General features: G+C 37.7%; 2 protein-coding genes, 2 non-coding genes and 1 pseudogene across 5 annotated transcripts; 4 read left to right on the forward strand and 1 right to left on the reverse strand.

The window, feature by feature from the left end:
- Nucleotides 1–7,994: 7,994 nt before the first annotated feature.
- Nucleotides 7,995–334,710, reverse strand: PDE3A (phosphodiesterase 3A). Of its 2 annotated transcripts, none has more exons than XM_047741639.1 (16): nucleotides 333,683–334,710; nucleotides 140,541–140,591; nucleotides 73,633–73,890; nucleotides 71,566–71,720; nucleotides 65,658–65,782; nucleotides 49,466–49,631; nucleotides 46,043–46,128; nucleotides 41,984–42,138; nucleotides 40,413–40,550; nucleotides 33,233–33,344; nucleotides 27,513–27,626; nucleotides 27,173–27,372; nucleotides 25,315–25,518; nucleotides 24,482–24,637; nucleotides 22,076–22,331; nucleotides 7,995–14,394 (listed from the first exon to the last, which is right to left on the reverse strand). In XM_047741639.1, the coding sequence occupies exons 1-16, from the start codon at nucleotides 334,622–334,624 to the stop codon at nucleotides 14,153–14,155; spliced, it is 3,360 nt and encodes a 1,119-aa protein (XP_047597595.1). In that variant the 5' UTR covers nucleotides 334,625–334,710; the 3' UTR covers nucleotides 7,995–14,152. The 2 variants fall into 2 exon arrangements, with proteins under 2 accessions (XP_047597595.1, XP_047597594.1); XM_047741638.1 differs by having other exon boundaries at nucleotides 49,466–49,685.
- Nucleotides 314,170–314,473, forward strand: LOC125107040 (adipogenesis regulatory factor-like). Its single transcript, XM_047741640.1, has one exon. The coding sequence runs from the start codon at nucleotides 314,170–314,172 to the stop codon at nucleotides 314,380–314,382; it is 213 nt and encodes a 70-aa protein (XP_047597596.1). The 3' UTR covers nucleotides 314,383–314,473.
- Nucleotides 334,711–460,035: 125,325 nt separating the features above from the next.
- On the forward strand, nucleotides 460,036–460,163 carry LOC125108133 (small Cajal body-specific RNA 11). Its single transcript, XR_007129813.1, has one exon. It is a non-coding gene; the product is annotated as a small Cajal body-specific RNA 11 (non-coding RNA).
- A 21,611-nt stretch (nucleotides 460,164–481,774) lies between these two features.
- On the forward strand, nucleotides 481,775–481,876 carry LOC125108093 (U6 spliceosomal RNA). The gene has a single exon (XR_007129780.1). It is a non-coding gene; the product is annotated as a U6 spliceosomal RNA (small nuclear RNA).
- A 48,665-nt stretch (nucleotides 481,877–530,541) lies between these two features.
- LOC125106950 (mortality factor 4-like protein 2) lies at nucleotides 530,542–531,692 on the forward strand (annotated as a pseudogene).
- The last annotated feature ends 45,024 nt before the right edge of the window (nucleotides 531,693–576,716 follow it).

Here is a 576,716-nt window from a genome sequence, read left to right on the forward strand (position 1 = left end):
AATTCTCAGACACATGATCAGTTGCTCGCATCCAATTTATAAGGGTCTGATAGGAAAAAAGAAAAACACTGAAATTCTGGCAGCCACTTGTTTATTCTATCTAAATTCCAAGGAGAGAGAACTCCTTGCACTGAAAAATTCTACAATTATGATAAACTCTTTTTCCAAGAGTACCATTTTAGGAGATTCTGAGTAGTATTGGCTTGCATTTTGTTTATAGCAATAAACGAATCTGCTACCGGTACTACCCGAGATCCAGCATATTCTTAAACGGCTATGACTCTGGCCTGGTCACTAAACTTTACTGAAACTCAACTTCCCCTCCATAAAGCACAATTCTTATTATACAGAAAACAAAACACATTGTTTTGTTTTAAGGATTTAATGATACGATGTAGTCAAAAGTATGTCTCAAATAACAAAGCACTAAATGACCGGAAAGTATCAACATTACACGTGTAATTTCAGTTCACACAATGGTAAGGATCATTAACCAATAATCAAATATGATTATAAGCACCTTTTCCTACCAAAGGGAAAAAGGGATACAAGGAAAATACAATAATATTTAATATTATTAAATAATAAAATAATAGATCTTACAGTGAAGCCATGGTGCATTCAGACTCTGAAGACCACATATTTTATTTTAGCAATCAAACCAGCCTTTGCTAGTGAGCAAGCATCGCTATAGGTCTTATACTTTTCAATGCATCTAACAGGTGGCCACTGGTGCATTTAGGGGAAAACAGTGTTTACTATCCTCATTGAGAAATGCAGTTCTCCTCTGAGAATGCAATTTGGCCTACCCCCAATTTGCTCAAGTTTACTCTCTACCATGGTTCCTCTCCTGACCGCTTGAGTCCACAGTTCATGTTACAGTTCTGAATGTCCATAATGCTTACTTTACATAATATTCAGAGCTTCTCATGTATATAGTCTTGCATTGGACTGTATCCTACTTCCATACTATAGACCCGGGGTCAGCAAAATTTTCCTGCAAAGAGTCAAAGAGTAAATCCTTTAGGTTTTGCAGGCCATATAATCTCTATCAAAACCACTAGACTCTGCCACTGTGTTGTGAGATTAACCATCAATGAATGAGTTTCCCAGTGCTGCAATAACAAGAGTACCACAACCTGGGAGGCTTAAAGCAGAAGAACTTTATTATCTCAGTTCTGGATGCCAGAAGTCCAAACTCGAGGTGTCAGCAGAGCCATGCTCCCTCTGAAACCTACAGATATCCCTCCTTACCTCTTCCCCCTTCATTGGTGGCTGACAACTGTGGGCATTGCTTGGCTTATGGATTTACTGCTTCAATCTCTGCCTCTATTGTCACATGACACATCTTCTCTTGCGTGTCTCTGTCTTCTCCTGTTCTTGAAAGGACACCAGTCATAGTGAATGAGGTCCCGTTTCAGTAACCTCATTGTAGCTTGATCAATCTGCAAAGATCCTATTTCCAAATAAGGTCACATTCAATGATACTGGGGGCTAGAATTTCAACATATTTGGGGGCAGGCAGCACAATTTAACCCATAACATTCATATTACCATTTCCCTCCTTACCTGAGTTGAGTTTCATACAATTGTTCGAATCACTCACTTGCACAATACAATGGTACAGTCTCTTGTCCATTGGTCAGTTTGTTGCTCTTCCTTGGCAAACCACAGCTGAGTTAAATTCAACTTCCCATCCACTCTGTGTTTACACCTACACTATTTTAAATAGTTGAAGAAAACTCATTACCATGCCCTCAGGGTTCATCTTTAATTCATGACCACTAACCTCACTGGGTCTCAGAGGCACTGTTAAACATATCTTTTAATAACCTAATCACTTTTCCTTTCTCCTGAATGACTTCTCCCAAACTTTGGTTTTCCCCCAACTTTCATTACCAGCCAATGATCTTGCTTAGGGAACTCACTGATGAAATTTTTAAAATCAGGAGAGAAATATTGTATTCTGCCCTCACCACATTTACTCCCCACCTGTATATGTATTCATATTATTTGTCTTCTTTCTATTCCTATGGATGTATGGTCCATGTTGCTAAGCATACACTATCATCTATGCTCCTTATCTAAAATTCCTCTTCTATATTTCTTGTCCCGCCCATTCTGTTTTTTGCTTCCACTACTTTACCACAGCTACTTTCATCAATAACATCAAAGACCTTCACATTAATAAATCCAGGGATCAATTTCCAGGCTTCATTTTAATTGATTAGCAGAACTGTATACTATTGATTGTGCCCTTTCCTTTGATCCTTTTTTTTAAACCCAGTTTTTAGAATCCCACACTCTCTTAGTTTTCCTCCTGCCTCAGTGGTCATTTTCCATTAACATTCATTGCCAAAACACTGCACAGTTCAGTCCTTACAATATATTCTTTGCTCTATCTACACTTACTCCCTTATGACCTCACCCAGGCTCATCACTTAAAGTGTCATTTATAATTTAAGATGAATGAGGTTAAGAAAAACTTTGCAGTCCTGTGTTGGAACTAGGAGTTTTCAGTCTGAATAGTACATATCCCAGATCTCTGCACTGAAACGGTCTAAAGTTTTCAGTCTGAATAGTACATATCCTAGATCTCTGCACTGAAAAGGTGTAAAAACTCACGCTGATGGGAATGTAAAATGGTACACACATTTTGGAAGAGGGTTTGGTGGTTTCTCATAAAACTGAGCATATTCTTCTCACATGATCCAGTAATCACACTTCTTGGTATTTACCCAAAGGAGTTGAAAACTTATGTCTACTCAGAAACCTGCACATAGATGTTTACAAACATCTATGTTTAACATAACATCTAAGCTTTATTCGTAAGTGCTGAAACGTGGAAGGAATTGCAATGTCCTTCAGTCGGTAAATAAATAAATAAATAAATGGTGGTCCATCCTACCCAGCCATGAAAAGACATGAAGAAAATTTATTATTTTTTAAAACATTTATTTATTCTAGAGAGACACAGAGAGAGAGCACATCTGGGAGGGGCAGAAGGAGAGGGAGAAAGAATCTCAAGCAGACTCCTCACTGAGCACAGAGCCTGATGCAGGGCTGGATCCCAGGACCCTGAGATCATGACCGGAGCTGAAGCCAGAGTCCGATGTTTAATAATTGTGTCACCCAGGCACGCTGACTTGGAGGAGCTTTAAATGCAAATTACTAAGTGAGATAAACTAATCTGAAAAGGGTACATACGGTATGATTCCAACTCTAAGACATTCTGGAAAAGACAAAACTAGAGAGACAGTGAAAGACCAGTGGTGGTCAAAGGTTAGGGCTGTGGGCGATGAATAGGCAGAATACAGAGGATTTTTAAGGCAGTGAAAATACTCTATCTGATATCATAATGATGAATACATGTCATTATACGTTTGTCCAAACCCTTAGAATGTACACCACCAAGAGTAAACCCTAAATAATGGACTTTGGGTGATTTATGATGTGTTCATAAATAGTTCATTAATGGTAACAACTATACCATTCTGATAGGAATATCGATACTGGGGGACGTTGAGTGTATGGGAGCAGGGGGTATATGGGAAATCTCTATACCTTCCCTTCAATTTCATTGTAGGCATGAGCTTCCATTATGTAGAATAACTGTGTGGCCCAGACACCTTCTTTATCTCCACCTTGTTCCTTATCCTATTCATAATTTGTAGAAGATAGAATTATAGCCCCCAAAGATGTCTGCCCCATCATCCCCAGAAAATCGTAAATATGTTAAGTTACATGGCAAAAGAGACTTTTCAAATGTAATTCAAGGTCTTAAAGTAGGGAGATCATCTTGGATTCTCTGGGCCCAATATAATCACCCGAGCCCTTAAAAGCAGAGAACGCTCTCTAGCTGGAGATGGAAAGGAGGCAGCAGAAGTGAGAACGTCTTAAAGTGTAAGAAGGAATCATGTAACATTGCTGGTCTGAAGATGGGGCTGGTGAGAAAAGCAATGCCTGGAGAAAGGAAATGGCCTGAAGAAGCTGAGAGAGGTTCCCAGTAGTCAGCTGGCAAGGAATGGGGGCCTCAGCCCTATAACACAAGGAACTGCATTCTGCCAACAACCCAAGTATGTTCAGAAGTGGATTCTAGAGACTTCAGGGAAGAGCCAGGCTGGCAAACACTGGATTTTAATCTTGTGAGGGACCAGAAGCTGTGAGCTAATAAGTTTGTACTGTTTGAAGTCACCAAATTTGTGTTAATTTATTACAGCAGAAATAGAAAACAAATACATAATCACTAGCTACTTTGAAGTCTCTGAAGACCAGGCCTTTTGTGAATTCACCTTTACATCTGGCAGGGAAAATCAGTCAGACTGACAATAGAGCAAGGAGCCACTGTACTTCCTGAGTGCTAATGACAAAGTATGAAGCAATGTGCACCACCATCCCTGGCCCAGCCCACCCAGCTCTGACTGGTCCCAGGAGGCCAAATGATCCTAGACAGCATGAGCAGCTGGACAATTCCTCAAATCTAACAGATTTCAACAGAAGTGGATGTGGAGCTCCTTTCTTAAGCCACCAGTGGTGTCAGAAAAAATGATCAGGACATGAAGTATCTTCAGGATGAAAGAAGCTTAAATCTGTCCTAACAAGCAGAAGATTTTCTAATGATTTAAGAATGGATTTTCTTTCTTTCTTCTTTTCATTGGTTAGGGTATATCCATATCCCAAGCCCCACCTCATGCGGTTCAACGAGCATAGGGGAGATGTGTAGAGCTGACCCAGGACACACTGAACTGATCTTCGAGGCTTTCTATTCCTGCCAGTGGCCGTGACCATCCCTTTGCTTGGCCTGGATCTCAGGATCCATTAGAAGATACACATCATCACCTCTCTTACTGTACCATGGGAATTCACGTTTCCTTACCTAAAACAAGTTCAACAGCACCTAATTGCAGGAAGGAGATGAAGGTTCAGGTGGGAACAGCCAGATATGGCCTCCCTTCCACTGAGGACCAGAGCATCACTGTAAGAGGATAGCCCTGGGTGAGAGTAAGAGTCACATCTTGAGAAGATACTGGCAGTCTTGCTCCTTTGTGCTGTCTGTGGTTGGAAGAGGGTGTATGTACACAAAGGAAGAAAGAAAATACAAGTATACAGCGTGTGTAAATACTCCACTGATATACTTTGTCCAAGACATAGAAATATAAATGATAAACGGTTAGTTATTTCGGTAGGGGATAGTTTTGGACCAGAGTGAAGAAAGATATGAATACACCAAACTTAGGAGCAGGGATTTTTGTCTAATAGGTAATGCGGAAATCTGTACATGTAGCTTAAAGAATTAATTCCTTGAGAACTTTGGGTAGAAATCACATTTTGCTTTCGTTTCTGAGGACTATATATTTGAGTTAATTAAAACACTCTGAATGCCCTGAATCCTTCAGAGTCTTTGAAAGCTTTCAAATACTCAGAACAAAAATAATTCTGAGCCTTTACAATCAAATATCCCATGTATTGGGCATCAGTAGACAATCTTTATGGGACAAATTGTAGTATTTATGGGATAAAGGGCAGAACCGCTTATTTTATAGGACTCTGAAGCTAAATGCCAGAAATCCTGGGATCTTGGTTATGGTGTTGACTATTTGTTTAGAGAAAGAACACAGCTTAGCTACAGCGAGATGAAGATTAACACAGATAAGAATTCATTGGTGACAGGGAAGGGAATGTGACCATGGGAATAGAGGCCCCCAGGAGTCATTAGGAATTGTAAAGAATGGCTTGCTACAGTGTGCATAGTCCTGGCACAAGCCACTGCACTTGGAAATAAGAGGAAAGAGCGCCTTCAAAACTGGATGGCGGGGTGGGGGGTGCCTGGGTGGCTCAGTGGGTTAAGCCTCTGCATTCGGGGCAGGTCATGATCTCAGGGTCCTGGGATCGAGCCCCGCATCGGGCTCTCTGCTCCACAGGGAGCCTGCCTCTCTGCCTAGTTGTGATTTCTGTCAAATAAATAAAATATTTAAAAAAAAAAACTGGATGGGGGACTTGGATTGTACAAATAACTACATCAAACATAATACCACAGAGTTATATTTATATTATACACTGTTTTCACATTGTGACATCCACACTGATCACCTGTGACACAATTCTTATGATTTTGAGTATATGGTTACTGTAATATTTTTATATATATAATATATACATAAATATATATGTACACACACACACACACACACATGTATATATATTCTATAAAATCAAAAGGCACTTCCAGGAATTCTGGCAAACAAAGAGCATCATTGTAGTGTCTAAGCTAAAGAACAATAAAATAAGTACAATTTATCTAATATTTTTTCCTGTACAGATTTTACATTTTACAAAATACTTATCAGCACATTAACTAAATTACTTAACAAATAATTATGATAGGAATATATGAAGTATTGTTACGTATATTAAGTGCAAGGTACAGGTGAAAGGACAAGATTTATTTCAGTTACAAAATGATCATTTAAGTCCAATGCAATAAATTTGGGGAGTTATTAATAAACATATTCAATTGAAAGTGGTAAGAATTACCTTGTTAAAAACTGTCATGTGCAAAAGACATCCCCTATACTGTTGTTTTGGTTGGTACTTCTTTGAAAATATTGCTTTCTAGGAATACTAAATTAAGTTCATACTCTGGTTCACAAATACTCTACAAAGTTAAACATTTGGGACATGCTAATTCAAACTTTCCAATGGCAGTTTTTTTGTTTCTTGGGTTTATTGGTCAGGAAAAGGGAGAAATAATGACAATCAGAACAACTACTCCATCGAGAATAACAAACCAATTTTAACACCAAAAACCAAATCAAATTAACCAAATCGACCCAAACCAAAAATACTCTAGATTCAAATTAAAGTTCTTTCAGTTGCACATCTTAATAGCATTATAGAAAGCTAGGGAGAATCGCATTTTCATTATTTTGCACTGAAAATTTCAGAACATTTATAAAAGCACCAATTTTCATTTTGTGATTTGCATGATAAATATCTTCAGGAAGAAATATCAGGGAGTGGGTGGGTTCAGTGATAGTTATTTCTAGTGCTCATCAACTAACAAACTCTCCTTGTTGGAACAAAAATGGTATGTGTACTTCTGTGAGAATGTATCAAGAAGTAAAGTGATACTCATAAATGGAAAACAAAAATAAAACAAATCCACCAGTTAAGCAAACATAATATGGTGAAAATCCCAAGCAAATATTTCAGAGTATTAAAAAACAGTGATTTTTTTAAAAAACCAATGAACAAATATATACTAAAAGTCAGGCCAATAAACCCCACTAACAGGTAAATACATAGATGTGCTGGGTTATTATTTAAAGATAGCAACACTATGGTACTGATTATGCTTATAACTAACTAAAACAAAATATGTGGTAGGAGTGGCTTGAGCTGTAAAAATCAGTTAACTTTTAAAAGAAGCTTGATGGAAAATTCTAACAACCAACAAGTTATATACACAAATAAAACATCTTTAAACCATTACTTTTAATTTTGCATGAAATCATCCAAATATTTTGCTATAATATAGGGAGTAAAATTACTAGATTAAAAAAAATTCCTTCCCTTCAAAAGGTAGTCAAGCAGCAGTTTCCAAGCTCCAAAGGCGAATTTGCATTCCAGAGCATGTGTAAGTGCTGACTGTTGCAAGGGAAGTCGGGGTTGAACTATGGATCTATTCAGTTCCTTTATTCCAGAGTCACTGATAAATAACTAAATTGGTTTGTCACAAAGACGAAGGGGTGTCCCAGGGTGATCCTTCACATTTTATGTAGTGTTCACTCCCAATCTATAGCTCCGTTTTTGTTTTTGCTTTTTAGTCCCATGGGCCGTACAATGAAACCAGGCATGGCAAGTTAGAACTTGGGGTGAAAAGCATTTTTTCTCCTCATTATGGCAGAGGAGAAGTTGATTCCTTTTGCTTTACTATTTTGAGCATGGGAAGTAAAATTGAAGAGAATCCCCACTTTTCTCCTATGAGTTTGACTTTTTGTTTTGTTTTTTTTTGTAAGAGGGAAGGGAGAATTTCCTGCTACATTTTTTTTTTTTTCATTAAGAAGCACTTCTATTGACACTGAAATTTTAGTTAAGGCAGTAAAGTTTTAAAATAGTTTTTTAATTACTTTTCTATTAATGAATTACAAATTCCAACCTACCATTTGATCAGTCTTGGTAGATGAAGCAGTGGGTGTGGATTATTGCCTGGTCAGTGCTTCATCTGTGAAAGTCAAGATTAATAAGATGTAATTTTTCTTAGTAATGAAGGTAAGTATTTGGCATTTTCAGTGTGTTATAACTTAGCAAAATGTAATCTATGTTAATAGACCACTTATTCTAAAAACAATCTAATCCAAGATAAATTGCTGGATAATAATACATTTTTTTCCCTTGGGAAAACCCAGAACAACACAGGCCTATAATTTGTACACTTAACCTAATTAAACTATAGGGACTAACTTTATTTTTATCTATTTCATGTATTTCTTGGACCCTCCATAAAGCATTTGCCTCCCTGAGGCATGACATACATTAGAAAAAGAATTAAATATTCTTTCCAGTTTTGTTACACAATAGTAGTTCTGATTATACTAATGTATTTAGCATCTCTATACCATGGAATGTCATTTTGTGAGTTTTTAGTCAAATTAAAAAAAACAATATTTTAAACAGCTTTGGTTCAAATGCTTAATCAAATTTAAATATTCTTGATAGTACTTACATAGGATGATTTAATATTACTCTCTTTGAAGCATTTTTTTGATTGAATTATTTGCATGACCAAACTGATGCGAAGCAATGAGGAAACCTTTCTGAACATGTTCAGGATTTATCAAGAAGGCGACGGCTTGACTTCTCTTCTCTGTTCCACCACTCCTCAGGGAAGCAGAAATCCATGAATACCAATGCCTGTCAAAGCAATCAACCTCAGAAGTATAATATGAAGAACCAGCTGCCCTTAGATAGGAAATTCGGCTCTTTTTAGAGCTTGAAGCATATGCCAAAAACTAATTTTGTTTTCCATCTCTACATAATCCATGTATAATCTTATTACACTTGAATAATTTATAGTGGATCAGTATTTTTGAATCTGCAGATGTGAACACTGAGTTCCACCAAATTATAAAGCTTTAATGGTCAGTTTTGGATCTCCAAATGTATTTTGCAACAAAATACCCAATTCTTCTGGGTCATCATCGTTAACCTGCTGTTAGAATGATTTCATAGTATGAACATAAAGATCACTTCAGGTGAGATAAAAGCACCATTAGGTAAGGTAAAAGCAGCATCATTTTAACAAATGAAATGTGTTGGTGATACACAAATGGCCTACCATCCAGAGTGTATCATGGAGACTGAAAACCCTGTTCTTGTCTCTGACCATGGGTCATCAGTGCTGAACATGGTAAGTGCCAGCAAACCTCAGGTTAAGTGATTCAGTGCACTGTTGCCAGTTTCATTAATTTAAGGCTATAGTCTAGTTAATTCATCCCAAACTTGTTGTAAGAATTTGGGTATTCTAGAGAAACAACCTAATATGAATATAGGACCTAAAACTTGCATAATTTGCTCTGAGTAGACGTTCTATGAGTAATTTTATTTTGGAATGCTCTTCACCTAAAATGGTTACTTGGTTTCCTAATCTTCAGGTGGAATTCCATTGAACAGATTAGATACACAGACTAACAACATCAGCAAATTCAGTTTCCTTTCAGAAAAATCATGAGAGAAAGGAATGACCTAGAACAATGACCATAAAGTATTTTGTTGCTTATTAGGAGAAAAGGTGAATAAAGGAAACTCAGTTTGGTTTCAAACTATATATATTTCAGCTCTTGGTGGTTTGTAGTTGAGCTATTGGCATTTGAAATTTTATTGACATTTTCTTTCCATATGCAGTAGCTCATACTCTCTAGAATGAGGGGAATCTTGATTTACCCCAGACTATGAAAGTTTACAAAACTCTGTTTTACTGGAGCCTTCTGCCAGTTTGAAAAGAAAACAGTTTATTTCCAAAGCGGCATATGAGCTAGGAAAGGCATCAAGTGGGGACTCAGAGTTAGGATGGAAGAGAGGATAGTAAGATCCTTACTGTGGTTTTCATTCTTATTTTACAAGTATTTTAAAAGGCGAGGAGAGTGGAGATCCCCATACTGACAGAGAACCACCAAAAAATACCTGCCAAAGTAGGACAGAAAAGAGTTTTTGATTATTCACTTCTCATTACTCAACAGTTGCTCATCACACAAATAGCTCACTTTTGTAAAACAGTGATTTCAAACTTTAGACTTTATTTACAATAATTTTCATATCTTTATTACTTAGAAAATAACTTATATTTTTCCACCATTTAAACAAAGAATAGGCCTGAGTCTCATGCCTTTTGCACAGCTTTTACTGTCAAAGAAAGTTCTCTGGGCACATGACAGGGGACACTGGGAAACTGCAAATCAAGAGAGGCAGGGGACATGAGGAAATCACAATACATACATATAATATGAACAGTCTGCATGTTCTACAATCCCTTTCCTTTAGTTTTACTGAGATTGCCATGGTTAGGTTTTGTTCGGAATTCCATCAAAATGGAACAGACAGAATTGGGTATTCTGCTTTTAGAAAATGAGTATTTTCTTAAATATGAGGACATTCCTTCACTTGTCAGATGAAGACCAACACAGATCTATCCAAAACTGTCTTCATCTTCTATGGAGAGCAAAACCAAGTCTTTTATAAATGACAAAAAATACAATTTTATCACTTAGAAAAAAACCAAAGTGGTGTTTTCACCAAGGATAAAGGTCGGCTTTGATGGATAACTGAAAAGACAATCTATGAGCATGCTGGAAATGACACCAGTGATGCTCACACGATACCTGGTCTTTTCCTGAACAGAAACCAAGCCTTAGCATCAAGGTCACCAGTTCCCAATTTTCCCACCATTGGTTTTATGGCTATCTATACAACTATTCTTTTTCCTAAATGGGCTAGAAACTCCTTCATTTGAGAGACCTGAGTTTATCTAATGGCACCTATAAACAGGCTCATATAAAAATGTAATAAATGGCAACAAATATGCTGGCACCACAGGGAGTAAGCTCCAGAGTTGGAAGTGAACATGGGAATATTGCTGTCACCAAGGCAGGGGGAGAGTATCATCAGCGGAAACCATCTTTTTATGCCCCTAGGCTTCCTTTGGGATGTAATGAATGTGTATGGAAGCCTCATAATTGATCTTCATTCTATTATTTCGATGGACTTTTAGTTTTAATAGACTGGCAATTTATTTTTGAAGAAAAAATGGTCAATCTGCCTGGACTGATGAACATAATTCTGGAATGAAGTGGTTCTAAGTGCTTTGGCCACCAGTACTTCATGTACTTTAAAACAAAATAAATGAAACTAGGTAGTTTGGTAAGACCTCTACTCTGACAGCCAGGCTAGCCCCTACTTGAGGCCTTCCAGCTTTGACCAACCTACCCTTGTAGGCTTCTAGACTCTTAACTGCTAGGCTGTCATCCCACTTGCTCCACACTCCCATTTCTCCTTGACTTAATGAGTGTTTTAGATATGTATGCCATTAGGAGAAAGGGAAAAGATTTGTTTTGTTAAGGAATTAAATGCAAGAGGTATATGAGCATAATATTTTTTCCTCTTCTCTTATTGGTAAGGGCAGGAGGGCAGTTAAAGTAACTGGGGAAACAAATGCATCTGACTCACAGTAATTTTTGCAAACATGAGACATGTAGTTGAAACACTAAGAAAATGGAAAACAACTCAGTACATCCTGAATAATGAAGACCTCAAGTGTTAAGTCAAAAAACAGGAAATTATTCTCATTATTTAAGTAGAGTCTGCAATCTACTTGAGCCTTTTCATATTTTCTTACTTAATGGGAAATTTGCCTTGAAACAGTGTTTGTTTTTGATTGAATTATCTTTGCCTTGTTTGGAAAATGCCACAGTTAATGTACAATCATTGCTTTGGGAGGTAAGAATATTCATTTACGAGAAACAAAGGAATCTTTAAAATGTAAACACTCTTTTCTATTATGTCAGAGGAAATAAAAGTTAGAAATCACCATCAAGGTCTACTTAGAAACTAAGATTGTTTCATTGGTGAGCAGTTCCATACATAGTATTGAAGGAGTTATGATCAAAAAGTGTTGACAAGAAATGGACACCAATCATAAAAATTTGGTATTGGTTAAGAAAGTCCTTCCCTTTGGGAGACATGGACCCAAAAGTTTCCCAAAAGGTAGTAAAAGTTCCTAGGGAAAAAAAAAAAAAACTTTTTTGTGGCATCCTCATTTAATTAGCATAAAATAACTGTATCAGGTTATCATTTAAATTAGGATAGGCAGTTAAGTGGCTGTCCATAGACCTCCGTGCAAATGAGTCATCGTTCTCTTACGGGGCTTGGAGATAGATACAATGTATACAAATGGTGATTAAAATATTACTTTATAAAAACGTTTCCCTTTTCCTTTTTTTTTTTTTAAAAAGAGTTTACTATCTACAGAAACAAATCTTTATATTTACATCAAGATAACTATTCATGACAAATATAATAATATGAAATAAAATATTGAAAGTGAGTATCAACTTTTTAAATAGAGGTTTGGCTCACAGCATAAACAAGTGTAGATAAACAAATTAAGAAAAAAAAAAAAAAGACTTCCAATAATAGGCCCAGTCCCCCCAAATCCTTCCATAATCTTCCCTGCCCAAAGGAACATGACAAGAGGCCAGACTGCAGATCGAAGCCACCCCATCCCACAGCACGTCGGCCACCACAACAGGCCCTCAGTGGAAACTTGGCCACCCAAAGCCAATCTTCAACAATTGCCAAGAATCAGTCTCTCACTCTGTCCACACACACCAAACCCCGGGTTGAAATTTCCCCCCTTCACCTCTCACTATATATCCTCCCATTGTAGGTTCTTCTTGCTTTTCTTCCTTCCTTTTCTACCACACATTTTGCAGCACATTGAGACCCTGGGAGATCGATTGTATTAGAGCAATTCCCCAGGTCTTCTCTGGCAATGTTTTAGAATGCTAACCTCATGAAAAGATCTGTCTCCAGCTTCTTCTTAAGTATTTACGTATAAAGAAGGCCAATCCCTTACAAAGGTGATTCAATCTTCTGTGAGTGACCTACTCACAAACAGCTCCTATACATTCATTAGGCAAGGAGATTGGAAAATGCCTGTCTTCCAGGTTTAAGGCTGGCAATGGAGTGCCTCCAAGTGGTGCCTGGGCAGTAGTACCAGTCACGTGGCCCGCTCGCCAGCCTGTGACTACCCTCCCTCTGGGGAGGGGTCTGTACTGGAGCTACATGGAGGAAGGCATTTGGCACGGCTGCCTCTCAAAGACACTCCAGAGTGAACCACCTTCTCTTTGTTCAGATGCGCAGAGTCATTTGCTGCAGCTACTCTATTAGCTACTAAAACCAAAAGAATCTCTGGGACATACACACATACATACACACAGGCACCCTTTCACTCCTCTCTCTCTCTCTCTCTCTCTCTCTCTCTCACACACACACACACACACACACACACACACACACACACACACGATGTTGGCAGGATGTATAAGAACTCAAATAATGCTCTGGAACTTTCATCCGTCATTACTAAGAGCTAAAGCTCCTTAGTTGGGAACTGACATTCCCTGCACTGTTTCCCTGCTAAGCCGCACCATTTCCTTTGTGATTTGTTTTCCTTTATTTTTTTCCTTTATAACTTATTATATCACAGTGAGCACTATATATCTTAACATGAATGTTACTAAATGGTGGCGCCAGGAAACCTGGCTTTCAGTGTGCATGTGCGTGTGCGTGTATGTGTGTGAATATGTTTTACATGTATCTACGTGCGAGCTTATATACACACACACATATATAGGTCTTCCTTAAAAAAAATCCTTAGAAGCTGGTGTTGCAAATGTGAAAGCTTCTCTGAGCAAGAGTTTTTAACAATGTACCTCACTGTAAAAATAAACCCACAAAATGCGAAGAATCCCAAAATGCAATAGCTGTTTGCCCATCTTCTCATATTTCTACAGTGTTGTGTCTAAGTGTTGTGCTGGCTTGAAAAGAGTCTGTGACAAGTCACTCTGCTGGGAAACACAGCTCATTATATCCACTGTCACTGGTTTTGCTCCGGAGCCGGGATCTCCTCTCCTCTGGGCTTCCCTTTCTCTTCCTCTTCTTCCCTGATGGCCTGGATCTGTTCTGAGGGAGGCGGCTGGGGGGACGGGTCCAGGGACGGGTTCTCTATGCCTGCCAACCGCTGCTCCTCTTCAATGACTCTCTTCCACATCTTGTGGTTCTGCAGGAGGTGCTGAGTTATTTGACAGTAGATCTTCCTCCTTTTGAAAGTTTTCTTTCCTGAGAAAACACCAAATCATTTATTTGTATGCTCAGTTATCTCTTTCCACATTATTAATAAGAGCTAAGTACCAAATGGATACGTGTCCCTGGATTTGTTTATCACAGTAACGTTGCTGATGAGAGTGGGGAAGGAAGAGGAAGATGGCAACAATCAGTCATAAATCATTGAGACATACAGTGAACAGCATTTTAATATTCAGTAATGCCCAACAGAGTTTTGCTTGCATCTTGGCGTTATTCTCCAGTCACATCCTCGAGACTGTTCACCTTAGACTACTGGAAGAACTTCTTGTGATGTCTTCCTTTACTTTGTCAACTAATTCAACTCGCACAAGTCTACAAGACTGGTTTCTTTAAAGCTGGTTTCAGTGTTATTGTTCTGCTTCATGGGGACTAAAAAATTCACGTCAAACTCCTCTCAAAGTTCTCCCACAAAGTGGCACGAGCCCACATTTTCAGTCTTCCTTCTTCTATAGCCTGGCTTCTGTCTCTACTTCACTGTTCTCTCTCCTGTACATACAGTGAAATCTTCTGCTTTCAAGCTGGTACTGCCCTCTTTCTCAAATGCTCTTCTCAGTCACTGAAAGTTCACACCCATTTATTATTTTAAGAATCAATCAGATTTCACTGAATTCCTCCTCTAAGAAACAATCTCTCCCTCTCCCTCTCTTCTCAACTCTCATTTTACTCCATATATGCTTCTCAGAATACAGATTGCTTTCCTTTTTTTTCCCCTTTCTCATCATCACCTCTTTTTCTGATCACCAAAGTCATTGAGTGGAAACTCTCATCCCTTTTTTAATTATGTAGTTCTAGAAAAGGTTTTCAAATTCTACTCCCCACCTCCCAAACATCTGACAATACAGCTATGTCTCAGTGATGGGTCAAAGGGTACAGACGTGACCCAAATCAGGTCAGTTAGAGTCCTTCGCTAGGATTTTTTTCCAATGGCACAGAATGAGAATGAGTCAGGGACTGGCGACTGAGGATCTTTTCTCCTCTGTTTGTGTATCTGGAATGAAGGGAACACAGAGCTGGCTATATACTCCAGTCTCATGAAGAAAGCAAGGATGAAGATCAGGCTGTCAGGCAGGAGACTCCAAGATAAGGGCAGGTGCAAGTAAGCGTGGATACTAGACAACATCAGGTTTACCTAAACCAATCATTTTCCCTTTTGCATATGCTCCCTTGATTGGAGTCTTGTCACTTGTAACAAAAACATCATCCTCAATACTGTGCATCCTTTAGGACATTTATCTTGTTCTCCTATATTCTAGGCATTAGCCCCTCTATTAGATTACAGCTTCTTTGAGGAAGCCTTGTAAAGACCCATAAATACCTCAAACAAGCAGGCTCAGCAAATATGTATTTAATAAGTAAACAAATTACATTATCTTGGTGACCCGAACATTTCATGTTTTCAACAAAGAAGTACTGAAGCCAGTTTTTACAAATCACATCTCTTGGTTGGGGAAGTGTAGTAAAATCAATTTCAACAGAAGAAACATAAGATATTTTAAAGAATTTGAATTGATACCATAATTCACTGTTTAGTCTTCTACTTCCTTATCTACTTATTAAGCACCTAATATGTACCAAGTAGGCCAGATTCTGGTCATTCACTGATAGACATAATGCTTGCCAGCATGGAGTTTTTACTCTAGTGGGTAGACAGTGGAAAATCAAGCGCAATCACACTGAGACTTACAAGATCTTTTAAAGGTGGCACAAAGAGAGAAAAAGAACTCAGATGGGAGGATACAACATGATGATGGTGCTGGGGATAGAGTGAAGGTAATGGAAATGAAGAGAAGTTGGTAAGTGTGAGATATATTTGTGAGGTTTCATCAACAGGACTTTGGCAACTGATTAGATGTAGAGAAAAAAGAAGAGGGATGAATCAAGTTAAAAAACAGAGCTACCCTATGACCCAGCAAGTGGTATTTACCCAAAGGATACAAACATTGTGATTTGAAGGGGCACATGCACCCCACTGTTTATAGTAGCAGTGTCCACAATAGGCAAAATATGAAAGAGCCTGAATGTCCAGTGACAGATGAATGGATAAAGATGTGGTGTATATGTACAATGAACTATCACTCAGCCATCACAAGGAATGAAGTCCTAACGTGCAATGATGTGGATGGAACTAGAGGGTATTTACTACACTAAGCAGAGTAAGTCAGTCAGAAAAAGACAAATATTGTAAGATTTCACTCTTACGTGGAATTTAGGAAACAAAACAGATGAACATAGGGGAAGGGAGGGAAAAATAAGATGAAAAATGAGAGAATGACAAACCGTAAAAGATGCTGAACTCTAGGAAACAAACTGAGGGTTGCTGGAGAGGTCAGTGGGGCAATGGTGTAACTGGGTGCTGGCATTAAAGACAGCATGTGAGGTAACGAGCACTGGGTGTTACATTCCACTGATGGATCACTAAATACTACCTCTGAAACTAACAAAAAACAAATCAAACCAAAACAAAACCAAAAAAACAACCCTGAGCTGTCTGGTCTGAGCCGTTGAGTAGTACTAAGATATAGTGAGAAAGGCAAATCTTGAGATTTGAGGGGGATGCTGAACATGAAATGTCTGGGAGACCTTCAAGGGCAGAGGTAAAGTTGGTATCTCATCTTGAGCTTTGAAGAGGGTCTGTTCACAACCACAGTGTAATTCTTAGTACCTTTATCTGAGTGACCGTTGTAGACTTAGGCCAAGAATTTAGAAAGTAGGCTAAGATCCCCTGTTAGACTATAAACTTCCCTATGGGCAGAAACCTGTATCCCCTTTTTGTGTATATTCACAAACCTCCAGACGTTAGTAAGTATTCAGTAGTAAGAGTTTACTAGATGAATCATGTTCTCCCTAGCTTCTGTTCCACAGTTGCAAGTAAATGATGAAGCGTTGGTAAGTCATAAAAATGACAATGATATGAAAAGGATATCTGATCTAGTAGAGACTATATTAAGAGGTAACAGTAATAGTACAAGTTTCCAGGATGGTCAGCAGGGATATGTGGGCTTACTTAATAAAGTAGCAATGATTCACAATGTATAATCAGGGGGAGGAGGGAAGAAGAAAAAATAGGAAAAAAATAGTAATGATAGGAAAAAAAAAAATCCATTTGCTATGAGGTGTGCCAAAGGAACTAGATCTCTCGGAGGCCATCCAGCAAAATTTTTATGGAAGTACTAGTGATTCCTTCAACAGCTTTATTTTAATATACCACAAAAATTTCTTGCATTTTATAGGATAAGATTGATTTAAAAATACAGATCAAATAAAAGGACCTTAAGTTAAATTATCTTGAATTACTTTTGAACCATGCAGACACAAAACAAAATTATTATGTTGAATTAATGCCACGGGGAAGGGATACAAGCAGAGTCATAAGCAAAAATTTAAAAAACAATTTACTGTATTCGTTATTTTATTTATGAAATAAACCCACCAATCAAACTTATATCAACCACTCATTAATTGGCAAGCAATTTTCTGGATGCTATGGATACAAAGACTGATTAGTCCAGAGCTTGCCTTAAGGGTGCTTACAGTTTATAGGGGAGAGGGCAAAGAAGACAAAAAATGAAACACACATGTTGTATTTGTGTTTTATGATAATGTACGCATGTGATCAAGATGAGCTTAATGTTCCCCTCAGCTTGACTAAATTTAAGATTGGTTTCTTCCAGATTATAGGTTTCTGACTTCCCTTTTCATATAGCATTTACTTTCTAAGAGTTGAAAGTGCAAATACCTTCTCTGCTCCTTTGTAATATAGATAAATCTTCGCCCAGCTTCTAGCTAGTTTTATAATCCAAGAACATGTCTCCCACGTACCTGGGTGTGATTCCTTTGAAATGAAATCATTGAAAAAAAATAGGGTCCCTAACTTCCAGTCTCCATGGGAGGGGAAGTGCCCAACTTCAGCAAGTACCAATTAGCAAACACAGATGGCTCGATCACATTGACCAACATCCCTCTAAGGTCCTATAGTGGATTTTCACTAACTCACGCTAGTGCTTAAATATCCTCCTGCCTTAGTTTCAATGGAGTTGAATTTAATCTCTCTTCCTTATTGCAATAATCTTGAATAAAGTCTTTTCTGACATTTTTAATAAGCGCGCAGTGCAATTTCTCTCTGACACATCAAACCACAGCAACACACATGACTCGATCTGCGAGGGAACAGGTAAGATTTTTTTCAAAGGATAGGACACCTGAGGTGAGATGTAAATTTTGAAAATTAAATACAGTAGGTGAAAAAGGTGTGGGCAGCATTCCAGGCAGAGTGAAGGGCATGCATACGGCAGAAGGTCATAGGGTCCTGGAGTATGGCATCAATTTCTTCATTTGAAAGTTTCTTAATAAGCATACACACACACACACACACACACACACACACACTAAATTTAAAGAATTATTCCTATAAAAATCAGTAAGATATATTACTACTACATTTTTTATTTTTTTTTTTACTATTAAAGAGAGGGAAGGAGGGGCAGAGGGAGAGAGGGAATTGGGGCTTGATCCCACGACCCTGAATTCATGGCCTGTGCTAAAATCAAGAGTCAGGTGCTCAACCAACTGAGCCACCCAGGCACCCCTACATTAGATTTTTAAAAGCACATTTAAAAAATTACTATTCTACCAAAGCCATCTACTTGCTTATTTCTACTTTGTTTTTATTGGAGTTAGGTACAAATCAGTTTCTGTTGTGAAGTTTTTAAATGTTAATGTAGTTTTTAACCTACTCCTTTGAATTAAGAGAGTTGCACGTGAGCACTGGCTGAAGGATAGATCGGAGTCACTGTGATACGAGAAACACTACTGCCCAAGGTGGTCACTCCATCTGACTATTGTACACATTCACGCAGTGTATTCATAGGGAAGAGGTAACAAAAGCTCAATTTTTCTCCTTTTCCTTTCAGGGCAGCCCCCATGAGAACAGCTGTTCTCTTATTAATGCTGTTAAACGTTAGCAATAAACCTCTCTGGAATTAAACTGAATAAGGTGACGTAGAAGAAAGTTTGTACCAAATAAATTTGCGTAGATTAGAGTCTGCAGGTGGTCTAAAGCATGCCTGTATTGGGAGCCAAATTGTTCAGCACTGGAACCTTTTGAAATGAGAACAAAGAGCCTTTCATTGCTCAAATTCTAAATGCAGCTTAGTACTTCATTAGAAACCTCTTAGTTCGCTGTAGGAATCTTTCAGATTTAATTATGAGGTTGGGAAAAAGCCTTTTTTCCCTAGGATACCATATTGAAACATTTAATTCTGTGTTTCCTGGGAGATCTCCAAGTTTTGCAAATTGCTGAAATTATCAGTGCATATTTAATCTAAATTTTTTCTGAAACCTAAGTTTCAGGCTAAATCAAGTTAACCATCTCAGTCAATATGATTACAGAATTAAAATTACTAGGATTCTACAGCAGTAGAGTTTGGAGTGCTTGGTCTGGAGAGCAGAATCTGGAAGTCAGTATGGCAACTGAACCCCACAGAACGGAAAAGTAATTGAATATCTGGATGTCGCGTTTGTTGCTAAAGCCAATGATGTCAAGTTGAGCCTGTAAAATCTCTTGGCCTGTGTTCTTTGATTCCTGATGCCTGTATTATGTGTGTGCTTTTTCGATGTGTTTGAGTTCAAATAGCAATCATTGAGTGCCCATGGGAACAAGGCTTTTCCAAGAGGCTGACAACACTTTCTAATGTCACTCATTCAAACAAACAAACAAACAAACCAACAACAACAACCCAAAACCAAAACCAAAAAACCCTGTCCTGTCCTTAAACAGCAAACTACAGGTCTCTGAAATGAAAACAAGTTAAAAAAAAAAAAGGGAAAAAGGGAAAAAGAAAACCAATACATGTTTATTAAATGAGCAAATGAAAAAATAAGCCATGAATCCCAATCTTGGTTCCAACCTCTGAATCTCAGGACTAGCCCCAAATTGCTAATGGAAACCTTTTTCGTAAGCACCAGAGAAATAAAATATAATTACTTCAATAATAGAATATTGAAGGAAAACAACTTTTGACTTTTTTCTCATTCTGTACCAAAGTTAATATACAGGACAGAGAACTTGGGCAAAAATTTGACCTAGAATCAAAACTGCAAAACCCTCATCAGTTTATACTTAATAAAGATCTCCCTATCTTTGTAAGCTTACAGCAGAGTACTTATATGAAGGCAAATGGCTCATTACCCATGTTAGACTGTGTTTACTGGATGGCTGAGATGAACGGAGTCATGAATTTTCCTGACTGGGCTAAAAAATAGAAACAGATGATCAGAATATCTCTCTTTGGTAATATTTTGGATAAGCACTTCGAAAAAATATGACTGCACATTCTTTCTGAAGGCACATGTAAACCACATACTATGTTTTCGTGAATGCAAGAACAGTATTTGTGCAATAGCACTGTTAAGAGTTATGGGTTTTACTAATTATGCTCTTTGGGTCTCCTCCCTATGACAGGAGAAATATCAGAGAATATTTCAAGATGAGAAGAAAAAAAAAATCTCTTTTTACAGTCAGATAAACTCATGTAGCCATCATGTAGACTGGCTACATCATGTACTCCAAATGAGAGACCGGATGGAAACACTTTTCATCATCATTAACACTACTGCTCTGTCCTGTTCAAAGTCACAGTCCTTTCTCACTTGGATAATTTCAATAGCCTCTTAACTTATTACCCTTGCTCTACCCTAAACTCAAGGTATTCTCAGTACAGCAGCTGAGGTAACCCATTTAAAACATAAGCTGAATCAGCTAACTCTTCTGCACAAAATCACTGACAGCTTCCCATCTTACTCAGAGTTAAGAGCCAAACTCCATACAGTACCCTACAGAGCCCCACCTTCACGCCCTACATTATCTGGCTCCCCACCGCCTCTCTCCTGCTGCTCCCTCACTACCTTTCCTCTTAGCCACCCCAGCCCGCCCCATGCTTCTTCAACACCCAGCCAACGCCCACCTCAGGACCTTTACAAGGTTTGCTTTTCTCTCTTTCTTGGCACACTTTTTCCTATACTTCCATGGATCATTCCCCCAAATCTTTCAGTCTTTTTTTTTTTTTAATCTCTTTTTTATTTAGCCCATCTGTGGCTACCTTATCTAAAATTTTAACCTTTCTCTGCAATATTTCATATCCCTCTTCCATTTTTTTAAAAGCTCTAGCATTTATCAGTACCTCACATGTCAGAGACTTACTGATTAGTCTTGCTTAGTGTCTACGTACTCCACTAAAAGAGTCATTTAAATGGGCAACAATTTATTGTTACATGAATGAGTGATAGCTACCTCTTACCACTTCACACGGCCTTCCTCCAACTAAACCAACACAAGCGTGTGGTTGCTCTATAGGGTATCTGAAACTCCTCTCATCTCTAAATCATTAAGATACTCTGAAGGACAGGCTCCAACTGTTTAATTTCTTTTTACTTCATAACAGAGGCTGTATCTTTATATGAATGTGGTATTATAATAGATTCCATAGTCTATAATTTCTATTATTATATTAGGGAAAGGAGGTTATACACAATCAGATGAAGATGGTATCTGGACACAAACTATGTACTTCTTGAGAAGCACAAGACTTATCTGAACCTATGTTAAAAAAAAGAAACTTAGAAAAAACACACTAGAAATAGATTTCATAAAACTTACTTGGAGATTCATTATTTTCACAGGTTTCCTCTTCATTTGGTGCTTCCTCCTCCTCTTCTTCTTCTGGGTCATCAGTATCTCCTGACTCATCACTATCTTCCACCCATTTCCCTGGCATTAGTCCTGCTGAATCATAGGAGTTGCACAGAGGACCCACAATGTGAGAGATGAAGGATTCCTGAAGATTGGCCAACTGAGGAGCAGAACGGTCCATGAAGGGGCTTATTGGTAACCCAAGGCTGGCCTCTTCATCACCCTAGAAATAAGAATTTATCATCAAGAGTCAACCAAAAAGATACATGACATGGAAAGTTTAAAATACTAGTAAAGTCAGCATTCACTTGGCACCTAAAATCTGCAATTATGTAAGAACCCAGACACTCATGTGTGAACTCCCTCTTTTACTTGACTGCTAAAGGATTCTACCCAAATTGCTGAGATCCCTGTAGAAATGTTTTGTTGCCATTTACCACTTTGGTGATCTTGAGGTTTTGGCTTTTGATAAAGGGGCAACAGAAGAAATGGTCTAATGTCTTAGTAGATGGTATTTCTTATCATGTCACTCTTTGGTCTATTAGACTATAAATGTACTCAAAATGCAATGCTGGGAATAATTACAAAAAAAATACATAATCTATCACGTTTTTTTCCTTTTACCTTGGCTGCCAGTAAAGCTTAGAATAATTTATTGCTCAACTAAAGATGCCACCTTATCTCAGCTTTTGGCTGAATTTTATCTTCTGTGATCACATGATTTCTGATATTCTTACTTGTCAACATGTTTAATAGTACTACTGTTTAAGTGTTTTTATTTTGAAATACTTCAAATCTTTCTGGAAAAAAATAACAGACTGTAAACCAGTAGTCACCTAGCAAAATTAACAAAGGAAATATACTGAAATACCAACAATGGTTATGTCTATGAGGTAGAATTATTATAACTGGGTTATCCTTTTCCTTTATTTTTTTTGCATTTTTTAAATTTTATTTTTTATTTTAAGATTTTTATTTATTAGAGAGAGAGAGAAAAAAAAAAAACAATGGGAGGAGGGGCAGAGGGAGAGGGAGAAGTGGGCTCCCCACTGAGCAGGGAGCCCAACATGGACTGAATCCCAAGACCCTGGGATCATGACCTGAGCCAAAAGCAGACACTTAACTGACTAAGCCATCCAGGCGCCCCCCCCCCCCGCTTTATTTTTTTTGGTATTTCAGTACTTGGGATTGATTATGAATTAATATCATTTCTAGAAAAGGCAATATATTATTTTCTAGAAAGTACAAACCTTTTAACCTATGTATGAGTCCTATCTATAAAACCCACAAAAGTTCTTTCTAATCCCTCTTCAAGTACATCCAGTGATAGTCAATTTATTATTTAAAAAGGCACCTCATCTTATTTCTGGATGCCTTTATAATACATATTTCTTTCTCACATTGTCTTGAAATCAATCCTTCTATAACTTCTATAGACTAGTTATATTTATACCCTTTTTAGGGAAGCAGAAAGAAATCTAATGTTTCTTATAAATCAAATCCTGTGCTAAGTGATATTTACTTTTATCTCTGCAACATATGGTACACTTAATCCTAAATTTGTATGTCAGTCTTTAAAGTATCTGAAGACAGTTACTGTAACACCTCCATTTTCCCCGCCACACAGGGAAATGATCTTCACTTAAAAAAAATTTTTTTTTTATTTAAATACAATTTAGTTAACATATACTGTATTATTAGTTTCAGGGGGAGAATTTCATGATTCATCAGTTGCATATAACACCCAGTGCTCATTACACCAAGTGCCCTCCTTAATGCCCATCACCCATTTAGCCCATCCCCCCCACCCAACACCCCTCCAGCAACCCTCGTCATGTCAATTTATGCTACTGATTCCTGTCCTTTACCCATGCTCCACCACCTCCGGAATCCTTTTAAGAGAACAGATCACAGTACTCAAAACAAAGTTTCATATATAATCTGATCAGTGTTTCTGTGGGAGATTCTTCGGTAGTGTGTTTACTCTCACATTATCATCTCAAATAAAATGCCTATTTATAAAGATTTTTCAAACACTGCTGTTATTGAATATTAAATGTCAATGAACTTAATCTGATGTACATTTATTCATATAAATGTAAATGAGCTTCAATTGTAATAAATTTATTTTTAAAAAAGAAACAATATGTCAATGATCTTCCTAATGTCTCAGTAGGTCATTTCTTTATTTCAACATCTTCTTCTGCCCTCACCTCCACTCCCTGCAATGCTTGCAAATAACTTTATCTTAGAGTTTTTAGTTTTCTGATGTTAGTATGAATATAAAAGAGACTGATAACACCTTTACAGCTTTTGCAAGCTTTTGTGAATTCATGAGCAGCCTACTATAAATTAAGATAAACAGTTGGTTACCTGTTCATAAAATTCATTGACAATACCCTCCGTCCACTGAAGATGGAGCTCTTTGCATTTAGCTGGCCCATTGATATCAGCCAACTTTATACACATTTGGCAAACCAGGAGGCGATCATTTTCATTGGTCCAATCTATTCCAACATCATCATTCACCTGTTTGAGGGGTAAAGGTAAAATGTGGTTTGCCTCAATGAAAGCAAAAGTTGGACAGAATAAACAATACAATATTTATTATATTAACATGTAGAGATCAGAATACCAAGAAAGGAGGAACTTCTTAGCTATTTAAAATGCTACTGGCTTACATAATAGTAAAACAGCTCATCAGAAAAATAAAATTTTAAATGATGCATAAAGTAATTATTAATTATGGAACTGAAAATAAATGCTATTTAAAATTAGCATTTATTACCAATGACTAGTAAATAAATACAGCTACAAATGATAAGAAATTTTCTTAAGTTAACATTTGGGTATTTATGTTTGATGTGTGAAATTTTGTTTCAGGGTTTTGACCTTTTCTACTTCCAGACAATTTGTGTTAGTACACCATAGAGATGAGAGCAAATAAAATCAAACAAAAAACCCAATGACAGAGAGAATTTTACTTCTTTGCAGCACAAAGTATAATATATAGGTAGCACCTCAAAGTCTCAGATTTCTAGATTGGGACCAATCCCCGTATATCTGCTTCTGGTTAAACATTTTATTGCATTTCGTTTTCACAGTTGACATATAAGAGGTGAGAGCAGTAAGTTTTGCTCCACACTTTGATTCTATGACATCTTTCAATATGGTCATAAAATGAAGACTGGTACAAATCTAGTTACCTTGGCATTAAATTTGGCTACAAAATCAAAGTGTTTCTTCAGGTCAGTGGCCAGAATTGCTTCAATGACAAGAAAACGAAAATGCTTAAATTCCACATGGTCAAGGTTAACTAAGAAGTTGTACTCTGGCCGGGACATGAAAAGATTCCATGCAGCAGCTGCGTGATGATTCTCCAAAACAGAACGATCGTTATAGAGCACCGCCTAGGCAAAGAGGGCGAAGACTGAATGGCTCAACTTTTAAATTAAGAACAAAAAACAAAAAAACCCCAAATCATAAAAATACATAAGAATAGGCAAAGCTTTCAGGATCCTCTTTTTTCACAGGACGTAGAAATGTAATCTTGTGACTGTTGGTTATTAAGAATTTCATAACGTAATTACATTGGCTGTTGATTACTTTTCTTGGTTAAAATTTCCTTTCTTTGTAAGGTGAATTTCATTTCCTTGAAACTTTATTCCAAATTCTTGCAAATGAGGTGCTTAGAGTTAGCTTTTATCAGATTTGTTTGCACAGAAATTTAACTATTAAAAAAATCCAAATATATTAAAATCCCTCTGAGGTGACTCAGTTAATTTCTGCCTCTAGAATAAGAATTACCTTTCCTTAAGCATGTATAACTAATAAATAGGAATGGACTAAGAGGCTCATAATTTAAAAATTCTCATCCCACAAACATCCCATAGAAGATATCACCCTCCAACTAGGAACTAAAGTGTACAATAAATATCTATTTGCAGGAATTCTCTAATAATGCTGAGGGACACTACAAAAGAAGTTACCTAAACACTGCTTGAACACTAGTGTGGTAGACAGAAAATACAGGAAAAAAGAAGGCATAAGGATAAAAAGGAAAAACAAAGCACATGAAAATTTCAATTGTACTAAGTAAAAATGCATACATGTGAAGGAAAATATGAATGCTAAACGGTGCTGGCAAAAGGATTTGCCCACCTTTAGGAAAAATAATTCTGGAGTATGAAGAACATGCTGAAATAAGTTAAAGTAGGTAGTTGGGGAAAAAATTCAGGATAGTTTTATTGTATATAGATTAGAGGAAAATTCTAGTCTAGTCTATAAGACAGGTGGAAATGGATGGGAATTTGGTAAAGACAAAAAGCAAATAAGAAAAAAAAAATAAGTATGAGACTAGATTGGCTTCTAGTTCCTCTAGAAAGAAAAACATGATCTCAGAATACTTAGTAACAGAGACACAGCTAATTAAATCAAAGAGAAACTTACTGGGTTTAATTACATAGATGGAGATGCTGAGATACTCAGTGATTAATTTTTGACCTAAATTTAAGTATATATGAAAATGGACTTCTTTAAAGTTATTGTTTTTGGAATACTATGTTTAGGTAAAAAAAAAATTCCCTCAAACGAATGAAATAAGTTGATGTTTAAATCCTACTAACCAAATGTCGTAAGTATCACGGTTGTAATAATAAATGTATTTCAAAGGAATGGGTTTTATATACAAAGACGACTAACATAATTAAAAGTCCAAGAAAGATCTGGTTCTCCAATCTTTTCAAAAAGGGACTTTTGTATAGGTTGGATTTTCTTTGTTGAGAAGGTTCATTAATATGGATTTAACTAGTTTTTCTTCTTTAGAAGAAAACTGAGATGGGATTCCCATGGGTAATAAAGTTGCAAGCCTGCCATTAATATCTTAGAACAAATATGATATCTTTTCAAAATTAGCTTGGTCTCCATAAATTCTATCCTAGGGCTAAATATAGTTGGGCTCATATTCATCTGTTCCTTATTATAAGTCAAACTTATAAAATTAATTACCTTTGGAAAAAATCTCTCAAGCAAATTATTTCTTCACATCAAAATGGAAAGATTTACCTGAGGAGCACTAGTTGCAACCAGGAAAGCGTTTGTCCTTCCTGGGTGATCATAATCATGCATGGCTGCGGCCACATACAATGCCATTAACTCTAAGGCAGGGATATTCCCAGACAGACATCCGTATTTATCATCAGGCACATTATACATTTTTGAGAAGACATATCCCATATGTCCATGTGTAAATCCACTGTCAGAATCTGAGAAGAGAAAATGAAAGTAATAGAAAATTTTAAAAAGTATTAAACTGGTACTATCTGTCTTGACTTCCTTTATTAAGGAAAAGCTTCTCTCCACTCCCCACCCCCAACAAGGGAGCACAGATGCACTTAATACGCACCTGAATCACTTGCTGACCCAGGATCATTAATTACAGTGGAGTGGCCTGGAATTGGCTGGGTAGTAAGGTACCACACAGCATGTAACACATCAGTGGCATGGATTCTGTTATGATCTGTAACCAGTGCAAAGGAACAGTCATTCATTGGTGAACTTTGGGGTCCAAGGACTAAGAGTGCCACCTACTGGATAAACAGTTTAGTCTTAACATTTGAATACCCCAGTGAAAGGCAGCCAAATGTTCTAGGACAAATACTCTTCAATTACTCTTCCAAGACTCCATAATAGCCATAACAACGAGGGTGGGGGGGAAGCACACATTACATTGATTATGCATGCAGATGTCTGAAGTGGAAAAATCTGTGTCCAGAGGAAACCGAACATCTATAGAAAGCTCACTAAGTGCAATCACTGCAATGTTTACCCTCATATTTATTTCCATGATCCTATATAAGATTATGCAGAGGACCAGAAAGACACATGACATACTTCAATTAGGTCAGACCAATGGTCTGTACCACCTAATATTCATCTCCGCTAAATAGCATACAAATATAATCTGTGAATAAAACAAAGTAGGATTCTTTTGCATCAAACTTAAAACACTGGTAAAAATTAACAATATATCTTTGAATATAGGTTAAATTCACAAAGCAAAACTGAAAACCACAATCAATGATATTCTCTGATCTAAAAATTCTAATTTGGGAACACAGCTCTAGGAAATACCTGAAGAGAAAAATAAAAACTTTTTTGTACATTAATGTAGGGAGTTGAGTCATTTAGAAGAGCAAAATCTACGAGAAAACCAAATCCTCTAGATAGAGGTCATTACCATGGGAAGGGGGTATATTCTATACATGCAGTTCAGCATCTGCTAAACCAAGACCAAAGGCATGGTGTGCTCTCAGCTCACCTTTTTCTGGTGCAATTCTTCCAAGTTCTTCTCTTGTTTACTGGCCCTTCAGAATATTTCATTGATTGCTATACACTATCCTAAGTATGCTAACTTCACATACTCTATTTCTAATGACCAACCATAATACAGTCTCATCCAATATAGTAGATCACATCTCTGAATAATACTCAACAGATAAAAGAGAAAAGAGAACAGTAAGAATGATAATGGGAATTGGGGAAAACATCTGGTCCCTGGTCAGGGAAGAAAGAAAAAAAATGAACATTTTCTTTTCTTTTTTTCTTTTTTTTTTCTTTCCCTTCTTTTTCTTTTAAAGATTTTATTTATTTATTTGAGAAGGAGAGAGAAAGACAGCCCTCTCAGGAGCCCAAGTTGGTGAAGGGGCAGAGGGAGAGGGAAAAGCAGACTCCTTGCTGAGCAGGGAACCTGGGGCAGGACTTGATCCCAGGACCCCAGGATCATGACCTGAGAAGGCAGACACTTAACTGAGCCACCCACGTGCCCCAGAAAAAAAAAATAACATTTTTGGCATTGATGGCATACAGGGGGAATGTAGGTAGATGGTGCTTATTTCCCTACATTTCCAGGAACTCTTAAGAGTCAATCTTTAAGTGATGACATACAGCTAAATTTTATGTAAACCCCCAGCATTTCAGCAGAGGGGCCTTGTAAGGACTTGAGAGGATGTGTTTATAACAGACATCCAAGGCTCCAAAGGAGGAAATGGCAAACCCCATGCCCTCTGTCATTGCCAGAGGAGAATACTGATATTACCTAGTCGTCCAAAGAACAATTTCATTGAAATTGGAGTCTGCATCTCTGTGTATAGACTATCTCAAGTCATCCAAGACCAAACATTTTAGATCCATACCTGTGCCATTACTAAACTCGTCATGCTAAGTGTCTGGATTTAGGACAGATCTGAATTTGTCTCTGTTCTAAGATCTATTACCCGTGTGAGCTCAAGTGAGCTGCTCACAACTCATCTTGTAATCTTAAAAATAAAGGCATATTAAATAATAGTGCCTTATTTCACAGTACATTTGTGAGAATTACAGAAGAAAACATATTTTTAAATTCCTGACACAGAGTAAGCTTGCAACTAATATAATTCACGTAAAATGCACGACTGCTGGGTCGCCTGGGTGACTCACTTGGTTAACCATCTGCCTTGGGCTCAGGTCATGATCCCAGGGGTCCTGGGGTCCAGCTCTGTGCAGGGCTCTCTGCTCAGCAGGAAGCCTGCTTCTCCCTCTCCCCTCTGCCACTCTCTCCCTTTCATGCTCAAGCATGTGACTGCTCTCTCTCTCTCTCAAATAAATAAATAAAATCTTAAAAAAAAAACAACACATGATTGTTTTTGGAACAAGACAGTAAGTTAGCACAGATCACTGGTTTTCTTCCAAGATCAGTGCTGGATTTGTTAAGAATTGAAGAGCTAAAATAAAAGATATGCTAAACCCCTGGGGGAGGGAGAAGGCAGAGATGACCTGCAAGAGGAAGAAAATGCTCCTACTGCCACCATGGGGGGATAGGCTGGGAGAGAGCTTGAGTTGAGGTCTTTCCTCCTCCTTTGCAGCAAGCTGGGAAAATTACTGTGTGCAAGTAATTATCATCACTCATTCATGCCCTGTCTCATTCCCATAGCCTGCCCAGACCCCTCCTCTGTCTTGATACACTTGTTTTCTCAACTTTCTTCCTATCCCTCAAGCACAGAATTGAAGTGAGCTGGCTTGGAGGGTGGGAGTTATATGTAAAATGTATAGATTTTTAGACCTATAGACTTTCAATTGAAAATTCCTTCTATGCTTCCTTAGGAAAGTATTAAAGAAGAGAAGTGACAATTTAAATATTTTTTCCCTTTGGATTATAGCAAATACTATCATACTTGTGCCTTTCCAGCTTGTCCCACGCCCCCTCAGTATCTAGCTTTCACACTGGTGGGTACGTGACACACAGCTTAACTGAACTGAACTACACACAGACTGACCAAGATTATTCTCATTGCCGCCATTCTACCCACTTCTCCAGCTTCAATAACAAGAATGAGAGGTGTTAGGAAGAATATACTTCAGAGATGAAGGTCTCTGAAAATGGAAAAAGCACCTCAAAACTAACTTTGAATTCACGAATGGATAGGATCTGACAATTTCTCTTCTTTACTTGCCAGTAAGCCCAACTGAAAGGGACTGTGAACAATAATGAACATTATTTATTTCTCTGTGCAACTGAGTATCAACTATACTTTAATTTATCCTAACCTTTACTGAACAAATATATATTCAGCATCATAGTTCTATCAGTGAATTGCCTATATTTATACCTCGTCCACTGCTACCCCACGAAATATCTACCTACCTGTGTCCATTTTTAAATCTAGATTCCTCAAATTTTAGTAAGGGCTCTGGGTACAAATTTAAAAATCTTCATCTCTTAAAAACTGTTAAAAGTGTGCTTAGAAGTATAATAAAATTTAGTTTCTAATATTTTAGGTCATTGTCATATTAAAGTTAATCTAATCCCATTTTAGGTACTCTTGGGATTTTCATTTAGGTATGGGTTGTTTATTTAGATAGAGCTATTAGAACTATTGTCCTCTAGCAGTAGATATTAAAGTAAGGAGACATATAAGAAATATTTGTGTATGATTATTAAAATTAATGATAAACAATGCTTTTAATAAATACCTATATTAGTCTAAATTTACAATACTACCACATGCAAGGAATTACTATTCAAAAGGGATCACCAGGGGCACCTGGGTGGCTCAGTGGGTTAAAGCCTCTGCCTTCGGCTCAGGTCATGATCCCAGGGACCTGGGATCAAGCCCCACATCGGGCTCTCTGCTTAGTGGGAGGCCTGCTTCCTCCTCTCTCTGCCTGCCTCTCTGCCTACTTGTGATCTCTTTCTGTCAAATAAATAAATAAAATCTTTAAAAATAAAATAAAAGGGATCACCAGTCAAGCTAAAACTTCTGTAAATGAATTCCCTTTACAGAAAATGTCTAGGGTTCCAAATAGAACAAGCAAGTTTATTATAATAAAAATAAAAAATAAAAAATAATTTGTTAAATTCTTTACATATGAAATGAAGAAGTCACTATTTCAGAAAAAAGAAACATCTATTCAGTTGTAAAATGAGAAAATATAAACATAAGTAATAAAATTTAGAATCTGGAAACTTCTTTTTACACTTAAATACTGGTCAACTTTCCCTAAGATTTTATGACATACTGCCTAGAGAAAAGTTAGTAGTTACATCAACTGGTACTTAATGGACTTGGCTATAGCTGATTGTCACTAAAATACACTTGAAAATATAACAATTTGTAAATTTAGTCTAATGACTAGCTGTTGAAAACTCAGTAACACATCAATCACTGGCATCCAACCAGGGTGTGCCCTGGGAAAATGGTATTAAGAAAGCAAGGCTTATCTTGAGATTCTTTCAAACTGCCCCTTTTTTGTCTCTGTCTCTCTCTCTCTATTTCCATGGCCCTACTGCCCAGACTTTCCCAAGGGACCCAGCACTCTTAAGTTTCTCTCTTGTCTACACCACTGTCTTGTCTTGTCTGCATTCTGGTCCCATATTCTCCAACATATTTCATTTGTAGATCCAATTCTTCATTATCTTCTCCTACCACATGCCATCAGCTGTGTATTTTCATTCCAATGTAGCACATGTTGAAAAACAGTATGTTAATAATGGATCATTAGTTTAATATACTATCCCTTTCTGGAAATACCTCTACTTTATGTGTCTCCATAGAATTTTTATTTAACATCAGCTGTTTACTATTAGAAAAAGACATGGGGTTTTGAAGTCTAAGGTGTATAAAAGCAAATTTAAAACTTACAAGTTAAAGCATGATTCGAACGATGCATTTCTAAGGTATGCTTCAACCAATGTATGTCTGACTACTTCTCTTGCTATGCATTTATTTTCTAAAAGTACCACATGATTTCTGCACATTTTCACAACTTCCCTGACTGGATTTTTGGACATTTTCTTCAGTTCCATATATTCTGTAGCATGATTCTACTCACATGTTCAGGTGATACCAGAAACGCTCCCTATTGAAAATTTAACTTCTCCTCTCTGTTCCAATTTTGTATTAGAAATGACAAAATTACCTTCACAATCTTTTAAGTTCACTAATTTGAACACTTGCTTGTGTCTCTTCCTTTGGTCTTCACATTTATCTGACTTTTAAAATGCTTCTAGTAATTTCTTCGCAAACCCCTTTGAGGTGTCTCTTTTTTTCTATTCTATTCATTAGACCATCACCCTCCCACCCCTCCACCCCTAGCCAGGTCTTTCTTATACTGAAAAAACTTCAAGCGTTCATGAATTAAGTCTCCAGATGCCAGAAGAAAGGTTGAACTCATCCAATAAAAGGAGTGTATTATACAATGAGCAATAAATTTAACATTTAATTATTTATGGACCACACACTTAAACTGGCTTACTGTGAAGGCACTATTATCACTCCTTTAGATTTATAACCTCATGTTATCCTCATAACAACCCTACAAAGCTATTACAATCCTCAAAGATATTATGATCCCCATTTTACAGATTAAGAAATGAGGCATGTAGAGGTGAAGTAAGACCCACGGTCTTTGACAGCTGAGAGGCGAAGGGACCAAGAACTCTGAAACAGGCTGTAATCTCCTAGTTGAGGTCACTCCAGTGTTGACCATGTATAGTTCTCTGCTATCCGCCAGTGGTTCAATATCCCATTACCCAGAGCAAATTTGGCAGACTCGAAAAGTGTTATTTCACATATAACTTATACTTACAAGGAATTTCCCTGTATCCAATCTCCAAAGCATGAAAATAATTCATAAATTCCCTAACTGGAATTTTGAAAGCTTCAAAGAGGCCCATGTCTTCAAAAAGTCTGTATGATACCTATAAAGAGAAAGACAAAGCTTTATAAAAACATCCCTGGGTATGTATCAGACACAAAAGGAACAAAAAATTAAAACAAGTAATTCCTGGCCAGCAGAGAACTTACAGGGAACAGTAAGTCAAGTAAGTATTGAAGAACTCTGTGTGTCTAGCCCCTGCAGCCCCTGACCTCAAGGGGTATTTAATCTGCTTTTAAAGGTGTGGACATGCAACCAAGAAAACAACCAACCCAAACAACAGTATACACTACAGAAACATATCAAGGCACTCCACTGTGTGCTATCAACTGCTAGAGAATCCTTCTTAGCTCCTCCTTGTATAGTGCATACTACAAGTACTAATAAATGAGGAAAAAGCCTTAATTTGGTCCACTTCTTATTAAAGAAAAAAAAAGAGGATAAAGGATTCAGAGTTGTACCTTAGTGAATGAAGGGTAAAGGGACAGAATTATGAGAGAGAGAAAAACGGTTACTTTGACTAACTATATAGAGAAAACTGATTTATTCTAATGCAGTATAAATAATAACATCTAAATCATCTTTTTCCTAGCTTGTCTTCTCTTTCTCCCCCAAGTATACATTCTCGTCCAATTGCATTCACAGCTCTGGTGACCCAAATCCAGTAAACACCTACACCTATGATTGGCATATTTGATGTGCAAATGATGGAGAAAAAACTGATAAAGGCACAGAAGAAGGTACTAGGGAGAGAAATGCTTGTACACATGTCAGAAGAGAGTATAGCTCCATGTCAAGTAGCTTACTCCATGTCACAAAGACACAGTGTTGGCTATACCTCAGGAAACTTTAAGAATTAGTCATCATTTTTATTACCTGCATCTCTTCCTAAAGTTGTCTTGAAATATTTCCTCTCCATCTTTGATCTGCCATTTCATAGCTAAATTCCTATCTTGGGTTACTGACTTTACACCTATTTAAATTCAGTGATATTCCTTTAATTATGTACTCAGTGTTTATCACGTATATCTATATACGCATGTAGACATATATACACCTATATAGAGAACTAAAATGGAATTTCTATCTAAAATGAAATCAGAGGATATAAAACAAAATAATCTCACCCATGTGTCCTCAGAAAAATAAAGCTCAAAGACCAAGAGACTGATTTCCTATAAATGACTGATTTTTAGAGAAGTGATAACATTGGAATTTTCTTAAATGATAGGGGGTTGAAGAGGAGTTGCCTCATATCAACCTTGGGAAGTTGTATTTACATGGTTTCCAGAGGCATGAACAAGGAACCATCCAGATTGGGCTGGTCTCCCAAACTAAGCGGACTTGAGCTTTGTTTCTGGTTTTGTCTGCTCAGGGAATTTCAAACCTGGTCTCCATTTGCTTTTGACTTTAACAGACTCTAACTGAACTATCCCCTCTTTACATTCCCTGCCCATAATTATAGCCAAGCCCAAACCCGCAAGAGATTCACTGTAGTTTGCTATAGTTTGTACATCCTAAATTGCAGTTCTGCTATTCCTGAATAAACTCATCTTTTTACAAGTTTGAGTTTGCCTCATTATACCTATTTAGGCTGACATAACTACAAAGGAGAGTTACTCATTCAGCATACATCTTCTGAGTGCCTACCATGTTCCAGACACCGCTCTGTGTATGAGTCATATATACAGGGGAACAAATCAAAGATCTCTTCCTTCAGGGAGCTTAGAGTCTAGCAGGAGAGGGCAGTACATAACAAATGTAATAAGTAAGGTATATACTATAAAAGGAGTAGTATTATAGAAAAAGAAAAAGGGGAACAGGCTAGAGACTGGGAATACAGGGAAGCTATAGAATTTGCCTTTTTTTTTTAAGTTTTGTGGATAGAGTAGGCATATCCAGGTGATATCTGAGCAAAGAACTGAAGGAGATGTAGACTGAGGTACATGACTATCTGAGAAAAGAGGTTTTCCATATAGAGAAAAAGGCCTATGCAAAGGCCCTGAGGTATGTCTGCTATACTCAAGAAATAGCAAGAAGACCAGTGTAGCTAAATCGGAATGAATGAGGACAGGAGTAGAATTTAAGTCTGCAATAACACAGTGGGATGGGGCAGGGTGCAATCTTGGGATCTGACAGCCAAATTGATCATTGTAAGACTTTTACTCTAAGTAGGTAGGAAGCTGCTGAAGAGATGGGAAAAGGGAAGTAACTTTATCTTAATTTTTTTTTCTTTTTAGGCTTTTATTTATTTATTTGAAAGACAGAGAGAGAAAGCGAGCCTAAGTGGAGGGAGGGGCAGAGGAAGAGGGAGAAGCAGACGCCCAGCTGAGCATGGAGCCCAATGCAGGGCTCCATCACTAGGCCCTAGGGTTATGACCTGAGCTGAAGTCAGACGCTTTCCTACTGTACCACCCAGATACCCTTATTTGACTTATGTTTTAAAAGGATCACCAGAGCTGCTAGGTTGGGAACAGATTATATACTATGTACATCGACTTCTGTATGCTTTTCTCCATTCTGAATGGCAAGTTTCACCCTCTTTGTGTCTAACATACCATTCCCATATCCTCTCTTTAAAAATGCAACAGGGGCACCTGGGTGAGTCAGCTGGTTAAGCGTCTGACTCTTGATTTTGGCTCAGGTCATGATCTCAGGATTGTGAGACCGAGCCCAACATTGGGCTCATGCCAGGCATGGAGCCAGCTTAAGGTTCTCTCTCCTCAACTTCCCCTATTTGCTCTCTCTCTCAAAAAAAGGGGGGGGGGCAACAGAAAGTGAAGTTTATGGTTTCTGTACTATTTTAAGCTATTTGGGGGGGTATTTCCTCTTTACTACTGCTTTGATCTATATTTGAATTCTTGTTTATAAATACCTAATGGATTTAACTATACTTGTAACTTCAGTGACTTGTCCAAGATCACACAGCAAACATTATCAAAACCAGAATTCAAGCCAAGCCTTTGGCTTCAGATTTTGTACTCTAAACTACTTCAAATCCTACCACTATTATTTGAAAAACAATATTATTAGGATTGCAAATGACCTAAGTTTCTTACTATTCTCTTAAACATATGACAGATGAATGGAAAAATTCAGAAGACAGAATATTTTAGAGTATGATTTTAAAACAGGAGTATTTTTACCAACATGCTATTTAAAAAAAAATCAACCACCAATAATTTAAACTCACAAATAAAGATACCATTAACCAGGTAAACATTGGTAACCAGAAAAAGTAAGCACTATTCTGAAATCTGAACCATGTCCTTTTAAATTTGTTAAAATAAACATGATAATCATCAAAAAGGCAGTCAGTATACTGAGACTGAAAAGTCATTTCCATTGCACATATGTCTCTTTAAAAATCTTTTGAAGTGAGACTTTTTCTGTGTAGTTTCAGCCAGAAGGTGATTTCTCGGAATGTTCAAGTTAATTCATCTCAGCTGTCCCAAAGTCTTACTAAGGTGAAAAAAATATGCCTTTCACCCAGTGAAAATATGACTTTGTGCTTATCAACTCAAATCAAAGAGAAAAACCCATAAAGTTTTACTCAGCAAGACAAATAAAACTGCATTTTCTCAAAGTTCAATGTTTTGTAAACTGGAAAGATAAACAGTGAATGACTAAGGCTCATGTAGTTATGTATTTCCTTTTTGGAAGGTGACTGGAAGAAAAACACATTAGTGCATTTTACTGCAATCTAATTGTTCATTATATCTAATCTTTCTCTTGTGTACTCAGGTACAGGACTCTTAGAAAACATTTTGCCAAACAGCCCATCAAGTTTCACAAGCCCACACCCCCCAGCTCCCAGAACTTCAAGGGGAGGCTGGTAGAGGAACAGTATTCGCTACACTGTCACTAGGGCTAAAAGACTGACTGCTACAGTGACTACTTTCCCACCGAAATTGGTTCAGTGTTTGAAGACAGAATCAGCGAATATGTTTTACAGGGGCGGGGCAAGGGGGAGTGGAGAAAGAGCTGAGGGTAAATGAAGGACAAAAGTATGGATTTTCAATATGGCTATGTCTGCATTCAAATCATGGCTCCGATATTTACTCTACCACTTCAGATGAATGGTATATGCTCTTTTAAGCCTCAGTTTCCTCTTCTGCAAAGCGGAGACTAAACTATCTGCATCAAAGTTACTGAGAAGCAAGTTGCAGGGTTTCTGGGAGTGTGTGACATACATTTCTGATACAAAACAATGTGAACTTTTCTCCTAGGAGCCACACTCTGCAGTGAAGGAAAAAGAAGGCTTCCCAGGGGTCTGTCACCTCTTTTCCGGGCACCATTATAGGAGTATTTCCAGGTAAAATCACTCCCTCAGAGATATAGCCTGCAAGCATTTTCAGAAAGGCTAAGGTGGACAGGGTAAAAACAGCTGTCCTTACATGTCGGGGTTAATGTAGAGCACGAAATCAGCCATAATACCTGTCTTGCTAAAATATAATAGAGGCCCCTAGAGGCCACGGAAGGTTTCGGGAAGGGCACGGGCCTCTGGAATGCCAAGGCCTACGGGAACCCCCTGCTGTTGGAAAGCCACAGGGAGTTGCCTTCCTGAAGCTTTCTCAGCCCAAACAGCCTCCCTGAGATCTGAGAGATGTATGCGTCGTCCCTTAGGCTGTGTTTAGCAGAACTCATAGAACATGCAGATTAGCATATCCTATCTTTCCCATAGACAGATCTTCCCAGTTTCAGTAAGACCACTTGTCACATAGCACAGGCCTGAGAAATAGTAATAAGGATTTGTGATTATCCTGAAGGACTAATAAAAGTGGGAGCAAAGAAAGGCAAAGGGTCTTCATCTCTGAGCATTGACGCCTTTGCCTTCTCCTCTCTTTCATAGCAAAGTTTTGAAGTAGCCTTTCAGCCATGGTACAGGAACTGCTGGCCATTCCCTGGCACTTACACCTGTCTTCAAGATCACCTAGGGTCCCTGGGTGGTGCAGTCAGTTAAATGTCCAACTCTTGCTCTTGGCTCAGGTCCTACAAGCTCAGCATACAGTCTGCTTGAGTTTCGCTCTCCCACTGCCTCTGCCCCTCCCCCCCATGCCCACTCACCCTCTCTAAAATAAATAAATAAGTCTTAAATATTAAGAAGTACTTAAAAAGGTCACCTAGCATAAAAGGTGTTGCTTAGCACCAAGGATAAGGAAAAAGAGGAAAAATGGGATCATTAACTCCTAGTAAAAGTGCAAGGGTTGTCATCCCAGTCCTTTAGGTGTTCATGGTCAGGAGAGTCTAGAAGAGGCAACTACATGTTATACAGACTTTGTAATTATTTTGAGCTTCATAATCCATCAATCATTTTAGCACACTGCTTTTGTAGGTAGCAAGTCGAATTGTCATTATTTTGACCCGTATTTAATTTCTCTATTACTCTCTTTAAGGCAGAGGGACATACTTTTCTTCTTGAAGATTAGACTAATACTTTGGGTTTGTGCAAATGAGAAACAGAGGAAAAGCCCCCTCCATCTTCCTCCTCCAAACCTTCATGGATCAGGAATCCTCACCCTGAAGCCCTACACTTAAATGCTTGCTGGAACGTCTGAAGAAAGCCTGTCTCTGATGTACGGAGTAGAAATCAGTGTAACACTGATTTCTCTTCTAGTGTTTTCCAGGGAAGCGCTCGTGGCTCCAATAAATCTGGGTCTTTTTTTTTTTTTTTAAGATTTTATTTATTTATTTGACAGAGAGATCACAGTAGACAGAGGCAGGCAGAGAGAGAGTGGGGGGAAGCAGGCTCCCTGCTGAGCAGAGAGCCCGATGCGGGACTCGATCCCAGGACCCTGAGATCATGACCTGAGCCGAAGGCAGTGGCTTAACCCACTGAGCCACCCAGGCACCCCAATAAATCTGGGTCTTCAATTCTCCTAAATCTTATGTTAGTTTGGCAGTCTTCGGCTACTCTGCAGTGATATTTATTCCATCTATGAAAACACCCCTGGAACATCTTTACATAAACTGATATTACTGCATCTTCCCACATGAGTGTGTATTTTGATAGATGTCTGATGATAGAGCAAATCCAGTGTTTTGTTTATTGAGAACAAACATGTTCAAATTTTTAATTTCTGTGTTTTCTTTCTCCCTCAGGGAAACAGTTTAAGTGTGGGAAGCCTTGAAAGTAGTTTAGCTGAAGGAAAAAATACAAAAAGTCTCATTAAGTAGCAATAGTTTCCATTCTTTATTTCTTGTGATACGAAAAGGTATTTTCTACATTAAAACACAGAGAACTCTATTTGATATGTTTCTCACAGCAATAGAAGGAAATGCATTTCTGCACAGCATCTTACTTTTGGAAAGACCTAAGCACCATAATATTCAAAAGTTTTAAAGGTGCCTGGGTGGCTCAGATGGTTAAGTGTCTCACTCTTGATCTGGCTAATGTCATGATCTCAAAGTTATGAGATGGAGCCCCACTTTGGGCTCTGAACTGGGCATAGAGCCTGGTTAAGATTCTCTCTCTGCCTCTCTCTTGGCCCTTCCCCCTCCCCCCCCAAGAAAGTTTTAAAAAATAGTCATTGGAAAAAATTACACATAAGAAATTACTGCATATGATTTGGCAACTCTCTTCTTTTGAGGGCTTGTATAAGCTTTGCTTTTGCTGAATTCTATAAATTTCAGATGTATTTCTCCATCTTGCTGGTGTATCCCTGCTCTCTTCCAGTTTATCTTAAAAACTACATATTTTAATTGCATAATACAGTATTCCACTCGCTTCCAGTTCCAATTTTCTTTGTTAACCCAACACGAAGGAATGTAGAGAACACTGGGTACTTAATATAACCTTTCTCCACCCAGTACCCACATCAGTGTCAAGCATGGACACAGCTTTAACCAACCAAGGGGTGTTTTTTCCTACATTTCAAGTCAAACATATTGGGGTGCCTGGGTGGCTCCGTCCATTAAGTGTTTGCCTTTGGCTCAGGTCATGATCCCACGTCCTGGGATGGAGTTCTGTGTGGGGCTCCTTGCTCAGTGCAGAGTCTGCTTTTCTCTCCCCCCTTGCTGTTCCCTCTGCTTGTGTGCTCTCTCTCTCGCTCACTAATAAATACATAAAATCAAACATGAATAGAGTCAAACATATGAATAGATTCCTTACCTGACTAAGAATACGGCCACATTTTCTTCCTATTTTTTCCACCAAATCAAAAATTGGAAAATTCCAAGTATTTAGCTGCTCCATAATTGAGTCCAAGTTATCCATGACAAGAGGTTCAGGAGCAAGAATTGGCTTGTCCTGTAATGAACATGAAAATATTTTAAGAACAAGCAGTTTATCTACAAAGCAATTTGTGCTTTGATAAGTTCAACTCAACAACTGAGGTTACAAAAATAAATGACTTAAAACTTCAGGGTAAAAGAGTGATCCTTAAAACAAACAAACAAACAAACCAAAAAACCAAGATGAACAAGACACTGATCTCACCGTAAGGAGGAAAGGGCCTAATGCTGTTTCCTATCATGACTTTCACATATTAGATGCCTGTCCATTGCTGGTTCATATATGCTACCAAAAAAAAAAAAAAAAATGGATGTTTCTTTCGTAAGTTTATATATCTGCTATTTACCTACTGTGGGGTTCCTAAATAAAGATTCAAGGACTTCAGGACACTCTGAAATCTTATGTGAATTTATCTCTTTATGTGTTTACGTAAATTTTTCTGGGAGGGTTCCTGGCTTACACTGGACTCTCAAAAGAAACCCATGAGTGGGGAGAAGGAGTTAATCACTCCCGACTTTACTTGGCTGAATTTATATTATTGCTTCAAAATCAGCATTGATCCTGTGGGATGATAACTGCCAAATTTTTCTTAGATTTTAATTTAATTCATGGGATGCATGGTTCCCAAAGAAACATGTACTATATTAATGTAAAGACATTTTCTAATTGGTCCAAAATGAGGACATTCTTAAGAGTACCTTAACCAAAAAAAAAAATTAAAAATAAAGATAATGAGGATTAGGAAACATATAAATTTCTTTATCTGGCAATCTCTTTAAAAGTATAAATGGTAAGTCAGATAAATGAAAAATGATAATGGTAGCAATTGATAATTACATGATAGCCAACTATTTTCTATTTGCTGTCTCCCTGAAATTAACCTGACATAAATATACACTTTCATCCATTCAAACTGATCTCTATAAACACACAAAGTCAGTTCTCATTAAAGGCTATTTTAATGGGTAGTGTGTCAGTATAAACCTAGTTTAATATAATAAGGAAAATAAGTATTGGCACACTTTCTAAATGAAGGAGGTACTAGAAAAAAAGATAGCAGATGCCCTAAGACAACTAACATATGTCACTTTTGTTGATTGATATTTATAAAATATTGCTTCCCTGGATGAAATAAGTTTTCCTAGGCATACCTACAACACGTTCAGATTCTAGGATTAAGAAACACCTGCAATCACTTCTGGAGATGAATACTTGCAATTTTTAATCATTAAATAAGAGAACCATAAAGAGATCAAGAAAACTTGGGTAAGGAAAAATTATATTGATACAGAGGGGTATGGCTATAAGGCATGTATGATCCGAAAGAGAGAGATCTGTAAATCTAATGATTCAGGATCTATTTCTAAGTCAATTCTGTTATAGAAAACATGTCATAGAAGACATGCAATTTCTTAAGTAAAGGAATGAGCAAAGTGATATGGGGCTACCAGGAATATCATGGCCTCAGGCGAGTAGGGAGCACAAGCAGAAGCTTTCCTCCGAGGCTCTCTCAGGCACTCAGTCTCATCTTCATTCTGTACAATATCACTGCTGTCACTGTTGTTGTTGGTTTCATAATCAGAGGTAACTTGAGTAGTGTCATCTGCAATGGAAAGAGAGGAGCTTATTAGGAAACTTGCAAAAGGACACAGGGGTCCCATTTGAGTGAATATTCCTAAAATGCACATGGCAAATACCATGCTTAGGGACATTGCTTTCATGAGCTTACACACCAAGAATGTAAGATCATAAGCTGGGAAAATGTACTTAAAAAAAAAAAAAAAATATATATATATATATATATATATATTTATTTATTTATTTATTTATTATTTATTAGGGAGACGTAGGTTCTGCTCCAAGCAAGGAGCCCAACGTGGGGTTCAATCCAGGGACTCCATGATCATGACCTGAGCTGAAAAAACAGATGCTCAACCAACTAAGCCACCCAGGTGCCCAGAAAAGGTAAACATTTCATAACCCAATGAAATAGAATTATGATCTGTGATTTTAGGACATTCAATAATTCCTCCATAATAATGCTTAGATCAGCAGCAGTTTATACTTGTTAAAAATTCCGTAACTTTGTATTTCTTTTTCCTTTATGCATTCACCCAACACACAAAACCACCGAGTAGCTAAGTCTAGAAGGGGTACACAGGAAGAAGTCGACACCTAAGCACTAAGTGGTCTGTAGGACATGGCATAATAGCTAGCATGTACTTAAGGGCCTAGGAGATCCCCTGTATCCAATCTTGTTCCCTAGGAATCTGTGGCTTTCTTCCTTACCTATGTCTTCCATTGTCTCCCATTTCAGTCAGCATTAAACTATGCTAACTAGAGGCCCAATCAGGTACTATCAAGTGTCTGTAGAACAGGCTTTTGGGGCAATGACCTCAAAAGAAGTTTCTCATGGCTGAGTAAGTGCCTGAATGGTTCAGTGGGTGAATGCCATGTGCTGGATACCACCTAAAGCGCTTCATTTGTGCTAACCCCTTTAAAAGTACACAATCCTATGAGGCTGGTTATTACTGCAAATCACTGCGTTTCTGATGTCCTCACTTGCAGAAAGGAAACTGAGGCACAGAAAGGATAAGTAAATTGTCGAAGGCATACAGCTAGTAAATTTTGCCACATGAATTTGAACTCACAAAATAGGACTCTAGTTCCTACATTCTTTACTTTTGATAAAGTCAAGCTTTTTTTTTTTTTTCCCTATAGGGTTATCGCTAGGATTCCTACGCAATCTTTGCCTTCCCCCTAAGCACAAACCCATTTGCTTTCAGAAGCTTTAGTGCTTTAGCGTTTACATTTAGGTCTATGCTCCATCAAGGATGATGTTTCATATGGTGTTAAGAGGGGGTGAAATTCATTTTTTCCAACTCTACTGGAATGCTCTGGCATCTCTGTTGAAAATTTAATGGGGCTTTTTAATTTGGGGCTTTCCATTCTATTCTATCAGATCTATCTGTTGATCTTCAAGCTTGCACTACACTATTTTGATTACTGCAGCTGAAGTCTTGAAGTCAGGTAATATATTTCCTCTAACTTTGTTCTCCTTTCTCAGTTGCTCTGGGTATTTCTAGGACTATTGTATGTTCTCATACATTGACTATCTAATTTTTCTTAAGTTGCTAGTGAATAATGGCTTTTGTTATGTAGCCTAGTGCCATCAAGAGTATCTCGTAGAACTTTTCCAAAGACCCCTTCTTCTTCCAACTTTCTCGTGCAACTTGTTCTATGTAAGAATGAGACACAGTATGAAGATGAACTTGCCAAGTTTCAATCCCCGAATCTGTAGGAAAAAATTGAAGAACACTCCAAGGCCATAGTTCCATGTGAAACAACAAAGGTGATAAAGAAATACTCCCCCTATTATATCAGACTCAGAAGATTCAAAGATGATCAGGGACATAAGGAAGGGAATATTCTGAGTCTTCAGAATGCTACAGTATCAGAAAAAATGTTCCTTTTGATTCTTCCTTGCCTATGTCTCCTGACCTTTGTACATTGCCATTTTCATAGGCAAATAATCAAAATTTATTGAGTATATGTCAATAGATGCTGAAGTAGATAATTAAGAATCATTCTTACATAGCTTTATCACCCTCAAGTCTGCAGTTCAGAGAGGCCAGGTTTTTTCCTACCTTGTAATCTTTCAGCATTAACAAAATGAAGTCCCTACAGTTGCATCAATAAAAGTAAAATACTGGGGCGCCTGGGTGGCTCAGTGGGTTAAGCCGCTGCCTTCGGCTCAGGTCATGATCTCAGGGTCCTGGGATCGAGTCCCACATCGGGCTCTCTGCTCAGCAGGAAGCCTGCTTCCCTCTCTCTCTCTCTCTGCCTGCCTCTCCGTCTACTTGTGATCTCTCTCTGTCAAATAAATAAATAAAATCTTAAAAAAAAAATAAAAAAAAATAAAAGTAAAATACTAATCATCACAGTAATGGCAGCAAACGTGAACTATTTACAGTGACCTAGATACTATAAGCCCTTAAGTGATTTTTAAAAATTGAAGTATAGTTGACATACAATATTATGTTAATTTCAGGCATACAACATAGTGATTCAACAATTATATATATCATGCAATACTTCCGGTAAGGGTAGCTAACATATAGTTATGACAATACTACTGACTATATTCCCTCTGCTGTTCCCTTCATCCCCATGACTTATTTACTTTATAACTGTAAGCCTGTACTTCTTAATTCCCTTCCCCTAACTGCACTTTTACAAGTTTGTTTCTGTTTGTTTGCTTGCCTTCACATAGAGATGAAATGATAGGGTATTCCTCTTTCTCTGTCTGCTTATTTCACTTAGCACAACGCCCTCTAGGCCCATCCATGTTGTCACAGATGGCACGATTTCATTCTTTTTTATGGCTGAGTAATATTCCACCATGTATTAGGTATCTTCCATTATCTTGGCTCTAGTAAATAATGCTGCAGTAAACATATAAGTGCATCTATCTTTCAGAATTGGTGTTTTTGTTACATGTACCAAATAATTGAGCTCTTACAATAATCCTGTTAGGGAGGTGCTATTATTATCCCCATCTACGTATGCAGGAACTGAGGCACAGAGATGACAAAGTAGTAGATCGCTGAATAGGATAAAACCAGGATCCATTGCCTGTGTTCTTAACTTCACCATGATACTGCCTCAAGAAACAGCATTTTTTTTTAAGATTTTATTTATTATTTATTTGACAGAGAGATCACCAGTAGGCAGAGAGAAAAGCGGGGCGGGGGGGAGTAGGTGCCCTGCTGAGCAGAGAGCCCAATGCGGGGCTCGATCCCAGAACCCTGAGATCATCACCCGAGCCAGAGGCAGAGGCTTAATGCACTGAGCCACCCAGGTGCCCCTCAAGAAACAGCATTTTTGTATACTTATAGTGATCTCAACAGGGTATTTTCTCAGTCTGCAACAGAGACCTCCAGAGTATCCTAGAATGGAGAAGCTTCCAGTGTCCAAGATAATAGTTCTATATAGTTCTGTGAATAGAATAGAACCATATAGTTCTATGTATTATATAAAATGACATCTAATTTAAATATATACATATATTTAAATATATATATATATATATTGTATATACATATTCAAAACAATTTTGGACAAAATTGTATCCATGCTGAACTTAGGTAGTAGGATTAGGAATGATTTTGCTTTCCTTCACTGTCTTTTTACATTTGTCATATAAAAACTCAGAAACAGGGACACCCTGGGTGGCTCAGTCAGTTGGGCGTCAGCCTTTGGCTCAGGTCATGATCCTGGAGTCCCAGGACTGAGTCCCACATGGGGGGCTCCCTGCTCAGCAGGGAGTCTCTTTCTCCTTCTGATCCTCCCATGCTCTCTCTCACATTCTCTCTCTCTCTCAAATAAATACATAAAATCTTTAAAAATAAATTAAAAAATCAGAAACATATGTTATCTTTTAGATCAGAGGGGTAAAAACACAAGTGATTTCCATGTTGAGGAACAGAATCCAAACAAAGAATTACCTGTTCTGCTTGGTGTCCGAATGGCTCCACTGCTCCCCTCCAGGGGCCCGTCTGCAGGATTCCCTTGGGGATACGGTCTGCCACAGCTGAGAAATAGTGCAACAGCTGTAAGTATATTCTCTCTTTTCAAAAAATCACAGGCACACACCGTCTACGTACACATGAAGACAGATAATGATCAAATATTTCTACTTTCCACTTATTTGATAAAAAAATTGTTTTGCTTTACACATAGATGCTGATAGACTGTTTTCTTTTTAGCAAGAGTGTGATCATTCTAAAGGATCAGAAGCTGCACTCAACACCCATCCTCCTCCACAGTCTAGACCACATTTGAAACCACTTTTGTTACATTACTTAGAGAATCCTAGAACAATCTGCTACCTGCTCATAGTAGTGACTTTGGAGGTGCTGAGGCATATTTAGTCAAAAATATCTTCCCCAATGCATACCCTTTGTACCTGCCTAAAAGCCTCATTAGTAGATTTATTTCTATGGGTTAAGACATTTTATGCCCAAAGAGCCCTTTAAGAGTGCATATGTGGAGATAGAAAGACAATATGCTAATTTTCTTTTCTGCCGCAAAATAAAAATTAATTCCTTTTTCAAGACTGATCAGTCACCTGCTAAGGCCCAAAGGAAAGGAACAAAGTAGAGGTACATTGTGATAGAGAGGGAGTGGAAAATTGGCTGCACAAATGCTAGCTGAGAAAAACGGGCGAAGGGGGTACACTGCAAGTAATCTAGAAAAATGAGCATCCTGCACAGTGCTGGTTCTTTAACAGAGGACATTGGAGAAGGTGGGATACTTTTGTTTTCTCAACAGTTTTGACTGCTTTAAAAATTAAAAAGTAACCCCACAAATAGCCTGGCAAGTTTCTTCTCTCACTTATCTTGTTCAGAAACTCCATGGTTAGATTTTAATTCTGCCTTTTGCTTCAGAGTTCTTTTCTTCTGCCTAATATTACAAATGGTCTCAGAGGGTTTTTGTTTGTTATTTAACCACAAGTACTCACTCTAAAAGGAAAAGAAATGAAATGGTTTATAATTTACTAAAGGTCTCATCACTTTTATTTTCCCTCAATTGTGTGTTGTAGATCTAAGCATCTGCCAGTTAGAGATTATTTTCATCCTAAGCAAATTTATTTTCAAGCCTTAAACATAAGTAGGAAAGCATCCCATGCAAAATATTTCTAATTACGAGACCCTATCATTTTGATTTAGGGAATCAAAAGAAAATGACAGACCAAAGAAAAAAGAAAGCAGATACAAATGATGGGCTTACATTCTTGGGTGACACTTGGTAAATGGAGGGTTTATTACTTTTAAGAATTTTCATTGCAAGATAATACTTAAAAGGAGCACTTAAATTAGTAGCTCAAATATACTACCTCTTATGCCAAAAAGACAGCTTGTTGCATAGACATTACAGCAGCCAAAAGACTGGGATTCAATGCCAAACCCTTCGAGTTCAGCAAGGGAAACCACAATAATTAGTCGTGTGTTTCTGGAGCTCTCTGTGCCTACATGGGTGGCTGCCTTGAAGGCAATAATAGAACGTGGTTTGAATTACAGCTTTATAAAGCCCAAACAAATAAAAGACACACTACTGGATTTATAAACATTACTGAACAAGTCGGCAGTGAAATTCTCTTGTTTTTCTCCAAAACTCTTTTATAAAAATCCCATTACATTCTTCCCTCTAAGAGTACAAAAAATAGACCATGAGGAGAAAAGCTATGCAAGTGATAGATCTTTTTGGAACATCTCTGCTTTCTTTAGACGACTTATTTCCCACATGTTTGGAGCCCACAGTGGGAGAGTCTCCCTAGAAATGCTGGGAGCAGATGTCCTTGATGTCAATTACTCCACTGAGCTACATCTTGGCTTGTGATGCATAGCACAAAAACATGTTTCCTAAGGATGGTCCACCATAGACTAGCTCCATGGGCAATTACTGTGTATTAACCTAAAGAAATTGGTTCTGTGGTCAGATAAATTCAGAAAAGGCTACCTGAGCCAAAAACCAAGAGGTTTGCTTTTTGCAGGACTTCTCAGAGCTTTTAATAAAGTGATGTGTGTGATGTGTGCTGTGAATCACCAAGGGAAACAGGATATGTGTTTTACAGCAGATCATGGTTTGTGTGTGTGTTGGGGGGGGGGAGATGGGATTAATATTCCACAGAAATTATTTTATTAAAAAAAGTCTCATAGAGAGGGTCACAGAGTAACCTTGGGATGGTAAACTAATTTTCTACTCTGGCCCTAGACAAATAAACTAACAAAAATGATTTTCCCTTTTAAAATATCTGTAAAGAGAAAACAAGTATATATAAAGATTAGAAAAAAGAGCATTGATTTAGAGTTTATGACTAAATGATCTGAAAATGAAATCTGTGAAGCTTAAAACTGAATATACTAATCAAATCTAGGTCTGTGAACAGGTGATATTAGATGACCAGTATGTAAACTCATTCACTCAAAATGGTTATCCTCATTAACCTCAGCAAAGAAATAGCATTTCGTTCAAGGCACTCTCATGACTACACTTAGCATAAAAACACTTAACTCTTCAAGTTAAAAGAATAGTGTAATCCTCTAAAATCCATACTTCAAGATGAAGCTATTACCAGAGAGGAACAATACAGTAATCAGTAGGAGGAGATAATTCCTTCTCCATGACCATGCTGTCAAAATAACTCTTCTTGCCATGTGAAGCCTTTTTCTCTTATCTTCTGTGAAAAGACAATGCTTCCTATTTCCAATTCTATTTAAAAATGATAGAGCAGTACAAGCCAATTGTTTAACTGCCTTCAGAGACCCATTTGAGTCCAACCATAATGTGCCATGTGTTCGCTGAGCATTTTTATTTACATATTCATTTATTTACTTATTTAAGATTTTTAAGTAATCTCTACGCCCAACGTGGGGCTCGAACTCACAACCCTGAGATCAAGAGTTGCATGCTTTTCTGACTGAGCCAGCCAGGCACCCCTATCTGCACATTTTTAAAGTGGGGATTGCAAACCTAATATACCCTTAAAATGGAGATAAAATCCTCCTTGAAGAGCAAGTAAAAAATATTCCAACATAATATATTCTATTAAATCACTTGATACGATTTTTTAATTACACGCTTTATGCATTCTCCATTAGTAAGCAGAGGAAATACACAACTACTTATTTTCTATCACCTCCAAAGTTTAGCTATATGGCCTCTAGGGACTCTAAGTTTTCTATTCACAGGAAACCATGGAAAAATCAAGTTTCTGTTCAACAGAAACATTAACCTATACTTACTCTCATGTCAACTTCTTTGGCAAACCTACACAGAACTGTGTGGACTGGTGAGGAACACTAACCTCACCAGTCCAAAAAGTTTTCGGATGGGTGAACCTCCAGTTAACAATGTAAAAGCCTTACCTGCTACATATAACAGGTGGAGGGAGGATCTGAGGAGACAGGTCAGGGGCACTCTGAGTATAAGTTAATGCCCTGTGAGAACCCAGGCCCAGTCTGGCAGTTGTGTTGGCAGAGTCTGGAAACCGCACTGCAGAAATTTTGCTGACTGGGCTGCTGGCAGGAGTCCCTTGGGGAGGTGAGGAACAGGGCGATGAAAGAGGTGAAATTTTAGCTAGGGCACCTAGAAAGAAAAAGAGTCTTTAAATCCTGAAATCAAAAATTTTTTTGAAATTAAAAATCACAACTCTTAAACTCCACCTCATACCCCCAGTGACTCCACCAGGATCACGTGAGCGCTCAGTCTGGGGAGCTGGCCCTCTCTGACCCCATCTGGAGACAAGGTGTACAGTGGGGTGTCTCCACCGTGTGAAAGGCAAAGAATGAATTATCATTTTAAAAAATCAGTGGCAAATTTGGCAAATTCAGTTGAAGCCTTGGTGTCCTGGAATAACTTCAGGACAGAAGGATATTATTTTCTCCTCCCATTTTTGTTTCTTCTTGTCATTCTGACCTAATGATAATAATTAAAATTTCTTCATGTGTTTGTCTTCTCCTAGGTTGTGAAATTTTTAGCAGTCACAGGATCTGCTATTGTTTTAAACATTAACTTATCTGGAGCCGACTTTGGCAGGTATCTGATGCTTAAAATACACAAAGACAGATTTTTTTTGAGAAGCAATTAACTTTATTAGCCATCGACATTTTCAGGAAAACGACCTTATTTGTGTGGAACAGGACTCTGATCAGAGTCATTTCCGAAGAAAACACTTAAAAACCTTAGACGATCCGTTTCCGATTAAATAGGCCTCAAGCCCAAATTTTAAGTGTTGGTATCTGTGCCAAACTGTGTTTACTTTCGATTGTGAAAATTTTACAGAAAACTGGCTTAGATTTCAAAGTGCCGATACTTGAGTACAAGGACGCGATCTTCTGAAGTTCCACTCTCCCAAACACACAAGGCAGCCTGCCTTAAAACTGAGGAGAGCCCTATCTTCGGTACAGCCATCTGCTCACAGTTTTTCAGCACTGTGGGGCCCAACAACCTACTGTAAGGCAAACGGAATGAAATCATTCGTTGTTTTCTGTTTCTCACCGCTCAGGGGAAACGCACAGCCAGCAGCTCTCCCATCACTGGATGATACGTGTGGGGGAACAGGCACCTGGCTGGGTTTGCTTCCAACGTCCAGTTCTCTCACAAGTTTTATTTGTGACACCCAAAGATTTTCTGGTCCACTGAAAGGAATATGAAGCTTGCTGAAGGGCTTTTGCAATTTTTACATTTCTTGCGGACACCCTACTTTCTTTCATTTTGTTGCACCAGATGAGAAACCCTGCTCTTCCTTTGAGAAGTCTGGAGGTCGGCAGCCCCTCCTACTCCTTTTTGCTCAATATGTGTGTTGTTGATTCCCAATGGCAAGACGAAATCCCTTCCCTTCACTGGTAAAGGAAACGACTCAGACGCAGACAGGTTAAAGAACCTTCCCAGGGTCACAGCGCTAATAAGTGGGAGAATACGGAGTGAGCCCAGCTGTTCTTAGAGAAAGTTGTTTTAGGCCATACTGCTCTCAGAGACTGTCCAAGGAGGAAGAGAAGTCTATCATCTGCTAGGTAGCATTTGCACTTCACTTTATAATGACATAACTAATGGTTTTTTAAAAATTTCTATTTCTATTGAAAAGATTTAGCTCTTTTACCAAAGACACTGACAAACCTGCATAGTACATAATGTCCTAAAAAAGCCCCCAAAACAAAACAAACAAAATCCCAATAAATTCTTTTTTTTTTTTTTTAAAGATTTTATTTATTTATTTGACAGAGAGAGATCACAAGTAGACGGAGAGGCAGGCAGAGAGAGAGAGAGAGGGAAGCAGGCTCCCCGCTGAGCAGAGAGCCAGATGCGGGACTCGATCCCAGGACCCTGAGATCATGACCTGAGCCGAAGGCAGCGGCTTAACCCACTGAGCCACCCAGGCGCCCCTAAATCCCAATAAATTCTAAACTCAGAGTTTTCCAAAGAACCTATCATTGTGTGCAACAAAGTGGGTTACAGGTGTCCTGTGAAGTACTAATGGTTATAACTTCTTTTGAATAAAGATTTTATTTGGAAGCTTCAGAATAAATTTAATTTTTAATATTATTTCTAATATTTTATGATGAGATTTTATAATTTTACAAAATGAAGGAAATAAAATTTTCATCAAGCTCTAAATCCCTTCCCATCTCTCCACTGCCCTGTAACATTATTGTATTCATACATATTATTTCACAAAGAACACAACATGCTCTGATGGAAAAAGGTTGGAAAGGGCTAGTTTAATTCAGACTGTTTGTTAGATTATGGCCAACTGAGTTTTCAGATAATCTTAGAAAAGCAGAATAAACATTAAGGAGTAGGCCGGGGGTGGGATGTGGTATAAAGAAAGTATCTGCAGAGAGTAATGATCTGTTTGTTCAACAAACACTGACTGTGTGCCCACTTCCAGAGACTAAGGAGTAATGATTGGTTTGTTCAACAAACACTGACTGTGTGCCCCTTCCAGAGACTAAGGAGTAATGATCAGTTTGTTCAACAAACACTGACTGTGTGCCCCTTCCAGAGACTGAGGACGGCGTAGTGAAGAACAGCAACACATTTCCTGAAATCATGGAGCTTCAACTCTCTTGGAGGAGTCAGAAATTTTAAAAAGAGGTGTAAGAGGAGGAAAAGGAAGAAAAAAGAGAAAGAAGAAGAAGGAAGGAAGGATAAAAAGAAAGATGTCCAATGGAATATACCTCAGCCTTCAGAAAGGATGAGTGCCCACCATTTCCATGGACCTGGATGGAACTGGAAGGGATTATGCTGACTGAAATAAGTCAGGGAGAGAAGGACAATTACTATATGGTGTCATTCATATGTGGAACATAAGGAATAGTGCAGAGGGCCATAGGGGAAGGGAGGGAGAACTGAATGGGAAGATATCAGAAAGGGAGACAACCCATGAAACCCATGAGAGACTCTGGACTCCAGGAAACAAACTGAGGGTTGTGGAAAGGGAGGTGGGTGGGGGACACAGTAACCGGGTGATGGGCCTTAAGGAGGGCGTGGGATGTGATGAGCACTGGATGTTATACGCAATCAATGAAGTATTGAACACTACATCTGAAACTAAGGATGTACTATATGTTGGCTAATTGAATATAAATTAAAAAGAAAAAAGAAAGAAAAGAAACCCAGTAGTTATAAGTGATCTAAAGAAAAATAATGTAGAGAATAGAGAACAGAGAAACAGAGAGGCTCTAGGGGTAAAATTTGAGCAGAGGCCTGTGAAATAAGAAAGACATTTAGACAAGTATTGGGGGAAGCATGTTCCAGAAAGAGGGACCTACCTGGGGGGTGTTAGAGGGTTAGTCAGGGGGTCAGTGTGGGTGCAGCTTAGTAAAGGGGAAAGAGAGGGGCAGGGAATGTGGCCAGAGAAGCTGCTGGACAAGGCTGTAGAAGCTGATAGGCCAAGGCAAGACTTTAATTGTTGCTTATTTTGAAAAAGAAACGTCTGATAGGCATTGCTTTAGGCAATACTTTAATTACTTTGATAGCTGACTGTGAATTTTTTGAAGTTTTCTACCACCTTTTTAATAGAGCAAAACCTATGAGAATAGTACCTGTATCTGTCTTAACACAACATATTTTCTAAAGGCAATTTATAAGAGGAGTGATTTTTTTTCATTGCTAATTCTTCATAGCTGCCAGCTGATATTCTCAGAGAAAAGCAACTCACCCTTAAATACAAATTTAAAAATCCCCTCGATGATTAGAGTTCTTGGAACACATGGATTAACTAAATTTAAACAAATAGCAGACCTTAAGACTCCAAACTTAGTGCCTGGGATGAAAGTTAAAATAAACCTTGTAACGGAGGAAAAGCACTTTGCTTCTGTAGTACTGTTCATCTACTATTTTGAACACTTTTAACAAGCACGAGTGTTGGCAACAACTATGAAAAGAGGGGTATGTGCTCTCAGTCACCAAGATGGCAACAAATGATGCGCTCGGCTTAGCTCTCCCTCAGAAGAACCACGAACAACTACTCAAGAACAAGACATACGGAGCGAGTCCTGAACGTGGGGGTGAGGCTGAAGCCCCTGCACCACAGAGACCAAGACCAATTGTAAGAGAAGAGACTCCAACTTGACCACACTCCTGCATCCCCAACCAGCACAACACAGTGTGGGGAAGTCTCCCCTGAGCCTCTGGTTTCTCCAGCAGGAAAAGAGAACCCAAGAGGATAACCAGGAACCCCTTCACCCCCTGCAGAACTGTGGGTTGCTTTGTAGGAGCCTCTATTGTGATGTGTGCCATGGGGATTACAGGGACATCGGCTAGGCTCCACCACTGGGAATCTGACCGTGATGGATAAAGGGGTAGGGGCTTGCAACAACGAGGACACAGATCGTGGCAGATCAAGTTCATACCTGCAACGCCCAAATAGTAATCTCAACCAGCAGCACTGCTCATCTGCAGAGCCAAGCTGGAGGCACACACTGATCAGTGAACTTGGTCAGTACAGATCTGTGTGATTCAGATTTTTTTTTTTTAAAGATTTTATGTATTTATTTGGCAGACAGAGATCACAAGTAGGCAGAGAGGCAGGCAGAGAGAGAGAGGAGGAGGAAGCAGGCTCCCCGCCGAGCAAAGAGCCCGAGACGTGGGGCTCGATCCCAGAACTCTGGGATCATGACCTGAGCCGAAGGCAGAGGCTTTAACCCACTGAGCCACCCAGGTGCCCCTGTGATTCAGATTCTTAAGTAAGGAGTTTCATCAGCCCTATATGCCCATGCCCAGGCAAGAAGGTAAATCATAGCCTCACCCACTGCAGAGAGCATCTCCCAGCTCCATCTGACCGAAAGGACTGGTGACAATTCCCAGAAGCAGTGAGGTCCAGGGACCCTTGAGCCAAGTGGTGGGTGGCAGCATGGAATACCCCAGAAAAAAGCCAGTATGGGGTGTGGAGTGTTCCCATGCTATGCACTGGCAGGGGGATTCATTCATAGCTAAGGCTGAGGGTTGGTAGCTCCCAGCCCCTGTCAACTGAAGAACCTATTTGGGCAACTCAAAGTAGCTGGAGTGACCCCTTCTCCTCCCCAAGCAGGGAGCAGAGACAGAGCCCTGCCCAGAACAGACTGTCTTCTGGCCCCAACTGACCAGCTTCCGGAAGCTGTGTGGTCTAGTGGCACTGGAGCTGAATAATGGGCAGGTGCAACAGACGGCTTTCAGAACAAAGCCCCGTTTGGTCCCAGAGCTTGGGATGGGGGACAGCTTGAATTAAGACAACAAACAACAAGCTCTGTTGGCTTTACGGCTGCTTCTCCTGCTGTGCTCAGGCAGGGAATCTAATTTGTAGCCCTGCTCATTACTGACACAACCTATAGTTTTACTGACCGGAGCACTGGGAAAGCTGCATCACCCATCAATAGCCTTTCATACAATGGCACATGAACAGAGAGCACAGCCTGTGGTCCCGTCTTCAGAGCAAAACTGATGGCCTCAGAGAACCAGAGAATTCAATGCACACTCCAGCCTGATTGAGGTCCCCAAACAACAAGCTGCACAGGTCTTGGGTCCCTGCCAGAGCAGGGAAATGGATTCATAACCCTGCTATTACTGAATACAGTAGCAGTCCTGACCATCTGGTAAGCCTGACCAGAGAATCAAGGCACTGTGGAGCCCACCCTACAGTTTCACTTGGGTAGGGAACCAAGCCAGCAGTCCCGTCCAACTGTTCTCAGCCAGTGGCACATCTCCTCACTCCATCCTCAGAGTTCGAACATTTGCCTCACGCAAAAATAGACACAAGGGTGGGCCCTACTGCCTAAGGACATTATCAGGAGGCACGAGCAGAAACAAACTGAGCTGGCTGGGGAAGAACAGTCTCTGCAAAGTCTGGAACAGAAACCTGGTTACTCAGATGCATAGATACCAACATAAGATATCAAGATCACAAAAAAATCAGGTAAATATGATACCACTAGCAGGAACAACACATCTACAGACCAACCAGAAAGCAATGAACAAAAATGTCATGAGTAAGTCCCCACCTCTCAATAAATGCTTAAATGTAAACAGATTAAAATCTCCAATTAAAAGACACAGAATGGCTGAGAGGATAAAAAAAAAAAAAAAAAAAAAGATCCAACAACGTGCTGTCTTAAAGAGACTCACTTTAGGGGCACCTGGGTGGCTCAGTGGGTTAAAGCCTCTGCCTTCGGCTCAGGTCATGATCTAAGGGTCCTGGGATCAAGCCCCACATTGGGCTCTCTGCTCGGCAGGGAGCCTGCTCTCCCCTCCCCCCACCTGCCTCTCTGCCTACCTGTGATCTTTGTCTGTCAAATAAATAAATTTTAAAAAATAAATCAATAAAGAGACTCACGTTAGCCTGAAAGACACAATAGACTGAAAGGGAAGAAAAAAGACATTTCAAGGAAATGTTAACCCAGAAAAAATAGGAGTAGCAATACTTCTATGAGACAAAATAGACTTTAAAAATGGTAAAAAGAACAAAGAATATCTGTAATGAGAAAAGGATCATTACAGCAAGAAGATATAACAATTATGAATATTTATGCACCCCACACTGGAACGCCTACATACATAAAGCAAAAAACTAACAGAGCTATAAGAAGAAATAAAAGGTAATGCGGTGATAGCTGGGGACTTAATTCCCCACTGTCCACAACAGATAGATCATCCAGGGAAAGAATCAATATGGACACAACAAATTTGTACAACACTACAGAACAAATGGACCCAAGAGACATACAGAATAGTCTACCCAACAACAGCAGAATACACATTCATCTCAAGCACACAGAGAACATTTTCTAGGACAGACCACGCGAGGCCACAAAACGAGTCTTGGCAAATTCAAGAAGACTGAAATCATACCAAATATCTTCTCTGACCACAAGGACACAAACCTAGAAATCAGTAACAAGAGGAAAACTGGAAAATTCACAAACACAGGACGATTAAACAATAGCTTCCTGAACAACCAATGGATCAAAGAAAAAAATGAGAAAGAAAATAAAAAAGTTTCTTAGGACAAAAGGAAACACAACATAACAGAAATTGTGGGCTACAGCAAAAGCTGTTCTGATAGGCAAATTCACAGCACAAAGGCCTACATTAAGAAAGATCCCAAATAAAAAAGTTAAATCTACATCTTAGGAACTAGATAAAGAACAAACTGAACTCAAAGTTAGCAAAATAAAGGAAATAATACAGAGCAGAAACAAATCAAGTAGAGAAAAGGAAAACTACAGAAAAGATTAACCAAACTAAGAGTTGGTTCTCTGAAAAGTTACACGGGTTTTGGTAATGATTTGTTGAACAGGACACCTAAAGTATAAGCAATATGATCAAAACATAAATAAGTGGAGCTAGAAACTAAAAAGCTTCTGCACAGCAAAAGAAGCAACCAATAAAGTGAAAAGAGAAACTATGGAATGGGAAAAAATATTTGCAAACCATACATCTAATAAGAGGCTATATCCAAAATATATGAGGAAATCATATAACTCATTAGCAAACAAACAACTCAATTAAGAAATGGGCATTTGAATAAACATTTTAGCAAAGAAGATATATGAAAGGTCAATGGGTACATGAAAACATGCTCAACATCACTAGGCATCAGGGAAATGCAATTCAAACCACGATGAGATAATCACCCCATGCCTGTTAGAATGGCCACCAACAAAAAGACAAGAAAGAAATGCTGGCATAGATGTGGAGAAAAAGGAACTCTAGTGCACTGTTGATGAGAATGTAAATTGGTGTAGCCACTGTGGAAAACAGTATGGGGAATCCTTAAAAAATTAAAAAAAGAATTTCCATAATATCCAGCAATTCTACTTCTGGAAATATATCTGAACGAAATGAAAAGATTAACTTAAAAAAAAAATGCCACATATTCGCTGCAGTATTATTTACAACAGCCAAGACATGGAAACAACCTAAGTGACCATCAATGGATGACTAGATAAATAAGTTGTTTTATATGCAACATGTTTATATATACAACATAGATGTTGTATATACACACATCTTTATAATGAAATATCAGTCAGCCATAAAAAAGAAGGAAATCCTACCAATGGCAGCAACATGGATGGACCTTGAAGGCATATGCTAAGTGAAATAAGAGACAAACACTGTGTGTTCTCACTTATATGTAGAAGTTTTAAAACAAAAACACATCACCAGACTCACAGAAAAACAGATCAGACTTGTTACCAGAGGCAGGGGGTGGGAGGACAGGGAATCAGAGGAACGGAATCAAAAGACACCAACTTTCAGTTATAAGATAAATAACAATTAGGGATTATATGTCCAACATGATGACTATAGCTAACACTGTTGTACGATATACAGGAGATTTGTTAAGAGTGTAAACTGTGTGAGTTCCAATCACAAGAAGAACATTTTTTCTTTTTTCTTGTCTTCTCATTGTATCTATAACGAGAAGATGGATGTTGTTTCAACATATGGTGGTAATAATTTCACAATATATGTAAGTCAAACCATCTTGCAGTATGCCTTAAACTTATATAGTGATGTATGTCAATCATTTCTCAATAAAACTGGGGGGAGGGGGAAGCAGGGATATTTTTATACTGTAGGTGAGAAGATAAAGGTCTAAGCATATAAATTCCCTTTTTCCCAAACCAAACTACCATTTCCTACAGTGTACATTATCTTAAAGTTTTTAAATGAGAGGGGCGCCTGGGTGGCTCAGTGGGTTAAGCCTCTGCCTTCGGCTCAGGTCATGATCTCAGGGTCCTGGGATCCAGTCCCACAGCGGGCTCTCTGCTGAGCAGGGAGCCTCCTTCCCCCTATCTCTCTGCCTGCCTCTCTGACTACTTGTGATCTCTCTCTCTTTCTGTGTCAAATAAATAAAATCTTTAAAAAAGAAAAAAGTTTTTAAGTGAGAAAGTGTTAGGAATGCTACAGAAAACGGGTACATATTTACGTTGTTAGTCTTCAAGCAGAAAGAGAGATGCAAGTGCCGAAAATAACCGAATACTCTATTTCTAGAAAGGATACACTACAAATAAAATGATCTCAGAAGCAGGAAGAGGATATTCCAAGGAAACAGGAGAAATGCACTTTTAGCAAGCCTTCAAGAACAAGTCGTACTCTAGGTTGTTTTAAATGTAATCATGTATAAAGTTAGAAGGATTAACTTTATGAGCTTTGGAGTCTCATCCAAATTCATGTTGCACATTCACACATATACACACGCACATGTGGTGGGGAGGATTCAAATAAATACGTATTCTCTCAATTTTATTTATCACTTTATATCTGAGTAATTTTAAGAGACTCTAGGAAAAAGACATAGCTTATGAAATATAAATCTTTGAATGACTCAAACTGCCCTAACGTAAAATACTTAAAATCGAAGCATTTAAAAATAAAAAAAAAATTAAAAATGTAACTTTAAAATTCTAAAATACCAAATCCTTTGAGTAATTCAGTCTTTAATCCCTTGCTTCTGAAAGCATGAGAAAATGTGTAAAGACACTAGGAACTTTGGACAATTAAGGGGAGATGATAAACAATACTGGAGGAAAATTATTTAAGTGAATCCATCTGTTTTGTTCTGTAAAACTCTCTCAGCTTAATTTTAATTGAACAAGAAAGGAACCAGCATGTCTAATAAGTGCATGTCTCTTTTCTATGCCATCAGTAAAATGGAGAGCCCTAATATTTTTCCAAAAACAGACAATGTATCTATGTATGTAAAAAGAAATGCAAAACATCCCCCATATGTACACGGTGCCATAGTTGAAGTTCTTTCTCATTTCAAATTTTCTGCAGGAAAAACTCAGTCTAACTTGTAGGTGCAGAGAGATCTGTACTCACTGTAAGAGGACTGTAAGAATCTTATAAAAATTAAAAGAATCTGGGAAGGGTCTATAGCAAATGCAGTAAGTGTGAACTGGAGGAATTTTAAAAGCAGAATGACAAAGGCAGCTCTGCGTTGTCAGGGGCTCATAATAAAAACGCAAGATTAAAAATGTAAATTATATTTAAATATCCTGTTTTTATGCTTTAATCAAAGGACTCCTATGTGATTTTACCCAATATTTTATATTTACAATTGCATAATAATTGGGTTTATTTCAACGATTTAAATTAATGCTGATTGAACTAGAAGATACACTGTTTTACTTGACTTGTGCAAAGAACAGAGTTCATGAGCTCCTTCTGGAAGCAGGCCATTTACCTCTCAATGTTTATTCTCCATGCTTGCATCCCCCTACCTCTTTTGCCTATCGCTTCTTATCGCCTCCTCCAATTCCCTTCACACTTTATTTAGGTTCTGCTTCCTTATACTCTTTGCCACTTAAAGGGGCTTTCCCTGGCCCCCTTCCACAGAGGCAGCACAATGAACTCGTAAGACACAGCACACTTACTTAGTCCAATCAATATCAACACACCATCACTGCAGGAAAAACAAAGATTTCAAAACAGCAGAGCCCATCTGATAAGAAGAACTGTAACTGAATTTCAGCTCTTTTCAGGGCGCCTGGGTGGCTCAGTGGGTTAAGCATCTGCCTTCAGCTCAGGTCATGATCCCAGAGTCCTGGGATCAAGGCTTACATGGGGGGGGGTGTCTCTGCTTAGCGGGGAACCTGCTTCTCCCTCTGCCTCTGCTCTGCCTACATGTGCCCTTTCTGTCTCTCTGTCAAATAAATAAGAATTTCTACTCTTTGATTTTTTATGGGCTTTTTTCCCTCTCGGCAGACTTTCAGGGAGTTGCTTAGTTGAATTCAGCATACATAGGGTATAGGTTATTTTATAAACATTTAGCTCTCCTGCTAAAGACAGCACTCTAAATATGTCACAATGCAAAATCCCCTCCCAAGTAATCACGATGGGGATACCTTATGTACTTAATGGCAAGGATGGAGTGAGACTCTCACCATACCTGTTCTAATTTCTATCATCTGACCTTGGAGTATGTTACACAGATATTTTTTTTTTCTTTTACAGTTTGTTCCTTCTTCTTGGCTACAGTTTATGAATTGAAGAGTAGGACACAGAAAAATGAGGTTATTCTTTATACTTGTTCCATCACTTACTCTGTTATTTCCAGGGAATGCACTAACTATAATTTTCAGAATTTTTTTTTCTAAATTGACATGTAATTGACATGGCATGTTACTTTTAGGTAAACAGTGATTCAACATTTGCACACCACTTTTAGTATATGTGCTGCCACAACAAGCACAATTTTCAGCTTCTTGGCTTTACCATGTTGATTATTTTAATAATTTAAATTTTTTTACTTAAATGAAGAAACTAAGAGACACAAAACCAAAACCTTCCATTATCATGTACTTGCCCAAGGAAAGGACCAAAAAAATCCTAATTTTAAGTTACTTCAGTTTATTGTCCTCAGTTTTTTCTAGATAAAATCATTCGAACCAAAGAAAGGATTCAGGACTAACTGTGTGAGTTTGGGCAAGTTACTTTCTATGCCTGTTTCCTCAACTGAATCCTTTTCCCAAGCTACACAAGAACATAGAAAATTTAAATTCATATTTCATCCCTTGAGTTACATATTATTTTTGTCTAATATTTTAATTCTGCCCTTAAAAATTAAAAAGAAAGGGGTGCCTGGGTGGCTCAGTGGGTTAAAGCCTCTGCTTTCAGCTCAGGTCATGATCTCAGGGTCCTGGGATCGAGCCCCACGTCGGGCTCTCTGCTCAGTGGCGGGCCTGCTTCTTCCTCTCTCCCTCTCCGCCTGCCTCTCTGCCTACTTGTGATCACTGTCTGTCAAATACATAAATAAAAAAAAATTAAAAAAAAAAATCAGGGCACCTGGATGGCTCAGTCAGTTTAGTGTCTGACTCTTGCTTTCGGCTCAGGTCATGATCTCAGGGTCATGAGACTGAGCACCACACTGGGGTCTACCACACTGGGCATGATTAAGATTCTCTCCCTTTCTCTCTCTGCCCCTCCCCTGTTCATACTCTCTCTCTAAAAAAAAAAAAAAAAAAAAAAAAAAGTAAAATTTATTTTTAAATAAATAAAGTAAAAAGCAAAAATTAAAAAATACTTACAAATATAGAAATACTATGCTTTATGCATGTAATGTTTTTCTGATAAACTCATGGTTTCCAAATTTATACTAGGTCTCAGACCTCTTCTCTGCTACTACTTTTCTTTCTTAAATATATCCATCATAAACTCCTTCAGTTAAGATTTGGCAGGTGGTAAAGTTTTGATTTTCTGAAAATGTCTTAGTTCATTCCCATATTATTGTGAGATAGTTGTGCTAGATGTACAATTTCAGTCTGTTATATTCTCTCAGAACTTTGAGAAAGTGATTCTAGTGTGTTCTGATGCCCTTTAGACAGTTCTGCTCTCAGACTGACCTGTGTTCCCTGAAATTTCCTTTATCTTTGGCTGACTGTAATATAATATATATTTATACATATATATGTAATATATATATACATATATATTGTATTAGGTATTGTGTAGTTTTGCTATTTTGTCTCTATGTGTAAATTCTTTTTTTTTTCCCTTTACTATGTTCTCCTCAGAGTTTATATACTCTTATCCTCTACTTAAAGATAATGATGTTGCATTGGATCTTTTTTATAGTCTTCTATTTTTAAAGATCTTTTACATCTTCCTGTTTCTCATGTATGCCACATTCTGGATAATTTCTTCACATTCTCTGCTTCCCTAGTTTACTGTTCCTCCCTCTAGGAGTCCATTATTCCATTTAACCTATCCTATTTCCTTGATTACATTTCCAAAAGTTATATTTAGCTGCTCTGCAATCATGTCTTTTCTCATTGCTGTTACTTATTATGACCTCATATTTTTCTTTAAATATTTGCATATTTTAGAATTAAAATATGCAAATATTTTAGCATTTAAATATCTCAACCCTTTTAGAGATCTGTAAAGTTGCTTTTGTTTGTTGTTTGTTTCTAACTCATGGTAGTTTGTGTGTTTAGTGATGTTGGTTGCAAGCTCCAGTTTGAACTTGATATAAAGTCTTGTGGCTCTTAACTGGTGATGCTTTCTTTCAAAATTATTTGCATGTATTTTTTGTAGAGAGATAAGGGTTCTACTGACCTACTGACCTAGGACCACATTAGTGAACCTTTAAAGTCTCACATTTAATGTGGAATGCTCAAATTCATTTCCTCCACCTCAGTGGAGTCCTAGATGAGCCTCCATATTACTGAGGTAACCTGCATTTGCCCTCAGGGCTGCCCAGTATTTGCACACCTTGTATTGTTCTTGACCCTGACTGAAACCACAGTCCTACTTCTCTGGTCATCAGTAACTTCTAAGTTATAAGGCTTAAGGAACATCACCAAAGAGCAGAGGAGACCAGATAAGTCTTTGGAAAACCAAATTATTATTATTATTTTTAAAAGATTTTATTTATTTATTTGACAGAGTGAGATCACAAGTAGGCAGAGAGAGAGAGAGAGAGAGAGAGACACGACGAAGCAGGCTCCCTGCCAAGCAGAGAGCCCTATGCGGGACTCGATCCCAGGATCCTGCGATCATGACCTGAGCCAAAGGCAGAGGCTTAACCCACTAAGCCACCCAGCGCCCAAACCAAATTATTTTTAATGGTGTCTCTCAATGATGCAACCCAGCAATATCATACAGAGATTTAAGCAAAGTTATCACTTAAATGACTCAAAGAAACAGTCACCAACATAAAGTCGATGATCAAAGGGAAAGGAAAGTACTGAATTTTTTAGATGTGAGAAACAACAGAAGAGTTGTGCCTCTTTTAAAATGAAAAGTTTATATTTTAAGGTGATGTCCTGAAATATCAGTGGAATGAATGTCAGTACCACTTCTCTAACCCTCATAGACTCGTCGCCATTTTGAGGCGATGAGTTTCAGGCTGTGATGTGGTAGTTTGTAATAAATCCATGCTTCTTCAAGAAGAAAAAGAAAAATTGAATTTAAAAGGAAAAAAAAAAGTTTTCAAGGCAAAACAAGAGGGACTAGGTTCCCAGAGAGAGCAGAAAGAAGATACCCCCGAGAAGGGTGAGCCAAAGTCCTAGGAACTGTTCTTCCCTTCACAGCATTATTTACTGACCATTAGCATGGAGCAAAAGGTTAAGAATCTAGGCAAAGGATGCAGCTCTCAGGGAAGAAAGTCAGCAGAATGTTTAGCAATGTCACGAGGCTAATGACATGAAAACTGGAGTTTGGGACTGCCGCCATGGCAGCCAGAACGTGAATATCTAACAGCCCAGTGAGAAGGGGGTGCCTTTTCCCTGGAGCCATTTGGAAAATTCTTAAGCTGCTATAAAGGCAGAAGATTAAGAACATAAGCAGGAAGCTACTGGAAATCTCTTTAGAGTTTTCTACAGAGATCAGAGATGAAAACTTCAAGTCAGAACATTCCAAGAAGAAGAAGTCATAATAAATACCCCAGACTCTCAAGTGAGATTCTAGAAGGGGGCAATCTGGAAACAGAATCTGGTGAAAACTATATTCCAGTTTTGAGTCAGTACAGATTCTGATTAAATGGAGTATTCTTTATCTTAATCATTCACTTTCCTACCTGAAACTTCACTGCTTTTAATCTTTTTTTTTTTTTAAGATTTTATTTATTCATTTGACAGACAGAGATAACAAGTAGGCAGAGAGGCAGGCAGAGAGAGAGGAAGGGAAGCAGGCTCCCTGCTGAGCAGAGAGACTGGTGTGGGTCTCGAGCCCAGGACCCTGGGATCATGACCTGAGTCGAAGGCAGAGGCTTTAACCCACTTAGCCACACAGGTGCCCCTGCTCTTAATCTTGATAGCTAAACTCTTTTTGTCATAGATCTCTGGGCCTCACCTGCATATCTGTTTCCATCTCCCTTTATGCTTGCCAATTTTGCCACTCACCTAAAATCTTAAGTTCCTTAAGCTTTCTCTTAATGTGCCGGATCTTGTATCTCTTTTCTTCTCTTTCATTATTTAAAAGTCTTTCCTCTCTTCCTCATCACAGCCTTTAACATAATTTATGGTAATGGCTGCTGACCTGTATGCATTCCCCACTAGAGTGTAAGTGAGGATTCTGTGAAAGGAGGAAGTGGGTCTGGCTTAATCACTGCCATATTCCCAAAACTAGTTCAGGGTCTGAGATAGTGATTGCTTCACAAATATTTGTTGAATAAAGGATGCTGGAGGGAAGAGGGAAGCTGATGCATAGAAGTATATGGGCGGCACTGACACCGAGGTAGAAAACTCATGCAGTAGTCAGACTCAAGATCCCGGATGGGAGAAATCACCTCCACAATTTCATTCTGTAACAGCCTTTAGGGGAAAGAAAACCTCCTGCCCACTGTACTGGTGGGTCTTTTGGTTGTTGACTTGTGGGCTCTTCCAAATGGCTCTCAAAGATCCTGAACTGTATTTTCTCCAAATTTAAATACCTTTTCTTTTATGTGTGTGTGTGTGTGTGTGTGTATGACATAAAGAGTTTCTTTGAAAAAATTATAAAACCTAAAGTAAATGAAGCATTCCTTTGAACGCCAATAAATACCATACTCCTGAAAAATAACTTTAGTAAACACTAAAAATAAAACTGAAATCTCGGAAGTACATCACTAGCTTTTACATTATAAGATGATGCTTCCAGAGATTATCCTCAATGGTGACACCGATTTCCTACTCATCCAGTACGTTCAAGACAGGATATCTAGCATGGCAACCTTGGAAGAATCTGTATCATCCCATAAAGTGGAAATTTAAGGAACTAATTGGTTATGGAGGCTTTGTCTCTTTAGAACAGTCAAACCGGGGACGCCTGGGTGGCTCAGTTGGTTAAGCAGCTGCCTTCGGCTCAGGTCATGATCCCAGCGTCCTGGGATCGAGTCCCACATCGGGCTCCTTGCTTGGCAGGGAGCCTGCTTCTCCCTCTGCCTCTGCCTGCCACTCTGTCTGCCTGTGCTCACTCTCGCTTCTCTCTCTATGACAAATAAATAAATAAAATCTTTAAAAAAAAAAAAAAGAACAGTCAAACCGAACACATCTGAGTATTCACCCTCAGAATCTTGTTTTACCACTTAAGAGTTAACTCCATGACTGCACACTCAGTGAGTATGAACTCTTCTCCCAACAGAGTACTCACCTGGTCGATTTGGCTTTTTTGAGTTTACATGGTTAGCTGCAGAAACAGCATAGGTTGAAGTGAAGGATCTGCTTTTGGTGAGGGTCATCATCACTGGGTTATTCCAAGAATCGGGACTAACGGCACTATGAAGACAGAGCAGAAAGAAAAATGAATAAATTATTCGTCAATTACCGGGAAAGATCTTGCTAGAATGCAGTCACCATTTCCATAATTGGCTTGCCAATATGAGTCATGGTCTAGGTTCAGTGACAGGACCACTTTACTTCCAAATGAAATAATACATTATCTGAGCTCAGTTTCTGCTGCAGGGAGACAACATTGAGGCATCAAACATACTGGGTTGATAAAAGTGGAAAGAACTTTGCTACTTGTCCAGTTAGTAAGAACCAGGCCCTTCTTACTGTACTACTGTAATCATGTTCCTCTTAGATCTTCTAAACCTTGACAATTGTATTAGTTAAGATGCAGGGAACCTACATTAGTTATGAGTGCCATGATGCTCCTTTTATACTCTTTACTATTTATTATTCTTGGTGTATCTAAATTCAAAAATTAAGTGCTTATGAAATCATTCAAAGATGATATTCTTTGCAGTATTTTCTTATGAAAGAAAAGTTAGCAATAGGCTTTTGGCCTACAATTTCTTTTAGTGGCAATACCCTGCCAAGAAGGGATGATAAGCCAAATCTCCCTGTAAATATTGCTAACAATGGACCTGCTGATAAACACACAGACACTATTTACTGGGAGAAAGGTAATGGACACTGAGTCATCATCTAGGAAATGCTTTTATGAGGATATCCTTGGTTATTATTGTACATAAATCTGGAATTAATGGATCTATGGGAGAGGTTGGGGAGGAGAATGTTATACACCCATGCAATTAACGGCATATAACTTTTGAAGGTGTTCCAAATAAAAATTTATCTATATGCACTGCCCAAAACCTTATGTTAAATCTAAAACAGAATCTACAGAAATCTGAGGGAGAAAAGAATTCAAGAAGCCATGTTGACAATCGTGGAATGCTCCATGGGAAAAATGTTTGGTCTATGTTTTGTTAACGCCTGTGTGCTTTCAAACATTAATAAATTTGGCACTGGGTAAACTCTACGATTTGTGTGAGTCCAGTCTGACAATGTGACACTCTGCCAGTTTTATACTGGCACTATAAGCAGGCCGTATGTACCTGGTCTGTCTGTGCAGCTTACTATAAGTAACCCTGAAATTGATGGAATTATGGAGTCATGAGTGGTAGATATTTGTCATGTAAGATGTGAATCAATAGAATAATTTAAAGATGTTCCAGGACCAAAATGGTTTCCCCTGCTCAAGCAACATTATGCATGTGTTGCTTAGAATTCAGTATGTTAAATACATGCTAGAACATGTGCTAATGTGGAATAAAAGGACTTTCTTAGGGTGCTGCACTGTTTCATACCCCTTGAAGGGCAGAATGGTGAGCATGTGCTTTGCTATTGCCTATATCCTCTGATTACTAGTAAATTTAGAAATGAATCAGATCTATAACTGTGTTGAGTTCAATTTAACACTCTGACACATATATTACACCTCATTTCTTCTCTTCTCTTCTTTCCTTTTCATATTTTTCAACTGTTGACTCAGGTACTTAAAAACTTCAACTTCTCTCCTTACTCTACTAACAGTTTACAAAATAAATCATAAAAAAGACATCTGAAATACAGAATGAACTCCAGCAATTACCAAATACAATGAAGAAAACAAATAGTATTTGTTTCATATCCTTCTTGAAATCTCATTCTAGGCATTTCCGATTTGGAAACAATGAAATCAAATAAAACTTGGAATCTGGATAGATAACTACACTGTTTCCTTACAGTGCTGTTCCCTTTTAACTTCTTTTGAACGACTTATAAGATCTACTGTGAAAAAAATTTTCTGCAATATACGTGTGGCCTAGGAGTGTTAATTTCTTAGTACATAATACAATGAGGAGGTATTGCTTTTCTATGTAGACTCTTAAAAGATCTTAAATATTAACTGCATTTTATTGCATTTATATATTTATTAATATCATAAAAAGTTCTATTATGAAGCCTAGCCTGAAAAATGCCTATTCCTCTTTTAATAAAAACATTTAAAGTATGTTAATTTTGAAAAGTTTTATAAAATACAATAGAGTACCTTAAATACAGGGGGAATTATATATTCCTTCTTAATATAATATTAATTTATTAAAATACATATTAACAAAACGATAACAATGTATTATGTATATGTAGATACATGTCTATGTGTATGTATATGTGCATTATAATTTCCTGGCATTTTAGAATATATTGCTTTCTGTGATCATTGCAACAGTTTTCAGCTTTGTATTGACCCTCACCTTTTGGATTCCTGTTTAGATCTCATGAATATGTGTGTAATAATTCGGGTTTATAGCCAAAAGTAGCTTAGGGAAACCTTTACTTGGTCACCTCATTCTGAAAAAGGGAAAATTTTCTATAGGTCTGCCGTGGAAGATCTCAATCCCCTTCCACAAAAGTAGATATGATAATCTTAGTTCTACTGGTAACAACTTCATCCTATGTCTGAAAAGTCTTACCAGATCCCCTAAGTTTTTGGTTGTTGATGTTTGTTTTTCAACCAAGTTTACAGCTTCCTTTCTGCCTATTATATAGAGAAAGGGCTCAGTTCCAAAGCTGAGTTGGAATGACTAGATTATGATTTATTTCAGACTTTTTGATTTATCTCAAGCCCTTTTTTTTTGAAGCACCCACCGGTATGCTTCTACCTAATGCTTCTACCTCTCCACTTTGCCATAGTTCCCTTCTCCTAAGGATTCCCTGCAGTGGGTACGGAGGCTCAGACAAGGACCTGTTTCTCAGGACATACATATCCGAGTGGCAGGGCCAAGTCCTTCTGATCCTTAGTCTAGTGTCCTTTCTACGTGGCTGTAGTTAAAACTACCCAGGAGTCAATCAGCCAGCTAAATACTAAAGGACATGTAAGCTGAGGGCTGTGCCTAATTTTCACTTCCCACTCTTGTTCTTTTGATCACTGCAGTCCTCAAAGTCCTCAATAGAAAGATACACAGGAGGAAAGGAAGAAACAAAAGGGTTGAAAGGGAAAAAAACTACAAGAGCTAAACCTCTAATTAGTTTTGAAATCAATCAATCTCCTAAGTGGAGGTTTTTTTTTTTTTTTTTTTTTAAAGATTTTATTTATTTATTTATTTGACAGACAGAGATCACAAGTAGGCAGAGAGGCAGGCAGAGAGAGAGAGAGAGGAGGAAGCAGGCTCCCTGCGGAGCAGAGAGCCCGACGTGGGGCTCGATCCCAGGACCCTGGGATCATGACCTGAGCTGAAGGCAGAGGCTTTAACCCACTGAGCCACCCAGGTGCCCCCTAAGTGGAGGTTTTAACTTTGGTTTACACTCAGGGCTGGAGATAATCTGTGGCTACCTTTCCACTGTTTTCCCCATGACTAAGGGTCAGTCAAAACCAGCTGTATTTAATGGTAGTACTATTGCCACTTACATACGGTTTTCCCTCCAAATCTCTTCAGAATGAATTTCTTTTCTTCATAATGGTGAAAATTTGCATCATTTTCAGATTTTATAATTAGGACATTTATAGGACTGTGAGATAAGAGAATAGACAGGGGAAAAATGTATACTCAGGCAAGACTGCTGTATTTCTTGGACAAAGAAAATGAGTGGGGTTAGATGCTCTTCCTTATCTATTTTGAAAATATTTGATTATGAGTATTTATTTCATCAAGCAGGATGACAGGATCCCTGGGAGTTAAGCTCATAAAAGTTCTTGAAATTCTCCTCATGATAATTTCTATTACAGTCCCTAATGTCATTTAACTAAGAAGAAAAAGTATGAGAAATGAAATTTGACCAGAAGTAACAAACCATTACAGAAAGAAAGGAGACATTTATGCACAAATGGATTTTTTGGCAGAGTCACTGTATTTTAAGAAAATCATGGAGCACTAACTATTCTATGACAGAAATCTTGGCAAGGTGTGTTGGTAAAAACAGCCTCTCTAAAGATATATGCTGAGAACAAAATTCATTTTCTTAAGGAACAAACATGAAACAAGGATTCACTATCACCTCTAAGTATTCACTGCTGTAGACACTGACAACAGCCAATATTTTTAGAGGAAAACATCACTAAGGACCTATAATTTGACCTTCAGGAAATGTTCACAAAACAAATTAGGTAACCTTCTCCTGTGGTAGCATTTGAAGTTTTATGAAAACCCAGGTAATCAGATGGAGTGGAATTACACTGATACGTCGAAGAAAGAATCATTTGAGTTTCCTTCTGATTCTAGAGGTTCATTAGACTATCAATGTTATTATGGAAGACACCAGTTATACATATTTTTAAATGACAAAGAAAAGTTAGCAGTCATTAAACTCATGCTTTGGGTTTAAATCAATCTCAAATGGTGCTTTATTTCTATTCAAGCCCAAATTCAGGAGAAAACCACTTGTAATATTGCCATCATGGAGTTCAACAAAGATATGGTTATTTTTCAGTCATTGGGTCATTAATAAAACTGATGCAAACGTTTCAAAAACCTAAAATCATATGGGAAATGTTCTCAAAATCACTGAATTCATATAAAGCATGCTCTTTTTATTCTAAATAGAAAAGGACAAACACAATGTTGTTTTCTTCAAAATTCTTTCTAGATCTTAACACTACCTTTCCTTTAGCTTTGGTAATTTTGGCTTTGAAATCAATTTGTAAAATTGTAATTAATATGCTAAATAAAGTTTGTTCTATTTTTAAATGAGATATAATTGATATGTTAGTTTCAGGTGTACAATATAGTGATTCGATATTTGTACATATTATGAGGTAATCACCAAAATAAGTCTAGTTAGCATTCATCACCCCACAGTTAACAAAAATTTTTTTTTCTGGTGATGGGGACTTTTAAGATTACTCTCAGCAACTTTCAAATGTGCGATACAGGATGGTGACAATATAGTAATAATGCTATATTATTATTATTATTTTTATATTATTAACTATAGTTACCATGCTGATGTTATAGCTCCATGACAATTATTTAAAGCTGAAAGTTTGTACCTTTTGATCCCCTTTACCCATCTGGCACACTCCACACACACCCCCCCCCACCTCCTGTTTCTGGCAGCACCAGTTTGTGCTCTGACTAAATAAACTTTAGATTACCAAATGTTTGAACATATCCAGGTGCTTTAGGATAATGACCTACTTTTTGATCTGATCTTTTGCCTTTCATATAATGCTAGGATAACAGGTCTGGTGGGCTGGGGAAACTCCAACAACAATTTGCAAATGTCAGGTTGGATGCTTCCAATTTCAGAATCTCAGTATCACTCTCATTCTAGGCAAAATCTAGCTTACCACTACTCTGAGCTCGCTCACCTCTTCCCATCCTGTCACACTGGCAGGCATTACCTCAAGTCACTGTTCCCATTTATATTTAAGACTAAGCAATACAATTTAAGCCTATTATCTGATGTTAATCTGTAGAGTCCTTTGCATTCATTTTCAAAGCTGGCCTCCAGCCAAACATAAATTGTTGGGCCATCTTTCCTCTGTAATTTACAATTCCTTTATAAAGGGATTTATGTATATAAATGTAAATTTATGTATATAAATTTACAATTTATATACATAAATCCCTTTATAAAGGAATTTAATTTATATACATATACAAATTTATATACATATACAAAGGAATTGTAAATTTATATACATAAATTTATATACATTAATCCCTTTATAAAGGAATTTATATATATAATTCCTTTAAAAAGGCATTTATGTATGTAATTCCTTTATAAAGGAATTTATTTACATAACTTCTCTAAGAGATGTGAAACCAACAGGAGCATTGCCTAACCTTGATGGAGATGCTTCCTGCAGTTTGATGCTAGCACTCCGGTCCCTCCGTACAGGCGCAGGCTCCAAAGTGGGGAGGCCTGTGGCTGAGGTGGTGGTTGTCCAAGTCGACGAAACTCGTCTCAACAAACCGGGAGGCAAACTCCTTCTCAGGCGCTAGAAAGAAGGAGTGATTTTATTACCAAGCATATTTTTGATCACTGACTTCTATATAATACAATGGGAGAAATTGGGTTTTTAATTGGAAGTGACTTTATTAAACTACAGTGGCTGAATGTTACCTATCTAAAAACTGGGTGCTCAGGAATTAAATAAAAGAATGAATATTATAAAATTAACATTTCGGGATCTTCATTTAAATGATGATTGTAATGTGGAATTATAGGAATGAGAGTCATTTACCTTTGGGAAAACTTTATAGTTACCTCAGTGTAATAGGATATACACACTTATCATATATTATATTAGTTATTATGGGCAAAAGCCTTTTTCCCAAAAGTCATTTGTTTGGGGCATGGATTAATTTTTACCTTCTAGCAAAACAGTCTCCACACCAAAGTGTTTATTAATTTCATTTTAATTTCTTGACTTAACAAAAGCCAGGAGCTGAAGGTAAGAGCATAACTCACAAAACGCACCACTTTTCTTGGGACTAGCATCACTTCGACATCAGGCATAAGGTAATACCATCAGTACCAAAAGAAGAGTCTGTCAGTTGACCTGCAACCCTCTCATGACTACTTCTTCTCCTGTGATATCCTAAAGAGGATATGTGGCATCAATAGCAGGGAGGCAAGAGTCTGAGCTTACCAGGATGAGTACCAGCACTCTGAAGAGGGTCTTCAACTTAAAAATTAAAAGGAAGGTAGTCTTCTAATACAACTACAACAATATAGTACTAATAGGTAGAAGCTTGACCCATTTTTATTTGTTACTAGTTACCCCAAGTAGACCAATCATTGAGCCATTCTTTTCAAAGATGAATCCTGGTCTCCTGAAGGTAACAAAAGCTTTTGAGAGGTATATGGCACTTTGAGATTCAAGAATAGCTCAGAGACTAGTTTCTCATATTTCTTAAAGATCTGAATATGCATCTTTGAAGGTAATTCAATAGGAAGAGAAAAGGTCAAGCCTTGTAAATACCAAGACTGATGCCTAAAAATCTCACTAACTTCATGTCTATTCTGATACTGAAAGGAATCAGTTAATCTCTATTCCTTGACTGTCACATCATGCTTAGCCATAGAAGCTTCCCCAGAGATGTTCCAAGAAAATTATGTAAATACCTAATTGACTAAATTGTGTGAAACACACATTCCTGAGACAAGAGACTCACAAAAACTAAGTCATGGGTGTTCCTGACTGACCATCAGCTTGAAAGGACAGATGCCTGTTTACCAAACACATAACCATGTGAGACATGCTGGAAAGGACTTAAATTCTGATTTTTTCAGTCTTTAAAATAACCCATTTCCAACTAACGCAAGGTCTAAGTTGGTTGTAGGATCCCATTTCCTACAGCTTACATTTGTAATACTCTTACATCTTACACATAAAAAGAAGGGATTTACAAATCACTAGGCCATCTTTTACTTGAAGTAATCCAAAATCAATTAAAACTGTTTGAGTTCAAAACTTCTTGGATTTGGGAAACCCAGGAGGGTACTGTGAACGGTATCACACAAAGAAATCATGAGCAGCTGATCTCGGGGTTTTTGAGGGCGAGGGATTTTAAATAGAACCTCATGAGAGGGAGCAAGGAATTTTGCCTGTCTTCACCCCTCATGGCCACATCCCTGTCTCACAAAACAGAGTCTGGCATATGGAAGTAAAAACTTCTTCAGAGTCTGAATTTAAACCAAAAAAAAGGTAAAACTTTCATTTATAGAAAGCTATAAGGTATCAGGACACAAGTCTTTATGTTTAAATTTTTATTACTTTGATGTCCCCAAACAACACATCTCCACTGAGTCACTGACATGAATCTGGATCTGGGGATGACAAGAAACAGACCTAGAAGGCAAAACAAGACGTTTAACCTTTCTAGGGATAGGTTATTTACACTTACCTTGGGAATAGCCAGCTTGTCTTTTTCAGAGCTTTCCTCAGAATCAGAACAGGTATAGTTGTCACTGAAGGAAACAGCAGGATTCATGCGGGGCTTGTGAATCGCCTGGAAAGTGAGCTGGGTGCTTAGCAGGTTGCTCACTGCCCTCAAGGATGTGCACACGTTGGGGGGCAGTGAAGGGTCTGCCAGGAGGTCGGTAATGAGGCCGTGAGCCTCCCCCATCACGGCAATATCCACAGTAATACTGGTTCCTGAGGACTGAGACACCAAACAGATTAACACTCAAGTGAGAAAAGGCTTGAAGCTGAAGGTGCACACACTAAAAGGGGGCTTTTTCCAAAAAAAAAATGGGCTGACTGACTCTTTCAAGTTGCAGTAAAGGACATTCAAATCTCATTTCTGTTTCAAATTTTGCCAAAATTTGCCATGGCTTTTGCCATTTTGGCAGTCACAGCATGTTTTTAATGTTGTAACTTTGGGAGGGGTGGGGCATATTTGAAGAAATTAAAAAGATAAACACTAGCTTTTAAAAGGCAAAAAGTTGGGGTGCCTGGGCAGCTCAGTCAGTTAAGCTTCCGACTTGGTTTCAGCTCAGGTTGTGATCTCAGGGTCCTGGGATCCAGCCCTGCATTTGGCTCTGTGCTCTGCAGGGAGTCTGCTTGAGCTTCTCTCTCCCTCTCCCTCTGCTCCTCCCACCCCCTCCCTCATTCTAAAATAAATAAATCTTAAAAAAAAAAAAAAAAGCAAGAAGTTTCAGGGAATTGGAAAAAACTTCCTATCAGCCATTCCTTATAAAGAGCTCAATATTTTAATGCATGTTATTTAGAAATTTCATTCTAAAAATAACATTAGTATACTGCAAACTTTTAATTTTAGTTAATATTTTAATGTGACAGTTAAGCCTGGTATATGGTATTTTTTTTTTAAGATTTTATTTATTCACCTGAGAGAGAGAGATCACACACACATGAAGAGGGAAGGGGCAGAAGGAGAGGAAGAAGCAGACTCCCTGCTGAGCAGGGAGCCCAATGTGGGGCTTGGTCCCAGGACCCTAATATCATTACTTGAGCCAAAGGCAGATGCTTAACTGACTGAGGCACCCAGGTGCCCCTATGGTAGTTACTTAATTAATATTACAGATAGGCCCCAAAAGCCTTTGGCTTGTGATCAGATTCACATGTTATCCCTCTTCTTGTTGTTGGTAAAAACAGTAATTTTAGTTCTGGTATTCTGTGGCACCTCTATCATATTTTCTAAAATGCCTATCAGACTGAGAGTCCTTACACTCTCTTTGCTGAAGAAAGGAAAGCACAAAACAAAGAGGACAGGATTGTTCCCCAGTCTACTGCTTGGGCCAGAATGCCAGCAGGAAGGCATGACAGCAAGGGAGAGTATGGGCAGAGTCAAAGCCAAGAAGATAGATGAAGCTTCAAGACAGCATACAGAAGACCACGAATACTGGAAGTTGCCACAGGAAGAAGTACAAGGAACCCACATAACTCCACAATGCAGTCAGCAATCAGGGTGCAAATTCTGGAGCTAGGCTACTTACGTCTAAATTCTGACTCCTAACCCTACCACTTTCCAGCTGCATGATCTCCGGCAAGTCACTAAGATCCCGTGCTGTGATTTCTGCATCTATAAAGTGGATACAGTCATAGCACCAGCTTCAGAAGGTAATTCTAAGAACAGGGATAATAAACGTAAAGCACTCAATATTGTGCTGGCAACTTTAAGTGCTCAATACTGATAATGGTATAAAAATTGTAATTATGGAGTTTTTCAATAAAAGACTTAAAAGTTTGGCTATGTATTTGGAAGAAAAATTTAGTCATTTTCTCACAACAGACTTAAAGATAAACTTCAGAGAGATGAAAATTTAAACATATATGATTATAAGTTTATTAAAAGAAAAGAGCAGGGTTTAAGTTATAATGCTGGAATGTTAAAAAATAATGTGAATTCGAGCTTGAGAGTCTCCTCACTTTCTCAGGAAGATTCTCTCAAACAGATCCCGGTGATTACTTGATTTTCCCATGCCTAGTTCTTCGTCTTTTTTTTCCTGAGAAAATAACACCAACAGTACTTCATGGACTTGCTGGAAGGGCCAAATGCAATGCTGTATACATTTGAAAGGGAGCACCTTGCCTAGATCGTGGTTGACATATTCAGATATATATATCCCTTCAACCACCTCTCACAAAAATGACTAGGAGGAGAAACACCCAACAGAGGAAAAATTCAGAGACTGTGCTCTCTGCCACAGAACTATTGGATATGGACATAAACAGTATGTTGGAAAGGGAATTCAGGGTAACAATTATCCAGGCAATGGGTAGGTTGAAGAAGACCACTAGGGGCAACATAGAATCTCTAAGGGTAGAAGTGAGGGCTGATCTGGAAATACTAAAAAATGCTGTCAGTGAGATCCAATCTAATCTAAATACTCTAACAGGGTAACCGAGGCAGAAGATCAAATTAGTGATCTAGAAGACAGACTGATAGAAAATAAGGATCAGGAAGAAGTCTAGAACAAACAGCTTAGAAGCCATGAAAACAGAATTAGTGAAATAAATGATGCCATGAAATGTTCCAACATCAGAATTATTGGGATCTCTGAGGGGGCAGAGAAAAAGAGAAGACTAGAAGATATAGTTGAACAAATCCTAGAAAAAATTTCCCTAGTCTGGGGAATGGAACAAGTGTTCATATCCTAGAGGCAGAAAGGATACGCCCCAAGATCAACAAATCCAGAAAGACCTTCAGACACTTAATTGTGAAATTCACAAATCATAATTTTAGACAAGTGGTCATAAGGGCAGCTAGGGGAAAGAGATTCCTTATGTACAGAGGAAGGTCCATCAGAGTAACATCAGACCTGTCCACAGAAACCTGGCAAGCCAGAAAGGGCTGGCAAGACGTATTCAGGGCACTAAATGAGAAGAACATGCAGCCAAGAATATTTTATCCACCAAGGCTGTCATTCATAATGGATGGAGAGATAAAGAGCTTCCAAGACTGACAAGGTTTAAAAGAGTATGCGACCACCAAGCTGGCACTACAATAAATATTAAGAGGGATTCTATAAAAGAAGAAAGAACCTAAGAGTGACATAGAACAGAAATTTGCAGAGACAATCTATAGAAACAAGGACTTCTCAGGCAACACCATGTCAATAAAAACTTATCTTTCAATAATCACTCTCAAAGTGAACGGCCTAAATGTTCCCATAAAATGGCACAGGGTTGTAGACTGGATAAACAACAGGACCCTTCCATAAACTGTCTATAAGAGTCACATCTGAAACCTAAAGATACACGCAGACTGAAAGTGAAGGGATGGAGAACCATCTTTCATGCCAATGGGCCTCAAAAGAAAGCTGGGATAGTGATTCTCATATCAGCTAAATTAGATTTTAAACTAAAGACTGTAGTCAGATATACAGAAGGACACTGCATAATTCTTAAAGGTCTATCCACCAAGAGGATCTAACAATTGTAAATATTTATGCCCCCAATATGGGGGCAGCCAACTACATAAGCCAACTATTAAGCAAAATAAAGAGTCATATTGATATGAACACATTAATTGTAGATTTTAACATGCCACTCTCAGTGATAGATCATCTAAGCAGAAAATCAATAAAGAAACAAGAGCTTTGAATGACACATTGGACCAGATGGACCTCATAGATATATACAGAACATTCCACCCTAAAACAACAGAATACTCATTCTTCTCGAGCACACACGGAACTCTCTCCAGAACAGACCACATACTAGGTCAGAAATCAGGACTCAACTGATTCCAAAAGATTGAAATTATTCCCTGCATGTTCTCAGACCACAGTGCTTTGAAACTGGAACTCAACCACAAGAAAAAGTTTAGAAGGAATTCAAACACTTTGAAGCTAAAGACCATCCTGCTCAAGAATGTTTGGATCGACCAGGAAATCAAAGAAGAACTTAAACAATTCATGGAAACCAATGAGAATGAAGACACATCAGTCCAAAACCTATGGGATATGGCAAAGGCAGTCCTAAGGGGGAAATACATAGCCATCTAAGCCTTACTCAAAAAAACTGAAAAATCCCACATACACCAAATCTCTTTACACCTTAAAGAACTGGAAAATCAACAACAAACTAAGTGAACCCCAACCATAAGAAGGGAAATAATTAAGATTAGAGCAGAAATCAATGAGATAGAAACTAGAGATACAGGACAACACATCAACGAAACTAGAAACTTGTTCTTTGAAAGAATTAATAAGATTGATAAACCACTGGTGGCCAAACTAATCCAAAAGAAAAGAGAGAGGACCCAAATTAATAAAATCATGAATGAAATGGGAGATGTCATGACTAACACCAAAGAAATAGAAACAATCATCAGAAATTATTACCAACAGCTATATGCCAATAAGTTAAGCAACCTAGAAGAAATGGAAGCATTCCTAGAAACCTATGAACTTCCAAGACTGAAACAGGAAGAAATTGACAACCTGAATAGACCAATATCTAGTAATGAGATTGAAGCAGTGATCAAAAACCTCCCAAAAGACAAGAGTCCAGGACCTGACAGATTCCCTGGGAGGAATTCTACCAAATATCCAAAGAAGAAATAATACCTATTCTCTTGAAGCTGTTTCAAAAAATAGAAACAGAAGGAAAACTTGCAGACTCTTTCTATGAAGCCAGCATTACCCTGATCCCCAAACCAGGCAAAGACCCCATCAAAAAAGGAGAATTTTAGACCAATATCCCTGATGAATATGAATGCCAAGATTCTCAACAAGATCCTAGCTAATAGGATTCAATGGTAGATTAAAAAGATTATCCACCATAACCAGGTAGGATTTATCCCTGGGATACAAGTGTGGTTCAACATTCCCAAATCAATCAATGTGAAAGAACAAATAAGTAAGAGAAGAGAGAAGAACCAGATGGTCCTCTCAATTGATGCAGAAAAAGCATTTGACAAAATACAGCATCCGTTCCTGATTAAAACAATTCAAAGTATAGGGATAGAGGGAATATTCCTTAACTTCATAAAATCTATCTATGAAAAACCCACAGCGAATATCATTCTCAATGGGAAAAAGCTGACACCCTTCCCTTTGAGAGCAGGAACAAAACAAGGATGCCACTCTCACCACTGTTGTTCAACATAGTACTAGAAGTCCTAGCAACAGCAATCAGACAACAAAAAGAATAAAATGTATTCAAATTGGCAAAGAAGAAGTCAAACTCTCTCTTCGCAGATGGCATGATACTTTATACGGAAAACTCAAAAGACTCCATCCCCAAACTACTAGAACTCATACAGCAATTCAGTAATGTGGCAGGATACAAAATCAATGTACAGAAATCAGTGGCTTTCTTATACACTAACAATGAAAATACACAAAGGGAAATCAGAGAATCAATTCCACTTACTATAGCACCAAGAACCATAAGATACCTTGGAGTAAACCTAACCAAAGAGGTAAAGGATCTGTACTTGAGGAGCTACAGAACACTCATGAAAGAAATTGAAGAAGACACAAAAAGATGGAAGAGCATTACATGCTCATGGATAGGAAGAATAAACATTGTTTAACTTAATAAACATTAAGTTAAAATGTCTATACCGCCTAGAGCAATTTATACTTTCAATGCCATCCCGATCAAAATTCCACCGGCATTTTTCAAAGAGCTAGAACAAACAATCCTAAAATTTGTATGGAACCAGAAAAGACCCCGAATTCCTAAGGAAATGTTGAAAAAGAAAAACAAAGCTAGCGGCATCACATTGCCTGATTTACTACAAAGCTGTGATCACCAAGACAGCATGGTGCTGGCACAAAAACAGACATATAGACCAGTGGAACAGAGTAGAGAGCCCAGATATGGACTCGCAACTCTGGTCAAATAATTTTCGACAAAGAAGGAAAAAATATTCAGGGAAAAAAAGACAGTCTCTTCAATAAATGGTGCTGGGAAAGTTGGACAGCTATGTATAGAAGAAAGAAACTTGACCATTCTCTCATACCATACACAAAGATAAACTCAAAATGGATAAAAAACCTCAACTTGAGGCAGGAATCTTTCAAAATCCTAGAGGAGAACATAATCAGTAACCTCTTCGACAGTGGCCACAACAACTTCCTTGAAGACATGTCCCCAAAGGCAAAGGAAACGAAAGCGAAAATGAACTTTTGGGACTTCATCAAGATCAAAAGCTCCTGCACAGCAAAGCAAACAGTCAACAACAACAAAAAAAAGAGGCAACCCCATGGAATGGGAGAAGATATTCACAAATGACACTACAGAAAGAGGGCTGATATCCAAGTTCTATAAAGAACTCCTCATACTCAACACCAAAAAACAGTAATTATGTCCAAAAATGGGCAGAAGACATGAACACACACTTCTCCAAAGAAGACATAAAAATGGCTAACAGACACATGAAAAAATGTTCATCATCATTAGCCATCAGGGAGATTCACATCAAAACCACATTGAGATACCACCTTATACCAGTTAGAATGGCCACAATTAACAAGATAAGAAACAACAAATGTTGGAAAGGTTGTGGAGAAAGGGGAACCCTCTTACACTGTTGGTGGGAATGCGAGTTGTTGCAGCCACTTTGGAAAACAGTGTGGGTATTCCTTAAGAAATTAAAAATAGAGCTTCCCTGCGACCCTGCAATTGCACTACTGGGTATTTACCCCAAAGATACAGATACAGTGAAAAGAAGGGCTATATATACCCCAATGTTCATAGTAGCAATGGCCACAATTGCCAAACTGTGGAAAGAGCCAAGATGCCCTTTAACAGACAAATGGATAAAGAAGATATGGTTCAGGGGCGTGTGGGTGGCTCAGTGGGTTAAGCCTCTACCTTCAGCTCAGGTCATGATCTCGGGGCCTGGGATTGAGCCCGAAGTGGGCTCCCTGCTTAGCCCAGGGTTCCCTCTCTCTCTACCTTCCTCTCTGCCTACTTGCGATGCCTCTCTCACATAAATAAATAAAAATCTTTAAAAGAAAAAAGAAGATATGGTTTATATATACCATGGAATATTATGCCTCCATCAGAAAGAATGACTACCCAACTTTTGTATCAACATGGACAGGACTGGACGAGATTATGCTGAGCAAAATAAGTCAAGCAGAAAAGTCAATTATTATATGGTTTCACTTACTTGTGGCACATAGGGAATAACATGAGGGACATTAGGGGAAGGAGAGGAGAAGTGAGTTGGGGAGAATCGGAGGGGGAGATGAAACATGAAAGATTGTGGACTCCGAGAAACAAACTGAGAGTTTTGGAGGGGAGGGGTTCGTGGGGAAGGATGAGCCTGGTGGTGGGTATAAGGAGGGTATGTATTGCATGGAGCACTGGGTATTGTGCATAAACAATGATTCTTGGAACACTAAAAAAAATAAAATAAAATTTTAAAAAATATGAATTCATAAACTGTCAATGAAATATATGACAGTTTGACAGATCTAAAGACGTAAGTTTCTATGTAAGCAAATATACCACAAGCAAACAGAAAAAGCAATGAGAAAGTATTTGCCACACAGAGAAGACAAAACATATCCAAATGAAGAGCTTCTAAAAAAAAAAAATCAATAAAAGACAAATTTTGGTAAAAGGAATAACCAAATAACCCAAACACAATGTAAATAATCAAATGTATGAATTTACTTGTCTGCCTAATATTTAAAATGCAAATTAACATAATGAAAACTTTTACTCATCGAAGTGACAAAATAACAAAGGATTGAGAGCACCGAGTATTAGTTATAGTTTGGGCAAGTGAACAGTGAGTCAAAACCCAGTGTTTGTGGAAGGGCATTTTGCTGAATCTATCAATTTGTCACTTAAATGTATATATTTTATGATCCAGGAAAACAAGGTTGACAGACATCTAAAGAAAAATTGCAAATATGTAAAAATACAAGGACAAAGGCATAAAGTGATACAATATCTCTCTAATAACAACCAGAGAATGCAGCCATAAATGCACATTGATAGAAAAAAATGATACAAATAAAGTTGTAGTATAACAATGAGGTGGTATATAGTTTTTTAAAAGATTTGGGTAGATCTACAAATAGTTACTTGAAAAAAATACATCATTATTCACTGGTGGGGAAAAATATGTCATCAAAAAAGCAAGTATGTATTATTATTCTTTAGAATCAGAAAAATATAAAAATTATGAAAACATCCAACATACATGAAGATATGTAATCCTGGACCAACTATAAGTAATGGATAAATTTATGACATAGAGCAGTTATGTCTTTTACCATGGAATAATAATAGTAACCATCATAATCATAGTGGCAGGTTACATTTGCTCAACACAAGTCTGCAAAGTACTCCATTTACTAACTTCATTTTTATTAGTAAAAGAGAACTTGCCAGAACCCTGATCAGATAGCTGGGACATGCAACATCAGACTGCAAACAAATACTCTGGTTCTAGAGCTTAGGAGCTGAACCAGTACTCCAAAATATATGTTGAACTTTTTAATCTGATGTTCCTAAATATATCTGTAATTATTTAATGCTTCAGGTACTCACTGTGCCATGCTCTTCTGTTTGGATGCCTAAATACACATGATGGACCGACATAAAAATTAAAGAGTAATGTTAATAGTTTTAGGATACACTCATGCATCCTTCACATATGTACCTACACTGTCAACTTCAAAAACATTCATAAAATATACCACCAAACTAAATTAACATTCCCTTTCGGAAACACGTATTTTCAACTGTACCCCTAATTATGATGCTTCTAAAAAAACTCACTCAGCATGACCTTCTGAAAGAATAATATTTATTCCTATCCATGCTTTTCTAATAAACTTAAAATCAAAAGTCACTGCACTGTTTCCCTTTAAAAAATGAAAATTTAAGTCAAACTGTTTTAGGACATAATATTTTCAGACTTTCTGACAGTGAAATTAACAGTTTATGTTCCAGTAATTAATAAAGAGTTTTTCTCAAAATGTTCTCACTAAACAAAATTTACAAACCTGCAGAAAAAGTAGAGCATGTTCACTGGTAACTCGAATTGTAATTTTTAATGAATTATTGGTGAGAGAACAAGTCTTTTTTATAATTTTCTAATTTTATGACTTTTTAGTAATGTATTCTCTTTTTAAGTACTAGATACATTTCTGATATACTAAAAAAAGTTAAAAAAATTCTAAGGTAACTTTAAAATGCAAATAGAACTGAACTCATTCTCCTAAACCATTGTTAGTGTTAGGTAAGAATTTAGAAAAGACATTCATTATGTATTTTAATGCCTTTTATGCTATAGCTTTGGTCAAAGCAAAGGTCTTCAAGCAAAACAAAGCAATATTCATGCCAGTGAGAAGTAAATGATACACACTGGAATTGGCTAAGAAACCAAAGTGGCCATTTTTACTATTGAAAAAGTATACTTTAATGAAGTATACTTAATACAGGAATGAAATCAAGTCTTTGCTACACTGGTTTTCTGATTCAAAAATAGAACTGTACAACAGTCAAAAGTTGCATCACACATAGAAGTTATCACCACTTTTTCGCTCAAGTAACTAAAGGTTTCAATGAGGCATAAAATCTAAAACCAACAATCAGATTTGCTTGCCACAAAATTGCCAAAACTAACCACACATGACAGAAGGGCCTCTCTTTCAATAAGCAGCAGGCAAGTTATAAAGCCATGGAAGAGTCCAAGGAATAACTATTAAGGAATTTTTGGAGAGAAGGGCTTTGGTTGATGGTAGTTTTTTCGTCCGATGATACAAAATATGAAAAAGAGTGACTCACACAGAGGGTATTGCCAGACCCTATCCAACTTTGAAAATAATGTAACTAAATTTCTAGGTATACCAATAAATACTCAGAAATATTCCATTTAACTGGTGAAATCTTAGTGATAATAAATAGTAAAGGTTAAGTTTGTATGAAAGCTACTTTAAAGGGAAGTCTTAACAGCCTGAAATCATCTTTGAGTGCAGTAGGGAACTATACTGAAGCGTAAAACCACAGTTCAGTCTTTTTATGGTAGAGATAAAACAAAATTTTTTTTTCAAACAAAATTTTTTTTTAAGTGACCAAGCAATATCAGACATTCTACTTTGCAAGTTCTCCTTATGATAGGAATAGTTATACATAACATTTAAGAAGATGCAAGTGTAATACCCAGGACATTATTTAAACAACAACCAGATTTGGATCACCACCTTTAAAAAGAAAATCCAGAATTTAAGTCTGATAAACAGCCGAGGAAAGAGGGGTTTTATATGTTAAACTAAAAATAGCTGATTTTCCTGGTAAATCCACCACTTTTCAAAGCACCCAATTTTTATAATATTTTCCCTTGTCCCTGTTCTCTCCATCCGGTCTACTTTACTCCACTTTACTTTACTCCAGGATGTGAATACATAGATGCTTTGGTATATAATATGATCTAATTGCTTCAAAGTTACTTTATTCATCGTAAACCAAGGCTGGGAAAATCTGGAATTATAGGTAAGAAGTTAAAGAAATAACAACAAATACACCATTAACATAACTCCTAGAATAGGCATGTATTAACAATTCAATTATAGGAAATTTGTTTTCACTCTTACTACTGCTGCACTAAAACTCTGAAATTACACTATTAGCATGATAAAAGGGAAAGCTCTGCATATGTGTAGCAGTCACAGAGGATATGCCCTCCATGCAGGGCACCCAAGTTTCTAAAATTACCCTAAGAGGCAAATTTTGAAAAATTCCAACAAATGAATTCATGTGATCAAATAACTAACAGCACGTATGTAAAATAAAATTGTATATCTTTAAGTAGCATACCAGATTATTTAGTGTAGCACTGTGTTTGGGTTTCTGTAAAAATATTATTCAGAAATAGGGAATTTCTAAAAGGAATAATTGTTGAACAGTTTTAGGAAATAACCATAGGAACAAGGTGAATGAAAACAAAGAAGCCAACAAACACCATTTCATTTAAAGAATGAGAAGCTGCCCACGGGAAAAATCAGAAAGGGGCTGGGAAAACTGAGGTCAGCAACAATTTGCTGTTCAAAATGATCAGGGCGGCTATCTGGTATAGAAAATGGGGTGATGGTAATGCATCTAATTCCTGATGAATTCTGTTGCAGGCAGCACCAACTCTCTCCAACAGAATGTATAGCTCCAACAGAAGTTATAGACGTTAATAGTTCTTCCTCCCACATATTTTGAAGCAAAGACTAAACTGATAACTTAATCAAATTAGTTACATACATCCCTGCTTAGAAGTGGAAGATACATAATAACTCTCAAGTCCTCTGAGTCAGTGAATTAGTGAATCATCTGATGAGTCATTTGCTTTGGAGATTAATTTATTCTGACTGGGAAAAAAAAAAAAAAGAATTAGAAGCAGTATAAAAATCTCTCTTCATAATTCTACATGAAACCCAAAGATGGCTACAAATGCCAAAGAACCACAATCAAGGCAATTACCTATATAACCTAGTTGAGATGCTGTATGCCTTGAATCAGACCGCCATGTTGTTTAATATTTTAACTCAGCATGGTTTCCAAAACTAATCGAAGGTTTACTCTAGGCAATATTGTATCCATTGGGGGTACACAGGCTCCTCCCACTTGCAAATCAGAGAACTGGGTTAGATCTTCCTAAGATCCTTTTCAATTCTATAAATCTAAAGCATTTTGCATCTACACATAAACACACACATCAAAGAAGAAGGAAGGAAATAATTTTAGAACTTATTTCCTGGCATTAGTCAGCATTTAAAATTTTTAAAGACAATTTAAAAAGTATTATGTAGACAGAAAATACTTTGTTTCACATTGCTACCTTTAACTTATGATTGAGTCACTGATGCTGTCTCCTTTCTACATTAAAATACATTGAGCACTCAGGGCGGGAAGAGGCTATTCCCTGGAACTTTTACATAATTCTTCTCCCAAGAGTTGAGCTGTACATTTGCCAAATATCAGCTTCCTTTTGTCCTGCATCTGTTCAGGCCAGTTGTCTTTTGTCACTGTAAATTACCTATGCTAATATAATATCCATAAACCAGTGATAACATGAGTAAAAAACCAAAAAGTTGCTTTAAAGACAAAGTTGAATAGCTTTAAAGACTTCATAAATACATTTCATCAAAGTGAGGTCCTAATATCGATTTCTGTTAAATTAGGTAGGGGAGGTATGACTGTAAACATCCAAAAGGAAAATGATAACCTATCTGAAAGATTTGAACTCCAAATGCTTTCAAGTACCTAAGTCACTTCCAGTGAGAAATAATTTGAAACTGGCAGTTGTGTACAATGAAGTACCATGTGGTACATAGAAGAAAGAGAACTTTCCATTCCAACTGATATGGTGAACACGTGCTCAAAGAGAAACATTCTTGGCTCCTCATCCAAAGGATTTGTGAAAGCCTGCATATTTCTATGTAGTAAGTTAAGATATATTATGAGAAGTAAAATATAGGTCGAAGTTGTATAATTCTCTGCTTTAAAACTTTTAAAATGAACAGACCAACGACAGCCCTGATTCTGTTAAGACAGCTCCACACCATTTTAAACCCAACACCCTTCACTCGAAAGTCCTTCAGTGAAAGGAACCATTTATAATAAACAGTTACATCATAGCTATTCATTACCACCCCTGAATCCAGAGGAGAAAATAAAGTTTGGTTTATGAATTAGCACATGGGGTGTGAAAATGAACATGTGCCTTTTTTCATCGTGTATGTAATACAGAAGTCTGTCTATGGGAGAAGTTGGAAAGCAAAGTTACAAAGACCTGGGATAAAAAGAGAGGAAGTTGTACTCATTCATCAATACCAAATTTTTATTTTATGAATTAGTACATGGGGCCTTCAAGAGCAGAGGATCTAGAGTTGGTCTGCCTGTATCCAAATCTGCTGAGATTTTCAAAAAATTCATATACCTTCCTTGTTCATTTTCTTATCTCTGAGCAAGGGGTAATAATAATACTGACTGTATAGTATTATTGATGAGTAACTGAAATCCAGCACATAAAGACCTCAGCAGAGGTGCTTGGCCCACAGGGCATGTTTGATAAATATTATATATTACCACCATTATTATTACTGCACTGAAAAAAACTGTGTGGTAAAGTCTGCACAAGACGTGTGTTTGTCTTCCTTATATACTGGGCCAGGAGTTTGTTCACAGATGAATGCATCATAGACACAGCATTTCATCATCAACAAAACCAAATCACCACAACACAAACCCAAGTACTTTCACTTCTTATTCTAGGTAAAGCTAAAGCTCGTACTCCCTCCTCCTATATACTCATAAGACTTCTGAGATTAATTTTTGGCTCTCAGAAAGTAATTGTACAAAAGTCCTGGTTTCAGTTAATATGGTTGATTGCACTGGTGTAATTTACAACACAGTATGTGAAAGGAATTCTAAAAGCAGGCATCTTAGCTCCATTGTTGGAAGTTTTTTTTTTTCCCCCCTTCCTTTCTATTTAGTCATCCTGGGAGGCACCCTGGGAGGCAAACATAGCATGGGAAGAATATTCTCAGGGTGAAGAGGGAGTTGGGAGAAGAGAGGAATAAACAGTGTAAGGAATGACACATAAAAGGAACTAGTCACTGGGACGGTTCTTACCCAACTTTGGTCCTCAATGCTGGGAAAAGATGCCTGCTGGGTTTTTGGGTTCCTACATCCCTAAAGCACACTTTGCCACCCCAACGCTCCACATCTTTCTCTGGGAGGCTGGCTGTGGTACCAGGGAGTAGCAGCTTGGTCTCCAATGTACTAAATTCACTTAAAAGGTGAGCTGGATTGATAAATGGTCTTTGGTGTATTACTGGTTCTGACCTCCGAGCCAGCAAAATTGCATATGTGTTTATATTTTCATAGGATCCATTTATAATTTTAGACTTCAAGTTGGTTGGGAAATTTTTTAAAAATGAAATCATGTGAAAATTTTGCAGTAACTCATTGTAGGCTGAACTCTGGCTAAATGCCATCCTAAGGAAGCAGATGTTTGCTTATTTTAATTTTCTGGTAGGGAATATGAGTTTACATTTGGATTTTCCCCTTAAGATAATACATACGTACAGTAGGAGGAAAACATACAGGGCCTTTCACCAAACTGATTTCCAACATCTCCATGGGCCGCCCTTATGTGAGAGGTGAGGCACAGCAAAATGCAGCAGTTATGAGAATTCTTAACTTCCTTCTCATTTGATGTTCAAAGAGCATTCCATGTTACCAAAAAGGATATAGTATGTGGCCATGTGGCCTAAGAGATTTCCCTATACTCTATCTGTAATTAAGCCAAAAATTGTTAAAGCAGTCCCTCTGTTTTCTAAGTATCTTCCAGACACTAGCAAATTCGCTCATCAGCTTCAAAAATAACAATTAACACACAATACTGTTTTTGTATTTAGGAAATAAAACATACTTATTAAATCACTTACTCTAGTAAGGACCCATATTGCAAAGATAACCTTAGCTGCCTTTGACTTCCAGGCTGATTCTGTTTCTTCTAATTAGAAAAAGATGAGGTGGCTGGTCAAAGTATGAGAAATCCAGGTAAGGAGCTGTTCTTGTGACTGCTCATGCAAATGAAGGCAGGAAGGCTTGGAGAGTATAAATTGCTATGTAAATAGAAAGCATTATTATTTCTGTTAGTTGAAGAAACTGGGTTTTCTGACTGAGCATGAGTTTAGAATATAGAGAAATTAAAAATCTCTGAAATGAGTATGTACTTATAAAAGCAGATGAATTTTGATTCATCATCATCTTTGATCTGTTAGATTGAAAATTGCTCTTAAACTTGAACCTGAGGTTCTGTTTGCTTAGCCTAAATACAATTTCAGTGAACAACAGATGGCAGTATTCTGCCTTTTTAAGCAACCCTAATTGTCGGAAGATCTTTTTGAATGAGTGCTGCTCCCTCATTAATCAGCAGAGTTAAGTTTCTTTTCTCACAGGGAAAAAAAAAAAAAAAAAAACTAAAAAAAACTTAAAAAAAAAAAAACAACTTCCATAAAACTATTGGTAGAAAGTAACACAAAATTATAAATTGTGTTTTATTTCTCAGGACCATTGTTAAAGTGAAACTGTAATTGCACCATTACTAATTCTTCTCAGTTACGAGCATTTCAGTTCCGTCACCCTTTCCCATTTTCATAAGGTAAATAATGTAAAGATGATTCATTTTCATATGCAATTTGATTTAAAATTTTCCCCACATGTAATTTTCCATTGTGATGAAAATATCCATAAAACAAAACAAAACAAAAATCAAAAGATGCATTCTAACATGTTTATTTTATCTGCCCTGTGTTATCTCTCACCAGATTCTCCTGCCTCCTGGGCACACACTTAGCTCTGCTACTGATTTGCTTCTAATGCTCCCTAACCAGGGGATCTCCCCTCCGATTCCTGCAGTAGCATCCTGCCTGGTCACCACATGAGAGCCTGGACCTCATCTGCAGAAGCACTAAAACCAAAAACAAACAAATGAAAAATGCTGGAAGCTGTAACTTCAGAAGAATCTTGCATCACTGACCGGCACTCAATTATATCCTTAGAACGTCTCAGTCATGAGCACTTGTGACAATTTTCAATCCAACTTCTAATATGTGATCTTAATAAAAGTTTGTCTCCCTCTTTGAGGCTCAGAGTGTTACGAGGACGAAGGCAGTGCTAGTTTTCATTCACCAGCTTAACCCCAGACCCTAGGTTTGGGTTAGGGTCATTGTTAGGCACTCAGTGATACTAAAAATGAGTGAAGTCATAAGGAACGTATTCTGAACCTTCAGAGAAATACATTTCCTCTCTCCCAGTGCTATGCCTTGAAGAATCTGAAAGGATAGACACATTACAGTGTCCAAGGTATTACCTAAAAACAAGTAACTGAATTTTCTGGAAGCCATCCTAAAGCATTTAACCTTCTAGCACAATTTCATGTTCTGATTTTAATTTAAATAAAAATATTGAGACTTGTTACACTAAAATACTGAAGTCATAACTAAAAATGGTATTTAACAAACTGATTCTGGAATAACTACTAGGCAGAAAACAGTGAAACTGCTGGGGAAAACAGTGCTGAACAAAGAAAGTGACTCTATGCCTTTTTCTATAATCTGGTCTGTATATGGGGGGATTTGGGTATACAGATGAGTATTTTTGGGGTAAAGAGTTAGAAGGCCGGGAGGAAGGGAAAGAATGACCTTTCTTTCTCAGATGAAGGAGAGAGTCCTCCAGGTTGAAAAGGATGTGTCTGTGTATAGCACAGTGATTACAGTTAATAATACTTACAGTATATATTTGAGAGTTGCCAGGAGAGTAGACCTTGAAAGTTTTCATCATGAGAAAAAAATTGGTAACGATGGTGACGGATGTTAACAAGACTTATTGAGGTGCTCATTTTGCAATATACGTATATATATCGAATCACTATGTCATACACAGGCAACTAATACAATGTTGTATGTCAATTATATTCAAATTTAAAAACAGAATTAGAAGAAAAGGATGTGTCTGGAGAGGTTTGAGGGAATACATCATGACAGGAACATGAGCCAAATGCAAGAGCTTCGATTACTCCGAGTAATGAGAAACCCCTGCAGGGTAATGACATCATCAGTACGTGTGGAGGAAGGAGTCGGGCTGACTTTCAGGCTTATGTCTTGGACAGACTGGAGAGCTAAGAACCCTTCCCTAAATTAGCTACCACAGGAGAAGGAATGAGTTTTGATGTGGATGATGAGCTATTCATCTCTGAGTACATATGTGCTATTCTCAGGATGGTTCAAAACTGCACATCAAGAGAGACATCGGAACTGAAGATACACATCCGGGCATCACGGACACAGATATGGTCATTTCAGTAACACCGTAGAGGACGCGTATAAAGAGAAAGAAGAGTGGACGGAAGGCAGGGCCATTATCAATACCAATTTGCAAGCGTAAGGAAGAAGAGCAATTCGCAAAGGAAAATGAGAAAGGACAACTGAAAATTAAGTGTGTAGGATCGAATGGGTCAAGGAAATGCTTTTGTCAAGAGGAGGGGAGTGGCCAGTGGCAACTGGTGAGATCTAAGAGATTAATAAATTCTGAAAAATATCTGTTAGTTTAGTATCTGGCAAGTCGCTGGTAACACTAAAGGGAACAATTTTAGGGACATGCTAAGGCTCTTAAGTCACACTGCAATAAACTGAGCAAAGAAAAGAAGGTATGAAAATGGAGATAATGGAGACAACTCTTTCCTGAAAATGAGCTGTGATGTAGAAGCTCAAGATAATGTCCATATCCACAGAATAGGCTCTAGAGAGCTGGTGAGCAAGTGAGCAAGCATAAATGTTGAAGGGGGAGATACCAGGAGTACGAGGGCTTTCAAATGCAGCAAAAACAGTGGGAGTGAAAAAGAGATCAATGTCCAAGAGAGGAAAGTAGAGCATGACTAACCTTTCACAATGAGGGTAACTTTCCCATGGTAACAGTGAGAAAAAAGCTTAGATTTGCAGGCAAGAAGTTGGAGTTCCTATACTTTGGCTTTTATCTAACTCTGAAGATCAGCCTTGAGCCCACTGTTGAGAAAGTGATGTAGGCAATGTTAGGTTCGAAGTAGAGAGGACAGGGCGCCTAGGTGGCTCAGTCAGTTAAGTGTCTGCGTTTGGCTCAGGTCATGATCCTGGGTCCTGGGATAGAGTCCTGCATCGGGTTCCTGGCTCACTGGGGAGTCTGCTTCTCCCTCTGCTGCTACTCTCTTTCTCAGATAGATAAATAAAAATAATTTTTTAAAAGTACAGAGGAGAATGAAGAACATTTGAAAGAAGAGCAAGAAATAGCTGGCTAGATTCTCTGGCAACACTTCCTGTCCAGCCGAGGTTAGAGACTTCAGCTCCAATATGTCATCTGCGTGCCCTCCAGTGGTACTTGGCATGAAATTTTACACAAAAAGGCAACAAAGTGAAAACAGGAGGGGTCTGCCAGATAGGAAAGAGAGAAGACTGAACCATTGGACCCGAGACCCTGAGGAAGTGGTACAGCATGCGGGAAACAGAGCAGTCAAGCTGGAGGAGGTATGAAGTCAGAAGGCAGGGTTGGGTGTCTGCATGAGAAAAACAAACGCAGGATTCCATTAGTAGACCAGTCTCTCAGGCATGGAGCGTTTCTGCTTCTTATTAGCAGAACATAAGGTTGAAAAGGAAATATCAGATGCCCATGAATGAGGACAAGGTTTTCTAATTCTATCAGTCAGTAACTGAGTGATGAAAGATGTCTGAGAAGGAAAATGATGTCATCGAACAGTGTACAGTGCCTGAGGAACACAAAGGTGTGGAGAGAAGATGACAGATTTGACCTCGGCTGCCACAACAAGAAATGTGGGAAACTAGGATTCTTGCAGCATGAATGACCAGGGAGCGAAGAGTCAAAGTAACAGAAAGGAGACTCAACTGCACTTGTAAAGTGATTCAGTCCTGAGACATGGGGGAAAAAACAAACAAACAAACAAACAAAAACAATGTATTTATTCCTGCAGTAATCTTCTTTTGCTTTGTCCACAACATTCCCAGTTCCTTCTCTTGAAAATCTCTTTGAGTGCTCCTGCCTTCACAAAATAAAATGTGGAGAGCTCACTTGTCGGTGTATAAGCTCCACAATGGGTCTCAGCAACTCAGAAAATGTTCCTTTTTGATCATAGTAGTAGCCCTCCACAGTGTAAACGCAGGGGGTGAACGAATACTCTTAATAGCCCCAAGCTGTTTTAATACAATACTCAATACTTCACAAATGTATTTTTAAAACTCAGTAAACTCCAGTTTCTACAACTAAGGAAAAATACCATAGATTATGTAACAAGGTTCCCAAACGTGTACATAGATCAAAATTTAAAATGCTTTCAGAGCAAAAAGTTTGGGGGGGGAACTTAGAATGAATTTTTCTAGAAAAATAATACATAAACAGTGATGAAATTCCTAGGCTAGCTCACAAAAGCTTATACAACCACTTAATAGGTACAATAGCATTTCTACATTGCAAATGCACCCTATATTCATCACAGTGCAATCTTTTAAGACAAAATACATTTTATCAATGGTGTGATTCAAAAAGGAATATGCAGGCACTGGGAAACATCCATTTCTGCACCACTGACTCAACAAATATTAACTGAGCATCTACTGGGTACCGGGTACTGTCTGCACCCTAGGGCTATCGAGAAGGAGGAGTCTGGTTGCCCGCAAGAAGCCTGCAGCCTAGTGGAAGATGCTCAGGGGACTAAAAGGGATCAGAGGACTAAAGAGGAAGCTAGAGGGACCCTGTGCTGAATCACAGCCACCTCTGGTTACAAGGAGGGAAGTAAGCTGTTTCTCAAAATCCAAGTCTCCAAACACCTACCTCTGGCAGACCTTGAAAATGGCTGCCATGAATTGAGTCACTATTATCATCCATACCTCCCCTCCAAGTAGGATGAAAATAAAAATCAACTCTTCAGGGAAGGGAAGCATGAGAAGGGAGAGGGACTGGTTGCAAAGATATGCATGATTCAAATATAGAAATGTCTGGTTTCTTGATGTTTCCTTCAAAATCTTCAGCCCTTAGACTTCTCAAAGCTCCAACACCCAAGTCTCAGCTTTGAAACTTGGATTTCAAGGCTCTTCAGTGTCCCATTCCCTCAGTAAAGAGTAGGGAACTTGACGGTCCCGGGCCTCCCAGAGCACATTAGGCTCAGTCTGCTTCTTCCTAACTGGTTCTAAGGGATGAGGTAGGCTGATCTGTGAATCATTTTGCATGCAGAGAAGATGTGAGTAAAATATTAAAAGTTAGTAATATCCTTTCTTGATTTTCCAGAAGGCAACTCACAGCTCTATAAATTATAAAGGGGCGGACTATCAAAATTTGAAACTAAGGCACAAGAGGTTAAATAACTCATCCAACATTACACAGATAGTAAGCAGCAGAGGTGGAACTCCAACCCAGGCAGTCTGGAGCTACACTATTAATCACAGCACTGAACTGTCAGTATTTTAGGGTGACTGTTCCTATGTCTGGTCACTTTCCTTTGAGGAAGTAAAATAGCTTTGTCAATTTGCTACATACTATTAGCTTTGAAAACTCTTCCTTCAGTTAATTTTTATCAATTTGGGCTCTCCTCATCAAGGAGTATACTCTCAGTATACTCTGAGAATTCATGTTATACTCCCTTCCTTTACATTGCTTTTGAATAGCAAATTAGACTCTTCCCAGAACTAATTTTTAGGGAAGAACCCACTACTACCGTTTCTCCATCAAGAAAAATGCCATTTATTTTTTTCTCCCTATTTCCCATCCTTCAGACAGATCACATACAATATTTGCTCCTGGAAGGAAAACCTGGTGGCTCTTGTAGAGACTTTTGTTGCTAAAAGAAAAGCATCTGTCTTTGTTTTCCTTTTAGGTGGTAATGAAAATAAAACTTTATAATGCATCTGTCTACAAAACTGGTTTAATTACTTCAGTTTAAGAAACTGGTTTCAGTTATAATCTTGTTATATTCATAATGTTAGGAGACACTCAGATAATAAATATGATTATCTGCAGGTCAAGAGACCCCGGTAACTCATCAAGATATCTAACAGGCAGACATGGAGCAGGATTATAAAGCTTCTGTACGAAAAGCATTTCAAAATGATACCCTACCCCTCTTGTTTAGTAATAATGTGTTGCTGAGTAAAGAGGAAATCAGGCAAGAAAAGAAGTGATTTGGTCATAATGATGAGTCACTCAACATTTATGTCACAGTTTTGTTTTCTTCCTTGTGGACATAATTGTTAGGCTCGTCAATGCTCCAATATGCTGTTAGTATAGCAGTAATAGCAATATTGAAGGAATACAAATGGCCAACAATTTCTTGAGATTCAGCACAGGTTTCTAAAGACAAAGGTTGTAGATAACTGCAAAGTAGACAAAGTGACTTCAGAAATTATCTTCTAAGATTATAATCTTATAAGATTAGTAAAAATGCTTATTAAAGAGGGTTCCCTCTCCTTCCCCCCCACCACCGGGGATCAAGAGGAAGGATCCAGGGAAAAGCTGGTAGTGATTTTCTCTTTAGCTATCATTTCAGTCTATTTTAGTTTCATTTCATCTTAAAATGAGAAGATATGAATGGGGGAGGGTGCCTGGGTGCCTCAGTCAGTTAAGCATTTGCCTTTAGCTCAGGTCATGATCTCAGGGTCCTGGGACTGAGCCCACAATGGGCTCTCTACTTAGGGGGGAGCCTGCTTCTCCCTCTCCCTCTACCCTGCTTGTGCTCTCTCTCTCTCAAGTAAATAGACTCTTTTTTAAAAAAAAGAAGATATGAATGCAACTATAATACAAGAACCTAATTAAAATATCCCATAGGAAAAAAATAAGTAAAGCATGATTAAAACAAACACAGAACAGAAGCAATGAATGTTTTCACATGGTGATTCTGACAGCAAAACTAAAGACTAAAATTAATATAGAGGGAGATCTAACTAAAAATAGCCTCAAATTGTCTTTCCTGCTGGTTTCAATATTTCTAACAAAGAATTTAATCTTACTATCATGTCTCTATCACTAGCCACCCTCTACACTGGCCCAAAAGATCAAACAAATTTTAAGATGCCCACCAAGGGGGTCTTGGAGCTGTTGATCAGTCAACAGACTTGATTGTTGCCACTGTAGCATTTTACTGAAGCAAATAGGTCCAGAGACGTGCCCCAGCTCTTAACTCTCTTCAAACTATACACAGTGGATGTTGTGACTGACTCTCTACACGAATCATGGTGATTCCACCCTTAAGGGCAGGAATTTGGTCAAGGATGGGTAGTTCTTAGTCACAGTGATTCAATGAGACATGAAGGGAACTTTGCTTAGTGCTTCCAGGAAAAAATTCTTCACCCTCCAGAAGGAAGCAATGCTGCTGCCAGAGCCATCTATGGTTCACAAGTGGTGGACTCAGCTTTAGGATGAAGCTAAAAGCGTGTGTGGTAACCAAGTAGAGAGAATAAAGAACCTACGTCTGTTACAATGTTATTAAGTCATGGATTCACTAACCCTGAAGCCTTCTTTCTTCTGGCCTTCTTATTATAAGAGATAACATAATAAGCATTTCAAATTATGTGCTACCACTAATTTTTTTTTAAGATTTTATTTATTTATTTGACAGAGAGACAGATCACACATAGGCAGAAAGGCAGGCAGAGAGAGAGACGGAAGCAGGCTCCCTGCTGAGCAGAGAGCTCTACGTGGGGCTCAATCCCAGGACCCTGAGATCATGACCTGGGCCGAAGGCAGAGGCTTAACCCACTGAGCCACCCAGGTGCTCCTAATTTCTCTTTTTATAAAGTGTTTATTCAAGGGGCACCTGGGTGCCTCAGTGGGTTAAGCCTCTGCCTTTGGCTCAGGTCATGATCCCAGGGTCCTGGGATAGAGCGCTATATCCGGCTACCTGCTCAGTGGGGAGCCTGCTTCTCCCTCTCCCACTCCCTCTGCTTGTGCTCTCCTTCTGGTAACTCAATAAATAAAATCTTTTTTAAAAAAAGGTTTTATTCAAATCCCAGTTAGTTAACATACAGTGTAATACTAATTTCAGGTGTACAATATAGCGATTCAACACTTACATACAAAGCCCAGTGCATCACAAGTGCCCCCCTTAATCCCCATCACCTATTTCATCCATCCCCCCACCCACCTTCTTTCTAGTAACCATTAGTTTGTTCTCTAGAGGTAAGAGTCTGTTTCTTGGTTTGTCTGTTTATATTTCTCTCTCTTCTTTTCCCTTTGCTTGTTAGCTTCTTAAATTCCGTAAGTGAATCATATGGTATTTGTCTTTCTCTGATTTATTTCACTTAGCATTATACTCCCTGGCTCCATCCATATCATTGCAAATGGCAAGATTTCATTTTTTTTATGGCTGAGTAATATTTTATTGTGTGTGTGTGTGTGTATATCTCACCTCTTTTTTATCCATTCATCAGTTGATGGACACTTGGGCTGTTTCCGTGATTTGACTACTGTAGATAATGCTGTTGGAAACACTAGATGCATAAACATGGTTATAGCATAAACATGTTATAGCAGCATTATGTACAAAGTTAATTACTTTAAAGAACTGGTTTCAGTTACTATATTCAGAATATGATGAGGCAATAAAAATATGATTATCAGAGGTTCAGCAAACCCTGATAGCCTGTTGGGAGCTATGAGAGTGGGGCAATGACTACTTTCACTCTCGCTAAGTGACTCACTTTTAATGCCAGCACCCAGCACACTAGCCACATGGGTGTCTTAATTGCAAATTGCCATATTTGCAATTCATGGACCTTCAACATGACTTGCAATAATCAAAATGCCATTCATAAACTCTTCCTGTGCAAATGTACTCTACTATCATGTGTGGATTTCGTGATCTTCTTGAAGGTAAGACTCATTTTATATTTAGTTTCTACTCCCACAGTAACTTTAAGCATACTCAGCAAAAAGGTGCCTAATTACTTTAAATGAATTACCTTACTCCAGTTCTTCTGGGCAGAAAATATACAAAATTTATCCAATCCTTCATTGAAATTTCTAATTTAGCTTTCCACAAATTTCTAAATATAAGAAGAAATGTGTAATTTTTAATTTCCTCCCTATTGTTTCAGTGAAATATTTTCTTTCCAGTGCCAGTCCCTCACCTCTGTAATTGTAATCTCATTCTTCTAACATGGAGATTGTGTTTCTCCTTTTGTGTTTTTTTAATTCACTCTCTTTTTTTCTTCCCCTTTCTTTCTTCTCAACCTAAGAACATTGTTAGCATTTCTCTTGCTAACAAAATTGTTCTTTGACCCCATCTAAGATGCTATTTATTCCTTTTAAATTCTAATCTATTTAAATCTCTGGAAAGAGAGCTCTGCTCTCTCTTAACACCCTTTTTACTTATTTTTTTAAAAGATTATTTGAGAGAGAGGAAGAGCACAAGCAGGGGAAGTGCTAGAGGGAGAGAGAACCAGACACCCCGCTGAGCAGGGAACCCGAGGTAGGGCTTGATCCCAGGACCCTGAGACCATGACGTGAGTCAAAGTCAGAGGCTTAACCAACTGAGTCACTCAGGCACCTCATTTAAAGAGATTTTAATCTTTTTTTTTAAAGTATTTAAAGACATATATATATTTAAAGATCTCTCTCTAAGACACCGAATCTTCTATTCATGGCAATCTGATTTATGTCTCTGATAAATTCACTATCAAGTGCAATCAATAGCTTAACTAAAATATCTAAATATCCCACTAACATGTCTCCTCCTCAGCTGTCTTAGATGATCTCCTCAATATGCTAGCACAACCGCATGCCTTTGCTTACGGTGTTACTTCTGTCTACCACTTCATTTCTCTGATATCCTGGTATTAATGATCAAGATCCAACTTTAAAACACAAAACACTTCAGCCCCATTCCCTAACTGATGCCAAATTAATCACTTCAGCCTCAAAGCCACTCTAGTATTCTGTCCCAACATCTACTATCATATTGCGCTATTGCTAATTGCCTGTGAATATATTCCTTGCCGGACTGTGGATTCAAGGGCAAGAATGATTTTTATCCATGTTTATAACCTAGGCACTCAGCTTATCGTAAGAACTCTCAAAACCTAATTATTACATGAATTCTGCCTCCTAGCACAATCTTTTATTCTTCCAAATAGTTCTTAAAAGTTTGTAGACCCTCCACAATACTATTCAGTCCAAAAAGTGAGCCTTCGCCTGGTCCTTATAGCCAAAACCATCCCCTTCAAGTTCTCACAACCTCCTACCGAGTATCAAGTTGCTTAAGACAACTAATGCCCTGTAACAGACACACTCAACTGACTAGCAACCACAGGTTCCCAGGAGCCAGAAACAGAAAGGGGGTGTGGAAGAAAGGGGAGGCAGCATATTCGAATTCCCTTTGGATGCTCCTGCTGATTTGTTTCAGTCCTTGACCATGGGACCTACTGCTTGTATTCAGGGCCCCTTTTTATGACTAGCACTCCAGCATACATGCACACTTGACCGGAAGTGGCTTTCTTTGTCGTAATGACACATACACATTATTGAGAAATACGAGAACACAGAAGGGAAAGAATAAGAGTGAGAGGACTTTGAAGCATTGCTGAAATAGTACTTTGGTACTATCAACTGTATACGATTATATACAATGTTTAAATTTCTTTATTTAGCACAGGCTAATCCCCTGTCCCTCCCAAGAGGGAATTCTGGAGATCTACAGTTAATTCATCCACTTTCTCAAAACTAATACTAACTTTTGAGAGCCTTCCACTCTAATCAACACATATCAGCCCATATGCTCTTTGAAGATGATACTCTTTATTCCTTCAGACTCAGAAAGTTTTTTTTTTAAAGCCTCTTCAGCCAAATCTTTAAATAATAAGATTTACCACCTTTCCACAATCTGACCTATCTAAGATCGTCAATGATTGCCTTTCTGCTTCAGAGACATACTGGTATCTGTGCTGAGATTGTGGCCATAAACGTTAAATACTATACTGAAAATTATGTTGGTCATGAAGAATTTATTGTGGTAAATATTTTTTTGCTGATGAGCTATAATAGGGAATATTAGACAGCAGCAGCTGGGAAGGAAGAGATGGTTCCAATGCAACTCAAATATCCCTAACTGGCCAACTAGTTTTCAAAAGAAGCTGGCAGAAAAGCCCTGACATTGAGAAGGACACATGAAGCTGACGGCAAGAGGATAGTCAACAACAGGATTGTCTCTCTACTCTGAAAGTACACTTCCTAGGCCAACTTCTGAGACCAGTGCCTTCTCAGCCTATATCAACTCCTTTTTGGAAACATTCCAGTCTCTCCCTTGCTAGAACACCTCTTACTCCTCTTTAAACCCACATTCTTCCCCTAATCTCCACACCCCCTTTTAACTAGCAATTTTTCTACCAAACTTTTTGAAAGAACGGTTAGTATTCACAGTCTTCATTTTCCTACTTTTCATTCGGATCCCAATCCACTGAGCCGGTCTTCTAGAACAAAGACTATAACTGCTCTTGCTAACCCAGTGGGGTTTTTTTTATTCCCCACAGTAGGTTTTAAATGCCAAATTCAAAGGATATTTTTCAGGTCCTGCATTATTGGACTTCTTCATAGATGTTTACAGTATTGGTGACATGCATTTATTGAAAACCTCACTTCCTTCAACTCCCATGATATCATGCCCTTCTGGCTCTCTTTTCCTACATCTTTGAACAATCTTCTGTCTTCCCCCTTCATTCCCCATCCCTCAATATATATTTTTTTAAGATTATTTATTTTAGTGAGGAGGGAGGGGCCGAGGGAGGGAAAACCTCAAGCAGACTCCCCACTGAGTAGGGACCCTGAGGTGGGGCTCGATCCCAGAACCCAGAGGTCACAACCTGAGCCAAAATCAAGAGTCAGATGCCTAAATGACTGAGCCACAGGCACCCCAGATCCCTCAATCTTCTGAAAACTATTTCTGTAGGTATCCCCTCTTAGCCTACTGCTCTTCTCATTCTACAGATGCTCTCTAAATCTGTCCACACACTCTCATGAGACCTGTGTCATCAGCTAACAACCCTTCAACCATCTCTTGCCCAAACCTCTCTGCCCAGAGCCTCCACTGTTACTGGACTCCAGGGAGATGTGCATCATGGCTCCTCAGAGCACAGCACCCACACCTCACCATAGTGCTTTCCCAACTGCTTGTCTGACTCTAGAGCCTCCCTCACTGCCTCAATTCCCACCAATTATCCATCCTTACCTACAAAGCCTTAACCTACTCCCCTTCCTCACTTTCATTAAGCACTGGCAGAGGGCTGACCTGCTACACAGCTTACTACTCTATTTCACTGTTAAAAAGAGTATTCACTGTGTGTTAATGCTTCAAAAACACTTAATTACCTATATTTTCCACATGCTATTTTTTAATCATACATGGGTGAAGGTAGTTACCTTCCTCAATACTCCCTGTCCTCCATTTCTCACCACCACCTTCCTTTGGTTTATTCTTACTATCTCACTGCTACTTAATTCTTCCAAAAACATGGTTCTGATTCCCTATTCTACATCAGACTGGTGTAGATACCCAACATCTGTACTCCTTTAACACCCTAATTATGTATCAGTCATTGCCCTGAAACTGGAATGTTTTGTTTGCATATCTGTCTATACCACTAGGCTTTACCTTCCTTAACTCTTTCATTTCCAGTGCTTTATCCCAGCATGTGTCACCCAGGAGGTACATACAAACTGCTTAGCAAATTAAGAGATGTATTTATTATTCACTGCCTTATTTGCCCAGGTAGACTTCCCTAGTCTGCAAGCAGAATACAGAACAACCACCATGTTATGATCTATTTGGCAACTGTATTTCTCAAGAAAAGAGAGGACACTAGCACTCAGGTTTATTTATCAGCCCCTCATGAAATAAGTTAAAATTCACAAGTTCTTGAAATCTGGATTCTCTGGGCAAACTTAGTAACTTAGTAGGAAAATAACACCTCTACCAGCACCTTGGCTAGACTCACAGGACTCAGCCCACCCCAGGCTGCCTTCATCCCCGCCTCTAATCCCCAGCAAGCCACTGATCTCGGCCATTTGCCTCAGGCACGGGAAGGTTCTGTCTGTGTGTCAGAGTGAAGATGCTCCTGCTTCCTTGTAACATGGAACTGTGTTTCGGGTTACAGCAGGAGGAATGAGATGCCAGGCCCTAAAAACTGTATACTAACTGTGTGCGACTGAGAAATGATGTTACTAAAGAAAGATGAGATGGTGGTTTGACTCAAAGGTAGCTCAGTAATTGGCCATGCAATTCTTTGCTATGACACTACCTTCAAAACAGTGACATCTATGTATGGTTTTATATTACTTTTGAATGACAGCACCGCCCAATATATGCCACATAGCACATTATGGCCCCACTGAAAACTTATTTCATGATAAGGGGAGATAAGTTAACAGAATATTGTGCTTCCATAGCTGAGAAATGAATGAATCATAGGCTTGTCGATTCAAGACTGTGGGGACAAGTGCAATACCGCAAAAATGACTACCCACTGGAGTGATATTCAGGAACATATTCTTTCAATTCTGGTAATGCTCAGGCAAACTCCAGCATGTTCAATAGGTGACAATGAATAAGGGCCATTGTGGTGTCAACATTGGCAGTACTTGTACCTGATACAAGTGCTCTGCACTTCCAGAGTGGACGCGGAGCTGGGACATGCAAAGTAGGACACTGTTATGAACACTCCAGCCTTCCTAATGGCTTATTCTTGGGGAAACATGAACACAGTGTGTAATAAATCGACCAGAGCCTGTGGGCCCTTAAGATCCAGGCCTGAGTATACTTTATGTGAAATATGTATTTGTGAATACATTTCTAATCTTGATTCTATCTGCAAAACAACCTGGTACTGCCTGGGGTGGGGGCTGGTGATTTATAGTTATATCCCCTCTCTTTTTGATTCTCATCACCCCGCCCATTTTGATTGTGTTCCTTGATACCATCTTTCTCCTAAGAGGTATCCTTTGACATAGGTTTTATGTTCCCTGCTCCTGACCTCATGCCACCACTCGGCTCTGGATCTGCTTGGGAATATAAGATACCCATCATGCCACCACATGGGCCCGTGGTGGAGGAGAGGGGGAAAGGAATCAGAGGAACCTGAAAGGCGCTATGTGAAAGCTTCAAACTCTTCATCATCATCTCCTAAATCTCCCTGGACCCTAAAGCAGAACCAGAAAGTGAAATTAAAATGAGATGAACACACTCCCCACAGCTGCACTCTTACTGTTCATATTTGAAAACTATTTCATGGCCGAGCCTGGATATGCATTTGGAGCAATGAACAGTAACAGCGACCTTGCTGGTTTCATTGGCTGCACAACAGGGCACACAGGGAACGGCTTTGTTTGGCCATCACTCAAGCCAGCAGTCTTCATGTCCGCACACCATGTCCTGCCACTGACAACAGGGCCAAAGATTTTTGACCAAACTGAGATGATAAGTCCACTCTAAGTACTCTAGTATCACTGCCAGTGTGGGCATGAGACTGACACCAGGGAATATAGGCTAGCCTCAAGCCTTTCTGGTTGCTCACCTCCAATTCCCTTGGAATACTAGATGCTCTTCAGTTCAGCACAGCACACAGACCTACTACCACCCAAACATTCTATCGCATCATTACCTTCAGGTAAGGAGGAGGAAGTGACTAGGGAAACACAGCTCAATGTTAAAAGAGCAAATCATTTTGGTATTTGTGGTAACAAGTAATGTGAGTTACAGGAATGATGACAAAGACCTTCTTTGGTATAAGTACCTTATCCCTTTCATCATTCTCGAAGTAGCTGTGGAAATCAGTTCATCCAATTACCTGTCCCAGAAAGAAGTATTTAAAAATGTACTTGAGGGGTGCCTGAGTGGCTCAGTGGGTTGGGCCTCTGCCTTCGGCTCGGGTCATGATTCCAGGGTCCTGGGATTGAGCCCCGCATCGGGCTCTCTGCTCTGCGGGGAGCCTGCTTCCTCCTCTCTCTCTGCCTGCCTCTCTGCCTACTTGTGATCTCTATCTGTCAAATAAATAAATAAAATCTTTAATAAATAAATAAATAAATAAATAAATAAATAAAAATAAATGTACTTGATAACCCAGTGGGTTAAGATTTTGAGAAATTCCAGTCCTTTCCATTCAGTAAAACACGAACATTTCTGGTAGCAGGAAGCATTGAGTATGACAGGGACAGGTCAGCCTGGCTCAAGAGTGTGACCTGGAGTCCGTTCCTGAGAGTGGCCCGTGGCATTTCCAAGCTCCCTTCCTTCTTCTATGACTGGACCACAGATTTTTCTACCGGTTCATTTTTTCCCTTGTCCCTCCCAGTGGTGTGGGCTGACAGGCAGCATGGGGCAAGATGGCGACGGCCACGCTGATTGTACACATGCGCAGGTCTGTTACACACGAGGTATTTTGCAGTTCTGGGATAAATAAGCAGAACCTGTGTTTTTCTCTAGACTCACTGTCACCATTTTAAATCCTTCAGGTGCTACTGAGTGTGTTTCCAAAGCTGTCAGGACCCACAAAAGACCTTCTGCAGAGAAAATTTTTGAATGATCACATTATAGCCCTAATTGAAGCTGAGTAGTTCATGGCCTTCTGAAGCTGACAGTGAAATACGCCATTCTCTGAGCATGGGTCCCTTATCAGAGCCACTTAGGGTAACAACATCCTACAAAAGGCTCTCTGCATCTCTGAAGGTACAGAGCCCTCATTACTCCTACAGTTAGGGAAAGCTTTGGACCACTTCTGGGAATGCAAATGAATGAAACCCCATGTGACAGCTGTAATAAAAGGCTCCTGTCTTTTTGCAAAACATTCAAATGCCATCTGGCAATTTCGTTGACGTCAGCAGGCACAGAAAAACAGCTGCCCCCACTGCCTTCTTCATCATTCCCTTCCACCCCCAACTTTGCTCTCCCCTCCTCCCTGGCAAAAAGCTCCAACTTTTAGTAGTGGAGAAGGAGAGGGGCAAAGTAGCCATTTTAAAAGATTTGCTCTATTTCTTGTCTGCCCGTTTCAAGAACCAGCTCTATCATCAGAATGGCTGTGGTATTTGGCCCCAGCTCTCCAAATTCCAGTGAGAACATCCTTTCATTAAAGAGACATTTTAATGTCTTTCCTACTTGTGTTTTAGGACTTGAAGTACATTTATTCCGAGGCTAGAGGTGTTAAGGAAAAACTGTGAATCTGACTTCTGATTCCACACATGCGCTCTGTGCTCCCTGTAAATAAACACCCAGGGTCACACGGAGAATACCTCAACAGCCCAGGCTCAATACACTGGCTTGAGGGCTTACATGTCTGCATACATCTTTTAATAGTTCACTAGAAGCTTAGATGGACAGAGTTCTCTTTCAGTGTTAGAAATCACATGATACAGTTACCAAGCTATTTTACCCTAGATACAACTCCACAGAAAACATATTTTTCTAAATTATCGAACAAAAAGTAAGTGAACTAAATATTTGTACCTCGTCAAAGAAACACAATTATAGAAGAAATACCCATCCAACACAAATCCCTTCCAAGAAGCCCTAATTAAAACAAAATAAACAAAAAACCCACTCATATTTACACAAAGTATAAAAGAGGATAGACATTTTAAATTATTATTGCCTATTATGGCTTTTTTGTTTACAGGGGAGAAGCTGGATACTCATAATACCTAGTCTGTTCCCAGAAATGGGCAAACACCATTGACTATAAAGAGTAAACTGGTCTCATTAAAAGCCAATTAATCAGCCCCTTTTCAGGCTCCAAATACATGTCTTTGAAGGTAAAAGCATACACATCTGACTCAGGTACTTTTATCCATATCACGGATACATACTACATACGTAGGCAGACCTATACCAAATGTAAAAGATTTTGGAAAAACAATTTTATATTTTAAGCATAAGTCCATTAAGATTAACCAGTCTTAGCTTGCTTAGATATATTACCGTCAACCTGATACTTTACCTTTCCTAAAAATTTCACTTGTTCATTTTTTTAAAAAATTTAAACATCTACTATTGAAAAGAACTTTTAGCATCATTTTTCCAATTATAATTTCTCATGAAAATCCATTCATCCTGTAACTTAGGTGAATGATTGTGAAGTACAGATAGGAGGACTATGAATGTTCTAGGCCTCTTATGTACTAAACTTCTCCCTGTTTCTACTCACTTGAGGAATAGGATACCATCGCATGAGTAGAAAGAGCAAAGTCAGTAAGGGACACATGGTAGTTGAGGTTAGCGGAGAAGAAATACTGGTAGGGATGTAGATTTTGAAAACATGCTCCCCCTAACTCTAAAAGGGAGTGTGGCATATCCAAACTGAAGCCTTGTAGGACTGAGCTCTTCTCTCCCCATCAGTTTTCTTGCCATTCTTTTTTCTTTTTATAAAATATATGTGGTTTGTTCTCAACAGGTTGCCTTATGCCTCTGGATTATGTTGTTTGCCCTACACAGAAGACTTATCTCTTGTCAAGTCTTCCTGCTTATCTTTTCAGCTTTTAGTCCAGCAAGTCTGGTCCTCCACAAGGCCTTTGCTGACCCATGTCTGCTGTGCTCTACAAAGGCCCTTTGCACACATCCTCATTTTATTTTCCACATATGATGGTGCTTGTCCATTGCCCATGAGAGTTAGAACCTCAGCAAAGTAGGAGGAGTCTTTTTTTTTTTTTTAAAGATTTTATTTATTTATTTGACAGAGAGAGATCACAAGTAGACAGAGAGGCAGGCAGAGAGAGAGAGAGAGAGAGGGAAGCAGGCTCCCTGCTGAGCAGAGAGCCCGATGCGGGACTCGATCCCAGGACCCTGAGACCATGACCTGAGCCGAAGGCAGCGGCTTAACCCACTGAGCAACCCAGGCGCCCAGTAGGAGGAGTCTTATTCCCCTTTGTGTCCTAGTGCCTAGCAGGTATTAAGTGTTCACTGGATGGCTATGGAAGAAGTAAAAGAAAGGAAAGAAGGCAAGACAAGCACAACAAAGAAAAAAAAATCCAAAAGATAACTTTTTTACAGCTGGAGAAAAACACCTAGGATGTATTGAACATTTATTATGTGCCTGGTAACGTGCTGGTATTTTTACACATTATCCCATTTAGTAACAAAACAAAAACCTGATTAAGTGGAATTGTTATTACCATTTTCATAAAAAGTATCAGATTCAGAGAGATTTTGTGAACTCCTAAAGGCCCCTCAATGGGCAAACAGTGGTGGCCAAATGGAATGCAGGCGTGTGGACACTGTAGGCTTTACAAGATATTTAATACCTTCTGTTGCTTTGCTGAAGGCAGAAGGGGTAATAGAAAAGAGAAGGCAAGGAAATAAATACCCTACTATTAAAGTCAAAGTGAATCTTGAAAAGTCTAAGAATAAATCCATTAGGGCACAAGATAAAACTCAACAAGGTACATTTGGAAAATACCAGCTCGGGGCTAAGCCTAAACTGTGCTTCAGTTCCAAGACTCCATCTGGATTTCTCACAGCTCCCTGGAACAAAAGGTCATTAGCAGCTGCTGATTTAGAGGTAACATCTTCACTGAACATATAAACTAAGCAAGTTTTTCAAAAGCACCCGTCACTTGGTAACTATTGTTTTGTATGAGCTGTGTGTATTGGTTTAACGATGGAAAATTAGAAACTCAGGAGGTCCTGGCAGAATCAGGCAAAGGAAAATATCAATTTAGTAAATGGAGAAAGAATAAGATCAAGGAACAATTAGATTTGTACCTTTAAGCTTTTAATAATGGGGAAAAGGTCTAATATGCTTTCTAGAAAGTAGTAAATAAAATATAGAAGCAAAGAAGGTTCTGTGTGCCTCACCTGATCATAACCGCCTTTAAGTGAAAACTACTTTTTTTCTAATAAAATAGTAGAGAAAACAAGAGAACAGACTCTAAAACTGTCCAGAAAACAGTTAACACGTTTAAAGAGTAAGGAAAGCAAGGACACAAAAGATAAAAATCACCAGAAAAAGATATTCAAAATTTTATTAGCACACTTGAGACAGATCCATTAGACAGAACAAGCTTTGTCTTGTCTAAGACCTAGCCTCAGTTTGAGTCAACATAAAACATCTCATCCTCATTTGGGAGTCATTCCCAGGATTGTAATGTATGAAAGGACAAGAGAACTTACACAACGGTCTCATAATCAGTTTTAAAAAAGAATATTTTCTTCAAGAGTCTTGCATTATCACATCAAGTTAGGAATACTGGCTGCTACCAAGGAACAATCAGTATGTGTAAAGCCTGTCAAGGTGAAGTGAGAGGTCCTGGTATTGGGCAATGATGCCGCTAAACCTTATGGAGATGGGAATGTTCTAGAGATAGAAGAAATCTAAGGGCATCACATTCAGGTGGCAATAATTTTATATTCCACTTCCTTTGACCAAAATTAGGGATTCACATCATGCACTATCTAATATAGTTTCTTGGGCAACTGACCAAAATTGATCATCTCCTGACCACATTATTATGTGACTTTTGAGTTGATAACATTTTATCCCGCTCATATGTGAATCTCTAATGACTTACTATTCCAGAGTTTGATTTTATAATTACCTCACAAAAAGAAATTCCAGAACCTGTAACATCAAGGGTCATACTTTGGACATGGGACACTGCGCCCATCTGTGTGACTTTGCTAAACAGGAGCAACCGGTCTTTCTTGGGATCCTCTTCTGCTGAAAGCAATAAGGACTTCCTCACTTCACAAAGCAGGCTCGTTTCATACTGGAAGGCTGGAGTCATTAGAGGACTTTTCTGAACCTGGGCTGAGACTGGCCCTCGCTAGTCAACCCTTGTTCTGTCCCCATCGGTCCAAAGCCTTTTGGATTCACAGCTCTCCACAGAAACTAAGTGGCTTTCCTGTTCTATATTATACTAAAATTAATGCGTATCTCATTCCGTCTGTGTTTTCTCCTACTTGGAGACTATAAAAATGAGAGCTGATTTTTAAGAGCTTCTTAAAATAGTTTCATTGATCAATTTTTTAAAAGGCAAACAAAAATAATACAGGGAAATTGAATAAAAATCAGCACTTACTGAGGGCTTATTTTATGCCAGGGACTAATTTAACACTCAACATAAATTGTGCCATTGAAGTCCTCCTATCATCCTGGCAAGAAGATAATAACATTATACACACTTTATAGAGGAGCTCATCGAGTTAACATAACCTGCTCAAGGGCACATGTGTAGTGAGTGATGGGGCAAGGGGTGATGCCAGGCAGTCTCTGGTTCCATGATGCTCTCTTTGCCATTATCCTCTCTGTACAGTTCTCCTTAGTGAAATCCAGCTTAAATAGATTGTTACCAATCCTCTCATTCCAGGTGAAGTCACCCATGGGAGTGATGGTAAGGCAAATAAAGCATCTCCTTGAGGACAATCTAGAAATCACTAGAAAAATTACATATCTATACTTAGTGCTTCCTGAAATTACAATCATTTACCAAAATTACAGAAAATGTGGGAGATTAAAAAATATCTTCTATATTCAAGAATTTATACCATGCATGAGACAAGGTGGGGTAAGGAGAGTATTTCAGAATTTGAGTTCTTTTGGACTGGAGAGATAATTCCAGCATTCTGGCAGAGGCTTGACTTGTTAAAATTTGAGTAGGTTACAAGCAAAAAGCAGTTTCCAGACAATGAGGGGGGAGGAGAAAAGGGCATGAATAGGGAATAGGTCTGCAATTTTGAAATGGCTCTGCAGAATTCAAGAGTTCCTTGGGGGCTAGTTTTTAAAGATTTTATTTATTTATTTTGACAGAGAGATCACAAGCAGGCAGAGAGGCAGGCAGAGAGAGAGGAGGAAGCAGGCTCCCTGCTGAGCAGAGAGCCCTATGCGGGGCTCAATCCCAGGACTCTGAGATCATGACCTGAGCTGAAGGCATCGGCTTAACCCACTGAGCCACCCAGGCGCCCCTGGGGGCTAGTTTTTTAAGAATAGTCTTAGTAGTTACTAAAATTGTCTTTTCCCCCCCCCCTCTGCATATTAAGATTGTGGGAGAATATTATTTCTAAATGTACTTCCTTTTATTCTATCACCTCTATATTCTATCCTGACTTCACTCTACAACAGTGCACTTGTTCTCAGGTGCAAATGGGAATTATATCAGAGTAAATATCCCCACTTACAGACAGATAAGCGCAAACTCAAAAATGGAAAAAAAAAAAGGCAATGATCCCAAACTTATCGCTGTAATACACAATATCACATAATATCATTATATGTATTTGCAATGACTACTGTATCAGATTCATGTCTTGTACTATAGATCAGTGATAAACCATTCTAAGTGTAATCATTTACGATATAATGTATATATCTGTATCACTCTAATTCCATGACTTTGGTATTCTGAAGTATTTTAAACAATTTAACAACTTAGAATATCTCTGATTATTTACAAAATGACTTTAATTCTTTCCAACAAAATAGTTTTCTTTTAGATCCATTTTTAAAGCAACAGATCAGAGAATGATATTTCCATTAGGTCTGAATTTAGAGGGCAATGTCTTTTTGTAAAAAGGTGTGTCTAGAAGTTTCTGAATCAGAGAACAGAGACTTGCTAAGAGTATAAAAAATAAAAATTCACCAAACTAAATAATACAAAGAAAAAACTTTAAGAATGTAAAATGAAATCAAAGGAACATCTCTCTTTAATCCTATTAGTCAATAGAGCTGTACCCAATTGTAAAATTCCGGTATTTCACAATTTCTCCACAGATTTTACATTTAGAAACACATATGCATGGATCTACCACATGCTCAATTCCAAAGTAAGAAAAATATTGCAAGCTCTACTATATTCCTCTGTTTGCAATGTCTATGAGTGTGTCTATTTAACTAGTTTAGCAATAAAGTCTAACAGGAGTGGGAAGGCAATAGGTGAAGTGGAAGGGGACATATCTGCTCTAAGCTATGAACATGTTCTCCTTAGTTCTTCATCTCTCTCTCATACAATGACCTGTATCAATATTAGTCACCTGTTGCTCAATGATTCCTTAGTAAAATAAAACAAACTAGAAGTTTACCTCAAAGTCCTAAGAGCCTGAAAATACCAGGCAAAAAGCATTCCATTTGGCATTACATTTTTACCTGCTCTTCTAATTAAATGGAATGCATTTGTCATGGTGATAAATGATTGCCAGTTTGCCTTTATTCTGCCACTGATGAAGTTCAATATTCAGCGTGCCTTTCATAATTTTAAAAGGAAATTTAGAAAGAACCGTCCTCTGTTATTTTTTTCCCAAGCCTAAATTAGTTCATTGTAAGAAAGCTTGTTTGAAAATCTCAGTAATAAACCAACCTAGAGGCTATAATTTTCTTGATAGTGGAACCCTCCATTTGCTTCTGAAAGCAGTGGGAGGGCATGCCACTTTTCCTCCCATTTATTATTCATATTTCACCACTATCTTTTATGTGCTACAGTACTTTTGAAAATGACAGAACCAGATTCAGGAGGTTAATTTATACCATTAGCTGTCACTTTTAGGAAATGCCTGCATATTTGCATGTGTGTCAGGAAAGCAACGTGGGTATGTGGAGAGGGGTGGAGGAGCATTACTTTAATACCAGGCTGTGCATTTATGCCTCTGACTTAGCACACACTATTGCTCTTGGTGTCACAAAAAATGAACAGCAAAATATAATTTGCAGTAATCTGCCTAGCTCCATGGTCAATAGAAATAGAAACAGAAAAGAATCAGAAGGCCATTGCCTGTCAAAATGCACACTAGTTCACTGAGGGCTAGAATCATAGCACGAACTTGACTAAATGCTTTTGGACCTTAGAATATTTTTAATATTACCAGTGTGATTACAAAGTTGAATTCTGAAATGACCCTTTCTTCGCTCCCACCCCAATCATCATTTATTCTTCAACGCCAACAGCTTCTGTGAAATTATCCCTGAAGACTTCAGTCTATACTGATTTTCCTCTGCTCCAATGTTCACCCACTATGGTCAACATTACACCATTAAAACATCAAGTTGTTTTCTCAACTTTTACATCTGCCTCACTGCTGTAATTCAGATTTAAATTTTGAAGAAAGGAGTCTGTTTTTGAATCCCAGTAATCACTCAGGATCTCTTTGCTCCTTCCCCAGAATCCCCCACCTCCACATCATGAACTCACTAAAAGTGGTACAGAAGCCCCTGCAAAGTGGCTTATTACATGATAAATATAATGTGGTTGTTAGTGACTTAATCTGATTGAAGAGACAGCTCTTTAGCACTAACAACACAATTTTAACTGGTTATATTTTGTTTTTATATTAAATTTTGATCTAATATGCATGGCCCCACCACTCCATCCTCAACAGTAAAGTGTTTCTTAAAGCTTTTATAATCTCTTCTATGAATGTATCAACTCTAAGCCAACCTTTAAAAAAAAAAAGTGTTTGAGAGACTGAGAGAGTGTACGCACACATGCGCCTAAACGGGGGTGAGGGGAGACTCTCAGGCAGATTCCTCATTGAGCGTGGAGCTAGAGGCAAGGCTGCATCTCATGACTCTTGAGATCATGACCTGAGTCGACACCAAGAATCGGAGGCTTCACCAGCAGAGGCATCCAGGCACAGCTCTAAGCCAATCTTTTTTAAGCATGTATTTTTTCTTCTGGCCAAAAATACCTTCACCCACTCTAATTCTAATTGGCTCTTCAATTCCCTTCTCTACACTATAGAATGAATTCTAAGATCTTTAGTTTGATTTTTAACAAAGCATCACCTAAGGTACCAGTCTAAATCATGACATACACCGCTGATGGCAAAATAAAAAGCCATTCAGAAACTGGCAGATAAAAGTGGGATGTTGCTTGCTGTAAAAGGAAAAAAAAATCACTAATACATGAGGCAATAGGTTAGGGACGTGGTGGCAGATGGTGAGAAACCTGCCCTTAGAGGCTGGGAAGAGGCAGTTCATGTGATGGAGGAAAGGAACATACAGGAACACAGCTGCCTCCAGGACCTCTGGAAGGTAGAAGATGCACCTAAAGAGCTTGTAGCTCCAGCAAAGAGACTGAAAAACAGGATGCAGCATGCATTGGTGACTGTGAGCTGTATTTGATAAATAGGACAAAAAAGGTAGGAGCTCAGAAAAAACTGGTCTCATTTGCAAGAAAGGAGAGGTAACTGCTTTCCATTCACAAATGGTAAAAGAAGGACCCTGAGCTAAAGACGCCTGTAACTACTCAGCATTGGGAAGGATCACTCCAGAACAGGGGCATCACAGCCATTGCTGAAACCACTGAATGGACCAGGCTATCTTAGAAGAAAGCCAAATTAAGTTGCAGTACTCAACGTATCCTTCCAGTATGATAAAATAACTCAGAGAAAAGAGACTTAAGATGCTTTTTTGGTAGGGTCTCCCAATAAAGTCTGATAGTCTCATATTATCAGCATCTAAATTGGGAATGAGAAGCATACAGTCTAAAGGAGAGAGAGACACAGCACATCTAAGACATGTATGCAGAAACCAATTGTAGCTGTAATTAACAATACAAAGCTCACTGCAATCAGTTTAAAAAGGAGCTATGTTTTTGACAGGGTGATGCTGGCAAAAGAATGATTTTTCAGGACTTAACATAACCCTTCAGCTCCTAACACTCTGCAGGTAGGAAGTGATCAAATAAAGGTGCCCAATCTCAAAGAAGGGCATGCTTCCCAATGCCCAGTTTACAGCAGTCCCAGAGTATAATCAGACCAGGAGAGCCTCTGAGGTTGGAGCCATGGACACAGGGGCCTTCTCCCAGGAAGCAGAACCAAGATCTAATTAAAAAATGCATACTATCCCAAGATAAGGGTTTCCCAATAAGATTTTGGAACTATTCCAGACTAGTGATGTTGCGTGAGTTGTTTTCTTTCCTTTCCAAATGAGTGTTTACGATGCTGATTCTGTCCATCTTCCACCTGTGCACAATAGGTGAGCATCTGTATATGCATATTAGTCAGTGCAGAGTGAGGTGGCTATTAACCTGTCTTTTACACTTAGAGGTCTCTGGATCAATAGAGCCACATCCACATCTGATACAGAAATCCCTGTACATCATTCCCTCTTAATGGGTTAAATTGTGTTCCCCAAAATTTATAAGTTGAAATATTACTGGGACCCCAGAGTGTGACATTTGGAGATGAGTCCTTTAGCGTGACCCTCATACAATATGACTGTTAGCTTTGTAAAGAGGAGAATTTGAAGACAGACAGACAGACAGACACACACACACACACACACAATGGCGAATGCCATGTAAAGACAAAAGCAGAGACTGGAGAGATGCTTTTTCAAGGTAAGGAACACCAGAGATGGCCCACCAACCACCAGAGTCTAGGTAAGAGGCCTGGAACAAATGGAACTCTCTCACAGTTCTCAGAAGGAACCAACCCTGTGGACATCCTGATCTTGTACTCCAGAACTGTGAGACCATAAATTTCTTCTGTTTGAGCCACTCAAGTTAAACCACTTAGTCATGTCAGCCTTGGTGAACTAATACACTCCCTAATGAGGTAAGAATGGATCACAGGACACTAACTGGAAGAAACTTTTTGGCTGTCTCCTTTGAGAAGGACTGTGTGTGTGTGTGTGTGTGTGTGTATTTTTTTAACTCTGGGGAAAATATTTTTTCTTACCTAGTGATAACTAGAAAGGCAAATCAACGTGGTGTTTGTAAAATATTCCCAACTCCCCTCTCTTTTGGACACGCTGGAGGGCTAACAACTGCCTGCTTCCTCTGCTTGAGTGGAGCCATGCCCCCTAGCTATGGTTAACAAGTTTAAGGAGAAACCTGAAATGCTATTCTCAGGGCATGGCATTTAACTGCCCAAGAATGTCCTTTCCCTGCCTCTGACTGGCAAGCCTCAGATGGCAGCTGCTCCACCACCTCTGTCTTGAAGGAGGGGTAATATGGACACAGTTCCAAGCCAAAGCATGATGGACAATGAATGATGGAGCAAGAAATAAACCTTACAGAATTGAGTCGAGGGCTGTTTCCTACTTCAGTACCAGCTTGTCTATCCTGACTGATACGGTCCTTAAATGAAAAATAAAATCATAAGAAATATAGCCTATTTATGAAGTCTTCCTTGACCCTGTCCTCTGGAATAGTGTGAAACTCCCAGAAAGGAAGTGGAACCCAAGGCACAGATAATCTTCAACAACTTCTTCTGAGTCCCTTAACCTTCAGCTATCCAGTTTCTCCCTGGAACAAGTAAAGAGATGGGTAGAATTTTCACAGAACAGCTCCTCTCCCACTCTGATACACTTTTCAAACCTAAATCTGTTACTAGTTTCTAACTTCACGTCTCCACTTTTGTCCCCTGTTTTGAAAACGACTACTTCAGTGATCTTTACATTTTTTTCGGTAGCTTTCTCATGATCATAAAAGGAACCAAAGACTTTTTTTCCCCCTTATTTTTGGCAAATAAAATTACTGGACATTTTCAGTATATGTCAAATTCCATTTCCAGAGCACATAACACCACCACAAAATTGTAAAGCGAGAAGTGACTTTAGAGTTAATCCATCCAACTTCATGATTTTTTTAAATTAACAAGGCTGGAACACAAAGAAGATATTTAAGGTCCCAAGTCATGGTACTAGTTAGGAGCTAAGGCAGTTAGAATCCAAGGTCACATTCAGATTCCCAGCCTCATGGAAGTTACACAAAAACACGCACAAACATGAATACGCTGATCTGAAAAACACAGAATGCAATGACATTGGGGGAGGAGGGGCAACTTAATGTAGCAAACCCTCCTTCCTTAAAATCCTTCAATGATTCTTAATTACCTACTGGTTAAATTCCAAACTCCTTAGTAGGGCAAACAAGGTGTGTCACAGTGGTTCAGTGGTTCCTCCCTCACCCACCTTTCCCACCACTAGACCCACAGGGATCACATGCCCTAGAAGGCTGCTGCACCATGCTGACCTATTACTCACTGGGCTCTCAAAGCACTGGAGTTTTATGCCCCCTCATGTAATTTGCTTCATCTAGCTCTTTAGAACGGAAAACCACTTCTATGATTCTTTGTTTGGGTAGTCCTTGTCCCAGTTTCTGCTTGGTACCTTGGGAAGATTTAATACTTTCCTCCTCTAATGCCTATTAGCAATTCTCCTGCACTTACGGCAGCCATGTTGTATCACAGGGAGGCCATCTCCTAATTCTTTCTCACTCTCTTTGGGCAACCTCATCTGCTTTAGTTCATAAATTTCCAAATCTTAAGAAAAAATTTCAAATTTACAATTCTAATCTGTTCCTTTCTCATGAATTTCACAAACATATGCACAATCACCTCTTAGGTAATGATCACTTCTAAAGGAAACCATCTCTACAGGTACAAAATTGAATCCATATTCTTCCTCCTCCAAATTTGCTTCTCCTCCTGCATTTCTCTCAATGACTGGTTATGCCATATACCTAGTTGCCTAAGTTAAAAAAAAAAAAAAAGACATCTCTTGTTTGTTCTTCACATATACTGATAACTATCAAACAGCTACTATATACCAAATATTTTTCTGAGGTATTGGGAACACAACTGCGAACAAAGCATTCATGGATTCAGCCTGTTTATAAGTTATAGTCTAATAGTGAGATAAATGAGTTTTTTTAAAAAAGTATTACAAATTATACTAAATATTATAAAGGAAAGAGAAGGCTGTGCTAGTAAATAATAGTGAAAAATGGCAAAGGGTATACCTAATTTAGAGGAGGTTGTAAAAGAAAGCCTCTCTGAGGACAAGACATGACAAATGATATGACATAACCTTCCCCTAAAACTCAACAATAACATTGTCTAGCTTATATTTTATCTTTATTACCATCATAGTGTCCTAACTTGTGTCCTGGCTCAAATCTCTTGCTTTCAACTCATCTGTTACCTGAGTGTTAACAGAATGACTTTGCAAAGTGTTAATCAATCCATCTCCTATCTATGTTATCATCAGAATAACCTCTCTAAATTACAGATCTAATCATGTTAGTTCCCAGTCCAAGGTCCTTCAAAAGTAAAGTATCATCTAAAAATACAATATTATTAAAATGTCCATAACACCCAAAGCAAGCTACAGATTCAATACGATCTCTGTCAAAATACCAACAACATTTTTCACAGAACTAGAACAAATAATCCTAAAATTTGTATGGAACCACAAGAGATCCCGACTAGACAAAGCAAGCTTGAAAAAGAAGAAAATTGGAGGTACTACAATCCCAGATCTCAAGATATACTACACAACTATAGTACTCAAAACAGTATGGTACTAGCACAAAAACAGACACACAGATCAGTAGAACAGAATATAGGCACCAGAAATAAACCCATGCTTGTATGGTCAATTAATCTACAACAAAGGAGGCAAAAACATACCATGGGGGGAAAAAAAACAACAGCCTCTTTAACAAATAGTATTAGGAAAACGGGACACCTCCATGCAAAAAGACAAAATGACCCCTTTCTTACACCATATACAAAAATAAACTCAAAATGGATTGCAGACCTAAATGTGAGACCTAAAACCAGGATACTCTTAGAGGAAAAACACAGGCAGTAATTTCTCTGACACTGAACGTAGAAACTTTTTCTAGATATTGACTCCTCTGACAAGGGAAACAAAAGCAAAATTAAACTATGGGGACTATACCAAAATAAAAAGCTTTTTTGCACAGTGAGGGAGATAAAAAACAAGACCAAAAAAGCAATCTATTGAATAGGAAAGGTATTTGCAAATGATACATCTCAGAAGGGGTTAGAATCCAAAGTGCATAAAGAACTTCTACAACTTAAAATTAAAATAATAATAATAATAACCTAATTTAAAAAGTGGGCAGTGGACTTGAGTAGACATTTTTTCTAAAGAAGACAAACAGATGGCTGACAGTCATATAAAAAGACACTCAACATCACTAATCATCAGGGAAATGCAAATTTAAACCATAATCAGTTATCATGCTATACCTGACAGAATGGCTAAAATAAAAAAACCACATGCCCCCAAATTGATTGCAGCATTACTTACAATAGCTAAATTATGGAAACAGCCCAAATGTCCACTGACAGTTGAATGGACAAAGAAGGTGTGGTATGTATGTGTGTATGTGTAATGAAATATTATTCAGCCATAAAAAAGAATGAAATTCTGTCATTTGCAACAACATGGATGGATCTAGAGAGTATAATGCTAGGTGAAGTCAGTCAGAGAAAGACAAATGCCATATGATTTCACTCATGTGGAAGAAGCAAAACAAAACAAACAAAAGGGAGAAAAAAAGGAGACTAACTTAAAAATAAGAACAGACTCTTAACTATAGAGAACAAACAGATGGTTACCAGAGGTGGTGGAAGGATGAATGACCTGAGCCGAAGGCAGTCGTCCAACCAACTGAGCCACCCAGGTGTCCCAAATTATATATTTTTAAATTTCCAAAAATTGAACATATTTAAAATGAAAACTGTCTAATCTTATTTCCACTGATAAATGAGTGCTTATTGCTCAGAGTCAGCTCCTCTTTTCTTTTTATTGCTGGTAGAGAATTTAGTCCTTTCACATTATGCTAAGGCCAAAGCAATCCTTATTTTCTGTTTTCCAGATATCTTAACACTTCCCAGGCTACTCATCCCTCTGTTTTTAATTAATTTGCATATAGTACTGTCTTTATTTCAGGATGTTCACATCTTTATTTTTATCATTTTTACTATATCCTGCTAATCTGACAGTGGACAACGTAAAGATTATAACATATGAAATACTGCTCACAACTCAATATATATTTGAAACTAATTTCGTTCTCAAATTCCTGCCTCAGAATGGTAAGATATTTTACCCCTAAACCACATTTAGAAAACTTACAGACCAGTAATGCTAAAATTTAAGCAATTCTCTCAGTAACTAGTCACTTAAGAGATTAGTTTATCATAATAAAAAGTTCAAATTAAGATGTGGCAATAGTTTTAAGTATAAATTCTTTGATTTGTGAATATATGCAAATGTTGACCCAATTTCTATTAGTTTTATGCATTTGAGTGTACTTGTACATTTAAAAAAGATCTTTTCACTTATCATGTGTGTAAGAAACTATATGATACTGTCATTGCAATTTGTACTTAGAGCTTGTTTATCAGGTAAATTCAAGTACTTTGGGCTTAAAAAAGATACAAAGTGTAAGAAACAGCCTCTGAGTGAAAATTGCATAACTGCTAATTTTAACAGAATCTTGTAATATGATATAATTCAGAATAAAGCAGAAAAAGAATTTTATGTGAATGGAGGTCTGAAGATGATCCCAAACAATCATAGAGCTTAATAAGTTATATATTAAATTATTTAATAAGTTTTATATAGAGAGAGAAAATTCCCAAACACTTCCCATCTATGAGGCCACATTATTACCAGTGAACTACATCAGGTGATTTTTAAAGTTGCTTAATCAGCTAATACCCAAAGTACACATCAAAACCAGGGGCGCCTGGGTGGCTCAGTGGGTTAAGCCTGTGCCTTCAGTTCAGATCATGTTCTTAGGGTCCGCCTTGGGCTCTCAGCTTAGCAGGGAGCCTGCTTCCCCCTCTATCTCTCTGCCTGCCTCTCTACCTACTTGTGATCTCTGTCAAATAAATAAGTAAAAATCTTAAAAAAAACAAAACAAAACAAAACTGGTAGGGCTATCCAAATGCTTTATAGGGTTAAAAAAAAACACACAAACAACTCTTCGTATGGTTAGGTTAAAATTCAGTTTTTGTAGTTATTTATCAGAACTTTCTTCTCCTTTCTGGCTTTGAATCATTTTTTTATAGCTTAATCTTAATTAGTTTTATAACTTAATCTTAAATAATATATTAGCCCTAATGAAATGGTTAGGTAACTTTTAAGAAAGCTCAAATTTACTTAATGTAAGCTTGTATTTTGCTTCACACTCTAAGTAAACAAAAATATTAATTTAAAAAGTTAAAATCCAAGTTTAACGAGGATAATTTAGCCTTAAATTTGTTTTGCAAAATATAGAACATAAAAATTAATACTCTAATTGAAGATACCTGTGAAATACTTTACGAATGATGATATAATTCATCCTCATAAATTACCTGAGAAGTGGGCATTCCAAGTAAGAGTTCATTGATCTTACCTCTGTCATCAGTGGTAATACAATAAATAATATGTTAAATGACATTTATAGAAATTTGGAAGGAAGATCACTCCATTTTGGAGCTTGATTACAATACCATTTCTCATATACCAAAGAAATCTGTGTAATAGTAAGCTTGAGCTAATCAGCTTTTCAGTGGAATGGTTCATGAGAGATCCTGCTGACTTTGGGAAAGAAACACAAGCAAAGAAAAATGCTTAATTGATATGGTCAGCACATTTTGACAAATATGACCATGTATATGCTGGTTCTCTGTGGCCCAAGGGAAAATGAGTAGTGTATGTTGTGAGAGATCAGATGGGATAGAAGGCCTGGGTCCTTCGTGCCATACATCATGCTTGAACAATAAAAGATAAAGGTGGGGGGAGTAGCAGATGCTGGTGAGATGTTTCAAATTACCATTTAAATGAGCATATTTATTCCAGATACTCTTTTTGATTTAATGCTTTACAATATACTGTATCCACAGAACAACCCTACAAAGTAGATATCATCTCATTTTCCAGATGAGAAAATTATGACTTCCAGAAGCTAAATATTGTATTAAGATGACATATGTGTTTAATGGTGGAGTTGGGATCTTTATTACTTCAAAGATCATTCTCCATACCACCACACCAACCTGTTTTTCATTTCAGTTAGTGTGGAATTCTGCAGGACTATACTACTCTAAAATGTGTAGTTTCATAAAATGCCAAGGAAATTTAATGACAACCCTTTGCTTTGACAGATGTGCAGCTTTAAGAAGATGAGGTACAGTAAATTTTACCTCTGTGGGTAAATTAAATGTTGGAGCTCTTTGACAGGTCTTCCAAAGTTCCTATTTAGAGGTAATTTCTAGTCAATCATAAATAAACTAAGCTCTTTCACAGTCCTGCTGCACACGTGGTAAGATGGAAAGGTACGAGAGCGGCACAGGTTTGGAGCAAAACTTCTTCATGCACTGTAGGTAATAAATCTAATTTATACAAGGCAGGCATGGCGGCAGAAAATGCAGTAGTGTATTTGTGTTGCCTCAACCACCTTTTTTTGTCAGAAAAGCAACTCTGAAATGTTTATTTCCTGCACATTTACAAGGCTGTTTGGAAAACCCAGTGCTCAGAGATTGACCATGCAGTTATTTAAATTTCTGAGACTCTCAATTTATAACCTCCATCGCAACACAGGGCTCTGCTTGTAATTAAAATTAAGGTTTCACAATTCATTCAATAAAAACAAGTTTATTTTAAAAGATGATAATTAGCAGTGGTATGAAAAACCGATCTTTTTTTTTTTTAACCTTATCTGTAAAGTGTTTTTACCTTATCTGTAAACTGTAAAATCAGGTATCAAATATATCTCGGTGAAAAGGCAACACAGCAGAGTAGAATCAAAAGCAGCACTCTGTTGTCAGACGTGGGTTCGAACACAACCTCACACCTTTCTAGCTCTGTGACTTCTGGCCAGTCATATAAACTGTTTAAGTCTTTCTCTTCAGGAGTATATGTGTAATTTAATCAAGAATTGTCGAATGTGAGCTTCCTAAGGGGCAAAATGCATCTGCCCTGTTTCCATGGAACTGCCTCCCCACTAGCACTAAACCCACACACAGAAGGTGCTCTAAAACCTTCGCTAAATCAGTAAGTTAACTGTGGCCTTCCAGAATTACTTTATTGATTAAAATACATCATGGGAATTAAGTACCTCGCCCAATCAGGCAAAAAAAAAAAAAAAGTACAAAAGTACATATCCAACGAATCTAGTTTCTTTTTCCTGCAGTTAACTCATAATATGTTTTTAATCTTTTATTTCAAATCGTTTCTCTTTTGTCACGTGAAACAATGAGAAACTATTTTCTTTTTTTTTTTTTTAAGATTTTATTTATTCATTTGACCGAGAGAGATCACAAGTAGACAGAGAGAAAGGAAGGGAAGCAGGCTCCCTGCTGAGCAGAGAGCCCGACGCAGGACTCCATCCCAGGACCCTGAGATCATGACCCGAGCCAAAGGCAGCGGCTTAACCCACTGAGCCACCCAGGCGCCTGAGAAACTATTTTCTAAATAGGAAAACACTCCCATTGAAGTTAATGAAAAGGAAAGGCAGGAGTAATCTCCAATTCAGTATGTTAGTCCAAGATAAACCAATACAATATGGGGGAAAGACATTCTATATTGATGCTTTCTGAGTTTGTATTTCATACATCTCACAAAGGTAACTTCTAAGTAAAGCATGAAATATGTCTGAACTATAGAATTGGAGTTTGGCAGTCACAGAGGTGAATAATCCTGCCAGAAACACTAAAATCACCTGTATATCTTATATTTAAATGACCTGTCTACTTAAATAGTTATTCTTTCAAGAGATATTTATTACTCCCTGCTATGGTGACAGGGTATTATTATGTTCTTCCATTTATTTTTATTTTTTTTTAAAGATTTTATTTATTTATTTGACAGAGAGAGATCACAAGTAGGCAGAGAGGCAGGCAGAGAGAGAGGAAGGGAAGCAGGCTCCCTGCTGAGTAGAGAGCCCGATGCAGAACTTGATCCCAGGACCCTAAGATCATGACCTGAGTCGAAGGCAGCGGCTTAACCCACTGAGCCACCCAGGCGCCCTGTTCTTCCATTTTTATATTCTATTTTTATGTTCGTCCATAAATGTTAACATTAGAACCTTAAAAATTCTAAATATGCAATCAATGCAGAAAGAAAATAGGGAAAATGTGCAGAAGAAAAGACACTATCCATCTTTAGGTAAATGTAGATTACTGGTTAAAGATTATACAACACTTTAATCTTTTACTTTTGGGTAGAGAGATTGGGCTTCTATTTGGGATGTTACTGAAGAGCTCTAAGCTAATAAAATACTCTAACATTCTAAGATAGTTTTGTAACAATTTAAAAATCATTCTAGAACTTTGGCTGTGAAGGTTTTTGTTTGTTTGTTTCTGGTTCCAGGTTATATATTTATTTTAAAAAATTAACATTAAAATCAGCCTAATAATATACTTAAGAAACAAACTGAACACATTCATCATAAATTTGATTTCCAATACTTTCTGTATTCCTTCTTAAAAGTTTTTCAGTTCTTCTCTACTGCAACTTCTATTGAAAACCCTTACAGAATAAAAAAAGTTATTCAGACCTTTAAGGAGTAGGAGCTCTACAATTTGGTAAATATTGGCACCACCCATGATCGGTAATAAGATATTTTTTAAAGTTCAGAAACTGTAAGAACAATTCTCATTTCTTCAAAATATGCTTTTCCTGAATACTAACTAAGACTCCAATTCTCCTTCAAATCAAAGCAGGGCCACACTGGAGACAAATCATGACGCAGGTTAAATGACAGTTCTACATGCTCAGATGATTTCACGCTGTTTGCCCCATTGACTCCTTCATGACTCAACATTCTTTGAACAACTGAGTGGCAGTCACTACGGGAGATTCAAACCAGACCTAGTTCCTGAAAATGAGACGTTTTCGTTTGGTGGGAAATTGTGCATAATATTCTAAGTTCTATGACAACTGCATGATGGATGAAAATGTCTTGTGGCGGCTTATAGTTAATGCTTAAACAAATGTTGGTACTCAATGTTTCAACTGTACTGAAGGAGGATTTAAGAAGACAAAAAAAGGGGGGGGAGCACTTATTACAGGCAGAGAAAATACACTTATAAAAGCAGAGAGAAGTGAGATAACAACGCCATCCAAGGATTTAGGAAATCTGACCTATTTCAGAGAAAGAGCAAAGATGTTAGTGGAAAGCTAGGAGTCAGAAAATAACAGGCCTTGTTGTCCATTTCCTGAGAGTTAATTGGAAGGACACAATCAAGTTTAGTTTTAAAATAATCATTTGGTTATGAGTGTAGAAATGGACTTAACAGGCATTAAGGGCCATATGCACAGCTGTTCATGCTGTACAGTGCACAACTCGGAGCGGGGGGGGGGGCATCACTCATGTAGATTATACCATGAACGATTCTTCTTGGAACTGTGCAAATTATTGTCCTGGTACCTTAAGTTGGGGAAAGAGAAACCACTATCAGTCATCTGTGTTGTTTCTGTCTTTCAACTCCAGTATCCGGTGCCTTCATTTCTTTGCCCTTATACCTTCCCTCATCAAACACTGCCATTACGCTTCATTCATACTAATGAATAAATGACCGATATCACTACAAAATTTAAGCTTTCACAGTTTATAGATCAACCAGGAGGGAACAGAAAGAAATGTCACTCTAACTCTAGAATTTCAGGCAGGAGTGAGACAAAGATTAGCTTTGGCACTGAAATCCATTCACCATCCACTGTATCTCCTTTAAGTCAACGGTGGAATACATGGGCACTCTTCACATCACCTGGGAAACATCTAAAAGGAAGGTTTCCTAGATCCATCTAAAACTTCATCAATCAGAATCTGTGATAAACTCCATAGGCGACCCTGAATGGATATTGCTAATCCTGGAAAACGAGGGCTTTCAAACTGCTCCCCAAGGGGAACTGATCATTGTATGTACTCTATTCAGAATACAGTCCAGATCTGAGCTCAAAACTTACGGTTTGCCTAGATTTGGAAATTTCCATCAAACAAAGAGCATAATAATAGGACTCTTTTCTGAGGCACACGAATTTAGGAGGTTGAGATTTTAGTATCTCAGACTATTCATCACTGATCAGAAACAATCAGGACACACACACTGATAAAGTAAACTCAAGGATTCTAATAGAAACCATCCTACATAACAATTAAAACATCTTCATATTCAAGGACACTATTTATTACCTGATACTATTCTAAGTCGATTTGAGTCTAAGTCAATTTCTAAGCCAGAGATGTCCTCCTCAGTTTCAATCCAAATCTGAACGCACTTGTACTCCCCTTCAATATCCTAACACTTCTGATGAGCCAGGAAAGCTCTTTTCTCCCACATTGTCTAAACATGATGATCTTCTGTGTGAGTGGATCAGCTTTTCAATCCCCTTCCTGAAATCTGGCATTTGGAATTGAATGCAACACTGCATCTGGCCAGTGCAGATTTTGTTAGATTAACCCTGCTCTGTATGCTGTTGCTTACCACTGCTAATGAAACCCAAGGCAGCACTTCCTGTTAGAAAAGCCATGGTTTGGGCTTGAAATTACCCAGATCTTTACGTCTTATTTTCTATTTCTTCGTTTCTTTATAAAAAGATGCAGGCACTTTCCATATTAGAATTTTATTAAAAATTTTAAGTGCAAAATTTTATTTCCTCCTCTTCAATTTAATCTCATTAGTTTAGTATTTTATTTTATTTATTTACTTATGGTGGGGAGAGCAGTGTAGAGGGAGAAGGAGAGAGAAACTTAATCAGGTTCCAAGCCTGGCACAGAGCCCAAAGCAGAGCTCAGTCTCACAAACCTGAGTGTGACCTGAACAGAATCAGATCAGAATCTTAATTGACTGAGCAACCCAGATACCCCTATTACTTTAGTATTTTAACTGGAGTTTAATGAAAATGTACTGTCATTCACATATTAGCTATTATTTGTAACACCAAAATATGTATTCATTTTTTGTCTATGTTATCATTGATAAAAATGTTAAGTAGGGTGGTGTCTTAAAGGATTTTATAATTCTTTTATTCTTTGACTCTGTTCTGCAAAAACTATTTACTGTATATGCAAATAGGACAGCCCTCATAAGGTTTTGAAGAAAGAGATGAATATAGTATTTCTAAATAACTCCAACAAAAATAAACACACTTTTGAGATAAAAATATATAAAACATCTTCATCTTTTAAGCCATTAAAATAGCCATTAAATATTTATATACAAGGCACAGAAAGTAAGACTTTTAGATGATATTTCAGGGATAGATAATAACATCCACTTCCAATTTTATAGTTACTTTCCATAAAGTTGATTTTAAGAAGCTGGTCTGATGGATCCACACAGGGATGATTTTCTAAAATACAATTTAAAGAAATTTTAAGTCTAATTAGCAAAACTATTCTATTTAGAAGAAAATATTTAATGTTAATAAAATTTCTTACATTTTTTTCTTAATATCTCCAAAGAGATGATTTTATTTTTAATATAGGACATGCTTATGACTGCACTCATGTATTTCCCTGTTAACATGTTTCTGGACACATCTTTGTTAATAGGTTGGTTATACACCACCAGCTTGTTCTAAATGGTGTTAAAGTAGATAGTACTTGTATACATATTTATTAATGTACTCTGCTTACATGCGAAAAACCCCAGCATCTTGCTTATTTTCTTAAAAAACTAATCTTTTCCATATTCTTTACTTCTTTTCCATATTCTCCAAACTAATTTTTCCCATATCCTGTAAAATTTCCACACGGTCAAGTATAGCAAAATAAATTTAATGAAATACAGATCTATTAATGAGAAAAAAATGTACACATTATGAAAAAGCTTAATGAGACTACTTCTAAGCAATCAACAATGAATAAAATATTTCAATCAGATATAGCATAATGTTAATATTTATTAAGTTTAAATGGTGAGCATTTGGTTCTTGTACACTGTTCACTGTACTTTGCTGCATGTTTGAGATATAATACAGAAAAAGGGAGAAAGTCTTCAACTCCTTGTTATTCAAAGTAATACAGCATCTCCTATGTGCTAAGTACATAATATGTATAATACATTGTTCATTCTGGGAAGATTGTTTACTTCCTATACTGCATCTACCAATTAAAATTTTCATGATCACGAGGGTATAAAATGATGAAAACAGAACTTCCTTTAAACATCTGGAAGTCAGAGATTACTTTTATTCCTATTTTCCATTAATAGTATTTGGAATAAATTTACTTCAGATAAAAATAGTTAAAGTTTTAAAGTAGCTAAATATGTCCATCTTGACAATAAGTGTGCATTATCATTTTTAATAAAAGTAAATCTAAATGCTTTTCCTTTTTACTGTAAGAATTTATGAAAAGGAATTAACATACATAATAAGATGAGATGTTTCCCTTTCACACAGGCACAGAAACTAGCTGAAATCTAATGGGACACATATAATCTTAGTGATGCATTTAAACCTATGTTTATTTAAAGATGTTATTAATATTGTTCCTTTTTTCAAGCTTGCACTGACTTAGTAACAGTGTGCACTGCAATAATGATAATTTAAAAAAAAGAACAACTGCTTTTTAAGGAAATTTTAGTTTGGTATGATTATTTATCATGTGAAGTTAAAATAATGCACTTTCCTCTCCTATCTTTTTCCATAAACAAAAGCCACAGTGCCAAGACCAAAACATAAGAAATAGTAAAATTATATATTTTTCTTCTTTTTGAACAGAAATAGCAATGCCAAGTTCAGTTTGTTCCATTGGTTTAAAGCCAAATAAATGGCAAAAAATAATGAAAAGCCTGGTCGTATCATGTGTCACAAGTTTCTATTAAAGTCCTTATGTAAATTTCAGATCTCTGCTTCATGAGACATGAGCACTCCTGCTCTCAGAAAGTCCATGTCATGAGAGCAAAGGGAGAAGTGGGGAGGGAGGGAGAACCACACTGGCCTTGAGAATGAGAGGAACACATGTTTCTACATGGGAAAGGATATATTTAAATTCTATCTTCTCCTTAATTAAAATCAACATGACAAATTTCCCTCAGGTCATAATGGCAGTTTACAGTTCAAGTAATAAAATACCACCCTAAAACATGCATCAAGGATATTAAAATGAGGGAATCTTAACTTACCTGTATGCTTTAAAATAGAGAAGCTGGAAGGCAGAGGAATAGCATAAGTAAAACAAAAGGTTTTTTGGCCTTAGGATTTATGCTTTAGAAAACATTTCAATAAATCCTAGGTTGTTGCTGTATTTTATTATGAATTAATAGAGATTTCTTCAAAGCACCCTGGTTTAAGAAAACCTACTTGAACAGATGAAACTCTAATTTCATAAATGCTAACATAGGTTAACTTATTTTGGGAATATTCATTAAAAATCTACTATTTGGGGTGTTGGGTTGCCATACTCAGCATAAAATATACCTAACTGCTGGGACGATACTACAGTATTTACCAAAGCTTATTTAAAGTCATGCTGTATTTCTATGTCAAAAAGAAAACAAAATTATTCTAGGACTAGAGTTCACAAATTGACTTGATGTGTTGAGATATATATTTTTTTTAAAAACCATACAAGGCCTAAAAACTCAACAAATACATATCACATTGCTGCATTATTGAAGTACAAGAGAACTGCCAACAAGTTAGGGCAGTGAGTCACTGTAATCCTAACCAGTGATGATGAGTAATAAAAATGGGTTTAAGACCTGCCAAACCCACCCCCCCACCCCCATCACAAATCATGATGCCCAGGATCAAAGGGCTCTTATGCATGTTTTTATGCATGTTCACCTTCTCCACGCAGCTGCAATGGTCGTAGCCTTGTCTCAACTCTTGAGTGATTGTTCCTCTATTTACTAACCCTTTTTCCCTTGGGTGTCTTTTGCATCATTTCTGATAGCTTCTTTCCATTCCTTTGTTTCAATCCTTGGACAACTAGAGCTTTTATATTTCTTTATCTTCCTGATGATCACACTAGCTTAGCTTTTGAGATTTCTATTCCATCTGTTTGTCTCACTCACAATCTTCTTCTGAGAGTTTTTCTCCCAAACCTTTATTTTTAATTGCTCACTGAAGTGTGTATCACTGATGCTGTGTAAGCAACCTTCTGTACATCTGGGGTTAAAATGATTTGAAAAGAAGTATGGTTTCAAAATTCTAAATGGAAATCATTGTAGAGATCCAAGGGTGAACAGTCACCCAGAAGTATTTAATCATTGGGCCACAAAATTCAGGAAGCAAACTATTTTGATTCAAGTTTGATAACCTGCAGATTCCCAGTAAGAATAAGCTTTGACTTATAACACTAAGAGTTTTCCAGGAATGGGTCATTGCATAAGGCATCACCTCAAAAACAAAACAAAAACAAAATAATAAACAGAACAAAACAAAACACCTTCTGATCTGGAAAAATCAAACTTGACAAGAACCTTCATTTTTGCAAATTTTGAGATAATTTCAGTTCACTAATATTTCTAATGTTGTGCCAGGATTTTGCTTTGTAATTATTAGCACGAATTCCTTGGATTTACTTAATTTTACACAATGGCTGCCTTCAACACAAAATGGTACAATTACTTAAACTGAGAACAGAATTGTCAAGCAACCTCCATTCACCAGTGTAAAATCTTATTAAAAAATATCAGTAGCTTTGATGACAATATAAAATCATGGGGAAACGCTCTTAAACAAACTTTTAGTTCATCCCCTACAATGGGAGTAAAGAAAAACTCCTATACCATGAATAAGATTGCTATATATTAGAAATATGTATTTTTGCATATAACCTAGATGCATTACTAAGAAGTTAAATAAAAACACTCTCTCCAAATTTCCTTAAATTATACCTGCATCTTGGTGGATTTGTTGTTGTTGTTAGTGCACTAAAAGAGCTGTCCATGTTTACTTTAAAGGATCAACTATTTCCCACAGCCATTTCTTATCTCTGTTGCCTTAATTCACACCTTTTAGTTAACTGACCTTCTCTCTTCTGACCTTCTGCACTTCCCCTCACCTTTACCTCCTACTCTTGAGGGTGGTTTGTTCAGGTCAATACACCCTAGTCTTAGATTTTTATTTCCCATGAAAATCTAAAGATGCTCCGCTCAATCTTTTTTCCATCAGTTTTATCAAATAGGTAAAAATTTTTAAAAATCAACCCCTAAAACTTTTCTTTTAGAGTATGTTGCATAATTAATGGAGAACAAGAGCTCACTCTATGCCAGAGATGGCATAAAATCACTCAGTCTGCAATAAAAATGACTTCCCTTGGTTGGGTATTGTGATTCAAAGACAAAAGGAACAGTTCTCCAGATAGCACATCTTTCTTCTATTATTCCAGCGAGTGGAGGGCAGTATTACTATTTTTATTTTCTTCGAAGTATGCTTTTGTGACTTAGTAAATGGGATTTTGCTTAAGCTACTTAAGCTCCTGCAGATAAAACACCTGTCATCTATAGCTGCTTATTTGATGTCTCTATTGTGTTTCCTGAAACAAACATAAGGCAGTACATGTGTCATGTGAATATTGTCCACAGTCCCCAAATAAGAGGGTCATTCAATAAGCATTAAACAACAGGTCTACTGATCTATAAACATGGAAGGGGGAGAGCATAAATGCCAGAGGCAATTTTCTCTTTTATTTCTGTGGACTTGTTGAATTCCTGTTCATCGATACCTTTATAGAGAGACCAGGGAGTTCAATAAAGAGTGAATTACTCAAGGTTACACACTGGTTCACCAGAAACACATTCCATGCAACCACCACATGGACAGAGCCACATTCTGTCTGAGGCTACTCCTTGGAATCTCGTGAATGCTGAAATGTGGAAAGGGTGCACTTTCTCCTCCTTGTTTCTAGGAATGATTCTCCTGTAACTACCTCACCATAAAATGAATATGCTCTTTAAAATTGCTGAGTAGACTTAAAGATGGAACCTGAAAGCTTGAAAGGCTGTACACCTAACAAGTTATTTTCCCATTTTCCTATATGAAATAAATATTTATTATTGTCTATATGCATGGCAAAGAGATGATGCTGTACTCTTGCTGGTTCAAACCAGAAGCGATTTTGCCTCCCTGACCATGTCTGGACACATTTTCACTATCACATGGGGGAGTTCGCTACTGGCCCCTACTGGGAAGAGAGACCAGAGATGCTGGAGAAGTAATATACCACTGGGTTCAGTTGTTAAAAAGAAACACCATCTTCCTTTCTCAGAATAAAAATCCTCTTTGAATGCTTCAGACATTTTCAAAAATGTCCCTATCAGGGCAAATGTCTAAGACTGTACCTTATAAAGCTTGCTGATGTAAATTAAAGACAGAACAGTAAAACAAAACTAAATTAAAGCAATTTCCAGAATGTAAGGGAGAGATTGTCTAAAAGTTTAGATCTGACTAATGGATAATATTTAAAACAGAGGAGGATTTCATGGACAAGATGAGTATGAAACACCTATCTTTGTTTCATCTTTTAAATGCACCAAAAAGTTCTGATTTAACAAAGTAAAGGTAGTGTACATCTCATGTAAATGATGTCCATAGCCCCAAGATAAGAGGCCATTAGTATTAAACAGTCAGGTCCTTTCTTGCCACCATTGTATGAGATGACAAGGCCACTCCCAAAATGTGTAGGGCTTAGGCAAATATAAATATTTGTCATTTCGTTCCGTACAAACAAAATTCAAACAAATTCACAATACGACAACAACAAAAATTCACTTGGAGAATTGCCCCCAAAAATGATAACAGTTGTTTTATAAATACATGGAAGGGCGCCTGGGTGGCTCAGTGGGTTAAAGCCTCTGCTTTCAGCTCAGGTCATGTCCCAGGGTCTTGGGATTGAGCCCCACATCAGGCTCTCTGCTCAGCAGGGAGCCTGCTTCCTCCTCTCTTTCTCTGCCTGCCTCTCTGCCTACTTGTGATCTCTGTCAAGTAAATAAATATTTTTAAATGATTATTATTATTATTTTTAAAGATTTTATTTATTTGTCAGAGAGAGAGGGAGAGAGAGCGAGCACAGGCAGACAGAATGGCAGGCAGAGGGAGAAGCAGGCTCCCTGATGAGCAAGGAGCCCGATGTGGGACTCGATCCCAGGACGCTGGGATCATGACCTGAGCCGAAGGCAGCTGCTTAAACAACTGAGCCACCCAGGCGTCCCAATAAATAAAATATTTTTAAAAAAATGTTTAAATACATGGAAAAGTAAAAAAGGATAAGGAATTGCAAGTAAAAAACACTGTATTTGCAGAAAAAGTAATACGGACAGGCAGCTTCTCCCCGGGCATGAATTATTCCTTAGTGACACATCGGCAGTTTGGACAACGTAATAATGGACTCCCAATCTGCTCACATTAATCCCTTGGAATACATTCCTGAAAAATCTGGAGGGTTGTCTTTTTAAATATACTAAATGGAATTAACTTTAATAAAGTCATATGGCATTATTCCAGATAAGTCTGGGATAGCATTTAAATTACTCTTTACACTCTTATCAAAACACAAATTAATCCAGAAAAGAACTGATTTGTCACTGAATTAGATCCCTAGGAGGCAAAAGCTTATGTTTATCAACTTTAGTAGCTGTTATTAACAGATCATTTTCTTGAAGACCCAAATGGACAGAACACTGAAGTATAGTAATTTGCCATTAAAATTCATCCTAAGACTTAAGAGAGTGCTGCAGAAGCTAGTTTATATAGGTACAGGATCTTACTCTAGAAGTTTCACTCTTTGGAGCCTCCAGTATGTGACAGACTTAAAGCTATGCTACTAAATATGACATAGATAATTTGGCATTTATTTTTAAATTTTTATTCAATTTATTTAAACTAATTTTAAGAAACCAATAAAACACAAAAAACAAAAAACAGTTCACCTACTTCTCCTACCCCCTACTCCTGAAACTATCAAGGTGTTCTCTGTATTTATGAGCTTTTTTTTTCTTTTTTTAAGATTCCACACAGAAGAGAGATCATATGGTTCTCTGTATGACTTAACTTCACTTAGATTATGCCCTAGGGGTCCATCATGATTTCATTCTTATTTATGGTTGAATAATATTCCACTGTAAGTATGTGCAGTTGTGTGTATTTAATACATGTAAGAATTTCTTTATCCCTTCATCTATCAATGGACACTTAGTTTGTTTCCGTATGTTGGTTATTGCGACAATGAAGATGGGGGTGCATATATCCTTTCAAACTGGTGTTTTAGTTTCTTCAGCCAGAAGTAGAGTTGCTGGATCCTATGGTAGTTTTATTTTTAATTTTTTGAGGAATCTTCCTACTGTTTTCCACAGTAATGCACCAATTTACATTCTTATCAATGATGGATGAGTTCTCTTTGCTCCATACACTCACCAACACTTATTTCTTGTCTTTTGGATACTAACCACCCTGACAGGCATGAGCCTGATTTGTATTTCCCTGATAATCACGGATGTTGAGCATCTTTTCACATACTTGTGAGCCATCTATATATCTTTGGAAATGTCTACTCAGATCCTCTGCCCCTTTTTTAATCAATTATGATTTTGCTATTGAGTTGTATGAGTTCTGTATATGTCTTGGATATTTGTCAATGTATGACTTGCAATTATTATCTCTCATTCAATAGGTTGCCTTTTCATTTTATTGATAATTAGAAGCTTTTCAGTTTGGTGTGTATTTTTGCTTTTATGTTTTCTCTTTGCTTTAGTTGTCAGATTTAAAAAAAAAAAAATTTACTGCCAATACCCATGTCAAGGAGCTTACTGCCTAAGTTTCTACCAGGAGTTTTATGGTTTCAGTTGTTACATTCAAATCTTCGATCCATTTAAAGTTATTTCTTGTGTATGGTGTAAGACAATAATCCAGTTTGAGTGTGGCCGTCCAATTTTCCCAACACCACTTATTAAAGAGAAGTTGTCTGTCCTTTCCCCACTGTATATTCTTGGCTCTTTTGTCATAAATTAATTGGCCACATATGCGTAGGTTTATTTCTGGGCTTTCCATTCTGTTTCAGTGATCCATGTGTCTGTTTTTATACAAAAACCATACTGCTTTAATTACGTAACTTTGTAATACAGTTTGAAATCAGGGAGTATGATGCCTCCAACTTTGCTCTTTCTCAGCATTGCTTTGGCTGTGGGGGTGTGTGAGAGAGAGAGAGAGAGAGATTCTATGAAAATTTTAGGATTATTCTACTGCTGTGAAAAATGCCATTGGAATTTTGATATGGATTACACTGTATTGCTTTGGGTAGTATGCATATTTTAACAATATTAATTCTTTGAATCCATAAGCACAGAATATCTTTCCATTTATTTGTGCCTTCAAGTTCTTTCATTAATGCCTTGTAGTTTGCAATAGACAGGACTTTTGCTTCCTTCATTAAATTGATTCTTAGGTATTGTATTATTTTTGATGCAATTATAAATAGGATTGTTTCCTTAATTTCTCTTTCTGATAATTCATTATTAGTGTAAAGAAACAAGGCAGATTTTTGCATGTTGAAATTATACCCCACAACTTTACTGAATCCATTTATTAGTGCTAAGAGTTTTTTTAATGGAGTCTTCAGGATTTTCTACATTTAATTTCAAGACATCTGCAAATGGTAATTTGGTTCTTCCTTTAGATGCCTTGTATTTTTTTCTTTTCTTTTGCTTTTGCTGGCGAAGACTTCCAATACTCTGCTGAATAAAAGTGGTAAGCGTGAACAGATTCTTAATCCTAGAGGGAAAGCTTCCCACTTTTCACTGTTGGATATATTAGCAATGGGCTTGTCACGTATGGCCTTTATTATGTTGATACATAACATGAGGGGATGAGATACATTCCTTCTATACACTCCTTCTATACACTTCTATACACTTCTATACATTCCTTCTATACACACTTTGGTGGGAGATTTTACCATAAATGGATGCTGAATTTTGTCACTTTATCTCCATCTACTGAGATGACTATATGATTTTTATCCTTTATGTTCATGTGGTATATCACATTGACTGATTTGTCAATATTGGACCATCCTTGCATCCCTGGAATAAATTCCACTTAATCACAGGGTATGATCCTTTTAATGTATTGTTGATTTTGATTTGCTAATATTGTGCTGAGGATTTTACATCTATGTTCATTAGAGATACTGTCCTTTAGTTTTCCTTTTGTATGTCATCCTTGTATGGTTTTGTTATCAGGGTAATGCTGGCCTCATAAAATATGTTTGGAAGAGTTTCCCCTCTTTTATTTCTTTAAAGAGTTTGAGGAGAAGAAATTCTTCTTTGAATATTTGGTAGAATTCCCCAGTGAAACTGTCTCATCCCAGGCTTTTGTTTGCTGAAACTTTTCTGATTACTGACTCAATCTCCCTGCTAGTAATTGGTCTATTCAGATTTTCAGTTTCATCATGATTCAGCCTTGGTAGGCTGTATGTTTACAGGAATTTATCCGCTTTTTGGGTTGTCCAATTTATTGGCATATAATTGTTCACAGCAGTCTCTTAGGATCCTTTGTATTTCTGTGGTATCAGTTGTAATATCTCCTCTTTCATCTCTGATTTTACCTATTTGAGTCCTCTTTCTTTGCTTGGTGAATCTAACTAAAGGTTGTTTTGTTTATGTTTGTTTTGTTTACCTTTTCAAAGATCTGGCTTCTAATTTAATTTTCTTCTTAGACTCTATCTCATTTATTTCTTCTCTGATCTTTGTAATTTCCTTCTACTAACCTTGGGCTTTGTTTTTTCTTCCTTTATTTTCTTAAGGTATAAAGTTAGATTGTTTGAGACTTTTCTTATTTCTTGAGATAGATTCTATCTTTATGAACTTTCCCCCTAAAACTGCTTTTGCAGCATCCCATAAATTTTGGTATGTTACATACCTATATTTGTTTTATTTCATTATTTATTTTATTTTAATATTTATTTATTATTTATATTTAAAAATATATTTATTTTTATTATTATATGATAGCTTAGTATATCTGATAACTTATTTTTCCTATCAGAATATTCAGCTATCTTCTTGTATTGTACATACAGTACTTCACTTATTTAGGAACATATAATCCAGAATTCCATTGTCTACAGAACTAGATAAACCATTAAGTGGTCTTAAGTCTATTTGGGAAAGGCTGGCTGGTAATCTGTAAGTCATCAATAATACACTAAATAACTAAAGAAACTGCTAGTCTCTAACTATGTATTAAAAGGAGCCTGCTGGTTCCAAGTACATTAAAATCTTAGCAAGTTCACAAATTCACGAACTGAAGGAAACTTTTCCCAAAAGGCTCCTTGGAATCCACTCCGATCAGTGATTTTCTATTGCCCCTCTTCACTTCCCAGTGGAAAACTTTTCTTTAAGAATTTAAAGAAAAATAAAAAACCAACTGCCTTCTGAGAATTTCATCCCTTCATTTGGTATTACTGGGAATGCTGCCAGGTAAGAGTTCTGCATGCTGCTGGAAGTCCATCATGTAGCATATTCCCTAATTTGGATGATCTACTATCTGAGAATATATACTTAAATAACAACCAAGAGGAGGAGAGGGAGTGGAAAGAGGAGGAGGAGATGAAAAAGAACAACAAGGAGAAGAAAAAAATGCCAGAAAACTTTGAGTCAGCTGACAAATTACATCACACAATTATTGTGAGTCATAAATCAATTTAAATTAAATTATTGCCGAGTTTGCAAAGTTGTATGCAATTAAGTGGTACAATTCACTTGAAGCAATATATGCATTTTTTCCATCTGATGAATATTTGAAGGGCATACCTCTTTATTACCTGTGGCAGTGTACACATGATGTCGTTTTGGAGGACCACATCAAGTCTGAGAAAATCTCTTAGTAAGCATGTGGAGGGAAGGCCAGGAGAAGCTTAACTCTATCTTACAATGATTAACGCTCTCAGTACTAGTTGATCATTTTTTATCCTCTACCTAAAGCTGACTTTAGGTAAAACTGTATGCTTCTTGCAGACCAAAGTTATTTAGTTCATTTTTGACCCTTTAGAGGCTTAAAAAAGTACCTGACATACATTGGTATTTTTTTGAATCAACAGAAAATAGGTTAAAATTTGTCTTGCCAGTTACCCACTCAGAGAAGGTGATAGACCTCTGCTTTTATTAGGCATTTTTGATGCTCACACATCAAGCCAGTCCCCCTTTTTAGATATCCAAAATGAATTTACTCCTTTTTTTCCTCCGTTCAAAAGCTTCAACTATTAATCACCAACTTTTTACGCCTTTTCTCTACCAAGAGAACTGAAGTCATTAAGCTCACAGTGCTCCTTTCATTTTATACTATCTGTCCCTATTTCTTATCCCTTATTCTGGGATAGATATCTCTACTTTCTTTCCAAAGCTTTTTCATTTGTGCTTTTTGGTGAATCTCACTTGAGAACATGATCAATTTTCCTGCCTAGGGTGAATGGTAGGATTTGGGGTGAGGACTGGTGGCACGTGAGAAAAACAGACAAACAGATGCCAAAAGGGCCACTTTGGAAGAAAGTACATTCCCTTCCCTGAACCATACCATTTTTTCATCCCTTAAATGAAGCCAGTGTTGAGAATTTTTGGTGATTTCTTCTCTACACTGATCCTTTTTTCTTTGCCATTAATAATTATTAAGACACACACCTCACCTCAGCATAAAAAGATATTTCACTCATTTCTGCGGCCATCACTCTTCTAAAGCAAAACTCCTCCAAGAGAACATTCTATTACCTTATACTAGTCATTTAATTTCTGTATTCTGCTTTCTATCACTTCTTGATCAAAATGGCATTCTCAAAGTTCACTAATGTCCTGCTTATTACTATATCAAAATGCATTTCCCATGTTTTTCGTTTTCTTGAACCTTTGTGGTCTCAATCATCTTCCTAGTATAACTGGATAGTATACTCTTTTGATTCTGCATCATTTCTCCTTTAACTGGTCTCCAAGTGAGGACATGGGCATGCTTTAATTCTCTCCCCAGGCTCCTCCCAGCCCTTCCAATGAGCCTTCCCCAAGAATCAGTCTTTCTTCTGTTTTCTTCCTTATAATATTCTTCTACAATCTATCTCCTGATGTAATTGATTAGCATTCCCAACTGACTATAGAAGGCAGTCTGGCTCTAATCTGGCCACAGAGCACCAGAACAGTACTCAAGTACCTGTCTGAAATTTCCTTTCAGGACTGTCATTGTCACTTCTCACTTAACATTGTTAACACTGAATTCACTGTCTTCTATGTAAACTAGTCTGTGAATGGCACGAATCATTCCTCAAAGTACTGAATTTCAAAATTTTGACCCTCCTTACTTCTTTGCCATGTCTAATCAATAACATCAATAACATTCTCAGAATCCTTCCTTTGCAGTAGTTCCTACAACAATCCTTAGCCAATGTGTTTTGACAAAGCAGTTATAAAGAAAATTCACATATCCAAACATATCCTACACTCTGCCAGTTTAGACTCTTACTCCAGTTTTTCCCTTTTCCTCCCACTGCACTTCTAAAACCTTACCTGGGGTTCCTGGGGTGCTCAGTCAGTTAAGCATGTGCCTCAGGGTCAGGTCGTGATCCCAGAGTCCTGCTAAAGAGCCCTGCTTCTGGAGTCCTGCTCAGTGGCGAGTCTGTTCTCCCTCAGCTTCTTCCCTGTTCACACTCTCTCTCTCAAATAAATAAAATCTTTAAAAAAATTAAAAAAAAAAAACAAACAAAAACAAAAAAAACCTCACCCAATGTTGACGGTTCACCCCAGATAGCAACTCCAGGAAGTAGTTCTACTAAGGATACTCTGTCCCACCCAAACTCCTATCACATTTTGTTTATTCACTTAATTTTACACTTACTAGACCTACCTTATATTCAGATGACATATTCAAGTATTGCCCCACCCAAACATAACTTGTGAGCTCTTGGAATGCAGTAACCTCGTCAACTCAGTTTCTCTTCAAACTTAGATCTACTAAAATGCTGTACCCATAGTAAGTACTTAAAAACTTATTGTCTTCAATTAAACTGAGATGGGGTTTGAGGATCAGTAATTATTAAGAAATCTGTATTCGGATGCAGTCTGTTTGAAGTTCCTCTGAAATGGCTAAAAGGCTTTAGACATTATCAAGGAAATAATAGCAAGATAAGGGATCAATGATCTAAAACATAAATACAGTGTGTTTTTGCCCCCAGTGGGCAATTAAAATTAGATTAGAAGTTATTCCTAACACTTATCTGAAATTTCCATGGTTTTTGTTATAGTTACTGTTTTTAGTTTTGGGGGTATGTTTTTACTTTTTACCTTGACAATTTTTATGAGTTGAGGAATCAACTCATTTTTCTGAGTTGAGGAATCAAAGTGAGACAAAGGCATAAGCATTGAATATACTTAGTTAGCTAGCTGAAAGGTCTCAGATAGACCTTGATGTTGATAATGGTAGTTCATGCAAGAATGTTCTAATGCATTTGCCTTTCAAAAACCATCTCAGGCTTTCAAATGTGATCAAACTTTATGAATATATTTTGTGCATGTGGAATTTTGAAGTTTTCTAGCTATGTGCAGTATCTGGAATTCAAAATTTTTCACTCTGGGTTTTTTTATGTTTAACTCAAGCAATATTGAGCTTTTATGACATTTTTTTTCTAATTTATAATGACAGAGTGACCAATCCAAATCCAAAAATACATATACTCAAGTAGGTCATATGGGTTACAATGGCAAGATTTCATTCTTTTTTATGGCTAAGTAATATTCCATTCTGTGTATTTATTTATGTAAGCATGTATGTGTATACATGTATCTACATATATATAATACCTATTATATGTGTATATAATGGCATGGATTGGGCTAGAGTTTATCATGCTAAGGGAAATAAGTCAGTTAGAGAAAGACAAATATATGATTTCATTTATATAAGAATTTAAGAAACAAAACAAACAAGCAAAGGAGGGTGGGGAAAGAAAGGGAGGCAAACCAAGAAACACACTCTTAACTCTAGAGAACAAACTGATGGTTACCAGAGGGGAGATGGCAGAGCCGGGGTCGGGGGGGTGTCGGCAAGTGGTTGGGAGGGATGGGTGAAATAGGTGATGGAGACTGAGGAGGGCACTCACTGTGATGAGCACCCACCAGCAGTCGTATGGAAGTGCTGAATCACTATACTCTACCCCTGAAACCAATATTACACTGTATGTTAATTAACTGGAATTCAAATAAAAACTTGAAAAAACCCCAAATAGGTCGTATGAGTAAATAATACTTATTTTAAACAAACCTATACAGCACTACCTTACTTTGTAGGGGCATGTTGTCATGAAGTTACTCGGCACATTTTGAATAGCAAAATGTTTTTGGTGGCAATAATCGGGAACTATTGAATTCCTTACTTGTGCTCATCTTTAATTTTTAATTGGTTTGGAATCACATGGCATTTACCATACATTCATCCTTTCATTCCCACTCTTGCAGCAAATTCTGATTTAAAATATTACCAGTGTGAATAGAGGGAGAGCTGACAGAGAAAACAGAGAAGGGAAATAAGAATGAAGGAAGACAAGACATAAATTCTTTCGGATAACTAACTTCATCGGACTGGTTTATATTATTTACTAATCAAGTTGATAACGGATGAAAATAAAACCACGGCTATTAAAATCTCAACTTAAAACAACTGACTGGGTTTTATTCTCCCAGTGACCTAAATTAAATAACTACCAGGCAAACTTAATGATGGCACAGGTCCATATCAGCTTTGTAAAAAACCTGAGAGAATCTCACATTTGAAAATGAATTCTCATACACAGTATTGCATATTCAACTTGCTTTCTTTTAGCCATATTTTTTTAGGAGCAAATAGAAAGTGTGAGCAGGAGAGGTAAAACTGTCCCAAACAATTTTTACTTGGCCATCTACAATCACGTAAACACACAGGCTGCTAAGAGATAAAGGATTTTTCATCTTTCTTCACAAAATACCGCAGGAGGAGAGGGAATTTTCTTCGTGTAAAACTCAGCCCTCATTCTGTCAGGCAAAGTAATTATGGAAGCAAAACAAATCCACATTGTCTAATTAGGTCATTAAAAAGCATAAATGCGTCATGGAAGTTTTCCCCCTTGCCTAAGACATAAAGTAAGACAATGAAAACAATCTGGTAATATAGAAAGGTTCAGAATTTGTTTCTTTTCAAAAATAATAGGTCCTTTCATCTTTCTATTTCCCTAAGATGAAGACAGTTAATTTGGAGACAGAATCTGTAATTAGTTCAGGGTTTACTTTGATTATATTTCAAAATATTTAACCAAAAACAGGAAGGTAGAAAAAGAAAGAAAATACATAGAAAAATTATCAAAGGAAGTGAATAAAAGCAAGAGAGTGGGTTGCTGATCAAAATGTATTGTGCAGAGACAAGATGAATATAAAATCTACATTCATATAAACACAACCAATCTGGGATACCAAAAAGCTCTCAGGAAGAATACACAGGCATCTGCCTTTGGGATCTGAAACCAGACTTTAATCACAGCTAGCTTAAATAAAAACAAATGGCATGATTATTTGCCTCTTCCTCTACTTGTTATTGCTTGAGTTTTACAAGACTCACAGCTCAGAACGTTAAGAAACAAAATGCAAAAATAAGGAAAGGAAAACGAACTTACCTGTGATCCTCTTGGCCCTCGCTTGTGGTCCCATTCTGAATGCCCCATGAGCTGTAATATAATATAACAATTACTGTAAATTCAATGATACTTATTTTATGTGGAGAATATTTTTACTTTTTCTAAAGAATAATTACATTTTTGAAATCTATGTTTTAATATGAATGTATTAAGTAGCTATCATGAATAAATTAACATGCTTAAAGTAATAATAATTTCTGGTTTGATAGCTAATATTTCAACTGGCAGTTGTTTTGAAGATGTTTTAATATCACTATGTGATAGAGAGAGTCTACTAATCTACAGCTTTATGGTTCTTTGTCAGGAAAATCCTAGAAAGATGTTAACCCAGGTAAAACTTTTCACATGCCGTTAAGCTTCTAGCTTATTAAGAAGATATGCTAGGGGCGCCTGGGCGGCTCCGTGGGTTAGAGCCTCTGCCTTCGGCTCAGGTCATGATCCCAGGGTCCTGGGATTGGGTCCTGCATTGGGCTCTCTGCTCAGCGGAGGCCTGCTTCCCTCTCTCTCTCTGCCTGCCTCTCTGCCTACTTGTGATCTATCAAACAAATAAATAAAATCTTTAAAAAAATATGCTAAACAAATCATTACTATAGCTTAATTTACTGTCATGAATGATAAAAATGAGAAAGCCAAAATATTTCAATCATTTTTAGTCCTGTTTTGATAATATCACAAAAATAGAGTTCTAAAGAGTGAAATGATTTAAAGCAAAATATGCCCCCAAGGTCACAAAATACAGATTTTCATTAAAAAAAGAACCTTATAAAACATTATCAAGCTAGTCCCATAGTTGTAATAGCCCTGAGCTACTTGCTCACAAAGCATGATATTTAATTATTGAAAATACCATGTAACTAGAACACTAAGAAAATACAAGATATTGACTGAGAGGAATAAAATTCCATTCATCTGTCCAGTATGCTTGCTACTCATGTGTACCAATGAAAGAACTCCCCATCACTAATAAGCTAGCACATGAACAGGACAGACTATTCAACATATGAATATACCTTATTGGCTTTTCTATACAACAGCAATGACCCCTTAGTAGAGACAATAAAAAACTAGTATGTGTTTGAACAGCATTACCAAGAAATGTTTTTAACCATATACAAAATGGTAAGACCTTATTGATGGCCATACAATGTTCCTGATTAATAAGACCGGATTCTATAGAATTATTAAGTGATCAGTTTTACCCACACAAATGTACAGGTTTAACCCAATCTCAATCAAAAGCCATTCAGATTGTTTAGGAAACTGAAAAACACAACTAAATACATTTTATCTGAGAGAATAAACTGATAAGAATCAGAAAATACTAGGAGAGTAATACCCTAGTGGGTTATTAAAACTATTAAAACATTCTAACATTTAACCCAAATTATAGGACAATGATTTAACACTCAAAATGTAAATGAATGATACGTAGTAGACAGTTGTGAAATGTCAAAATATGAAAAAAAAAAAAATCAATGAGTATCTAATGAATTAGTCCCCAAGTGGAGAAAAAAAAAAAAAGAGAGAGAGAGAGAGAGAGAAACAGATTCTTCGGAAAAAATGAGAGCTGAACCTTATACACAAATATAAATTGTAGATAAAAAGACAAATTTAAAAAGCTGAAATGGTGGGGCGCCTGGGTGGCTCAGTGGGTTAAAGCCTCTGCCTTCCGCTCAGGTCATGATCCCAGGGTCCTGGGATTGAGCCCCGTATCGGGCTCTCTGCTTGGCGGGGAGCCTGCTTCCTCCTCTCTCTCTGCTTGCCTCTCTGCCTACTTGTGATTTCTCTCTGTCAAATAAATAAATAAAATCTTTAAAAACAAAAAAAAAAGCTGAAATGGTAAGTATAAAATAAAATCCAGGCAAATATTTAGACTACCTTGAAATATAAAGAGATTTTCCAAACTAAACAAAACAAAACACACACAGAGGATTATGATCCAGCTACATAAAACTTCAAATGTCTGTGCAAACATCACACTGGCAAAATATCTCCGTTAAATGCCAGGTAAAAAATAATATCTTCAGTACATTAAGAGCTCTACAAATCTGAAAGTAATGTAACCCCAGCAAATAATTAGAGGAGTGGATAAAGACAGTTCACAAAATTACTATCAACAATCAATACTGAGTAACAATTTTATTTGAAGTGAAAAAGTTCAGTAGAAACAGTAACAAGAGATGACTATTACCCATTAAATTAGCACCCTGATCATGCTGAATACTGGTGAGAAGTCAGAGAGCTAAGTATGCATATATATTGCTAGCATGTAGTGTACAGATACACACATGTGTATATTTACAAAAATTTATAAATACACACACATATATTATATATATATCCATTTTAATACATATTGCATACTTTTTTTAAAAAAAGATTTTATTTATTTAACAGACAGATCACAAGTAGGAAGAGAGGCAGGCAGAGAGAGAGGGGGAAGCAGGCTTCCCGCAGAGCAGAGAGCCCAATGCGGGGCTCAATCCCAGGACCCTGGGATCATGACCTGAGCCGAAGGTAGAGGCTCTAACCCACTGAGCCACCCAGGCGCCCCCATATTGCATACTCTTAAAAATTCATACCCTTTCAACTAGAAAATAAAAATGTAAAACCTCAATAATTACAATGTATCAATCTCTGTGTTATCCAACAAAAAGGGAACTATCTGCTAAATTAGAGTATAAAAAGAATATAATATAGCATTTCAAATTTGGTTTTTAGGGCCTTTTTACAAAATTACATATGAAATCTTCATGGTATAATAAATGAAAAATATAACAAAGTAATTTTAAATTACTCATCTTTAATAAGATGCTCAGTTATTTTAAGCCTTGGAATTAGTGAAATGATTTAATTATAAATTGGCTAGCCCAGGTAATCATCATAAAAAACTGCTTAGATGGCTGGTATTTCTTTAATGCTTTTTTAAAATTTTCTGTATTTAATGGCATTATATCTACTAGTAAATATTCATTAATACTCATTAACAGTTGATTATAAAAAAGTTAAACACTAATCAACTAATGAAATAGTCTGATTTAGTAACAGATAAATTAAGACCATTTAATCAGTTTTTCACTATAACTATCGAAAACCTTCTTGACACATTTCAATCACCTGCCTTATTGAGACCTTGGGAATACCTTTTTGTCAATAACAGGAAGAAAAAAAATAACAGGAAGACAGGAAGCTTGTTTTGGCAACTTTAAGCAGATGATAGACTTGAGTACTATGTTGCTAGAGTAAAATAATTTAACATTTTTAAGTTTAAATTCAATTAATTAACATACAACATATTATTGGTTTCAAAGGTACAGAGTATTGATTCATCAGTCTAGAGTAAAATAATTTATAAGCAGAAGGGTTATCTTCTCCTTTCCCTCACTGTTTTATTTAAGTCTTGGGAAAAATAACACTTTAAAGAAGACTGTTATGCCTATTATTCTCTTGCTAATGAATTTCAACTAATAGGATAACTGAGTAAATTGTACTATCATGAGTATCACAGTAAAAAGAGGTCAATAAACCACAAACACAAGTTATAATCCACAATATATTGACTTGGAATATTTGATAATGACAGGTAGTAAATAAAAAAGATAACATTTCTCCAGGTCAGAACTAAAATAAGAAAAGCACAGATTTCACTGCCTTCTATCATTACCTATGTTTAAAAAAAAAGATGATTTTTTTTTTAGTCTGAGAGCAAAAATTTTCAAAATGTAGTCTCATTTGGGGCATCACTTAGTACAGAACAAGAAGATAAACTTGATCGTTATAAGCCAGAACTTACAAACCTCCACAAATTCACTAAATCCGACCTTTAATTTTGAAACATACCATAGTAAAATCTGCCACATGTATTATATATCAGAGAGAGTTATTTCCTAGCATTATACAACAGACTACTAAGAGAAATTAAGGGTAAAGGCAGGGGCACCTGGGTGGCTCAGGAGCTAAGCCTCTGCTTTCAGCTCAGGTCATGACCCCAGCTGGGACTGAGCCCCATGTAGGGCTCCCTGATCAGCAGGAAGCCTGCTTCTGCCTCTCCCATCCCCCACTCCCCCGTTATGTTCCCTCTCTAGCTGTGTTTCTCTGCCAAATATATAAATAAAAATTTTTAAAAAGGGTAAAAGCATTCTATTTTAGTCTATTATTACATATTTCTATTATATATTAATATCATTGTTCTATTTAAAATCTGAGTGGATCAGTAATGTGTTAATATGTCAAAATGTGTTTTTAAATACTATTACTAGTTTTCTCAAAGTATTGAAGAGTTCTAGAAATCTACATGCTAAGGAAAATACAATCTAAAAAGCAATAAACTCTGAAATGATAAACAAGATACTGTAATGTTCTCTATTCAAGGAAATTCAACAAGATTTTTTCCCCTTTGGACTTGAGGAAATCATACAAAGGTTTTGTTTTTAATTCAAATAATCTGAATCAAACATCAACATTAATGATTTTAGTGCTGAATGTCTGAAGTTTGTTATAATATTTTCTGTAATTTGTTTTTTACATGCAGAGAAAGAGGTGATGGGGCTGCTGTCCCGCGTGGCAGGGCCCTCCTGTCTCCTCAATTACAGCGTACCTGGCGCTGATGAGAGTGAGGTGGGGAGTGGGGAAGATAAGCACATGAATATTTGTCTCATTTGCACATAGAATTAATTTTACTGTCATAATAGCACAGTCCTTAGATCATAGACCAAGGACTGAAATAACCACAAGGTTTTCACTATCCTAAAATAAAAAACAAATCATCCATCGTGTGATAAACTGCCTGACTTAATCTTACAGATTATTTAAATTAAAATGAAGCATTTGGGGACGCCTGGGTGGCTCAGTTGGTTGAGCAGCTGCCTTCGGCTCAGGTCATGATCCCAGCGTCCTGGGATCGAGTCCCGCATCGGGCTCCTTGCTTGGCGGGGAGCCTGCTTCTCCCTCTGCCTCTGCCTGCCATTCTGTCCGCCTGTGCTCGCTCTCTCTCCCTCTCTCTCTGACAAATAAAAAAAAAATCTTTAAAAAAAAAATAAATAAATAAAATAAAATGAAGCATTTGGCCACAGGTTTCCTGTTAAGGAAGAAAGAGAGGGCTAAATGTTTTAGGAAGTACCGAGATACCTCAGTAGCCTCACTCTCTTGACTAATAATAGAAGAAATCAAAAAACTTGCTTAGCTATGATAAATAATGAAAAGGAGAGTTTGCGCAACGAAGTCAGTTTATTTCACAATTAAGTGCAAACTGCTGTTGATGAGATATCAGTGAGAAAGTCAAAACATCCTTTGACTCAAACAGGTAGGATTGGTCTTAAGTTGCAGATGACAAGGGTAGGTATTTTGACATTTTCATGGGCTTAGATAAAAGACAGAAATGGGTCATGGACCATGAGGAACAGAAGTAGAAACAGCACATTTTTTCTTTTTGCAATTGAATTCATCTGGGCTAAACTTTCAAGACAAATGAATAGTAGCATGATACCTAGATAATTCTGGGAAAAGAGACAGAAAGTCCATTAACATGATATAATATTCTTTCTGGAGAAGGAATGCTTATAATTTTATTATTAGTTATATAAAGTTTCTAGAAATGTAAGAGAGAGACAGATACTAAGACTAGAAAAATGAAAAAAAAAAGGATATTCAAATATATTCCAGTTGATAAAGAATACATGGCTGCTTAATTCAGGAAGAAAAAAGAATGTCTCTCACGTATAAAAACTACCTTCTGAGCTATTGAACTATGATTACTCCTCTGGGAAAAGGCATTTTAATAAGGTTTGGAAATATAGAGATTACCAAGGTTATGACCACATATGCTGAACAAAAATCTTTCCATTTGAGGAAGGCATGCTCTTAAAAAAAAAAAAAAAAAAAAAAAAAGACCATCTTTCTTCTTTTCCAGCTCCCATTCATCAAGATAGGCAAAGTGGAGACCCTTAAAAATTTATTTCTAGGAAACAAAGTATACTTCCTTTAAAAGAAACACAATCTGTTATTTAAAGCATTTTGAAAATCCTAACTTCCTTGACACTGAGTCATTTTCATCCTTATGGAATAAATTCTTTTCTTTCTCTCTCTCTCTCTTTAATAATGCATTTCTACATCACAGTCTTCAGCTAACAGTATGTTACACAGTACTTAGTTCCAAGGAAAACAAAACCACTGCCAAACACCGAATTTAAAAAGTTCACAGGAGAAAGCAAAGGAGAAGTCAGCATGGAAACAAAATGGTTCTATCTAAGCAGAGGTATTTTTTAATAATAGCATGAGAAATGCAGATAGTTCAAAGTATATTTCTGTAGGTAAGAGACTTTTCTTTCTCATTTCTATGTTTTTCCCTGAGCTATAATCTATTACTTTCTGTTAGTTAACATAAAAAAGAATGCCTTTTAAGGGATTCGCATGAAGAAAAATTTCATCATAGCTATAAACTGAAAAGAGATGAAAGCTGCGTGAGAACCAGGAGAAATGTAAAGACAAATTCTCTGCATGTCCTTAAAGAGGGGAGAGTTTTAGACTGGAGAAAAGGTAACAATGGAGAGCAATAGTAACATTGTCATCTTCGCCTTCCTCTCCAAGAAACCATTCTTCTGTTTCACTTGTTGAAAATTATTTGAAAACATAAAAACAATATACATACACTGTTGTATGCACTATTACATAAATGTACATTGTATATACTTACATGTACTATGTATGGTACAGATAAGGATGGCAACGTTACTACATAATCCCCTTTGCATTGCATCATTTAGTCATTACACAAATCCTGACCACATATTTATTGTATGCCTGTTATGGTCAAGAAACTATTCTAGGCATAACCTACCCATCCATGAACAAACCAAGATGCGTCTCTCTTCACCTGGCTCTTACAATCCTAATGAAAGGAGATGGAACATAAATGAATAAACATACCAGGTGATGAGAAAGCTTTGCAGAAGATGAGAGTAAAGGATGGAGAATCAGTGGCTAATGGCAGGTACAGGCTGGAATAGAGCTGCTTTCATGTAAGCAGCGATCAGGGAAGTCCTTCTAAAAAGTGACTTTTTTTTTAATGAGAGAACTGTAAAAATGAGAGATGTACACACAGATATCTGGGGGACAGTCTCCCCAGATGGAGGAAATAGAAGATACCAAGATCTTGAGACAGGAGAAGTGGTTAATTTGAAGAGGAGCACGGTGCTCATAAGCTAAATTTTTTTTAAAGGGCTGGATCTTTTTAACCATGGGTATATATCTGGTATTTACTCCTTTTCTCTGATATGGAATTATCTAAAAGTTAATCATTTGCTCCACTCTTTAAAAATTGCAAAGTACAGTCTGTAGAGCAATAAGGGCCCAGGGATTCTCCTTTCCCCAAACTCTTCCTCAATTTTATTCAAATCAACATGAATTTATGGAACAGATCCTACACTCCACAAAGGCACCCTGTGATTAGCCAAATCACATGGCATAAATTTGTCATCCCTCTACACGTTTTTCCAAGAGTCATAAGATACATAAAAAGCAGGGCTGCCTTTTAACTCCATTTACTATGAGAGGCACTGGAACATTCATTGATAAACAAATTAAAGCTTGTCTTTACCATTAGCATGTTCCCTTTGGATTCTTCCCTTGGCAAACTCTTTTTATAATCTCTTTACTACTTACTTAGGCTTTCTCTCCCCCAGATTCTAGGTGGGAAGATGGGCCTGGACTGCTGACTCCCCCATCTGCATTGATGGCAGTGCCCAGCCTGGGAAGTCTACACAGGCTCAACCCCTGTCTAGTCCTTTTAGGGGAACCGCTCTCAGTCCTTTATATTCCTTTCCTTCTCCTCCTGTTATCAGTGGACTAAGAAGTTCACCATGACAATGTGCTCTGCGGGAAAGGGACACCAAAATCTTGTACACTATATATACTTACGTATACTTGGCCTTAGTCCAAGGGTGTTAAGAGAATCCCCGAGTCTCCCACATACTATTCCCAGCCCTGTGGGGCTCTTCCCTAGGGTATGGGGCACAGAAAAGCCTAATGTAGGTGACACAAAGATTTACCCTCCTTTATAATTAAATGGACAAACTGGGAGGAGACTCGCTCAGCCTCCTTTGGGTAAACCAGATAGGACTGTTGGAAATAATACCAAAGATTTTAGGGGGAGGCAGGACATGTTTACATTACACAGAATACTGCAAAGAGCCACAAAATTATTCATCAGATACATCCAAGGGCATCATAAAGTATTTGGGGGGGCAGCTGTCACCATGGCTTGCCCTTTACTCTTAGTGGGGGGACAAGAGCACTGAGTCTTTTTTAGCTTCCTAGTCCCAGGCTTTCATGCCTCAAGGATCTTAAGGATCTTTCTCAGGATCTAAATATGTTTCTGGTTTTGTTTTGTTTTGTTTTCCCAGAGTAATTCAGCTTTCTCCTATTCTCCCCATCTTGAATCTTCAGACAAATTAGCAGGAAAAAAAAAAAAAATTCTTTAGGCCCCTTAGCATTGAGAGCCTGGAAACAGTAAAGCACTAAATGACTGAAATTAAGGGATTTTTTTTTTCACAGTCGGTAATAACTACCTAAATTCCATCCACTTGGCACAGAATAAATCCCCGATCCTTACTCTTAGTGTTCCAACCTAGTATAAACATCAGAAACACGAGGGAATGAGAAGACTTCAAATAGAAAGAAATCCAAATATTCCGGAGTTTGAAATCCCAGCCTCTCTCCTGCATATCCTTCATCTATTTCTGGTAATTATGATGATATTCCCACACTCTGATTAAGAGTGTTTCCATAATTCTATTTCTGTCTCCGTTCTCACAATGATAATCATTGCCCTAAATCTATGTGTGGCCACTGATGAATCAAACCTTCCATTATTTTTATGTATTAGATCCTGACAATCTTGATGACATCGATTTTGGCACTTTTACTGCTAATTTCCATTTTTGGTACTACTATTAATAATGCAGTCACATCAGTCTTATGCTTAAAAAGTACAACAGTTCATAACGAAATAGCAATAAAGTAAAATAAGCTTGTGAAATCCTGCAAAATAGAATTCTGAGATGGTCTCAATATATACTAGCATTGTTAAAGTTTGAGGAAGTCTTAAACAAAGGAACATAATTCAACTAAACATTTCCAGAAGTATTTGATCATAGAACACCTTTGTTTCCAAAGGGATTAAAATTTTCCCTTAAAACACATTCTGAGAAACTATTTTTTACAGCTTTCTAAGTGCTTTTCTTATACATGATTTTCATACAATTTACATACTCACATATAATCCCACATTTTTTTCCTACTATATTACTGTTAACAATAAGGAATTACTGAGTCCAAACCAAATATCACATCCTGAGCAATGAAGTTTACTGGTAAGGAAAAAGAAAAAGACGTGGGAGTTGATTTGTCTTCACGGAATTCACGGTGGTAATTAATGTGATAGATTTATTTCTCTAACATCCATTTTTCTACTCTGTCATCTCCACCTCATTTAAAAACTGTGGAACAAGAGGAAAACTGAATTTTTCAGACAACCCTATGAAAATACTATAAATTAATCATACTTTTATATTTTTTTCAAAATTTTATTTAAATTTTAGTTAACATATAGTATAATATTGGTTTCAGGAGTAGAATTTAGTGATTCATCACTTACACAGAACACCCAGTGCTTGATGGGTGATGGATATTAATCATATTTTTTAAAGTTGGCTATAGAATGACCTCAAAATGTATAGTAAATTATATGTCAGAGGTTAAGTTATACCAAATTCTACCACATCTCTTTAGTACATGTAACTCATTGCTGCATTCACACACTCATTTATTCATTCTACACCCTTCCAACAAATATTTAACAGGTAGCCACAATAAATCTAAAGCCCCGTGCTCTAAGTAAACACAACAAATGTTGATACTGCCAACCCAGAGGCATCACAGGATCTTGATAAAGAGCAGCACAGGGGTTAAGCACATAGGTTCTAGGGGGCTGCATGGCTGGTTCAAATCTCCCATCTGACATGAAAGTCTTACTAGACACATAATCTTGGAAAATTTAGTCGAAGTTTCTGTGCCTTAGTTTTCTATCGTTAGAATTCAGATAATAATAGCATTTAATTCATGTGGTTTAGGGGAGTATTAAATGACTCATTACATCAAGAAGGCTTAGTATAGTACCTGATGTGAAGGAAGTACCACTCATTAAATGCTATTATTTCTATCACCATTAAGAATTATATAATATTATGTAGGTGTTATTACACTCTGATTCCTTTTAAAAAGTGTAATTCAGGGGCGCCTGGGTGGCTCAGTGGGTTAAAGCCTCTGCCTTCGGCTCAGGTCATGATCCCAGGGTCCTGGGATCGAGCCCTGCATCGGGCTCTCCGCTCAGCAGGGAGTCTGCTTCTCCCTCTCTCTCTCTGCCTGCCTCTCTGCCTACTTGCGATCTCTGTCTGTCAAATAAATAAATAAAATCTTTTAAAAAAATAAAAATAAAAATAAAAAGTGTAATTCAGATGATCTATACGGCTGCTTTCTATTAAAGTAGAATGGAAGAAACCCATCCCTTGATCCATGCCAACACACAATTTATAAAATCCCATCAAATTCATGAGTAAAATGAAACTTTGTGTACTGTCACTCACAGTAATATAACACATGTACATGACCATGGAGTCTACTGCATTTACTGCATCCAATTCTGATTATTTTCTGTGTAACAGCTGGAAAACCCAAACTGTGACATTGCTACTTTACTAGGTCCCCTTGGTGGTACAAGCAGTAATGACAACTGGGACAGCTTACTCTTCTTGATGCATAAAGAGTGGCAAAAAGCTGAGAACCACAAATAGCAAACGCTTGAAAAGATCCGCTAGGCAAAAGCCATACTATGTTTTTTCAATTTGGAAAAGTCTCCCACCTTCAGGTGTACCATCTATTAGTTGGAAACACAACCAAATTTCCAATGCAAATGATAGTTAATGCCTGGGGGGAGTGGGGAATGATAAGCAAACAAAACAAACCCAAAAAATCCATGCAAGTATTTCTAAAATGACCACAGTAAAAAAGCTTTTACGTTCTTAGAAACAAAACAAATGCATTTTTCTTGTAAAATAGTAAACAAGCATTCCAGCTACAAGTGACTAACTCTATCAACTCTACTCTAAGTGAAATGCTAATCTCCGAGCAGCCTTGAATGTGACTATAAATCTATACTTTACAGTTTGTATTATTTCTGCCAATTTATGTAACCGAGTAAAAATCTTTGAAAATGGGGATCTCGTTTATTATTTCCAGCTCTTTACATGTTATTTTTAGACAAGATCATGTTACTATTTCTCAGTTTCCCCTATATATATTCAGTTTCCATTTATACAATGCCTCCTGAAAGGACTCATTCAAGAATATTTTCCCCCCCTCAAAAATTATTAAAACTCAGTCAAATCCACCAGGACAACTTCATGAAACTAATCTATAAAACTGATCTTAGAAGAAAAATTTGGAAATCCCAGGGAAAATAGTAAAATCCAGAAAAAGTCTTAGTTGTGGCAAAAGCTGCAACTCAAGATTCATTTGGATAGCTCTAAGATTTTTCCCCCTTTTTCTTTCCTTTTTTTCTTTTTTTTTACAGATCACAAGTAGGCAGAGAGGCAGGCGGAGAGAGACAGGAGGAGGCAGGCTCCCTGCTGAGCAGAGAGCCCGATGCAGGGCTCGATCCCAGGACCCTGGGATCTTGACCTGAGCCGAAGGCAGAGGCTTTAACCACTGAGCCACCAGGCGCCCTTCCCCCTTTTTCTTAATCAGATATTCTTATGTATTGTATGTGGTGTAAACAACCTATAATTTCTTTAATGTAAAAGCATTAAAATTAACAGTGTGCTGAAAAGTGGGAAAATTACTTTGATCCCCAAATAGCTTAACATTTGTGAACCTATAAAAATATAGATATATTACTATTTAGTTGTTAAGGCCTTACGTATCAACAAAACAAACTAAATCTGAGGAAAATTTTCCACTTAAACCATCTCTCTTAGAAATGGTCTTAAAAGTCAATAGCATGACTTTTCAAAATAAATCTCAACAATTCATGTTGCTTAAAAGACTGAGCTCATTTTAAGTCTCATAAAGGACATAAAATACTGAATTAGTTTTTTACAATTTCTTCTCAATGTGAAAGTTACATTTTTCCAAAAATGCTTTTTGTGAATTTTTAAAAGTCTTATTCAATGCTAAGCCATGTTTCTCATTAGCGCCAAAAAAACTTAAGCAAAATGACATAATTCCCAGCATTTTCCAGGCTACTTCCTCCTCATCAAACAGCTTCACTTTGGGGTTGGTGAGAAAAGGACAGATTCACTTAAGTGGCAGACAACAATATATGTCAACTCCATTACATGTCCCTTGGGGTTCTTCTTTTCCTCTGTGCTTGGTATTGCCAAAAGTACTTTAGTTCAACTTTCTACAATTAGTTAAGTTTGAACAGAACATGTCCATTACGTCCTCAAATTCTTAAGTGTTGTTGGAAATAATTTATTATAAGGCCAGAAGATACTCTCTTAGCTCAAGCTTAAGGCAGAATATATATCCACATCCCCAAATTTGACTGAGCCCTTCAATTCTTCTTTATGGCTCCAAGAGCCATTTGATATGTTGAAAGTCATTTCATCTGTTTGTTTATACTGCAAGCAAAGTTCCTTTCATTAAAAAAAGTTTTCTTGGAAATTTATTCCCTTTAGGGACATATTATATGGGTCACTAGGGATGAGGGAAAAGAAATTGGAATATAAGATGTTGTGGCAAAAAAAAGGGAAGGGGGGAAGAAGAAAAGTAGGAATATAGTACTATCTAAAATTCTTTGTTGTAATGAACTCTTTGAATTTCAAACTTTATGAACTTTCAATTACAAACTTAATAAATACTTTGTATTGTATGAGGTGGATAGTATTACAGATGCAAAAAGAATGGCCATGCTCTTCTCTCAGTTCTTACTTCAAGTACTAGGGTAGAGAAACTTACTTGCCTTTTTCTTTTCTTTCTTTCTAAGCGTTACTATATGCCAGAGCCTGTGTTAAAGGCAAAACATTAAAAAAAGGAAGAACTAAAAAAGTTAATTTGGAAGAAAGAAATACAAGGAAATAGATACACAGCTAACAATGGCTATTAAAAAAAAAAAAAAATCATTCTAGGGGCACCTGGGTGGCTCAATGGGTTAAGCCGCTGCCTTTGGCTCAGGTCGTGATCTCAGGGTCCTGGGATCGAGTCCTGCATCGGGCTCTCTGCTTGGCAGAGAGCCTGCTTCCCTCTCTCTCTCTGCCTGCCTCTCTGTCTACTTGTGATCTCTCTGTCAAATAAATAAATAAAATCTTTTAAAAAAAAATCATTCTAGGTTGTAGAAGACCAATTCTGATTGTTGTATCAATTTACCACTGACCTTGTCAATTTGAATCAGTAATACACAACAGATGAGATGCTGGTGCTTTAGATTCCTTATGTAAATTGAAAACTCCCTGGATATTTTTTGGGGGGAGAAGGGGACATCTTGAAGAAAGTATATAATAATTTTCTTTGCTTCCAACCATAACTGGGAGTACTAAAGATTTTACCAAGAAACATGTTTCAATATAAATTGTGATTTAGAAATATGGGGAGGGATGGAATTTGACAAAGTATTTGTACATCACTGCTACGTCAGAGCCAGCCTTCTTTAATAAAATTGCCACAGAAAATTCTTTAGTTTCTAATCCTTTGTTGAGAAATTCAAGGATTAGAATTGTGGGATTCAAAAATGATCAGGAAGTCATACTTGAAAATTGAAAATTATTGTCATTTATGGGAATATTAGGGTGATTTTCCTGTTAGCCTATATTTCTTCTTTTTGGGAATTGGTCATTAGGGAATGACTGCTCCCCTGATGTTTCTGGCTGCAGGGTATGCACAGATGTCCACAACAGTCTCCTTGGAAGGATAAAATCTGGAGTCAAATTTCTTGAAATGAAATCCCTATTTTTCCTAGTTTCATCAATCTGAGTAAATTATTTTATCATTTCTAGTTCTAGTTTCTTCGTTTGTAAAATGGAGATGATAGTATTACCAACTTCACATAATTTTTATGAAGATGGGATAGTCAGTATAAAATCATGCAACTGGCTTCTCACTTATTTTAGAATTAAATCTAAACTCACTGCTATAACCTCAAGGCTTGAATATTATTTTCCATGCCTAGAATGAATTTTCCCATTTCATCTATTCATCCCTTCTCCTCCATCCACCCATTCACCCAACATCAATAAATATATATATTGAGCACCTACTCTCGGCCAGGCTTGATACTGGGTACTGGGGTTAGGGAGTAAACACAGGAGGCCAGCCTTGCTTTCACCTCCCCCCCCCCCTTACTCTTCAGCATGACTATTTGCTTCCTGTACTTACTGCAGTATGAAATTATCTTGTCTATTCATTTCATTACTTGTTTATTGTCTGTCTCCTGTTGTAGAAAATGAGTTTGAGGATAGCAAAAACTTTTGGTCTCATTTTCTATGTGCCCTGGGTCTGGTACCACTTTAGGGACTTAATATTTGTTTAAAGAAGGACTGATTGATTTGCCCAGAATCTGGTCTTTCATCACTTGCCTTATGTGACCAAAGCCCTCTAGTTGCTCATATCGTATACACTGTATTCTTTTTCCTTCTTCACAGAACCCCAATTTTCATATGGATGGCAATGCACTCCACTTAAAAGCTACATTTCCTGACCTCCTCTCCTATACACATTGGACATCCATGGGACAGTCTTGGCCAATGAGATATAAGCAGAAGTCACTGTGTGAAACTTCCAAGAAAATTCTATGAAAGAAGAGACTTGGCTAGCTTGTCTCTTCTGCTCTTCTATCTTCCCATTCTTCCTCCTAGAGGGGGTATAGGATTCTGGAAATGAAGCAATCATCATCTGACACAAAATGACCATGAGGAAGAGATAACTGCTTCTGCCCCCAACAACCTGAAGCCATGAAAATGTCATTATTGAGTCCTATTTGAGCAAACACATACAAATGCAAACTTCCTCTCTCCTTCTTTCTCTTTCTCTCTCTCTCCCCCACCTCCAGTTATCATGGAGGAGCAGCAAAAATGAAAGGCAATCAATATATACCAAAAAAGGCCTTGGAAATGGAAAAGAAACAGATCCACACATATTAACTACCTTTGGATTTACTCCAAGGCAAAATCATAACATGCCAACTATAAGATGGGTACACAGGGAAATAATTGATGTCATCAGTTTGATTTTCATTATGGATATGACACATATATCAAATGCAACTTCATGAATTAAACAAACACAGTAGAAGTAACTTGTGGGTGTCTCAGTTCCCTTTGTTGCCATACACCTGGATCTCGAATAAAAAAGGACTATCACTACTTTAAAGAGAGAGAGAGAGAGAAATGCCCATAATGCTGAGAACCGTGTAAAATCCAGTTTGGAGACCAGATTAAAATAATGTTTTTAGAGTATGTTTTTTAGAACATGCTGTTAACAGTTGTTTCAAATTTTAAAGAATCATTAAAACAGATTAGAAATAGTGGGCTAGACACATGCTATTTTTAATACAGAACTTCACATGTCATTTAATATTACGACCTCTGAAAAATCAAATGAATTTCTCAATATTTTCAATTTCCCAAATATGTTTCACCTCAGAAACTGAACTCATTTCTCATGCAGCATCTTATGTACCATTAGAGCACAGTTTGTGAAACAATGAAATCAAGAATTTTGTTCTTCAAAAGTTTATAGTTTCAATTAAAAAAGCTAAAAATTTCAGAGAAGAACAAGTACTTGTATATGAGTCATGAAAATGAACATTAACTTTAAAATCCAGCTTTTAGAGTCATTTGTCTGATTTTTGTTTTTAAAAAATAAACATGCTTGGGGCACCTGGGTGGCTCAGTGGGTTAAAGCCTCTGCCTTCAGCTCAGGTCGTGATCCCAGGGTCCTGGAATCGAGCCCACATTGGGCTCTCTGCTCAGCGGGGAGCCTGCTTCTCCCTCTCTCTCTCTCTCTGTCTGCCTCTCTGCCTACTGTGATCTCTGTCTGTCAAATAAATGAATAAAAAATCTAAAAAAAAAAAAAAAAAGCCCCAAAAAACATGCTCAATACCTGCATCAAGAAGTGAAAAGACAATTCAAAGAATGGAAGAAAATACCTGCCAATCATAAATCTGATAGGGAATTTGTATCTAAAGTATTTGTATACAGAATACAGAACTACAAAAAGAAATTAACCCAACTAAAATGTGGGCAAAAATTCAACAGACATACTTCTTTGAAGTATCAAAGAAGTTACCCAAATGTCCAGCAAACACATTAGGAAGATGTTCAACATCCTTAGCTTCTGGGGAAACACAAATCAAAACAACAATGAGATACCGCATTACACCCACTAGAATAGCTATAATATTTAATATACCCACAGAGGATACAACAAGTATTGGGGAAGATGTGAAGAAATGAGAACCCTCAGACTCTGCCGGTGAAAATGTAAAACGGTACAGCCACTTTGAAAAACTATTGGCAGTTTCTCCAGATGTTAAACATGTAGTTATTGTATGATCCAGCACTTTAGCTCCTAGGTACATACCCAAGAGAAATGATAACCTAGATCCACGCAAAAATTTGAATATGAATGTCCATAAGAACATTATTCATAATAGCTGAAAAGTGGAAATAATGCAAATGTCCATTAATCAATGAACAAAATGTGGGATAGTCATATGATGTACTTTTTAAAAAGACTTTATAGAGCGAGAGAAAGCGCATGAGTAAGCAGGGGGAAGAACAGAGGGGAAGAGAGAGGAAGGGGAGGATGAATTGCAAGCAGACTCTGCCCTGAGCATGGAGCCCTACTCGGACTTGATTTCACAACCCTGAGATCATGACCTGGGCCTAAACCAAGAGTCAGATGCTTAACCAACTGAACCACCCAGGCGCTCCACGATGCAATTTTGTCTGTCAGTAAAAAGGAGAGAAGTTCTGATATATACTATGACGTGGATAAACCTTTAAGACATTATGCTAAATGAAAGAGATCAATCACCAAAGACCAAAAATAACTGATTCCTTTTATAAGGAAAGTCTAGAGTAAGCAAATCAAATTCATAGAGATGGAAAATAAATTAGTAGTTGGCTGGGGCTGAAGGTGGTAGCGAAAGAAATAGAAATGGGAAGTGACTACTGATGGATATGGGATTTCTTCCCCCCTGCACCCCAAAGATTTTATTTGTTAGAGAGAGAGAGAGAGAGCACTAGCAAGGGGAGTGGCAGGCAGAGAGAGAAGAGGCTGCCCACTGAGCAGGGAGCCCTATGCAGGACTTGATCCCAGGACCCTGGGATCATGATTGAGCTGAAGGCAGATGCTTAAGCAACTGAGCCACCCTAGCATCTGGGATATGGGATTTCTTTGGTGGGGGGATGATGAAAATGTTCATGGTTAGACAGTGGTGATGGTTGTACATCTCCCATGAATATATAAAAGCCAATGAATTACATACTTTAAGTGGGTACATTTTATGGTATGTGAATAATATCTTAATAAAAGTTTCTTAATAAGCATACATATTCCAAACTGAAGAAGCTCCTTAAAGAAGAATCTTAAGCTTTAATCATCTCCATCTAAACTTGACATTTGCTGCTAAAAATACTGTGGAACACAGTAGAGAAGTATAGTTAAGTTCCTGGTGTGTAAGATATTTTACCTGTATTGAACAGTAAATATAAGTAAATATGTCTTATTTCTGATAGAAAATGGTAAGTGTATGCATGGTATTATTATTCCTATTAACAGCTACTGTGGAAACATTTAGGAAACTTTCCACTTATACTAGTTCTACCTGCAGAGCTTGAAGCAGAGGGAGATTTTGTAAGTACTTACAGTGTTTTTATTTCTAAATTGGCTCCAGGAGTAATTCTCCACTGAAGAGATACAATATCTGACATTTTGGGACTTGTTATTTTAAACTGCGGTTCACACAGTAGCTTTCTTTTTCCTTTTCTCTGTGAGCAAAACCTCTCTCTAAATATTTGAGTGTCAATTATAACATTAATATGCATATTCAAAACACTTTAATAATCTTTTAATTCTTCTCCAAACAATTAATGTTTTGACCACTACCTTCCATATATATTAATATAAATAACCACAAAAGCCAATATCGTATGCCAAGAACTGTTGGATACTTTGTGTACAATGAAGTTGGATGGAATTCTGGCCATCTCGTTCTAATAGAGGAGAGAGAAACACAAGCATAAGCACACACTTGTTTTTTCCCACTTGTGGTTGAGTCCTTACTGTGTGCCAGGCACGCATTATGTATCTTCTATGCATTATTTCAAAACTCCTCCAAATAATCCCTCTAGAATAGTATCAATTCCCCTCTCATAAATGATAGAACTGGGACATACAGAGAGCTTTTTATTATGTGGATTCTGCCAAAGGTCCCATAGCCAGCATGCATACACAGGAAGGTCTGCCTTTGAAACACTAGCTCTTACCCTCTACATTGTACTCTCTACATATCATGAATTAATCACAAATATGGAAGCAACGAATTCCTCCCTGAGACGTAGGGGGCAACCATGCGGGCTGAGCTAAAGATAGGATGTGACGTTTGGATTGGTTTTTAAGCTATGTATAGAAGACTGCCAGGGATGGGGGAGAATTGTAGGTAGGTTGGGGTCAAGATACAGAGATCCTTGTACATAGGATGAAAGGGTTCATAATATATTTTAAAGGCAAAAGGAAACATAACACACGTTCAAGAATTATATGAACATATTTGTGCTTACACATCTATAAATGTATTTGCGGACTGTGTGAGTGATAGGGCAACTTGTGGGAAGAAGACTGATGGCAAGATCTCCTACAAGACCCTACTAAACATGGAATTAATATAACATTTTGAAATTAAAGTTCGTACTCATCCCCTTATTCCCACAAGGAAATGTCTAATCAATTCAAGATACATTTGAATTGAAATATGAGCATTGCATCCTTTCACATTCAAAGACTAAGGCCATAAAATACTCATGATACCATCAGTGTTTTCATCTGAGGTTGTAACTGTATCAACAGGTATAATTGAACAAAGAAAACTGAAGCTTAATAAATTAGAGACCCAACAAAAGGAAATAGAGAATTAACAACTCGGAAGAAAAGTAGGGGGAGAATCTTACAGTATTCTTCCTTTAAATAGGTAATTTAAATCAACCACAGCTGAGCACATGTAAAGGGTCCTTGAGCCAGAAAAATATATCAAAAGGTCTAGAGTGGTTGATAAGCACTCGGATTTCCATTTCTTTAATTACATAGATCAGTCAGTATAAGGGCTTGTTCCATTCAGGACACTGCACTTAAAATATAAATGTAAATTTGAATAAGAAGATTCTAAAAAATTAATGACATGTACTACCCATTTAAGTAGATTATAACTTATCACTGGAGAGACCAAAAGGGTTAGTAGACCAGGGAAGAGCAAAAAATGGAAGCCTTCAGAAAGGCAAGGATACACATGCTTCGATGAATACATATTTACTATTCACTAATTGAACACTTATTGAGCATGTACTAACTGCCCGATGCTGGGTTCTACCAGAGAGATCAAAAGCTCAGAGTCTGACTTGAAGGAACCCTCATTTTCTAGAGGAAAAGGAAACACGCAAATGAAGAATTAAAATATACTATTACAAACCTTAAAATAGCTGTTGCTCAAAGACAAGAAAGGTTGCATAAACCATTTAAGATGTGCTTGGAAGGCTGAAGGAGGTTGTGATAAAAAGAAAGAGAAGGAAGACAAGGGATTTAGAGGTTCATCCCGGGAGGATGGGTCACTGGCAAATGCTCAGAATTTGAAAGCACATGAATCATTTGTTCAGGAAAAGAAGACTAATTCATCGATGGGCTCTATTTAGGATGCACTAAAAACGGGGTGGCACATTTTGGAGAGTTTGGTAGGGCCAGCTAACAACTTGGACTATTTACACCATGGGCTAATTCAGACACTGTTTAGTCCAGATTTATTCTTTAGAAAGGTATCATCTAAGACTGTATAATAGATTGAGGTCAGGTAAAGGTGGGAGCCTGTATGAAGACCAGTTGAGAAACAATTCTATAATCTGGGCAAGAGATAAGGGGGAACTGGGACAAGGCAGAGACAGCAGGAATGGGAGGAGATGAGAGACGGGGAGAGAGATTCCTGAGGGAGAGTTCTATGGACTCAAAGACAACAAAACAAAGGCAGCTTCAGAGATAGGCAAATCTTAACAATCCACGTACTTTTCATACTGTACCACAGATATCTACCTTAAAAAAGGCAAATTCCTTAAGTGCAGGCCTATTGACCAAGAGCTGAGCCTAACACTGAGTGTCTCTGCCTGCTGAGATGCTCCAGAACTAGCAGTTTGATTACTTAAATGCGGCAATATTAACATAATAATAGGACATGGATAAAGGGCAATAATCCAGAGAAAACAACAGTGCAGTTTGAATTCTAATATCCAGTTAATACCTTAGTGGTGTTATGTTTGTAAGTTTCCTCAATAACAGCACAGGACCCTTGATACATTCTTGTAGACTGATTTGAATAAGCTGCCCTAAAGAAACTATTACACAGAAACCTGATACCAGGTGCCTGCTCAGCCCAAATGTTTGTCTCCTGTCAGTAGTGCTAATGTTCACATTAAATGCTAGTCATCTGACTGTCACATCTAACTTATATCAACGCTGTCAATCTTAATTTGTAAACTCAAGACTAAAGACTGACTTAATTCATTGTATACCCAAACAGCACTATTAGCTTTTAATAAATGTTGACTGTGGCTATTTAAAATAATTTTCAAAATAAAATTCAAAAGAATTTTCAAATATCCATACAGTCCACCGACTAGCTGTACTCTACTAAATACAAGTGTGACAAATGCCAAGCATTCCAATCTTCATTATCCATCCTACAGATTTTGCCAGAATTTACCCTTTTGTCCAAAGCATCTATCATTACTTTTATTAATAGCTTTTCTTTCTATATATATACTTTTCTCTATAGCTTTGTTAAAGATGGACTCCAGATGTCATAATTAACTTGCATTCAGAGAATATACTAGTCAATAAGGATAAACTCATTAAAAACAAAATTCCTTAATGTTTCCAATGTATTTGCTTCATATTTTACTGTTTGCTACTTACTTGTATCTCTGAGGGCAGTAGAGGCGGGAACTTAAAGGAATAACTCTATTCATTTAGCAAGAATTTTAACAGAGATATCGGACCTGAGATCAGGACACAGCCTTTTTTTTTAAAGAAAGGTCTTATTTCACAGATGCTAAAACAAAATAAAAAATAGAAGCCTAAGACACAGAACAAACAATTTAAAGATCATGCAGAATTTTTTCATATAAAACAAATCTTATTAATAGTCTGAGGTTCAAGTAACTTAGGTATTTTAGGAAGTACTACTCTTGTCAAAATAGTGGTATCATTTATTTAATAATGGCCTGATATCTTAATTGGTAAAAATTCCCTAATAAGGATACACCATTCAAAGTTCAAATACATCATTAGAGGGCAATGTTTTTCTCAACAGAGCAAATTTCACGCTAAGGTTTAATCTTAAGCTCTATTATGTAAGCGACCTTCAGAAATGTATTTGACTTCAGTCTCTAAATGTATAAGCTTCAGTTTCTAAGTCAATGGAGACACTACTTGTCATACTCACCTCACAGGGATTTTATGATGGAACAAATGAGACAATGGACAAAAAAGTGCTTTTTTATTTGATGTAATGATTGTGAGTAGGAGAAATCTATTTAACTTTGTGAAGCTATTCCTAAAACTACTGATTATGAATTTTGTAAATGTAACATGTGGTCAAGCATCGGGAAATACAGAATTATCTTTAAGATTATTCCTCTTCACATCAAATAAACATGATTTTGCTGTGTAACGATGGGGGTAAAAAAGGTATTGTTTATGATGTGTTATAAACTAACCTGCAAGAACAAGTATGGGAAATGCACTCACATAGACAAAGGTCTTTTTCTTCTTCTTTTTTTAACATAAGGAGCACTACTTTTGCTGAGGTTAGTAGAACAAATAATGGAACAATTTTGTTTTGGAATGTCAAAATAAATAGAAACAGGTCTAATAAGATGAAGCTAAGAGGAGAGTTGTGTGGGGGATCAGGAATATGTCCCGATAAGGAAAACCCCATTAGCCTCTGGGAACTTCATTTTGGGTGACATTTCAAAGGATTAGACCTCTAGATTATCATGAGAGTGCTTTTCTTGGCTGAAATCTGAACCAGACAACAAAAGATCTCTTTTCATGCTCAGGATTTCTAATTCTGATTTACTATAAAGTTTTAATTAAACCCAGTCAGAATTTGCATTGAATGAGGTATTTAAAAACACAGTCCTATCATAGAAAATGAACAAAGCATTACTCCAACTAATGTACACAGATGAGAAGGCCTAGGGGAGGGCTGGATAGATCCATGTTCCATTTTTTAATTTGTTGAGCTTAGTAAGGCATGCACATTTCTTTTTAATTTACTAATTAATTTTAACTTGAAAAGAAAGGGTGGGTTTTTTAATAGGATTTCTCCATGATGTTAATTCTTAACAAAATGTATTTTACAGTCATTAATCTTGATTTGTAGACTTATATTCAATCCTTGAAAAATTATAGCTGAATCTATTCTTTGGTGCTCACATTGGGTTTAGGTCATGAAATACATACTCTGAGTCTTATTTCCACTTTCCGGAGAAGGGTGTGCCCATGAGATGTAGTAAGGTCAACTTTAGCTGACCCTAACTCCTTGACTACTATCCGTTGCGACACATTTTGTAAACCATCATTTCAGTGTTCACACTAAGTAAAAGAAAAGGAATAGTAATCAGGGTGTTCAGATTTCATTGATCGACTGTGAGACATGAAAGAAATGGCTGGAGAACTTTTACCTCCTCAGGTTCAATTCTCCAATTTCAATAAATGAAATCTGAACCAGAAATAATGTATTAGCTCTCAAAAACTTATAAAGGAAACAATTTGTGGACAAAGATAACTGAAAACAGGTAACAGTAAAATAACAGTCCCTTACAACAATTCATTAAACATGACCCATTTACCTTTACAGGAAAGAAATGAAACTGTTTATTTCTAGAGGTAGGCACTGAGCACTAAGGACTCAGACAGACTGGGCTACAGACTTGATCACCTCGTTTATTAATTCCCTATGAGACTATGACCAGTAATCTCTAATGATGCATTTGTTTACCAAGCCCATGGCAACAGGGTACCACAAACTCAGCAGCTTTCAACGATAGAAATGTGTTATCTCAGAGTTCTGAGATATCAAGGTGTCAGCAGCGCCACCCTCCCCTTGAAACCAATAGGGGGAGAAATCCTTCCCTCTTTCTTCCTAGTTCTGGTGGTTTCCTAACAATTTTTCATGTTTCTTGCTCCAGATGGACCATGAAAGGAACATGAAAACCTTCCATTTTTATACAGCTATCTTTCCTCTGTGTATGCCTGTCTCTGTGGCCAAATTCCCAATTTTTCTTTAATAAGGATATATGCCATACTGGATAAGGGCTCCCCTAAAGACCTCACTTTAACTTGATTATCCCTCTGAAGACCCTATTTCCAAATGAGGGTCCATTCGGAGGTACTGGGGGTTAGGATGTCAACATCTTTTTTCGGGAGACACAATTCAATCCATAACACATGGGTCTTAGTCTTCTCAAATGTAGATAGTAGACAGACTACCTACTGGGCCTCTCAACCATTTAAGGATGAAGCAATCTTCATTTTTTTTTTTCCCCCAAAATAAAAAATATACTTCAGGAGTGGTATTGACAGCACCTGTTGAATGAAAGGTCCTCCTAAGTGCTGTACTACCTTCTGTACTTTCTAGAAAACCCTGAGTAGGTTCACCTATGTTTAGTGACTGACCATATGGTTCATCTGGTAGATCTGATTTAGAGATTGAGGACTCATGGATTAGAAGATCTCCCAGACCTTTCTAGCTAGACTTTTCCATTTCAGAGCAGTTTTTAAACCTACATTTCTTACTCTATAGATGAAATCAACAAAAATAAGACAAACATATCTATCTTGTCCAAGGATTTTTAACCTGAAAACCTAAAAATAAGGGAAAAAATCATTCTCGTAACTCAGAGCACTTCCAATATTATTCTTATTGACACCTTTTCTAATGTTCAATATCCTTAAACTAGAGTCCATTCTCTGCATCCATTACATTGCTTCTGTAAATATGTACTTTTTTTTTTTAAGATTTTATTTATTTGACAGAGAAAGAGAGAGAGAGAGAGTGAGAGAGGGAACACAAGCAGGGGGAGAGGGAGAAGCAGATTCCCCGCTGTGCAGGGAGCCCAATGCCTGGCTTGATCCCAGCATCCTGGGATCACGACCCAAGCTGAAGGCAGACACTTAACGATGAGCCACCCAGGCGCCCCCAATGTGTACTTCTTAACATGTACTCACTTTGGTAAGTCAGAAGTGTCAACAAGCCCTATTTGCTAGGTTTACACTCCCAGCTCAGTCTGCCTCTGCTATAATGCATGCTCTGGGAAGATCACAGGCCTCTCCCTGCCTCAGTTTTCTCAACTGTCAAGAGGGGATATTCATATAAAAACATTATCAGGTACATATAGCGAGCATGCCTTACCTTAGCTTATTACGAAATTAGTACAGATACAATAAGGACTGGGAAGCTAATGACCACATCAAAGATTCTGAGCATTATAAATGCCATCAAAGTTACAAAGAATCAGTCATCAAAGGAGATCGAGAATCCTAGGAGAAGCAGAAGCTCTCATCCATTCACCTTGGCTAGCCGCTAGATGTAGCTTGTCTGTCCCTGTAAGTGTAATTCAAAGTGTCATCACGGCTCCTGGGGCAACGGCACATCTGTCACGATCCAAAAACTTCTCAATACATTATTCAATGCCAGGGTGCTCATTTAGATCACAAAACACGGCTGTGCTCTTCATAATGCTAGTAGCCAGGATTTCGGAGAGGGAATGAAATGCGAGCAGGGCGGCAAGGAAAAGACTGAGAAACTGCAAGTCAAATGAAAACCCATACGACAACCTCCTGGGCTGCAAGTCATGCCCGACCTCATTTATTAGCAACTGAGAAGTAACTACTCTCAACAGCAGTGACCAGAGGAAACTGTCAAGGTTGCCAGGGCCTACAAAGTCTACCCTTTGATGGTCCTTTTTTTTTTTTTTTTTAAAGTAATCTCTGCATCCAACATGGAGCTCAAACTCACAACCCTGAGATCAAGAGTTGCCTGCCTGGTCACCTGAGCGGCTCAATCAGTTAAGCATCTGCCTTTGGCTCAGGTCGTGATCCTGGAGTCCTGGGATGGAGCCCCGCATTGGGCTCCCTGCTCAGCAGGGAGTCTGGGTGTTCTCTATCAGATAAATAAATAAAAATCTTAAAAAAAAAAAAAAAAAAAGTGCCACATGCTCTACTGACTGAGCCAGCCAGACGACCCTTTGATGGTCATTTTTAACCCTACTCAGCAGACTTGGGTTCTGACAAACTCCCTCACTTTCCATTGGAGCCTGGGCCTCAGAGAATGGAGCACTCCCAGCTGGACAGGAAAAGCCTGAGAAAGTTCTGTGGGTTTTTTTTTTTTTTTTTAAAGTTATACAGACACACATAAAATGTCTGCTTCTACATTTTAGTCACCTCAACATATGAAACCATGGGGTTTAAACAGTAAAATAACAATATAATGGGGGGGAAAAGTCTTGCCCCTGGCATCAGGTATTGTAAACATCAAGGAGCGCCAGTGTAAACCTTTATTCAAGAGACTGGGTTCTTTGTCAAGCAATGCCTTTCTTCCAAAACATTCTTCCTGCCATATGTCTGCACCCAGCCAGCTGCAGATCTAATAAGAAAGTTCTTATTCATGTTGTATAATGTTTTACAGGTTTGCCACGGGGGTCACGCGCTGTGAGTTCTTTACGTCAGAGTCAGAGCTCTAACAAACAGAGAGCGGAAAGATGCCAAGAAATGTAGGCTGGGAGGGGAGGAGGAGCCAGGAAAAAAAGAAAGGAAAAGGCGCATCCAGCTCAGGGCCTGTCTATTTATTTTGCACTCACTGAATGTCAGAAGCAAGGCTTTTATTATTAGGGAAGCAAAAGAGAGGAAAGGGGGCAACTATCAGGCTGTATAAACATTATCATCAAATATAAGATTAGAAATGTTTAACTCTCTCTTGACCATCTCATTTAGAAAGGGCAGATGGATTCATCTTTTCAGATGTTCAGTAGCTATTTTATGAAGTTGCTTCAGCCAGTGTATTCTTCATACTAAAAAATACAAAGAAAAAAAAAAGATTTCCTAATGGCCCTAAAACATGAAAATCTTATTAGGTGCATAATTTACTTCACCGAGGGGCATGGATACACCACCTGTATATTCAGTATAAACCCATGTTGACATGAGATTGGGCAAGAAAAAAAGTAAGTTTAAGACTGCCATTAAATGTTTTCAGAAGTAAATGAGTGACAGCTTTTGATTATCGCCTCTGCTACTGCGAGGACCACATGCTTGGTTAGCAACCATCACGTAGATTTGTAGATCATTCCTGAAACAGATCTCTGCTGTCAGACGCATAGAGGTTTAGAAGGCATGTTATATCTGCTCATCGTATCTTCTTTTCCTATGCTGACTTGCTTTAATTGCAATATTTTTTTTCTCTAGCAAATTTGATAGGAAAGCAAATTTCCAAGTGAATTTTTAGATCCTGGATACATTTTTAAAATGTCATCCCAAGGAAATGAGTGTCATTTAAAAACAGTACAATGCAATCTCAATAAAAAGAAAGTCCTTACTGGCCCCTTACAATACAGAACCTAAAACCCAAGAGACAAGTGCCTACAGAGTTGACGAGAAGTCAATTTGAAAATAATATCATTCGCGGGGGGGGATACAATTTTATGGGGGAAACAGCACCAACTAAACAGAGGATAAGAAATTTTATAGGGTATCTACACCAATGTGTAAAGGCAATACAGGTATGTATCAATCACCAAAAATGTTCCCGTCCCAATAAAGTGCTCAGAGAATTACTTCTGCATGAACTGAGAGGAACAGGAAAAGTGACATCAAGACTTTGCAAATACCTTACTAGTAAATTTTATATTAGCATTCAAAGCCTCAGCAACTTCAAAACAAAGTCCTAGAGTAGAAGGTATTTTCTCTTACTTGTAAAATATATTGTCCTTCAATCCTATTTGTAAATACTCAGAGGAAAAGCAAAAATCTCCAAATGGGAAATTTTTCTTTGGCCCTCAATGCTGATAAGATAGCAATTTTTAGTAACTTGTTTTCTTGTTTTATAGTTCTATTTTGCCAACTCTCTCCTCTTGTCTTTTAATCACTTACCCTCTCATACTTTTAGAAGTACTTAAGTAAATTCAGCAGAGGGCCCAAACCCAAAAAAAACCCAAAGAGGTATTCTGCAAAGTCTGTCAAATTTTAATATCCTCCTTCCCTGTATCCAAATGCAATGAGCACTGTTACACAACAGAATGGCAAGATCCTGTGAAGACAAAATCTTAGGGCCAGTGACTGGGTTATATTCTGAAATAGTGATTCTCAATTTAAGAAGTCTTTGCTTAAGTAAACTTCCGTGTTGTCTGAATGGAAGTGTCTAAGGAAAGTATTTTGAAAACACACAGTAATAAAGTGAAAGATGATATCAAAAAGGCCCAAGAGAAATCAGGATGTTTCCAGTCTGAAAGATTTTTTAAAAAGGATAATAAAATTATTACTCTTAAGACCAACCATTAGACCTTTACATTCCATTTTCTTGGCAACATTAAGTCTCTCAGACATAAAATTCAACATAACGATAATAACAAAAATAGTAAACAAATAATGTCTGCTACACAGCATATTTTCTAAGCAGGCTACGTGGACGAACTCATTTAGTTCTCACACTCACCCTCTGAGGTGGATAATATTATCATTCACTTTATACAATACGAAGGGGAAACCAGGACACAAAGATGTTACTGACTTGCCCAAATGTCCAGGGCAGAGGTGTCTGGGTCGTTCAGTCGGTTAAGGATCCAACTCTTGGTTTTGGCTCAGGACATGACCTCATGGGTCATGGGACTGAGCCCTAAACTGGGCTCCGAGCTCAGCAGAGAGTCTGCTTGAAGATTCTCTCCCTCTGAGCAACCCCCTCAAATAAATAAATAACTTAAAAAAAAAATAGGGCATCTATGTAGTTTCATACTCCTAAACTACACCACACGTTGTTACCTTGAGAAAAAAGGAAGGGGATAAGATAGATCAGGAATCCAAAGGGACACTCCAAGATTCTGGAATGTTTGTTTCTTATGCTCAGTGACTAGGTCCATGTGTGTCTGTTTTATACTTTATTAATTTTCTTATTATTTTAGCTATATATATATATATATATACAAATATATAGTTTTAGATATATAGTTAAAGCAATGTATATTTAAAAATAACAAAATATATTAAAAATATATGTTACATATGCTCTTTTTAATGATATATTTCACAATTTAAAATCTAAAGAAAACAGCTCTTATAAAAATGTTTACAAGCTGGCACAACTGGCATCCTGACTGGGTTTGAGATGTAGACAATGAACATTACCATCTTTTAGTGAATACACATTATGATTTTGGTGATTTGGGGTCCTATTCTAAAGGTCCTTGAAAATCTCCTCCTCTTCTAAGAAAAGGCCATGATTTCCTCACTCAAAAGAAAAGACAATTAGAACGAACATCATTAAAATACTTTACGGCTTTGGAATTTTAGGGCTGTACAGATTTGAGTGAAACCACAATTGCTAAGAAAACTTGTCACTCAAATTTAAACACCGTGAGCAGCCCAGGAATGTGTTAAATCAGGAGCACTGATGAAGATTCATTTTAGTGAGTATGTTTCCTACGGCGCCCCCTCCACTCTTTCTAAGGTACTCCCCTGGGGCTGTGATGGATAGTTCCGCATGCTACTGAAAGACCGAGGTTCAAGATTTGATTCCCTACCAAAGAAATAAGAGATCTTAGGTAAGGTCAAAGAACTTTTCTACAAAGTGAATCATATACTGATTTTCTTTCATAACTCAGATTTTAAAGACACTTTTCATTTTAACCAATACCCTCTGCCCCTCCACCGTAGAGGTATTGTTTTCTAAAGGAAATCCCAAGAATCCTAGGCCCATGTGGAAATTATAAATTTCATTATTGCTTTGATCAGTAACTCAAGGCATTCAAATGATCACACCAGAAAACAAGAAGTTCTAGAATGCCAAAAATCAGTATTTTATTTCAACATTAAGAAAAACCTCTGGGGACACCTGGGTGGCTCAGTTGGTTAAGCCGCTGCCTTCGGCTCAGGTCATGATCCCAGCGTCCTGGGATCGAGTCCCACATCGGGCTCCTTCTTCTATGGGGAGCCTGCTTCTCCCTCTGCCTCTGCCTGCCACTCTGTCTGCCTGTGCTCGCTCTCTCTCTCTCTCTCTCTGACAAATAAATAACTAAAATCTTTAAAAAAAAAAAAAAAAGAAAAACCTCTGTTAGGGTAGTACTAAATAAGCAAATTTCTAAAATGATCTAGGTACTCTTAACTCACCAAAAACAACAACAACAACACAAACCAAAAACTTAATTTTTCCTAGCTGTCTGGACCAAAGAATTTTCCTGGTGAACATCAAGAAAGGCAAAACTGGAGAAAGAAGATTGAAGATGGCAACTGAAAAAAAGGAAAAGGGGCAGTTTTTTCTCTTAAGCATGGTTTTGTATGCTGTATGTATGATCCCCAAGTTTCAAGAGGGGCCTGCAATGGACAGCTGAGGGAACTACTGACCCCCACAAGCTGGGAAGGTACATATCATCTGTCCTTAGGACAAGAAGGCTTGGCCTGTGAGTCAAGAGGGATACTGTGGCACCAAGGAGACCCAACAAGAAAAGTGGCAAATCCAAGAAAAGCATAAAACTTAGGAGTGAGGAGGGATGCTGCCACTTTAACATATAAATGTCAAAATAAGTATAGCAAGATATCATTTTGCATTCATTACCTTTCACTATCTTTGACCTAGCCCTCTCCTCCATTGTTGGTACACCCCAGTACCTGGTCATCAGTCAGACAACTTTCCTTCTCTACATTCATTCTCTTGGCAATCTCATTGTAACTCCTTTCTTTAACACGTTTAGGATGATGACTCCCCAGTGAATATTTCCAGCCCCAACCTTCCCCCTGAATGGCAGGCTCATAGATAACCTCACAGATGACCAACAGGCTTTCCAAAGGTAACATTTCTAAAATCTAATGTGTTATTCTTCCCCCAAAACCTGCTTTACCCCGCCCCTCCCCATTTTGTTGTGTCTCATCTTACTATGAGGTATTGTTAGCCAATCATCAGCCACTTAAGGCCAACAACCTTAGAGTCACCTGCACACTCCTACCACATTTCCAATTAATTCAACGGCAAATTCTGGAGTTGCTATCTTTAAAATACATCACAATCCCAACCACACACAAACTCACTAACATCTCTAACCTAGATTACTACAAAGACTATCCCCCAAATATTTCTGCTTGCTTCCTCACATCATTCAAATAAGAGGCCTTCAAAGAGGTCACCTCTGACCAGGCTATGTAAAACCTCACCTTGTGGCACCCTATCTCCTTTCCCTCCTTCATTTTCTTCACACCACTCAGCATTTTCTGGTGCACTGAATCCTTTATCTGTCTTTTGCAGTAGTCGTCAAACCCCTCCAGTCCTCAGGAATGCTTTCTGGACAGACAGATGTCTGGACGTCACCCTTTGAGTTTCAGATTCAGTAGGTCCAACTGGGGCTTGGGAGTCTGCACTTCTTAAAATTCCCAATAGTGCTGATACTACAGGTCTGGGGATCATACCTTAAAAGACCTTGCCTTAGAGTATAAAAGCTCCTCAAGAGCAGGGCTGCTGTCTTTTTTTTTTTTCTTTAAGAAATTTATTCATTCACAAGCTTTAGACAGCTTATTAAAACAAAACGAAAACAAGACACTTTTGAAGTCCATGCCCTTCCAGCCTTTCAAATATAAGAGCTCTGAATGTCGTGGGAAGAACAAGACAAATTGGAAGAACACAAAATTATGAATGGAGCCACAACATCTCATGAAAGAGATCACATCAATTATTGCTGTTCTCCCGCTGTGTGTGTGCTCATCCTCACCCTCATCAACTCAGGCCTGGGGCCAGGGGTGGCGGTGGATGGGAAGTCATGTTTTTTTTTTCTCTTTGATTTTGTTCTTCTGTCTCTCTTCCAACCTGTCCCCTTTCCCCCACCAAAAAAAAAAAAAGAAAAAGAAAAAGACAAACACAAATAAAATATCTGAGCGGAACTGTAAAAAAAAGGGGGGGGGCACCTGGGTGGCTCAGTGGGTTAAGCCTCTGCCTTCGGCTCAGGTCATGATCCCAGAGTCCTGGGATCGAGCCCTGCATCCGGCTCTCTGCTCAGCAGGGAGCCTGCTTCCCCCTCTCTCTCTCTGCCTGCCTCTCTGCCTACTTGTGATCTCTGTCAAATAAATAAATAAAAGAAATCTTAAAAAAAAAAAAGAAGAAGAAGAAGTCACATGAAAAAACATACTATGTTAAAGCTTCTATGAGTTAATTTAAAAAAAAAAAAAAAAACCCAGCACATGGGAGAGCACCTGCCTGTCACACATGGATGATACTCAATGACTTGAATGAGCAATGGATGATTAATTATGGAGGAAAATTGATTGAATGTATTAGGCATTTCCATGGGCATCAGATTCTAAACAACTGATACCAAAATATATTTTTTAAAGATTTTATTTATTTATTTGACAGAGAGAGAGATCACAAGTAGGCAGAGAGGCAGGCAGAGAGAGAAGCAGGCTCCCCGCTGAGCAGAGAGCCCAATGTGGGACTTGATCCCAGAACCCTGAGATCATGACCTGAGCCAAAGGCAGAGGCTTAACCCACTTAGCCACCCAGGCGCCCCAGATACCAAAATATTCTTAAGAACAAAATATAGTATAAACACACACATACATCACTTTTAAATAGGCAGTATACTCATCAAGCTGGAAATCTGGGTATTTCCAATCAGTATGAAATGAAATGCATGATCATCAAGGCAGTGATATGTGCTCAATGATCACTAGTTTCCAACGGGATACTCAGTGTATTTAAACTCACATCTCAAAATGATTAGCTAAAATACCTGATTACATTCCTATCACCTATGGTTTTCTAGACTTTTTTTTTTTAATTTCCCTATGACATCATCACTCTTCTTTACTAATATAAATTCTTATCCCACAGCAGCTAGACTGTGCCACAGTTCCTGGCTCCAAAAACTGTGTACAAATTTAAAAACCATGTCTGCCTGTTTCCTTCCTGTCCAGCCAGTCTGTTTCTAGACACCTACAGCTTAATCTGATGTTTATAAGCCCAAGAAAAAAAGAAAGGTCCTAGAGAGACAGCCAGGAGTTGGGCAAAGAATATATTTGAAGCAGAAGGAATATAACAAACAGAAAGGAAAGAAAAAACATACCACTACACGAGGAACAAAGTATGTTTTCATCTGCAGGAGGAACAGAGGCCATGCTTTAGTCTAAGTTGTGGTGGACATGAAGAATGTTCCATCAGGGAGGTGGGGAAGGGGACATGCCATGATTCAAAGTCTCCTCTCTGGTTCCTCACCTCAATCTCAGATCACTGGCCCCCTTTTCAGCTTGAGTCTCATGTGGGTTGCGGAGTACAAAGCAGAGAACTCCTCACTGCACAAAACCGGTGCTAAAACTTCTTCTTGGAGCAACTCTTGGCTCTGGTTTCTGCTTCCCTGACTCTGACCCCATTCCTCACTTTTGCCACGGGGCTGAGAGCTGATGGTGGGTGCTTCTGAGCACATGAAGCCAGGAAACAGCAGAGGGATCCTCAAACCTTGGGCCAAATCCTAGAAATGATTTGGCAACTCGATCAGCTATCTGTTGTCCTGTTACTTTACATTTCCCAAAACATACATTAAAACAAACCAACAATCAAAAAGCTCAATAGCACAAAAGCTTTCCATTCCACTGGCAGACATGTGAAAACCAATTATAATTATTTCTTAAGTATCCACATGTGTCTCTTGGCTGACTATCCATGGTGAATTTTTACTTCTCTGTTGGCTGATAGCCAGCAAGCACCAGACCAGAGTTGGACTCGACCACTTCTCAGCAATTGTGCATTCAGGAAATAATAAAGCCAATTCAAAAAAGAAATTCAAGTCAAACAATTAGCCAAGTCTGCTGTTGATCTTAGCTCCTGAATTTCCTTAGGAATTATGATGTCATTGCCTAATCTAAAACTAACCCATCTAAGTCTCCATGTAACTCACAGAAAAAAAAATTCCAATGTACTTACCACAGCATCAATGGTTTTTCATGATCTCATGCATTCACTCTGACTCTTAAGTCACTCCTCTTTGTATCCTGTATTTCAGGAATACTACTACTCAATTTTCCCAAACATGCAGGGTTGTTCATTACTGACACTAGTGATTTATTAAGCCCAACACCATGAATGGGCTTTGGTGTTGGGACAGAGCTAGGTGCCAAAGGTTGGCACCCTCCCTAAAAACAAGGTTACCTTGGGCAAGTTTCTTAAATTCTGAATCTTAGCTGCATTGTCACTAAAATAAGGATAAGGATACCTACCTTGGAGAAGCATGGAGAGAACTCAAGTGAGATAATATTTCTCAAGCTCTTAGTAAAGTCCCTGGACCACAGCAGGCCTTATCTTCCTTACTCATCCCTATGCCTGCTCCCATTAAACTTTTAAAACCTGCCAACAAAGTCACTTTTTCAGTGCAGCCTCTTCTGCCTTCATCCCCTCCATTTAGCTCTCAGCCAGACAAAAATCACTTTTTCCTTTGGTATTCAAAACTATGCCATGCACATACATCAACTATTTGTTTTTTTATAATGCAGCACATTTCCTTCCCATCTTCACTAATCAGTAGTAGATTCAGAAAGGCACATACTGTGTCTAAATTATCTTGAAAGCCAAATACTTAAATTAAGACGTGCTACAAAGTAAGTACTCTACACATGTAGGACAAGTCAACAAATATAGAGATCAAAAGGGAAATTCACGGGCACCTGGGTGGCTCAGTGGGTTAAAGCCTCTGCCTTCAGCTCAGGTCATGATCCCAGGGTCCTGAGATCGAGCCCCACATCAGGCTCTCTGTTAGGCAGGGAGCCTGCTTCTCTGCCTCTCTCTGCCTACTTGTGATCTCTCTCTCTGTCAAATAAATAAATAAAATCTTTTAAAAAGGGGGGGGGGGGCGCCTGGGTGGCTCAGTGGGTTAAAGCCTCTGCCTTCGGCTCGGGTCATGATCCCGGGGTTCTGGGATTGAGCCCCGCGTTGGGCTCTCTGCTCAGCGGGGAGCCTGCTTCCGTCTCTCTCTCTCTCTGCCTGCCTCTCTGCCTACTTGTGATCTCTCTCTCTCTGTCAAGTAAATAAATAAAATCTTTAAAAAAAAAAAAAAGGGAAATTCACACAATGGGTTCTCTGAGCACAAAGATGATTTTTACATAGTAAAATTAGTATCCTTCATTACTGTAGACATTTCAAATTGAGATAATCATTGCTATTTTACCAGGACAAAGATTTATCATGAATTGACTGCATCCTAAACATGGCAGATTAAAAAAAAGAATAAAAATCCCCTTGCGCAGTAATAAATAAATCTTTTAAAAAGGGGGAAAAAAGGAATTCCCTTGAGATTTACAGGGCAGCTAGGGATGCTGCATACACAGTTCCAGGGGGCGCCTTGTGTAATGGATTTCCTGACTCACTCTATAACATCTGCTTGCTTTAAAGAAGGACATTCCAAGTCCAGAGTCAGACGGCTTCCCAGGGGAATTCTATCAGATATTTATTTTTTTTTAAAGATTCTATTTATTTATTTGACAGAGAGCTAGAAAGCACAAGTAAGCAGAGCAGCAGGCAGAGGGAGAGAGAGAAGTAGGCTCTCTGCTGAGCAGGGAGCCCAATACAGGGCTCAATCCCAGGACCCTGGAATCATGACCTGAGCCGAAGGCAGCCGCTTAACCAACCGAGCCACCCAGGCACCCCTCCACCAGATATTTAAAGAAGAGTTAATACCTATTCTTCTCAAACTGTTTCAAAAAATAGAAATGGATGGAAAACTTCCAAAGTCCTTCCACAAGGCTTTACCTTGATTCCAAAACCAGAGAAAGATCCTAGTATAAAGGAGAATTACAGGCCAATATCCCTGATGAGGATGGATGCAAAAACTCTCAACAAGATACTAGCAAATCAAATCCAAGAGAGCAGTAAAAGAATCATTCACCACTATCACAATCAATCACAAATCAATCAATGTGATACAGCACATAAATAAAAGAAAGGATAAGAACCATAGGATCCTCTCCATAGATGCAGAAAAAGCGTCTGACAGAACATAGCATCCTTTCTTGATAAGAAACCTCAACAAAATAAGGATAGATGGAATATACCTCAACATCATAAAGGCCATATATGAAAGATTCACAGTGAATATCATCCTCAATGGGGAAAAACTGAGAGCTTTCCCTCTATGGTCAGGGACAAGAGAGGGATGTCCACTCTCACCATTACTATTTAACATAGGACTGCAAGTCCAGCCTTAGCAACCTCAACAAGAAGAAATAAAAAGCATCCAAAATGGCAAGGAAGAAGTCAAACTTTCACTATTTGCAGATATGATCCTTTATGTAGAAAACCCAAAAGACCCCAACAAAAATCTGCCAGAACTAATTTATGAATTCAACAAAGTCGCAGGATATAAAATCAACATACAGAAATCTGTTGCATTTCTATACATTAATGATGAAGCAGCAGAAAAAGAAATCAAGGAATCGATCCTAGAATCTATCCCATTTACAACTGCACCAAAAACCTTAAGATACCTAGGAATAAAGCTAAACAAAGAGGTTAAAAGATCTACACTCTGAAAACTATAGCACACTTATGAAAGAAATTGAAGAGGACACAAAGAAATGGAAAAACATTCCATGCTCATGGATTGGAAGAACACTGCTAAAAATGTCTATGCTACACAAAGCAATCTACAGGTTTGATGCCATCCATATCAAAATGCCACAAGCATTTTTTACAGAGCTAGAACAAACAATGCTAAAATTTGTATGGAACCACAAAAGACCCTGAATAGCCAAAGAAATCCTGAAAAACCAAGTTAGAGGATTATGATTCCAGATTTCAAACTATGTTACAAAGCTGTAATCATCAAGAAAGTATGGTACTGGCACAAAAACAGACACGTAGATCAATTGAACAGAATAGAAAACCCAGAAATAAACCCACAACTCTATGGTCAATCTTTGACAAAGCAAGAAACAATATCCAATGGGAAAAAAAAAAGATAGTTTCTTCAACAAATGGTGTTGAGAAAACTCAACAGCAACACGCAGAAGAATGAAACTGGACCACATCTTACACCATACACACAAAAAAATTCAAAATGGGTAAAAGACCTAAATGTGAGGCAGGAGACCATCAAAGTTCCAGAGGAGAACACAAGCGGTAACCCCCTTTGATCTTGATCAGAGCAACATCTTACTAGACACATCCCCAGAGGCAAGGGCAACAAAAAGCAAAAAAGAAATATTGGGACTTCACCAAGTTTAAAAAAACCTTCTGCACAGTGAAGGGAACTATCAATAAAACTAAAAGGCAGCCTATGGAATGGGGGAAGATATTTTCAAAGGACATATCTGATAAAGGGTAAGTATCCAAAAATCTATAAAGAACTTATCAAACTCAACATCCCAAAAAACAAATAATCCACTCAAGAAATGGGCAGAAGACATGAACAGACATTTTTCTAAAGAACACGAACAAATGGCCAACAGACACATGAAAAGCTGCTCAACATTACCCAACATCAAGGAAATAGAAATCAAAACCATAATGAGATACCACTGCACACCTGTCAGAATGGCTAAACTTGACACAAAAAAACAACATGTATTGTCAAGGATGTGGAAACAGGGAACCTCTCTTACACTGTTGGTGGAAATGCAAACTGGTACATCTACTCTGGAAAACAGTATGGAGGTTCCTCAAAAAGTTAAAAATAGAACTACTCTTAGATCACCTGGGTGGCAGAGTCAGTTGAATGAACAACTCTTGGTTTCAGTTTGGGTGGTGAAATCAAGCCCCATGTCAGGATCCACCCTCAGCATGGAGTCTGCTTAATTGATTCTCTCTCCCTCTGCCTCCTCCCCACCACTCTGCTCTCATGTACACACACATGCTCCCTCTCTCTTTCTCTCTCCCTCAAATAAATAAATTTTCTTAAAAAGTAGAACTAGCGGGTGCCTGGGTGGCTCAGTTGATTAGGCAACTGCCTTCAGCTCAGGTCATGATTCTGGAGTCCTGGGATCGAGTCCCACATCGGGCTCCCTGCTCAGCAGGGAGTCTGCTTCTCCCACTGACCTCTCTCCTCTCATGCTCTCTCTCATGCTCTCTCTCTCTCTCAAATAATTAAATAAAATCTTAAAAAAAAAAAAAAAAGTAGAACTAGCCTACAATCCAGCAATTGCACTCCTAGGTATTTACCCAAAGGATACAAAATATAGATCTGAAGGGGTATGTGCACCATGATGTTCATAGCAGCATTATCAATAGCATCTGAACAATGGAAAGGGCCCAGTGCCCATCTACTGATGAATGGATAAAGAAGATGTGGTATACGTGTGTGTGTGTATGTGTGTGCATGCGTGCACACACAGAGAGAGAGAAAGAGAGAGAGAGAGAGAAAGAGAGAGAGAGAGAGAGAGAGAAATATTACATAGCCATCAAAAAGAATGAAAGAATGAAATCTTGCCATTTGCAATGATGTGGATGGAACTAGAATGTATTATGCTAAACAAAATAAGTCAGAGAATGAAAAATACCGTATGATTTCACACATATGTGGAATTTAAGAAACAGAACAGACCAACATATGAGGGAGGGAGAAAAAAGAGAGAGGGAACAAACCATAAGAGACTCTTACAGACAGAGAACAAACAGGGTTGATGGAGGGAGGAGGAGGAGGGGGTGGGCTGAATGGGTGATGGGTATTAAGGAAGGCACATGTTATGATATGCACAGGGTGCTGTATGTAAATGATGAACTGCTGAATTCTACACCTGAAACCAATACTACACTGCATGTCATATAATTAGAATTTAAATAAAAAATAAAATTTAAAGAAATAAATTTTTTTTTAAATTTAAGGGAAATAAAGGAAGGACTTTCAAAATAAAAGCAGGGAGAGAAATAATAACCATCTCTTCAAGTCTGAGAAAGTCACACGACTGCTCCATTAGAAGCCACCTTTACAAGTACAGTGCTAAACGTACATATAGCTTTCTACCTTCAAAAAGAATCACTACTCCTAGAATTATGAAAAACCATATACTTTCTTCTAGAGTGACACAGTCCAATATAATGTACATTAAATTAACTGATATTAAATTAAAAATTCAATTCCTCAGTTGTACTGGCTACATTTCATGTGTTCAGTAATCACATGGAGCTGGTGGCTTCTGGACTAAGCAACGCAGACATAGAACATCTCAGTCATCACAGGAAATTCTACTGAATTGTGTTGTATCTAGAAAATTAGAATGAAAATCTGTTTTTTAAAAATCTGGCTATGCCTTTCTGTTCATGTAATCAATTATTAACTGGGTTATTGGTTGTTACCAAAAAAGAATTGGCCACCATTATCCTTTATATGAACAAGGGGAAGAGGGAGCTGGAAGAAAAAAAACCCTTCATGTTTTAAACATCTGTTAATCTTGGTTTACAAACATGGAAACAGTCCATCTAGTACTAGATTTTTCTTGATTAAAGAAGAGTTGCTTAAATTTTAAAAAGCAGTCCTCTATTCATGCTCTCTATTGCTTTTGAATATTGACAAGACTGCTCTTTCTAAGCAGTCTTTAATGAATGAACAACCAGTCCTTTATGAGATCTGAAACACTGAAGAATTCTGTCTGGAATTTACCCCTTGTAAGGCAAATTGACTGCAATCTACCAATGCTTAAGGGAGACAAATATTTAGATGCTCAAATAGTGTATAGGAATTGTCCATGCCAAGGAGAAAGAGATAAGCTCCTGCCTGTCTTCAGAAAAGAATATGGCAGAGTCAGAGCTTCTCAAAATAGGGTCTTGGATCACCCATGTTAGAATCCAGGTTTATTAAGCCATAATCCTAAGGCTGGGGCCAGGAACTCAGTATCTGACAAGTGAGCAAGAGGTTGGTGTACACATTCCAGTTTGACAACCATTGTCACAGTGCTAATGCCAAGGCCCAAGGGAAAAGGACCCTGTACTATATATCCCTAACAATATTACTAAGCTGGAAAGGAGCAGATCCTGGTATTTCAGAAACTGCAAAGGTTTAAACTAGTCCCGTGATCCCATTCTAGCGAATCTTATATATATGTATGTATGTGTGTGTATAAATAATACGTACATTATATATCATAGTATAAATACATATATAATATATATTGCATTACATATAAATATAATTATAGAATATGTTCTATATAAATTATATATAAAGAAATTATTTATACTAATATATATAAATATATTAATTTATAGTATATAAATTAATTAATAGTAATTAATTAATTAATTAATAATATATAATTAATATATACTAATATATATTAATGTTATATATAAATACTATAACATATTCTATATTAATCATAAAGATCACATACCATATATTTTAAATATACATAAGACATGCTATACTTATATACACAACATATATAAACACATATATATGTATATATATAAAACATAAAAATATTCATAAAGATATCAGTATAATTAGGGTACCACCAATACACAATTTGCTGCATAAGGGAGCTTTATGAAACACAGCAGAAAAGCAGTAAAAAAGTGGATTTATGTCATTGTGGTACCTATTATAAAATTAAGAAAAGCATTCCAAGTATGAGCTCTTATAGTCACACAACATTTGAAAACCAAAGGATCCAAACATATTCCCAGGGAAAGCTTACCCCTGCCTCACAGTTCAGTGAGCCACTGTAACCCCCAGCCTTCAACCCCTTCTTCATTGTACCAGTTGGCCAGGAAGCGGGGCCATGTCTTGTTTTGCTAACCATGTCTTGTCCTGTCTTATTCCTGGATTACTTCAGCTGGTAAATTAAACCTTGTTGAGTGGGTGGATGCATGCTTGCATCAGTGATAACAAGGCCAATAAATGGCATCTGATACTCTGAAGGACACCGAACAACTTTCAGAATCACTTCTCCTTTCCATTCCCTTTCCTTGTCATTGCTGTGGCCAAACTCACACCTTCGCCATTTACTAAATGCCTCTGAGACACTGAGCGGATCATGTGCTCTCTCTGGGGCTCTATTTCCCATCTATAAAGAGACAGGTGAGAAAAGATGATTTTCCGGTTTTGAAATTCTATAATTTGTATTAGGAGTAAAGGGTTGCCCATCCTAGCTGTAGCTTGCAGCTTTGCATAATAAAATAAATTCTCCTTTCAGTGAAATTTTTCTGAATAAAATTTATCTTGATGTAATTTGCCTTGGCGATTTTTTAAAAAATTCATTTAGCTTAACTATGTGAAGCAAAAGTGACAATTTCAAGAATAAAAAAACACGATTTTGTAAACATTTTCACTATTAATCACAGTGACAACTTAAAAAGTTTAAAGAAAACTTAAAACAAATAATTTGAGATCTCATATGCTGAAATAATTGATTCAGTATAAACCAGTAATTTTCCATACATGTAAAAATAACACTTTGGGTTCATAAAAATTTGACAAATATTCTGTGCATTCAGAAGCACATTTAACATGTTAGTAGACAGGTCTATTAAAATTATTATCAACAATCCTTTCCTGGGTATCTACTATGCACCAGACAGTGTATTAGGCCCTTAATATAAAAAAAGATTACTGTCTTTTCAGTGGAATGTTAGGAATTTCTAAAGATTCCTCTAGGGTTTAAAAAAAAGAATGTGTATGCATATCTCTAATTGCTTTTGACTAGGCTATTTTACAACTCTAGGAACAGTCCTTAAACTAGGGAAAACTGGTAACAGTGCAAAGATTTTCTGTTCATAGCAATGCAAATGATTCCTGTTCATGATAACACAAACTAATTTTGTCTGACTGAGAATATAAATTTATGAAAGTCTAATTCTCATTTGTACTGGGTTTAACATTTTATTGGTTCCTTCATTAATTAAATAAAATATCTGCATTATGTTCATTTTGTGTTTCTATTTACCATGATTTTACCTTTGTGAAAATTATACTTTAACACATGAAAAATGGTCTCTAGAGTCTATAATTAAGTTTTAGTGGAAATAAATAACAAAATGTATATATATCATGACTATTTGACATTTTATTTTAACTATACGATTACTAGGGATGCCTGGGTGGCTCAGTTGGTTAAGCAGCTGCCTTCGGCTCAGGTCATGATCCCAGCGTCCTGGGATCGAGTCCCACATCGGGCTCCTTGCTCTGCAGGGAGCCTGCTTCTCCCTCTGCCTCTGCCTGCCATTCTGCCTGCCTGTGCTCGCTCTCTCTCCCTCTCTCTCTCTGATAAATAAAATAAAATAAAATAAAATAAAATAAAATAAAAAACTATACGATTACTAGAAAAATAAAGTCAGGTATCATTTCAGATTTCCTTTCTAGGTTTCTAGTTGATAGAAATTAAACTACAAAAATCAACTCTTTGAACATTTTTACTAACTCAGCCAACAGACCAAAGCAATTGACCTCATCCAAGGATGGGCTAAAGAAAAACTCCAAAACTTTTCCAAGAAAGTTGATATTATCCTCAACATTTTAAACTACTTTCTAAAGCTAGAAGATTCTCATCCTCCATTTTAAGCTTCAGATTTGTTGTTGGATATCTTTATCCAAATGCCCCTCCTAACTGTAAGCTAAGGGTCAAAATAAATCCACCATGTCCTCAAGCTTCCATAACCACTCCCATCAAACTTTTCCCTTCTGTATTGTTTCTTGCACTTCCCTCTTAACCATCCAATCCCTAAGTACACAAGTCGCATCCTTTCTACAGCTCCAACACCAGTCACCTCATCCGGACTCAGTAACTCCACCCCCATTCCACTCCAGCAGCCTCTCCCACCGTTAGTCCCATGTGCTTTGTCAATTACGTTCCAACAGATTTTCCTGTCTCCAAACTTTCCATCTCAAATTTGTGGTCCTCACTGGTGAGAACGCCAAAATGATCTATTAGATGAGAAACGCAATCTTGACTTGGGCATAGCCTAGTTCTCCCCAGTAGGATAAAAGATCCTGAACATGATAACCAAGACCCTGCGCGATCTGGTCCTGTTTTCTTCTGTAGCCTCACTTCCCATCACATGAATGCCACAGAAATAACAGGGAGCAATTTTCCTGCATTGTCATTATTCCTTGCTTCTTGCTTTCTCAGCCTTGAGTATTTTCTTGTTCCTCCTCTCCACCCCCAACCTCCACCCTCCTGGCTACTTTTTTAAAAACACAGTTCAAAGCATTATCACTTTCACTTCCTTAAAACAGCCTTCTAGGGCCTCCCCTATTTCAAGGCTCAAACACCATGTACTCCCTTTTATTACTGTGCTATAAAAAATTATCTATAATGGCCTGCTTAGGCACGGCACCCCCTGCGGAGCTACAAGTTCCTTGAGGTCACATTTCAAAACCTCTAACAGGGCATAAATTGGTGCCTCCCTCAGGACCTAAAGGATGGTTCTCATTACGTCCCCATTAAATTCCACGATCTGGCTCCTCCACAAACCAGATGGATCCTGAGGACGACAGCAGACTACAAGCCGTTTCCCCAATTGTCTGTCAACTAGCAGTGTCCATGCCAGATGTTATATCTTTGATTAATATCACCTAAGCTACACAACACCGGGCCTCTGGTTGAACAAACGAGTTTTTCCTATCCCTATCAGAGAAGAGAATCAGAGACAATTTGCATTCACCCATAATGTACAAAAGTATACATTCACAGCTTTGCCCTTGGGGCTATGTTAACTCTGTCTCCCTCTGTCATAATATAATCCGCAGTGTCCTAATGTCTGGAGATCCTGGAAGAGTGTCACACTAACCCACTGTATCATGCTAATCGAGACAATGTGTAAGAATTAGCCAACATGTGGGAAGTCTTGTTTAGATACAGGGGCTCCAGAGGGTGGGATATAAACTTTACTAAAAAAGAAAAAAAAAAACTATTATAAATTTTCAATATCCGTTCCATATGTCTGGGTTCAGCTCAACTAAATACGTAAGCACAGAAAATAATTTTAAATAAGGCAAAGATTATATGGCTACATCTCTTTTAGACTCCTGTCTAGATATTCTGCACCAAAATTCAGGAAGAAAAACTATCTACGAATGTATCTCTTAACATGCAAGATGCTCCTAGTGTAGTCTCTTGTGTATCATTACTAAGTAACTCCGGAAACAACTAGTAAATTGAAAATAGTATCCTAGAATCTTCCCCAATAACATTCATACCATCAGAGAGACACTGAGGTAGCAGAGTGAGAGACAAAGAATTTTCATAACTAGGGGCACCTGGGTGGCTCAGTGGGTTAAGCCTCTGCCTTCGGCTCGGGTCATGATCTCAGGGTCCTGGGATCAAGCCCCGCATCTGGCTCTCTGCTCGGCGGGGAGCCTGCTTCCCCCTCTCTCTCTGCCTGCCTCTCTGCCTACATGTGATCTCTCTCTGTCAAATAAGTAAATAAAATCTTAAAAAAAAAAAAAAAAGAACTTTCATAACTATTACTCGGATTTTTTTCTCAGTCCTCATGTTTTGTACTTTCTTTTGCCAATCTTTCCAAACACATATTAGATGCAATTTTAATTCACGTTGCTGGTACCAGATCAATCTATTTTCTCCAGTCTGATTCACTTCCCTCAAGTATTCCTAACATACTGTGTTAACATAGTTTACTGCTAAAATTGCATCAATTTGTGCTATAAATATAAATTAAAATATATATGCATTTGAGGACTATAAACATGGTTTGATGTTACGACACCAGGCCCCAGATTTTTCAATACATTAAGGGGTATGAGGTAAAACATGAAAGATCAAGAATCACTGCCCAAGAGCATCTGTCATGTTAAGGGGGAAATTAATAGGCAGGAGAGGAACAGGCCTTCAGCAACATCCTTTGGTAAGGTGGAAATGACTCTATGTAATTAATTCTTCAAAAACAACAAAACATATTTATTTTTTTAAAAAGCCCAAAGGACTAAGAACGAATAAAAATCTGGTGCCTCCTACTGTGAATAATGCAACATTAATAAATGAATATATTTATATCATGATAGATGCTTCCAAAATAATGATAAACAAATATGCTCTACACAGAGTTTTTTCTCCCAGTGAATAGTTTCCTTGGAACGTGACACTTCCAAATCTGTCATCACTCTCAGGGCACCAAGTCACTGCTCAATGTGCTGGAGTTGAAATTTACCAAGCAAGATAATGGTAAATGGAGTCTTAACCTGGTCAGAAATTCTTGGATGGTCATTTTGTTTAGCTTAAAATATGCTACATTGTTCTGCATAATGCATTCTTTAATTAAAAATAAACTCACTGAGGGAGGTGGTTCAGAGGTGGTTCAAACTCACTGGGTGGTTCAGTCCATTAAACACCTGCCTTTGGTTCAGGTCATGATCTCAGGGGCCTAGGATCAAGCCCCACGTGGGGCTCCATGTTCCCCGTAAAGTCAGCTTCTCCTTCTCCCTCTGCTCCTCCACCCCGCTGTGCTCACGAGCTTGCTCTCTCAAATAAATAAATAACAAAATCTTAAAAAAATAAAAATAGAAAAAAAGAGGAAACTCCCTAAACCCCAAAACTAATGTTGGCAAGTATCAACGACTTCATTTGTTTCCTCTGTTGAAAGATAAGAAAGAAACACTAGACTGCACTCCATCTGCACACTGGGCTGTTTACAAAAGGATTCACTCAAAAAATCAAGTTAGCACGAATAAGGTTTGTCTTTAGTTTTTGATATAAGAATGGCTTCATAATTACCAAAGAGTATATGGTTTGTAGTGTGGCTTTAAAGAAAGTTTAAAACAAATTTCATTTTAGAATAGCTTTTAATTTACAGAAAATTTGTAAAGAAAGCACAGAGTCAGGGGCGCCTGGGTGGCTCAGTGGGTTAAAGCCTCTGCCTTCAACTCAGGTCATGATCCCAGGGTCCTGGGATCGATGCCTGCATCGGGTTCTCTGCTCTGCAGGGAGCCTGCTTTCCCCTCTCTCTCTGCCTGCCTCTCTGCCTACTTGTGATCTCTGTCAAATAAATAAAATCTTAAAAAAAAAAAAAAAAAGAAGGCTCAGAGTCAAATGCCACCCCACACCCCCACAAACACACTTCTTTGCCATCATTAACATCTTACATAGTATGGTACATTCACTAAATTAATGAACCAATATTGATACATTATTAATAACTACAGCCAATATATTATTTAGATATATTTAGTTATTTTTTTAATGTGTTTTTTTTCTGTTCCAGGATTCCCTCCAGGATACCACTGTGCATTGAGTTGTCGTATCGCCTTAAATTCTTTTTGGCTATGACAGTTTTTCTGAATTTTTTTTTTTTTTAAGATTTTTAAAATTTCTTTATTTGACAGACAGAGATCACAAGTAGGCAGAGAGGCAGGCAGAGAGAGAGGGGGAAGTAGGCTCCCCGCTGAGCAGGGAGCCTGAAGAAGGGGCTCAATTCCAGGACCCTGGGATCATGACCTGAGCCGAAGGCAGAGGTTTTAACCCACTGAGCCACCCAGGCACCCCTCTGAATTTCCTTTTGACTGTGATGCTTTTGGAACTAGTCCTGTATTTGTAGACTATCCCTCCATTGTCATCTATCTGATGTGTATCTCATGATTAGACTGGAGTTAAAGGTTTTAAGGAGGAAGATCACATAAGTAAATGTATTCTCACATCATATTATGGGTACACACTATCAGCATGACATTGCTGTTGATGTTAAAGTAACCTTGATCATCTGGCTGAGGCAGTTTTCAAGGCTGCTCCACTATGAAGTCACCCTTTTCTCCACTTCCCATACTATACGCTTTGGAAGGAACCACTTAGTGCGGTCCACACTTAAGCAGAGGGAAGGTGTGTTCTATGTCCTTGAAAGAGAAATATCCACATAAATTATTTGGAATCCTTTTGCATTAAGAGATTCACCTATGCAGCCTATTTATTTAATCAATCATTTAGATCAGTGTGGGTTCAAGAATATTTATCACAGGCTTTAGATAATAATCCAACACCATGTTACTTGTTTTGTTTCTCAGATTGTTCCAGCTTTAGCCATTAGTGTTCTTTTGGTTTATTCCAATGTCCGATTGTCATTTCCCAAGTATCACTGTGTACATGTGTCGGGGGAGGGCTAAAAGACACTCCAGGCTTGTATTGTATATTCCTTACCCGAGTCCTAGGATAAACACTTCTGTAAGGAAACCCATATTGGAGATGGTATCAGAAACCAGACTTGGCTAGTAGGGCGTTGTCACTCCTAGGCCCTGCCAGTAGACAGACCAAGGAAGTACTGTGTGTATCCTAACCCTGAACTATACACATAATGATAAATACTTCCATATGTATCTATCTGCATCCATATTAAGCCTTGTTTTATTTCTATGTCATTAACCAAACTGAAAATATCCTCTCCCCAAACTGACGATACCCAGGTAAGGAGACTGCATCTGGAACAGATGGTACTTTGGATGTTGCAGTGCAGAGTTCATATAGTCCTTCTCCCCGTCTGACTCTCTTTTAAAGATTTCATAAAGATTTCATTTATTTATTTGTTTGTTTGAGAACAAGACAGAGAGAGAGGCAGAGCATGCATGAGCAGGAGAGAGGAGCAAGGGAGTGGAGCAGAGGGAGAAGCAGACCTGCCACTGAGCACAGAGCCCCACTTGGGGCTCGATCCCAGAACCCTGGGATCGTGACCTGAGCCGAAGGCAGGCAGTTAGCCAAGGGAGGCATCCAGGCACCTCAACTCTGTGAGACTTTCTGACTGACTCATGACTGGAGTGATGTGACAGACTTCACTGCACACTTCATTTTCAGTCACCCTTCCTGTCCTAACACAGGGCTTGACATATGGCAACATTCAATGAGTATTTGTTGAATGAATGTACGAAGAAATTCAGACATAAATGACATCTGTTATCTTTCTCTTCCCTTTCAGAGCAGCATCCTTTCCTTCTTGTTTTGTAGAAATCATGAAAACTGCTTCCACTTTAGGTGCTCCTTCCTACAAATGTACATGCATCACACGTATCTGCATCACTTACTTCCTACTCAGCAGAACAGTTCATCTTCAGCTGATGTTAATAGGTCCATGAAAGGGTTAGATTCTCTCTGGCTGCCTCTCCAGACACCTAATCCCACCAATTCTTTGCCTGCATCTTTGAACCTCTCCATTTCTACCTTCTTTTTCCTCAGCAAACATACTTGAGGCTCTCCCTACCTTTCACAAATGTAGATTTTTATCCCCAAAGCACTTTCTAGCTATTTTTCTCTTTTTCTATTTCTCTTAGTGGCCCAGCACCTTGAAAATATAATCTAAATTAAATTTTTCCATGTCTGGGGCACCTGAGTGACTCAGGCAACTGACTCTTGATTTTGGGTCATGATCTCTGGGTCCTGAAATGAAGCCCCACCCCGGGCTCTGAGCTCAGCTCAGAGTCCACTTGAGATCCTCTTTCTCCTTCTCCCTTTCCCTGGGCCCCTCCCCCACTGCATGCATGCTCTCTCTAAAATAAATAAAATCTTAAAAAAATTTTTTTCCATATCCTCACCTCCCATCTACTTCTCACCCACTATTACTTGGCTTCTATCACTAATGAAATATAACTTCTACCTAACTAGCTAATTCCAGTGAATTCTCTACAATTTATTTTAATTGATCTAACATATTATAAGCCAACAGAAAAAATCATACAAATTACTCAACTAAACCTGCTGACAAATGTATATAGCAACTTAAAATATATACACAATCTGCTTATTTACATGCAAACTACCATTCATATAACTAAATCCCAAAGTATTCAAGAACTACATTTTAAATCACTTAAACCAAAGAGTTTGAAGAAAATGCTGATGAAAGTTGTTGCTGTCTGAATGTGGAAAGGCTATTTAAAAAAAAATTTTTAAATAGAAGGATAATCTCCAAATGTAAAATGATAATTTGCATGTCAAATATAAATAAATGTATAAGGCAACCAACACATTTGAAATGCTTTATCATCACATAAAATAAGCAAATGTTAATATTTAAGATGTTAATGAGAAGATAATTCACAAGAAAGAAAATACAAATGGCTAATAAACAAAATGCTCAGCTTCATAAGTAAAAAAAATAGTGAATTAAGTAAATGAAATATTCTTTTTTCACCTCTTCAGTTAGTAAGTAACTCAAATATATCTCCCAATTATAGTAAATGTGAATTAAGAACAGCAATCAAGTAATGGTTTGTAGAAAAGAGCAAACATACATACGATTTTTATTTTCCATTCTATTCATTTCTGGATTTTCAAAGCTGCACTAAGTAGAACAAAAGACATTTAACCATCAGAAGGGAAACATTAAGTGCCATCTATTAACAAAGTAATCAGGAGACATAAAGTCATAAGTTCAGGCATTATAAAATAATGAAGTGGGCAGAAATATCTATAGAGATTGTTCTGGTGCCAAAAAAGCCCTCTTGAAATACTTTTTCTACCGACTGATACACACCCATTTTTAATGGAAAAAAGACTTTATTTAGTTGAAAATTAAGCTATAAAAGCAAACACTTCCAGGATAAATAGTTCACACTAAGACATACATGACAGACTGCTTCTAGAAAGGAGATTTTAATGAGAGAAACAGAAAGTAATGCAGTAGTTACTCCCCAAAAGACAAAAAGACAAAGTGGACACTGTAAGGGGGGAAACAGATGGTACAGCAGAGGCCCAGGACACCAAAGACAGGCTTGCCTGATACCTAAAATTGTGTTTTGTGTATAGACTCTTCAAAAGGGCCTTTGCCCAGAATATTATGCCATAGCTCTTGACTAAAAGGAAGCAGCTGTGGACACAGATGTGGTCTTGCTCTGTTATTCAAGCCCCAACTAGATAAAAGCAGGTTAATAGAGCTTTAACGGTGGCAGATTAGATATTTGGCCTGTTTGTTGGATGTAATTGAATCTGTGTTTTGGAGAACAGCTCTTGGTGACGCACAATGTCACAAATCCAACGTAAGAAAGGCAGTTTAAGATCTGGTGACCAAATGCATGTGTACTAACATGAAATGGATGGAAAACGCAGGGTATTACGAGAAGAAGATATATATAAATTATGATAGGGTTTTATGTTTTGATTTGGAGACCTAATTCCTTATTATGAATGAATGACCTCTTCAAAAAAATAAAATAAATGTCCTCATTACCAGATTTTGGATGCTTAAGAAAAACAAGTGGTGGGGTAAAAAACTAAAAAAAAAGATTTTTTGTTACCAACTCCATGGCTAACTATTTTAAATTATTCATGTTGACAAAAGAATCAGGAAGCTGATGATCCCAATGAGTTTTTTATGTGGCCAAGGCAGGAATCAATCCCGGGTAGCCCAAATGTAAAGCTCCTACCATAACTTCACTCCTGAATCTCTGCTTCCCAGTTATTTCCCAAACTGCAAACTGACTGCTCCAACTGCTCTTCTATCTAAACAGCTTCCTTTTAAATAAACAGTAGGGCATGAAATGTAAAAGACTCTAGGAATGCATTTTTCTGATCTGTTCACCTCATTCATTCTGTCAGTATTTATTGAGCATTTACTATGTGCCAGACACTGCTTTTAAATGCTTAGGGAATGTCAGTAAAGCAAACAGCCAAGAAACACAAAAGTTGCTTCATCGCTGTGGAGCTGAAGTGCTAGAGAAGACAGTAAATAAGGAATGCAACCAATAAATTCTACTATGTATCAAAAGGTGACAGGTGCTCCTGCAGGAAGAGTAAGATAGTAAGAATTGGTAGTACAGGGGGCAAGGCTTCAATGTGAAGTGAAGGCTGGTGGCTGTCAGGAGAAACCCCAATGGAAAGGCAACATCAGCTTTAAGGCTTGAAGACACAGATGCAGAGGAAATTGAGCTATGAGGATATTCAACAAGAAAGTGCTCCAGACTGAGAGGACGGCCAGGGCAAACTGTCCACCGTGAGTCTGCTGGGCATGCACAAAGCAAAGGACAGATAAGCGTAGCCCAAGCAGAGTAAATGAAGAAAAAGGTGGTGAGAGATAAGGTAATGGCGAAGATAAAGGAGCTCAGTTACACAGGGCCCTGTAGGGTCATCAAGTGTCTGACTTTTACTCTGATGTGACGAGTCCACGGATGGTTTCAAGCAGAGGAGTAACATTACTGAGGGATATATAGTCTTAAGTCACTCAGGCCATTCTGCTGTGAACAGACAGTAAGTGAGGAAGCAGAGAGAACTGCAGAGAGGTTTCTGTAGCGCTCAAACGAGGCACGGTATTAGGTCTACTACACTGGTAACAGTAGAGGTGGTGACAGTCAGGTTCCAGAGGATTCTGCAAGGAGAACGAACTGGACTTGCTGGTAGATTGGGTGTGATGGATAAGAGAACACGAGAAGTCCAAGATGCCCCCAGGATCTTTGACAGAGCACCTTGAAGGCCCCAGTTGCTCTCAGCTGAGATGAGGAAGGCTGCATCTGGGCAGGTCTGAAGGCAATGGATGGAGGTTCCACTTGGGACACATGGAGTCTGAGATGTGTGTCAGGTGTCAAAGTCAAGAGGTCATTTATTGCAGCTGGCTATAGGAGTCTGGATTTCAAAAGAGGGGTCCAAGCAGGAGTCATGAATTTAGAAGTCGTCAGTCTAAAAGTGAATTTCTAGTTGAAAGAGCAAGAGAAGCAAAGCACCCGTTGATCACTTAACATAGGCCATGCCTTACACCGTAAACTCTCACATACCTTATGTCATTTAATTCTTGTAACTCCCCTTGGACCGTTTTACAGGCTAGAAAATTAAATTGAGAACATCTAAGAAATTCCCTGAGGCTAACCAGCTTTCCTTATGGCAATGAATTTTGGAAGAGGCAGATCTTGGACTCATATGTAGGCTTTTCCATTAGCTATATTACCTCTCAAGGGCCCAATACAAATAGAAATGTAGCTCATATTCTGGCTGTGATAAATTAAAAAAGGAATCCAAAAAGCGGATGAAGAACAATAGACCTAGTATAATGAATGCCCTCAATGATGTGAAGTAAGTTTAAAATTGAGTTTAATAATTATTTACAATGAATGGAAATTTAGTCTTTTAGGATTTGAATCAAAAGATTTGATAACATTTTAGTTTTGTTGCTTAAACTGTCTTCTTGAAAAATCACCTGTTTCTCACAAGTCACTTACTTTATTTTGAGGGAACAATGTGAGACAAATTGTGTACACATATGTGGAACATTGAATAACCTATTTCTCCAAAACAGAAAGCAAAAATAATGCCTTATTCATTTGATACTTTTTTTTTTTTTTAAGATTTCTTAATTTTCTGAGAGCTCAGGAGCAAGAGTGAGTGAGCAGGGGAAGGAACAGAGGGAGAGAATATCCAAGCAGACGCCCACTGAGCAGGGAGCCCCACATGAGGCTCGATCTCACAAGCCACGAGATCAGAACCCGAGCCAAATCCAAGAGTCAGATGCTTAACCAACCAAGCCACCCAAGTGCCCCTGATACATATTTGTCAAGGAAAAATAGTAAAATTCTTTCTCTTCCCAGTCACTTGGCTTTAAAAGTTTCATATCTATTACTTGCTTCATACTTTTAAAATACTTTAAAATTAACTTACTTAAGAATATTCAGATACAGAAGATAGAGATCTTCTCAATTAGCTAGTTAAGAGTAGCAGACACCATTTCGGATGATGTTTATGAGCCAAATTAGAAATTCTACTGTAAGATTACAAACCCAACTATAAAAAACAAGAAGTCAGAGAAACAAACAGAACTTTAAGATTTCTTACTACAAACTAAACATGCTTCTCTGACAAAAATAGCTTCTAAATTTCCTCCGGTAAAATGATTAATGAAAATGTTTCATGTACTCATATATACATTAAATCTCCAAGATCCCGGGCTATAGCATCATAACCTCTATTCTCTCTGTTCATGATGGGCAGATGCAGAAATTGAATTTTCAAAATTATACAGATGTAATATTTTTAAATCATATATATACACACACACAACACAGTATCATATTATACTATAAACAATATATACATGTATAGATATATATATATTTTATGAATTTAAAATGTAACTTCCAAGAAAATAATTTGAAATGTAAATATTCACGTGGGTTATGGTTTTATAGGAGGTTAACTCAGAGAACAAACATTGACTTAGCATTAGCATTTACAAAGTAAACTTTGTGGAGAACTGATTTATTTGACCTGCTCTCCACACACATACACAGACACACACAGAGACCCCATAGCTTCTTGACCTGTACCTAGGATATATTCTCCTATACACTCTAGAGGTTACTGAATAGAAGTACATGACCACTGTTCACTACAGCCCACCAGAGCTCCTGAGCACACATGGGAACTTGTATTCATGGGGACACCAACCAACCAGAGCAACTCCACATGCATTGGCTTTGTAACTGGCAGTTCCATGTGATATTCGACAGCAAAGAGGCTTCTGCTGCTTACAAAATCACTTGGGAAACCACTGTCCTAGAGGATTCTTAATTAAAAATATATTTAGACTTACTGAGGCATCAAAGTTTCATATTCATGTAAGAGCACTACAGAAAAAAAAAATGTAACCATCAACAGACACTTGGATTAACATTACTTTTCCCAAAGAAACCAGGCAAAATAAATCTGCTTTGTATAATTTACCAGAAAGCTTAACATTCAAAGCAGCGCTAAGGAGTAGTTTTACAAAATGTTGAGTTATTTTCAGTAATGTGCTAAGATTCACCATGGTGGTTGTTTACATCAAAGCAAATAAAACATTTTGGTACAGACGAGCCCTTTAGTAAAACCTAGAGAAATACTATATATAGGAAAGAAATCTCTGGGCTTCGTAGAATATTTTTCATTGAGATCTCACTAGTCCTGGAAGATGAGTCAGAGATTTAGCTATCATATGCAGTTTCTACATAAGCAAATGAAGTGCAGTGACAAAAAATGATTCACACGGGGTTGCAAAGTTAGCAACCAGAGAAGAGGATTCTCCTCGGTCCAGCTCAATGGAAATTACCATGGACCACATACAACCCTGTTCCTGTGTGATGAACTAATGTGTTCTGAATTTACTGTGAACTTACTGGAACTTAAGTAATAGGCCATAGAGGGCTACAGAAAATAATTGCTGACTACACACTTGAAATCTAAACCTTAAGGACAGAGCTTTTAAGCTAAAACCTCAGACAGGCTTGGCCAAAGCACTTACACTTGCTAACCAAGAAGTAACTTCCCTGGGTAGCTACAAGGAAAAGACCTCTGATGCTTCAGCCACTGGCAGGCCCTCAGTGGATGGACAGAAGGGACCCAGAGATGTTCACGTCCTGATTTCCAGAAGCTGTGAGGATGTTACCTTCTACATGGCAAAAGCAACTTTGTAGATGTGATTAAGGACTTGGAAATAGGGGAATTATCCTGGATTACTGTCATTGTAAACACAGGTCCTAATAAAAGGAAGGCAGAAGATTCAGTCATAGGACATGTGAACACGGAAAAGGTGGTAAAAATGTGATGTAAGAGGGACGTGATCTTCGCTAGCTCTGGAAAGTAGAAAAAGAGAGCCACAAGCCAAGAAAACTGGACAGCTTCTAGAAGCTAGAAAAAAGCACAAAAGTGGATCTTACCCAGAGCCTAAAGGAATGCAGCCCTGCCAACACTTTGATTTACCCCAGTGTGATCCATGTGAGATATCTGATCTACAGAACTAAAAAATAACAAATGTGGGTTAATGCCATTATGTTTCTGATAACTGGTTATAGCAGCAATTGAAAATTTGTACACTCACATTATAATGACATGTTTTCTTTATAAATGGAGAAGGATCTCAAAAGTCAGTCAAGAAACATTTACTGTATGTTTAAGGTATGCAAGGCTCCAGGAGCTGGGACTGAATGAAAACCAAGATGCCCATTTTGCAGTCAGGAGTGAATCGTTTTTCCATGTAATGAACTAGCTTATATGTACATGGGTCTGTGGGGACACAAATGTTTATCTGCATGTGAAAGGTCAACAGGGTAACTCAGCAGAAGGAAGGATTTCAAAAGTCATCTTAAAATAACCACACACATGAGGAAACTAGTTCATTTGGACATTCAGAAAGTTTAGTTGCCACTTTCTCAGATCCAACTCACACTTCTTTAGCTTCACAAAATAGAAGCAACTTGAAGTCTCCTATGATTCTGGTACCAACAGTCCTTAAGTTTCAAGTATGAATCAGTCAGCCCCAGATCATTCTGAAGACAATCAGCTGCCATGGTATGTTCCCCTTGAACAAAAGTTCTCAAGTTAAGGAACTGCTTCATATTTTCTAATGGTAACAATAAATTATTACAGATCCCCATACATCTGAAAAACTGAACTCTAAAGACAGTAAACCCCAGAATGATCTATTCTTCTAATGAATACCAAACATGATGTCTATTTCAAAGTTAGAATCCGAAATAAACTTACCACACAGAAATTTATTAATAAAATAATTTTGACCCCTTAAAAATATCATCTAAAAATTAGTTTCTTGATAGTATCAATTATTCTACATGATTCAAAGTTCAAAAAACAGAATTTCACGGGTGCCTGGGCAGTTCAGTCAGTTAAGCATCTCACTCTTGGTGTCAACTCAGGTCATGATCTCAGGGTCTTAAGATTGAGCTCTGCATCAGGTTCCACACTCAGTGAGGAGTCTTCTTGGGTTTCTCTCCCTCTCCCTTGTATTCTCCTTCTTTCTCTCAAATAAATAAAAGTTTTAAAAATTTTTCAAATTAGACTCTAACACATTAAGAGAAATAATGATCAATATGTATCTATGTAACTTACCCCTGTCTGGAACACTCCCCATGCCTTCTCTTGATTGGTTCCTGACTGACAAAAATTGTTCTATTTTAGATAGGATACGGACAAGAAAAAAATCAAAGATAGGTTTTTTTACAGAGTTTCAACCTCTATAACTAGATTTAGATCCTACTTATGTCTAAAGTCTACTGCTGGTAAGAGAATAATCTTTCTGTGGAATACCTGTTACAGCCCCAGAAATCAGAAACACCAGACTGTTAAATATTTAATCAGTATCATAAACTAGTACATAAACTATACTTCATATTAATATCACTTAGTATTCTGAACAAGGGTTATCAACCTAGTAAACTTCATATATCACCACAGGTAATGATGAACTAACAAGCCCTACATAGATTAAGTTCAGAAAAAATACTGCAGTAATAATATAGGAAGGAATAGACTAACTACCTATGTGATTTACATGATAATGACTAAATGGCAAGAATGATGACAACAGCCACAGTAGCTTGCTTCATGACAGGTTCTGTGCTACACTGTCTCATTTAATCTCCAGGTTAATCCAAAGAGATACATATCATCTCCACTCACAGTTGATGAAAATGACTTACACGGATTAAAGTAACTTTCACAAGGTCACACAGCTAGTACGTGGTAGAGTTAGGACTCAAACTCCGACCATGGCCAGGTCTGTAACATCAGTCCTTCCCCTTTCCTATACTGCCTCTCTTGGACAGGGGTGAAGGTCACAGACAGAAGTTCTGAATAGGAGTTCTGGTATTTCCTCAATTCTCACTTATGGAATATTGAGGAAATCAATGAACCAAACTTGGACTTTATTCCCGTTACATAAATCAGAAAGATAAGAGGATCTCAAAAGGTCTTCTTAGTTCTATAATTCATTCATTTTTTCACTCCTATATTCCACAGATTTATGCCAAACACCTTCTATTGGCCAGAACTGCTCTAGGTAATGAGCATATCAAACAGCAGAAAAAGATCCTGTCTTATCTCAATTCCTCTAGTAAGATGAACATTCTTTGGGCATGCGACCTCAGGGAAGGTATTTCTGGTAGGAGATATCTGAATTGTGACCTAAATAAAATGAGAACTTAAGTCATAAGCATATCCTAGGAAAAAGGCTTTCCAGCTGGGAAGACTCATTCTAATGGCTCATTTAAAGTCTAACTGTGCTGGGCATTCTTTTGACTAAATGCCTTTTTTTTTTTTCCGTATGATTGCTAGACTCACATTTAAAATAATAAATTTAAAATGACTTTTCTTTTTTAATTGGAAGAGTTTAGAACCATTCAGATTTTCCTTACTGCTTCCTGGATCTTTTCAGCTACGAACTGAAAACCTAATATTTGAGAATGAAGAAAGTCATGTGATTCAGTAGAAAATACCAAACTGGCAATAATAGTTCCTACAAAAAATATATGGGGTATCTGCCTCACATACATCCTTGCAAGATGTAACAGAGGATAATCTTTCAGATTAATATTATTTTATAAAGTATCATTTGCAAATGGATGAACAATTATTTGTATTCCCCAGTGTTTTTAGAAAGTCAGTCCATAAAGGTCAGAATGTTTAACAAGTACAGAGTTTATTGAAGTCAGAATAGAGGGCATAATCCTATAAGAGGATGAGCTGTACCAAGTTAGGTGAATTATTTAGCATAAAACTGGGATGACAGCTTAATGTGCTAAATTTGACACATCAAAAGCAATAATGTAGTCATTTCTATTGCCATCATGCTCTCAAAATCTAGCTTCCTTTTTCAGTTTTATTACCATGGCATCAAACAAACTTGAATCTTGTAAAATAGTCTGGAGTGATCACTTAGAATATTTAAGATCACTACAAAATAGCTTCATTTTTATAAGTGGTCGTTAGAGGAACAAAAAGCAACTCTTGTGGTATAATTTTCTAGGAAAAAAAGGATAACAAAATTTATCTACTTCATTCTATGAATAATTTCAAATCACTTCTACTGAACTAAACAGAAACTCTTGCTTCATTTAAACAACTGAAAAAGTTGATGGAAACAGGTTGTAGGAATAATTTTATATCTATTTAGAGTAGTAAATATTGTTCATAACTGGTTAAAAGGCTTAAGGATTTATTTCTTCATTAATTTAAAGATAGTTACTTAAGACTTTCCAAGCAATGAACAAACTGACTTGGTACTGAGGATATACTGATTACAGTATTGTAGATACCTTTGAATAAAGAAAATAATACCTTTGACTCAATGAATAGCTTCTCTTTTCTGATTTGATTATCTTAGCTTACTGCTTCAGGATGTACATAAATCCAAAGGCAGAGAAAAATTAGCACCAATTTCTTGCTCAAAGAATTATCAGAACACAGCATGAAGGAGGGAATTCCTATGCTTGAACCTTAATTCCATGTTAATATTTTCTCTTTTACCTGTAACACTTGTAAATTCCCTACAGTAAAATAACCAAAGCCTTTTCTGCTTCAGTCACTTTAAAAAAATTAAAGAAGGAAATCCCTCTTAAATATAATTTACATATTTTTAAAAGAACATGAAGAAATTCATTTAAACAAATAACTCCATTATATTTTTCTGCTGAGCACACTGGCTGAAGAACAGTCCAAATAACAAATAAGAAAAAAAAAATTCTGAAAGAAGAGAAAAAAAGAATTTTAGATCATAGCAAACAGAAAAAAATATTTAAAATCTACATACATATTAGGGGACCAAGTATAGATTATGAATCCTTTTTCAGTAAAATAGGTAAACACTCTTTTCAAGATAGATTAATAATTTTCTTCTTTTAAACAACATATAAAAAATAGTTTCTTGTTATTTGAGTACCAAAATGCCAGTCAAAAATGACAAATTCCAAATCAAAATGCACTGAATTCTAATTAGAATATTTTGCTCATGATGCTTTTCACTATATACACACACATATATAAACACACACATATAAAATATGGTTTAATATATATATATATGTATATATATATATATATATTATATGTGTGTGTGTGTATAATATGGTTTCTACTTTCAAAAGCTTCCTTCATTTACAGGAAAACTCTTCAATGTCCTTTATCTACTGGATCCCATTTTGATTTAAATATGTTCATGAAACACAGTGTCCTACATCTAAGAGAATTAGAATTTTAAATTATTTTAAGGTTAGGATAAATTTTCCATTGACAGAATATATAATTTATACATATATATATAAATATATATAAGTATTTTTTTTCAATAGAGACAACTTACACTTCCAGAACCAGCAGGTATAAAATACTCCAGCAATTGTATCAGTATCACATTAATTTTTTTTTAATCTTACACGGATGTTTCCTAAATAAGTGCAGCTTTTTTAGGGAACTACTAATGGCAGTTTTCATTATAGTAAGTTGACAGACCTTTTGAGAAGAAGGAGCCAATAACTAGTTTCTATTACGGAAGAAATGCCCATCTTCATACCCAGCATAAAGCACCATGGTAAAACTGAAACTTTCAAATATGGACAGCAGAGTTCAAGCACAGTGCTTCTTCACAGAACTTCTCTTATGTACCCTGGGTCCATCCCCTTGTATGTGGCAAACATGGTTCCGATGGCATAGTCAGCAACATGAACGATTCTCTTCTGGAACCCTTCTAACCTCTTGCTTTCATGTATGTGTGTGCTATATTTAAGAAGTCCAGAAGGTCTGGTTGAAGACTTCTCCTTGAGTATACAGCCCAACTCAGTGAAGTGACAGACGTTCAGAAGGAATACCTCTTTAGTTCAGTGTAGCAAAAGAAAATCAAAATCTCTAAAGAAGTATCTCCTTCTTTGTATGGCTCTAAAAGCACTTCGGTCCACAAGGTGGTACAGAAATAATGTGGCAAGCACCTAAAGATCTCTGAGGATTCATTTTGCTTGCTTGCTTGTTTTTTGGGGTCGGGGAGTGGTTCCATTAGAGTGACCTGGAAGGCCAAGAGGTTTCACTAAGCATTATCTTAACCGGTCAAATATGCCTTCATTTGGGGGTAGAGAGGTTTGCCTGACTACACCACAAATGACAAAGGATGGCTCTGGGTTTGATTTGATTTGGTTTTTAAGATTTTATTTGTCAGAGAGAGAGAGCGCACACATGTGCACAAGGGGTCAGGGGAGCGGCAAGCAGAGGGAGAAGCAGTCTCAGCCATGGGACTTGATCCCAGGACCCCGGGATCATGACTTGAGCGAAAGGCAGATTTTTTCTTTTTTTTAATCTGTGTTTTAAATGTCAGCAGGCTGGTGTGTTTATCATATCATGACTCACTCACTCCTCCTCTAATGCATGCATCTATCTATCCATTAAATATACTGAGTACTTACTGTCGGGCCTTCTGCTGTTCCCTCTCTTCCCACTTGACAAGGCCAGTCAATGCAGGTCAGCCCAGTACATGCTCTTCAGTGACCAAATCAGAATCACTTCCCACTTCTCTCCACTGACCCCGGTCCAAAGAAAAGGGGTCAGAACCCTGGCACAGTATCTTTAACCTCTACTTATTGATGCTGACAATAAGAGTGCCAAGAAGGGGAAATACAAAGCAAATTCAAGGTATTATGAGCATAAAAATAATATAAAGAGGGTAAAAGCAATATAATTTAACATGCAGGATTCTTTGAGTGCACAGCAGAAATCCAGCAGACCAAAGCTTTCATCTTGACAGCAAAATGTCTGCAGAGTTATGCTCTCATCTTTGTTTTAATGACCAGCTCAATGCTGCCTGTTTGGCTTCTTATCAAAGAAAGCCAATTAAATACTTACCAGGCACTCTCCTACACTGCTGGTCAAAGTGCAAATTGGTACAACCTCCTTGGAAAGCGACTTGGCAATATGTACGGGAAGTTCTCAAGTATTCGTACCACTTGGCCCACTAAATCCTCTTCTAGGAATATTTCATAAGATCTACAACTTGAGATTCTTTTTTTAATACAAAATTTTTAAAATCTTGTTATTTGTGATAAAGAATATTAGGAAACAACCCAAATGTCTAACAAGAGAGTAAGTTATATCATAGCCATAGACTAAATTGGCACATGGCCACTTAAAAAATAAAAAGTTTTTGAGCACTTAATTTTAAAAATGCTTGTAAAATTGCCATGTTTAAAAGGAATATTCAAGATTAAATATACTGCAGTGCTGAATCCAAGTAAAATGTATAAATGATGAAGATACAAAATACATGAACTGCTGACCTCGGAGACATGACCTTGTATTTTTTTTTTTTCTGCTTTGTATTATCCTAACTCTCGAAACTCTGAGCCTGTGGTTATAAAATTCGGAAGTCCAAAATCTGATATTCTGAAAGCATTTCAAATTTAGTTGGACGTTACACTAGGTGCCACAGATAAAGTCTCAAGACCGAACCTGGAGACACAGATTACCAGAGCATGTGTTTAAGACCACAAGATGAATGACAAAATGGGTAGGGATCCAGGGAGAAGAAAACAGAATTGCCAGGAGGCACTGAATGAACCCTTTTCAGACAGGAGAGTCTGGACAAAAGATACCACATGGAAATTCATGAAATGTCCTCTTTTCTGCGGTCCACATGGAATAATTCTCAAAATTAATTCTCTTAGACAGCAGATGTGTTAAAATCAATAAGTAATGCTGTAGAATTTGTTTCTTTACAAAAATCTCATTTGTGCTAAATCACTTATTTGAAGAAACCAATTAGTGTTATATCTAGGACATCATTGCCCCAATGCCAGCAAAACAGTTTTATTACAGTACTATTAAAAATGTTACTTGTTCCAATTCTTTTCCATTTATCTTTAATAAACACTTGGGGGAAACTTTCCTTTACTCAGTCTCGATTCTCCTGTACAGTAAAATTCGTAACTATTTCAAGGCAGAATGACATATATTGCTATCCACCGTAATTCTCACCAGATGAAGAAGTCAACAAATGTCAGTTTTTCTCATCCTTGGTCAACTGAATTTTATAAAATGTACTCCATATTAAAGGGAAAATTTCTTTCATAATTTGTCATGTAAGGAAAAAAAGCTCCAGGCCAAAACAATATACACAAAATCAAACACACTCACAAGACATATTATTGCATTAAAAAATTTACAAACACAGCACAGGATTCCCATCAGTCACTCCTAATTGTGCTCCTCGACCTCGTTACAATGAAATCAACTAGTTCAAAACTTTGTCCCTGAGTTTGTTTACAAAATTATTAGTATTTTGATAAAATATATAAAATCTAAGTGCACAGAATATTGTATTATCAAGAAAACATACTTTAAAAGCTTTTCTTCAATAAAGTGAAAGATCATGGAAAAAAATCTATAAACCTTTTCTTTCTCTACAAAATTGATGGGGTTAGGAACTACAGAAATAAAAGGCTTCAGCCACTTCCTGAACAGTTGTACTAACGTCAATCATGTACATTGCTTCTCATCAGAGAGGGGCCTGAAGATGACTTAATCTACATGATTCAAAGTATAAAAAACTTACTTAGTCTCTCAAACGCAAAATTAGGGGTTACAAAGTGAAATGCTACTACAGAATTGTACATTAATAGTGAAATATTCAAATAGTCCAAATCTCCATCTGAACAGAAAAGTTTAAATATATCATGGAATATCCATACAGTGGAATACCCTGAGGCCAATAATGTCTCTGTGTGTGTGTGTGTGTGTGTGTGTGTGTGTGTGTGATTGTACAGAGAGAGACAGAAGAGGTGAATGAGATATATGGCTAAAGTTAAAAAAAAATCACATTTCTGAACAACGCTTGTAAAATGAATTCATAAAGTAATAGTGATATTATTAATATCTGCTGACCAATTCCCACACAGGGGTATTCACCTACACACATGGCACATAGCAACTCATTTAACTCTCATAATAACTCTGTATTATTGATTCTATTATTCTCCCCACTGAACTGATAAGGAAACTCTTCCCCATCTATTCCTGCTCCTCTGCACTAAAGAGGCTGATTTCTACCAGTTCCACCACCTGGATTCCTGAGTCCAAGGATTCTCTTTGGATTCAGATGGTGGGAGGGGATCTCAAAGGATGGGGATGGGTAGGTAAAGGCAGCTGAAGTGGGGGTATTTATAACCACCCCCGGTTGCCCTCCCCTCCCCAGCTCACAAGCATGCAATCATCCAATGGTGGCTGCATCTCTCCAGCCACAACCACAGCTTCTGTCCGGTAACCCCTTTCCATCGACTACTACTCCCACCGGGTGTCCAGTAACAGCTCCCCTTTTCCTGCCTTTGGGCCTAAAGGTGAGGACTGCTTTCCTCTCTCGCTAATGCAGACTGTCTTACCATTCCTTGTTTCCCTTCACATCTCCGTAACTCAAAGTATTCAGTGACTCCTTTGATTGGGTCATCTATTTCCTGCCAGGACCCTGACTTGTACAGAAGCAAAGACAGGACTCAGATCCATTGTCTTGTTCTAGAATCTATGTGATCTCTCAGCCCACAATGTAATACAACCTCCTCACGTTGCTGGTATATGTGGGGGGGGTTTCTGTACTGAAAGACCATGCCCTAAATTGCTGATAGGAATTTTATCTGGGAAGTAGAATTATAGGAAGAAAATTAAACTTCTATATTTTATAGTTGTGCAATATTCGAATTTTATATTTTTTCTAATAAAAATGCAATGAAGGGGTGCATGGATGGCTCAGTTGGTCAAGCGTCCAACCCTTGCTTTCAGCTCAGGTTCTGATCTCAGGGTCATGGGATCAAGCACTGTGTCAGGCTCCATGCTCAGCAGGGAAGCTGTCTGAGATTCTCTCCCTTTGACCCTCTTGCCACTAGCTGACTTGCTCTAAAATAAATAAGTGACTTTTAAAAATGCAATGAAGTATTATATATTCAACAGTGAGCTGGTAACAATGGGCATTGATAGCACTTACTATTACTAACTACTCCCTTAAAGAAATTTGGTCTACCCTCTTAGAACGGACAACCCATTTTATTTTTAAATTGTTTTTAAGATTTTATTCATTTATTTGTCAGAAAGTGAGAGAGAGCACAAACAGGGGCAGTGGCATTCAGAGCAAGAAGCAACGAAGGACTCCATTCCAGACACTGCTATTGTGACCCAAACCGAAGGCTGATGCTTAACCCACTAAGGCACCCAGGTGTCCCTTTATTTTAAAATTTTAACCATGAGGCTTTCCTATACATTATGGATAATCATCTTCTAACATAAAGGTCTGGACAAAGTGTTGTATATTGATACTCCTGGAATGAAAAAAAAAAAAATCCTTGGATAGGAAAATAGTAAAGAATTACTAAGTTATTATTCCTCCTATTGTTGACAATGTGGCAAAGAGATATTGGGTATTAGTTCTTCCAGTGGGTTGAGAACCAAAAGAAAAGCACCTAATATTATATTGACAACAACATACTGCAGAGTTTAATAAAGACAGAATTTGATAGTTTCCTTTGGGACAATACTGATGCACAGTAGAGTAAGTACAGTTCACATTTCATCAAATCTGGATGATCAAACTATAGAAGCAATATCTTAGGGGGAACTGAGTCTAAGCTCTACCCCAACCTCATTACGCAAGCATTGCTTTGCTCAGTCATGATGCAGACAAACCTTACATTTCCTTTTTCCATACTGCAAACACAACATTCCCACATTACTTCTCCAAAGCTCACGGTTTCCCACAGTATAACAGACTCTAGGAAGGAAACAGAATTCAATATTAACAATTTTCCCTCACTGCTAGACACTTTGGAATGCACCCTTTCCAAATATTCAAGGATAACTGCTATCATTTTCTGATAGTTAAAAAAAAATTTCAATCTTCACTTTTAAGTAGTAATTGCTAACAGATCTATATCCCTGACAGCCATATAGCTCAGGCAGTGTATTATATTAGCACCTAATATCAAATTAACCAATGCCATTCAATGGAAAAAAGTCATAAAAGCCTGGTCTTTGAATCTTTCAGTCCCTCTCCGTGTGAAAAAAGCTAATCAGTTGCACATGTGGTATTTCCTAAGAGCCAAATCTAGCTTACCGGGAGGGAAAACAAAAACAAAAACAAAAAACCCCAGCAAACCCCAAATTCCCCCACCTCCAGGTATAAAAAGCCTCCAGATGTCATTCGTATGCAACTCTCCTAACAAGGATTTACTAATGAATGACTGCCAACACTGAATACACCCACGGCCACAAGTCCTTCAGCCTCTGTGACGTCAAGACCTCAAACATGTGGGAAAAATCCAGGTCATTCATTATTGGAGCGTAAATGTTAACAATCAATGTCTCCAAGCCATAGACTAACCCATCTGTCATCAACATCTAAATCAGTGAACACTGTTTTCAGACTTGCTTTTGCTACAATAAAACTATTTACTAACTAAAAACTATTTATTAACTAAAACTATAGGTAAGGGAAGAATGAGAATTAACTACAAATGTTAAACAAATGCTACATTTTATGATCACATACAATTTTATATGTAACAGTTGAGTTAAACATTAATAGAGTTAGGTACAAATCATTTCCCTTCATCTATAGCAATTGGTAGAGAGCTATACACTGACTTATCAATCTTGCATATAATTATATGGAGTACACATAGGACAAAACAAATGATTGCCTTATTTTCATATCTACAGTAGTTTACTTATGCCTAAAATAACATGTTTGGATCAAGATGGTAATAAGTCTCTGGCACAAGGATGGCCATCATCTCTCACGCCCACATGCAGGCTTGCTCACATTGTGAGGGGCTGACTGCCAAGCCTGCCAGCTGTATACTCAGACTCTCTAAGTTATAGCCAGATGAAATTGTCAGTAAAATTTTTCTATACCTATTTCTAAAAAAGACATAAATGAATGCATTTTTCTCCCCTCTTCCCTGGGCACTCAAATGAAAATGAAATACAAAAGTCCTTAATAAAGGAAAGAAATGACCAAAAGAAATAATCTGTTCTTAGGGCAAACAGAAAATGAGTTCCTGTTTAGACAGCCACATTCAGATTCAGAGAATCTGGGATACTGTATTTGGACAAGAACGTCTTTGGTGGTTCCCAAAGAATTGATTCATTCCTGAAGAAGTAGTTAAAAGTTTACGAAAATATAAAATATCATATCACCTGAACCCTAGATACTTTGAACAAATTAATGTGAAGAAGCACTGGGAGTAACACTTTGCACTCAGTGCTAAAGAAGCTATTTCTCTTGAAAGTCTGCTCATTGAGAAAGAGGTATATCACATGGGAATAACAAGGAAGATGGATTTTCCAAAAGGCGAGCGAAGATCAGACTTACTTTGGCAAACCTCTTTAACTAGCAGTTAAATAGAAGCTTTAAAGGAAAATGTTAAGAATTCTTGCTCGCCAACACTGAACAACACTCTTGCATTCACGTCTCAGGCAGTATGACTGGTACTACCAACTGAAGCAAGAAAAACTTCAGGCTCCAGAATCAGGATTGGACTGACCAGGTAAGTAGGTAAGCAGGGGTGGTGGGTGGTGGGTGCGTGGGTGCGTGGGTGTGTGGGTGCGTGTATGTGTTGGCAGGGGAGGAGAAGCAGAGTATATATGAAAGAGAGAAAGGATGACTGGAAGAGGGAAGTGAAGGAGTGATATAGTGCTCCCTCCCAGAGTAAAGATAGGGAAAGGTAGGAGTGTTTTGTTTCATTTTTGCTTCCTTGTTTTTAAGTGTTTTTATGCACTTCATAATGATCACAAGTAACTGCGCAGATAGTAATAACGTCAATTATATTTGTTTTGGGTGGAAAAATAAAAACACAATTCCAGTTGGTGAAAATATAAATATTAACATAAGCTACATGGAAAATTTGTGAAAGACTTTGAAATGGGCAAAAGCAAGACAAACAGACTAAATGGGTGGGTGGACTCACCGGCTCACACTTCCCAGTTATCTCTGGCTTTTAAAGTCCTTGAGCCATTTTACAAGTCCATAAGTAACAAAGAACTGATAGCAATGCAAATTACTGTCAGAACACTGAGACTCATAAACACATGCCCTGTCCATGGGAATGCAACTGATTCTTGCATCTTTTTAAAATTCATTCTATCATTCCCTACCTGACTATAAATGTGTGATACTTTTATTTCTTTTGAATCAGTTGTAACATCAGTTCATTTATTAATTAGTTAAATAAATATTTATTCTCATTTTTATATTTGTATGAGTTATGACTTAAAGATTTTATTTATTTTATTTATTTATTTATTTATTTCTGAGAGAGACAGAAAGCACAAGCAGAGGAGAGGGGCAGAGGTAGAAGGAGAAGCAGACTCCCCACATACAGGGCTCCATCTCAGGACCCTGGGATCATGACCTGAGCCGAAGGTACATGGTACGCACTTAACTGACTGAGTCACCCAGGCGCCCAATGACTTACTTTTCTTTAAAAAAAAAAAAAAATCTTTGAGCTATACATATAGGTATGTGCGCACACACACACACACACTTATGGACAGATAAAAAAAAATCAGTGAGATTTAAACTTATACTGTAGCTGAACTGAATGTACTTTTTCCCCTATACCGCTCTGCATCTTCCGAAATTCGTTTAATAATCATGAGTTACTTCGATACTTAGAAAGATTACTTTTAAAAAAGAAAAGGCTAAAATAATCCTATGAGAGTTTCTACACATATATCTAACTCCCAAACACACACATTTTTAAAGGCTGTCATCAGGTAAACCACTCAAAAGGAGCCAGTTTTTTGGTTTTTGTGGTTGTTTTTTTTTTTTGAGAGAGAGAAAGAGAGTGCATATGAGCAAGAGAGGGGGGCAGGCAGAGGGAGAGTGATAGAATGTTGTTGGTTTTTTTTTTTAGATTCTATTCACTTATTTGACAGAGAGAGAGAGAGAGAATGTGCACAAGCAGGGGGAGTGCCAGGCAGAGGGAGAAGCAGGCTCCCCACTGAGCAGGAAGCCCAATGTGGGCTCCATCCCAGGACCCAGGAATCATGACCTGAGCTGAAGGCAGATGCTTAACCCACTGAGCCACCCAGGTGCCCCTTATTTGCTTCCAAATTTTCCTCCTGAAATCCTTTTTTTTTTTTGGCCATTGGGAGACAACATAGATGGACCTTAAGGATATTATGCATTAAGGAGAGAACCTTAACCAGACTCTGTGCTGAGGGCAGAGCCAGACTCGGGCTCAATCTTACAACCCTGAGATTGTGACATGAGCTTAAATCAAGAGTCAGATGCTTAAAAGACAGAGGTACCAAGGCACCCCAAAGAGCCAGTTTCTAAAATACCATAGCAATCCTATTCTCATTTTTAAATTGATGAGGAAACACTGAAATATCAATAAAACTGACAGCAGTAGTGTCTGAGCATTAGTGAGGTAGTACTCAGTCTAGTTATTCAAGCCACAATCTCCTCAGCATTTCCAACGTGTGCATCTTAATTCCTTGAAAGTGCTTTGCTAACCTAGAAAGAAAAATAAATCTTTGACTCTGCAGTCTGCCACATCATAACAGAATACCTGTCCTGAAATTACTAGGGTAATAAGTTATAATACTTAAAGGCAAAGTAAGTAAGTTCATTAAGGGAAGTAAATATCACAGGTTATAAAAACACTAATTTCACTGCAAATGTAGATAGGTGAATCCTTACATTTTTCACATAACACCAGTATCAACACATAGATGATAGAAAATAGATGACTCCACTGTGTATCACTTTGAAATATCTACCCATTTTTTACTAAATAAATCAACCAATATATTTCAATGGACTCCACTATGTATCACTATGAAATATCTACCCATTTTTTTTACTAAATAAATCAATATATTTGAATGGACTTTTTGTCTCATTCTGAGCATTCAGAACAAAAATAAAACATACTCTGAAGACATATTAAAAATTAATCACAAAGGAACAAGCCACTGTTTCAAGAACTGTCATGGGTTGAATTGTGTGTCTCTTCCCCCGTAAGATATGGAAGTCCTAATGCCCAGTCCTTGTGAATGTGACCTTATCTGAAAAAAAGGGTCCTTGCAGATAACCAATTTAAGACGAGGTCATTAGTATGGGCCCTAATCCTGTATGATTACATCTTTATAAAAAAGAGAAATCTGGACACAGAGACAGACATGTACAGAGCAAAGATGATGTGAAGACACAAGGAGAATGCCATCTACAAGCCAAGGAATATCTTAAGGCCACCAGAACCTAGGAGACCAGCACAAAACAGATCCTTCCTTGAAAACTCAGAAGTGACCAACCCTGCTGACACCTTGATCTCAGACTTCTATCCTCCAGGACTGTGAGAGAAGGGTGCCTGGGTGGCTCAGTCGGACGCGTGACTGACTCTTGGTTCCGGCTCAGGTCATAATCTCCATGTGGTGAGATCAAGCCCCACACTGGGCTCTGTGCTCAGCAGGGAAATCTGCTGGAGATCCTCTCTCTCTGCCCCTCCTCACATATGCATGAACACACTTTTTCTCAAAAACATAAATCTTAGAAAAGAAGAAAAAAAGAACTGTGAGAGGATACATTGTCTGTTGTTTAAGCCATTTAGTCTGTGGTACTTTGTGACAACAGTCCCAGCAAATTAATCCAAGAATTGACACTTCATCATCTAATCTCAAATGCTACTTATTATCTCAATATAATATGCTGAATCTTTGCTATTTCTTAATCACATTAATAATGACTGACCGAGATATTTTCTTGACTCATTCCCTTCAACCCACCCTCTATCAACACACACACAGAGCAGGAAAAAGAGCAAAAATTAAGAAAGAACTTTTTGAAGGCAGTACAGTAGTTTTTTTATTTTGTCTTTATTTGACAGAGAGAGAGCACAAGCAGCGGGAGGGGCAGGCAGAAGGAGAAGCAGACTCCCCGCTGAGCAAGGATTCCCATTGTGGAACTTGATCCCAGTACCTGGGGATTATGACCTGAAACAAAGGCAGGTGCTTAACCAACTGAGCCACCCAGGAGCCCCATTACAGTAATTTTTAAAATACAAATTGTAATGGACTATCCTGATCACCGTACACCAATTATTACTGATGTTCAATTACACCAGTTGTCTCACGTTTACTGCCTTCTTTTAAATATCAAAAATATTTCAAAATTTATCTTTTATCTTAGATATAAAAAATAAAAATGGGACAATGGCATAAGGAACCAAAGGTTAAAGATAAGGCAAAGAGTTAAAACAAAATTAAATCAAAAGCTTTCTGAAATGTTTATTAAACTAAATGGAGTTCATTATCCATTGATAGATAATAATATTAAAGTGAGAAAGAACAAGCACACTGAATTACAGAGAAACCCCTTTCTTGCAGAGATCATAGGTAAGCTAAAAAATCTTCCTTCACCCTAAAAGATTAGAAACTACAAAGAAAAGTTTCATTAATTGGGGGGAATGTATAAGGCTATATCTACCTCAGTTTATTATGACCAGGCTATTGCTTAATAAGAAAAACTTAAAATGTTCAACATAATATGATATAAAAATTAGAACAGACTTTGCTACTGAGTTCTAAAGTAGGCTACTTCCATTAAGCACAGGACACTTCTGAGAGATACAAAGCTTCCAGGTAATCGCAGTAACCAGCAGGTCGTTGATTTAGGTCTGGGCAATAACTAAATAACTAAGAGTGTGGGGTAGGGGAGGACAAATTCACATTTACTGCAGAATTCTGGCTGCATTGTTTACTATATAAAGAAATTAAGAAGTACCTAGGCAACATTTTCTAAGACTCAAACACACACAAAGAGATCTTGGGAAACACTCCATAAAGAAGGCATAACTTAGACTCAGAGCTAAACTAGGAGTCAAGTGGGTATGTAAAAAGTGAAGAAACAGATAACCAAGGAGGTTTTATTCAACAGACCTATACATTCAGAGCTCTCTAGATAAGACCTACATGAAATATTCAGCCTCACACATTTTGGAAATCCAGTTTTTCATATCTATCCAATACTCTGCACTCACAGTCCTATTGGGAAGATGAAAGGCTTTGAGAAGTAAAAGATGTTGAAACTCGAACAGTAGGCACTGTAACACTAATACCTTTCCTCCAAAATTTTTTCCAGGTTTGAAACGAGATCGAATTGTATGCAAAAGGATGAATTCTCCATAGCAACGGAGTCAGAAGAATTTTTCAATATTATAGTAGAAACAAAAAGAGTAATACAAGAAAATAGAGGAAGACGTGTGCTTCCCATTTTAATCCCATCGAACACATCAAGATGCAACTATCTGCATGTACTGAAAAGTCACATTTCTAATTCAAGCAACAAATACATGATACTGGGTTATTTCAAAGCAGATAACATTTAAAATTAATGGGTGTCATTTCCCCCCTCATTTTCAGGTCATTTGCCAGAATCTGTTCTAGCTTACAATGTTTGGGGAGTTTTGACATGAAGACTGATGACCGGGCGTGCAATCTCTGTTCCTGTGATCTGAAAAGGACATCTACGAAAAGCAGTGCTGGAAAGATAAGAAATAACGCTTTCATATTAACAACAAAACAAAACAAAACAAACAAAAAAACACAAAACCTCAAGCAGAAAATTTTATTTGCCTAATTCCTCCTTCATACTGTACTTTGCACTTTCTAGGAAAAATAAATCAAGCCTTTCCTGTCCACAGAACATGAAGCATTGCTTTTGAAAGACTGGAAGCAATGGACTAAAAATTAAGCAATTGTTGCTCAATTAAATCTGTAATACAGCTGCACCCATTTAAAAGGAGCAGCTGTTGAAGAAATAAAAGTAAATTCTCTACATCAAACTACAACACATTAAAAAACATAGTGACATTTGATTAAATGGATAGTTATTAGGGACAGCTCCATATGGTTTTTACACAGATTCTTTGACATAAACACCCGCTTCTCTTATGCTCCAAGTGGAGAAGCCCTTATCTCTGCAACAGTCAGACCCTCTGAGCTCCAATTCTGTGTCCTTTGAGAAACAACTTTTATTTTAATGTGTATTATATCCAGGCCAGCTTGAGGATGTAGTACTGGGCTCTAATGATTTGCATTTGTCAACTTTGTGGGCCAGAATCTGCTTCGCTTCTCCTAGAACTCCGTTTTCTCGTCCTCACGTTGTGCTTGGTTTCTTCTTTCCCACAGGCTGCCTCCTGAGTATCTGGTCATGTAAGAAGATACATACCCAAAGAAACATAATTTCTCTATGCCACAGATTTCTGGCCAGTTCTTTTAAGTTCTTTTAGAACAGAAACATTTGTGTTTCTGTATAAATGAGAAATATTCTTCTATACCAGGTTTTTTTCTTTTTCTTTGGAGTGCAGGAAAAAGAAGGTAGGTTTGTAATGCATATTTTTAGTCATGAAATTAACAAAATATTTTTCACCATCCAGTTAAATGATGAATTATGTAGTCTTAAGAGTCAACAACAAAAAGAAATAATGTTGTGCTTTTCAGACTTGCCAGAGAAAAGTCATTTGGGAAGCTTATTAAAAATATGTATTTACCAGGTCACTCCCTGCAGATTCTACATGAATTTTGGAAGCGAAGAAGCTGGGTAGAGTTTTAGGGATTTGAGAAGAGATGCTGCAAGCAGTAAGTGGGATTTATTTTAAGGTCTTAAAAAGATACAAGTAATGCTTAATACGCTTCTTGTATTTATTTGGGGCAGGGGGCTGCTTCATGGCCTTTCTTCATATGCACTTCACAGATCAGGTCCCGGGATGTACCAGATTTGGTAACACTTAAATTTACTATGGCAAAAGTCTTATCTAGACTTATCCTGGATAAGTCTTCTTATCCAGGACGATGGTTAACAAAAAATTAGCAAATGCAACTGAGTCATGTAAAGCAGAGAACCATTTAACTAAATTAAATGTATTCATATATTGGGGCACCTGGGTGGCTCAGTGGGTTAAAGCCTCTGCTTTCGGCTCAGGTCATGATCCCAGGGTCCTGGGATGGAGCCCCGCACTGGGCTCTCTGCTCAGCAGAGAGTCTGCTTTCTTTCCTCTCTCTCTGCCTGCCTCTCTGCCTACTTGTTATCTCTGTCAAATAAATTTTAAAAAAAATTTTTTTTAATTAAAAAAGAATGTATTCATATGATAAGTATTTGATTTTAACTTGAAATACTCATCATCCACTCATTCATTCACCAATTTTTCTAGGAGGACAGGACCCTACAAGGTCTCCTACATAGTGTTCCATGTCACTTTTAAAGGGAAGATAACCTAAACATCTGTAATACAGCAAGGTCATTGATCTTGACAGTTCTCCAAATATTTCACAATTATAATACCTACAGGTAATTTAACATATGTTAAATACACTTGGCCTTCATCAAGTCTTCCAAAGAAAAGCATTTAACCAAGTTTCCATAAAACAGAAACATTTGCTTTCTGTATATATTTAAATCAGCAGATATTTAAATTAAACATATCTAAATAAATTAACTTTAATGGTTACAGTAATAAGTGGGAACAAATACAATTGATGAAGAAGTATATGTAAGTTACAGAACAAATACAACTGACAAACACCAGTTAGTATTTTCAGTAGAGACTGGGAAGCACTGGTCACTTAGGTAAGCTGGTTAGGAGGAAGTCAGTGAACACCAAACACAGAAATACTTCCCTAGATATGTAACCTCTGGCAAGGGAAAGAAAAGCAAAAATAAACTACTGGGACTACACCTAAATAAAAAGCTTTTGCACAGCAAAGGAAACCAACAAAAAAGCAAAAAGGCAACCTACTGAATGGGAGAAGATGTTTGCCAATAATACACCTAATAAGGAGTTGATATTCAAAATATATAAAGAATTTATATAATTCAACACCAAAAAACCTCAGATAATCTAATTTGAAAATGGCGGAAGCACCTGAATAGACACTTTTTTCAAAGAAGACATGCATATGGCCTAAAGACATATGAAAAGATGCTCAATGTTTTTCATCGAAAAACGCAAATCAAACCTACAACGAGATACTACCTCATATGTGTCAAAATGGCTAAAATAAAAAATGCAAGAAATAACACGTGTTGGTGGCAATGTAGAGAAAAAGGAACACTCATGCACTGTTAGTAGGAATGCAAACAGGTGCAGCCACTGCAGAAAACAGTATGGAGGTTCCTCAAAAAATTAAAAATAGAATTGTCATATTATCCTACAATTCCACTACTCAATATTTATCCAAAGAAAATACAAACACTAATTCAAACACCCCTATGCATATTGCACATTATTTTTAATAGCCAAGATACAGAAGTAATCCCAGTGTTCATCCACAGATGAAGCTGGAGTGTGTGTGGGTGTGTGTGTGCGCGCGCGCGCGTGTGTGTATAAATGAAATATAACTCAGCCACCAAAAAGAGAAAAAGAGAGAGAGAAAGATCTTTCCGTTTTTTAACAACATGGATGGACCTAGAGGGTATGATGCTAAGTGAAATAAGTCAGAGAAAGACAAATACCATATGATTTCACTCACTTGTGGACTTTAACAAGCAAAACAAAAGAAAAGAGACAGACAAAAAACAGGCTCATAAGTACAGGTAACAAACTGGTAGTTGCCAGAAGGGAGGTGGATAGGGAGATAAGCAAAACAGATAATGGGGATTAAGAGGACACTTATCATGATGAGCACTGAGTAATGTATAGAGCTGTTGAATCACTATATTGTACACCTGAAACTAATATAACACTTCATGTTAGCTATACTTAAATAAATAAAAAAAAAAAAAATAGCAGAAGTCAGTGAAGAGAATTTCTCCTATGGTTTCATTTCAGAATTTTTAATGGTGCTCTGCCTTCATGGTCAGTGCTAATTTTGTTTGGTTAGTTTTGTTTGTTTAGTTTCTTCCTCTATAATTTATCTTTATGAGAACACAGTGAAAATGTTATTCACATGTATTTTTCTCTTTACTGTCCTCCTATGGTTTTAAGCTAAATGAAATAGCTTCTGGGCAAATGACTGTTTAAAAAAAAAAAAAAGGGGGGGGGGAGGTTATATAATCCCAAGCAAACATTAAAGGAAAACTTATTTCCATGAGATGAAAACCATCAATAGACTAAGTAAATTTACCCCTCATACACTTGCAATTAATCAAGGCATTTCTTTAATAAGATCTCTCTTCATTTTGCAAATCCTCTTACTTCTTTGAGAAATAACACTTTCAGATGTAATTGATCATATTAAATTATACAACACCTAGTACATATAGTGGCTCATCCATAATCAGAATAATTTTTAAATCGTGTTTGCTATTCTATGTGACTTGGAATTTTACCCTGTAATTTTTTATAATTGTGTCATTTTGTAGCAGGGACACTAACTGCCAAATCCCTCCTGTTCCTTGGCCATGAACACACCCCCAAGAGGACACAAACTTTGTACATTCTCTTCAGAGATAGTCGGGAACTTGGCCTCACCGCTATTAAATGAGGCCAGCAGGCAAGAGTAAGAACTTATGGACAGATGAACTCCTCTTCATTGCCATCCCCATAGCCAGGAGACAAAGTCTCCTCAGATACTTGCTTTTGTCGACAGTGATGAAAAGGACAATGAAAATTAACAAATCTTGACAGACTAAGCCTGGTGATCATTTAGGAACTTGAGGCTTTGATCGTCTACCTACTCAGTTTTTGATCTCTTGTATACCAGCCAGCCTCTGGCCGCTGCAACACTGGTCCACTTAAAGTCGGCTGAAGATTTTATTATACAATGCTCAACTAATAACACGCAAAAAGATTGCAAGTAATGGTGAGAAACTTCTAAGCAATTCCAGTTGCAGAAGTCTCTAATCCAAGTGTCCTCAGTGTAATTTGAATCACTTTCCAGTCACTGTTGTTGCCATGCTGGCCCCAGGAAAGAAAGCATTTTATAAATGTGCTCATGTTCGATCATAAGCTCAAAGGACCAAGGTTTGGATAATATTATGAACAACAAAATATTTTTCTGCAGTGAGACTCTTTTTCTTTAACATTCTTTTAACTCTGAACCCAGGGTAATTTTTAAATTCTGGTTCTCAGCAACAGAAATGCAGGATATGTCATGGTACATAGATCACAGGAGAATAAACCAAAAGGAATTTATGTAGAGAGACATATGAACTTTGGCACTGATCAATAAGGAAGAGTGGTGAAAAGGTCTCCTGGTGACAGTATGATCACATTATACCCATAAAGAGAGAGGAGCCCCTCAGGATCCATTTGAGATACCTCATATAAAGGACAAGTGATTTATTCACTGTTTTTCAACTTCTATCAACTAGGTCGCTTATCTTTTAAGAGAATGACTAAAAGCACTGTGAGAGGAAGAGTATTTCGAAGTGACAGATACCATAAGGCAGCCGTTAACTCCTGAGAAGTATCACGGCACAACGTGAAAAATCGTCAGTCAGTCCCAACTAAGTGCTGTTTATCTAAGCAAAAGTCTAGCTCACAAACCCAGCCTTGAGAAATTGGTTCGATAAATGTTGAAGATGCCACAAATAAACATTTTCAAATTAGTGTACTTACTTCCGTTCTTTTATTAAGATGGAGAGGAAAATGTATGAGAAAATTCAGAAGGCTGGAAGACTTGAGACTGTCCAAAAATCAAGCCAAAAATGCATATGCCAAAATACTGACCTCAAAATAATTTCAAAATCATAGCAAATGAGGCACTTTTTACATTAGTATTAATAATGTTGCACTGTGTTCCATAAAATCCTGGCATTTTCCTTGCGTTTATAAGGATTTGGGGAAAAAAAATACATATATATAAAATTATTCCACTAAAATTTGTTCTGATTACAAAGGAGGAGAAATGTCATTTAAATCATAGTTTTAAAAAGAGGTAGTCCATTTGGATGAAAAGTATTACTTCCTGGGGGCCTCTGGGTGGCTCAGTGGGTTAAGCCTCTGCCTTCGACTCAGGTCATGATCTCAGGGTCCTGGGATCAAGCCCCCAATTGGGCTCTCTACTCAGCAGGGAGCCTGCTTCTCCCTCTTTCTGCCTGCTGCTCTGTCTACTTGTGATCTCTCTCTCTCTGTCAAATAAATAAATAAAATCTTAAAAAAAAAAAAGTATTACTTCCTGGAAATTTTTCAGTTACAATAAACATTTATGTAATTACATTTACAGGCAATTCTTAATTTTGTGGATTACAGTCAATATTTATTGAGCTCATACTAAGTGTCAAGCACTGTGCTAGGAACTAAAGATAGAAAAAAAAAATATGGGGCGCCTGGGTGGCTCAGTGGGTTAAGCCACTGCCTTCGGCTCAGGTCATGATCTCAGGGTCCTGGGATCGAGCCCCGCATCGGGCTCTCTGCTCAGCAGGGAGCCTGCTTCCTCCTCTCTCTCTGCCTGCCTCTCTGCCTGCTTGTGATCTCTGTCTGTCAAATAAATAAAAAAAAAAAAAAAGAAAGAAAAAAGAAAAAAATAGTAACAGTCATCAGGGGCTCACAGAAGGTAATATGCATAGTGGGTAGACTTAGAGGCTCTGCACCCAGCGCTTCTTAATTATGTGACATAAGTTAAGTGTTTTCACAAGCATCATCTGATGAAGGTGTATAAATTACAAATGGTTCCCTAGGGGGTTTGTCTGATTATAGCTACCACAATATTTCTTTTCAAAGTATCCTCTTTGGAATCCTTGCTCCTTTAAATTTAGAAGGTCCCTCCCAGCATGGCTTCCCTGTTTATTCCACAGCCCGGACTGGGCTGTCAATGGGAATAAACCATTCTTATTCCTAAGAGCACTTTAAAATAAAAATTTACAGGAACAACTCCTAAAGTTAATCATCCCTCTCTCACTTATTAGTATGAGCATTACAATCGCTAACAGACTATTTTTGGAAGAATATGAGTTATCTACAGAACCTTAAATCCTTACACATTTTATTTATTTGTTTTTAATTAATTATTTGAGAAACAAACACTTCCGAGATTTCAAGAAGCCAAATTTGTGGCTTCTGGCAGAAGTTTCGATCTGAAGAGCACTGCTTACTCTGGTGACAAAGGAGAAAGGCAAGCTGTTGGAGCCTATGAATCACGAAGAGACTTTTCAAGCTCCATTTTTGGTTGTTAGGAAGGAAAAGGGGCGGGGGGGCATTAACATGTTTTTCAAAAAGGATTTGGTTGCTGTTTAAGGGTCTCACACCCAACACTAACATACTTAATGACAGAGAAAAATAAATCTTACCAGATTTCTTCGTGTACAGAATGGTATTTCTTAAAATGGAGACTATTTTAATTCCTTTAAAATGTACGAATCATTCACCCTCTTTAAAACTCTAGCATGCTGAGTTCCATATGGAAAGATACATGATTCTCTACAGGACTATAAATCGTGATGGGTATATAGGTTTGAAGGTGGAGCAGGCTTGAGCATGAAGAAATATGCATTCCCTACAAATGCACCAAAAATACTCTCCGTGCCTCTTCGTTCTTGGCAAAATGTTTTTAAATGAGGCTTCTGGTTCACTCAATGGAGTATGGCATCTTTTCAGGTAGGATTTAGGTGCTATGACTCTATTTGGCACCTTAACCCATAACACGCTCAAGAAACATAAGCTCAACCATCATAATAAACTATATATCGTGTATTAAGAACTAGACAAAAAAAAGAAAAAGGCTTCAAACAGTTTCGGAAGCCTCTTTGCTAGAATTCAATGAAACAAAGCTTACGTGCTTACACATGAAATGAATTCCCTCGGTGGAAATTACACTGTTCCTCCTCTGCTTGAACCTCAGTGTCAAATAAAAGAAATGCTGGCAACAAAATTTAATGATCTTAAAAAGAGGCACTATTCTTTTTCCAGTTTTATAAACAGTGTTTCCCTTAGGAGTATTTATGGCTAAAAAAAGGGATATAAACTTAATAGTTATAATAATTTAACTCATCAATCCTAACCTCAAATTTTGAACAGTTTCCAAAAACAGACATAACTAATATCTTTACTCACTCATATATATACCAAATCAAGAGGGAACATTAAGATATTAGAAATGAGTATAATTCTGAATACATTTTATACTCGAAATAAGCCTTCTAAGAGATGATCATCAAGTTTTAACATTATAGATGCTAACTTTTACTTAATATCAAATGCTTTAGTATCTATAAACAAAAGAAATGGGTGCAAACTTGAGTATAGCACTGTTTCTACCTACATTTAAAAAAAACCCACAAGTCGGGGCGCCTGGGTGGCTCAGTGGGTTAAAGCCTCTGCCTTCGGCTCAGGTCATGATCCCAGGGTCCTGGGATAGAGCCCCACATCGGGCTCCCTGCTCAGCTGGGAGCCTGCTTCCCCCTCTCCCTCTCTCTGCCCACCTCTCTGCCTACTTGTGATCTCTGTCAAATGGATAAATGAAATCTTTAAAAAAACAAACAAACAAACAAACAAACAAAACCCCACAAGTCAAAGTTCAGCACTCATAGATATGAATTCCAGCCTTGCTGTGTACCTGGGGCAAATGATTTAACCTCTGCAAAACTCCATTTCCTTATGAGGAACACGAAGGTAACAAAACAAATTTACAGGGCTGTTGTATCAAATTAAATAGCATACCTAAAGCACTTAGTGTGATAAAAATAATTGAAAGCTCTGATTAATTCAAGATAAAAACTGCCCCTTTCTGGCCAAACCTCAACTGCTTCTATTTTTTTTGGCAGCTTTTTCTCCCTGTAAGTACTCTTGTTAGCCAAACGGCTTTGGGACTAGTTAAGTTTAAGACATAACTGCCGATAAACACACACTGAATTCTGCTTAATGATATGCATGCTGATAGATTTCAGAGACATGTACCCCTGTTTGCAACGTACTTTGAAATATATCAAAAAACTCAGATGCACTGGCAGACTGATAAAGTGTTGGAGAGATGGACAAATAGTTGATTAAGAAAATAGTATAGGGGCGCCTGGGTGGCTCAGTGGGTTAAGCCGCTGCCTTCGGCTCGGGTCATGATCTCGGAGTCCTGGGATCGGGCCCCACATGGGGCTCTCTGCTCGGCAGGGAGCCTGCTTCCTCCTCTCTCTCTGCCTGCCTCTCTGCCTGCTTGTGATCTCTCTGTCAAATAAATAAATAAAATCTTAAAAAAAAAAAGAAAGAAAAGAAAATAGTATAAATATTAAGCAGCCATCAGAAAGGATGAATACCCAACTTTTGCATCAACATGGATGGGACTGGAGGAGATTATGCTGAGTGAAGTAAGTCAAGCAGAGAGTCAATTATCATACGGTTTCACTTACTTGTGGAGCATAAGGAATAACGGGGAGGACATTAGGAGAAGGAAAGGAAAAGTGAATTGGAAATGGGAGGGGGAGACGAACCAACCATGAGAGACTGTGGACTCTGACAAACTGAGGGTTTTAGAAGGGAAAAGGATGGGGGGATGGGTGAGCCTGGTGATGGGTATTAAGGAGGACACGTATTGCATGGAGAACTGGGTGTGGTGCATAAACAATGACTTGGAACACTGAAAAAATAAAATTTTAAAAATGGTATAAAATGTTAATGGTAGAATCTAGCTGGTATATACATAGGTGTTCAATGTAAATTTCTTTCAGCTTTTGAGCATGCTTGGCCTTCTCTGTATACAAAGTTGGGGGGAAAGTACCCAGCATGGCTCACCGAAACCTCTGAATCTTAAGAAATTCCAAAATTCAATTCCAGATAAGGGGGATGGTGAGGAGAATTTTAACAGCTTTCTTCTTTGAATCAAATAATTCTTGGAAGATACTAAGATAAGTGAATTTTAACCAAAAAACAGGAAGCTTGAGTTGTCTGGCTAGTGTATGAATCACACACATGAAATCAATGATTTTTTTCTCCTGATTATGTAAAATACTATGTCAGTCAGGAAATCTCCTCCATCTTAAATTTCAGTGTGTTGAAGAACAGACCAATAATTGATGCACTGGAAAGAATGTGTTATATAGTGAATCTTTGTAGCTGATGTTTTAACTTTTAGGAAGGTCTGTGTCTTTAACTCTCAAAATCATGCCTCCACTGCCATCTGCCCTACTCCTCCACCTCCACACCTAAGTCAGCAGGTAAATACCCTCCCTGTTTAATGTCTGAGAAGATTTTAGCAGAAACTCAAGAGTTCCTTTCTTTTCACCACTCATTTATCTAGCTAGATACGAAATTATTCCTTTTTGACTTGTGGCGTTATCAGCTAAAAGTGCTGTTCCTTATGACTTGGTAAAAATAAAGTATTTGTTTAACAATGGAGTATGAGTACATTATTTCTGATCAGAAACTAGAAGACTGTAATGCCCTACTTGCAAACTGCATGATAATTAAGGTTATAAATTTGCTGGCACATAGTTTTCTTATTTTATTTTGCTTTTTTATGGAGTGTTTTTTATATGGTACCTTTTAAAATAGAGAAAAGAGGTACTGATGGTGAAATATGTAACTCATACATTTTTGGTAGCAGCCACAAATTTCTCAGGCAATCCCTAATCAAACATATAGTATTTTCTTGCTTCAAAAGATTTCCCATAGACTTTGAAATTCTTGAAAATGTCAGGAATTTGTCTTTCCTTTTTTGAACTCTACTAGTGATTAATACTCACTAAGTGTTCACTAGAGAGAGGAATATCTTCAAAACGTAGCTTAGCAGCAGTGACTATCTGCATGGAATGAAGGTCTGACTCACCTGCACTAAATTCTCTGACAATATTAGTTGGAAATAAGGCAATTTTTCTGTTTTTTTTTGTTTTGTTTTTATTTTTTACTCTTAACTAATGGTGACCCTGTTATATCCAAAAAACAAACAAACAAACAAAAACCTCAGCTGTCACTTCATTGCTAATGGCAGAAAGGAATATGGGACATTCAGCAATTATAGGCTTGATAATTTTCAGTGTGTACTTTAATAAATACTGACATTTTTAGCCCACAGATTCAAAACAATTTGATGGAATTTGCCAAGGGTTATAATTTTGTTGACATATCTTTCTGCTCTTTAGGGAAGGACTTTTCATCTAAACCCCGAAGCATTGGTTTGAATCCCCAAAGACCCAACCATATGTTCAAGAAACTCACAGTCTATCCTTCTTGGATGATTTAGATAATCACATGGAATGAATTATCCTTCAGTATCAACTATACTCTCCTGTAGTAGGTTCATATGATCTATGATGCCACAAGGTGGAACAGGACAGGCAATGATCAAGACAGACTAGAGGCAGGAAATTTGCTTTAAGTTCTCATCATTAGGGCAGAGATACTATTGAATGACTGACTCCCTATACTCAGGTTTCCTTGAATGCTTTTTGAAAGTTTCCTATGTATTTGTTTTTGTTTTACCCAAGCCCCTACAAACACATATAGGATCAAGAGTAGTTTCTCCTAAGTAATCAGTATGCTTTCATTTAACAAACATTATGAATCAAACATTACGAATCAATCATCCACTGGGTCTTGTTTCTCCTAGTAGCTACCAGGAAGTCTAGAGCAAACTTAGTCTGCCCACCAGGAAATTAGAAGACTTTGATAATATTTGTTAATGTTGTTATTGTTACAAGTCTCACTTCCAGCCCCACTTTTATGCCTCTTCTTTTGCTTTAACACATACTTTAAACTTACATATTGCCTTATTATATATTTCACATATTTATATAAGCAGTAATACAGTTGCAAATGTTTTAACAATGGATTCTCCAGAGGGAAGGGGTGTGTGTGTTTAGTATAACATGATATGGATATACAGAACAAAATTTGTAAAAAATAATATTACTGGTATGTATGAACACACCAACTTTGTGTTTTAGATTTTGAAAAGTCAAATTGTTTTTTTTTAAAGATTTGTATTTATTTACTTGAGATAAAGAGTACAAACACAGAAGAGGGAGAAACAGACCCCCAATGAGTGGAAGCCTGATGTGGGTCTGGATCCCAGGACCCTGGGATCATGATCTGAGCCAAAGGTAGACACTTAACTAACTAAACCACCCAGGCTGCCCTCGAAGAGTTAATGGGTTCTTGAAGATTATTTTTGTTGATTTTTCCCTAACTTTTGTATCCTTAGCCAACTTCTGGTTGTTTTTATTTGTTTTATTAGCACACATCTTCCCTAAGCCCTCTAAGATTCAACCTTCGTCATTGTTCCTTATACTGTACAATGCTTAAGTCACTGCTGGGAACCTCCTAGGTAGACCGTGAAAACTTAACAATGAATACAAATAAGTAAATTCAAGCTTTATATAAATATGTACTATATGATGGGTCAAAAAATACAGTTAGATTGCTTTTCCTTAATTTCTCTTACCCACCCTCCACAACCCCTTGCCTCTGGCAACCACAAATTTGTTCCATGAGTCTTTCTGTGTTCCTTTGGATTCCATGTATGAGATCATATTGCATTTGTCTTTTTCCGTCTGACTTATTTCACTTGGCATAAGCCCTCTGGGTCCATCCATGTTGTCAAAAATGGCAAGATTTCATTCCTTTTATGGCAGAATAATATTCCTTTGTACATATATACAACTTCTTTATCCATTCATCTATTGATGGACACTTGAGTTGTTTCCATACCCTGGCTATTGTAAATAGTGCTGCAGTGAACACAGATGGTACAGGTATCTTTTTGAGCTAGTGTTTTCATTTTCTTCAGATAAATAACCAGAAGTAGAACTGCTGGATCCTATGGTAGTCCTAAAATTTTTAGTATTTTGAGAAATCTCCATACTGTTTTCCATAATGGTTACACCAGTTTACATTCCCACCAACTACACACAAAAGTTCCATTTTGTCTATATCTTCATAAATACAATTTCTTGCTTTTTCTATAATAGTCATTCTAACAGGTGTGAGGTAGTATCTCGTTGTGGTTTTGATTTACATTTCCCTGATAATTAAAGATGAACTTCTTTTTACATACCTGTTGGCCACCTGTAAATCTTCTTTGGAAAAAAATATATAATCAGACTTTCTGCCCATTTTTAAAATGAATTGTTTTTGCTTCTTGTTATTGAGTTGTATCAATTCTTTATATATTGGGAATATTAACCCCTTAGTAGATTTATAGTTTGCAAATATTTTCTACCCTTCAGTAGGTTGCCTTTACATTTTGTTAGTTTCTTTTGCTGTTCAGAGGCTTTTTAAGTATGATACAGTCCCATTTATTTTTGCCTTTGCTGCTCTTGTTTTTTATCAGATTAAAAAAATCATCACCAAGATCCATGTCGAGAAGTTTATTTCCTCTGTTTTCTTCTAGTTTTATGGTTTCAGACCTTACACTTAAGTTTTTAATCCATTTTGAGTTAGTTTTTGTGTATGATACAAGATAGTGGTCAAGTCTCTTTTGGCAGGTGGCTGTTCAGTTTTCCCAACACCATTTATCAAAGACACTGTCCTTTCCCCACTGTATAATCTTTGTTCCTCTTTTGTAAGTTAACTGACCATACATGCATGGGTTTACTTTTGGGCTCTCTATTCTGTTCCATTGATCTATGCGTCTGTTTTTATGCCAATACCATACTGTTTTAATTACTATACTTTTGTAATGTAGTTTGAGATCAGGGACCATGAGGACTCCAGTTTTGTTCTTCTTTCTCAAGATTACTTTGGCTATTTTGTGTGTGTATATGATTCCATACATATTTTAGAATTATCTGTTATTTCTATTCAAAGGCATCTTTATGGGGATTATAATAACTTTACAGATTGCCTTGAATGTTTGGATATTTTAACAACAATGATTCTTCCATTTGTGTCTTCTTTAATTTCTTTCATTAAAGTCTGGTGATTTTCAATATACAGATCTTTATCTCCTTTGTTAAATTTATTCCTACGTATTTTATTCTTTTTGGTGCAGCTGTAAATGCATTTTATTTCTCTGATAGTTCATTAGTAGTGCAAAGATATGCAACAGATTTTTGTGTACTGATTTTATATCATGCAACTTTACCAACTTTATTAGTTGTAACAGTTTTTTGATGGGATCTTTAGGATTTTCTATATATAATATACTATCTGCAAACAGTGACAGTTTTAGTTCCTCCTTTTCAATTTGGATGCCTTTTTTTTTCCTACCCAATTGCTCAAAGACTCCCAATACTATGCTGAAAAAGAGTGGCAAGACTGGGCATCCTTGTCTTATTCCTGATCTTAGAGGAAAGTTTTTCACCACTCAGTCTGATGTTAGATGTGGACTTACTACATATGGCTTTTAGAATGTTGAGGTATGCTTCCTCTATTCCCACTTTATTAAGAGTTTTTATCACAATCTGATGCTGAGTTTTGTCAAATGCTTTTCCTGCTCTTCCACATAGAGGATTTACAGATGTTGAACCATCCTTGTATCCTTGAGTGATTTTTATACTCCAATCACAGAAGAGTTGACAATCTCTACTTATAAGGATCACAATATCAAATCCATCTCACAGAAAGACAACTATCATATGATCTCCCTGATATGAGGAAGTGGAGATGCAACGTGGGGGGCTTGGGGGGTAGGAAAAGAATAAACTAAACAAGATGGGATCGGGAGGGAGACAAACCATAAGAGACTCTTAATCTCACAAAACAAAATGAGGGTTGTGGGGCGGGGGGTGGAGAGGGTGGTGGGGTTATGGACATTGGGAAGGGTATGTGCTATGGTGAGTGCTGTGAAGTGTGTAACCCTGGCGATTCACAGACCTGTACCCCTGGGGCTAATAATACATTATATGTTAATTTAAAAAATAGGAAAAAAAATCCATCTCACAAAACTCAAATATCATAAAATCAAATATTATGTAATACAAAATATATGTGTCTTGTTTTCCCTTTACCACGTGGCATAGATATTACCAAGGTACTGATTTTTCCAAGTCTAAGAATATTACAGATTGATTATAAGTTTGTGACATTAGTATTTTATTTGTCCATAATAGCAATGCTATGCTACTATTTTTCTAAATATTTCCACAATCAATCTTAAAAATAAGAAATCAGAAGAATAAGAACAAGATCTTCAGCTTATATCTCAAAGAATAATAAGCTATATAAAATGTAAGTGATTAGTGCAAAAAAGACTTAAGAAAGCTACCTGATTTTAAACTCCATAACTTCTAGCATGAACTAAAATATAAGCTGAATCACTGAAACAATTCTTCTTGGCTCTGACTCACTCCACTCCTGTTTCTACTTCCACCCTCATCTAGTACCAGCCTCTTGTATCCCACAATAGTTTCCAAAAAACACCTGCTTTTCAGTTTTTTCCTTTATTAGTTTAGCCTGTAACGTCAGTCCACTTAGGTTCTCATTTCCAGATACACAAAACCAAAATCATTTCTTTTGTTCATTATATACCAACCAGGCATAAAATTAATAAATCACTTAACTAAGCACAGAGGCTGCATCCTTTTTCTCACTCTTTAGATCTTACCATAGGACAGAACTCACATGCAAAAGTATGAGCTCACTGAGGACACTGAGCCCAAGAATTTGGACATTTACTGATTTCAGCTTAGGAGAAAGAAGAGGAGCCCAGAAATTGAAAAGATATACAGGCATACTCATTTTACTGCGCTTTGCTTTACTGTGCTACACAGATAGTTGTATTTTTAGCTGTGCATCAACCAAGTGTATCTGTACCATTTTTCTAATAGCCTTTGCTCACTTTGAGTCTCTGTGTCATGTTTTCATAATTCTCACAGTATTTCAAACATCTTTACTAATATTATATTTGTTATGGCGATCTGTGATCAGTAATTATAACTCACTGAAAGTCAGATGATAGCATTTTTTAGCAATAAAATATTTTTAATTAAGGTATGTACTTTTTTAGACATAATGGTATTGCACACTTAATAGCCTACAGCATACCATAAACATAACTTCTGTATGTACTAGAAAACCTCAAAAATTCATTTGACTTGCTTTACTGGGATATTTGCTTTGGAGCTGAGCCCAAAATACCTCTGAGGTATGCCTGTGTCATACACATAGATCTACATTATATAGTTTTCCCTACATTTAGCATAAAAGGTAGGTGATACGGAAAGGGGAACCTCCTCTCATCATTAAAGGACAGACTGTTTTGTCATTCATTTTTGATCAAAGAGATCTAAAGAGATTAATTAACAAATCATTAAACTATTTTGACCTGTGAAGATTCAATAATCATAGCACCCTCCATCTACACCAGAAAGAAAGAAAGAGGAAGAAAGGAACAGACAGACACAAGTTTATTTGCTGTGAATAATGGCCCAAAAATATATCCAAATCCCTGGAACCTGTGAATGTTACCCTATATGGCAATAGGGACTACGCAGATGTGATCAAGGATCCTGAGAAGGTGAGATTATCCGGATTATCTGGGCAGCCTTAATGTCATCACAAAGATCCTTATAAGAAGGAGTCAGAGAAAAATCTAAAAACAACAGAGGCAAAGGCAATATGAGGACTAAAACAAGACACTAAGCTGCTGGCTTTGGGGAGGGAGGAAGAGGCCAAGAGCCAAGGAATGCAAAGAATGCAAATCTAGAAACTGGAAAAGAAAAAAGAATTTTTGCCTAGAATCTCTGGAGGGAGTAGGGCCTGCTGGAACCTTGACTTTGCCCCAGTGAAACTGATTTCATACTTCTGACCTTCAGGATCATAGAAGAATAAATGTGTGTTGTTTGTGATAATTTGTTTTTAGAAGCTAAAGGAAACGAATATACCTCCATTAAACTATAAAAAGTTTTGTCACCAAAATCTTCTTAAAGAGAATGAAAATTCAAGAAAATACTAAGAGAAAAGATACCCACAATGTATATAATTGACAAAAGATATGTATCCAAAATATATAAAGAATTCTTATGAAATAACAAGAGCACAAACCCTTAATAACAAAGTGGGCAAAAACCACCAGAGGGCACTTCATGGATGACTCCTAAATATAGGAAAAGAGATTCAACTTCACTAGCAATCATTAACAGTACAATTTAAAAAACCACAGTCAACTTCATTTCACACCCATCAGATTTGTTAGTATGCAGAACACCTAGAATATGTTGTTCTATCTACAGTTCGCTAGGGAAGACTGTCTATTGTTACATACAGCACATAGACTCATTCCATATACACAATTAATATACACAATTAAAAGTGTTTACCTACAAAAGTTCAGTGATACAACTTCCCAGGACTGTTATAATAACAAAGTAGGTACTTCTAAGATCCACCTTCCTATTTGAATTATTCATTATTGATTGTTGAAAAAGTTATAGGTCTTACATGTAAGATCACATATAACAGGCTTGCACTGAGTGTCACTTAAAATATGTTAGCTGTTGGGCACCTGGGTGGCTCAGTTGGTTAAACAACTGCCTTCGGCTCAGGTCATGATCTCGGAGCCCTGGGATCAAGTCCCACATTGGGCTCCCAGCTCCACGGGAGTCTGCTTCTCTCTCTGACCTCCCTCACTCTCAATCTCTCTCTCTAATAAATAAATAAAATATATAAAAAAAAATAAAATAAAATATGTTAGCTGCAACACATTTAAAAGATCTACCATGGGGCGCCTGGGTGGCTCAGTGGGTTGAAGCCTCTGCCTTCGGCTCAGGTCATGATCCCAGGGTCCTGGGATCGAGCCCCGCATTGGGCTCTCTGCTCAGCGGGGAGCCTGCTTCCTCCTCTCTCTCTGCCTGCCTCTCTGCCTACTTGTGATCTCTGTCAAATAAAATCTTTGAAAAAAATAAATAAAAATAAAAGATCTACCATGTTGGTACCTAATCATCTTAATTTATTAAAAACGTAAATCTGAAAATATACTCTCTAATATCTTTACATAGTAAGCTGCTTATATGCCCTAAAACTCTGCCCTTTAATCCAAGCTAAATTCAAAAATTCCTTCAAGCAAGATTAAAAACTACACATTCCAACATCTTAAGACTTTCAGAGGAAACCCTGATAAGATTTAGACATTAAACTCATCTTTATTTTTCTCAGGATGAAGAGATGCTAGCTACTTACTGGTTTTTTTCAGACCTAGTTCTTAAGATGAGTTGCAGCTGTGGTAATGTGGTCATTTTGATTAATCAAGCCCCAGAGGGATGACTAGATTGAGAGAGAGATTTAACAACTGAAGAGTGTATGATTTTCTATCTAACTGAACAGTTGCAACTTGAGGAGAAAGGGGAATTTAAAAAAAAAAAAAAAGTGGTCCCTCTCTCTTCCAGTTTCCAGAATTTCCTACTGCCTATTTCCAGTGGGCACGAAGGGAAGAACTGAAGCTGCCGCAAAGGGCAGAAACTATAACTCTCCCTAAAACTGGCCCCAAAGATGCCAACTATCAGGAGGCAGAGATTTTCCACTTAAGACCCTGAGAAAAGAACACAGCACCAGCTTTGTTAGATGCTGAACTGCTTTATGCAACAACTAAAGAATCCCTTCCCAGTTGTCTTTCTCATTCATTCTCCCAGGAAATATGTTAAACATGCTGATTCCTGAACCCCAATTCTGATCTACAGAATCAGAGTCTCTGAGGTGATACCCAAACATCAGTTACATTCAAATGTAGCTCTACAAGAAATAGCAGCTCTCTCAAGGTAGTAGAGATGTCTTTTTCTTTAAGTTTACATATGGGGTAATATTCCCTAGTCTGAATGAAGTGCTATTTAGGGATTACATCCTTTCTGACCAGTCATGTCAGGGCTACACTGGTAAAAATATATATATTCTAAATGTTACCTTCTCCCTTACATCAAGTGCCAAATAAACGTGCTGAAAGACATGTAGAAGATATTCTGTAAATATTTTTTGAATGAGAAGATCAGAAAAAGGACTTAAAAGGAACAAGTATCACATATCAAATATTATTTTGGTATAAAATCTACAATTCGTTACTTCTTTGAAATGTGTACTTTTGGATAAATGATACAATGCACTCAGGATCTATAAACCTATAAAGTTCACATGCTTTTTACTTGTTCCGTCCTGATCCTGGGATTTTAAGTGGTAATGAACTTGAGGCATGAAAAAAAGAGGGGTTTTGAAACTGTGGATTTGCCACTTACAAAATAATAGCAATGAGGCTCTGAACATGGAAGGGGAGAACACAGGGAGAAGAGACAGATGATCAGACTCTAGCCCCAGAAACTTGGGATTTACAGAGTGGAAACACAGAGGACAAGGGGATTAATTTAAACCAGTGGTTCTCTCCTTTAACTGCATGTTCCTTTAGGCTGCCATAATAATAGACTGGGGGGCCTAAACAATGTCTCATAGATCTTGGAAACTAGAAATCCAACACCAAGGTCATCAGCATGGTTGGTTTCTGGTGAGAGGTTTTCCTTTGGTTGCAGATGGCTGTCCTTACACACTGGGGGAAGGGGTACCCTCATTCTATTCTCTAATCCTACTTTTCAAAGGCCTCATTTGGGAGGTTAGGGCTTCAACATATCAATTTGTTGGGGTCGGGGGTGGGGAGAATTCAATCCACAGAACTGGATTTCCAAAGTTTCAGAATTACTGTGATAACCAGCTAAGGCTAACACCTACAAATGCAGAAATCAGACATTATTGTTTGACTTAAGGAGAAAGGAGTCCCCTCTCTACTTCTTCCATATTCACATACCTACATTGTCCCCAACTCCTATCTTAAAATACCTTCAGTGAAAAGTATTATAAATTAGACCATACTTTCCTACTTCCTCAAATACTATTGTAAGAGGCAATACAGATTAGCTATTTAATAATTTGAGCTTTGTAATCAGATGACTCTAAGTTCAAACCCCTAATAACAGTGGTCATATGTGATACCAGAAAAGGCCTGTAGGACACCACTCCCTCCCTAAACATGTGGGAACTCAGACATCATTCATTCTTATCAAGCCTCAGAGCCATTCTTAACATAGCATTCAACTCAAGTAGAAACAACACTCAAAATGAAACCTATTTTCCATCCCTACTCTAAAAACTTCCATCTTATCCCAGAAGGCCCATGAAGATATTTCCTTCATTAGACAAAGCCTCAGTATACCTTTTTAAAAAGGCTAACACAAAAGTTAAGAAAAATAATGGAAGATACTGAATGATGACTGCTATGCCAGCCAGAAAAAACAATCTAAGTTTTCTTAACATACGTAGCAGAAACAGAGCCAGGAAAGAGATTTTTCTGTAGTGTTGATATATAACTGATGCATAATATTTTGTGAGTTTAAGATATACAACATGTTGATTTGATGCATATATACTGTGAAATGATTAGCATTAGTTAACACCTCCATCGCCTCATGTAAATATTTTTTTCTTTTTTGTGTGTTGAGAACATACAGATCTACCCTCTTAGCAACTTTCAAGTATGTAACACAGCCCTGTTAACGATAATCACCATGCTGTACATGAGGTCCCCAGATCTTACTCATCTTAGAACTGGAATTTTGTATCATTTGACCAACATCTCCCCAGTTCCCCCACTCTCCAGACCCCCACCATGCTATTCTCTGAGTTGGACTTTATTTTAGAGTCCATATACAAATGACACCATATAGCATTTGTCTTTCTCTGTATGACTTACTTTACTGAGCATAACGCCCTCAAATACAACCATGCTGTCACAAATGGCAGGAAGCCCTTCTTTCTCATGACTGAATAATATTCCACCATGTACATGTGTACACACACACACACACACCCCACATGGCTTGGATATTGGGAATAATGCTGCAATTGCAATGAAAACAGGAGTGCAGATCTCTCTTCAAGACCCTGATTTACTTCCTTTGGATATACACAAAAATGTTATTGGTGAATCGGATGGTAGTTCTATTTTTAATTATCTGAATAACTTCCATACCATCTCCCCTAGTAGGTTTACCAATTTAGATTCCCAACAGTAAAATGTGCCCTTTTCTCCACAGTTTTCCCAACTTCTCTTTTCCTTTGATGATGGCCATAGTTCACAGGTGTGAAGTTGGTAATGCCTTAAGGTTTTGATTTGCATTTCCCTGATGGTGAGCGATATTGAGCATATCTCCATGTATCTGTTCACCACCTACACGTCTCCTTTGAAAAAAATGTCTACTCAGTCCATCTGACTAAGCAAAAAAGTAGCAACTTTTTTAATTGTATTCGTTGGGTGGGAATTTTTTTGCTATGAGAGTTCTTTATATATTTTGGATATCAGCCCTTGTTAGATCTGATTTGTACGTATTTTCTCCAATGCCATATATTGCTTTTTCACTTTCTTTTGCTACAAAGAAGCTTTTTTGTTTAATGTAGACCCACTTTTTTTATTTTTGCTTTTTTTGCCTGTGCTTTTGGTGTCGTATCCAAAAACTCATTGGCAAGAGAAAGAGATTAAATTCAAGATAGTATTTCCAAGAGGTGGAAAGGGAAGGAAATTTAGAAAAGAAGAGGACACAACTTTCCAGTCATTTCTGGCAAAGAATGTCATTTTAAGTTCCCTAAAAGCCCATAAAAGACCATTTCTGCCATGGGGATTTCTATCTTGTCTGCCTTAATTCTCCACACTGAACTTTAGCTTCAGAATTTACATGTTACTTAGAATTACAAGACTGCTGATAACCTGTGTTAAATAATTTACTGTTTTTAACTTCCTAAATAACCTATAATGTCCCTACTCCTCTCATGTAATATTTCAGATGTCATCAAAACCTGTGTTGTGCCTCAAAAGATTATACTCCTGTAGCTATTATTCAATATGTGATGTTTTATAAAGACATATAGAAGCACCTGTGTTTGCTGGAAGACAATTTTAAGTGTTTTTAAACTAAAGTAGTTCCTAAGTAATTATCATCAACAACATAGCACTTGAACTAATTTCTCAAATTCAGAAAGCGTCCATCAGTTTCTGTGGGGAGTAAGAACGCTGCAGATGTATGCTTCAGGGAAGTGACCGTGAAGGCAATGTGGAAAACAGACTCTGGGGGTGAGAGGCTAGAAACAGAAGACCGTGACAGATGGCTGGGTGGGAGATGACGAAGATCGGCCAAGGTTGCCGGGATGGAGAGGAGTTGGCACTTAGAAAATCAACGGGATGTTTCACCTTTTTATTTCTCAAATTCCACATATCAGCATTACAACATACTGAAACGAAGACATGAAGTTTGGAGGGTAGGCAAAACATGGATTCTGGATGCCACACCCAGGCAACGAGAAGGATACTTAGATTGTTGGGGTAGCTAGAAAGATGAAATTGCAGTCACTCTGAGGCTTCAGAATGGCTTGGATGTCTTTCAAAGTTAAAAGCATGAACAAATAGGTCTCAAAATCTGCCAAAAAATAAATAACAATGAGAATGGTATGTAGTGATCTCTGCCTTCTCCTACTTCATGATTAATCATTTTCAAGGTTGCCATTCCTGGGTTCTGAAAGGCAGAGGAGCAATAATGAGCTCCAAGGCTTTGGACTTGACTTCTTAGTCCGGTGTGGAACTGCAAGGGCTCCAATAATTGTAGGACCATAACGATAGACTTGTTGACAAAGTGGCAGCCTCACAGTGTGCAAAATAAGCTTAGGTAACCTCTTCCCTAAAGTCACGTAACAAAAGAACTCCTGCCAGGAAAGACATCTGAAACTCTGAAAGGATGCTTCATGGTTCATCCATCCTTTGTGTAAAGAAGTCCTCCAAACTCTAATTACGGTGCTTGCCAATCCACCATTAACATGCAGTGAACAAACTCTCCTTAAGTACTAGTTTCTAATTCCTCTCGACAGTAGTTGGGTTAAAAGTCGTAACACCAACAGTGAAGTAATTCTCTTAAATCTGGCATACGTGAAGCTGCGTGAGGGCCTAAGGGGAAATACAGGGCAAGATTATCAGTGTAATCTGACACATCAGGCGGATCTTGCTGTCGGTATAATCAGACTTGCCTCTTCCTCCTTTACCTTAACTACTGTTAGGGCAAATTTCCTAAGTTTCTGACACCATGCCAGGCTTTCCACTCCACATTTGCAATCATTAGCATAGATTCATACTATCAGGGCAATTTTACAGATGACAAAATTAGATCTAAAGAATTAAATAACTTGTTCCAAACCAAAGGCTAGTACAGAACTTAACCATCTGCCTTTGCCACTTGCAGACAAAATACTAATGATAAGAAGCAACAGATATAAATGCAAAACACATAAAATGCAAAATGTTACTAAAATAAAGATTCTGCAACAGCTCAGACAGAGTTTAAAAGAGAATACTCAGAAGCCACTTGCAAATGGAAAAATAAATACCATAATGAATTTATGAACAAAGCTCAATCCTGGTAGAACAATGATGCTATTTTAAAATCTAAACAATAAAATTTACTTTGCTTGCGCTTAAAGGATAAAATCACAAAGCTGGCCATAAAAGGTAGTCTTGCTATTAAATTAAATGAGTGTTTCAAGAAAAGTTCATACCCACCGATCAACACTGCATTGTTTAATTAGCTCAAATATTCAAATTAAAGTGGATGCCCTAATAATACATAATGAAATAATGTCTAAAACCTGGTAAGAGATGCCAGAAAATGTATTTTCAATGTTTTTAAGAAAGTATCACATACACAGAAGAGGTAATTTTTAAAAAGAGTGAGATGTTTTAAATTTTCTTTTATATAACCAAGAGTAACGATTCATTTTTATGAAGCATCTAATGCTGAAACGTCCAGGGCTACAGGGTAATGGTAAGACTGCCAGGCAGGGACACATGAAGGCATCATGCAAAGCTTTGGGGGCCTGGGCATCTTTGCTGATTGACAAAGGGGCTGGACTAAGCTATTTTTATAATTTATTTCAAAATTAAGGATTCCCAGATACAAAAACAAGAGTGGCATCATGCTGGTCTCCTTCCATTTATCCTTCCTCCTTAAAGAATCTCTTCCAGATACTTCACATATTTATCATCTGTTGTTTTAACCAAGTCTCTCTGCTATTTCTCAAATCAAATTTTTCTAGAAGATGAAAACAACCAATAACTTAGAATTTATGCTTCACAGCTGTCTTCTTTTACTCCTAATTAGATAAAAATTGAGTGTACTTATTAAAATAATACACAGACCAAGTAGTTCCTCAACAAAGGAAAAACTTTGGAAGGCGTATTTAACAAAGGCTGCCCACCCAACAATGAGAAAAAAAAAGTCTCCAAAAAGCTAATAAAATTTGTGCTATTTCTGCAAATTTTGAACTCAACTCTAGAGTTCAAAGGACTATTTTGTGCCCTTCTAACTGTAAGATGGGAAGCACATGTATAAGATCTCATTTTACCATTCAAACTAAAAATTGGTGATAGGGAAAGACAAGTCACTGGAAGACTGGAGCACTCAGCTGTGGTTAAGGAAGAGAAAGAGGAAGAAATCTTCTACCTTGAAATTCAAACTTCATCTGTCACACACGTGTCCACAATCAGGCAATTATTAACAGGTTAAGTGATTTCTATATTCAGATTGGATGTGTCTTGAACTTTACACAATAACAAAGCTAGAAACACAAAAACTGAGTAAATGTCTTACTGTGAGACATTTTAAAATAATGTACTAGTCATAATGTAGTCTTAAAGTAATTTCTTTAAGGCTAGCCTGAAATGCCTTTAAAAAGCACTCAGATTTAAATTATGACCCATGGCTATTAATTACATCACACTAAAATCACCTAAATACAACTCAGGATTCCCTAGATGGTTCACCAATAGGCACCTGTTCATGTCTTCCAACCTCTTCATCTTATTAAACACAGAAGAATTCTTCTTCCCACTCATCAAGAATTCTTAATTTATTAGAGTTTGAAGGGGCAGGAAGGGTTGATATGCTTTATAATATTTAAGCTAAAAAAGAATAAAAACTCTCTTGCTCATCTCATAAAAAAAGTTTCACTCATAGATCCTAGCTTTCCGTAAAAAGTGCTGGTGCCTCACAGAAGCATCCTTTGTCTTTGCAAACTTCTAAGAGTACGGCTGTCAGGAATTGGAATGGGAACAATTTCCACGTTGCATAACACAGTTCAGCGTACTGGACAAAGGGTGGGGCCTCAGGACTCCCAGTGACTATTTGGACAGATCTCCAGGGAGCATGTTTTTCAAGAGGCAGAAAAGAGAAAAATAAATGGGCCAGAGGGTCAGGTTTTAACCTGCTGACTTAGTTCATTGGCTCTTCACGCTTAGCCATGGCCTCTCCAACAGCTTCCATTTAAACACATCTCCTATTGATTGAAAATCTCAAAAAGAGAGACCTAAGATGAGTAATATTTTTGGCACATGTTTATGTTATTTATAATACTTTCTTCTTCTGGAACATTCCTCTAGATATAGTCTCTCAAATTCTAAGAAGTAAGAACCATTTGTCCTATCTGCTTGCCCCATTTTATCCATCTCCGGGACTTTCAACCTTTTTTCTTTTTTTTTTTTTAAATTTTTTTTAAATTTTAAATTTTTTTAAATGAAGGACATGTTGCCGTTTTTAAAAATTATAAATAAAAGTACTTAAAATATTTAACATTCTAGAACCTGTAAGTTACTCTGCTTGGAGAGCTGGTTCTAGCCAAGAATCAACAAGGGAATCACATGAGAGTTGTAGGCATGTGTAAGGCTACAACTTAATGACCTAGAATAAGGGCTACTCTGTTCTTGGAATACACACACTGCAGAAACAGAAAATGTCACATTAATAAAGAGAAGAGGGGCACCTGGGTGGCTCAGTGGGTTAAAGCCTCTGCCTTCAGCTCAGGTCATGATCCCAGGGTACTGGGATCGAGCCCCGCATCAGGCTCTCTGCTCAGTGGGGAGCCTGCTTCCTCCTCTCTCTCTCTGCCTGCCTCTCTGCCTGCTTGTGATCTCTCTCTGTCAAATAAACAAACAAAATTTAAAAAAAAAAAAAAAGAGAAGAAACCAAAGAGCAATCTCCAATTTCACTGACTTCTATCCACAGAAAGGAAGGTTTGATGAACTAAGAAAAACACCCAGGATTTTCACAAGCTATATGTAACTTCAAATTTCTAGAAAATAAAAATAAATAAATAAATAGGGTATCATGAACCTAAAAACACGAAAGTAACAGTTTCGTACAACAAACCTCTATGTCATGGGTAAGGTTCTGATTTCCTTTAGGGCTGTTTTACACTTCTCACATGTTATTAGCTGCTTCTTAATTCATAAAAATGAGATTTGCGGGCGCCTGGGTGGCTCAGTGGGTTAAGCCGCTGCCTTCGGCTCAGGTCATGATCTCAGGGTCCTGGGATCGAGTCCCGTATTGGGCTCTCTGCTCAGCAGGGAGCCTGCTTCCCTCTCTCTCTCTCTCTCTGCCTGCCTCTCTGTCTACTTGTGATCTCTCTCTGTCAAATAAATAAAATAAAATCTTTAAAAAAAAAAATGAGATTTGCTTAGTGGTACCAAGTATGATATTTAATGCATTCAATAACACGGCAACACTGTTTCCCTTAAAATATTTTATTTCCTCTCTGTAAGATAAGGTTTGATAGTGGTTAGTGACGTATGTCTGGAGAACTTTGGATAACTTCCAAAGACTAGAACTTATTCACTAAGAAGCTAATTTCTGTGCCCATAAGCCTCATTTCATACAACTGATCAGTCATTTCTAGCCCTGCTGTCAATGTTCAAGGAGAAAGAAAATTTTCATCATACACTATCCTGCCATGGGCTTAGGGCCTGTACAAAAACAAATGAGCTTTGAAAATAATTATGATTCAACTCATGGTAAAACATATTACCGTCATAAACAACCAAAATAACATCTTACATATATATAGTATATCTCATGCACTCAGAATTACACACTGTCACTATGATAAGGTACAGAAGGGAAAATTATTATAAAAATTAGCTGATTAATAGACAAAATGATAATATACTTCCATATTATAATTACAGACTTAAAAAACAAAACTTGAAAATACATTTCATGTATTGGTTTGTCAATTGGCAGTGAACCCTGTTAGGTGAATACATTGCCCTCTTAAGTACCTATAATCCCTACCTGAAGGATGTATATTAAATTTGTGGCTCTACCAAAAAACTATTTAAAATATCACAAGCCTTACTTCAACAAATTATTATGCAATTATATTTATGTATTTTTAATATGCCAATAAGGCCAAAAAAATTTTCATCATTTACACTAATTAGCACAGGGCAGGCTTTTAGTAAACAGTCACTCCAAGAATAGAGCCATCTAGTGGCAAGTGCAGAACGATGACAATGACATCAAATAACCAATGAACATAAAACAGCAGGGTTGAAATCATTAACATCTAAACTGGGCAGAAACAAATTTAAAATCATTCTACTTTTCAGGAAAAAAAAAGGAAAACTCATATACAAATGTATATACTCTTTATGTAGTACAGTCTATATTTTATAAAATCCAAAAAGCCTCAAACAAAAACTACACACATGTTCATGCATACACAAATAGACACACAACACACAAGATGGAAGGAATTATGACAGAATATTAACAGTATCCAGGCCTGGGAGAGGAATGAAACATGATGCTTTGTCCCCTTCATGACGCTTTTCTGCACTGTCCTCAGTGAATACGTATTACTTTTGTAATTAGAAATTACAGTATTCCAAAATACTCTGGGTGAGTAGTGAAACAACAGTAAAAGTAAAAGCAAGAGTAAAGCTAGAAATCTTTCAGAATACGTGGTGTTTCCCATTCCTTAACTGTGTATCTCTGTAGATACAATGATATAAAAGAAATACTGCCCTCTGGATGTACGAATCACAGGCTTAGCTGATTCTTCATCTAGGAACAAATTACAGCATGCTTAGATAGAAGGAATGTAGCATTAGGAAAAGATCTGATTGATCAAGAGATACAATTATGTGGAGTTTTAAAAATACATACTTATTATTATTACTTATCAACATACCTGATACTGCAAGTAGCACACCGACATAAAAAAGGAAAAGATAGGGCGCCTGGGTGGCTCAGTGGGTTAATAAGCCTCTGCCTTTGGCTCAGATCATGATCTCAGGGTCCTGGGATCGAGTCCCACATCGGGCTCTCTGCTTGGCAGGGAGCCTGCTTTCTCCTCTCTCTCTCTCTCTGCCTCTCTGCCTACTTGTGATCTCTCTCTGTCAAATAAATAAATAAAATATTAAAAAAAAAAGGAAAAGATAATTATTTTCATTTTGTAGATGAAGAAACGGAGATATGGGCAGATCTGACATTTAACTCCAGCTCTGCCACTGATCACCTAAAAGTCTTCTGACTCCTGGTCTATTGCTCTTCCTACTGTAACAATTTAATGCCTGCAACTTAAATTACCCACAAAATATGTTCATACATATTCTCCTAAGTTCCGACTGAAGGAAAGAACAACTCTTAACTCAAATTTCCAGATGGACACCAGCAACGTCCATAGCTCAAGGAAGTGATCTTGAGCATGATCAAGATATAGACGGCATTCTCTTAAAGTGTGTTGATACCTTACCAGAGTTTTTAACCTAAATAATACCAACTGCAAGGTTGAAGCTTGGTGGAAATGTTTTACTACTGTAAATCAAAACTGAAAGGAAATTTAGAATATTGAAAGTACTAACATTTTTTTTTTAATCCAAACAAATTTAATAATGAACCAAACAAATCCGGGTGTTGTCTAGGGCAACCTGGAGGAGAAGGCCCAATTCTGAAAAGAGATCTAATCAATCGTAACCTCATCTTCATAAACTACGCTGTAATTTAATTGTTCATCTTCCCTATATTCAAAATTGATTTGAAAATTTTGGGGTTAAGTACTTGTCAAAGATAATATTACTTACAGAATATTTTTTACCTAGAATGAGAAGTTACAGGTGAGATCCAGGACTGGCAGTAACCCTTGTTCGGTGGTGACATGGATCACCCACATAGAGGTAGCACCCACAGGAGAGAAACCCCACAGTGAAGGGGCAAAAGAAGTATTTCCTTGCTTTTCTTGAGTCTAACGTTCTTTTTTTTGTTGTTAAGATTTATTTATTTATTTGAGAGAGAGCGTGTGCACATGGGAACAGGGGGAGGGGCAGAAGTAGAAGGAGAAAAGCAGAGTCCCTGCAGATCGCAGAGCCCATTTCATGACCCTCAGGTGACAACCTGAGCCAAAATCAAGACTTGGATGCTTAACTGACAGAGCCAGCCAGGCGCCACCCCGACTATAACATTCTTTTTTATTCCCATTCTAATTGCTATCTTTAAAATCTTTGGATACTATCTATAACTCTATTATACTGTAGGTAGATACACCATTTTTGGAATAGGACCGGATATCATAAACTTGCAAACTGACATTCTGATAGGTATCTGTCTTTTGTTCATTTGGTGAACCAAGCAGTCGAAATGCTAATATTTGCTATAAAGTTATCTTAAGAGAAATTGTGATTTTAAAAAATCAGTAATTAATGATCATCATCCCTTTTAACTGCTGGGTTAAACCCAAAGTTTAATATTGATTACTCAGGGAAGAAAGTAGATAAAAATGATCATTTTAATCTAACTTCCAGATAAGTCTTTCCTTTTATGCTTAATATCTTTATGGCCAAAGTAACTAGAAAGAAGGAAAAGGTGGACATAAATGTACTATATATCACTGTTTCCAAAATTTATTCACATAGCTATCATCTTCATGATTTTACCATATTATGCACTAACCACCCATAGTATAGTACACTTAAATTGGAATTTTCTTCAATGAATTTTTCTTTTTAAACTTTATATTACTACTTAAATTAAAACTCAGTAACACTTCATATAAGTGGAAAGTTGCCATAAAATTAAATTCAGTGAGAAGCACTGACATGCCATTACAACCTAACATAATATTACTTCTTGACAAACACTCTTGAGACCAAGGCTTGCTCTCTTTTTCACAAAGGGAGAACAGTTAAGTGTTGGAAGGATGCAAAGGCATACTACCACCCTGTTGAGATCTGATCCTTTCTGTTTAATCAGAAAGATTAGAACAGAACTAAAAAGCAATCAATATATATTAAACATATATATGACCTACAAGCATTTCGGGTTGCATACAAAACAATCTTTACTACTACCACTAATATGGACTCCACATTTCAGAAATACTATAGGGGGCGCCTGGGTGGCTCAGTGGGTTAAGCCTCTGCCTTCGGCTCAGGTCATGATCTCAGGGTCCTGGGATCGAGCCCCACATAGGGCTCTCTGCTCAGCGGGGAGCCTGCTTCCTCCTCTCTCTCTGCCTGCCTCTCTGCCTGCTTGTGATCTCTCTCTGTCAAATAAATAAATAAAATCTTAAAAAAAAAAATAAATACTATAGTACATACTAGTCACATATCATTTACATGAACAGTTAAAGTTGTATTTCATCAAGAATGATGGTGGTTAAGGGGCGCCTGGGTGGCTTAGTCGGTTAAACATCTGCCTTCAACTCAGGTCATGATCCCAGGGTCCCGGGATTGAGCCCCACGTCTGGCTCCCTGCTCAGTGGGAAGTCTGTTTCCCTCTCTGCCCCTCCCCCTTACTCATGTGTGCTCTTTTTCTTAGATAAATAAATAAATCTTTTCATTTAAAAAATAAAAAGAATGATGGTGGCTAAACCAAACACAAAGTAGCATTCACCTATTGATGAATTAACATTAATGCTATTGATGCTATTTGATGAATAGCATTCACCTATTCCTGAGTAACAGGAAGGGCAGTGTCTGACTATGTGAATGGGAGCAGAGAGCTGAAACAACGGGGAGAAAGTAAAGAGCACCTTGGAGCTCAACCCCCATGTGCCTACTTAAACTGATACAGCCTTTACAATAACTGGGCCAAAGCCATCTTTTTTTTTCTCATTTTTTTGATTTTTTAATTTAGTTACTTGACACAGAAAGAGAGAGAGAGAGAGCGTGCAAGCTGCAGGGTAGCAGGCAGAGGGAAAATGAGAAGCAGGCTCCCCGCTGAGTAAGGAACCTGACATGGGGCTCAATCCCAGGACCCTGGGATCATGACCTGAGCCTAAGACAGTTGCTTAACCAACTTAGCAACTCAGGCGCCCCTGCCATCTTTTAAGTAGCAAATGTTTTAAAGAAGTATTGATAATAATCCTAAAAAGACTACTAAAATTATACACATATGGATAAAATAGCATTCTTCGTTGTAACAAATCAACCATGTGACTTCTACTGCAACACTAACATAAACAATTTTCATGTTATTCCAAAAGCTTCGCGATCTCTGTCCTTTACCAGGATTTAGATTTTTCCTACTGCATTCTTCTTATAAACTATGTATGAGGTGCTACAGAAAAGTCCATGTATCTTTTGTGCTAGCACCCCAAGTCTCCAACCATTCAGTTCCTAGCGACACTATGCTTTCATAAATTATTCTGCCAATGGAGGCACCGGTTAGAAATTTGCAGGTGGTAAAAAAAAAGGTTTTTTTTTTTTTTCTGTCTTTAATAGGAACAGCACCAGCAGCAGGTTCCTGGGAACCCCTGCTGGTAACTGGCTTCCAGCCTCTCAATCTCAGAAATACTTGCAGTGCTGGCCTGTGGGAGCCTAAGGACTCAGGATTGCTTCACCAGCAGCAACAGAAGCGGCGCCCTTCCCTCCAGGAGCACATCAAATACATGTTCCTGGCCTCCCGCCCTGGGGGGGTGGTGAGCAGCATTCTGATTTGGGGGACAGCAACTCTTTCTCCTTCTGGCACCTCCAGTCTTTCGGTTACCTTTGTAATTGCTTCCCTTCACTCAATCTCTTGCAGCTTATATGAAAAGGAGTTCCGCCTTTCTGAATGTGTACTGTCATGCAATAAAATCAACAGAATTCAAAAACACCTTCTCTTCCGGTCATTCCTCGCATTTAATTGAAAGTTCTGATGTATAGATTTCATGTTAATGCTGCAAAATCTTTGAATATATATAAAGATATAGATGAACATACATGTTATACACACCCGACACAAATACGGACAAGATAATTTCAAACGTTGAAATCTTGGTCAAAGTATACCCGTTTTTTTCTTTATAGATTATGTGACTAGTAAGAAAACATATGGAAAGCTACACAAATTTTAAAAGACAGAAATTATGCTTATTTCAAAAATGTTTTTGAATGTTTTTTCTTATTTTTTTTAAGATTTTATTTATTTGAGAGAGAGAGAGAGAAAGACAGCAAGAGAGAGAGAAAGAGAGCACAAGCAGGGGGAGTGGAAGAGGGAGAAGCAGACCCTCTACTGAGAAGGGAGTCCAATGCAGGGCTCAATCCCAGGACCCTGGGATCATGACCCAAGCTGAAGGCAGATGCTTAACGACTAAGGCACCCAGGCACCCCTAAATGTTTTCGTTTTTCTTTAAATTAACATATATTATTTGTTGAGCGGTACAGGTCTGTGATTCCTCAGTCTTACATATCACCCAGCTATAAGTACCTGTTAGTATATTTTCTACCTTTGAAGCTTTCTTATCAGGATGATTTTGTTTGTAACAAGGTGTGACATTAAGAGCACAGTGTTTGGGGTCAGACAGATTGCGCTTTTACCTCAGTTTGACCATTTCTTTTTTTTTTTTTTTTTCCCAACCATTTCTTAATCACATAATGTTGATAAAAGCCCACATCACAAGACTGTTGAGAATTTTACATGAGATTACATATGCTAAAAGTGGGGCACCCTTATCCTTTCCACCTATTGTCTTTTGTTTAAATAGCAACTCGGGGCACCTGAGCGGTAAAGTCCATTAAGCAGCCCACTCTTGGTTTTGGCTCAAGTCATGATCTCAGGGTCATGAGAATGAACCCCGTGTAGGTCTCCATCCTCAGTGGGAAGTCCACTTGAGATTCTCTCTCTCCCTTACCTACTGCCTCTCTCCCCACTTGCTCATGCTCACTCGCTCTCTCTCTCTCAAATAAATATTTAAAAATAAATAAAAATAAATATATTTAGCACCCTGATACATACTCAAAGTCAAAAAGTCACAAATAACAAATGCTTACTATAAAAGTTGGGAAGTACAAAGAAACATTAATTAGGGGAAAACGTCACCCCCAATTCCTCCATCTGACAAGGAAGCACTGTTCACATCTGACTTACTTCCTTCACTGTTTAACTATGCACTTTTATTTGCATATTTTTTATTCCCTTACATACTTGTTTAAAAAAGTCACTGTTTTTCCCTTAAGATTTCACCATAAGCATTTTTCAAACACTCTCTGAAACACTGTGAATACCATACGATTTAACTATTATAAATGGAAAACATGTTGATGGTCTCAAAAGGCTGCATCCACACCAGAAAATGGACAGCATCTTAACATCTGTCTTTCTTTTCTACGGCATGAATCTTGGGAACAACAGCTTGTCTTCCTATTTAAGTGCAGCAAAGCCAAGGGGACTGACTCCAAGTTTCATTCTAGTTCTAGGTCCCTTGCAGTGAGTAAAAACATCTCCCAGATTCAGGCAGTGGGCTGAATGTCAACCTGTCTCCCACACACATCTCCTCCTGTGTTCCTAAGGGCACATCAGTAGGAAAGGAAGAGAGAGAGACTGACTACATGCCACTTCTAAACTAAATCTCAGTCCACTCTTAAATCAATACAAAGAAATTCTCCCAACATAACACAGGCATTCCAGGGACACCTATCTGGGTGGCCCAGGTAATTAAGCATCTGACTGGTGATCTGGCTTAGGTCATGATCTCATGGTCAAGAGCTTGAGCCTGGGGTCAGGCTCCCCACTCAGCATGGAGTCTGCCTGGGATTCTCTCTCTCTCTCTCCTTCTGCCCCTTCCTTAACTCATGTACTCTTGCTCTCTAATAAGTAGATAAATCTTAGAAAAACGAGGTATTCCAAAATAGGTTTTTGAGTTAATATTTATATAAACTGATGAAATTCAGAATATAAGTGACAAAGTAAAAAAAATAAAAACAGTGACAACAAACTCAATATTATTCTGAAAAGAAATGGACATGGAAACTGGGATCTCCCGATAGGAGATAACCAATAGAAGGACAGTTAGGAAAGCTATTAACCAGGCACTGTCCTTCCTACTTTTGTGACAGCACAGCTAACTCGTTTATAAATAATAAATCCATGGGAAGATGAGCACATACAGATGAAAATTCACTAGCAGATTAAAGTATCCAAGCTCCTGAAATCCAGGAGAAAAAGAATCTGGAAATATTTTTGAAGAAAAAATGTCAAAGATCACATCCGTTAGTTAGGAAAGTTAATATCTAATGGAATCACCAGAATAACCATAATAACTAACCAAAGAACATCGTGAAAACCTATACAGAAGATAGGTTCAAGATACAGCAATATTAGGGAAATGAGAATAGCTTTTCTAAATGGCAATTTATCTGACATGTTTATTAATTTCATCAGGACATTGTTTACAAGGTTTTTTTAAAAATTTTACAACATTGCCATATACCAACTATGACAAATTTAATTATATTGCAAGTTATTCTTTAACAGACATAACCACTCAGATAAGAAACACTCTTAACATCTAACTCCCAAAAGTGGATTAACCCTTATAATACCTTTGAATAGAGACATTGTATCCTTTTCTAACACTTGACTTCAGAGTTTATGGAACCAATATTCTATTCTGGATCTACCACTTACTACAGAAGAAAATACCGTATTCTAATCTGGATCTATCACTTACTACAGAGGACAATATTATATAATAATTTATATGTAAAACATATATGCAGAATTAGGTTATTCATATACACAAAAATAAAACACATATGAATTAAGGTATGTAAATACATTCTTGACACATGTGTTGTGTGTCTTCATGTATATATACAAATTCATACTTATATACATACATACCCTTAATTCATACATGCCATATTTTAGCCAAAAGTGAAATAATATAAATATAATACTATTGGGAGTCCTATTAAAAATTGAGTATAGCTATATAAATCTAAGGTCTAAGTATAAATTTGTTAGTAAAAACAGAACAAGCTGCCTGGGTGGCTCAGTCGGTTAAGTGTCTGCCTTCGGCTCAGGTCATGATACCAGAGCCCTGGGATTGAGTCCCGCATTGGGCTCTCTGATCACTGGGGATCCCGCTTCTCCCTCTCCCACTCACCCTGTTTGTGCTCTCTGTCAAATAAATAAATAAGTAAATAAATAAATAAACAGAACAAAAGGAATTAAAAAAAATGTTCCCTGCCTAGAATTAAAATTTAGAACCCTTTCTTTTTAGGGTTCTTCCTATTAGGAGGGTGATTACTTTCCCCATCAAGTCCTTTCTCAGAATTTGCCTGAGATTTTATCTTTATGTGAATTTCCAGGTTTGTTTTTCTGTTTTATGTGGGTTTTGTTGTTGGGTTTTGGGGTTTTTTGTTCTGTTTTGTTTTGTTTTTTGTCTTTTGTTGTCAAGAGACACAACCCTGGGAATGAAGTGACTGATTAGCCTTGAATAAAAGGGAATTAAAGGATGTGCTGGGAAGGAGGCTTTGACATAAGTCAGGCAAAGCAAAAATTAAGGTAAACTGACAAAAGCATCTCCATCCTCACAGAGTGAGAGCAGTTATTCTCAGAAAGGTCCTCAGCTGAGTGAAATAAGTCAAGCAGAGAGAGTCAATTATCATATGGTTTCACTTATTTGTGGAGCATAACAAATAGCATGGAGGACAAGGGGAGATGGAGAGGAGAAGGGAGTCGAGGGAAATTGGAAGGGGAGGTGAACCATGAGAGACTATGGACTCTGAAAAACGATCTGAGAATTTTGAAGGGGTGGGGGTGGGAGGTTGGGGGCACCAGGTGGTGGGTATTGTAGAGGGCACGGATTGCAAGGAGCACTGGGTGTGGTGCAAAAATAATGAATACTGTTATGCTGAAAAAATCAAAAAAAAAAAAAAAAAAAAAAAAAAGAAAGGTCCTCAGCTGAAAAATAAACCCAAAAGCATAAGCTCTTCACTTGAATCTGGTGGGCAAAGTCAGAGCCTTAATTCTTTCTAGCAGTGACTAAGTGCTACTCCATAAAGAAAAAAGGGAACTATAAAAAGATTATTAGAACTTTATATTAATAAACTGAAATAACCAAAAATGAAACAAGAGGAAACCAGAGAGGGAGACAAACCATAAGAGACTCTTAATCTCAGGAAACAAACTGAGAGCTGCTGGAATGGAGCGGGTCAGAGGGACGGGGTGGCTGGGTGATGGACACTAGGGAGGATATGTGCTATGGTGAATGCTGTGAATTGTCCAAGACTGATGAATCACAGACCTGTACCCCAGTAACAAATACTACATTATATGTTAATAAAAAAAGTAAAAATTTAAAATTAAAATTAAAATAAACTGAAATAACCAAATCACTAGTTGTTCAACTACGAGGTAATGCTTGGCCTCATGGTTGAACTATGAACACACAAACGTTGAATTGGATTTCCAGCAAATTTTTGGTAAGGATTCTTTTTATCAGTATACCAACAGTATTGGCCTAACTTTGCCATATTTTTAATTGCTCCTGTTATTTATAAATTTAGCTTCATAGCTATCAATTTAGGTTATGCAGGGTTTGGGCCACCTGACAACACAGACAGATACATGTTTTCATCAATGCTTTTGGAAATACAAGCTTCTAAGAAGTCAGCTCTAAGGTATAAATATTATGGTTCAAAGGTGAAATATTTCTACTTATTTTATTAAATCCTCACCCAGATTTATATATGTCTCTTCTTTGGGGCTGTGATATGCTCCATGAGCAGACACACTGTAAGAGAACACACTGCAAAATCCAGTGTTTTAAAAGTCTATCTGTTTCTGTACTTTAGGAAACAAAGTACAAAGCCCTCCATCACTTAGCAAATTTTTACAGGGCAGAACACAATAAATGCCTTCAATTCTCCACAGTAAATGCCTCTAAATTCTCCCTGTTCTGGAATGTGGGTGCGCTTGCTCGCTCTCTCTTTCTCTACTGGAGTGCTGCTACAGAGGATAACGATCCCTTCACATGGGAACCAAAACAGTCTGTCAAGATGTCCGGCACATAACTTTACACAGGCAGTTAATTTTTAACCCATAATTTTTGGTATTTTCCTTCATGCATTTTCCATCACAGGAAAAATAGTGTACTTTGTGATCAAGTGCCAATTTTTTTTACTCTAGAAAATGTTACACTGACAGAAATATTAAGGGATCTCTGATGTTCTGTTTTAGAAAAGCTTTAGCTAAAGCAACAGTCCCTAAAATGTGCTCAGGCAGATTCGAGAGGTATTATCTAAATGGATTATTCTACTTCCTATTGCTTTGACCTTTTCCCAACATTGTTACAACTCTTATATGTCCACCTGCCCCATATGCCACAAAAGAGTGAGAAACAGGAGAGCAACAATTCGTGAGGTGTTTACCTATATGTTGATAATTAGAAAGCTTACCAATTTTAGCATAAACATACAGAGATGACAGAGATAGAATGAAAAGCAGCTTACCATTTCTTCATGAATGTTGACTGCCACAAGCAATGCACAAGAAAGCTTGCCCATGGATGCTTCCACTTCCGTGTATTTAGCAAGCAGCGGTCACATGCCTTCTATGTGCCAGGAGCTCTGTTACAAGCACTGTTCTTAGAAGTGAACAAGATAAGCCAAGTCCTCGAGCTCACGCTCCAGTCGGAGATGAACAGTAAGAAATAACGCATGCCATGTGGTGATAAAGACAATGCAGAAAAATACAGTCAGGTGAAGACAGAGTGTAGTAAACGAAGTGCTTTCATGACAGTAACCTTAAATGACACCACTGACTGACGAGGAAAACTGGACCAAGAGACCGTAAGCAAATGAGAGAAGAAGCCACGTGGGTATGGAATGGAAGTACATTCCAGGCAGAGGAAACAGTACGTGGAAAATCCCTGAGACAAGAACACGCTCTGCAGGTTCACATAAGAGCAATGAGCTCATGTGACCAAAGGAGTAATAGGGAACATGTTAAAAGATGAAGGCAAAGACATAGCAGGTGAACAGGTCACAGCTGAGCTCATGGGCTATGTTAGGAATTTCAAATTTTATTCTGAAGGAGAGAGGAAACAATCACCAGGTTGCAGAGAAATGACAGCATCTGACTCAACGTTCAAAGGACCAGTGCTAGTGCTGTGTGATAAGCAAACTATAGTGACTCAAGGGCAGAAGCAGAACTTGTTGCGAAGCCTAGTACAATCATACGGGCGACAGACGATGGGTGACCGAGACTGGGACAGAAACTGTGTAGATGGGAAGCAGTGAGACGCTGGACATATTCTGAAGCTGGGTGCAACAGGACGTACAGATCAATCAAATGTGGGATGTGAGGGTAACAGATCTGGAAGGATAACAGATCTAGAAGGATAATCTGTGCCTTATGCAACTGGAGAAGTGGAATGGGATAATCAATGTGTCCACAACATGATCTCCTGAATATCATCTCTATTTAAATTCAAAACAAGGGCAAAAAGCATCTAACATTTTACAGGCTTTCCTCTCTGGCCTCTTGACCAAAAAGTTGAACTTTCTATTTTACTTATTTCTTGAATTCTTTGACAAATTATGATTTTCTTTTTCCATAGTTCTGCTGCCAATACACCTTTACCATTTCTCTCACACCGCCCCCCACAAATCTGGAAACCAAAAGTCCATAAGCCTGCCACCAAACATGCATGAGGTTGGCTATGAAATCTCTTGAACCTATTGATTTAAACCCTGTGGACAGGCATTAAATTAAGAGTACTACAATATTTTTTCTGAAGGTGCCTGAAGACAGAGGCCATCAACTCTTTAAAATCTTATTAAGACAGCATCAAGGAAAGCAGGCAATCTGCAGCACGGTGAGAAGAAATAGCATCTCTGGCAGGTGAATAAGGTGTGCATTTCCCCATTCAGAGCCCCATCACTTAGAGTAAAATGGTGCCAAATTGCGAAAAGGGCATGGTAGTCAGAGGTCACTCAGTGGCAAGGGCCTGGCATGCTTCCCTGACATGTGTTGGCTGTCTATGGCTTGTCATTAGGTTAAAACCAAATGATCTTCAGCCCGTGAAGAGAGGGCAGCTAGTGCCCCATCTCTGCCAGCATTTTCCCAGGTGAGTTCTACAGATCATTAACCACATCAGCTACTCTGAGACCAAAAGGATTCTCTGACCAAATAAACACAGGGAATGTTCTAGCCTAGATTTCTCCTGGGAATGTTTACAGTGCTCCTTCTCTAAAGGTTTTGTCAAGTCCTGTGGTGATCAAACCACTAACTATTTAACCAGCATTTCCCAAATTTATTTTACCCACCAGCAAAGAAAATAAGGACCTTAATTAGGACAATGAGAAGATGACAACCGTTCAGTGACACAGTGAGAAGCAAACCTGTCAAAAGCTGGTGAATGATTTCACCAATGGGTGAGGAAGAGGTAAATGTCAAAGATGACTTCAGTTCTAACACTGATGACCAGGAAGGGGGTAACTTATATATTAAGACAACTGAGTTCCATTTCTTATAAAGATTTTATTTATTACTTATTTATTTATTTATTTGAGAGAAAGAGAGCAAGCGAGCAGTGGGAAGGGTGTAGCGAAAGGGAGAGAGAGAACCCCAAGGAGACAGCGACCTGAGCTCAGGAGCCCAATGTAGGGCTCGATCTCACTACCTCAAGATCATGACCTGAACCAAAACCCAAGAGTCAGATGCTTAACTGACTGAGCCACCCAGGCATCCCAACTTCCAAATTTAAAGAAATATACATATTTTGATACCATTCTATCCAGAGGCATTTATTGACCGCTATGTTCCGTGTACTAACGCAGACACCAAGAACAAGAATACCAAACAACAGATCATTCTTGCCTTTGCACAACTTCGTCTAAGTGAGTCACTACAACTCAGCGCGAGATACAAGAAGAAGTCTGATGTGCACGGAGAAGAGCCACGATTCAGGAGCACCAACACTTGAGGCTGGGGATGTGAGAAGCATTCCAAGAGGCAGTAACATCTGAGCTGAGACTTAAAGGAACAGCGCATATTAAGCAGGTGATGAGAGGGAGATCAGATTGTTTAGACAGAGGAACAAGGTAGATTCAGTAGGTGAAAGGCCTGGTGAGTTAAGTCAGGTCAGAGCAAAGTAACAAAAAGAAATTTAGTAGGTGCAAGTGTCACACACAAGATGAGGGGATGAAACTAGCTTCAAAGTTTACTAAGTTAACTAGTTAAGTAGTTAAACAACTGTGCACTAGGGGTACCTGGGTGGCTCAGTCAATCAAGCGTCTTTCTCCGCGGCTTAAGGTCATGATCCCAGGGTCCCGGGGTAGAGTCCCACATCGGGCTCTCTGCTCAGCAGGGAGCCTGCTTCCCCTTCTCTCTCTGCCTGCCCCTCTGCCTACTTGTGATCTCTGTCAAATAAATAAATAAAATCTTAAAAAAAAAAAAAAGTACTAGATTGAAACAGCAAGCTTCATAAACATGAAACCCCTTTCTGTACATCACTGGTCTTTTTTACCAGCTCATCCCTAACACTCTCAGTTAAAAACTGTCGACTACCTTGAACATGTTCTCAGATACACACTTCTTACCCCCTATCAAGACCTCATCAGCTCAAAATTTTGACATGCATCTTCCTCTGAAATAAAAGTACATTTGATGTATTCATCAAAACACAAGCATAAGCCCGCACTTGCCCGTTTCGTCTCTACACCCCATGACTCTTCTGCAGAGCAAATCAGATGGTGCCACTCCTCGGAAATGTCTTCACCGCCCAGGCCCCAGCACGGCCTGTAAGGGCCTCCGTGGTGCGTCCCATTGCTCCCTCTATGACCACCCGTCACACACCACTCTTGCCTTTGCTCATCCGCTGTGTCCTCAGCTGTGAGAGTGCCACTTGCCCACTTCCCTGCCTGGAATGCATTTCCCCCAAACAGTGCATGTCACCTACTCCCCAGAAAGAAGCAGATGCCCCTGTATCAGTTAAATCTTCCTCAGCCCACCTACATAAAACACAACACATCACTCCATACCTATGTATTGGTAGCACCCGGCCTGCTTGATTTCTCTTGATAGCACTTATTCCAGCTGAGATATTATCAATCAGAATGAAATTTAAAGAGAACAGATGTAGCTAACTGTAAACCGGTATTCTAAAGGCTTAAAACAGGCTGGCGCATAGTAGGCACTCTGATATTTACTCAGAGAATTAACAGTGCCTGAAAGCTACGGACAGACAGAGAAGAGAACGATGTGATGAATGAACTGGAGTCCGGGGCCCAAATTCAGTGACTACTGCAAAGGCGTTGCCTCGGTTTCTCACACACCTTGCTCCAGCCTTACCCAAAAATGAGATTATCTCTGGCCATTAGCCCTCTGTGGAAGGACCGGATTCGAGATCACCGACGACCAGCAAAGCGAAGAGGCTGGAGGAGAACAGAGAGTAACATTCCCCACCTCGTCCCCTCTCAAAACTTGATCCGCTATCCCTCCCTCAGGAGACACTCAATAATAAATGACTTGTCTGGAAGCGAGACCATTTTTACTTTACTGGAGAGGAGAGAGGAAAAAGGGAAAGGACATTTTCTCAGGATCTGAGCTGATTTGATTGGACAAGGGGAGAAGGCAGACATTGCAGCCGGAGAGGCAGGCTCTTCAAATTCTCACAAAACACAAATTCCTTGTTCGCCTCGGATGGAAAGAGCTTCCTTTCAGGCATGTAGGGGAGAAAGGGTGGAGGGAAAAAATGCTCAGACGATGCTATTTTTGAACTATTTGTAAAAATGGCTATTCTCCCCTCCGATATTCTTGAACCACCCAAATGTCATGTTTCCACGCGCTGCTGTCTGGATGCTCTCAAAAGCTCGGCTTCGAGGTGAGAGAGGGGGTCATGGGCTCATCTTCTCACATGCCGCTACCGCTGCTGATTTTTTTAAAAGCTTTGTGACCTAGAAAGGAGATGTACGGTCTGAATGATGCACAGACTGCAGAGAGCGAGGGCGTCAGCAGTCTATTTATACCTCCAGGAAGGAAAAAATGAGTCCAGGGCAAGGACTCCATACTCCGAGGACTCGGTATGGGAAGATCATCTGGAAAAAACAATCAACAACACAGCAGGGGATTCGTTTACGTCCTTACTGAGAAGTAAAAGGTGAGGCCACATTCCCATTTTCCCGCCTCTCTCCAGAACTCCGATTGCTTTTGAAAGAATGTCAAGTTGATCCTTGATGTTTCCTACTACTGTGTAAAGCATCCCGATTCTGAGTTTAAAGACACTGCCACCCACATCTTAAAAACTCGCTTCACTCCATATGTGCACACATACTCACATTTGGCTATAATCTGCAGCCATTTGGACACGCTATGAATTTGGGGGAAAAGTTTTTCAGGCTTAACAAAGTATTTGGAAAAGCCTTACGAATACTTGTGTGACTTAACTCTGAAAAGGGGGAAGAAATGAGAAGATTTACACGGATTTGCACAAGATGGTAGAGAAACATTTTTCCAAAGGTATGTATGTAATATATCACCATTCTCTTAAATGGTAATATATTTCCAGGACAAAGCAAGGGAAAGCACCCAGGCACAGCTGTTAACACTTATTCCTGCATCACTGGAGAATTTAATACCAGACTTTACCCCTAGACTTCTGCTTGTTTCTAATGTAAGCAGTATAGTGTGCAGCGCAATGAAAATGATGGTGTGAGAGTCCCCCATCTTGCTCCTGTCACCCATGTATCTGGGTGATTTCTGCCGGCTTGCTTTGTTTTTAAAGTTATTTTGCTAACCACGGGGATGGGTTTGCCCACAACTGGTCCAAGTATGAGGTGTTTCCTAAGGCTAGAGATGAGGTCTTCCTAGTGCACAATTTACTGATCCGCATGGGCTCCAACGTGGAGCCTGGGACTCCGTCATAGAACACAAACTGACTTACTATGAGTAAAGTAATAGAAGGTTCAAAATACAAACACTTCCCGTTTCTTTCCCTAGCCAAGTCTTCTCATCATTTCCGAGGCAGATAATTTAAGGCATGCTTCACTCTTTTCCATCATTTGCTGAAATCACGTTTGGTTTTAATCCACCAAGCACACAGTCATCACATTCACGTCTTCCACAGCCTGACCTATAAAGGGGGTGAGGCACATCTAGAATTGTTCACATCAAGAGAATCAAGGCTTTAATTCTTTAATTGTGAAAACTCACAAGGCAATATGTGAGCTTGTAACGGTCGGTATTTTGTTGTCAAGTGAATGATATCCTTCAACCCAGTGCTACATATGTAACTGACCAATGGACAAAGTCCGAGAGTTTAGACAGAATAATAAACTTGATCTGACTGACAAGATTCCTCAGAGTGACATGGAGTGATCAAAACCAATACAACCAACTCATTTTGTTGGTTCTGTTTTTTGCATTAGCTTGTAAGTTTAAGAGGTACTGCTATCCACTGTTCACAGGAATTCGGTGCCAGGGAGGAAAAGTAGGCAGGGTGAAGGCCTATTAGAGAGCAGACAAAATGAAAGCCCATGAAAACCCTATATTCCTGACAGGTTGGGAGGGAGGGGACAGGAAGAGGAGGACAGAAATGAAAACTCAGCCGTAGTTTAGTACCTTAAGCTAAGAAATACTTCGTAAACACGTGCAGGTCGACTATACAGTGGAAGCGAAAGGAAGTATGGGATGTATCATCTTTAAAATCTCATCTACATGCACCGCACCACTGAGAACAGAATTTAATGTTCGAGTGCTCCAAATTTTAAAGCTCTCTTGTCCTTTAACTTTCTGCTACATACACCAATACCATGAGGTTCTCCCTCCTCCTTTTCCTTCTTTCACACTGCCACAAAGAAGCTAACTGCGCGATCTTGCCCTCCAATGGAAGTAGGCCGGGCATATACAAATGAGCTCTTCTTTTGGTAGGTTATGGAAATACAAACCCTGGGGGCGGGGGCCTTCTGAGCCATTGCGCACACTGTCTGAGAGGCAGGAGAATAAAGTTCCCTAAGAAAAATTGCTAAATACAAAAAGAAGACCAACAATTAATCCTTATTTCTTTTTAAAAAAAAAAAAATTATTTTCATGGAATAGTTTATGATTTCCGTATTTAATCTTTAATTTATGCTAATACATCTCTAGATAATTCTTAGCACAATTGCTGTGAGGCAAAAGCAGGCTAAGAGATCTACTCAGACATGTTTAACTTACATATAAGAAACGGAAGGAGATGCTCTTGTGCAATAAAAACAAAACACAGGAAAAAAGCAATTACTGGTTAAGTTTTTTGGATCAGATACTGCTTTTAGACTTCCTCTTTTTGTGTCTGTATACTTGATCATACTGACAGTCATTATTCATTCCAAAAAATGAGGTATTTCCTAAGAAGCTTTTATAAGCAAGTAATTCTAGTGTAACTATTTTCTTCATTTCTCCTCCCCTCCCATATCCTCAGACATACCTACGTAGGTAGTCAAGCTCCTATATTCAAATTAGGAGTGAGGACCAGTGATATGGTTTAGCAATGTCCATACATAGGAGAGACTAAGATTTCTCTCCAATGCTACATTTATATTAAATGTCCCTGAAGTCAACTTCTATATAACTTCTCTTTGCAAAAGACAATTAAAACACAGCGATCAGCGTTGACAAGTGCTGGTTGTTAATTAGTACTGACAAATGAAAATAAACCAAAAAAGAATATATAGTAAGAAAATGATTATGTATTTTTATAAAGCTCCAAACACCTACAGAGAAGCATTTCAATGTGAAATTTTGATTCATCCAAACTCTGCTCACTGCTTTTGATAAATTCTACATGACGACCATGGCTTCTCTCCCCCAAAAAAGCATCCTTCAAGCACAATATATATCCAAGGATAACTCACCCCACTTGCTATGACACTGTATTTTTCTTCCACGCTATTAGGGACCAAGATGACTTTAACACATGTCTTTGTGCCCCAGCCATGAAGTGCTTACATTTCCCGAGTTAAGTTTAAGCACATACCACAAATTCAGTGTTTTAAACCGACAATGATTTCACAAGACCCATCATCACGTCTTAAGGATTTTTCGTTTGAGTTTCCAAACTTCTGGATTTGACCACATTTTTACAAACTGCTAATAAGCATACATTTCAAAAGAACTGGCTTCCAATTTCTAACCTTTCACACTCTGCAGTATTGTTGACTAAATATTTCCATTTGTCCCCTACTTTCCACCATATGGTAGAACTGCACTTCCCTGTCTCCTTGACATTTAGTGAGGCCATGTGAAATCAGTGAAATGTCTTCACAAGTGGCAAGCATCACTACCAGGCAGAAGTGCTAAGAGCCAGTGTGTGATTTATGGCGTTCTCAACCCATGACCAGGTGACTGGGAAGCAAAGTGGCCAAGTGCAGCTTCCTCTGGAAGTGTGTGATAAGCACGTTCCTCCTGCCAAAACACACAGAAGTAAGAGGGAAATAAGTCATTAGGATTCTTGTGGTGGTTGTTACTGCAACCTAACTTAGCCTATTCTGACTACTACACATACCAGCTTGTGATTCTCTGGGACACTAGATTGGGGAGGAGAGGGGAGGGCAATCCTACATTAAATAATTGTAAAGGCCATTTCCTATGAAATATGTAGTGTCAATGGTTAAATTTCATTTTGATGCATGTACGGAAATAGGTTTTCAAATTTTATATGAGCTCAAGGGTTAAGTGGTTCAGTATTTAACAATAAATGAGAACAGTACAAAAGGATGGAGGGGGTCCACAGATGAGAAAGGGTCCTCCGTGTAGAGGTACGAACCTAGGAAAAGTAGAGGAAAGAGAAGACAAGGAGATTTCAGAAAATGAAAATTCCAAATGAAGGTACAGGGACTGGTAGGGCACTGGACACATGGGAAGGTTCAGGAAACCTAAGATACAGACCTGGGAACACTGTAAGATCAGATCTTCAAATCGAAAGTTTTTGTCTATAGTCTGAATGCAGGGTCAAAGAGAGGAGTGGGTGGTAACAGGAGGGTGAGAGGAGGCAAACTGAGAGGAACACATTACTCATCTAGCTCAAACATACGCCAAGAGTGACTGGAGCTTCCGGAAGGAAATGTATATCATGTTCTTTTACCAAAGGTCCTCCAACCTCAGGGAAGGGAGGCTAGTGGGCAAAGCCCCAGTCTCTGACTTCAAGTTCAACTTCAGCCACATACTAGTTATTACATCATTTCCTGGTTTCTTTATCCATAAATTTACACTTCAGTGGCTCATCATTAAGATTTAAATAAGATAAAATATGTAAAATACTTACTTTAGCAAGTGCCTGGCTTTGAGTAAAGATTAATTAACCTACTGCATTTTATTACCCATAACATAAGTAGGCCATTTCCCTCAGTACCCTATTTTTTCATTCTTCCTCTTCTAATGATGCTGCCTTTGACTGTGTCTTTTTCTCCGGCTCCACCCACCCAAATTCGACTCACCCTTCAGAATCCATCTCATACCATTGTACTCCATGAAGACTGTTCTGAATGCCCCCCCGGAAATCATCTCTTCCAATTCTGAACTATGACATATTTTCTAACTGCTTCCTGGCACTTAATTACAAATTATCTGCTAGATAAAAGATAAATAAAGTGGTTTTTTTTTCTTTTCAATTCTATTTTCCTTTGGTCAGTATTACTTCTTATCCATCCGTATATATTTCCAACAGTACTTAGCTGTCATGGCTTACATGTACTGATCCTCATTGTTAAATAATTTAGGGAATTAGATCTAATTCTAACATATAACCTGATTAAATTTCTTAGTATAATATATACAAGTTTTGTTCATAAAGTTCAGAAACAACAACTATTTCACAAAACTGGTAATTTTCTCCTTCCTTTTACCTATAAATAATCAGAGCTTAGACAGGTTAAGTACCTATTCTAAAATTGCAAGGCATGTCAATGACAAGTCTTAAGAGAAAATTTACAATCCCTGATAGGAAACACCCTCCCTCTCCCCACCCCGCCTTATATTCCAGAAGCCCAAAAGGGAAGAAAGCTAATCTTCCACAACTGGTCAGATAGCATTCTTCCCTCCCAGAGCCATAAAGATGTCACCAGGCAGATAGGAATCCTTGTAAACAACCAGCTATTGAAAAACAGTTTTTCTGCCAGATTCCACCAAAAAAATAAACGTAGTGTTCCTTGATACCCCTTTGTCTCCTCTGTAATAAACAAGCATGCAAGAAGTGTGTAAACAGTGGGACTTTCTGAGAAACAGATCTGTACTTGAAAAGCAATCAGCCCAGTAAGTCTCACCACTGCAACCTGAAAAATAGGGCTGGTGCAGGCGTCCGTGGTTAAGTGATCCCATAAAATTCAAAGGGACTTAGGAACAGTTCTTGCTTCCCACCCTGATTACAACTTTCCTGAAACACTCTGACCTTTAATCTCTACCCCATGAAGTCTATTTGAGCCAGCCCCGAGTAACCTACAGGATAAGGGAGCTACCCCACCAACTTCTTTCCCATTATAAATTACTTTGGCATTTAAGTCTTTTTTAAATATTAAATCCTAACGAGTCCTTGTAAAACATAAAAGCCAGGCAGTATCATGACTTTAACTTCTCACACCTCACTACAAATTATTGTAACTCTTTCAAACGTTTCTTGTGCAGGCTTTCTCTCGACCTCAGAGTAAAAGCTTATCTTCCTTTGGCTCTTACACCACACTATGATTATTAAATCTTTTTTCTTATTTTTACTGAGTGCCCAAATAAGGACAATCGGAAACAACATAGGCAGAAAATTATTGATTTTGAAAGCTTATCCAAATAGGTAGGAAAATTATAACTTATGCAGGTTCATTGAACAAAAACTGTTGTTAAAAAGCAAAGCTCTCTTAGATAGTGCTAGCTGTCTGTCCCTATTTTTTCCAGACAGACTTACGCAACATCCTGATGTTTCAAACTATTCTGTCATGGAAAATCTGTCTCTAGGGTGGGGGGCAGGAAGAGAGTCCCATTTTCTTTTTAAAGTTATAATTCGAAACAGATAGTTAAACAATACAGTAAACTCCTTGTACTTTGCAAACACTTTGAATTATGTATTGCGAGTCTACAAGGTAAAGACAGAAATGAGCATCTGAAAGGAAAAACTCAGCAGACGCCCTTTTGCCCACAGAATTTCCAATCCTATCAAGTCAAAATACTTCCCTTTGCAAGATAAGCAGTCAACAATACTAATACAATAATACAGCAATAGTGATCAGAACATTTTCAAGGACAATAATTCATATATCAAAGAGATTTGATTTTCTTCCAATGTTGCTATAAACATTTAATGGTTATTAAGAGGTGATGAAAATTTTCCCTTTCATGAATGTAAAGAATCAAAACCGTGGGTATCCTAAAACCTCATTCATGTTTCTCCTTTTTCAATGGACTAGAAGACAAACTGATATAAATAGATGCAATTCATACTGGACATCTTACATGTATGTTGACACAAAAATAAATTTAGAGTGTTTTCCAACTTTGTCTTGGTCTCTCCAACAATTAAATCTTACTGCCATCAACCCCTTCCTTCCAAAAGAACCTGAGGACAGATGCGGCTTTTAAAAGTCCTGTTGTCATTCTATGGACGATTACTGAAAAACTGTATTTTGAAACTAAGATTTCAATTTTTTAACTCTTGAAGCTGACTTAAAGACAGGACATACTAAATGCCAAAAGAATCCAAGACCCAGGGGTCTGGCTCAGTGATTAGAAGCAGTTACTGGACTGGAAGCAAGGCACACCATCCCCGGATGCGCAGTAGGAAACACACTCGCTCAGAACGCAGCACAGTTCCTATCCTCTGTTTTAAGAGATTATGACAGAAAGCTAAATTACTCCAACATTTCCACATTACAGTCTGTGCCTGAATGTACAGAATATTTATCTGTACTATATTTTGCATTGCTTTTTAGATGAATGACTTTTGAACCATATTTTCTTACATAACTAAAGCATTAAGTGCAATGTCAACATCTGAAAATAATTATTTCTGTGTATTCACATAACCTTGGAATGCTGAGAAATGTATTTGGCTTAAGACACAGCATAACAGCCATGACAACTCCGCCTTAACATGATATACACAGCAGACTTCTTTAAGGGAGGAAGGACTCTGTGGTTAAAGCCTTAGAGCAAACACTCAAAAGCTGGAGGGGCTGAAGATAAATTGAAATTTTAGGAGGCTGAACACCTGGGGATCATTAGGAGCTTCCTTAAAAGAGAAAGAGGAGGAACTTGGTGAACTGGGGAGAAAATGGAAGTAATTCTTTCTAGCAACATTCTCTGCATCGAGAACGGGAAGCCTTCTTTACAAGAGAGAATCTGCTATAGGAGAACTCCAGAGAAGTCTTAATGTTAGCAATAGATAGGCGTGGGTCTGCTATGGAAGACAGTTATGAGGAAATCAATGCCTGCTTTGACTTTTCATTTTATTGCAACAAAAAATTACTTTTTTTTTAATATAAAAATGTTAGCTAAAACTGCGGGGGCTTGGTGGGCTCTAAGATGAGCAACACGGTGCTAACCTAAATTCAGTTCCTTTCAAATTCTGGAACTATGGGCTCCAGAGGGTATCCCTCACAACTAACTGTAAATTGTGAGAGTGAGAACAGGGCTCTCCTTCCTGTGGGTGGCCTACCATCCATGGTATGACTGGCATAAAGTAGAGATCGTTGAATAAATAAATGAAGGCTGAGTCAGGTATAATCTTGGTGCCCAAATGCTGGCTGTGACAGAACTTCATGAATCTGTAGCAAAATTGGAAAAATAAGGTCTGAAATTTTGTCATGAGCCATCTACTAATCTCTAGTATTAAAGTTGATTGACCCCACCTCACCAAACCCTCTCAATTTGTGTTTACACAGTCCAGATGTGGAATCAATACTCCGAAAGGAATCACATACCTCATGGCTCAGAAAAGATCTTCAATTTTGCCGGGACCCCGCACCCTGGGCAGAAGGGAAAGGAAGGGGGGGAAGAAGCCAAGTTCCAACTATTACAATTACAGAGGAGGGAAGATTTAAAAATGATTTTATCTAACCTGCAAAGAAAAGCGCTGTTTTAAGGGGGAAATCAGTTCAATTTTATTTAATCCTAAACATTGCTGAAGCTGGAAGTGAGGGTTAATTTGCAATCATACAAAAAAGGTTTAGGTATTAGACACAGACTATGCAGATAGATATATATATTATTTTTTTTCCCCCCACAGAATACCTTGAGCCCCTGAGAATGTGTGCCTCATGGAACTCAGAACAGAGTAAAGCAGCATTTACTCACCATCCTCCAAGAGCAGCGGTGACTAGAAACCAGAATCCTAGAGATGCCATCATACATACTCCTGATAAATTCCTAGTTCTTCTAAATATTTCCCTCCCTAATCCCAGACACTAGAACTGTCAGTCATTTTTTGGTCTGTTATTCCAATATGAAAAGTCTGACTTAAGCACCATAAAAGTCTTGGGAAAAAAACATTTTTGAACACTGGTGGGCTCAGGGGACTGATCATGGAATATGAACCTTTTGCCCCTGAAATGGTTCCTTGGGAACAGAAAGCAGTGTATTTTTTAGTACAACCCCTCTGTGCCCTCCATTCTCCCAGGTGGTGCTAAACATCTAGCAGCTGCTGTCAGAGTATGTGAAACATCCTAAGAGTCTTCTGAAGAATCAGGATAGATTTAGCAATCTGTCAACCCTAGTGCTTAAGAAAATTTGCATATGATCGCCTGGGGATTTGGTAAAATGCAGATTTCAATTCAGTGATCTACAGTGGGGCCTGAGAGTCTGCATTCCTAGCAGCTCCCAGGTAATACTGATGCTGCAGACCAATGAACTTACTTAAGGAAGAAGGGTCTATTCCAGCTTTATCTAGGTCATTTAATTTGAGGGGTATGACCAAAACTCCTCAGCACCAAAAATCTCAAACTTGCCCAATACCAGACAATACACACATGAGCACAGGGTGGGAGAAAACTGCCAGTTTCCCTTATCTTACTTGCTTGTACAGATCCAACACTGTATTGTCCCAAAGCGGTTAGAGCACAATTGTAGACTAAAGTCTGACCATTTTAGCTTTGTATGTATACTACGATATAAAAGCATGTGTGCATTTCTCATATAATCCTTAAAAACAGCTGTGAGCTGAGCAGAACAGATATAATTACTATTTCAGAAAAGGAGAAAACAGATTGATCAAGTTTAACAATTTACAAGGCACCTGGGTGGCTTAGTCTGTTAAGCGTCCAACTCTTGACTTCAGCTCAGGTCATGATCTCAGGGTTCTACAGTCAGCCCCGCATTGGGCTCTGCTTCAGTGGGGAGTCTCTGCTTCTCTCCCTCTGGCCCTCCCCATGCCCTCACAAGTACTCTCTAAAATAAATAAATAGGGGGCACCTGGGTGGCTCAGTGGGTTAAAGCCTCGGCCTTTGGCTCAGGTCATGATCCCAGGGTCCTAGGCTCGAGCCCTGCATCAGGGTCTCTGCTCAGCAAGGAGCCTGCTTCCCTTCCTCTCTCTCTGCCTGCCTCTCTGCCTACTTGTGATCTCTGTCAAATAAATAAATAAAAATATTTTAAAAATAATACATAAATAAATAAATCTTAAAAAAAAAAGTTAAGTGACTTATTCATGGTATCTCATAACTCATGATAATCATATTCAGGAATCATGCTCAATATCTGTAACATGCCCCCAACCCCAAATTCCAAGTCTAGAGTCTACCCACTATAAGAGTGTCTTCCAGGGCACCTGGGTGGCTCAGTGGGTTAAGCCTCTACCTTCAGCTCAGGTCACAGTCTCAGGGTCCTAGGATCGAGCCCCACATGGGGTTCTCTGTTCAGCAGGGAGCCTGCTTCCCACCACCACCACCAATCCCTCCCTGCTACCTGCCTCTCTGCCTACTTGTGATCTGTCAAATAAATAAATAAAATCTTAAAAAAAAAAAAGAGTGTCTTCCACATCATGCATCTTCCTCTACCTCCCAGACATGTTTTCTTTTGTATTTATGACCCTATTGTCCCCACAGTTGTATAACAAGCCAAAAAAGGACTATCAATGTTCTCTGGGGTTGTCTGGGGTTCACTATTTCAAATTACGCTGCCTTCTAACTGAATGTTTTAACTTGGAAGAAAAACCTAAATTCTGCTGAATAGAAGAAAAGAATTAAGATCCTCAATACTTGATTCAACAGTGGAGAGAGATCTTTGATCAACCTGAATACAAATGCTCATCACAGTTCATCAATATTAGTAACTAAGTAAAAATGCTCATAGTCAAGAACCTCACAGAGATACCAATGCACTAGGACTCCCCATGGCAGACTGAGAATTGAGAAGTACCACCTGCCTGTCCCAGTTATCCTCAGAGAGAAGCTCTTTCTGGAGTGTAAGTCCAAGAATCCCTGGCCATTTCTGTTTTGTTTGCTGCAGTACCCCAGTAACCAGAAAAATGCCTGGTATCCAGAAGATGCTCCCTATTTTTTTTAAACAAATAAAAAAATGAAAGCTTCATTATAACAATCTACAGTGTAATAAAGGTTAAAACCTGTGATACCAATAATTTTGGTTTAAAAGTAATACCCTCATTGCTTTTGTTAAAAGGAAACAACACCCAAAATGGAGTCACGTATGTTAAGCTCCACCAAGACTTGATCCCTAACCTAACTGCAGGTCTAGCCTCTCTAGGAATTTCCTGATCACCAGTGAGCAAGGCAATCTGCATGAAAAGACCCCTGCCTAAAAGCAATCTGCGTGACAAGACCCCCTAAAGGAACGTGACCCTGCCTCAAACCATCCTTTCTTCTCTTTTGCTACTAACTTCCTGTCCACACCCGTATCTGCCTATAAAAGCTTTCCATTCTGTACACCTCCTTGGAGCACCTTCTGCGTGTCAGATGAGATGCTATCCAGCTTGCCAAACACTGAATAAAAGCAATTAGATCTTCAAATGTACTTGGTTGAATTTTTGTTCTTCAACAGATTTGATGGCGGCAGCGGGACTGAAGGAGACTTCTGGCAGCTTTGGGGACAATGAGAAACACAAATGCCGTGGCTTTAAACCCTCTGAGTTCTTTCTCAGCATTTCCAAGGACCACAGCTAAGTTCCTCCCAGTTCTGAGCTCTGCTTTCTTTCTGTCCAGCTCCGGATCTGATCGGCTTTCTAGTTCCCTCACCTGTTTGGAGACCCCACCCCTTAGCTCCATCCACAGGTTCCCCCATTAGTTTGGAAATCAGTCTGAAGTCCCTTTGGAGGGGGAGGGGGGCGTCTGCTGGTTCAAACCTTTCTCCAATCCCCAGATTCCACCTAAGGAACTGATGGTGGTTACCTGCCAGAGTTGCACCTGGTCCGACTTAAAATCCAGACTGTGTCTGGGATTAAACTGGGCTGGGTGGGGTCCCATGGGAGACCTTAGGTGAATATGAAATAATATTAGCTAGTTGGTAATGGGAATCTTGGCAGTGAAAAAAGCCACAAACATTGGTGGGAAGGAATCAGGCATTTAAGAGCAGTTGAATGCTCACCATCTCAAGAAGACTACTGGGATAGGCCCTTCTAGGTATCAGGTTAGCGCTGGGAAACCCCAAGCTCTGGCAAAAGAAATGAGATCTTTTATATCCAAAGGTTTGTACCTTCTGGCACACCTGCTTTTTTTAAGTTCAAGAACCTTAGTCCCAGAAGCTACAGATACCAAGCCATGTTAAATGGCATAATTTTACTAAAAATAACCTACAATTACAATGGCCATTATGGGGAATTTTCCAATTAGACAAGACTGCTCATTTAAGAAATGCACTTGAAAGCAAAGGATCCCAAGTTGAACAAACAGAATAGGATGGCTACTTGAATTTATATGCAGAAACTTCCCAAAAGCTTCAAGATTCTCAAATTCCTTCATTAAAAGCATTGTTACAAAAGGCAAATGAGAAATTAAAGACCTAACCCAAAGACGATAGAACTGACAGAACTCCTATTGCTCCCCTCTATCCTTCTTGAGTACCCATGCTTTACTAATTCTCAGTCTGAACTTCCATTCCACTCTGAAAACACTATTAGCCAATCACCTTTCAAAATAAAGCTACCCAGTGTTGCAGATGAACCTCCTCAGGTGTCCATCACCCCTTGGTCAAGGATTGAACTCAGGATCCTAGTTAAAAGAATTTCCTAAATCTAGGGAGGAACCAAAAAGTGCTGTAAAAAATTTAGTCATGATTGGAGCTTATGACCCAGGCTGCCAGATCTCTACCAGCTTGTACACACATCGGTAGGACCTGCTAAAACCCCAAAATGGAAGCAAGAAGCAAGATGGCAACACCCTGAGGATGGTATTTGAGCTCCTCGGTCTTCGACATCTCAGGGACTAGAAAAAAGAAAGCTTGCAAAATAGCAGCTGAACTTTTACAAACTATTCCTATAGTATTTCCCGCTTGGACTGATTAGTCCATTATACAGACTTGTCAACAAACAAACAGATGATTAATCTGGCAGAATTTAAATCTCATATGGAAGCCCATCTTCCATAGGCATTCATGGTTCCATACAATAAATAAGGTCACCCAGCCTGGCTCCAGCTGCCTTCTTTGTAAATGGATTATCTCCTGAGACCAGTGAATTGAAAGAAAGCCTTAGAACAGGCTTGGGGGGTGGCCTGGGTGGCTCCGCTGGTTGGGTGACTGCCTTTGCCTCAGGTCATGATCCCAGAATCCTGGAATCTAGTCCAGATCAGGCTGCCAACTCCATGAGGAGTCTACTTCTCCCTCTGACCTTCTCCCCTCTCATGCTCTCTCTCACTCTCTCTCACTCTCTCTCTCAAATAAATAAATAAAATCTTAAAAAAAAAAGCACAAACTTAAAAAAAAAAAAAAAGAATAGGCTGGGAGGCCACCACCTTGACTGGACACATGACTATACCTGAGCATTTTGTTTTGGGGAGTTTTTTGTTTTTTGTTTTTTAGATTTATCTATTTATTTGAGAGAGAGCAAATGGAGAAAGGGGCAGAGGGAAAGAAAGAAGGAAAAACTCAAGACTCCCTGCTGAGCAGAGCCTAGCAAAGGGCTATATCTCACGACCCTGAGATCATGACTTGAACCAAAATCGAGAGTTGGATGCTTAGTCAACTGAGCCACCCATGTGCCCTAATTGTGAGCATTTTGAAAGGACCCTGGAACAAGACTGCAAACAAAGACATGCCAAGCTATTAGCTTTACAACTATAAAAGCTACAAAGCCAGAGATCCAAAACAACACACTGCACCCCGTAGGAGTCCATCATCAAAATGGAGGTCCAAAGATGAATGTCTCAGCTGTAATCAACTGAGACACAGAAAAAGAGGTTGTCCTCAAATGTCCTATGCAAATTCTTCTCAAATGCCCTCATACCTTCAAAGAAGGGAACCCCATCTGGGCCCCTCCCACAGTTGACAGAACTCCAAAGGGTTCTTCAGTAAACAATTATCAATAATTTCCTTAAACAGCCATGGAGAAACTAAAATTAAAATTAATGGGGAACCTTGCCATATTTTATTGGAGCTGTATTTTCTCCCTTAAACCTCACCTTCACAGGACAACAAAAACCTTGGAGCAAAAAGGAAGTTTCCATAGTAGGGGTATCTCATAAAGCTCAGAATTTTTATCTCAATCAGCACAAAAAACCCTGGGACATTTTATTAAAACACATAAGTTTTTTTGCTATGTGATTCAGCCCCAACCAATCAGGTAAAGATTGCCTTTCTAAATTAAAAGGGCTAATACATTTTGCTGCAATGGAGACCTCACCTTAGAGTTTCTGACCAACCCAAACCTCATCTCATATGTTCCTTACAGTCTGTCCTTTTCTTTTTCCTTACAGAAAAAGAAAAACTTCAACAAAAGTGCCCTAATTTTATCAAGGTACCCAAACACCTGTGGACTATTTCTAATACTGACATTAGAAGAATGAGGATTACAGAACCCATAAAGACTCAGATAGATATAACTAAACCTAAATTACATCAATAGCCACTCAAGCCTGAGGCCATGCAAAGTCTCAAGCCCAGGGAGAAGACTTAATTGCCCAGGGCGAATCATTCCCTATTCTCATCCCTATAACAAGTTAATCTTGTCAGTCCAGAAACCTAATGAACCGGCTAGTGATTTGTCCAGAATTTGAGAACTATTAAGAAAATAGTTAACCCGGGGCGCCTGGGTGGCTCAGTGGGTTAAGCCGCTGCCTTCGGCTCAGGTCATGATCTCAGGGTCCTGGGATCGAGTCCCACATCGGGCTCTCTGCTCAGCAAGAAGCCTGCTTCCCTCTCTCTCTCTCTGCCTGCCTCTCCATCTACTTGTGATCTCTGTCAAATAAATAAATAAAATCTTTAAAAAAAAAAAAAAAAAGAAAATAGTTATCCCCCATTTCCCAGTCATTCTGAACCTGAACATGTATCTGTCACAGGTCCTACCCAACTCAAAACGGTTCACTGTTGCAGACCCTGGTTCGGTCTTTTTCAACATCCCCGTAGGTCCCAACAGACAATATCTATTTACCTTTATTTGAAACAATTGACATTATACCTGGAGAGTTATACCTCAAGGGTTCACTGGGACCCCTTCTTATTTCTCTCCAGTACTTCACTGAGATTTAAAACCCCTCCAGTTTCCTAGAAAAAATGACCCTTCTGCACTATGTAGATGACCTTTTGCTATGCTCAGTTACCAGAGGAGTTCATAAAAGATTCCATTTATTTGCTACAACAGTTAGCTGAAAAGGGACACAAAGTCTCTAAGGAAAAATTAAAATTATCTCTAGACACTGTTAATTACCTGGGTCATGATCTAAACGCTGAAGAAATTCAGCTGTTTCCAAAAAGAATTAAGCTAATCCAAGAATTGCCTACTCCCACCACTAAGCAACAGCCTTATGGATTTCCAGGCTTGATGAGTTACTGCAGACTGTGGGTTCCCAACTTTTCTCTATTAGCTTCCCCACTCTATGGACTTATTACTAAGATTTCCGTGTCTCGGGGCACCTGCGTGGCTCAGTGGGTTAAACCTCTGCCTTCAGCTCATATCCTGGGATCAAGCCCCCCCTCAGGCTCTCTGCTCAGCGAGGAGCCTACTTCTTCCCCACCCCCCCCCCCCGCCTCTGTGCCTACTAGTGATCTCTCTGTGATATAAATAAATAAATAAATAAAGATTTACATGTCTCTGAAGTCCTTCTTTGGAAGACAAGCACAGGCACACTTTTGGAAGTCTAATGCAAACACGGCAAGAACCACTCGCCCGAGGGCTGCCTAACTATACACAGCCTTTCTCTTTCTCAGTGCACAGTGAGCAATCAAGCTCACGCAAAACCATGGTCATAAACGCAGGCCTACTGCCTGTGATGGCATACAACTTGATTTAGTTGCTTGTGCCTATTCCTCCCCTCGTAAGGTTACAGCCTCGGTTGCAAACTTAATGGAAGCTTCAGCAGATGTGACCCTAGGAAGGGACATTGATTTGCAGACCCCATGCCCAGTCCAAAGTCTCTTCAACTCTGAACTGACTCAGCATTTCTCTGCAAGTAGACTCACTTCCTAGGAAACCCTTTTGCTCTCACCACCGCATAATCTTCATGTTGAAATGTCCTTAATCTTAAATGTCACAATGTCCTTAATTCTGCTAATTTACTACCCTTGCCTGACAAAGGCAAGCATGACTGTGAGGTAATAATGTTCCACTTTGTGACACCAGTCCTGATTTACAAGACACTCCTTCAACTAATTCTGATCTAATCTTGTTTGCTTGATGGGTCATACTACAGAAATGTAGAAAAACGGAACATCCGAGCTGATTATACTATTACACTCCTATGACCTACTGAAAAGAAGAGGCCTCCAAGGAGGCCAACCCACCCAACAAGCAGAGCCTGATGCCCTCAGCGGAACATGTCTGTTTATCAAAAAGACAGATGGTTAATGCTTACATCTGAGCATGCAGTTCTCAGAAAGACTAGATGCTTAAGTTGACACCAACAGCCAGCATGCCTCTGGGGTCACCCTACAATTCTGGGATGATATGGAAGCAAAGGGATTTTCTGCCGTCCTCTGGGACCCCAATCAAAAATGGGCAACAAGTAAACAACCTCCTTGCCGTTATCCTCTTACCCTTCTGAAACTGCTGTCATCAGAAGTGAGGGACACTAGAAGGATGAAACGACAGTATCAGGGAACTGCCCCAGTTGATTTTCAGGCAAGGGTAGTAGTAACAGAAATCTATAAAGGTTGTGTCACATGTGTATGAAGTCCATTCTGCGCCTATAAGAAAATGACCGCTGACTGTCAGACTTTTGCCATCCTGATATCCTTTTAACACTAACAGTCTGCTCCTGAATTGGGGGAAATTTAGATACATAAACAATGGCTGTAAATTAAATGAAGAGTTGGAGGCATGGGAAACCCAAAGTAGCCACTTGGTTCTTCCTGGCCCCCTGGAAAACTTCATTTTTTTCATTTTTGCATTCCTTCACTAACCACGGCACACTTACGACCACTCAAATTATGAACCTGCCTTGGTGAGCAGATGCCTATAAAATCGTGACAAAAGTCTATCAGTAAGGTCTGACCCACCTAGCACAGAATCCTGGAAAGACCCTATTTGTCCGCAGGGGCTTCAGAACTCTTCCCTCTGGACCCTTTGAACACCTGCAGCTGGATTTGATTCAACCGCCCTTTAGAATGGGTTAGCAATATGTTCTTGTTACTGTCTGTATGGTTTCTGGAGGGACTGAAGCCTTCCCCTGCTTTGAGGCTGATGTCCCTCACAGTAGTATACCTGGATAACAACTTCCATAATCTCCAGTGATCAAGGCACCCACTTCTCTGGGCAAATCATATAAGCCTTAGTGAAAATCCTGACAACCTCTTGGAATTATTTCTGTCCCTAACAGCCTCAGTCATCACACAAGGTCAAGAGAACTAATGGGATCCTCAAAATCTAAAATCTCTAAACTTCCTGAACCACACTGGACTCCCTTGCCCAAGGGTATTGTCTTTGGTCTCGTGGACTATTCGTAGTACCCACTCTGGGAAACCTAAACTCACTCTACATGAAGTAATCTCCAGGAGATCAGTGTCTATTGGTACACAGCTTCTGTTGGTCCCTTGTTGTCTCATGCTAGTATAACCAGCTACTAGAAGTCTTTATCGTCTCATCCTTAAGCATATCATCAACAGATTAAATAAAGAAGCTTTCCCAGGGACACCTGGGTGGCTCAGTGGGTTAAGCCTCTGCCTTAGGCTCAGGTCATGATCCCAGGGTCCTGGGATCGAGCCCCGCATCAGGCTCTCTGTTCAGCAGGGAGCCTGCTTCCCTTCCTCTCTCTCTCTCTGCCTGCCTCTCTGCCTGCTTGTGATCTCTCTCTGTCAAATAAATAAATAAGAATCTTTAAAAAAAAAAAAAAAAGAAGAAGAAGCTTTCCCAGATCCCAATTCAAGGACAGCCTAGAGCCTGGTGACTGGGTATTGTGGAGGCATCGTCAAAGGAAGACCACCCCACAGTCTCACTGGAAAGGACTTTACCAAGTGCTCCTGATCATGGATACTTTTGCAAAAGTAGAAGGTATTGAGCATGGATACACATCTCACAACTCAAGAAGGGTCCACCTGCAGCTGGTCCTCTATAGATACCAGAACCTCCGAATCACTGATGAGGAAAACAAGTATCTGAATTGAGGTATACTGCTTCCTCCCAAGATGCCAGATCAAGACTTCATTATTTAACTCACCATGAAACCCTTTCTCTCCTTCTTTTTCATGTCTTTATTCTGATACTGGCCTAGAAAGAAAAGGCCCTCATTTGTACCTCCCAGGCCACAGCTAAGGGGGGTAACTCTCAGACTGCTGTATTGGTCATGTTACAAAAGACGCCCTGGTCCTTCTTGTGACCCATTTCACTTCTTTTCCCAATGTCACTGCAAATTATGATCAACCCCTCCCCCCCTTAGAAGTACATACTCAGACACATTTACTTACGTGAATCTTTGTACATTTGCAACTCCCACATTCCCATGATTATCTAGACCAGATCTGCCCCCAGTCACTATGAGAACTCACCAGCAGCCCCCATCTTAGTAAGGCATTTTGGATGACTTTTTATCTCAGGGTAGGAGATTCTCTTCCCATATGTGCTAAAAATATGACTGATCCTGGCTTAGGAGTAAACACAAAAGACAACATGATTAGAAATCTCTCCTTAGGGGCACCTGGGTGGCTCAGGCTTCTCCCTCTCTCTCTGCCTATTTGTGATCTCTCTGTCAAATAAATAAACAAAATTAAAAAAAAAAAAGAAATTTCTCCTTAACTCTTGGAGTCATTATAGATTCTGTTGCTAAGATGCTAACTGCCCAGCAAATATTCTTAGACTTTCTGGATTTTTTAAAATAATATAGCAAAAGGGAAGAAGAAAAAAATAACTTACTTTAAGAAATTTCCAAGCATCACAAATAATCCCAGAAACATAGTGAAAATTTGATAGATGTGTGGAGAGTAAATTCTTCATTTTTATCATTGAGAAGAGTACCTAAGTATCAACTGAACTGGAAAACTGGATAGAACCATGTCCATGTGACTTTGGACAAATCATTTAACCACCTTACACCTTATGTCTTAGCTTATGCACCTGTAAATAAAAACATCTTTTCTAATTCAAATGTTTCATCAATACTGGTATATTATCACAGCTTTTTGCAAAAGATTTGTTTAAAAAAAGGAAATTATGTTCCTAAATGTGCATTTCAAAAGTGCTTACAGAATTCTTGAAGTCAGATAACCAGGCCAATCAATCTCATTTGTCTTAGAACTTAAACTCTTAGCAAATAGAAACTCAGGAACTTTAGAGCAGTTGTGTGATGTATTATTAATTTAATGTACAAAATGAACACATTTTCTTTCAAAAGGTTTGTAAACAACCAAAATGATAAGGCACACAGATTATCTTTGATTTCATGATTTCTATCAGTTTCTTTTATGCTCTTACACTGAACTTCAAAGAATTGAAATATAACCTAATACGGAAAATCTAGATATATTATAGCTATATGTATGATCAAATAGCCATGATGCTTTCTTTTGTTGTTCCCTTACCAGTCACTTCTGACAGGCACAGAGTCCCTTAACCCAACTGATTTAAAAATAATCCTCACAGAAATTCCAATGTCCTTGTCTTAAGCATAAAGAAATGGTTTCACAAGAGGTAAGTACTTCTTCTAAAGATTTAGTTATTTGAGAGAGAGAGCACATGCAAGGAAAGGAACTTCGGAGAGCGAATCCTCGAGCAGACTTCCCGTTGAGCATGGAGCCCAATGCGAGGCTCAATCCCAGGACCCCAAAATCATGACCTGAACCGAAATCAAGAGCAATGGCCTAAATGACTGAGCCACCCAGATGCCCCCCACACTTGACCTTAGCCAAAAGGCCGAGAAGCGATCCCAGGTGCCCCCCAAAGGGTAAGTAAATTACTTTCAGGTCATGAACCCAATAAAATCTTGCACCTCTATCATTACATTACATAGGGCATTCTCCTCTCAAATGGTAAGAACCTTTTCTTCCTCTAAACCAACATGGCAGAACAGTTCCTCCAATCCTACTATAAACCTTTATGAAGAAACTTTTCTCAGAAATTATAATAAAATTTTAGGTTCTTTCATTGTTGCTTGTATGAACCTGGTGCCTTACAATATATGCAAGAGCCAGACTTGGCTCTACAGAGAATCTCCCTCCTCAGCCTCATCCCATTCTGCATCATTTACCTTCAAAACATAAAATCAACGTGTTTAGACAGAATTACAGAATGACAAACAAATACTCAAACTTTATATCAGGAGGGTAATGAGGGTGGGCAGATAATGTTTTCTCCCACTAATGAGACAATCTGAGGGAGATATTACTACTGAGAACTAACAGAACAGAAGAGAGATGTTAGGGGGAAAAAAAGTCTTCCAATGAATCCAGAATATTTAAGTATTGTGGCAGTAACTGCGGCCCAGAAAATGCTTTGCTGGGGGCTGAGGAGTAGGTCAGCTGCAGTCCTGCACAGGAATGTGGATTTAAGGTAATTTTCCCACTAAATGTCTCCCTCTCCACAGAACAACAGAAAAGCCATAAATGTTACCCTCCACTAAAGCACAATTCTTTTAAGTTTAGTGAAGTTGTGTTTATACATATTAAAAGTAGGGAATGTAGGTGCCCAGAGACCCAGACAGCAGCCAATACTTAACATATAATGACAGAGACCTATTTTTGTTCAAGCACCATACTTGAGAATAAAACGCTGAATTTCTATGCAGTCACCCATTTCAACTTTACTCACGTCCATAGTTTTACACATCTTCCTTTCAGTATAGTGCCTTGCTATAGGTCTCATGTAGTAAAGTAATGCAACCAGACCCCCCAAAACAAGGAATGAAAAAAAAAAAAACTGGATACTTTATCCCCAAAACAAAATGGACAAGTTTCATTCAGACAAAAGAAAAACTTGTTAAAATACAGACGCTCATCTCAGGCGTAGCATTTATCAAGAACTAGGGGATTATGTCAAATTATGGATATTAGCAAAAATTTTTGTTGATGAAAAAAACTATCTTCCTCAAGGATACAGTTTGTGAATTTGCTACATCAAGAACCATGAAGGCTTCCTTCCTCCCTGGAAGAGGTACCCCCAAGGCACAAAATAAAACAAGGTGAAGCATTCATTGGATTCATTCAAAATTTTATTGAAGATAGACATCATTCTAGAGGTCTCTGCACACATGTGCTTAAACTCTGATATATTAAGAGAGGCAGCAAGTAACACAAAACATAAGAGAATCTTCTCACTAAAACATTTAAATTTTAGTCATGAAAGTCTTCACTTGTATTCTCTTTAGTCACTAATAGTTGGTATAAATACCATCTAAACTGTCAATATCTTTTAAAGTAGTTTTTCTAAAAGTTTTGCCCAAGGTAATAAATTAACCAAATTTTATCAATGTAGGGTTTACCTTCAGATTATTTTCATGAGCATCAGGACAAGAAAAGGTTCCCAAACCCTCTCGTATTTTAAGAATCCCTTAAATTTAAATCCATATGCATTTTTAAACTCCTTTTCAGATAATTTGCTCTTTTCATGAAGAAGAAATAGAAGCGGGTATGAAGAGTGGCTTGCTAGCGAACCACCCTTTGGATGAACACACCCTGCTACCGGGTCAAAGACAGACTGCAATGTCCACCAGGCCCATCAGAGGGAGTTATAGAGAACAGGAGTTTCCTGACCAACAGTATTAAAATGAGCCACTGACAGAAAATATAAGCAACCTAAGAATATGAATGCAGGGTACGGGATGTCTCAAGCTACCAGGATCTTGACTCAAAAGCACCTGCAGATCACCATGTCCCTGCATGGCCAAGAGCTATCTGTGCGCTTTACTCTTTGTTGGAGCTTAGACACAGAGACTATTGCGGCACCCGTCTCTATGAGAGCGAGGCTGTAAATCACTCACTAGGATTCAGAACACCTGGATATTCACTGACAGTTTCCTGGCAGCTCTGGAGGTTTCTCAGACTAAGCAGGATGATCCTGCCAAGTGCATGAGATAACTTATACAAGTGTGCACAGAAGAAATCCAGAGTGACGCCGGAATGGGCAGCACTAATAACTGAAACCTTGACATACAGGAATTACTAATTTTCTCCTCTATCGTTAAGTAGTCCACCCTGTGCAATGCTTAAGCATCTAGAAAACAGACTTCCTAACCCAGTAGCTTTTTAAAAAATTTTCGTATCTGAAATGATTTAACAGGTTCTACTTTCCAAGCTTCAAAATCAGATCTTGTGTGCAAGATTAAATGCTCACACCATCTTCCAAAGCATCAGTACCTGCCCTTCACTGAAGACACAGAACTGGTGTCCCAGCAAAATATCATCTTCTTAAACAGTACATAAATTTTTCCATGTAGGGAAAAAACCCAGATTCTTGGTAATAGCCGAGGAGCTGTATTAAAAATTTCAAAATGAATCATGCTATCACTTTTATCAAATGTTTTAGTCATTTTTATTGTTCTGTTTCCTCAGTTTTCTTGAAGGTGAAAGCTACCCTACTTAAAAATGAATAGCTGGCAGACTAATAAATTATCTATGAAGTTCTGATGATCATATTTGCCTCTGCTAAAACTACCCACAGGAAAACCCACACTAACCACAAGACCATTTTGCTTCTTATCACGTTAAGCACAATCACAAACATTATCCTTGAGTATCTTGAGTATTTTAGTCAGTAAGTTGGAGTCATAGATACTAGTTTTGCAATGTTAATTGTGCAGACTTTTTAACTGATGAAAAGATTAGACTTGGGGCACCTGGGTGGCTCAGTCGGTTAAGCATGGGACTCTTGATTTCAGCTCAGGTCATGTTCCCAAAGTTGTGAGACTGAGTCTCGCATCAAGCTCTGTGTTCAGCAGGGAGTCTGCCTCAGATTCTTTCCCCATCCCTCTCCCTCCCCTCTGCCCCTCCCCCCCTCACAATCACGTGTGTGCATGTGCTATCTCTCTCTTTAATAAATAAATAATAAACAAACAAAACTTTAGGGAAAAAAGATCAGAGTTTGCAAACTTATTACTGCACACTGGGTATGATCATCAGATTTCCAGGGAAAAGCACCGGGCTTTGACCATAGCTGGGCTATGATCATGACTTGGCCACTGATTATCTATCTGTATGATGTGAAGCAAGTCTCCCAATTATTCTGTGACGAACATCTCTGATTTACAAATGGCGTCAATAATCACCCTCTCGCTGTTTTCAGCTGTGTTTATGATTCAGCTAGCATGCCTAACGCTTCCCACGACTGCATTCTCAGAAGCCAGGATCAGAATAGTTAATATGTATTCCAATCTCAGGATTGTTGTTGCAGGGCCGACAGAATTGAAAAAGGCTAAAGGCCTTTCTTTGTGAGAATATGGATGAGGTAAAAGATGGGAGCATTCAGGGAATGATTTTTCAAAGTGGAAAAGGAACCAACAGCACAATTTATGGAAATCAATTTATACTCTATTAGGTCGGAAAATTCCTAATCCTAGATTTATGTTTGATTATATTTTCAAACCACATGCAATAGATTTTTTTTTTTTTTTAAAGTACAGGGTCGATACTGGTTGACCACAATGTCAACTGATTTGATGCTTTTCTGTTAGGGACAAATATCTCAGGATAAAATGTAAGGAAGATTATCTTGGCTTCAAAAATTTTAAATGCTGGGGTGCCTGGGTGGCTCAGTGGGTTAAAGCCTCTGCCTTCGGCTTGGGTCGTGATCCCAGGGTCCTGGGATCAAGCCCCGCATCGGGCTCTCTGCTCCGCGGGGAGCCTGCTTCCCTTCCTCTCTCTGCCTGCCTCTCTGCCTACTTGTGATCTCTCTCTGTCAAGTAAATAGATAAAATCTTAAAAAAAAAAAAAAATTTTTAATGCTTATTCGTTCCCAAAGATCAGATACAATAAACCTTGAAAGACAATGAAATAGTGTGCTAAGCCACATATATTTTCATTTTTAAACCCATGTTTAAGCAGTAGGGTCACCTTAGAGAAGGTTCTCTTATTAAGCATACTGCTCTCTTGAAATACTTCTGTACAAATGTTTACTTGAGAAAGTGACACTAGCAAACAGTTAAATACCATATGCTACAAGCCATGGAAAAAAAGAGTTTAACTATAGTTCACATAAAACTGAGACCTCAAAAGAAGGTTATTTTGAAAATGTACACAAATAAATTTTAAAAACATTCTGGAGTTCAAGCCTACAACCATGGGGCACAATGCATTAAATGCCAGCATTCGAGTGCTAGAAAAACAAAGAATCCGCTTCCAGGGATGCAACATGGATTAGATGCTTCAGTATTTGAAACAAAATGATGGAGATAAAAAACAAAACATCAATGGTAACTATAAAAAGAAAAAAAAGTAAGTATATTCTTTAATGGCCAAATCTAAATATATTAACTTCCTCTTTCACAATTCTGGTCTCCTAAAGAGTTCTGCACATAGTATGTGCTCAGTAAAGTGTTCAGAAACCCCTATCTCCTCCTTTAAGGTGAGCCCATTACATTACTTTGGATAGTCCTCCCACTCTCCACATGGTTAGATGGCTGAAAACTGCTCTCGACTTAGGAAAACACTTCACAAGCAAAGATGTGACCAACACAGTGTTTATAACTAAACAGTCTTACATTCAAAATGCTCTTCATCTCAGAAGGCCCATAGTTGTATTTCCCCCAATTTTTAACCATTTAAAAAGAGGGTCGTCCATTGCAGCACTCTACCAGGGAACAATCTGAGGAAAGAATTATAAAAGAGAAAACAGCAAAAAAAGTAATCTCTTGAAGGCTAAAAAAGAAAGAAATCAGAAATCAAACCCATGTATGCTCTTTTTCTGGCCTATATTCATCAAAGGCAATAATAAACAACAGAACTTCATTACACCCAAAACCATTATTCAGTGAAATGCTTAATGCACACTACCAATGAACATTATTCTCCTCAGAGGTCCTAATGGAGAATTTACTTAGCAGAATTATAACAAAAGGACAGAAGAGATAGAGGTTCATAATATCAATTTTTTTAAAAGATATTATTTATTTATTTGATTGAGAGAGACACAGCGAAAGACGAACACAAGCACAGGGAGTAGGAGAGGGAGAAGCAGGCTTCCCATTGAGCAGAGAGCCTGATGCAGGGCTTGATCCCAGGACTATAGGATAATGACCTGGCCAAAGGCAGATGCCTAACGACTGAGCCACCCAGGTGCCCCCCTATTACATCAACGTTATTTAGAGCCAACATATTCCACAAATTCCAGTTACACATGACATTCACTTCACAGATGACATTATGCTAATGTAGGGTTTTTTAAAGAACATACTCCAGTAATTAAACCTCTTTTGATGGCATTCATTCAACTAAAGAAACAATGTGCAACCTGTCCCACGCTCTGGAACACTAAAAAAAAAACCCTCCAAAATTTAAGAATTATGTTACATAAGCATTACAATTATATATACTTTTCATCCTCTCATCTATATTTAAATGTTATCAAAAATTGAAATAAACATTCAAACACACTGAACAGGGAGTCCAATGGGGAGCTCGATACTGGGACCCTGGGATCATGACCTGAGCCGAAGGCAGATGCTTAATCAACTGAGCCTCCCAGGTGCTCCTAGAAAATCTTTATTAATCTAGATAGTTTGGGAGGATGACAGTACCTTCTAGATTATAACAAACTCATATTATCTAATACCACAAAAGGAAAAAATACAAACGTGGCTTTTAATTCTTTATGTAATCTTTACTACTTCATCCTATGTGGATATGCATAAACTATAAGGTTAAATTTATTAAACAAAATTTTTAAATATCTGTCTTCTATGAGAAAAATGTAAAATTACTGTTTATTTTATTGCTTTTTCGAAGAAATTATGTCACTAAAACTGAAGATAATCTAATGTCTGCTTTTTGGCACTATTAATATAATAAAGGCAAATATCTTAACAAGATGAGTTTAGGAATTCTAAGATCTAGCACATACCTAACCCTAGGAAGAGCATATATCTGAAGACACAAGGATGAAATACCAAAAGAGAAACATGGCTACAAAACATATAGTCAGTTCCCCAGGTCACACCAGAGGTATCTTCTATTATTTTTCCAATAATGTACTTTCATCTTAATCCTTAAACAGAACCTTTAGTGTACTAGTATGAGCCTCAAATACTGATCATATATAAAATTCAAACCACTCTTCTTAACATTCCACCCATCCAGAGATCAGGGACAAGGTCTCTGGTCAGATCCCAACATCATACAATATTGTTAGTTTTTTATCAAACTACTTTCGTTGACATCCATAGAATGAATTCTTAATAACTTACTAAACCTAAGTCAGAAGACTTTGTTAAATTTAAGAAAAGACTGTATCATCAGTGTTCCTTGATCCAACCTTAAATAAGGTTTCAAAACCAGTCTGAATAAAAGTGAACAAATTACATATTTTACTAATTTCATTATGGGAAATATAGCCAATAGCACCATCAAATCTAATCTTAACCATCCATGCAGTCATATAACAGCCTTAAAATCTTAATGAATTTTCCAGATACCTTCACTAGCCAATCCCAGTAAGGATACGAACACATAAATCTGATTTTGGTAAATGTGAATAATAGAATCTGATCTTTGACGATATACAGGAATTCTTACAGAACTCCTGCAAGACCCAGCATCGCTACCCATTATTAAGGACAACAACAAACCACATTCATTACTGGACCCTCTGAAGGTTATAAAAATTTCCCCTTAATACTGAATTAAAATATGCATGTTATTTTATTGCATTGATCCCACTTTTGCTTTCTAGGGCAGGACCAAAGCCTGCCCCCCCTTTTTTTAATGGCAACCTTGTAAATAATTGGAGACAGGTGTTTTAGTTCTCGCTAGTTTTCTCTTCTCTAGGCTACACAGCCCAACTTCCTCTGTTTGTGACATGATTTCCAGACTCCTGGCACTCCATTTTGTCAATGCCTTGCCTAAAACTATGATGTCTTGGACAAAACACAGTATTCCAACCTAGTGTTAAGTACGTCAAAGATATTACTTCCCATGATGTGGACACTATTTCTATTTATACTGCCTAGGGAAGTCTTAAGGTTTATGGTTTTTTTCTTTTTCTTTTTTTCCCTATCCTTCCTTTAAGCAGCAGCATCATACAGTTGGCTCATATTAAGTTTGTAGTCAAGTAAAACCTCCAGATGTTTTTCACAAATCGAAAATTTTCATATTCAGTTCACACTTGGAGCCAGGAACCACTTACCCCAGTAATAGGGAATTCACATGTGTAGCTGCCTAAAGCAGAGATGAATATCTGGGATAACCCATTACATCTTGTTATTAAAATTTCTTCTGGTTGCCATTCTTAGTTCTTAAAATTTCAACAACAAAATTACGTATTTTCCTTTGGGGAAATCTTGAATATTCAAATACATGTTTATGTATACCATTACTTATATTTAATATGTGTTGGTCACTGCTCTGAGTGCTTTAAGAACTTTTTTTTTTTGAGAGAGATTGAGAGGGAATGTGAGCACATCTTGGCGGAGGGAAGGGAGAAAGAATTTCAAGCAGGCTCCACGCTCATTGTGGAGCCCACATGGGGCTTGATTCCACAACCCTGAGATCATCACCTGAGCAGAAATCAAGAGTCTGATGCTTAATCAACTGGGCCACCTAGACGCCCCGTAATATTAACTCATTTTATGTGGATAACAGCTATGAAGTAGGTACTATTATTATACACATTTAACAAATGAAGAAACTAAAGTGCAGACGATTTAAGTAACTGGCCTTAAATCACACAGCCGGTAAGCAGAAGAGCCAGGATCCAAAACAAGGGAGTCTAGAACCAGATTGGGATTTCTAATCACTATATTATGCTGCCTCTCGATCCTAACTAAATACTTAGAAAAAGAAGTACTGTGCGGGAAACTTGGAAAACAAACAAAATACAACATCCACATTATACTTCCATCTGCTTGTCTTAGTTCCATTAAAGAGATTACAGATAAATACAATCATGATAACCAACACAGAAATAGGTCATAGACATTGTGACCATAACTTTATACTAAATCCAATATATGAAGGTCACTTGCAGGGCTATTGAAGAGATTGTATAAATTAGCATCTGTAAAGTGCTTAGAATAATGTCTGGCTCAATGCAGGTGCTACCTCTTTAAATATCAATATTATAAATGTTTTCATACAAATATGCATAGATGTAAACTTATTTATAAATTACATAGTTCCTTACGGAAAAAAAAACAAAACTAAACAAAAAAACCCTTTTCATTAAATCGCTATGAGGCTTTGTTTTAAAAAGTGAAATATTCTCATAAACATAGAAGAGAAACAGTGAAAAATGAAGTAGGCAGAATGATCAGAAATGCTGCATGATGAAAAAAAAAAAAAATCACACAACGTCATTAGCACCCATCTTCTAATGGAAAACTCCACTAATTTCATGTATGCCAACAGCTTGTCCAGGGATTAAGAATAAAAACTCTCACACTCATGTACTGCCACCACTCACTACAGGTCACCAACCCATCCAGGACCTCTTTAAGTATTCAAAATTAATATCTTTGGCAACCCATGCGTGTTCTTCCTCACACAAGGTTATCTAAAGCATGTTCTCTTATTCTTTCAAATGAATGACACAGGCATTTCACAGAGCACCATTTTTACCTAAAACTGAGAGCTATAGACCAGGAAAACCAGAAACATCTCGTCACTAGAATCTGCCCAGCACACGGAGTCTCATTTGGTTTTGAGCTGTGCTGGGCCAGCAAACAGAGCAGAACATGAAGGCCACAATGCACAGAATTCTAACACTACATACTAACGCGCCATACTGAGATGGCTATTCTATTGTTGATATCTTTTAAATTATAATTATTAATACTTATCAAAGTTTGTGATTGGCTCTTTGGTTTGCTCTCCAATGTGAGTAAAGGAAATGTGCTTATTTTTTCTATGATTTTCTAATAAATATTAGAAAATATTTGGATATAGATGCACAGCAGTTTTAATGTAAATCATCCATAAGGTAGCTGTAAACATTCCACACCAGCTCCCAAACAACTTTTGTTTTGCATGGATAGAAGCATTTCACTATTGATTCATGTGTGAATTTCTGTCAATAATTGGCAGTGACAGGATTTTTAATAAACTCACAAGCATATGTCCAAATTCTTAGCTTAGAAAGTCAGCTTATGGGAACCTGGGTGGCTCAGTTGGTTACACAACTGCCTTCGGCTCAGGTCATGATCCCAGTGCTCCGGGATCGAGACCCGTATTGGGCTCCCAGCTCTGCAGAGAGTCTGTTTCTCCCTCTGACCTTCTCCCCTTTCACGCTTTCTCTCACTGTCTCTCAAATAAATAAATAAATAAAATCTTAAGAAAGTCGGCTCATATACGCTCCTCTGCAACTAGTTGTATTTAGTGAATTATTATTCTATTCAAATAAAAATTTGTGATTTAGGAGAAGTAACTGAAAGGGAAAGGAGAGAAAAAGAAAAAAAAAATGATAGGCCTACTGTACTGACACAGAGCCTCCAACCCAAATATTAAAGGGATGATATGCTTTGTTCCAGCTCATGTCTCCATTAATCCCTATCTTTTCCTTTCTCATCTCCACGCTTCCTAACAACAAAGGCCTGGCCACCTATTCTACAGCCATTCTATATTACAGCAAGGAAGAACTAAGGTGATTACTATAAAAGTACTAAGAATTTCAAGCAAAAAAGTATTTATCCTTTACAAGTTTTACTTCAGTTAATACTTCTTTTCTCATCATTTTAAACTTACGATTATGTCTTTTTCTTTTTAAAGATTTATTCATTTGAGAGAGAGCAGAGAGCACCAGCAGGGAGGGGGAAGGAGGGGCAGAAGGAGAGGGAGAAGCAGGCTCCCCGCTGAGCAGGAAACCCAATCCCGGGATCCAGGGATCATGACCTGAGCCAAAGGCAGACGCTTAACTGACTGAGCCACCCAGGTGCCCTGATTATATTTTTTAAAAAGGGCAAAAATCCAATACTTTCTTCTCCTACTTTGCATCATCTCTCACTGAATTTCAACTCACTGAAGGACACTAAACTGAGTGATCCACACGCCCTACTGATTTCTCTCTCACCTGGTTTTTGCTATAGGTACTCTCTGTTCTTCCTACCTCTTCAGCACCCAAATGAATAAAAACCCCACCTTCCCTCCTACCCCCACCTTTACCATCACTAGCCTCACCTCAGGATAGGTCTGAGCAGAAGTACTTACTACCTCAGCGAGTGTGCCGTGCATCCCACCAGGAGGCTATAGGAGGCTGGCAGGCTGGCTACCACGAGAGTCAAACTTTGAAGAGGAGCCACGGTCACGTATGTGGCATAGGGAAGACGTAAACAAGAGAGAAGCAAAATACAGATCAGCCACTCACTAGCGCTAACGCCTTATGCATGAGAGTCCACCTAACCTTCATAATTACTTCTAAACCAGAAATTAATGATTCTGAAAGTCTGTTTTTGAAGGAACACCTTTGTTTGTCCAGGTGCATAAGGTTGTTTCCCTCTGCCACAGAAAAACACGTTCAAGGCATTATGAAAAGTATGCACTTAAAAGAACACTTTAATCTCAGCTGTATGTGTGCTCTGAAACATTTCAGGATTAAAGTCTCAAGAACGAAGTCAACCAAAGCAGATATGGGCTTACGAGTGCACATGTACAAGTGCACACGCTGTGTTTATGGGAAAAAAACTGGGGGAAAAATCTGAGCTCCTAACAGAGATATATTATCTAATTGCCATTATTCTTTGTAATTTTCATATCTATGATGACACAAACACTGGGCTCTATTTTAGAATGTGTATATATTTCCTCCACACTTTTTAAGTATATATAGTTTACCATAAATGTAATAAATACGTACAAATACATTTTGATAAATGAAAGGCCACATTTTTTTCCAGAGACCTAATATAAATATAGAGAATGGTGTTATAACTTGCTTGTATAAAACCAAACAAAATCCACCCAGACTATGCATTCTAGTGATTTCCAGTATTCCAAGTCTAATTATCATGCAATTGAAACTATTACTGCGACATTATAACAAATTAGAAAAAGATATCAGTATTATAAAATTATACTCTCTAAAAATGTGTTATAGTTTGATAGTCACAACTATAAAATAAAAATTTTTTAAGGTAAACAATAGAAAATTAAATCAGATTCCAAAAATCTACAGGAACTGAATAATCTTCAGGTTTAAGAACTATCTCCAAGACAAGAAAAATAATAAGCTAATAACTCAGATTGCCTTTTTTTTTTTAAGTTTTTTTATTTTATTTGACAGAGAGAGAGATCACAAATAGGCAGAGAGGCAAGCAGAGAGAGTGGGGGAAGCAGGCTCCCCGCCAAGCAGAGAGCCTGATGTGGGGCTCGATCCCAGGACCCTGAGATCATGACCTGAAAGGAAGGCAGAGGCTTAACCCACTGAGCAACCCAGGTGCCCCCTCAGATTGCCTTTTAAAATTAATATATTCCTGAACATATAAAAATATCCATATGTATCTTCTGATTTGGGACCACTCAGCAAAATTTGCCAGTTTTTATTTTCTCAGGAAGAGACAGTATAGCATTGGTAAACAGGATATTCTCTAGTATTTACCTAAGACTGGATGGAGCCACTGTCATGTTCTTCTAAAAAAATGTATATTTTTAGAACATGACCTTGGTAGAAGTTAAGTCTTTATTAATTATGTGAGTTTCTTTCTGACAGAGAGTATTTTCTAAAACAGGACACTGTATATATTATAATAAAAGGTTAACTGTTATTCAAAGGTATTAGTTCAATATATAACCAAAAATTTATATTAGAATTCCTTTTTCTGATTCTACTTCTAACTATAAAAACAGGCACTTCAGGAGCTGGATTTTCATTTTAATACAGTAGGCAGCAAATTAGTGCTATCCTAACACTGAAAAATAAATATACAACAGCTCTATCTAAAAACACAAGTTGAGATTTTCCAATTATTGCTATTTGGGAAATTTATACTATCATGTTAGAAAAATGTCATAATCCAGGTTGGAAAGGAAAATACAGCCAAATTATCCTAGACTGGCTCTTCTCAGAGCTTGGGTTCTCCCAATATTTGCCCACTCCTGACTTTATGTTGCTCATTACCAATCTATGTTTTCAGGACTTCAAAGTCCAGCTATTCCAAGGAGCAAGAAGCTAGACAGACATCAAAACTGAATGCCACTCACAGGAACACAGAGTGCTCTGGCCCAGCCACAAAACCAGGCCTCATTTCACCTTTCCCACTTCCTGCTAATAGCAAAGGTTAGAAACAGATTCTGTTCCCAAGCACAAAAGTCCGCATGTCTTTTTTTCTTTTCTTTTTTTTTTTTAGTACCAATAAAACTCAGCAGCACACACAGGTACAAGTGTTTTATGCTAATTGCTTATTCTATACCAGCATTATAAACCCTTAAGATAGACAGCAGTATAATTGTTAAATTCTACAGATTAACTTGGCTGCAATTAAAGCAACAAACCTCATAGCCAACAGAATATTCTCACAGTCTTGAATTGTTGTGAACACAGAATTAAGTCTGATAAAGACCTGTATGAAAATATTAACTAATTAAAAAATATATTAACTAATTTGATCATCAAAATTAGATCTACTATTACTATGTTTCCTAAAGAGTAAGACATTAAAATTACATTTACACAAAGGCAAAATAAATAGCAGAAAAGTCAACATCTGAAAGAAGAAAAAAAAACCCTAGAAAAATAAAAAAATATATGTGCCTAAGAATCAAAGCCAGAATATCTTAAGGTGGGTAATTCATCACTCTGACAATTTCTGGACTAGTGGCACATACAAATTTATCTACTATAACTATTCTGTTTCGTTTATCTCACTATTATGACTTTACCATTTTAACATCCTCTGTTTTATCTCCACCAAACTGTATTTCCACTCAAACACCTCTCATGATCAGAAAATACATTTATGGGGGGCCCTAATTCTACTACAGGGGACAATGCTGAAGTTTATCACTCATACCTGCCCTTCTCCTATTCCTGTTAAAGTACAGTCAAATGCTTATCTGATTTAGGACAGATGAATAAAGGGCAAGACATTCCTCCTTTTATTGCCTGATAACTTATCTGGAATCTGATAGCAAAGTGAAATGACCAAACCTTAACCCTGATGTATCCAGAAGTTTGTATTTCTAGAGAGAGACCTGATGCCTATCCAATGTAGGGGCTTGACTTAGCACACTGTGTAGTCAATCAATCCTTCAGGGATTCTGCTCCATAGGACATGAAAAATAGGGCTTGTGCAGAGGTCCTAAAAACTTCAAACTGAGGCCTCCTTGACCCCTGGGATACAATCGAAATCGAGTGCCCTCAAATTCCACAGTTAAGTTTCCTAACCTTGCCTTCACACTTGGCCAAAATTCCTGCCACCTGGAATGATCACGGAGTTTTCACTCTTACGCGATGCTAGTTTATTTCAGGGCTGCCTAAGTCCACATCATGTTAACCTCGGCATCAAGCTCAGACCCTCTCACATGTTAAGAATAAAGTAAAACTTGCAAGCAAGCATTCACGGATGAGACTTCAGAGTTTGGAGGATGGAGAGATGGGAGATTGACAAGTAAAAGTCACATTGTAGTTGACTGCCAACATCCAGGGCCCTAGACTTTCTCTTTCCCATTGGAATTTTTGCCAAGAAAATTCCAAAATACTCTGTGTCCCACAGTTATTTTCTTTCCTCTCAGAAGCCCTGGCTTCATCTGACACCAACACCTGTTGGGAATGGGTAGAATAAGAAGGGTGTGATACTCTCTCCATACTTCACCTATAGCTAAATATTTTTCCATACTTTTTTCTAACAGATATTTTGGTGATAATTGTAAAGTCAGTAAAATATTCTTCATCTGACTAAAAAAAAAAAAAGAAAAAAAGTTCCTAAAACCACCCTCATCCCACTTTCCATATTAATATTAAATTTGATTTTTTCTTTTATTCTTTTAAATTTTGTGTTGTCGTGCATTTATTTATTTTGTGATTTTATTTTGTTTTTTTCTCAGTGTTGCAAGACTCATTGCTTATGTACCACACCCAGTGCTCCATGCAATACGTGCCCTCCTTAATAACCACCGCCAGACTCACCCAACTCCCACCCCCCCACCCCTCCAAAACCCTCAGTGTTTCTCAGAGTCCACAATTTGATCAAATATTATAATTTTAAACAAACTACTTATTAAACATATTTAGTGTATGTGCTCAAAATAGATACAATTTTATCTCATTATAAAATGAAATGAGAAAAAATAACAAAAAAATAAAATGAAACAAGAACATGTGATTTTTTCAAACCTGATATTTTGAAATGCATCCTTGTTATTAAATTAAAAATTTCACTTACTATCAGAAATGAAGTGACATGAAAAAGGTAACCTTCAGTGTCAAAAGCAACCCCAAAGAGATACAAAGCAGTTTAAAAATCCTCTGGAATTTCTAAAAGAAATTTTCTTCCAATTTTAATTATTAGATTATAAACCAATCAAGTACAGAATAGTTTCTTAATCCATAATCACATATACAGAAATGCATCTGGAAGAAATCATGAGAAATGAAAATAAGGATTTTTATATTTACTTCAGTATGTATACTGACAAAACCCAGAGATAATCACAAATCCAACAAGAGAGAAATGTTTTAAATAAGGACACACCCATACACAGACTGGTAAGAAGTATACAAGTACTAAAAATATACAGCAATAAGTTTTCATACTTTTAATGTTGTAGGAAATGATTGGAAAATACTGCTAATTAGAAAATACAGCAAACAAATCAATATATACACTATAATCCTAATTATATAAACTATAAATTACTGAAAAAAGTAACAGGAGAAATTGCTAAAATATTAAGGATGATTATAGTCATTTTTTTATTACAGAAAGAATTTAAGCAAATGAATCTTTTTAAAAATGTAACTAAATTAAACAAAACTTAGATGAAATGGATGAGGCAGGTGGATTCTCAGAAAATAAGAGGAATGCCAAGGTGTGACATGAAGTGAGATTAGTTCCCAAAGCAGACCACCAAATTTGATCCCGTTAGCCACAGCTGAGTACTAAGAGCCAATGTAAACATGCATATGATGCATGGTCCTTCATGCAACAGAAGCAGTTCAACTTTACTGAGTGCCTGTTACATGCCAAGCTTTGTGCTCATTAATTTACATACATTATCTCATGTTATCCTCCTAACAAATCTAGAGTTGGTATTGCTATCATCCCCATTTTAGAGAAGAAATTGAGAATGTGTAGGTAATTTGATATAAACTCAATGGCTGGTGAGAGGTAGTCTGATAGCCTGATACGTGGTCATAAGCCAACCTATATTCCAAAGGTCTGCTGTGGTTTTTTGTTTTGTTTTGGTTTGACACAGACAGTTCTCCAAAGACGACATACAGATGGCCAACCAACACATGAAAAGATGCTCAACATCATTGATCATCAGGGAAATGCAAATCAAAACTACAATGAGATATGGCCTCACACGTGTCAGATCAGCTAAAATCAAAAATTCAAGAATCGACAAGTGTTAACCAGGTTGTGGATGAAAAGGAACCCTCGTGCACTACTGGTGAGGTTGCAAATTGGTACAACCCCTGTGGAAAATACTATGGAGTTTCCTCAAAAAATTAAAAATAAAAATATCTAAAAATATCATGTGATCCAGTAAGTCCACTGCAGAATATTTACTCCCAAAATATAAAAATACTAATTCAAAAGGATATATGCACCCCTAGGTTTACTGCAGCATTATTTACAATAGTCAAATTATGGAGGCATCCCAAGAGTCCACCAATAGATGAATGGATAAAGAAGATGTGGTATATACACACACATGCGCACACACACACACAACAGAACATTACTCAGCCATTAAAAAGAATGAAATCTTGCCATTTGCAATGACACCAACAGAGCTAGAGAGTATAACACTAAGCAAAGTCCGTCAGTCAGAGAAGGACAAATACCATGTGACTTCACTCATACTTGAAATTTAAGAAACAAATGAACAAAGGGGGGATAAAAGAGAGACAAGCCGAGAAAAAGACTCTTTTTTTTTTAAGATTTTATTTATTTATTTGACAGAGAGAGAGATATCACAAGTAGGCAGAGAGGCAGGCAGAGAGAGAGAGGAGGTAGGAGGCTCCCTGCCGAGCACAGAGCCCAATGTGAGGCTCAATCCCAAGACCCCGGGATCATGACCTGAGCCAGAGGCTTAACCTACTGAGCCACCCAGGCACCCCAAAAAAGACTTTTTTTTTTTTAAGATTTTATTTATTTATTTGACAGAGAGAGAGATCACAAGTAGGCAGAGAGGCAGGCAGAGACAGAGAGGGAGGGAGAAGCAGGCTCCCTGCTGAGCAGAGAGCCCGATGTGGGACTCAATCCCAGGACCCTGGGATCATGACCTGAGCCGAAGGCAGAGGCTTTAACCCACTGAGCCACCCAAGCGCCCCAAAAAAGACTCTTAATACAGAGAACAAACAGGCGGTTGCCTAAAGGGAGGTGGGTGGGGGATGCAGGAAGTAGGTGAAGGGGATTAAGGCGGGCACTCCTCAGGATGAGCACTGAGCGGTCCACAGAACCGCTGACTTACTATACTGCACGTTTGAAACAAATATGTCACACTGTATGCTAACTACACTGGGAGTAAAATTTAAAACTTTAAAAAGTAAATGAAAATAAAAAAACATAGAAAAGGTCTGTTGGCAAAGGATCACTTACAGGAAGGCCTTGGGGACCTTTCTGGACCTTCCTGATTCTTTACATGTGAAAACCAGAAGAGCTCAAAAAGCAGAATGGACATAGGTCATGCAGGAATTCAAACCAAATTCAAATCAGGGCTCACCACCTATCACCTTTTTATAATTTATACTTTTTAAATTAATAAATGATGTAATTATTATAGGTGACACTTACACGCAAGGCATATATATGTATTTTTGCTTAATTCACTTAATCTTTATAACAAAAATAAGACAGGATATAGGTAAGTTGCCTGGAATATATAATAAGCATTCCATAAATGTCAGCTTTTATTATCCTACATTTTTCATTGTAAATTGTTTTATAAACCTTAACTATTATTCCTCTTTATGACACTTGTGAGGTAAATGTATATTTTCAGACCTTTAGTAGGGTGATTACAATGTTTTAATTGCCTAAATGAGTCATATAACAATTTGAAAGCAGTTCTGGCTGCAGCTGGGTAGATGGACACAGAACCTTCTGGATGTCTCTTCAAGTTTAAACAAGCCTTTGCAAGATAAAAGTCCATACTGTTAGCACTTAATGCTAGAATCTTCATTCATGAATTGCTACCACAGGAAATTAAAAATAAGGTCAAGGTTTACTTCTCAAGCCTAATTACATGGCATTTTTGGTACTATTCCTAAATATATCAGTATCTGAAGATAAAATCTGAGATTTATTAAATAGTTTCCACACAAATCAATTTTTAAAATTTAAAGTAAAACCAAAAATAAATTATATCATTCTAATATCAGACTTAAAATGTCTGTGTACTGCCGATTTATTTTTTGAAAAAGTAAACTGATTCTAAAACTTAAGGACTGCCACATAAATGTCTCATAAATAACTGATAGCCAATGACATATTAAGTACAGAGGAAAGATTAAATTAAATGTATTTACTCCTAGAGTATCACTGTCCATTTCTAGAACAAATTCTGGTTGCAGAAACAAAGTTCTTCATCTTGTATCCATATTATATACACTCTGGTGAAAGTTCCCGCTATCATTTGTAAAATTTGTATTTCTTTTAATAAAAATAACCAGTGCTTGCTTCAGCAGCACATATACTAAAATTAATAAAAATAACCATATTCCCAGGGTGTCTGGGTGGCTCAGTGGGTTAAGCCTCTGCCTTCAGCTTAGGTCATGATCTCAGGGTCCTGGGATTGAGCCCCGCATCGGGCTCTCAGCTCAGCGGGGAGCCTGCTTCCCCCTCTCTCTCTGCCTGCCTCTCTGCCTACTTGTGATCTCTCTCTGTGTCAAATAAATAAATAAATAAAACCATATTCCCTTAATAAGGTACATTTATAAGGGAAAAAATCATAATGGTTTACCTTAAATACTTTGCATATAAAATTAAGAGGGTATAGATATGAATTTAAACTCTTTTATAGCTCCAAAACATATCTATTCCTAAAGAAGTGCACTTTCTAAAATAAAAATGACTAAGAATAGCCCACAGTTGTATATACATACCCTGTATGTATGAGGCACCTGAGAAAAGAAGAATTTTTGTATGATCTAAAAAAATTGTCTAGAAAATTTAAATTTAGAAATCAGATGTCTCTTCTGATTCTTTCATCATTTCTTGAGGGCTTGGAAGAAGCGAGGAAGGCATTAGAGGGAGACTAATAATCATGCAATTAACACACCAAGAGAGAATCCAGTTGTTTCATATAGTGGGTCAAGAGGACTCCTAAGTTTGGAGGAAAACCTGTGACTTTAGAAAATTTTATTTATTCTACCATTCCTGGTACACAGTGGCTGCTTAATAAATGTTCTTTTGAATGTTTAATGCTGGCCTTATTTTAAACTGTGACCATGTAGACACACACACACACACACTTGCGCATGCATATGTGCACTTACAAAAAGGTGAGTTGTTTGCATTTGTCTTAAATTTATGCATTTAATGGAGGCCTTAAAAGTCATTTGTTACTTATTCATTGACCCATTACTTAGTCTTCCTTTAATACCTAAAATGCATTAAGTAGCTCTCGGAAACAAGGACCATAAAGATAGCTCCTAAGAAAGCAACTAATCTAGTGGCCAATTATCCTATACAGAAAAATGGGCCTAAAGGTAGCTTATTTTTTTAATATAATTTAGACCACTGGCTACCAGATCCTTTAACTCAAGAGTGCTAATGTTCACAAGTAAGGATTTTAGTCTGTTTTAAGTCCTTTATTCCTTCCCTGTCCGCCCACGATTTCATGTACACCCACACATCAACTTAGGAAAGATCCCTGGCACAGAAGTTCCTATTGCACTGTGGATATCCTTGAGCCCCAGCCGCGTCTCTTACAATAAGCAACCTTGGTTTTATAACTCTGAATGAAACAGCAACAGGGACCATCATGTGTTAGCTTCAAATCTACCAAAATGACACCTTTGGAGTCAGAGCTGCAAAAGCAGGTAGTTATTACATAATTTTATATGTGTGAAGGTTAAAACCCATAGAAATTAAATGTCACACATGCAGGGTTACAAATTAGTTGTCTGAGTTTGGACGAAACCCCACTTCTGTCTAAACTGAAGCCCGGGGTGCCTGGGTGACTGAATGGGTTAAGCCTCTGCCTTCGGCTCAGGTCATGATCTCAGCGTCCTGGGATCGAGCCCCACATCAGGCTCTCTGCTTGGCGGGGAGCCTGGTTCCCCCTCTCTCTCTGCCTGCCTCTCTGCCTACTTGTGATCTCTCTCTGTCAAATAAAATAAAATAAAATCTTCAAAAAAAAAAAAGAAAAGAAAATTAAGAAATAAACTGAAGCCCATTCTGCTTCTTTGTGTTCCCAACACGACTATCCCATGAGCTTTGTTGACACTGAATTGCAAAACCTAGGAGTCATTTGTTAGCATAAGGAATGAGGAATTAAATGAGGAGCCTAAAGACTTATTCAGAGTGAACTGAACACTTTACCATAAAATGATTACCTAGTTTGGGAGTAAAATAAGCATAATCACCCCTGTGGGAAACACGATGGATTATAGTGTGGCCATAAATACAATTCAGACACGTGCTTAATCTGTCAAATTAAGGATCAATGCCAAATGAGAGCCCAAAAAGGAGCGTGGGAAAGGCTGTGGGTTGGGGTAAGGGTTAGGGAAACAGCTGCTATGGGTATGATACAAAACGAAAGGAAAAAAATAGCAACAGAGAAATTAGCAATAAATAGAACATAACTATCTCTACATTCTGTGGTCTAAAAAGGTCCTTAAATAAAAGATATTTTGGAGGGTTAAAAAAAAAAATGTATATATATATATGCAGTTAACCTTATCAGCAATCCTGTGTAATTTGATCTTTAGATCAAAAGCTAATGAGTATTTTATAATCAGGATTTTATCACATTTGACATACTTTTATGTCTAATGGGTTCATATTTCTTGTGAGACTCAATTTTTTTAAAAATCCACCTTTTACTCTTAGAACTGTCAATTACTGCCCTTAGTTCAAACCAAAAGAAAAGATAGCTATCAGAAAGAAGTAACAGTAAGTCAACATAACTGTGTTTCTATTATGTGTAAATACTTGCCCAGAAGAAAAAAAAAAAGTGAGTCTCCATCTTTAGAGAATTTATAGTCTCAGAAATCTGCTCTCATTCATTCAGCAAATATCCGTATTTTTGCCCGGCACTAGGTTTCTCTGGATTGAATGAATCATTAGACAGAAAACAGAAGCTGCCTACAGGGAACCCAGAGTCTAGTCAAAGAGACCAGTAAAGATTATGGGAGGAAGTACATGATCTTCTAAGCACACAGAAATGACAAGTTGAGCAACAAGGAAAACAACCTAGAGGCAATGTCCAAGGAATTATCTTATTTGATAATTTTTATAAGCAGGGACAATGCAGGTATTTAAATGTAATTACATGAGAGATATCTTAAATTTTGCTACCACCAAAGGATAAACATAGGGAAAAAAAATTCTTGTACCCCCACAATTTATAATTCAATGCAGTTAAAATGCCAATAAAAGACTAAATTAGATTAAAATAAAACCTAGAGTAAAAAGGTAAACTTTGGAGACTTTCCATGCCATGTCTTACAGAAAATTACTGAGTCTAACAGGACTTCATTTGACTCATCTTTAGTCTAAGTCAGATTAGATCATGTGCAGGTATTTCTAGTTGTATGATCTTATATCTGTAGTCGTCAGTCCTAAATTCACTTCTGCTCTCTTGCTAGATATTTGTGTTCTCAACAGTGTTTCTTTTCTACAAACTCCCAAGAAACTGTGTCTGCTCCCAAGACCTTACGGGCCATCTGTAGAGAGAGGATTCCAAAATGTGTACCTCTATCCCAGGTTTCTGGTCTCAGCTACAGCCTACACCCCCATTATTTCCTGAACCCTTCCTTGGAGGTCTTATAGGTTTACCGGACACATAATAAATAATGTATATAAAAACACTTTATCAAAGGCTTTCACCAGCCCCACAGGCAAAATATAATTCCCCTGCTATTCTCTCCACAGCAGTGAATATTCTATACCCTTTTAATCATATTCATATTCTTGTAATTACTTAATATAGTCCTACTACAGTAAAATCCACAAAAGCAGAATAAGGTTACCTTGTTCATCATTTTATTCCTAGTAGAGGACCCTACTGGTGTTTCAATGCATTCTTATCGAACTAAACTGTACTATTAACTGTTTTATACCACATACGGGATATGAGATAATATATCTGAGTATCTGATTGAAATGAAAGCATTTGGCTAATAATGGGGGTATACAAATAAACACACGGGGCAATGAGATAATTGCAAGAAAATCTAGATTTTGAAGGCCTCATAAATGAGGCAGATTGGGACTATCCAGTGGGAAAGTGTATGGTTTTTAGCAAGAAGAGGCCATTCGGAGCCTCCATGTTCCAACCACCCATGGAGCTCTGTTTACAGTCATCCTGCAGTCTATAACTAGATGAAAGCCATGTTTTTAAAGATCACTCACCAGGGCACCTGTGTGGCTCAGCTGGTCAAGTGTCTGCCTTCGACTCAGGTCGTGATCCTAGGGTCCTGGGGTTGAGCCTCGCATCTGGCCGCCTGCTCAGTGGAAAGATGGTTTCTCCCTCTCCCTCTGCCCCTCCCACAACCATATTTTTTCTCTCTCAAATAAATAAAATCTTTAAAAAATGAAATAAAGATCACTTATGCGTTACAGACTAGAGCTGTAAGTAAGGAGAGACTCTTCAGAGAACTTACATTAAGATATTATTTCAGTAATTCAGGCACAGTGATAAAGGTTTAGAACCTTGACTGTCAAAGAGGAGATACAGAGAATAGAATGCATAGAATAATGCATGTTAACATAAGAAATGCCCAAATTCTGACACATGCTACAGTGCAGATGAACTTGAGGACATTACACTGACATTATGCTAATTGAAATAAGCCAGCCACAAAAGGACAAGTGTACAACTCCACTTAAGTGAGGTACTTAGAAGGAGTCAATTTCATAGATATAGAAAGTAGAATGGTGGTTACCAGGGGCCAGGACAAGGGGGGGAATGGGGGGGGCAGTGAGGATAATTCTTGTTTAATTGGTGTAACATATCAGCTTCCAAGGTAGAAAGAGCTGGAGATGAGATGGTGTTAATGGTTGTCCAACAATGTGAATACACTCAGGATCACTCAAGTGTACATTCAAACATGGTTGTTAAGATGGTAAGTTCCATGTTCCATTATACCACAGTTTAAAACAATTCTTTTTAAATGTCAAAACTTCATGTCAAAATGGAATTAAAGGAAGAATGAGAAAAGAATTCCAAACCACTCTTAGACCACTAGCTTAGAAGAGGAGGGAATATTGTAATAGGGGATCCAGCCTGACGGAGAAGAAGAGTGTCAACTGTCAAACATGTTTGATAGGAACATCTAAATGGATGTCACAGGCAGCTGGAGACAACAGATAAGGGCTCTGTGGATAGAACAGGAAATATGCTGGTTTTTATTTTAGTGTCACCATTTGGGGTGGGGGGATGGGGGAGTCCATCATCATGTTCAACTCTGAACCCCAGATTTTAACAGAGATGTTTTTAGAATATATTGTTATGTTTAACATATTTTTCGCCATGTTTTGACATCTCTGAATTATTTCAGTCAAAAGAGGAAGAGCATCTTTTGATGGAAAAGAAACAGTGGTAAAAACAGAGACTAACTTGATATAGCTTAAGGCAGGCTTTTTCATAGAATGAGGGACAGGAATATAGTGCAGCCTCAGGGAAGAAGCAGAACTGAAGTCCTAAAAGCCCTGAGGCAATTAAGTTCCCTCTCCCTTTTCCCCTACTCCCTGTATCTGCTTCATTCTTTCTGCAAATTGACTTTCTCTGCTCCTTAGCCCCACATGGGTTCAGAAAGGTACTTTTGTATTTTGGAAAAGACTGACCTAAACTCACACTTGGGCCTGATACCAAATTCTGGATCAGAATTTCACTGCTCATCTTGAGTTCAATCTAGTACAGTCGGGTAACACGGTCAAGCCAAGCAAGTGTGTAAACAGTAAGTATAGCCCAAAACCCCCAATGGACCACATCTCCATGCCAGGAAAGAGGCAAGTTGCTAAGGTACGAAAATCAAGTCAAAAAGAAGAACGATTAAATTAAAGGGACATCTTTAGCCAGGGGAGAAGACATAAGATTCCTAAGAGGCAAATGAGAATGGTCACTATTTAGAGGCGCCTGGGTGACTCAGTGGGTTAAGCCTCTGCCTTCGGCTCAGGTCATGATCCTGGGGTCCTGGGATTGAGCCCCACATTGGGCTCTCTGCCCGGCGGGGAGCCTGCTTCCCTCCTCTCTCTCTGCCTGCCTCTCTGCCTACTTGTGATCTCTGCCAAATAAATAAATAAATAAAATCTTAAAAAAAAAAAAAAAAGAAAATGGTCACTATTTAAATTCATTACATAAAACAAAATAAATATGAGCTGGAGGAAGGGTAGAGGGAAGGGGAGAGAGAGAATCTCAAGCAGACTCCGTGCTCAGTACAGAGCCTAACACTGCAATGGATCTCACAACCCTAAGATCATGACCCCAGCAGGAGCTTGGAGTCAGAAGCTCAACTGATTGAGCCCCCCCGGCACCCCTCCCTTCTGTTTCAAATACACCACTGCTTTGTATTGGTTTGAATGTGGTGTGCTAGATTTCATTTGAGGTATTCAAGTAGTGGCTAAAGAAATATTTGTTACAGAAATACTGTAGGAATAATTTGGGTGGGAACCTTATCTCACCTCTCTGATTTCTAAACTGTAATACTTTGTAACTTTTGAATGCATTCATTAGAAGCAAAGATGAATATTCTTCCCAACTACTAAAGGTTTTGGCATCCTGATAACTTTTTTATGATTTACGTATTTGAGAGAGAGAGAATGTGTGCATGTAAGAGCAGTGGGAGGGGCAGGGAGAGAGGGAGAGACCTTCAAACAGACTCCCTGCTGACCGGACTCTTAATGGACTGAGCCACCCGGGCACCCCAATCCCAATCCTGCTAACTTCTAAAAAGAAAATGTTCTCCATCTGTTGCATTAAAATTATTGTTGTTGTTTTTTAAGGAAAAGAGATCTGGTTCATCTTTAAAGAAGAAAGCTAACAATAGTAAATATATTAAAATCTAAGAAACACTCTTTTCTAGGGAAAGTTGTAGCAGTGATAACAGTTAGTGAAATAGCTAAAAGAGTTTTTAAAAGTACGAACTAGGGGCGCCTGAGTAGCTCAGTCAGTTGAGTGCCAGACTCTTGATTTCGGCTTAGGTCATGATCTCAGGGTCCTAGGATGGAGCCCGGCAATGGGGCTCCACACTCAGCAAGGAGTCTCTTGACTCCCCCACCGTCTGCTCACACATCTTCTCTCTCTCAAATAAATAAATAAATCTTTTTAAAAATAGAAGTACAAACTATTCAAAGCAGAATGCTGTTTGTGGCTTCAAACTGGGTCACTGACTTATAAAACCTAACAACCATTAAGACTTTAGATGATGTAGTAAATATTACTTTTAAGCTCCAGATTTCAGGCACACTAGCCTGAGAACCTAGGGAGGGAGGGGAGGAGGAATTCAGGTGGAGATGATGGGGAAAGGCTGGTGCTCTGTGCCTACTTCCACTGCCTTCAAGAGCTTGGATTAAGCTGGTTTGTTTTCATCCGTTCATTCATGGGATTTGCACAGGATTTCACACAAGAAACAAATGTGCCATCTGAGGAAGAGGGAGGAACTGGAGGGAGGAATGGAATCATTACACTCTGAGAAACTATGCATCAGAAAGAATACACATACACGCATAATTAATGTCATATAGATTTAAATTTTTCATGGCATTTAGAAAAGTCTTTTGAAAAACTTGAGAAATGTGTTTAATAAAGAGAAAACTATAAGAGAATGGCAATAAATTACATAATAATTCAGAATTATATTTTTCTTTGAAACTCCATTTGTATAGCTTACAGAACACCAACATGGAATATTTAAGAAAAATATGAATAGGGAAAAATAAGAACAGATGTTACATTAAAATATTTATAAATTCATTTAATCTTTGAAATAAGAAGAATGACCCTTATGAAAAGAAACTCTTTAATGAAAGCTATCTGCAAATTAATGTCAGTATGAGCCAATTTTCTACAAAGAAAAATGCTGCCCTTAATAATGAGTGTTTTCTCACATCTATAGAGCCAAACAGAAGGCCAGAATAATACAACATCATTAAGAATATAAATCTGATAACTATCACATCAGTTTTCATTTAAGATAAGTAGGTCCTATACCAATTTTATGAAGGGGGATAGATACAGGTTTAAATTTTTTTTAAAAAAAGATTTTATTTTATTTATTTAACAGAGAGAGATCACAAGCAGGCAGAGAGGCAGGCAGAGAGAGAGGAGGAAGAAGGCTCCCCGCTGAGCAGAGAGCCCGATGCAGGGCTCGATCCCAGGACCCTGAGATCATGACCTGAGCCGAAGGCAGCGGCTCAACCCACTGAGCCACCCAGGCGCCCCCAGGTTTAAATTTTTAACTTCATTCATACTCTAAGATTTCTAAAATATTAAGTTATATATGTGACATTTATAATAAAGTTTTACTTATAAGAAAATATTTTTACCATAACTTAGTACAAGTCATCTAAAGCAATGAAATTCCACAAAAAATAAAAATAATTTTCACATACAGTACTTGCTTTTGTCATACAATTATTTTAAGAATACAGATATAATGCTGAACACATGGAAGGCAACTGAAAGTAATTTTTAAACAATTATAAGTTTACAAAAACTAACTTGAAACTCTAAACCTAAGTACTCTAAAATCAATCAAAATTTTAATTCCAAGCAACAGATCTTTGAATTATAAGGAATTGGGGCATACTGCTCTTTCTCCATCTATCCCATCTAACAAATTAGGCTCACTACCACCAGCAATCCCTTTCCTTATCTGGGAACCTTGGTAACCAGTGACACTGTAACAACAGACCTCATGTTCCTAGATTTAGAGCTACCACCTTTTGGGAGAAAGAACAGGTACATGGAACACATGACAAACTAATTCTATCTCCTGCCTTTCTAAAAATTCAGCCATTCAAATATAGTATAACTGCTTAGTTGAAAAAAGTTTTTAGCGAATACCTATCCTTAACCCAACTGTGTATATATGAGGCAAAGGACATAATATTGAGGATCTGGTATATACCTGGCACTTGGATAATGCCATGAACAAATTATCTGTAAATTAAGCAATAACCTTATGAGGTAGCAAATGTTATCCCCATTAAACAGATGAAGAAAAAGTCTCAGAGATGCTAAGTTAACTTCCTGTAAGTCACACAGCTGGCAGTCAACATCTGCATTGATCCCAAACTGTGTGTTATACCGCTAGGACTCCTGATTCAATGAGGCTGAGAAGAAGCAGGGCACGGGGGTGGGGGGGGGGGGGAGGGAACGGTGATGTGGAGCTTATCTGACTCTGATTTTGGCTCAGGTCCTGATCTCAGGGTTGTGAAACCGAGTTCCAGGCTAGGTATAAAGCCTGCTTAAGATTCTCTCTCTCTCCCTCTGTCCCTCCACCACGCGTGTGCCTGCTCTCTCTCACTGTCTCCCTCGAATGAATGAATTAATGAATGGCTGAGAAGTCATTCAAGATAGGAGGTCTATAACGTGGTCATGGAAGTAAGATCACACAAAGAGTAAGGAAATGCCAAACTGTGAGGAACTATGTAGGGGATTTCAAATAAATGAGAAATGAGAAAGAGCTGCACAGGTTTCAAAGGTTTTGTCAAAGAATGGTTCTGGAAACAGTGCATGAAACAGAATTCTAGTAAATTGCAGAAGAGAAATGCGGTCACTCAGGACTGGAAGAGAAGGTGGCAAGGAACCTGGGGACTCACAGGAAATGGAGCTGTACTCATCAGAGTACAAAGGGGTGTGCACAAAGAAACCATAAGAGAGCTGGACAATCCCTAGAAGTAGACCCTCAAATAACAGAATCGACAAAATACATATAACACAGATGGAGAGAGAAAATTGCTGAGGGGAACCTAAAGAATTGAGTAGTGGTTAAATACCATGGGACACACTTTCCACTTCCCCCTTTTGCTCTGTCACTTCTCTTTCTTTCACACCAAATTCAAAGCTTGACACGGAAAAGCAGATTCATTCTCTGAATAAAACTGTTTGTCAGAATAAAAACTGGGGAAAAGAAAAAGGAAGCCAATAGAAAACTCCGTATTTGAATCAGCAAGCAGTAGGGAACCATTAGCGCTTCTTAGCTAATGTCAGTAGATAAATGCGTATTTGAAAAAAGGATCTGGACTAGTTCCTACCCCACTCCCAATGCAGATGAGCAATGATGTTTAGCAAGGAACCAACAGCTCGAGAAATAAAAATCATGGCTCATCAAGAAAATAATTTGAATATACACAAATAAGGTGATCTGAGGTTGACAGGTTGAAGAGTTAAACCATTAAGGAATGGCTACTTCCATAACGGAAATATTAGATAAAGCCTAATTATAAAAGCAAAACTAGTAAAAGCTTCTAGGAATGGCTATTTCCATAAGAAAAATATTAGATAAAGCCAAACTGAGTTAGAATGGCTAGTACTGTTCAATATCTTTATCTGGTAACCAATAAATCAGTTACAAATTTTTTGGTAAGTGTCCATCATGTACATAACATTTTGTTAGGTTCAATTCAGGGTAAGGAAAAGATTAAGAGACATGGTTCCTACCTCAAGGAACTTACAGTATTATATTTTTAACTTCGAAATTACCAAAGTTATCTTGTTCCTTTTCCATACCTACAATTATATGGCTTTCTATATAAGTGTGATTTTATTAAGTCCAAGACCCAATTAGTTTCTAGCAGGATATAGCTCCAAAATTATAACTAAGTCACTTTTGCCAAAACTTAACTCAGTAAAAGAAGGAAAAGTAATATTTCCCCCTGAAATAAGGTGATAAACCCAATGAACTTATTAAACAAAAAAATCTTATTAAAATATTGATGAAGTTTTAAAAAATAACACATTCCTATTAACAAAGTATATGATTTCTGTATTTCAGTTTCTCCCAAATTGTAACACTAGAATGTTCAAAACCAACCTACATTCTTCTGTCTTTTAAATTATTCTTTTTCAGGAATCTGGCCAAATGATGTCACTTTAGATATGCAAACTTACCTGCCAAAAAGAGAAATTCCAGGAAAAGCCTTTGAAAGGATATAATTCATTAGGAAGTTCAAGTAGAAAGCTAAAGACTGAACTTTAACCAAATTGTTAAGTTTCAGAGTTAGAAAATTAAAATATAAATAACAATGATTATCATGCATACATTCTCCCTTGAATTAGTTGTATCTAGATATCTAGATAGAGCTACATATAGTCACATATATGTATACATAATTGAAACTAAATTTAATTGCTCTGAAATATTAAAAGGGATAGTCCTCATATTTTGTTATTTAACGCTCAGATTTGAAATAGCTTTAAAATAAAAATGATGGGACACCTGGGCGGCTCAGTCCCTTAAGCAGCTGCCTTCAGCTCAGGACATGATCTCAGGGTCCTGGGACAGAGCCCCTCAGCGGACCCCCTGCTCAGCAGGAAGCCTGCTTCTCCCTCTGCCTCTCCCTCTGCACCTCCTCCCTGCTTGTCTGCTCTCAAATAAATAAAAACTAAGAAAAAAAAATGACAAGTGATATTTTTTGTCTTATAAAAAAGACAAAAATTTAGGATATCATATTTCTAAATCTCCCTCTCCATCACAGACTACCATTTTGAGCATTCTGATGTTAAGTGTCTATTTCCTTTAAGAAGCAAATTCCAACTCTTCCATTCAGAACACAGTTGTAAATCTAGACCCTAAATGATAAATATAATTGTGGTACCAAATCCTAAATTCTGTGCCACAAAGGAAAGATGTACGGTCACCCTCAAGCCTCCCCCTATAGCTCACAGATGAAAAACTGTGAATAAATAGGACTATTAACTATGCAAGCTTACAATTCTTCCTTGCATGCAGAATCAAAGGTATCTGCTAGACACTTTGGACAGCTAACTCTAAAGGAGGGAAAAAAAGTTTAAAGAGGCACACATTATAATACAGGAGCATGGAAGGATGAGCCATTCAGCATGAGGAAAATATTTAACTGTCTCTGAAGACGTTATTGTACTGTTGTATTTTAAAATAATTCAAGTTGAGGGCGCCTGGGTGGCTCAGTGGGTTAGGCCTCTGCCTTCGGCTCAGGTCATGATCTCGGGGTCCTGGGATCGAGGCCCGCATCGGGCTCTCTGCTCAGCGGGGAGCCTGCTTTCTCCTCTCTCTCTCTATGCCTGCCTCTCTGCATACTTGTGATCTCTCTCTCTGTTTCAAATAAATAAATAAAATCTTTAAAAAAATACAATAAAATAATTCAAGTTGATAATGAAGACCTTGAACTAGTAAAAAAAAAAATAATTAAAATCAGTGTGCACTATGAATACACCCACACACTTAAAAAAAAAAAAATTCAGTTACCAATTGAACAGCAACAATAAAAATCCATGTGATGGCATTCCTTAAGAAGAGAGAAAAAGAAGACAAGGAGGAGTTACATTTTTATTCTGTTACAACATTCTTTCAACAAATAATTCTCATTAAGACTTTTTTTTTTTAAATATAATCGTTACTGGCATCCAAAGTTGCATCACTGGAAACCTGCTGCTGACCCAGAGTGCCACATCAGAAAGCATTTAACTCTGACAGCCCAGTGAGGACCATATCAACATAAATCTGTGCCTCTGAAAAGTTATTCTCTTACGATTACAACACAGACCTATTTTTCAAACCAGAATCAGAAAGTAATTTAGACAATACTACAGAAATAAAGGAAAAAATCAAATTTCCATTTTATTTAAAAAAAAAAGTCTGTGAATGATCGGCTCAAAAAACTGTAATGTGTTTATAATAGAAATCATAAATCTCTATTAATAAATTTCTTCTATACATTTGGAACAATAAAATATTTTTCAAAATCACTACACTTAAAAATACCAATGTCTGGAGGTGCCTGGGTGTCTCAGTGGGTCAAATGGCTGATTTTTGGTTTCAGCTCAGGTCAAGATCTCAGGGTTGTGGGATCAAGCCCCACGTGGGGCTCATGTTCAGCAGGGAGCCTTCTATGGATTCTTGCTCTCCCTCTCCCTCTATACTTCCCCTCACCTGCACTCATGCTCTCACTCTCTCTCTCAAATAAAAATCTTTATTAAAAAATATCAGTATCTGGGTCCCACTTCAGACCAGTGGATCAGAATCTTTGGTGAGGTGGGGTGGGGAGAGAGGGAGGTTTGGTAAGTGATTTTGCATTTAATATCCCCGAAGATGAGTCTAAATGCAAAATCACTTACCAAAAGATGATTCCAAGGTACAAACAGGGTTCAAAACCCTTAACTGCCCTGGAGGTCCTTTTAGCTCCATACTGCTTAACTTGGGAGTCCCATCTTTCCATTCTCCCAGGAGCAGAACTGCCTGCAAAATTCCAGCCATTTCCTGACCCGATCTCCATAAACCTACAAATGCTATCCACAAAATAGAGATAAGTATGCAATCCTACACTATTGTTGTCCCAATGTCATGAGGAAATGTACACTTAAGATATTCTCTGAATTTCCAAGCATTGTCTACATGTAAATTACTATAATACCTCATTTACTCAAAAACATTTGTTGACCATCCTCATGGCACTAAAAGAAGACAATATGGTTCATGGGAAAAGTGGGCCAATTATACATAGACGCCCCTCCCCATCAAAGACCTCTCTCTTACTTCTATTAAAAATAATTCACAATCTACAGTGAGAAATGTAAGGGCCATAAGAAAATAATAGAGCACTATGGAGATTCAGAGGAAGGATGCCAGTTTGGATGATCAGAAGGTGCATCATGAAGCAGGTGGAAGATGGGTAAATGATTTCATTTACAGTCATTAGATATCAGGACACAGAGATGGGCATTAGAGGCAGGAGACAATACATGCAACAGACACAGGAAGCAAGGTGTATATAGAGGTCTAGCTACCTAATGGGGGGAGAGGATACATGGAGGGACAGAGAGAGCAGAAAACAAAAACCAGTCCAAGCAAGAGAGCAAATGCACTATAAGCCATTCAAACTAGCAAGAAAATTAACGAACAAGGGAAGTAGAAGTTTGAAGAGACTGGAGGGTAGGAAGCACAAATGAGAGAGGGTCAAGAATCCCAAATTAAGAGGTATTCATTTATTTGAAATGCAACTGAGAACTACAAAGTACTTTTTATCAAGGCATTGACAAGATGTTATATTAGGGTTCAACGAAACAGTCATGATTATACTTGTTCAGGAAGGTATAATGTAGTAGTTCAAGAGATGAGTTAATATTCAGAAACCATGAGAACAGGAAGATCAGCTGGGAAACCACCACACAATACAGACACACATTGCTGTACTGTGCTTATTAACTTTACTGCATTGCACAGATACTGTGTTGTTTTTTTAATTGAAGGTTCATAGCAACCCCATGTCAAGCAAGTCTACGGGCACCATTTTTCCAACAGCATTTGCTTACTTCATAGCTCTGTGTCCCATTTTGGTGATCATCACAGCATTTCTAATTTTTTTCATTATTATGTTTGTTACAGTTCTCTGTGATCAGTGATTCTTATTGTTACTTTTGTCATTGTTTTGGGGGTACCATGAACCTTGCCCAAATAAAATACTGAACTTAACAGATAAATGCTGTGTGTATCCTGAGTGTTCCACCAACTAGCCACTGCCCCATGTCTCCCCCTCTCCTAGGGCCTCCCTATTCCCTGAGACACAACAATATTGAAATTAGGCCAATTAATAACCCTACAATGGCCTCTAACTGTTAAAATGAAAGGAAGAGTCACACATCTCTCACTTTAAACCGAGAGCTAGAAATAATTAAACTTAGTAAGGAAGGCATGTCAAAAGCTGAGACAGGCCAAAAGTAGGCCATTTTGTACCAAACAGCTAAGTTGTGAAAGCAAAGCAAACATTCTTGAAGGAAATCAAAAGATCAAGGAGTAATTCAACTTCCAAGTCATATTACTTAAAAAAACACATTTTGTAAGGCTGCCATAGGTGGATATGGGCAAAATAAAGGATTTTTGGAAAGGATTCACCATTCCAGATGCCATTTAAAAACATTTGTGATACATGGGAAAAGATCAAAATATCAACATGAACAGGAGTTTGGAAGAAGTTGATTCCAACCCTCAGGGATCACTTTGAAGGTTCAAGACTTGAGTGGAGGAAGTAACTACAGATGTGGAAATGGCAAGAAAACCAGAATCAGAAGTGGAGCCTGAAGATGGGACTGAATTGCTACAATCTCTCGTTAGAACTTCAATAAATGAGAAGCTGCTTCTTATGGGTGAGCAAAGAAAGTGGCTTCTTGAGATGGACTCAATTCCTGGTGAAGCTGCTGTGAAGGCTGTGGAAAAAGGACTTAGAATATTACATCAACTTTGTTGATAAAGCAGCCACAGACTTTGAGAGGATTGACTCCAATTTGAAAGAAGTTCTTCTTTGGGTAAAATACTATCAAGCAGCATTGCATGCTACAGAGAAATTGCTCATAAGAGGACAAGTCAATTGATGTGGCAAACTTCACTACTGTCTTATTCTAAGTAATGGCCACAGACGACCTTCAGCAACATCACCCTGATTAGTCAGTGGCCATCCACCTGGAGGCAAGACCCTCTACCAGCAAAAAAGAGATTATGACCTGCTAAAAGTTCAGATAATGCCTAGCATTTTTTAGCAGTAATTTTTTTTTTTTTTTTTTTTTTTTGTCAGAGAGAGCGAGCACAGGCAGACAGAGTGGCAGGCAGAGGCAGAGGGAGAAGCAGGCTTCCTCCTGAGCAAGGAGCCCGATGTGGGACTCGATCCCAGGACGCTGGGATCATGACCTGAGCCGAAGGCAGCCGCTTAACCAACTGAGCCACTCAGGCGTCCCTTTTAGCAGTAATTTTTAATGAAGGTATGTACATTGTATTTTTTTAAACATAATGCTATTACGCACTTAACAGACCAGTATCGTGTACACATAACTTTTATATGCACTAGGAAACCAAAACACTTACTTGACTCATTTTATTGAGACACTCGTTTTATGGCAGTGCCTGGAACCAAACCCGAAATACTCTGAGGTATGCTTTTAGTCCACTCAAGCGTCATGTGACTAGGCCATAAACTGGGACAGTAAGAGCAGAAAAGGAAGGGAAGAACCTGACTCAATGATTATCACTTTGAAGAAAGTTACATCCTGTGAATTCCGGCAATGCTTTTGCCGTCCAGTGCAATGGGAACAGGAAGCCTTCAGAGCCAGGTACACCTGGACTCAAATCCAGGCTCTGCCTCGGATAAACAATGAGATCTTGGGTAAGTAACTGATCCTCTCCGAGCTTCAGACACTAATGACACATATAGTTCAGGTCGTCAGGAGAATTAGTTGGGATGGAAAATGCTCAACATATTGAGGAAAAATTAGTAATGGGGAAAAGAGCCAACTATCAAGAGGAATAAAAATACTAACAATGTGAAGGAGTCAAAATGGGCTTTTATAACAAAGTACTCAGCTATGATACTCCACATTCAGCAGCATCGGGCTGTGTCACCCCTTCAGACAGCAGGGGTCTCAAGGCTGTTCACTCTCCAGCAGCTCTCTGGCTTCAGGTAGCAACTCCTTATTTTAAAAATAGAGCTCAGTTGGATGTCACCCGAACACAGGAACAGACCACCAGAAGGTGAAAGATACCTGGAGCCCTGGCTTCTGACCTCATACGTGCTTGGGAAAAGCATCTAGTCAGGGATGGCTCAAAGCAGAAGTGGACACAACAGGACTGAGGGAGAGCTGTGCAAACATTGTAAGCAGAGGACCTGACAAAGCTGCTAAGTTGGAAAGATTAATGTGCCCTTCCCTCTGTCCAATTCAGTCATTCCTAAACAAAATTTTGCTTCATTTGGAATGACTAGGTTGAAAATTAATATGAATATACAATGGAGTGTTTAAAATGATATTCAGAAAAATTTGTAAAAGGGGCACCCGGGTGGCTCAGTCCATTAAGTGTCTGTCTTCAGCTCAGGTCATGATCTTAGGGTCCTGGGATTGAGCCCCAGGACTCAATCCCAGGCTCAATGTCAGGCTCCTTGCTCAGCAGGGGCATCTGCTTCTCCCTCTCCCTCTTCTGCTTAAGTGCACTCTCTATCAAATAAATAAAATCTTCAAAAAAATTTGTAAAAGATTTGCTGAATATGCTTCAACCATCCTTACAATAGTTATGAACTCAGAATACTGGTATACTTGTTCTATAGGTGAAAAAAATAATGTATTCCTTGTTGAAAAAAAATAGTGAAAATCAAAACACTGAATGCTCTTCAATTTATTTCTGTCCATAGTTTGGTTATTTGTTGAGAGGTAACTCTGCTAGACCTCTCCACAAGAAAATAACTAAAATCATAGTATTTTTCAGCTTTTCTAATCCATTCAATAATCTGAATCCTAAATATAATGACCAGCCAAGCAATCAAATTTCCATTTTAACCCAAAATTTACAACAGGTCCTAATTAATGTTTGCCCAAACTGTCTCATGTGTGCCTTTTAATCTCTTCCTATAATCGTTCACCCTTCTATGAGGATATAATTGTTTAGAATCAGTCTGGGAAAAGTCTCCTCATTAAGTAAATGAGCCAAGTCGCCCACATTTGCAGCAGCTCCTTTGTGACTTCATGGTTTTATATTAAAAGTTTCTATTACTGCCATTTTTAAGTAATACAAAAATCTTATTTGTGCATGTGTCTTCACAGCAGCATTATTCATAACAGGCAAAAAGTGAAAGCCACCCAAGTATCCTTCAATAGATAAACAAAATGTGAGGTACACAGCGAAATACTATTTAGCCTTAAAGAAGGAATTCTGACGCTACAACACAGATGAACCTTGAAGACCAGATGCTAAAGGAAGAAAGGCCACAAAGGAATGTAAACACATGACACTGTCATGACATGTATGTCACATGCTTGGCACTGTTGATGTGTAAAATCTGAAGCTGGCAGAATACACAGGGACATTAATTTCGTTGTGCCTCAGTTTCCATAGCTTTAAAATGGGAATAATGATACCAACCTCAAAGAGTACTGATGAGCATTAAGATATAAGACCTGAAACCATAGAACTCCTAGAAGAAAGCATAGGTCTTGGTGATGATTTTTTTAATCTGACACCAAAGTAAAAGCAACAAAAGTGAAACCAAACAAGTGGAACTAAATCAAACTAAAAGGCTTTTGCACAGCCAAGGAAACCATCAACAAAATATAAAGGAAATTTACTGAATGGAAGAAAATGTTTGCAAATTACATATCTGATAAGGGTTCATATCTAAAATATACAAAGAACTCCTACGACTCAATAGCAAAACAAAACAAACAAACAAAAAAGAAACTCAAAACATTCCATTTAAAAATGGCGAGAAGATTTGAATAGACATTTTTCCAAAGACACACAAACAGCCAACAGGTACAGGAAAAGATGCCCAATGTCAGTAATCATCAAGGGACTACAAATCAAAACCACAGTGAGGTATCACCTCACACCCAATAGAATGGCCATTACCAAAAAGACAAAAAATTGCAAGCGTTGGGAAGGAAGCTGAGAAGGAGGAACCTTGTGAACTGCTGGTGGATCTGTAAATTGGTACAGCCACTATGGAAGTACAGAAGAACCTCCAAAAATTAAAAATGGAACTATAGATTCTACTTCTGGGTATTTATCTGAAGAAAACAAAAACAATAAAAGATATATGCACCCCATGTCCATTGCAGCACTGCTTACAATAGCCAACATATGGAAACAACCTAACTGTTCATCAAGAGCTAAATGGATAAAGAAAATGTGGCATCTATTTGCACACACATACACACACAGAATATACACACTGAGCTATAAAAAAGAATGAAATCTTGGGGTGCCTGGGTGGCTCAGGTCATGATCTCAGGGTCCTGGGATCGGGCCCCACATTGGGCTCTCTGCTCAGCAGGGAGCCTGCTTCCCCCTCTCTCTCTGCCTGCCTCTCTGCCTGCTTGTGATCTGTCAAATAAATAAATAAAATCTTTAAAAAAAAAAAAAAGACAACTACCCTATGATCTCACTTATATGTGAAATAGAATATGAAAGAAAAAGGAAAAGAAAAGAGAAAAAAGAGAGGAGAGAGAAGAGAAAAAAGAGAAGAGGAAAAAATGGGGAAAGAGAAAAAGAAAAAGAAACAAAGAAAGAGAAAAACCTCATAGAGACACAGAACAGACTGGTGGTTCTCAGAGGCAGGAAAAAGATGGGGAGTCAGAGGAGAAGGGGGTGCAAAAGGTGTAAAAATAAAAAAAGAATTCATAAATGTCAAGTTCTTGAAAGTTCTTAGAATTTAGCCTGGTTAGAGTAAGCAATACACAGGTTCAATAATAGTTATTATTAGCATCATCATCATCATTTTAGTCAGCCCCTAAAACATCTCTATGGGATACTTAAAAAAAATTATATAACAAAACATAAATTTTAGATTAATTTCTAAGGCCTAATCACATTATGATTTACTTAAGGCCACACAGAGTTAACACATGGCAAAGCAGGGATTTGACTAATTCTAGGCTTTCTGACCATTTTATAGCGGTCAATATTCCCTTTAAAATATGGCAAGCAGAACTGGTCACAAAGCTACAAACCCAGGAGAATTCTGGAAATTATGCTGCCCAAACCAACTCTAATAAAACAGCTAATAGGAGGGAATCAACTCACTGAACTCGTATCCATCCAATCCTTAGTATTTATTCTTTGCTTAAACAGCAATTAGATAAGTCTCCAAATTCTCAAATCATGAAATTATACAATCATTTCTAAAACAAAACTTACAGAATTACATTTTCTCCCATTAAACTTAACATCCTTAGTCTTTGCCCACTGTTCAAGTCTATGCACAATGAAATTTTTATTCTAATCATCCAATTATCTATGCCTTCCAGGTTCTGACAGGTAGACTTTTTTTTTTTTTTTGAAAAATTGTATTTATTGAGAGAAGGAGGAGGAAGGAGCAGGACAGCAGGGGAGGGGCAGAGGGAAAAGCAGACTCCCCACTGAGCAGGGAGGACCCCATGTGAGGCTCAATTCCTGGCCCCTGGAATCATGACCTGAGCCAAAGGACCAACTAAGCCATCCAGGTGCCCCTTGGCATGTGGACATTTAATAATTATGCTTCCTATGTTTTTATTCAAGTATTTAGTAAGCTTCTGAAGAGAAGCTAAGCAAGCAAAGTGTCCTGACTTTGGAGATTCAAGTTATAAATTCTCCTGTGTTCTTCATTCCCTACCTAAACCCAATTTCGGTGGCTTCAGTGACAGCACCACATGCCAACTGGAAGATAAAGGCATCCATATAACCAGCTTTATCATGCCAGTAAAATTTTAATGGGTCCACAGCTTAACCACTTTCAGAAAGGTGACTACAGAGGGAAACCAACTAATGGAGATAAACCAGCAAAAGGCTAACTATAAATTAGAAAACGGATGGTTTAACATGTGTCATAATCCTTAACACACTGAGAAACTATGAGGGTCTGTTGTTGTACAATCTGTTTTTTTCTATTGCAAAAGGAATATATTTTTTGAAAAACATTTAAACGATAGAGAAGACCATAAAATTACCAAAAAAAAAAAGACCTTTTTCTTTTTAACAAACCTCATTGCTTCCTTAAGAATAACATGCTTCCTTAAATTACAGAAAAATCCTTATGATTCATTCAAGAAATTCACCTCTACTGATAATATTTCTACCATCTCATTCCGTATATAACCATATAAATCCTACATGACCAATCTCAAATTGCATTCTAAAATAACAGTAGCTACCATTTATTGAACATGTAAGACTTTCTATGTTGCAAACATCATTTAACTTATGAAAACAAGCCTATAAGGTAGTATTTACTCGCCACCTTGTATAAATGGATATATTCAGTCCCAGAGGGATTAATCACTTTACCCAAGGCCAGACGGCTAATAAATGACTGGCGTAAAGATCGGAACCCAAGCTGATAACAAAAGCTATGTCTTAATCACTGCACTACTTGAATTCCTCTGTCAATAGATCCTGCTCCTGCTATTTTCACACTTAGAATAAGAAAGAATTCAATTTCCATTTACTTCACCTTCCTGTCCATAGAGAGTAATAAAAATAAATGTACAATACTCTAAAATGTTTCTCAATCTTAGCACTATTGACCTTTTTTGGCAGATAGTTCTTCAGGGGGATGCCCTATGCAGTTACAGGAAGTTTAACAGCATTCCTGGCTTCTACCTAGGAGATGCATGTTGGTATCACCCCTCAGATCCTAATAACTGAAAATACCTTCAGATTTTTGCCAAACGTTCCCTGGGGGTAAAAACTGGGACTGCACTTGATAAGCAATGCAATACTCTAAAACTTTAGAAACAGAGAATAAGAATAACTAACTCAAGTTCTGATACATTTACATTTTAATGTCGAACGTTCTATGAAGATTACAATTATAGAATTTGGCACTTCTAGAAGAATATGTGGAGTTCTACACAATTACAATGTTTTTCTGACACCTAATGTGTTATACAAATAAATATTTAAATTAGATAAAAACATTTCAGATACAATTCTTTAGTTTAGCAGTCTGTGTTACTCAATGTTAAATAAAGTAAACCACTAACTGGTGCTACAAAGAGGTTTTTATTTATCTCAACTCCAGAAAAAGTAATTCATACCACCTTTAAGGAAGAGAGGCCTTTTTAGAACTTCTAGTGCTCAGAGTATACCTGAGTGACTCAGTCATTAGGCATCAGCCTTTGGTTCAGGTCATGCTCTCTGGGTCCTGGGATCCAGCCCCATGTCGGGCTTTGTGATCAGCAGGGAGTCTGCTTCTCCCTCTCCCTCTGCATACCATTCCCCCTGCTCCTATTCTCTCTCTCAAATAAATTTTAAAAATCTTTTAAAAAATAGCTCATCTTTATTAAAAAAAAAAAAAAAAAAAAAACTTGCAATGCCCAAGCTATGCCTCATTTTGTATGATTTCCCTGTAAGTTACAAGCATGAACTCATAATCTATAGAAAATAAATGGGGTGCCTGGGTGGCTCAGTGGGTTAAAGCCTCGGCCTTCAGCTCAGGTCGTGGTCTTGGGGTCCTGGGATCGAGCCCCGCATCGGGCTCTCTGCTCAGTGGGGAGCCTGCTTCCCTCTCTCTCTCTCCTCCTGCCTCTCTGCCTACTTGTGATCTCTCTCTGTCAAGTAAATGAATAAAATCTTTAAAAGAAAAAAACAAAAAAAGAAAATAAATAATGAAGCATAACCTTATGGGAAAAAAATATATGAAACAGTCTACCATCCAAGTTTAGAAAATCAGTAATTAAAATCAAACGTAAAATCTAAATAACCTATAAAAATGGAGACAAATATAGACTCTTGCAAGACTATTTCACTGATGTCAAATGAAACTCCTGAAAAGGCCCTTCCTCTAGGCTCTATTTATGTAAATACCTCCTTACAGGAACTTTGTACAGGAAAGTAAATGCTCACTTGGTCCACAAATTAGGTTCATGTGCTTCCTGGATCAAATTTATAGAGCTATGATTTGCAAGCTTTCCCCCCCCTCATTTCCACATACCTGATGTCTATGACATTGGCGGGGGGGGGGTGTCTCCCTAGTGAGAACATGTCATACATAGTCAAGGGTAGGTCAGAGTTTAAAAAGCCTACTTACTATGTGATCATCACCTTCACAGGAGACCAAGAGGCATTGTTATTGCCATCTCAAAGAGCTCCACCTAGGATAAAAAGTCCATTTTGCCATTCAAAGTACCATCTTATGCTGATAATATTTCCAAGGGCACCCATAATTTGGTGCATCAAAGCTCATGCTACAATCTTGACCATCTTCCTCTTTTTATCTGAATCAAACATTTTAGATCTATATAGCATGATAAATTTATCAAACTTTTTAACAACTGTATTAAATATGATGTACAAAATCATGGACAAATGTCATATTTCCATACTGGTTCCGTACCAATGAGAACCTAGGGCATTATTAAACTTGCTTCAGATCTCTATCATGTTAAATGTCTGCTCTGAATGAAGAGAAAGCAGGTAAATGCAATTATTTTAAATCCCTAAAACTTGGCCAAGTTTCACATACACAGTGTTACTTCCTCTCACTTTTCATTATTCTAACCACACATAAATCACCAGAAAATACTCAATATGGCAGAAACCTTGACCATCTTCCTCTTTTCATCTGAATCAAACAAGAGCAGAAGGTCCAAAGTACCAAAGACACAATACAGAGTTTAGTGTTAACCCAGGTGAAAGTCTTTGAAGTTTTAGCTGACTAAAAATTAGACACACATCTGTAGATTATTTTGCTAACCAAAAAAAAAAAAAGCAAATGTAGTCTTGGTGTACATTAAAGATCTTTCTCTTGAGATGAGTGGTTTGTTTTTGGCATGTTACAGGTCACACATCTTCTTACCTATCCACCCATATTTTGATACAGTTGAGGTCTAGATTGGTGCTTGGGCAAATATGTGTTAAACAAAGGTCTAGATTATTTTGATATGAAAAAGGAGACAGCCCACAGTGCTTTGTTCCAATTAGACCACATTTAAACTATTGTACCAGGTTCCAGACTTCTCAATTTCAAAAGACCACGATTTTCAAAAAGACAAAGAGGGGGAAGGGAGAGGAAGAGCGGAAATGCTATGGAAGGGAACTTAGTTCCCCACCATGGTAGAGATCAAGCAAAAGCTTAAAGAGGATAATTTGTTAGGAATTTTATAAATTTGGCTCTACCTTTAATTTCCCTCCAACTCGAGGATATAACAGCAGTGATGCTTTCTAGGAAAAGGAACACATACACGAACAGGAAAAAAGATCTCCAAAAATCCACTATGATACGTAAAAACCAGTTCAGAAGAACACCGAGAGCAATGAAGTGTTTTACCAGGTGAGGAAGTTTACTAAGTGGACAAAGAATAGAAGTCACCCTGCACTTAAGAAACTTGACCTATAGTGCGTCACCTAATATGTTCTACATACATGTAATATATATTTACAAAGACAAAGCATTTATCTAAAGACAAATCATTGTAAGCATTTAGAAATACCAAGAAATACAAAAAATACAAGAAAAATGCCAAAGTGGGAACTCAACCTAATTTACCAAGGTTAACAGCTCTAGACTGCCTAGATTATCTCAATTGGCAAGATAATTTTTAACTAATTACACCACCGGGCATTTGAGGATAAGAAGCTTGACCAAGTACTTTTAGAGTGCAATCGGGGGTTAGCACGTAAATCACCCAAGAATCTCAGAGAATTGCACTAGAGCTACAGTCTATATTGAGCTCAATGAGTCTGTATTGACTCATCGGTAAAATCAACACCAAGAGTACAATGTTGTCCGCCCTGCAAGATTTAGGACCAATTTAAAAACTAATCTTAGAAGGTGAACAGGATTTAACATCGCTGCCGCTACGTTAGACGACCGCACAGACCCCCCCCGCCCCCCCCCCGCAGCCATGGCCAGCAAGGGCTTGCAGGACCTGAAGCAGCAAGTGCAGGGGGCGGCCCAGGAAGCATCCGCCCAGCAAGTGGTGGATCAGGCCACAGAAGCAGGGCAGAAAGCCATGGACCAGGTGGCCAAGTCCACCCAGGAAACTATCGACAAGATTGCTAACCAGGCCTCCGAGACTTTCTCAGGTTTTGGGAAAAAATTAGGCTTCATGTCATAACAGCAGGGAGACATGGATGCCTCCTTCCAGGCTCTCAGCTCTGGCAGGCCCTTGGCCTGCTGCCTTATTAAAGCACTTGTTCCTAAAAAAATAAATAAATAAATAAAAACTAATCTTAAATACAGTGATTGTCATTGTACTTCTTACAATGACCAAAGCCTATAACCTTTCTGTGTTTGCAGTTATAGACTGGACACAAGAGGCTTCTGGTTCTTTTTAAAAAGTGTGTACATACTGGGCAAGGGAACACAATGACCAAATGTAACTCAGATATTAAAATAGCTTTTGTGAACAAATGAAATGGGGCCCCTTCCAACAAACAAGGGCACATGAGGTTGCAAAAGTAACCTACATCCATTACGTCCAAATCTCACACACACACACACACACACACACACTCATTTTTCCTTCCTCGCTCTGAATGTAAAAACAAACACACATCAACCTTCCGATGCTTCTTCTCCCCAAAAAGGGCATCACAGTATTTCCAGTTTCCCAGATCCACAAACTAAAGGATCTTTCATGTACCCTGTTACAATTTCCACCATCAATCACTGACTAATCCTGCCAATCCTTTGTTTTTTTCTTAAACCGCCTCTCCTTCCCGATCACAGCTCTTCTAATAAGCCCCACTGTCCCTAACCATAACTCTTACAATAGCCTCTCACATGTCTCCCCAAAAACATAAGTTTGTCTGTCATCTGATCCACTGCCATCGAAACTGTGTTTCATCCATTGGCAACACTCTCTGGTTAAAAAAACTTAATAACTTTCAGGGCAGACAAAATAATGTTCCTATTCGAAGGCCTAATCTTGAAACACTCCATTATTCATTCCCCTATCTCCATCCCTCTCTATCTTATCTCTTAGAAATTTCCCACCATCCCACCCCTCCTCCATCAGCAAAGGCTAGGCTATCTGTTGTTTTTTTTTTCGTTTTTTTTTTTTTTTTTTTTTTTATGAACATTAAATGTATTATTTGTTTCAGGGGTACAGGTCTGTGACTCCTCAGTCTTACACAATCCACAGCACACACCATAGCACATACCCTCCCCAGTGTCCATTACCCAGCCACCCCATCCCTCCCATACTTCCCCCCATCCCCAACTCCCCCACCCCCCAACCCCGCCCGGGGCTCCAGCAACCAAGGCAGAGGATCGTAGGGGAAAATGAAACCAGAGAGGGAGACAAATCTTAAGAGACTCTTAATCTCAGGAAACAAACTGAGGGTTGTTGCAGGCTATCTGTTCTATCTTTTCCAGAAAGCAACCTCACTCCACACCTGGCAGTCCAGGTGTGAGGCATCCAGTCTCACAAGAGCTGCCTTTTCTCTCCCTCCTTCACTCTGGACTTCATGTCCACAGGGGAAATACAGTGAAACAGCCCTGCAGTGACATTCCTGTAATCATATGCTGGGCTTTTTCCTTCTTTTTTAGATACCTTCTTTACATTCTACAAGAGTTGACTCCAGTCAGCTTTTTATTCCTATAAACACTAAAAAAGGTGGAAAATAAATCCAGAAGAGAAGTCAAGAGAGGAAGGGAAGACAGAATTTTACCAGAAGTCCATGTTAAGAAGGTGATGGTATTTGAGCATTAAATTTAGCTCTGACCTTTCGGCAGTGCAACGTTCTCATGACTTTGTGTATTTCAAAGTATGCATCACTTTGCACTACAATCCTTTCTTACTGTTGTATCCTCACTATATGTGGGAGGGGTGGCAAGGGTGGTCCTCTCTGACACTTCCACCCTCTCTGGCATGTTCTGGGCACTCTTCAAACATTCCAAAATATTTTTAAAAATTTTTTTAAAAATTTAAAAAAAAAAAAAAAAACATGAACAGAGTAAGTTTTCCAAGGAAAATCTGCACCAGCCAGGGATCCATAGTTGGAGTCTAGGAACTAACTAGGCTAAAGGTGACTTTCCCAGAAGGAACATGAAGCTTCCTTACTTTACCAGTAAGTACTAGTATTCTGATCTCCCTTACAATTAAATTCTCCCATATAAATTAATAACCTGACATCCTGATTCACGAGCTGTAATTTTATTAGTGTGCCTTAGCAATGAATAACCTCTGGTTCTATAGAAAAAGGGCATCTCTGCCCCACAAGGCTGATATCTGGATTCTAGCCAAATGCTAACCTCAGTGCCAAAACCAACACCCCTTCCCCCACCCTTAACACACACACACACACACACACACACACAGGACAGAGAAATGCCTACCAGTCTCTGTCACCTTACCTCAGCCATCTCAAATATAGTCAGCTCATGCTAATCTACTTACTCTCTTTGGATAGAACATTAAAAAGAAGATGGAATGCTTGAGTCAGGTTTTTTGCCCTTTTTCTTATTTATTTATTTATTTTTCTGTTTAAACACCATCTCTGACTCTATCATATTTATTTCTGCAGATTTTTTTTGGAGGTGGACAGCGGTCTGAGACCACACTGTATTTTTTAAGGTAGTTATAAAACTGGTTTAATATTCCTAAGCTTAGTTTCACATAAATTTACAGTTCTTCAAATGAGAAAGCCTGGTAATAATCCAAGTGGTGGAAGTCATTTTTAAAATATTACATACACACTACTTTTTCCCCTTTCTTCATTTATTTAAGGAAATAATAACAAATGAAAATATATAAAGTTCCCTTGTCGTATGCAGGAAATGCAAAGAATAGTCAACAAAATCCCGATAAGCAAAATTGAAATTAATCAATATTATACACAGTGTAACTCAGAGGCAGAAAAAGCAAAGTATAAAAACATTTCTGGGGGTGCCTGGGTGGCTCAGTGGGTTAAAGCCTCTGCTTTCGGCTCAGGTCATGATCTTAGGGTCCTGGGATCGAGCCCCGCATCGGGCTCTCTGCTCTGCGGGGAGCCTGCTTCCTCCTCTCTCCCTGCCTGCCTCTCTGACTACTTGTGATCTCTCTCTCTGTCAAATAAATAAAATCTTTAAAAAAAAAACAACAAAACATTTCTGCATACAAGTGATGGATACAATTTTTAAGTATTATAAAATAAAAAGGCTTATATTTATAGACTATACATAAACTACCAGGAAAATTATACTGTGTATTTAATAAACACTTTGGTACATGTAATTCTTTCAGGCAAACTTTTTTTTTAAGGTTCATTACTTTGAAAAACAATCATTATGAAGTTGATTTTTATTTGCAACTGTACTGGCCTGATAATGAAGTAGGCTCAGTACTGTCCTTATGTATGTTGTTTTTTTTTTTTAAGATTTTATTTATTTATTTGACAGACAGAGATCACAAGTAGGCAGAGAGGCAGGCAGAGAGAGAGGAGGAAGCAGGCTCCCTGCTGAGCAGAGAGCCCGATGCGGGGCTCGATCCCAGGACCCTGGGATCATGACCTGAGCCGAAGGCAGAGGCCTTAACCCACTGAGCCACCCAGGCGCCCCATCCTTATGTATGTTTTACAAAGAATTTTTCCTCCTTAGTAGAACATGATTTGTTTTCATGTTCATCTCAACATATACAGAATTAGTTTTCTTGCCACCTTTTACCCTAAAATAGGCCTTTGTAAAAAATGAAGCCCATTTCCAAATATATACACATATTTCAGGGCACATGTATATTTTTCCAGAAAACTATACTTCCAGGCCAAGTTACAAAAATTGTGTATATGTCAATCTAGGGCTTCAGGGACCCACTGTGGGGGACCACAGACCAGCTGAACATCCAGTCTTCTATGAAAACTTCAGTTTCTTCAGCCATCTGGGTCAAGAATCAGGAATGTAAAGCTGCACTTCACAGTTTTATTAAAGGCCACATGACCACTCAATAAAGCATTTGGAGTTGTTATTTTCCTGCCTATAAGTCCAACAACTAATAGGCAAGTGGCCCCCAAAATGGTCTGTGATCACATGGAGAGGAACGATGTCAAATGACTACATATGTGTTCAGGGTTAAAAACTTAAAAAAATACAGAAAACAGAAAAATAAATAAAAATCACCCATGATACCCTCATGCAAACAACAATAACTACTTTGACACCCATCCTTTCTGTTATGCATTTTGTTGGTACAAGGGATAGCGTGCCATACCCTCAGATTTGTTTCCCAGTTTCCCTCTCTACTCATCAAAATATTTTTCCATGTGATTAAAACTCTCCATTTCACATGTTATTTTACATCCCATCTTTTATTGCTCCCAAGCAGTATGTAAAATATTTCATAATCAGATATCAATCACAGTGTAGAGTCAGCAAACTCTGAAAAGTTGCAGGACAATCAGGCGATCATAACTTAAATATTTATATAGCACCTATCACTGAAGTGCTCTGGAGGTTGACAAATAGTCTGAGTTAATATGACAACAAAATAGAAGTATTTCCTCTATAGGAAGGTGTGGGATGAATTGGCAACATGCCTTTAGATAAAATGGGATCTACCACACTATCCAAAGACTAATAAGAAGAGAAAGACTTGAATTTTCTTTAAACAGTCCAATGTTTTTGTTCTGTTAGAGGTTAAGATGTTAAAGCATCCACAAACACAGCTGTTTAGGAGAGAGAGCATGAGAAGGATGCATTATTAAAAATTTATTTTACAATAAAAAGACATTTATAGAAGAGTAAAATTTCAAAACCGACCTTTATCATACTGAATGTTATAACACCCTAACCAACTAATAACTTTTGAAGAGATCAAGATACTTGATTGGAATTTGTTTCAATGTAAGGAAATCTGACAGTTTTCCTTAATGTTGGATTTATGATTTGTACATCCTCTGAAAAGCAAGGACAGAACGTAAACTGGGAAAGGAAAAAAATTGAACCAATCAGATTTTTTAAAGAGAAATGAAGATAAATAGATAGCTAGATAGATAAATACTCCCTTAATATTATGCTGTTGAATACAAGAGAAAAACATTAAAGGAACTCTCTTCCTACCCTCAAAGAGAAGTTCAGCCAGTCAATACCAATCTTGGTGGTATTGCCTTCAATATACATTTCCCACTAACACTACCTGTTGGTCTAATTCCCAGTCCTACCTGGATTATTGCAATAGCCTTCTCCCTTCTTCCATCCTAAAACCTCTTCACACTCAACACACAAAGCCTGAGAGATCCTATTCATCATAGATCTGATTACATCTTTTCTCTACTGAAAGCCTTTCATTGACTTCCCACTCTGCTTGGACCAACAGCTTTGTAAGGACTCCCCGTGGTCTACTGATCCACTGGCCCTCTCCCATCTCCTCTCTGACATCTCCTCCTCCACCATGGATGAGAAAACCAGAGAATGTTCAGTGACCAAGTTGGGGGGAAGAGATGACTACCAACACAAGGAATTTCTGAATTGAAGCCAATGATGGTACAGTAAGATGATGTGGGACCCTTGCTCTTACCAAGGTCAAACCAAAATAAACATCTCAGACTAGATTGAGAGATCATTCAATATGTGGGAAAATCTGGAAAAGTGGTCTGAGTATTGAGGCCTAGAGTTGAGTCCTGTGGGAGCTGGTAAAAAGAGACAGCATCTAGAGAATTATTTTCGTGTGATAAAGTAAACAACCGGTACCTTCCACCAAGGCCATTGCTGAGCCTGCACTGTCCTAGCTACTTTGCAGAGATTATAGGCAGGAAGTCCCTGTTGAGAATAATAGTACCCTTGGTAAGTTATGGGAAAAAGGAAAGGTATGACTGGAATTCTACCATGAAAAAATGAAGCAATAAATTCTGAGAAATCTGTTTTTCATAACAAAATACAGGTTAAGACAGCAGCTAGTGGACAAGTTTCGGATGCAATTATAAGACACGTGATCCCAAGTTTGACACTCAACAGCATCATCAGCCATTTTTGCCAACATGATCAAAAAGACCAATTTTCCTAAATATCTCCCTTCATCCTTTTTCATTCAAATCATGTTCTTTGGAAGCACCTGTCACCATCTTTGTCAGATTTTCCTCTTTCCGCTGTTAATATGGCTAGCTCCGCAAGCTCTTCATTTGTTGGTGGCTGTGATCATGATATAAGTCTAATATTTAATTAACTTCCAAAAAACCTCCATGTTTCGTAAGACTTACAAATCTGTTTTTTTAATCAAATGTAAATTTATATTTCCTGATATAAGCCCACAACCTTCAATGACACGGTCCTAATAGGTAGTCAGACACCGATCTTGTTCAGTTGGGAGGTATATCAGACAAGAACCAATGTCCATTATTTCCACTAATTTTATCTTCATACCTTAAAAAATAGGCTGTATTATTCCCATCATATGATAGGATTATTAAAGTTCAGAAAGTTGAAGAAACTTGTACACACTACAAAGCCTTGACTTGTCTTCGTGCATATACTCTTTCTACCTAACATTTTTACAGCAACTGATTTTTATTTCAGCTTTATAACAGCCACATGAAACAGGCAGAAAATTTGTTATTCCTATCTTATAGAAGAATAAATTGATATGTAGAGTGGTCAAATAATTCCTCTGGGTTTCCTCAATGGGGAAATCAAAATGAAAGTTTTACGAATGTCATGGGTTCATGAACTATAATCTGCGTGTATGTATAGACAAAGGTTTTCCCACAATGCTAAATCAATCACTTTTTAACTATCTGTTTACTCAGACTGCAAAAGGCAGGACTTTGTCTAGTTTTAGGAGACATAAATTTATAGTCCCATGTCTCTCCACTGAGGTAACTAGAGTGCACCTTAAAACCTTAGGTTTCTGGACCCCGCTCTATACATAACTAAATCAGAGTATCTGACCATGGGACCTAGGAATTATCATTTTATTAGGCTTCTCAGCTAATTTTTATTCACATGAAATTTGAGAACTATAACATGCAGCTAGATTTAGAAAGTACCAGATGATGGGGAGGTCAGGCCATCTCTTCACAGATTTTTAAGGCATCTGAAGGAACCCTAAAAATCTATGAATCAGAAACATGGAAGGTTGGAATTCATAAAATAATCATTAACATGGCATTATAACTATATAAAATTAAGTAACACCAGAGAAAGAGAAGCTAAGAATCTAGGCTTAAGATATCTAGAATGTGACAAATTATCAATGTGAAATAAAGAGAGGCCTGGATGTTCAATAAAATACACTTGTTTGCTGACCTTTTTAATCAATCTGGTCACGTAAGAGGTAAAAATTCACACAAGATTGCCATAAGGGTACATTTGTAAGTCACAGAGATAAATGCACTGAAGAAGAAAAGAGATGTTTCAAAAGGTAATAATGTCAGGAAAGTTCATGAACAGCATTAGGGCTTCTGAAAAATAATCTAAGTGCTTTTGGTCTAAAGACAGATTCCAACCCAATGCATGGCTGGACTGCCTGCCCAGTGTCCAGGAGTGACTCTCTTGGGGTCTTCTCCTCTTTCCAATGCACGAGAAGTTCTAGATTTTCAGTACACCGGTGTTATTTCCCCAGAAGACAATAATATCTTTTTTAGCTGAAGAATTATTGTTTTGATTTTGATCCAAACTTCTTTCTGCTCAAGCAAATGCTAGCCTTAATTTCTTCCACTCAGTCACTGTACTCATTCAGTGCCACTTCTGAGTGGCACTTTTTTTAGATAACTTACTTAATCGGTGTTCATTTATATCTGTACCCAACATTTCCAACCAAATTCTCACACTTTTCATTTAGGACTACTTAATTCCTTACAGAAGTTCCACTGAAAACATTTAAAAGCTCTAGCTGTCATTCTCCAAAGGGGTTAAAAACTGATCCGATTATTAAAGTAAAAAATAAATAAAGAGAAACAGACAAAATGAGGCTACTGCCTTCAAAACTGTGCTATAATTTAGGCCCTGTTTATCTGACAAAAACAATTCCAATTACAGCAAAAACAAATCATTAAGAGTATAAACAGACACTCTTCAAATTGGTACAGACATACACAGCTAGCTTCCTGTTCCAAAATGAAAATATAGTCAAAAGACTTGTTTCTAAATTTTTTATTAATATGTCAAATTTAAAATGTCTTGTTTACAAAAATATATTTTGATTATTTCAAAATATGAATTTATAACTAAATTCTTAGTTTGTCATCTGTTTTTCAAATGGAAATGTTCAGATTTTTAAAAAATAACATACTCAAAGAAATCTCAAACTCTGATAGTTTTTAGTAACAGAAACTTTAAAAAAAAAACCTACTATGAGACCATTGGACACCCACAGAGTAAAAGAAACTTGCCTCTGTAAAATAGAGTTGGTAATAACTTTTTTCCCCTAAACCCTGCACTTCTAGTTTATCTAAAGGCATGATAACCTGCCTACCTTAGTCAAAAGAGAGGCTTCTTTTTTTTTTTAGTGAAAGGCTTTAACAATATCTCTATAGTAAGCATTAAAACTACAGCAACAAAATATTCTTATTTGTCTTAAAACTTTCTATTTTAGGGGCGCCTGGGTGGCTCAGTGGGTTGAGCCTCTGCCTTCGGCTCAGGTCATGATCTCAGGGTCCTGGGATCGAGCCCCACATCGGGCTCTCTGCACAGCGGGGAGCCTGCTTCCCCCTCTCTCTCTGCCTGCTTCTCTGCCTACTTGTGATCTCTCTCTCTCTGTTGAATAAATCAATAAAATCTTAAAAAAACTTTCTATTTTAGCAAGTCAATTTCTATCAAACAATTGACTGAATAATTGAAAACTTATCATTTCCATAAGACCCTTGTGCAGATTTTTCAGTTCATCTGGACTCCAAAATTATGCTACCAAACTTCTAGATTCTTTAGCACAAGTGGACGAGCACTGCAGTTGGGTGATATTTTAAATAAGCTTACTTCATAAAGCCACATCTGGAAGCAACGGGCTCAAAACAGATTTTGTAATGGAGCACAATTAAAAGACAAAATAGAGATAGATTTACTTTACGTTAGCCATTTCAGTATATACGGCTATTTGATAGGACACTCTAACAAAATACCCACTACTAGTGTAAAAGGGAGGCAGAAGAACACCTGGGCAGAAAGTGATGGGAACAAAGAAAGTCAACATTGATTTTTTTCTCAATTACTTTGTAGGGTGAACATGAAAGAGACTTCAATTGTTATTTTTCTAAAAAATGCACCTAATTTCAAAGCTCATTTTAAACTTTACACTGCAATGATCTTGGTGGTAGCTTTGGTTATTTTCAGTTAGGAATGAGCTAAAAATAAATATCTAGGACTCATGCTGAAAGTGGGATTTCCTCCCAGTAAGTGCACAGGCAAATTCAGCCCCTTATCTGACACATGCAAGAGAATATTTTTTAGAGGAATGAAAATACAAATACATTAAAAAAAAAATCTAAGTTCAGAGACTAGCTGATGAACTCTTTCTTTTCTTCTCTCCATAAAAATTCACTTAAACCAGTTTAATCACCAGCTCCATCTCAGCAGATTAGGGAGATAAGTATTTCAGATTTAAAGTCATTTATTTCTCTGCCATCCATTTAACCTGCCAGCCAGCACCCACAATGAGCAAGGCACTGGGCCAGAATTTTCGAAAGGGAGTCTTTTATGGCTGAGAAGAGAAGGCTTAAAAGTGTGATTCTTTTATAATGAAAACTGTCGTGATTAAGATCGGACTTTAGTTCCTCAGCCTAGAAAGCACATTTTGAAGGCAGCCTCGGCAACTCAACAGATTCTTGATTTCCAAACTTCCCGAGAGACTACTGCAGGGTCAGGACCCCAAAACACAGACCTCCCAACAAGAGGATGCTTTAAATCCCACTGCCTCCTTGAGAAGCATGTCCTACGTGGACCTGTTAACTTGATCATATGCAACACTTAGTTTAAAAATAAGACATATTTCTTGTATTTGCATTCAGGCTAGTTGAACAATGTCCTAACAATGCTGACTCCACATGAGCGGCCACAAAATGAAGCATCACTTCCCCACCCCCCTGCAAATAATATTTCTAATGACTTCAAACTTCCATTAGGTTGATTTAAGTGGATTATACCTGGAGAGGGGGAAACACTTGCCACAGACATATCATAAATATTCAGTTATTTAAACTTACTTCAGAAGATGGAAAATTTTTATTAAAATCCTATTAAATCAAAACCACAAGCTTCTTGCACAAAATTAGTTCAATATTCTGACAAGGTACAGTGGGGTATGGGATCGAAAGGCATTCTGTAAATTTTCAACACACTTTGAGGGAGAAGAATCTGCTAGGTTAAAAACACATGAAATAAAAGGTATTTCTTTGAAAAATTATATATATATACATACAAACACACATATATACACACACTGACAGAAAAGAGTACTGGCCAAAAAAAAAAAAAAAATTGACAAGACCAACTTCTACGTTAATTTAAAGCAATTTCGAAATTAGCCGGGCAAATGACTAGTTACATTCAAATACAAACTCTTTCAAGTAACAGTTATGATTATTATGGCATTTATTCTCCTGCTAGCTACTTCAAGAAGGCTAAATTTAGCCAACTTCACCAGGAGTGAGCCTGAGTCCACATTATTTTATTGTAGCTAAATGTGCTTCTTTGTATATCATGATTCTACTGTCTTCGGTTCTTTCTTAGATTTCCTAAGCAATATGTGAAAAATCTATGTATCTCATTATTTTATTCTGGAATGCAAAGATAAATAATGGGCTTTTAAAGATGGGGGAATCTGGGGCACCTGGTTGACTCAGTGGGTTAAAGCCTCTGCCTTCGGCTCAGGTCATGATCCCAGAGTCCTAGGATCAGAGTTCTAGGATCAGAGTCCTGCATCAGGCTCTCTGCTCGGCAGGGAGCCTGCTTCCCTCTCTCTCTGGGCCTGCCTCTCTGCCTACTTGTGATCTCTGTCTGTCAAATAAATAAATAAATAAAATCTTTAAAACAAATTTTTTAAAAAGATGGGGGAATTTATAAAGCAAAGGTCACCACAAACATCACACACAGATATAAACCATTATACATTAAATAAATGCATTCTCTTTTTAAAAAACCCTTATATGTATTTAAGTATATATAAAGGAACATAGAAAAGATAATTTCCTCATTAATTCTCAATGTAATAGTGGAACAATGCCTAGAGTTAATGAACTTACGGAGTGAGGGGAGAGGAAAAAGAAGAAAGGTGACATTCAAAAATCACTGTCTTTTTCAAAAACTGTCTTTTTCGGAGTTCACCATGCAGTTTGACATCACACAGAACTCCAAAGCCAACTCCTCTCAATTCCTAGTCTCGAAATTCATACTACCAAAATCCCCAACCCTTTCTATACACAGAAATGGAACTGTTTTCATCCCATTTTGTATACTCCATGAAAGTGGTGCTTACATACGCCCTGGTGAGAAGTCATCAGCCCTTTCCAGACACTGTTACACTTTTCATCCATTAAAACTCCAGGCAGGTCTGTCACTTGAGTTTCCTAAGTTACCAAGATAATGACCGGCACTATAAACATAAACACTCTCGTTTCTAAAGAGACATTAGATAACCCAATTATACACTAATCACCAGGAACGTGACTAATCACATGTTCACACCGTACACATACACAATCCCTATTACCAAACTCTGAACAGCAAAATCAAAATTAAGTGGCTATCTTGATACTATGTTATAAATCAGGTTAACGTAAAGGTTCCTTACTCATGAAGTCTGTGAAACCACCCTTCCAATTAAAATAATATTTTTAAATATGTGCAATAACATGAAATGAAGAAAAGGGGTAAAACAGACTTGCCAACTATTAGCGTAGTAGTTAGTGGTACACAAAAGAGTTACCAATGGTCACATATAAATTTGAACAATTGTATATCAAGTGCCATCCTTAAATCTACATGGGTTTGCCATTATAATTAAAGAGCTGACATTAATATTAAAGTGTTTCATCTCTTTAAAAATAATAGCTGTGCTGTCCAAAGAGGTGGCCATTAGTCACAGGTTTTAACAGAGTACTTGAAATGTGGCTACATCAAATTGAGAAGGGCTGCGAGTGTAAAACATACACCAAATATTTCAATTTATAACAAAAAAACAGCAGGCAAAATGCCTTGCTTTCTTTTTATATTGACTTTATGTTCTTATGCCATCATGGATTACTTTAAATATAACTATCGGGGATTTCACCTGTTTCTTTTTATTCTTCTATGTGGCTATTAGAAAATGGAAAATTAAGTACGGGGCTCATGTTAGATTTCTATTGGGTAGTGCTTATCTATAATGTTTACAGGCCTGTTTTCATCAAAGCCACTGGGTGACACTGTTTCTCCACTAAACTGATACAACCAAAGCAATTTCCTGGCAGAGGAAAAAAATCTCACATACACAGGCTCCCACACATGTGCACACGTGGACACCCACACACCAATAGACATAATGTACTCTTTAAAACTATTCACAGGATGAAACTTTAAGATAAAAAACAGAAGTACATTCAAGTAACTTTATTACTATCTCAGGTTGGAAGAACATGAATGCATTTAACTAATTTTATTACTATCTAAGCAGGTCAGCTATGCTTAAAAATCTTTAATGGTCATTCTGATTCCTCGATAATAAATGACAGCTCTAATCAAATCAAACAGGTAGAAGTTGTTTAGTTTGTGAGTTTTCCCAGCTAGCTTCCCACCTTATAAAAGGTAATGTTCTTCATGACCTCCTGTAATATTACATCCTATTTACTCACATTTTAATGGATTCCTGAGGAAACCATGCAAAATAACTTAGGTGAACAAAAACCACCAGCTGTTTTTGCTAACAAAGAAATGCTTTACTGATGTGCAGATTACTTTTTGCCTTGAATTTTGAAAGCCTGAACATTTTGAAAAAGATTAAAAAGCTAAAACGGAAACAAAAATCAATAGTCAAGCCACCAAAGCACACTCTTCTTTAATGAGATAAAGACTCCACAAAGTTAGACTTTGCAATGCAATTGATATTCATTTATGGGACAAAGTCCTAAATGATACATTCCAGAGGCTGCCTGCCTGCCTATTTGATAACCAGAATATTCATTGTAAGGGCTCAGAAGAGTTTTGCGTTATCTGTCCATTCAACAGGTTTTACTCAGTTTTCTAATTCTGAATGAGAATTTAGAGTCAGTTTCATGTGTAAAACCACAAAAGATTCTCAGGCTTAAAATCACCAGCCTGACTCCTTTCCTACTCTGCTTCCCCAGCAGCATATTCAGGTCCAAGAGAAAAATGGATAAAAGCCAACATTTTGCCTCAGGCCGGCTACATACATTTTGGTGAGTCTCCCTCAGTTTCCTTCTCTCTAAAATCAGACTAATTTTAGTCTCTTAACTACAGCCTGCACAGAATTGAACATTCTGAGATCTCACTGCTACCAATTACTTGAAGCCAGAAACTACCTCAGGATCTGAAAACAATCATTGTACTATTATATTGAAGTATATAACTTCCTCACTCCTGCAACTTATTTTACCTGTATTTCAGAAGTACTATAAAGGTATATTAACCTTTATTTCCATTTCAAATAAGAAATTCTGTCACCAAAATGTAAAGTGGCTCAAAACCTAAAAACATTTATTTTAACTAGTATGTGTTGAGGAAGTTATTATAATCTATGAAACTAAAGACTTTTACCCCAGAAAAATGAATAGATGAAGAAATGAATGTTCTGGATCTAGATTTAAAACCCACTCTAAGCTCTCATACGCATTCCTTCAACTATTATCTTAGAGGCCATTTAAGCTATTTTACTGATTTCCCCTTTCCTCATGCTGACCTCTCAACACACTAACTAGCTTCAAGCTCTGGAGAGGTGAGAGCTATCTTCTATCTGTATCATTTTTACCATGAGGCCTAATACATAGATAAAATGTGTCCATATGACTTTTAATAGTTTCACTGACCAAAGACCTTTATGGATAACATTAGTTAAGGGTACCATCATTTTAAGAAGACAGTAGTATACTTTAATGGTGAACACATACAGCCAACTAATATTTTTGACAATTATTATCCAATAGATCTTTCTCTGAACTACAAGTTATACACATCTTCAAGATATTGTTCTTCCAGAGAGCAAAGCTATGTATTTTATGTTGACAACAGCAAAAATATATTCCCAGATTCAAGTTAAGACAACTCCCTAGGAACATTTGGGCGGGGAGGGGGGGCTCCTTTAAAAAAATACTACCAATAGTAAAAGTATATATAAGTAATTACTAAAAGAATTTAAATTCCCACGTCAAGGAGATAACGTTCATTTGAATATTAACAGAGCACATCTTTAGGTATAAGAATATGGACATGTCTGAACCTTCTGAGGTTCATTCTGAACTCCTTAATAGAGCTTCATTAAAACACGAATGTAGAAAGCAAACATAAATTGAGTTGTCAATCTCATGTACCTTGAGGGCTTTTTAGAGGATGCAGCTTAAAATATCACACAGAAGAGAAAGAGGAGGAAGAAGACTCTGTTGGGATAGAAGACAGAAGGCCAGCTAAAGAAACAATTCACCACAAACAGGTAGGGTTATGCATCATTTCAAGAAGCCAAAGAAACTTGCGCTATGCAAAGTCCCTGCGTCCACATGTCAAAATCTCTTAGGATACCACATGTTACAACAGTTGCATTGATCACCCTCTATACATCCATGAGATTACACCTCACAACAGCAATATTTCCTGAAAAATACAACCCCTGCCCTAAATCCAAGATAAACTCATTCTTTCAACAGATTGTGTAATACAAGCTTTCGATGAAGTCCATGCAGACTCCATGGGGATGTTATTGGCACCAACCCTATTAACTGAAATCTTATAATATACAGAAGTATTTCTAACTCGGAGGTTCATAAACATCCCGCCTCCATCCTATTTAAGTGAGAAGTGAAATTAAATTTGGCAAAGCCTTTATTCAACCAGAGTCCTGCAAAGATTATTCTTCTCAAGAGTTTTATTTCCTAATAGAATACAACAAATTCACACAAATGTGACCACAGATACAATGAATGCTTTTTCATGCCAGTGTCACTCACCCTAGGCTGCCCGCACCCCCTGCCCAGGATTTTCAAAATGTATTTCATACACAGAGTCACTGTTCTGGTTGTTTATTTAATTAACATGACAGCCCAGCATACACAGCATTTCTTTCAGTTCTACAGTTTTAACTTTTTACACTTTAGACTCAATACAGAAAGAGTAAAATTACTGTTTGACTCCTTCCAACCTCTGTAAATTTATATAGATTCACTGACTATTTCTGTCAGTTAAAACAGTTTTTCAGTATGCTTTAAATATCTGTATATACAAAGTAAAAAAATCACAATTTTGTCCCCCCACACACAAAAAAATTATTTTCCCTTACCATTCCCAAGGGATAAGAAAAATTTTTCTTTTTAGTGTTTTCAGAAGTTGACATTAATTCATTTTAATTCTGTCAGCCAGTCATATATAATCAATATTATCCTTTGTATCACCCTAAACGGAGTTATACTACTGAAATGTGATAGAATTAAAAATCTGTAATTGTTTTTGAAACAATTCAAAACAAGTATTCAACTTGAGAAATACAGTAGGTTTTACTGAAATGTATTTAGGAACTTAAAGGACAACAGATTATTTTCAAAAGAAATACTTCTGTATTTTATATCCATGGTATAAATATAAGTTATAGTTATTCAGATAGAGGATGTAACAAGGCCTGTCATTTGTCTACCATCAAAAGGCATTTCTATTTCTCATATTTTTGTTTTAGTGTTGTTTTCTCATTTGAAAGTATCTTTCTTACATCAATGATGAAAAATTTGATTCTATTTTTGATAACCAACCATCGGACTCCTTTACATTCCTACAAAAACCTATTGTTGCTAAAGATGTTTAATTAAAAGCATTAGGGAAATACTCATGGAAAACATTTTGATTTTTAATTACACAAGAAAAAGTATATAGCAATATAGTTCTGACAGATATTGTGTCCGTCACAAAGAATTTTGTCATGAAGTGCAACAAACACATTAATGGAGACCTATACCTTGTGTTTACTTCATGTGAAACCATAGACAAAACTATTAAATTCTTAGCATGTAATTAAAGTAAAATGGCATTGGTTTGGAATGTTTCAAAGACGAATGTGCAAGGTGGTTCACAGTAATTAGTGAGGAATAACGAGCCAATCGCACTCTTCGATGTACAAAGAGAATAGAGACATCCCTTCAAATACGATATCCAAATGGTAAAAACCACGTAATTAAAATATCGATTTAAAAAATAATGTATCTATTAGTCATACAAACTATCTAATAATTCAAGAAACTCTAAATAGCTCTGTATAGTGCAGTGTTTAGATGGTACAGTAATGGACAAGTCTGCCAACCAAAAAAGTACAGTTTGACACACTGATCTACAAAATCAGCCTGAGTCTTGAGAATATTGGACCGGTACTACTCAACTAAAAGCCTACAAATGCTACAAACTTTTCTTTCCTAAGAGTGAAGATACGTTCACTTATATTCACAGACAGACCCAGCATCAGATGAATTCTGTGACTGAAGACTAGACCTATTTCTCATTTCTTTGCTGAAAGCCATCCTTGCCATCCACACTGCAAAATTCATTTCATATGCAATATCCAATCCAGAGACTTAACTGTGGTTTAGGAAGGAAGGCGAAAAGGGAGGCAAATATCTCTGTCAGCTGCTTTCTCTCATGAGAATTTTATCACCTATTCTCCTTAACCTTTTAGAATGGAGTCATTGAAGAGAGGTAGTTCATAAGTGGCCACTACTGTTCACACAGAGAAGAAAAGGCTGAAATTCTCTCACCTTTAAACCTCACAATGAGCAAGGTCCAAATAAGTTCTCAAGGGGCCTTTCCCAGACTTTCTGTGCTTTATGTCCTTACACCTCTATTTAAAATTTGCTTGTTGCCTGAGTATTGTCTTGAATTGAAAGTAGTCATTCTTTCATAAAAGAACTCCTAATCAGGTAGCATTCAGGGCAGGGTTATAGATGTGTTTTATAAGTATTTTGATTCTTGACTTCATAAAGTCTGCAGATGACAGTGTATACTTTGCACTCTTAACCAGAAGTTTGCTTCCTTATGATAAAACAGATAAGACATTTACTATATAGCTCCTGAACTGTTCACACAGTTAGGCTAACGTATGAGACATTGCCCTATCTTACAAGAGACTATTCCAAGTTACTTCCCACCCACCCCCCATGCAAGTACACTCAGCAACAATTTTAATGGGCCACATATAAAAAACCGGTATTGAGTAACACACACACACACACACACACACTAACCAGGGCCCTCATTAAAACTTCAAGGATCTAAATTTCTGCTAAATGCAACCTTGTTTTTCCATCAACCATAAGAGATACAGTCTCTCACTTTAGAACATTCTTTATAATCACAGCCTTTAAAAAAAAGTGACCAAAGAAAATGACCAAAATAGATTACAACTGTCAGTTTCAACAGCATTAATCAGCAAAACATTTAAAAATGCAATGCTCAGTTATTTTCTTATAAATATGCAGATTATCTGAATTCTCCATTTATCAATCCAAACCAGAGAAAACCAATAAAAATCTGCAGATTAATTAACACTGCTGGTTAACTCACCTAAATCACCTTATCTTAAATCCACCTTTAACTTAACTTCTAAATGTTACATGGTATTTCAGAAATTTAAGAGGCTAAATGACATTAATTTGAAGTTATTTATGATTAAATCACAGATTTGCCTTACAAATTATGGTTCAATTCTGCAGTGATCACGTCACATTCCTCTTTAAGTTAAAGAAAAGTTGTCTAAACATAATTAAACTAGCAATGTTTTCATTTAAAAAGACATTCTCTCCTGACACTTTGAAAAGAAGTTAAACTGTGTTTTCCCCCTTATCAGTTTACCCTTCAATAGATATCTTTATTCTGGTGATTTCCAAACTTCTAACAAAACTAAGTCAGTGTCCTGTTTTTAACTTCACTTAGAGTAAGCTTATACCCAAGAAATATTTGCTTTATCTAAACAAAAAGCTAAATAAGTACATTAGTTTTAAAACAAACACAGAGACCATGATGCTGTCATTTATTCTGCTAAATAATGTCAAACAACTACATTCTGTGTAATCAACTCCATTTCAAAAACAAACTAACCAACACACCATATGGTGACTGCTAGCTAAAGGATTCTCCACAGAATAACCTATTAGAAAAAAAAAAAAAAAGCTTACTACATCTTAGGACATTCTCCCACTCACTAAAGTTGTCATAATAGGGCCACAGGTAGGCATAAGTTTAAGTGGGAAAAGTGTAAATTTCCACTTGCTGAACATAATCAGCTCTCTACAACCCCCACCCGCAAGTGTCACATCTGTTTAGAGTAGAGAAGCAGACACTTAAGTACACCTTTTCAGAAACAATTTGTATTTAAAATTGGGATTTGTTCTTTATATATGCCCTTTATAGCAACTATATTCCACAGCCTTAAAACGCTTACTGATAATAAGGAGATTCATCCCCCAAATTCATTAAACTTTTTTCTAGGACAACTTCACTCATAATCCTAGATTCCTCCTCTCCTTCCTTTCTGAGAGATTTACAGCACCAGCAATGTTGGAATTATTCTCCTGAATTAATATTTCCTGTGTAATCTGTAGAAATCCACTAAATTTCTCAACATTCACTTATATACTCAAAAGAATTTTTTTTTTTTTTAGCTGACACCAACAGTGCAGTTCAAGACTTTGACAAATTCTGCAGTTCAGACATATTGTTCCCCAAATAGAAGCTGATTATCAGGATACAGGACACATTAGCATGTAATAACCTATGTCCCCCAAAACAAACTGGGCACCACCAAACGCAGCCTCTTCCAGAAAGTGTGTATCAAGCCCTCACCTGCAAACACTCCTTCCTTTTACTTCCGAATCTTTTTACTGATTTCCATGAACGCTGACTTGTCACTTTAGAAGAAACTTTATCAAAAGTATTAAAGAAATGGAGTAAAATCCACGTGTTGGAACATCACCCACTGCTTAAAAAAAAAAAAAAATCTAAACTGGAGGATTTCTGCTAAAGAAGACTAGGAGGGGACCCAAGCGTAGGGAAGGTCCTACGCCAGGTGTAGCAGATCTAAAAAGTGGTCCCAGGTGTGGAAGACCCTGCAAATGCCCTCTAGTTTTGTTATTATTGCTCCTGTTGTTCAGATTAGAAAATACTGTGGGAGATGGGGAGAGTAAGTCTCTCATTTACTACTGAGTCTGAAGTTACACCACTTTTTTAGACTACCTTCCCTTCAGTTCCCAGCACTCGGATTCCCTCCACTTTGTGGCGAACCCCCAGCGGTTCAAGTCCTCCCGAGAGGCGAATTCGAGAAGCTTGCCAGGGCTTACCTGTTCCCTCGGTATGCAGGGCAGGGAGGTCCTACGATGCGACTTGCTGCTGCACCCGGACATCTCCGCGGACACCACGGAGCTGGACCGCCTCCTCCTCTTAAACACGGGGGTATCTTCCTTGGTCCCAGCAATGAGCTGGGACCCGAAATGCTCCCTCGGAGCCGCCCCCGCGGACTGCGGCAAGATTTGCTCCACGTACCTGGCCAGGAGCAGCCCCAGCACGCCGGCCAAGTACGCCAGGTAAGGTCTCCAGGCGACCTTGAACCTCTCTAAGGAAATGAGGGACACGGTCCTGACCGCGCTAGTCCAGGCGATCATGAGGACGCCCAGCCTCAGCCTCAGCACCAGCCATGTCGCGGCGGCCAAGCAGCTGAGCACCACCCCCGCGGCCGGCAGCGACAGTAAGTGATCCTCCCCGACGCCCAGCCCAATCTGGACGAGCGCTTCCCCCCCGCAGCAGGCGGCCAGCAGGGCGACGGCCAGAGGCAGGCGCACCCCGGCGCGCAGGAGGCACAAGCCCATCCAGAAGAAGGCACACACGAGACTGAAGAGCAGCGCTGAGGGCTGCAGCCAGAGGCTGAGCGGCGCGCCGCCCCCAGGAGCACCTCCCCGCAGCCCCGGGACGACGCCCCCTTCTGCGCCCGGGGCCGCTTCCTCCGCCGCCTCCCTCCGCTGCGGCTCGCGGCTGATCTCTCCGCGCGCCAGCCTCACCAGCAGGGCCAGCAGAAACGACAGGGAACCCGCGCACAGCGCCGAGGAAAGTTTCCGGGAGCGCCCGAGCGGCCGCAGCACCAGGTCTCCCCAGCGGCGGCCGGAGTCCCGCGACCGTGCGGGGCCGGTGCCACCAGCGGGACTGTCCGGGCCCGCCGCGGGGACTCGGGGCTCCCCATCGCGGCCGGGCTGGTCCCCGACCCGCGCGGCGTCGCGGAGCGCTGCCATTGTGAGCCCTCTTCGCGGAATCCCCCGGGTTCCTTGGACGCCCCCACCCCGACACGTGCCCGCGCGCACCTTCTGCCTAATCCCCCGTCGGACCTTCTCCCCAGGCCCCCGAGCCACCGCGAGTGTCAGCTTTCCAGTAACTCCTGGAGAATGCTGGATGCTCCAAAGAGACGCCTTCAAGTTAAAAGCTAGCACAGGCAGAAAGGATCAGACTTCCTCCTTTTCGCTCTTGGAAAAACTCTTAAAAATTGTGCTCCACCCCCACCCCCGATTTCTATCCTCCGGGGTCTCTGCCTACTTCAGGATGTTAAAGCTTGCCCCACGCGCCCGGCGCCGGGGGGCTGCAGACGCCGGAGGAGCCGCGGGCGCAGGGCGAGCTCGGGGCCATGTCGGACGCCGCTGGCGCGGCGCTGCTGCGCGCCGGGCCGCGGCCAACAGCGGTGCCCCTTCTCTTCCTTCCTGCGGCGCTTTCTCTATCACTCTTTCTCTCTCCTCGGCCGATCCTCCCCGGCACGGCCCCAGGAAGCCAGCCGCCATTCCCCGGAGCAGACAGCAAAGCCTCCCCTGCGTCTGTCACTCCAGCTCATGGCAAAGGGTGGAAACAAAATGGAAATTGGGCTGAGAAATCACCGAGAAGTTGCTAAGTCCCGTCGGAAAGAGGCACGGTCGGAGAGGCTAGCGGCAGCCGCAAGGAGGGAGGGAAGGCAAGCGAGCTGGAGAGGAAGGGAGGGTGAGAGGAAAGGAGGGTGAGAAGGGAGAATGGGAATTACTTTTTCCCCCTTCTTTTTGGTGCGACGTAGGTGGTGATTTGCAGTTTTGCAACAGGGAAACGAGTGGAGAGGACAGGTTAAAACTCTAAAGAAGCAGGCAACTGGAGCGATCCGCAATTCCGCTTGCTTGCTTTCTTTAAGGAAACTCCCTAGGAAAGCTTTCCCAGCCCAGCTCCCGCCCCGGAGGAGGCGCTGCTCTCAGCTCCTCGCTCCATTCCCGAGATCGGGTCCCGCGCCTCCAGCTCGAGGGAGAAAGGATTGGGGAGGCCGGTCCTCCGCCCAGCTTCCCGAACCCTGGGGTCACGGGGGCCTGTGGCTGAACCTCAGGCTGAGCTCCTAGGACGCTAGGAAAAAAATACTGTCCTTGGCTACATGGCAGGTGGTGGAAACCGACATACTTCTGTCATTAAAAATGACAGCCACAATTCAAAGATGCTTCTTAGCTCCCAAGTCAGTTACAAAAGCAAACCAATTTTAGGTGCCACTGTAATGCTTTGGCCGCTCCTACTGGAAGGTCTGTTTGAAACAGAGAACCCAAGACTTTCCCATTGTTCCAAATGCTGGAAAAAATCTCAACAAGTTACCAAAACCCTAATAGCATTATTAAATAAGGCTGGGGGAGCATTCCTCGTTTACAAATCGTTACTTAAAAAGTCTAGGGTCTGAGTCAAATAAATTAAAAAAAAAAAAAGTCTAGGGTCTGAGAGTTATTAGGTAACAGCTGTTGGGGGTGGATGGTAAATACACGGAGATTAAGTGACCCTACCTCAAGAAGGTTTACCAGATTAAGCCTAAATAGCCAGTCAGAAAGGAATTAGATCTCAAGGGGGAAGTGAGGCCGGGTGGGTTAACACCAGGAAAGCACTGAGAAGCCCTGTCCCGTTGTGAAATAGTGCGTCTACCATAAAAAAAAGCTTGTGAGAAAAAAATCAGGACCATAGTTGGGAATGTTTACAAGATGCACCATCCATGCTCTGTAGTAATGTAGTATCTGAGAAACTAAAGAAAAATTTTTAAACTAATTTTTTTGGCAGAATATGAAAAATAATTCCATATCTGTTCAATGGGCTTTTAAAAATCCACCAGTGTTGCAAGCTAGTTCCTTTTTTTTTCACTTAGAACATAAGAGTATGACAGTCCACTCTCATCCGTGTTTAATATGGGTACTTTAGAAGTCATTTGCCTTCACTAATAATAATAATAATCCAATTTTGTCTTAATTATCTTGACATTCCAGGTTAAAGTGAGTTTCTAGCCTGGAGTATTTGGATAATTGGTTCAGTATGCCATGGTATTTTGTGTGTAGAGATGAAGTAATATTAAGAAAAGCCAAAGGAGATATTTGAGATAAAATTAATTTGTGGGGGCATGGGGGAAGATGGCTGAAGCCTTAAACTTAGCTTCATGGGAAACAGCCTGCTCTCCTTAGAGGCAGGTATTAATATTAATTTATGATACAAATGGATATGAGGAGCTATGATGATACAACTCTCCATCAGATGTCCAAACTGTACTATCACAGGGAGCACAAGTTGGGCAGGCAGTCAATGGCACTGGGCACCATCTGTTTAATAATTAAGGAAGGAGAAGCAGCAGTGTCTTTGCCAAAGACAAATGAGCCCCCTAGCATGCACACATACTTTTCTGAGTTTCCTTTTTAGATATATGATTCATATGCCAGAGCCTACCTGGAACAGTTCAGAGTGAAAAACCCGGATTGGAAAATCATGCTACTATCTGTCGGCATCAAAAATAGCATCTTGAAATGAAAACTATGGCCTGTATCAAGGTTGGAAAGAAAGGCATAGTGAGGGGAATATTAGAATATTTCTATTTTCTCTGTCCCTTGCCCCCACAATAATCTCAGTTCTTCAGGAAAAAATATAATAAATCCTCATAAAAACTGAATTTGTAAAAGATGGAATGTAGATTTTTTACAAAATTGTCAACAGAAAAAAGTAGGAATAGCATTTGTTCACGCAGTAAAGCAAGAATACTAGGTCTGCTGTTAAACGCACACTCTTGAGGTGTTCAATGGTGTTGCAGAGGTGATGTCCTGGCATCTGGCTTTCTCCCCATTCTCAACAAAAACCACAACCAGAAGTCTTTTTCCCACACAAAGGAAAGAAGGTAGATGCAGTCACTCCCTTCACCCTCACTGCTACCCAGACCCTGGAAGCGGATGATCAAAAATAACAAATGCTCTTATTAGAAGAGAGATGCAGAAAGCCGCAGCACCATAGTGAAAGAAGTGACAAAGATCATGCAGATCATATTAAATGAAGACCCAATATATTTCATGGACATTGAGTAATCACCAAGAAATAAAACTGCCCATTTTCTATACCCAGCAATGAGTCCTAATTCAAGAAAGTGACAACGCAGCCAAAGGATAAAAACCAAAAAAAAGCACACACAGGAAATTAGCATCCAAGTCTTTCTGACCATATGTTGGTGTGTTCTCCATCACATCAGTTTTTCTCATTGATAATATCAGTAACTCTATGTATATGAAGACTCCTAAGTGAAAAGCATGCTGATTCCACATATGCAAAGCAATTTATCATTATTTGGGAGACTAATGAAATATACATATACACACATATGTATTTGTATCCTTACATAATAATTTCACTTTCCAGAAAATGGAAAGAAAAATTCAAGTTTGACTTGGTAAAGCTCTCTACTTAGCCGAATCTAGCAACAGTGTTTTCATTACTTCTTTGTGAAGAGGATCTAGAAGTCAACCCCATTGCATATCATTTGCCAAATATAGTTATGCTCAAGGGAATTCTGTTAAATTTTGAAAGTTTATCCTCTGTAGCAGGGGTTTACCCATTCCCTACTACCTACCTGACCTCTCTGCATATACATCAAATGGGTATCTAGAATATAATATATCCAAAACAAAATTCTTTTTTTTTTTTTCCAAAACAAAATTCTTACCATCCAACTCCCTCCCTGTCCTTCCACCAAGCCCCAAGTACCCAAACTATTACCCCTTAGTCCTCCCACCCACAGGAAAAAACATAACCACCTATCTAGTTGCTCGGGCCCCAAGAGGGCATTGCCCTCAATTCCTTCTTTTATTTACCTTACTTTACTCCCAATCTATTAGCAAGTCTTTTTGATTCTGCCTCTAAAATATATCTTGAATCTATTATCTGCTTTTCACCATCTCATAATAACCAACCAAAGACATTTGATTAAATGCATGTTTTTTTTTCTTTTTTTTAAATCTAGACATCTCTGGCTGGGACATTTTCCACACAGCAGCCAGAGTAGGAATTTTAAAATGTTAAGTCAAATGATGCCACTCCCTGTTTAAAACCATCCAGAGACTTCTCATTGAACTTGCAGTTCTCATAGCCACCTATAGGGACCTTCATGGTCTTTGCAAATAAGGCTTCTGTGCCCTCTCCTGTTCTAATTCTCCTGTTTCACTAGTGCAACCCTGTCCATCAGAACTTTCTTCAGTACAGAGAATATACTCTGTCCAATATGGTAGCCACTAGTCACAGGAGGCTTTGGGGTACTTGAAACACAGTGCCACAGAAGAACTGAGTTTTTATACCTTTTTAATTAATTTAAAATTTAATAGCCTTGCGTGGCTAGTGACTTCTCATGGGGGGTCCATCTCTTGCCCCTCAAGCCATCGTTCTGTTCATGTCAAATTGAAAATCCTGCTTAGGACCTTAATATTGACAAACTTCACATAGCTGCCTCTTTCTGCTCCATCAGTTCTCATCTTAAACATTATCATTTTAGAAAGGGTTTTCTCCTAAACATCTTATCAAAAAGTCTTGGATCTCTATGTGCATACACACATTTTGTCATTCACCACCACACAACCCTGTTGTATTCTATTTATAGCACTTACCACTATACAAAATGGTCTTGCTCAGTTATTTGTTTTCTTGTTTATCATGCATCTCCCTTCACTAGGGTGTAAGTGTTATGTGAACAAAGGCCACAAACGTCTTTGTCTTCTTTGCTGTCTACCACCAATGACCAGGATTGTGCCCAGCACACGGTAGGAGCTCCATGCACACTTGCTGAATACAGTCTTGATGAATGACAAAGCCAATGATTAAAGGATGAGCGAATAAAAGGAACAGATATCTTTATCGCCTTATGAAGTCCTAAGTTAAAGACAAACTTCGTATGTTTATACAACTAATTACACAAGTGGACAGAGCCCTCAAAATCTTCACTGAAGATTCCACAGCCTGGAGTGGACTGATAGGCAGAATCAGGCAATAACACTTTCTGTGGAATGTTGCTCTAAATAAATAAATAAATAAATAAAATCATTATATAAATTATTCATTTATAAGAGAAATAGGTAATAATCAAGGTTTTGAAAACTTTGTATGGATTCTCAAAGGAAATATCCATAATCCACAGTAGTTTTTCTGGTAGGAACAGAGTGAAAATCAATTTAACCATATGCATTTAGGTAGCAAATTTCAGCTGAGAAAGGATTAGGGGATATCTAAATAAAAAGTACTAAAGAGTCATAACTTACATCATGATTTATGGCATAGTCTCCCACTCTTCCAATTAACACTACTCTAGGAGTTGAAATCAATCTAAAAAACATTTTGCCAAGATAGACCTTGCTAAACCTCATTATTCCACACCTAGTCGGGGGGGGGGGGGGGGGGGGGGACAAAAAACATAGAAAGCTTGTATCTGTTAATGTAACATCCCTCTCCTTCTGTGGAGTGCTGCCCCTGTTTAATTTCCAAAGAATTTAAGTAACAGCTTTGGAAATACAATTGCGAACTTGCATAGAAAGGTAAGACCAGGCCTGGGTGGCTCAGTCAGTTAAGGCAGCTGAAGGACTTGCCTTCAGCTCAGGTCCTGATTCCAGCGTCCTGGGATCCAGTCCTGCATCGGGCTCCCTGCTCAGGAGGGAGCCTACTTCTCCCTTCCCCCTGTCCCTCCATGCAGCTCCTGCTTTCTCTCTCTCTCCAACACATAAATAAAATCTTTAAAAAAAAAAAAAAGGAAAGGAAAGGAAAGAAACTTTATAAAAAAAAAAAAAAAGCAAGGTGTGAGAACAGATTGCCCCGACACAACTGTTACTAACAGAACATCAGACTGTCCACTGTACAAATCACCAGGACAGCTGCCTTTACTTTCCATGCCCTCTAGATCCACATGGTCTGACACAGAGTTGGTGTTTCCTACAACACGCTTTGGGTGCTGTTAATTCCTGGCTCCACCTTTTCTAAACAAATTGTCAAGGAAATCAGAGTGCTCCAGGTATAGGGCTGTCCAACCTTGTTCACTTTGTGGCACATGCAGAAAATGATAATATTTGTCACAATGGATTTAAGGGACAAAGCCTTTTGCAGACAAAGGCTTCAGGCACAGGGCCTGAGGAGATCATAATCTCAGACACAGCACAGCTCTAGCCAGTAGCACTTTATCTGGGAATTTTTGAAACAGCTAGTACTTGATTCACTAATAAAATATAACTCGTTCTTCTGAAGGCTGTTACAGTAAACACTGGATGAATCTCAAGGTCTCAGTAGCTTGCTGACTACCATATTCATCTTTCTTAGCCCTTCCTTCCACTCATTTCCCCATAAATTCCCTCAGTTGGTCTCCAACACAAATGCATGATTTTTAAAATTTTTTTTTTAAATTTTATAAACATATAATGTATTATTAGCCCCAGGGGTACAGGTCTGTGAATCACCAGGTTTACACACTTTACAGCACTCACCATAGCACATACCCTCCCCATGTCCATAACCCCACTACCCTCTCCCAACCCCCCTTCCCCTGGCAACCCTCAGTTTGTTTTGTGAGATTAAGAGTCTCTTAATCTTGTTTCATTTATTCTTTTCCTACCCCCCAAACCCCCCACGTTGCCTCTCCACTTCCTCATATCAGGGAGATTATATGATATTTGTCTTTCTCCAATTGACTTATTTCACTAAGCATAATACCCTCTAGTTCCATCCATGTGGTCACAAATGTCAAGATTTCATTTCTTTTGATGGCTGCATAGTATTCCATTGTGTATATATATACCACCTCTTCTTTATCCATTCATCTGTTGATGGACATCTAAGTTCTTTCTGTAGTTTGGCTATTGTGGACATAATGTATGATTTTTTTTTTATCTAGTTCTGAAATTTGGAAATGAGACGTATTAGGTATGATTTGTAGAATAGATATGATCCTGGGGCACCTGGGTGGCTCAGTGGGTTAAGCCTCTGCCTTCAGCTCAGGTCATGATCTCGGGTCTTGGGATCGAGCCCCGCATCAGGCTCTCTGCTCAGCGGGGAGCCTCCTTCCCCTTCTCCCTCTCTGCCTGCCTCTCTGCCTACTTGTGATCTCTGTCTGTCAAAAAAATAAATAAAATCTTAAAAAAAAAAAAGAATAGATATGATCTTGGCCAGGCCTAGAATCCAAATCTTTCCTCCCATACAGTGATGTGCCCTCCATCACATCAGTTCTTCTCATTGATAACATTAGTAACACATCAGTAAGACCAGTAATTTCAGTAACTCTTCTAGACCTGTAATTCTTCAAAAAGTGATTATGTAAGGATACAAATATATATTTTGTTAGTCTCCCAAATAATGACAAATTGTTTTGTGTATGTGAAATCAGCCTGCTTTTCACTTAAGAGTCTCATATACATACACATCTAAAGGTGATGCTCTGTACAGAAGTGAAGACTAATCACTTTCCTTTCTTGAATTCTTGATACCATCCATGTCTCAACCTCAGGGGACAATGGTATTAAGGAGGAAGGAAATCACAAGTCATGAGAGCAGGGCAGAGTAACTGAGTCAAATAGAAGAGCTGGGAATGCATCTACTGTACATGTATTTCTATACAAATAGCAAAATACTACAAAGAGTATGAGTAGTAAGAGCTTTAAAATTGCTTATATTACTATTTTAAAGAGGTTTTTGTTTTTGTTTTAATAAATTGTTCCACTTCTCTGCTTTCGCACCATCCACATGACAGGCTTAAATGCATCTTTCTGGGATGATTCAAAATCTTGTAGTTTCTCAGACCCATCATTATGAATAGTAATTTTCAATTGTGTCTGGAGAAGTAAATGGTAGTAGAAAAACGGGTGTTGGACTGAGAGTGAACTAATTTCTGTTCGGTAATAATTACTTTAAAAATAACCCTGATCTGATCTCAAAATACATGCAGTATGTTGGCAAAAGCCTGGAAGTAATAAAGATTTACTCTTGTGCCTTATTCTTCAAGACCATTCACTTTAATTTCAAAATAAAGCAAAAATTCTCTTCCAGGGGAATCCGGATAAAGCCACAAAATATAAAATATAAGGCAATCAAAGAAACTAAATATTTTGTTGTTGGGACAAAGGTGGGTAGAGGGCATGTAAGAGGGGAAGAATTGCAGGGATTTTCAGTAACATCATCTTAGTGAACAAATTGCAACCCATATTTACTAAAGTCTGCGATAACGGGCTTCTCTATTAAAGGGACACCTCAAGTGCTTTTATAAAGAGGAATGAATTTCACCAAAATTTAAAAGGAATACATGATAGCATGAAAAAAAAATCTACTTTGGTGGAAGAAGTAGAAGAACGTACAGTGCCCATAAAATAAATTATCAATAAATTGTCCGAGACTGAGACAAATACTGGCCTCCTGAACAAATACCACCATTCTACTGCTGCTACTGATGTATGGAGCATTTTAAAATGTTGGAATTTAAGGATCATTTGTGTTTTCAATTAAAGCATACATACAGGGAAAAATTCTTTGGTTACTTGACAGAAAAAATATATGCCTAGGTATAGACTATTTCTTTTGATATTCCAACACCACTGAATTTTAAAGTTATTTTTTTACTAAGTTACAACAGCACCCAAACTTTTTTGTGCATGTCCTAGCAAGATGCCAGGAAAAAAATGTGCTTAGCCCAGAAACAACTTTGGTCTATAAATTTAATCCTCTTTTATATGAAATCTACTGTGTGTTGAAAGGTTAGTAACGCATTTTGCACTTCCTTATCATTTTGGAGGAGATCATAATCAGCCAAATCTCTATACATATTATATCTCAATAAAACTGAGGTAGGGGGAAGCTTCCCCTTACATTGATGTAAAATCTGCCTCTTCTCAAATATATTTCCCAGTTCTGCTTTAGGGGAAATATAAAATAAGACTTTGTTAGTTTCCATACATAGCAGCATTCAAAATATTTGAAATCTTTGTGAAGCCTTATTTTCCTCAAGAGAGAAATTCCCCATTTGTAGAACTATTTATTGGACAACATGGATTTTGGCCCTCCAGTATTTCCGTAGTCTTCATACCTGCTTATCAGCAGCATTCTGGAATCCTCTAGGTCTGATTTTGCTGATAAAGAAGTGAACAAAATACTTGTATTACTTCTCATGATCAGAGATACATGTGTTTATATGACTATAACTTAAAAATATGTCAACTGTGTTTCCCAGCTATATTCATCTTGTTATTACTCATAGTTCATTTAAACTACCAGAATTTCAAAAGTAAATTGCAGCAAGAAATAGCCCTCTTATTTTGTGTTATTAATTCTTCCATTGTGCACTTTGCTCAAAAACAAGGGTTCCCTAGGTAAAGCAGCATTCCAAGTGAGGTGCGTTTAGAGCTCAAAAAGGATATTTCTCAGAATACTATTCAGTAATTAAAAACAGCAAACTATTGATACACACAAAAACTTAGATTAATCTCCAGGGACTTGTGCTGAGCAAAAAAAGCCAACTGCCAAATGTTACATATTGTACGATCCCACTTATATAACATTCTTAAAATTTTTTAAAAAAGTATAGAAATGGAGAGCTCTTAATGATTGGCAGATGTCAGGTGGGGGTTGAATGGTTAGGAAATATGTATGGCTATAAACGTTCAGCTGGCCCGATCATGGTGTTGCTGAATCTGTTTTGTATCTTGATTATATCAATGCTTATATCCTGCTTGTGAGATTGTACTATAGTTTTTCAAGATGTTATCATTGGGGGAAACTGGGTAAAGGGTATGTGAATTTCTAAATTATTTCTCACAACTACATGTGAATCTATGATATAAGAAGAAAAAATTAGGAGTGCCTTCGTGGCTCAGTTGGTTAAGCATCTTTCTTTGGTTCGGGTCATGATCCCAGTGGCCTGGGATCCGGTCCCACATGGGGCTCCTTGCTCAATGAGGAGCCCACTTCTCCCTCTCCCTCTGCTATTCCCCCTGCTTGTGGCCCCTCTCTCTGTCAAATGAATAAATAAAATCTTCTTAAAATTTAAAAAAAGAAAAAGAAAAAATTATATTTTGCATTGTCTCTGATACTACTAAAAAAAGAATCATTGTTACTTCTGCCTATGCTTAGGCATGTCATTTTTTTTTTTAAAGATTCATTCATTTGAGAGAGAGAGAGAGAACATGAGCAGACAAGGGCAGAGGAAGAGAATCTTAAGCAGCCTCCACACCCAGCAAGGAGCCCAATGGTGGGCTCCATACAGCACCCCTGAAATCACAACCTAAGCTGAAGTCTAGAGTCATGTCAGATGCCTAATGGACTGAGCCACCCAGGCACCCCATGGCATGCTGTTTTTACAAATGTGCTGGTTTTCTCTGTACTGTTCACACACTGAAATTCTTTGGATGTTTGGTTAATTTGTTATGAAATAATTACTCAATAACATGTAAGTGAAACTAAAAAAATTAAAAATACAAAGATTTTTGGCCATTATAAAGCAGTTTATCCTAAAAAGAAATACAAGCTCAGGTTTCTACTGCAATCTGAAGGGAGAGTATATCTATCAAAAATTTTGTAAGCCAAAATGGAGTAAAGCAAAGAAGCAATTATCATTGATCTACTGGAAAAATTCTGAATACTCCCAGATCTCCAAAATCACCTCTCTTATGCTTTTCTAATACCTTCAGACACATCTCACTAATGGATGGACAAATACATTGAGATAAAGTACAGATGCTCCCAGACACGGGTCAAGGTTGTGGTGACTTAATGCTGAGACACTAAGCAGAATCAGCCGGAAGGAGCTCACCAGTGCTCCTCCCTGCTCCGGGCACGCACTACCTCTATTAACAGCTTGGCTCTCAGACACAGACACTGAACGTTATTTGCACTTCTTGCTTTATCATAAAAATGAAAATCCTTTTCGGTTGTCATTCAACTAGTGAAAACAGGGACTCATGTGGGTCTTTTGGAGAAACAGAGCGGTGTATCACAAACTTCAGGGGACACTTGTATTTAAATATAGTTTCAGTCTTTGCTTCCGAAGATGATTTATTAACATTGCTCACATGAAATATCTGAAATGGGTGGAGAGGATAATAGCATCCTAACCGGGTAAACATAAAGAGAGACACAGATATTTCAGGTGCTTTGATTAAGGTGCCCCACAATTCGGTCTGGATTCCTGGTCTGTTGATGCCATGATCCACCAATTTGTGTATTTGGCAACTCTAAGTAAATGCAGTGGAAGAGCACTGGCACTGACTGGTTCTCCTACACTCTTCACTTTTACATGTTATTTGTATTTGTAGCTGCACTGGATCCTACAGAATCTAGGGCTATTTTTTATTGTATTACACTGTCTCTTACATTCTTGTACCCCTCAAAGCATTAGCCCCAATGGGCAATCCCATTTACGATGATAGCATGTCTGGTTGGCTCTCACACAAGAAGTGTAGCAGAAAAAAGTGTCAAAATACAGCATTTAAAAAGAACTACCTGTAGAAACTGTAGGCGTGCAGAGATGACTATTATTTACTCACAAAGAGACTTAAGGAAAGAAAGCAATATGCTCTTCTACTATTTCTTCCCCTAATATGGAGTTCAGAAAATAAAACATCTGGGCTTCTCAACATAATCAATATCTCACATTCAGAGGCCACGAGAGAAGTGCCGTATTAGTTAATCTGAGTTGATGTCTGCCTGAAACGGTGAGGCATTTTTTTCATTCTACTGGAACCACAACGCTATGGTAACTTTCCACAGAAATGGCAAATTACATACGGAGCTTAGGCTCAATGATTTTCTTTAACCAAAATCTAGAAACAGGGTATTTTGAGCTCAATAAGAATAGTAAGTGATGCATGAAAGAAAGCAATGTGGTTCTCGTCCCATTCCAAAAACGGGAGACACTAAATAAATCTAGGAATGTATAAGTTCCCTCTGATAATCACTCTCCTCTTGACCTAATCTTTGTATCGATTTCTTTCTTTTTTCTTTCTTTCTTTCTTTCTTTCTTTCTTTCTTTCTTTCTTTCTTTTTACCTTAGTCCATTTCTTATTAAGAATAAATTTAACATTCTTGCTCTAATTTTTGTAATCATAATTAATGTATTACATATAAAGTTATAGGTGACACATAGTTAAGAGTTCTGGGAGTTATAGATGACACAGAGCTAAACGAGGTCAGGAAAAGCTTTCAGATTATTCTAAATCAAAACAATTACCATTCATGATATATCTTTTTCCATTCACTATTCCAAATAACAGTTATCAAGGGACTGAAAAAAAGCCCAGAAAATACCTCAAAATACAAGTCATTTCATCACCTTATACAAATACTGGAGAGGTTCCTTAAATTAGCCCTTCTGATATAAACGTATCAAGAAAGGGGATCTATTTCTTATCTACAAATGCATTTACACCTCAATAAGAAAGTGATTCAAACAGGTGTTCTGTTTTGCTACTCTGTAAAATGAGAGTTTAGGATAAAATTTGGAGTCAATCTGTCTGGATTTTTTCCTCTGGGAATGTTAATCAACCTCCCCAAATTTCCCCATCTTCTTTTTTCTAGACTTTCCTAAGATTGTTGAACACAAGGATACATCCTTAACCTTATAAAAGTGCCTGGAATTTTTAATGAGCAGAAGTGGTCAGAACCTCAGTCTTCCAAATCATCCAACGGATGATTCTTCTGCAGCACAGGGCTCCATAACCCAGGGCTGGGAGCTGGCTGCCGACCACCTTGGGATGGAAGAGGGCCACCTACTGAATCACGGCCACCACATCCTGCAGCGTCTTCCATCCAAGTCTTCCCTGGGCCCACCCCTGCTGAGCTCCTGAGGTCTGAAGAGATCAGAGCTTTAGAGCAATTCATTACAAATTTTAAATTTCCAGTCTCTGGTTTTCATATTGCATTTCAAGATCAACATCCTTATTAGGAGTAGTATATTTTTTACTTTAAAATTTTATAACACCTTTTCCACTGACAAATTCAAAGCAGGCTACTGAACTTCATTACCACACAGGCAGAAATCCTCAGGGCACCTCTATGAAAGAGGTGTTAAATGGGAGAGAGGAGGGAGGGGAGAGGGAGAGGGTGAGGGAGAGGAGAGGTCACCATCGCCTCCTCTTACAAAAGCCCAACCCTTAATAATTAATGAATGAAAAGACATCTTGAATCTAGCGGTCACTGGGAGTAATGGCCATGTATTTTCTCAGCTGCCTCTAAATTAAAATGGTAATAATTTAACCAATATATTTGGGCCGACGGCTAAAATAAGTCCCCTCTTGCACCCAAGCAGCAGAACTAAGTGGGGTCTGAACAGACTACTCTCTGTTACCACTTGACTACGGAAAACTCACACGTTGTACTCAGTGACTGAGTACTTCAAGTCCAGCTCACTTGTACAGTCGTCATTCTCTGTCCTTATTGAAGAGGTCCTGAAAATTGGAGGACATGGATTATGTTTGATTTGCTTTATTCCCTTTTCTCTGTCCCCAGGCCTTCCTTATGTAAAGATTTTTGATGTCCAAATGCTAATATAAAATAAAGGATAAAATAAAATAAGGGATACTTTGAGTGATAAAAGATCTACTGTCCAGCTATCAAGATGCAATTATGTACCTAAATGTATCTTCCTAGCATAGCCAGCAGTTTTCCCCTCCTATCTAATGCCCCTCCAGTGTGAGTTTTTTCCCCTCATACAACCAAGGAGACCGTTCGTAGACTCCAGATGGGTGTCTACAGTTCAACTCAATTCTGAGACTCTCCAGCCAGAGATAGCATCAGATCCCACAGGCTAAGGGCTGAGTCCTCTAAGAGTTTCCTCTTCCCGCAGCCTTCAGACAACAGTTGGAGGCCCCACTTGTCACCTGCGCTTCTAGCCCATCAGATATAGATTAGAGGTTCCAATGATGCCCTCCTCGAGTTCAATTAGTTTGCTGGAGCAGCCCACAGAACTCAGAAAAGCACTCCTTATTAGATTACCAGTTCGCTGTAAAAGAACATAACACAGAACAGCCAGATGGCAGAGATGCATAAGGCAAGGTATGGGAAGAGGGGGCAGAGCTCCCAAGTTCTCTCTGAGCTCGCCACTCTCGCTGAACCTCCACGTGTTCACCAACCTGGAAGCTCTCCAAACCCTCCCTTTTTGAGTTTCTGTGGCATCTTTTTTACAACGGCATGATTCATTAAATCATTGACCTTTGGTGATTAATTCAACCCCCAGACCCTCTCTGCTCCCCAGAGGTGAGGGATGGGTCTGAAACCTCCAATCCACTAAGCACCTGGTAGGTTCTCCCAGCAACCAGCCCCACCTAGGGGCTTTCCACAAGCCACCTCATTAACATAACAAAAGACACCTTTATAGCCCTCTTCATTTTGAAAGTTCCAGGAGTTTCAGGAGTTCTGTTTGAGAACAAATGCATCTTTCTTATTATAAGATAAGAAGCTTGACCTTCGCTTTGTATCAGTCTCGCTCCTTTAATCATGGACCCGTTATTGGGGGACCCATTATTGGGGGACCCAACATGGGCATCCCATGCCAACAGCTGAGCAGGCAGAGAAGTTACAATACTGATTGTCATGAGCTGACAGGGTTGTGCCTTGAAATGCGAGCATGGAGGAACATGGATGAAACATGGAATTCACCGAGGCTCCTCTTGGTGCTTTCCATCTCAGGGGACAATCTGACACGATCAAGCTGAGGCACATGGCTCAGAACCCTCACAGGTCTAGGTCCGTATTCCCCCACCAAGCAGGAGGCTTAGGCCAGCACAAGGGCTAGCCTGAAGTGAGGAGATTCTAAAATGGGTAATAGAAGTAGTTTTGCTTCAGAAATTGTGTGTGTGTGTGTGTGTGTGTGTGTGTGTGAGATAGAGAGAATTGCCAGCACTTTGGAGAATCACTAACAAAACAGATTAATTCCAAGCAGGGCATGAGTGGATGTGGGAGGTGTTAGGGGTGGCCTGGAGCAGACATTGTTAGTGTCCCACTTATCAGCACTTGCCCTAAAACTGCCAACAAACACCTCTTTGTATTCACGTTGTGTCCCTATGCCTGGGGTCTTTTGTTAGCCCCACATGCTTGATCCACACTTGAAGCAGGCCAGAAGTGCTAGGCAGCCAGAGTCCCAGCGAGTAGCCCCCAGTCAATGACAAATGGGAATGGATCAATTGACACACTAGCTTCCTATACCTCAGGTGCCATAGTTGAGAGGTGGTGCTCTGCACCCGCTCACAGAAGCTTCCAAAGAGACCTTGCACTGGGGGCTCACTGAGGCTAACCTGCTTTTAAATCCACCTGCTCTCCTTCCCCTCCTCTTTTGTTTCACTTCCATACTCTCTTGCCAGTGCATCCTGGGGATGGCTTCCCAAATAAACTTTGTGCATTCAAATTTTTGCTCACGGTCTGCTTCTTACGGATCCTAACCTAAAACAGTCACCTTTACTGTACTAAAATAAAATTCTTTAGTAATGTCACCTACCCGGGGTGCGTGGGTGTCTCCATGGGTTAAGGCTCTGCTTTCAGCTCAGGTCATGATCTCAGGGTCCTGGGAAAAAGCCCCACATCGGGATCTCTGCCCAGCGGGGAGCCTGCTTCCCCCTCTCTGCCTGCCTGTCTGCCTACTTGTGATCTCTCTCTCTCTGTCAAATAAACAAATAAAATCTTTAAAAAAAAATAATGTCACCTATCCACCTAGATAATTTATAATCTCCCAGTTTTAATAAAAAGGAGATATCTCAAACCTGTTATGACGGCTACTATTAAGAAGACAAGATAACAAATGCTGGCAAGACCGTGGAGAAAAGGGAACGCCTGTGCACTGTTGATGGGACTGTAAGCTGGTACAGACATTACAGAAAATGGTATGAAGTCTCCTCAAGAAATTAAAAATAGAACTACCTTATGATTCAGGAATTCCATTTCTGATGATATATCCAAAGGAAATGAAACCATTGTCTCAAAGAGATATGTACTCATGTTCATTGTAACATTTGTCTTTTTGGAAAAAGAATTCTGCAGCTTATTTGTGGCTCTTATTCGTAATAGCCAAGGTATGGAAACAACCAAAATGTCTGTTGTCAAGAAGAATAAATAAAGGAAATGTCACACACAGACACACGCAGAGGAGACTTTTTCAGCCTTAAGATGAAAATTTTGTCATTTGCAACAACATGGATGAATACAAAGTGAAATAAGAGAAGAACAAATACATTGTGGTATCACTTGTATGGGGAATCTACAAAAAAGAAATGCTGAACTCAGAAACAGAGGGGAGAATGGATCTTGCCAAGGGGTGGGAGTACGTGGAAAATAGGGGTAGACTGGTCAAGGGTATAAACTTGCAGTTACAAGATGAATATGTTTTGAGGATCTCATGTATAATATGATAACTATAGATGATATAATACTATGTTGTATAATTAGAACTTGTTAAGAGAGTACAATGTAAATGTTCTCACAGTTGGCCTGTGAGCTGGACCCAGGCACGTAGAGCTTCCCCATCTCTCCCCTGTCCTCAGAATGTACGTTCTGCCCACAGTTCCCACACTACGAGCCACTTTAAGAATGCAGCCTTGAGAGAGTACTATGTTACGGAGACCATCTGGACGGGACGCAAGACTGAACCCGGTTAGGTCCTACATATAAACTCGAGATTCTGAGTGGGCAGGTGCCGTCATCTATGTGTTCTGCGGTGACTCCCCACAAGCCTTGTACATAACTCCCCTCTTGTTTACTGAGCCCACCTACCAGTCTGGAGTGGTCTGCCTCTTTCTTCCGTTCCTCCTTGCCCCCTGTTGGTAAGGGTCAGTCTCAAACACTACCCAGGAATTTCCAGGGTCATGAATCAACAGTCTGACAAGGTATGATTTATTGGCTGCTCAAAGAGCATGAAACAGTTTCTTGAAATGGTGGAAAATTTGATAAATACATGAAACAAACCATAATGTTCCCTGACTATGCACTTTCGTTGCAGTTAAACTGGACTAAAAAGGGAGAAAACATTTTATTAGTCTACCAACCAAGGAAAACTAAAGAGTTCAGATCGTAGACAATAGCATAGCAAATCTGCTGCTTCGGCCTGATCCCCAGGCCTCAAGCAGCTGTGCGCTGGAGCAGGCTGGTACTGGCTTCCAGAAGCCAGTGATATGCAGCACTCCGCAGCTCATTTAGAGACATCGTGTTGATAGCTAGAAATTGGCTGTGTAGGAGTACTTACCCCATGAAAATCTGCAAACACTACAAATCCGTTTTCTTCCTGCAAAGTGCCAACTGTTAAACATTTGTCAGCACACCACTGGCCATCAGGCTTGCTAAATTGGACAGATACTAGGTAAAGAAAAAGTCTCATTGCAGGGATTGTAGGAGAAAGGAGACAAAGTAGAGCAAGACGTTCACACACAGGGTTCTATTCCTCTTCTCAATTTCTGGCTGAGCTTTAAAATGGACTGAGAATGAACGTGAATGTCAGTGACAGGGAAGCTTCAGGCTCCCCCATGTAGCAACAGGGAGCTTCAGGTCCAAGGAAGGTAACAAGCTTCAGCTTAGAGTCATACCAAACATTGCTTAGAAAAGATACTCCAGAGGCCCTTGTGGATATTGGGGATATCTGCCAAGTGGAGGCCATTTTCTTGGTTTCCCTTGGCCTGTATTTTGTGTTTAGAAACCCCACTGGCTCCCACGTGCCCCAGTGAGAGGCTACAGCTGTGCTAATAGCATCACTAGATGACCAGAGACCTGACATTAAATTAAAGAGGTTGCCATGGTGGGTTGTTCCACAATGGGGGGAAAATGGCCAGGCAAGTGGGCTGCGTGTTGAGTGCTTTCATATTTGCCTGAAATACTATATAGGACCATTCATCCCTCAAAATTCTCAAGGCCAAGAGGCAGACCAGGTGGCACTTCCACATTAGAGACCAGGCAATCTGGAAGATACCATACAAATAGGAGGCACCTTCTTCCCTGATGACAGGAAAATATAGTAAGCTGGCTTCATATCCTCAGATACCATGTTGGGAGAACAAAGCAGCAGGAGCAAAACCTGAAACACTAAGCAGTGACCTAAGGAAAACAAAATGTTTTGTTAAAACCACCCATGAAAGGGAGGTGAAATTTGGAAATAATGAATATTCTGCTTTGAATGGAAAGAGACAGAACTATCATCCATTGGTAAGTCTACAGTGTCCACACTTCCTGGAATGTGTGTATGTGTGCACGTGCGCATGTGCGTGTAGTGGGCAGGTATTACTGACACCAATGCAGCTGTTGGTGTAGTAAATAAACTACATATTATTGGGGCGCCTGGTGGCTCAGTCATTAAGCATCTGCCTTCGGCTCAGGTCATGATCCCAGGATCCTGGGATCGAGTCCTGCGTCAGGCTCCCTGCTCAGTGTCTGGAGTCTGCTTCTCCCTCTCTTGCTCCCCCTGCTGTATTCCCTCTCTCACTCTCTCTGTACAACAAATAAAAATCTTAAAAAGAAAAAAAACAAAACACTACATATTATTTCAGAACCATACTGTGGAGTACACGCTTTTGTGATCTGGCTACAGAGGGGAGAAATTTCTAACAATTAAAGCCATTAGAAAGTGAAATGATCAACCACTTTGGGGATTAGTGATGCTCCCTCACTAGAGGTGTTTCAGATGAGGACAATCACTTAGATCTACCAGTCAACCAGGAAACGTGAGAGGTAGAAAGTGGGGCTGAAGTTCGCACATAAATGCAACACAGAGAGAAGCATCCGGCAGATGAAAGAGAGGTTAAAATAAAGGAATGAAGGGTTGATTCAGTGTTGATCCAAGTTGAATTCAATGGACAGAGCAGCTTACACCCAAAGTCAAGACTAAAGAAGAGCCTAATCTCTAAATAGTGGAAAGGATAGTAAAATACTGCTTATATAGTTTGTGTAGGTCTGGAATAGCTGTTAAAGACCATGCTCCTCATCTTGTCATAAGAAGCCCATGGTCATAAATAATCCTTGCGTGCTTGTAGACCTCTGTGCTTCTGAATCTCTCTTGGACCCCGTTGGACTCCTTTACGTCTGCTGATTCCATTCTTCAATCAACGCTTCCATCTTAGCTCCTTCCCCACTGAGGCGCTTCAGTCAATAAAATACTTTACCTACTATTTTGGATCTTGATCTTCTTATAACGTTTTGCCATTTAGTCACCTGACTCCTCCCATTGCTGGGTACTATCTTCACTTGGGTTTCAGCAGCAAAAATACCACAGACTGGATGGTTGAGATGACAAGCATCTATTTCTCACAGCTCTGGAGGCTGGGAGTCCAAAATCAAAATACCAGATGATTTGGTATCTGGCGAGAACCTCCTTCCTGGTGGCGGATAGCCGCCTTCTCCCTGTGTCCTCATGCACAGAGGAGTGAAGGCAGCTCCCAACAGTCTCTCTGGGGTCCCATTTATGAGCACTCCACCCTCCCGAAGTTCCTAATGCTATCACATCGGGAGTCAGGATTTCCACGTATGAATTTTGGGGAAACACACATATTTAGTCCATAAAAGGCACCAATAATCAAATGAGAGGTCGCCAACACAGCCTTGTGACTCTTTTACTCCCACACTAACTCAGCAACACTCTTCTCTGGGCCCCAGAAAGGCTGACCTAGATAATGACTGTTGAAATTATATGAATGACATTTTTGAAACCAGAAAACTTTATTTCTATATGTTCTCAGAGTTACAGTGGAAGGGCCTAAGTTTACCACAGATTTGATCATCTCCAGCTACCCTGGAGGAAGATTGGTTAGGATTGTATTTTTGAAAGGTGTAATCATCCTTATGAGACTGGCAATGGCAGAATGCACTGGTTTCCTAAATTTCATTTTTTAACAGCATTTAGGCAAAAATGGTGCACTCTTTACCTCTCAGGGACCATGTAAATTTGAAAAAGAAAGAAAGCTCATGCCTGGTAGGACTGTTTTTGAATTTCAGTTGGAATACACTGGGAACGAGAGGGTAAGAGAGAAGCAAAATAATATGTCACACAAATTGTCTTCTGGAACAGTGCTCGGGAAACCGGTGCCAGACTCTTGAGGGAAAGGAGGCTGTAAGAGACTAAATCAGTAAATCAAATAGAGGGGGGAAAATGCTACTGTGGGAGAAGAAGGAACACGTCTGTACAGTTGAATCATGAGAAGGTGCTTCTCTTTCTTTTACTCCAAGTACCATGGAAACTGAAATCAAGGTGAGGCTGTGTCGTAGCATGAGTGATGTCAACAGGGGACTGTCCACATGGGAGTTGTGACGCACAGAGCAAGACAGACAGAAATGAGATGAGGCAGTTGCTAGGAAATACATTTTTATGGTAATTATTTTGCCCTGTATTCATTGAGGCTTCCAGGCCCATGTGTCCTGGGAAAGCCAGATTATAAATAATGAACTTTAAAAGGTTTCCTTTACCTTTTTTTCACTTCCAATTTAACTATCAGCATATCGCCATATCTTTATGTCCTGTCCCCCGCCCCCAGTTAGTACCTGCCTCCAAAGGAAGAAATTGAATAAAATACTAACAATGACCATGTAGAAATGTCAGGCAAGCATCTAAATGCATAAATTGTAAACATTGCAAAGTAGAATGCATAAGACTTAGCAGAAAATTTTCAGTTATAGAAGTCAAACTTTTTTTTAAAGTAACATGACTTCCAATATAGAAGTTTTTTTTCTTTTTTTTTTAAAGAAATCTACAGAATTACTCAAATTACTTGAAGAAACATTCATCAGAATAACAATGGTAGGTTTAGTCCGGTACAGAACTGTGCTAAAGTAAGTAAAGGATTCTACTTTGCCAGGGAGGAATTACCCCAAAATGATCTGAAGATTTCAAACGCACTAGAAACAAAGCATTCTCTAATTATCAATCTGAAATATTAAACTCACTAATTGCCCCTGACGTTTTATTTTTAATTCTATTTCTCTGATCCTAAATCAAGCCTTCTTAGGAAAGATCTTTTAGATATTCCAGAAGAAATGAACAATTCTTCACCTGAGTGTTTACTTCTCTTTTTTTGGACCGTGGCCTGAATTTGGTTTGGGAAAAAGGCACAGTTCAGATTTTTCCACAGGCCTCCTTGACCTACACAAGCCAGTTTGCAATAAACCAAACCCCCGCAGCTTTCCTACCCTGGCAAAGCTGGGAAAGCCATAAATATTTTTGGCAAAGCAGACCCTAAAATAAGACAAGGTTTTTTATTTCAAGATCACATAACATTGGTCAAAGTGGCATACTGAGGCAAACAGCTAAAACATATTTTTAAAGCAAATATGCGGTGATATAGAAATATTTCTCACACTAATCCATGTCAGCGATCTAGCTGGACTTTCAGAACACCAGGCTGTGTAGGCTACGTTGTTTCAGGGGGAGACTGTAAATGGCACTGGACTCTGTTAGATGTAAGGAAAGGGGCTGATGGGCATTAGTCACTCAAGAACCAGGCTACCACCTCCGCAGTTTCGAAGTCCCAGAGGCTTCAGAATATCCTTGACTAATGGTTTCCAAACTAGTCAATTTCAGAACCAACTGGGCAGCTTGGCAGGATCTCAGCTCCCGACTTCTAATTCACCGGGTACAAAGACAGGCCCCCATATTTGTATTTTTTAAAAATATTTTATTTATTTATTTGACAGAGAGGGAGAGAGCACGAGCAAGGGAAGTAGTAGAGGGAGAGGAAGGTTCCCCGCTGAGCAGGGAGCTCCTGATGTGGGGCTCCATCCCAGGACCCTCAGATCATGACCTGAGCTGAAGGCAGACGCTTAACCATCTGAGCTACCCAGGCATTCCCAAATTTGTATTTCTCACAAATTCCCAGATACTGCTGACTCTGCCCTCTCCCGGACCACACTTTGAGAATGGTTGCATTACACTGACTTTGCTGTCACAGGAACACTTTGGGGGAAAGAGAACTCACATCCACATCAATACTGCAATTTCATATAATGTTTACATGTGCTAAGTTCACGAAAATCTTGCAGAAAGCACTTTGTTGAGGAATAATCACTTGTGTCACCCAAGCTCAGATTTTGAAATAAGTCAGAGTAAAGATCAAGTCACAAACCTAAGACTCCTATTTATTTTTTCCTTGCCACGGGTTTTGTTACCACCCTAACATCTCCTAAATTGCAAAGAACCACAGCTGATAATGAGTTTGCATCGAAAAAATTTGGTTCTTATTGACATTCTTTTTTCTCAGAGCAGACCCATATTCTCAGCTTCTCTACTGAGTTTACTGTAAATGTAGCTATAAAATGCTACAGTATATTTTTTAAGGGTCTTATTATTTTACCTAAGAAAAATCAGGCAACATAAGGTACTATAAGGCAACATCATTTCAGTTTTAAAGTACCTGGGCAGTGAGTACCCCTCTAGATTTTATTGTTTCCTCCAAGTCATCCTTTCTTATGACAAAATTATGTATTTCAGCCCCTCAGTCATCTACTTTCTCTTCTGAGACTGGCTCATTTCCTACCACATCAACACTTCCCTGGTCATGTGTTGACTTGCCTTGGTCAACAGAATGTGAACAGAAGTGACCTATACAGGGCATGGGTTCTACCAGTACCTTTCCTTTGCCATCCAACTGACATTTCCTGGAGAGTCACTGCTCCCTCCAGCCTGTTCTTGAATGAGAATGATCCTTGGAGCAGAGAGCCAGCTGGCATGTAGCAGGTATAAGAAATAAACCTCTCTTTCTCCAAGGCACAAAGATTTGGAGTTGATTTGCTACAATGCACTAACCTGGCAAAGTAGAACATGAATATATACAATAGGTAAAATAAAAGAGACCATTTAATTACCTCTTTTAGTGAGAAAGTGTCAGAGAGACTATGGAAAGGATGGATGGAATTTAGTCTCATTTGCCACTGATAAATTTGAGATCCAGAGAGAGTAAAGGATTTGCCTAAGATCACGCACTTAGTAAATAGACATCATTTTCAAGAAAATGGAAGAGGAATAATAATAATTGAGTACCATTTTCTAGGCAATGTGCCAGTGGGTAGAATCCACTGAAGTTTAACAGAGCAACAGTAGAGTTTTGTGTTAGCGTTCTAAAATGAATCTCTGCTGGAAACTGGCTGCCTTGGATGTAAAATTGAGTTTGCTTAACCATCTAGAACTTCATCATGTAACAGGGGTGGCACCTAGGCCCACTAACGTCTAGCTCCACTAACAACATGCAATCCGTGTGAAGATAACACAACAGGTTGCCACCACATAATGTTTGAACCACATAACACTTGTAACCAAGAGTTCTAAGCTGTAACCTAGTACATTAACAAAGTTGGCATTTTTCAGGCTCTTGAGAGTTTAGAAAATGCAAGTTAGCCATCCTGACACTCACAGTCTCTGGGTGACTAACAAGATTATTTGGCTGGGGTGTCCAACTCTGAGCCTAGGTAAACTGAGCAAGGTAAATACCACTTCTGAAGCTCAATAACAGCCAGCTGTTTTTCTCTCTTAATTCCAAGTTTATTAAACACCCAACGTTGCCCTGTCTTTTTCTTTTAAATGTGTAAAGATTATTGGGTAGCTTTATTCTGTTGTTTCACTTTAGAGAAGACCTCATAAGAAGAAATTCCTATATTCACAATATTTGAAATTTTTAAGCAAATTCATAAATAATTAGTGAACAAATACCCTTGCCCAGCCAGGTGTTTGTGTATTGTATCCCGGTAAGAATGAGTTTTCCTACAGTGATCTTCTGGGAAGGGTGCTGCGCTGGTATGTTCCACATAGGGACCAGAATCTCATGCCCGCAAGCAGCTAGGTTCAGATTCCTACCATTAATGATACCTAGAGGGTTGCTTTATCGCAAGGCTCTGGGAAGAAAAGCATTAAATAAGAATAGCAATAGTTGGGATGCCTGGGTGGCTCAGTTGGTTGGACGACTGCCTTCGGCTCAGGTCATGATCCCGGAGTTCTGGGATCGAGTCCCGCATCGGGCTGCCAGCTCCATGGGGAGTCTGCTTCTCCCTCTGACCTTCTCACTCATGCTCTCTCTCACTGTCTCTCTCTCAAATAAATAAATAAAAATCTTTAAAAAAAAAAAAAAGAATAGCGATAGTTTCCCTCCATTTAAGGATATGTATACACAACAAACTAGAAATATTGAGTAGCCTTTGCAAATTCTTTTTCCAATTCTGTATTATTAGCTCAGTGGGATTTAGCTAAGTGTCTGTCTCTCTGTCTCTATTCAGGTACAGCACATACGAGTTTTCTTTTATCTGTTGTCAATTTATCATCCATATTTTCTTCACACTCCTTGCTCTTGGATACTGGTTTATCACCTCATTGTATCAAATCCCTTATTAGGAACAGTAGCGATATCCTAGTTTCTATCTCTGCTTGCTTTTCATATTTCAATCCAGCGTCTCTGCAAACCATATGTAGTTTTAATCTGCAGGCTGTTTCACTCCTTGCTGTCAGCTAACTGGCCACTGCTCGTATTTATCATACAGGGACTGGCTTCTGTCTCTCTTTGAGCAGTCCGGCAACTTTCTGTCTTCTCTGAGTGCTCTTTGTCTGCTGCGTCTGTGTTCTGCCAGCGCTGAGCACTTAGAAGGACTGGGTGTATATTCGACTGCTTTTGGCCAGGAGAATAAATTCCAGCATGGGTCCAAGATGAAAATGAATCCCCCACCAGGCAAAAATATGGATTCTGGTATAATTCCTGTGCACCCCATTAAAAACCCCTCTGGCTGCGGCAGCCTGGAGTTTTACAGTGGAACCATTTCACGCTGAATAACATGTCCTACACTAGCACTGTGGGAAGGAAAAAGGCACGAGGCCATGCTTCTCACATGGTGAAGTGCAAACTCCTGCATGGGAGACAAGATTTATACATGCACAGAAACACACACACACACACACACGTGCGCAGGCATGCACACATGCGCACACCTTGAAACAAATACAGCACAGTACATAGATGAGTGAAAAATTCATGGTGCTGATTTTTTTTTTAATTGGGGAGAAGAAATCAAGGTCATTTTAATTAGTTGCAAAGACCTCATGGAGAAAGCTGACTTTGAGCATGGCTTTGGGGGCAAGGGGACACTCAGAAAGTTGTGGGTGGCCAAAGGAAAGATTCTAAGTTGAATCCTCATATCAATTTAGTTGAAAACCGAGGTCCAACAATTGCCTGTCATAATGTAGGCCACATGTGTATACACTGAATTCTTCCCCCTTGTAATTGCTTATTTTGGCCCCGTAAAGCGACAGCCTATATCTTTCCGGCTTTCATTTGGTGCTGTCTATTTAAACATGTTTCTAAGGTTACGTTTGTTGAAATCTAACAGAACAGTGGCACGTATTTTAAACCTGATTGTCCTTGTGTAAAAAACCACTATACTTTGTAATAGCTTCAAAAGATATCCCATGTTTAAGAATCATCCACTGAGCAAGTCTATCCATTTTCTAAGTGAATCCGTAAGGGTACAGTTTTCTTGGTTTATTAACGGATCTGTTTGTTAGGGGCATTTATTATAAATCCAGTCATTCTGAAAATATTTCTCTAATGCATTTAAAATAAATAAAACCCAAACTTTGCCTTTAAGCACCAATAAAATCAGGAATGCATCAAAGCAAGAAATTCAAAGTACAGCTCGATGTGGCCAAGAGGGAGCTGCCCTTAAAGGCAATGTTCACAGGCATTGGAAAATGGTGCTGGAAAGGTATGATATTTATACGTCAAATCTATCTTACCACAGCTTTAGATACTCAGGAAAACAAACAAACAAACAAACAACTTTCCAGAAAGTTGCCACTGATTTTTTGGAATATGCTTATTCACTTTATTTGTTCCTTGGGCTTATTTATAAACATTTTCTTCATCATACTAGGTCACTTTCAAAAGTGAGAGCCTCTCAAGGGTTTGTTTTATAGTAGTACAAATAAACACCATCTATACAGTTTACTTAAATAGAAGTATTCTACTTGTAAGGTCTAAAAGCAGTACTTCATACTTTGTGATTTTAACACAGCAGCTTGATCTTACTTGGCCAAATGCCAATATTAAAAAACAGCACAGTGAGAGGGGTTAAAGGTGAACTCGCTGCTCACTGAATCTAGAAACGACTAATTATTCATCACACTGAAGGAAATCCCCCACGCGTCTATAATATAAATTTATTTAGTACTCATTTCACCATCAGCCTCTTCCTCCTTCCTCATGGACGCAAAACTGTGAGTCATGGTAAGATGCTTCCTATGAGAATTATTTTTTCTCAGTAAGTACGATGTCCAAGTATAGCCTGTGCTTTCCTTCTGAAGTTCACAAAGCTTTTAACTAAGCTACTCTTAGTGAATAAGTTACTGTTCATCCACTCTAATTTAAGACATTTGTTTTTTTAAAACATACTTTCCAAAAAACATCTGGTATATTACTGCCTGCATCTAATAACAGAATAGAAAGTTTTAGAAACAAGGCAAAAGCAAATTGAACTATCTTTCTTTCCTTTCACAGTTACAGCATCATTGAAAAGAATTTATAATAATATTGTCTGTTTAATTAGAGATTATTTTTAGCAAACTAACCTACCACTTTTGGATATTGATTAGCCTTCAAACGCATAAACCTTTCTATGTTTTATCATTGCAGTTCATCATAACCTGTGATAGTCTGAAACAAATGGAGCAAAGTGTTTATGTAAAACTTCATTCAGAATGTGGGGCCCCTTCACAATTGCTAAGTATAATCCATTGTGTAATAGATCCGGATATCTTTGAGAGATACATAACAATATACCAGTCAAGTCAATTGATAGACCCATTCTTTAAAAAAAATAAAATAAAAAGAGGCACCTTGGTGGCTCAGTGGTTAAGCCTCTGATGTCTGCTTTCAGCTCTGATCCTGACCCCAAGGTCCTGGGATGGAGCCCCACATAGGCTTCCTCTCATCAGGAAGCCTGCTTCCCCCTCTCCCTCTGCCCTTCCTCCAGCTTGTGCTCTCTCTTGCTCGCTTACTCTCTCTCAAATAAAGAAAGAATGAACACTAAAGGAAAAAAACCTGCAACTACAATTTTTCTACTTCAAGATGGTGTGAAAGGATGTGCATTCAATAAAAACTGTACCTGAATTCTGAATCTGATCTTTTCCTGGGCTGGGGATATGTAGTGCGATACTCTCTCTTGATGCTGGGCAGCGGGTACAAACCCGAGCTCTGTCAGCCCTATAATCACAGAGATAAATAATGGATACACCAATCGTATACCCATACAAGAGTTATGTTTTTCACATTCAGTACAGTATTCAATAAATTACATGAGATATTCAACACTTCGTGATAAAAGAAGCTTTGTCTTAGATGAGTTTGCCCAATGGTAGGATAAAGCACTCTGTCATTTGAAGCAGATAAAAATAACTTCATATGATCAATTTGAGGGAGATTTCCTTCACAATGATGAAGCATTCTGAGCACATATCAGATTGGCTAGGCTAAGTAATGATGTTCAGGAGTTTCAGGATATTAAGTGCATTTTTGATTTAATGATATTTTTAACTTATGATGGGCTTATGGGGACATAATCTCATTGTAAGTCAATAAAGATCTATACTTAATGATAAAGTTGATGGCAAACAACAGTGTATATATAATAATTATAAAATCAAATGCAATTACAAAGTTTGCTGTAATGATTGAATATTGGCCACTGATACCAATTGCTGTAAATTATAAGATGGAGTGTAACAAAGGGATAGCTTCATGAATGATCCCATTCATGTTCTCAGGAACATGGGCAGTTAAGATCAACGTTTTTACGTCTCTGGATTCTCAGTCAGTAAGCCCACCTACTCATGGCTTTCCTTCATTTAGGGAAAGCTCATGGCAATCATTCTTGTGTTACTTTCGCTAAATACACGTACTTAATATTATCCCCTTACCAAAAAAAGTACATATAAAGTTGTCGGAATTGAGACAAATCTTTCCCTATTTTCTATAAGATAACAGCCTAAAACTTCATTGAAACCATAATGCCTTTTCCACTCAACTATACTCCTTCCTTCCTAGGAGACTTTCAATTATTTAAAGACCAAGCTTCTTGTGATCTTGTCTATTTCTGTGTACTGATGAACCACTAGAGTAAATTACTTAAAACAAATACTGTTAAAGGACTGAGTATTTTTAAATAAAGTCATACACATACAAATATAAAATGAACACAAATCAAATATTTTATTTAATTCATTATTTAATGAGGAAACCAGAAAGATGTTACAATGAATTCAAAGTAAAGTTTAAAGAACCATACATATATATGTAAAGGGAATGTTAAAACGAATTTACAGACACAAAAGTAGTCTATCCATGGGGCACCAATCAGTTGCATTGTAGCAGACACATTTCACTTGTATTTCTATGGATAAGCATTGATAGCATTGTTATTAGTGCTCTAAAACTTACAGAATTATAAAATAATTCAAAAACAATAAAAGGTGGTGATAACCAGGAAGGGTGATTTAAATAAAACACCTACAGTTAATAAGCAGAATTCTAAGATGGCTCTCATGATTTCCACCCCCTTGGAGTTATTCCTATGATCATGTAATGTTACCTGGCAGCAGGGTTTTTGTAGATGTAATTAAGGTTACTAATATATTGATTTTAAGATAGGAAGAGTATCCAGATGAGCCTAACCTAATCACATGAAGCCTTTTAATTGCAGAACTTTTTCCTCCAGCTAGAAGCAGAAGGGGAGGTCCAGAGATTTGAAGTATAAGAAGGATTTGACATGCCATTAGTGACTTAAAGATGAATGGGGCCGTGTGAAAAGGATTTGAATATGTCCTCTAGTTGCTGAAAGTGATCTCCAACCAATAGCCAGAAAGTAAATGGGAACCTCAGTCATGCACCATGAGGAACTAGATCCTGCCCACAACCCCAAATGAGCTTGAAGAGAATTTTTTCTCCCGAGCTTTCAGATGAGTACTCGGCCCAACTGACACACTGAATTTAGCTTTGTGATGCCCTAACCAGAGAATTCAGTCACACTGTGCTGGACTTCAGATCTACAAGTTGTGCAATAATAAATGAATGCTGTATTAAGCCACGAAGTCTGTGATAATTTATTAAGCAGCAAGAGAAAACAAATATACATGTGAATTTTCCTTGCCCATCTCACAAACACCATAATATTAGTAAGTATTATTAAGTATATCAAAAGAAAAGAATGGCCCACGACTTGAAGATTTTCCCCCCTGAAGCTGGCATGAAGTCTTCCTATCAGAAAGCTTAAAAGATTTGGGGACAGAAGGTCATATAAGAGAGAGCAGTTGAAAGTGGAAGAACGTGTGACTTGATGAGATGTAGTGCATAAGGAATCCACAAGGGAAGCCATGCCTGGAGTCCTCTTTACTCCCTGACTGTGGTTTAAAACTTAATAAGCACTGCTTTTGAGAGTAGCTGACTACCAGCTTTTCAAAACACTGCCCTGCGTTGATAAATACTTTTCTTTCTAAAAGAGAAGCACGTGTGAACATATTGACTGTAGTCGTCTCCTGGAGAGAAGGCAGCTTACTTTCTATCACCTGCAGAGGCCCTGGAATGAAAGCATAATCATTTGTATTGAGATTCCCAATCACATGTGCCAGGTTTGAGGGTTTGCACCCTGGATTGGCTGGCCTTTGGGAGCAGGCAAACAGAAAGAGGAAATGTCCGTGTTTGCGCTGGCGTGTGCCAGGCAATCTCCATCCAGCACTGACAAGTCCCTGCTGTTGGAAACCTGCAGCAGTTGTGCAGTTGGTCTGTGGATATTACCGGAGGCCAAGTATGCTCTATGCATGGGAAATATTAAAGAACTAGAGAAGGATGAAAAATTTACCAATACACGCAGACATATTCTTAAAAATCAACGCCTCTCATTCTGATTGCTCTAGGACATATTTTTGTCTGTTTCTTTTTTAATTTTTAAATTTTATAATAAACATATAATGTATTTTTAGCCCCAGAGGTACAGGTCTGTGAATCACCAGGTTTACACACTTCACAGCACTCATCACAGCACACCCCCCACTCCCAATGCTCTAGGACATATTTTTAAAAATCAGGTGGATGTGTATGTTGATCTTCAAATTTTTGTTATTATATTGTAATAAATTGGGGGTATTATGCAGCATCTTTTTCTTTTTTAAAAGATTTTATGTATTTATTTATTTATTTTTAAAGATTTTATTTATTTGACAGAAATCACAAGTAGGCAGAAAGGCAGAGAGAGAGAGGAGGAAGCAGGCTCCCCACTGAGCAGGGAGCCTGATGAAGGGGCTCCATCCCAGGACCCTGGGATCATGACCTGAGCCGAAGGCAGAGGCTTTAACCCACTGAGCCACCCAGGCGCCCCAAGATTTTATTTATTTTTGAGAGAGAGAGTGTGAAAGGAAGATAGAGCAGGAGCAGGGGTGGGGGAGGGGCAGAGGGAGAAGCAAGCTCCCCGCTGAGCGGGAGCCCAATGTAGGACTCCATCAAAAGGCCCTGGGATCAAGACTGAGCTGAAGGCAGTCACTTAACTGACTAGAGCCACCCAGGCACCCTATACAGCATCTTTTAAAGAGGACTGCCTGTTTTATTTTCTTTTAGACAATTAAATGAAGGCAAAACTCATTTTAGTAATAGATGAAAGCTTCTCTTCTTTTCTTTCTTTCTTTCTTTCTTCCTTTCTTTCTTTCTTTCTTTCTTTCTTTCTTTTAGGTCTGGGAACATCATTTTCAATTTCCTCCATGAGTATCTTACAATGTGCACAAGACAGAAGTAATTATGAGTAAGCGTTTGACACATCAACACAGCAGTTTTAACCTTCTGAAACAAAGTCAACCCAAGGAAGAGCTCTACTTTTTAAATAGCATTTTTTTAAATGCATGCACCATGGTTGATGTATGGAAACATGCCCAGTAACAGACACTGTATACACACAGATGCTCTTCACTTTGTGCAACAACTGTGCTTGAGAAAAGCTGTATAGATAAATCACATATTTATAAAATCAAAACATTTAGAAATGCACTAGGGGAGGTTTCTACTTCAAGAAACCCTGTATTCTTTTATTTTACACAAATAATCATTCCCAGAAATTACTTTTGAAAGCACTGTACCTTGAATATAGTAAGTATTAAATCATCAGAGAAAGGCACAATTTAATTTAAAAAACAGGACTTTAAAAGCAGAGAGAAGCTTCAGCTATTTTTTTTTAAAGACATGTTTAGGAAAAATTACGCTCAATAATATTAGCACAATGTACCCATCCTTCCATTCCAAAATGTCCAATTTAAAATTTGTAACCCTTAACAACTACTAGTCCTTGCCAGCTATAATAATGCCGAGTTGAAAGATAAGCAAGGAAGAGGGTATAATATATTTATCTAGGTTTAACCTCAGAGTTAAGGCAGAAAAATTTCTAAACTGCTGTTGTGACGAATACCAACATTAACTGTTTTTTGAAAAGTATATGGAACGTTTATTTATATGTTGAATTATATTTTTCCATTTTTAATTTCAGAAATTTGCTTTGCCTGAAAAAGAAAAAAGTAAATCAGACCAATCTGTATTAGTTACCTATCGCTGCTATAATAAATTACCACAAATTTAGTGGCATAAGACAAATTTATTATCTTACAGTTCTGGACATCAGAAATCCAATATCATTTACACTGAGCTAAAGTCAAGATGTTAGCAGGGCTGGTTCCTTCTGAAGTCTCTAGGAAAAAAATCCCTTTTCAGGTCTTTTCCAGCTTCTGGAGGCTGGTTGCATTCCTTGGTTCGTGGGCTCCTTTCAGCCATCACATCTCTCTAACCTCTGCTTCTTCCCTCAACACATGTCCTTCTCTTCACTCTGACCCTTCTGGTTCCCTCTTGTAAGGACCTTTAAGATTACATTGGGCCCAGCTGTCTAATTCAGGCAATTTTCCCATCTTGGGATTTTTTTGTTTTTAAGATTTTATTTAATTTGAACGAGAGAGAGAACAAGAGGGAGAATGTGAAGAAGCAGCATGCTCCCCATGCGGGGCTCCATCCCAGGACCCTGAGATCATGACTTGAGCCAAAGGCAGATGCTTAAAGGACTGAGGCACCTAGGCACCACACCCTCACCCCCAAAACACCAAATCCCCATCTCAAGTTCCTTAATCACATCTGCAAATTCCCTTTGATGTGTAAGATAACATATTTACAATTCTGGGAATTAGGACCTGGATATATTTGGGGATGGGGGGGCTCACATTATTCTGTCTACCACACTGTTCGAAGCTCATTTAGATACTAACCTCAAATTTGTTATTCTGTCTCTCCTTCTCAATTCATAATTAAATGATTTACTTTCTCACCTTTGGAGTGAAAATTAGTCTATAAGAATGTTTACCTGGCATTTATTGAACCCCTTCTATCTATCAAGTACAATGTCAAGTGCTTTGTATCTACATTTTATTGCATCGTACACATAAAGAGATTGTAACACAGAGTGTTAAATTAGTTGCTCGAGATTCTAAATCCAGCAACTGACAGTGCCAGGGGATGCCAGAGCTTCTCCTCCTCACCTTTTTTATTTTTTTGCCCTCTCAAGAAATTAGCAAATGATTTACATATGATTCTCATATGCAAATTAAAAGCATGCTTAAATACATTAAACTATACTTGCTAAGATGTGACCACACAGCCAAGGCACTGGAGTGAAGGCCGGGCTCCTTCTTAGAAAACTGATGGTATCTATTTGCAACTGAGAGAACACAGCAGGAGTTATTAAATCACCTCTCTGCAATTTAAATAGAGCACTAATACATGAAAAGCCACTTTTGCATTTATTCATGGTGCGTGTGCTGGAGGTACATCAGTAGGACTTCAATACCTGAATATTATTTAGTCTGATCAGATTGCCTTTTCCCCTAATACTACAAATTGGGTAGAGTTCTGGGGGAAGTAAAAAGGAGATTTCCCTTTACCAGGATGCACCTAAGGGCAGTAACACTCTTAGGGAGTAGACTGTAAAGTACCTCTCATTCAACACACTTTAGATTCCTCAGAACCTCATTAGCAAACACCATTTCTTCTCTTTTTTTATCAACATAATTAAATAATTTAAATGGATAAATAAGTAATTAATTCTTATTTCCTATGTGTCCTTTGGTAGAGTCTTAGAGCTCTGTGGAAACCAGAACCATATCTGTCTTATTCCCCACTTTAGGATCGCAACAAATAGAGTGTATAACTCATAGTCTGCACTATTTATCAAGAGATGGAAACAAGGAAGAAGAAAGGAGGAAAGAAGAAAGGGGGAGAAAAGAAGGTCCAGTCACTAGTTTAGGCCTAGAGGAGAAATAATGATGCATGCGTGTACCTGAAAACTAAAACTGAGACAAGCAGTCAGGATGCCTCCCCTGTTCAGAGCAGAGCAAGGCTGAGAAGGCAAAAACAACCACTGATTTAACTTCCTTTAAACAGAACCTGGCTTATCCCATTCAGAGTGGGGTTGACTTCATAAAGGATATCAAAACATTTTACTGGCCTTGTAAGTTTTTGAAATGGAGCCTTGGAGTAAAGAAGGCATGGGGAGGATGGGTAAAGGAGGGCAGGGGAACAGCACTGACTCAGCATTTTAAAAGCCTCCTTTTTGATATAACTGTTACAGTAGTTGTTCAGTTTCCTCCCACATTGACCAGTAGCAGTAGGCATATTAGGAGCATGGATTGTGTCTTTTATCTTTGAAATTCAGCATTTAATAACTATTTAACAAATGAATCATGGTGAAAATGGATGAAGGCCATGGTGGAAATAAACCAGTCAACATGGCTACAGAACTGGGAGGAGTTGCTGACCGCCCTGAGGTCATCAGAGTAATTGTTACCATCATCACCTAGAATCTTGGTGCAAGCCTTGACAGAAAAGCTTTTCCAGGCCAAGGAGGAGGAAGGAGTGTTCTTTTCACGTGAACTAGGCTGTGCAAAGGAGGGAAGGCTTGAGAGAAAGTCGGGTACTCTGAGAACTGCATGTAACTTAGTGTGGAGGCAGTGGAAGTTGGGCTGGTAAGGAGTGACTAGGAAGAGGTTGGGGCTGAGAGAGGTTTTGAGTCTTATGCTAAAATCAGGGAAGTATTTAAGGTTACCTAGGCAGCCAACATGACTGGATCGCTTCCCTCAGCTGTGTAGCAATTGAATTGTAAGGAGTCAGCGATGGGAATTCTTTTAGATCAAGAGAAAGGTAATTGCAATAGTTTTGGCAAAACATCATGAGCACCCGAGCCAATGAACTGCCATTGAGAATTTAGAGCAGAGGACGATGGTTACATAGAAAGGTCATAGCCACTGACGTCTTCCAGGTCATAGGCTAGAGTGTCTAGGTGATGCCATTCACCAGGTTAGGTGAGAAAAAGCAGAAAGAGATTGGAGAAGCGAGGGGATGAGAAGGAGTCTAGTTCAGATCTACTGAGCTCGAGGCGCTGCTGGAAAATTATAACAAATAGCATTATTAACTGCTAGCTCTGGGTCAGGCATTCCTCTCAGCGTGTCACATGTGATCGTGAACTCCAAATGACACGATGTATATAAACACTTCTGGGGAAAGCATAAAGTACATTAATGTGTGGATTAGTTTTTATGTCCTCTTTTCTATTTTTGCCGTATTTAGGAGAGTAAGTCACCGTGGGTTTTTTTTTTCTTTCCCCCTCTAAGCCAAGAAAATCACATTGTAAAAAAGCTGGAGAAGATAATAAACCAACAAAAAGGCCATTTGTTACTCTTTTTATAAAATGACTTAATGGGACTATATCTGTAAATGCTTCTAAAATAATACATTTCTATGTATCCGGTCTCATAAATTGAAAATGTGTTGTTTAGGGGTGCCTGGGTGCCTTAATCGGTTAAGCCACTGACTCCTGCTTTCAGCTCAGGTCATGACCTCGGGGTCCTGAGATCGAGCCCCGCGTCAGGCTCAGTGCTCTGCGGGCAGTCTGCTTGAGGATTCTCTCTCTCCCTCTCCCTCTGCTCTTCTCCCTGCTTGCATTATCTCTCTCTCTCTCTCTCTGTCTCAAATAAATATTTTTTAAAAAGGAAAAGAAAATGTGTTGTTTAAAAATATTTCATTATTGGGACTCCTGGGTGGCTCAGTGAGTTAAGTGTCTGCCTTCAGCTTAGGTCATGATCCTGGGGTCCTGGGAGTGAGCCCCACGTCCAGCCCGGAACCTGCCTGCTTCTCTTCCCCCTGTTCATGCTCTCTCTTGCTCTCCTCTCTCTCTCTCTCTTAAATAAATAAATAAATAAATAAATAAATAAATAAATAAAATAAAGATACTTCATTATTTCCATATGTACAATATTTGAAGAAAAAATTTTAAATTACCACCTCTTACTTTTGCTCAGTTTTCCTAAGCATGAGGTGACTAAAAGCAGCCTGACCCCGTTAGCTGCTCCAGATGTTGCCCTACTCTGAAAATCAGGGTCTTTGCGTAGCATAATATTCATCATTTCACCAGCTCACATTTGAAGTTCTTTATGCTTTTCAGTCCATACCATAGGACATGTTGCTTTCTGTGCTTTAGGAGGATGTATTGTTCTAGAACTGCCATGTTTCACATTCTCCTGATACACTTATTGGAGTTAAATGGGTTTATTGGGAAAACTGCTTACCATTGAAGAGAGGCTTTACAGTAGGAAAAAACCCTATTGAATTATAAATGAAATACTGAATATGAGAAATAATGAATTCTACATTTTTCTAATCTGAGGGCAAAGGCCATGAACATCCACTAATGCCACAAATGAAATTATCTTGTGCAATCTGGTCCTTAGGAATGAAAACAACGGAAGAAAAGGCCAATTATAAGTATTTAAGAATTAAGACACTGCAGATTAGAGCCAATTAAACATATTATTATTTGGGCAGGTTAGAGTAGTGGAAAGAATTCTAAATTTAGAATCAAGGATCTAGGTTTGAGTACTACTCTGTTGCTGGTATGAATTTGGGCATCTGCACAATCCTAAACTTTGATGGCGTTTGTATTTTGCACACATTTAATACACATTTTAAAGTTACTGTGAACACTAAAAAATTAGTATGATGTATATCATATTTAAAAATTACTCATCTAGGATGAACTCTAGGTTAATATTTTTTATTGAAAATGACAAAAATAATAGCATGTTTTCCAAGTGCATCAGTGAACTATCAAAAGACACTTGTCAACACTCTAATTAATATCAGAATAATAGCAATGGTGTACCAAATGCAAACTCTTACTTCAAAACAATAAATTTTAAGGAAATAGGATGAAAATGGCATTGACACTCTGCATTTGCAAAGTTCTGTTTATCCTATGAGTCACCTTGGGGAAAAAAATCATCTTACCAGATAAGACTTCTTTGGCCATCTTAAATAGGAACCGAGCATTCTCTCTTCCAAATTATTTTCATTCTAATCAATTTTCACTACCTCAAACATTATACTTATTTGTACATTTTCTGTCCCTCTGTGCTAGAGTACAAACCCACAGAGAACAGGGACTTTAATTCAATAGGATGTCCCCAGTATCTAGACCAGTGACTGGCAGAGAAGAAATCCTCAATAAATATTTGTTGGATTAACGAATTTCTTTCTGGTAGATATTGTGTTATTTTAATGTGTGTTTTCTTACTTAGTTCTTACATTTACCCGTTGAATTAGATAACCATAGTAGAAAAATACTTAATACTTCCTAGATGCCAGGCAATATTCTTAGGACTTCACTCAAACATTAATTTCATTCTTTGAGAACCTATAAAGTATCCTTGTTTTACGGATATGGGAATGGAGGCCCAGATAAATTAAATGACTTGCCCAAGGTCATTAATCTAGAGTGGTAGAACCCAGCTTTTCACCCAGTTTCCTGCTGACAATCACTTCCTCATAGGCCTGCCCATTTGTATCTTACATGTGAGACAGTTGAGGCTGGGATCACTGGATGGAAACTACCATTTCCTCAGGTATGTTTTATATTCATGTTGTATTCATGTTTGTCACTAAAAAATGATTTTTCAGGGTAACTGACTAGCTCAGTCATTTAAGTCTCCGACTCTTGATTTCAGCTCAGATCATGATCTCAGGGTCATGGGTCAGCCACATCAGGCTGCACACTGAGCGTGGAGTCTGCTTAAGATTCCTGCTCCTCCTCTTCTGCTGCACCTCTCCCTACTCACAGTCTCTCTATAACTAACTAAATAAAATCTTTTTAAAGAAATCTTTTCACAGTCAGGGACTGCAATGATGTAATAAAAAATGAATATAGGAAGATATTGCAGAATGTGTTCAAAACTAACCATATTTAGAATTCTTTAATTGCAGCAAATTAGAGCAAAAAGAGACCTTAAATGTTACTTAATTTCAAGTTTGTCATTTTACAAATGAGAAACTGAGGCTCAGGCAGGGATGCTGACACTCGGTGGTGATCTAGGATGTGGGTTACCATTGTAGCTGGAGCATCTTTCTCTGGGACAGAAAGCTTTCCATTGAGCATTTCAGGGCCTAATTTTTCAACTCCAGCCTTTCCTGCCTGCCCTTTACTAATGAGGCAGAGATGCTATGGTGACGAGCTCTAGACAAATAACAAATGGAACAGAAAATAAATCATACAGAAGGGAGGAGGACAATGGTCTCTTCACCTCCATGTGTTTAATGATTAAGCTGTGGATCCTTGCAGCAGCTTTTCAAAAACGATGCCAGAATGTATTTCACCAGTGCCTGTCAATATAGGTTTCTTAGGTTTTAAGATTATTGAACTTTATATATTAGCTACTGCTGTACTATTTATTTGAATAAAGAAACCCTACCCGCAGGAATAATTCTCTCTCTCTCGCTCTTTTTTCCTTACCTTTTCTGTGGTTTAGTTTGAATTAGATGACAAAAGTAGACTTTGCCCAAACACTGAATATCCATGTGTCAGATTTTATTTTATTTTTTTAATGCCTGAAATGGGCTCCAGTCTTTTTTTTTTTTTTTTTTAGATTTTTTTATTTGACACAGAGAGAGAGATCACAAGTAGGTGGAGAGGCAGGCAGAGAGAGAGAGAGGAGGAAGCAGGCTCCCCACTGAGTAGAGAGCCCGATGCGGGGCTCGATCCCAGGACCCTGGGATCATGACCTGAGCCAAAGGCAGAGGCTTTAACCCACTGAGCCACCCAGGTGCCCCGTGTGTGTCAGATTTTATAGCGGGCATGACTGTTGCATTTGTTCATTCCACAGGTACTTGTCCTGCTAATGCTAAGTACCATTCCATGTACTGAATACAGAGTGATGAATAAGTCAGACAAAAATACATATAGCACACTGTCAGGAAGTAAGAGCTATCGGGAAAAATGAAACAGGATTGAGGGAATAGAGAAAGTCCTTTAAAATTTTTTAAATCCAATATAGTTGACACACAATGTCATATTGGTGTCAGATGTGTAGCATAATGATTCAATTTCTCTATATGTTACACTCTCCTCACCACAAATATAGTTGCCATCTGTCACCATACAACACTATTACAGTATCATTGACTATATTCTCTATGCTGTACATTTTATTCCTGTGACTTATTCCTTCTTTTACTGGAAGCCTGTAAATCTCACATCCCTTCACCCATTTTGTCTATCCCTCTACCTACTTCGTTTCTGGCCATCATTGGTTTATTATCTGTATATATAGATCTGATTTTGTTTTTTGTTTATTCCTCTGTTTTGTTTTTTAGATTCTACATATGAGTGAAATCATTTGTCTTTCTTAATCTCACTTATTTCTCTTAGCATAATACCTTCTAGATCCATCCACGTTGTTACAAATGGCAAGAGCTTATCTTTTTTATGGCTGCATAGTATTCCATCACACATGCATGCGCACGCACACACACACACACACATCAATACTTTTGACAGGGTGGTCTGAGCTGGCCTACAACAGAGAGTTGGATGGATTAAGGGATTGGACTGTAAGAACATCTGAGGAAACAGTATGGGGTATATTGGAGATGGGAATAAGCTTGCCAAGTTTGAGAAATGGCAGGAGGGCCAGTTTGACAGAAGGGACCAAGGGAATAGGAAAATGAAGGGAGACAGTCGCTAAGGTGCCCAGGAGCCATACTGCAGAGATGCTTGCAGGCCACTCTAAGAACTTAGGAGTTTGTTTTAAAATGGGACTGGTCCAGGTTGGTCCAATAGCAGACAGAGTTGGATGAACCTTGCTTCAGATTTTGCAAGTGTGTATAATGTACAAGAAAGGCTCCCATCAGCAGACCAGAAATGATGAGGAATTCCTGAAGGCAGGGAACAAAAATACTGCTGATTGATAAAGAAACCTGAAAAGGCAAAACTATTGAGATCTCCCAGATGAAGTCAGCAGAAAAGAAAAACAAAGAAAAGAGTTCAAACATTTGGAGCCAGAACAGTTATGTGGGAGCCCAAATGGGGCTCCCATCTCAGAATCAACAAATGCAGAGTAGGTCCTAGAAATTAATTAACTGCTTTTAGGTCATCTGGGGGAACTGCATCTCCCTACCCTCTGTGGGCAGCATAGCTGGCACTAACTGCTTCTCAGTCAGGCTAAAATGTCAAGAACATCTCTCTGATTACAACTCCTAGACTCTGGTCAGAAAGAGATGCAGGGGAGAACTTAGGGTATGTTGGAGCTGCCCCTAGAGAGTGGGGGGTGGGAGGAGGCACCTAGGCATAAAATAGCTTAAACTCTCCACTGCCCACATCAAGCCCTCCTTTCTAGAACATCAAAAGGTCATTAGCCAAGCCGCCTCTTTCCTGCCCATATATTCTTAAGGGTATCTTGATTTTTGAAGTATATCATCTATTTACACAAGGCTCTCAGTCAGTTTTCTACCCATAATTCTGAAAGGATGGATGGTGGGAGACCAAAAAGCATTAAAATGAATTTCAGAGGGAAAAAAAAAACAATAAAGAATGGGAATTAAATTAACATCAGACTTCTCATCAGCAATCCTTTCTGCCGGAAGATAATGCAATGATGTCTTCCAGACTGTGATGGAAAAATTATTATGAGTCTACTTTCACATTCCCAACCAAAGTACCAGTTACTTGTTAATACAAAATAAAGGTCTTTCGTTTATATGTGAGGGTTGGGGGAAAAAAAAGATTCATTTACTTACCCTACTTAAAAAAAATTAAGACAAGAGTCAGTCAAGCAGAAAAATAAGGGATCTTTTTTTTTTTTTTAAGATTTTATTTATTTACTTGACAGAGATCACAAGTAGACAGAGAGGCAGTCAGAGAGAGGGGGAAGCAGGCTCCCTGCTGAGCAGAAAGTCCCATGTGGGGCTCGATCCCAGGACCACCAGGATCACGACCTGAGCCGTAGGCAGAGGCTTTAACCCATTGAATCACCCACGTGCCCCCAAAATAAGGGATCTTAAGAAAGAAAAGATACGGGTTATAAGGAGATTGACATGTGTGTACATCCAGAAAAATTCAAGGTGGCAGGAAAAAAAGGGAACTTTGGTTTTGATGATACCATTTTTGAAATGTTCCAGGTTTAAAGAGAGGGGTTCTATTTCCTTTTCTCTGAGTCTAATCATAGTAATAAATTCTGCTGTGAACCTATATAATCATAATACTAGCATGATATTTAATGACTTAGCATTCAGAGTCAACTTACCGGAAAAGGTAGGAAAATAATTATAATTACTAAACTGAATTACTACACTAAGTTTACGAACTTTTATCGTAACATAATAATTGAATACAAATCAGCGGGTGAAAGAAATGTCAAACAGAATTTTTTATCATTCATCGTAGGGATTTAAATAAAGTATTAAAATTGATTGATCAAAAAAGAAATGTTATAAAAATAAGCTAAACAAACAAATATCATATGTTGTTGATAATGTTAACCTCTGACAAGGTAAACTGGAAAAAGGGTAGGATGTTAAGCAACACTTTTATGTGTCATATTTTACCCTTCAGTAGTATTTGTATGTTATTATGTACATTCACTACATTTATAAAATATAAAAACTATTTTTAGGGCACCTGGATGGCTCAGTGGGTTAAGCGTCTGCCTTCGGCTCAGGTCACAATCCCAGGATCCTGGGATCTAGCCCCACACTGGGCTCCCTGCTCAGCTGGGAGTCTGCTCCTCCTTCTGCCCTGTGTACTTCCCCACTGCTTGAGCATGCCCACGCTCTCTTTCTGAAATAAATACATACAAATCTTTAAAAATAAATCTTACTTTAAATAGCTTTTCTAATTAACAGGCAATTTCTCACTTGGAAAAAGCCCATCTTTCACAAGTATTTGGGAACCACCAAATATTTGGTCATATTTGACCACACAATGTAAAAGCAAGCTTTGTTTTCTTGGGAAACATTTTCATTAACAAAAGAAAGTTATTGAAAAGAGTAAAAGTATTGTGCTGACTTTCTTTCATATAACCTGGCTAATTTTCACCTATTGAAAACCATACCTGCTAGGCACTAGGTACAGATAAACCTGGATCCCCGGCCTCAGTCCTCCTCTTACTAACCACAGTGCCTCGGGTGACAAACTACATTGGTCTATGCCTCAGCTTCCTTATCCACAACAATGAGAATGAAATAGTAATGGGACTTATGTCTTAATGAGTGTGGCAAGGATTAACTGAGCTGGTGCTCACCAACCTCCTAGCCTAATGTTCAAGACCCGTCATGGTAATACCAAATTAATGATTCTGAGAAAGGTCATGTTGTCCAATCTCAATTCTTTTGGCTTTGAACAGGCTAGCAAGTGTGAACTGTTATCATGATTATGTGAGTGTTATCAAGCATCATGGAATTTGTTTTATACAAAAGCATTTCTAAGTTTCTTGGTTCGCCAGAGGCAGATTTAACACTCAAGTGGAGAATTCCAGTAATAGTGAGGAACTCTAGTATTGTGTAATAGAGTACAAATATGTAAAGAACCAGGGGAAAAAAAGGAAATAGCAGAAACAGCAAACAGAGGTTGGCATCATACAATAAAAACAGGGTTGGTGACTGCTCTGTTGCATAACTGAGGCCAAATTTTAACAACAGTGCGATTTTTCTCCATTTTATCGTTCTGGCAGAAAAGTGGTTGAGAGAGCAAACCTACCAATAAACCTCATGGATATTCAGTAAGTGGCCTGGATATTTCAATGACATGATAATAGACACTGGAATCATTAGTAATATCCAGATGTTTGAATTGACTTCCAGACACAGATATGTTGTGTGAAAGAAATGGAAAAAACAGCTGACATGGGCAAGAACACAGAGAAGACAAAATATCCAAATTATCCGAATCCACATGCTAAATAGCAGTCACAAGCTTTCAGTTTTGCTTTCTCCTTATTTTTGTTGAAACTAATCATTTTTAAGATGAAGGGAGTATGCTAAATAGTGACATTATTAGAGCACTCTTCTTAAAGACTTTTAAGTGTTTTAAATCTTATTAGGCATGTCTTTGGGTAGAAATGCTACATTTGCTTCCGAATGACATTTTACACAACAAAAGTAATAATAAAAGTCACTCTAGTGTTTGCTCATTTTCCACACTGTTGTGTTTTGAAAAAACATATTTTGAGTTTATTCAGCAAAATGTTATTGTTACTGTTAAAACAATGTAATTATCTGGGTTGTATGGAATGATGAAAGTGTACCCCACCCTGGGAATATTTCTCTCTTTCTGGATCTGAATAGTCCTTGAATGGGGCATAAAGATCATTAGAATCCCTTTGTGAATAATTTACTCACCCCTAGAAGCATTTTGATGATGCCAAGTTATTATTTGTACTCAGTGCTAAACATGGGTTATAAAGGAGAAGCTCCCTAATTTATTAGACACATTGAAACAAAGACCATTTAAGAATACTAGTTGAGGTATCAGAAGATCTGAATTGCAGCTTTGGCTCTAGTGTTCAATACTGTGTGACCTTAGCAAGATGCTTACTTCTACAGACCTTAGTGCTCTCAGTAATAATGTGATAGTTTATTTTTATTTTTTGAAGTTTTTATTTAAATTCTAGTTAGTTAATATGCAGTGTAATATTAGTTTCAGGTGTACAACATAATGATTGTATGCTTTCACAGGACACCAGTGCTCATTGCAAGTGCACTCCTTAATCCCCATCATCTATTTCACCCATCCCCCACACCTCTCCCCTCTGGTAACCTTCAGTTGTTCGTTATAGTTAAGAGTCTATTTCTTGGTTTGTCTCTCTCTCTTTTATTCCCTTTGCTCATCTGTTTTGTTTCTTAAATTCTACATATAAGCAAAATCATATGGTATTTATCTTTCTCTGACTTTTTTTTTTTTTTTTAAAGATTTTATTTATTTATTTGACAGACAGAGATCACAAGTAGGCAAAGAGGCAGGCAGAGAGAGAGAGAGAAGATGAAGCAGGCTCCCTGCGGAGCAGACAGCCCCATGTGGGGCTTGATCCCAGGACCCTGGGATCATGACCTGGGCTGAAGGCAGAGGCTTTAACCCACTGAGCCACCGAGGCACCCCGATCTTTCTCTGACTTATGTCGCCTACGAGAATATTCTCTAGCTCTAACCACATTGTTGCATATGGCAAGACTTCATTATTTTTTATAGCTAATATGTCATTGTATATATATACACCACTTTTTCTTTATCCACTTATCAATTGATGGACACTCGGCTATTTGCATAATTTGGCTATTGTAGATAATGCTGCTATAAACATCCGGGTGCATGTATCCTTTCAAATTAGTATTTTTGTATTCTTTGGGTAAATACCCAGTAGTGCAATTGCTGGATCATAGCATCATTCTATTTTTCACTTTTTGAGGGATCTCCATCCTGCTTTTCACAATGGCTGCACCAGTTTGTATTCCCACCAACAGCGCAAGAGCATTCCCCCTTCCCCACATCCTCACCAATGCCTATGGTTTCTTGTGTTGTTGATTTTAGCCATTCTGACTAGTGTGAGGTGACATCTCATTGTAGTTTTGACTTGCAGTACCCTGATTATCAGTTATATTGAGCATCTTTTCATGTGTCTGTTGGCCATCTGGATGTCTTCTTTGGAAAAATGTCTATTCATGTCTTCTGCCCATTTTAATTGGATTATTTACTTTTGGGGCGTTGAGTTGTATAAGTCCTTTATATATTTTGGATACCAATGATTTATCAGATATGTAATTTGCAAATATCTTCTTCCATTCTGTAGGCTGCCTTTTAGTTTCGTTGATCGTTTCCTTCACTATGCAGAAGCTTTTTATTTTGATGAAGGCCCAACAGTTTATTTTTTTGCTTCCCTTACCCCAGGAGACACATCTAGAAGGAAGTTGCTGTGGTTGAAGTCGAGGAAGGTATCTCTTGTGTTCTCCTCTAGGATTTTTATGGTTTCATGTCTCATAGTTAGGTATTTCATCTATTTTGAGTTCATTTTTTGGTGTGGTATAAGAAAGTGGTCCAGTTTCATTCTTCTGCATGTAGCTGTCCAGCTTTCCTAACACCATTTGTTGAAGAAACTATCTTTTTCTTACTGGATATTCTTTCCTGCTTTGTTGAAGAATAATTGACCATATGGTTGTGTTTTTGACATGACAGTTTTTTAATAAAAAGTGATTTTTCAAGAAACTTACAATGATTAAATTTTTGATACTAAGAGAATGGCAATTATTTTCAATATGGTTGAAATTGTACATTGCAAATACATAATGATGTTTATAAAAGAACGTAAGCTGACATCCCTAAAACTAGGTTATTTTCTTGAAAAGTTATTATTCTTGTTTGTAATTCTAACTTGAAAGGACAGAGTTACCTTGAGGGGACAGCAAATGAGGACAGTTTTCATCAAACTATAGAACCTTCATCATTTAAAATAGTGAACTTGGGGCACCTGGCTGGCTCACTCAGAATAGCATGCGACTCTTGATCTCAGAGCCATGGATTTGAGCACCATGTCAGGTGCAGAGATTACTAAAAACAAAAACAAAAACAAAAACAAAAACAAAAACAAAAAAAAAACTTAAAATAAATAAAATAGTGAATGGAGCAGCGATTATGGTTAAAAGAACTACAGAATCCTTACCCACTTCAGAAATTTACTAACTATTCTTGTTTACTGACATAGGAGAGCAGAATTTTTGCTCTCAGTTCATTTTATCTTCTGCATCAACAGGTCATAGAGAACTTCCTGGGAGTCCCAGGTACAGACCAAACGAGACCCCAACAGTGAGGAACAAGTTGACCCACGGAGGATCAACAACCTTCTTGTTCCTCAAGACGAGGCTTTAAAGATACCGTTTTAAACTGCATGTCCCTGCCTTCAGTAGGTTGTGAAATAAACTTAGTGGGTTACAGCCAGAATCTGAAGCTGAAATAGAATAAAATAGAATAAAATATTACTACATATAGTAAGAGTATTTTTAATATTACAGGACATTTTTCCAAATAAATGTGTATGAATATATACATGATGACCATATTTCTTACTGTGGACCTTAGTCAAAACACTCTGAAAAAAAGTCTTCCAAATGACCAAATGGCCCAGAGCCTATCTGAGTGTGTGGCTAAGTAATACAAGATCTGCTAGGATCTAATTCATGATGGTCAGTTTGAGCCCTATACTTAGCCAGAAACTCCTTCTCACAAACACAGTAACTTGCAGTAAAGAGGTTGGCTTTGTTGAGAACTGAAAGAGACACTGATTCTCTTATGGGGCTTAACGTGGACCATGTAGCAACCTGGTTGTCAGAGACTCACATGCCCTTGTCCTTGTTGTCTCATACGGATCCAGTTATCGTGTGTATTGCCAGACCGGCTAACGGAGAGTCTTCCCTTCCCTGAGCACCACTGAAAGCTGGCAGCTTTTCAGGGCACCTGGTAAAAGGGTCAAAGCAGGACACCAAATGTAGTTGAAATTGCCTCTAGTCGCCAAAGGTCCTCGCTGATAAAGTTTTATTCCAGTTTTTGTGTGCCCTTGTGTTGTAAGTGTGCCCCTTATAAACAGCGTATCAGTGGAATTTTAATAATCTATTCTAATCATTGCTTTCTTCCAAAAGGCAAATTTATGTTTCTGTACATGTACATATTTCAATTCCTTTTACCATCTTATTTTTTATTCACTTATTGAATTTTATTTTCATTTGCTAATCACTATTGAATGAAATCTGTCTTAGCCTACCCAGGAAACTATCAGAATCAGGGTTTTCTGGCAAGTTTTCATTATTGGCAAATGTGATTTGATCTGAAGTTATATTTTTTCATGCTTGGCTGAGTATCACAGAATTTCATTTCCATATATATTCCTGAGATCTTTCCTAATATAAACTCTTTTATAAACTCTAATATAGACTCTTTTAGTAGGAGTTCTACAGTTCTTTTGTGTGGGCATTTCTCTTCTAGGGTGTAAACTTGGATTTGATCCTGAGGGCATGCTGAGATATACATTTATTAGGCTTTGATAAAATGGGAGGTAGGACTGGCTTCCTTTGGGAAGGTAATGATCTCGGGTAAGAGAGTTATAGTGTCTTGATGCTAGCTAGATAGGAGCTGGCTGGTGAAGCAAAGGAGAGAAAGTAGCAGCGGCAGAAGTTGCCCCTTCTAAGGTAGGGAAGAATCAGAAGGTAATGAATTTCAGAGTTCTCTAGTTAGTCTTCTGATTTTCTTCTACATCCTCATTTTTATTCTCAGGGCCTTAGTCATTCCAGATCAATTGCCTGTTATGTAGGGAATCTCTCTCAGTAAACCCTGAGCTTGATTTTGAGGTTTTTTTGCTCTTTACTCTTAAGAGTTAAGAAATTCTTTCACTATAACAGTAGATATTCTCCTAGATGTGTATCTTCTTTTTCTGGCACTATAGAGGGTTAGCTGACTGAGGTTATACTTCCAGTATGGAACAGCAAAAAAGTCTAGATCAATGATATGTGCATGTGTCTGCACGCGCATGCGCACAGCCACACACACATACACACACACACACACCTTTTTGTAGGCATGCATAAGCTAGTTGGAAAATAAGCTGAATTTTTAGATACAAGATATACAGGTATTTGCCTTTGGGGCATCTCCACATTTTTGGTGGGATAGGGCTTGAATTTTAAATATCCTATGTGACAGCAAAGAGACAAAACTAGGGGTACTCTCAATGTCTAAAGTCAGAACAGAGACACCATTGTATAAACTGAGGGCCCAAAAGCAATCTCTTCAATGGTTTAACTAACAACACTCTTGCTGGGAAAAAAAAAAAAAAAAAAAAAAAACTTTGCCTGCTTCTGCCTTCATTTGGGATGGTGGTGGGTGAAGGTAGGTAGGGAGGTAACGGGTGGTTCCTAATCATAAGCCAGTCATCACATGGGTTTAGGGCAGAATATTTGATGGATTCAAAAAGCCTTAAGCTGAATGTTTAAAATTATACAGCTACTGCTCTCAAGTGCGTAAAAACAAAAACAAACAACAACAAAAAATGAGCACATTAATTGACTTGAACCTCAGACCTCAAAGAATTCCAATAGATAAAGGTCCAAGAAATATAACCGTATGACCAAGAGATCACAAAGTAACCAAAGAAGCAAGCTACTTGGAGAAAATCATCTGAAATGAAAATTTCCAGAATCTCAAACATGCAAGAAATTTATAAAATTATCATATAGGAATATAAACATGTTTAATATGTTCAAAAAGTATATCAAACTATAATAAAAAACCAAACAACTAAAAAAATGACAAGGAGCATTTGAAAAACTGCATAGAATTTCTAGAAAATAGGAACTATTATAACACATATTTAGGAATTCAGAATGTGTCAAATTCAATAAATTTGCTAAGAATTCAATGATGTGTCAAATACCACATTAGATACAAGTAAAAATGGAATAATCGGGGAAAGAGACTAAAGATTACACAGAATGTACCCTAGAGAATTGACAAAATAAAAAATATGAAGGTGAGGTAAACATTTTTTTAAGCTTTTATTTTAATTCCAGTTAGTTAACATACAGTGTTACATTAGTTTCCGGTATACGATATAGTGATTCAACAATTCCATACATCACCCTGTGCTCACCACCTATTTCTGCCATCCCCACCCACCTTCCCTCTGGTAACCATCAGTTTGTTCTCTAGAGTCAAGAGTCTGTTTCTTGGTTTGCCTCTCTGATTTTTTTTTTCCCTCCTGTTCTCATTTGTTTCTTAAATGCCACATATGAGTGAAATCATATGGTACTTATCCTTCTCTGACTGATTTACTTTGCTTAGCATTATACTCTCTAGCACTATCCATGAAGGTGAGGTTAACATTTACGGGAATATAGTAACCTAGTCTGGTATATACCTTATTGGAGTTTCAGAATAAGAGATTGGAGAGAATGGTAGAAAGGTATATATTCAAAGATGCTAAGGCTGAGAATTTTCAGTATTAATGAAAGACAACAGAATTCAGTCCTAGGAAACCCAGTGAATCCCAAGAAGAATAAACAAAAAAATTTTTTTCATTGTATTATAAAATTTCAGATACCAAGAACAAAAAGATCTTAAAAGCATCCAGAAAAAAAATTTCAGATTGACTATTAAATAATAAGTATTAGAACTAATCGCTAATTTCTACACAGCAACAAATAAGACAGAAGATAAAGAAGTAATGTCTTTAAATGCTAAGAGAAAGTAACTACCATTCTAGAATTATATGCCCACTGGAACACTTTTCCAAGTTTGAGAATGATATAAAGACAATATTATGCAAACAAGAACTGAGAATTTTAATACTAACATACATTACTAAGGAAACTTCTAAAGGATGTACATTAGAACTATAGAAAATTATTTCAGACAAAAGATAGGAGTTGCAAGAACTAGTGAACAAAGAAAATGGGATCATGTGGGTAAACCTGACCAAACACTGACTATGGAGAATAGTAAGAATATCCAATTTGTGGGTTAGACATAAAACAGAATTTAAGAAAATACTGTAGGGATGTAAATATGGGATAACTGGACCAAATAAGAACTACAAATATACTATCTTGAAATGGGACTAGATTAAAATTTCCAGAGAAAAGCAAAGATAAGCAGGATGGATTTAAATATCAAGCTATTTTGTTTCATTTAATGTAACATGCCACTGAATTAGGGGTGATTATTTTACAGCCTACTAAAAAGAAAAATGAAACTACCAATTAAACTGTGACACTGCATTTTAAAGTTAATCCTGTGTGATGAAAGTTCTTTATACCCTAGGAATTAGTCATACTAGCCTTTCTTTGAAATATTTTTATTTTATTCTGAAAGATTTGGAGTTGTTTCCACCTTCAGTCGCACTTTTTTTGATATAATATACAATCCTTTTGCATGTATCTAAGAAACCACACATAACAGGTTTAACTACTTGTTAAGTATCTGTCTGAAGTCACTTCCTACTGATAAAAGATTTGATGTCTCAAGATATAGTTCTAAACTGCTGTGTGTCTAATACTGTATTTTCTTTTTTTTTTTTTAAGATTTTATTTATTTATCTGACAGAGAGAGATCACAAGTAGGCAGAGAGGCAGACAGAGAGAGAGGAAGAAGCAGGCTTCCTGCTGAGCAGAGAGCCCGATGCGGGGCTCGATCCCAGGATCCTGAGATCATGACCTGAGCCAAAGGCAGCGGCTTAACCCACTGAGCCACCCAGGCGCCCCTAATACTGTATTTTCAAAACACAAAAGAAGAAATAAATTTACTATCATATTAGAAGGGTAAGGTAACTACCTCAATAACTGATAGATCAGAAAAGAAATTAATAGAGACTGAAATGATATAGAAGTACAACGATGAAACAATTATAAAGTTTGTGCAAATGGGTATATATATAATTGTACCCCAAAACTGCAAAATATATGTTCTTCCAAAGATACATGGAATATTTGTAAGAATTCACCAAATGATATAGAATAGAGCAAATATCAACAAATTTCAAATAATCAATATCTTGGAGAGCATATTGTTTTTAAAAATGCTTTTAATACAATAACAAGATAATTTTTAAAGTCATTCAGATGCAAATTAAAAATACACCACTTTCTAACTCTTAGGTAAAAAAAAAATAAAAACAAGAAAACATTAAATATCAAAGAATAATGCTTCTTACCTATCATTACCATATTTGTGTCTAACAACAGAGCATGAAACTTTATCAGGCAAAAGCTGGTAGAAATGTAATAATCTGCTATCATAGTTGGAGAATTCAAAAATCCCCCTTTCAGAAATGGACAGTTCCAGCAAGCAGAAAAATCAGTAATGACACGGTTGAATTTAATGCCATAAATCAAATGGATATAACTGACATGTATGGATTACTTCATCTAATGATAGCAAGATACACATTCTTCTCAAGCTCACATGGAACATGTACTAAGATAGACAACATTCTGGGCCATTAAACACAGCTTAACAACTTTAAAGGAATAGGAATCATATAATGTCTGCTCTTAGACCACAGAAATCAGTAACAGAAAGATACCTGGAGAATCCCCAAATACCTAGAGATTGAACAAGGCACTTCCAAATAACACATAGGTCAAAGAAGAAATAGCCAGAGAAATTTTAAACTATTTTGAACTGAATCAAAATGAAAATGCAATTTATCTGAGTTTGTAGGAGATAGTTAAAGCAGTGCTCAGTGGGAAATGTGTATTAGTGAATGCATATATTTAAAAAGAAGAAAGATCTAAAATTAGTAATCGAAGCTAGGATACTGAAAGAAGATAAACTTAATTACAAAATGATTGTAAGAAAAGAAATAATAAAAATTAGAGTAGGAATCAATGAAACTGTAAATAGAAAATTGATAGAGAAAAATCACCAAAACAAAAGCTGGTTCTTTAGAAAGATCAGTAAGACTGATAAGCCTCTAGTGAGGCTAACTAAGGAAAAAAGAGAAAAGACACAAATTACTAATATCAGAAATAAAAGAGGTGGCATCATCAGACATCCCACAGACATTAAAAGGATAATAAAAAAAGTTACAAAGAACTCCATGCCCCCAAATCTGATAACCTAGATGACACAGACCAATTACCTGAAAGACACCATCTGTCAAAATTCACACAAGAATAAACAGACATCAGAAAAGGCCTATATCTGTTAAAGAATTGAATCAATAATGAATAACCTTCCAAAACAAAAAGCATGGGGTCACTGGTGAATTATACCAAAATATAAGGAAGAAATTATACCAATCCTCTACAATTTTTTCCAGAAGACAGAAGCAGAGAGAATATATCCTAACTCATTTTATGAGACCAGAATTACTTTCACACTAAAACCTAATAAAGAAATACAAGAAAATTGCAGACCAATATCTCTCATGATCATGGAGGCACAGAAAAGTGTTAGGCCAGTAAAAGTAGTCTATATGATATTATGATAGATATATGCCATCTGACATTTGTCCAAACCTTCGGAATGTGTAACACCAAGAGTGAACCCTAATGCAAACTATGGACTTTGGGTGATTATAATATGTCAATGTAAGGATCATCAATTTTAACAAACATACCACTAAGGTGGGGGATATTGATAATGGGGGAAGTTATATCTGTGTGGGAACACGTAGTATATGGGCAATCTCTGTACCTTCCCTTCAATTTTCCTGTGAACCTTAAAATGCTCAAAAAAAATTAAGATCTTATAATAAAGATCTTATATATCAAAGCTTCAAGGATAGAACTAATGTAGTATTACAGGGAAATATATATCTTTAAATATTTATATTAGGGAGAAATATGATTCATTAATTATCTAAGTATTTTTTTAAAAACTATAATTTCACAGAGATCAGAAGATAAAAGTAAGTGAAGACAGAAAATGTAGGTAGAAAGATCAACAAACCCCAAAGATAATTCTCTGAGATTATTACATCTAATAAGTCTGAAAATATTTATCAATAAAAAATATAGGACATAAATAAATACTAGTAGGAATGAAAAATAGAATTTAATACATATGAACTAGATATTAGAATGATTAGAAAGAATATTATGGACAATTTTTTGTTAGTAATGTTGAAAATTTGGTTAAAATGAAATAACTTTAGAAAAAGAATACCGGGGCACCTCGGTGGCTCAGTGCTTTAAGGCTCTGCCTTGGGATCAGGTCAGGATCTCAGGGTCTTGGGATTGAGCCCTGCATCAGGCTCTCTGCTCAGCAGGGAGCCTGCTTCCCCCCTCTCTCTCTGCCTGCCTCTCTGCCTACTTGTGATCTCTCTCTGTCTGCCTCAAATAAATAAAATCTTAAAAAAAAAGAATACCCGCCAAAACATTAATTTTCTAATAACAAAATCCTTCCCATGAATAAAATATCAGTCTCAGATGATTTTATAGGTGAGTTCTATCAAACATATGAAAAACAAATAATGTATATTAAAACAAGTCTTTAGGGGCATCTGCCTTGCTCAGTGGGTTAAGCCTCTGCCTTTCATTCAGGTCATGATCTCAGGGTCCTGGTATCAAGCCTCACGTCAGGCTCTCTGCTCAGAGGGGAGACTGCTTCCCCTGCACCCCACCCCCCACTGCCTGCCTCTCTGCCTACTTGTGATCTCTGTCAAATAAATAAAATCTTAAAAAATAAAAATAAAAAAAAATCCAGTCTTTAACAGAAGAGGCCACTTGCCAACTCAAATGATGAAGATAGTATAATATTGGCATGAAAACCAAATAAAGAATATAAAAATAGGGAATATTAAAGAAGCAAAAATCTTAAATATTAGCAAACCAACTCTAGTAATAGTAAACATTTTCTTGAAAATCAGGAAGAATTCATCGATACACCTTATAATCCTTTTTACTCTAGTCTACTGGAGAGCTTAGCTAGTGTAATATAATAAGAAAATTAAAGTATAAGAATTTAAAAAGAAGAAAGAGGGTTTTTATTATTTGCAGATTATAGAATTGTCTCTATGGACAAACTCAATTTTCTGCAGATTATTAGAATAAGAGTATACTAAGATTGATAGATATAAGGACAATATACTAAAGTCAATTAGGTTTCTATACACCTGAAAATAATTGGATTTTCTTTTTTTTTAAATATTTTATTTATTTATTTGTCATAGAGAGAGAGCATAAGCAGGGAAGAGGCAGGCAGAGGGAGAAGAAGTCTCCCTGCTAAGCAAGGAGCCCCAGTGTGGGTCAATAATTGGATTTTAATTTGACAAGGGTACTACTTATAATAAAACCCCAAAAATATAGTAGTCAGGAATAAATATAAATAGGAGCAAAATAATATTATGATGAAAAAAATTAAGTAAGGTCTGTGTAAATGGAAATAAATACCATATTCATGGATAGAACGACTCAAACAATAGGCATTCTCCCTAAATGGATTAATAGATTAACTAAAATTTCCACCCAAATCCCAAAAGAATTTGAGCCTGGACAAGCTTGGAATTTGATAAGCTGTTTCTAAAATTTATATGTAGGAACCAAGTATTGTGAATAGCTAAATTATTCATGGAGGAAGAAGATGGAAGAGGGTGAGAAAGAGGAATAAAAAAGTGCCTTACTAAAAATAAGACTCATAATTAAGACAATTTAACTGACAGTATAGTACTGGTATAGAACAGACCAATGAAACTAAGTACCAGGCAGGCCCAGAAATAGACCTCTATACATAGCTATCTGAGATATGACAGAGATAGAATTCTGATCATTTGGGAGAGAATGAACCATCCACAGAAAGTGTTGGGACAATTTTGTATTCATATTAAATAAATAAAATTGAAACTCTACTTTTCACCAAAACAAACAAAAAAATTTTCTACATAGACTCAAACTTACTGTGAAAGACAGAACCTAAAAAACAAAACAAAACAACAACAACAACAAAAAAAAACAAACTTCAGTGATAGCATAGGAGAACACATCAGAGGAGAGAAGGATTTCTTAAATAAGGCATAGAAAGGATCCTTATATTCAAATACATTAAAGAACTTATCAAATCCCCATGAAAAGACAAACAACAAACTAGGTGGGGAAAAAATGTTTTCCCAGTATGACCGAGAAAACCTTATATCCAGGATACACAGAGAATTCCTGCAAAACAATATGTAAAAGCAAACAATACATTATAAAAATGGGAAAACATTAAGCAGCATTTGATAAAAGAAAAAATATGAGTAACCAACCTTACTAAGTTAAGCAAATACAGAAAGAAAACAAAATGAGTTATTCCCTCATATTGATAAAAATTTAAAAGATTGATTACTGAACTATTGGAAAGCATATGGCAGAACAGAAACTTTATAAAGTACTGGTGAGAACATATGTACGTATAGTCAGTAGAAAATAATTGGGCATCCCCTCTTAAAGTTGAGGTTATGTCTATACTCCACCCAGCAATTCTGTTCCAAGGAACATACCACAGAGAACTCCTTCTGTGTGCACACTGGAGATATATTTTAAAACGTCAATAGAAGCAGAGTTTGATATAGACAAAACCCAGAAATAATCCAAATGTACATTGATGGGAGACTAGATAGGTAAATCGTGTTTAAATTCATGTAGTTACAGGTCATACAATATTGAAAATGAATGAACCCTAGTATCAGCTCATGGATGCAACTCAAAATATAATCTTTAGGGGGAAACATAATTGGGGTACACACAGAAGTATGATTTATTATCAGCATATAAAAGTAAAGAGTGGACAAAACTATACAGTATATTTTATAGGACATACATATGTGGTAAACATTTTAGAGTATGGACTACGGAAAGAGTGGGCAGGAGAGGAGGTATACTTGAGCTGCAAGTAATTTTCAAAATTTTAAGACAGGTGGTTTGTATATGCCTATTTGTCTTCTCGTTCTTTTAAAAATTGTACATGTAGGTCATACAGTCCCTTTTAATGTACATTTTAATAAATTAAAATTAGGGTCTTTAAATGTATTTTATTTCTGAGTCAAGAATATAAGAATTTGAGCTTGGTTTTATTTATCCAATTTGGTCCACAATAGTCACCCTCCCCTGCAATTCATCACTCAACAAACTATTTGCTTAACATAATTTATCACTATTTAGGAGTGATAGCCTGCCGTCTCACCCTTTCACTACTGGCATTCGCTTTAAGGTAATCACTAGGAATAACTGACTAATCTTTCGCCACTGAATGCTAAAACCTGAAGTTCCAGAACATGTGTGGGATGGTCACTGGATTTCACTGCACCTTACTCTTAACAAACTCAAATTCCTCACATTTCCCTAAGCTTTTTTAAAAACCTATTTAAATATATATATTTAAAGTTTTATTTACTTTTTTATCTTAAAAGATTTTATTTATTTATTTGAGAGAGAATGAGCAGTAGAGAGGGGCGGAGGGTGTGGGGAGAAGAGAGAAAAGCAGACTCCCCAGGGAGCAGGAAGCCCAATGCAGGACCCTAGATCCCAGGACCCCGGGATTATGACCTAAGCAGAAAGCAGACGCTTAACTGACTGAGCCACCCAGGCACCCCTTATTTACTTATTTTGAGAGTGAGAGTGAGAGTAGCGAGCAGGGGTAGGGGCAGGGAGAGAGGGAGAGAGAAACTTAAGCAGACCCCTACAGTGAATTTGGAGCCTGACGTGGAGGCTCAATCCCAGGACATTGAGATCACAACCTGAGCCAAAACCAAGAGTCAGACGCTTAACCACCTAAGCCACCCAGGTGCCCCTAAAAAACTTACTCTTAAATATCAATCTCCATATCATTCACGGTTCTAAGTAACCAGACAGAATTTTTCTTACTTAAATATGCCGATCCTTGTCAACTGTGGCAAGGTATCCTAGGAATACAACTATGTATTTTTAAAAGATGTTAGATACACTTTCTTTCAAAGCCCCAAAAGAAATCTTAGAAATAGGCCCTGGTAGAAACAGGGAAATCAGAAGATCATAAACAACTATAAATACACATCTGCCAAAGTGAAAGACTATTAAACACGGTCGACCAATTTAATAGCCCTTGGAGATTTCTGTCCTAATTGACTTGCTGCAACACCCTGATTAGACTGTAATCCACAATCACTGTGGCAGCCATGTCTTCCTGCAGTTACGTTTTGAAAACAGGCATAGCCAGCCATGGCTGGAAACAGACCATTATTTTAAACAGTGAAAGGAAAGACTAAGGGTAATTCCTTTAGGTTAGACAGAGAATGGAACATCTCAATGTTACTTGAAAACAGATACAACTTCAGTTAGCAACTAAGTGGAATTTTTTTTTTTCTTAATATCGATCACAAGAAAACTGGTGAGGAGACTGAATCAGTGGCATACTGTTTCCTCTCTCTCTCTGAGGGACCAGAAGGATCTTTCTAATTCCAGTATCTGTTGTCTGGGAGCTACTGGACACTGCCTTTCTCAGACAAATCCTGATGACCGCCCTATAGCACTGGTTCCAAGGAACTGTTCCTTCCCTCTGGACAGGTGCACACACAATTAGCCTGAATCAATTAAAGATTAAGAGGAACAGCTTTTGGAAAGGGGACAGAAGAAAGAAATCATCATTGCAAATAAGTGAAGCCTGTTGAAAGACTAAAGTAAAGTCCTTCTCAGTCTGAAATTCATTAGTATTTGTCATGTTAGTTTCAGAGTACAGGGCCATGTGAAAACTTTTAATATTGTAAATAAACTAAAATAAAGTATTGCCGAAGCAGCTGCTATAATCATTTCTAGTCATTCTCTCTGAAGAACCGAAAACACCTGGTCACTCAGCTGCTCACTGGAGATATTTTCTGAGGAGATGCTCTTAGGGTACGAATGTATGTCTGTCCCAGTGTTTGGCGGTGGTATTTAGTTGTACTTTGAGAGGAATTGGCTCTTCTATTGTACTTGGCATTAAAAAAAAAAAATTGTCTAAACCTTATTTAGCTATGAACACCACTGTATTAAATCCTCAGTCTAGTACATTTATCTCATAGCAATGAACATAGAAAACTCGATACTTAAGCAAGCAGTTCTTATTCCTGAGTGGGCTATGCTTTCCAAGCTTTTTAACATCTCAGGAGAGTACAGCCTTCTCTTCTTTTTTATTCTTCACCTAGCTAAGATTCAACTTACAGCACGTCAGAAATTAGCAGTTAGAAAAATGCCTTCTATCCACTACCTCAGTTAGTCTCTGAGTAACATTCTGAGGTGAGCTCACCCTCCTGCTAATGGTGGAGCAAACGAAAGCCTCCGGGGGTTAACTTGTCACATGGCTAATAAAGGGCATTGCGTCACAAAGCTGATTGGATTCGCCTGGACTACAGCTGTGACTGTGGAAATAAAAGAGTGAGAGCCTTCAACTTCAAAGACATTTCTCTGGTACAACTGACAAGATTCAGTAATCATTTGGATCTGGGGCTGAGAGGCAGGGAGTCATCAAGGATAATTGGAGGCTTCTGACATGATTACACCAATAACTAAGCCCAAGAGGAGCCCTTAAAGCCAATTTGGTAAGAAAGTTAGTTCAGGGTGGACGAGCGGAGATCTCAATGTCTCTCGGACATGCAGGTGGTGCCCACTTAAGAGTTCAACAAGATCGTACTGTGGTTCTGAAAAAAGAATATAATGGAAACATGAAAAAGGAATTTAGGGTGTAAGGGGCAAAAAAATTTCAGGGTAAAAAATACTCTTTTGGCTCTAAAAATAGTCTAACAATGTATGTGCGTATATAGTAATGAATAATGTAACCATATAAAATAAATATGCCTAGGCTTCTAATCAGAAGCAAAAAAGTTCATATGATAACAAAAAATCTTAAAATTAGTTAGCTTGCTTAATGACTTGATTTCACGTTTTGTAAAAATCCAGTAGCCCAAAGATGCACAACTTAATTTGGAAAGCAAGTACTATATTAATCTATGACTGGAATGAAGTAGAATTTGTCTGATTAGGAAAGGTTTCCATAATTTGGGTTTGTTTCACAATTCTGAAGTTACAACCAAGTCTCTATCGATTCAGAAATTTTGAGCTAATGCTGCAACCACTCTCAAAGGTAAGGAAGAATCAAACAGGAATTCAAGAGTTGTTATCAATTTCCATCTCTCAGTTTTAAGTGCCTATCATTGAATTTAGTTCTGGATATTTCTTTTTTAAGATGGTGTTTTTGTTGTTGTTTTTAGTAGGAGGGCTATCCATAAAAGATTATATGAGATTTTAGATTTTAAAACTTCCACCCTTTTTATCTCACACATACTTGGGAGAAAGAGGGAGAAAGAGGGAAAAAGAAAACAAAAATAAAATCTGAGCTACTTTAAGCTCTAGCTAAACTTACAAAACTACAGGCATTAAATATGGTTATTAAATTAAATAAAAACGTTAAAACTTCTTGACTTATGCCACTATGCCATATGTGCTAATCTCTTTTAATTGTCCCCAGCCAGATATCAATTTTTTTAAAAGGGAGTTTAAAAAAAAGAAGAATGGAAAATTCTTAACATGACTAGGTAATAACCTGCTTGCAAACTGTTCATTTATGTCACCAAAGGGAAAGGGGAGCTCACATTAATACTCCATGCTAATATGCTTCCTCTAGCTTATTCCACATACTTTACACCAAATTGCCCATATTGCTCCATAGAAATGTCACAGAATGTCTGTGTAAGCTAATTTTTATGGATTGGCATGAAAAACTTGAGAAACACAGCCAGAAAATAGTCCCCCTATCACGCTCACTCACTGGATTACTTTCAGAACTCCTTGGCTATAAAAGAAAACTGTATCATGAGCTTTGAAAAATCCAGTTGCCAATTCTGGCTGTTTGTTGACTAGAGTAAAAGGTACCAGGTGGTCTTGAGCCTCAGATAGATAAGTGATCTAACAAAGCAGCTTTCTGTTGTAAATGGAGTCACTCAGATTTAAAATACATTTCTCCTAATGACCATGATATTTATGTAAGACACACTCAAAACAACAACTGAAGCCCATAATCTGTCCATTAAATGCCTGGGCCAGATTCGGGGTTCACTAGCACTTAGTAAGTTTGTTTCCTAGAGTCTAAGTTCCACAAGAACATTTGCTGTTTACTTACTTATTTATCAAAGAGAGAGAGAGACAGCCCAAGAACCCAAGTTGGTGGGGACGGACAGGAGAGGACGAGAGAGAGAACCTTAAGCCACAACACAGGGCTTCATCTCAGGACCCGAACCAAAGTGAGGAGCTGGACGCTTAACTGGCTGAGCCCCCAGGTGCCCTATCACAAGACAATTTAAAGATCTAGTTCAACCACATTTCATAGACAACAAAAACTGAGGCCAGTGAAGGGCACTAACTTACCCTTGGTCCTGTAGACCACTTCCACAGCCAGGACTACCATCACGGGAGTCTCTCTGGGATGCTGCTTCTCTCCCCTTCTCTGCATATGCGTTTGCCCCAAGCACAGAAGGTTCATATCAGGAGCTATGGTAATGGGAATGGCAACAGCTGCAGGAGTATTCAGCTCAAACCAAGTGTTAAGGAGAGTAAGTGGATTCCTTTAAAATGAGGTTTTTCGCAGGAATAACAGAGCTTACCTTTAGGAGTTTCCAAAAGGAAACTTTCAATAGTGCATTATTGATTTATTGCCTTAGTGGATTTTATTTCTAGAGATGCTAGATTTGTGGATGTTGACAATGGAGCCTGAATCTGAGCCTCATTCTGTAGTAATTCTTCGAACATAAATTAATATCCCAGAGAAAATGTATTTTGTTGGGGCGCCTGGGTGGCTCAGTCGTTAAGCAGCTGCCTTCGGCTCAGGTCATGATTCTAGGACCCTGGGATCAAGCCCCACAGGAGCTCCCTGCTTGGAGGGAAGCCTGCTTCTCCCTCTCCCTCTGCTGTTCTCCTGAATGTGTTCCCTCTCTCGCTGTCTCTCTCTGTCAAATAAATAAATAAAATCTTAAAGAAAAGAAAATGTGTTTTGTCTTATTTTTACAAAGGCCATGGAGTTTTTTCAAGAGCTGAGTAGTTTTGAAGTCTTTTGAGCACAGAAAGTAGTATTTAAGTTATGCTAAAAGATTTGAAATTGTATTTCTTCTGTTACAGAGATGTTAACCCTCCAATTATAAATCAGTTGCCTCTGATGAAAATATGTTGTCAAAGTTAAGTGCTGCGCTTATCATAATTATTTAGCATATAGAAACAAAATACTTTTTTTTTTTTTAAAGCCCAATTCAGGGATTCAATTCATTTGGAAGAAGACTTTGGAACTGGTTATCATCATCACCCATAAGAGACTTTTTTGGACAACTACCCTGAATAGGACATTCTGTGAAGGGTTGCTTATAAAAAATTATACAAGACATTGTTTGCTCAAGAACTTTCTAACCCTATTGGTAGTCATGGGGTCAAACTTAGTGCTCAAGATCACTAATCATTGAGGAAATCCAAATCAAAACCACACTGAGATATCACTTTATACTTTTCAGGAATGGCTAAAATGAAAAACACAAGAAATAACAAGTGTTGGTGAGTGAGGATATAGAGCAAGAGGAACCCTCATGCACTATTGGTGGGAATGCAAACTGGTGCAGCCAATGTGGAAAATACTATGGAGGTTCCTTAAAAAATTAAAAATAGAATTACCATATGATCCAGTAATTCCACCACTGAATATTTGCCCCCTCAAAAGCCCCAAAACACTAATTTGAAAAGATTATGCACCCTTATGTTTATTGCAGCATTATTTATAATAGTCAAGTTATGGAAGCAACCCAAGTATCCATAGATAGATAAATGGATAAAGAAGATGTGGTAACACACACACACACACACACACACACACACACATACATATAAGGTATATTACTCAGCCATGAAAAAAAAAATGAAATCTTCCATCTACAGCAACATGGATGGACTTAGAGGGCATAATGCTAAGTGAAATAAGTCAGTCAAGGAAAGACAGATACCATTTGATTTTACTCATATGTGGAATTTAAGAAACAAGACAAATGAAAAAGAAAAAAATTGACAAAAAAACCAGATGCTTAAATATAGAGAACGGGTGGTTGCCAGAGAGAAGGGGGTTTGGAGGATGGGTGAAATAGGTGACAGGGATTAAGAGTACCATTATCATGATGCGCACTGAGTAATGTATACAAGTTTAAGTCATTATATTGTACATCTGTGACTAATATAACACTGTATATTAATTATACTTAAATAAAAAAATAAAACTACCAAACTGATTTAAAAAAATCGTACAAGACATAGTTTGCTTAAGAAGCTCTAACCCTGTTGATAGTGTATATGTGTATATATATATATATATATATATACATACACTGTTAAACTTAACCAACAATAAACAAACCAAGTGAGATGGTAATTTCAGTTGAAAAGACCAGGTTTTGCATCAGAAGGATCTCTCTGTCTTCTGGTTTTAAGAACTTGAGCAGGGGTGCCTGGGTGGCTCAGTTGGTTAAGTGTCTGCCTTTGGCTCAGGTCATGATCCCAGGGTCCTGGGATTGAGTTTCACATCAGGCTCCCTGCTCAGCCTCTTCCTCTGCCCTCCTCCTGCTTATGCTCTGTGTGTGTGTGTGTGTGTCTCTCAAGGAAAAAAAATAAAATCTTTAGTAATAATAATAATAATAATAATAAAGAACTTGGGCAGATTGCTCAATCTCACTCGATCTTTATTTTCTCAACTGTAAAATGGGGTTATTGACACACCACCAGGATTTTTGCAGATACAAAAATGTGGTTTTGGATATGAAAGTATTTTGTAAATTGCCAGATCCATACGATGGCAAGTTTTATTTAAAGATAACATAGGCTAGTACAACAAATACAGTTTACACAATAAATGATACAGCAGTTCATAGGAGGAAGCAAACAGCTTGTAAAGGCAAAACATGTTTTCAATGAAGTATACTTAAGGTTCATTTAAACCTGAAATTAAGTTAGGCGAATTATGGAAAAGCACTGCTTTGATTATGCTTATGAACAAAGTCCCTTTCTCACCAAGTTAACAGTGTAGCTTTTTTTTTTCTTTACATTTGTGCTAACTGAAACCGTGCCTATGTTTGAAAACCTAGTTTAAAATTCAGCATTATTTAAAATGGATTTTCCTTGCTCGAGATCTCTTCGCTAATTTCAGCAGGAAATGTGGTACAGACACGTGATCAGCAGAGTGATGGAGAGTGTGACCAGCAACTGATTGGATCGGAGCCCAAGAACAACAATCAGATATTAACCACTTTGAGTCACAATTTTCAGTGCATAGAATGCATCTAAATGGATCATTTCATTTCCTGTGACATCCAGTCTGCTCCGTTGTCTTACAGGGAAAGACAGGTTAAGTTCTCTTCTGTTTTGTAAAGTTCTTGACTGAAGCATCTAAATTTAGAACTGAAATGTTTAAACTGACAGATCCAAAATGGATTTTCTATTTTCATGTCTCCCTGCAATTCAATCATCAATCTCATTTAGAATTTTCTCATTTATATATTTTAACTTTCTTGCAAGCAACTTTTTTTCTGTGCAATTATTATCCCTTATAAAATAGTAATGAATTTTTTTCCTGTTATGAGAAGCAAGGTTGTACTTTTCTTTCATCTTGTGGGTATACTCTTCGATGAAAAGAAAGATGACATATAGCTTTCACAAATCCCTTACTTTTTCAAAGAGGCACTTTGTAGAATATTTATTTTTTAATTTTTTTCTTTATTTGAGGGACAGAGAAAGAGTGTAATTGAGTAAGCACGTGGGGAGGAGCAGAGGGAGAGGGAGAGAATCTCAAGCAGACTCAGTGCTGAGCACCCACTTGGGGCTATATCTTATGATCCAAGATCATGACCCTGAGCTGAAACCAAAAGCCAGATGCTTAACCCACTGTGCCACCCAGGTGTCCTACAGAATATTTTAATCTGATATTCAAAGGTGGATGTTGAATCATCTAAGATTAAAGAATAAAGATGGTAAAAAGTTAATCAGCATATATCCATTCTTTGGAGTCTCTCTTAACTACAGTAGCTGTGGTCAATAACACACATGACTAGCCTAGTGTTATTTTGGCTGAAGCATTCTTATTTTAGTTCTCTCATGTAGTCAAAATAAGTAAAAGTTCTGGAATCTGACAGACCTGGATTTGAATCCCATTACCACTGTATACTATTTATGTATTCTTGAATAATTACTTAATCCCTGTAAGCCTCATTTTCCTTACATAGAAAATGGAGATACTTGTGAACACCTTGTGAAGATTAAAATGAGATAATACATGTGAAGGTCATAGCTGGCCATCTACGACATGTTCTGTACCCAAGAGTGATAAACTCTCTGACTCCTTTTTTGGAATAAATCTTTGTTATTAGAAGTCATTACTATTGGGAGATCAGTTACTGAAGCATAACCCAGCTTATCCTGACTAATTTTGGACTTTGTACCTAGAAATGGAATGATGTGTACCAAATAAACTATTATATATGGCACTGGAGAGAAGCTGATAGCGAGAGAATTGATATTTCAAGATAGATGGGTACCAATCCATGCTATACACTATTGAAGTAGCTTAGAAGGTAGGCAAGGTGGCTGATGAGCTCATAGCTCTAGAAGAGGCTGGAGAACAGAATGTGAGTGCCCTTATTAGTTGCTGCATATGACAAGATATAAGAAACACATTACTTCTAAAATAGCAGACGGATCTATGAATAAGAATGAAAGGATATGGAGGCCACAACTTTAGGGTCCTATATAAATGGAAGACACATCTGTTTCTCAAGCCTAAACAGTAAAAGAATAAAATCAAGAAATGCTCTGATAAAAACTTGGCTTTGTGGTAAAAAGCAAAACAAGGAGATTCTTGTCTCACTCGTTGGAAAAACCCCTGAAGAGATTAAGGTAGTGTCCAAGAAATTCTTAAAATTGGACAGAATGACTCAGTACACAGATACCGGAATTGTAGCTCTCCCATCAAAGTCTAATATTTCTAAGGTAATCACAATAGATCAAGAGAGAGAAGCATGAGAAAGAAGAAGCAAAAATTAAAACAAATACATGTATTTATATATATGTATGTATACATGCACACTATATGCTTCTTGGATTTATTTTATGTACTAACATATATGTAATATTCTAAGAAGTACGTCTAGAAAAGAACAAAGAATTATGGTTTATTAGTACATAGAGGTAACTGGACTTCAACTGATAAGAAACCCATCATTTTAAGAGAGTTTATGGATATAGATACAAGGGGTCTAGGCTAAGAAATGTCTTCTTCAAAATCAAAAATTATCCTTGGGTACCTCTCTTTCTATAGGCAGACAATAGACTCAGAATGTGTAGCCTCCAAGAAGGGCCTATTTTCCAATGATCACTTCACGTGGAGCCAAGGAGGATAATGAGAAAAACCAACCAACCAGTAAACACAAACAGAAGAAAGAAAGGCCACCAGAGCCCTTCCCAGAGAGTAGAACTGGGCAAAATCAAGGAATATTCCTATCCTAGGGCATAGGAGGATTTCAGACAGTAGTATATACAGGTGTAGAAAGTTTTCAGATAGTTTTATTTTCTGATTCTAAACCATCAAAACAGGTATAAGCAGCATAAATGACCATATTTTGCCTATAAACCTGTCTGCATTACATTCTGATTGCACTTGTAGAATCTTTAAAAAATGCAAATTCTGATTCCTCTTTAGACAGATATTCCCCATTGCTACCCACACGACTATGCAGCCACAAAATGGTGCGCATGACCATGATAGGTGGTCCATAAAATCATATTCTCTATGCAGTGCCTGGGTGGCTCAGTGGGTTAAAGCCTCTGCCTGCAGCTCAGGTCATGATCCCAGGGTCCTGGGATCGAGGTCCCTGTCAGGCTCTCTGATCAGCAGGGAACCTGCTTCCCCCTTTCTCTCTCTGCCTGCCTCTCTGCCTACTTGTGATCTCTGTCAAATAAAATCTTAAAAAAAAAAAAATCGTATTCTCTAGCCTTCTAACCATTCAGTTAGTAAAGGTTTAAGAAATGAATGTTGGCTATACTGAATACCTACACTTCAAAAACAAATAGATAAAACAGGCTTCAGTCTAGGCTTCTGATAACTGAAATTGGACTTGCTGAAACATCACATGCTTTGCCATTACCTTTTCTGCTGATTTTCTTAAGGTTTTAAGAAAACCTTTAATCACGTGGCTTCCCTACTCATAATCTTTCTATGGCTCCTCATTACCTTCCAAATAATGGACAAACTCCTCACTCTGGCATTCCAGGTCCTTCCTTATGACACCCTCTCTAATCTTTCCAGCTTTATGTCTTAGCACTAGCGTAACTGCACGTGACTGCCACAAAGGTAGGCTAGTGGAGTAGGCTGTGCTTTCTGCCCCAGAGGAGAGAACAATTTCATCCACCGGGAGCTAGAACTGAAGGTTTGTATGCCACAAATACTCTTTGGGCTCTCAGAAATAACAACGCCCCCTGCCTTACACTGTCAAAACAATTTGACCCGCATAGATCCTCTCTTCTGCCTAATCAGTCCTTATTTTAAATCTTGTCCCTGATGGTGCTCACCCAGAGTTTTCAAACCCAGCTGGGCTACTGGACTTTTGCCCTTGGAAACTTGCCCTGCCCCTGTGTTGACACCATGGCATCCATCCATTTCTGGCTACTGGTCTTTGCTCTCAGATTTCCTTTTGGCAATTGTGTTGTTCCTTCGGCTTGGGCCGGTTCTGACATCAGTCTTCATGCGACTTTGACCCATCTGTCATTCAGTCATTCTCTACGCCCTTCTTGGCTTCAGCTGCCGCTGACCAGGCTCATGCCTTCAGGTGGGGGTTGGAAACACCCTCCTCTTTGAGTTGGCAGCCAGTCCTCACACTACACCATATGCTGCAGCCAAACTAGCCTAGTCATCCATTCTGGTGGCTGCCTAGAATTTCCTTCCTCCTGCGAGTGTTTTGAAGGATGGGAAGATACTATCTGTCCTCTGAGATCTGCCCTAAATGCCATCTCTTGTGTGAAGCTTTCTTTATCTGAGTCCCTTGGACAAAATTAAGTAGTTCTCCCTCTGCATACCCACAGCACTCTTTGTTTGGTCAAATTTGTATTAATCTCATCACTTCATGATTCCAAACCAAGCAAATGCTTCATCTGCTGTTATGGCCCAGCTCAAATGCCACTCTTTGGATCCCTCTTTGATTTTCTCCCAACCCATAGCAGAAGAAAACAATTCCTCTTCCTGTTTCCTTGACATTCAGGACAGATCTAAGTTCCTTAATGGCAGGAATATATTTTATTCTTCTTTGTATTCTCTCTGCTCAGGTCAGGGAATTGTCAATGGATTTCTGTAAAACCTCACTGTCAACATGGACTTTTACCTATGTGATTTCATTTGATCTTCAAATTACAAATAAGGAAAAAAGAACAGTTATTATCCTCATGAGAGGAAACCAAGGCTCCAAATCATTAATCAATTTAGTCTAATCTCACATAGTTATAACTGGAACCAGGTCTTAAAGGGACTTTAAATCTAAGTAACTTAGTACTCTTCATTCATTCATTCATTCAGTATCTGCATGCTGGAATTTCAAGGGCAGATAAAATATGATCTTACCTTAAGGTGACAATGTAAAAAAACCCAAACATATAATATGGTTTGATACATGCTTTGATAGGAGAAAGCCCAGAATTGTATCAGATCACATCCATGGAGATACATACATAAAGGACAAGTAACAGATAATCAAATGAATACATGGGAGCAAGAAATTTCTAGAGATGAAGAAAGCATGTGCAAAACCACGGAATTGTGAGAGGACACAGCCCTTCTGGGGAGGTGCAAGCATATTAGAATGGCTGTGTGCCATTCTATGTGTGCCGAGTATGAGGAATGAGCTGGCAGAGAGGTGACATGCTTCTTGGAAGAGATGTGGACACAGAACAAAGATAGTGTTAAAGTAGAATTACTCAACTCATATTTGGCTTCCCTGTTCTCCCTGAAAGGGCAATGACTTAAAAAAAAAAAAAAAAAAAAGCAAAGCCACCTTGGACATCATTCAGATTTCTAAGACTGAAAGTAAAGGGCATCTGGGTGGCTAAGTCAGTGAAGCATCTGCCTTCAGCTCACGTCATGATCCCAGGATCCTGGAATCAAGCCCCACATCAGGCTGCTTGTTCAACGGGGAGTCTGCTTCTCTCTCTGCCTCTGCCTGCAGCTCTCCCTACTTGTTTGTGCTCTCTCTCTCTCTCTCTGTCAGATAAACAAACAAAATCTTAAAAACAAAAACAAACTGAAAGTAAGCATGGTAGTAGCAGAGGAGATCCTACACACTGGTTACTTCATGTGACTAAATGCCTCAGATCCAGTCAGATGGCTGAGGTAATGAATTGAACTCAAAGAGGGCACTTCCCCAGAACTGTCCTCCCACCTCCAACTACTACATAAAGTGTGTGGAGTCACCACCACAGTGTATTTTGAAGGGAATTACATGGTCTTCCTCTCCATTCTTCTTAGGGTTTCTTGTTAGAGAAGACTTAAATTAGGAAAGACTCATTTGTTAGTTTTAGGAATTATTAGGATTGTGTAGTAGGCAGAATAATAGCCCCTCAAAGATGTCCATGACCTCATGTTCAGAACCTGTGAACATGTTACCTTACATGGTGAAAGGGATTTTGAAGATATGATCACATGAAAGATTTTTAAATGGGGAGATGTTCCTGGAATTTGGGGGTGGACCAGTGTAATTATTGTGATCCTCACAGGTGAGAGAGGAAGGTGTGAGAGTCAGAGTTAGGGAAGGAGATGTGATGCTGGAAGCAAGGAATGCATTTGCTAGCTTTCAAGATGGAAGAAGCCCATGAACTAAGAAATAGAGGCAGCCTCCAGAAACCAGAAAAGTCAAGGAAAAGGATTTTCCCCTAAAGCCTCCAAAATGATACTGTGCTCCCAACACCTTGATTTTTAGCTCAGTGAGAATTGTTTTAGATATTTAATCTTCATAACTATCAGGTAATACATTTTTGTTGTTTTAAGCTGCAAAGTTTTTGGTAATTTGTTATAGTGGCAATAGAAAACTCAAACACCAGCCATCAGGTTTAAAAATGTCCTTAATTTTCCAATGACTCTCTTCATTATTATTATATCTCTAGTTTCTAGCACAATGCCAGGAATGAAATAGACACATAATAAAAATATTTAGATTTAAACTTAATTGATTAGATCATTCATTCATTCATTCATTCATTCTCAGGAGCTTAAATTTCACACATAAGATAGGAGATTGGATCATTCTGAAGTCTGCCGAATAGTTCTGGTAACCTTTTCAGCATTATTCTATAAATCTCCAATGTGAAATGTAATGTATTTTTATGACAAAAGAGTAACTAGATATTTGAATGTATTTTTGAGCAAAACTTTCAATGAAATATAAAATACATAAAGTGCACAAATCTTGAATGAATAACTTAATTAATTTGTAAAAGGGAGCACACCCATGTAACCACTGTCCAGATCAACAAATAGAACATTGTTACCCTGAAGTGTCCCTCTTGCTCCATCCAGTGACTGATTCCTTACAAGTTACCAATCAGGACTTCTAACACCATAGATTAGTTTTGCCTGTTTTCCAAATGTATCTAAGCAGAAACATACAACATGCACTATTTTGTATCTGACTTACTTCAGTCAACAGTATTTGGGTGTCATTTTCTCACCTGTTTCTACTCTCACTTCTGACACCAAATGTAGGGGTTTTATTCCCCACCTGAACCAATTTTTCCACATTCTGAACACCAACTGGGTGTCCTACAATTTAATTCAGACACTGTCTGGAATTAATGCAGACCCACAGATTAACAGCTTAATCCCACAAGCCTGCCCCTACTTCAGAAGTCAGTCACAATTCCTTGACTTCCTGTACTTCTGACTGGCTCTAAATTGGGGGATTCCCATGATTCCTGTCAGGGTTTGATAATTTGCTAGAATAGCTCACAGATACTCAGTAGTTTATAATAAATTCAATAGGTTACTACAAAGGACACAACTCAGGAACAGCCAAATGGAAGGGATGCATAGGGCAAGGTATAGGGGAAGTGATGCAGAGTTTCTGTGGTCCCTCTAAATGTATCACTCTCCCAGCATCTTGATGTGTTCATCAACTTGGAAACTCTCTGAATCCCATTGTTTAGAGATTTTTATGGAGGTTTCATTATCCAGGTGCTTCTGGAGGCTGGAAAGTTCAAGATTGAGATGCTTGCAGATTTAGCAACTGGTGAGAGTCTGCTTCCTGTTTTCTAGACAGCTCTCTTGCTGCAAAGGAATTCTCTAGCTACTTTAAAAAAAAAAGATTTTATTTATTTATTTATTTGTCAGAGAGAGAGAGAGAGAGAGAGAGAACGCAAGCAGGGAGAGGGGCAGAGGCAGAGGGAGAAACAGACTCCCTGCCAAGCAAGGAGCCTGATGCAGGACTTGATTCCAGGACCCTGAGATCATAACCTGAGCCAAAGGCAGATGCTTAACAGACTGAGACACCCAGATGTCCCTTTCTAAGTAGTTTTATAAGGCCATTAATACCATTCTTGAGGGTTCCATCCTTGTGACATAGTCACTTCCCAAGGACCCTGCACCTAATACCATCACATTGGGGACTGGAATTTCAACATATGAATTTTGTTTATTGAATTTAGTTTATTGCAGTAAGCATGTTTAATAAATCATTGGCCTTTGGTGATTAACTTAGTCTCCAACTCTTCTGTCCCTACTCTCACCAGAGGTCAGAGGGTGAGGCTAATAGTTCCAGTCATCTAATCATTGTTGTTCCTCTGGAAACCAGCCCCACCTGAAGCTATCTAGAGGCCCACCAAAGATCATCTCATTAGCATAAACTCAGGTATGGGTGAAAGGGCCTTATTATGAGTAACAAAGGATACTCCTTTCAATCCTACTTATTGGGAAATTCCAAGAGTTTTAGAAGCCCTTGTGCCAGGAATCTGGACAAAGATTAAGTATATATATTTCTTATTGGATCCAATATCACACATTTACATGATGTGTAGAAGTCTATTCATTTTCATTACTGGATTCTATTTTATGAATATATTAAAATTTACTTATCCTTTATATTTTTAAGGGACATATGGGTTGTGTCCAGTATACAAAATAATGCCTGATGAACACTCTTTACTTGCATTTTTGATAGTCCTATATCCTGGCTCACAGGGTGTTCTTATGTTCAAACTGTATAGATACTACCAAACAACTTTTCAAAATGTTTCCACCAATGTATAGTCTCAATGGTCACGAACGATACTTTTTCTATACTGATTGATGCATGTCTATACCAGCACTTAGGCTTGTATGTTTTTTGTTTTGGGTTTTTTTTTTTTGTAATTTTAGCAGTTCTGGTAGGTTTATAGTATAACTTATCATGCTGTTAATTCTTATTAGTCTGATATATAATTAAATTGAGGGACTTTTCATATATTTTAGGCCTCTTTTATCATATTTTTTGAACATTTTTCTATTAGATTGTCTATTTTTTTCTTACTGATTTTCAAGAGTTCTTTATATATTCCGGATATCATGGATATGAAATCTTGATTGGATATATGTATTACAAATGCTGTCACTCTTTCTATGGCTTGTTTTTCACTCTCTAATGCATGTCTTCTGATGAACAGAGTAGCAGTCCAATTTATTGATTTGTTTTATATTCATGGTTTTCTATTTTTAAAATGTCAAATATTCCAAATCCATGATTATTTTCACCATTTTCCTGCTAAAAATTATGATTTCACTATCGAAATATATAAATATTATAACCCATCTCATTAAAATTTTAGCTATACAAAGTATTTGATCCAACACCAGTCATTAAAAAAAAAATTCCCCTTACCTTCTGCAATAAAGATTATTTTTATCATAAAACAAGAGATTGTTGGTGCACCTGGGTGACCCAATCAGGTGAGTGTCTGACTTTGATTTCAGCTCGGGGCATGATCTCTGGATTGAGGGATCAAGCCCAACAATGGGCTCTGTTCTGGGCATCATGGATCCTGCTTCAGATTCTCTCTCTCCCTCTCCCTCTGCTCCTCCCCTACCTCCTGCCAGTGTGCATGCAGGCATGTATTCTAACAAACAAATAAAAGAAACAAAACAAACAAGAGATTGTATATGGTAGCTTTATTTCTAAATGATTTTCCCTTTTTCCCTTCCTATCTTTTTATGTATTTGTGTATTCCTCATATAAATACCACATAGTCTTAATTACCATAGCTTTTTAAAAATAAGTGTTAATATCTGGTTGTGTAAGTACTTGAGCTTCATTCCTCTTTCTCAAGATGATTTTGGAAAAACTTGGCTTTCAATTTTACATGATAAAGCTTTTCATCATATTCCATGTTTATCTTATGTTATTTGTTGTATTTGTCATTTTGTTGCTGTTTTTCCCTGTTTTATTTTATTTTTTTTAGATTTTATGTATTTATTTGAGAGAGAGAGAGGAGGAGGAGGAGCAAAGGGGGAGGGACAAGCAGACTCCATGCTGAGCACGAAGCTGGACATGGGGCTCAATCTCACCACCTTGAAGTCATGACCTGAGCTGAAACCAAGAGCTGGACACTTAACCCAAGTCAGGTACCCTTGTTCCCCATGTTTTAGCCAAATACATTTTACAGACTTGTCCTAGTGAACCTAAACCTTTATTTTATTTGTTGTGTTAAATCTGATACTAGAGTCATTCTTCAAGTTTGGAATGCAATTTAAAAAAATCTACTATTCTCATTTGGTTCTTTTAAAAACTGAACCCCAACATTAGTAAAATTCTCTACCTTTTCAATTATTTCTTGAATATGGTACTCACAATTATAGTCCATTTCTCATTAACTCCAGTAAGTCATGTTATGGTGATGAAATCTTTTGCCAGGGAGGGCCCGCTATTACCCGTATACAGAGAAAGTGGGAACAGGGCATCTTCATCTAGTTTGGGGCTGACCTGACACACACAGTTAGGATGCAGTTTTTATAAAGTGTTATTTTCTTCATAGGTTCCCACCAAGAGTTTCAACTTGGCTGTCCCATACAATTTGTTTCTTCATTCATCACTGAACGACCACTGTAAATTTTCTTCTGCTTTAAAAAAAACTACTAATGTTTGGGGCACCTGGGTGGCTCAGTGGGTTAAGCCTCTGCTTTCGGCTCGGGTCGTGAGCTCAGGGTCCTGGGATCCAACCCCACATTGGGCTCTCTGCTCAGTGGGGAGTCTGCTTCCCCTCTCCCTCTGCCTGCCTCTCTGCCTACTTGTGATCTCTCTCTCTCTGTCAAATTAAAAAACAAAAAATAAAAAAAAAACTACCAATTGACCATTGGTCATGCCAACTTCTCTGCACTTCCCTTCTTACTAGGATCTATCCCCTTCAATTTCTACCTTCCTAGCATCCTAGAATTCCTTTTTTTCTTCACCATTTGGAACACTGGAAAATTGCAGAAAACTCCAACGGCTTCTCTTCATCTTAGTGGTGGCCCTCTGTTACAATTCCTGACACTTTACCAAGTAAGTAGTTGGCAAATGCCCTGAAGAAAAAATATTTATGCTTGCAGCCTTATCTCTTCGCCATTTTGTGCTTTGTGGTTTCCTCCTCTCTGAGATCACATATGTATCATATATGTCATGGTATGTGATATATATGTCTCTTTTTTTGAGTTTGCTCTTCGCAGGAACACTGTTCTGCTATAAAACAACTCTACTTTAACTGAAAGTAGAAGTTGTTATCTGAAAGATATTTGATATCAATAAATGCAGTGAATAAACACAAATAACTTAGCTGAGTGACATTCTTTCATGGAATTATTCAAAGGAATTTACACGTTCCTTTCTGTCCTATCTCCACAGAATTAAAAAAAGAGGTAGTAGTTACTTGAATATAGGAAGTATTCTTCCAGTAGTTAGAAAGAACATAAAAAATACTTCCCCAAAATGCAGACCATTGAGCTTTCATTTCAGTCCTTTTTAAAATTCTCTTATGGATTATAAGTTGCTTTCCCGCTCTTGTAAAAGGTAAGGCCTAGAATTCAAGCTAAGTTAACTAAGAACAAGCTATGTCACAGAAAACTCATTTGCTTTTTAATAGCCTGACCACACAGGTAGAAAATAGAAGTTCTCTGGTCATGCTCTAGACTTAGGATATCCAGATCAAATCAAAATAATTCTCATAATGACTTTTTGAACATGTATGATATTATTAACTATAAAATAATTTGTCCTGATTGAATTCTAGCCAGAGTGTGGATTAACAGAGCTGAGTATCAACCTACCCTGTAGTGTCCAGAGACATGACTTTGCCCAGTCCTATTCAATAAGTTTGTCAGTTTCTTTACCACAGCTCAGAAGGCATGTTTGCTACATTTTTCAGTGATGTGAAATTTAGAAATCTGGCTAATTCAGTGTGAGAAAATCAGGATCCTAAATGTTTTCTAAAAATGTAAACAGCAAGACATAAATTTACAAAGAATAAAAATAAAAATGTGAACCTACATCTAAAAAATAATTGAGTATGTATTTTTATAAGAATAAGCATTTCAGGGAGCCTGGGTGACTCAGTGAATTAAGCCTCTGCCTTCAGCTTAGGTAATGATCTCAGGGTCCTGGGATACAGCCCAGCTTTGGGCTCTCTGCTCAGCAGGGAGCTTGCCTCCCTCTCTCTCTGCCTGCCTCTCTGCTGCTTGTGATCTCTCTCTCTCTCTCTCTCTGTCAAATAAATAAAAATAAATAAAATCTTAAAAAAAAAAGAATAAGCATTACATTTTTTATCAGAGAAGTCCAAAATAATTTAGAACACAGTGGTGCAATGATAACGTCAGAGCAGGACAATGAGAGTTCTATGTCATATTTGCCGGCCCTCAGCTGCTCTGATGCAGATGTCAAATTCCAATAGAAACACTAGCAAAGTGTGATACATCTAGAAAAGAGAGACTTTGGGGACTTTTTTGCTCAGAGATTATTTGGAATTATAAGTCCTTTTCTCCCATCTGACAGTGTTTCTATATGGAAAGTGAGAGAAAATAGAAGTGTTATGAGAAAGGAAATAGACTTATAAAGAGCCAAATCTGACAGGAAAAAGAGTTTACAGAATGCATATTTTAGCTTGCTTTAAGGTACAACTTTTTACTAAATATAGACGTTGAAAACTGAATGGGCTGTCTTGTGATGGTGAGCATTTATTCCTTCATTACTAATTCACTTACAATTCAATAGCTACTGAATGCTTATGCTGTGTCAAGTTTGTGTGAATATTAGAGAAAAGAACTAGAAATTCTACCTTTTCCCCACGAGCTCATCACTTAGTAGGAATGGAGTGGGTGTGGGAGATAAAATGATAGAAAAATAATTATAATAGAATGTAAAAGATGCTATAGTAATCAGCAGGCAACATGAGTAGATTGAATTAGCAATTCTATCCCAGGAATAAGGGAATATCTAGGAAGGGTTCATTACAATAAAAAAATGTATTAGCTAAGACTGGTTAGCTTTTTTCTTTTTGAAGTTCTGTAACAAAATCTTTGTGCACGTTATCTGATCTAATCTTCAAGACCATCCTGGATTCTATTAGTTTTCTCATTTCTATTAGTTTTCTATTAGTTTTCTCATTTTGTAGATTAGGAAACTGATGACAGTAAGGCTTTGTAACTTTGCCAGGGTTACCCAAGTACTAAGTGGTAGAGTCAAATCATAAACTGAGGAAATTTCATTCCAGGAACAAGATTCTCTTTTTTTCCTATCTATTTTAACGTCTATATATTTGATAAGCAGAACTTTAGAAGTCAAGTTGATAATGACCTCACCGATTACTAAAGAATGTTCTGAGTATATGTTACATTTTATTACAGTTTATCACCCCTTTAATAGTGGTATGTGTATCAGTTTATCTCACCAACTTGAATATAAATCTATTTCTTTTTTTCTTAAATTTTTATTTTAATTCCAGTTAGTTAACACATTTTGTTATGTTACTTTCAGGCATATAATATAGCGACTCAGCACTTTCATACATCGACCTGGCTCATCACAACAAGTTCATTCCTTAATCCCCATCACCTATTTAATCCATTTCCATCCATTTCCCCTCTGGTAACCATCAGTTTGTTCCCTAGAGTTAAGAATCTGTTTCTTGGTTTGCCTCTCTCACTTTTTCCCCCACTGTGCTCATTTCTTTTGTTTCTTAAATCTCACATATGAGTGAAATCATATGGTATTTGTCTTTGATTTATTTCACTTAGCATTATTCTCTCTAGATGAATCCATGTTGTTGCAAATGGCAAGATCGCATTCTTTTTATGGCCAAATAATATAATTGTATATAATATATAACAACATATATAATATGTAATATAATTATATATATATAATGGAATATGTCATCAGACGATGGACACTTGGGCTATTTTCATACCTTGGCTATTATAGATAATGCCACTATAAACATCAGGGTGCATGTATCCCTTTGATTAAATGTTCTTATATAATTTGGGTAAATATCCAGTAGGGCAATTTCTGAATCATAAGGTAATTCTATTTTTAACATCTTGATGAATCTCAGGGGCAATATTCTTAACCAACATTTTCCAAACTTTGTTAAAACCAGTTTGTGAACTATATTATATTATACATGGTAAGGGTAAATATTTTTAAGAAGCTCATGCTGTAGCTACATCACTGTGTGTACCAGTGTCTGTATGTGTATACATGCATGCTAAGTTACAATATAAGATGAATGTTTTATGGTCACACCTTAGGAATCTATTGTTATGTAACAAATGACTCCAAATGTAGTAGATTAAAATACCAATATTTATTTATCATCTCCCAGCTTCTGTGAGTCAGAAATCCAGGCATGCCTTAGCTGTGTCCCCTGACTCTGGGTCTCTCACAACTCTTCACTGGAGGTATTTGTGTCCCAGTTCACTCACCTGGTTGTTGACAGAATTCAGTTTCTTCTAGGCTATTGGACTGAAGCCATAGTTCCTTACGCATGGTTGTCTGGAGGCCTCCAGCTTCTTGCCACATAGGCCTCTCCACAGAGCACCTCCCAACATGGCAACTTGCTTCACAGAGACAGAATAAGCGACAGAATAAGAGGGCAAGGGAGAGCTTCAGCACTACAGAGAGCTTGTAAGATGGAAGTCATAGTTTTTTGAAAATTCATCACAGAAGTGACATCCTACTACTGTTGTCATATTCTATTTGTGAGAAAGTGGCTACTAGGTCCAGCCCCCCTTCAGGGCAGAGGATTGCACACAGGCATGAATTCCATGATGAGGGTATCATTGAAAGTCTTTCCAGAAGTTGACTAACAAAGCAGGCTGTGTCAGTAAGTATCATGTACCTTGTTTCCCTTAGACTTACATGTCTGAAGGAGCTGTGTGGAAGTCACTTCTGGTGAGAGGGTGTGGGGTCAAAGGTCAGGACTGAGAGGCTTCACTATCCTCTTCTTCTAAACTCTTAAAATCTGGATCCTTTCCTCACAGGTTTGGTAACGATCACTGCCAGTTCTAACACGGAATAATAGTATATACAACATGGCAGGCACTGTTCTAAATGCCCCACAAATACTTTAGCTCATTCAATCATTTATAAGTGCCCTATGGCTTAGGTCGTGTTACGATGATCTTCTTCTTGTGGATGAAGAAACTGAAACATGGAGCAGACACAGAGTTACTGAGCAGTGAGATGGGGCTTGAACTTCATAAGCAGCTGATTCCAGAGTAAAGGCTCTCGGTCACTGTGTGTTATGAGGTCTCCCACTGACTCTCCTACGCCCACTGCCTCTTCTCCATCTCCTTTCACCTTTCTGCAATATTTGTTCTGCAGGCAACCCAACTTTTCTTGGCATTGTCATTTCTCCTGGCTTTCAGAACACTACAATATCATGACTACAGATCAGACAATTCCTTCCACTGAGAGCAAATCGTGATCGAATCATGGCCTATGTGCAGGCCATGTCTCTTCTATTAGATTTTAAGCCATTGACAGGTTGACATCAGTTAAAACAACCTGTGCCGTCAGTAGAGTGAGTGCATGGTAATAATTGGCTGACTAACTTTAGAAACATTCGATTTGCACAGACCATAGGAATTATGCTTCTGTGTATTCACTCAACAAAAGGTTAAGCAGCTACCCTGTGTCAGGCACTGTTCTAAGTGCTGGGTAAAGAGTAAAGAGCAAACAAGCAAAACTGAGCTCTTGTGGAACATTCTATTCAGATGAGTTTAAGATAAGTGAATGCAGTGTAAGAAATGGATTCTGAAACTGGCTCGCCTAAATGTTCATCCAAACGCTAGGAAGCAATACACACAAATCACCAAAGAGACAGTTGTCAGAGGAAATTGGAGCAGAATCTTATCATCTTTACATTTAAAATCATAAAATCCTTCCCCAGTGAAGTACTGAGCCTCTATGGAATGTTCAGAAATACTCTAGACATTTAATAGATACCAAAAAGGAAATGGAAAGGCCTCTTGTTTTATCCTTGGTTAAAAGTGCTTCTATTGCTGACCTTTCTAAGGACTAAAAGATAGAGCTTAACGTAATAATTTCCTTTCCAGAAGAATTCAGAGCCTGTTTTCATATTCAGCCTCTCACTTTCTCAGCTTTCCCGACTTTCCCCCACGCAACACTTAGCATCTGGACAATCCATGTTTTCCCCTGCCAACCCTCCCCCAACTCCCCTTTTTTCATTTCACTAATTCTTAAGGCCACCCTGTTGCCTCACTCAGCTACTCTCAGTTTCAACAACCACAGCACATTCTGGAATTATCTCATTATAATTGTCCAGAAATATGCCACAAATTAGAATTGTATTGTGGTGTAATAATTAGGAGCCACCATGGAAAGAATTTCACACCAGATGAAGGAAGGCGTTTTGATCCTGCCTGGGGGTGGAGTGGGGGGGGTGGGCGGGACTTTCTTATTCATTTGCAAATTTCCCAGTTCTTTAAGAAAGGTAGTTCTAAAGCCTTACAGAGACTAGTCTCCTCAGCTAACTGGGGTCATCATGAGGCTGCAATTAACTTTAAGTGATTTGTTTCTCACCATAATCCTTGCCAAGTAATACTTCTGGGACAGGAGAAGTACCAAAGTTACCCAGTTCCTTTTTCAATTGGGAAAGAGTCTATGTTGTCCCCCACCCACTGCTTTGTGAGTGTGGCTTTAATGAGTTTTTCAAACGAAATTTACTCCTAAAGATGCAAAGATCTGTCTCCTGTCTCCTGTTTTGGATGACAAATGCTTCCTTAGGCACTGGGGAGGTCAGAGCTGAGACAGTCATTGTTGTTTAGTTGGGGCTTTTTTTTTTTTTTTCCCACCCATTCAAACAATTGAATGTATTACCAGGGAGAGAGAAACATTTAAATGAGAGTTGTGCTCTTTCTAGAGCAATGAACAAAATGTTCACCTTGTGTACATGTGGGAAAAAAAGCAAATTATGAGATTTGCTTTTCCAGATTTACACACACACACAAAGATCTGCAGCATTTGAAATATTTAAAAAGATATTAGATATTAGAATTATTTTTTAGATATATCTGCTCTCTTTTTATGTTTATGCTCAGTGACTTTGTCATAGGTGGATATTTCTCTATGAAGGCAGATTTATATTTAACATTTTAATCTTGAATATTTTCTAACTTGAGCAGTAAATATTAAATTCACACTCCCATGATTTTTTGATTAATGTTTTTATTTTCCCATGATGTTTTTAAGTTGTCAAATATGTTTTAGTTATCACAAGTTCACTTGAATTCAGTCAACAGTATAAATTACAAACTTATATCTGTATAAATATAAAACCCATTGGTAACATGTATATATTTTTAGAAACTATTTTATTCCTGAGAACAACAACAAAACAACTGTTATAAGCATAGATGAAGTTAATGAGAAGCCATGGTTTAGTCTCGTATAATCACTTTTCCTAACCCTTAAAATCTCTTCACCTACAATTTGGACAAGTTAACTCCACTGAAAAAGAAGACCTTGAAATCATGCAGCATTAAAAGAGGAAACACAGATACGTCTGAGTGGCTCAGTCCTTTAAGCATCTGCCTTTGGCTTAGGTCATTATCCCAGGGTCCTGGGATCAAGTCCTACATTGGGATCCTTGCTCTGCAGAGAGCCTTCTTCTCCCTCTGTCTGCCTCTCTCTCTCTGACAAATAAATAAATAAATAAAATCTTAAAAATATAAAATAAGAGAGGAAACAAAGATTTTGATGGAGTATTATAAAAATATTTTCCTATTTATTTGGCTCAAAATACCATACCCTTTTGAAAGATGCATAATAAAAAATGGATTTTATGAATTTATATAAACACATGTTCTTTGGTTGTCTATATCAGACCTTTATTTCAAACTTATATCAGAGCATATGCAAATAAATCTGGTCCAGTGTTCTTTGATGATAGCAAGTCAATCTGAATCCTCTTCCATTTCAAGTTTCCGTGTTATTAGTTTTCTTGGTGTTCCCTGCTGCTCCTCCAGACTGCCTTGGACAATCTCCCACCTTTTTTCTTAACAGAAGTAGGAAACATCTTCCAGAAGAGAGATTTATGGTCCAGAAGATTCTAGATTTTTATGATTATAGGAATCTTTCCCTCTTTTTCTCAGGGTCCCACTGTTAGTGGTATCCAGACAGCACAGTATTAAGAGAAACCAGGGAAGAGAAAGAATGTTTCTGGATTGGTTTCAGAAAAATTTTCTTTGATTTCATTTTTCCTTTTACTTGCTGTGGTCTGGAAAACAGGACTATTGGTTTTTTGTACATTTCAAATTGGAATTGTTGCTTCCCTAACATTAAAAGTCTTTCCATATATCAAGTAAGCCGAAACAAGAGGCTAAGGAAGCTGTCACAGCTCAAGAACTAACCCAAAATAAACTAGTCAGCTGCCTGAGGAAGTACCTCACAAGTATCTGATGGTGTCATCGCTACACAAAATCTTGGCTGAAGCTTTAATAGTTACACAGAGTGGATCAGGATTTGGAAGGACAGACTCACAGTAACCAAACCCCAAATAGATCGATTTATAAACAAAAGACCAGTTAACTAATTTAGAGTAGGAATATGGAGAGAAAGGGTCAGTTTTTCCACCCTCTTTATCTTGTCAAGATGAAGTTCCTGTATTTCTCTTTAAAAGTGATATATGAACATCTTTGTTATGGGCTGAATTGTGTCCCTCCCCTGCTCCCAAATTCTTATGTTAGAGTTCCAGGCCTCGTACCTTGGAATGTGACTGTATAGTATTTGGAGACTGTCTTTAAAAGGTAATTATGTTAAAGTGAGATAATTTTGGTGGGCACTCATCCAATATGACTGGTATCCTTATAAGAAGAGAAAATTTGGACACAGACCATTTGGACACAACAAGGAGAAAACAGCTGTCCATAAGCCAAGAAGAGAGACCTTAAAAGAAACCAACTGCCCACTCCTCAGTCTCAGGCTTCTGACCTCCAGAACTGTGAGAAAACATATTTCTGTTGTTTAAGCCAATCAGTTTGTGACATTTTGTTATAGTAGCCCTAGCAAATGGATTCAACTGTGTGTGTGCGGGGGGGGGGGGGGGGGGCACAGAAAAAAAAAAAAGACAATGAAGAAAACATGTAATTACCTAAATAAGCTGTGGTTACAATATTCAAGTATATCCTTTTATATACTATTTGGTGCATATATATGGCTGTTTTTAAAACAAAAATGTAATTTTACTAGATATAATTTAAAACTTATTTTTCCACTATGTCTATGTCTATAGAATGCCTTTAAGAGTGAGATAATATTGCACCATATGATTTTTATCTTTTACTATTTAGCCAAGCCTCTGGCATTGAACAGTTAGGTTGTTTTCAACATTTTCATTCTTATATAAACAGTCTTTGGTTGGAAGCCTAGTTCTACAACTTTATGACTATGTGGGTTTAGACAATTAGTGATAAATTTGGGGGAAAAGAAGTTCATTAAAAAGCTAGGACTATCAGTTCTGAAATATATGGATGAAATTACAAAATTTCATTTAGTATTTTTCTCTTAGAAATATTTTCTTTTTGGCTGATTAAAATCTTTAGCGCTGTATTATGCATCTGGGTCACATTACCAAAGCCTGATTGCTTGCACATTATTTTAGGATTTATACCCTAGTTTGTATTTCAGAGTTCTCATCACTCAAAAATTTAAAACAGGCAGCTGATAAATTATTAATCCCATTTTTCAGTTTAGGCTTAATCTAAATATTTTCCTTGGGGCCAGCATTCTAATAATATATGAGCACTCATACAGCTTAACCTTTATATTTAGGCCGGGATCACAGGCATCTACTTTGACATAAATTAAATATGTTCAAGTTCTTTTTCACATTAGCAAAAAGAAGATTGGCCAATTAAGGAGAGAATGAGAAATCAAGAAAAATTACTTGTATCTGAAATACTCATTGATATGCTTGTATTTAAAACTGTCATTATAAAAAAAACCGTCATTATATTCTTAAGTAGCTTTAGCTCAGTTATTAGAAAATTGAAAAGTTTTTTTCATTTTACCTTATTCCACATTTGGAGATTACTTGAAGTCAAATGGCATTTTGTCTCCTTCTCCTAGAGCAAAACTATACTTTAGTTATCTTTTTAGTACCTAGAAAAGGGGGGAAAAACAACAGTATATTTTTGTGGTCTATACAGAAGACATGTAATTTATCTTTATTTTTCTCATTTTTTTTCTGAGAATAAAGTAAGTTTTTTTTTAAAATTCCAGCATAGTTAACATACTGTGTTATATTAGTGTCAGGTGCGCAATATAGTCATTCAACAATTCTGTACGTTACTTAGGGCTCATGATGATAAGTGTACTCTTAATCCCCTCACCTATTTCACCCAACCCCCCAACCCCACCCCTCTGGTAACCATCAGTTTATTCTCTATATAGAATAAAGTACATTTTAATTAAAATAAGCAATAAAAATTTAAATTGTAACACCGTAAAGCAAGGCAACTTCAATGCTCATCACTCAGTACAAACAAAATTAATGCAAATATTGTTTTGGGGGCCACCCTACTCAGAAGAGAAGCATTAGGAAGTATTTTAGACTTAAGGAATTAACCTGGAATTTACAAATATAAGTGGAAGCTACTCTACTTTTTCTTTCTTGCTTAATAAAACTACAGTCTTATTTGAAAGGGATAAAAACAAGCATTAGAGAGCTCACCTTCCTCAGCCACTGAGGAAGGGCCTGATGTTTGACATTACATTGAGAGCAAGGAATCCCCTAGAAGGGTGAATGTTCCCTTCCAGAAATTAAGTTTGAAAGTTCAGTATCAACTGCAAGGTAAATTGTGATATGTGCTTCTGACTTCAGCACCAGAGCTTTGATCTGTCTTGAAAAATCAGAGAAACAAGTGCATAGGACAGAATTCTCCCCAATACATTTCATACAAATGATAGTTATTTAATAGAACATATTTTGACTGATTTCTGGTTTCTACATAGGAAAACATACCATGTAAATCAGAGCAAGTTTCCCATAGTCTAATACAAAGAGTCAAGTTAATTACCTGGTCACTAGACACTAGACATCACTTATCACAAAGAGCTTTGCTTTGCTCCTGCCTGCTGAATTGCAGTAGGATTTTTAGATGCTCTTTCTAGCCTTGATAGATGCTCATTGTTTTAAAAAATAAAAAGCAAGCAGTTCAAAAATGGGAAGAAGTGAAAATCATGAAAATCCCACCACCTAGAGGTAACCTCAACTCACACACTGGGGGAAATCTTTCTATCCATTAACATAAATACAGAAATAAGCATGTAATCTTATATGAATGGGATATAGCATAGGAGTTAAGAATAAACAAGTTTTGCAGGAGTACCCACTTTATAGGGTAGTGTAAGAAATGAATGAATTAATAAACACCTTATATTCATGAGTTGGAATGCTTAGTATTGTAATAATTCAGAAACAGATTCTTAGATATACCAAAAACAGGATGAGAAAAAGAAAAAAAAATAATTTGGGTTTCATCAAAATGTAACATGTTTGTGCTTCAAAGGACACCATCAAGAAAGTGAAAAAACAACCCAAGGAATGGCAGAAAATATTTGCAAATCATATATTTGTAAGGGGCTTGTATACAGAATATATGAAGAACTCTTATAATTCAATAATAAAAAGACAAATAACCTAACTCAAAAATGAGAAAAGAATCTGAATAGACACTTCAAGAAAGATACTCAAATGACTAATAAGCACCTAAAAAGATGCTCAACATCATTAGTAACCAGGGAAAGCAAATCAAAACCAGAAGGAGAGAAACCATCTCACACCCACAAAAGTGGCTAAAATCAAAGAATCAAAAAGTAACGAGTATTAACAAGGACATGGAGAAACTAGAACCTTCATACACTGCTCATGAGAATGCAAAATGGTATAGTCTGGCGGTTCCTTGAATGAGTACACACAAAGTCACTATATGACCCGCAACTCTCCTTGATATATGTTCAAAAGAAGTAAAAATACACAGAATGTGATATTTTCCTGCATCATCATGATGATCAGAACGTTGGTAGGATTCTCCAACAAGACAGAGATGCTCTCATAGGACACGGAGAGATTCTAGGCTTGTTGCTTATACATTAAATGGCCTTTTGAGTGATGGTGCCTGATTTCAAAAAAAATAATTTTTCAAGAGGTCACTCCTTTGCAGAAGGTTACACTTTCAGCTGTTATATTTTTGTTTTGACTGTGTCTGTCTGCTGTTGGGCACCAAGAGATTAAAAACCTAACAGGTTATGATTTTGAGTAATGGACCTGAGCTTTAACAAAGGGTTTTTGTGTCATTGACATTGTCCTCTCAGGTGCCTTTGCCTTCCTTTTCCTGAATTCCTCTTGCATTTTTTGATAGGCAAGCCTTCCAGATAAAACGAATTTGCCTGTAGTTGTGCAGGACTGATTAGCTGATGTTTTTAGGCAGAGAGCCTCACAAGGTAGCATTCCCTTGCCACGGAATTCCAGGGCAGAGGCTAGTTTTACACATACTTTAACTCTGGTTTTGGTCTCTAAAGGCATTGACTCTTTGGGGGAACTCACTGATATTAACCAAATCCTTAAACGCCTGATCAAATTATTTCCTACATTTATTTAATACATTATACAGAATACTGCAGTACACAAGGTAATATTGTACTCATGGGAGATGCAATGCCCTCCTGAAAGTCACAGAACAGAGAAAAAGATATTGATTTATGTGTCTATGGAATATAACTTTATAGCAAGCAGTACATTGCTTTACAGGGCTCCCAAGATCAGGGTAAGTGAAAACCAAATAATTATTCAGAAAGTATTTTGATGTTCACTGAATCAGGGAAACACAATCTCTATAGTCTTCTGGGGCTCATTTATCCAGACTGAAACTTATCCTCATATTTCTTCTTTCGAGAAACAATAAAATGATAGGATGTCCTATATGTCTTCTTTTACTTATCTACTCATTTGCTCATTAATTTATTCAACATATGTTGATGTACAATTTGTATAACATCCAAAGGTACTAAGACAAGGGACAATTAGGGTCTGAAATTTGGCCTGTGCTCTGTTCACCATACGCTGCTTCCAGTCAGATGGCTAGCCATGAGCCAGGTACCTTATTCTGATCCATCTCTCCAGAGAGAATGCCTTTTAAAAATCTGCCTACTCAGAAGTCAGTTTGTGCAATCTACAGTCCTGTGCTTGAGCTGAGATATAAGTATATCTTATCCTTAAATGAGCTTGCTATATGTACCAATACTTGAGATGTTCTTTCTCTCCTTTATACGATGTTCAATAAACCCTGAGAAGTCTGTCATAGTCCAGCTCTCTTTTGTTCAGCATTCCTTATCAATTATCAAAAGATTGCCATTCCCATGAACTCATTAATTTTAATAGGCTGCAGATAGATGATGATTTGTTTGATCTGACTTCTATTCTATACTGATGTTTCAATGTGATTTATACTCTTCGCTGAGCCTTCTGGAAGAGGTCATAATCAGTGACATTTCTAAATAATTTAACACTGGGGATCACTTCTCAGAAGGCAGAAGTGTAATGTGGACTTCAACTTCAGAAGGATGCAGTAGACCCAAATCCTGGAATCTATTTGAGGCTGCTAGCTTCCTAGGCCTTGACAAACATCACTTTTCACCTCAAATGCTCCAAAAGGGGGGAAATGATAGGTTTTTGGCAACATCTCTGTTGACTGACTGTTAGCTGCTCTAATAGTTCCTTTTGTGGAAAATTTCACTTTTAGAAGCAAACTGTTCCATCTTTTAAACACTCCCTTAGGATTTCTCCCCCTTTAAATATGTTATGATCTGCTTGTTGTGTCTACATAGGTCTTGGTCCTGGACCTATTTCATGGGCTATGAGCGGCACAGGTCTAAGGGCAAATCATCTTGAAATGTCTCCAAGTGACTGAAGATTTTAAATATACCCTTATACATATGCTTTCCCCCAAACTTCTCTTCTTTCAGTAGATATTAAAATTAATAGGTGATTTTAAAAAAATATTAGCTTTAGAGAATATTCCATTAAGTCTTATGAATTAAATATACACATGTTGCTTAAGAAGAGGCATTTCAATAATTTGAACTATTAGTAAGAAAGATAATAGGAGGGGCACCTGGGTGGCTCAGTTAAGTGTCCTACTCTTGATTTCAGCTCAGGTCATGTCCTCAGGGTCATGAGATCAAGCCCTGCATGGGGTCTATGCTGGGTATGGAGCCTGCTTAACATTCTCTCTCTCCCTCTCTCTTTCAAAAAAAAAAAAAAAAAAAAGTAAAAGGAGAATCAACAAGCTTCTATCTAAGGCATTGACATTATAATAATATAAATTATAAAATCAGTTATATAAATCAGCTCTACACAAATACATAAGATGTTATTCACTGGGTCACTATAAACAAAGGAATAAAAGATAACACAAATTCTTGTACCTGTATAAAATATAAGGCTTAGATAGTTAATAGCATATTTAACACTTTGTTTCTTCTCCATTAATTAGCAATTAATGTACACCCCTCAGAGAGAGAGAAAATTTCTTTTTTTTTTTTTAATTCTTTAAGAAGCTTTCTCAATTTCTATTATTGGGAAATTTTGCTTCTTTTATCTGTAGAACTCTATATGTCTGTGCTTCTCATCTTGTGGTACTGCTGAGAGAAATGACCCAAATCACATATTATCCTTCAAAATAATTACACAAAACACAATGTTTGTGGTTTGTATCAAACTATGTACTTGTACTTTCATTGGCATAACACATTTAACACATTGTCAATACTACTGGGAAATCATGTGAATAGTATCTTGGCATATGGGGTAAATCTGCATAAAGTCATTTGACTTTATTATCAACATTTCAGGGGCACCTGTGTGGTCTGCCTTTGGCTCAGGTCATGATTTCAGGGTTTTGGAATCAAGCCCTGTATCAGGCTCCCTGCTCAGTGGGGAATCTGCTTCTCCCTCTCCCCCCTGTTTGTTCTCTCTCTCTCTCTCTCAAAAAAATAAATACAATATTTGAAAAAACTTCCTAGTCAGTTATTAACACAAATCACACCAAATGGGATTCATGCCAATTCTTCAATCTCATTCCTTCTGTAGGTTAGCAGAACTTAGCAGCACACTAGAGTTGTTCAGGAAGAAGAACTTTCTACACTTGTCTCTATTTGACAACACGCTGGAAGAGAAGATGCAACTGGACTATTTTTCACTGTAAAACCTTTCTTTTTGTTACAAAGATAGATTGTATAATGCAAAAGCAAGGAGGTAATATATTCTTGTTCTGAATTCCAAAGTAAAATATGAATTCTTTAGTTATTTGGTATCATTTGTTAAGATTATTGTTAAATGACTATGTACACAAAAAGATGTTGCAAATAAATCTGCCTGTGTAGTCATGCTCCCAAGTGGAAAGTTACACTTTTTTTTTTTTTTTTTTTTTACTAAAACTTGGCTCAATGTGTATAAATATTTGGGAATGCTCTTCTGTTGCACCTTTCAAGCCAAGCTTGCAATCACCACCATATTAAAATAATTAATCACCAAAGCCTATAAAGTTGCTAAAACCCTTTTGGATAGCCAAAAGCAGTTCTCTGGGATATAGTTATCATTTAAATTCCAAAAGTCCCGGTTATCACTTATAGTGCTCTGAGTATCACAGATCCAGCAAGTTAGTTTTCATGTACTCTGTGGTCTTGTAGCAGGAGCAAATAAATTGTGCCTTCATTAGCGTCATTGTGCCTTTGGTCACGTAAAGCCTGTGGGAGATTGTTACCAGAGGCATGATGTTTTGGGTCTAGTTCTTCTGTCATTGGAAGGAAGAATCAAATATTTATGTTGGATGATGTGACATATTCTAGCCGATGCTGTCTTCTTCCTTCTTCAGATGCTTCTGATTTAATTCGTGTATTAGGATAAGCCTATATTTGCTGCTTTAATGGTGGCGATGTCAAAAATTCTTTCTGAAGTTAGGAGATGAAAGCCTAAAAGAATGGTTTTAATCTCCAGGTTTGTTTACAGGAGGAGGATATTACAAGAAAATACATTCTGTTCATCTTCACACTCTATATATTCTCAGTAAGTGGACTAAGAAAACACTCTCAGTCTTGCTAATACACTAATTCTATTCTTAGATGTTAACAAGCAAGATGTGGAATATAAATTCCATGGCAGAACTGTGAACAAAAACAGGGTCGAGGTCCTTAACAGCAAGGGAGTGACTGGAACAAAGCTCCATTAACCATGTTTATTCCACTCTGGAGTCTTCCAATGGTCAGATAGCACCTTCTTGGGGGGTCATGTGCAGCCCAGATGCTGGAGCAGTGAACATCTCAGCATATCTGCCCCTGGGACTCTAGCAAACTCTCTGATATGTGAAGCATGAGTGATGTTGCTGTTCTCCACCTTAATAAACCAGAGTAATGGGTAGCACACCTTTGGTTGCAGAACAAGATTTTCTATGGGAAGAGGAGATGGGGATAGGATGGGGGAAAGAGGTGAGTCATGCGAGGGACAGGAAAGTGATTGACAGCTGCTTATTCATCTCTTTGTCCAGTCTACAGCTATGATTTAAAGGTGGAACTGGGGCACCTGGGGGACTCAGTCAGTTGAGCATCTGACTCTTGATCTCACCTCAGGTCCTGGTCTCAGGGTCATGAGATCAAGCCCTGATAGATAAATAAGGGCAGAATTGGGCTGAATGTGCACAAGTAGATGTAGACTGACTATGTGGTTCTGCTCCTCACTGTCTATGTAACCTTAGGAAAGTCACTCAACTCCACACAGCCTGAGGCTCCCCATTTCCATTCTTAAAATTTAGAAATACATATTTTTTTTTTTTTTTAAGAAAGAACAGGCAGGGGGCAGAGAGAAAGGGAGAGAGAATTTTTTTTTTTTTTTTTAATTTGATAGACAGAGATCACAAGTAGTCAGAGAGGCAGGCCGGAGGGAGAGGAGGAAGCAGGCTCCCCGCTAAGCAGAGAGCCCGATGCGGGGGCTCGATCCCAGGACCCTGGGATCATGACCTGAGCCGAAGGCAGAGGCTCTAACCCACTGAGCCACTCAGGCGCCCCTAGAAATACATATTTTAAGATCATTACATTCTAATGGAAAAAAATACCTATAAGCACATAAATAAAATAAGAAAGTTCAGCAGTGTCCACAGACACCTGTACCTCTAACACATTTCTAAGAGGTAATTACTGCTAGGATTGGTTATATCCTTTTGTCTCTTCATGTATAAGTTGCAGATAAAAATAAATGTACCAAAAGATTAGTGAGAATAAAAAGGAGATAAAATACATAAAATGGCTTAGAATACTGGGAAGTTTTATCTTTCCTCCCCCTTGTTCTCTGCTTCCAACTTTCTAACTTTTCTCATTTTACTTAATCTGATGCTTGTTCATGTTCAGATCCATTTTTAAGCCCATGTTATTGTGTTAGTCAGATGATGCCAAAAACAGCCCTGTATTTCCGAGTCCTCGTATCACAAACATGTATTTCTAACCCGTGGTCCGTGGTTGATTTTTTTGTTCAAGGCTCTGCAGGTTGGCTGGGCTTCGCTGTTTCAGACTGCAGCTGGGTCAAGTTTCAAACCTCTACATCTTATTTATTGTGGATGCAGGCTCAGTAGTGACAGCTACAGCAACAGGGGCATTTCCTCTCACAGGGGAGGACTGAAGAGTAAGGGGGGCAAGGGAAAACATGTGAGGCCAAGTTTTGAGAAAGATAAAGATACATAGCCAGAGTTTTAAATAAGTTCTGTTGCACTGTGAAAGGTCCCCTCTCTTTCCCTCCATGCTTCCCAAGAAAATGTGATGTACTCTATCTCACTGTTGTATGATGTGTGTTCCTGGATTTTTTTTTTTTTTTAAGAGAGAAAATAGAAGTGTTAGGATCTATTCCAAGACTGATGTCAGTGAGGAACAGAAGCTGCCTGGGAAGCCAAAGCAGCCACTAAATTAAATATGAAAATGAGTAGGATGGTGTCAAGGATAACAGGGAGGTTTCTAATGGGAGAGGACTGCCACTAGGTAAAATAAGAGAGAGAGAGGGGAGTGGGTGTTTGGGGAAAGAGAGTGATTCAGGGCCGGCAGTACGGATATAGTGGTCCCCAACAATGCTGGAATGAGGAGGGCAGGGTAATAAGGAGACATATGCTAACCAAGGTAAGAGGAGGTAGCTTGGATTGCTCAAACTAGTCTTGGTTATTTTTCTTTGCAACTTCAAAAAGAAAACAAAATAGAAGGGAATGGGAGAATAAATGATATTATGTATGGATGATCAAAAGGAGAGGATTAGATATTTTAAAAACTTGTATTGGACCACCATGTCCCAATTTTAAGAACAGTGTTATCTGTTATATCAATTATATTCCATGCTTATAGAGAAACGAGCCAGGGAAAAGAGCATGGCCTCTTCCACTAGCTGACTCCACAGCCACCATTATTCAAAAGGAAGTTTCTCAGCTGTGTGACCAAGATAGTAACTATGGCAATCTTTTCTTCCCCCTCAAATTGTCAAAATAATGGCAAAAAAAAACCACCCCTAAATATCTCACTTAAAATATGCCTTTCCCCCCTTATTTGACCACTTTGTAATAGCCTGGGAAAGCTGGGAAAGTCAGTTTCATCTTGGGATATTTTATGTAATGAATAGTCCATGAACGATATTTCAAAACAGCCTAGATTGAATTGCATTGTTTTCGTTAATTCCAGATCTATGTTATAAACACACACACACACACACACACACACACACACACACAGCTTGTCCTTAAATTTGCAAAAATGTAAAAAAAACTAATAAATTGGACATTAGATAGCTGTTCCCTTCCAGAATAACATTAGGTATACTTCAAAGAAATCTGAGGGGTACCTGGGTGGCTCCAACTCTTGATCTCGGCTCAGGTCTTGATTTCAGGGTTGTGAGTTCAAGCTCCACATTGGGCTCCATGCTGGGTATGGAAACTACTTTAAAAAAAAATCTGAATCATTCTTGGTACTACAACTGGGTTTATTCTAGCTCAGTTGACAATATTCTATTGTATTATGAAGGGCTGCCTTATTTAAGATATTTCTTCTAGAATTATACATTTACTAGAGTTTTCTCTATTCTCCTTTTCTTTTCATTCAGTTTCTAGCATTTACTCAGGTAATCTTAACAATTACAATCAGGGTTAGCTTAAAAAAAGATCTCCCACTGAAAAGGTAAAAGAATCATTTGCTTTCTCTTAGTTTTTTATACACATCCATGGAAATGACCACAGCGCTTGTAAAACTGCCCTAAAGAAAACATTTCTTTTCTGGTTTAAAAATCTCCATAGGAGCATTTTTATTTTTTTTTTTATTTTTATTTTTTTAAGATTTTATTTATTTGTCAGAGAGAGAGAGGGAGAGAGAGTAAGCACAGGCAGACAGAATGGCAGGCAGAGGCAGAGGGAGAAGCAGGCTCCCTGATGAGCAAGGAGCCCGATGTGGGACTCGATCCCAGGACGCTGGGATCATGACCTGAGCCGAAGGCAGCTGCTTAACCAACTGAGCCACCCAGGCGTCCCCCATAGGAGCATTTTTAAATATATAGATGACAGTATGTGGAAAGTGAAGTGGCTCTCTCTAGGGTAGGAAAACTTAAATCTTTATTCATTTTACTCATCTTATTTCCACTTAAAACAACTTTGATTGTCAACCTAGTTGAAAGACAAATTTAAGATTCAGCATTATAAAAAATACAGTTTTCAAAGGATATATATCCCATTCCACTTCTTTAGATGAAAGGAATTTCAGAGGAGGCTGTATGAAGGGAGGGAAAGTCATAAATATTTGTCAGATTTAATTATTTCAAACCCAATTTTGCATTCTTACTTAGAGAGAACACCTTTAAAATAGACTTGTACTCAATTTTCACCTAGACCACTGGAAGTTGCAGCTTTTCACCAAATTAGAAGCAACTTTTAGGACTAATTTAGTATGTTTAGAGCTTACTATCAGTAGTGAATACTGCACAGGCATTCAGAAAGATGGTGTCTATCATTCCCAACAGCAGGAAGGAAAAATATAATCCATCAGTTCATCTTTAAATTAAGATAAACTGCTAGGCTAAAACTCTAAGTAAGTAGGTCTTGTGAGTATGACTGATGAAAACAAGAAACAATATTCATCATTTTGATTAGAAAAAGAATAGCATCATTTCAGGAACAAGACTGAGCTATTTCTTTCCACTGGCATTAATCACTAAGAACACTAAGTAATTTTTCTTCAGGGTATTTACCATTATATACATTCAGAGTTATGCTCAACAAAACATCCAGTATTACAAAATAAAGATAAAATACTCCCAGGTTTTTAGAGTTATTGAAATATCAGAAATAATAAATGATACATTATTTCTATAATGTTATAGCTTTTAAAAGGTCTCACATACATTATTTCACTTTAACCCTTGAAAGCATCTCTTTCAGGTAAAATTATTAAACTTCTGCTCAGAAAGGTGCACTGTTTATCCAGATAATAACTAGCAAACCTTGTTTGATTCTAGGGCTTTGGGTTTCAAAACCTGTGCTAGTTCTGATTTATCACTTTGCATTCCTGATTTTATGAACAGACTTTCCCATCAACCACAACAGTAGGTTAAAAAAGATAGCCATAAAACAGGATAATTTATATGTAGTAATTTTTTGTATCCTTGATGCTCAGCAACAAACAAAAAGTTGACCTATCATTAAGTCCTATTTCTGTGATTTTTTGAAAAATCACAAAGGTAATTTTTTTTTGTAGATAATTAACCACAGTTCAAGCTATTAAATATGTAGTGAGGCAGGATAACCAAATGTTAGAAAATGCCATTCATTTATTCATTTAACACACATACATTTCTCACAACCTGTTCAATAATCTGTGTTTTAAATACTGGGGATGTAGAGTGCATTCAGAAATAACTTCCTATAGTCTTCTGAAACCAATGCACGGAAATCAAAGAAAGGTGGATCAGGGCTCATGGAGATAGTCACTGTGTCACTGGTGCACCAAAAAAATTGATACATTGTACTAAAATCCATGTGCCATGTGGGATAAGCTATTTAAAACCGAAAGGGGAGCCTGGGTGGCTCAGCGGGTTAAAGCCTCTGCCTTCGGCTCAGGTCATGATCCCAGGGTCCTGGGATTGAGCCCCACATCAGGCTTTCTGCTTAGCAGGGAGCCTGCTTCCCTTCCTCTCTCTGCCTGCCTCTCTGCCTACTTATGATCTCTGTCAAATAAATAAATAAATAAATAAATAAAAACCAAACTGAAAAAGGGCAGAGTGATTAGTAGGGAGGCCTAAAGCAGAAAGTCTCCCCATACACCCCCCATCCCCACTGGCTCACTTGGATCAGGTAATCTGACATTGGACACAGCTCCTTCAAGAATCAGCCATTAGGGCCTCTGAGGACAATCAGGGATTGAGTTAAAAATAAGGAAAACAGAGAGGCCAGTGAGGAGAAGCTGGGAGCACAGTATTCATTTGGACAGAACTTCCTTCCTTTCCCCTTTGGGAAAGCAAAGGAAAAATTGTCCATAACTTCTGATAGAAGAGAAGGTTGTTGAAAAGAGGCTCCGAGGGATCCTTTGTAAGGATTAGGGCTGCTTGGCCAGAGAGACTGGCATCTTACTGGCTGCCTGGACATGTATGTAGGTCATGGACTTACTGATGTTCCCACCTGTGCCTCCTTGAAAACAAGAGCAGGAGGACTGGAGGAAGAGGTTTGGGCCCCCGGGAACAGGAACATAGGAAGCATGGAATAGCCTTTGAGCATAAGAACGTGCACTACTTGCAGACAAGTGAGATACTGCAGAAGTGGCTCGGGCCAGCCGTTTAGTGCCAGACAAACAGAGCAAAATGGCAGGCAGGGGCAGCTCAGCAGCAAGAGGCTGGTGGTGTCCCAACACCAACACCACCCAGAAGTGGGTGCAAGAGGCTCGGTGGAGCTGGCTGTCTCCCACCTGTGAACTGCCAAGTTAGATGCCGGTACCCCCCCCCCCCCAGGGCTGCAGATGGGATTAAGTATTTGGATTTCAGCAGCAGAAGGGCCCCATGACCTGTCCCTGTTGCCAGGGAAGCAGCGACCATTAACAGAAAACTAAAGAGGGTTCATGAGGAAGAGACTGGTTTATCTCCCTACCTGCCCCAGCACACCGGGGAGAGCTGGAGCCCAGAAAAGAGAGTCAAAGGAAGGGTCCCAGAGGCACACCCAATGACCCAATGCTTCCTCTTTCCATTTGAAGGTGAGTAAGGAGTAAAAGAGCAAATTCCAGTCCTTAAAGCGCAAGTGATGGGCCCTGGAGGAGGGAAGTAAACAAGATGTAAAAGACAGAAGCTCTAACTTCTATAGCGGAGAGATTTTAAGCAGTCAAGAGTAGTAAGGAGGTCAGTAAATTTATATTTTGTAATTTTCTATCCGGTGGGGATGGGGAAGTCTGACACAGTATCCTTGAAGAAGGTGATTGAAGAAGGCAAAATCCTGTTCATGTGATGCCTCTGCTGAACAGTGAACAATGAGCTAACTGGAGACGTATGGAGAAGGGCGGGAGGGGGGCCAAGGGAGGTGAGCAGGGTTTAGGACAATGTGGGCTATAATGCGCTAACCAAAGAGAACTTTGGAATGAAGCTATGGGGAGCCACTGAAAGGATCTAAATAAGGAAGTCATATCATGAGTGTAAAAAGTACCCTTTGGCAGCAGAGGAAACACTTTGCAGGAAAGCCAGGCTCATCTAATCTAGGTGGGAAATGACATTAAGTAAAACACCATTAAAGAGTCCAGTATAGTTAACATACATTAGTTTCAGATGAACACTATAGTGAGCCAAAGATTCCCAAGGACACTGGACACCCAGTGCTCATCACAGCAGGTGTCCTCCTTCATCCCCATCACTTATTTTCCCCAACCCTCTCCACCTCCCCTCTGGTAACCATCAGTTTGTTCTCTAGAGTTAAGATTCTGTTTTTATGGTTTGTCTCTTTTCTTTGTTTGTAAAATACCATTTTTGTTAAGGAATGCCTAGGTCATTCTTGGCAACTGTATCAACACGTTACCATATTTTCTTCTCAATGTACAATCAGCACAAACCTAATGGCAAAATAGTTTCCTATGTCTTTAAGATCTGTTCAAAGCTACATAAAGATGCTTTTAGAATCTTTACAGTAAAGCAATTTAGAATGCTAAACTGCGTTAATCTCTCTAAATCCCATCTTTTACCCCACCACTGACCTGAAAGTATTCAGTAGAATGTCATACTTTAGAGAGAAAATTCCCCAAAGGTGCTTCCAAAAATTCATTAACAGTATGGTCATAGTTAAAAATGTTCTTGAAAATCAAATGCCAAGTAGAAAAACATTTCTAATCAACATTGCTGAACATGGACATTTTTACCTCATTAGCTAGTCACTGGAAGCTAAAAACTGAACCCCGTTCCAATTTTTTTACTTTAGGGAAAATAGAGTATGTTGGTGAAAGTTTGACTGGGAAAAATGGGAGATTTTTTTGACCCGGTACATTTAGGAAAATATATGACTGACTATGTTATATGTAATATGTGTCATTAAAACTGCCTTATGTTAGGACACAGGAGAGGAAGAGGAAGACTACCCAGGCCAGCAACTGATGGTTTCATTTACAATCTCCTGTCTTTACCTGGGGTTCCTGTGGTAAAAGAAAGTGAGACAAACTTATCTTTCTTTTCATCTAACTCTAGAATATTATGTCATTTACTTGTTTTTGTAAATTTCAGTTTAGCAGGCAAAAAAAAAAAATCCTCAAAGAATAAATATCTAAAATTTAATTAGACAGAACATGTTTTAGTTATGAAGCATAGTCAAGAAATAAAGGTATTTCTTTTTATAAGGTTAAACTATAGTAGAAAGTCCAAGATTAAAACAATTAGGGACTGCAAATTAAAACACTGTTTTACAAAAAAAAAAAAAAAAAAAAAAGCCCAAAGTCTTAGAACTCAAAGGGCAGTCTTCAACCAACATCATTAGAATCACCTGAAAGTTTATTACAACCCGAAGTTCTCAGGCCTCACCCAAGAATTGCTGAATTAGAATCCATTTTAACAAGACCCCTAAAAAATTTTTACATACCCTGAATTTTGAAAAGTTATAGAAAGTCCTGTTGAATGCCCTAGATAATTCTAATGAATGGTTTCTACCACATGCCTTACAAAGTTAGCCTAAACCTGTTATCAAGTAGGGACACATTCTTTTTTCCTTTTGGATAACTAAAACAAGCCTAAATTTGTTTTGTACATACTTAATTCTTTCTCAGATTTCCAATACATTAATATCTCTATTTGTGGGAATGAATTTCATTTTGCCAAATAAAAGGAGTCCAATCAGCTGATTTGAGGAAAAGGATTTCTAGAAATAAACACTGTGGTTTGAAAAGCACCCTCATAAATTAAAAGTTCCATTTTCATTATTGAGAGCTAGTCTTGGCATGTTATAATGAAAGAGGGTTTTCTTTCTGTCAACTGTGCCTTTTTTTTTTTTTAATTTGGGCCGAGTTTGAACAAGAACCATTCACTAGCTTTTATTATTCCTTACCCTCTTTTTCTTGTAACAGTCGCAAGCACCCCCTACCTCAGGCAACACCTCTGAGAGTATAAAGTCCGGGAGATGGGGATAGTCCATTTGCACTCTGTGATTTCAAAGACCTAAGACAATGTTAAGAAAAATCATGGAGGAGAGACATGATCATGAAGATAAAGAAGAAAGAATGGGACAAGAAATGTCACCTGGGAAATGTCAGAGATGGCATATTGTGAATAAGCTCAATTGCATAAATCTGCTTAAAAAATAAAGCTGTTTTCCTAGGTGCTGTGTGCTACATCATCTTATAAGTTTTACTGGACAGCTTTCATGCTGAATGGTTGTTTTGTGGTCATAAAATTATGAAGCAAAACATGCATTGTAGTCTTTGTTTACAAAAATAATATAGCAACTTTAGCTTTGAAAATGCCAAATGTTATCATTCACTATGGTATATTCATTCGGTCCTACATTCCTTCCTTCAGTAAATCTTCACTGAGTAAACTATGTTCCAGGAACCATTCTAGATGCTCAGAATAAATCAGTAAGTCAAACAAAGACCGCTGTCCTTGAGGGGCTTGTGTTCTGATGGGAGAAAGAGAGAAATAAAAATAACCTATAAGCAAAATATATAAATAGTTGCTAGAGGATTCCATTATCAACTAAACTGGCAATCCACTTCCTTTCGATTTCACGTGCATTGAGAATAAGGGTGTGTAAACAGTGAAGAAGGAAAGTGGACAGAATGAGACAATGGAGAAACCAGAAGTTGCTCTTAAAGAACAGTAACTGAGTGAAGGGGAAACAGCAGACACAAGTAAATATTATAAAAGGCAGAGTCTATTAAGTGGTTAAAAAAAAAAAGCATTATAAAGGGTTTCAGAGGACTCAGGGGAAGGAATTTTTTATTTAAAAAAATGAAAGGACAAGAAATGAGGAAATGGAATATTCCATCAGAGAAAGGAAGTGCTAATTTTAAAGCACTTAAATAATAGATGTGACAAGTTGTGCTTTAAGAAAATATTTCAACTGGGCACTTGGGTGGCTCAGTGGGTTAAAGCCTCTGCCTTCGGCTCAGGTTATGGTCCCAGTGTCCTGGGATCGAGCCCCACATCGGGCTCTCTGCTCTGTAGGGAGCCTGCTTCCACCTCTCTATCTGTCTGCCTCTCTGCCTACTTGTGATCTCTGTCTGTCAAATAAATAAATAAATAAATTTTTTAAAAAAGAAAGAAAATATTTCAACTGTGTAATAATAATTAAAAAAATTTCCCAAGTTGAAAAATATATTTTAAAAATCTGGCTGATTTCAAACATCAAAGAAGGAAGGCTCTGAGCTTTGGCTAATCCAATAGGAATATTTATGTGAGGTTTTATAAATGGCCGGTATCCTCGTTTTGAGATGGTTTCCTTTTGGTTCTGTACCTTCTGCGTTCACGGTTGGTATCCCTCAGCTACTGTGTTTTTGTGAAGTCTAAATTCAAATGCAAATTTAATTTTCTTAGTTGGCTTAGAAGTTGTTTCATTTATTAGTGAAATCACCTTTGAAATATAGGGCACTGTTAGATAAAGGTGGAGATTGTAGCAGTTTTAAGCTGCCAATCAAATAGAAAACCAAGGTCTAAGAGGATAAATCATCAGTAAAACACCCAGCAATAAAGGCTTCCATTATTAGGCTGATGTTTTCTTAGGGGCTCCAAGAAATGATGAATTCACTCTGATTCTCTTAAGAAATGGGGCTTACCTGATTCTTTTCTTTTCTTTTTTTTATTTATTTCCCCCTAAGCAACAGACGGTGAAACAAGGAAAGTCAGTGTTGGGACCATGGAGAAAACTAAATGTGCACAGGAAGAGTATAGAAAGACTTTCTGAATTCCAAGAGGCAACGAATGAAGCAATAAATATTAGCCCAATATAAAAATGGTATTGAGTAGGGGGCGCCTGGCTGGCTCTGTCGGTATATGTGACTCTTAATCTCAGGGTCATGAGTTCAAGCCCCATGTTGGATGTGGAGCCTCCTTAAAACAAAAAATGGCATTGTGTATTAACAGTTAACTTTTATATGGTGCTTCACAGTTTACAAATGTTTTTCACATGCCATAAGGTATTTAAATCAAAACAACTCTACTTTCATTAATCATTAATTATCTCTTAGTCACTATTATTCATAAAATAGGCTCAATTTAATTCCACCATCGCCTGTGGCTAAGGCTTGAACTGTGGTTGTTTCGAGTTCTTTCTTGGGATGGAAGGATGGAAAGAAACCTGTGAACTGCCTCATCCATAAAATCTGATTCCATGCAATAATCTGGAGGAGCAGAGAAGCAAATGGATATGCAAAGGTCCTTTCAATTGCAGAAAACCTAGCCCAAACTGACTTCCACCAACAGGCCTCCTGCTTGCTGGTCCATTTAAGGCTAAGTCCAGAACTGCGTTTAATTGTCTGGTCTCCCTGCATTGGGTCATGGTTCCCTTCAGAACCAAGAGCTATAGTCAGCAAAGGACCCCAAATGCCTTAAATTGTCTAGGCTAAACCCAGATCAAATGCTGCATCCCTGGAGTTCAAGTAGAAGATATAGGAGTAGAGTTCGTGTTCTGTTGCTGTGAGAATGGAGGATAGCTAGCACAAGCAATACACAGCTACTATAACCAAGGAGCAAAACATTGCAAAGACGAGGGTTTCATACCCTGCTACTGTGTTCTTTCCAGGGCGAGTCTGCGCCCTTTCTAATCCAAAAAGCTCCCTGTTCTTTATGAAACAAATGTCACACTTCTTAGCCTCATGTTTTAGGTTCTTCCCAACCTGGTCATGCCAATTTACCAGACTATTCCTATCCAGCTCAACAGAACCACTCTGGGCTTTTGTTTCTACTGCTTTCTTTATAAAATGTTTTTGTCTTTGCATTTCTGCCTGTCTTAAGTATATTGATCATAGACTAATTGAGGCAAGTGCCACATGTTTCTATAAAGCTGAAAGTCTGTCTTCCTTTCAATACCCCAAACTGTAAACCTCTCACAGACTACCTACCTTATTCTACCCGAGTCACAGTTATTTCTGGATCTATCTACAGAATCTCTATTCCTCACTGAAGGTGGGGTTTAGCTCTTAAACATCTTTGCTATCTGTGATACAACAAAGTACCTTACACTCAATAATATGGATGTTTTAAAAAAATAAATAAATAAACATGGAATGTTCAGGAAAAAAGCAACTCATCCTAGGTCTTCCCGATTTAGGCAGAATTTTTTTTTTTTTTTTTTACATTGGAAACAAAGTTTTAGCAAATCAATAATTCATTTATTCATTTGGCCTCTGATTTGTTCAACCTTTGACCACTGCAAACTGTGCAAGGTGATAGAGATGTGAAATCAAATGGCTTCTTTCTCATCCTTAAGGAACTCAATGGCTTACATGGAAAGACACACAAGTCATTACAGTACAATGGGATAAGACCATGTGGGAACACATTAAAATTCTTACAAATCTTCACAAGAAAAGAAACATTTGAGTTGGAAAGAAAGGGGCAGGAGAAGAGCAGGCATAAATAAAATCAAAGAAACAAGTTGTAGCTTAGAAATTGTGACAGTGTATCATAATCAGTGTCGAGTCGATTTAGGGGTGCAAAGGAAAATGAGGTTGGGAACATTTACCAAAGTCAGCTAATAGAAGGCTCTCTGTTATATTCCAAGGAGTATGTGTTTCATCATGTAGGTAATTGACCATTAGCCAAAATTTGAGGCTGGGGATTGGTATCAGATTTACACTCTAGAAGGTGATGTATAAGGGTGGACCAGAGGTGGGAAAGAGACCCTGGAAGATGGTTAGAAGATGAGTATAATTTTGAAGATTGTAGGCTGGAAAACAGATTGTAGGCTGAAAAAAATGTCACTGTCATTCATTGAGGCAGAGAATATTAAAAATAACAGATTTGGTGGAGAGGAAGAAAATGATCATGTTGAATTTGAGGTTCATGAAACCTTTAGGTGGAGGTATCTGACAGATGAAATACACAACTAGAAGTCATTACCATTTTACCTGTTTCATTACTGGTTATGGGATTAATAAAAATCAAAGTGTTTTAAGGGTAAAGCATAAAAGTATAAGTAGTATATACAGTAAAAAATAGTGCACAATGAAAATTATTCTTGTACACTGTCAAGATAGATAAACATATAATTTGCTATTTGGCTTATTTGGTTTACATTTTACAAATGAGGAAGGAGATTAATCAACTGATGACTCAGTGAGTAACATTTCGTGTAAGTTTGATCCAACGACTGAATGTGTAACTTTTTGTGTAAGTTTATCCAAGTTGTTTAGGATAGTGACTTCGAATTCCTGGACTAGACTCTCACCCAGTTGGTGAAGTTCAGAGTGGCTCATACTTTGCAAAACATTTTCCAGTCTTTTCTGTTGAGACTTTATTGTGTTTTTCTTTGCCTTTACTCTCTGGAATTTTATCCCAACTACTGTCACTTTCTGTGCACCATAAAAATCTACTCAGTAGTTTGGCTATTTAAAAGAGTTACATTAATGTTAAGATATGTTGAGTTATTTTGTCAGAAACCAGTGAAACCACAAGAAAAGATAAGCCAAAAGATTTCTTCGGGTTTCCCTGAAAAGTTGTATTAATCTCAAACAATACAGCAAGAAAGTTTTATATGCAGGTTAAACATCAGTCACCTTTAAAGTTAGAATGAGAAGCTCTCATTTGAATGCTTACACACAAGAGAAAATCATTTTCTGACATGCTAAAATTCACTCCTGAAAACTTTAACCATTGACAAACATTGACAACTGGGCTCACAACTGTTCAAGACTTCTCTGAGGACATTGTGACAGCAGCCAGAGATGAAGTCTAATGTAGATATTACTGAGTTTGCCAACTAATTAAATTTAAACAAAAAAAAAATTCTAAGATAGAATCCCACCCTCCAGGACATTATACTCACTTGTAATAGTTATTTATTTAGCCTTGTAATATTTAATTAAATATGATGTAAGTTTGAGAATATAAAAAGACAAGCCAGAAACTGGGAGAAAATATTTGTAAATCACCTATTTGATAAAGACTTCTATGGATATATACAACAATAAGATAACAGCCCGATTAAAAAGTGGGCAAAAGATCTGAACACACACCTCACCAAAGAAGATACACAGATGACAATAAACATCTGAAAAGATGCTCAATATTATGACAATAGGGAACTGCAAATTAGAACAATGTGATACCATTGCACACTGGATACAATGGCTAAAATCCAAAACACCAACAGCAAATGCTGATAAAGATACAAAGTAACAGGAATTCTTACTCCTTATTGGTGGGAATACAAAATGATAGAGCCCTTTTGGAAAACATCTTGGCAGTTTCTTATAAAACTAAACACACTCTCACTCCATAATCCAGCAATCACACTCCTAGGTATTTACCCAAGTGAGTCGAAAGCTTATGTCTATATAACAACCTGCACATGGGTGTTTATAGTAACTTTATTCATAATTGCCCAAACTTGGAATCAATCAAGATATCCTTCAATGGATACACGCTGAACGATAAATAAGCTGAATGGATAAACAAACCGGTATGGCCATACAATAGAATATTATTTAGTGAGGAGAAGAAATGAGCTATTAAGACACAAAAAGGAATCTTAAATGCATATTGCCAAGTGAAAGAAGACAATCTCAATGGACTATATGCTATTTAATTCCAACTATATGATATTCTGTATAAAGCAAGAGGGAGCAGGAAGGAAGGTTGCAGGGGTGGGGGAGAGATGAAGAGATAAAACAGGCAGAGCACCAAGAATTTTGGGGATAGTGAAACTGTCTGTATGATACTATAATAGTGAATACATATAATAGTGAATATAATGTATTTGGCAATACCCATAGAACTGTCCAAAACAAAAAGTGAAACCTAATATAAGCTATGGACATAGTTAATAATGTGACAACATTGGTTCATCAGTTGTAATAAATATATCGCACCAATACAAGAAGTTAACAGTAAGGGGAATACTCCCACCCTTCCCCCACTGAGGGTAGCAGAGGTAAAGTATTAAGAAGCCTCTGTACTTTCTCTTCAATTTTTCTATAAGCCTAAATATGCTCTAGAAAAATAAAACCTATTAAAAACAATGATACTAGTGACTACATTATTTGTCCACTAAGAAACGAACAAATGGTATGAGAATGTTGGTGAATTCCCTAAGAATTATAACTAATGGTGTCCATGAAGACTTCATAGAGATAGTGAGCTTCTTTTTTTAAGGGCAGATGGGCAGAGGGAGAGAGAATCCCAAGCCAACTCTATGCTGAGCAGGGAGTCCAACGCAGGGTTCGATCTCATAACCTGAGATCATGACCTGAGCTGAAATAGTCAGATGCTTAACCCACTGACCCACCCAGGTGCCCCAAGGTAGTGAGTCTGAAGTTTTGGATGACAAACTAAATTTAATGAGAACCATTAAAGCAAATAAGACAAATTTTATCAGGTAGCACTTCATAAACAGAATTTTGTGTGAAAGATAGTCATTTGGACCGTATTGTGTTATACTATGTTGATAGGGAAAGGTGGCGTAGCAGGGAATAATAAAAAAGTATCATCTTTCTCATATAATTTATTCCAATGTAATCATATTTTTCCTTGTTTAAAAGGCTTGGGCGTGGCCGCCTGGATGGATCAGTCAATTAAGCATCTGACTCTAAGAGTTTTTGGCTCAGGTCATGATTTCATGGGTTGTGAGATCGTGAGATCCAGTCAGGTATCCAGCCAAGTTCCGGCTCAGGGCTCAACTGAGTCAGCTTGAAGCTTCTCTCCTTCTACTCCTCCCCCAACTCATGCACACTCTTCTGCTCTCTCTTTCAAATAAATAAATAAATCTTTTTAAATGAATGAATGACCGAATGAAAGGTTCAGAAAAAATAAGCATGCTGGAACTATTAGTGGAAGTTTATGAAGGTGTTGAAATCAACAAATTCATCTCCCCCAACTTGAAAATATTTTTCCCTTTGCCAATGCTCATGTATTTATTTACCATTCTATTTTTCGCTTACTGCCAAAATTTTCTAATATGTAAGCTATATTCAATTCTTCAGCACCAAAACTTTATTATTTCCCATGCACCTACCTCTGCTTCTCTAAGGCTCAGTTTCAAGAATTACTTCAATGGTCCCTTTTATCTCAAACTCAAAGGTCTTTCCTCTATTCTCTCTCTCTCTCTCTCTCTCTTTTTTTTTTTTTTTTTGGGCACTTTTTGAGTTCTTACCCCTATTGACCACACCCATTTTTCTTCAAAGTTTCTCTATTCCCAGATTTCAAACATATGGGATTCCTCTCCTCTAATTCTAGTACTGACTATTCTGGTGATAATACCTGGATGGATACAGTACCCTCCTCCCACTACCAGAGTGCTGTGCTGTGAGTGTACAAGTATGGATATAAGCTGGTGGAACTCAAGACCACATGGCCTATTTGCTGAAAAAAGACACATAAAGCACTATGGGAACTGATGCTGGCTTAATAAATATGTGTGGGTAGGTAGCATGGGATCGGGGAAAGCAAATGCAAAAGCATGGTAATAATAACTCAATATATCAGATACTGGCTGAGAAGTTCAGCAAGTTCAGAGTTTAAAAGTAGATACAAAGGTGAAGATCAAGAGAGCTGTAAAGTAGATTAAGGACTAAGTTGTCAAAGATCTTATTCATTATGCTAAGTTTTTGCCTTGTAACTAATAAATTAAGTACTGATTCAAGGAATCAATCTATAGACCACTTAGGAAATTAAATATTTGAGAGCAAAAATAAGGAATGGTCTCTGATTATGAGAAATTTATTATTGGGTACCTGGGTGGCTCAGTTGGTTAAGTGTCTGTCTTGAGCTCAGGCCATGATCCCAGGGTCCTGGGATTGAGCCTCACATCGGGCTCTCTGCTCAATGGCAAATCTGCTTCTGCCTCTCCCTTTCCCTCTGTGATCTCTCTGGCTCTCACTCTCTCTAAAATAAGTAAATAAAATCTTTAAAAAAATAAATTTATTATCTAATTGTAGGAAGCAGACATTTATAGAATAAAAGTACATAAAATAATACTAAATTATATGGGGCATTGAATAAGTGTGGGAGAAATGAATAATAATTCATATGTTGGTAGTCAAGATGTCTTGACTCTCTGAAGTAAATGATTTAGACTTGAATTAGGTAGACCTTGAAAGTTGAGCAGAATTTGGTTAGAGTCTAAATAGAAAGGAGAGCATTTTACTTGGAAAACCTCCAAGGCATGGAGCTGTAAACTGATCACAGGTGGAATGAGAACAATCCTAGCCTCTGGCCCATATGAATACTAGAGTGTGCTGGGAAACGAGATAGTCATTAATGGTTGTGGTACCATTAATCACGGGGGGCCCCACAAGATCCTCTTCTGATATTTAACAGCAAGCTGCAAAAAAAAAAAAAGAAAAAGAAAAGAAAAAAAATGGAGCTAAGTCGCAAAAACTTTGATAAGAATTGAAATGGATGGTAGTGAAGACAGGAGGAATGAGCATAAGTATAAGATGCAGTCAGTAGAATAGAAAGAAATGAGGCAAAATTTAGGATTGTTTAGAATAAAACTGAAGTCATTTTAATATATAAAAGTTCTAATGCCTCATTTAGAGCTTTTGTAATAGCCTAAGGGCAAAATACTGGCAGATATAGGTCTTCCCTGTGTGTCTTGTTAACCTCTCTGAATTAGTCTCTTATTATCCTATCTTCTGTGTCACTATGGCATGCTTTAGTCTGGATGATTTTTTTTTTCTTCCACCTGCCTGTTCCGCTCTGTATGTCATTCTGCCCCAGGAATACCCTGTCTCCTACTCTATGTCTTTTCACGTCCTGACCATTTTTAAAAATCTGTTATTTATTTTACAGAAGGAGAGAGAGAGAGAGAGACTGCACGAGCTGGAGGGACAGAGGGAGAGGGAGAATCTCAAGCAGTCTCCATGCTATGCATGGGGCCTGACATGGGGCTTGGTCCCAGGACCCTGAGATCATGACCCGACCAGAGTCAGATGCTTAACAGACTGCACCACCCAGGCATCCTCAAGTCCTGACTATTTTCATGGCCCAAATGAAATCATACTCCCATTTACCTTAACCAACAACTTCTCAGAAGTCTTAGTGTAAATTAGAAAAGTTCCCTTCTGAGTCAGTGAAGCGCTTTTTTGGCTGTTAATTGTGGCCAGAGGAAAAACCTTCCTACCCGAAGTCATTTTATTTGGTATTATTAAATTGTTCTTCAGCCCTAAAGACAAAAATAAATAAATAAATAAACACAAAACCAAAGCAAAATCTACAGTAGAGATATTCATATCTTTCTTAAGGAGTTTTCTCAGTTCCTTTTCTTTCTTTCTTTCTTTCTCTATCTTTCCTTCTAGAAACATTTCCATTATTTATAGTTCTTTTACCTCTCCAAGGCCCAACATCCTTTAGTATATACAGAGGAACAAGCCAGTTTACACACATTCCCTCTTGACTTCTAGGCTTGATTTGGAAGCCACGCCAAGGTGTTTCACCCAGTGATTCTCTCTGTTCCTGGGCCAACTTCTCAAGGGAATGCTGCTTCCTTCCCACAAACTATAGCTGAAGCATGATTAAGGGATTGGCCATAATTTCTCATTCTGTTTTTCTCTAGCCTCTACAATACCACATAAAGCTATATATACATATCAGAGTTCTCTAAAGGTGAGATAATTTAATTACAGTTGTGAGAAGTATACCTAAAGATGTATGCTTTATGCACATTTCCATTTAAAAGATTCTGCGATATCACACATTTTGCAGGAAATGTCCTGGCGAATACATCCTCCTTCCTGGCATTTCTTTTCTCTCCGTAGACTTATTTGTAAAACAACCTCTTGATTCAAATCTCCTCATAGCAGATTATGTCACGCAGTCTGGACAATTCCATGTAGGACAATAATCATACTATACCCACTAACCATGGGTGGCTACTGAGCACTTTTAATGTAGCTAGTCTAGATAACAAGATTTAAGTGAAAGATATCTACCAATATCAAAGACTCAGCATGCACACGCAGACACAAGTATAAAGTAATTAATCATTTATACATTAATAGCATAGTGAAATGATATTCTGGATATACTGGATTGAATAAACTATATCATTAAAATTGATTTTACTGGTTTCTTTTTACTTTTTTTAATGTGGTTATTAACAATCTAAGTGTGTCTTGTTATAATGCTATATATAACTCTTTTTTTTTTTTTAAGACTTTATTTATTTATTTGACAGAGATCAGAGGTAGGCAGAGAGGCAGGCAGAGAGAGAGGAAGGAAAGCAGTCTCCCTGCTGAGTAGAGAGCCCAATGCCGGGCTTGATCCCAGGACCCTGGGATCACGACCTGAGCCGAAGGCAGAGGCTTTAACCCACTGAGCCACCCAGGCGCCCCGCTATATATAATTCTGTTGGACATCGCTGGTCTTGAATACTGGAGAGGGTGGTTTTGCTAGATGGGGTTGGGAATAAGTTGTAGGGAGAGGGAAAAAAAAGCCTCAGTAGGAGAGTTGTGGTGATTTTAAAGTTCTAATTCCAGCAGAAAAGTCTGGGGTAGATTTTGTCATATGACAGTTAAGTTGAAGGCCCGGGCATTCTAAGGCTCATGCTTTTATGGGGGTATACCTCCCCTGTGTGAATCCCAGAATTTTTTAAAACTCTCCCTATGGTTATGACTGAGTCATAACCACACACATGCTGAGCTCCAAAACTTAAATTTTATTTCCCCAGAAAATGTTTTCTAAATTGGACTTTATGTTCAATGCGTGTAGGGGTTAGCGTGGTAACTTCAGTGAGTCAGGGAGACCAGGTGAGCTGTGCAGGAAACCAGAAAACACATTTGCAGGAAGAGGGGCAGCGGATGCTCGCTCCAGGCAATTGTTACCACGTGGAAATGTCAGCCCTGGGTCGCCAGACCTTCTGATATTTTTAGAAAAACTAGAAATCCCAGATTTTCATGTGACCTTTCCTTACTTAGTCTTTTAAATAATACTGGGTACAGTACACAACCCATATCAGAGCCATTTATACTTTGGGTTAAAAATCTGTAATTGGTGGCCTAAATTTAGAGCGAAAGAATAGTTTTCTAAATAGTCCCATAATTTTGTGGATTTGCAGCAAAGTTACAATGAAGTCAGAATTTCACATAGGGGTGCAGAGCGTGTGACTATCATTCACCTTCTTTATCTCCCTTAGGAAATTTCAAGGACAGGTAGGCAGCAAGAAGGGGCTGTTTCTTCTAGTCACATATTCTTTATTAATTTTTATAGATGAACTATTTAAGGCAGTCAACAAAATTAGACAAAACAATATAATGCATGATCAGACTTATTACCCAGTATAAGACATAAATTTGACAAATGCATAAATTGGTACTACCTCTATGGAGGCCATTTGGCAATTCTTATGAAAATTAAACTGTGTCGGTCCACTCTGTATTCCTCTCCTCCATAATATTGAATTATACCAATTACTGCCTCTGCCCCAAGCTATTACTATCCTGAACTTAGTGTTTATAATTCTCAGACTATGCATTTATACTTCTGAGATGTATTCATAAATGATATGGTATTATTTATTAATGTTTTAATATTTAATATAGTATCCCATGATAAAAATTTCTTCTGAAACTGTTTTTCCTTTTTTTAAATTTTTTTTTAAGATTTTATTTATTTAGGGACACCTGGGTGGCTCAGTTGGTTGGACGACTGCCTTCGGCTCAGGTCATGATCCCGGAGTCCCGGGATCGAGTCCCGCATCGGGCTCCCAGCTCCATGGGGAGTCTGCTTCTCTCTCTGACCTTCTCCTCACTCATGCTCTCTCTCACTGTCTCTCTCTAAAATAAAAAAAATCTTTAAAGAAAAAGATTTTATTTATTTATTTGACAGACAGAGATCACAAGTAGGCAGAGAGGGAGACAGAGAGAGAGGAGGAAGCAGGCTCCCTGCTGAGCAGAGAGATGCAGGGCTCGATCCCAGGACCCTGGGATCATGACCTGAGCCGAAGGAAGAGGATTTAACCTACTGAGCCACCCAGGCACCCCTGAAACTTACTGTTTTTCTTGAATGCCCCTCATCTTTTCTCCATTGTGTTCTTTTATTTATTTATTTTAAGATCTTATTTATCTGAGAGAGAGAGAGCAAGCAAGAGAGAGAGCAGAGAGCAGGGAGGGGCAGAGGGAGGGGAAGGGGAAGAAAACAGACTCCCTGCCAAGCAGGAATTTCCCCGCCCCCCCACCACCCAGCCCCCTAATGCCGGGGGATCCCTGGACCTCATGATCTGAGCTTAAGACAGCCACTTAATAGACCAAGCCACCCAGGTACCTCTCTCCTCTGTGTTCTACATGCCCCTTCTGCACCCACTTCCCCTACTAAGACCAAACCATGATCCCTGTTGTTTTTGGTCCTCCTTATGTTTCATGAAATTCACCCATTTGATGCATGTATCTAATTCATTTAGCTATAGAAAATTCTAGTCAGAATAACACAATATAATAAGTCATTCTTCTGTGAAGAAACTTTAGGTTTCTTCCCTTTCTTTTTTTAGTCTATGTGCTGCCGAAGTGAGCACAAGGTTTTCCCAATTCTTAACCACAATGCTGAGACATTCTTGTACAGGCTTAATTCCTTCTGCACACATGGCAGGTGTTTTATGGCAGTGATACTCAAAGTGTGTCCCTAGGCCAGCAACACTGGCACTACCCAGTTACTTGTTAGGAATGCAAATTATTGGGTCCTACTCTCACGGAATTGGCAATTCTAGGAGTAGAGTTTAGCAGTCTATCAGAAGAAACCCTGCATAAGGTTCTGTTGCACACCAACATTTAAGGACCACAGCATTAAGGTATAAGCCTAGGAGTAGTATTGCTGTTCATGGACTATACCCATCATTTCTCTATTATAGATTTTAATAGTTATTTCCAAAATGCTTAAAGCAATCAATGTATAGGCAGGAGGCTTTGATACCTGACAGAGCAAGTAGAAGATAAATGATACCACTGTGTTTTTGTAGTTAAAACAGCACAGTTTTAGCATATAATAACATAAAGAACAATGGTACGAAATCAAAAGAACAGAAATAAAGCCAAATACATTTGTAAGTGTAGGTAAGAATATGGCGGAATTTTAGAAAAGATTAATTTTCCACTGAATTCTGTTTAGACAACTGGGGAGACATGTGGAGCAAGATAAAATGCGGTCCAGTTCTAGGTAAATTCCAAATCAATAAATTCAGGAGCTAGACATACAGGCTGTACATGTGTGTTGTATGTACATGTGTGTGTGTAACCAAAACAGTGGTAGGAGAAAAGAACACATGGAGAATCTTACCCTCAGAATGAAGAAGGCCTTTCTCTCTATGACATAAAATTCAGAAGCCATAAAATAGAATTCAGTTTAAAGAAAAGAAAAACACCTTATAAGTGAAAAAAAAAAAAAAAAGACAAGGTGAAAATATTCAAATTACACACCTGGGAAAAATATAATTCATATCACAGACAATGGGCAATTTACTCTAGGGAAAAATGGACAAAAGATATGAAAAAAAAAAAAAGAGCTTCTTCTAGAATAAAACACAAGTATCTCTCCAACATATGAAAAGATACCCAAATGTGTTCTGTATTAAGGAAAACAAATTCAAACAACAGTGACACAAAATTTGCACCTACTTGATAGGCTAAAATCCAAAATATGTTATGTTGACAAAGCTGTTGGAAAATAGTAACTTTCATGAATTTTTAGTGAAAATCAATTGATACAACCATTAGAGAGACTATTTAGCAGGATTTATCAAAATTAAAATGTATATACTCTTTGGCATGATAATTCTATTCCTAGGGTTTTATCCTAAATGTATATTATTATATGTATAAAAGTCCTATGTAAATGAATATTGTGAAATTATTTATAGTAGTAAAAGAGAAAACAACCAAAGATCCATTAGTACAGGGCTGATTACATAAATCATGGTCTATTCACACAATGGCATATTTTGCAACTGCTAAAAAATAAAAAAATTCCAGGAAATACTTTATAAATGGATTAATATGGATTAACTTGGAAGGAACTTAAAGATGAAAAAGAACATAGAGTATATGTGACAAGAAGGGCATAGAAAAAAGGTATATTTTTATATTTTTATGTTTGAAGTATGTGAATATGTTACCAATTCAAAATCATATGTGTATATGTATATTTGAATGGATTTGCTCAGATTCTGTATTACAGAAATCAACTATACTACATTCTATTAATATGGTATAATATTTAGTTGGTGATGTCTAACAAAAGGGTTTTTATGTTGATAGTATAACTATCATATTCCATTTTCTAAAATTGATTTGAGAATATATTTCCTTTTCTGCATGACATTCTTTTTTTACTGAAGTAGAATTGACATGCAATGTTACATTAGTTTCAGATGTATCTGCATATTTGTAGTGATTTTTTTTTGATGCTATATTACATGAAATATATTCCAAAATACTATTTGACTACTGGGAATTTTTTATAAAACCCTTCTGCCATCAGGGAATGATCTCCCTGACAGAATATTTTTACAAGTTGATTTATTTCAATTTATTCTTAAATATTACTTTTGATTAAAACCAGGGCTTTGACTTGGATGCCCCATTTTCCCCTTCCAAGTTCAAAAAAATTTTCCATATTCCCAAATCATAGCTCCCCTTGGACCTCTCCCCTTTCCACTATTCCTTGCTACCAGACAGCTAGATTTCCCATTAATACACACTGAGAAATTTATTATGATTTTATAAATTTCTGATATTGAATTCTGATTAAATTATGAGCCAAAGTAAAATGTGTAAACATCTATTTTAAAAATTTGTGATTTTATCCAGAATTCTCAATGACTAACCTCAATTGCATCTACTAACTTTAAAGCAAGCCCATGGATGCTTTAGATCTAACAACTGACTTTCAACCCTTCCATTCTTTCTGGCTTCCACTTCTCTCAAGGACTAGATGCAGGAACATTAACAAGTTTTTTTGTGGCTTCCAGGAGTCTACCTGTACATCTGTCAGGATAGTGATGTGATGTTCTGTGATGCCTCCTCTCAGATTTTTGTTCTAATGTTAATTTCTGAGGGATACATGCCCCCATCATCCTATTCAAAACTGATACTCTGGAATTACAAATCTTCCTTATCTTTTATATAGAGGATTGTGTGTATGTGTGTGTTCATTTTGTATGTTATATTAAAAATTTTAAATTTATAATGGAAATATTTTCATGTAAAGATATAGATACACCCATTTACCAGATAGAAGCTTCATGGGATTAGGATTTTTTTTCTTCACTTTTGTTCACTGCTTTATATCCAAGTATCTAGAACAGTGTCTGGTACAAGAAGGCATTCAATGAACACTTGTTGAATGAAGAAAATGTAATTTTTCATGGAACCCAAGAAGCCTTAGGATCTCAAGTTGTAAATCCAACTAGAATACACCTTCAGATGTAATTTAAAAATGGAGCTAAACTCTCTAACTTGGAAAGTTTCAATTCTATCATTTCTTTGATAACTATCCACTTTTTTTTTTTTTACAAGAAATGTTAATGAGAAAGTCTGTTCCAAAACTGGACCAGCCTGCGAAAAGTCCAAAGAAAAGAGGAACCCTGGAGGAAAGCAAGGTGAAAATCAACAACAACAGAAATGTAAATGAACATCCAAAGCTTTATAGGGTTATTATCAACAACAATAATGCCAATGTATGATAAGTACTTTTGTTAGAATTTCATTTTTCTAAATGTCCTCATCTGGATAAAAATATACTCATGTTCCTACTGACTGAATATACTATCACTTTTTTTTTTCAGTTTTAGCTGGAGATATTTGAGGGGGGAAACACTCCCAGCATGTCTGAAGACATCGTTGTAGGATATCCTCCTCTAGAATCTTGAACCACTCATTCTATTAAGAGAGTTTCAAACATTTCTGTTCTGGGTTGTAACTAAAGTTAATGAAAGCTAGATTTCCTTGTGAGGATTTGCTAAATTCCCTCTGGCCAGATGGCTTCTATATCCTCGGTTTCCTTCCTATGCTGATCTTTGATGGTCCTCAGCTGTGTGGCTCCCCTGCTATTTAACCTTGCCTCATCACGCTGTCATCCTGCTACAGGCGATTCTCTACAGATCAATCCCTACATAAATCTCTTTTACATAATTGCATCCAGAAATAATACTGAAATACTATATGTGAAAAAAATATGAAGCAAAAGAACTTCATGAAATAGAATCATAAAAAATGTACACTTTTTATGGCAATCTTTTTTTTAAGAGTGTCTGATCAAAATCTTAACCCTTGTGAGTAACAATTACTAGTGTTGCGTGTAGAGCTGTAGAATGTGTGGCAAAGTGCTTGGTTTATAGTTCTTATTTTTAATATTGTGTCTCATTAAAATTTTTAAAAATCTGGCTCAGTTTATACATATATATACATAATTAATGAATATGCAATTTCTAAAAACAAGTGCTATTAACACAGTTAATGAATGCTTGTTGACTGATAGAATGAATAGTTATGTTATATTTGGCTTTTTTTTTCTTATTACAACCCAGTTGTCTCTGCCTCAGCTTTCCTTCACTTTACCATAAATAGCATCATCCTCAACAACTGAGTATCTGGTCTTGGAAGACTTTCTCCTCAGTATTTCTAGAATCACCAAGGAATGTTTACAGGCTCCAGAATTATTCCAGTTATCACTGCTACCCAGTGCTCTGTTCCTCATGGCAGACTTTGTCTCCTTTCTACTCTGGATCTCCTCCTACCAGGCTGGAAACTTCTTCCCTCAGACCACTGTGACTCTCCCTTTGGTATTTCATTCCAGCATCGGCCCACAGTAGCCCCAATTCCCACAGCAAAGACCAGCCAACACAATTTAACAAGAATCTACTAAAGGTTTGGGTAGAATACAGTGAAATACACACACACACACACACACACACACACAAAATTGGATTAAACATATAAAATCTCTCAACATTCTTAGACCACTGTGGTGGTCTAAGACTATGCCACAGTTCCCCTTGGACAATTCTCAGTTGAGTGAGTGTTCCTTTAACTATCATTAAAAGGACCACCACACCTTCCTTCCTGTGTCTTCCTACAAGGGAATCTAGACCACCTTTCTCAGATGCCCCCCAAAAGGGATCCTGAGCAACTCTTCCCAGAAAAAACAAAACCATTTACAATATATATTCTTGGAAGAATAGGGCTTTCTCTTCTTTAACCCTCACCCATTCCAGGCTCTATTTTTGCACAGCATAAAGGCCAATTAGCAGCAACAATACTATCTTCCCCCCAAAAAGAACATGATTCATCTGTGAGAAATGCTACTTTCAGCTTTGAAATAATACTGACCAATTCACATACACTCACAACCACATTTATATTAAAGCCATCAATATGACCAAATAGGAGTCCGGTTTATTCTACATCTGGATCAATGAGATACTTTCTGATCATGTGGGGCACACTCCTATATTCTGACAAGAAAAATATTTTCGGTGTACATTTTCAAATGGTAACAGAAGAATGTGTCTATTCTTAAGAAAATGGTAAAATAAGAATTTCATGAGTATATTTTCAAGCCTCTTATTTAAAAAAAAAAGTAATAGTAACAATTATTTTAAAGCATTTGAAAACCTTGGGAGGAAATGTCAATACCAAACAAGCCAGCAGCTAGAAAATCTACTGTACCAGTATTTCCAAACATTAGACATTTGAATCATCGGGAGAAGTCCTGTAAAATAGTGATATGCAGGTCCTATCCCCAGTGATTCTGATTTGCGTGGGGTGTATCCTAAACGTATTTTTGTAAAAAGCTCTCTAGGTGATTCTACCTGCAGCAAAGATTGATAATCTACATCAGAAGGGGGAGGGGGTAGGCGGTGGGGAATAGGATTACAGACCCTCCCTCTGAATGGTGTCAATAAATCACAAGTAAGTGGAACAAAGCACTTTCTGCATTTGATCAGGAAGACACACGTTTTTTCCCCCAGAATCGGAGCCAAAATTTACTTGTGTTGCTCTTCCCAGAAAATTAGACTTTTTAACTATAATTTTTTAGAAATTCATGTCTAAATCTAGAATTCATCTTCTTTTTTTCAAAGGTAAAAAACAGGTCTAAAATTTTACATTTTAAAAGACTGATTTAAAAAAATTAAAAATAGGGCGCCTGGGTGGCTCAGTGGGTTGAGCCGCCGCCTTCGGTTCAGGTCATGATCTCAGGGTCCTAGGATCGAGTCCCGCATCGGGTTCTCTGCTCGGCAGAGATCCTGCTTCCCTCTCTCTCTCTCTCTCTGCCTGCCTCTCCATCTACTTGTGATTTCTCTCTGTCAAATAAATAAAATCTTTAAAATAAATAAATAAATAAAATTAAAAATAAATAAACAAGTAAACGAAAGACTGATTTAAAAATAAACCAACATGTTCCACTCTTGATCTGGTAGAAGTGAACATCTTGGCCAAAATAGTTTAACAACAAAAAAATCGAATTTGTATGAATATAGCTAGTGGTATTTGTTAAATTGGAGGCCCTTCAGTGGGGATTTAAATGTTGAATTTCTAACTCATACACAGGGAACATGGTACCATTTCACAAATTAATATCACTTGTAAAATTTAAAGTTACTCAAGTTTTTTGGTACAGAAGGGAATTAGGGATAGATGACATAGGAAAATACTAATTTATTGTACACCTTTGAGGTATTTCACCTAATTTTCCAGAGTCTAAGCTGTAACCTAGAGAGCTGTGCACTACTGATACGCATAGTAACACATGCTGATCAAACTTTCAGAAATACCCAGCTGCAAGTGCGTACTGATAATATAACTTGAATATTAGAAAGGGATTATCTTACTGTAGACATTTTTCCCCCTTCAGAGACAGTTTGGATTGAGCCAAATAAAAAATTAGTTTTCGTATTAAAAGTACATCGAATTATCTAGAAGTATCTATCCAGTTTTGCTTTGCCCTCTGCTCTTAATTAGGATATTCTACAACTTTGTAAAGGTTGTAAACTAACTTGTAAAAATCTGATAGCAATGCAAATTACTCCTGGCAAATAAAAATTAAGGATAAATTTGAAAATGAATTTCTCATGTGGAGAAGCATTACTCCTCTCCATAGAGAGTATTGCAGCTCAAACGTTTGAGCTTTTTATTGGTTTATTTTTGACTTGTATGACATTCATCAGTTGCATTATTCTGAATTCTTCAGAGAAATGACCAACAGAATGGAGATACACACACATACACACATGCACACAGAAGGAGGGAAAGAGGGAGAGAGAAATTTACTGTAAAGAATTGGCTCACAACTATGGAGGCTGAAAAATCTACTAAGATCTGCTGTTAGCAAGCTGGAGACCCAGAAGAGACAATGGTACAGTTTCAGTCCAAGTATGAGAGCTTGAGAACCAAGAGAGCTATTGATGTAAGTGCCAGTCTAAGCCAAGTGCAAAGGCACGAGAAAACCAATGTCCCAGCTCAGAGATAAAGGCAGAGACACGGAATCCTTTCTTACTCAGTCTTTTATGCTATCTGGGCTTTTGACTGATTGGATGAGGCCCGCCCACACTGGCAGAGAAACCTCCTTTACTGTCAGTCAACTGATTCAAATGTTAGCCTCATCCAGAAACACACACCTTTACAGACACATTCAGAAATAACGTTTAACCAAATATCTGGGCACCCCAGGAGTCAAGTTGACACATAAAATCACCATCTTAACTGGTATCCATACACATCTCCTTGAACTACACTTCTTCTCCAAATAAAGAGAAGGCCATATTCCATCTAAGATCATATAAATCTCCTGCATACAATAAGAAGTGTATTAATATCTTCCCCAGAAGAGAAGGTAAAGTCCTTGAGCGATGCTTACTCTTCTCCTCATTGTCCCATAACTTAAACATTGTATTGTAAAATTAACAGTAAATATTATGATATGAAGTTGATATGTCTCACATTACATGATAAAATAAAAGAAAATAAAAAATATATATGGAAAATGCCTTTGTATATATGCATACATAGACATATATGGATAAACACACAAAAATATTTATAACAAAACCAGGCAGAATACTCATGACAGTTACAGTCCTTATTTCTGTAATTGGTCACATGGTCATAGCTGGTATTTATAACTTTCATTCCTATAGGGTCTGGGCCTTTAAGAATCCTGCCTGGATTGTGTTACTGTAGTTTTCCATTGACCTTAATCACAAGGCATTGTAATACTAAGAGATGCCCTAAGAGAGCTCCTGTATTCCAGACATTCTTTCTTACATCCACTGTAGAATAGTAATCTAATTTCCCCTTGGTAGTCAGGATCAATTGTTCCAGCTGGCACAGTAATTCCCTTCTTTGCTTGTTGATTCAGAGACATGAGGAGTCTAAGGTGGCTGGGCAGCAGACTTAACTTCCAGTTCAATGGAATCATTGTTGTGTCTCCTGGTGGAAGTATTTCTCCCTTTGGAGCCAAGACCTCTAGGCCAGAGCAGAGCATTACATTGCAAGAACAGGAAGCAAACATTTTATTAGTCGCTCACTAGGGTTAGTAGTGGTGCCATTCCCATTTCTACCCCTGGGTTCTTGTCTATGGGAGAAAGAGCACCATATACTGGGTGCTGATTCAGAGTCTATTTCCCAGAGAACCTTGCCTCAACCCTGTGAGGTATTGCCACCTAGCTGGCACTGTGACTGAGTCTTCAAAAGGCCATTTCCTTGTTCTATCAAATCCGCTGCTTCCAGATAGGAGGGACTATGGTATACCAGGGAATTCCATAAGCAAAAACCCATTGCCTCACTTCTTGGCTGTGAAGTGAGTTCCCTGATAAGAAACAATGCTGTGTGGAATACCATAATGGTAGATAAGTAGAAGCACGGCATACAGGAATCCAGATTCATATCCCAGTTAAGTATCTCTTCCAGCAAGAATGAAACACTGATCCTTCCACAACTTGTGATGGTAGAGGTCCAAGTTGCTGAGCCCATGAATAACCTCCATCCCTGCCACCATAGCCTCTTTGTTCAAGAACCCATTGGACAATGACAGGGTGGCTGCGTAAAGAGGCTGACTACTATCCACAGAACAAGTCCTTCTATCCACTTGGTAATTATTGATTATTGATTAGCAGCAGACACATATACATATAACCTCACAGATGTATGCAGAAATAATGTTTAATCAAATATCTGGGTACCTCTTGATCCAGTCAAGTTGACAAAATTAACCATCACACCAGTTGTGCATGTAATTTCACATTTTTTCCCTATCATTCTTTCATTTTATCACTACAAATACTCCTGTTTTGTTTTTGGATGCAGGTTCAAGTTTGGGTACTAATTAATGAATCTTCGATGTGCTCCCTTTATAAGAGTTATATTTTGAACTTCTAAAAAACCATGAGCATTTTGGAGGTTTCACTGAGATGTCCAAGGAAGCAAAGCACAAATTTGCTTTCCTCTTAGAATACCCTAATGAATCACTGAACACTAGATCAAAAACTAATGATGTACTAAATGAATTTAAATTAAAATAAAGGAAAAAAAAGAGTACCAAGCAGCAATAAATTAACTTTACTGACTTTCATTTCTTTACTATTTTCATTTTGTATTATATGCTTTTATTTTCTATTTCTTATGTTTGGTTCTGCTTCTAGTTTGTATAGGATGGCAAAAAACGAAAATTTGTTTTCATGATCAGACCATTAAAGATCTGTCATGGGTAAAGACACAGATTTGTTCTCTGATAGGTGAGAGATAATAGATTATCTCAGTTACTAGTCTTTTTTCTTAGTTTACTTGTGAGTTCAAATTAATTAAGAAAATATTTCACGCTTGTTGGGAAAAAGAACAGTACTTTGGGATCTGAACCAGTGACTTGTGTGTGTTGTGTTCCTGTGTCCCAAGTTGTGAAGTAAAGCCGCAAAGTCTGTGTGAGCATCTGTGTCTATAATTGAGAAAAAGCTTTACTTCTTTGTGTGAGTGTGGAATATTTTCCTGCTCTAGGGGGTATTAATATTTTAGATAGAAAGTCTCTAAAAATAAATAAGATCTGTTCTCATATAGAAACTGTTATCATGGACATAACTCTAATATCCCCAGAATATAAAGACAAAACTTCCGATATTTTAAAAATGTGCTTTTTGAAAAACAAACAAACCTTTCTCACCAAAACTGTTACCTGAGACGCATTTTTTCATCTGTGATTAAATTAATGTCAATAAGGTGAATCTTGAACAAATCAGACCAGCGTGACAATTTTGGATTAAAAAATCATCTGCAACCCGTAATCTCCCTATCAGTATACAGTAAAACTGTAAAAAGTATTTTTATAGTATTTAGATTTGTTTTCTCTTGAAGGGACTAGTTAATCTGTGCTTCCCAAGCATCATACAATGATTTACTAATTAGAAAAGCTAATATTAGTCCCATAAAGTCTTTTCTTTTTTTTAAGATTTTATTTATTTATTTGACAGAGAGAGATCACAAGTAGGCAGAGAGGCAGACAGAGAGAGAGGAAGGGAAGCAGGCTCCCTGCTGAGCAGAGAGCCCGATGCAGGACTCAATCCCAGGACCCTGAGATCATGACCTGAGCCGAAGGCAGAGGCTTAACCCACTGAGCCACCCAGGCTTCCTCCCATAAAGTCTTTTGAAAGTTTGTCTATTCAGAGGTCCATTTTTGCAATCCATAGCCCTAGATAATTTTTAAGTTAGAATACTGAAATATTGGTTACCAAATAGTTAATTTTATGTGGATAAACTATTATTAATATAAATATATTTTAAAGACTGTACATCCTGCAGGAAGGCTCTGAAGATTTACAATGCTCTCACTGTGAAGAATATTTTCTCACCTTTATTGGAAGACAATTTTCCAGGGATCTCTTTCATTTCTATATGTCCTACAAGCAATAACAATGGCTACCTTTGCTCTGGATTATTTTTCCAAGGATATTTGTGTAACAAACGGACTTGGAAGACAGTGTTTCTCTCCACAGTTGGGGGCAAGGTTATTTACAGGTCAGATTAATACAGTTAATGTTGCCTTCAAGTAAATTTCATTTCATTTCCTGGCAGCCTATTATAAAAGATTTAGGTTTCCTAAACTCCATTTTCTATAACGCAAACTCACTGTATGCCCAGCATCCACCTGGCCCCTTTCCATTGGACCTTCCAGAAAGTGATAAGCAAGGGCAGCTGATGTGAACATGACAATCATGCCACTTGCATTGCTTGAGTAATAAACAGTCCCTTGTCTCTGACCCAGGAGTGTTGTATGTTCTGCAACATCCATGAAACTATGGCAGACTAACCTGTTAGAAGTAACAGCTTATATATTATAAGGTAATGTCACAATTCCTGCAGACAGTTGAGAAACCAACAAAACACCTTCCACACCAGTATTGAAGAGAGAGAAAAAACAGAATTCATTAGTAAGTAACCATTTCATATTTACATACATGTGGAGGTAGCCTGAAAGTGTCTATGAAGGCTGGATAGAATTTCACGCATATTTATACACTTAAGTGGAAAAAGAACAATGAAAACTTCTCAAATCTTCTTGGAAGATAAAATGGTACACATGTGTCCTGATACCCTGAGAGACAATTCTGAACTAATTCTGAAGGTGTTTATAGTTCCAATGGTCTTTGCATTGTCAGATCAAAAGGTTGAGACTTTTACTGAGACAATTATGTGTTAAGGAGATACCCTTAGGAGGAAAGGAGGGGAGGCCTGTGTCTCTCTCCTCTTCATTAAAAAAGAAAGCTTGATCATTTTACCCCATACTTAACACTCAGGGGAAAAACTGATCAAATTCTTATGACATAGTTACACATGTATCTCAATAGACAGTTATTACCCTTCTTCAGTAATTAATCACATAGGACTGAATGAATGGATAAAGGAATCTATTTTGTGATTATATATGTTTTGTTTGGAATATTGATTTTTCTTAAGATTTTACTTATTTTATTTGAGAAAGAGAGACTCAGTGAGAGAGAGAAGGGAGCACACAAGAAGGGGGCAGAAGCAGAGGCAGAGGGAGAGGCAGACTCCCCATTGGACAGGAAGCCCTACTTGGGGCTCGATCCAAGAACTCTGGGATCATGGCCTGAGCCAAAGGGAAACATTTAACCAATTGAGTCACCCAGGTGTCTCTGGAATATTGATATTTTTGATGGGTATATGAAAGCCTCTTAATATTTTTCTATCTCTAACACTCAGTTTTTTAGACTATGTTTTTATATCTGAAAGAAAATAAACTTTAAATAGTATCTTTTTTTTCCTAAGAAATCTGTAAGACCAGTTCTCAGACTTTAGAAACAAATATTTTATTAACTCTTTAATTTTAATGGAAATATAATTATTTTCGTAAGTTCATAGGAATCCTTTTATTTTTAATTGGGATATCATTGAAGAAATCACTTGTGCAGCCAAGACCATATCCTGTTGGAGAATAAATCCAATGTAATCAGAACTAAAAGCCCATGAAGGAACAAAGGTTGTAATTTGGGTCTGGAATCAGAGTCCATGGCCCTCTAGGACATGGGTCTTGTACCTTTGGCTGATTTCAAGATCAAAGCCTCATAGGCAGTATAATAGATCAACTAATTCCTCACTTAAGAACACTTCAGCAGGTTTTGTAAACCTTGAAGAACTAGAATCCGTACACATACAGAGATACTGAAGGTGTAACCTAATGAAGATGAATTTCTTTTTTTTTTTTTCCTCAACAGAATAGAACAACAAATAAGAGTTATTTAGAACTCAACAAAAGCAAACCAGAAGCTGTGGAGCATATTGTTAGGAAACTATATTTTTTGCTACAACTCTGTAACTGACCAAAACACTGTGACCAACTTTATGTTTTTTTTTTTTTAAAGATTTATGTATTTATTTGACACAGAGAGAGAGAGAGAGAGAGATCACAAGTAGACAGAGAGACAGGCAGAGGGACAGGGGGAAGCAGGTTCCCCACTGAGCATAGAGCCCAACGTGGGGCTGGATCCCAGGACCCTGAAATCATGACCTGAGCTGAAGGCAGAGGCTTAACCCACTGAGTCACCCAGGTGCCCCCTTTATGTTTTTTTTTTTTTTTTTAAATCAACAATAATCTCTAGAATTTATTTAGGATCACAAGGAGATACTGCCATACTAAAGCACTGTCTAACAGGCACAGCCAAGGAATTTCTGATTTTGGACCCCTGGATTTGTTACTTATTGTTGGTTAGGATATACCTTCCTACTCTCAATGGGTAGACATTAACTTGTGTAATACTATAGCCATTTTAATGAATTTTGCCCTGCAGAGATGCAAATGGGTCTGAAATCCAAAGTTACTTATTTTTTCACATAAGACGTAATTCAGCTTTGTGTATAGTTTCTTAGTCCTCTCCCACCATTCTTTTACTCAGTCATTACAAACACTTCTGTTTCTTCTAAACTCTTTTTTTTTTTTTTTAAGATTTTATTTATTTATTTGACAGAGAGATCACAAGCAGGCAGAGAGGCAGGCAGAGAGAGGAGGAAGCAGGCTCCCTGCTGAGCAGAGAGCCCGATGCAGGGCTCGATCCCAGGACTCTGAGATCATGACCCGAGCCGAAGGCAGCGGCTTAACCCACTGAGCCACCCAGGCGCCCTTCTTCTAAACTCTTTTGAAACAGCTTCACCCCCCTTGTTTGCTCATTAATGTGTTAAATAAATTTTCATTTGAAAGTCATGTGTTAAAACTTTAAAAACTAAATTTTGATGAAATCGAAGGGTTGAAACAATAGTAAATAGAGCTTTTTATATATAAATATATATTTATATATTAGATATAAATATGTCTTTACATTTAAATATATTTAATAATATATATTTAACAAAATACTAGCAAACCAAATTCAACAATACATTTAAAAAGTCATTCACCGGGCACCTGGGTGGCTCAGTGGGTTAAGCCTCCGCCTTCGGCTCAGGTCATGATCTCTGGGTCCTGGGATTGAGTCCTGCATCGGGCTCTTTGCTCAGCAGGGAGCCTGCTTCCCTTCCTCTCTCTCTGCCTGCCTCTCTGCCTACTTGTGATCTCTCTCTGTCAAATAAATAAATAAAATCTTTAAAAAAAAAAGTCATTCACCACAATCATGTGGGATTTATTCCTGGGTGGAAAGAGTAGTTCAGTATTTGCAAATTAATCAATGTGGTACATCAGATCAATAAAGGAAAGGATAAGAAACATATGATTATTTCAAAAAACTCAAATGAGCATTTGACAGCCAGTCATGATTAAAAACCATCAACAAAGTAGGTTTAGAGGGAACATAAAGGCCAGATAAAAGAGCCCACAGCTAACAACATCCTTAATAGGGAAAAACTGAGAGCTTTCCCCCTAAGGTCGTGAAGAAGACAAGGATATCCACTCTCAGTACTTGTATTCAACATAGTACTGGAAGTCCTAGCCACAGCAATCAGACAACAAAAACAACAACCAAAAAAGGTGTCCACATTGGTAAGGAAGATATAAATTTTAACTATTTGCAGAACACATGGTACTATATATATAGAAAATCCAAAAGACTACCCAAAACCTGCTAGAACTGATAACCTAATCCAGTAGTCACAGGGTACTAAATCAATGTACAGAAATCTGTTGCATTTGTATATAATAAAAATGAAGCTGCAAAAAGAGAAATTAAGAAAATAATCCCATTTAAAATTGAACCCAAAATAATAAGATACCCAGGAATAAATCTAATTAAAGAGGTGAAAGACCTGGACTCTGAAAACTATAAAACATTCCCAAAAGAAACTGAAGATGACACAAGGAAATGGAAAGACATTCCATGCTCATGGACTGGAAGAACAAATATTGGATCGGGAGGGAGACAAACCATAAGAGACTCTTAATCTCAGGAAACAAACTGAGGGCTGCTGGAGTGGGGAGGTAGGGATAGGATGGCTGGGTTATGGACACCAGGGAGGTAAGTGCTATGGTGAATGCTGTGAAATGTATAAGCCTGATGATTCACAGACCTGTACCCCTGGGGAAAATAATACATTATATGTTTAAAAAAAAATATATATATATATATACACTAACCAAAGCAATCTACACATTTAATGCAATCCCTACCAAAACACCAACAGTATTTTTCACAGAGCTAAAGCAAACAATCCCAAAGTTTGTATGGAAACCACAGACAACCTCAATATACCCAAAGCAAACTTGAAAAAGAAAAGCAAAGCTGGAGGCACCATAATTCAGGACTTTAGGTTATATTACAAAGCTATAGTGATCGAAACAGTATGGTACTGGCACAAAAACAGACACATAAATCAAAGGAACAGAATAAAAAATCCCCAGAAATGAACTCATAACTTTCTGGTTGATTAATCTTATAGAAAGGAGGAAAGATTATTCAACAGGAAAAAGTCTCTTCAGCCAATGGCCTTGGGAAAACTGGACAGCAACATGCAAAAGAATGAAACTCGGCCACTTCCTTACACCATACATGAAAATAAACTCAAAATGGATTAAAAACTTAATTGTGGGACATGAAACCATAAAAATCCTAGAAGAGAACACAGGCAGTAACTTCTTTGACTTTGTCCACAGCAACTTCTTTCTAGATATATCTCCTTAGGCAAGGGAAACAAAAGCAAAAATAAATGATTGGGAGATTAAGATAAAAAGCTTCTGCACAGTCAAGGAAACAATCAAGAAAACTAAAAGGCAACCTATGGAATGGGAGAAGATAATTTGTAAATGGCATATCCCATAGAGGGTTAGTATCCAAAATATATAAAAGAACTTACACAATTCAACACTTAAAAAATGGATAATTCAATTGAAAAATGTACAGAAGACATGAACAGATGGTCCATAGATGGATGAAAAAATGTTCGACATCACCGATCATCAGGGATATGCAAATCAAAACTACAATGAGATACCTGTCAGAATGGCTAAAATCAGTAACAAGAAACAGTAAGCGTTGGCAATGATGTGGAGAAAGGGGAACACTCTCGCACTGCTGGTGGGAGTGTAAACTGGTATAGCCACTGTAGAAAACAGTACGGATGTTTCTCAAAAAGTTAAAAAACAGAATGACCCTATGATCCAGCAATTGCACTACTAGGAATTTAGCCAAATACAAAAACACTGATTTGAAGGGATACAAGCACCATGATATTTCTAGCAGCATTATCAACAATAGCTAAATTATGGAAACAGCCAGGTGTCCATCAACTAATGAATAGATAAAGAAGAATGGTGTATGCGCACACACATGTGCACTCACACACACTGGAATATTGTTCAGCCATAAAAAGAATGAAATCTTGCCATTTTCAACAACATAGATAGAGCTAGAGAGTATAATGCTAAGCGAAATAAATCAGTCAGAGAAAGATAAATACCACAGGACTTCACTCAAATGTGGAATTTAAGAAACAAAACAAACAGGACAAGGTAAAAAAAATAAGAGAGACAAATCAAGAAACAGACTCAACTAAAGAAGACGAACTGATTTACCAGAGGGGAGGGGGTTGGGGAGATGGGTTAACTAGGTGATATGGATTAAGAAATAGAAAAAATATATATATACATATATGTTTTATATACTAAACATATATTCTATACATAGATCCTTTAATAAGCATAAATAATCTATATAGTGACCTATGTGAATTCTTATGGAGTATTCTAATATATTAAGCTTTAACCTATTCACAAACTATAAATGAAGCAAATTATTTCACATTGTCTCTAGGACTTTAATTTGGCAATTCACCTGGCTTCAAATTTATTGGCTGTAAACATGATATATTTTCCAATGCTGAGATTGAAAGATTCCATAGATATAAATTCCCTGAACTTATGTAGTTCACTAAAAAAATGAGATTTTCCTCCAAACCCTTTCAAAAGATGCTATATTTTTGGTGCTCTAAAGATGATTAGAATAATTAGTAGTTGTATATCTTATGTAATGAATTGAGTATAAGACCCAGATATCACCATTATAATCCTTTTATAGCCACTATTAGTTTTTTTAAGTATAATATATAAAGATCACTTTGGATACTTAAAATTATTTTTTAAACTTTCAGTTGGCATTTAAATGGTTTGTTATTTGATTATACTCTAATTTCATATACTCAAGCTTAGTGAGGATTTTATCTTTTTAACTTTATAGCTATGATGATTAATCACTTTGAAGAATTTTTAACTATTTTAAAATTGCATTTTGGGTTTATGTGATCTGAACAAATATATCAGTAAAGGTAGTAAATCCTCTTAAAGAAAATGAAACATAGAGTTTTAACTGAGGATGAGAGTTTCAAGGCAATTCAAAAATCAAGAATTTTAGATTTCATATCTAAATCCAGTCTTCGAGAATTATAATTCATTGGCTTCTGGGAGTCTGGCAAGATATACAGAAATCTCCCCCTCAGTATAGGAGGGCTGTCCTATGAATAGGGCTGGCTCTCAAAGATGACAATTTACAACTTAGGAAAAAATCATTGGTTCTTGAAAAAATCTTATTTCTAGGAAAAAATAAGTGAAATAGCTTCAATGTGTATGTGTGTGTGTGTGTGTATGTTTTAAATGTAATGCTGATGAGCCAAAAAGTGAATTTATCATAAATATGAGTTTTTCAGAAAATGCATTTTAAAACAGACTTTCATGACATTTAATTTTTTTCATGACATTTAATTTTTAATCAATTCTCATGTTTATTCTATTTAATCAACCATTTTTCCATATATACTCTTAAATGTTCATGCCTTAGATCATTCTTTTTTTTTTTTAAGATTTTATTTATTTATCTGACAGAGATCACAAGTAGGCAGAGAGAGAGGAGGAAGCAGGCTCCCTGCTGAGCAGAGAACCTGATGTGGGGCTCGATCCCAGGACCCTGGGATCATGACCTGAGCCGAAGGCAGAGGCTTAACCCACGAGCCACCCAGGCGCCCCACCTTAAATCATTCTTAATAACTATTTTTACCTCATTGTGTGCCATGGAAACTGCCCTAACCACTCTGGAACTCAGACATTTAGTTTTCAAATAAAAGGATAAAAGTCGGAGTAGGAAGAATATTTTATGAAAGCATAATCAACTTGGATTTTGCTAGGTAGTCTTAGGAGTCACTTTTTCCCCCCGCTGTGGATATAAAAAATGAGTTGAAGTTTGGCGATTCACCAACCTGTAGGAATTTGATTAGAACTTTCTACAATCCCTAATGTGAAAGGGATGATTTGGGTCTTTTTCTTCATTACATCCTCTTAGTAGGACACCAGATCATATCATGTATACTTGCTTTTTAAGAGACACACAGAAAAATCACATCTAACAGCCTCAGAAACACAGAAAGGAATCTACCGTTGCCCTGTTATTCAGATCAAAGATAGACAAGCAGATGGACCCTAAACTGAACACTGTAAATCACAAAACCTGCTCTTTCTTCCAAATTTCTTAGGTGTACTGCCGTGTCTGCATGCACTTCATGTAGCTTAAAATGATGGTCTTAAGAAAATCAAAAGTTTAAACAACATTTTATAGTCTACGCTTTTTGAGACAGTTAAGAACATATGATTTATTTATCAATTAATTTTTAGTAAAATGTTACCTTTTATGTTTAGTATTTTTCTTCATCTTCTAGAGGTGCCATACCATAGACTGGGTGGCTTAAACAACAGGAATTTATTTTTCACAGTTGTGAAGGCCAGAAGTCAAAGGCCAAGGGACCAGCAAGGTAGGGTCTATTCTGAGGATTGTTTCTAGCTTATAGGTGGTTACCATCTCATGCGGGCTCCAATGACCTCTTCTTGTACCCTGAAGGAGAGAGAGCCCAAACATTCTGGTCTCTCTTCCTTATAAGGACATCAGTTCTGTTGGATTAAGGTTAAATGAGGTCATTAGAATGAAGCCCTAATTACTTCTTCTAAAGGCTCCATCTCCATATACAGTCACACTGGGGGTGAGGTTAGGGCTTCAATGTATGAATTTGAGGCAGACACAAATATTCAGTCTATAAAAGTATTTTTTTTCAGGTATTTTGTATTCCAGTATTTAGTCATTAAAAGAGAAATTTCTTTTGCTTGGATACTATTGAGCAGGTTAGAAGCGAGTGCTCTGCAGAAAAGTACTCTTCGCACAAATCTGTGGAGAATTTTCAGGTACACATTTAAGAGTCGCAAAACTTTCCCTGTAATCCAAAACTTCTGGATTCAAATTCAAGGGTTTACACTGAAAAATGAAGATATGTCATACGTCCTAGTATTACCAATCCAAGACTGATATCATCTATAAGTTATATTTTTTTAATATCATGTAATTTTAGAAAAGATGTCAAAAGTTGTTGAACGTGAGTCATTCTAATGACAGGAAAAGAATTCTTTGTAGAAACTGTGCTTCAACATTGGAGCATAAAGATACAATGATAAAGACTCTTGGTTCCTCTCTCCCTCCACCCTATTTTAAAACTCACCCTTCCCTCCCCACATTTCTATTCTGAATTTGAACAATATTCAAGTTGCTCAAGTATTAGATTTGCAGGGAAGGCAACAAGAGCATTAAAAATGTTCAACCGGAGGAGAAAACAAGAGGGAAATCATATCCATAAACAAATACATGCCTTTTTGTTTATGTTAGTGTGGGGACTGGCTATACAAGTGGGGGGCCTGTTGGGCAAGCAGTCAGGAAAAGAAAGTCATGAGCCACTCCCTGGGATAGGAGTGGAGGCTAATGATCCCAGGTGGGAGGCTCTCCACTCAGAAAAGCCCTGAGCATTTTAAAGGACTTCCAAGGAATTGATTCAGGCTGGTACAAGATTATCTTCTGTTCCACCAATTTAACTGATAAGCAGCCTTAATCACATCTGCAAAACTCCTTCACAGCAGAACCTAGATTAGAGTTTGAATAACCAAATGTTGCTATCTGTATGCTACAAAATGGTTTTAACTCCTGACTCTTCCACTGATATGCATGTAACCTTAAACTGGTGTTAAACTCTGACTTTTAATTTCTACATCTGTGAATTGAGAATAAGATCTGTATCACAAAATTGCTGTGTGGATTAAGAACTTATTATAAGTGGTACGCATTGCCATCATGAATTAATAGTTTTAAAAGAAATTTGACATATGTTAACTAAGTTCTCATTGTTACCCTAAAAAATATAATGCTTAATATATATATTAATTAATAAATTGCTAAAAAAGAAAAGCTTTAAAAAGCATATGCATATGGGGTACCTGGTGGCAGGTTGATTAAGCATATGACTCTTGGTTTCATCTCGAGGTCATGATCTCAAGGTCATGAGATCAAGCCCTAACTTGGACTGTGCTCAGCTCAGAGTCTGCTTAAGGCTCTCTCTCTCTCTCCCTCTCCCTCCACCCTTCCCCACCGCGCTCATGCTCACCTGTGCACTCTCTCTCTCTCTCTCTCTCCCAAAAATAATAAATAAATATATTTTTTAAAGATTTTATTTATTTATTTAACAGACAGAGATCACAAGTAGGCAGAGAGGCAGGCAGAGAGAGGAGGAAGCAGGCTCCCTGCTGAGCAGAGAGCCCGATGCAGGGCTCGATCCCAGGACCCTGGAATCATGACCTGAGCCGAAGGCAGAGGCTTTAACCCACTGAGCCACCCAGGCGCCCCAATAAATAAATATTTTTAAATGCATATATATATAATACAGAACTTGAGCAAGTATCTAAAACACAACATTCACAACAAATAAAGTTTAACTCTGAAAACTAGAGTTTAGGTTTTCATAAATGCCATTTGATGTTAACTATAGAATAGTTTGCTTTATAAATCACACATTCAAAAAAAGATTTTAAGTATACCCTATCTCTTTGATGCTTTTCCTCTCTAATATATTTGCTACTATAATACATGCTACTTTTCATTCAAGAAAAGAAGATAAATGATAAAGATTTGATGTAATGAAAATCATAGTTTCAATTAAAATGTTAGTTTGCCCCCAAGTTTTCCAGGAAGATAGTAGCTAAGGAACCAGCCATCTACAGAACCTTTCCTCAGCTTCCTTCCCAATATACAAACATACAGAGAGTTTTATTAATGTTTTAAAATATTACATTTGATGTCTTACCTCAAACACAGAAATCCCAACAACCATATTTCAAAAAGACAGAAAGTCTATCTTTCTATAAGATGAAAGAAGCACAGTATAGTAGGGACACGAGACAATGGTGAGAAAAATATTGTAGAAGATGCATCTTCTCTTCAGGAAGAAAATTTCACTTTGCTTCTGTATGGGTGGATTTGAATGCCAAGAGCTAAGAGGATAGTGAATCTCCCAGGAGCAAGAGGTATTTATTAATTCATAGTTTTTAAACTAAATATTCTGTGACTCATCTATGACTCAGATGCTGATATCAGATGAAATTTGCTCAAAAAGCTGAATAAAATACAAAGAGAAACCAAATGGTAGCATCAGAGAGCAGCCCAAATGGAAGGGACCCAGCTCCTAGACAGCAGGAAAGGCATGGTGACTAACAAAACATTAAAAAAAAAAAAAAAAAAGTTTAAATAAGCTTGAGGGGGAAAAAAAAATGAGCCTGCAATGATCCTAACACCAGAAAGCTCAGAGAGGGAGCCGATGAGTAGCCCCACAGGCTTAACCCACGGGGAACAGTGCAAATGATCAAGGGAGTATGGCATCCCCATGAGACAGAGACGTGGGTATCCAGCGAAGGTTCTGCTCAAAATCAATAATGACAACAGCAATAAAAGAGCAAGGGGTTGGGTGGTAGGAAGATGAGGGAAATTGCCAAGAAAACATCACAATTCTTTGCCTGGCTTTCAGAACTGAGACAATGTTCAGGTTTGGAACCCACTGCCTGGCTCCTAGGAAGCCTGAGGAAGAGAGACCCTGTAAGAGCATGGAAGGGTAAAGTGTGGCTGTTCCCATAGTCCTTTCCTCTGCTTATTCACTCAGGTAACAAGGAAAGGGGAAATCACCAGACATTTCAAGAACTATTGGACATTGAGCACCAGGTAGTTTGCTGTCTTCAACCCTATGCAGCCCCAGAATCCAGGACTTGTCCAAATTCTCCTAAGGAGAAAATCAGCCACATGACCGGTACATTCCAAATCTCAGCCTCCCAACTCAGTGCCCTCATGTTTATTTCCTCAACAGCTTCTGATACCATCAAACCCATCACACCATTTTATGGGCTTTTCTAGTTGTTCTTATTAGCAGTCCTGGTCTACCCCAAGTTATTCCATCCCATCTAGAATGCAGTTTTAGTCAGTCCTTTGTCGTCTTCCGGAATCATGTATTCATTCTTAGATTCTTTTTTTCAACAGATATTTATTTAGTGACTGTTATAGCACAGCGTAAGATCAGAGTCAGGGAAAAGCCTAAAAATAAACCACCCCAAAAGAGAAGGAAATATTTGGCATTTAGAGATATCATGTAATAGAACGCCCAGAGCTCTTCATAACTTTGGGCAATCCTCCCATCTCTTCCTCCCTCACCTCTAATGCTCTCACAAACTTATTTCTATAATTTGCTTTAAGACTATCACATTTAATTCTACTCAATTATATCTATTAATGTTATTTGTGTCAGTCATAAGAAGCCCTTGACTTCTAGGTTATTACCCATCTCTGAGACCCCAAACCCATATGGCTCTATTTCCTAACATAACCTCATCTCCTGCTCTTCTCCAGTTCCTAAAAACATTCTGCTAAGCCTTCTGAGATATCCAATCCTTTTACCAGGAAAATATCTTATGTCTTCAAATATATCATTGGAGTTTCCCTTCACCTTTTTTATTCCAACTGAAAAAATGCCTCCTTCCCACTCAGATTCCCATCAGCCCCCTAGCATGAAGGCTAGTTTCTCTCCTCTCTCCTTATTTCAGTAATCTCTGTCCTTCCCAATTCTCTGCACTTACTGAAATATAAAATTATATTTATCGTTACCTTCAATTCCTCTTCTTCATGCTCTATTTAATCCAATCCAACCCAATCCAGTTTTTTGGGGATCATCTCTCCATTGAAACAGCTCTTGTTGAGGTCACGAATAATCTCCCATTGTTAAGGCTCTTGACTCTCATCTTCCACGGTTTCCCAGCAATATGTGGCACCATTAATTAATCCTCCTTAGTACACTTTTATTACTTGGTTTTCAGATAGTGAATTCTCCTGTTTTTTTCTCCTACTTCACCGGGTGCTCTCTTTTTTTCTTCTTCTTCTGCCTATTTCCCTCAGCCTCCACCCGAGTCTTCTACTCTTGTTTTTATGACTTTGACTGTTTCTTGTTTTGTTTTGTTTTCATTATAAGACTCTACTTATGAATGATGCCTTGCAGTATTATTCTTTCCCTGTCTGGCTTATTTCACTTAGCATAATGTCCTTAGGATCTATCCACGTTGTGTTAAATGGCAGGATTTCCTTCCTTCTCATGGCTGAATAATTCCATTGTGTGTGTGTGATGTGATATATATACATGTATATACAACATACATGTATGATACAATTATGTAGATGATGTGACATATATATGATGGCACATGTGATATATATGAGATATAGATCACATCTTTATCCATCCATCCATTGATAGACACTTAGGTGACTTCCATAGTTTGGCTGTTGTGAGTAATGTTGCAATAAACATGGACTGTAGACTCCATCTTTGTTTATGCTCAATCATGAAATGAACAGTACTTGCTCAGGTGAATTTATTCCATCTCCAGTCTTTAAATGCCTCTATAAGTCGACAACTCTCCAATCTCTGTGTCATGCAGGGCCATTTCCTCTGAGCTCCAGCCTCATATGTCCAATAACCTCTTTAACATCTATGAACTGAATTCCTCATCTCCTGAGGCTCCTCACCCTGTAGTCCTTCCTATTTTAGTAAATGGCAACTCACTCCTTCCCTTTGCTCAGGACAAAAACCTCTCTATGATCCTTGACAGATCTCTTTTTCTTCTACCCCATATCCAAGTCCTTGACAAAGCTTAGCAATTCTGCCTTCAAATATATACCCATATTATGGCCACTTCTTACCACTTTACTGTTACTATCTCAGAAAACCATCATCTCTCACCTGGATGACTTTAAGAGCTTCCCCTCTTGCCCCTGGTCAGTTCATAATACAGAAAGCCGTCGGAGTAACCCTGATACAGGATAAAATGAATCATGTCCTTCTGCTCTCAGACCACTAACGGTTTCCTGTGCAGAGATTTTGAGCCCTTACAACCATCTGTAAGGCCCTATATTACATCCATCATCCTCTCTGACTTTATTGAATACCAAGCTCTCTGTCCTGACCCCAGCCTCTTCCTCCTAACATTCCAGGAACACGCCACACTTTGGGACTTTGTTCTTACCAGTCCCTTTTCAAAAATGCTTTTCTCACCCCTCTGAGTATCTACAGCTCACTTACCTCCTACATATCTCTGATCAGACATCGTCTTATGTGTGAGGGCTCCTGCATCACTGTGTTTTAAACATCGCCTGTGCACATATGTGTGCATGTGCAAGCACACACACACACACACACACACAGTACTCCTTATCCTGTCTTATTTATATTTATTGTGGTTATCCCCATTTGAGAGAGTATATATTTAACTTTTCATTTATTCTCTCTTCCTACACTTGAGTACATGGTATACGAGGGAAGAATTTTTCTCCATTTGGTTTACTGGTATACCCTCAGTACTGAGAACCACAATGTTGTAGGCACTTAAAATTTTTAAATTACTGATTGGGAGAACTAGCAAATTCTTAGGCCATTCTGAATGTATGCAAAAAGAGATTCCTTACTGGTAAATTTAGTGAGATTATCTATGTAGAGATGAATTTGGTGTGATATACATATTCAAATTAAAAAACATTTCTCAGGACACATTTGACCAGTGAAGCCTTTTCAAAAGAGGTATTCTCTCTCTTTTTTATCAGTGGGCTTCACAGACAAGTTGAAAAGTTGAAGCTTTTCCATTCCACCTATGAACAAATGCTGTCTATTCATTTTGTTTTCCCCACTAACAAGCTCTGTCTTAATGTGTCACTGTGAAGTTCTTCTCCGTTCACTCAGCAACTATTCATTGAGTACCTCCTATTTGCCAGGCACTGTGCTAATTGTTGGGGATACAGGGTTCCTGCCCTCAGGGAACTCACAATTCTTTTTCTCTTCACAGTGTATGATAGTAACTCTTATGTACAGCCTTAGTAACATCAGAGAAAATTATGTGGTTATTAGTGGAAATCCTGATACATCTATCATTGATCTTAACTGCTTTGGGTCTATCCCAAAATAAATACCCCCAAACAGATTATATGATCTAATGTAAATGACAGCAGTTCAACACAGAAGATCTCAATCCTATATCCTATAATGTGATTAATCTTTGTAGGAAGTCAGAGGATGTCCCCCGCCCTCAACTTTACCTCAGTTTACCTCAGTTTTTTCATCTGTAAAAAAGAGTTAATCCCTATTAAGACAAAAGATTTTTGTGAGGATAGGTAATAAAATGCAGTACTTAATGTAAGTGAACACTGAATATATGACTTAAATTTATAATAAAAGTATTATTTCAACTGGGAACAGCCCCGTGTAATGTGACAGAGATCAAACTTTAGGAAGGAGACAAGCTTGGGGTCAAATCCTAGACCTGGGATTTAGCAAATTTTAGCTAAATAAATTTAGCAAATTTATTTAGCAAATAAAAACAATGCCATTTAATTCAGAAAGTTAATGTGAGCATCAGAACTGACATCCTTCGAAAGCTTGGCACCCAGCATAGGACTGGGCACAGAATAGATGCTATTCTCAGCTCTTTTAATTTACTGTAATACTGTGGCCCCTGACCATTATAATTGCTACTTTCTTCCATTTTAAAAATATGCCTCAGATTTTGCATTCTGTAGCATGAGGAAACTGTATCAGACTGGACTCTTTGAAAAGGGCTCCTCAGAAGTATGACATTAATATCGGACTAGAATGCTTAGGCAGAAATCACTATTACCACATCCTTGAGAGCAGCGCTTTGACGTGCTCAATTAGAGTTTTGCATGGTCAACTCTGAGAGGAGAGACAGAAAAATCATATTCAGGAAAAGCTCTTCAAGGCAGGACACCAGAGAAAAATAAGAATAATGAGGTAACACTAACTGTAAAGTAAACCAGGCAAAAAGCCAAGAATTTCCATGCAGAGGGAGACCGGAGAGAATCAGGTCACACGTACCTACAGCTTCCAGCAACTTTCAAATGAAAAGAGACAAAGAACACTCTTCTCAGGCAATTTTTGAAAAGTTAAAGCCAAACAAGGCCCCTCAGCTCCACTGCTGTGAGAGGACATCCCCTCAGAGATCACCAAGGGCTTCAGATGACTGGCTCTCCTGCCACCATTCTAGTCCCACGGTGGGATGGTCACAGTTTGTGGACATTTCAGTTCTACTCTACATGAATCTCGTGGCGGGGTTACTCTCCCAAGCAAAATGGAAATGGAAGAATGAAACATTCAAGTCATTTGATCATGATCGAACTGAATGGACCTTGTGCCTTCTCTCCAGCTTCCCAGAACTGGGAGGGTTGTCTGTCCCCTCTCATTTCAAGTACTTTTGGTCTTTCAAAATGAACAAAAAAGCAAGCTTTATACACTAACAGCTAGAAATGAGCCGATGTTCTGGCACACGCAGAGACTGTCTTCTGACAGCATTGCACAACGGCCTCTAGCCCAGCAGTCCTTGCTCCATTTCAGGAGGCCTGGAGCCAACACTCTGTTCCTTAATCTATCACTCAGTGTGTTAGAGACAAAGAGCGTCACTTTATCAACCAGTACTTCATGGGCCAATCGACAAACTTGGTTTCATTACCTACTGGAACATTCTATTGATTTTATGACACCTCACTTAAAAACCAATTTGTGGGGATTTAGGTCACACTTTGATAACTCAGCCTGTGAAAGCCTAACCGCTTTTTATTCTCTGGTCATAGCTGAACATCCAAGAGCATAACAAAGAGTCATATGCTTCTGTATCATAAGCTCGAAGTGGGATTCATTGTCTTAAAACCAAAATTTTACTATTGCCCTTCAAAGTGATAGGGTTACTATGAACTGGTACCAGAAGCAGGATCCAGAGAATATCTGTCATTTAGGTATATATTTATATTTATTTTTAACACTATTGCAAAAAGCCCATCCCTCCTGAAGACATTAAATACTGGGCCGTTTCCTAACCAAGAATACATGGCAGTTGATATTTATCATGGTGTTCAATAGGCGTGTTTTTAAATGTAAACTTTTCTCTGTTTTTTGCCTGGATGTTTGGGGGTTTGCCCATCTGCTAGTCATTTGCTGCCAGTCTGAGGCTTGTTTTTGATGATTGATTCCGAGTTAAATAAACAGGTTTCTTCTCTCTCATCCATCTCTTGCCCAGTCTGTCTTATGCTCATTAATTCTGTGGCCCAGTGACCTTTGAGCAGATCAATCTTTCCTTCTGAGACATCCAGTTACAAAATTTAAAATCTATATTATATATTTTGGGTCAAGATAAAATTTTCTAAAAAAGTACTTGTGAACTGTTTTCTCACTAGAATAGAAAAAGGGCTGTGATTTTCTACATGGCGCAGAGACATGAGAAGCTAGGGATATTTTCCTCTGCTGGTTCTAGAGAAAAGGGCTGAAGACCTGAGGGTTTCTTTTGTCTTGCTAGGATCACACACATATAGCTAATGGCCTGAGGCTCTGGTACATTTCAGGGAGCTCTCCAGCCTTCTCTTGAACTAATTCCTTCCAGAACCTCTGTTCAAGTGTGACTCATCACTTTACAAAGCCACTGCCTCTATGTCCTCCTCCTGCCAAATGTGGAGGGCATGTCTTTCCCATTGGATTCCTGCCATTTCTTTCATACATTTGACGTAATCTTCTTTCTCATTGTTTTTGTGCATCAGATTGTGCAAAACTGCAGACAAAAAAAGTAGAGAAAACCTAAAAACCTGCAAAAATGACTCTGATGAGAGGCCTTCGGTTATCCTGGGGTGTTTTTTGGCTATGAAAAATCTTCACCAGTTTGAATATGGAGTTTTAATTTCATTCTGTTTGTGTGTGTGTGTTTGGTGGGAAAGTGGGGTATTTTAAGACTTCATATGATTGAGGAAAGTTAGAGAGATTAGAGGAGACATAAAAATATAACTAGCTTGAAGAAGTAAAAACAATTTTTTAAGTAAAGAAAAAAAGAACACTTGTAGTCAAATTGATCATCTGAGCAGACACTAGACCTTACTAGAGATTTCATGGTAACAGAAATATTCATCACATCCTGCCCCTGCCTGGACCTTCCTCCATTAATTATCCCCTCTCTTCTCAGTACTGTCAACCTTTTCTTTTCCACTGGCTTCATTCCCGTAGGCTAGAAACATGCTCAAGTCTCTCCCATCTTGGGAATAAATACTTCCTTAACTGTCTCCACTCCAGCTACCTTACCTTCTGCTGTAAGATTTTTTTTTTTCTTTTCATTCAACTTCTAGAACAAGCAATCTACATGAACGGTCTCATAATATTTAATTATTTCCCTTGTTGATTACAAACCCTCTATCCCTACATTATCGCATGCTAGAGTGAGTACAGATGTTACTAATTCCAACTTTATGAGTCTTCTTGGATATAAGTGACTGAAACCTTATGTCAGTCTGGGCCTAGCCAAAAGAGAAGTTAATTTTATTATTGTAGTTATTGTTGTTTAGCTCCTTTACCAAAAAAGTACATAGTCAGAGCTAACTTTAGGTACAGAGGACCGAGGACTTACTGTCACTTTCCCGACTCTGCCTCTTATTTTAGCTTTACTTCTTGGCCAGTTCATGCTTTGCGGTGGCAAACAGTGACAAAGATCTCTAGATTCACCTTCTCAGGGCTCCAAATGTGGCAGAAAAAGAAAGTTTGTTTGACCAGATCTCAGGGTTAACTTTGGTCAGCATGAGTCATGAACCAACTGTTAAGCGAAGCAGTCCAAGGGGCTATGACCCTCTGACTGGTAAAGACTTGTGCATTCTTCTGAATCGAGTAGGGCTTTGAATTTCAGCTCTCAGAGTGTTTATTCTTAGTAACAATACCACCTACCACATCCCATCCTCTCCAGCGAACATCGGTTCCTCACAACAGCCATGTAAGCTATGTATGAAACGTTATGAGGATGATTGATGTTTGAATAACTTCATTGGGCCAGCTCTAAAAACTAACAAAAAGGATTTGGGATCTAAACTCAACTTTGTTCGGTTTCAAAATTGTGCTCTTCCCAGTGCATCATACCTAAATACTCTACCCGAAGCCCTCATCACAGAGCCAGGATGTGCTTAAATAATGTTAGTTAATTCTCTTTTCTCTGCCCACGCAGTTCAGAGCACGTCATCATTCTTTAATATTTCATCTTGCAGTCCCCTCCATAACCTGGCTCCTTCCTACTTTTATTTTTTTTTCCCTTCTTTTTTTTTTCCTTCCTACTTTTAATAGTTTCATCTCTGACCATGTTCCCCATGTTGTTCTGAACCATTTATTCTTCCCTCAACATACCAGGTTCCTCTTACTTATCTGAAATTTTGAATATGAAATGTATTCATTCCATCTGGCTCCCATTCCCTATGGCAAACCATTCATTTTTCAACTCTGACCTCAAGCATTGACTTTTTTCTGTGTTCCTCTGCTGTTCATACATACCTCCATTATGGAAATGAGCGGAGTGTAGTGGTTCCTATATCATCTCCCCATTGTGCTGGGAAATCTCCAAGCCCAGGCCATGGATCAGGTCACTTTCTTTTCCCATTCCCAGGGACACACTGCAGGTACTATATAAATGTTTGTTGAATGAATAAATATACATACAAAGAGATGAATTCCTTTTTCCCAAAATGGCCCAAACTCCCTTTCCCAGCACAAACTTTGTTGGATACAAGCAGCAACAAGACAAAGTGACAGAAAGAGAGAAAAGGAGGGAGAGGAACACCGCTGAACACTGCCAAAAAACCTCCTGCCGTACGGAGGAACTACAGAGAAAATCTTTTCTTACATTTTATATAATTAAATCATCACTGATATACAACCAATTGTTTTTTTTTTTTATAAAGATTTTATTTATTGATTTGACAGAGAGAGATCACAAGCAGACAGAGAGGCAGGCAGAGAGAGAGAGAGGGAAGCAGGCTTCCTGCCAAGCAGAGAGCCCGATGCGGGACTCGATCCCAGGACCCTGAGATCATGACCTGAGCGGAAGGCAGCGGCTTAACCCACTGAGCCACCCAGGCGCCCCTACAACCAATTGTTATAAGGAAGTAGAGAATTTCAGCTGCTTGCCTTCTAAAACAATTCTCAAAAGCTCCTTGAATTACCTTCATTTCATGTTCATTCCTCTTTTTTTTTTTTTTTTTTTAATTATTTTAACTGCTCTGGTCTCTAGGTCTTCATCAGCCTGACTGCAGAAATGGTCTCTCCCCACTCTCTTCCATCTGCATGGGCCTCTCTGCAAGCCACCTTTTTTATAAAACAAGAAATCCTACAGGTTTCTATTTTCTGCAGTACAAACTCCAGACTGCATGCACCCCCTTATTTCAAGTTTCTTACTTTTCTTGTGCTGCTGCTTCTATATGGGGTCCTCTTCTCGCTTTGTCCACTTGGTGAGTACAAGGTCATAATTATCGCAACCATCATTTTATCTATGAGGACCTGTCAGATATCCCCACATAGAACTAAACTGCTTCTTTCCTTTTCCCTAAAGGAACATAATTTTATCAAAAACTCTACAATACTTAATTTTTTGTATTTATGCATTTTTATTCTTTCCCACTAGATGATAAAGCCCTTATTAACAGGAACTGTGTCTTATTTATCTTGTTCCCTGGTACCTAGCCCAGTGCACAGAACATAAATGTTTGGTGGTTCAGATGAAGGAAGAGAAAAAAAAAAAAAGAAATACAGAAAGAATTGTCTACTTTCACTTTTGTTTCAGGCCTCTGAAATTCCAATCCCTAGAGAGAAACATTTCTAATGGAATAAAGGGGAACTGACTTGCTTATATCTAGATTATTTTTGCCAACAATAGCTTTTGTTGCACTACAGGGAAGTATATATATTCATGGATTCTTTGGTCTTAAGTCTCACTTGTCAGACTTTAATTCTCCCAGGAATTGCCTTTTCCTTAGTTATTTTGAAAACCCATTAAAAATTGCTGGGGAATTGGAGTGCCTGGGTGGCTCAGTGGGTTAAGCCTCTGCCTTCGGCTCAGGTCATGATCTCAGGGTCCTAGGATCAAGCCCTAGGATCGAGCCCTAGGATCGAGCCCCGCATAGGGTTCTCTGCTCAGCGGGGAGCCTGCCCCCCGCCCCCTGCCTGCCTCTTTGCCTACTTATAATCTCTCTCTCTCTGTCAAATAAATAAATAAAAATCTTAAAAAAAAAATTCTCTCTCTCCCTCTGTAAAAAAAACTAACTAAATAAATAAAAAGAAAAACTGAGACTTAACTTAAAAAAAAAAATTGTTGGGGAATAAAATCCAAAAAAGACAATATTCTTACTCTATGTGCTAAAATAAATAAATAAGCAAATATGAATAGATGAATTATCTCTGTTAACTACATATTCTTTCCCCAATAAGTTGACTCGATTTTTAATGAGAAACAAATGGAAACATGTAAAAAATATTTTGTCTAAAAGTCAATACATGTTATTTTACTATTTCTTCAATGTGTATTTTGTCTCTGCCTAAACTAATAGACACTACTGAATTCTTTTTTTTTTTTTTCCTAGAAAATCGCTTCTCTTTTAGCATCTGTGATGTTACCTTCCTGGTTAATGAAAGACTGTTCAAGATTGTTGGGGAATGCCTGTGAGGACTGACTCTATTCCTCCTGGCCTGAAGAATTTCATTGGACCACTGATGCTAGGCTCAGAGACTCTGGGACCAGAGATATGAGGGATGAGGTCAATTCCTCTGGATGTTTTCACAGGGAAGTAGACCCCTACTCAGATACTGAACCCTAGAACACCAAAAGGTCACCCAGATATTTGGGGATTAAGAACCAGAGCATTGAACAAAAACTTATTCCTTCTTTTCTTTTTTATTTTTTGGATGATAGATCAAAAAGAAACCATATAAGTTCACTGTTTCATCACTTGGAAAATAGATTTAATACATATTCAATAAATTGAATGATGGTTTATTATATATTTTTCATACTTATTTATATTTTAAAAAATGGTGCTCTTTAGAAGCAAATTTGTTAGTTTTACATATTTCTATATATCTTTAAAAGGAAACTCTCTGAGATGAAGCATATATATTACATGTACCTAAACACATATATAAATACATAAATTATTATGTATGGACCTATAGTATTCATCAGAACATGTACTCAAAAACTACATTTTCTGAATCAGTTTTCAAAATGATCAAAAGATATGTAATATCTATGTGATAATGCTATATACATGTGTATACACACAGACACATCTATGTATGCCCAAATGATCATAGGATAGTTTTAAAATGTAGCATCCAGGGGAGCCTAGGTGGCTCAGTGGGTTAAAGCCTCTTCCTTCGTCTCAGGTCCTGATCCCAGGGTCCTTGGATGGAGCCCCGCCTTGGGCTCTCTGCTCAACAGGGAGCCTGCTTCCCCCCACTCCTGCCTGCCTCTCTGCCTACTTGTGATCTCTGTCAAATAAATAAATAAAATGCTTAAAAAAATGTAGCATCCAAAATATATCAGATGTTATCATTATTAAAAATGTTGATTATGTATAAATGCTTCAAAACAGAAAATTAGAAATACTTATCTTGGAAGCCCTTCTAATCACTTCCAGTTTGGCACTGCCCCATTCAAATAAATTTTTGCTTAAATTCTTAAAACTTGTAAAAAAGGAAATACTTAACTCCTTTTCTTGTGCAAAATGCTAATATACATTCATTTCAATTTTCTTAATTTCAAAAGTAATGCTTCTCACTCACCAGTTTTCTTACAACTGAAACATTGGAGAAATATCATGAAATAATTCATTTAAACAGACTATTTGGTATTCTGTAGACTGAGAAGGCGGTGAAACCGAATTCAAACATTTTGAAACCTTACTTCTGTCAAACTGATTTACCACTGAGGCTTTTTGTGTTCTTATCTCTCAGATCTATCTCCTCCAGCAAAACAAGACCTTTGATTTAGCACGGACAGTTGTACATGTAACTCTAAGATTTTTTTAAAAAGTGCTTCCAAACACAGTTAATCTTAAATTTTGATTTTCATGCAGTTAGTATCAAATGCTAACAGAAGAGATTGCTTTACCCTGGAAGCTCTTGACCTGAGACTCTACTTGGTAACTTTGAGTACAATTAAGTAATTGTCTCTTCATTTTCACATGCTCAAAGAAAAAGTGCAGACTGGAAGAATTATCTATGTGAAATTAGAGCTAGATTTCACATTGAAGCATTGCTAGTTTCCTGTGAAAATCCACTTCTCAAATGGATTTTGAGAATCCACACATTAATACGAGTACCCACAGAAATGAATATCCACCAACAGGACACTTTCCCAATTTAGTTTTAAAGGAGCCACGGGGAATACTTTGTAGGCTTAGGAGTGAGGGCAGTAGACAGGCCACTTTACTATTTGGAAACAGGTACCACGTATTCTGAAATGGCAGCATTTTCATGATTTCAGCAAAGACAAAGTATGCCCTATGTGTATCTCATGGGGCCTTGGAGTAAAGCCAAAGTCCACAGCGCTGGAGTTCTGAGAGTTAAATCATCATATACTATCAACCAGAACAACACAGTGATTCAAATCATTTGCCCCCAAAGCAATTTTGAAATAAACTCAAGGAAAGCTGGTTAGAACAAGTCTACCTCTGTTTTTAGGAAGTTAAAAAAGTGGAAATTTAGTTTTTCAGAGCCACTCTGAAGTATACATGTAAACAAATGTAGTGTCTAATTATTAGAAATAAGTTTCTTTAATTTTAATATTTAATAAAGTTTCTTTACGTTCTTTTTTTTTTTTTAAGATTTTATTTATTATTTATTTGACAGAGAGAGATCACAAGTAGACAGAGAGGCAGGCAGGCAGAGAGAGAGAGAGAGAGAGGGAAGCAGACTCCCTGTCCAGCAGAGAGCCCGATGCGGGACTCGAGCCCAGGACCCTGAGATCATGACCTGAGCCGAAGGCAGCGGCTTAACCCACTGAGCCACCCAGGCGCCCCCTTTACTTTCTTTTAAGGCAGGTTTTCTGCCATATAATTAAAACACTTATTGCTAACCTGGAAAAATCAACATAACAAATCATCCAAATCAGTTAGTCCTTAACTCCAAAAGAAGCTGCGTGCTGAAAGCATCAGTTAGTATTTTTTAGATACTTTATAAATTTCAATTTATATTTAAAGAGAAGTCAGTCTTGCTCAGAAAGCCTGAGGAATCTTGGCTTATTAACTATTTTTTTAAGTCACTTGATGGGGAGCAACTGGAACAGACTACACAGGGCTGATGGTAATCAAATAAATACACCTATTAAAAATCCACGTACCGGGGTGCCTGGGTGGCTCAGTGGGTTAAATCCTCTGCCTTCAGCTCAGGTCATGATCCCAGGGTCCTGGGATCGAGCCCCACATCTGGCTCTCCGCTTGGTGGGGAGTCTGCTTCCCCCCCCCCTCTGCCTGCCTCTCTGCCTACTTGTGATCTCTCTCTCTCTGTCAAATAAATAATAAAATCTTAAAAAAAAAAATCCATGTACCCCTGGCTCTGAGGGATTTTGGTATTCATCAGTGAAATCCCTTTTAACAACTACATTTGATTCCCCACAATCATTCATGCTCACAAACATCCAAACCAAAAGTGGACAAATATTTTCATCCTGTATTAAGCGAGATTATAAAGGCCTGGGCATGATAATGAAGTGAGAAACATTTGCTGGCATACCGCAGTGGTGTAAAAATAGTAATAACCTTGGACAAGAGAAAGCTGAGTCCACTCAGAGCGAGAGTTGCTTTCTGAACTAGAAATGAAATCAATATCTGCAAAATTGGAAGAAGATGCAACCTAAAATGATATTTACCTTGAAATTTATAAAACAGAAAGCATTTCTTGTATGAAGACTTTAATCTTTTCAAATGCATAATGGCATCATATTTGCCACTGAGGTCATGTTGAAATATTAAGCTCTGCTTTGCTTAATTGCTCAAACTGTACTTCTGAAAGAGGTAAATATTTCAAATATTTGTTGAAATCAGTTGAAATGTGTGGTATTTAACCAGTTTAAACTAATTAGCCACTAGGTCATAACCATTTCCATTTATCTTATTTCTCTGGGGAAAAACGACATTGTAATAAAACTGGAAGGATGATCATACATCCCATGCAGCTGTCTTTAAAACCACCTACTCATCCACAGGGCCATAACCAGGGGCTTTGCCCTTTGGTAAGTAACATGGTAATTCTTACAGGCTTTTTGGGTAATAAATTCTGGGAGTCAGTGAGAAGACAATTTTTACTTTATGTTGCTTGAACTGCAGAACAGATGCAGAAAACCACTTCATTTATTATAGTGATGGAATGCAAATAGAGCCCAGTGGTCTAAGAGCTGCAGGGCTGAGACCACAAAGACACTTAAGTTTAGCTCATATGCCTTTTGGCGATTACACTTGAAACTAAGTACTGATACAATATTTAGCAATTCTGTTATATTTTCTGAAATAATGGCTATTTGTACATAGACAACTGCTTAACGTCCTGTTTCATAGTCCTTAAAAAAAAAAAAGAAAACATCAAAGCTTATTTACTGGAATATAATCAAGGATCCTATAATTCAAAGACAGTTAATCCTAATTTTGCAGGTGCCCTTATTGACAATTAGCAGTGAACCTGAAGAAGCTGTTAAACCCTTTAACCGTCAGATTCTTTAACTTCATTAATTATGTGATGTAAAGATAAATTAGAAATTATATATATATATATATATATATATATAAAATGTCTTGAGATTCTCATAAGAAACTATGTAAAATGCTATGGAAATCATGGATAAGAAAATGTTTACTCTATTTAGACAAGGACACATTGACAGAAATACTTTTTAAAATAATCGATATACCCCTCTTCTCAAATGAACTATATACTTTATTTTTTTTTTAAAGATTTTATTTATTTGTCAGAGAGAGAGAGGGAGAGAGAGCAAGCACAGGCAGACAGAATGGCAGGCAGAGGTAGAGGGAGAAGCAGGCTCCCCGATGAGCAAGGAGCCCAATGTGGGACTCGATCCCAGGACGCTAGGATCATGACCTGAGCCGAAGGCAGCTGCTTAACCAACTGAGCCACCCAGGCGTCCCTGAACTATATACTTTAACCAAATAAAGTATGTTTTCAACAGAAATATGGAAAAAGTTTAAGGTTTTGATATTGGTGTCATCACCTTATTTTCTTTAATGGTATGTGATACAAATAAAGAACACAGGGGAATAAATGCCTGACTTCTGAAAATTTTAAAAAAATATTGCTGAGTTAAGGTAAAGAAGCCTTAAATAATTAGAAAGATATACCTAGTTCATGGGTCAGGAAGCATGCCATTATTAACGTCGCTTCTCCCCAAATTGATCTATAATCCCAAGCAATCATATCAAAATCTCAACAGGATTTCCTTTTGTTTTTGCTTTGTTTTTGGCTAGGATTTGACAAACATTGAAAGTTCACATGGAAATATAAAGAACATAAAATAGCCAAAAATATTCAAAACAACAAAATTGGAGGGTTCATACTACTTGATTACAAAACATATTGTAAAGCTGTGTTACTCTAAGGTAGTGTGACATTGGCATCAAGAGAGACAAATACATCAATGGAGCAGAATAAGCTGTTTAGAAACAGGCCCCCACTTACACAAACAAATGGTTTTTGACAAAGCTGCAAAGGCAATTCAAGGCAGAAAGAATAAGCTTTCAACCAAAGGTGCATAGAAATCCAAACCAAGGGTGTTTGGAAATCCAGATGCAAGAAAATGAACCTAGATACACATTTAGTGCCATGTAAGAAAAATACTCAAAATAGATCATAGATTTGAATGTAAAAATCTAAAACTATAATATTTCTAAAAAAAAAAACAAACATAAGAGAAGACCTTTATCACCTTGGGTTGTCAAAGATTACTTAGGACACCAAAAGCATGATCCATATAAGAAAAAAATGATACTCTGGGCTCAAAATTAGAAACTTCTGTTCTTCAAAAGACACTTTTAGGATAATAAACAGATAAGCCACACTGGAGGAAAATGTTTGCAAAGTATGTAGCTCATAAAGGATTTATATAAAGTACTCTCAAAACTAAATAAAAAGAGGAAAAAAATGGGCCAAATACTGAACATACACTTCACCAAGGAAGAAATAGTGAGTGATATGGTAGGAGAATTATGCCTTTGCAAATTTATCTATGTCCTAATCCCTAATCTCTGGGAAAAAAAAAAAAAGACTGTAGATGTGAGGTAAATTAAGGATTTTGAGGTGAGATTATTCTGGATTATATGGGTGGATCCTAAATGTAATCACCTATTCTTTATAAGAGGAAAGCATTTGGAAGCTTTGGCAATAGAAGAGAAGGCCATGTAATGGAAAAGAGGGAAACAGTCAGAGAGAGAAGATGTTATGCCACTACTGGCTTTGAAGATGGAGGAGAGTGAAGGATCATGAGCCAAAGAATTCAAGAAGTTCAGCTGTAGATCCTGAAAAGAGTAAGGAATAGGATTTTCTGTTAGCACCTTGATTTTAGCTGACTAAAACTGATTTCAGACATCTAGCTTCCATAACTGCAAGGGAATAACCTCCTGTTGTTTCAAGCCAGGTTTGTGGTAATATATTGCAGCAGCCAGAGGAGACTAATACAGATGGCGTAAAAGCACCTGAGAAGATGCCCAACATCATTAGCCATGAGGAAAATAATTAACAAACCAACTATAACAAGTGTTGGTGAGAACGTGAAGGAGCTAGAACTGACACACCAATTGTGGGAATAGGAAATGGTTCCACCACTTTCGAAGACAGTTTAGCAGTTTCTTAAAAAGTTCATCAACATGGGCCATATGGTGCAGTCATTCCAATCCTAGGTATTTATTCAAGAGAAAAGTTAACCTCTATACAAAGATTTGCATGTGATGTTTATAGCAACTTTATTTGTAGTAGCTAAAAACTGGCAATGGCCCAAACATCCATAAAGAAGTAAATGGATAAACAAATGGTGGTATACTCATACAAGGGAATGAAACTCAGAAATAAGAAGAAAGGAATGTATGATATGTGAAAAGTATGGGTGAATCTCAAAATAATAATTCTAAGAGAAAGAGGCCAGATCAAATAAAGAGCGTACATACTGCAAGATTCCATTTCTATAAAACTGTATAAAATGAAGACTAATCAAGAGTGACAGAAAGCAAATAAGTGGCTTCCTGGGAAGAGGGCATAGGAAGGACAGATGGGAGGGACTCAAAAGGAGCATGAACAAACTTTGGGGATGACAGATGGTTTCACAGTTGTATACGCAAGTCAAAAATTACCAAATTGTACCCATATCTAGTTCATTGTATATCAGTGATACTCCAATCAAACTATTAATGATAAATAAATAAAAACACATTTTTGATTATCTATTTTCACTCCAGGAGCTGGACCTAAATGTCAAATTCATAGACTACTAATCTTGAGGCATTTGTTTTTTCAGAGTATATAAGACACCCAAAGCTTTTAGATGCCTCAACTTGTTTACTTGTTTGATTTGTAGTCAAGTTTCATATTATATTATATATTATGTCTTAGTAAACTCTTCTTCTACTATGAAATAATACCCTGTAGGTAACATCTATTAATTAACAAGCAGTGTTTAGTTTTCTGATTCAATAAAACTACCTCAGGGAGAAACAAATGGTTCAGTTCAACAGAAAAAGAAAATACAAGTTATACTATCTACAAGATGTCTAGAATGAGTAATTGGTAGAACTACAGTAAAGAAAACAGTAAAGGTCTAAGGAAAATTAATATGAAATATAATCATGGGAAATATTTGCGCAGACAAGAATGAGTCACCTAATTTCTATTCCATTCTCAATTCTGTTATTTCATGCTTGCTTCAGCAGCACACATACTAAAAGTGGAACAATACAGAGAAAATTAGCATGCTTCTGTGCAAGGATGACATACAGGTTCATGAAGCATTCCATTTAAAAAAATTTTTTTAAATAACTTCTAGTATGTCTATGCTCTCTTCATCTTTTAAGTTATTTATAAAACATATTTATGGGGTTACCTGGGTGGCTCAGTCAGTTAAGCATCTGCCTTTAGCTCAGGTCATGATCCCAAGACCCTGGGATCAAGCCCCAGGTCAGGCTCCCTGCTCAGTGGGGAGTCTGCTTCTCCCTTTCCTTCTGCTCCTCCCCCAACTCATGCTCTCTCTCTCAAATAAATAAAATCTTTTAAAAAACCACATTTATGGAGTACCAACATATATTTAAACACACTGTTTAACTTGTAAGTACTTAAAGAGAAATAAGAAAGTCCCTGCCCTAAGGAAGCTGACAGGTTAGGAGGTGAGCTCAACAATTGAAGAAAAAAGAAAAAAAAAAAAAAAGAAACTACACCATAAATTAATGCTATGACACTTACATAAAAGGACTTGCTGATAAGGGAATCATGAGTGGATAATAAAAATGGGAATCATGATTAAAGCACATCCTTTGGCTTAATTTAAACAAAACTGAATTTTCTTGATTATACCAAATAATAATAAAATATTAAAAGGACAACTTCTGTATTTCCTCCTCTTATCTTTCAGTTTTATATGTACAAGTGTTTTGTCTACTGCAGGTGGAATTAGGATGCCTGATTGATGTGGCCAAGTTGTGGCTTCCCATTGTTGTAAAAAGCTACTGGGTTATAAACCAAATCTACACGGTTCAAAAACATTCTTTTATAACAAATATTGAGCATGCATTTCAAACATTTAAACCATTTATGCAGATCCACTTTTCAAACAGCAAACAATAGCAATGTTCACTACACCATTAAGAGAACACAAAACAATTCTCATTTTGCATTTCCTTTGTCGAAATATTTCACCAAACACAATTCTAACCATAACTTCAAAATCATTATAATGTGCAAACCTACTACTGAATTATAGAAATCATTACCAGATTTCCTGCCAAGAATTTAAAAAATCTTCAAGGCACTTTCCCGCATGAACCACGTAAAATGGTGGCCGCCTAACTGAAGCTGAACTAATGCGTCCCTTGTCAGAAAATTCCAATAATTCCAAACCCAAAAACTGAGATTCATTTCAATCTGGTGGCTAAAAATCCTGACATAAAAGTCCTGAGCTGCCAGCAGCCATATTTCCCACCACGAGAATAAGAATCTTGACAGAATCCTGACACGTTGAGAGAGACAGAGCCCTGAGGTGGAAGGAAAGACATTCCTATTTCTTGTTAATAAGAGAACTGCCCTGTGGTCTTGATGGTTTTCTTAAAACAAAGTTGCCAAAACTTTCTTGGATTCTAAGAGCTTAAAGCTTTTGGCTTAAGCTAGTTTGAGTTATAATTTTTTTAAAAAAATTGCAAAATTTTTGCAAAATCAAAAAGAAACACCATGAAAGACAAAAATATATTAATAATCATTCTTTCTCTAAGGTATAAATAATCATATAGCTACAATAATTAAAGCAATAGGATTCTAGGGATGGAATATAGAAACAGATTAATATAAGAGTATTCAAAACCAGAATTATACCAACTATATATCCATGAGATATATATTTATCTTTAAAAAATGCTACTGGGCCAAGGGTTTCCCTAATTGGAAATAGGTATGTTCAGATATGTTCTTGACAGCTGACACTAAAAATAAATTTCAGATGTATTAAAAGTTTTACCTGTGAAAAGTGAATATAAAAGTACCAGAAAAGGACACCCAGGTGGCTCAATCAGTTAAGCGTCTGCCTTCAGCTCAGGTCATGATCCCAGGGTCCTTGGATGGAGCCCCGCATTGGGCTCCTTGCTCAGCCATGAGCCTGCTTCTCTTTCTCCCTCCCCTTGCTGCTCCCCCTGCTTGTGCACTGGCTCTTTCTCTCCCTCTCTGAAAAATAAATAAATAAAATCTTAAAAAAAAAAAAGAGTACTAGAAAGAAATTTATCTGGTTACTCATGTGAGAATGTGGCACGCCCTTTTAAACATAAGACTACAACTTGAAGTGAGAAAGGAAGATAGACTTGAATTTGAAAAATTCATATTTTGAAAAGTTGACTTAAAATAAAAACTTTTACATGAAAAAATGGCAAAAATGATAACATATGTCAACTGAGACAAAGACTTAATGTCCTTGATATATAAAATGATTTTTTAAAAAAAGGACAAAAATACATACAGAAAAATAGACTAAGAACACAAGGATATAATTTTACCAAAAAAAAAAAAAAAAAGAAAGAAAGAAAGAAAGAAAAGAAGAAGAATCCATAATAAACACATGACAAAATAGTCAACTTCATTTTAAAAGGGGATATAATTTTCAACTGTGAGACTGACACAGATGAATAAATGACTAAAGACAGTATTGGTGAGAGTACAGAACATTTTTACATGCTTTTAACTTAGATATAAATTACATAGCTTTCCTGGAGAACAATTTGGTAACTTAAAACTTAAAATACAGACTCTCTCACTCACTACTCTACTTCTAAAAACTTAATATAAAGAAATAATTGTGTAATTCTATAGGTGTAAAAGGACTAAGAGATGCACCAAAAACTTCAATACAGAATCAAATAATATAATAAGTGCTCAAATGCAGAGGACTTGTTAATTATGACAAAAACATATAGTGGCATACAAGGAGTCATTAAAAATGATAATTTAGACACATTTATTGACATAGGAATAGATAAATTATGTTATTAACCAAAAATGGAAATTTATAAAACCATACTATTTCTTAGATGTATACACATATGTATACGTGATATTCTATATCCTAAGAATTGAAAGCAGCAGGGAAAACTCCTTTTCAGTATAGGAGCTACATGGCAAATATCCAAGCAGTCTCCGTTGCTGCTTACAGGGTATGCTAATAGTTTTACTGTTAACTTTTTTCTACAAAGAATAGTGTACCTATTTATTTCTCTTAATTCTGATGAATTAGTTGCTGACCTAAGAGATGTTAAGCCCTGTGTTAAAATTAAGACTCTAGAGAAATGCTGTATCTTGAATGTGAGAATGGCGAGCCTTTTCTATATTATCCCATCAGCTCGGACAGGCTCTGTTAAGTCTCAGACTCAAGTTTTTCCAAGTCAGCTAAGAGGATTAAAATATGGACACAGAAACATTAGTACCAAGATCTGAGTTTCAGTATCACACAGTATCACATAGGACCAAGAATCATGGGCTCATACACAGCGACTCACTGCTACCATTTGCTTTTTACCCCCGATCAGGAGGAAATAGAAGGTGCTGCTCCACAAACAACTGCCATGCTCCTTTAACACTGACTAAAATCTGTGAAACCAGATGGCTTTGAGACTTGTGGCAGAGGTAGACAATATTCCTCATCCCTCTTTTCCTCATTACTTCATTACCTTCCATCCTGTAAATCTCTGTTTCTCTGTCTTCTAATACCCATACTTCCTTTGCCCTGACCCAAATTTCTACTCCATTACTTCTCCTAGATCCTTGATTTTATCCTCTTGAACTTGTGGGGGAAAAAAGTTCCTATCTTCACTAAACCTTTTCTTCCTTTTCTCAGCAGAAACCTTTCTTTGCCCAGCAACTGTGACAGAAGCAGATCTCCTTCAAGGAAGAGCTTACTCACCAGCCGAAGGGAGCATGGTAAGCCACCATCTACAGGGGTCAACTCCTTCCTGGTTGGCCACAGCTGAAGAGAGTCTCCTTGTCTAAAGTCACACTTGTCTTGGGGGCCGGCTGCTCACTGAGTGAGGTAAGGTCAGCCATTTTATCCCAAATATGGGACACTGTGGTGGGCTATCCTCACTCAAGTGCTCCCTGCAGAGTTGGTAAGATTGTGTCTGCTCTCCCTTGCAATTTAACTTCTACCTTTGTCAAATTTGACTTCTTCCCTCCTTCCTTTCACAGGTGTTAATTCCTAATAAACAATTTGCCTTTTGAACTCCATTCAGTGTCTGCTTCCAGAAACACAACCTGTGATCATTGGTATTAGTAGTGTTCCAACAAGCCATCAATAAAACGGGACTTGGGAGCTGATCATTCATCACCTGGCTGACAATGAGGAGCCCTGATGGCAGATGGAACACAGCTCTTGGCACAAAATGGGCTTTCAATTGTTAAAACTGTCACTGACAGTGAACTGGAAGGGTACCAGTGAAATGCGCAGTGAATCTGGTGAGAATATATTTATGCTCATGGGCAGTGATGAATGTCCTGGCCAGTTGTTCAGAAGGGAAAGAAATTCAGGAGGAGAAGCTGTCCTGTTTGGCAGGCATAATTTCTCCTGATCATTAGGAAACGTTCCTATACATAGCTGCCAGTACAGTGGGAGCAGGGAGGAATATGCATGGAATCTAGATGATCCTCATTGTGTCTTTTTGTACTTCTCTGCCCAATTTTGAATGTAAATAAACAACTACAGTGATCCCAACCTGAGAAAAACATAGTTAACAAGAGGCTCAGGCCCTGGAGATCAGTAGGGCTTGGGTCATGCCACCAAGTGAGCCAGCAAGGACAAGTTGAGGATAAGTCATTATGGTTCCCGGAATACACAGGAATCATGGTGGGGGGCTTGCTCCAATCTGAGTCACAATTTCACAATGCCTAGTTCTGAATTGGTTATTACAGAGGGAAAACTAGACATATAGCATTATAAGGATTTACTAAATTGAAGAAATAGTAAACATTTCCTCATTATATCATCATTAGAAATTGCTTTACAGACTAAATACAACCACCTCCCAAATTCCTGAGAAATAATTTTTCTTCTACAAGGAGAGAAGTTGATAGTGAATGTGCTGAAACATTTGTCTTTCTCATTGGAGAGTCAAGATCTGTTGGAGTTTGGACTTCTACAGTAGGGTTTTCCTCAATTTCAACTTTTGGAATCTTCAAAGTACTAACACTGGAGAATCTATGGAAGTTATTGTCCCAGTGTTGGTAGAACAATGACTCTGAGCCATGATTAGGGTAAGCTGTTAAAATGGAATATGGATGTTAAGTCCTCAGCCAAAGATGCCTCTTGGTGATCTCTCTAAACTTTTCTGCTTCTCTGGAGCTGAGATAATCTTTTCTTTGGGAAGAGAGAATGTAAAAGAAAAGGCCCGCTCTCCAGTTAGTGTCATTTGAACGTATAAGTTAAGTATATGGCACTTTTGTTCTCCTCGGTGGGCTGTTGGTCTCTAAAGCAGTAGATGATCTCCATTTCCCTGCCAGATGGGAAGCCCAACCAGCTGCCTCAGGTCAAGTATGACCCAGCACATCAGTTAATAGTCTGAACGTGGCCACAGTACATTTGATCCAGCCACCATCTTTTTCACTATATCTTGATATTTCTCTCCACTCCAATGCCACCACATCTACATTTGCAACTGAAAATTGAGGTAAAATACAGAATTTCTTTTTTTTTTTTTTAAAGATTTTATTTATTTATTTGACAGAGAGAGATCACAAGCAGGCAGAGAGGCAGGCAGAGAGACAGGAGGAAGCAGGCTCCCTGCTGAGCAGAGAGTCTGATGCGGGACTCGATCCCAGGACTCCGAGATCATGACCTGAGCCGAAGGCAGCGGCTTAACCCACTGAGCCACCCAGGCGCCCCAAAATACAGAATTTCTTTATGTTAGTTTCATTTTTCTAATGCAGAGAAAGCATCTTCATTTCTTGGATATTGTTTTAAGTCATAATCACATCTACTAGATCTCTCAGCCTTGTGTCATCCATAAATCCTAACCTAGACATAGACATTTTCTGTAAAGAAAGATTTACAAGAAGCTTGCCTAGAGGAAGTGAGATGCTCCAGATGACCTCTGAAAGTCCCTGCCAGGCTTATGTTTTGAATTTTCCATAACATTTCATTATGTAAAACAGACCCATTAGCTGTGTTTACTCAGGCACATGGAAGAAGATTAGACAATTACCTAAAAATCCACTGTGACTTTTCAGTAAATGTTATTAAAGAAAAAGTGGGAAATGGGGCTTGAATTATCCAGGGTGTTTATTTCCATTGATCAAAGTCATAAAATAATTACCTCATTTCACTTTGCCTGACTACTTATAAGTTCATGATAGATTTCATCTTAGGACATAAAGAGAAATAGAGTGAAACTACATAAAAACTGACATAGCAGAGAGCTGTCTGTTAGGGTTCCCTTATTTAGAATAAAAGTACACCTCCATCAAGTTAGAATTGTTTGAAGTGTACCTTAGGTCGATGAGGATCAGTGCACTAGCATACACTCGGTAGATCCTGACCAAGAAATGGTGGTCAAAATATAACATTTCATACCAAAATCTTACTAACTTTACACCATAAAATTATGAAGTGGCTCTTCTAGTGCTTAGTCAGAATCATGCTCATAGTACTCAGCTTTCCTGAAGATCATAAACAGGGGTAAATAATATATGAGATATTCTCTAGAGGCTTCTTCAATATCAGAAGAAAGAGACATTTTAAAACTTTACTTAGAATGATTAAACATTCGCATGTGAAGTTAAAATTCACCTAGGAAAACAAGCTGATTCTCCTGATGGTAATAAAGAAAACAAAGTAACTACTAAGAAAAATTGAACTGTTATGATTCAAGACAGTGATTAACATGAAACCTAATTTTGCTTTTTCCATGGTTGATGGAGAAGTATCAAGTCACAAACCATGCTCATCATAATTTTCTATATATGGTACTGGTGAGGCTATTTACTTTCGGGCAAAGATCAGGAAACATTCCATGGCAATGAGATCTCTTAATCTGTGAAACATTATCTCAGGGGAAATGGTAGAATCCCCTTCACTGGTCACTCACTGTTTACTTAGGAAGTATAGTGGACAAAATATGATAAGAAATATCATGGGAAGCAAATCCTTTTTAAAGGGAGAGGTAAGAACAAGAGATAAAAAAAAGGGAACAAGTTCTGCTCAGTGACCACTCTGTGAAGAAAGTGTTTCTACATACTTATTTAATGTCCATAGTTACTCTGGGAAAGCATGTTATAAACATTTTACAGATCAGAAAACTAAAGCTAATGGGGAGCTTGGTGAAGGCAACAGTACTGAGTTACAAAGCAGGGGTCTGTCTTGTTCTGTGATTGGTAATTTTAAGTGTCAACTTGATTAGGGCATGGGTTGGCCAGATAATTTGGTTAAACATTATTCTGGGAGTGTCTGTGTGGGGATGAGATTAACATTTTATTTGGTAGACTGAATAGATCAGATTGAGCTCCTGAATGTGGGTAGGCCTCATCCAGTCTGTTTGAGCCCTAAATAAAACAAAAGATAGAGTTAAAAGTTATTCATTCTCTCCAGCTGTATTTGAGCTGGGATATTGGTCCTCTGCACTTGAACTAGAATTTACACCATCAGCTGTCGTGGGTTTCCAGCTTGTAGAAAGCAGATCACAGAACTCAGCCTTCATAGTCATGTGATCTAATTCCTCATAATAAATTCTATTTATATATATCAGTAAATATAAATATGTAGTGTGTATATATATATATATATATATATATATATATATATATATAGTATATTATCTCGTATTGGTTGTATTTCTCTGGAGAACCCTGACTAATGCATGCCCTTAGGCTCATGCTCTCCTGAGAAGAAGATATGTTAAAGTGACTATCACAAAAAAGTTAAGTGCAGCAATATTTAATTCTCTACCCCATTAGGCACAGTCTTCTATCTTTGCCATGAGTGGTTACACTCTATGTCCAGACATGAACCCATAAGGATATGAAAAATAAGCATACAATAGCAAAACAAGATTATCTTCTCATCATTATATTTGCAAATTAGGAGATTAATGAAAACTATCAAGAGCCCAGTTGTAATAATGTTATAGGGATGAAAGCAAGATTGCTGGAGACTTAATAATCTATGACAGAAAACCAAGGCAACTATTGTCAACAACTCATCCAATCTGCACATTGTTGTCAGAATTCTCTCTTTCAGGGGCAGTAGGAAATGTAGATCACATTTTTAAGAAGAGAAAAGAATTTTATGAGAGGACAGAAAAATTATGGAAAGAAGTATTCTTTTCTGATGAAACACTGCTATGTTTATAGGTTGATGAGAAAAATCAAGTGAAAAAAGATTCAAAGATGAGATAATTCATGGTTAACAAAAATAATTATTATTAATTAAAATCTTTTTTTTAAAGATTTTATTTATTTGACAGAGAGAGAGAGAGAGATCACAAGTAGGCAGAGAGGCAGGGAGATAAGAGAGAGGAAAGCAGGCTCTCCGCAGAGCAGAGAGCCAGATGCGGGGCTCGATCCCAGGATCCTGAGATCATGACCCAGCCGAAGGTAGAGGCTTAACACTGAGCCACCCAGGAGCCCCTTATTAATTAAAATCTTGATACAATATTTGGAGAGATGAAAATCAGAAAAGTAAAGTAAAAGTGATTCATTCTGGAAAAAGATGGAAGAAGGTAAAAATGTGAAAAAACAGAGCCACACAAGGCTTTGTAGTAGTTATCTCTAGAAAATTAGGAAGACATCAGCTGTGAATAAATAGGTCATGATTAGGGAGTTGAATAGAGTAGAAAAGACCAGAATAAGTAATATGTGCAGAGCAAAAGGGACAGGGATGGCAAGTATGAATTGGATTGGCAAAGAGGAAAAGGATTGTTGAGTAGCCCTCAGGGATTTGAGATAGAACAACACATCCTCTTAGATGGTATATACCATCAACCATCATCACTGCAGAAGGAGAAAAGAGGTACTTTGGTTTTTCCTTGGTTGATGGCTCAGAGGGCAGGAGATATGATCAAACTAGCAATGCTGCAAGTGAGAATAGAATTGAAATGAAAAGTCAAGGAGCCCCAGCTAGGTGGGGGAAAAGAAAAAAATAAATATAATTGGGACTAACACTTGGAAATGAATGAAAAGTTAGGCCCTGGAAACTGACATGAAATGAAAAGAGTCTCAGTGGAAGTGGAGTAATGGCAAAGACAGAAACATAAGAGGCCAGGAGAACTTCAGTTAAAACTTGTTTAAAATTACCTTTGGATGATAACGTGTTCTAAGTGTAGCCAAATATGTGTGTTGCTAATAGGGGCGGGAAGGAATGGCCACTAAAAGATAGGAGGTCACAGGAATGAAAGGGTTGGGTATTAAATGGATGGGTTATAGACACATCAAAAGCTATCCAGCTTCATGGAGCGGAGAAGGTTCTAGTGAGTTAGCTGTTAATGTCCCTGAGAAGTCAGAAGGGGGCAGCACATAAATCACTGTGGTAAAGATGAAGTTGCTAAGTAGCAGCTGCCATGGAACAGTATGAATTTTATAGATTAAAGCATGGTTATGGAGAATAGCAAGCAGTGATGGTATAATTAGGTGAAGTCCAAGTACAAGTTTAATGAAAAAGGTGGAAAGATTATTTAAAGGAAAAAAAAAAAAAAGGTCGAGGTGGAAGAGAAAATTGATTACCAGCAAAATGGAGGTTTCTAAAAACACTGGGAAAGATGGCTAAAGGACTTAGTGTGAGGAGCCAGCAGAGAAGAAAGATAATTGAAGCTAATTGCAATAAGGCTGTGGAGGAGCAGGGAGTTGGGAGTGGGAAGTGTACAATGGATTGGGATTGCAGAGACTAAAGGAAAATGCCAAGGGTTGGAAGGTGAAAGGTCATGATGGGGAAAAGTTTCCCAAAGCAGAAACTATTAACTAGTGCCAAATCTTATTGCTGTATTTTATTGGATAATTTGTGATTTCTATCTGAGAGTGGCCAAAAAATGGATACAAAAGTCTGGGAACATTTAAAAATCATTCTTCAGTTTGTAGCTCCAGGTATAATTTAACAATAACTACAAATACCAACAAAAATTAATATCTTTAAAACCTTTTGAATATATTTCATTTCCAAACCCCATCAAACACACACACACACTCACAAAATTTCTTCCTTCTCTTAATATATCATTGTCAATAAAAACACTTACCACTCTTCAACTCTGAAAATCTCAATCTCCTCTATTCTTGCCCACTCTCCTACCTTCTGTCTTCCTTTTCTCCCTTTCTCTCTCTTTCTTTCCATCCATCCATCCTTCCTTCCTCAGCCCAGGACATAGCATAGTGACCATTAGCTCACTGATCTGGATCTTGATTTATTTCATTTTCAATCTTGATCTATTCATTTATTGGCCTCACAGCACCTAATATCAGATTCTTTCAGTTTTTTTTTTTTTCCAGGAATATCTTCCTCTTTCCCTTAATCTAATTGATACTTTATAGAATATCCCATTTAACTCTACTAGAATATATATTCTTCTTAAGCTTAGATGGAACATTCACCAGATAGACCATATTTTGGGCCATAAAACACTCAACAAATTCAAAGGATAAAAATCATACAATGTATACCCTCAGATCACAATGGAATCAAACTAGAAATCTATGACTAAAAGATAGTTGAGAAAAAAAAAATTTGGAAGTTAATGAACATATATCTATATAACTAATGGGTTACAAAATTCTCAAGAGAAATTTACCACATTAAAAGCACAGATATTTAAAATGAAGAACAATCTAAAATTGATAACCTAAGCTTTCAGCTTAGAAAACTGAAGGAAAAAGAGCAATGTAAGTCTGAATCAAGCAAAATAAAAGAAATGATTAAAAAAATTAGAGAAGTCAATGAAATGGAAAATGGGAAAAAAATAGAGAATGTCAATAAAACCAAAAGTTGGTTTGTTAAAAAGATTGATAAAATTGATAAAACTCTGAACAGTCTAACCAGAAAAGAGACAGATCGATATACCAAACACACACACACACACACACACACACACACACACACACACACAATAATTTCAGTATCAGACATGAAAAAAGGATCATTCTTATTGATCTTACAGACATTAAAAATATCATAGGGAAATGCAAATTAATTTATTAACTTAGTTGAAATGCACCAATTCTTTGAAAGACAAACTACTAAGACTCACATAAGGTAAAAAAATAACCTTAATGGCCCATGCCTTTTAAACAGATTGGGTCAATAATTACTAGCCTTCTAAAAAATAATGCCCAAGAGCTTAAATAGCTTCACTAATGAATTCTCTTGAACATTTAAAGAAAAAATAATACCAATTATCTATAATCTCTTCCATAAAATAGAAGCAGAGGGAACACTTCCTAACTCATAAGGTCAGGCATTTACCATAAGAACAAATCCAGTTAAAGACATTTCAAGAAAACTAAAGAATAATAAAATTAAAGAAAAACCAATGCAAAAAGTCTGAACAAAATATTAGCAAATCAAATACAGTATTGTATAAAGACAGTTATATACCACAACCAAGTGGAATTTATTCCAGGTATGAAAGGTTCCTTCAGTGCTCGCTTCGGCAGCACATATACTGAAAGGTTCCTTCAACATGATAATACCAATTTATGTGATCTATCATATTAACAAGTTAAAGAAGGAAAATCACATGATAATGCCAACTGACACAGAAAAAGTACTAGAAAAAATCTAATAAACTCATGATAAAACTCTCAACAAACTAAAAATAGATGAAAGCTTCCTGAACTTGATAAAGAACATCTACAAAAAACTTATAGCTAACAACATACTTAATGGTGACAGACTAGATGCTTTTCCCCTCAGATAAGAAATAAACTAAGAAGTATACTCCTTCTAACCACGCCTACTTAATAACATATTGGAGGTTCTAGGAGTGCATTGGGTGGGGGCCAGGGGGAGGCACACAGATTGAAAAGGAGGAAATAAAACTGTGTTATTAGCAAATGATATGATTTTCTATGTAGAAAACACCAAAGAATCTACAAAACAATCTCCTGGAACCAATAAGTGAGTATAACAGGATAGAAGATCAATATACAGAAGTCGATTTATTTTTTATATACCAACAATAAACAATTAACATTTGAAATTTAAGTAAAAACATTTACAATAACCCTCCAACATGAAAGGTGTAGGCATTAATCTAATAAAATACGTATAGGCTCTGTATGTAGAAAGTGAAAAAGTTTAATGAAAGAAATCAAGTAAGATCTAAAGAAATGGAGAGAGATTCTACCCTGATGGATTGAAAGACACAATGTTGTTAAAATGTCAATTTTTCCCATCTTAATCTACAGATTCAACACTTTCAAATAAAAATCTCAGCAAACTATTTTGTAAGAATCAAGAAGCTGATTCTAAAATGTTTATGAAAAGGCAAAACTCCTGAAGAATCATATAATATTGCAGAAGAACAAAGAGGACTCATACCTTTTAATTTCAAGACTTACTATAAAGCTACAATACTCAAGGTAGCATAGTACTGGTAAAACAATAGGAACATATATCAATAGAAGAGAATGGAGCCTACCTGTAAACTCATACAAATATAGTCAACTGATCTTTCACAAAGGTGCAAAGGTAATTCATTGAAAATAAGATAGGCTTTCTAACAGATGGTACTGAACAATTGTATGTCCACAAGCAAAATAATGAACTTAGACACATGCTTTACATCTTATATCAAAATTAACCCAAAATGGATTATGTACCTAAATGTGAAAGGCAAAATTATACAACTTCTAGGAAAAAAATAGGAGAAAATCTATTCAGACTTGTTTGGTGATAGACTTTCAGGCAAAGCACTAAAAGCATGATTTACTACCAAAAAAAGTACTAAATTGTACCTTAGTAAAATTTAAAACTTCCTTTCCTACAAAAAATGCCATTAAAGAATGAAAAGACAAGCTACAGCACAATATATATTATGGAATATTACTCAGCCATCAAAAAGGATGAAATCATACCATTTATATCGATGTGGTTGGAACTGGAGAGTGTTATGCTGGGTGGAATAAGTCAATCAGAGAAAGACAATTATAATATGGATTCACTCATAGCAGAATATAAGAAACAGCACAGAGGATCATAGGTGTAGGGAGGGAAAACTGGGAAGAAATGAGAGGGAGACAAACAATGAAAGACTACAGGGAATAAACTGAGGGTTCCTGGGGGGGGGGAGGTGAGTGGAAGTATGGGGTAATTGGGTAATGGGCTTTAAGGACGACGCATGATGTGATGAGCACTGGATGTTATATACAACAGATGATTAACTGAACTCTACATCTGAAACTAACATTATACTATATGTTGGCTAATTGAAATTAAACTTAAAAAGAGAAAAGGGAAGCTACAGACTGGGAGAAAATATGTTCACAACACATCTGGTAAAGGAATTATATTCAAAATATAAAATGAATTCTTAAAATTAAACAATAAAAAAACAACTCCTTTAAAATAGGCAAAAAATCTGATTAGACACACCAGGATATATAGATGGAAAATAAATATATGGAAAGAGGCTCAACATTTGTTATTAGAGAAATGCAAATAAAACAATGCAGTATCTCTACATACCTATTAGAATGGATAAAACAACATTTTGAAAACCTAACAATACCAATTGCTGGTGAGGATGTGGACTCACAGAAACTCTTATTCATTGTTAATGGGAATAGAAAATAGTATTGTCACTTTGGAAGATAGTTTGGAAGATTCTTTCAAAGCTAAACATAGTCTTATAACAAACAACCACCCTCTTAGGTATTAACTTAGCTGGTTTGAAAACTGAATGTCTACACAAAAACCTGCATGCATATGTTTATAGGAGCTTTATTCATAATTATCAAAAACTAGGAACAACAAGATATCTTTCAACAGGTGAACAGATAAATTGTGGCACATCTATACAATGAATTATCATTTAGTGATACAAAGAAATGGGCTGTTAAGCCACAAAAAGACGTGGAGGAATCTTAAATGCATAATGCTAAGTGACAGAAGCTAAGCACTGTGTATTGTGTAAGACTGATGAATCACAGGCCTATAACCCTGAAACAAACAATACATTATATGTTGAAAATAACAATAAAAAAACAAAAGTACTCCTAAAAAAAAAAAAGAAAGAAAGAAAGAAAAAAGAAAAGAAAAAAAGGAAGAAAAAGCTAAGCTGGATATAAGAAGTCTGAAAAGAAATCATGCTATATGATTCCAAGTATATGACATTCTGGTAAAGGCACAATTGTAGAGATGATAAATAGATCAGTGGTTGCCAAGGGCTCAGGGTTCTGGAGAGAGTTGAATAGATGAAGTTCCGGGATTTTTTTTAGTATAATGAAACTATTCTATAGTATACGATACTGTAATGACGGTTACAGACACTATGTATTTTTAGAACCCACAAAACTTTACAGCTGAAGAAGTGAACATTAATTAATGTAAGTTTAAACAAGCCATTCAGAAGACTGAGGAATATGGATTGAATACATATCACGACAAAAGAATCTAACTGTATAACAATGTATGAAGGAACGTCATTGAAGTGGATGGGAGGGAAGAGGTGATGACCTAAGTACTTTGAGAAATGAATGGAGTCTAAAAGACTAAAGTCAAAAGGAACTGCACATTAGCACTATCTTCTAGTTAATAAAGATGTTTCCCAAAAGTGTGGAGGTTAACCGTTCTGAAACCAGTATACATATATACTAGAATAAACAATTACCTAAATGGATGGCAAAGGGTGGGAATCAAGTTTCTCTTGTTGGAGTGGGAAGTTACAGACAAGCAAAGGGGAAAGGTTAGAATGATCTATGTGGTAATTAATAACAATAGATATGTTAACTTAATATAGATAGTGATGAATATGATAAAATAGAAGTATCTATGGATATGTGTATACCTATGGGTTAGTGTGTATACATACTTCCTTCTTCTCTTATAAAAGAAACCAGGGCTCCTTGGAAAAAAAGGGACAGGAAATGAAATGAGCCTAGAGTATTTTATAGTTTCAGAAAGTAAAGAAGTACTCAAAAAAAAAAAATCAATGATGCAGGTATGTCAATGGGATATACGTGCCAACCAAAAGGGTTTTCAATGGCCAAAAGTGAAACAATTTGAGCCCCCCCAAAAAAGTATTGGATTATAAACCAAAATATAAACTAAACATGTAAGGGTCTATACTGATATAAATAAATGATATAATAAGTAAATGGGGAAAAGAGACAAATATGTGTTGCATAACAATTCCACATAATTTATGCAGATATTTTGTCCTCAAAGAACTTTCCACTTCCTAAGTGTGGGCTGCAAATAGTGACTTTTTAAAAAAAGAATAGTGTATAAAAGGGGGGGGGTGGTGTGGAAAGTAATTTTACAGTGGGCTATAGAGGACTATAACCTGAAAAACACTACTTCATCCAGGTGATCAAAGTTAGTAGCAACTATCATTGTTGCTTATCATGACTTATCACTAGTCATGTTGATATCAAAAGATACAAGACCTGTATGGTCTTCTCCAAAACTCTTAACTTCAGTAAAATCATGATAAAATAGACATCAGACAGGAATGTTCTACAAAATACCTAACCAGCATTTCTCAAAAATCTCAAGGTCATCAAAACCAAGAAGAGTCTGACAAACTGTCATAGCCAGGAGTTGCCTAAAGAGAAATAATGACTAATCCTAATGACTATCCCAGATAGAATTCCTAAACAGCAAAAGGACATTAAGTAGAAACAAAGGAAATCTGAAAATGTACATATTTAATAAGGTACCATACTAGTTTATTATTTGTGACAAATATACCATATTACCGTAAGATGTTAATAATAGAAAAAACTAGATATGGGGTATATGGGAACTCTCTGTATCATCTCTTTAATTTTTTTCATACATTTAAACCTGTCATATTATATATCTATCTATATATATATACACACACACACATAGTATGCTATACTATATATGTATAAAATCTGTAAAATTAAGTCTATTTAAAATAAAAAGCTAATTAACAATGAAAAAAAAAAGCATGAATCCCAACACTAAACCTCACCTTTCAACAAAAACCTTTCCCCTCATCATTGGTTGAGTCATCTATGCCATGAATCTAGATGTATTTTTGACCTTCTCCTTCCTTCATCCTGCTCGTTTAAATAATCACTAAGTTTGGCCAATTATTCTTCCTTAATAATTTACAAATTCATTTCTATTCCTTCATTCCCATGTTTAGGGGATATTAGTCCAATATTTTTCACCAAACTCCTTAATAGAATTATAGTTAATGTCCCGGCTTGTTTTTTCCTTACATCACTCCATTGTGTCTTGCTGTAACCACAGTAAACCTTCAGAAACAGCAAAATGACTTTTTTTTAACTGCTCAAAATCCTTACTGACTCCCCTGTGCCTTTGGCATGGAGTTCAAATAGCTTAATCACTTCATAGAAAACCCTGTGTAACTACTTCGTCTACTTTTCCAGCACCACGTCTCCATATGTCCATCCTTTTATCCTATCATATTGAATTACTTATAGTTATTTGAGTGGCTTGACACTCATATCATTCTACAATATTTTCCTTCTGCAGCTGAAATGTTAACCTTTTCTGAGAAATCTTCTCCTTTCAGCTTATTAGATGCTCTTTTTCCTAGCCTTCTGGGTATAACTCGGTGAAAACACTTATTACACTGCCAAATAATTTCTTTGTCATTTTTTACTCACATACCCTTGCCTTAAGCTTTTTGAGGGAAAGGACAATATCTTTCCTCTCTGAATTCTAAGAATCTAGCATAGTGTCTGAATATAACATTCAGCAAATATCTGTGTAAAAATTTGTACAAGTCAAATTCTGAAATGACAGCTGGGTCTAAAGAAACTGTCTCTGTTCTTTTAAAGAAAGTATAGTGTATATTTGGGTGGAGGAAGTGGGAGCTGATAGTATTTGTTAAGTAAATATCATGTGCTTAAGGAATGGGATTAGGATTAGGATGGGAATATATTTAGGATGGGAATTATATATATATAATTATATATAATTAATGTCAGGTGCACAGGATTACCTTTTTTAGCCTTCTGTCTTGTCACCAACCATTCCTGCTTGGTGGCCGTGTGTACTTGGAAAAAAGGCCGCATGATCTTTCTGGCTCCACTCAATGTCTAAGGATACCTTGCTTCCTTTGCTTGCATCCCACAAACTATTTCCCTCATCCTATTTACTGCAGCAAATCTCTCCTTAGTTGATGAGATTGTGTTTATCTCCTTGTAAACCCTACCTACCTGAATGGTCTGTCATTGTCTGCCTTTAAAATCCTTCCTCTTCCTCTCTTTAAATAATGATGGGGCTAAGTTACACCCAAAGCTCACCCCCAAACTATTTCCTTAGTACCTTGCAGAAAACACCAAATAAAAATACCATTTTAAAAGAGGTGTATTTTTTTTTCTTTTAGAATGTTAGCTCCTCAAGAGCAGGGACAATGTTTTCTGTATATTCTATTGTGCCTAGTACACTGTAAATGCTCAATAAATATTGATGATGGGAAAAAATTATATATATATAATTATATATATACGTCGTCTCCTTCTCAGAAGGAGTGGGTACAGGGAGTGGGAGAAATAGAATCCTAAAAGAAAGAGAATCCTAAGCAGGCTCCATGCTCAGCACGGAGCCTGGCAGGGGGCTTGATCTCATGACCCTAAGCCTCATGACCTGAGCCAGAATCAAGAGTCAGATGCTTAACCAACTGAGTCACAGAGGCACCCCTATATATATTTTTAAATCACCTTTACACCCAATAGAACTGAAGCTTGGGTGGAAGAATTTACAGGGGATAGGAGTTTTGAAGATCAGAGGCATCATTCTCACTTTACCTCTCATAGCCAAATAAATTGAGAAACAACAGAGAAATGTGAGTCTGACAGTTCCAAACACTAGCTTTATTATAAGTAAGCTGGACTGGAGATCAGAGTTTGGATCTATGGTAACAGGACTAGATCTTCGTTTTCATACACATAAGAACTGGATCTGCAGAGCTGAGAGACCTACAAAACTATTGCTTCAAACACACCATACATCACTACTACCATTATTATCAATATTGGGGAGAGAGAAAGGTAAACTTCCAGATCTGCTCTAAGTTTTTGGAAATAAAATCTTTCAATGTCAATAAGAAACTAAGTATTCTGCAATATCAGACACTACTGAGCACTGACTGCTGGTTCCTAGAACCTCATATAGTTTTATATTTTTGCTGAGCTTGACTTAAAAAAAAGAAAGATTCCTGTACTCATTTTACCGAAAATAAAGTGCATAATGTTCCTCTAAGTTTTCATGAGAAACACAGAATGGGACATAGAAAATAGAGATTGAAAACTTTAAAAAAGAAGTAAAAACCATAAAAGTTTTGGAGAGAAATGCTAGGAAAAGAAGATAAAGGAGTTCTGATATATAGACATTCCCTAATTTATGATGATTTGATTTAAGATTTTTTTTTAAAAGATCTTATTTATTTATTTGACAGAGATCACAAGTAGGCAGAGAGGCAGGCAGAAAGAGAGAGAGGGGGAAGCAGGCTCCCTGCGGAGCAGAGAGCCGGATGTGGGGCCCGATCCCAGGACTCTGGGATCATGACCTGAGCTGAAGTCAGAGGCTTTAATCCGCTGAGCCACCCAGGTGCCCCTGATTTAAGATGTTTTTAACTTTACGATGGTGTGAAAGAAATATCAATAGAAACTGAACTTCAAAACTTGAATTTGGATCTTTTCCCAGGATAGTAAGTGGCATGATGCTCTTTTGTGCTATTGGGCAGTGGCATCTAGCCTCAGCTCCTGGTCAGCCACACAATCACAAGGGTAGACAACCCATTTATTTTCAGCCATTCAGTACCTGATAATCATTTCTCTTTTCACTTTTAGCACTGTACTCAGTAAATTACATGAGCTATGTAAAACTTTATTATTAAATAGGCTTTGTGTTGGATGATTTTGCCCAACTATACACTAATGTAATGGTTGTGAGCCCATTTAGGTAGGCTAGGCTAAGCTACGATATTCAGTAGGTTAGGAGTATTAAATGCATTTTCGATTTTTTGGTATTCTCAAGTTACAGTGGGATTATCGGGAAATAACCCCACATAAGTGTAGGAAGATCTGTATACAATTGAGTTTCAAAGACATCCAAAGTAATGGACCAGAAAAATTATAAAATTTATAATAAAAATTTCACTACATAAAAGATTTATGTAATGAAAGAACACCATGACTACTAGGCAAAACTGAATGGAATGATCAACCCAAGATATCATTTCAAAGATCCTAGACTTCAAAAGTGAAGAATCCTTAAGGAAGCCAGACAAAGACACCACCTCACTTGTAAAAGGAAAAGCAGGCTGGTCTTACATTTCTCCACCACAATATTTAACAGCAGAAAGCTACAGGATAACAAGTTTCTTGAGTATAAGATACGTACTCAAGAAAAGAAAGTTTACACAAAGTTTTTATTTTTTTATTATTTTTTAAAGATTTTATTTATTTATTTGACAGAGAGAGACACAGTGAAAGAGGGAACACAAGCAAGTGGAGTGGGAGAGGGAGAAGCAGGCTTCCTGCCGAGCAGGGGGCCCGATGTTGGGCTCAGATCCCAGGAACCTGGGATCATGACCTGAGCTGAAGCCAGATGCTTAGTGACTGAGTCACCCAGGTACCCCTACACAAAGGTTTTAATATGTAGCCAAATTACCTTTCAAAAAATGCCTACAAAAACTCAGGGAAAGTACTTCTTGAGATATACTTTGTGTAGTGAATTGATACATAAGGAAACTGTGGCAAAGAAAGTGGCAATGAGCACAAAGGCTAAAACAGAGGAAAAGATTGGAGGGACAGAACAAAATACAATTGTACTCTGAAAATGCAGAAATGATGGAACTAATAAAAATTTGTCAGGAAAGAGGGGAAAGGTTGCAGGTAAAGTAGTTTTACTCATTACCTCATCTGTAATTTCTGGAGTCAAAGGATATCATTTAATGCTAGCAAATCAATAGATGTTTAAACACATTTAACAGTATTAAAGTAAATATGAAGAAAGATAGCACTATGGACCAAAGTCTATTGATGGAGAGAGAGAAAAAAAAAGTGGAAATATGTTAAATGTACCCTTGCTTACAGAACTAATAGGAACTGGCTAAATAAACATTAGCCAAGTGGTTCTCAGAGTAGTCATCTGGGGACATTTAGTGGTCCTGGTAACACTTTGAGAAAGTTCAGGAGATCAAAAATACTTTCATAATAAAATGTTATTTGGTCTGTTCACTGTGCAGATGTTTAGAGTGGTGCTGCCGGATAATAATGGGTAAACTTGTTTCCATTTTAGAAATCAAGGCAGTAACACCTAACTATAAAAGCAATCATTGCATCCTTCACTGTCACACAGTTTCAAGAACAAACAAAATTTTCAGCTTTACTTAAGCATGTCCTTGTTGAAGTGGTAATAAATAAATAAGTAAATAAATAAATAAATATTCTTAATTTTATTATACCTTAACCCTGGAAGTTTTTGTGTTTTTTTTTTAATTCTGTATAACAAAATAGAAGGTACAAAGAACAATTCTGCTATTCACCAAAGAGTGATGATTGTCTCAGTGAAAGCACTGTGCAACTGTTTTAGCTGTGAGTAGAACCAGCTGCTTTTTACTTGAAAGAAAAACTGACAATCTATGATAATCTGATTTTGGTATTTAGCAGACATGTTTTTGAAAATGTACAAAGTAATCTTATTAGTTCAAGGAAAACCACTGAAAAGTGAAAAATTAGGATCTTGGAAAAATTCTATCTGCTACATTGAGCTTAACTTTCTAATAGTTAAAAGATTTTTCTGATGAGAACTGTGATGATGCTAAAAAATGTGTCCTTTATATTATTTGATAGACTATGTCAACACTTGAAAGACATGTAAAAGTCAGTGAACCAGAATTTTCCAAATGACCAATGCATGATTTTACAAAAGTACATATAGGTGAAAGATCCATTTGAAGGGCCAAATAGATTTTAATACAACAGAATGCCAAGACTGCATTGATAATGGTTTAAAATTCTACATTATGGCTAATATCTTAAAAACTATTATGTGTTTTTTGGACTTTGATAATGTGTCTAAGAAGGATATTGACAATTTTCTGAAAAATTAAAATACTTAGTGCTTTCTAACTATATATCTGTATGAAACAGGATTTTCTACATGCTCTTCAACCAAAACAATATGCCGTAACAGACTGAATGCAGAAGCATATGAAACTCCAGCTGTGTTCTATTAAGCCAGATACTGAAATGATTTGCAAAACAATACCAAACCTCTCATTGCAGTATTTGTTTTGAAGATAATGATACTTATAAATATATGCTATTTATGTTAACATATAATGGGCTTATTACTGTTACTCTGAAATAAAATATTTTTAAAATATCTCAGCTCTAACTTCTAGTATAGGAAATATTGATAACTATAGCTCACATAAACATACCTTTGGGGTCCTCAATAATTTTTAAGACTGTAAACAGTTCCTAAGAAAAAGTTTGAGAACCACAGCATCAAAGTGTTTTATATAGTTTGACAATTAAAAGTCTATCTTGGAAATAATCCTTTAAAATACAAGATTAAGTAGACTCACTTTAACATGATAAACTATTTCTTAAATATATTTATAATTTTGCATTATATATTTGCTGGATATAGAAATCTAAGGAAAATATTGTGCCACCTCCTCCAGCTTTCATGATTCCTGACTAGAAATTTACCTCATTGAAATTACTTTTCCCCTATAGATGAAGTGTTATTTTGCTTTTTCAAGACTTTTTTCTTTAGTTTTTGTAAGTTTGATTATGTGTCTTGGTGTGTATTTTTTGAGTTTATCCTTTTTGGATTTCATATAGCTCCCTGATTCTGTAGTCTTAGGTCTTTTGTCAAATTTAGGACATTTTAAGCTATTATTTCTAAAGTATTTTTCAGACTTGCCTTTACCCCACTCCCCATTCCAGGACTCTGATAACATGAATGCTAGATCTCCTTTTACTATAGTTTCATAGGTTCCCCAGAGGCTCTATTAATTTTTTCCCCCAGTCTATTTTCTCTCTATTGTTCAGATTTAGTAATTTCTGTTGTTCTACATTCAACTTCACATATTCTTTCTTCCCCATTCCTTTCTGCTACTAAACCCATCCAATGAGTTCTTAACTTTAATTATATTTTTTCAATTCTAGAATTTCCATTTAGCTCTCCTTTATGCCTTCTATCTCTTTGTTGTAATGTTCTATTTCTTTGCTGAGACTTTCTATTTTTTAAAGATTTATTTATTTTAGAGAGAGTGACAGAGAAAGTGTATGAGTGGGGGGAGGGGCAGAGTGAGAGAGAGAATCTCAAGCAGACTTCCTGCTGAATATGAAGCCCAATGCAGGGCTCAATCTCACTACCCTGAGATCACAACATGAGCTGAATCCAGGAGCCAGACACATAACCAACTGAACCACACTATGACTTTCTATTTTTAAATTTGTTTTAAACATGTTCATAATTATTTGTTGAAACATTTTTATGATGGCCGCTTTAAAATGTTTGTCAGATAATTCTAACATCTCTATCATCTCAGTGTTGATGTCTTTTCCTTTTACATTGAGGTTTTCCTAGTTTTTAGTATGACAAGTGACTTTCTTTTGAAACCTGCACATTTGGGAGTATTAGGTTATGAGACTCTAGATCTTAATTAAACTTTCTGTTTTAGTTAGATTCCTTTGACAGAAATCTGGTAGAGGAAGAGGAGGAGCCACCTCTGCAGGTATAGGTAAAGACCAGGTTCCATTTCAGTCTGTTAATACCTGAGGGGCTGGGAGAGGGGTTGGGGGTGGGTGGTCCTTGTTACTGCAGGTGTTAGTGAAAGTTCTAGCTCCACAATAAGCTTCTGCTGATACCACCCTAGGAGAGAGGGGTAGAAGTGCCTCATTATTACTTTTGTGGTCTCCATGGTGGTCTCCACTAATGCTACACATGAGTAGTAGACTCTTCAATGCTGGGTGGGGGTGAGACTCCTGATTGTCTATTGGGCTTTCTCTGATATCATGGGTTGTGGGGAAAGGGTAGGTTGGGGAGACTCAGACTTTAATGATAAAGATAGAGGTAGAGCCAAATGTGGCCACATTTGGCTAGAGTATTATCTAAACATTTTCTGTCTTTTTAGGCTTCCCTTTTCCTGGTCCTATGGTTAGAAAGAGTGGGATTTTGTAGGGGTTGTTATTATTATTATTATTATTATTGTCTGTTCCTATTGATAATTCTAAGTTTCCTGATTTTTCAGTTCCAAGTCGTGGTTAAATAAACTCAAAACAAAACCCAAGTAACTCACCATGGAGTTGCTCCCTGGGTCCTAATGTCCTTAGTGGTCTTTTCTCTACTTATGTGAGTCTTCTCAGATTTGTTTTACATACAATGCCCAGGGTTTCTAGTTGTCCTTGGTGGGGCGGGGGGGGGGGGGGGGTAGAGAAAAGTACGTCTATCCCTTCTTCTCAAGAGTGGAAGTCTCCAAAAGATGAACTTTGTAGTAAGACCAAGGAATATGTATACTTGGGTAGCCCAATAGAAGAATAAAGTTGGATAAATATCACCTACTATATACCAGAAGAAAATTCTAAGTGGACTATTTTTTTTTTAATATTTTATTTATTTGACAGAGAGAGATCACAAGTGGAGAGAGAGAGAGAGAGAGAGGAGGAAGCAGGCTCCCCGCCTAGCAGAGAGCCCGATGTGGGAATCGATCCCAGGACCCTGAGATCATGACCCGAGCTGAAGGCAGAGGCTCAACCCACTGAGCCACCCAGGCAGCCCCTAAGTGGACTATTTTAATGTGAACTACAAAAATGTAAAAGAAAGCACTGAAGAATTATTTTCATAAGCTGGGACTTATGGGGAAAATCATAATTGTAATATAATATTCAGGAAGTGAGTTATTTGACTATGTAAAAATTAAATTTATTGCATGGAAAAAAATAAAACATGTATCATAAGCATAGTCAAGAAATCAAGTGGCAATCTAAAAAGTATACATTCTCGGGACGCCTGGGTGGCTCAGTTGGTTAAGCAGCTGCCTTCGGCTAAGGTCATGATCCCAGCGTCCTGGGATCGAGTCCCACGTCGGGCTCCTTGCTTGGCAGCGAGCCTGCTTCTCCCTCTGCCTCTGCCTCTGCCTGCCATTCTGTCTGCCTGTGCTTGCTCTCTCTCCCTCTCTCTCTCTGACAAATAAATAAAATCTTAAAAAAAAAATTTAAAAAGTATACATTCTCAATTCATGTCACAGGGAGTTAATTTCTTTGGCATATCAAGAGCTACCAACTGGTAAGAAAATCAGTAATAACCCAATAGAAAAAATAGGTAAAGAATATGAAAAGAAATACTCATAGGAAAGCAAATGCAAATGGTTTTAAAATATTTTCAAATTTAGGGGCACCTGCGTGGCTCAGTGGGTTAAAGCCTCTGCCTTCTGCTCAGGTCATCATCCCAGGGTCCTGGGATCGGGCCCCTCATTGGACTCTCTACTCAGTGGGGAGCCTGCTTCCTCCTCTCTCTCTCTCTCTGCCTGCCTTTCCACCTACTTGAGATCTCTATCAAATAAATAATCTTTTTAAAAAATTTTTTTCAAATTTAAAATAAATTTTAAAATTTTAAATAATATTTAAAATAAAACCTTATTCACCTTAGAGAAATACAAATGTTAACAGCACTGGGGAAACACTGTACCCTCCATTCCTTTCAGACTAGCAAAAATCCAGAAGTTCAGGGCACATTTGATCAGGAAGAGTTTTAGAAAATATAGACTTCCATCTGTTGTTGATGGGAATATAAACTGGTAGAGCCCTTTGAGAAGCATTTTAATAATATTAAAATTACTTCCAGGACTTTATCCTAAGATATAATTGCATGTGTGGAAAATGATGCATTTATGTGGTTATTCATTGCAACTTTTTTAATAGCAAAAGGTTGAAAATAATCTATTGTTAAATGAAAAAAAATGTGTGTAATATGCTACCACTTATATTTTAAAAGAGGGGACAAAATCTACAATTTTATTGACTTGTATTTACATATAAATTCTTTCAAACAACAAACAGAAAATTAGTAATAGTGATTAGTTGAGGCTTGGGAGAGGTAGGATATTTACCAAGCAAATAGAGGACTCATGGGGAAGGTATATTTTCATTAAATAACTTTTTGTATTTTTGATTTTTGAATCACATGAAACAAGGAAGAAAGAGACGGAGAGAGGAAGGGAGGAGGAATAGAGAGAGGAAAGAAGATTTAAGAGACTTATGGAGGGAAAAAAACTAAGAGGATTAAAAAAAGCTAGCATGAAGAGATGGCTGTAGACTCCAATTAATGATTGTTTAGTCATTATAAAGGAGAACAAAATGAGGACATTAAAGAGTATAGTACAAAAGTTTGCTAAAAGGATAATATATGTTTTTTTAACACATTGTATGTTGACTAATACAAATTATGTTAGTTGTACATTCAGTTTTATTCTTCCACTAAGTGATAAGCACAAGGTGACTTTGTTTTCACAGGCAATGAAACCTTTTAAAAGCACTTGTGTAAAAAGTTATTGACTCTGAAAGTCAGAAGTAGATTGAAAATTCTGGTCCTGAGATTTAACCCATCACAGAACTTATCTATTTCACAAAAGGATACTCCAGATATCAGAGTTAGACTGTCACTGTGTGGACTAAATTATGTAGGATGTATCTTGAACATAAGGAGAAAAACCCATCCGGGATGCCCCAACACTAATTTGCTCTTCATAGGATAAAAACATGGTCTTGATGCCAGGGTTGACTTGAGAACCAGGAGGCTCTGCTTGCTTGTAAATATGTCCTTTAATAGAAATATCAAGTCCACACGCTGTCTAGAAGAACACTGTTAGCCTCAAGTGAAGAAGAACTGTGGCACAGCCATAAATTACTCTTTCCAAATTAATGAGACCATGCCTTACTCATAGACTCTTCCTGGCCACTGCCTTCCCACATTGGAGATTCTGACCAGCCTCAGGAAGCTCTGTCAAGGCATGCTACTTTCGTGCCTGCTCTTTGAGGCCACTGGTTTTAGCTGAATAGCTGTATCCTTTGTTAAACAAGGCGGGAAAACTTTACCAGATCTGTAAATGAGTGAGTGAGGCGATTGGTGGGGAGATGGGACAAAGAAGAGATGAGGGTGAGAGAGAAGGCAGGAGGGAAGGAGGGAGAGAGGGAAGGCAATGTCCATACTACACTGGTTGTTACCGTATGCTCTACCACTCTGGATATACTCCACTAATCCGCCCAGTATACTACGGAGCAAATGTGGTTTTCTTCTCTCCAAATGCTGACCTGCCTCTGGGCAGGACTTTTTCAAGCTACCTTCTTTTTGACTTCATCATTTCAAAGTAGTTTAATTTTTTCTAACTCCTTGACATTTTTTTCCCAACAATTTCCACTGAAGGTTAAATACAACCACTATGAAAGTTTTATTTTAACATCTAGAGGATGGAACTTTCTTGGTGTTTTTGCAGTACCCCTAAGAATGCCATTTGTCAGCAACCTAGGATCAATCTGTTCAATGCAGTAATGGACACACCTACACACGCATACATCCACCCTAACACTGAAAACATTAAAAATGTTTCTGAGACAAACAGCCCAGACACAGACAATGTGTATAAAGGTTGGTGCTTCCCCAGTATCCTGTTTGCTCCTCACAGTGACCCTATAGAGCAACTCTCAACTTCAGGTTATACAGGAGCCCATGAGGCTCGGCAGGATGAATTATCCTAGTTGGCAAGCAAAGAGGTATTTCATGTTTAGGACTTCTTATTTTAGAACTCTTACTCTTCCACAACACCAACAACTTGCCTAGGCATTGCTTTTCTTCTGCTTTTCTTTTTTAAAGACTTGCTCCACTGTGACCTAATATCCCACCATCAATTCAGTCTCATGTGCAGGTCATATGCCTGAGCTGGTCTTCCAACTTCATCTCAGAAAGGAACTAATTTTCATAAATAAGCCATCAGTGGGTCATTGTTACTTGTTCCTCCCTGGATTCAGTCAGAGGCTATCTGCCATATCTTTGGCATCTTTGTTTGCAGAGCTCCTGAGAACAGGAGCTATGATTTATTTCTAAGCTCCCAGAATTACACATACTTGAACTCTACAGATTACTATTATCTCCCTTCTCAGTCCTGCGCTGAAGCCTGTAACTGCAAAATGCAACTTACAATTTTTAAAAATCCTGCACCAAAATTGTTGAACAAGTACAGGACAGTTCAATATTAATTTAGCTGGGAAAGGTTAAAAAAAATTTATTTGCTATACACATTTGATTTGCAGTGTGCAATAGATTCCAGGAATAATCACAGGATTTGTTTAATGAAAGCTATGACACCAAAATGAAGTATTGACTTATGCTACCTCGGGCCCATTTTTCATTTATACATCCAATAAGTATTTATTGAACCTCGTCTAAGTTCCAGATTTTTGCTGAATATAATCTAGATAATTAAATATAATATAATATAATATAAATAATTAAAAACCTAATAACATGTAATTCCTACCAGGGAATGCAGAGAGAACATTGCATTGGATACTCAGAAACCTGGGTTTAAAACCAATCTGCAAATAACTGCTGTGTGATTTGGTGTAAGTCATTAATCTAGTTCTTTTTTCTCACTTAAAAAATGAATTAAATTATATCCTCTTTTGAGTCTTTCAAGATTCAAATTTGTGTGGTCTGTGACAGACCTTAATGACAAAGTTGAAAAATTCAGATAATGCCTAACTCTCCAGAGGCAATTTGGTGGAAAGTTAAAAAATAAAATTAATATATATAATAATATATATATTATTAAAATATATAAAATATATTTTATATATAATATAAAATATATATATATGTATATATATATTTGTGTGTGTGTGTGTGTGTGTGTGTTTATTTATTTCAAGGATCCATTTTGAGTATTTTCCCTGAATTACTTGATTCTTTGAAATGTATATCTCCCTTTTTAAGTCATCCCCTTCATTTTGATACAGCCTCTTTTGATAGAGATCACTACCACATATAATTGCACTAGAGGTAGATATTGAGGAACCACAATCATGACTATTCTAAAAACAGCCATAGAAATGAAATAGTAACAACCAAAAAACTGATCACCGCCCTCCATTAGCAAGATTACTTTGTATTTGTCTGTTTTACATTGCAAAAATTGTCTAATTTAATTTCCCTTCTTTCTTTGGCAATATTATTTTGTCAATTCACATCTTTGTTTTCTGCTAGCAGCATCCTTTGGCATCTCAATCCACATTTGGAGTTTTCTAATATCATTGTAAAATAAATAATTTTTCATAGAAGTTGTTACTGACAAGCTTAAAAAATAGTTGGGACATAATGATCATTCCTAGACTTGAGCTAAGATACATTCCTATAAATATTTCTCACAGACAACCTCTCATTTTTTTGTGTTTACTTTAAACCTTTCCAACCATTTTTCTTTTGTCAATTTTATTTTGAATTGTATGTAGGATTATTAAGTAATGTGTCAAAGAACCTGTATTGAAAAATCATTTTTAAAATTCCTAAAGTCTGTTCTTCTTTCTATAGAATACTAATGATGAGATCAAGTCTTGCTTGCATCATGAACATTTTGAGTGACAAACTGATTCTAAGTAAAAATGTTTATCCATAAAACCTGAAAAATTCAAACATGTCATTTGTCCAGATAACTGACTCAATAAAATATACTTCTATTCCCAAAGAGATAATTTTGTCAGGAGGGTTCCTACTCACTAGACAGCAGAGTTTGTAAGAATAGGCCAAAACATCAGCAAAGTGTATTATTTCATCTGTAAGGAAGACGGAATAAACTAGTCTTACAACTAGAGTCCTGAGGAACAAGGATTTAAATCGTGTTAGTCCTTTCCCAAGTCATTGAAGAAATCAGGGTGAACCTGGAATGTAGACTGTAGCCAGAAAAGGAAAGGAGTAATTTTAAACAAATAGTACATTAGCAAAAGCAGAAAAGTTATGTTGGGAATGAGTTTGAAGATATTGCCTTGACGATTGTTATTGTTCAAAGTATGCATTTAAAAATACATCCTTTCCACATACACACTCACAGGCAAACAAAAGCATTGCTCTTAGAAATTGTTTGACACATCAGTCTCATCCTTGCCACTTCTTTCTCTCTGTAGAATCCTCTAGAAGTAGAATCCTCTAGCTTCACTTTTCCTCCTTTGGTTGGGACATGAATATAGCAAAACCATAAAATCCAAAAATCTATATTATTTATTTTTCACCTTGAAGGGATTCCTTTCTCACACAGATTATATAGTTAGGTGATATTTAGGGGAAGAACCAGGCTAAGTCATTTTAAAAATCCAATTACTTAAAAACTTACATTTTCTCACTAATAATGTAAAGGAGAGCTTACATTCCGGGTATAAAGCAAAGTATTTACTTTAACACAGCAAGTCCACTCTTGCTGAATTTAGCATTAAATATAAAATAAGTGACAAACCTTAATTTCAAATGCTTGATAAAATATGAGCACAGGGATAATTGTTTGTCTTGATCATCAGCATAATTCCAGTTATCTTACCTACAATAGTATTTTAGAAAGATCTGAAGCATTTCACTGATACAATAACTGAGAGAAAATAGTATCCTCTCTCACTATGAAAGACTGTTGACATTAGAACTTTAAGATGACTTATGGCAAAAAGTTGATCACATTTTTAGAAATATCTTAATAGCTACTAGACAATGAAATTCGAAATGTACACATGGAAGATTCTGATTAAAAAAATAATTGATGAGCAGTGAATTGAAAACACGTGATGATAATAATGATAATGCTGTTGTTGCTGCTAATATTTATTTTGAGCTAATTTCATCCTAGAACTGTGCCAAGAATTATGTATGTGTTGTTCTAGAACTCTGTCTCTATATGTCTGTAAGAGTACTGTTCATGTCTCTAGCTTGTGATACTGAAAGTATTCCCATTTTTCAAATGATGAAACTCCAACTATTAAATACCTTGTTGAAAGTCAAACATCTTGGAGTTGGAAAAGCCTGAATTTGAATTCATAAATACGGACCCCAGAGGCAGTACTTTTAACCACTGTGGAGAAAAGTCACCACAACAGCCCTTCATGTGAAAAAGAACTGGGCAAATTAATTAATATATGGCAATGCTAAAAATACAAAATGACAGAATCTTAGGCTGCCTTATGAGCTTTTCACTATTTAAATATATGGAGACAGCAGTACTCTTACTGGTCATAGCACATCTAGAGCTCTGGGTTTAGTTCTAGACATGACAAACAGAGACAATAAGTAATTGGAGTAAATACAGGAAACAGAACACTGCAACAGTATCAGCTTGAAGTCATGTTGGAGAAAGAGTGGATAGGAGAAACCAGAGGAGGCTGTCCTAAAAAAGAAGAAGGGAGAAATGACTACTTATTCTGTACCTCCTGTGTAGAAGACAGGCTGCTAGACAATTTAAGGTAATGAGAAGAAAATGCTAAGCCACATCTGCTTTTCAAAGCAGATCACTAAAAGAAGGCTTTTTCATCAGCTGGCATATATGTAAAATGAGCTAGGAGCTGAGTTTGGAAACAGGGGCTGGAAAGCACTGTATTGATTATGTAGAGTTATTAACAAAATAGAATGAGTTTTAGAATACCAAAGACAATTACAGATGGAAAGAGTAGGAGGAATAGGGGGGAAAAGAGCTGAGAGGCAGAAGAGACACAAGCCAAGGAGGCAGAGCTAAGACAAAGTGAAAAAGTAGGCATGATTTAAGCAAAGACAATCTACTGGGGAGCAGGGATAAATTTGGGAGGAATGATAAGAAATGGGACTACAGTTAAGCAGGAGCTAGTCAGATAGGGACAGTGGGTCCGATTAAGGACTCTGAATTTTATCCAAAGGCTGGTCAGACAACATTAGCAGGGAAGTTGCATGAAGTTTTCAATTTTAGAAGGGTCCCCTGTTTAGAAGGAGGAAAACAGACTGAAGACATGAAGAACAGGCAGAAGTGTCAGGTGAAAGATCTTGGTGGCATGAAATGAGGTCGTTGCAGTGGTAGTGGGGAACAAGTGAAAGATTTGACAGCCCAGGATAATTGACAGAAAAGGTGGTATCAAGGTTGACATTGAGGTTTCTGGCTTCAGCAAATAGCTAGATGGTTGTGTAATTCACTGAGCTAGATGAAAAATAAGATGAATTCTGTTTTGTACATACTGAGTTTGTGGTTCCTATAAACTTAGTCCAAATGTTCAATATGCAGGTGGACACATGGGTTTGTTGCTCTGAGCCAGAGATACCCATTTGGGACTGAGAAGCAGGATAGAGGTAGAGACTGGAGATATGAATGTGAATAACTTCATACAAGGAATGTCTGGAGAAGAGATTGCTGAGAATAGAAGCAAAGAACACAAGCAGTTAGGTGCCGTGGAAAGGCTGAAGCTCTGTACAATAAAGAAAAACAAGACAGACGAGAAACTCAGACAAAAAAGAAAAAACATTTTGGAGGACAGAGTTGTTCCAAGGGTCTAACAGTGATGAGATTTCAAGTAGGATGAGAATATCCTTTTGAATTAGCAACCAGAAAGTTTTTGATAAGAGTTTTGATGAAAAGTCCAAGTACATTTTCAGTGGAACATGAGTGTTACCCCTTAAAAGTCTCTGTGACCATTATAGAAGTATGATTAACGGTATTTTTAAAATTAAAGTTAACATTGAAGGAGAATTGCATAAACCCTGCTTAACTTTAAACTATTGTGAAAAGGGGAGAATTGAGTAATATTGTAAACTCTGCATAAGTTCGAGTGTTTCTGCATCATCACAGTAAATGCACAAATCACAGCAAGGCCAAAGGATACAACACATTTTTTAAGAATCAGATCTGGAATGTTGAAATCTATGGCTCATGTTGGCTTGAAAGAAGTAACAGAAAGCTGAAATTCTGAGGTAGAGTCTCTGTTCTTGACTGATTTTCTCTGGTATCCTTTTGAAGCTGTTGGTTAAATAACTGGAGGTCCACCAATTTAGAACTAAACCACTTGATAAATTGACACAGTTTAAGGGGATGAATGTAGTCATTACTTCAGAATAAATTACAACAAAATATTCAGGCTATAGGAAAAGATGTAAAATCCTCAATTCCTTTTATAATCCTGTTAAGTAGAATATGAAAAGAAAGGAAAAGGAGAAGAAATGAAGAAAGGAAGATAAATAAGGAGGAAAAAGAACACTACAAACCAGTCCCACTAATAAAAATAGGAGCAGAAATTTTAAGCAAAATATTAGGTTATAGAATTCTTCATTGTTGGAAAAAATATCCTATGATAAAATGAGGTCTATTTAAGGATCCAAGAATAATTTAATGTCAAGAAGTTATTAATATAATCACTTAAATTTAAGTAGAAAAATAACATAATCATGGTAGCATACTAAAACTTAAGCAGCCATTTTTACTAAGGTATTATAAACTAAATATAAATAGAAGGAATTAAATAGGAGAAAACCTAAGTGAAAAAAGAAAACAACCATTAGTCTAAGCAAAGATATACCAAGGCTGTTTTAATTAGATGCCAGGGGTGGGGGGACATATTATTATCATCATTATCTAAACTTTTCAGGAGGTTTTATTAAATCTAACAACCAGCATTATGTAATAATATAAATATTATAATAATGACTATTTTGATTATATAGCTACATTTTTTAAAAATGTAATAAATACTATATATTAATGAAAGAATTTGGCAAGGTCTTTGGATACAAAATAAATATATAAAAGTTTTTTTTATATTTGCAATATCTAAAAAAATATTAATGGTAAAAATATTCCAATATAACAGTGCCACAACAAAAATACATGTCTCACTGGAGGTCATGAAATGTGATCAGAACAAAAGAAGTGATGTTGTTGGAAAAAAAAAAATCAATTGTCCCAAAATTAACATAAAAATGTAAAGTTTTTCCAATGTCAATCCCAACTGACTTATTTTGGAAGGGGGATGGGAGAAAAGTTAGATCGAATTATCTTAAGGTTTACATAAGGAATAAATTTTAAAAGTAACAAAAAAATTCAACTCTAAAACCATTAAAGAATAACTTGCCATACCAGTTAAAAACAAAGCCAGTACAATCAGATATAAACATATGAAGAGTTAGATGTGAAAAAAAGAATTTATATAATAAATGATGATGGCACAGTTGGCTATCTTTATTCTTTACCCTACCTTATACCATATGTAAGAAAAATTCCAAATGAAATACAAAATAATGCAAAAACCTAAAATAGAAGAAAATTTATAAGCATAATGTAGGATTTGGGATGATACTTTAAAACCAAAATAAGAAACTGAAACAACAACAACAAAAAAGATAGACATACTTGATGAACATTTTTAAAACTATACATTTTTGAAAAGTCATTAAAAAGTCAAAAGGCAAACCACAGTTTGGGAAAATATATTTGTAATATTTGTTAAAGATAAAGAGTTAATAAGACTAAAAAGCTTTGCCTAAATGTTTTTATAATTGGCTATGGATATGAATTTGCAATTCTGACAAGTGCCAATCCAAATCTCCAACAAATTTGGAAATCCAGTTAACCTTCTTACTATTCATTCATACATTTAACAAAAATCTGTTGGATTTGTCTAGATTGCTAATGAGATAGAACTTGGTTTTTAAAAGGATTACTCTGACTTGTTGAGATTAAACTAAAAGAGGATAAGTGCAGAAGAAGGCAAACACACTGGGAGAGTATTGCAATAATCTAGGAAACAGTTGATGGTGGCATGAATTTAGTTGTTAATAAAAAGTTGAATTCTGACTATTTGTGAAAATAGGTCCAACGGGATTAGCTAATAGAAGGGGAGTACTCTGGAGGAGTATGTTTGGAAGAAAATCAGAAATTCTGTTTTATACATGTTACATTTGTAGTGCCTATCAGACGTATAAAAGTAAACAGTTTGAAAAAGTTTCTAGAATTTGGGCAAGAAGTCCAGGCTGGAAGTATAAATATGGGAGTCAGCAGATACAGAGTGAGCCATGAAACTGAACAATATCACAAAAAGACTTAGTGTGCATAGAAAAATGTCCAAGGGCTGAATCCTGGGTCACTTCCATAGTTGGAAAATGAAGAGGGTCACCAACAAAAGAAAACTTAGGAATGTTCAGTGATAGGAAGAAAATCTGTAGAATGTGATATCCTGGCTATTGAATGAAGAGAGCACTCAAAAAGGAAAGTGTAAGCAACTGTGAAGGGATAAACAAGAGAAGGACTCATAATGCATTAGGAGATTTACTCACATGGAAGTCATTGGTGACTTTAGTACAAGATGTGGTCTAGGGAGTGGTAGGTAAATCTTAAGTGGGCTAGGTTCAAAGGAGAATGGTTGTGCTTTTAAGCCACTTTTAAGCCACTACATTTGGGGGATCATTTGTTATGCAGTCAAAGTTCACTGATAGAAGGAATGTGATATCAAGAAAGTTTTATTTTTTTAATGAGTTTGGCATATTTTATGCTGACCCTAATGTTCATGAAGAGGGAAAACTTGCTGTAATGGAGACCTTGAAGAAGGGGGGTGGTGGTGAGATCTAGCTCCAGTAGAAATGTCGGCCTCTGACAGGGGTATGGACAATCCTTTTGGAGTTCACAGGAGAACAGGAGTAATGGGCACAGATCCACATTGGTAAACGTGGCTCTAGGTCATGTGCAGAGGCTCTCTTTAATGGCCTCTATTTTTCTCAGTGAAATTGAAAGCAAGGTCATCAGCTAAAGTGAGGTGGGAGAGGAAGTGCTACAGATTTGAGCAGAGAAAAGATATGAAATAGAAATCTAGCACAGTAAGCAATGAATGGTTTAGAGAAATGTTTTAATATTGTGAGCAGCTCTAATATGCATGGAGTTCTAGGGTCATGAATTTAAAGTGAGAGCAGTCAACATGGTTTTGTATTTTTTTCCAGCCATATTCACCTGGATGTATGCTGGCCAATTAAAGAGCAGAGGATTATGACCAGTAGGCACAACAAAGACACAGAAAAATAAGGGCATTATATTTTAGAGTGAATGACAATTGAATTTAGGCTAAATAAGAAGACAAATGAGAATTTGAGGAGAATGAGGGATGGTAAAATGTGGTAGGTTGAGCTGGAGTAGAATAATTTTTACAGTTTATGTAGAATAAATTTTACAGTTTATGTAACCACAGAAATAAATTAGAATGGTGGGATGTTGTGGTTAGAGAACAGAACATGAGAAATTGAGATTATGGAAGTTTGAGTTGCTAGTGATGACAAGATCTATGTTATGGTCATAAAGAGTATAGTAGAGGATGAAGGCAGAATGTGGGACAAGATCATTCAGGGAAAGGAGATTTATGCATTGAGAAGCCAGTGTATGTGAAGGATTATGTATATAGATATTGAAAACACTATGAAGGATGAGAAAGCAGTGTTGGAGACAATGCCCTTGTGCCTGATATTTAGGCCTTTAGGAAAGGAAGAAGAGTGACTTAAGAGTTCTCCAGGTGTCTCCAACAAGGTGAAGTAGAATGTGGTTTAATTGATGGATTTAAAGGTAGTGACTTCTAGGGTAAGAAGGTAACAAGTAGCAGGGAAAAAAAAAATCAAAGTGAGTCTATGCTATTTTAACACCATTTGGGGTTGAGGGTGAGGAGTTCTCCACTTAGGAGAGCTGCAAGAAAAGGAGTGTCTTCAAGTAGATAAATATATGGTAGGTGTCTTACTTGTTTCAGATCAAATTTCATCATAAGTATTGAAGAATTTAACCCCAAATCACTGTTATTTTTTTCCCTACCACCTCTGATTCTTACTGATTTCAATATCCATCTACAGTGTCTGCTTTAGGCCCTGGCCTTTCAGTTCCTTGGCTTTCCTACTTTCAGTGACCTTATCTGCCATCCCGCCTCAGTCATCCACTTGCCTTGTTAAAACCTAGATACTGTCAGCACCAATAACTGTTGCAGCAGATACTGATGGTTAGGTAACCAAAATCATTTCCAACTCTCCATAGCCTGCATTTACAGTAGAGAGGGCAAAAGCTACACACTTTTCTTCGGGATCCCAGTTGGTGGCCACATGAAGTATAAATAAAAGTATTTCTGCTTTCGTTTATACTTTCTTCTTGCCTGGAGCACAGACTTGCGGCTTAGAGATAACAGTGACCAACGAGAACCCACAAGTTGAGGAGTATAAGGAACTAAGGCTCAAAGTCAATATACTGAGAGTAGTGGAAGGAAGCGTAAAAAATGCCTAAATATTCCAGGATAAGATGGGGAACAAAAAGACATGGAAGAAAAAATTTGAGGTGTCAAGATCCCTGGAAAAACAGAAGCCACCAATGCAAGAAATACAATATTCTCAACTATGATAAATACAAAGGAAACAATAAAATTACTTAAAACCAAGGGCAAAGAGAAAAATCTTAAAATCAGTGAAACCAGACATACTATCTTTAAGGAAGCAATAATAAATGATAGCTGATTCCTCTAAAGAAACAATGGAAAAACACAATCTGATTAAATATAGGCAGATGGGGTGATTGGGTGGCTCAGTTGGCTAATCATCTGCCTTCGGCTCAGGTCATGATTGCAGAATCCAAGGATGGAGCCCTGAATCAGGCTTCCTGCTCAGCAGGGAGTCTGCTTCTCCCTCTACCCCTCCCCCTGCTCATGTTCTCTCTATCAAATAAATAAATAAAATCTTAAAAAATTAAAATAAAAAAAATAGAAGATAGGCAGACATTTTTCCAAGGAAGACAGACAGATGGCTAACAGGTACATGAAAAGGTGCTCAGCATCACTAATTATCAGGGAAATGCAAATCAAAACACAATGAGATATCATCTCAATGTTAAAATGACTATTTTAAAAAAGACAAAAAAATAAGTGTTGGTGAGAATGTAGGAAAAAGGAACTTTATGCACTGTTGGTGGGAATGTAAATTGGTGTAGCCACCATAAGAAACAGTGTGGAGTTTCCTTAGAAAATTAAAAAAAAAAAAACTACCATATGTTCTAGTAATTCTACTTATGTGTATTCATCCATAGGAAATAAAAACACTAACTCAAAAGTGTATATGCACTCCCACATTCATCACAGCATTACTGACAATAGCCAAAATATGGAAACAACACAAATGTCCAAAGGAATTGTGGTGTATGTGTATATATAGGTGTATACACACACAGTGAGATATTATTCAGCCATAAAAAAAATGAAATCTTGCCAATTGCAAAAACATGAATGGACTTTGAGGCCATTATACTAAGTGAAATAAGTCAGAGAAAGACAAATACTACATGATCTCAATTATATGTGGAATCTAAAAGCAAAAACAAAATAAACTCATGGATACAGAGAACAGATTGCCGGTTACCAGAGGAAGGGGTAGGGACCTGAAAGGAATGAAGGTGGTTAGAAGGTACAAACTTCTAGCTGTAAAATAATAAATTCTGGGATGTAACATACAGCATAGTGACTGGAGTTAATAGTATTGTGTTATATTTGAAAGTTGCTAACAGATTTTAAAAGCTCTCATCAAAAGAAAGAAAACATTTGTAACTATATGTGGTAATGTATGTTAACTAGACTTATTGTGGTGATCATTTTGCAATATATGCAAATATTAAATCATTGCATTTTACATTTGAAACTAATATAAGTTTAAAAAAAGAGACTAACATAATGTTATATGTCACTTATATCTCAATAAAGAAAGAAACAATGGAAGCCAGAAGAGAAATGTATAATGTATCCCAAATGATTAAAGATAATTGCCAACCTAGAAATCTACACCCAGCAAAATTATCTCTAAAAATTGATCTTTTAATCTTTAAAATTTGCAGATAAAGAAAAACTGATAGAATTTGTCCTGAGCAAAATGGCTCTGAGGAAAATACTAAAGGGGATTCTTACAGGAGGCATAGATAAAGATTAATAGGAAGTGTTAATATGCAGTGTTTCTAAATAAATAGTGTATAAAATATGAATGCCTTATAGAATGTAAACTGTGGGTAGAATTAAATTATAAGAATAGTGCAAACATTTTCGAATGAATAAGTTGATTTATAGTACTTAAAGTTCTTGCATTTTCTGAAATTGCTTAAGTATCAATATAAGGGAAGATTCTAGCAAGTCAAGAACTCAGCTGTAACAGTTTAACTACTAGAAGTAGAGTTTAAGAAAATGCAAAACTAATAAGCTCATAGAACAGAAGGAAAAGAATTAGGAAAAAAAAACAAGTAATTCAAAATAGAAAAAAAAAGGGAAAAGAAAGGTACATAGGGCAGGTGGAATTAATAGAAAAAAAATACAAAATCACAGATTTATGAACACAAAAGTTTCGATTAAAAGACAATTTTCAATCCCGAAAAAACCAAAACCTAATTACATGCTGCCTTCAAGAGACACACTTTAATTAAAATGACATGCTATATTTAAAAGAAATAAAGTTTTGAAAAGATAAGCAAGGCAATCACTGTGCAAAGAAGCTTGCTTGGCTACATTAACATCAGGTGATATAGAAAAAAGTAAGGCAAATGCATGCTTCAAGATAAAAAGAACTATTTCAATGATAAAATTGGTCAGTCAACTAACAAGATAGAACAATTTTAAATTTTTATGCATTGACTAATATAGCCTTAAAAGTAAGCAACATTTAACAGAATTAAAATCAGAAAGACACATCCACAATCATAATGAAAGATTTTAACATGGTGACCTCAAAAAAAAATAAAACAAGCAAGTGGTAAGCATATCTAAGATTTGAACATGATTCACAAATGACCTAATTAACATACATGGACACTGTACACAACTGTAGAATATACATTCTTTTCTAGTTTATACGAAACCTTTACCAAAAACAGATGTACACCAGGCCATAGTTAAGACAAATTTCAAAAGACTAACGTCGTATAAAACACATCTGATCACAGTGAAATTAAGTTAGAAACCCAGACAAAACAAACCCCAAATATTTAAAAATTAAGCAAAACTCACCTAAATCACCCTATGTTAAAGAAGAAATCCCCATGAAAAATTAAAATTAAAAGAAGAAAATTAGAATAAATTGGTAACAGAAAATGGCATCTTAAAGTTATGGGAATGCCACTACAGCTTAACTTAGAGGAGTGCCTGTCAAGTATCAGCAAACATCTGAATCACCTAGCAGTCTTCTTAAAACACAGGGTGCGGGGCCGAGCCCTACAACTTCACTAACTCTGGGATTGGGGAGAATTTGCCCTTTTTTTTTTTTAATTATTAAAGATTTTATTTATTTGACAGAGAGAGACACCAAGAGAGGGAATACAAGCCTGGCGAGTAGGAGAGGGAGAAGCAGGCTTTCCACCAAGCAGGGAGCCCGATGCGGGGCTCGACCCAGGACTCTGGCATCATGACCTGAACCGAAGGTAGCCACCAAATGAGTGAGCCACCCAGGTGCCCAGAATTTGCATTTCTATCAATGTTCCAGGTGAGACTAAGGTTGGTGGTCCAGGAACCACAACTTATATTAAGATACTATGAACACCTTCATGACAATAAGTTTGATAAATAAAAACATTTTTAGAAAAACAATTCCCTGAAATCTGCACAAGAACAGATACAAAATCTGAATGGTTTCATATCTATTTAAAAAATTGTTTTACTTTGTGAATTTCCTATATCCCAATTCCAATAACTGTTCATGCCAAGCCTCAATATAACCCGTTAAACTTGGAACCTCTTCACTCAGATCTCACTTCTCACTGCCTGTCATTATCTTCATGTCTTTGTGTATAATGTCAACTCTTTGACATCCATCCTTCACTGCATGACGGGACAAACCCCCATATCTAGTGAGGTTAAATCTCTGCATACTTCACGATTGCACCTGAGTGGCTCATCCGGTGATGACAAACCAGCCAGACTGCTGACCCATCTCACTTTAAACCACTAACCATGAGCCTTCACCAAAGCCTGGAAAACTTACCACATTTTCTCATCAGTTGAGCCTACCCCCTCTCCAGGGTAACAGTTTCAAAGCTGTGGCTCTATTTTCAAATATCCAGTACTTCTCCCTGCCCTCCTCACACCGAGCGGATGACCCCTTATTTTACTATGATGATAACAGCCTCAGCTTCTCCCACCCGATTTACCAACATTCTGCAGCTGCAGCTGTACAAACCCTGTCTTTTACTGGTTAAAACTGCATTTTCGGGGCGCCTGGGTGGTTCAGTCCGTTGAGCATCCCCCTCTTGATTTTGGCTCAAATCATGATCCCAGGGTCGTGGGATCAAGCCCCAGACAGGACTCCTCGCTTAGTGGGGAGTCTGCTCAAGATTCTCTCCCTCACCCTCTGCCCCTCCTCCACCTCCCTCTCTAAAATAAATAAATCAATCTTTGGGAAAAAAAAAAAAAGCCTGCATCATCATATGAGAACATCACTGTGTCCTGGGTCAAAATTCAAATCCTTGGGATGATGCTTAGAACACATGCACTTATAGAGGCATTCCTCAAAGTGTGGTAAACAGACCCGCAGCCTCAGCATTGGGAACGTGCTACAAATGCAAATTCCCAAAACTACTGAATTAGAAACTGCTGAAGTTGGGACCCAGCACTCAATGTTTATCAAGCCCTCCAGCTGATTCTGATACGCACTAAGGTTTGAGAACCATGAGTCTAAAATGTACTGATCTAATTATGTTGTTTTAACTCCTGCTCAAAACAGAGTAGTGTATAATAATTACTTTATTATTAAGGAAGGAAGGAAAGGAGAGGAGCACATCTAAGCACATGCATTTTTTACCACTAAGAAGTCTAAGGAAACTTGAAATTGTCTCTACGTTCTGACATTACTCTTCTAGGTAAAACTGAAGCCCAGTATGGGCAAATCAATTAACTTTCTCCCAAAATAGAGATCTAATCTCTACTGTTCTGTACTAATCTCCTAGGGCTGCCATAACAAATTACCACAGACTAAGTGGCCTAAAACAACAGAAATTCATTCTCTCATAGTTCTGGAGGTTAGAATCTGAAATCTAGGTTTGTCAGCTGGGTTGGTTACTTTGGGATATTCTTAGAATGTTACACCCCTGTCCCCCAGCTTCTGGGGGGTACTGGCAAGGCTTGATGTTCCTTGGCTCATAGATGTATCATTTGAATCTCTGTCTCCATCTTCTGAGGATTTCTTCCTCACTTGTCTATCTTTTTTTTTTAAGTTTTTTTTTTTTAAATTTATTTACTTGATAGAGAGAGGGACCACAAGCAGGTAGAGCGGCAGGTAGAGAGAGGGAGAAGCAGGTTCTCCCCTGAGCCAAGAGCCCAATGCAGGGCTCAACCCCAGGACCCTGGGATCATAACCTGAGCCAAAGGCAATCACTTACCCAACTGAGCCACCCAGACAACCCTCACTTGTCTATCTTTGCTTCCAAATTTTCCTCTTGAAATTTTGCCATTTGAGACAATAAGGACGGACCTTAAGGATATTAGGCTAAGTGAAATAAGCTAGACAGAAAAACCAAATACCATCTGATATCACTTATATGTGGAATCTAGAGAAACCTGAACTCATAGAAAGAGAAGGTAACATGGCAGTTATCAGGAGCTGGGGCATGTGGTGAATGGGGAGATGTCGGCTATATGATACAGACTTCCAGGTATAAGATGAATAAGTTATAAGGATTTAATGCACAGCATGGTGATTGTAGTTAATAATACTTTATACTTGAAAGTTAGCAAGAAAGTAGATCTTAAATGTTATTACCCTCCCCAAAAGGTAATTATGTGACACAATGGAGGTATTAGCGAACACTGTGGTGGAAATAATTTTGAAATATGTAAGTGTATCCAATCAGTACTTTGTATACCTTAAACTTACAAAATTTTGTATGTCAATTATATCTCAGTGAAGCTGAAAAAAAACCCCAAAGCCTAAATTTTTCTTTTCTCATAAGGACACCTATAATTTGATAAGGGCCCACACTAATGCAGTATGATCTCATCTTAACTTGATTACATCTGCAAAGACCATATTTCTAAATAATGTCACATTCATAGGAACTGTGGGTTAGGATTTGCACCTATCTTTTGGTGGAAAGGGGGAACACAATTCAACCTAGTACACCTAGTACACCTTCCTTCCATCTTCCAGAGATCCCCTTGAAAGGCAAAAGTGAAATAAGGAATTAGTCTTATCCAATAAATAGAAATCCAAACTTCTCATACAATCTACTGGTAACCCCCTGTGAAGCACTGACCCATGATACCCCAAGCTGAGAACCTATGTCTGACACATCAGCTGGCCCCACTTGAGAAATGTGTGTCTTGCCTTCTTGCTCTTCACTGGCCATTTCCAGCACCTACACCACTTGCTGGACCAAGGATGCTGATTCCTGAAATCTGCCTCCATGACTGCCGCATCCCATAGGATCATCCCAATGTGAGATGCTTTATCTCATTCTGTATCTCTCAGGCCTCTCTCTAAGGATACAGTTTAATTCTAAACCTAAAGAGGAAATAAAATGATGTAAATTCATATTATGTCATTTTTATGCACAAAAACATCAGTGAGAGCAATGTGGTATAAATATGGTAGTGTGATCAATGATCCTTATTTTACTTCATAATGTGGCTAGGGATGCAAAAGGCAGCAGCTCTTCCATTCTGTTCCCCGCTTGTTCTTGCATTATACATTTTTTCAATCTATGCTTTGTTTTTGTTTGTTTGTTTGTTTGTTTGTTTGTTTGCAGAAATCTGTTAGAACCATTTGTCAATTTGGAAGTTTAGTGCCATTAAGACTAGACACTACAATCCATAAATCCACTTCCCTAGGTGCAAGTAAACTGTGAGACATTGTTAATTCCCTCTGTGTTGTGGAATTTCTGCCCTCCTTTCAGGATGTATTGGGAAATGTGCATTACATAGGATTGTCTCATGTACAATCAAGTGAAGAAGCCAGAATCAATCCATATATTTAATATTAGGGAAATAATATACTTTTTGATCAGTATTATATAACTAGGTTAGATTAACATTCTGACATTTTCTTCATACTTTAATGGCTCATCTTACATATCTGTTTGGAGAGGACCATTTTTGGAGAAGCCAAATTCATTTGAAGGAAGCACAAAATATCAGGCTCTTCCTGTTCCTCCATGTCCTCCTCTCATCCCAGTGGCCCTCTGTTTGGTTTTGTCATCATTAACACTTCCCATCTGACCACAGGCTTCTGGGCTTCTCAATTGCCTGTTCAACCATTCTTTTAAACATAATCTTCCATTTCACAGAGACATCCAGTCTCACTCCTATATATCACCTCTTTCATCTATTCACCTCCTCCTCATTGTGATACAAGAAAGACAGCAAAGCACATCCATTAAATCTAGGATTCTAGAGCCAGAATGGGTATGTGATGTGGAGAGCTGCTTTACCTCTCTGTGCCTCAGTCTCTTCAACAGGGAAAATGGAGGTAAAACAGGAGCTGACAAAGTCTTCCTGGGAACAGTAAATAAAATAAGGTATGCAAGGTGTCATCGAGAAGGTTTATGGTTCTAACGGGTCAACCAACGCCATGAAATGTGACTGAGTGGTCAGGATGGATGAAGTCTGAGCGAATCCGGTGATAGTATGTCATAGTAATGTACATGCGCATAATGTAAGTGGTAAATGTGTCATAGGTAAATGTGATATAAATGTGTTAATGTATTGTGTCATAGTATTATCACCTTCACAATCATGCCTGTTGATTTCCTGGTTGTCTATTCATCCCTCTCTGGGCTCTGTATCACCCTATCCTATCCAAATGTGGAAATCACAACCGAATGCCTACAGTTGGCTACTACCTGCTTTCCTTAGCATCCCAGCATTGTATTATTGATCTTTGGTACTTCTCTAAATCTTGACAATGTCTCTTCCCCTTTTTCCTACCGCTGATTCTCCCAGCAGCACAACTGAGACCTCAATTTGGACATTGCCAGCAGTGTTAAAGATACTGAGGCACAGAAAAGAGGAAAAGAAATGCAGAGGGGTAGGATGGCATTATATGTGTCCTAAAGTCTACCCCCAGAGCTGTCGCCGTAACCTATTGTTTTCAGAATCGGAATGTAGCATCATTGAAGAATTTGGTTCAGAAAATAATAAATGTTTGGTGAAAAACCAAGGTGTGGACTTGGAAATATTTCTCCACTTCTGCCTAAATCAGGTCATCACTACCTTGATGTCGCATGCTTTAGTGTTATCCCCCACGACATGCCTGGGATCTTGGGTCCACATCACCTATCTATAGCTGGCCAAACACTCAGTAAGGACAACACTTCATTTTCCAATTTTTGGTGAATCTGTTCACTCCAGGCTTGATTTGGAGTGCATGGTCTGGCTGAAATCACTTAAGCACATGTGGCTTAAGCTGTCACTTTGAGTGACACTTTCTCATATTTATGCTCCCAACATCTCTACAACTAGAAACTGCAAAAGTGGAACAAACGGAGCAGTAATGGCCAAAGAACACAGGAAAGTTTCTCCCTCGGCTACTCTCATTTCTCTAGTTTCCAGGCAGTGTTCCCCCCATTCATCTGCCTCAGGCTATTTCCCCTCCATTAGTCAAAACTTCTAAGTCAAGAAGCATTTCTGTGAAACCAGTCATTCTTTCCAAAATTCCAGAGATGAGCTAAAACGAATGAAAATCGAAACTGTACGTAAAAGGCAATGGGTCTGATACCTCCAGGCCACAAAATGTCAATCTTTGAAGCTTATGAAACTTTATATTTTATACTACTGGAAACTAAAATAGAATCCTGAGGATTTCAATTAGGCCTCTAGGATTCTATTAGAGGTTAATTATACTGGAAGTATCTAGGACATTTAATTTTATAAACTTTGAAGCTAGGAAAATATTCTTAGTACATAGAGTTTGGGGGAAAAACAAGGGGAAAAAGTGGTAATAAAAAGGAAATACTCTATTTATGCCTTCTTTTGGATTATGTATAGAATTACATTTTGATAGTCTTCCCAGAATTTCAAAACCTTGGATGTGTATATCAAAGGTACTCCATACATGCCTTCCCTTTTCCTTCTATAATTTCCTTCTATAATTTCCTTCTATAATTCTATAATTTCCTTCTATAATTCCTTCTATAATTTCCTTCTATAATTTCCTTCTATATAATTTCCTTCTATAATTTCCTTCTATAATTTCCTTCTATAATTTCCTTCTATAATTTCCTTCTATAATTCCTTCTATAATTTCCTTCTATAATCTATAATTCCTTCTATAATCTATAATCCAAGTTCCCTTAAGCAGAGACTGAGCACCAGAATTTCCTGTCTGCAGCGTACATACCAAGTCAGCGTGGCCAGACCTGAATCAGGAATTGTCATGCTTTCTTAGCTCTTCATATTTTCTCTAATGTTCAGCAGACACAGCTCATTTGGAAGACAGCTCCACTTTATAAGACAATAGCTAAAGGCAAACCCATATTGTCCTTGCAAAATGTGAGCTACGGTATATAAGAACACTGAAATGGACAATTTCTGTCAGCCCACACAATATAAGCACCATTTTTATTCAGCTCCCAATAATTTCTTCCAAGTTCTCACCTTCTTCTTACCATTTTACACTCCAGGATTGTGTTGCACATGGTTTTAAAAGCCTAGCTATTGCTGAGCAAAGCAGAAATACTGTGCCTTGTGGACTGTTTATACCAAGCATGTTTACACGTTTCAACATTATGTTAGCTTTTAAAACATGCAACATATTTAATACATTCTAAACTTGTTCTCTTAAGTGGATCAGAATGCTTTTACATCCTGCAGTGGTTTGAATCACAGTAAGAAGTACTTAAAAAAAGAGGAGGAATGGACATAAATTTTACTCAAGCACCCATTGTTATCACAAGCAAGAAAGGCCAACATGTTATTATTTCAGGTATTGCAAATGACAAAAGAAATCTTTTAAGATTTTTGATAGCAAATGTAAAATGAAAAGTTAGAAAACTCCTAGAAGATAACATAGGAGAAAACCTAGATGACCTTGGTATTGCAGTGACTTGTCAGATATAACACCAAAGGCACAATCCATGAAGGAAGAATTGAATAATTGAATTGATAAATTGGACTTCATTAAAAGGACAAATGAAAGTCAATGTAAAGAGAACGAGAAAACAAAACACACACGGGAAAATAATATATACTAAAATATTTACTAAAGACCCAGCTGATAAAGGACGGATAAAAGGACTGCAGTGCAAAATATACAAAGAACTCAAAGTCAACATTAAGAAAGGAAGCAATCTAATTAAAATATGGGCCAAAGATCTTGACAGACATCTCACCAAAGAAGAATACACAGACCGCAAATAAGCACATGAAGAAAGGATCCACATCATATGTCATCAGGAGAATGAAAATCAAAACAATGATGAGATACCGCTATATACCTATTAGAATGGCCAGGTTCTGGAACACTGACAATGTGGTCATGTGGAGCCACAGGAACTCTCATTCATCGGTGGTGGGAGCACAAAATAGCACAGCCACTTCAGAAGACAGTTTGGTGGTTTCTTACCAATGTGAACAGATCCTTATTACACAATCCTTGTAAATACTCCTTGGTATTTACCCAAGGGAGTAGAAAATTCATATCTACACAAACATCTGCGCATGGATGTTTGTATCAGCTTTATTAATAATTGCCAAAACTTGGAAGTAACCAACTTATCCTTCAGTAGGTAAATGGATAAACAAACTGGGGTCCATACAGACAATGGAATATGACTCAGCACTAAAAGAAATGCTATGAAATCAAGCTATGAAAAGACATAGAGGAATCCTAGTAAAAGAAGTCAATATGAAAAAACTACATATGCATGACTCCAAATATATGTCATTCTGAAAATGGTCAACTATGACAATTTAAAAAGTTTAGTGGTTCTCAGGGGTGGGGGAAATGGAAGGGATGAGCAGGCAGAGCGTGGAGGATTTTTAGGACAGTGAAAATACTCTGAATGATCCCATAATGATGGGTGCATGTCTAAACCCATGGAATGTACAATACCAAGAGTGAATCCTAATGTAAACTATAGGCTTTGGGTGATTATAATGTGTCTGTGTAGGTTTATCAATTGTAGCAAATGTACCATTTCATGGGGGCTGTGCATGTGTGGAGGCAGAGGGTAATGTGAAAAATTTCTGTACTGTCCTCTCAATTTTGCTGTGAATCTAAAACTGCTCTTAAAAACACTACTCATTAGGGTGCCTGGGTGGCTCAGTTGGTTAAGCAGCTGCCTTCAGCTCAGGTCATGATCCCAGGGTCCTGGGATCGAGTCCCACATCAGGCTCTCTGCTCAGCATGGAGCCTGCTTCCCGCACCCCCCTACTGCTCTGCCTTCTTGTGCTCTCTGTCTCTCTGTCAAATAAATAAATAGAATCTTAAAAAAAAAATACTACTCATTAAAAATAATAATGGCTTTTTTTTTAAAAGGTAAAAAGCATAGGGGGAAAATGAATGTCTCAACACAGTTCCTAAAAAATTCAAAGCAAGGAGTTTTGCTCCCATATCTTCAGCCTCCCTTCCTCTCATCAACATAAGGAACACATGAGGATTCTGATGCTCATAAATGAAGCAGACCTGAGGTTCTATATTTCTCACAAAGTTCTGGTAATGCTGCTGCTGTTGGTCTGTGGACCATGCTTTGTAGAGCAAGCCATACACTACCTGAGGGCAAAGGTGTGCTGGGTTTCTAAGGAATCACATTAGAATCATGATGAGTGGAGCACAGAATCTTGTTTTGGCCTCCCTTCTTGACAACTTGTTGCTGGGTGAGCTGAAGAAAAAAAATTACTAGAAGGAGGACCTGAGTTTAACTTAAGGATCTGCCCATTTGTGCTAGGACTAAAGAGAGAACTATAGGTAGAAATACAACTGGACATTGGGGAGGGTATGTGCTATGGTGAGTGCTGTGAAGTGTGTAAACCTGGCGATTCACAGACCTGTACCCCTGGGGATAAAAATATATTATATGTTTATAAAAAATAAAATTAATTAAAAAAATGAAAAAAATATATTATATGTTTATAAAAAATAAAATTAAATTAAATTAAAAAAAAAAGAAATACAACTGGAATGGATGTAAATCACAGGATTAGGTCTACTCATTACCTAAACGACTTTGGCAAGCTACATAACTTCTGTAGAACTTCATTTATTTAGCTTTCAAATTAAGAGGTTGGACTTATGAAAGTCTTGACCACAGAGCAAAAGAAAGTCAACTGGGATAGGGTGTGAGGGCGAGGGGTGGGCAGTGAAGAGCTGAGGATGTGTCAAGATATGAGGATATCAAGGAGGATTGGTTGAATGTGGAGAGCAGAGTATGGTTGATCACAGCCAAAGCTTTAATATAAATGTCAAGTTCAGAGTATAAGACAGAGGTAGAAATAGGGTAGTAAAAAATGAAGTTTAAGAGCAGGATGTAGAGAAAACTGGTGTGTGCATACTTGCCTGAAGGGCACTGTGCTTGGAGAGCAGGACAAAAATGCCATCATCAGAAAAGCTAAGTTTGCTGTATAGTAAGGATCAGAAGATCTGATCCTGATTGAAGAACCATCCCTGATTACAGAATCTGGGTTGTGTCTCCCACTTCATCCTTCCAGACCATCCCAGGAGATCTAGGAGGTTCCATTTGGGAAAACACTAGGAGTTCTTGGAAGATAAAGAAGGAAGATTATTGGTTGGAATGAAAACAGGGTTGAATGAGTTACAGAAAGTGGGGTTGTCAAACTCATGGACAACAATCTGCAGAAGACAACTTCAAACAACCAACTAGAAGCAATATACAGAGACGTTAAGATAAGAGGGGCTTCCTCAGAAAAGAAGACTGCTGTCCACAGCAGAAGAATCTGGAACTGGCTCTCCCAGGCAGTTGGGGGGGAGTTGTTCTGCAGAGAACCCCCCTTCCCGGGATCTGTGAGGAAGACAAGAAAGAACAAGCAGAAGACTCCTGGAAATGGAGATGGTGGTAGTGCCAGCAAAGCACCCCAGCCATCTCAGTAGGAAAGGGCCCTGGACAGACCCCATTGTTGAAAATGAGGAGCCGCTTAAGAATAGAATGGAAGTGGGGCACCTGGGAGGCTCAGTCATTAAGCATACGCCTTTGGGTCAGATCACGATCTCCAGGTCCTGGGATCGAGCCCTGTGTCGGGCTCCCCACTCAGTGGAGGGTCTGTTTCTCCCTCTCCCTCTCTCTCTCAAAAAAGAAAGAAAGAAGAAAAGAAGGAAAGGAAGGAAGGAAGGAAGGAAGGAAGGAAGGAAGGAAGGAAGGAAGGAAAGAGAGAGAAAGAAAGAAAGAAAGAAAGAAAGAAAGAAAGAAAGAAAGAAAGAAAGGAAGAAAGAAAGAAAGAGAATGGAAGTTAAAGTGAAGATTCCTGAAGAATTGAAACCATGGTTTGTTCAGGACTGGGACTTAGTTACCAGACTAGAAGCAGCTGTTTCAACTCCCTGCTAAGGAAAATGCAGATGCCATTCTGGAAGAGTATGCAAATTACAAGAAGTTGCAGGGAAATGTTGGTAACAAGGAGTATGTAGTTAATGAAGTTGTGGCAGGAATAAAAGAATATTTCAATGTGATGTTGGGCACTCAGCTGCTCTACAAATTTGGGAGACCCCACTATGCAGAAATCCTCCTGGCTCGCCCTGATACGCCAATGTCTCAGGTTGAGGGAGCCCCACACCTACAGAGATTATTTGTAAAAATCGAAGTAATGTTGGCATATACGCCCCTTGATGAGAAGAGCCTTGCATTATTGTTGAGCTATTCGCATGATTTCCTAAAATACCTGGCAAAGAATGCTGCATCTCTGTTTACTGCCAATGATTACAAAGTGGCTTCGGCCACCACAAAGTGCCTTGAGGGTCTACTGACCACTCACTGTTAAGTCTGTATTTGTAAACACTGTTTTTATTATTAGTCTTTTCCTTGTAAAATTGATGTTCTTTAAAATTGTTAAATGTAGAACAGGGCTTGTTTCAGTTTGTTTTCTGTTTTGTTTTAAATAGAAAATGAGCTCCTTTTCTCATTTCAAAGTTGCTACCAATGTACGCAGTCATTAGATGAAGCAGCAGCATTCAGTAGAACATTTTAGTGCCTAGTGGACAATGTTGCTTGAATGCTGGTGGTTCTATCCCTTTGATGCTACACAATTTTCTAGTATGTGTTAACACTACGTGACAAAATGTCCTGATTCCTAGTGCCAAAGTTTCAACTTAATGCATGTACCTGAAAACCATGCATTTGTGCTCTTTTTTTAAAAAAAAAATGGGGCTTGAAGTGAAGCAGCCCATCCTCTACAAGTCCATCTGTGTTGTTTCTTAGGCATTCTATCTTTGCTCAAATTGTTGAAGGATGATTCTTTGTGTCATGGTTTTTGTATTTGAGTCTAACACACATTCTAACAGGACAGAGGTAACGCATTATTGGGTAGCCACAGTTTTCTGGAGAAGTTTTTATTTTAGGAATTTTATTTCAGATCTTAAATAAAAGTTGTTTCTAAATTTCAAAGCAAAAAAAAAAAAGCAGGATGTAGAGTAGGACAAGGTACAAGATAGAAAAAAATGAGTCAAGGGAGAGTATTAAAGATGCATTCTATAAACCATGAACAGAGACCTGAGAGGCTGTTCTGTGCGAGATCATGACCTGAGCTGAACTCAAGAGTCAGAGGTTTAACCAACTGTGCCACTCAGGCGCCCTGTGACTAATCTTTCAAATCCCTTCCAGATCTATAATTTTATAATCATTGCTTCCCTCTTTCTTCCTCCAGGCCTTTCCTTAGAATCATCTTGGACCATTTGGCTCCTGGTTTCCATCTTCAGAGAGCATTCTTAAACTCTCTGTGGAAACTTCGAAGGTTATTCTTATAAGTCTTGTCTTTTATTGGCCTGATTTCTTATATTTACTATTTTTGTCTTTCAGCACACATTTCATTTTCCCCTACAGCATATTGTAGTAGGCCATGTTCTATTTTATTCTTTAACATTTCTTATTTCACTATCACTCCATTCTATCCTTTTGAGTTTCCACTGGAAGCAATTTAAGTGGTATATATAATAATATTTTTCAAAATTCTTGTCCTATTTTCTTTTCCATAATGAAAAAGTCACATTATAGGAGTTATCTATGTATTTCTGGTAGGTTGATTTTTTTCTCACTTTAGCTATGTTATAATTAAGTCAATAAATTTGAGTCCACAGACTATCACTAGCTTGAGAACTCTTCTTTGATGATTAATGTTCGAAAAGCTATGTGGTAACTTTATATTTAGTTACTGTTTTCAACTTTCTAAGAAGCAGTGCTTTTGTTTTATGAACAATAAGCACATATTTAAACAATACTAAATATTTTCCTCAGAGAATCTTTAATAGAAATAGATATACCTTGTAAATGCAAATACAGAAATATTTCCATATTTAAATGTTCTGTTAAAATGACATCCTCAAATACTATCTCTGTGGGTGGATGTTTGCATTACTCAAAATTTTATCTATTTGTGTATTCTAACACTTGTAATTGACAAAACACCTCTAAAACTCCCCAACCAACCATTACTGCTAATGATACGATCAAGGGAGACATTTCAAACTATAAACAATATCTTAAAAACAATCCCGCTAGGAAGAAAAAAGATAAGCTTTACTTCCTTGTAATATATATATTTTTTCTTTCAAAGAAAAATCCTCCTCCTATCAGCTTTCACAGAATGGACAAATATTTTTATTCAGCTGCTTGCAATCCCTTTCTGGTTCTCCACTCCAATTCTGTCTTAAATTTTAGACTCTGAAGCTATGTTCCACACAGTTAAGAGCCTGATGAAAAAAACAGGAATATTGTGCTTTGTGGACCTGGGATCATCACATTCTCTCAAGGCCATATGCTTCGGAATCTCCTGGAAGCTTGTTAAGAAATAAAATACCTGGGCTCCTTTAGACTCACCAAATCAGAATTTCTGCTGATGGAACATACAAATCCATTTTTTTAAAAACATTACTTCTGCTGATCCTTACAAGCACTAAAGGTCAGGATGCACTGTATGAGAGTAAAAAGTCCTAAAATAGCCATTTCCAAACATCTTTTAAAAAGTCTTTAAAAGACTTACCTCTATTGGCTCTTCTCTTTGCTAAGCTATGAATGAGAGTTGATTAATGAGAAAAAAAAATTGTCTTTCAGGACCAAAGGCCATTTCTACTTTATTTCATTTTTTTTTTAAACTAGGCTTTGGTGGGCTGATGTGTCTACCCCAAAATATGTTCCACCTCAATGCTCCAAGTTACTAATGTATTAATTACCTGAATGGAGGACCCATTTACCATCTGACATCATCAGGTTAGCTTAGACTCATTTTTCATATGTCTACATCTTGGGCAGCTGGGCTCCCTGTAAGGCAGGTGGAAAAGGAACTTCTAGCGCAATCTTCTGTCTACTTTTTTTGTTTGTTTGTTTCTTCCAGGCTGCCTTTCCTTAGCTCTTTCTTTCCTCTTGTCCTGAAGAACAGAAGAATAGCTGTATCTATCCGTTCCTGCTTTTATTTCTCTTCATGCATTTCTCCACAGCCATCTCCATGGAAATATGCATGCTGCATAATGAGATATGTTATTTCTTTAAAATTTTTTTTAAAGATTTTATTTATTTATTTGACAGATAGAGATCACAAGTAGGCAGAGAGGCAGGCAGAGAGAGAGAGGAGGAAGCAGGCTCCCTGCTGAGCAGAGAGCCCGATGTGGGGCTCGATCCCAGGACCCTGGGACCATGACCTGAGCCGAAGGCAGAGGCTTTAACCCACTGAGCCACCCAGGCTCCCCTGTTATTTCTTATTTCAGACTGGTTTTTATCACAGAAGATAATACCTTTCAAGAGATGGTGAATATCCTTAGGTCTCTGACCATCTATTATTGTGCCAGTGCACACACACACAAAAAAAACTTAAGTTTGGAAAGCATTCAACTCTCCTATATGTCAGAGTCCTAGGTGATTCTGATCTCCGGAAATTCTTAAGTATTACGGGAGTGTGGCTACATTTGCTTGCAGTGTATGTCCCCACCCATTTAAATTTTGCTGTTTCTTGAATCACTATATTTGTTTTTCAAAGCTCAGTGTATTTCTACAATACAAGTTAAATTATAACAAAACGCAAGTCTATACTTCTCTTTCTTATGGACTCTTTTCCAGGCCCCGAAGAGCACGTGATAAAGGAAAGAAAACCGTGGACTAAATTTGAGTGACAAATCCGGGGCCACCACATTTAGCCAGGCTGGCCAAGCACACCCAACATTACAGAGAGGCCCTGAGTTATCAGTCCAGTGGATGGAGGGGCCTCCCTAACTCCACAACTTACACCCCATAATATACAACCACACAACTGGCTGTCCCAGCAGTAGTCGATGTTTCACAGTGCAGTTGCATTGTGAAAGGATTTCATAAATTAGATGCTCAGTACAAATGAATTAAGACTTTGCCTTTGATAAATCTCAAAAATAAAGAACTTACAATGGATATATATTATTTCTTCATTATGTTTTTTCCTCTAAAACTGCCACTGTATTTCCTGACATTTCAATTCAATATCTAGGCTCAATCAATAGATACGGAAATGTTTTAGATCCTGAGTCACCTAATGCCTAAGTGCTCTGAACAGGTGTCTACTAAGAAACATATAATCCATTTAGTGGAGACCTATAATATGCATTTGTTTTCACAGATGGTGTTGGATTATTAAAGTGGAAATATGCCAAGAAATGTTTAGAGTACGTTTCCCTTTAAGCTGGACTTTGCATTATTTTTTGTTAAGATTTTAATTTACTTGCCAGAGAGAGAGCAAAAGAGAGAGAGAGAGAGCACACACAAGCAGGCAGAGAGAGAAGCAGGTTCCCCACTGAGCAAGGAGCCCGATGTGGCGTTGGATCTCAGGACCCTGGGGTCATGACCTGAGCAGAAGGTAGACAGACACTTAACCGAATGAGCCATCCAGGCATCCCTGGACTTTGCATTATTTAAAGCTGTGATAATTTAACTAGGTTCTAATCCTCTCATAGTCCAGTCTGATCAAATCCATTATTTTCTGTACCTCCCAAATTTCAGTTTTCCTGCTACTGACCACCCCCCCGACACCCAACATCAAGGAAAAGTCTGGGTGAGAAAAACTTATGATCTAGCTTCAAAGTGTTTCTTTGTAGCCATATCCTTTTCTTTTCAGAGGGCAGGTAATGAATCAGAGTTAGGAAAAACAAATGATAGTAAATCTACTATCGACTATTTGCATGGGGAAGTCATTAAGCTTCTCTTTATCTCAGGTTGGTCATCTGCTACATAAAGTAATAAATTCTTCAAACCACTAAATTTTTTAAGGGCAAACAAGTGTCAAGGTGGTTCAGGGTTGGTTTGTTTGTCGGGAAATACTATAAATCCAAAATATTATCACTGTTTACCTAATTGTACACAATATCTACCCTGGGTCTTAGAGCAGAAAGATTTGGAGTTAGTGAATTCAGCTCTGTCAGTTAGCTCTAGGACTTTGGGCAAATTACTCTTGTGTTCTTTTGGTTGCCTAGAAGCTGAACTACTTTTGTATATCTGGAGAACTCCCCATCATATGCATTCATTGAACTATCTCCCACTATAGAACCCGAAAAAAGACCAAAAACCCACTCCTCTATATGTCTCCCACTGCCAGCACCTAGAGTGTTGCCACAAAACCTAGCCTTCTACAATAGAAGCTTCCATATGAGACTCTGAGCTTGGATTGAGTAAAGTAGGCAGAGAGAGTGGAATTCATTTTGTCAGCGGAAATTGCACTGGTGCTACTATTTTGGTGGGCACAGGAGCTCAAGGAGTTTCTATTTGGCTGTTCCTACTAAATGGTACTTCCTGTATTGATCAGGATGTTGCTGTGAGGATCCAGTTGGTTGTTCATGGTATCTATCTTAGCTTGATAGGGAAGAAGGGAGAAAATCTAGAGAATGGATTTAGGGTATGATGTTTCATATCAGAATTCCATTTGAAAACTCTCACTCAACAAATGGACTCTGCAGTGTAGGGTCCCAGCAATTAGTTTTGGCCCAGCATTGGTGTCCATTAAGTACAAAAAGATCTGTAAATTTTTTCAGCTGCCCTAGAATATGGGGCAGACTAGAGGATGTGTTTACCTTAAGGACTTGTAGCCATATTCTACTGTCCACCCTCAAGCCAGTTAGGCTCCCCTCAGATGACACCAGATCTGTGAAATTTCAGTTAGCAAGTTACAGTGATTTTCCTCAGTCTTCTCCAGGCAAACCAATGTATCAGAAACAACTTTGAATTTACCCCTATGTTAAAGCTTCTAATGTGTGGAAACTTAATTGCCTAGAATAGATTAAAATCTCAAGTAAAGGCAAATGCTAAGTATCGCTTCATTAGAAAATGTTAAATCTGTCATTTTTATCACCAAACAATTCACGTTGAGGTAAAAGCTGCATCAGGCCCATTTTATACTTGGAGAAACAAGTAGCAACCTGTAAGTATCTTTAGTGAATGCTATCCTTGAATTTGGAACTTGTGGTTCTTTCATTAAAATATGCTAACTCTGTAAATAAAATCCCATATGTACCAATACTAAGAAGACACTTTTATTTCTTCCGTATTAGAATATTTAATAAATGTCTGGTTTTAGAATTAACTAATTCCACTCCTTTCAAAAATGTACACTTTAAAAGAAAAATATTTAAAATGGATAACACTACATGTATAGTATGTATATACTTCATCCACAGATACCATTTTTTCTTTTTTTAGATTTTTTTTTAATTTATTTATTTGACAGGCAGAGATCACAAGTAGGCAGAGAGGCAGGCAGAGAGAGAGGGGGAAGCAGGTTTCTTGCTGAGCAGAGAGGCCCATGTGGGGCTCCATGCCAGGACCCTGGGATCATGACCTGAGCCGAAGGCAGAGGCTTTAACCCGCTGAGCTACCCAGGGGCCCCCAGATACCATTTTTTTAACCTAAAGGTTTTTTAACCTAAAAAAATTACTTAAGGGGATTTAATAATCAGGGCTTATGATGAAATTCTGATAATTAAGATAATGGCTGGCATAGTAATAGAGACAAATTGACCAGTAGAGTAGATAGAGTTCAGAAGCTCCGAAAGAGAATGACCTCAGGGTGCAAATTTGGTATATGCAGAGGTGGGAGAAAAGGAGTGTTTAATAAATGGAACTGGGAAAAAGTTATCCATTTTGGGAAAAGATCAAACTTGGTCCCTACCACATGCCATATGAAGAAGAATGCTATTATTAGTATTATTAATAAAACAATTATATGAAATAAGGATTTAAAATGCAAAAACAAAAATATAAAAGTTCTAGAAGAAAATATAGGTGTACACTTAAGACCTTACACCTTAATTTACAGAAACCAAAAGCAAAGAAAAGTAAACTTTACTATATCAAAAGTAAGAAATTTTGTTCATCCAAAACACCTTAAGGAAAAGGGTGGAGGGATGGGAAAGTTTATAATGAAGGAGAAAACATTTGCACATTTGCAATAATGAAATATTGCTATAAAGAATATATCTCTGTGGCACCTGGCTGGCTCAGTTGGTTAAGTGTCTGCCTTTGGCTCAGGTCATAATCCCAGGGTTCTGGGATCAAGTCCCATGTCAGGCTCCTTGTGCAGTGGGGAGCCTGCTTCTCCCTCTCCCCCTGCTACTCCCCCTGCTTGTGCTCTCTCCCCCTCTCTCTGTCAGATAAATAAATAAAATCTTTTTTTAAAGGAGGAACAGATCTTTGAATGCTCCTTTAAAAATCAATAAGAAAAGCAGGAACTGTATGGATAAAAGACAGACATTTAACTGAAGATAAAATGTATGTGGACAATAAATAAATGATAATCAATATGATTAATGATCAGGGAAAGGCAAATTAAGACCATAATGAGGCCATTAAATTTACACAACTTTAAAAATCTGACAATGTCAGGTGTCAGGAAGGATGTAGATTCCCAAAATCTCTTATACGTTACCATTGTAAAGGCATATTAGTGAAACCATTCTGGAAGATAGTTTGACATTGCCTCCAAAATTTGAACATTCCCATGTGCCATGACCAGCATTGTTATTCCTAGGTGCATATGCTAGAAAAGCTTATGTCTGTACAACAGAAGACATGGACAAGAACCTTCTGACAGCACTACTTATAATAAGGAGCTGAAAACAACCAAGATGTCCATCAATACAAACAAACTGGTATATTTCCACAGTGAAACATTACACAGAAATCATAATGTTACAACGATACAATTTGTGGCAGGCTGAAAAATGCCCCTCCAAAATATCCACATTTCCTTATGCCCAGAAGCTGTGACCATTCCCTTATATGGCAACATGTGTGATTAAGTGTGATTAAGGATAAGAGCTTATCCTTATTAACTTGGTAGGCCCTAAGTGGAATCACGTCTCTTATTAAAGTGAGGCAGACTTTGGCTCAGGTCATGATTCCAGGGTCCTGGGATCGAGTCCCACCTGGGGCTCCCTGCTTTCCCTCTCTCGCTCTCCAAGTTTGTGTTCTCTCTCTCTCTCTCTCTCTGTCAAATAAATATTTAAATAAATAAATAAATAAAGTGAGGTAGAAGGAATTATGAGACAGACACACACAGAACAGAAAACAGTGTGAAGACACAGCAAAGAGAGAGAGATTTGAAGTTGCTGGTGATGTGGCTACAAATGAAGGAATGCTGGAAGCCATGGAAGCTGAATGAGGCAAGAAACAGATTTCCCCCTCCAGAGGCCCCCACAGCCCTGTCAGCACCTTGACTAGTGCCAAGCGAAACTGATTTTGGACTTCTGACTTCCAGAATTCTGAGAAAATAAATTTTATGTCACCAAGTTTGTGGTAATTTCTTCAGTCGCCTCAAGAAACAAATATACAGTTCAATGATACATTCATAAATATGAATAAATAGAACATATTAGCTGAAGTAGAAAATTAAAATAAAAAGCCTAATTGTCCAACGTATAGTTTTGTAAACCAAATTATATTAACATAAAAGGATGTTAGGCAAAAATAATAAATCTAAACAAGTCGGGGGAAATCTTCCTTAATTAAGACATCACTGTATTGGGACATCTGGGTGGCTCAGTCGATTAAACACCTGACTTTTGATATCAGCTCAGGTCTTGATCTCAGGGTCATGAGTTCAAACCCTGTGTTGAGTTCCATATTGGGCATGGAGCCTACTTCAGAAAAAAAGGGCATGTCTGGGTGGCTCAGTTGGTCTAAGTGTCTGACTCTTGGTGTCAGCTCAGGTCATGGTCTCATGGGTCGTGAGATCGAGCCCCACATCAGGTTCCATACTCGGTGGGGAGTCTGCTTGAGATTCTTTCCATCTGCCCTTTACTCCCACTCACTGAGGCATGCATGAACACTCTTTCTCTTTCTCAAATAAATAAATCTTAAAAAAAAAAAAAGGCTATCACTGTATCAAGTACAAGGTACTTTCCTGGCAATCATCCTACTGTCTTATGATGCACAGAATTACAATAGAATAAAGACCCTAATTACAGTAATTAGATACAAAATAAGGTGGAATGGTCATAGAATGGTGAGAATGACATTAGTTCTTTAGGATGTAAGTAAATGAGACACAGGAATGAGGTTGTTGAAACACAGACAGGAATAATCAGCAATTCGAGAGACAGGAACGAGTAGAGTTACAGATAGCTTCCCAAAGGGATTCGGATTGAATCTGCAGTTAGCAAGCAGCTCATGACATAGCCTCATCCACTGTGCCGCTGTCATACATCCAACCCGATGGCTCTCAAACCTCTAGATAGAATCAGAATCACCTGGGAAGCTGGTATAAACCCAGAGGCTCAGGCTTATTCTCTCCAGGGAGCAGGCTCTATGCTTTGATATCTCCAGGTATCCTGATAAGCATCAACGTTTGAGAACCGCTGACTGAGAAAAACACACAGAGGGAAAACTATAATGTCACTGAGAGCAGTCCCCTCAAAATGAAACAGAAAATTTTATTCTTTTCCCTCATTGCTCATTCTTGTCTGTTCTCTGAGACTACTTACCTCTCTGTGTCCCTTCAATGAAATCTGTGCAGATTCCATGATGTTTCTGATCACTCTCAGAAAATAAAAAGTCCTCTGGTCACTTTTAGTCAGAAAACATTTAATTTCGATACTTAAATGATCATTCTCAAGTAATGCTCAAGACTCTTAACTGCATTTAAAACTTCCTCCATCTCTAAGTTTTGGCAAGGATGTGGAGAAAAAGGAACCTGTGCACTGTTAGTGGTAATGTGGTGGGGCCACTGTGGAAAATGGTAAGGAGGTTCCTCAAAAAAGAAATATGACCCAGTGGTTCCCATACTGAGTATTTACCTCCTCAAGAAACCCCCCAAAATACTAAATTCAAAAAGTTATAGGCACCTCTGTTTATTGCAGCATTATTTACAATAGCCAAGATATGAAAGCAACCCAAGTGTCCATCGATAGATGAACGGATAGAGAGCACTCCCCTAAGAATGAGATGGAAGTTACACACACACACACACACACACACACACACACACACTGGAATAGTACTCAGCCATAAAAAAGAATGGGATTTTGCCATTTGTAACAACATGGGTGGACCTAGAGGGTATTATGTTAAGTACAGTAAGTCAGACAGAGAAAGACAAATATTATATGATTTCTCCTACATGTGGAATCTAAGAAACAAACGAATAAACAAACAAAAAGCAGAAACAAAGCCATAATACAGAGAACTGGTGATTACCAGAGAGAAGGGGGCAATGGGAAAAATGGATGAAGGGGAGTAGGAGATACAGGCTTCCAGTTATGCAATGGATAGTTTGAGGGCATGAAAGGTACAGTATAGGGAATACAGTCAATGGCATTGTGGAGACAGATGGTAGCTATACTTGTGGTGAACATAGGTACAGACTTGTCCAATCACCATATTGTCCACCTGAAACTAATGTAACATTGTGTGTCAACTATATGTCAATTATACATATATAGAAATAGATAAAGATATAGATATAGATACGCTAAATAAGACCCACAGTAATTGTTACAAACAACAACAACCCCTCACCACCCCCACTCAGGTTAAGGGATAGGAGGGCAGCCTGCAGTGCCCAGAAGGCTCCAGTTACCTCCTTTATCTCGCTGCCCTCTTCTCCATGGACAGGCTGGCTCCAGATCTTCTAGATTTCACAGAAGTGTTAGACAGCTGTAAAGTCCAAGACAGTTCTCATTGACAGGCACCAATATAATCTGGCACTGGTTTCCTCTGAGCTTGGCAGGGATTTAAAGCTGATTCTTCCTCATGGAGTATATTTGTAAGTTCTATGAAACAGTTACTGGCAACAGGATCCCCCACTGTTGCACTCTTAACACAAGTGAGGTCTCCTCTGCCTGGACATTCAGGACTTCATCCTGACTTTCTGAGGCTGATTCCATTTTCTTAAGTGTCTATCACCCCTGCAAGTTTGCCTCAGGTATGTGCATTCTGGCAATGCAGGCTGTCTCTAAGGCAGCAAGCCTTTCAGCTTTTCTAAGTGCAAACCGTGCCCCAGACTCCAGCACATAAGGCGTAAGGGGCTTCCTTGAACCCCCTCTCACTCCACTTGAGGGGAGGTAGAAGGGACATTTCACATCACTGGAAATCAAATGATCTTTACTTAAAGAGAAAGAACGAAAACAAACCTAGCATGGAAAGGCAGTGAATTCGTAGCATCAAGAAAAATGAGACAAGTATCCATATTAATTTGAATAAAGTAGACTAGAAACTAAATTTTTTAACATGGATTAAAGAGGTTCATTAAAATAATAAAAGATAAAACTTAACAAAATTTGTCAAAATACATGAAGGAAAATTCTTAGTATTGAGTGATAATTTGGCATAGGCACAGCTAAATACACATTGCTTAGCTCTTAACCAATTGTATAAAATATACATAATGAAGAATAATAAATTCAGAATTTTATATATAACAATTTTGTAAGCCTTTAAACAGAGAGTTAACTAGTACACATGACCCTTTAAATAAATCTCTCTCTATGTATTTTGCCAATTCCAAGTGTCCAAAATATGCTATCTTTACTTTGCAAAAGAGTAAAACTAGATATTTACAGAAGAAATATTAAAGAAAAGTCCCAAACATTTAACAACTCAAAAACAGTCTTTTATATATTAGACCAAAATATAAATCTAGAATTACAAACTTTTCAGGAATTAATGATGATGACTATGTTATATCCAAAATTTAAGGAAATAGCCAAAGTAACGCTCAAAGGTAATTTAAAAATTTTAGGTCATAATTTAAGGTAGCTTAAAATGAATTACTTGTCCTTTATTAATTTAAATTCAAATATTTGGAAAAAGTTCATGGACATCTAGGGGAATCCAAAAGAAAATATCAATGATTTTGAGTCCTTAGAATGCAATGCTGAGTAAGACAAAATCCCTACCTTTTTACTTATGAAAAAAAAAATAGTGCCTGGTTCATTTGTGCTCAGCATTCTTCTATACATAAAATAGTGAACAAAGTGCAAAATAAAACAAAATAGTAAACTAGTGACCGTTCTGGTCCTCAAGAACTTCAAAGTCAGGAGGGAATAAAGTAAATATGTAATCTAAATATAGGCGATCAATTGTTCCCTGATGGTACAAGGGGCCAGAGAGCAGGCAGCTGGACAACCTACAGTCTGTGAGGTGACAGTGAAGGTATCCCAAGGGACAGGATGCATAACCCAAGTCCTGAGGGTAAATGGCATTAGGGAGGTGCGGGTTGTCAGCACAGGAAGAAGCATGTGAAAGGAGAGAGAGCAGAGTACGGCTGGAGAACTGCAAACATTTCAATATTGCTAGAGATTAAATGATTAAATGTATTCTCAGAGGGGCAGACTGTACCAACCACAGAAAGTCTCTCAGGAAATGTTAAGGAATTTTAACATTATCTTGGGAAGTACTAAAGGATTCTAAGAAGGAGTAGAACATGAGATGTGCATTTTATTTTTTTATCTATTACTTTTTTTAAGATTTTATTTATTCATTTGAAAGAGAGAGAGAAGAAGAGAAAGAGGGAACACAAGCAGGGGGAGAGGCAAAGGGAGAAACAGACTCCCTGCGAAGCTGGAAGCCCGATGCAGGGCTCATTCCCAGCACCAGGAGATCATAACATGAGCTAAAGGCAGACACTCAACCATCTGAGCCATCCAGGTGCCCTGAGATGTGTGCATTTTAGAACTGTGACCGGATGGGGTGTGACATGTTATCCCCTCCTTCCAGGGTGAGACCCCTGCCTCACTAGGAGCAGAAGGGGCTCAAAAATCATAGATAGTAGAGTCACATGCATGCATGGCAAATGACACCAAGTAAAGAAATGAATGCCCCAAATCCAAAAATGGTGTAGGGAGTCACAACCGAATATCAACAAATACTGACCACTTAAAACACAGAAGATCCAAAAGGAGGGATAAAAGTAGAGTAGTCAGACTAAAGGGCTCAAAGGAAGAAGACAAAACACAAGAGAAGAATGGAGTTGCAATTCTATAAAATTAACAGAGACATTATAAACTCTTGGAACTAAAGAAAATTGGCAAAGCATCCACTGGTAAACTTAAGGAAAACCATTTCAGTGAAGCACGGTACCATCACCCTCCTGGGTTTCCTTTAAGGTCAGCTGGTGAGCTACTTTTTAGAAGCTGGCCATTTGGTCCTATTATATAACTTTAAGGGCTCAATCCCAGCACCTGGAGATCATGACGTTGCTCAGGGGGTTAAAGCCTCTGCCTTTAGGGGCGCCTGGGTGGCTCAGTGGGTTAAAGCCTCTGCCTTCAGCTCGGGTCATGATCCCAGGGTCCTGGGATCTAGCCCCGCATCTCTGCTCTGCAGGGAGCCTCTTCCTACTCTCTCTCTGCCTGCCTCTCCACCTACTTGTGATCTCTGTCTGTCAAATAAATAAATAAAATCTTAAAAAAAAAAAAACATTTACTTTCTGAAACCCTGAGGAAATTACAAATCTATTGAAGAAGTCTATGGTCCTAATCAAAATTCCTTGAGTTTTGAGCAAGTCCGATTATGAATACCACATTAAATACATCAAATGCCAAAACTAAGTGTGTTGATATACTCACAGATGAAATTAGGAATTGCAGAATTTCAGTAAAATCAGAGTTCTAGTATTACAGTTGCATATAATTAACCATTCAATTATTTATTCACTTATTTAATCAATCATACACAAAATATGTATTGAGCACCTACTATGAACTAGGTCCTGTTTCAGGTTCAGGGAATAGTGTGAATAAAACAGACAAAATATTGCTCTCAGTGAACATCCTCATGTTGTTTTAGATAAGAGCTCAGTCCATGAAATTAGAAAAATTCATTATGCATGACATTTTGCCTCTTTTGAAGAGAAGGCATGGGTACTTTGAAAGCTTTAGAGATTAGTTTGTGATATATTTTTTCACTTCTTCCCAAATGCATTTAAAATATTTATCAACTCTCTCTGACCAAAATAAAAGGAATATTGCTTCTTTCTCAAAAGCAAAGAAAAAGGGCCTGTGATATAATTTACTTTATTGCTCATGAGAATGAATTCTAATAACAGCACAGGATGTTGTTTTAAAAACCATTTTGAAGAAATTATAATTTCAAATTTGAAATCTGTCAGCCAAACCCTTGATTCATCAGTCACCTGCATATTTGGAGATTCATTAATCTCCAGATGTGTCTTAATTACACCAGTAATGTAAGATGAAGTACACGTCAAGCTATGTTTTGCAACTTTCAGAGCTCACTTCTAATGCCTTTGTTCTGCTTACACATATTCAAGAATTGTTTATCTTTTTGCATATTCCTGAGTGGTATCATATAAAGACATGAGAGAATTGAGAGCTTTTCACAACTTTCTTACTTATTCACAGAACATTATCACTTATAAATTCTAACAGGCATAATGATAAATGCATAAATTTCTGTTTGCTTCTTCAAATTCCACAGGTACTTGGTTAAATTTCCCCATAATTTTGATTTCGTTGCAGGTGAGGCCAAATATTTTATTGTGACTTAACTGCAGAAAAGTTTTTTACGCCAGTATGTAAGTTGCTCCCAGTTAGTTTTCCTACTTTGATGAAATATAACCATTTCTTTCCAACTAGGATATATTTTGGCATTTTTAGTGGATCCCACCTACATTTAGGTTGTTCTTTCCGTGTGCAGTTTTTTCATAATGTATTATTGAGTAAGCTGAAAAAAAAACTGATCTCATCTACTATGTTTGATGATATTCTTGTGTTTTTTCTCACTTAGTAATGAAGGTGTTCCCTTTTATACGAACCTCAGCATCCGTATGTTGAAATACATGCACAAAATTATACAGGAGGCTCATCTTCATTTTCCAACCAAGATCTTGTACATTAAAGATCAGATCCTAAAAACACTGATTTTTTTTCAAATTCCAATGATTTACAACTGTTGCTTTTTGCTGGAGAGCATTTTAATTTAGGGTAGTTAATGTTACTTGAATTGCTACATCATTAAAATACAGGTTTCCAAGCAGAAGGAAGCCTTGCAGTAGAGACATCAAGTCTATAAAACAATAAATAAAGAGAACCAAACCAAAATAAAGAGAAAAAATATTTCAAGTTTTAAAAGTTGATATCAGAAATAAACTGCTATGAAATAATTCTTTACAATGTGTGAATGAAGAGCCAACCATCAAAAAGTGAAAATAACATCTAAATGAGAGACAATTTATATTCTGTTGGATGATGGGATTAAATAACATGAAGACTAAAAATATACCTATATATAAAAAGTTTGGTTCCTAAAATAATTGTGAAATATTTACACCAGCTCTAAGGGAATGGCTGGAATATAAACAAAGTACCTTATTAGAAAGAGGTTCAAAGAGCACTTTATTGTCGCAATTAATTTACTTTCTGGGGGTGCCTGGGCGGCTCAATGGGTTAAAGTCTCTGCCTTCAGCTCAGGTCATGATCCCAGGGTCCTGGGATCAAGCTCTGCATCAGGCTCTCTGCTCAGCAGAGAGCCTCTTCCTGCTCTCTCCCTGCCTGCTCTCTGTCTACTTGTGAACTCTGTCAAATAAATAAATAAAATCTTAAAAAAAAATTTACTTTCTGAAACTCTGAGGAAATTACAAATCTATTGAAGAAGTCTATGGTCCTTCATAAGTCAAAACCAGAAATTATATTACTTTTCATAATTATCAATAGTAACAAAACCATTGAAGACATTCAAATAAAAAGATATGCTTTTAGTTTGGATTCACCTGAACATAAGTGCAACTCAGAGAAATTGTACTTTTTTTAAGCAAGACAACATGGAAGTGAAAGTTAAATATTAAATTTCCATTTCCATTTAACATTTTAAGACTGGCGACATTAGCATGGTAAGTGTCATACCTTGATATCACATGCAATAACAATATGACCAGAAACTCATTTATTCTATAAATGCAAAATGTTAAAATTTTACTGACTTTATTTCAGGTTTTCACTATTTAAATTTTATTTATTTATTTATTTATTTATTTATTTATTATTTTTCTTTTTAGCACAGCTGTGTGCACAAGGCAGTACAGAAAGGCAGTATGGTATTATAATTAAGAGAGGTTAGTTAGCTGTCCTGAGTTCAAATGTGGGTTCCATGCCACCTGAATAACCTAGAGCAAATCTGCTTACTTGCATTTGCTTCAATTTCTAAAATGAGAAGAACAATATTTACTTCATAAGATAAGCAGCTTGAAGGAATAGCTTGCAATGCTTAGAGTCTCAAATGAGAAGTGGGCACAAAAGTCCAATTCTGGTCTCATTTACTCTCATTTACTTACTCTTTTTTTGTCTTTCAGCAGCAGCCCAAGCAAGACAAAAATCAGAACATACGACTGGCTGAATTTCAACGTCTTCCTTCTCTTCATCCACCAGTGTTCTCGATCCACTGAAAGGAAACTTAAGGAATTTGAAAAATCTTATTTTCCATGTCAGAAGCTATTACATCATCCTCCTTGCAATAACATGTCTTAATCTTCTCCAGGTTTGATGAATTCTTGGGCCAACTAGAATAAATGTCATATACTTGAAAAACTAGAAAAGAATGAGTATTTAAATTTTCAAGACATCACCTCCTTCACAATAGTAAAAAAGGGGAAAGTTGAGCGATTGAGCTAAAGGACAGGAGGTAATATTTCTAGGCTTCTGAAAGGATACTCATCAAAATAATGGTTAAAAAATTATGTTATCCGGACCAAAGCCCTTGCCAAGCTGACCTTGGCAGACACAGTGAATCTGTCCATTCTAGACCTGCCAGTCTCAGCCGCATACTTTGCTTTAATAGTTTGGATGCCTCTGTTTCTCCTCCAACCACAGTAGAGGAAGGGCTGAGAAATCAATAGAGAGGCAGTTTAACAATTAGTGAGATTCCCCAGGATGTGCCTATGAGGATTTCCTTCAATTCTTCACAGTTTCCTCCCAATATCCTGGAAGAATGTCTACAAATAAGTCACTTAAAAAAAAACTTCTAAATTAATTCCACATTAGGTTCCTTATTACAGTGAGCTTTACTACTATTCATGGAGAAATGACATCCAGCTACAAAACAACAGCCTCATTGATTTAACCTCATATGGCCTTATATGATGGATAGGAGATTCGTTTATATCAGTACTTCCATATTCTGTTTGAGGATTATCAAAGATTTATGAATTCACTTTTGAAAACGTCGATCCCTAACTGCACTTTTTAAATACCTTCTAAAAAATCAGTCACCTCATTTTCAATTAACTAAACCAATTAAACCATACAAAGCTGTTCATCTTGGTCATATCTCAGTAGTTAACACACTTCGAGGAGCTGATTTCTGGCTTCTATGTGTCTTCTGTTATATCCAGAATATTGAGCTCTACCTTGTTGCTCTATATACCAATTCTGATATTTAAATATAGAGGTATATACATTACATTTTTAAATGTATTTTAAAATTAAAATTTATTTTTTTGAAGATTTTATTTATTTATTTGACAGACAGAGATCACAAGTATGCAGAGAGGCAGGCAGAGAGAGAGGAAGGGAAGCAGGCTCCCTCTTGAGCAGAGAGCCTGATGTGGGCTCGATCCCAGGGCCCTGGGATCATGACCTGAGCTGAAGGCAGAGGCTTTAACCCACTGAGCCACCCAGGGGCCCCTAAAATTTAAATTTAAATAGTGAAGTCAAACTCTTAAAAATTTGATATTTACATCACAGTAAAATGTTCATTTGACCAATGGAACAGTTCCACTATGACACTAAGAGCGTTTAGCGTCTTAGCAAATCATATCTTGTAAGGAATGCTAATATTGTCTTCAAGCTTCCTGGAATGCATAGGGCTTTTGCCTCCCTTTACAGATGCAAGTGATAGCTTGTTACGTATTATTCTTAGAGGAGTGATTTTTCTTGGCTTATTTCTTTGATCCCAGTTTTTGAGAGATAAACAGGCATACTTACTCTCACATACACAGAGCCATACCTTCACCAGATCACAATGCCTAGGTAAGACCCGTATATGTGTTAGTGTATTACATCTCACCTAAAGAACCAGATACCAACCCCCCCACACACACACCTCAGTGTACTTCTGTGGGAATAAAAGTAAAGTGAGATGGCAAAGGTCGCCTCAAACAGGACAGAGCAGCATAACTGAAGGCTGGATGAGCAGTGAAAGGAGCAATGAACCTAAATTATCTCAACAATAATAACCTTTACTTCTAGCTATCTGACTCAGTCTCAATTTGTTGTCGTACCAGGTAAGAAAGCAAAATTAACCCAGGTGATGCCCTGGAGCCAGCAGAGGGTATAATGAGAACACATAGGAGAACAAAGATTCATACCAACTAGAGGGATGAGCTTAAAGAAGTCTTTCCCAGAAGAGCTGATGCTTTGAAAGGCACAGGACTGAGCTGGACAGTGAAGATGTTGGGAGAAAGGCATCTCAGAAGGTGCTAGGCTATTATGAGGATTCATGAGGTGACACCAGAAACACTTACCCCAGTGCTTGATTCATTATGCTAATTCTTGCTCTCTTTAGCTTGACAAGGAAGAGTTTGCCTTTGATCAATGTGGTGCCAACTCCATTCTTAGTGCTCAAAAGGAGAGCCCATGGAGTTATGGTAAAGCCTGGTCAGGGCCAGCTTCAAGAGCAGACAATCTGTGGATATGCACCCAGCCCCACACTCAGAAGGGGCCTGAGCTTGGTTTAACGTTTTGCTGTCATGGCCTTGAAATTCTCAGTACTTCTGAGCAAGGTACCCTGCATTCTTATTTCACCCTGAGCCCCACAAGTTATGTAGCTAGTCCTGGATATGACACCAGAAAATCCAGATTTATGTTGATCAGACTGATTCACATCCTGGTTTTCTTACTTCCCAGCTTCACGAATCTCTTAAGTTTCTTTTTCTACAGCTTCAAAAATGGCAAGATCACCAAAATATATTCATTTGAGAGGATCAAATGAATTGTGATGGTAAAACTAATGTTTGTTTTATAAGGTATTGTAGAAATGGAAAGGACAGCAATCACTTAGCTACTGGGACCTTTGTGTTATAGAAGTTACTATTCAGAATGATTTTAAATATCTAGAAATTAGTGCATGCCCACCATTCTTTCTTCTCTTGGCTTTTCTTTCTGTGTCTCCCTCTCCTTTCCTTTGTAACTGATCTCATACTATGTGTCCAATACTGCACTTAATGCTGCAAATGCAGGTCCAACAAGACAGAGGTCCTTCCCTCAAGGGGTGTGTACTCACCTAGAAAAAACAGAAACAGAAACTGATAATGACGGTGAATGGGATGGGTACATGATAGAGGAAACACGTGGTGCAATGAGAACAGAGCCTTGGATGTGGGGAGGTAATGTAGGCAGAGCAGGTACAGGGAAGTCCCAACCAAGAGGGTTGATGCATTAATAGAGGGGCAGGATTTAGATGAAGGGGGGAGGTCTTACGTGGAAGGTGTTTAAGGTAAAAGAGAAAGTGGATGTGCAGTCATAAAGGCTTAAAACTCATGCTGATTATGAAGAGTACAATTCCTTTTACAAATGATGCCAAAGATGCACATAGAAAAGGGAAGGATGGTGAGCAAACTAGGAAAAGCCCAAATCCAAAGATATTAAAGGGTAAACCGCATTTTAGCTTCATCCTGAACTTTCCTTGAGAACTATAAGAAGATAAAGAAAGTACAGAAAGGATTGGGTGAGATACATGCTTTAGAAAGATGTGTAGAGGGTTGGAGGCAAGATGGCGGAAGAGTAGCAGACTGAGATGACATCAGGTCGCAGGAATTCAGCTGGATAGTTATCAAACCATTCTGAACACCTACAAACCCAACAGGAGATCAAAGAGAAGAAGAGCAGCAATTCTAGGAACAGAAAAATCAACCATTTTCTGAAAGGTAGGATGTGCAGAGAAGTGAATCTGAAGCAACATGACGAGACCACAGGGGGAGGGGCTGGGTCCTGACAAGCGATGGAGCAACACAGCACAAAATCTGAACTTTTAGAAGTCTGTTTCACTGAGGGACATTGATCCAGAGACTAAGTGGGGGTAGAGCCCTCATGGGGACAGTGTGGTCTCAGGACCCATGGGGTCACAGAAAGACCGGGGGTGTCTGAGTATGGCAGAGCTCCCAGGTATAAGAGCAGGGAGGCCGGCAGCAGAGATGGAGCTGAGGAGTGAACTCTCAGCTCTGGGTTACCTTAAACCATGATCTGAGACACAGTCGGGCTACTGCTCTTTGAGCAGGGACCCCACAAGTGGTAGATCCAGGGAGACTCACCTTTCTTCTCCAGGAGGCATGCAGGTATCTGCTGGGTTTAGAGACTCCAAACTGGGCTGTGCACCAGAGATAGAAACACTCGGTCACAGGCCAGGTGACCACAAAGTGCAGCCAGAGGCGAAGAAGACAGGAGGGATTGACTGCTTTTCCCTGAGGGTGCATGGAGGAGTGGGGCCCCGAGCTCTCAGCTCCTCGGGGCTGGAGATTGGGAGGCTGCCATTTTCATTCCCATCCTCCAGAGCTCTACGGAAAGCGTTCAGGGAACAAAAGCTCCCAAAAGCGAACCCGAGCAGATTACTTAGCCCAGCCGCTGGCAAGGGCTGCGCAATTCCGCCTTGGGCAAAGACATTTGAGAATCACTACAACAGGCCCCTCCCCCAGAAGATCAGCAAGAATGTCCAGCCAAGACCAAGCTTACTGATTAAGGAAAAGAGCGGAACTTCAGAGCTGGGAAAAGCAATGCATGGAATTCATGGCTTTCTCCGCATGATCCGTTAGTCTTGCAAAGTTAAATTAATGTATTTTAATTTTATTTTTTCTTATTCTATTTTTTAAACTTTTCCTCTTTCCTTTTTTAATATATTTAACTAGTTTGTCTTAACAATACCTTTCTGATAAAAAAATCTTTTTAAACCTTCACTATTATAGTCATAATTTATCCTTCATTGTATTTAACCTTATTTTTTGTAAACATATAGGTTTTTTTTTTCCTAAAAAATTTTGGGATATAATTTCTTCTAATAGATCAAAATATACCCTACATCTAGCACAAGGCTTTGTTCTAGTCTCCAGCCTGAGCACATTCTCTCCACTTTTTTTTCTTTCTTTTACCAACCAACTTATCAATTCCTTTTTTTAGAATTTTTTTAAAAAAATGTCATCTTTACAGTTATATTCCATCCCTTCATCATGTTTACCCTTATTTTTGTATATATATATAAGTTTCTCTTTCTTTAAAATTTTGGGAGGTAGTTTCTTCTAAGGGACCAAAACACACCCAAAAATCAAGTGTGTGGCTCTGTTTTACTCACCAGTCTAATTAATATATTTTACCCCCTTTCTTCTCCCCCTGATTTGGGGTCTCTTCTGACTTGGTTAGTGTACATTTTTCTGGGGTCTTGGCCACCCTTTTAGTATTTTATTCTCTCATTCATATATTCTTATCTAGATAAAATGACAAGGCGAAAAACTCACCACAAAAAAAAAGAACAAGAGGCAGTACCGATGGCTAAGGACCTAATCAATATGGACATTGGTAATATGTCAGATCGAGAGTTCAGAATGATGATTCTCAAGGTGATAGCTGGGCTTGAAAAAGTCATGGAAGATATTAGAGAAATCCTGTCTGGAGAAATAAAAGCCCTTTCTGGAGAAATAAAAGAACTAAAATCTAACCAAGCTAAAATTTTTTTAAAAAGTGATTAATGAGGTGAAATTAAAAAAAATGGAAGCTCTTACTGCTACGATAAATAAGGGAGAAGAGAGAATTAGTGATATAGAAGACCAAATGATGGAGAATAAAGAAGCTGAGCAAAAGAGAGACAAACAACTACTGAACCACAAGAGGAGAATTCAAGAGATAAATGATACCATAAGACAAAACAACATTAGAATAATTGGGATTCCAGAAGAAGAAGAAAGGGGGGGCAGGCAGAAGGTATACTGGAACAAGTTATAGTAGAGAATTTCCCTAATATGGCAAAGGGAACAAGCATCAAAATCCAGGAGGCACAGAGAGTCCCCCTCAGAATCAATAAAAATAGGTCCACACCCCATCATCTAATAGTAAAATTTACAAGTCTTAGTGACAAAGAGAAAATCCTGAAAGCAGCTTGGACAAGAAGTCTATAACATACAATGGTAAAAATATTCGATTGGTAGCAGACTTATCCATAGAGACCTGAAGGCCAGAAAGAACTGTGATATATTCAGAGCACTAAATGAGAAAAATATGCAGCCAAGGATACTATATCCAGATAGGTTGTCATTGAAAATAGAAGGAGAGATAAAAAGCTTCCAGCACAAATAAAAACTAAAAGAATTTGCAAACACCAAACCAGCCCTACAGGAAATATTGAAAGGGGTCCTCTGAAGCAAAAAGAAAGCCTAAAAGTAGTAGACCAGAAAGGAACAGAGACAATATACAGTAACTGTCACCTTATAGGAAATAAAATGGCACTAAATTAATATCTTTCAATAGTTACCCTGAATGTTAAAGGGCTAAATGTCCCAATCCAAAGACATAGGGTATCAGAATGTATTAAAAAAAGAAAACCAAAATAAAAAATGGATTAAAAACCAAAATATGCTGTCTACATGAAACTCAGACCCAAAGACACCTGCAGATTTAAAGTGAAGGTGTGGAAAACAATTTACCATGCTAAAGGACATCAAAAGAAAACTGAGGTGACAATCCTTCTATCAATTAGACTTTAAGCCAAATTAAGTCTAATTAGATCAATTAGACTTTAAGCCAAAGATTATAATAAAAAATGAGGAAGGACACTATATCATACTCAAAGGGTCTGTCCAACAAGAAGATCTAACAATTTTAAGTATCTATTCCCCTAACATGGGAACAGCCAACAATATACACCAATTAAAAACAAAATCAAAGAAACACATCAGCAATAATATAATAATAGTAGGGGACTTTAACACCCCCTCACTGAAATGGATCATCCATTTCTCAGATCATCCAAGCAAAAGATCAGCAAGGAAATAAAGGCCTTAAATGACCAGATGGACCAGATGGCCATCACAGATATATTCAGAACATTCCATACCAAACCAACAGAATACACATTCTTCTCTAGTGCACATGGAAGTACGCAGATCTATTCTCCAGAATAGATCACATTCTGGTCACAAATCAGGTCTCAACTGGTACCAAAAGATTGGGATCATTCCCTGCATATTTTCGATCACAATGTTCTGAAGCTAGAACTCAATCAAAAGAGGAAAGTTGGAAAGAACTCAAATACATGGAGGCTAAAGAGCATACTACTAAAGAATTAATGGGTCAACCAGGAAATTGAAGACGAACTGAAAAAATTCATAGAAACAAATGATAATGAAAACACAACGGTTCAAAATCTGTGGAACATAGCAAAGGCAGTCCTGAGAGGAAAGTATACAGCGATACAAGCCTTTCTCAAGAAACAAGAAAGGTCTCAAATACACAACGTAACCTTACACCTAAAGGAGCTGGAGAAAGAACAGCAAAGAAAGCCTAAACCCAGCAGGAGAAGAGAAATAATAAAGATCAGAGCAGAAATCAATGAAATAGAAACCAAAAAACCAGTAGAACAAATCAACAATACTAGGAGCTGGTTCTTTTGAAAGAATTAATAAGATTGATAAACCCATGGCCAGACTTATCAAAAAGAAAAGAGAAAGGACCCAAATTAATAAAATCATGAATGAAAGAGGAGAAAATCACATCCAATACCAAAGAAATACAAACAATTATAAGAACATATTATGAGCAACTATACACCAGCAAATTTGACAATCTGGAAGAAATGGAGGTATTCCTAAAGACGTATAAACTACCACAACTGGACTGGGAAGAAATAGAAAACCTGAACAGACCATAACCAGTAAAGAGATTGAAGCAGTCATCAAAAATCTCCCAACAAACAAGACCCTAGGGCCAGATGGATTTCCAGGGGGAATTCTACCAAACACTTAAAGAAGAATTAATACCTATTCTCCTGAAACTGTTCCAAAAATAGAAATGGAAGGAAAACTTCCAAACTCATTTTATGAGGCCAGCATTATCTTGATCCCAAAACCAGACAAAGACTCCATCAAAAAAGAGAATTGCAGACCAATATCCTTGATGAACACAGATGCGAAAATTCTCACCAAAATACTAGCCAATAGGATCCAACAGTTCATTAAAAGGATCATTCACCACGACCAAGAGGGATTTATGCCTGGGCTGCAAAGTTGGTTCAACATCCACAAATCAATCAATGTGATACAATACATTAATAAAAGAAAGAACAAGAACCATATGATACTCTCAGTAGATGGTGAAAAAATGTTTGACAAAGTACAGCATCCTTTCTTAATCAAAACTCTTCAAAGTGTAGGGATAGAGGGGATGTACCTCAATTTCATCAAAGCAATCTCTGAAAAACCCACAGCAAATATCATTCTCAATGGGGAAAAACTGAGAGCTCTTCTGCTAAGGTCAGAAACACGGCAGGGATGTCCATGATCACCACTGCTATTCAACATAGTACTAGAAGTCCTAGCCTCAGCAATCAGACAACAAAAAGAAATTAAAGGCATCTGAATTGGCAAAGAAGAAGTCCAACTCTCACTCTTTGCAGATGATATGATCCTTTATGTGGAAAACCCAAAACACTCCACTCTAAAACTGCTAGAATTCATATAGGAATTCAGTAAAGTGTCAGGATATAAAATCAATACCAAGAAGTCAGTTGCATTTTTATACACCAACAACCAAAAATTTCTATACCTCGACAACAGAAGAAAGAGAAATTAAGATTAGAATCTTAATTTACAATCCCATTTACAGTTGCACCCAAAACCATAAGATACCTAGGAATAAACCTAACCAAAGAGGCAAAGAATCTGTAATCAGAAAACTATACACAAAGAAATGGGAAAATGTTCCATGCTCATGGATTGGAAGAACAAATATTGTGAAAATGTCTATGCTACCTAAAGCAACCTACACATTTAATCAATCTCTATCAAAATACCATCAATTTTTTCCAGAGATGGAACAAATAATCCTAAAATTTATATGGAACTAGAAAGGGCCCCAAATAGCCAGATGAATGTTGAAAAAGAAAGCCAAAGTTGGTGGCATCACAATTCCAGACTTCAAGCTCTATTACAAAGCTGTCATCATCAAGACAATATGGTACTGGCACAAAAACAGACACATAGATCCATGGGACAGAATAGAGAGCCCAGAAATGGACCCTCAACTCTATGGTCAACTAATCTTCGACAAAGCAGGAAAGAATGTCAAATGGAAAAAAGACAGTCTCTTCAACAAATGGTGTTGGGAAATGCAGAAGAATGAAACAGCTGCATGCAGAAGAATGAAAGTGGACCATTTCCTTACACCAGACACAAAAATAGACTCCAAATGGATGAAGGACCTCAATGTGAGAAAGGAATCCATCAAAATCTTTTAGGAGAACACAGGCAGCAACCTCTTCGACCTCAGCCACAGCAACTTCTTCCTAGGAACATCACCAAAGGCAAGGGAAACAAAGGCAAAAATGAACTATGGGGACTTCATCAAGATCAAAAGCTTTTGCACAACAAAGGAAATAGTCAACAAAACCAAAAGTCAACTGACAGGATGGGAGAAGATATTTGCAAATGACATATCAAATAAAGGGCTAGTATCCAAAATCTATAAAGAACTAATCAAACTTAAAACCCAAAGAAGAAATAATCCAATCAAGAAATGGGTGGAGGACATGAACAGACATTTCTGCAAAGAAGACAGGCAGATGGCTAACAGACACATGAAAAAGTGCTCCACGTCACTTGGTATCAGGGAAATACAAATCAAAACCACAATGAGATACCACTTCACACCAGTCAGAATGGCTAAAATTAACAAGTAAGGAAATGACAGATGTTAGAGAGGTGTGGGGAAAGGGGAACCCTCCTACACTGTTGGTGGGAATGCAAGCTGGTGCCACTACTCTGGAAAACAGCATGGAGTTTCCTCAAAAAGTTGAAAGTAGAGCTACCCTACAACTCAGGAATCACAGTACTAGGTATTTATCTTAAAGATACAAATGGAGTGATCTGAAGGGGCACATGCACCTGAATGTTTATAGCAGCAATGTCCATAATAGCCAAGCTATGGAAAGAACCTAGATGTCCTTCAACAGATGAATGGATAAAGATGTGGTGTATATATACAATGGAATACTATGCAGCCATCAAAAGAAATGAAATCTTGCCATTTACAATGATGTGAATGGAACTAGAGGGTATTATGCTGAGCGAAATAAGTTAATCAGAGAAAGACAAATATCATATGATCTCCCTGATATAATGAATTTGAGAGGCACAGTAGGGGGGTTGGGGGGTAGGGAAGGAAGAAAATAAAACAAGATGGGATTGGGAGGGAGACAAGCCATAAGAGACTCTTAATCTCACAAAACAAACTGAGGCTTGCTGCGGGGGAAGGGTTTATGGAGAGGGTGGTTGGGTTATGGACATTGGTGAGGGTGTGTGATATGTTGAATACTGTGAAGAGTGTAAGCCTGATGATTCTCAGACCTCTACCCCTGGGACAAATAATACATTATATGTTAATAAAATAATTAATTCAAAAAAGAAGTACTATTATTTTGAACTTAAGTAATTCAAATGCATGATTCATTTGTTAAGAGTTTTATTTATGAAAAGTATTTTAATTGTGAATAATCTCTCAGCAAGTAAAAAAAAAAAAAAAGATGTGTAGAACTGAATGATCATAAAACCTGAAGGGTAGACATTTTCTTGAGTAGCTCCTATCTTGTATCTTGAGCAAAGGTAAGAAGTATATGTGGAAACACAGCTGACTATACTGATGTTTTCAAGGGGGAAATCAGAGCAAGCTTGGGCCCTTAAGAAATGTTTTATGGGGAACTGTTACAGAGCAAGTACTCTGTTATGTTCAGAGAATGTAGAAACAACTAACAGAGGAATCTATTTCTCAAGAAAGGAATGTTGTGAGTGCAGGGATGGCATTGTTCTCACGATGCTGAGAACAGAAGGGTCCCTAATCTTCCCAGGGACATAGGCAGTCTTTCCATAAAAGAGGACACTAAATCGCAGAGGAATCTCCTAAACTGAGATTTATAGGATCAAAGGGATTAACTAGATACAGGATAAGGTTAATTTGAAAGAAAGAAGCATTCTAGAAAAAAGAGATTATGTTGTGAGAAGTGTGAGTTTATACTGACTTTGCAGAGTTTATAAGGGACTGAACCAGGACAGTGACTGTAGAGATGGAAAATAAAAAGAAAATTCAGATTTACAAAATGTCTAGGAAGTATTGGCAGAAATTCATTATTAGTTGTGCAGTGGGAGAGGGGTACAACCCACAACACTTCTGACACAAAATATAGGGGAGGGGGTTCCCACACCAACTAGTTCTCCAACCAACTCTCTGAACCACCAGCTAGGTGTCGTATAACTTAATTTTGACAACAACAACCCAGAGTTAGTGCGGACCCCACAGGTTAAGGGCTCAGTCCCACAAGACTGCCTCCCACTTCAAACACCAGTCACACGACTGACCCAGCATCCCTAACCTCTGATAGACCCACTAGGAATCAGGGTTTCCCACAAATCCCTCTCCATGTTAGATAATTAGCTAGGATAACTCACAGAACTTAGGAAGACAGTTTACTTACTATTATCAGTTTACTAGAAAGGATACAACTCAGAACGGCTGCATGGAAGAGATGCACAGGTAAGCCTGGGAGAACAACACAGAGCTTCTAGACTTTTTTTGAACACTCCACCTTCCCAGCACCATGATGTGTTCACCAGACCAGAGCTCTCTGAACCTCACTGTTAAGTATGTTTATGGAAGTTCTACCACCTAGGCATGATTGTTAAATCATTAGCCATTTGTGATTAACTCAATCTCTAGGCCCTCTCCCCTCATGGAGGTGGGCAGGGTTGGAGCTGAAAGTTCCAATCCTCCAATCATATGGTTGGTTCCTCTGTCATTTTGCCCCCATCCTGAAGCTATCTAGAAGCCCACCAAGGGTCCATCTCACTAGTGTACTAGGTGTGGATGAAAGGGGTTTGTTATGAACAATAAAAACAATCCTCTCGCCTTTATGACTCAGGGAATTCCAAGAGTTTTAAGAGCTCTGTATCAGGAACCAGAGAAGAAGCCCAAATATGCATGTCTTATTACACTGCAGGACAATGGGAGTGGGGGGGTTGGGGAATATTTCTGTTCTGTCCTGCCTCTTCCACTCCTTAGTGCCAATAAACATAAAAGACTTTCCCAAACTATTCAGTTTAGCTAAATTACTTTTCCTCCTCAGGTTGTGCATAAGAAGGTCTATGATGTACATCTCTAATCACTACAGATTTATATATCTACAGTCACATTACTGTTTGATTCCAGAATAGGTATAACGGAATCCCAGCATAACCTTGGCTGTTCACAGATAGTGGTAGACACCATGGTGGTCAGACATGTCCCCTTGTCAAACAACAACTTACCATTACCTTGATATATCATATATAAGGCAGAAAAACATCTCCTCTCTCAACTCAATTTCCAGGGCTTTCACTGTGAAATCACAGAATTTCAGGGTTGGAAAGCACCTTAATGGTTACAGAACTGAAATACTTGAGACACTCTGTGGCTTAAGTTTTATCTACATATTTCATAAGATCAAGAGACTAGAGAGCAAGGACCACCTGCTTTGATAAGTTTATGTTTAACTTGGTTCTGAGAAATAAAATTTTGAGACGCTGGGAACAATAATATATGACTACTATTTCAAGGCCCCATGAACTTTCAAATTCAGTTACCAATTTTGTCAAACAACTGTCAAATCAAGGTTGATTTTTTTCTTCCTTATTTAAATGTCTCTTGTGCTTTCTGATACAAGAATCATGCTTAAATGAAATTAGGTCACCGTTTGCTTTTATTTTGCCTAGACTCTTGACAGGAAAGAATAATGTAGCCTAAAAGGAATATAAACGGGAATGAAGGAGTGAAGTAGGAACACATGAGTCATAGGGAATAAGGCTGTTCTGTCAGAAACAATGAGAATGACTGCTTTATAGCTGACAAACTAGAAACATACATTATCTCATTCAATTTCACTCTCAATATTGAGAACATTCAGTGCAGGCATGATAAAATATTTTAAAGCCCTAACTATAGTAGTACAATCATTGTAGTTAAAAAAAAGTATTCAGTGAAACATAATTTATCAACTCTTTACTGGACACACAAAAACCTCATTTTGCCTCCTGAAAATGATTGCTCAGAACATTCCTTCTTTAAGAGCCCAAAGGAGTCTTTCAATAAAGAGAGTTACATGAACTTGTTCAACCTAGAAAACACACACACACACACACACACACACACGTACTCCACTCATACATACATACACTGTACCAAATTTATAGTTTTTACCATTTGGAGCAAGGAAAAAGTCTTCACATTGAAACAAAAGGAAAATGACAAGTCATTTGGGGTTTTTCATAAGCTCATCATACATTTCTGGTGTACATGCATGATTAGAAATGCAAGGTATCTTTCTAATATATCATACCAGATATGCTGTAAGTTCTGAAACATGAGATCTAATAATGACTAATGGCTGCATAAAAATCATGACTGAATAAATGGGATGATACCCAAAGAACAGATTCCTGTGAATAAAAAATAGCTAAATTCTACCTAGTTAGCTTAATTTAATGTTACATTTTACTTGTTTTCCAAAATATTGCATCATTCAATGAGTATGTGAAGTCCTACTATGTGCCAGATGGATTATTCTGTTTGTAGCAACTTAACGGCCACAAAGAGGTGTGGAAATCAAATCTCCCTCTAAGAGATTGTGTCTCATTCACTGCTGACTCTGAGTTCTTTGTTGTTGTTGTTGAAATTGATCAATGTTCACCACATCCATAATATTTTCCAGACTCGCAGACAAATTAATTCGTAGCATATGCATTCACTTCCCCTTAAAAACACAATTTTTACAGTTTTTGTTTCCAGAGAATACAGAGTAAGTTTATTTTTCAGAAGAATTAATGAAATAAGAAAACAATTGCTTCATTGAGTAGTCTAGCCTCAAAACCACGGATAATCTAGAGAACAACTTCAGTGACGTACTTCGCTTTCCACAGGGGCCTGTTCCAATTAAAATGAATCTAGTCTTCCATAAAGCTCTATTTTTCTAGCTACCACGCACTTAATGAGAACTCCACTACCTGCTCTCACCCGATCAAATAGGCTTTCAGGACAAATTCCTACATTTGGCTCTTTGAAATGTTGACTTCGTAATGATTTTTTGTATAAATATTTTCAGATCATCATCTTATTTCTTTTCACCTATTAACTATCGTTTACTGGAAAAGGGGAAAATCATTTGAAGAATATAATTTTCTAGTTTCCTGTATTATTCTCTGAAGGTATCTTGTTTTTCTCATTATTGTTGTTCTTGTTTATCTGCCCAGTCTTCACTCGAGGGTAAGGGTTGATATTTACAGTTTGATGTTGCACTACAACTAAAATATTTTTTCAAATAATCGTTCATTTCTTTACTACCTTCTAGAGAATGCATAGATTTGTTTAGATGTGTTATATTACACCAATCTACTAATATTAACACAGACAGTAGTGATTTTATAATGTGCCAAGTAGCTAATTAATGAGGGTTTCATGAGATTGACACCATAGAATTGGATATTTTTAAACATTAGCCTACAGAGATCGTGAAATTAGACTGTGGACATATACCAACTAGTGTTAAAGGCTCAATAAAAGAATCTTATTAACCTTAATTCTTCCTCAATTACTCAATGTTGTATTAAGCAACTTGATTACGGTATCTAGTCCTAAAGGATCTCAATTGATATCTGCCTCAACTTGACTTGATTTCTTCAGCAACTTGCCCAAGGTCCCACAGCCAACAACAGCCTGAAGTGGGCTCAGATGTGTATAACTTCAGAGCTTCCACTTTTTACACTAGGCAAAATTATATCAATGCCTCTTTTCCCACTTTCACCCATGACCAGCTTCTTTTTCTGCATTTTATTCATAAGTGAATAGTAACCTAATCTACCAAGGCATTCAAATCAAAAATTCAGAAGCCATCTGAGACTACTTCCACTTCCTCAGAGACCATTTACAATTAGTCCTTAAGATTAGTAGAGTTGGGATACCTGGGTGGCTCAGTTGGTTCAGTGTCTACCTTTGGTTCAGGTCGTGATGCCAGGGTCCAGGAATGGAGTTCCGTGTTGGGCTCCCTACTCAGTGAGAAGCCTGCTTCTCCCTCTGCCTGCTGCTCTTCCTGCTTGTGTCCTCTCTCTCTGTCAAATAAATAAATAAAATCTTTTTTAAAAAATCAGTAGAGTTTACTCTCTTTAACACTCCTGATATCTCAACTTTCATCCCCATTTCTACTTCACTTGTCTTAAATTCCCTTTCTCTCAGTCAAAGTTTTCTTCTTTTTCTCACCTATCCTCTGTTACCAAATCTCTATGTCACAGACACATTTTCTATAAGGAAAAACTAACTTCACACACACCACCACAACCACTAGCACCACCATAAAATTTTTGAGTGACAGCTGACAGATGAAGTTAAAATTCATTAATATATCATATATTGTTCTCTGTGACCCAATCCCTGCTTATTGCCCTCTAGCCCTTCCTGATATCCTCCCCCTATACTTTATACTCTAGTCATATGAAACCACCAACTCTTCCCTAACTATGTCAAAGGTTTTTATGTTTCTGCCACTTTGCTCAACTTCTCCCAACTATCTGAATGTGCTTTGCTTCCCCCAATCTTCTCAGGTTCAATAGTGCCTCCTCTGTGAATTCTCTCCTATGGGGACATTTTTGATGGACTACCCAACATTAATCTCACCCCAAATTATTGGCTTAAATAAGGATATTCTCACTCTTCTATTTTATATGGCTTCAGGATGGTGTATGACACAACCATAGCCAAATTTAGTTCCTCTATTACTTTATAAAATTAACATCTTTTTCAAAGTTTTAATTTCTTTAATGGCAAGAAGTCTATCACATTCATCTTTGTAGTGGTCATATATGTAATTCTTAGTAGTCACAATCACATACAGAGTTGTTTATATAGAAGACCTCATTTAGTGAGCAGAACCATATTTGTATTTGTCATATAATAGACTGTCACGCGGAAGATACAATCATAGTTGCAATGTCATATAGTAGGCATTGAAATGATGAAACCATAAATTGATTTTTGAAAAGCAGTATTTATATATTAATTCATATAAAGATGTTAATTTTTTACATTTTTCAGCATAATGCACTTTCATCACACTGTCATAATTGGTGCTTTCTCTTAGTGATTTTATCCAGTATTTTCAGATTCTTACAGTTTTTATGACAAACTTATCATTTTTCAGACAGCCCTGCCCTTAAGAAAGACCTCCATCATATGTCATTATACTGTTAATTGCTTTCATGATATTCTTTACCTAAATCAGATTGTGTCATGTTTGCTTTAGTGTATTTTTTCACAGCTTTATTGAGGTATAACTGGTATATTTTTAAAAATGCATATGTATTTATATATTTAATATATACAATTTGATGAGTTTAGACATAAGCATACACAATGGTATCATCACCACAACCAAGGTTATAAATGTATCCATCACCTCCAAAAGTTACCTTATGTTCCTTTGTTTTGCTTTATTGTTTTCTTTTGTTTCTGTGTGGTAACAATACTCAACATTGAGATCTGAACATGAGGGTACACTTAATAAATTCTTAAGTGCACAATATTATATCATTAACTATAGGCCTATGTTGAGCAGCAGACCCCTAGAATTTATACAGTCAGCTTATCTTGTGTAACTATAATTTTATACCCAGTGAATAAGAACTCCCCATTTTCCTCTCGCACCATATCCTGGCAACCACCATTCAGTGTTTTGTTTTTATAAGTTTTACTATTTTAAACACTTCATATTAGTGGACTCATGCAGTATTGCACTTCCATAACTGACTTATTTCTCTTAGCATGCTAAATTGGAGCCCTATACAATGTTGCTGGGAAGGCAAAATGGTTCAGTCACCACGGAAAACAGTAGGGAGGGTCCTCAAAAAATTAAAACTAGAACTATTAGATGAGACAGCAATTCTACTTCTGAGCAAATATTCAAAAGATTTGAAATTGTAATCTCAAAGAGATATCTGCATTTCCATGTTCATTGCAGCATTTGCAGCATTATGCATAAAGGCCAAGATATGAACCAAGAAATCCAAATATCCATTGACAGATAAATGGATAAAGAAATGTGGTACAGGGGCGCCTGGGTGGCTCAGTGGGTTAAGCCGCTGCCTTCGGCTCAGGTCATGATCCCAGGGTCCTGGGATCGAGCCCCGCATCGGGCTCTCTGCACAGCAGGGAGCCTGCTTCCCTTCCTCTCTCTCTGCCTGCCTCTCTGCCTACTTGTGATCTCTCTGTCAAATAAAAAAAAAAAAAAAAAAAGAAATGTGGTACAGGGTTGCCTGGGTGGCTCAGTTGGTTAATCATCTGCCTTCAGCCTGGGTCATGATCCCAGGGTCCTGGGATCAAGCCCAGTATCCATCGGGCTCCGTGCTCAGCAGGGAGCCTGCTTCTCCCTCTGTCTACTACTCCTCCTGCTTGTGCTCTTTCTCTCTCTCTCTGACAAATAAATAAATAAATAAATAAAATCTTTTAAAAAGAAAAAAGAGAAGAAAATGTGATACATACATACAATAAAATAATATTCAGCCTTAAAAAAAGGAATCTTGCCATTTGCAACAACGTTGATGGACTTGGAAGACATTATGCTTCAGTGTTTTCTTAAATCAGCAGATCTGACACTACATTGCCCATTGCAGGTACATGGAATTCTAGGTATTGAGGAACTACCTGGCACAGTGGTATTGCTCTAAATATTCATTCAAACAATAGTTTTTGAGCATCTGCTATTTACTAGATAGGCATCATGGGAGCAGAGGACATTTTGGTTCTCACTTTCTTGAAGTATATGAGATAAAGGAGAAATAGAACCATTTGGCATTAATGAAACCACATAAATATCAGAGGTTGACATACCAAGATTCAAACCTTGGTCTTCACTTTCTAACCACCAGACCTTGATTGAGCAAGTCACATCGTGTCGGTGAAATTCTCGGTCTTGCTATGTGTAATCTGGGGTAAATTGTACAGCTATTATAAGATCCTGTGTCTGTGAAAAGTATTTTGCATAGTGCCTGACCCTTAGTAAGGAATCGGTAAGAGGTAACATTACAATGGAAGTACTTACGGGTAGTCATGTGGCACAGGGAAGAGAACAGTCAAGAGAGGGAAAAGAAGGCTGCAGGGAAGGAGTGTCACAAGAGGTTAGATTTGGACTATTAGTGGAGTTTTCTAAGCAGACAAGGGAAAAAGAACACTCAAGTGGAGAAAGCAATGTGAGCTGAGGCACAGATACTCACATGAGTGGGGAGCAAATAACAGCTTGTGATGGCCAGAATTTCTGTCAGCAGGCTGGCTAGGCTCTAACACCTTATTGTCGGCTATGTACTTGTCACTTAATGAAAAGTCGGTACGATTTATGAATAATTCAGGAAGTTGACAGTAATCTTTGTATGATGCCCAAACCTCAAACACATAAAAGATGAAATGCTGTCATCTTAAGATGTACTGCCTGGTATGGAGTTCTGTGTCACATTAGCCAGTATACCCTTTAGAGTTCTAACTTGCTTGGTTTATTTTTATTTTTCTATTTCTTGCTCAATCAAAAGTGTCTAGTATTATCCTCTGAAATACATTCTCCACTGCAACCAGAGAGGTCTACAAATCTAAATCACAAGTCTTGAAATGTTGAGCACACTATTTGAAACCCTTTAATGGTTTCCTATGACTTCAAAAAACTGAAATTCAAACTTCTTAGTATGGCAAAAAATGTCCTCCATTTTATATTCTTCACATTCCTCTCTGACGGTAATACTTTCACCTGTTCCTGCTTTTGCACTTGGCAGTAAACAATACCACACTGCTTAAGACTCCCTATATACATCAGGCTCTTCCAAACTTTGCTCTTTTTCTCGTCTTTCCCATGCAGTGTGAATAACCTTTCCCCCTTTACTGTCAGCCTAGCATTCTTCAAGACATGTTCAGATGTCTTTTCCTTCCCTGATACCCAGCCTGGATTGAGTTCACCAACTCTGTGAGGCCTTAGAACTCAGGTTCATGTTACTTGTTTTTATCTGTCCTACTAGAACACAACTTCCTAAAGATCACGTGTCTTAATCATTTATTAATAATCCCAGTACAATTTGCTGCTATCTGGTACCGAATCAATATGCCTGTTCAATTCAAGGTAACTTGGAATGTAAACAATCATTGCAACATAGCAATAGACCCAGAAGGTCATGTTATTACTGATGGATAGCCTTTTCACATAGACATTAAAGCTTCTTCCAGGTCTCTGGCTCTGTCTTAATCAAGCTAGTGTAGGATAGGATAAAATTGGCCCTTCTTGTTGGTTTGGATTTTATGCATTACAGTTAATGGAAAGTGTAGAAAAACGTTAATTTGTTTGTAACTGGTCCTACCATTAGGAAACATCTCAACAACCAACATTTTCACAGACATTAAAATGCCTACTGTGGGCCAGACCTAGGGGCCCCAGGGAACTTCCCAAGGTAGACAGGCTTGTTAGTAACTGCCATCATCCTTTCCTTCAGATGATATCATTTGTGTTGAAGAGACAAAGTGTGGTTAGTGTGAGGTCTCCCTATTGCATTTGCACCTCATTATCTACTGAGAAGCCAAGAGCCTAGTGCCTCTATCAAAACTTGGCCTGTGATCTCAAGGTAATGCTAGGAATCTGTTGATAAATAAGGGCAGTCGCCCATCCAGAAAGTCCCTGACTATAAGCTTGGCACCATATAATATATGAAGAAGCAAACGGTTTTGTCTCATAATCAGTTTTGCCTTCAGGGCTGTAGAAATTCTGTTTTTACCTCCATTTTTGCTCCATTTGTATAAGCATTGAGCTGCTGCCACCAATCGACCCAATACAATTCATACCACTCCTTCTAACTACGGGCAGAGCTGTCCCTCATTTCTGTCCAACCACTTTCCAGGGAGCAGCATGTCTAGAGGTCAAGTGCATTGACTCTCTTTTGTTTTCGAACAATCTTCTGCAAATCACCTAAGTTTTTCTTTTCTTGCTGTCTTAGTACTTCTGTGTGTGTGTGTGTGCGTTCAGTATAGTATATTTCTGAGCATAACTAAGACCACCATTAGTGTCTCCTGTATCTCCTCACTGAGAGAATAGTGTTACCAGAAATGTCATCTATGCCAGAAAACAGAAGGTACTTATCTTTTAAGTTTAAGTTAGGCCGATCTACCCTCTTGGTTTTTTTCTTAGGATAGAGGAAGATATAGGAACAGCATTCCTATAGGAATCTCATGATAGTTCTTCCATCTTTAAATGAATGGTCCATCAGCCTACTAGCTGGGGATTTCCTAACACTGGTCAGTAGTCAGATTCCACTTCTAGATATAGACTTATTTGGATAGCCTCCTCCACAGATATTCAATATTATAAACATCATGTCATTTATAATCAAAATAACCTTAACCTTTCTTTGTAATAATTTGCAAGAGAATGCTTGCTTTTCTTTTTAAGATTTTATTTATTTATTTGACAGAGAGAGATCACAAGTAGACAGAGAGGCAGGCAGAGAGAGAGAGAGGGGGGAGGAAGCAGGCTCCCTGCTGAGCAGAGAGCCCGATGCGGGACTCGATCCCAGGACCCTGAGATCATGACCTGAGCCAAAGGCAGCGGCTTAACCCACTGAGCCACCCAGGCGCCCTTGCTTTGAAATAAAAAAACAAAAACAAAAAACAAATGGGGTTTAAATCCCAGATCTGTACTGAAATTTATTAACGTAGAAATAATATCAAATAACATCAAATTCCTTCATTGATTAAATGACAAATGCTTCAAATAGTATCAGGAGCATAGCCATATATGAGATATTTCATGGTTGTCTATAAAATGATTTTCCTTGGGCCACCTGAGTGCCTCAGTTGGTTAAGTGTCTGACTCTTAATTTTGACTCAGGTCACAATCTCAGGGTTGTGAGTTTGAGGCCCGTCTTGGGCTCCATGCTGGGCTTTGGAGCCTGCTTAAAATTCTGTCTCTCCTTTTCCCTCTGCCCCTCCCCACCTAAAAAATATCTTTTCCTTAAAATAGAATATGAAGGGAATCTCTGTTATTTTTTAAAGTCAGAAAACATAAAAGCAAGTGAGATTTAGTTCACTAAGTTCAAAAGTGTCTCCAAATCTTAAGTGTCTTAGAGATTCTAAGCATTTATAAAAATGCTGTTGGTGACCCTACGTGGTCTCACAGACACTGAGGCTAAGTGCGGTATGTAGCCAAGAGTCTGATGTAAGTGGGAAGGGACAGACTCTGGAGCTAGTTATCGCTGACAGCCATGTGATCTTACTCAAAGAACTTCACCTTCACCTTTAGTTTCCTCGTCTCTAAAGCAGTGTCTGCCACATGGTTTGTAAAGAAGATTTAAAGAGTTGATACATTAAAGCATGCCTGAAACATGGAAAGCTTTTAATACAATGTTAAATACTACGGTTACAGACAATTAGACCACTAAGACAGAAGGATGTACAGGGAACTAAAAAATAAAGGTGTCACATTGGATACACTCTCTCAAGACCTTAAAGAATTAACTCTGGCCTAAGCATCAATCTTTAATTTTATGTGATTATTAAGAATGGTTATGCATTTTCTACATGCTGAAAATTCACGTAACCTCTCTTCCCAAGTGGTTTCTTTTGTTCAGCACCTCTTCCTGTTTCTCATGTATGAGGCACATATCCTTCCTTGGTAATCTCTAGCACATGCATATTCAATCCTAACTGGGCTCAGAATTTAACTCTTTATTCCCTTAGTATCTATTCCCTTGCTTAGTGTTTAATCATGCTGACTTAAACATGAAAACCTATGCTATTTCTATTCTATGTTTACATTTGCCTTTTGATATATTTTAAGTGCTTTATTTCAAACATTTTTGATGAAATAAAAATTCCAAGATTTTAGATATTCCATCCCACACCATTCAAATCATGCCCAAATCAAAAAGACTTGTGATTCTTAAACTATTCAGTCTAAAAGAAAGAAAAACAGATCAGTACAAAGAAAAAAAGTCAGAGACAAATACTGTGCAAGAGCTTATCTTAAATACGTTCTGTTTACATTCCTTGTAAAATTATGGTTATCAGGAACCAGCAGATTTTGATTGATAGCTTTTATCCTACTTAAATCCAATAGGGCCTACTAAGGGTCATAAAAGTGCATTTTTTTTTCTTATGGAGGTTAAGACATGATGTATTTGGAACAAGTGTATCCTCATAATACAAGCAGCTGACTTCAGTTTTTTTTTTAAAGCTCTATCATTTTTTTTTTAAAGATTTTTATTTATTTATTTGACAGAGAGAGATCACAAGTAAGCAGAGAGGCAGGCGGAGAGAGGGGGGGAAGCAGGCTCCCCACTGAGCAGAGAGCCTAATGTGGGGCTCGATCCCAGGACCCTGAGATCATGACCTGAGCCAAAGGCAGAGGCTTTAACCCACTGAGCCACCCAGGCGCCCCCTGACTTCAGTTTTAAGAGTATCAATAGTTAGGGAAAAAAAATTTTTTTAAAGATTTTGTTTATTTATTTGGCACACACAGAGAGAGAACACAAGCAGGCAGAGTGGCAGGCAGAGGGAGAGAGAGAAGCGGCTCCCCACCGAGCAAGGAGCCCAATGCTGGACTCCTTCTCACGACCCCGGAATCAGGACCAGAGCCGAAGACAGCTGCTCAATTGACTGAACCACCCAGGCCTCCCAGTTAGGCAAAACTTAAAGGAGCTGAACAAGACCAAGGAAGAAAAACTCAAAGACTAAATGCCTCTCAAGAGCCTACTGCTGAATAAAATTTATTATAAATGAATGTGGTATCTTGGTTCAGTCTCATTTGGGGTTCTATGTCAGCTGATGATAGTACCTCATCCTTTTTAGGTCCTCATTATAATTTTTAACCATTCTATCACACATTTTAACATGTAAACTCTGGGTCCCTTATGTCATTTCAGAGAAGGTACTCTCAAAAAGGTTATGAGAAGGCTGGTCAGGAGGGCAAAACACTTCCTGATAAAAACTGTTTCTAAGAGATATAAATAGAAGCTTTTCCAGGACTGCAGTCTGATGCTATATTGGGAATCATGTAACATTTACAATATACTTCCATGGGAGACAACCTTGTGCTAAAACATTCCTAAAAGAGATAGAGCCTTTGGAGTTTATCACATGTGATATTCAAAAGCAGTGGTAAATCCAATCTTCTACCTGAATGCTCACTTGTTATTATGGTAAGTAGCCTCCTGGTTTTCTGCTTCAGCCAGCTAGCATGGTAGTATTTTCCCCATTAGAAGTAAATAGTGGAAATTCCTCACAAAATTCCTTTTACTTCATCTGTAGCTACTATGGCAAAATTTAAGTTGTTCTTTTCTTCTAATATAGGATAAAATGTTGTGAAATGTAAGTGGGGTAATTCATAGACCTGTACCCCTTGGGCAAATAATACATTATATGTTAATATAAAAAATAATAAAATAATAAAATAATTATAGGATAAAATGTTAATTTGAGCTTTTTGAGTGGAAGAAATACTTAATTCAAAAAAAGAGAAAGAGAATTTGTTCAGTATACCCATGCAATCATCTAAAAACTTTCATGAAGAACTAATAAGAATGTCTAAAATCCCAAATGTAGACACAAATAATTATACATGACAGTTTAGTAAACCCTATAATAGTTTATTCACTGCTTTCCTAAAGAAACTTCACATTTTGGTATCTCAAGGGTTTTTTGGCATATATTCTAAATTATGATCGACATTTCGACAATTCCTACGAGGAAATCTTACAATTCTTATGGAAAACAGATGTGCATGATTAAGATGTTTGTGAAGTTTTGTAATTAAAATAGTCTTGTGAACTTGGATACTGATGTCACCGTGGCCATATTTCCCTAATACTCAATTTTATCACATGTTTTCAAGTTATAAATGTAATTCTTAACTTGAAGATGAAGAAAAATGTAGGAAAATGATGCCACATGTAAACCAGGGTATCAATGATAAACATAAGACTATAGACAAGATGCTTCTCAAAGACATTTATCCCAGAATTTGTTGGAACAAGATCTGGATGAAAACAAGAAGTCAGATGTATAAGCTAAGGCACTCAAAACATACTTATCCTATGAGTATTCGGGGCTGTTCCAGTAGGAACAGTGGAAAGGCTAAATAAACCGTGCTTTCGGTGGTCTTGTGGGACTGGGGAAATAGAATTCAAAAATCACAACTTTTTAAGAGGGAACATGAATAATTTACCCACTACAGAGAACTATGCGTGTAAGATAATCAAGTAAGTAAAGTAAGCAAGCCCCCTCTTGAACATGCAGCTCAACATTGCATCATCTGTAGGGTCAAGGAATCTTAACTCTTAAACTTTATTTAAAGTGGTTCTGGACTGGTTGGATCCCATGTGTCTGGAAAAAGCAAAGGAAAATCCTCTATGGAAAAATGATATTATTTCATTATGAAAGTCACCAGAAATTTTTTCCTAACACAATTTTTGTTATAGCATTTTTTTCTTATGAAAAGGACTTTCAAAATCCATTCATCTAGTACCTTCAAATATGCAAAACAGTATTATTAAGTATAGTCACTTTACTGTACATCCCATGACATTTATTTTACAACTGGAAATTAGTATGTTTTGACCCCCTTTACCCATCTCACCTATACCCTCACACCCCACTTTAGGCAACCACAAACCTGTCCTGTATATCTATCAGCTCATTTCTTTTTTTTAGACTCCACATATAAGTGAGATCATATGGTATTTATCTTATCCTGACTTATTTCATTTAGCATAAAGCCCTCAAGTTCTATCCATGTTGTTACAAAGAGAGAGATTTCATTATTTTTATGGCTGAATAATATTCCTTTGTATAAAAATACTAGCTTCTTGGGGCGCCTGGGTGGCTCAGTGGGTTAGGCCTCTGCCTTTGGCTCAGGTCATGATCTCAGGGTCTTGGGATCAAGCCCCACGTTGGGCTCTCTGCTCAGTGGGGAGCCTGCTTCCCCCCCCCTCTCTGCCTGCCTCTCTGCCTACTTGTGATCTCTCTCTCTCTCTCTGTCAAATAAATAAATAAAATCTTAAAAAAAATACTAGCTTCTTTATCCATTCACTCATCAATGTACTTTTGTTATTTCCATGTCTCTGCTATTATAAATAATGCCACAATAAATATAGAGTGCATATATATTTTTAAATTAGTGTTTCCATTTCCTTCATATAAATATCGAGAAGTAGGATTGCTGGATGATATGATGGTTCTATTTTTAACTTTTTGAGGAACCTCCGGTTTTCTGTAGGAGTTGCACCAATTTATATTCCTGTCAACAGCACACAAATGTTTCCTTTTTATCCACATCTTTACCAATATTTGTTATTGCTTATCTTTTTGATAGTGACCATTCTAACAAGTGTGAGGTGATGCCTCATTGTGGTTCTGAACTGCATTTACTTATGATTAATAAAACAATTTTTTTAAAGATTTTATTTATTTATTTGAGAGAGAGAGTGAGAGAGCATGAGTGGGGGGAGGGAGAAGTAGACTCTCCATTGAGCAGGGAACCCTGATGCAGGGTTTGATCTTAGGACCCCGGGGTGATGACCTGAGATAAAGGCAGATACTTAACCAACTGAGCCACACAAGTACCCCAGTAAAACAATTTTTTAAAAAATATTTTATTCATCTGACAGAGAGAGACACAGTGAGAGAGGGAACACAAGAATGGGGAGTGGGAGAGGGAGAAGCAGGCTTCCCACTGAGCAGGGAGCCTGATGTGGGGCTTGAACCCAGGACCCTGGGATCATGACCTGAGCCAAAGGCAGACGCTGAATAACTGAGCCACCCAGGCACCCCTAAAAGAATTTTTAATATAATATCACAACATCAAATAAAATCAGGAAAGATTTAATACCATGAATGAAAGATAATACATGAATGATAATACCATGAATGAAAGATAATACCATGAAGGAAAGCCAACAGACACAATAAACAATTGAACACCACCCCAAAAAAGAAACAAAACAAACAACATGATTTAATGGAATCATCAACCTCAAATGATAAAACAATTATACTTAAATGCTCATAAAAGTCAACACCAAGATTAACATTTTTGGTAGGGGGATAGAAAATATAAAAACCTGGCATGGCAGAGAGCACCTGGGTGGCTCAGTTGATTAAACACCCAACTCTTGATTTCAGCTCAGGTCACCTTCTCAGGTTTGTGAGATCAAGCTCCACATTGGGCTCCACATTCAGCATGAAGCTTGGTTAAGATTCTCTCTCTCCTTCCTCTGCCCCTCCCTCCCCTGCTCACATGCACGTGTGCTCTCTCTCTCAAAAAAAAAAAAAAAAGTGACATGGCAGATAGGAGACAAAACTGAATAAAAACTCATTAACTGAAAAATATAACATGAAATTTTATGGATTGGTAATAACAATTAGATACGGTTGAAAAAGAAATAGTGAACTGAAAATAAGGCAGTCTTGACTGACCAGGAAATCCAGCCAAAGAACACAGCAACCATGGAACCCATCGTACAGCTATGTTTGGGCAGGCAACCAAGCTAGCAGCACTGCCAACCACTAAGTGTAGTCTCTGGCCCTGTATAATGAAGGAGCCTGAACAAGGACCCTGGGTAGTGCAGAGCATTGTCTGTGGCCCTGACTGTTGGCTAAACATAGCCTGTTGTGTCACCAAGGCAGGAAGCTCAGCCAGTAAGCCTGCCCAATTGAAGAGCATATTCTGTAGCCCCAGTGACAAGAGAACATGGAAAACAGCTCTATCTGACCACAGAGCACAATCTTTATTCCTGCCTGTCCAACTATGGGACATGGCTAGAGCCCCCTTTTGACCAGCAGAGCCCAGCCAGCAACCTGGCCCTAGAGTGGAGCCTTGCTAGTAGCTTAACCGATGGCAATGATCAACTTGTAGCCCTGCCCAGCTTCAGGACACTGACTATGGCCCTGCCTGGTCATAGAGCACAACCTGAGTCTTCACCCGACTGTGAAGCTCTACCTGAGGTAGAGTTTCTACCTGCCTGAACATGGAGTCCAGCCAGGAGCACTATCTGGGAAGGGAACACAGCATGAAAACCCATCCACCAGGAGCCCAGTCCATAACCCTGTCAGCTGTGGAGTCCAACCAGTGGCACCACTCTTCCAGGGAAAACCTCACCTGATCAGAAGTGATTGCAAATTCCAGCTAGAGGTCCCACCTGATTGCAGAATATAGCCAGAAGCCCTGCCCAGTGAGGGAGCCCACCCAGTGGCAATGCTTGAACACAGAGTCCAGTCAGTTGCACTCCCACCCTAACTTCAGAATATGGGCAGTAGCCTTTCCCAAATTAAGACCCCAATGGCAAGCCCTGGCTGCCCAAGGACAGTACCAGCTAACCTGTTCAGTACCCTAAGCTGAGCTCACTGGTGAAAACCTTTCCCTGCCAATGTGGACCTATAAAGTCTGGAAGTAAAGACAACTTACTCAAATGTGCAGATACCAAGGCAAGGAAGGAATCAGGGATCACAAAGAATCAGATAAATATGACACCACTGAAGAAAAGTACTAAAGCTCCCATAACAGACCCTAAAAAAAAAAAAAAAGATCTATGAAATGTCTGACTTCAGAACAATCCTGTTAAGGAAGTTCAGTAAACATGCAGACAACTAAACAAAATTAAGAGGGAAAATGTATGAACAAAATAGAAGTTCAACAAAGAAATAGGAGCCATGAAACAAACAATAGAAATCTTAGAGCTAGGGAGTACAAATGCTGAACTAAAGAATTCAATAGACAGCTTCCACAGCAGAATCAACCAAAAAGAAGAACAAACAAATAATGATCCAGAAATATGTCATTTAAAATTACCCACAGAGAAACAAAAAGAAAAACGAAAGAGTGAAGAAAGTCTACAATACCCCTTTGGGATACCATTTTAAAAAGGAATAAATGCCTTATGGGACTTCCAGAAGGAGAAAAGAAAGAGAAAGGGACAGAATGTATATTTAAATCAGTAATGGCTGAAAGCTTCCCAAACTTGGAGAGAGAGAAAGGGACATCCGGATTCATGAGGCCCGAAGGATTCCAAACAAGTTGACCAAAAAGGCTATGCCAAGGCACATTATGATTAAATCGTTAAAAGTGAAAGACTTTTTGTCAATAAATACATACACACATCACGAAAAAAAGAAAGATCTTAAATAAACAACCTAACTTTACACCAGAAGAAACCAGAGAAAGAAGAGCAAACTAAGCCCAAAATTAGTGGAAGGAAGAAAGTAATAAAATTAGAACAGAGATCAATGAAATAGAGGAGAGGAAAACAATAAAAAGGACTAACAAACCTGAGAGTTGCTTCTTTGAAAAGAGAAATCAAATTGAAAAACCTTTAGCTAGGTACCTGGGTGGCTCAGTCGTTGGGTGTCTGACTTTGGCTCGGGTCATGATTCTGGGGTCCTGGGATTGAGTCCCACATTGGGCTCCCTGTTCTACGGGAGGCCTGCTTCTCCCTTTCCCACTTCCCCTGATTGTGTTCCCTCTCTCACTGGGTCTCTCTCTGGCAAATAAATAAATAAAATCTAAAAAAAAAAAAAAAAAAGAAGAAGAAGAAAAAAGAAAAACCTTTAGCTAGATTAATCAAGAAAGAGACAGAATTCAAATAAAATTATAAATGAAAGGGGAGATGTTGCAACTGATACTACAGAAATACAATGAATCATAAGAGGCTGCTATGAACAACTGCATGCACCAACACACTGTACAACCTAGAAGAAATGGACAAAATCCTGGAAACATACAACCTATCAATGAATCAGAAAGAAACAGAAAATCTAAACAGATTAATTATGTGAAAGAAGATTTAATAAGTAATTGAAACCTTCCCAATTAAAAAAAAAAGCCAAGGATAAGATGATTTCACTGCTAAAATTTGCCAAACATTTAAAGAATAATTAATGCCAATTCTCCTCAAATTCTTTCAAAAGGTTGAAGGGGGGAAACATCCCCAAACTAATTTTATGAATTCAGCACTACCATGTTACCAAAGCCAGATAAGAACACCATAGGAGAACCATAGACCAATATCGCTAGTGAATATTGATGCAAAAACTCTCAAAAAAAACCCCAAAACTATC

Source organism: Lutra lutra, chromosome 8 (assembly GCF_902655055.1).
Source record: "Lutra lutra chromosome 8, mLutLut1.2, whole genome shotgun sequence".
NCBI classification, from domain to species: domain Eukaryota; kingdom Metazoa; phylum Chordata; class Mammalia; order Carnivora; family Mustelidae; genus Lutra; species Lutra lutra.

What these genes read in the sequence shown, in the direction of transcription:
- LOC125107040 (XM_047741640.1), top strand. Translation starts at nt 314,170, where the DNA reads ATGGCCAGCAAGGGCTTGCAGGACCTGAAGCAGCAAGTGCAGGGGGCG.
- PDE3A (XM_047741638.1), bottom strand. Translation starts at nt 334,624, where the DNA reads ATGGCAGCGCTCCGCGACGCCGCGCGGGTCGGGGACCAGCCCGGCCGC. An exon ending in AAAAAAGCCAAATCGACCAG is followed by an intron (nt 49,686 to 65,657) that starts GTGAGTACTCTG and finishes TTTTCTTTCTAG; the next exon opens with GTGCCCTAGCTAAAATTTCA. An exon ending in CTGAGGCCATGATATTCCTG is followed by an intron (nt 40,551 to 41,983) that starts GTAGCCCCATAT and finishes TGTTCATTACAG; the next exon opens with GACAAGCCAATTCTTGCTCC.